This window comes from Kogia breviceps, chromosome 2 (assembly GCF_026419965.1).
Source record: "Kogia breviceps isolate mKogBre1 chromosome 2, mKogBre1 haplotype 1, whole genome shotgun sequence".
In the NCBI taxonomy this organism is placed as follows: Eukaryota; Metazoa; Chordata; class Mammalia; order Artiodactyla; family Physeteridae; genus Kogia; species Kogia breviceps.
The window spans coordinates 87,995,497-88,572,212 of NC_081311.1; the positions used below are offsets into that span (position 1 = coordinate 87,995,497).

The window sequence follows — 576,716 nt, forward strand, 5'->3', positions numbered from 1 at the left end:
GAGGCTCAGTTTTGGGCCCTGCCTGTCACAGCCTGCCTTTGCCTAAGCGAGTTGCACAGCAGAACTCAGAGACCTCATTGCTGTTTCTCACCGCTGTTTCTCGTGGCCTGGGTAGAGAGTAGGAAATACCTGTGTCTTCTGTACTTATCCATCTTGGCTCCTGATGCAGTTCTTCCAGGACCTGCAGTAGAGACACCTTCAAATACAAAAACTGTTCAGACTCAACTTTCTTGGAGATCCTCAATGTATCCATGAGAGAAGGAGACTTTTATACCAGACGTGTCAGTAGGAAAATGACCCGGAGCCACTCTGTTAGGTAAGAACCGAGATCATCTAGACCTTAGAGCCAAGAGGGGTGTTGAAGAGCCTGAATAAATTGCAATGCATGTACGATGTTCCTTCTCTTAAAGGGACACATACACTCTTGGTCTCAACATCTTTCTAAGGGATGACAACATTAATCAAAATCTACAAGTTACAAAATGACTGCATAATATTTATTGTACGTTAAAAATATACCTACACATTATAGACTTATATATTTGTATACGAATGCATTACATCTTATACATATGTAAATTTCTGCTCATACTTTTTTATATTTTAAACTTCGAAAACTTTCTTTAAATATTCTAGGCTTCTGTTTTTGATCAGTTTGGCATTACAGATCATCCACGTGGGAAACAGTAAGAACCATTTTGTTTATAGTCTCAGTTTTTGTTGCATATTTGTTCCTCAATCATTATCAGTCTCATATTTTCAATTAACTTTTTAAGGCTATCAAAGAGAGAAATATAAAGGTAGTAGAGAAGGAATCAACAGTGCTACAGCTCAGAAGCTCCAGCAGAAGACACTCGATTGGCCCTTGAATAATTTTAGGGAGGAGAACGACAGCGCGGAGGGCTGGAGGCCGCAGGGTTCACTGCCCTACTCGTGGACTTTCCGAGAGCGTAAGTCGCGATGCTGCCCACAAAGTTCATCTCGGTCAGTGAACTCTGAGTTTATAAAACATTGTACCATCTTCAAATCATGATACCTTATAAAGTAAAAAATATTTCCTAGTGAGGTGCTCTTTTACTCTGAAGAATGTTTTACTATTTTATTGGTAAAACGTTGCGTTCGCTTTTAAACGGGTATTTTTCTGCGGGTCCAGAGCACTGTGATTTAAATGTATTTAAAGCAACTATCCCAACTCAGGATAATAGCGGACCTTTGCTAGTCTTATTGCAGACTCAGGCTCCAGACCCCTGGTCCCCAGGGGGTCCGCAGTGGAGGCGGGGGGTGGATGGGCAGTGGTGGAATTAAAAAATTTTTTTTGCCGTCTTCACACCCGTGGGTGGTCCCCGCCCGCCCAAGAGGCCTGTCTTTAATCACCATCTTGGGAAGTCACAGCCTAACTTTAACATGTGAAAGGAAGAAAGAACACCCTACTTGTAGGGGGCAGGGTTTCCCGTCTGTCTTCGGGCTCCGGCTCCTTCCTGACCCGCCGGCACCCTAGGTAGTTCGTGTTTTAATCCTTAAGTTAACAAGCGGGGTTTACCTGAGCAAACACTCTTAGCAGGGAGCCAATTTTATTGCCTCCCGGCGAAGATCTTGCTCGGCCCTCCTCGGGCTTCTCAGATACAGAGGGCCGCGCGCGGAGCTGACGCCCAGACCTCCCCCACAGGTGCGCCCCCGCGGCCGCGCTGCTGCCGGAACGGCGGCACCTGCGTGCTGGGCAGCTTCTGCGTATGCCCTGCTCACTTCACCGGCCGCTACTGCGAGCACGACCAGAGGCACAGGTAGGCGGAGGGCTGAGCGGGTTGCGGGCGGGGTGGGGCGGGGCGGGGCGGCGGGGGCGCAGCGGGCGGCGGGGCCGGTCGGGGCGGGACCGGGGGCGCACGCGCCCACCGCACTGACGCCGGGCCTGCGCCTCCGCAGCGAATGCGGCGCGCTGGGGCACGGAGCCTGGACCTTCCGCGGCTGCCGCCTCTGCAGGTGTGTCTTTGCGGCCCTGCACTGCCTCCCGCTCCAGACACCTGGCCGCTGTGGTAAGAAGACCCGCGTACTGTGCGTACAACCCACACGGGTGCAGCTCATTCTTCCTACCCAGCGATCCATAGCGATCTCCCTGTGCCAGACGATCCAGGCGTGGGCAACCTGGGTCGATTCATGACTCGGGAAAGTCGTCGTGAATCACGCAGTGTATTATCATTACTGTCATTTAAAATTTTATTCCTAAGCGTCCCATATCCCTATTGCCGAGTGTATACGTGATGTCCAAACAGTGTCCTTAAGTGTCCTTTACAGAGAGCAGAATTCGGGGAGCGTGCAAGCTGGTAAGCAGAGCCGCACCTGGCAGACAGGTATTTCTCTACACTAAGCCAACACCACCTTCTCACCTGTGAAATGCAGAGGGCACGCTGGAGCAGGACGGGAGCAGTCCTGCATGGCCAGGTGCTGCCTGGCCATTCAAGACCAACCCGTCATTGCTTCCAGGGAAGCAAGGCTCCTGGTAACCACAGCTCAGACCTGCCACATAAAAGCCAGTGGGGTGTGGAGAACACACAGGGTGAACACGCATTTATGAAGATTCTGAGCAGTTCCCAACTCAATGCAAATGTTTTGCTTGTAAAAAACTAAGTAAGGAATGTGAACTTCCGAGGTCAGAAAACAAAACAAAATGCTCTACTGCTAAGCCATCGTCTTGGGCAGAGACCAGGGACACAAGTAAAGAAGCAACTGCATTTCCATCGCCCTCTCCCCTTTTCAGTAAGCTCTGGCTGAGACAGCAGTGAGGGGCTCAGTTAATGCAAGCACAGCCCTTCAGCCCTCTTTGTAGCCCTGGGTGTGCTCCATGTGAAGCCCTTAGACCCACTCTCCCGTTCCTCCCTGCACTGCAGTCAACCGTGGGCAAATCCCACTATCTAAGGGCACGCGTAGTGGTAGCACAAACCTTCATCCCCGCTTCACACCCCCTTGTCCACTGTCAGGACTGCAGTAGAGGGGCAGCACTCTTGGTGGTGGAGCCCTCTTGGTGGGGTTCCCTGGGTGGGGCCCCTAGTGGAGGAACACATTTAATGAATGCTCAGCCTCCCTCCTCTGCAACCTGGATTAGCAGTCTAGTGACACTCTTAGTGAAGGTGCAGCCCTTCAACCCCACGTCTGCTCCCCCTCTCAGCCAGCTCCGCATGGTAAACGCAGTGTCTGTGGGGGGGAGTGTGGTTATAGTACTATAGCCTTTCCCTCCCTCCCTCTCCTACTGGGCTCTCTGTTTGCTGGGCCTGTGCCCCTGATTCACTAGCTGCTCTTTCAGTGCCCCAGACAATGGAGAACAAAATTATGGAATAAGCATCAGAATTGCAGATGGTGCCTATGTAGTCCTACAGGTGAAGTCATTTCCCACTTGTCATTGGTGCTCCCAGCAGTGATGTGGGGAAAGGGCTAGCTGTGATCGTTTCCAGTCTTCTAAGCAAGGCCAGTTTGGGTTCAGAAGCAACAGAGCAGGAACTGGGTTCTAGGATGTCTGCTCACATCCTGGGAAACATCCAAGACTGGGACTGCTGTCTGCCAAGGACAGTGACAGCGACTCTGAAAATGTGGCTTCTGCTGTTCAAGGTTGAACAAAATAGTGCAGTCATCTTTCAGAGTAATTTGTCAGCTGCAGAAAGGGCAGTTACCTTTTGTACTCTTTGACCCATTGATTCTGCTTCAGGGCAGGTGACTGTGGTGGTGGCTGTGCTGACAGTTTTTATGATGACATGAGGATGACGATGATAATGGTAGCAGCTGCGCTGATAGATGGTTATGATGATGTGAGAATGGCATTCATCATGATGGTAACTGTCTTTATTAGCTCTCAGTATATTTCCCAGACTTTATACACTTAATCCCATTAAATTCTCATAACAAGCCTATGAAATAGGTATTATCCCTTTTATATTTGAGGAAACTGAAGCTTAGAGTGGTTAACTCCTATAGTTTGTCTTTTTTTTTCTTAAGAGATAATCACAGAGGTTAGTTGTTAATTTAGAAACAATATGGTATTTTACAATAATATTTAAATTATTTTAAAATATGAATTAACATACCATGGCATATTGATATAAACATTGACATAATGATAATTAATGTGTAATTAATATTAATCTGTGAATAAAATTGCTACCATTCACAGAGTACATAAGCACATCCCTAAACTATGTCAAACACATTTTTAAAAAATTGAGATATAATTGCCATATAACGTTATATTAGTTTCAGGTATACAACACAGTGATTTGATATTTGTATACATTGAGAACTGATAATCACAGCAAATCTAGTTAACCTCCATCACCACACATAGTAATAATTATTTTTCTTGTGATGAGAACTTTTAAGGTCTACTCTCTTAGTAACTTTCAAATATGCAATACAGTGTTATTAACTATAGTCACCATGTCATACATTACATCCCCATGACTTATTTATTTTATAACTGAAGGTTTGTACCTTTTGACCCCCTTCACCCATTCACTCCCCCCCACACCTTTGGCAATCACCAATCTGAGTTTGGTTTCTTTCTTTTCTTTTCTTTCTTTCTTTCTTTTTTTTTTTTTAAGATTTTACAAGAAAGTGAAATCAGAGGTATTTGTCTTTTTTTGTCTGACTTATTTTGCTTAGCATAATGCCTTCAAGGTCCATCTATATTGTTGCAAATGGCAAGATTTCCTTTTTTTTAATGGCTGGATAATATTCTGTTTTATGTACACATATGTATATAGCTCACATTTTCTTTATCTATTCATTCATTAATGGACACTACGGTGCTTCCATATCTTTTGTTCCATAGCTATTGTAAATAATGTGCAATGAACACAGAGATGCAGATCTCTTCTAAAGTTAGTGTTTTCATTTCCTTTGCACAGATACCCAGAAACGGAATTGCTGGATCATATGGTAGTTCTATTTTTAATTTTTTGAGGAACTTCCGTACTGTTTTCCATAGTGGCTGCACCTATTTACATTCCCACCGAAAGTGCACAAGTGTTTGGGGTCTGATTCTTAACCACTTTACCATTCCAGACACTTCCTATAATTATCAGTATAAATTAAAGACAATATTGTTTTGGAGTGTATTTTTTCTACACTAAAATTTTATTATGGATATAACCAGAACTTTTATTGGCAAAATCACATTTTTTATTGAATTTTCTCTGAGCCACTGAGTAGATTTGCCCTAAATATATCTTTTTTTTAATTGAATGAAAGATTCTTTAAATTCTATAGTGCTTTACAATTTTCAGAAGTTTCACACACGATTTCATATAATCCCATAATAACCCTTTTATTTTCCCTACACCTATATTGCCCCTCCCCCCTTTCTTCTCCCCTCTGGTAATCACTAGTTTGTTCTCTATATCTGTGAGTCTGCTTCTTTTTTGTTTTATTCAGTAGTTTGTTGTGTTTTTTAGATTCTGCATATAAATGATACCATACAGTATTTGTCTTTCTCTAGCTGACATTTCACTAGGCATAATACCCTCCAAGTCCATTCATGTTGCTGAAATGGCAAAATTTCATTCTTTTTAAGGCTGAGTAGTATTCCTGTGTGTGTGTGTATGTGTGTGTATCACATCTTCTTTATCCATTCATCTGTTGGTGGACACTTAGGTTGCTTCCATGCTTTGGCAATTGTAAATAATGCTGCTATGAACATTGGAGTGCATGTATCTTTTTGAATTTCTGTTTTTGTTTTTTTTCGGATGTACACCCAGGAGTGGAAATGCTGGGTCATATGGTAATTCTAGTTTTAGTTTTTTGAAAAACCTCCATACTGTTTTTGACATTGGCTACACCAATTTATATTCCCACCAACAGTGTACGAAGGTTCCCTTTTCTCCACATTCTCAACATTTGTTCTTTGTGTTCTTTTTGATGATACCCATTCTGATAGTTGTGAGATGTGTCATTGACACAATGTGTCAATGACACAATGTTGTCATTGTGGTTTGGATTTGCGTTTCCCTGATGATTGGTGATGTTGACCAATTTTTCATGTGCCTGTTGGCCATCTGCATTTCCTCTTTGGAAAATTGTCTACTCAGTTCTTCTGCCCATTTTTTAAAATCTGTTTTTTTATTTTGTTTTGTTTTTATGTTGAGTTGTATGAGCTGTATTTTGTTTTTGTCTTTTTTTTTTGCAGTACGTGGGCCTTTCACTGTTGTGGCCTCTCCCGTTGCGGAGCACAGGCTCCGGACGCACAGGCTCAGTGGCCATGGCTCACGGGCCTAGCTGCTCCGCGGCATGTGGGATCTTCCCGGACCGAGGCACGAACCCGTGTCCCCTGCATCAGCAGGCGGACTCTCAACCATTGCACCACCAGGGAAGCCCTATGAGCTGTTTATATATGCTGGATATTAACTCCTTATAGCTCATATCATTTGCAAATATTTTCTCCCATTCAGTAGTTGCCTTTTTGTCAGTGGTTTTCTTTTCTGTGCAAAAGCTTTTAAGTTTAACTAGGTCCCATTTGTTTGCTTTTGCTTCCTTTGCTTTAGGAGACAAATCCAAAAGAATACTGCTGTGATTTATGTCAAAGAGTGTTCTGCCTGTGTTTTCCTCTAGGAGTTTTAATTGTATCCATGCTTACGATGTAGGTCTTTAATCCATTTTGAGTTTATTTTTGTGTTTGGTGTTGGGGAGTGTTCTAATTTTATTCTTTTACATGTAGCTGTCCAATTTTCCTAGCACCACTTATTGAAGAGACTGTCTTTTCTCCAATGTATAATCTTGTCTCCTTTGTCATAGATTAATTGACCATAAATGTGTTGGTTTATTTCTGGGCTTTTTAAGAATATTTTGATAGTGTTATTTAGAATATTGAAAATTTGACCATGTTGTAAATCCAACAGCAGAATAATAGGTAAGTAAATGTTTTAACTCCTTTAATGGAAGATTATGATGACTTTGAAGAGTATGTGGAAGATAGAATGGAAAACTGTATTTACAATTTATTTCTAATGTGAAAGGACACATATGGATGGGGGATCACAAATAGATAACAACATGCTGCAGAATTGTGGTCCTCTGGCTCCTCCAGGGACCCAAAGGCCAAAGGATCTTCAAGGGCTCTCCCTGCTCTGATACTCTATGGGTCCAAGTTTGACAGGCTTTCATAGTCCCAATATAATATCTTTTCAAGGGCAGGATAACCTGCCCTGTGAGAGTGCAGGGCAGGATAGAATTTATGCAAAATAATCTTGTTTGTTGGTGTGAGCTATTTTGTAATTTTTTCTGTTCCATGACCTACAATAATGCTTTGTGCATAATATTTCTAAATAAATATTGAATGGATGACCTTTGACCTTTTAGTTCCAAATATAGTACCAAAGAAGAAACACCATATAAGCTATTACCTACTATTATATTACATTAAAACAATCAATTTTCAGTGCTCTAAATACAGTATGCTTAAGACAGGTAACTATCATTCTACCATTTTCTTCATTTACATTTGTTAATTTTGCATTTAAAGAGGCAATATGGCATATAAAAAAAGCATGGGAAATCCCCAAAATACTTGTTCAAACCCCCCAAAATACTTGTTGTAATGTTCATGATCTTTATGAAAGGTTAAATAACTGTGCTTCAGTCTCCACAGCAGCAATATTTACCCCGTTGGTTTGTTAAGATGAAAAGGCCCTATACCTGTTTCATATTATACATAAAGTAAAATATTGTTACTTTATTATCATCACCATCAACTGTATTCACGTCAATACAATGAGGTTAGAAAAAATGACTTCATAATCTAGCACTTATATTCAAATTTACTGAAATGTGGTTTTTAGGTTGTGAACAATACCCACTATACCATTAATTGATGAGCACTGTTATAATTAGAGTTAAAAAAAAAATCAAGAAGAATGACAACCTTGGAGCTAGCAGTCCTTGAATCAGCCCAAGATGTCATTTTACCAAGAGGGTGATTCTTCCTACACATAGCCCAAAGAATTAAGTATTTCTTTGGTATCAAGAACCATTATGTTCTAAAATTTAGAGTCTAAATAATGACACAGTGAAGTAGCAAATTCGAATGTCTTCAGAGATAAACAGGTCCTACAAATGTCAGATTGGGGTCAGGTCAAGCCTCACCTTCAAACCCAATTTTAAAAAAATACAGTTCTGGCACAAAACAGTCAGCCAACCAACCAACAAGCAAACGAACAGAGCCAGCCTGTGGGCCTGTTGGAAGGATGGCCCTCCTAGGTCCTGGCCCCAGCTGGCTCTCAGCAGTGGGTGTGCTGCCCAGGAGAGAGCAGGCCCTTTGTCAGATCCCTCTGGGACATTCTCCCATGATAGGTGCCGTTTCAGTGGGGGAGCTTCTCTGGGTATCATCACAGAGAGGAAACCATCTGGCTTGCCAGGGGCATTCAGGGGTATCTTCAAATTGGAAAGTGTGGGGAATGCTGGCTCTGGACCTCATATTGAAACAAGATATTATCCTCACCCAGGTGGTCTCCATTTAAACCCCCACTCGGTGGTGGTGACACAATGACCCGTGCTGAGCATTCACAAATTTGATTTCACTTGTATCTTCCTTCACATATGTGCCTAAGACTGACATAATGATAAAAATCTCTGCTATGTCTGCGTAAGTCTAAAAAGAGACCTTTTGATAAGTCTATAATTAAAATCCCAGGTTATAGTAAATCATCCATCGGTAGCAGAGTTTCCTTTTTGGTATGACATAAAATAATGACAGGCCATAGAACCATTGATTTCATAGATAATAATAAACAGTAAATATTAATAAACAGTAAATATTAATAAAGCTTATTTTAATTTTTTCCTATCAGTATATAGTGGAAGTTCTAATATTTTCTCGCTAAGCTCAATGGGTGACCTTGGGCCCCCTGGGAGGGACACTGCATGGTGCTCACAGCCCCAGTTTGGGGACCCCTGCTTGAGGGACGGACTCCGTCCAACCATATTCACAAAGCTGACTATAACAGTGGCCTTTGAGTTCATATACAAGAAAAGACTGCCAACAGGGCCTGAATCCTTCTCTCTGTGGGCAGCCTGTTCCTTCCCACCAGGGGAAGATCAGTGAAGCTCAGTACAGGCTGACCCCTTCTTTACCTGTAGCTGATTCTCACGCTGGGACCACCCATTGTATTATCAGCTTTTCTGGAACCTCCTCTGAGCCCACATGCTAAGGTTCCTGTTTTGTGGGGTTCTAGTACGCTGGAACAACCCTCTCCCATGTGGGGTGGGGTGGGGAGTGGTGCCCAGGTCTGGAGCGGGCCTGACCTCGGTCTTGTGGTGAACGTGGCCCCCTGGAGTCACCTACGGACGGATGCAGGGCAGGTTCCTGCTGCGGTGCCTCGTCTTCATCATACTCATTCGTTTCCAACGGTTCATGCTCACCACAGGTTTTGACGATCAGGAGGCACTTTCTGGAGGAATCCCAGAGGACAGCGCTTGGCCGGGCTGTCGGGGGAAGAGAAGGCTGGCCTCTGCCAATCAGCCCTGGGGAAAAGGTCCCTTTAAGTTGGCCCTTTCCTCATGGGCGTGCTTCCCTGCCTAGCTGACTCCACGTCCAGCCCAGACTTGCTTGTGAGAATGCTTAGTGGAGTTGGTGCCCCTGCCTGCGGCCATGCCTGTGCGGCTTGTCAGCTTCACAGGGTAGCCACTCACCACCGGCGACTTTAGCCGAGACCCTTGCCGGGTCTCACTACCCCAGAGATTCCCACTCAACACCTTTGGGCTGGGGTCCTAGCTATATAGAAAGCCAGACGCACAGCGCCTTGGGGCGCAGAGTGAGACCTTTGGTAGAGGACCCTCATTGCCCCAGCAGGGTGGTGCGCACTCCGGGTGGGGCGTCGTCCCCAGAGCTCTCTGCAGCTGCGCCTTGTAACTTCCTCTGTGCGGATATCCGACGTTGCTGTCGGGATGGGTGCGGTCCTCTTCTTCCATAAGTGGTCCCTAGTCAGAGAAATAGAGTCAGGACTAGTGGGGGGGAAAGTTGGACCTTCTTTGCAACAGATGGGTGCAAGCTATTTTATGTTATTTTATTTTAAATCAGATCCACTTACCTGGATTGCCAAATGACGGGTGTGGAACTCTGAACGATCACCTTGGCCAGCTCATGTGCCAGATGAGAAGGGCTCAAGGGCTGTTTCTCTGTGAGCCTTAAAAACAGCAAACTGATTCTCCTTCAGCTCTCCAAGTTATTACACAAAAATCCCTGTTTCCAGCCGCAGCGCGAGGAAGGCACAAGCTAAAGGGAAGCACGTCTTCCTGGAGCTGCGCTGCGCTCCGCTCCCCCCAGGGGGCTTCCTGCCGCGCTCCGCGCTGCCCTCCTCGTGGCCGGGAAGCCGCGGCTCAGGCTCCGCGGCTGGTGCAGAGCCCGCCGGGCAAGGCCTGGAGAGGAGGCCCCGCGAGAAAAGGGCTTTACCGGAGCAGGTGCAGACATCTCTGCTTCACTCTCTTAAAGCAAGCCTGCCACAGCATGTCTCATACACTCTCGGGATTTTTTTCCAGACCTGAAAGACTTTCTCGCCTCACACTCTAATGGACCAAGAACGCGGCTCACGGGGAATGTTCTCCTCTTCCTGCCCTGCTTCCTCCTGAATTCCGTGTTCAGCGAAGGGGGAGGCCGCTGACGGGACCGCGCCCGGCCTCGCAGCGTGGCCGAGCGAGGCGGCGCTGCGTGGGGAAGCCGGGCTTGCTTGTCCTGTTGTATTGTCTATGTTGTAGGTGATAGATTGGTTTCATTTCTTATCAAGTGGAGCGTTAGATGCATATTTGTATTGTTTAATAAACATTTGCATGAAAGAGCCTTTTTGCTTTGCTGGGTACACGATTTAGAAGCGCAGGAGTAGACGCTAGAGGTTGGGGCCCATTCAGCCCGAATCTCTGATGATTTCAGAGTAGACCAAACATGTGGCCCCTCCCAGATAACAGCTCCCCGTTGAGCACGCCTTGAGCCCCACACATAGCTGCTGCAACACTTCACATCAGTTATTTGTTCATTCAGTCTCCCCACTAGTTTCTAAGTCCTGGGGGGCGGGGACGGTGCCACATGTATGTCCCCAGCACTGCTATGCTGTGAGTCTGCCAAGAAGATGCCTAAAAATGCTCTATAGACAGAGAAAGGAAGGCAAAAAGGGGGAGGGAGCCAGGGCTGGAGGCAAGCGGCTGGGCTGGGCACCCCATCTCCTTTTCTCCAGCTTCCTCTACTAATGGCTCAGTTGTGACACCCTTTGCGGGACAATTAACACTTCTTGGGATTATCACCAACATCTCTGTAAAAAGGAGCCCTTAAAATAAAGTGGACCAAGGAGCCTGTCTTCTCGCCAATAACACAGTACTTGGGAGTCTGGCGTTTCTCAGCTGGATCTGTCAAATATATTAGCTCTCTATTCATTAAACACAGCCCTGTTTGGACAGATACCACTACTAGAAATCGGAGTGAAAAGAAGAAGAATATTGTAAATTATTCAGGCAAACTAATCAATAAGAATAAAATCTGAGAGAGACAAGGAGTCAGATAGACAACACAGCCTGAATTAAATTAATTGGTCAAAATATTGATATTTTATAAACCTTATAGAATTTCCTTTAAAATATTCAAAGCTGAATTCAATGGGAAGGCCATCACGGGATTTATTGTGCATGTGATATAAAGCTACATATACTGGAGTGCTATTGTGGGCAGAAAAGGGTCTTTCAGTCAACATTGAAACCTCCCTGCCTGGCCAGGGTGGTCCCAGTGCACAACACATACAGGCGAATAGAGAGTTCTCAGCGTAAGCACTGAAATGGGAAGTCTGCTGAACTAAATGGGGTGCTACTTTACAGCTCTACAGAATGAACGTGAGCGCGCGCGCGCACACACACACACACACACACACACACACACACACACACACACACACACACCCCAATGCTGCAAAATCTTCTGAAGCCCACCATAAGCTGGGGTTGGTGGCTCCGCCCTTCAAGCTTGAGTGGGAGAGAGAAGTGAAAAAATGCAAAGGTCAGTGGCTACAGAAGTCCCCCAGGATGCTGGGGCGCACAGGAGCCAGGCAGGCTGAGAAAGGCCCCCTGCACATAAAGCTGCACACTTTAGAATGTTCACTCTGAATGCACTCGAATAGGTGATATTTCCATTGAGTTTTTCAGCTTTTTAAACCCACTTTAGTGGGTTTATGTAATACAGTTATTTTTAAAATCTATATTGTAAATTAGTTTATTGGCATTTTCAAACTTTTCCACCATTGGCTATGAAAATATGAATTTGATGTAATATTCAAATAAGAGTTAAAGAAAAGGAAGGTAGAATTCAGTAAAGGGTTGACTGGGACTCTGGTTCAGGAGAAAATAATTATTAAATTTTGAAACATAAATATTTCTAGGTAATAATGACTTCTGATAGCAAAGTTGTCTTTACATGGTTTCAAGTACATTCTGAGCAGTACCATCTGTGGCAGCTTAATTTTATTGAAACAAACAAGTGATGAACTTTGCAAATTTAGCCTAAGAACCTGATGAATATGTTTATGTGTACAATGTTTACAAAATGCGCATCTTCTACACTTTTATACCAATATGAAGTGTGCTAAAAAAAATAGGCAGACAAAAGGATACATTGTCGCATTTTCAATAGCTCCACTTCAGGAAAACCAAGGCATGTTCATTTTTAGTATGAATATCCAGGATATAAACACTCATTTACATTTTAACTAGAAAATTAGGAACCAGGATTATGGATTCTCCTAATAGAATAATACGATTTTAAGCAAAAAAAAACCAGATTAACCATTTTCTCTATCCATTTATCCATCCACCTAACTAACTAACCAGTTGAGAAACCGTGACCTACCTAGCTCTGAAAAGATCAGAAATTGTGAAAAGTGAGCTGCCAGCTTTTTCTGTAGTGCATGGAGAATTTGAGGGTAAAAGGTATTTTCCCTGTAAATGGCACCCCATTTGTTCAGAGAGATCATTAAAAAGTAGAAACTTCCCTGGAGACAAAAGACGATCCTGGGCTCCTGGTTGGAAGCTTCACATAAATGTGTCATGTATCTTATCTGTCTCCTGCTGTTGAGGAAAGTAGATAGAGACAGTCTTCCTGGGCCATTATCTCAGAGCTGCCCTCCCCCCCAGAGAAGAGCTTTGTCACACCCTGGTTTGGATCACTCTGACAGAGAGCAAGGAGTCCCTCCTTTGGAGAAAGCCATAACAAGCTCTCTCCAATTCTGGATTGTCTATAGAAGCCACTCTTTCTTTTCCAGCTTTTGTTCTCACTCGGTCTACCCTGGCATATCCTAGAAAACTAGGATCTGCCACCACGTGGCCATATGTGTTCTCGCTAAGGGACCCACATAGGGACACTGAGAGAAGGAACAGGGACGGCCACAAGGATTTATACTAGTCACATGATTTCAATTCCCTGACTGTTCAGACATTTCAACCCATCTCTGTGTTAGAGTTTACTTCAGAGCCAAAGCAAATGCCTTTTGCTGGGGAGGAGCCCTCTTGCACCTGTCGGCCACAGCACACTTGCCCCCCATCTAGCCTGGAAGCAACTGACTTTTCTTGGCTGGGAGCATTGAAAAGCAGCCTCTGAATGCATTTCCAATTTCTACTGTCTGCAAAAGCCACTCTGGCACATGTAGCTTTATGTCACACAGGCAGTAGGTCCTGTGACAGACCTTTCTATTAAATTCAGCTTTAAATAGCTAAAATTGAGCTGTGTAAGCTTTATAGGCACAGCCTTTTCTCATTTCACCTGGACTGTCTGCTACTGGGAGAGGAAAATGAGGGGCTTTGTTTCTTCCAGTTAGAACTGTTGGGCACTCTGCTGATTTCCTGACCAGCAACTGGACCCCTGCGGGACCCCAACTAGACACAATGAAAGTCTGTAGCCACAGAGATGGCTGAGTCTCCAGCAGTTGGACCCTGCCAAGCTGAGCGAGGGGGCTGTGCTTCAAATGTCTGCAGCACTTCCAGTGGGGTTGATACAATGACGTGCAAGTAAACGTTTAATATCCAGCTCTCCAGAAAAAAATTATATATACATCAGTTTACTATAAGTAATGTGGTCTACTATACATAAAGCATATACAGCACAGAATGTGCAAATAATAATAGGATGTATAATGCTCTATGTTGTAAATTCCATGTAGCAATAAGCTTTTGTTGATTTTTACCAAAATCTACATCTGTACCCAACCTATGGTTGTGATTCCACCATGATTTGACAAATGGTGCTGCATCCTGCCAACAGAAATAATCAATCAACAATCTATAATAGGAATAGAAGAGAGTTTTATTTGAGCCAAACTGAAGACTATAGCCCGGGAGACAGCCTGTTGGATACCTCTGAGGAACTGCTCCAGAGAAGCATGGTTTTCAGCACAGTTTTATATCTTTTCAGAACAAAGAACATCAAACAAGTCAGTGATAGATTCCTTCAAGGTTTAAAAAAAAAAAAAAAAGAAAGAGAAACAACAGCTCAGCATGTACACAGCGAGTCAGCATGGCCTTGGCCCCTGGGAAGGGAGCCTTATCAAAGGAGTACCGGCATTGGCATCAAGGGAGGCATTTAATCTTTATTTTTTTAATTTATTTATTTTATACTTTATTTTTTCTTCCACTTTTATTGAGATAAAATTGACATACAGCACTGTATACGTTTCAGGAGTGCAGCATAATGATCTGATTTATATACATCATGAAGTGATTATCACAATAAGTTTAATGAACATCAACTCATATAGATGCAAAATGAAATAAAAATTCTTTTTCTTGTGGAGAACTCTTAGGATTCACTCTCTTAACAACTTTAATATATAAAATACAGCAGCATGAATTATATTTATCGTGTTGTACATGACATCCCTAGTACTTATTTATCTTATACCTGGAAGTTTGTGCCTTTTGACTGCCTTCATCCAATTGCCCCTTCCTCCGAGCTCTGCCTCTGGGAGCCACAAATCTGATCTCTTTTTATATGAGTGACTTTGTTTGTTTCTTTGTTTTTCTTTTTTAAAATTTATTTTCTTTTTGGCTGCGTTGGGTCTTTGTTGCTGTGCGCAGGCTTTCTCTAGTTGCGGCGAGCAGAGGCTACGCTTCATTGTGGTTCATGGGCTTCTCATTGCGGTGGCTTCTCTTGAGGAGTACGGGCTCTAGGTGCATGGACTTCAGTAGTTGTGGCTTGCGGGCTCTAGAGCGCAGGCTCAGTAGTTGGGGCACACGGGCTTAGTTGCGCATGGACTTCAGTAGTTGTGGCTTGCGGGCTCTAGAGCGCAGGCTCAGTAGTTGGGGCACACGGGCTTAGTTGCTCCGCGGCATGTGGGATCATCCCCGACCAGAGACTGAACCCGGGTCCCCTGCATTGGCAGGCAGATTCTTAACCACTGAGCACCAGGGCAGTCCCGTTTGTTTTTCAAGTGTAATTGATCTACAACATTACGTTAGTTCCTGCTACACAACATAATGATCTGATATTTGTAACACTCCACATTGATCACCAAGGTAAGTCTGGTTACAATATGTCACCATAAAAAGATATTACATAGTTATTGATTGTATTCCCCACAATGTACATTTCATACCCATGACTCATTTACTTTGCAACTGGACGTTTGTACTTCTTTTCTTTCTGTCTTTTTTTTTTTATAAATTTAATTTTTTATTTTTATTTTTGACTGTTAGGTCTTTTTTTTTAAACATTTTTACTGGAATATAATTGCTTTATAATGGTGTGTTAGTTTCTGCTGTATAACAAAGTGAATCAGCTATACATATACATATATCCCCATATCTCCTCCCTCTTGCGTCTCCCTCCTATCCTCCCTATCCCACCCCTCTAGGTGGTCACAAACCACAGAGCTGATCTCCCTGTGCTATGCAGCTGCTTCCTACTAGCTGTCTATTTTACATTTGGTAGCATATATAAGTCCATGACACTCTCTCCCTTCATCCCAGCTTACCCATCCCCCCTCCCTATGTCCTCAAGTTCATTCTCTACATCTGCATCTTTATTCCTGTCCTTGCCCCTAGGTTCTTCATAACCACTTTTTTTTTTTTTTTTTTTTTTAGATTCCATATATAGGTGTTAGCATATGGTATTTGGTTTTCTCTTTCTGACTTACTTCACTCTGTATGACAGACTCTAGGTCCATCCACCTCACTACAAATAACCCAGTTTCGTTTCTTTTTATGGCTGAGTAATATTCCATTGTATATATGTGCCACATCTTTATCCATTCATCTGTCAATGGACACTTAGGTTGCTTCCATGTCCTGGGTATTGTAAATAGAGCTGTAATGAACATTGCAGTACATGACTCTTTTTGAATTATGGTTTTCTCAGAGTATATGCCCGGTAGTGGGATTGCTGGGTCATATGATAGTTCTATTTGTAGTTTTTTAAGGAACCTCCATACTGTTCTCCATAGTGGCTATACCAGTTTACATTCCCAGCAACAGTGCAAGAGGATTCCCTTTTCTCCACACCCTCTCCAGCATTTATTGTTTGTAGATTTTTTGATGATGGCCATTCTCACTGGTGTGAGGTAATACCTCACTGTAGTTATGATTTGCATTTCTCTAACGATTAGTGATGTTGAGCATTCTTTCATGTGTTTGTTGACAATCTGTATATCTTCTTTGGAGAAATGGCTATTTAAGTCTTCTACCCATTTTTGGATTGGGTTGTTTATTTTTTGATATTGAGCTGAATGAGCTGCTTGTAAATTTTGGAGATTAATCCTTTGTCAGTCACTTCATTTGCAACTATTTTCTCCCATTCTGAGGGCTGTCTTTTGGTCTTGTTTATGGTTTCCTTTGCTGTGCAAAAGAGTTTAAGTTTCATTAACTCCAATTTGTTTATTTTTTGTTTTCATTTCCATTTCTCTAGGAGGTGGGTCAAAAAGGATCTTGCTGTGATTTATATCATAGAGTGTTCTGCCTATGTTTTCCTCTAAGAGTTTGATAGTGTCTGGCCTTACATTTAGGCCTTTAATCCATTTTTAATTTATTTTTGTGTATGGTGTTAGGGAGTGTTCTAATTTCATTCTTTTACATGTAGCTGTCCAGTTTTCCCAGCACCACTATTGAAGAGGCTGTTTTTTCTCCATTGTATATTCTTGCCTCCTTTATCAAAAATAAGGTGACCATATATGTGGGGGTTTACCTCTCACCTTTCTATCCTGTTCCATTGATCTATACTTCTGTTTGTATGCCAGTACCATACTCTCTTGATTACTGTAGGTTTGTAATATAGTCTGAAGTCCAGGATCCTGATTCATTCAGCTCCATTTTTCTTTCCCAAGATTGCTTTGGCTATTCAGGGTCTTTTGTGTTTCCATACAAATTGTGAAATTTTTTATTCTACTTCTGTGAAAAATGCCATCGTTAGGGATGGCACTGAATCTGTAGATTGCTTTGGGTAGTATAGTCATTTTCACAATGTTGATTCTTACAATCCAAGAACATGGTATATCTCTCCATCTGTTTGTATCATCTTTAATTTCTTTCATTAATGTCTTATAGTTTTCTGCATACAGCTCTTTTGTCTCCATAGGTAGGTTTATTCCTAGGTATTTTATTCTTTCTGTTGCAACAGTAAATGGGAGTGTTTCCTTAATTTCTCTTTCAGATTTTTCATCATTAGTGTATAGGAATGCCAGAGATTTCTGTGCATTAATTTTGTATCCTGTTCCTTTACAAAATTCATTGATTACCTCTAGTAGTTTTTTGTTAGTGTCTTTAGGATTCTCTATGTGTAGTATCATGTCATCTGCAAACAGTGACAACTTTACTTCTTCTTTTCCGATTTGGATTCCTTTTATTTCTTTTTCTTCTCTGATTGCTGTGACTAAAACTTCCAAAACTAGGTTGAATAATAGTGGTGAGAGTGGGCAACCTTGTCTTGTTCCTGATCTTAGTGGAAATGGTTTCAGTTTTTCACCATTGAGAATGATGTTGGCTGTGGGTTTGTCATATATGGCTTTTATTATGTTGAGGTAAGTTCCCTCTATGACTACTCTCTGCAGAGTTTTTATCATAAATGGGAGTTGAATTTTGTCAAAAGCTTTCTCTGCATCAATTGAGATGATCATATGGTATTTCTCCTTCAAATTGTTATTATGGTGTATCACGTTGATTGATTTGTGTATATTGAAGAATCCTTGCATTCCTGGAATAAACCCCACTTGATCATGGTGTATGATCCTTTTAATGTGCTGTTGGATTCTGTTTGCTAGTATTTTGTTGAGGATTTTTGCATCTGTGTTCGTCAGTGATATTGGCCTGTAGTTTTCTTTCTTTGTGACATCTTTGTCTGGTTTTGGTATCAGGGTGATGGTGGCCTCTTAGAATGAGTTTGGGAGTGTTCCTCCCTCTGCTATATTTTGGAAGAATGAGTTTGGGAGTGTTCCTCCCTCTGCTATATTTTGGAACAGTTTGAGAAGGGTGGGTGTTAGCTCTTTTCTAAATGTTTGATAAAATTTGCCTGTGAAGCAGTGTGGTCCTGGGCTTTTGTTTGTTGGAAGATTTTTAATCACAGTCTCAATTTCAGTGCTTGTGATTGGTCTGTTTATATTTTCTATTTCTTCCTGGTTCAGTCTCGGAAGGTTGTGCTTTTCTACGAATTTGTCCATTTCTTCCAGGTTGTCCATTTTATTGCCATAGAGCTGCCTGTAGTAATTTCTCATGATCCTTTGTATTTCTGCAGTGTCAGTTGTTACTTCTCCCTTTTCACTTCTAATTCTATTGATTTGAGTCGTCTCCCTTTTTTTCTTGATGACTCTGGCTAATGGCTTATCAATTTTGTTTATCTTCTCAAGAACCAGCTTTTAGCTTTACTGATCTTTGCTATTGTTTCCTTCATTTCTTTTTCATTTATTTCTGATCTGATATTTATGATTGCTTTCCTTCTGCTAACTTTGGGTTTTCTTTGTTCTTCTTTCTCTGATTGCTTTAGGTGTAAGGTTCGATTGTTTATTTGAGATGTTTCTTTTTTCTTGAGGTAGGATTGTATTGCTATAAACTTCCCTTCTAGAACAGCTTTTGTTGCATTCCATAGGTTTTGGGTTATTGTGTTTTCATTGTCATTTGTTTCTAGGTATTTTTTTATTTCCTCTTTGATTTCTTCAGTGATCTCTTGGTTATTTAGTAGTGTATTGTTTAGCCTCCATGTGTTTGTATTTCTTGCAAGTTTTTCCTGTAATTGATATCTAGTCTCATAGCGTTGTGGTCAGAAAAGATACTTGATACGATTTCAATTTTCTTACATTTACCAAGCCTTGAATTGTGACCCAAGATATGATCCATCCTGGAAAATGTTCCATGAACACTTGAGAAGAAAGTGTATTCTGTTGTTTTTGGATGGAATGTCCTATAAATATAAATTAATTCCATCTTGTTTAATGTATCATTTAAAGCTGTGTTTTCTTATTTATTTTCATTTTGGACGATCTGTCCATTGGTGAAAGTGGGGTGTTAAAGTCCCCTACTATGATTGTGTTACTGTCAATTTCCCATTTTATGGCTGTTAGCATTTGCCTTATGTATTGAGGTGCTCCTATGTTGGGTGCATAAATATTTACAATTGTTATATCTTCTCCTTGGATTGATCTGTTGATCATTATATAGTGTCCTTCTTTGTCTCTTATAATAGTCTTTATTTTAAAGTCTATTTTGTCTGATATGAGAATTGCTCCTCCAGCTTTCTTTTGATTTCCTTTTGCATGGAATATGTTTTTGCATTCCCTCACTTTCAGTCTGTATGTGTCCCTAGGTCTGAAGTGGGTCTCTTATAGATAGCATATATACGGGTCTTGATTTTGTATCCATTCCGCCAGTCTATGTCTTTTGGTGGGAGCATTTAATCTATTTTCATTAAGGTAATTATCGATATGTATGTTCCTATTACCATTTTCTCAGTTGTTTTGGGTTTGTTTTTGTACGTCTTTTCCTTCTCTTGTGTTTCCTTCCTAGAGAAGTTCCTTTAGAACTTCCTTCCCATAGATGGGACCTCCAAAGACACGCATTTAATTTTTAGGCCTGTTTTTCCTATTATGAGATATGAGTTTTTTCACTGATGGAGATGATGCTTATCTGAAAAGAAATTGTGAAAAGTGTTGTAGTATAGAGATGTGGCTTAAGCTTTTAAGTTTTCTTCAAGGTTTTTCCCCTAAGCTTCATACTTCAGATGGCCTACTTACATCATACTAGTATATAATGTGAGGCTAACAACTTACTAAATACCTGCAAGCCAGATCAGTGTCTCTTTCCTCTATATTTCCATGGAAATCAAGGGACCCATAGCTACTGCAGGTTAGGCTGGGTGGTGTGAGATTGGGGGAAGTGTGGTAAGACAAATTTTGGTATCAGTAAAACGTTTACATATTAAAATATTTAGTTCCAACATTCAATTCTATTTAGGCAAACCCTTAGTTAGGCTTTTCCTGGTTCCGAGCCTATGTAACTTATTTTCTCTCCCTAGTTCCAGCCATTTAACTTTAGCTTGCAGGCTCAACATCATCTTAACCTCTAAAAGAATCTTACATGTAGGACGAAGAAACTAAAGATCTCTATTTCAACACTTAGGAACATCAGGCCCTACCCTGACCTAACCCTTTATTCTTATAGTTAGGGTATTGTCTTGTCCTGTATACCCACTTCCTGCATTTTGAACCCATCATGTTAACTGAGACAAGTCTTGGTGTAACATACCCAGTTCATCTACCCCTGAGGTGCTCCTTAATTCTTCCCATTCTCACATTTTGATTTAATTAAATACTGGAATCCCTAAAAACCCTTGCATGGTACCTGAGGCCCTATCAGATACTGGTAGATTTTGTTAGTGTCAAATACTTAGCTGTCTGATTCTCCAAATATCCCTTGCTCCTATATTTTCCATACCAGCATACTACATACCCCTTAAGGCATTGTTTTATCTCATGTTGGACCCACTCCCATCCAGAGGCCTAATCTTTCATAGTTCCCATACTTTCTGGAAACCCTGTTATGGCCAGCTCTGGATTTTTTTGTGTTCCCACCCAAAGCCTGTATCTCTTAGCAAGCTGGAACTATAAGACCAACATAGATTTTCTAGTTTCTGATAGATTTATGTCATAATTTGTATATTGTCATGTCTATAGATATTTGTATCATTTGTACTTTTTGGCCATTACATGCCTATTGGATATTTTTCATAAATTGCAGAAGAATATTTTATGACTTAGCACCGAATTGAATGTGCCTAATTGTAAGTTTGTAAACTATGTTGTGCTAACTTGTATGTTTTCTTTATCCAAATAGTAATTTACTACTATTGTCCCATTTTTAATTATGTGGAAGTTTTCAGAATTGTAAATAAATGCTTGTGGATTGAAACTTCGTTAGACTATGACTGTCCCAGATACGTTAAAGCTAGTGATCTTTTTACTCATTCATTCATTCAATAATTCTGACCTTCCTGACTCAGCTTACCTAGCTCAAATGGTTGTGAAGATTACTAATAGTGTATGTAAGATACTTTCAGAAATTAGAAACTAAAAAGTAAAACTAACAAAAAACATTTGTTATTATAAATAACAATGGAATTTAGTATGCTATTATACCTTCAGACCTACTGTAGGCCATGCTGTTCTTTGCTGTTCCACTTGTGGCAGGATTCATAGTTTTTCTAACAGGTACAGATCCCTATGCCTGATACTGTGAGGAAATGTTTTATACTTGAGCTCCACTCTTATCTCTCTCAGGCATTTTTTGGTATTGTCTAAAATGTAAATACATACTGTCAACCTCCAGCAGGATACCAGGGATATAATAGAAACCCAATAAATGTTTCACTGTGAGTGGAGTATAAGTTGATAGATTATTTTTGAAGGTTGATTAGGCAGATTAGATTGATTGAAAATCTTTCAATATCTTAAGTTTGCATCTCTTTCATTCCAGAAATTCTATGTCTAGAAATTTATATATAGCTATATACATGAATAAAATGGTTCACATTGCAGCCTGTCTGTAACAGAGGACAAAAACAAACAAAAAACCCCCAAACTGAAAACAACTACAAGTCCATCAATATTGGACTGGTCATGTAAATCATGTAATGTTACGCAGCTATTAAAGAGAATAGAATGGATGTACGCAAAAATTGACTGGGAAAAATCACTATCCAAGACAGATTGTAGACTATGTATAGTATGCAGCTCTGATACAGGATATCGATTACGTACAAATACTTACATACAAGATACAATAAGTGTGAATGTAAGCACTTGGGAAATATCTGAAAGAACCACACAAGAAACTGGGAGAGTGGGACAACTTTCCATGTCCCCTATGATTGTAATTCTGAAGGGTACACACACGAACTAATGGACCTCTGCTCCCAGCCTCCGGCTAAGGAGGGAATTGCAGGTAACAGAGTCCTCTCTACTAATCAAGCGTCTGAGTCGGCCGGCGTGATGACGTCATCTAGACGGGCGGCGGCGCATGCGCAGTAGAAGGAGGTTCGTGAGCTGCGTGGACTTGTGCCTAGGCTCCTGTGATTCCGATCCTTGTGCTGGCACCGGGGTCGCCGGGTTGGCGACTTTAGCACTTTTGGCGTTGGATGGGCGGCATTTTGGAGGTCACATGAGCCAGTGGCATCATGCCCACGGGCGCTGGGGTCAGGGTCGCGCGGCTTTTCCGGACGTTTGTCGGCCAAGAGGAAGGGCGGAAAGCACATCGCAGAAAGGTAATACGCCTTGGCCCCCTGGGCGTTGCGGGTGGAGCTCAGAGCCCCTGGGCCTGGGCTTCGTCTCTTGTGCTGTCTCCTGTCACCGTTGCCCCCGCACGCTGGCCTGTCCGCGCTGTGCTTGGGGGTATTGGTCGTCTCGCGGCTCAGTTCACAGTAGCTGAAAGGGACAGTGTGTGATGTTCTGATTTCTCCCCATCGTTTTAACAGGGAGGCTCTGGCCATTGCTCCTCGGGTAAAATGCAGAGGGACTGCTTTTTAAGATGGGACTGTCAGTGTTGAGGACACTCCTTAATTACCGAAATGGGATCCCCGTCAATTCCTCAAGCTGTGTTGTTTTGGCACAGAAAATGTGAGTAATAGGAACTGGAACTAAGTTTGAGTGAAAAAACGCACCCGTACCGCCGAATTTACCATCGAAACAGTTGATTTGTGTTGTCTCTAGGAATTATAAAGGGCGTACTGTTGCTTCCTAACCGGTGTCATTTGAGAGATCTACCTCTGTACGTTCAAATGATTAATTTTGAGACTTTGCTCATATGTGCAGTGAACCCTTTAATTCCCTAAGACCTTCCTTTCCTCCATCTCATACCCCATTAAGCCCGCTTCAGTTTATCTCCTGAATTTCTTTTGAATCTGTCAACTCTTCCTCGACATCCTAATACTGAACTTGTCTGTCTGTTGCAGTTAGGTCCTAACTAGTGTCCATATATCTTGTTTCCTTCCAATCCATTCTTCACACAAGAAACCTTAAAAGCAAGTTGGAATATTGCTCATAAACATCGCTCAAAAACATTGTTTTGAGAATAGAAAACAAACTTGGCCTTTAAGACTCTGCATGGTCTCTAGCCCCATCTTGTCCCACTTTTGCCCTCACTTTCTATGCTTCGATACACTGAATTAACCTCAGTTCTAACTCATCTTACAGAAGTCAGTTCAGATATTATTTTTCACTGTGATTCCTAGCATTAAGGAATTTTATTATCAGGTTCTGTATGAGGACTGAAAATAAACTGTGAAGTGGAAGAATTGAGTTTAAACTATTTCAGTCAACACGCATGTATTCATGATACGTTAGTAGTCAACACCGGGCTAGGTTTTATCAGGGATACAGAAGTTCTGGCCATCTCTGGTTTTGGATATCCCTTATTTGTTGAGACCTTTGCATTGTTTTGTTGCCTTTCATCTGTTTTCAGGATGGGAAAACAGGAGCAAGCGAAGTATAGGTTATTACTAGGTGGGGTTGAATAAGTGGAACAGCAGCAAAATGCAAAGCAGAAAGAAGAGGGACCTGCTATAGAGGGATATGATTTCCATTTTCAAGGCGCATCCGTCCTATGCAGGGAGACAGCCTAACATAAAATTTGCCTGTCAAAAAATATATTAATAGGTGGAAAGACTATCTCCCAGTTGGACAGCGGATGCCTGGGACTCGTTTCATTGCTTTCAAAGTTCCTTTAAAAAAGGTAAGCAAAAGTTAATACCGTATGCTTCCAGAAATCTGAATTCACCATATAGAGCCCTGGCTCTCAACCCTGTCGTACTCCATTTTCCCTGTTTATAGCAAATACTTTTCAATACCTCCTTTACTATCCAGAAATGGAATTCATAGATAAATACAACCTATTTTTGTACTTAATTTGAAAAAACACCAATGGAATGCTCTAACTATAAATAAAGAATAAAGTAATTTATAAGAAAGTAATATGTATCTCAGTATGTAAATGTTTGGGGATGACTATACTAGAAATAAAGAAATAGTCAGTTACTTGTACCATGAATGCAATAAACTATGGACTTTGATAATGATGTGTCAGTGTTGGTTCATGAATTCTCACAAATGAAGCACACTGGTATGGCATGTTGATAATGGGGAAGGCTGTGTGGGATGAAGGAGAGAGGGTATAAGTGGGAACTGTGTAGTTTTTGCTCTGTTTTCCTGTGAATCTCAAACTGCTCTAAAACTAGTCTACTAATTTTTAAAAAATGTGTTGCTGGCACTTGAATAACCAGACAGATCAATGGAACAGAGTACATTAATAAGCCAAATGCATAAAAGAATATTTAGCAGTGAAAGCCATCCTTCCTATAGGTAGATATTCAAGAAGTATTTATCTCTGTGTCTATTTACAGACACTCTGCTTGGAGCTGGCAGTACAGTGGTAGGCAAAATTGATGTGGTCCCTGCCTTCTGGGAGTTTACAGTCTGGTTAGGAGACCAACATGAAATAAACAAACATAGAAATAAATATCTAGAAGTGAGCTTATTTTCTTGTGTCTAATCCCTCTGGAAGAAAGGATTGTAATACTGCTTGTAAATTCCAGAGGAGGAAACTTTACTTTGAATCTCATATGTTAGCATCACAGGGTTTGAATAAATGGATAATATAATAAAGGATTTTAAACACATGTTCTTCCTTATTTTTTTCTTTCTGACAGAATTTTGAAAAGAATCTTGCCCCAGAAGAATGTTTTTCCCCCTTGGATCTTTTTTAACAAAATCCAAGAACAGAATGAAGAACTTGGGCTGATTATTGACTTAACATATACTTGCTGCTATTATAAGCCAGAGGTAAAGGGAACCCATAATTGAAAATGACCTTCTTTCTGATACTGTAATACTTCATAATAATTCAGTACTTATCATCTTATGCTAAGGTGAAAACTGGCCTTCTTTCATGGGTTCAAAAAGGGAAGCTAGTGGTTTCCTTAAATACACATTTCTAATTGCTGTTTCAAAATGAGATTAAAGATATGAATTGAACTATAGTATTTGGCAGTAGGCTCTAGATATGCTTAAGAAATTCTATAAGCTTCCATGTTCTATATTTTGAAAATGAAGTAAACTTTTAGTAAGAATAGTAGTAGCCTAAAAGGAAAGAAAGGTATGTCCATTATGTCTTTAGCAGTTATTTTAAGCAGTTGCCCGAGCATGTTTAAGCATCACGGTAAAAGACAGTTGTTCTCTAAGTTTTATGCTTTCTTTTCCTAATACCTTCTGATATATTACAGAACCCCGTATATTCTCTGGTCGCATGTAGTACGTACCAGTGCAAAAGAATTATCCTTCTTCTGATCTGTTCCATGGCCTTGGGAGACAGTAACACCTAATGTTTGTTAACATTTGTATAGCGGTTTGCCATTTAGAAAGTTCTTTCATATCCATTGACTTAGTTAATCTTCACAACAATCCTTTGCTGTTGAAGTGGAAGTAGTACTGATATCTCCTACTGAGTGCTTACTCTGCACTAAGCTCAGAGGATAGACAACTACAATTACTAATTTTACAGATGATGAAACTGACTCTCAGAAAAGGAAGAATTGAAATTTCAACTCAGTTATTCCTCTTTTTTTTATTGTGGTAAAATATACATAAATCATATTTATTTTAACCATTTATAAATATGCAGTTCAGTGGCATTAAATACAGTCACAGTGTTGTGTAACCATCACCACTGTCTATACCCAAAACTTTTTCATCATCCTCCACAAAAACTCTGTAACTGTCAAACAGTAACAACCCCATTTTCCCTCCCACCAGCCCTTAGTAACCTCTATTCTATTTTCTGTCTCTATGAATTTGCCTATTCTAGGTACATCCTGTAAGTGGAATCTACAATATTTGTCCTTCTATGTCTAGCTTATTTCACTAAACATAGTGTTTTCAAGGTTCATCCATGTTATAGCATGTAACAAAATGCCATCCCTTCTTTGGCTTACTAAATCCCATTGTGTGTATATAACATATTTTGTTATTCATCGGTTGATTGACACTTGGGATGTTTCCACCTTGTAGCTATTGTGAATCATGCTGCTATGGTCACTGGTGTACAAATATTTGTTCAAATTCCTGCTTTCAGTTCTTTTAGATGTGCAGTGTAGGTAGTAGCAGAGTTGTTGGATCATATGGTAGCTCTACGTTTAACCTTTGATAAACTGCCAAACTGTTTTCTACAGTGTCGTCTTGTTTTTAAACAATCACCACAAATTTCAAACATATACAAAAGTATACAAAATACTGTGAGTGTTCCTTGTATACCCATGAACTCATCCAGCTGTAATATTTAGCAACTGATGGCTGTCACGTTTTATCTATACCCCCACCTGTTTCACCCTATTCCATATTATCTTGAAGCAGCTCCGAGACAACATGTAATTACACCTATACATTTTTGGTATGTATATTTAAAATATAGGACTTTTATTCCTTAATATCACTTTTTAATATTAAATGCCCAGTGAGTGCTCGAATTTGCAGTTGTCTCCTAAATGTCATAAGAAATTGTTTTTAAGAATTTTGAATTAGATCCAAATAAGGTCCAAACTTTGCAGTTGATTGTTAGGTCTCTGAAGTCTTATTTAATCTATAGGTTCTCCCTCCATGTCTCTCTCACTTTTTTTTTCCTCCTTGAATTTTATTTTTAAAGAAACAAGGTAATTTGTCTCATCTAGATTTTGATGATTACATTCCATGTGTTGTTAACATATTCTTCAATCCTTTTATTTCCTGTAAATTAGTAGTTAATCAGAATGAAGCTTGCATGTTTTGTTTTGGCAAGACAGTTTCATAGGTGATGATGTGTTCTTCCATGGAGACATATAATTGTCTCTTTCTGTGATATTAGCAGTCACAGATGATTCATGCCTACATCCATTAATTCAGTTGAGGCTTCAAAAAATGGTGAATTCTGTTGTTCTTTTTTCACTTATTAGCTGGGTATATTTCTATCAGGAGAAGATTCCCCTCATCAGCTACTTGGTTGCCAAGTTGTAGAGGCATGATTCTCTTCTTTTATTTAACAGTTTTCAAAATAATGAGTTGATTCACAAATATCCTCCAGTGGTGACCAATTTTTAAAAATTTATTTATTCATATCACCGTGGACTCCATTACAGTTATTATTCTACCTGAGGCCCTATCTTTGGCCAGTTGGAGCTTCTCAGTGACTCCTGAGTCCTTTTGATGTGACATCAGTTGTTTCTAGACTTTTTCAGTGGTCAGAGCTGGGAAACATGTATCTTTGTTTTTAATATAAAATATGTCATAGGTTAGGTTCATACTGCTACTTTCCATGTAAATGCAGAACTACAGAATTTTCACTTATCCTTTTCTGTCTTCTATTGAGAGTCTACTTTATCCCACCCCAAGAATACCAGTTCTCAACAATGCCTGAAATTTGCTGTTTCCTAATTCGAATCCAAGTTCTTCTGACTCTATTCTACTATTCTACTTAAATCACAGCCGCTTTATGGCCCTTGAAATGTAAGATAGAATATAAATGTAGGTAGAACTGTTTATATCCTTTGAGTTACATGTGCATTCATTCACATAGATTTGCTTTTCCTTTTGCATGCCTAGTAACTGTCCATTCTGCAGTTTTAATGAAAATCAAGTGATACTTACTGGTTAAAGCAGCTTTGGAAAAAGAGGCTCTTGTCAGAGTGACTGACATACTAAGTTTAATGTACTCTCTTGGTTTATATTCTGCCTTCTCTAATTAATTTTTTATTCTTTCCCTACAAATGAAATAATACTTGCTTTCATGGTTTTGCCTTATAGGAGTTACCAGAAACTATTCCTTATTTAAGAATTTGTACAATTGGTCATCAGGTGCCAGATGGTGACAATATTTTTAAATTCCAATGTGCTGTTAATGGGTTTTTGAAAGAAAATAAAGATAATGGTGAGTTGTTTTTGTTTTTTTTTTCCTTTACCTGAACTTTGGTATGCATATTGAGTGGGGTTGGGGATTTTTAACATGTTTAATAGTTCTGACATTAGGCCTGTTGTGTTTGATAACATTAAAGTGGAAATGTCAGATGGTGCTGATAGAGTGCGGTGTTTTTCCTGTTTATGGTCAGAAACAATTTAGTTCAGTTTGGAAAGTGATTTTTGTGAGAAATATGAACTGAACTAGCTTACTTATCTCTTTTTTAAAGATTTGAATGGAAAATACATAAAAACATAACAATGTTCTTTTGTCCTATTTATTGGTTGAGAGGTGGAAGAAAAGGTTAAGACTCTCAGGTTCTTAGCATACATAAAAGAGAAAACAAGAAGCAAACGTTAGGAGTGAGACAGATCCCTAGAAGCAAAACAAAACAGAGTGGACCAGAAGAGTGGCTTCCACATCATATGTGTTTAAGATATTTTTGCTGCTTTTACACTTTGGGAACAAGTAAGGAAGAACAGTAGCACCTCGTATTCTTATCTTCAGACAGGAAGGACTTAGAAGGCTGGTGTTTTCTTGTTTCCACTTTAAGATCTACTCTGTTGATAGTAGGTCTTAATAGCATCTGAATTTTAAGGATCCAGTTGCCTTTTTCTGACATCCAACTATCAGAAGGAACATGGTATTTGCCATGTTTTATGACTGAGGAAGCTTTTGTCTTTGGAACACCAGTGACCCACATGAGAAAGTGTTCATTTTGTCCTCTTTCTAAATTTAGCCTGAGGAGTGTGCACTTTATTAAATAAATCTAACAGACAGTAAATATTCCGTGTATTTATAAAATGATGCATATATATACATAAAACAGGGAGTAGGGGAGAAGGAATAGAGATGGAGGTGGGAAGATAGGGGATAGGAGGTGAGAGAGAGAGGGAGAGACTGGAATCTCAAGATAAATTTTCACTCTGTAATCTGGTTGCTTAATGCAAGTACTAGCTCTTAAATATCTTAAGCCCTATTCACAGATCTTCCCTGTACTTTAGCTTTAAAACCTGAGAGGCTTGGCCTTGCCTGTGATAACTAGGGTGCCTACAAAGGAGGCAGATTATCTGATTGGTGTAAACTGTAGTGACAGAAATGTTACCTCTTAAGATGTTAGGGGGCAGCTGCCGGCCTACTCACTTCTTCCAGGCTCCGTGGTGTGTGTTCTCTCTGTTCCACGTGGGCTAGAAGATCCTTACAAGTGCATGAGAACACGTTTCTAAACCTTGATTGTTCACATGTTATACCAAGTGTAGTCCACTGCATATGCTGACTCGTGTGTGGGTCTTCTGCATGCAGTGAGCTAACTTCACCATGCTCTCTGCCATTGCAGTCTCAGGACCTTAGTTATGACCCATTGGTGTCTTCCTCTGCTCTAAGCCCCTCCCACAGATGCCCAGCTCACTGATAATGAGGAGGGGACTCTACTATCTACTCCCTAGAATTGGTAGAGACTCAGAAAATAAATTGTTTTAGTAAACACCGAGAGCCTTATAGGTTTGTTGTTAGGGCACGGGGATACAGAGGTGACTAGAAGTCTTTGTTCTATAGCAACTTACAGTTATCTAGGAAGGTAAGCATGTAGTGACTATAAGTGGGTTAATTATAATAAACGAATCAGGTGCAGCAGGAATATAGAGTAGAAATGGAGGAAGGCCTGACTGAGGAGACAGCATTTGAGCTGGGCTTGGGGGAAGAGGATTTTGCCAGAATGAGGAAAGGACAGCCCAGGTATTGGGAACAGGTACAAAAGGCACAGGGCTTGGACTTGTGCTCTGGAGGGGCAGCCTCTGGTGTGACTAGAGGGTAGTGTGAAAGGGCAAATAATTCATACATTCATTTTCAGCAAATATTTGTATAACACCTTCTAAGTTGAAAGCACTGTTCTAGGAAGTAGGAACAGAACAAAGTTCTTGCCCTTATGTACTTTACATTCTAGTGGGGGAGAGAGAGAAATAAATAAGTACATATATGGAGAGTGAAGTGGTGGTAAATGCTTTGGAGAATAACAAAGCAAGATGAAGAGGTGCGGGGATGTGGTAGGTGATCAGAGAAGTCCGCTCTATTAAGATGTCGATTGAGCAGAGCCTTGAAATGAGAAAGAAGGCACTGGATATTGGGGAGAGTGGTGATGGAGTGGGAGGGTGTGTTCTAAAGCAGAAGGATTGGTAGGTGTAAAGTCCCTGAGTCACAACTGTGCTTGGCATCTTTTTTTTTTTGAACATCTTTATTGGAGTATAATTGCTTTACAATGGTGTGTTAGTTTCTGCTTTATAACAAAGTGAAGCAGTTATACATAAACATATGTTCCCATATCTCTTCCCTCTTGCGTCTCCCTTTCCCCCACCCTCCGTATCCCATCCCTCTAGGTGGTCAGAAACCACCAACCTGATCTCCCTGTGCTATGCGGCTGCTTCCCACTAGCTATCTATTTTACATTTGGTAGTGTATATATGTCCATGCCACTCTCTCACTTTGTCACAGCTTACCCTTCCCCCTCCCCATATCCTCAAGTCCATTCTCTAGTAGGTCTGTGTCTTTATTCCCGTCTTACCCCTAAGTTCTTTATGACATTTTTTCCCTTAGATTCCATATATATGTGTTAGCATAAGGTGTTTATTTTTCTCGTTCTGACTTACTTCACTCTATATGACAGACTCTAGGTCCATCCACCTCACTACAAATAACTCAATTTCATTTCTTTTTATGGCTGAGTAATATTCCATTGTATATATACAGTGCCACATCTTCTTTATCCATTCATCTGTTGATGGATACTTAGGTTGCTTCCATGTCCTGGCTATCGTAAATAGAGCTTCAATGAACATTTTGGTACGTGACTCTTTTTGAATTATGGTTTTCTCAGGGTATATGCCCAGTAGTGGGATTGCTGGGTCATATGGTAGTTCTATTTGTAGTTTTTTAAGGAACCTCCCTACTGTTCTCCATAGTGGCTGTATCAATTTACATTCCCACCAGCAGTGCAAGAGTGTTCCCTTTTCTCCACACCCTCTCCAGCATTTATTGTTTCTAGATTTTTTGATGATGGCCATTCTGACTGGTGTGAGATGATATCTCATTGTAGTTTTGATTTGCATTTCTCTAATGATTAATGATGTTGAGCATTCTTTCATGTGTTTGTTGGTAATCTGTATATCTTCTTTGGAGAAATGTCTATTTAGTTCTTCTGCCCATTTCTGGATTGGGTTGTTTGTTTTTTTGTTATTGAGCTGCATGAGTTGCTTATAAATTTTGGAGATTAATCCTTTGTCAGTTGTTTCATTTGCAACTATTTTCTCCCATTCTGAGTGTTGGCTTTTGTTCTTGTTTATGGTTTCCTTTGCTGTGCAAAAGCTTTTAAGTTTCATTAGGTCCCATTTGTTTATTTTTGTTTTTATTTCCATTTCTCTAGGAGGTGGGTCAAAAAGGATCTTGCTGTGATTTATGTCATAGAGTACTCAGCTTATGTTTTCCTCTAAGAGTTTGATAGTGTCTGGCCTTACATTTAGGTCTTTAACCCATTTTGAGTTTATTTTTGTGTATGGTGTTAGGGAGTGTTCTAATTTCATACTTTTACATGTACCTGTCCAGTTTTCCCAGCACCACTTATTGAAGAGGCTGTCTTTTCTCCATTGTATATTCTTGCCTCTTTTATCAAAGATAAGGTGACCATATGTGCGTGGGTTTATCTCTGGGCTTTCTATCCTGTTCCATTGATCTTTATTTCTGTTTATGTGCCAGTGCCATACTGTCTTGATTACTGTAGCTTTGTAGTATAGTCTGAAGTCAGGGAGCCTGATTCCTCCAGCTCCATTTTTCGTTCTCAAGATTGCATAGGCTATTCGGGGTCTTTTGTGTTTCCATACAAATTGTGAAATTTTTTCTTCTACTTCTGTGAAAAATGCCAGTGGTAGTTTGATAGGGATTGCATTGAATCTGTAGATTGCCTTGCGTAGTAGAGTCATTTTCACAGTGTTGATTTTTCCTATCCAAGAACATGGTATATCTCTCCATCTATTTGTATCATCTTTAATTTCTTTCATCAGTGTCTTATAGTTTTCTGCATACAGGTCTTTTGTCTCCTTAGGTAGCTTTATTCCTAGATATTTTCTTTTTGTTGCAATGGGAGTGTTTTGTTAATTTCACTTTCAGATTTTTCTTTATTAGTGTATAGGAATGCCAGAGATTTCTGTGCATTAATTTTGTATTCTGCTACTTTACCAAATTCATTGATTAGCTCTAGTAGTTTTCTGGTAGCATTTTTAGGATTCTCTATGTGTAGTATCATGTCATCTGCAAACAGTGACAGCTTTAGTTCTTCTTTTCCGATTTGGATTCCTTTTATTTCTTTTTCTTCTGTGATTGCTGTGGCTCAAACTTCCAAAACTATGTTGCATAAGAGTGGTGAGAGTGGGCAACCTTGTCTTGTTCCTGATCTTAGTGGAAATGGTTTCAGTTTTTCACCATTGAGGACAATGTTGGCTGTGGTTTTGTCATATATGGCTTTTATTATGTTGAGGAAAGTTCCTTCTATGCCTACTTTCTGCAGAGTTTTTATCATAAATGGGTGTTGAATTTTGTCAAAAGGTTTCTCTGCATCTATTGAGATGATCATATGGTTTTTCTCCTTCAATTTGTTAATCTAATTTATCACGTTGATTGATTTGTATATATTGAAGGATCCTTGCATTCCTGGAATAAACCGCACTTGATCATGGTGTATGATCCTTTTAATGTGCTGTTCTATTCTGTTTGCTAGTATTTTTTTGAGGATTTTTGCATCTTAGTTCATCAGTGATATTGCCCTATTGTTTTCTTTCTTTGTGACATCTTTGTCTGGTTTTGGTATCAGGGTGATTGTGGCCTCTTAGAATGAGTTTGGGAGTGTTCCTCCCTGTGCTATATTTTGGAAGAGTTTGAGAAGGATAGGTGTTAGCTCTTCTCTAAGTATTTGATAGAATTCGCCTGTGGAGCCATCTGGTCCTGGGCTTTTGTTTGCTGGAAGATTTTTAATCAGTTTCAATTTCAGTGCTTGTGATTGGTCTGTTCATATTTTCTATTTCTTCCTGGTTCAGTCTTGGCACGTTGTGCATTTCTGAGAATTTGTCCATTTCTTCCAGGTTGTCCATTTTATTGGCATACAGTTGCTTGTAGTAATCTTTCATGATCCTTTGTATTTCTGCAATGTCCGTTATTACTTCTTGTTCATTTCTAATTCTATTGATTTGAGTCGTCTCCCTTTTTTTTTGATGAGTCTGGCCAGTGGTTTATCAATTTTGTTTAACTTAAAGAACCAGCTTTTAGTTTTATTGATCTTTTATATCATTTCCTTCATTTCTTTTTCATTTATTTCTGATCTGACATTTATGATTTCTTTCCTTCTGCTAACTTTGGGGTTTTTTTGTTCTTCTTTCTCTAATTGCTTTAGGTGCAAAGTTAGGTTGTTTATTTGAGGTGTTTCCTGTTTCTTAAGGTAGGATTGTATTGCTATAAACTTCCCTCTTAGAACTGATTTTGCTGTGTCCCATAGGTTTTGGGTCGTCGTGTCTCCATTGTCATTTGTTTCTAGGTATTTTTTTATTTCCTCTTTGACTTCTTCAGTGATCACTTGGTTATTAAGTACTGTATTGTTTAACCTCTATGTGTTTGTATTTTTTACAGATCTTTTCCTGTAATTGATATCTATTCTCATAGCGTTGTGGTCGGAAAAGATAGTTGATACGATTTCAATTTTCTTAAATTTACCAAGGCTTGATTTGTGACCCAAGATATGATCTATCCTGGAGAATGTTCCATGAGCACTTGAGAAACATCTGTATTCTGTTGTTTTTGGATGGAATGTCGTATAAATATCAATTAAGTCCATCTTGTTTAATGTATCATTTGAAGCTTGTGTTTTATTTATTTTCATTTTGGATGATCTGTCCATTGGTGAATGTGGGTTGTTAAAGTCCCCTACTATGATTGTGTTACTGTCGATTTCTCCTTTTATGGCTGTTAGTATTTGCCTTATGTATTGAGGTGCTCCAATGTTGGGCGCATAAATATTTACAATTGTTATATCTTCTTCTTGGATCGATCCCTTGATCATTATGTAGTTTCCTTCTTTGTCTCTTGTAATAGTCTTTAATTTAAAGGCTATTTTGTCTGATATGAGAATTGCTAGTCCAGCTTTCTTTTGATTTCCATTTGCATGGAATATCTTTTTTCATTCCCTCACTTTCAGTCTGTATGTGTCCCTATGTCTGAAGTGGGTCTCTGGTAGACAGCATATATATGGCTCTTGTTCCTGTATCCATTCAGCCACTCTGTGTCTTTTGGTGGGAGCATTTAATCCATTTACATTTAAGGTAATTATCAATATGTATGTTCCTATTCCCATTTTCTTAATTGTTTTGGGTTTGTTATTGTAGGTCTTTTCCTTTTCTTGTGTTTCTTGCCTAGAGAAGTTCCTTTAGCATTTGTTGTAAAGCTGGTTTGGTGGTGCTGAACTCTCTCAGCTTTTGCTTGTCTGTAAAGGTTTTAATTTCTCCATCAAATCTGAATGAGATCCTTGCTGTGTAGAGTAATCTTTGTTGTAGGTTTTTCTCTTTCATCACTTTAAATATGTCCTGCCACTCCCTTCTGGCTTGCAGAGTTTCTGCTGAAAGATCAGCTGTTAACCTTATGGGGACTCCCTTGTGTGTTATTTGTTGTTTTTCCCTTGCTGCTTTTAATATGTTTTCTTTGTATTTAATTTTTGATAGTTTGATTAATATGTGTCTTGGCGTGTTTCTCCTTGGATTTATCCTGTATGGGACTCTCTGTGCTTCCTGGACTTAACTATTTCCTTTCCCATGTTACGGAAGTTTTCAACTATAATCTCTTCAAATATTTTCTCAGTCCCTTTCTTTTTCTCTTCTTCTTCTGGGACCCCTATAATTCTAATGTCAGTGTGTTTAAAGTTGTCCCAGAGGTCTCTGAGACTGTCCTCAGTTCTTTTCATTGTTTTTTCTTTATTCTGCTCTGCAGTAGTTATTTCCACTATTTTATCTTCCAGGTCACGTATCTGTTCTTCTGCCTCAGTTATTCTGCTATTGATCCCTTGTAGAGTATTTTTAGTTTCATTTATTGTGCTGTTCATCATTGCTTGTTTCCTCTTTAGTTCTTCTAGGTCCTTGTTAAATGTTTCTTGCATTTCCTGTATTCTATTTCTAAGATTTGGGATCATCTTTACTATCATTATTCTGAATTCTTTTTCAGGTAGACTGCCTATTTCCTCTTCATTTGTTAGGTCTGGTGGATTTTTACCTTGCTCCTTCATCTGCTGTGTGTTTTTCTGTCTTCTCATTTTGCTTATCTTACTGTGTTTGGGGTCTCCTTTTTGCAGGCTGCAGGTTTGTAGTTCCCGTTGTTTTTGGTGTCTGTCCCCAGTGGCTAAGGTTGGTTCAGTGGGTTGTGTAGGCTTCCTGATGGGGGGGACTAGTGCCCATGTTCTGGTGGATGAGGCTGGATCTTGTCTTTCTGGTGGGCAGGACCACATCTAGTGGTGTGTTTTGGGGGTGTCTGTGACCTTATTATGATTTTAGGCAGCCTCTCTGCTAACGGATGGGGTTGTGTTCCTGTCTTGCTAGTTGTTTGGCATAGGGTGTCCAGCACTGTAGCTTGCTGGTCGTTGAGTGGTGCTGGGTCTTAGCGTTGAGATGGAGATCTCTGGGAGAGCTTTCACTGTTTGATATTACGTGGAGCTGGGAGGTCTCTGGTGGAACAATATCCTGAACTAAGCTCTTGCACATCAGAGGCACAGGCCTGACACCCGGATGGAGCACCAAGAACCTGTCAGCCCCACGGTTTATTACTGTTCTCTGAAATTGGTCCTCCACATTGTTTCCTTAAAGAGTAAAAGCCTGTGGAAAGTACAGTCCGGGCTCTTCAAGGAACACGCAACTGGGGATACCAAGGAGAAAGCAGAACGCAGATGCTGCAGTTTTCCAAGTACTGTCTGTCCTCCCCACGTGGTAGATTTTTCTAATCTTTATTTTTAACATGGACATTCTTACTTCTGGTCAATGTGCTCTTTCTTTAATAATTAAAGCAGATGTACAATGTGTGTTTGATAGGACTCAAACAGGTTGTTTTAGTTAGCAAAAAATTCCAGTTAACTCATGTGAAAGCCAGAATGACTTACCCATACCTCAATATGTGAAAATTGCTTCCATCAATCCTAATTCACTGACTCTTTCTCCAAGAAATGTCATTGAATCTGATATGTGATCTACTATGATACTATTTCTACTCCTCATTATGTTAATTAACTGAAATCTCTGAACTTTGGCACTTCAGTTCTTTGTTGACATGAATGATTTTTTGCTGCTTTAAAATCAGGCTTGGTAAGACACACAGACACAGAAATGACTGTCATTAAGAAAGTTCTCTTCCTCACTTGTGCCAGCCATGGTTGGTGCGTGGTAAGCAAAAAACACCGTAAAACAAAAAGAGAAGCAAGGGATCTTCAGGGACTGAGCATCAGGTGGGTACTTGACTTACCTCCTCAGAGGATGAAAGACTAGGTCTTGTATTGAAGGTTGGGGCAAGGAAAACTCAGCAGTGGGAAAAGAAAAGCACATTCAGTCTCCTGCTGAGCTGACCTGTTAAAACAGGTACTTGCTGTCCTCTCTGGCCAGGAGGCCAACAGCAGCCAGGGCCCCGAGGCTCCTCCCTGCATACCACTCTCCCAAGTTAGCTAATGTAGCACCAGGTATTTAGTTTCTGAGCTGCATGGGTTTAGAATTAGTTTTGGCAATATTCTTCACATTTAATGTTGGAATTTTTATGTTAAACAATATTTATTCCCAGTTATTTCAAAAGAATTTTACATAAAAAAAACAAAAACAAAGATAGCTCTTAATAAATTATTTGAGGCAATAACCCTGGTTCCTGCCCCTGAGGTCATGCTTTCTGTCATATACTCTTTGCTGGACAAAGCCTTTGCAGATTTAGTGATTACCATCTGTCCTATGTCCTTTCTAGGCATTTAGCTGTGCTCAGTTTCCTCATCCCTCTAGGGGTCATGAGAACAATATTACCTGAGGTCTTGCATGGTGACTTGGACATTAATATGATTATACTGTAGATCAGTTTTTTAGCTACAAAACTCATGGCTCACAGTTTCTTTCCATGAGTGTCTTTAAATATGTTACTCTAATTTCTTCTGACATGAAATATTGCCCTCAGAAATGTGATGAGACCCTATTTTTTTTCCCTTTATACAGTAAGTATATTATTTGCTCTTTTTTCCTAGATGCCCAAGGATTTCTTTACTAGCTCAAGTCCTGCCCTTGGTTCTGAGTCACTGCTCAGTGTGCCCTGTCAACACACAGTTTGAACATATTTCCTTATTTCCAGGGAATTTTTCTGAATTATAACTTTTAATATTTGCTTTGTGTCTTGGCTTTGTTTCCTTTTTCAGGCACTCCAATTATTCATCTTCAGTGCTTATCTTCAAATTTTGACATTTTTTCTCAAATCTTTATAATCTCTTGTTTAATTTCTTTTTTTAGCATTTTCCTCTTTTCACCTTCCATCTCTCATAAGACATTGTCACTTTGCTTTTGCTTTATAATTCATTCATAAATGATTTTTCATTCTTTTCTGAGGTCTGTCCTTTCATTTCTGAGTTGTTCTAATTCTAACTTATGATGTCATTTAATGTCTTGTATCATTTTCTTAAGGCCTTTTTCTTCATTTTTTGAAAAAGCACATTACAATTTATGAAGTACATCAAGAAGAAATGCTTTCATTTTCTTTGTGGTGTTATTCTGAAAGTATGCCCCTTTGCCCCCTGTGGTAGTGTTGCCTGGAATTCAACACCAATATTTTTCTGTAACTAAACTTTATATGAAATTTGTTCTCTCAAATTTGTAGAAAGCAGTGTGATTTAAATAGTTTTTCTCTCCTGTTGTTGTTACGAAATGCTAACAAATATGGCACCTTGCTTCTGGAGTTTTCTCAGCTCTGCTCTTTCACCCTTCTTTCCTGGGGGAGGGGGGGGTCTGTCTGCTTTCTCATTTCCACCACCGCAGCTGCCCTTCTCTATACCAGTTTTGCTCTTCGATATAGCAAGCAGCTTTAGAGCTTATGAGAGAACAACTGCCAACATCTTCCCCAAAGCTATAGCTATTCCCTTTAATTGGTTACATATTTTCAGGTTCAGCTATGAAGTTATTTTCAATTACATACATACTTTAAAATTATTTAATTTCTGAGTTATTTTAACTTAATTTTAATTCATATTTTATTCTTATAACTATTAAATTTTAGTTTCTTATTTATTTTAGTCATGGATTTTTAAAAGATTTTTGTTATTTATATTTGAGTCATTTGATTTTAGAGTTGTTAATTTTAGTTTTATTTAACAAAAAATTATAACAGATTAATTTATTTAGCAAACACAATCTTCTCTGTGCTAGGTTTTTGGAAAATATTCATAAGATTAGGATCCCAGTCCAAAGAAGCTTACAGTTTTAGACAACCTCAAACACATTACAATGTTATAAGTGCTGTTAAAATGTATACAAATGAAATTCTATGGAGATGACTAACTCTTCCTACAGTAGCTAGTGAAGATTTTGTGAAAGTGGTAACACTGTACTCTCCGAAAAAAGAAGAAAGGGATTGACATTTAATACATGTGCAGAGTCCGAAGGTTATCATTTTATTTATTTCAGGTTTATCTATTTGAGGGATTTCAGAGGGATTTGTTATGGCAATTTATTTTTAGTTTTTAAGTGGTTGCTTTTTATTTCTAGTTCTTTAGAGTTCTGGTCATGTAGGTTCAAAATCATGTCTAATTGGACCTACAACTTTATCAGCAAATGGCTATTGCTATTATCAGGCACAGACACCAGACTCTCCATGGGGCCTCGTGTATGTCATGGGGCTCCTAAGTATAGTCTTAAATATTCACCCTGCTACATATAAAAGCACTATTTTGGAAATGACCTCTAACAAGAAATAACTCTTTTAATTTTTTTGACTTTTTTTTTAAACAATTTAAGTGCATGTAAGAAAATATGTCAGCCATATTATACTGTGAATTCGATTACTAAGCATCTTGAAAACATACACCTAAACTAAAATTTATGTGACTCAAAAGACAAAAATGCAGGGCTTCCCTGGTGGCGCAGTGGTTGAGAGTCCGCCTGCCGATGCAGGGGACACGGGTTCCTGCCCCGGTCCAGGAAGATCCCACATGCCACGGAGCGGCTGGGCCCGTGAGCCATGGCCGCTAAGCATGCGTGTCCGGAGCCTGTGCTCTGCAATGGGAGAGGCCACAGCAGTGAGAGGCCCGCGTACCGAGAAAAAAAAAAAAAAAAAAGACAAAAATGTTGGTCTCCTGCAAATGAATGGGCTCATGTGCCAGAGTTTCAGAAATGCACCCCAAGCTCTCTGTGCCTAGGGGACTCTGCCACTCACTGCCTGTGGACTGTCAGTGCTCAAGGGAGCCAGAGTCATGGCTGCATCTGAAGCACCTTCCCATGGCATCTCTCTCCACCAAAGACAAGAGCTACATCAGACGAGGCCCCTTCAAGACCCGAATCCCATGGCCCTGTCCTAGAACCTTCCTATTAGTTCATGGGTGACAGTGTGTCATGTGGTGGATGAGCACGGGGCCTAGGTGACTGTGTTCCATGGAAAACATGAGCATATTCTGCACAGAGCTCCCTGGGAAAACCCTTGGTCTAAGTCACTCAGAGACTGATGTCAATTTACATCATTAAGCTATGGGCCTGTCCTACACTTGCTTTCCAAATCGTAGGCAGAAGGGCCTTGATTGCCCCAAGGGTAGGCAGACCCAGAGACAAGAATATCAAATTCTTGGCTCTTCTGTGGAGAAAGAGAATGTTAGGAGATACAAACAGGATTGGCAGCCAAGGCATCAGGTACTGTCTGTGACGGGTGACAGTCCCACCCAGGCAGAGTCCTGGCACAGACTGCTTTCCTACATGTAGCCCAGTGACCATGGCATCAAGGTCTTTCTCTGGGTGTTAAGGAAGGCAGGGGGTAGGACAGATGGGCAGGCCCAGCTTTGCAGGCATGTGGTACCTTCATTTTTATCTTTGAACCTGTGACTTGTAAGACAGCATGTGCATGAGGACAGAGAGGAAATGCCCCAGGTGGGCATGTGCACCTGGGCAGGCACAGCAGGCCATGGGGAATGTGCAGCCCAGACCTTGGCTTGATCTAATTAGGTTTTTGGGCTCCTGTGCAGGGATAGTTTTTGACGTCAGTGTTTGGGACTTGCCCTGACCCCAGAAGGACTCTTGCAGCTCTTCCTTTCCCTGATTCTCTCTGGTAAACCAGCTAGCCTGCAGTTTAGCTTTTGTCTCTAACGAATCTACCAGTCTCCTCTTAATTGCTTTTTACCACAAGCTCCATTATTTTTTGAGGGAACGCTTCAGTTTGAACTCTCCCACATTCTGTTGCAAATAAAGTCAGCTCCTTTAGGAAGACCTTCAGATATCTTTGTTATATGACCTGCTTCTCCCTGGGCAAAATCTGTGAACTCTAGAGCAGAAGGTAGGGATAGGCACACTTCTCTGTCACCTGCTTTAGGAGCTGGAGGGGGTAGTAGCCTCAGGTCATCTTGGCTTACCAATCCTAGCTTGGACACCTTGTTTTTCAGACAGGGGCGAGGACAGTTGGGGTTCCAGTATTTTCCGTGCACCACACCCAAGGTAGAGCCTTTGTCCATAGGGACAAAACCTTTGTCAATAAAAACTGGACAGAAGAAAGAGCCCCAATCTCTTGGCCACTCTTGCCTCCACAATGAATATCTGGGGAGAGAATGAGAACATGTCAGCACCCTGCCTCTCCCAAGAGGATGTTATAACCCTCAGACTGGGAGCTGGAGGGAGAGGGAGCTTGTTGTCCATGGCCATCTGGAGTTGATTTTTGTCATGTTGAGCTGGAATGGAGTAAGGAAGAAGTAGGTAGCGATTCAAGTTCCAAAGACTTTTGCTGTTCTCACTGTTTTTGTAGGTTTTCTTGAATAAATTCTTGTTCATTTGTTATATGCCCATAGGACCATTTCTGGAGACTTTAAAAAAAAAATTATTTATATTTTGGCTGCATTGGGTCTTTGTTTCTGTGCACGGGCTTTCTCTAGTTGCAGCTAACAGGGGCTACTCTTCATTGCAGTGCACGGACTTCTTATTGTGGTGGCTTCTCTTGTTGTGGAGCACCAGCTCTAGGCGTGCAGGCTTCAGTAGTTGTGGCACATGAGCTCTGTAGTTGTGGCGCACAGGCTTAGTTGCTCCGCAGCATGTGGTTTCTTCCCAGACTGGGGCTCGAACCCGTGTCTCCTGCATTGGCAGGTAGATTCTCAACCACTGCACCACCAGGGAAGTCCCAAGACTTATTTTGGAAAAATAATCTTTACCAGTTTCACCAGGGAGTCAGAAGTGGTACTTCCACCTGGAAGTTTTGAGATCATTTGCTATTCAGTAAAGCTAACAGATACAGGTTAATAAGTGGAGACATTTTTAAATCTTTGGTATTTACAGTCTGAAATCTTTGTTCATTTCTGCTTTATCTTATTTCTTCTGGTTCTTATTTGGGGAGGTTTGTTTCCTTTTGTGGTTGATTTAGGTTTGACCACATGCTGGTCAACTAATTATAGGGATTTCCTTATACCAAGAATGAAGGTACCATCCTCTAGAGTAGTTCGGCATTTGTATGGGTCACAGACCACCTCAGACTACATTCACAGATTGATGTGACCCCTGGCTGGTCAAACTATAAGTGCAAATCTGCCCCTACCCTTGTCTTCCCTTTTCGTCTGGTTGCCAGGCTTGAGGGTGAACAGTTTATCTTATCCTATTAGGCTCTTCGGGGTCCCAGTGTAATGTGAAGTCACAGTGACCAGATATTTGGCCAAACATTATTCTGGACATTTAAGTCAGTGGACTTTGAGGAAAGGAAATTGCCTTCCACGATATCGGTGGACCTCATCCAATCAGCTGAAGGTCTGACTAGAACAAAAGACAAACTGTCCTGGAGCAAGAAGGTATTTTGCCAGCAGACTGCCTTCAAACTTCAACTGCAGCATTGTCTCCTCCTAGGTCTCCAGCCTGACAGCCTTTGGACTTTGTATTAAAATGTACCTGTGGGATTTTAACTTATGGAGGTGACCGGGTGATGACACAGAGGGCAGTGCCATTGAGAGAAGACTTTCATGACTTACACTTCCCAAGAGGAGGGCGCCCTCTACCCCACACAGGGCCACATGATGAAGCATCAGTCTGGTCAGGAGACAGAAGCAGGAGTGAGAGGAAAGCATGGCCCGGAGCCTTTATTGTGGTTTCCGTGGGAGACAGGCAGGAAAACAGTTTGGGATTAGAGAGTGTGAATAATGTTAGCGGGCTCTAGGCTATATGGGTGGTCTCCAGTTTTCTGCAGTGATTTAGGGCAGGGGAAATACTGGCTTGGAGTATGAGAGTTAGATAAAGAAAGCTGTTGTGGTTATGGACATGGGATTGGTTGTTTGCATAGAAAAGGTATGTTCACAGTTGATTATTATTTCTCCCAGGCCAGCAAGGTCTCCCAACATGTCAAACCATCATGAAATACAAAACATTTAAAATATGATTATTTTATTGCCTCAGACTGCTGCATCAGTTCTTCCTGAGTCAGCCCACACTGCAAAGTTTGGATTTTTAGTCTGTATAATGAGCCATTTCCTTAAAACCAGTCTTTCTCTATAGATAGATAGATAGATAAACATGCAGCTGGTTGTCTGGAAAGCCCTGACTAATACATTTTCCTTCCTGTTGCCTTGGCAGATGTCTGCTGAGGCCCAGTTTTGACCTATATATTAGAATACGCTTGTAGCAAAAACAACTTTGGGTGTCAGATATTCTGATTGTAGGCTTTCCTCCAGAATTTGGTCCGGGCAGATCTCCACTCTCTTTCTACCTCTTCATGAAGATTTTTTTTAGCAGAGGTTTCCTAGGCTTGCTATGTCCCTCAACTGCAGGTCTCCCCTTCTCTCAAGGCAGCCTGTCCATGGTTTTCCCACCCAAACTCTTAGAGTCTAGAACTGGCAAAATCTCTGTTGCTGCTGCTTGGGCCAGGCACCTGAACTGGGCCTTCTCTTTTCCTTGTACCCCAACCATACTTTGGTAGTTAGTTCTTTTGTAAATAAATACTTTACAAATTATCCTCCCTTAGTGTGCCAGCTCCGAGGTCCATACTTTGTAATGTCCATACAAGGTAATGGTTACATTTCTCTCTCATCTGTGTTTATCCTATTAGTCACTCAATCTAGTGTGCTGTTTAATTCAACTACTATATTATTCCTATGTAATATTTTGACTTTGTTCTTTTCTGTGGTTTCTTTGTTTTGGGTCTTATTGCTAATAATATTTTACTATATCTATAAGGATATTAATTAGCTTATTAAAATTTTTTGATCTGTCTTTTCCAGCAACTTTATAGATCTGCTCTGCACTCTTCCCTCCATCTTGTTATCTGGGATCTTTCATCGCCACTGACCAGAGGGAATTCTGGGCCACATTTGGGACAGGTCAGTTCAGTCCTGAAAGAGGAATTCAGACAGGGCCTGAAGAGTCTGTGAGGCGAGAACAGAGGTTTCAGAGCACTCTCAAGACGTCCGAGCTGGAATTCCCATTCCACTAGTGACTACTCACAGACCTCACACAGGTTACTTACCCAGGCTAGGCCTTGTGTCCAGATCTGTATAAAGAAACCAAACCTGGATAATGATACTGAGCACTGAAGCTGATTCCAGGTAATAGGGAAGTGGGCTGGGGTTGGAGCCGTGACTTGTCAGGTCTCCAGGGTGTCTGGGAAATGTATTTGTATCCACTGAGTTGGGGGCCCAGGGAGCTTCACGGAGAAGCAGGCAGTCACATCCCTCCATGCTCCACATAGAAACATGCTGTTGACGGACAGAGCAGAAGTCACCATAGGAGAGAAATCCAGCACAGCCAGCACGAGGTCACTGTGCGCTGAAGGAAAGTGATAGTTCCAGGGACCACGGGTGGCCGAGGCTACAGGCCTGAACTGACCAAGCGCTTGCTCGCGTCTCAGGCCCAGCAGCCCTGCTGGGGAGCCCATAACTGAGCCCACTGCCAAGGGAGGGCTTTCTCACTTCCAGACACTACTGAACTGGGAAGGATTCTGGTGACCACGTGCATGTGACTTCACCTGTTCTCACTTGCTGGCGAGGTGACAGGGCTATCTGGGTGACAACAGGTTTGGAAGGAATTTTCACAGAACACCTGATGGCACTTTGGACACAGTGGACCTGCAACGACTCAGGGCTGCTGCCTGACCATCAGGGGTCCAGACTGGGGATTGTGGTTGCAGGACTCTTCTGAGAGATCTGCTGACTAGTTAAGATTCTGTGACCCAGACGTGTGTGCCAGGGGCAGCTCAGGACACGGCCTACAGGCTCAGTGCTGGGCCAGCAAGTCCTAGGCCAGGCCAACCTCAACCACTGCAGGACGTGGCAAGTCCACGAGGACGGGGGGGAGGGTGCCCTGGAGACTGGCAGAAGCCAAGTCTGTGGGTACACGGGGAACTGAGCTGAGCTCTGAAACAGAGCTCTGAGGATGGCTGACCTGAGCCTCCTGGCTAGGGCCCTTTGCTGTCTACTTCAAATCAAGCCTTTCCAGCAGAGCCTCAGTGGCCTGTGGACCTGGAAGAGCCTCCTCCATCCTCAGCTCAGGGCAAATCATCCATTGCTAGGACGACGATTATGTGGGCCACCACTGCCCTGCTGGCCCTAGGGCATGCCACTTCCTCCCATGAAGTGCTGCCTTGGCCCTGAGCCAGGCCAGCTCTTCTGGGAGACTCACCGAGGAGGGTTCAGCTCCAGGTGGCCAGCCAGCTGCTTGGTGTCCCTGTCCTTCCCCACCCCCATCCAGGGAGGATCTCAAAGCACAGTTGGGGTAGGGGTGCGAGATGGCTCTGATGAGTCAGAAACAGGAGCAGGAAGTTTCTTCCATTATTTTCATTTTATCAGGCCTGGAGCAGACTTCAGATGGACAGGAGGGCTCAGAGCTGAACACATTCAAGTAGAGCCCGTTGGCACCAATGCAGACAGGCTTCCAGGGAGAGGGCCGGGAGGGCCCCATTCATCTGTCACAGCCACCATGTCCAGAGGAAACTCGGCAGCAGGAGGAAGGTCTGTGAAGTCACAAGTGTTAGGAAGCTCCTGGGCTTGTGGACATTGCTCAGAGGAGTAAAGCTGGGCACAGAAGGAGGTTTGCTCTCAGGAGGGGTGGAAGAGGGTCAGGATTGGGTGAGGCAGCCTGCTTCTCGGAGATCCACTGGGCGAAGTAGGAGGCCTTGGTGAAGACGCTGGGGCTTATGGGCTCCTGGCAGGGCAGACTCCAGCTGGACAGCCCCATCAGAAACCAGGTGGTATTCAGCTGGCAGACAAGGGGACCCCCGGAATCTCCCTGAGGAAGGAGAGGGCATGAGTCATGGGGACCAAGATGGAGAAGGACATGCATTGCTCAGACAGTGTGAAGACACCAGAGTGCAGTTGAAGAGCCCTTGTGGCAAGGTGGGGGTGTGCGTGAGTTATTCTCATCAGAATCACCTGGGCAATTTGAAAGGTCCAGACCCAGGGTCCCACTGCAGACCTCCTGCGTCAAAATCTCAAAGGTGGGGCCTTGGAGCCCATTTCACATCTACAAGAATACACAGGGGGACCCCAGGATCTGGATGCCAGACCTCTGCCCTTCCAGCCCCATGTGGGAGAAGGCGCCCCCCAGTGTCCTCCAGAACGGCCACGGCAGGCCTGGAGACCTCTAGCTAAATGCTCTGCCTAGTACTGTATCCTACCTGGGACTTCGTTTTTGACTCATTAAGGACTCTAGTTTTTCCTTGATCTCTTGATTAAGCATCTTTAGAAAATGCCAAGCTATTGGATGTGCTCAGAGGAAAAGAAGTGATGCCCGTGTCCAGGCTGGTGGGGTGGCTGGCATTGCAGGGGATCCCAAGGGGCTCCCAGAAGAGTGTGAGGAACTTTGAGTGTGGGATGCCAAGGCAGGAAGGCACCTGCCACCATGGGGCATAATGCTTCCATCCCGCAGGGCAAAAGGTGGGGCCCAAGGAAACACAGCACCCGTCCAGCCTTCTGTTGAACGAGCATATACCTGAGCACGCTCTGCGGATGGGAGATGGTGAGGCGACATGCAACACAACACAGACAATGCATCCCACACATCTGCAGACTCCAGACGTGGAACGGAGATGCCCAGAGGAGGACCTTCAGAGAGCTTCTCTGACAAAAAGAAGGGAAGGGATAAGCAAGGCCTGACTCTGGAAGATGCAGGCAGAGGTGGCCGGCATGCTTGGCATGGCTGAGGCCAAGGACTAGTAAGGCCAACTCCCAGCTCTCATGAGCCCGGGGCTGGGGCTGAAGGGGGAGCTTAAGGACACTCAGCAGGGAAGTGATGTGACCTGAATCGATTTCTAAAGGTATGGCAGGGTGGTTCTGGGGCTGGGTGGAACACAGCCAGTGGGCGGACGTGAAATGCTGCAGGGAGCCCTGTCAGCACACGACCGTGGCAGCAAGGGTAACAAAGACAGGCAAGAAACGGTAAGACACGGGGTTTGCCACCTATGACCCTTCCTCTCCATCTAAGGAAAGAATGGAGCAAGACAAGAAAAGCAGGATGAGTGCTGAGGGGTGGGTCCTTCGTATGCTGGTGTCAGAAGAAGGAGGAAGAGAGCAGGAAACACAGGAGGGGCCACCCTCCGAGTCCGATGAAAGATGCTGGAGGGTGCACTGCTGAGTGGGGATGGCAGGATATCCACCAGGAGCCCCGGTGAGACCGAGACCTTTGGTTATCTTGACAAGAGCAGTGTGGAGGAATGCCAGGTGCAGAAGTCTGATGGAATGAGCTGAGGCAAGAGAGAGAAGTGAGGAAGCAAGAGAGGGCAAGTGCAGACACCCCGGGGCCAGCCCTATTGGGAAGGCAGGCAGAGAATTAGGGCAGTGTGCAGAGGTGAGAAGGGTCATGTGGTGTGTTTTCAGACGGCAGCCTGTTTCTAGGAGACAGAAAGTGCTAGAAAGAAGGTGCAGGAGAGGAAGAGGAGGCTGTGTGAGGAAGCTAGTGGGGCCACAGCCCCAGAGGAGGACATGGCTCCTCCAAGGTTGGCTATGATCATGCTCTCTTTCCTTGGGCTGTCCACTTCCCCTTTCTGGGCCTCAGTTTCCCCACCGTAAAATAGAAGCACTGCACAGAGTGGGAGAAGACATTGACAGTTCACACGCGCAATATTGGACTCACAGCTCACAATTCAATTTGAGATAAGGGCAAAAAATAAACGTGGATAGACCCAAGAGTAAAGGCAATACCCATATGAAAAAGTGCTTGCCTTCATTTTTCACCAGAGAAATGCAAACGAAAAGTGCATGCAATGGTTAAAATGAAAATGGTAGACAGTGTGAAGGCCTGGCAGCCACCTGGAGCAGCCATTGCTGGTGGGAGTGCAAATGGGTTGGAGCAGGTTGGAAGCCTGCTCTCCAGTATCTGGGAGAGAAGAGCATGTGCACATTTTATGGTACAGTAATTCCACCCCCAGGGTTATACCCAACAGAACGGTGAACCCACGTGCACTCACACACACGCACAAGGGATATTCACAGCAATGGCATCTGCAATGGTCTCAAGCAGGAGCTACCCAAATGCCACCAACGCTAGGATGGAAAAGGAAAATTACAGTATAGTCACACAACAATAACCAGGTAATGCTGTACAACAATGTGACACAACCAAAACTTCACACAAGGTGGGCAGACCTCACAGACCTGACTGAAGGGGACCAGCCGAGAGTGTGTCGTGTGAGCTTCCATTTATGTTAAGTCCTGACATGAGCCCACAGGGCATTAGCAGCCAGCCTAAGGTTACTGTGCGGTGACAGGAAGGAGGTATAAGACCGTTTGGATGCCTGTTACATGAATGTGTCAATGTCTAAAAATACACATCCAACAATACGCTTGTAAAGTATGCCCTTCTCTATGTATGCTGTCCTTCAGCAAAGCTCCTATAAGCTATAAAGAAACTGGATGGGATAGACCAGCACCCTCTGGGGGCCTCTGTGCTTCAGCTCTGATGCTTCAGGATGGGGTGGGGCCCAGGGAGAGGAAGTCAGGGGCTGGGGGCGGGTTCAGGGAAGACACAGAGGAGAGGTGACAGAGGCCGCAGGAGAGGAGAGGCAGCCCACGTCACTTACTCGGCAGATGGACTTTCCTGTCATGAGGTCCCTGGCACACGGCGTGTCATCGTGTATAGCATAGGTACGGTTGTTGGGATCTGGCCCCTGGAAATATGATGTACAGAGCTGACTGTCCATGACATCAACGTCTCTGTCCTGCAGCGTGCAGGGAGCAGACAGGAACCCTGTGTGTGGGGGGGGGGAGAGGGGTTCAGATGTGGGGTGTACCCTGGGAGAGAAATCAGCTCCCTCTCTAACCTTCCCGCTAATAGAGATGCCATCAGTTCTAGCTGCCAGGACTGGGGAAGCCGTCAGAGATGTGCAAAGGTGAGGCAGAAAGACATCCAGGGCAGACGAGAGAGCAAATACGAGGGGCCTGAGGTGGGGAGCACAAGGAGGGAGGTCATCGTGGCTGCAGTGGGGTGGCAGTGGCAGGTGAAATAGATGAGGCAACATCATAGCAGAGTCCAGAGCGAGCAGCGCCCTCCTCACCAGGATGTGGAGCTTGGATTTCATTCTGAGCACACTGGGAAACCACTGAAGGGTTATATTGAAAAAACAACGAATCTGGCTGCTCTGTGGAGACAGAAGCGGAGGCACAGGGGTGGACGCTGGAAGTCCTGGCTTGGCCAAAGTATGGCGGTACTCCCTAACAATGCCCAGTAGGGTTAGGTGGCATGACAAACAAGGCACGGCCTTGCCTCTTGAGCAGCGCCTGGTCTGGGGGCGCCGCCCACGTGGGTTCTATTTCTAGATCTCGCTCACAGATCGGAGGCGTCTTCCCAAGACAGCACAGTATTGTGGTGACAGCTCGCTCCTATGGAGTGCTTGCTGTGTGTGCCTCACGCGTCACCGGGCTGGCACGCGCTCAGCAACTGCGGTCAGGGGAGGAAATGGAGGGGGAAGGACAGCTGCCAGCTGAGACTCCCTTTGGTGTTATCTGCTACCTGTCCTGGCGGCTGCTCCAGCCTGTGACTTCCCTTCACGCCCCAACTCCTACCCTCCGACCTGTCTTGGAGAATTCCCCTTGCTCTGCCAGCGGCTCTTAACAAGTGACAGTCCATCCCAGGAGAGTGTCTTTGGAAATGTTGGAGAGTTGGCTGTTCTCGTGACGAGGCGTTGCAACTGACATCTGTGGCCAGGGGCAGGGATGCTGCATAGCAAAGAAAGTCCTGCCCCAAATGCCTCCACTGAGATACTCTGCCAAATCAGGACCTACAAGTTATGCCAAACTGACATTCTCCTTTTTCTTTCACTCAATGTTATTATTTTTTTCTAAACCAAAAGCTTTCACCCTAGAGCAAAAATCTTTGCCCAACATTTCTCCTCTCTCGGTCTAAGAATATGCAAGCCCAGGAAGCTGGCGGAAAAGGCAAGTTTCACCTGAGTTAAGGGATGAGGGAAGTGAGGTTCACAGAGGTAAATGTTCTTAAGCCATAAATGCCCCAACTTCACCTCCCACGCCAGAGTGCAGGCCTACCTTCATTTCCTTACTGCTGCCCCAGGTACCTTCTACAGCAGTGGAAGCTCAAGAGGTGTCCTGAAGGGGCCTGGCCCAAACAGGGCCTGGGAGTCGGGGTGGAATCCTGAACGGCTGAGTCAAAGGGCTCGGGTGCCTGATTCCAAAAGTTAGAGATGATGCTCAGGCTGTTTTGAACCATGGAGCGAAGGAAACTTGAACCGATAGCAGACACGCTATCAGGTCTGGAAGGGCTCCACAATGGTCACTGCTCTCCCCTCCTCCTCCTCAGCCCTTGCTCTCCTCGCCTGCCCTGCCCCCACTCACGTTCCTCGGTGACCATCCCCCAGCCAGTTATCCAACAGGAGGTATGAGGGGGCAGCTGTGTGTTAGGTCCCGGTAGGCAGATGGGGCGGATGTAGTCGGAAAAGTCCACAGGCCGATGCAGCTGCAACAGGGTGATGTCACTCCCCATGTAGCAGCGCTTGTTAAAGTCAGTGTTGGCGGTGATCCGTTACACTGATGCCTGCCGGCTGTGTGAGGTAGGAGCTTTTAGCCGATAGCAGCACCCTAGCAGGATTCTGTAGGCTGATGGATCATGGGACCTGTCGTGGGGAAGCTGCGTTGTCACCCATGTCCTCTGGGTGCTGGGCCGGCTTCCTCGCCCTGGCTGCCTACCACCCAGCCCCTCCTCCTGGTGGGACCCCAGCGTTATTCAAAACCGTTCTCTCTCCTCCCTTCCTAATACTGAGGTAGGCTTGATGCTGTCCGTAGCCTCAGCACATTTGTCCTTTGAAAGTTTCTGATGCCTTTCCCAGCACGCACCAGAATCAAAGGAGCAGAGAATCTTCGTGCCGGAAAGAAACGTTGGGGGTACATCCAACTGTACCCCTTCAGTTTAGATGAGCAGAGACTTGGCTCATTCCCAGCTCTGACCAGAACCCTTGGAAGTTCTCAGGGCCTGGGGTGATTCTCAGAGACCCCACTTCCCAGCCCAGAATGACACATCCCCCCTCCTGCCCGGTCCTCACACTCTGATTTCTCTAAAAGCAGGTCCTCCTCTGTTGGCAGGCACTCAACAAGCCTTTGTGGAGCAAATGGAGGAGTGCATGGAACTCAACTTCTCTTTGCTACTGGAACACGAGCAACTTTCCACCCACATGTCCTGCTTGGGCTGTCTCCCTCCCCAGACTCCTCCCACAAGGCCCCTCCTCCGATGGGACCTATAGCACTTCCTCTAATAGTGGCTAAGGGTCTACCATCTTGCACATCCTGGATCACAGTAGGTGGACTTGTGTCTCACTTTCCTGGTAGGATAAGAAACTTCAAGGTGGGTCCTGCGTCTCCATGTCCCCCTCAGTGAGCCTCAGATGAGGCCTGGCACCCGTGGGTGCTGAATGAATGAATAGAACCCAAGTGGGATCTCAAAGCCAGCTGATGCCAGCAGCACTATCCTCCTGACTTGGAGGGTGACACTCTCCCCGCCCACTCTCTTGACTGCTATGTCCCATCTCCCCGGACAGAGGCCATCTGCTTTATGCCTCGCTCTGGCATGTGCCTCTTTGGCACATGCTTCAACAGAAGTGACAAGAAGAGCTGGGTCCCAGGATGCCTCCAGAGAGAAGCATTGGGTCTTTGTTGCTGTGTGCAGTCTTTCTCTAGTTGCAGTGAGCGGGCGCTACTCTTTGTTGTGGTGTGCAGTCTTCTCATTGAGGTGGCTTCTCTTGTCGTGGAGCACAGGCTTTAGGCACGTGGGCTTCAGTAGTTGTGGCATGTAGGCTCAGTAATTGTGGCTCGTGGCTCTAGAGCACAAGCTCAGTAGTTGTGGTGCACAGGCTTAATTGCTCCACGACATGTGGGATCTTGGAAAAAAGGATTTCCCCTGAAGTCTGCAAATCTGGTTACAAATCTGGCTGATGACCCAGCCTGAGCAGCCAGAGTCTAAGTAATGGCTTAGTCACAGCCCAACCAAAGTTGTCTGCACATGCCTGCAAGCGCCCTGCCTGATTCTTTGTGTGTGTGTGTGTGTGTGTGTGTGTGTGTGTTTATTTATTTATTTATTTATGGCTGTGTTGGGTCTTCATTGCTGTGTGCGCTTTCTCTAGTTGTGGTGAGCGGGGGCTACTCTTCGTTGTGGCATGTGGGCTTCTCATTGCAGTGGCCTCTCTTGTTGTGGAGCACAGGCTCTAGGCACACGGGCTTCAGTAGTTGTGGCGTATGGGCTTAGTTGCTCCATGGCATGTGGGATCTTCCCGGATCAGGGCTGGAACCCATGTGCCCTGCATTGGCAGGCAGATTCTTAACCACTGTACCACCAGGGAAGCCCCCTGCCTGATTCTTAATGTGGTGGAAACACACAGGTTTGTGGTGCAGTGGTAGATTTGAGTTCTAGATTCTGCTCTGCTATAATTCATTACTCTAGCCTAGTCATTCAACTCTGGGCCTCAATTTCTTCATCTCTCAAGTGAAGACAAGGACACAAACTCACAAGGTTGCCATGAAGTTAAGTAACTGTAACACTAAGTGACACTTATTGAGCACTTACTACAAGCAAAATTCTTTACATATATGACTTTGTTTCATTCTTACAATGACTCTGTATGTTAGGTGTTATTGTTTCCCCCACCACAAAAAAAGATAAACTGGAAGCAATTGTAACCATTTTTCCCTGTGATTTATCCCCCACACTTCAGCCAGTTGGCCCAACAGTCATTTTATGCACAAAACCATTTGTAAAACCTCACATTCTAAAATGTTGAAGTGTTTCCCCACTTCTCCTCTAAGAAAGAGTGAATCAGAGCTGAAGAATACAATAATCAAATGAAAAATACACTAGAGGGAATGAAAAGCAGATTAGGTGATACAGAGGAACACGTAAGTGACCTGGAAGACAGAACAGTGGAAATCACCCAATCAGGACTGCAAAAAGAAAACAAATTTTTAAAATAAGAATAGTTCAAAAGACTTCTAGGACAACATCAAGTATACTAACATTCACAATATAGGGGCCCCAGAAGAAGAAGAGAGAGATAAAGTTTATTAATGAAATTATGGCTGAAAATTTCCTGAAGCTGAAGAAGGAAACAGACATTCAAGTCCAGGAAGCACAGAGAGTCCCAAATGAGAAGACCCCAAAGATATGTCATGATTAAAATGGCAAAAGAGAGAATTTTTAAAGGCAGCAAGAGAAAAACAGAGTCACATACAAGGGAACCCCCATAAGGATATCAGCTGACTTTTCAGCAGAAACTTTGCAGGCCAGGATGGAGTGACATAATATATTTAAAGTGCTGCATGGAAAAAAATGTACAACCAAGGATATTCTACCCAGCAAGGTCTCCATTCAGAATTGAAGGAGAGATAAAGAGTTCCCCAGACAAGCAAAAACTAAGAGTTCATCACCATTAAATCAGCCTTATAATAAATGTTAAAGGGTCTTTGAGTGAAAAAGTAAAGGCTATAACAATAAATAAGAAAATATATGAAGGGAAAAAGTCTTACTCATAAAGGTAAATATATATTAAAGGCAGTGGCTCAACCACAGAAGCCAGTACAAGGGTTAAAATACAAAAATTGTAAAATCAACTATAATCACAATAAACAGTTATGCCATACACATAAAGATGTAAAGTATGACACCAAAACATAAAATGTGTGTGGAGATGAGTAAAAAATGTAGAGCTTTTAGAATGTGTGTGAACTTAAATGACTCTCAGTTTAAAACAAGTAAAATTAGTTATAGGTCAGCCTCATGGTTCACAGATCAAAAACCTACAATAGATACACAAAATCTAGAGAGAAAGAAATCCAAAAATAATACTAAAGAAAATCATCAAACCACAAAGGAAGAAGAAAAGAACAGAGAACAACTACAAACACAACCAGAAAGCAATTAACAAAATGACAATAAGTACCTATCTATCACCAGGGAGCTTGTAAGCAACAGAGAGAAAATTCAGTACTTAAAAAGAATCAGCAAATAATTTATGACAGATTTGTATTGTTCAGAAGATGAGCAGACTAACAAATTAATTCAAGTGTATTAGGAGTCTCTGCTAAGGTCTTTCTGTGAGCATAGGGGCATCCTCAGTTCATGCCCTGGACAAATAAGAACTACCAACAGCTATAGCATTTGGATGCTAAATATGTGGTTCAGCTCCTTCCCCAGGTGCAGGTAACTATGAGGAATGTTCTAGACTGAGGGCCAGACTCCCTACAGAAGCAAAAGACTTGATAGAATATCATTCTTTTTATCAGCTACCTCTAGGCCCCACTCACTACCTGTGCTTCCTGGCATCATGTCCCAAATAAACTGTCAGCACTTATATCCTCAGGACCTATTTCTGGAAGAAGCCAAAGAGGACAGGTTATAGTACAGTGATATCTTTCACTCTTCACCTTTTGGCCAGGCCCTGTGCAGGCCCTTCTTCCTATGGAAACCCTCCCTCCATCCCTTGTCATATGGTCATGACTTGTCCATGACACAGACTCCAAATGCATGGTACCTAGGTCCATATGGGTCCAGCACATGCCCTTGCACAGCAACCCCAGGAAGAGGTGTCCTCTCAGTGATTTCTTCTGAGGAAAAGTCACGTAGGGTAAGCATATAGCGAAGGACAGCAGGTGTCTGTTCAGCCACCAGGACTCTGGGTATTTGCGGAAGGGTCTACCACTTCCTTCAGTGGACTGTAGTGGGGGTTTGAGGAGATAATGAACAGACTTCACAGGGGACATTTCATTTACTCCCGAACCACTGTTGAAAAGGAGGATGAGGAAGAGCAAAGTCACTTGACTTAAAGCACAAACAGATGATAATGATCATGACAGTGATCCCAGTAATTATCATGTAGGTAAAAGTAAGCTGTAAATAAACTCATAGGTAACAATAACATGGAAGGTAGTGGAAAGTATTGGAAGAAGCTAATGCATGTGAAGGGTCTTGACCTTTCAGGAAGGAGAAGAACTGTAATTAACCCTAGAATTTCTAAAAATATATAATATTAAGTGTATTCTTCAAAATTTTAACTAGTAAAATAAAATATAGATAGGAAGGGTAGGTCTAGTTTTTGTGCAGCCTAAAAGTTATACAATTTTATGAAACAAAATCACCAAAACAAAATGAGGTACAAAAGTGAATATTTTTAAATGCAGAAAAAGTATTTTTATTATTTTACTTTTTATTGAGGTAACATTGGTTTATAACATTAGATAAGTTTCATGTGTACAATATTATATTTCTACTTCTGTATACACTATAGCATGCTCACCACCAAAAATTTAGTTTCCATTCCTTACCATACAATTTACTCCCTTTACCCACTTCATCCTCCTCTCATTCCCTTCCCCTCTAGTACCACTACTCTGTTCTGTGTATCTATGTGCTTGTTTGGTTTGGTTTGTTGATTTATTTGTTTGTTTGTTTTTTATATTCCACATATGAGCAAAATCAAAGGAGCAAAAAACATACAATGGAGAAAAGATAGTCTCTTCAATAAATGGTGTTGGGTAAACTCAGTGGCCACCTGCAAAAAAAATGAAACTAGACCACTATCTTACACCTTACACAAAAATCAACTCAAAATTGATTAAAGACTTGAATGTAAGACTTGAAACCATAAAACTCCTCAAAGAAAACACAATACACACAATTGTCAAAGGGAATACACACTTTGATATTGACCTTAGCAATATCTTTCTGGATATGTGTCCTCAGGTGAAGGAAACAAAAGCTAAAATAAACAAATGGACTACATCAAACTAAAAAGTTTCTGCACAGTGAAGGAAACTATTAATAAAATGAAAAGACAACTTATCGAATAGGAGAATATATTTGCAAATCATATATCTGATAAGGGGTTAATATCCAAAATATATAATGAACTCATATAACTCAAAGACAACAACAAAAAACAACCTAATTCAAAAATGAATAGAGAAGTTGAATAGACATTTCCAGAGAAGAAATACAGATGGCCAACAGGCACATGAAAAGCTGTTCAACAACACTGCTTATTAAGGAAAATACAAATCAAAACCACAATGAGATATGACCTCATGCCCATTAGAATGGCTATCAAAAAAGCAAGAAATAACAAGCGTTGGCAAGGATATGGAGAAAAGTGAACCCTCATATACTGTTGAGTGGGAATGCAAATTGGTGCAGCCACTATGGAAAAAGGTATGGAGATTCCTCAAAAAAATTAATAATAGTACTATTATAAGATCCAGCTATTACACTTCTAGGTATTTACCCAAAGAATAGAAAACACTCATTCAAAAAATACATGCACCTCAGTGCTCACAGCAGCATTATTTACAATAGCCAAGATATGGAAGCAACCTAAGTGTCCCTCAACAAATGAATGAATAAAGAAGATGTGGTATATATGTATACAGTAAAATATTACTCAGCCATAAAAAAAGATGAAGTCTTGCCATTTGCAACAACATGAATAGACCTTGAGGGTATTATGCTAAGTGAATATTTATTTAAATGGGGCCCATTCAAATGAGGTATTCTAAAGCTTAAATTTTATTAGCTTCAAAATGAATCTATCTCTGTTAGGAAAATGGGTAATGGGAAAAACTCAATTCAATGGACAGCAGAAGAGGAATCAAATAAAAAACATGGGGAATAATAAACATAATATGGCAGAAATATACTTAAAAATATCAGTAGTCACTGTTAAAATGATCTATCATAAATGTTTGCCAGATTTACATATATATACACACACATATATATATTTGTGAGTGTGTATAATCATGTGTGCATATGTGTGTGTGCATAGTTTTTAAAATATCAGCCATATTGATTATATACCTATATAAATAATATATGTCCATGAATATGTATAACCGTGTGTGTGTGTGTGTGTGTGTGTGTGTATAGGGTTTTTGACATATAAGAACTTAGAAAAAAATCACAAAATCATTCATAATTTCACCACCCAAAAACAATCACTATAACATCTCAGTATACATTCTATAGGTCCTTTTGATGAATATATTTATTTTACAGAATTAAAACCAGATTGTAGTACTTTTTCTAGACTGCTTTTTGTTTAGAAATATTCCATGAATATTTTACCAGGTTAAAAATATGGTATACATCATATTTTCAATGTCTGCATGCTTCTCCACTATATGAATATACCAAAATTTATTTGACCATGACCAGTTTGGGGGCAAAAAAAAGCTGCTTTCTATTTTAGTCTGTATTATAAGCAATGACATGGTGAACATCCTCATGTTTTGCCATGTGTTTGATGGTTTCCTAGCCTCTTTGCCCACTTTATTTTTCTTCATAGCACTTATAACCAATCAACTTACTATAATTTGTTTATTTATTGTCCACCTCCTTCAATCAGAGTATTAACTCCGTGAAGGTAGAACTTTATCTGATTTATTCCTAGCACCAAGAACAGTGCTGGGAATGTAATAGTCACCAAATAAATATTTGTTGGATAAGTGGATGGATGGATGGGAGGATGATGTGCCAGAAATACTGGTGTGAATAAGATAATAAAAAATCCTAGGAAAGGGGTCCAAAGGAGACAAGTGTTTTAATGGAAGGAGGAGGGAGAGACTAGATAAGGTTTGACAAGTTCTCTTAGTGATCAGGAAACAGTTTTATGCATGTGGATGCTGAAGCTGGGGTTCTATGCTCATTGGTTGGAGTTCCTATCAGAAGAAATTCCCCCTCTTTGGAATAGATGACCCCAGGTCTCAACCAGTCTCAGGCACTATCATTTTGCTACACAGGTATCTTTTATAAGCTAAATGAAATTGTGCCTTCCCAAACTAGATTTCAATCTTTGTTTTCCCATGTTTAAGGGAATGGTCATTAATAATGTGAGAAGAATAAGAAATATAAATAAGCTGGAGAGCACTGACATAAATTTGTTAAGTAAAAGGGGTTTTATGCTTACAAAAGTAAATTGTGACAAAGCTACAGCAATAAAAAAAAAGTGGTACTGGTATAAAGACAGACATCAACCAATAGAATAGGATAGAAAACCCAGAGATAAACCCTCACAGAGATGGTCAAATTATCTTCAACAAGGGTGTCAACATCATTCAATGGGGAAAAGACAGCTTTTTCAGCCAAAGGTACTGGGGAAACTTGATGTCTATATGCAAAAGAATGAAGTTAGGCTCATACCTTACACCATATAAAAATTAACTCAAAATGGGTCAAAGACATAAATATAAGAGATAAAACTATATAACTTTTAGAAGTAAACATAGGGGGAAAGATTCATAACCTTGTATCTGGCAATATTTCTTGACATGTCTTAGATGTGACACCAAAAGCACAGGAAACAAAAGAAAAAAATAGATACCTTGGACTTGGTCAAAATTAAAAACTTCTGTGTATCAAGGGATAATATTGAAGGAGTGAAAAGGCAACTCAAAAAATGGGAGAAAATATTTTCAAATCGTATGCCTGATAAGAGACAAATATCCTCAATATACAAAGAATTCCTACAACTCAACAACATGATGGTATTGGAATTTCTAGTATCCATCCCCTCCCAGAAATATCAATTTGAACAACTATATGCACACAAAAATACCTATATAAGAGCTATAGATTCCAGGTAAAGAATTACAGCAGCTGGGTGAAACACAGAAATAAAAGACACGTTGAGGAGGTAGTAAAAGTAGATTCACATTTCCCCATCACTCCTCCCTCAAGCCTTGGCAGCCCAACATAGAGAAAGACACTCTCCCCATGGAGAAAGACACCTCACCCATAGCACCGGACTTCACATGGACCCCAATGCTGGCCTGCCCCTGCACCAGGCCAACTCCCATGGCCTTAGATGTCTCCTTAAGAGAAAAAATTATTCATGTATAAGGGATGTAGAAAGCTATCAGTGGATGTCTCAGCAGAAACCTTGCAGATCAGGAGAAAGTAGAATGATCTAGTCAAAGTGCTGAAAGAAAAAATAATTGCCAACCAAGAATACTTTATCCAGCAAAGTTGTCATTCCAAAATGAAAAGAGACAAAACTTTCCCAATCAAACTTTCCTAATCAAACAGAACCTGAGTGTGTTCATCAACACCAGACTTACCTTAAAAATGATGAAAGGAGTTCTTCAAGTTGAAATAAAGGGACACTAAATAGTAACATGAGAACATATGAAAATATAAAACATACTGATAAATTCAGAATAGTCAAATTCAGAATACACTAATATTGTAACATGGTGGTATGTTAAACCTTAACTCTAGTAGAAAGGTTAAAGGACAAAAATATTTATAAAAAATAACTATAGCTACAATAATTTGTTAATGGTATACAGTAAAAAAAAGACATAAATTGTGACATCAAATACATAATTGGGGGGGATGTAAAGGGCAGAGGTTTTGCATGTGATCAAAGGTAGGTTGTTATAAGCACAAAATAAACTGTTATATCTATAAGATGTTTTACATAACCCTCATGGTAACCACAAAGCAAAAACCTTCAGTAAATACACAAAGATAAAGAGAAGGTAATCACAGCATACCACTATGAAAAATCATCAGTTTGCAAAGAAAGGCAGCAAGCAAAAAAGGAAAGAACAAGGGAAAACAGCCAGAAAATAATTAATAGTATGGCATTAGTAAGTATGTCAATAAAAAGCACAGATAGCTAGATGGATTGAAAACCAATACCAAACTACATGTTGCCTACAAGAGACCTTCTTCAGGTGTAAAGCCATAGGTTCAAAGTGAAGGGATGGAAAATGATACTCCATGCAAATGAGAACTAAAAGACAGCAGGGGTAGTTATATGTTCATCAGAGAAAATAGCCATTAAGTCAAAACTGTAACAAGACTGAAGAATAAAAACCATATTATCATCTCAATAGATGCAGAAAAATCTTTGGACATAAGTCAACACCAATTTATGATAAAAACTATACAGAAAGTGGGCAAAGAGGGAACATACCTCAACATAATAAAGGCCATATATGACAAACCCACAGCAAACATCATTCTCAACTGTGAAAAACTGAAAACATTTCCTCTAAGATCTGGAATGGGACAACAACGTGCACTCTCACCACTTTTATTCAATACAGCTTTGGACGTCCTAGCCATGGCAATCAGAGAAGAAAAATAAATAAAGGAATACATATTGGAAAAGAAAAAGTAAAACTGTCACTGTTTGCAGACCACAGACACTATACATAGAAAATCCTAAAGATGTTACCAGAAAACTACTAGAGCTCATCAATGAATTTGGTAAAGTTGCAGGATACAAAATTAGTACACAGAAATCTCTTGCATTCCCATACACTAACAATGAAAGATCAGAAAGAGAAGTCAAGGAACCAAACCCATTTACCATCACATCATAAAGAATAAAATATCTAGGAATAAACCTACCTAATGAGGCAAAAGACCTATACTCAGAAAACTATAAGATACTGATGAAAAAAATAAAAGATGCCACAAACAGATGGAGAGATATACAATGTTCTTGGATTGGAAGAATCAATATTGTGAAAATGACTATACTACCCAAAGCAATCTACAGATTCAATGCAATCCTATCAAATTACCAATAGCATTTTTCGCAAAATTAGAACAAAAAAATTTACAATTTGTTTGGAAACACAAAGGACCCAGATAGCTGAAACAATCTTGAGAAAGAAAAATGGAGTTGGAGGAATCAAGCTCCCTGACTTCAGACTATAATACAAAGCTACAGTAATCAAAAAAGTTTGGTACTGGCACAAAAACAGAAATATAGATCAATGGAACAGGATAGAGAGCCCAGAGATAAACCTGCACATCTATGGTCACGTAATCTATGACAAAGGAGGCAAGAATATACAGTGGAGAAAAAGACAGCCTCTTCAATAAGTGGTGCTAGGAAAACTGGACATCTACATGTAAAATAATGAAATTAGAACATTCTCTAATACCATACACAAAAATGTACTCAAAATGGATTAAAGAGCTAAATGTAAGGCTGGATACTATAAAACTGTTAGAGGAAAACATAGGCAGAACACTCTCTGACATAAATTGCAGCAAGATCTTTTTTGATCCACCCCCTAGAGTAGTGAAAATAAAAATAAACAAATGTTACCTAATTAAACTTGAAAGCTTTTGCACACAAATGAAACCATAAACAAAATGAAAAAAAACAGCCTCACACAATGGGAAAAACTATTTGCAAATGAAGTGACCAACAAGGGATTAATCTCCAAAATATATAAACAACTCATGCAGCTCAATATCAACAAAACAAAATGAGACAAACTACCCAATTAAAAAATGGGTGGAAGATCTAAGTAGGCATTTCTCCAAAGAAGACATACAGATGGCCAACAGGCACATGAAAAGATTCTCAATATCACTAATTATTAGACAAATGCAAATCAAAACTACAATGAAGTATCACTGCACACTGGTTAGAATAGCCATCATCAAAAACTCTACAAATAATAAATGCTGGAGAGGGTGTGGAGAAAGGGGAACCTTCCTACACCATTGGTGGGAAGGAAAATTGGTACAATCACTATGGTGAACAGTATGGAGGCTCCTTAAAAAGCTAAAAATAGAGCTACTATATGATCCAGCAATCCCACTCCTGGGCATATACCAGAGAAAACCATAATTCAAAAGGATATACACACCACAATGTTCACTGCAGAACTATTTATTGCTACAATAGCCAGGACATGGAAGCAACTTAAATGTTCATTGACTGAGGAATGGATAAAGATGTGGTACATATATACGATGGAATATTACTCAGCCATAAAAAAAATGAAATAGTGCCATTTGTAGCAACATGGATGGACCTAGAGATTGTCATAATGAATGAAGTATGTCAGACAGGGAAAGACAAATATCATATGATATCACTTATATGTGGAATCTTAAAAAATGGTGCAAATGAACCTATTTACAAAACAGAAGAGTCACAGACGTAGAAAACAAACTTATGGTTACCAAGGGGGAAGTTGGGGGAGGGATAAATTGGGAGACAGGGATTGACATATACACACTACTGTATATAAAATAGATAATTAATAACAACCTACTGTATAGCACAGGGAACTCCATTCAATACTCTGTAATGACCTACATGGGAATACAACCTAAAAAAGAGTGGATATATGTATATGTATAACTGATTCACTTTGCTGTACAGCAGAAACTAATACATTGTAAATCAAATATATGCCAATAAAAATTAATTTACAAAACAAAAAATTAAAATATAAAACCTGTAATGAGACAAAGAAGGTCATTATATAATGATAAAGGGGCCAATTCATCAGGGAGATATAATAATCATAAATATATACACATCCAACATTGGAGCACCTAAATATATGAAGCAAATAATAACAGATTTAAAAGGGGAAACAAATGACAATACAATAAAGATCAAACGTTCTCCAGGATAGATCATATGGAAGTCTCAGCAAATTAAAACACTGAAATTATACCAAGTAACTTTTCTAACCACAGTGGTATGAAACTCAAAATTAATAATAGGAGGTAAACTGGAAAATTCACAAACATGTGTAAATTAGACAGTACACCTCTGAACAACCAATGAATCAAAGCTGAAATCAAAAGAGAAGTCAAAAAATATCTTGAAACAAACAAAAATAGGAACACAATATACCAAAAAATTTATGGGATGCAGGAAAACCAGTTATAAAAGGAAAGTTTACAGTAATAAATGCCTACACTAAAAAAAAAAAGAAAAATTTCTAATAAACAACCTAACTTTACACCTCAAGGAACTAGACAAAGAAGAACAAATTAATACCAAAATTAGCAAAGGAGGGTAACAACAAAGATCAGAGCAGAAATGAATGAATGGAGAATATTAATAAGGGCTTCCCTGGTGGCGCAGTGGTTGAGAGTCCGCCTGCTGATGCAGGGAATGCGGGTTCGTGCCCCGGTCCGGGAAGATCCCACATGCCGCGAAGCGGTTGGGCCCGTGAGCCATGGCTGCTGAGCCTGTGTGTCCGGAGCCTGTGCTCCACAACGGGAGAGGCCACAACAGTGAAAGGCGTGTGTACCACAAAAAAAAGAAAAAATTAATAAGACTAAGAATTTTTATTTTTAAAAGATCATCAAAATTGTCAAACTTTTAGATAGACAACTAAGAAAAAAGAGAGAAGGGTCAAAGAAATAAAATCAGAAATGAAAGTGGAGACATTACAACTGATACCACAGAAATACAGAGGATCATGAGAAACTACTATGAGCAATTATATGACAAAAAGTTCAATAACCTAGAATAAATGGATATATTCCCAGAAACATACCATCTACCAAAACTGAACCATGAAGGAATTTAAAAATTGGATAAACCAATAATGAGTAAAGAGATTGAATGAATCAGTAATCAAAAAAAATCCAACAAACAAAAGCTCGGGACCAGATGGTTTCCCTGCTGAATTCTACCAAACATTTAAAGAAGAGCAACATTCTTTCTCAAACTCTTCCAAAATATTAAAGAAGGAACACTCCCAAACTCACTTTACAAAGCCAGCATTACCCTTATACCAAAGCCAGATAAGGACACTATAGGAAAAGGAAATTATAGACCAATACCCTGCTGAATATACATTTTAAAATTCTCAACAAAATACTTGGAAACTGAATTCAACAGCACATTGAAGGATGATACACCATGATCAAGCAATTTAGTCTCTGGGATGCAAGGATGGTTCAACATATGCAAATCAATAAATGTGATATACCACATTAATAAAATGAAAGATTAAAAGCATATGATCACCTCAATAGATGCAGAAAGAGTACTTCACAAAATTCAACATTCTTTCAGTATAAAAATTCTCAACAGATGGGCATAAAAGGAACATACTAAACATAATAAAAGCTATATATGACAAACATTCAGCTAACATCAAACTCAACAGTGAAAGGCTGAAAGCTTTCCCACTAAGATCAGGAACAACACAAGGGTGACCATTCTCCCTATTTCTATTCAACATAGCACTGGAAATCCTAGACAGAGCAACTAGGTGAGAAAAAGAAATAAAAGGCATCCAAAATACAGAGGAAGAAGTAAAATTGTCTTTGTTTCCAGATGACATGATCTCATACTTAGAAAATCCTAAGACTCTACCAAAAAACTATTAGAACTAATAAACAAATTTTAGTAAAGTTGAAGGATACAACAACATATAAAAATCAGTTGCATTTCTATACAGTAATAAAAAACAATCTGAAAAAGAATTAAAGAAAATAATTCTATTTGCAATATAATCAAGAATAATAAAATACTTAGAAATAAATTTAACCAAGGAAGTGAACAATCTGTACACTGAAAACTACAAGATGTTGATGAAAGAAATTGAAGAAGACAAAAATAAATAGAAAAATATGTCATGGAGGAAGAATTAATATTATTCAGATATTTGTACTATCAAAGCCATTTATAGGTTCAATGCAATCCCTATCAAAATTCCAATAGCATTTTTCAAACAGAAATAGAAAAAGAATCCTAAAATTCCAAAGGATCATGAAAGACTCCAAATAGCTGAAATACTGAGAAAGAAGAACAAAGCTGGAGGCATCACACTTTCTGATCCCAAATTTTATTACAAAGTGATAGTAATCAAAACAGTATGGTATTGGTACAAAAACAGACATGTAGACTAATGGAACAGAATCAAGAGCCCAGAAATAAACCCATGCATATATGGTTAGCTAATATTTGATAAGGGAGCCAAGACTACTCAGTGGGGAATAAATAGTGTTAGGAAAACTGGATATTCACATGCAGAAAAAAGAAATTGGAACCCTTAGACCACTCACAAAAATTAACTGAAATGGATTAAATGTTTAAATATAAGACCCAAATTGTAAAATTCCTGGAAGAAAACACAGGGGTAAAGCTTCTTGACTTTTGTCCTGGCAATGATTTTTTAGATACAGCACTAAAAGTGAAACTAAGCAGGACCCTATGGATCCTTGCTGGGGACAGATCTCCCCCCACCCCCATGTCCCCAGCCACTGGTTTGTAGAAAAGCTTTAGCCTCCTAGGCATTTCTCAAGTTCCAAACAACAAATTTAATCAGAGAAGTGAGAAAATGCAGAAACAAAGGAAAGCAGTCAAGCAAGACAAAATAATAACAGTTTAGGCCATAAGGCAAAGTCAAAGATCTTTAGTTCCTCTTCAGTCATACCCATGAGATGTTTTGTAGATATTAAAAGCCCCACCAGGTGGAAGAAATTAACTGCATGCTGACAAGCATGCAGACCTCAGACAGCTTGGAACCAGAAGGTTGATGATGTTAACTCCTGAAATACCACCCTATTACCTCACCACCAGGGAATCAGAAGAACGTCTACCAGCTGCTCAGGCACCCTACAAACTTCACCTCTAATGTTGCCTTTAAAAACCCTTCTCTGAAAGCCATCAGGGAGTTCAGGTCTTTTGAGCATGAGCTGCCAATTTTCACTTGGCCCTGCAATAAACACTGTACTTTCCTTCACTACAACCCAGTGTCAGTAGATTGGCTTTGCTGCAAGTCAGGAAAGCAGACCCAAGTTCAGTTCAGTAACCAAGGCACAAGCAACAAAAGTAAAAATCAACAAGTGAAGCTAAATTAAAAAGCTTCTTTACAACAAAAGAAATAATCAACAAAATATAAAAGCAAGCTATGGAATGGGAGAAAATATTCACAAACCATCTGTCTGATAATGGGCTAATATCCAAAATACATGAGAAATTCATACAACTCAATAGCAAAAAAAAAAAAAAGAAAACCAATACGACAAAATAAACAGAGGATCTGAATAGACATAGGCCATTATAAATGGCCAACAACATGAAAATGTGCTCAACATCACTAATCATCAGGGAAATGCAAATCAAAACCACAATGAGATATCACCTCACACCTGTTAGAATGGCTATTATTAAAAATACCAGAGACAACAAAGTGTTGGCAAGGATGTGGAGAAAAGGCATCCCTTGTGTGATGTTGGTAGGAATGGAAATTGGTGTAGCCCCTATGGAAAACAGTATGGAGGGTCCTCAAAATATTAAAAATAGAATTCCCATATGATCCAGCAATCCTACTTCTGAGTATACATCCAAATGAAATGAAATCACTATCTTGAAGAGATATCTGCACCCCCATGTTTATTGAAACATTATTCACAATAGCCGACATGGATGGATGAATGGAAGAAAATGTACACACACACACACACACACACACACACACACACACACACACACACACACTGGAATATTATTCAGACATAAAAAGAAGGAAATCCTGCAACATGGATTGACCTTGAGGGCTTTATGATACGTGAAATAAGTCAGACAGAGGATGGCATACACCACATGAGTCACTTATATGTAGAATCTTAAAAAGCTGAACTCATAGAAACAGAGAGTAGAAGGGTGGTTGCCAGAGTATGGGGGAAATGGGGACATATTGGTCAAAGGTATATTGGAAGTACAAACTTCCAATTATAAGATGAATAAGTTCTGGGGATGTAATGTACAGCATGTTAACAATAATTGACAATACTGTATTGTATACTTGAAAGTTGTTAAGAGAATGAATCTTAAATGTTATCTCCTCAGCTCCCCCAGATGGCAATATTGTGAGGGGATAAAAGTGTTAACTAACCTTATTGTGGAAAATACTTTGCCATATATTTGTGTATAAAATCATCAAGTTCTACACCTTAAACTTACGTATGTATCGGGTTGCCCAAAATGTTTGTTCAGGTTTTACGTAACATCTTAAGGAAAAACCCAAACGAACTTTTTGGTCAGCCCAATAAATGTCAATAATATCTCAATACAGATGGAAAAAAAAAAAAGACAAATAATCCAATTTAAAATTCAATTAAGAACTTGAATAGTTATTTCTCCAGAGAAGATATACAAATGGCCAATAATCACATGAAAAACATCCTTAACATTACTAATTAGGGAAATGCAAATCAAAACCACTAGGAGATACCAACTCACACCCATTAGAATGGCTATTACTAAAAAAAAAACAACAAAAACACAGAAAATAACAAGTATCTGCAAAGATGTGGAGAAATTGCTGGTGGGAATGTAAACTGGTGCTGCCACTGTGAAAAAAAAAGTGATGGTTCCTCAAAAAACTAAACATAGAATTACCATATGATCAACAATTCCACTTCTAGGTCTATACCAGAAAGTGATAGCTGAAACTTGAATAGATATTGTACACTAATGTTTATAGCAGCATTATTCACAATAGATAAAAGGTAGAAACAACCCAAATGTCCATCAGGGGATGAATGGATAAAGAAATGTGGTACATACATACACTGCAATATTATTCAGTCCTAAAAAGGAATGAAATTTTGATACATGCTATAATACAACATGGGTGAACCTTGAAAACCTTATGCTAAGTGAAATAAACCAGACACAGAAGGGCAAATATTGAACGATTCCATTTATATGAGTTACATAGAAGAGTCTAATTCACAGGGAAAGAAAGTAGAATACGGGTAGAAAGTAGAATACAGCAGCTAGGAGTGAGGAATGAGTAGGTAACACTTTATGGGTACAGAGTTTCTATTTGGGGTGATGAAAATATTTTGGAAGTAGGTAGAGATGATGGTATACAACTATGTAATGTACTTAATAACACAGAACTGTACACTTAAAAACTGTTGAATTGAAAATTCTATGTTATGCATATTTTGCCACAATTTTTTAAAAAAGAAACTGTTCAGTTTTTTTTTTAAGATGGATGTTTTAAAATATAGAGAAATGTAAAAGAACAAGAAACCATCCAGCCATAGCCATAGCCACTTCATCTGATAGTATCCCTCACACTAGTTTGTTTGAGATTGGGGAGGACATCTTGCTGCAGGGGAGCTGACCTGAGTCCTAGAGTGCCTCTTGCCATGCCCATCCTTGAAGCCACTGGCCCTCCTCCCCGGTCAGCCATCTGCTCCAAATTGTGGCCCCTGAAGCATGTTCTTCTCCAAGTTGACAGTCCCAGTCCTGCCAGCCTTCCTCAGATGTGTGGGATTCCACCCCCTCACCTCCCAGTCCCTTCAGATGTGGGCCCCACGTGGAACTGGATTCTCAGGCTGCAAACCTGGAGCTTTGCACACCCACTGATGCAGCCAGATCAGCATCATAGGCTGTTGTTAAATTTGTGCTCACAGTTAAGTGAAATCCTCTAGGTCTCTCAGAAAGCAAGGGGTGTGGCCAGGGGGCCTGAGACCCTCCAGTCAATCAAGTCACCTGGGAGTCCAAGGTCAGAAGACCCTAAGAGCCCATGCCAGGAAAGAAGAGGGTTATAGCCACAGCCTGAAAATGCAGATGAGAAAACGAAGTCAGTGTATTACAAAAATAACATAAAGTAAGTTTATATTAAAACAATTTAAAGAAAAAATCTTTCAGTAATATCTAAACTGGGAAATCTTGGTGTGAACGGTCTTTCCAGGGGTCCTTGGAGAAGACCAGATCCCATGTCTTGGGGAAAAAAATTGTATATATGTGTGTGTGTGTATATATATATATATATTTACATGTTTATATATATATATATATAGTTTGTTTTTGTTTGGTGTTTTTTTTTTTTTTTGCGGTACGCGGCCCTCTCACTGTTGTGGCCTCTCCCGTTGCGGAGCACAGGCTCCGGACGCACAGGCTCAGCGGCCATGGCTCACGGGCCCAGCCGCTCCGCGGCATGTGGGATCTTCCCGGACCGGGGCACGAACCCGTGTCCCCTGCATCGGCAGGCGGACTCTCAACCACTGCGCCACCAGGGAAGCCCTGTTTCGGGTTTTTATACCCCCAAATAAGGATGTTTTTAAACTGTCTAAAAGGAGGAAGTAGATGGCTTAGAATAGTTCTCACTGACAAAGGGTGACAAGCTGAGCATTGACTAGACCAATTATCACTCAATGGAAGAAGTTAAGGGAAAAGGTACCCTTGTAATGCTGTAATGCGGAAGAAGGGAGACCATAATAGGAGAGGCTAATCTTTGTTAACTTAAAGTGGTGAGGACTGTGGAGTCTAGGAGATCCTACACTTGATTCAGGGTTATGTGACATGAGGCACAGATCCACCTTTGTCTATACATAATAGGGGGTAAATTGATTCTAGGAACTCTGAAGGCTAGAAACTGCCAGGAAAGGTCAGGACTATACCATCAACATGGGGGGGGGGGGAAGACATCTGGGGTAACGTGAGTCAGTCACTGGGTAGAAAGACGATTCAACTCCAAGAAATACAAGAAGGTGGCCTCACCCAAAGGCGGTGGGTGATCCTTGCTGAACGAGGGGCCTGCGGTGGAGCTGCTCTTGACTGGCGTGACTGCGGTAGGAAGATCTCAAGGTGACTGATGATAAAGAAGGCTGCTGATTTATGACAAAGCCAGCCCAGACCAAGGAAGGACGTCTTGTATCCAGGGGATTTTTTTTTTTTTTTTTGGAAATGGGAACAGGGAGGGAGCCCATCAGGCTCAAAGAAAGGAGTGGCCTTCGTCATCCACGGAGCCCTGACCTCTTTGGGGTCTCAGCACAAGCCTGGACTGGAAGACTCCTTCCTTCTTCCTCCCAGCGCTCTCCGCCTGGGAGAGAGCGCTCAGCCCACTCCACCCCGCCCCACCCGCCCCGCGCGTGCTCCGCCCTCACCCAGGCTCCTGGCACTCCTCTCCGAGCCATCCCGGAGTTGCTTGCTCCATGCTTGATTCCTGCTGCCAGCGTGCAGACCCTCCTTCCTCAGCTCAGCGGGGAGAGGGTCCCACAGCACTTCAGCGCCCCCCCGCAAGACTGCGGCAGCCCACAACACCGGCAGACGCCACACTGTGAGTACCTGTGAGGGGGGCACCTCGTTCCTTCCCATTAATACTATACTCGGGCCCAAGAAAGGCACTCTGTAAGGAAGACTCTGCCCCGCATCTCGAGATTGGCCTGTTCCTTTTTCCAAACCCGCTCCGAATCCTGGGGAGGGCTCGTGACTCGGCCCTTCCGAGAGCCTTGGGTAAAGGTGCCTCGGCGCTGCGGGCTGCGGAGGGTAGGGGCACCCACACCTGCGCGCTCTCAGGAGTTCGGGCCGCGGCGGGGGAATACGGTCGGGGGCGAGGGGAGACGACTGGGCGGCTGTCAGTCCGGGGGACCCCAGAGGCTGGGCCTGAGGGATGCAGAACCACAGCCCTGCGGGGGTGGGGGGCAGAGACGCACGGAGGCAGATACCGGAATAAACACGAACAAAGCGAGACCGAGCGAGGTCCGGGCGGCGGCCCTGCCAGAGCAGTACCCCCCCGGCCCCGCGCGCCTCCTCGCCCACTCCTGCGCGGGGGCGCCTTCGCGGCCGACAGGCCCTCTGCGCGGCCCCGCCCCGCCCCGCCCCGCCCCGCCCCAGCGCGGTTGCCCTCCGGCGGCTGAACCCTTGCGGGCCCGCCTCCTGCCGCGGCCTCCCAGCCCCTCCTGCGGCGAAGCGAGGGTGCCGGCCGTCCGCCTCCCGGGGTCCGGTGGGCGCGCGCGGCGCCGGGAGCTGACCGTGGTGCTGAGCGCTCAGCTCCGGATCGGGCGCGGCTCCCGGACCTGCCGAGGCCGCGTCCTGCGACGCTCCAGGCCCCAGCGGTAAGTCGCCAAAGCCCCGAGGATGTAGGCGTGGAGCGGAGGAGGGCAGTGATTTGGAAATTTTTGTGCGTTTTTCGCGCAATGGGCGGGCTGAGAGGAGGAACCAGTGTCTGCACTCTGTCCACTCCGTGATGCGGGGTCTGGGAGCGGTGACCCAGACCTGAAAAGGTCTGGGCTAGGGAAGGGGGGAACCTTGTCCCCCCGGATGCGGGTGCTGGGAAGGGACGAGTAAGACTGGAGACCCCTCTTTTCTCCACTGGGCAGGCCAGGAGCGCCCAGAGACTCCCTTAGAAAAAGGAGACCAGGACCTTCGCTCCCCAAAGGTCCCTTTGTCTCCCCAACGTGGGGGCTGGGTGAATTGGTGATGTTCTAAACACTGCAGATTCTATTTCTGCTTCATTCCCCACCCCACAGCCATCCCAGAACACAGACGCTGTCCCTCCCCGCAGTGGCCTTCACTCCATCACCCTGAAGGTTTTGGCTTAGACAAGGCAGCCTATTACAGAGATAAACTACTGCCCCATACATAGCCTCTCCACCCCAATGTCCAGGATGTCCCTGGGTGGGGCTCACCTCATAGGCCCCTACTCTCGTATCACAATTCACCCCTTTGTGTTTCATGTTTGTGATTTTCCTGGATATTGGGGGTGGGGCAGGAGAAGGCAGGGTAAATACCAACACTATTAGTCAAAATTTTTATAATTCCAAACTGTCTCTGGGGCACATGTGTAGCTCCAAGGTTTTTATTTTGCTCCATGAAATACCTGGTCATTTTAATGTTCAAAAAGGAAAGAAAAACATAGAATTACCTTACCAAAAGGAAAAGAAAATTCTAGGCAGTTGAGCTAAAGTTAGTCATAATGTAGAAAAGCAGCAAATGGAATTACTTCATTTGCTCAATTTGCAGTAAGTTCGTATGCATGTGCATGCTGTGTGTAAGACGCTGAGATGTAAGCTTTCACACGTGGGAAGTCTCTGCCACTACTTTCTTTCCACTGGACCTTCCTCTGGCTCCTAACCTGCCCTCTTGTGTCCACTCTTGCTCCTATTTTACATTCTCACCCACAACTGGAGTGACCTGTTAAAACTGAAAATTGGCCTTCCTGGCTGGCAAATGATGGGGGGAGTATCTCTCAGGCTCCACAAAGAGGGTGTCTAGCCACAGGGTTACAAGGCAGATTGTGCGTTTTTGCAACTGAGAACCTGGACACGTGGCCTTTGCCCTCAGGAAATGAGAATGCCAGCACCTGGCTGTCCAGATAAATCCCACTGAGCCCCTGAGAATTATCATGAAAGATGACCTCTCAGCTTGACTCCAGTTGGGCAGTGGGTCTTCTGACCTCTCAGGGAGTTCCCACCTGTGTCACATATGGACTCCACATTTCCAAAGAGTCAGGATCTGGTAAAATAGTTTAACATGGAAACTGAATGGACTGAACACACACTGAATTTCCCCTGATTGCTCCAGTATTTTGCAAGTCTCTGGTTCATTGTTCTGGGCCTTGGTGCTTATTGTCCTAACAACATGCAAAGTGCTAAATGAACTCAGGAAATAGGGTTGGCAATATTAGTGACATTTGGTCCCAACACCTATAGCAATGACAGCTATTTTGAAAGGCCATTTTCCAACTTTAGAGTGTGGTGAATTTTCCAGTTGCTCATGATTTTAAATCGGTAACTATTCCAAGAATTTGATTTTAAATCAGTAACGATTACAAGAATTAAGAAACTAGTAGTTTTATTTATAGAAATCAGTATCAAATAAACTGTCTTATATTCTGTAGTTGCAAAATTCTGCACACAGTGAAATAATCTTTATCATGCCTGGTTGAAGTTACTTCCCAAAGGACAGTAATAAAAAGATTTTTCTAAAACATGGAAAAAGAATAAATGCAACAGAAGTCCCATAATGAATATCTCCAAAATTTCTTGCCATAGAAATTATACTACCTTCAGTTACAATTTTTCTAAGTTTGTGAGCTATACTTTTGCTTTTAATCTTCATTTTCATTATGCTTTCCAAAATTTCTCACAAAACCACATTTATTATTCAATGTTTAGATTTCCCACGAAGAGGAGAGTGAGCTGTTAGTTCAAAGAATGCCTATCAGTTAAGAGTACATGTTTAGTGTCAGACAGGCTTGGGTTCAAATCCTAGGTCTGTTACTTACCACTTGTGTGACCTGGGCCAATCCATTGACTTTTCTGCACCTTAATTTCTCCTTTATCAAATGGGGGTTACAGCAGTATGTCCCTTATAAGGTTATGGGCCAAGCACTCTGCCTGGTTAGGTAGAGGGAACAAAGACTCAGATACAGGTCTTCCCAGAGCCCAGAAAGTAACCGCTATGCTGTGTGCACCCAAACCCACTAGAGCTAGGCTACAAGATTGTGGGGAGTGGAAATGGGGTCTGCAGGTACAGAGTGGGAAAGACTTGGGCACATGCCACCTGGCAGGAGGCAGAAAGGCAGCTTGAGGGACTGACCCTGTCCAGGGTCAGTCCAGGATCAGTCCATCATGTCCAGGATGCTGCCACCAAGAGCTGAAGTGCAGCCAGAGCCAAGCCTGGGCTCTGCAGCCTTCCCTGACATGGTCCTTCTACTATCCTCTGGCCAGAGGCCCCAGGTGTTCCTCTGCAGGGGAGGAAGCATTGCCCACAGGTGGGAGTGGGGTTGAGGCCGTGACGCTTGCCCCGTGAGCCTCTGCAGTGCCCACTTTGCCACGGCTTTAACATTGCCAGCTGGGCCTGGAGGCAGCCCCTCCGCCTGCCTCCAGGACCCCATGTTGAAGCATTTCCGAGACCCTCCGGAGGGGACTGGGAAGCCTCTTTGGCAGTGGGTGCGAAAGACATGCGGGCCAGTAAAGCCACTTGCCTGCACACCTGCTCTCTTCCTCCCTCACAGACTGTGGACTGAGGGAGAGTGAACCCCCTCTCCCTCATCAGACAGAGCACTCCTTATGGAGAGCCCAAGAAACCAGCCAGAGGACCAACTGGCAGGTCCCTCACTGCTAAGGAGAGGCAGAGACAGGGAGGTAGATGGAGCCTGGGTGTGGGGTACCTGTGAGGGACAGCACACCAGGGTGGGGGTGCCTCTCAGGGGGTGCTCTTCAGCACTGCCTTCTTCTTCTTCTTCTTCTTCTTCTTTTTTTGAGTTATGTTTTATTTGGTGGGAATTTTTAGGACTTCAAGCCCAGGAGACAGCATCTCAAGTAACCCTGAGACAACTGCTCTGAAGAGGCAAGGTGGTGGGGGGGTGGGGGTGGAAATCAGGTTATATAGAAGTTTTGCAACAAAGGGCAGGTAGTCTGAACGTCAAAAAATTATTGTTAATTAAAGAAAACCAGCTATCCCAAGTGTAGGAATTTAGCACTTTTCTGTGTATGGGAAGATGCAAGATTCTGGGCTCACTGAAATCATTCCTTTGATATGCACCTCAGCTACCTGGGGCCAGCATCCTGTGTTTACACATCCTGAGTTTCCTGAGGGCTGATCATGGGAGAGGCTGCAGTCTGATGGCTGCTAGATGGCAGGTATTCTTTCCTTCCTGAGTTCCCTCAGGGCTCACCAGCTCACATGGGAGGGCTGCAATCGCTGAGGACTGTGACATCCTTTGTTTACTGATATAGCATTGCCCCTTCTTTTGATGTGGTCTTGTGGGTCTCCAAACTCACCCCAAAGGCAAGGCATTTAAAACTAGACCCTTGCTCCTCTGCCCCAAATCAGCTCTTAACACTGGTCCCTTCCTTGCCTTTGCTCACCTCTCATCCTCTCCACTTTCTGGACTTTTCCCACTCCTATGGTCCCCCTCATGGCATGAATCCTGGCCTCGGTGTTTATGACTTCTGGCCTGCATGTCTTTCTTTATTTAGTTGCTAAATCCTGGTGTTTCTTCCTTTGAAAGACCCTATGACTTTACCCCTCTTTTTCATGCTTAGAACTGCTTTCCATCTAGAACTTATCTCCATATACCCGACCCATTTTAGCTTCCTCTTGTGAGTCCTCTCTGTTCAGAGCCTCTCTCCTGATTTAGTCCGTCCTCCACTCAGACATCAGATAAATGGTCTCAGACCATCAACTTCATTATGCCACTGCTTCTAGCTACTCCCTCAGAAGACTTCCGTAGCTCTTCCCTGACTGCGGGTAAGGCCAAAAACTCCCCAGCTGTGCAAGGATGATCAAGTTGTTAACACCCTTACCACCTTCCCACTCCCAAACCCAGGACAGACATCAATAAGCGATTCCAGCACTCTTTCCCATTGAACTCAGACTGGGCATCAGAACCTTTGTCTGGATGGCACTCCAGGTAGCAATGTTTATCAGTTAGGACATGCACAAAAGACGACACCTGCCTGCCCTTCCAGCTCATGATGTGCTGTGTGTGGCCAGTCTGCCTGTTCCTGGTCTCCTGCTTGTCTCCTCCCTTTCGCCTTCTGCCACATTGCTCTCTTCTCCCTGCGCAAGCTCTCGTGCACCATGAGATGCTTGGCTGTGCCTTGCCTGATGGCCTCTGTGTAGGCTGAGTCTTCCCTCCTCAAAAAGATGCAGCAGTCCTGGAGGGCATGCATGTGTCTTCCCTCCCCCCATGGCCACATGGCCCACTGCACCCAGCCCAGGAAGTAGGCGTGGGTTTCCTTGTCTCTTGCATGAAGGAAGCAACTTATTTATTGAGTCCTCTGCTTCATCCACTCAGAAGGGCCATGATACTCCTCCTAAGGATATGGTGCTGTGGGTAGAGCCGGGCCTGGACATGGAAGTCTAACTTGCCCAGATAAGCTCTGAAAGGATGCTCGAGGGAGTTGCAAGATCACAACTACAGGAGTACCAGACCCCAGTACGCTCTCATTTTGTCACCTGTTGCCTGCCTTTGAGCACATGACTTAACTTCTCTGGGTATCAGTTATCTACAAAGGCTGGAGCAGCAAGCCTGTGGGTGGGGCAGTTCCCATCTCCCTCTCCTCTTGCCTCCATGGAGGATCCCAACTCAGATGTCAGAGCTCAGCTGCCAAGCCCATGTGGGCAGTGGGGGGGTGGCGGGGGGGAGGCAAACACAGGTCTTCTAGAACCACAGGCCTCCATCTTGGATACCTAGTGCCTCCTTCTTTCCTCCACAGCAGCAGGGACACTGCAGCATGGAACTGAAGAGAGGAAGGACATTCATCAAATCTAGCCTGCAGACTGACCATGAGAAACCCCCAGATCCAGCAGCCACTGCCCCGGCCACGGAGGATGCAGTCTCACCAGGAGGGCGGCAGCGACCCCACAGTGAGAGGGGCCCCCAGGTCAGTCCCAACACCCAAGGATATGACAGGTGCTCTGACGAGGGAGCCCAGCCAGATGCCAATGGGGGGCCTGCAGCTCTCTGTGGGACCACCTTCAAACTGGTGCAGAAGAGCAAGACTCACGACAGTGTGCCCAGGGCTGACAGGGCAGCCGCAGCCACAGGGCAGCTGGTGGGCAGCGCAAGCTTCCCAGGGCCCCCCAGGAGCCAGCGCATGATTGACTACCGCCACTTTGTGCCCCAGATGCCCTTTGTACCAGCTGTGGCCAAGAGCATCCCAAGGAAGAGAATTTCCCTGAAACGACCCAAGAAATGTTTTCGGAATCTATTCCACATCCGCAGAAACAAGACTGAGAATTTGTCCTCGCTGGCAACCAAGGGGAAGAGCTTGTCCTCCCCTGAGGGCCCATCAGAGGCTGGAGGGCAGCAAGGCACAGCTTGCTTCCCCTTGGGCGAGGGGCTGGGACTGGACAGCCTATGCCAGGACCTGTCTGACAGCGAGTTCCTACCCGACTCCTCCTTTGACCTCTGCAGGGCCCTGTGTGAGGACGTGGCCTCACTCAAGAGCTTTGACTCACTCACCGGCTGCGGGGAGATCTTTGCAGACGAGAGCTCTGTGCCATCCCTGGAGCTGCATGAGGGCCTAGAGAGCCCTGTCCAGGCATCCCAGGCCCCTGACAGCATGGCTTCCAGGGGCCCATTCCAGGGCAGCATAGAGCAGCTGGCATCGCCTGCCCAGAACGAGATGTCTGACTTTGACAAGTTCTGGGACCGTGTGAATCACTCGGTGAGGCAGCAACAGCGCGCCCTGCTAGGTCCGTGGCTGGGGGGCCCCCAGGGGTCAGACACAGACAAGCCCAGGCCAGATGCAGCTGGGCTTGCTGAGCTCCCCCTGTGCCCATGCAGGGACCCCCACAGCGGCTCCAAAGCCAGCTCCATAGACACAGGCACCCCCAAGAGCGAGCGGCCAGAATCTGTGTCCACGAGCGACGAGGGCTACTATGACTCCTTCTCCCCAGGCCTCGAGGAAGACAAAAAGGAGGCCCCGAGCCCAGGCACACCCGCAGCCGCCTTCCCCCGGGACAGCTATAGCGGAGATGCCCTCTACGAGCTCTTCTATGACCCCACTGAGGGCCCTGGGAGCCCGAACCTGGACGACGACCTGTGCGTGTCCGAGAGTCTGTCGGGGCCGGTGCTGGGAGCGCCGCTGTCCATGTGCAGCTTCCACGTGGGGGCAGAAGAGAACCTGGCCGCCGCTCCAGGCCCAGACCTACTCAGCCAGAGCTTCTTGCAGAGCTCCTGGAGGGGCAAGGAGTGCCTGCTGAAGCTCTGCGACACCGAGCTTGCCATCACCATGGGCATTATCAACTGGCTCCGCCGGAGTCCAGAGCTGCGTGCCCCGCCTGCCTCGGCCCCCAGGGAGCCTGCAGCGCCCCCGGGAGGACTCGTGGAGAAACCAGGAGCTGGCTCTGAGAAGGTGTGTCTAGGTCCAGTGAAGCTGGAGGGTGGGGGCACCCAGGCCTTAGATGCAGGTAGGACCTCTGTGAGCTCAGCACCCAGCAGGCGGGAGCTGTGGGCATGTTCGGGCACCAAGGGCCTGCTTGCTGGAGTGAGCGAGGTCCTAGTGGGGGCCAAGCAGGGGACCAGCTCTCCATCCAGGGACCCCTCTCTGGAGTGTGTGCAGGTCTCTGGGGAAGAAGGGACACAAGGCCACCCTGAAGGCTCGTTCTCCTCTGTAGGGTCTGCAACCCCCATGGCAACCAACACGTCCAGCAAAAACAAGGTCCCAAACCCCTCTCCCTGGCCTGGTTCCCAGGAGCCCAGGCTGCCTGGGAACCTGGGGTGTTTCCAAGGTCCCTGGAGACCAGGTCTTGGGGGAAGCACCATGGATTCAGAGCTCACTCTGACAGGCTGTGTGGCCCAGGTGGCAGCCCTACAGATCCACCCAGATTGTCAGCCCCCAAGGCAGAACACAGGTAGTGGGCTGTGCGGGCAGCCTCAGGCCAGGGACCCTGACATTCTGCAACAGAAACAGCCTAACAGCTTCCCTAGCATGGCTGCCATATGTGGCCTGCCCTCCCTGGCCAGCCCACTCCACAGCCCACAGGACCAAAGGTGCCCAGGCCGCATTCTGGACCTGAGCCAGATCGGGGTGAAGCCCGCCAGGCTGGACGCCCAGGCCCATGCCTCTGTGGAGGACCAGCCTCTGCAGCTCAGCTCAAGGGCTATAGAGCAGGCTGCACACAGGAGCCAGCTGGACTCATAGCCCCCTCAGTCCTGCTGCCTGGGATCACCTGCCAGGAATTCTGGCCCTCACTTCCAACAACCAGTGGGAGGGGACCCGCTCTGCCAGTGCCGCAGAAAGCCGTTGCAGCTTCTTGGACCACGAGGGCGTCCTCTGCAACCAGCAGGAAGTGGGGGCTCCCAGGCCAGCGTGGCTGAGACCCACCTTTGGAACAGTCTTGTGTCTTTGTGGTCCCATTCAGGAGAGCCTAAGACCCAAATCTCCACCCTTTGTCCCTGATGTGAGGACTGTATTGCGGGGGAGGGGGTGGCAGGACTCTGGCAAGTGGGGCGGGGCATTCTAACATGGAGGCATCCGTAGCTGAACCCACCAGCTCAGCCAGAGCAGGTCCTGGGCAGCCCAAGGCCAAGGACAATTGCAAAGCTGCTAGCGCTCTCAAAATGTGCCTCACCGATTTCCCCACCGAAAAGTGAAGCGTCTAAACCCAGACGCGAAGTAGCCACATTTGGCCACTCGTACAGCATGTCAGAGAGAGAAGCTCAGGCTTGAAACTGATGGGATGGAAGTGGTACATATTATAAAGGGTACATGTTGTGCTGATAACTTGCACCAGGGTTGAGAGTAATAAATGTGAGTGGGGGGTCTGAGGCCCAGGGGTAGGAGCTTGAGACAGGGGGTAGGGGGTTACAGATGAGCTTGGGAGTGCTCGCTTGCCCCACCCCCGCCTGCTCCCCACCCCCAGGATGAGCAGCCACAACCTTTGGGACCCTGAAGGGCTCCTCTGAGGGAATCAGAAGCAGAACCAGCCATCTCAGCAAGAGCCTTGAACCAACCAGCAGATGCCGTACATCCCTGTGCACCCTGGCCAGGGCTGGCCAGGGCTGCAGACTCTGGCCCATGGGTGTTCTCTGTCACAAAGCATCCCATCCAGACAGTGATTCCCCCCAGTTCTCACTCGCTAACTGAGCTACAGGTGGCAGGATGCCCTTGGAGAAGAAGCTGACTGCTTCTCTGCACTGCCATTCTTGCCCTCCGTGCTGCCAAGCATTCTAGCCTCCCGCTTCAGGAAGGCTCACCTTTGAATGAGGCTGTACCCCCCAACCCCTCGAAAGCCACAACACGTGCACAGCACCAAACATGCAGAATCACAGAGGGAAAGCTGGTTCGCACCTCAGAAAGGGCAGGTGTCTGTTTGGCCAGCCTCAGGGCAGCAGGCCAGCAGCCAGCCCCTTGCCAGGGTTCCCTACGATTAGATCCTGCCTCAGCTGCCCTGTTGTGGTGAGGTGCCGGGTGGGGGTGGGAGGGCAGTATGCCACAGGCAGCTCTGAAGCTGTTTCTAGAAGAGAGGCCAGGCTAGAAAGGGGGCGGGCCCAGTGATGAGGTAGGAATTCCAGATGGAGGGGTGCAGTCTGGCAAGCTGACCACAGGCTGGGGCCTCTCCTGGTTGTCTGAGGCTCTGTTTCAGGCTAGCACACGCTCCGCAGCCCTCATCAACAACTGCTTCCTGGGGCCCACTGTGCGGAGGACGCATGCAGCACGTGGGAGGTTCCAAAGGGCATGACAGGGCTCCTGACCAGGCCCATCGAGACAGGACACAAGGAAGGTCAGGGCCAGCCTTCCTGGGAAGCCACACTTGACCCTTCCTCCCAGGACTGCCACAAGGGGTCACAACGGCGTTATTGGGCCTAGATGTGAGCAGGTGACATGTGGAGTAGCTTGCTGCATCCCTGCAGCAACCGGAATGCTCTCCTGGTTTCTGACATGGAAGCCGAGGCCAGGGTGCGGATGTGGCTTGTCCATGACACACTCGGCCAGTGTGTGGGACTGATGGTGTTGGAGCCAAACCCCAACTCCTAGGGCCCAGCTCTCGGTAGGCTCCTGCCATGAACACCCCTCTCGAAGCCTCCCCTCCTCCCTTCTTTCAGGGCACAGGTGTCTGGGGCCTCTGGGCGCCAGGAGTGCGACTCCGTTACTTTGTACCGCACCTGAGCAGAGCAAGTGCTCAGTAAATACTGTTGCAAGAATGAAATATCAAAAGGTTGTACATGGTTTTCTGATTTCTTGTTGCCTGTGGGCCTTGTGTCTAGAGAGCAGCAGAGTTGGGTATAACCTGGCAGAAATTCTGATGGAGACTTCCTTGATGTGACACAGTGACTTGTGGAGATGTGGAAGAACCAGACTGGTCCAAGAGCACTGGGAAGGGCAGGACCCAAAGTGGTCCAGGTCGGGAGGGGCCTGGGGTCAGGAGGGCAGCGCCAAAGGGGACCCAGGACTCAGAGTCCATGGTGAAGCAGGAGCACGGGGACCCAACAGCAGGGCAGCAGAAACAAGGACTTAGGACCATGCCTACTGGGAGGAAATATTGCCTGGGGGCTCTCAATCTGGGGAGCATCTTAGACCATCCCAGCACTGCAGAGGTTCTCACTCAGGAATCTGGGGAGCGGTCCCTGCAGTGGTCTGCTAGGCGCCCTGCTGGGAGAGTGAAAGAGGCTGTGTGATCTTCCTCTCGTGTGCACTGAGTCCAGGGTCCCTCAGCCCGTATCTCTTTCCGCACCCCACCCCTCAGGCTGCCCTCCCCAGCAAGATGGGTCCAGGCAATGCCATTCTGACTGGGCTCTACAGGCCTCAAGGATGTCCTCAAGGTGACCCACTGGGAGGAATAGGGGAACTTCAGGGTCTAGCTCCTGGGACAGGTGCCTAACCCAGTGATGGGTGTGGAAGAAACCTGCTTGGGGCATTTTCAGAACTCTGGTCAATTTCCAGCCCTCTCATTCACACGTGGCTGTGGAGGTTATGGAAGATTTTTCCCATGTAAAGTAAAATCTGAGAAGTAGGTCCAGTTGTCCCCAGCTCACAGCTGTCCCAGGGTCACACAGTGGAGGGGGAGCTGGGGTTCACCCTGGCGCCTGTGCACTGTGCTTCCACCCTTCCAACCTTCTGAGGTTGAGTTAGAAAATGGGAAGGTACCCAGGCAGGCTCCCAACTGGGAGAGGCCTGGGCCCTACAGCAGAGTGGCCAGGGTGGACTAGGAGGACAGGGAAGAGAGCAGGAGAAGGTGCTGGAAAGAAGAAGGAGGTGAAATCCAGCACAGGTTGGGGAAGTGCCTGCAAACTACATTGGGGGAGCTTCTTACCTTTCCTGGGTCTTCCATTTATTTGTTTGCTTATTTATTTATTTATTTTTATGAAAGGGGGATAAATATACAGAATACAAAACTCAAATGACACAGAAGGGAGAACAATGAAAAGTGAGTCTCCTCCAATTCCTCCCTTACCCCCTGTTGTTTTGAATCAAAATTAATACCCACTTACTACAACCAATTCAAACAATGCCAAGTGCAGAGCCTCCTCTTCCCTGTCCTTCTTGAACATTGGATGTGTCCTCAGACCCTTTCTCTGCCCATGACATAAACACACATGGACTTGAACATTTTTTTCTTACTGCACACCGTATCACAGATGTCTTCCTTGAGCTTAGCAGGCACAAGGAGCACACAGGTTCTCCATTCTCTTGAACAGCTGCACAGCAGTCTCCTGTAGGTGGCAAGTAATTTAAACACTCTCCTGTTGATGGATAGTCATTTCCCGTTTTTGCTGTTACAAACAATGCTGCACTGACTCCTTTTTCTCCTAAATGTTCTCTCTGAAAGTCCTCTTCAAAACTATAAAAGTGAAATTTAACGAGGAAAAGATGCATTTTTAAAAATGAACAGCACATCCTGCTTCTATGTCTCCACTCCAATGCCCACCTACCTTAAGGGCCTGATGTTAATGGCCTGGGCTCCATGCTCGTACAAACATACTACACACCCCCATCTTTGGAAGGGGAGAGGTGGGTTCTTTTGTTATTATGTATAAAGCCTTAGAAGTTGTCATTCCCATCCTTATAACAAGAAAAATGTGGACAAACTGAAAATCCATGACTTTCCTTGACTCATCAGAGAACTGAGGTCACAGAGCAAATAACTCCTCTGAAGCCTGGAGGCAAAGGTGCATCCAGAGAAATGAGGCAACCGAGACCTGGTGCAAGATGCCAAAGAACTGGTAGGAACTGTTAAGGAGTAGTTCTGACAAGTGGCTGTAGGCTGAACAAGAAGCTATAAGGGGCTGGGCAGTAGAGGGGGGGCCCACACTTTCATGGCTTGCCTCCAGGAACCACACTGTGTTTTCAGGGTGAGGACAAAAGACGCCCTCATGGGCTTGGCAAAGGGAGAAGAGTAGCAATTGTGAAACCCTCCATAACCTTCTCCTTAACAGGCCTATGTAAAGGGGAGGGGCTTCCCCAGGGGGCTATTCTGAAGTCTTTTCCAAGCTGAAGGAAGGCACTCCACTGGACCCCAGTCTTCTCCAGCCTTCCTGTCTCACTTAAGAAAAAGATAGGAAGAAAGAAAGATAAAAAGAAAAGGACAGTTAACCAGAAGAGGACTCCAAAGTACAAAACTGGAAATAGTGGGCCAGAAGCAACTAGGGTTTTGGAAGGCTTAACCCCACCCTGGGGGCACAGGCCCACAAAAGACTGAGACTATTAGAAGCTTAGAAGATAAGGACACATTCTCTCCCTCCCGACTAACCCCATCACCACACTAATAAGCCTCAAGTAATAAGAACTGTGGATTAAAACTAAAAGAGCTACAAGACAAAGACTCTCTAAGGATCAGAACAAAGGAAAGCCACAAAGAAAAGAAAGGAGGAAAAAGTAAGCCCACTAGAGTAATATGAAGTCTCTGGTGCCTATAGTTATAAGAAATATGAAAACAGCCCAACTCTTAGCCAGATTAACATAAATCCTCACACTAAAAGCCTACTTACCTCAGTACCTATTACCCTATACAATGTCTGGCTTTCAAAAAAAATTATAAAGCCTGTTAAAGGCAAGAGGAAACAATGTCTGAGGGACAAAGCTATTGCCAGAACCAGTCACAGATGTTTGAATTATCACATAAAGATTAGAAAATAAGGTTGATTAATATGTTATGAGTTCTAGTGAAAAAAGTAGACAAAATGCAAGAACAAGTGGTCATATAGCTGATAGGAAGAATTCCAAGAAAGGAATCCAAAAAATATGTTAGAAGTAAAAAACACTGCAAATTAAATGCAGAATTAAACATGGCTGAGTAAAGAATCTGCAAGCTTTATTAGAAAATAATTGAGACAAATAAAAAGAGACACAATATACCAAAACTTACAGGATGCAGAGAAAGCAGTGCTAAGGAAATTTATTGCTAAAATGCATACATTAAAAAAGAAGAAAGATCTCAAATTGATAACCTAACTTTATATTTTAAGGAACTAGAAAAAGAAGACTAAACCTACCCAGAGCCAGTAGAAGGAAAGAAGCAATAAAGCTTAGTGGAGATAAACACAATAGAGAAGAGAAAAAAAAAAAGGAAAAAGTCATCAAAACCAAAGTTGATTTTTTGAAAAGATCAACTAAATTGACACACCTTTAGCTTAAACTGAGTACAAAAGAGAGAAAACTCAAAGTACTGAAATCAGAAATATAAATGGGGATATCACTACCAATTTTGTAAAAATAAAAAAGATAATAAGAGAATGCTATGAACATTATATATCAACCAATTGCATAACCTAGATGAAATGGACACATTCCTAGAAATGTACATCTATCAAAATGAATCATGAAGAAAAAGAAAATCTGAATAGACCTATAACTAGTAAGGAGACTAAGTTAGTAATAAAAAAAATCTCTCAGTAAAGAAAAGCCTAGGACAAGATGGCTTAACTGGTGAATTCCATCAAACATTCAAGGAGGATTTAAAACTAATCACGCTGAATCTCTTCCAAAGTATTGAAGAGGTGGGAATAGTTCCTAACTGATTCCATGAGGCCAGCACTACCCTGATACCAAAGCCAGAAAAGAAACTACAAGAAAACTACATACCAATATTTCTTATGAATATATAGATACAAAAATTCTCAACAAAATATTAGCAAACTGAATTCAGCAACATAGTAAAAGGATTATACACCAAGACCAAGTGAGTTTTATTCCTGAAGTGCAAGGATGGTTCAATATACAAAAAACAAACTATGTAATACATGCCATTAATAAAATGAAGGAAAAAAACACACGATCATCTCAACTGATGCAAAAAAGGCATTTTACAATATCCAACACCCTTTCATGATAAAAAATACTCAATAAACTAGAAATAGAAGGAAATATCCTCAACACAATGAAGGGCATTAAAAACTCACTGCTAACGTTACCCTCAATGGTAAAAAGACAAACTTTCCCCTAAGATCAGACATAAGACAAGGAGGCCCACTTTCAGACAACATGAATTTAAAATAAGAAAATTCTAAAGAACCACAAGAAAACTGCTAGAGTTAATAAATTAATTCAGCCAAGTTGAAAGATACAAAATCAACAAATATCAGTTGAATTTCCATACACTAACAATGAACAATCCAAAAAGGAAATGAATAAAACAATTTCATAGCATAAAACATAAAATACTTGGGAATGAATTTAACCAAGGAGGCAAAATAATTGTATGTTGAAAACTATAAAGTATTGCTGAAAAAAATTTAAGACATAAATAAGTAGAAAGATAACTTGTGTTCATGGATTGGAAGATTTAATATTGCTAAAATGACAATACTATCTAAAACAATCTAAAGATTCAATGCAATCCCTACAAAAATCCCAATAGATTCTCTTTTGCAGGAATAGAAAAACCTATCTTGAAATTCACATGGAATCTCAAGGGACTCAAAAAAGCCAAAACAATCCTGAAAAAGAACAAAGCTGGAGAACTCACACTTCATAATTTGAAAACTTACTACAGAGCTACAGTAAGCAAAACAGTTACTACTGGCATAAGGACAGACATACAGAACAATGGAATATAATAGCGAGCCCAGAAATAAACCCTTACATATTTGGCACCCTTTGACAAGAATGTCAAAACTATTCAATGGAGAAAAGACCATTTTTTCCACAAATGATGCTGGGAAAATTGGATGCGACATGCAAAAGCATGAAGGTGGATCCTTACCTTATACCGTATACAAAAATTAATTCAAAATGGATCAAAGAGAACTGAGTCAAGATGGAGGGGTAGGAAGATGTAAAGTTCACCTTTCCCCACAAATGCATCAAGAATACACCTACAGGAGGGAGTTAAGATGGCAGAGGAATAAGAGGATGTGGGGTTCATCTCTCTCCACAGATGCATCATGAATATATCTATAGATGCAACAATTCTCACAGAACACCAACTGAACACTGGCAGAAGACCTTGGACACTGGATCTTTATAGTTCTTTATAGTCAGAAAAGACTATAAAGATCCCTGCATAATTGGGTGGGATGAAAAAAAGAAGGGAGAAGGAGGAGGAGAGGAAGCAAGATGGGACCTGCACCCTGGGGCAGGGGAGCTGAAGCAAAGGAGAGATTCCAGAATTCAGGGAAACGCCCTCTCCAATGGGGAAACCCCCTCTCTAATGGGGAAATCAATTGGTACAGAAGGGAAGAATTTGAGGCTGTTGGAAACGGGTGAAGTGGCTGATCTGTGGCAGACTGGACAATGTGAGAACTACACAGATGTCAAACTAACAAAAATTAAGCAGAAAGAAAAGAAAAGAAAAGCAGCAAGGGTAAAACAACAACTAACATATAACTAACATAGACGGGAAAAGCAAAAATATTCCCATAAGATAAACAGCTGATCTTTCAGCAGAAACTCTGCAGGCCAGAGGGGAGTGGCAGGATATATTTAAAGTGATGAAAGGGAAAAATCTACAAGCAAGATTACTCTACCCAGCAAGGATCTCATTCAGATTTGACAAAGAAATAAAAAACTTTACAGACAAGCAAAAGTTAAGAGAATTCAGCACCACCAAACCAGCTTTACAACAAATGCTAAAGGAACTTCTCTAGGCAGGAAACACAAGACAAGGAAAAGACCTATAAAAACAAACCCAGAACAACTAGGAAAATGGTAATAGGAACATACATATTGAAAATTACCTTAAATGTAAATGGATTAAATGCTCCAACCAAAAGACACAGATTGGCTGAATGGATACAAAAACAAGACCCATATATATGCTGTCTACAAGAGACCAACTTCAGATCAAGGGACACATACAGACTGAAAATGAGGAGATGGAAAAATATATTCCATGCAAATGGAAATCAAAAGAGAACTTGAGTAGCAATACTCATATCAGAGAAAATAGACTTTAAAATAAAGACTATTACAAGACACAAAGTAGGACACTAAATAATGATCAAGGGATCAATCCAAGAAGATATAACAATTGTAAATATTTATGCACCTAACATGAGCACCTCAATACATAAGGCAAATGCTAACAGCCATAAAAGGGGAAATGGACAGTAACACAGTAATAGTAGGGGACTTTAACACCTCACTTTCACCAATGGACAGATCATCCAAAATGAAAATCAGTAAGGAAACACAGGCTTTAAATGACACATTAGAGCAGATGGACTTAATTGATATTTATAGGACATTCCATCATAAAACAACAGAATACACTTTCTTCTCAAGTGCTCATGGAACATTCTCCAGGATAGATCACATCTTGGATAACAAATCAAGCCTCAGTAAGTTTAAGAAACTTGAAATTGTATGAAGCATCTTTTCCAACCACAATGCTATGAGACTAAATATCAATTACAAGAAAAAAAACTGTAAGAAATGAAAATACATGGAGGCTAAACAATATGCTACTAAACAACCAAGAGATCGGTGATGAAAGCAAAGGGCAAATCAAAAAATGCCTAGAAACAAATGACAATGAAAACACAATGACCCCAAACCTATGGGATGCAGCAGAAGCAGTTCTAAGAGAGAAGTTTATATCAATACAATCCTACCTCAAGAAACAAGAAAAATCTCAAATAAACAACCTAACTTTACACCTAAAGCAACTAGAGAAAGAAGAACAAAAAAAAGAACCCCAAAGTTAGCAGACAGAAAGAAATCATAAAGATCAGATCAGAAATAAATGAAACAGAAATGAAGGAAACAATACCAAAGATCAATAAAACTTAAAGCTGGTTATTTGAGAAGATGAACAAAATTGATAAACCATTAGCGAGACTCATCAACCAAAAAAGGGAGAAGACTCAGATCAACAGAATTAGAAATGAAAAAGGAGAAGGAACAACTGACACTGCAGAAATACAAAGGATCATGAGAGATTACTACAAGCAATTCTATGCCAATAAAATGGACAGCCTGGAAGAAATGGACAGATTCTTAGAAAAGTGCAACCTTCCAAGACTGAACCAAGAACAAATAGAAAATATGAACAGACTAATCATAGGCACTGAATTTGAAACTTCGATTAAAAATCTTCCAACAAACAAAAGCCCAGAGCCAGATGCCTCCACAGGAGAATTCTATCAAACATTTAGAGAAGAGCTAACACCTACCCTGCTCAAACTCTTCCAAAATATAGCAGAGGAAGGAACACTCCCAAACTCATTCCATGAGGCCACCACCACCCTGATACCAAAACCAGACAAAGATATCAAAAAGAAAAAAAAAAATAAAGAAAGAAAATTACAGGCCAATATCACATAGATGCAAAAATCCTCAACAAAATACTAGCAAACAGAATCCAAAAGCACATTAAAAGGATCATACACCATGCAAGTGGGGTTTATCCCAGGAATGAAAGGATTCTTCAATATATGCAAATCAATCAATATGATACACCATACTAACAAATTGAAGGATAAAAACCATATTATAATTTCAATAGATGCAGAAAAAGATTTCAACACCAATTTATGATAAAAACTATCCAGAAAGTGGGAATAGAGTGAACCTACCTCAACATAATAAAAGCCATATATGACAAACCCACAGCAAACATCATTCTCAATGGTAAAAATATGAAAGCATTTCCTCCTAGATCAGGAACAATACAAGGGTACCCACTCTCACTACTATTATTCAATATAGTTTTGGACGTTTTAGCCACAGCAGTCAGAGAAGAAAAAGAAAAGTAATCCAAATTGGAAAAGAAGTGAAACTGTCACTGTTTGCAGACAACATGAAACTATACATAGAAAATCCTAAAGATGCCACCAGAAAACTACTAGAGCAAATCAATCAGTTTGGTAAAGTAGCAGGATACAAAATTAATGCACAGAAATCTCTGGCATTTCTATACACTAAGAACAAAATATCAGAAGGAGAAATTAAGGAAATGTTCCATTTACTATTGCAAAAAAAGAATAAAATACCTAGGAATAAACCTACCTAAGGAGGCAAAAGACCTCTACGCAGAAAAGTATAAGACACTAATGAAACAAATCAAAGATGACACAAAAAGATGGAGAGATATACCGTGTTCTTGGATTGGAAGAATCAGCATTGTGAAAATGACTTCACTACCCAAAGCAATCTACAGATTCAATGCAATTCCTATCAAATAACCAAGGGCGTTTTTCACAGAACTAGAACAAGAAATTTTACAATTTGTATGGAAACACAGAAGACCCCAAATAGCCAAAGCAATCTTGAGAAAGAAAATGGAAGCTGGAGGAATCAGGCTCTCTGACTTCAGACTATGACAAAGCTACAGTAATCAAGACAGTATGGTACTGCCACAAAAACAGAAATATAGATCAATGGAACAGGATAGAAAGTCCAGACATAAACCCACACACCTATGCTCACATAATCTATGACAAAGGAGGCAAGAATGGAGAAAAGACAGTCTCCTCAACAAGTGGTGCTAGGAAAACTGGACAGCTGCATGTAAAAGAATGAAATTAGAACACTCCCTAACACGATACACAAAAATGTACTCAAAATGGATTAAAGAGCTAAATGTAAGGCTGGATACTATAAAACTCTTAGAGGAAAACATAGGCAGGACACTTTTTTTTTTTTTTTTTTTTGCGGTACACGGGCCTCTCACTGTTGTGGCCTCTCCCGTTGCGGAGCACAGGCTCCGGACGCACAGGCTCAGCGGCCATGGCTCATGGGCCCAGCCGCTCCGCGGCACATGGGATCTTCCTGGACCGGGGCATGAACCCATGTCCCCTGCATCTGCAGGTGGACTCTCAACCACTGCACCACCAGGGAAGCCCTGACACTCTTTGATATAAATTGCAGCAATATCTTTTTCGATCATCCTTCTCTGAGCATAATGGAAATGAAAACAAAAATAAACAAATGAGACCTAATTAAACTTAAAAGCTTTTGTATCGTAAAGGAAACCAGAAATAAAACAAAAAGGCAGCCTACCCAATGGGAGAAAATATTTGTGTATGAAGCGACTGAAAAGGGATTAATCTCTAAAATATACAAAGAGCTCAGGCAGCTCAATATCAAAATAACAAACAACCAAATCAAAAAATGGGTGGAAAATCTAAATAAACGTTTCTCCAAAGAAGACATATAAATGGCCAAGCGGCACGAGAAAAGATGCTCAGCATGACTAAATACTAGAGAAATGCAAATCAAAACTACAATGATGTATCACCTAGCACTGGTTAGAATGGCCATCATCAAAAAATCTACAAACAATGAATGCTAAAGAGGTTGTGGAGAAAAGGAAACCCTCCTATACTCCTCATGGGAATGTAAATTGGTACAACCACTATGGAGAACAGTATGGAGGTTCCCTAAAAATCTAAAAATAGAGCTACCATATGATCCAGCAATCCCACTCCTGGACATATATCCAGATAAAATCATAATTTGAAAAGATCATGCACCCCAATGTTCTTTGCAGCACTGTTTACAATAGCCAAGACATGGAAGCAACATAAATGTCCATCAACAGAGGAATGGATAAAGAAGATGAAGATGTGGTACGTATATACAATGGAATATTACTCAGTCATAAAAAATGAAATAATGTCATTTGTAGGAGCATGGATGGACCTAGAGATTGTCATGCTGAGTGAAGTAAGTCAGATATTGCTTATAAGTGGAATCTAAATAAAAGGAACAAATGAACTTATTTACAAACAGAAATAGAGACACAGATGTAGAATAAAACTTATGGTTGCCAGGGCGGAAAGGGTGGGGGGGATAAGTTGGGAAACTGGGATTGACATATACACACTACCATATATACAACTGATACCTAATAAGGACCTACTGTATAGCACAGGAAACTCATCTCAATATTCTGTAATGACCTACGTGGGAAAAGAATCTAAAAAAGAGTGGATATATGTATATGTATAACTGATTCACTTTGCTGTACAGCAGAAACTAACAAAACATTTTAAATCAACTATACTCCAATAAATTTTTTTTTTAAAAGGGTCAAAGACCTACATGTAAGAACTAAAACTGTAAATATCTTAGAATAAAACATAGGGGAAATTCTTTATAACATTGGATTTGGTCATGATTTCTTAGATATGACACAAAAAGCACAGAAAAAATAGAAAAAAATAGATAACTTGGACTTCATCAAAATTCAAAATTTTAGTGCATCAAAGAACACTATCAAGAAAGTGAAAAAACAATCTACAGGATGAGAGAAAATATTTTCAACTCATAAAATTTAACAACAAAAGACAGATAACTCAATTTGTAAAAGTGGCAAAAGACTTGAATAGACTTTTCTCAAAGAAAATATACAAATGACTGATAAGTACATTAAAAGATGCCCACCATCACTAATCATCAGGGCAATGTAAATCAAAACCACAATGAGATACCACTTCACACTCATTGGGGTAGCTATTATATATATATTAAAAGGGAAATAACAAGTGTTGGCAAGGATATGGAGAAATTGGAACCCTTGTGCATTGCTGGAATGTAAAATGATTTAGTCACTGTGGAAAACAGTTTGGCAGTTTCTCAAAAATAACACATAAAAATCCCATATGATCCAATAATTCCACTCCTAGGTATATACCCAAAGGAAGTGAAAGCAAGGACTCAAACAGATATTTGTACACCATTGTTCATAACAGCATTATTCACAGTAGTCAAATAGTAGAAACAACCCAAATGCTCATCAAGATGTGAACTGACTAGCAAAATGTGATATAAACATACAACAGAAAGTTATTCAACCTTAAAAAGCAATGAATTCTGATACATGCTACAACATGGATGAATTTTAAAAACACTATGCAGTGAAATAAGGGAAATACAAAAGGACAAATATTGTGATTCCACTTATATGAGGTACGTAGAGCAAGAAACTTCTTAGAGACAGAAAGTAGAATAGAGGCTAACAGAGACTGGTTGGGGGGTGGGGAGGGAAGAATGGTGAGTTATTATTTAATGGGTTAGTTTCTGTTTGAAATGATGAAAAAGTTCTGGAAATGCATAGTTTAATGGTTTGACAACCACTGTGAATGTACTTGATGTCACTCAATTGTACACTGAAAAATGGCTGAAATGGTAAATTTTATGTTATGTATATTTTATAGCAATAAAAAAGCAAAAAAATCAGTGAGTTTGAATATAAGTAACTAAACCTTCCCAATTTGAAACACAAAGAGAAAATTAACTGGAACTAAACCCAGAATAGAACATCTAAGACTGTGAGACATAGCAAAAGGTGTAGCATACATGTAATGGAATACCAGAAGGAGCAGAGAATGGGGCATAAACATATTGAAGAAATAATGGCTGAGAACTTTCCAAATTAATGACAGACACTAACCCACAGATCTCAGAAGTTCAGAGAATACCGAACAGGACAAATACCAAATACACACACGCACACACACACACACACACACACTGGACATATCATATTCAAATTGGGAAAACCAAAGACAAAGAGAGAAATCTGAAGAAAACCAGAGGTGAAAGAAAGTGGACACCTTAACTACAGAGGATCAAGAATAAGAATTACAGTGAACTTCTCATTAGAAACCATGAAAGAAATGTTAAAATAATTTTGTTAGACAGAAGGAAATTACATAGGTTAAACATCTGGATCTACATAAAGAAAGAGCATCAGAAAAGGAATAAATGGTGTTAGAGAGTGTTCTAATTTCATTCTTTTACATGTAGTTGTCCAGTTCCCAGCACCACTTATTGAAGAGACTGTCTTTTCTCCATTGTATATTCTTGCCTCCTTTATCAAATATAAGGTGACAAAGATATGTGCATAAGTTTATCTCTGGGCTTTCTATCCTGTTCCATTGATCTATATTTCTGTTTTTATGCCAGTACCATACTGTCTTGATTACTGTAGCTTTGTAGTATAGTCTGAAGTCAGAGAGCCTGATTCCTCCAGCTCCCTTTTTCTTTCTCAAGATTGCTTTGGCTATTCAGGGTCTTTTGTGTTTCCATACAAAACACCATACACAAAAATAAACTCAAAATGGATTAAAGACCTAAATGTAAGGAAAGATACTATAAAACTCTTAGAGGAAAACAGAGGCAGACACTCTTTGACATCAATCACAGCAAGATCCTTTTTGACCCATCTGCTAGAGTAACAGAAGTAAAAACAAAAATAAACAAATGGGACCTAATTAAACTTAAAATCTTTTGCACAGCAAAGGAAACCATAAACAAGACAAAAAGACAACTCTCAGAATGGGAGGAAATATTTGCAAATGAAGCAACTGACAAGGGATTAATCTCCAAAACATACAAACAGCTCATGAAGCTCAATATCAAAAAACAAACAAACAAACAAACAACCCAATCATAAAATGGGTGGAAGACCTAAATAGGCATTTCTCCAAAGAAAACATACAGATTGACAACAAACACATGAATAGATGCTCAACATCAATAATCATTAGAGAAATGCAAATGAAAACCACAATGAGTTATCACCTCACACCAGTCAGAATGGCCATCATCAAAAAATCTACAAGCAATAAATGCTGGAGAGGGTGTGGAGAAAAGGGAACCCTCCTGCACTGTTGGTGGGAATGTAAATTGATACAGCTGCTATGGAGAACAGTATGGAGATTCCTTAAAAAACTAAAAATAGAACTACTATATGACCCAGCAATCCCACTACTGGGCAGATACCCTGAGGAAACCATAATTCCAAAAGATACATGCACCCCAATGTTCATCGCAGCACTATCAACAACAGTCAGGACCTGGAAGCAACCTAAATGTCCATCAACAGAGGAATAGATAAAGAAGATGTGGTACGTATATACAATGGAATATTACTCAGCCATAAAAAGGAATGACATTGTACCATTTGCAGAGACGTGGATGGACCTAGAGACTGTCATAGAGTGAAGTAAGTCAGAAAGAGAAAAACGAATATCATATAATATTGCTTATGTGTAGAATCTAGAAAAATGATACAGATGAACTTATTTGCAAAGCAGAAATGGAGACACAGATGTAGAGAACAAATGTATGGATACCATGGTGGGGGGGGGATGAATTGGGAGATTGGAATTGACATATTTACACTGCTATGTATAAAATAGATAACTAATGAGAATCTACTGTATAGCACAGGGAACACTACTCATGCTCTGTGGTGACCTAAATGGGAAGGAAATCCAAAAAAGAGGGGGTATATGTATACGTATAGCTGATTCACTTTTCTGTACAGTTGAAACTAACACAACATTGTAAAGCAACTATACTCCAATAAAAATTAATTTTAAAAGAAGAAAAGGAATAAATGAAGGTAAAATAAATTATGTTGTTTTTCTTATTCTTAATTGATCTAAAAGACTTACTTAAAGCAATAATAGTAACAATGTATTGAGTTTTTATGGCATATGAATTAATAACATGAATAACAGCAATGTCACAAGGCATGGGAGTGAGAATTGAGCAAACTCTGTTAGGAGGTAGCTGCAATCCACATGAAGCAGTTAAGGTGATCTGAAGACGGACTTAGATTATTTTTAAATGCATGTTATAAACCCCAAGGCAACCACTAGAAAAGTTTTAAAACTAAATATAAATGATATGTTAAGATGGAGATACAATGGAATCATATATACTTAAAACCAGAGAAGACAGAAAAAGTCAGGAGAATGCTACAAAGAATAAATTCAACGAATATATACACTTACCAAAAATGGTAGATTTTCCTCCAACTATATCAGCAGTCCATCTAATTGTGAACACCAGATGAGAATGAGATCATGAGACTAGATAACAAAACAAAAAGACCCTACAAGAAACTCACTTTAAGTATAATGACATCTATACCTTAGAAGTAAAAGTATAGAGAAAGATATACCATGCTAACAGTAATGAAAAGAAAGTGAGAGTAGCTTATTAATTTCATGCAAGCTGATTTTAGAACAAAGAAGACTAGCAGAGATAAAAAAAGAACTGTTATATACAGTCATCCTTTGGAATCCATGGGAGATTGGTTCCAGGACCACCAACCCCAACCCCCCACACACAGTGGATGCCAAAATTCATGGATGCTCAAGTCCCTTACATATAGTGGCCTAGTACAGTAGGTCTTCCACATTCACGGGTTCTGCCTCTGCAGATGCAATCAAATTTGATCCTTGGTTGGTTGAATCTGTGAATGCAAAACCTACAGATATGGAGGGCAGTTTGTAATTTATAAGAGTTAACTCTCCAAGAGGACACAATTCTAATCATATCACTTGACAGTAGAGCATCAAAATACATGAGGCAAAAACTGATAGAACTAAACTACTAGAGCTGGACACATCAACACTTCTTTGTCAGTAATTGATAGATCAAACAGCTAGAAAATCAGCAAAGCTATAGATGACTTAAAGTACACTATCGATCAACTTGATCTAAGTGACATTTATAGAACACCCCATACAACAGAAGAACACACATTTTTATCAAGCACACATGCACGTGGAACATTCACAAAAATAGACCACACCTGGGCCATGAAACACATCTTAACAAATTGAAAAGAATAGGAATCATACAAAGTGTGTTCCCCTGGAGGCACAGGTTAATAGCTCAGAACCCACTGAACATGTTTACTGGGAGTGAAAGGAAGAACAGATAAGTAAAGTGATGGTAGCTGGCAGATGGTGGGCACCGGATCCTCACGGTTGGAGCTAAGTTTACAGATCAGCAAGAAGAGAAGGCTAACATGAAACATGGAAAAGGATTAGAATTAGAGACATCAGTATGAACTCATGTTTAGCTTATTGTAGGTGCTGATGGATAAATGTAAAAGTAATTATATATGTGTGTAGATAGATGGGCCAGTATACGTACGTGTATTTCCTCTCTTCCACTGAGAGGACCTAGAAGCAAGGACACCTCAGTAGCAAAAGCACACCCAGCCCCCAGATCTCGGTTACTAATACTATTCTCTAATAAAAGGAACATTTCCTCTCTGGAGAAATGGTTAATTCAAGGTCTGGTGAGAGAATACACACAGCCTGGAGCATCAGAAAGTAAGAAAGTTCTTACACATACACACGCACACACACACAGTGATGCAGTTTGTCAGGAGGACACAGAAAACCATTGAAATCGCCCCCAGTGGTCAAAGCTGGAACAAGATGAGCAACAAAACAAACGATGCAGTATTGTGTTATATCTCAAAGATGCGTGAGCTATGCTTAGGACTTGCTTCTAGAGTCAAGTGTGGAAAGAGGGTGAAAAGCAACTTTATAGTGGATAAAACTGGCAAGTATTGTCGTAGCCAGGCCATCCAGGAGAAGCTCTGTTGGGAACAATCTCCCTTGACAGGAGACAGTGAGAACACACTGATCCTCTGTGATCTCCCTCCCCATAACCACAAACCCAGTCTAACTACAAGAAAAACGTCAGACCAGCCCAAATTTAGGGACACTCTACAAATACCTGTCAAGATCATCAAAGCAGGGAAAGTTTGAGAAACTGCCATAGCCCAGAAGAGACTAAGGAGACAGGACAACTAAACAGATGTGGTGTCTTAGATGATTCTGGAACAGAAAAGGGACATTAAGGAAAATCTCAGGAAATCTGGATAAAGTATGAAGTTTAGTTATTAATGATGATTAATAATAATGATTAATAATATTGGTTAATTAGTTGTAACAAATGTACCATAGTAATATAAGATGTTAATATTAGGGAGACACTGTGAAGCATATATGGAAACTCTCTGTACTGTTTCTGTAATTTTTTGCAACTTTTCTGTAAATCTGAAATTCTTAAATAAAAAGGTTATTTAACTGTATATATTTTTAGAAACTAGTACCAGCACCACCACCTCCTGCCCATAAATAACAACAAAGAGTAAATCTGCTGATACTGCTTACTGCTCCTAATTATACATACACAAATCCTATTGTGGGCAGTGGAGATATTAAATGAGATAACTTTTTGATGGAGAAGGCAGACTGCTAGAAAAGCATGGACAGTATCTCAGCTGCACTTGTTAGCATGCCCAGTATAGAGACAGGCCTCCTCCTACATTGCCCATCTGTGCCATTTAGGTCAGCCAACAACAGTCTATTTTTTTCCACATGATGACAGCTCAAGATTTGACACTCACACTTACTGCTAAGGGAGCTTGCTTTCTTTCTTTCTTCCTTCCCTTCCTTCCTTCCTTCCTTCCTTTCTTTCTCTTTCTTCCTTCCTTCCTTCCTTCCTTCCTTCCTTCCTTCCTTCCTTCCTTCCTTCCTTCCTTTCTTTCTTTCTTTCTTTCTTTCTTTCTTTCTTTCTTTCTTTCTTTCTTTCTTTCTCTTTCTTTCTCTCTTTCTTTCTTTCTTTCTTTCTTTCTTTCTCTCTTTCTTTCTCTCTTTCTTTCTCTCTTTCTTTCTCTTTCTTTCTTTCTTCTTTCTTTCTTCTTTCTTTCTTTCTTTCTTTCTTTCTTTCTTTCTTTCTTTCTTTCTTTCTTTCTTTCTTTCTTTCTTTCTTTCTTTCTTTCTTTCTTTCTTTCTTTCTTTCTTTCTTTCTTTCTTTCTTTCTTTCTTTCTTTCTTTCTGTGTGTGCAGTGTCTTCTGACACTGCCATAATAAAATACCACAGACTGAGTGGCTTAAACAACAGAATTGTATTTTCTTGCAGTTCCAGCAAGGTTGGTTTCTCCTGAGACCTCTCTTCTTGGCTTGCACATGGCCACCTTCTCACTGTGTCCTCACACAATCTTCCTTCTGTGTATGTGCATCCCTGGTGTCTCTCTGCATGTCATAATTTCTCCTTCTTATAAGGACACCAGTCAGATTGTATTACGGCCCACCCAAACAGCCTCAGGTTTAACTCAAAAACCTCTTTAAAGCTCTATTTCTAAATACCATCACATTGAGAGGGGGTTAGAATTTCAACATATGGATTTGGGGGGACACCATTTGGCCCATAATAGTGACATTGACCACTGGTGGGTAGGTCAATGGTTGTTTTTTGCACTTGCTGGTTGGTGGTGCTCATGTGCCCTGCAGTCTGATAGGTCTGACCAGCCCTGGGCAGCCAACTGGGTTCTCACTTCTAACTGAACAGTGATCTTGGGAAGAAAGTATTAAGCCTCGTCTCCTTTTACAATCTGTGGCCAACATACTGCCTACCTCAGAGAGTTATTGGAAGGACTTGGGGCTCACAGACCGAAGGTCGTCCACAGAGGTGGCTTTCTTCTTAGTGTCGTGAGTCAGGGACTCAGGTGCGGCACCACCTGAGCTCTGCAGCTTCCACCACTTCACAGGTGTGGGGCAATCATAAGCATTGAACCATATGCTAATGGCACAGCCCTTGACTCAACATTGTGGTTCAGTTGGTGATATACCTTCAAAATTTGGCCCAATTTCTTTGAAAATCTATCTACTCCCCCCAAACATTTTAAGGAAGTGACCCAAGATTTGTTTTTATCTCCGAGATTTTTAAATAGCTATAAGGGATATAATTCACAATGTATCCTAAAACTTGACACTTTAAAATAAAAAGTGTATATCATGCTTTCAAATTTATTCCTTGGAATCTAAGCACCTTAGCACTTTGGTGACTATCTTACAATTATTTTTAATGAGCAAGATTTTCTTTAATTTACATTGTTTCTTTGCTCCTTGGACTTATTTTTCCACTCCACTTCCTTGACAGAACTTTCTTCTACATCTTGTTTTTTTTTTTTTAACTGCTCTCCCTGTCACAGGCACTCTGGGACAGATTAGTTGTAGAGTAAATATGTGTGGAAATTAAGAATCTGGGCCCATCAGGGTGAAGAATGGGGATCTGAGTGTGCCTCACTCTGGTTTGTTCTGGACAATGTCCTTCAGGTGGCTTCAAGTTAAGGTAGCAGAGAAGGCAGATGGGACGCCCCCAGGCAGGTATCAAAAAGACAGACAGGACCAGAAGAAAAGCCAGATGGGGCTGATGTCAGGCAGAAAAAAGCCTGGGATGTAGGAGGAGGAGGAGAAGGCCATGGTGAAGGTGAAAAATGGCTCAGGCAGGTGTGCAGGGCCTCAGTCAGAGGGTGCCCAGGCCAGAACCACGCAGGACATAGGGGCCACCATATGCGAGGCAGAAAGGGAAGAGAGGAGCCAGGAGACTGGGGGCTCAGAGGACCCTGATGGAAAATGGTCGGGAAGAAGGCTCAGTTCTAAAGCAGCATCTGTCTCAGGCTCACATGTGCATTTGCGTTAGCATGTGTGTCTTCTATGCATGATGGAGAATGGGCTGGGGAGTTGCATTTTCAAAATGAATTTGCTACACACACCAATTAAAACACTTAAAAGAAGCAGGGGAGAAAAACCTATAAGTATTTTTCCTAACAAGGAAGAGTATTTAAACAATTTACATTCAGAGGAAGGAAATTATAACAAGAACTGTGAGGTGATAGTGAGTTAATTATAATAAGTTGGTGAGCAAATTCAATTTTCTGAGACAAACATACTTTATAGCTTGGTGTGAGATGATGCAATTTTCTACAGCAAACATTCTGAGAAACACAGTTTCCTATAACAATCATATAGGGTCTCTAGAATACAGCTTATAAATCATGGGACGGTATGACAACTTTATGATGACAAGATGGAAAAAACATTAAAATTCACCTTAAATAGGTCCTTCACACTATGAATTAATATTTATAAATTTCTTGAAGCAGTGCCTGACTTATATAATAAGTACTATATAAGAGTTTGTTAAATAACATAATAAAATAAAATATTTAATTTTCATCACTTGTGCCTCTATAGTAACTAGTAAGTATTTCCCAACCTTCTTCTTATTCTATTTCAAAGCGTTGGTGTCATCAGCTGAATTGTGATGACAAATGTCATATGTTGAATCTCTAATCCCAGTTATGACTGTATTGGGAGATAGGGCCTTTAAAAACATAATTAAGGTAAAATTAGGCTGTTAGAGTGAGCTCTAATGCAATCTGACTGGTGTCCTCATAGAAGAGGAGGAAACACCAGGCAGGTGTGTGCATAGAGGAAAGGCCAAGTGAGGACACAGCAAGAAGGCAGCTATGCGCAAGCCAAGGAAAGAGGCCTCAGGAGAAACCAAACCTGCTGACACCTTATTCTTAGGCTTCCAGACTCTAGAACTATAAGCAAATAAAATTTTGTTGTTTAAGATACCCAGTCTGTAGTATATTGTTATGGCAGCCTGAGGTGACTAAGACAGTTGGCATTCCCCAAAGCACACAAGATATCAATCTTTTTTCTTTACTCTCTGTTTCTCTCTTTTAATATTATTGTGATCTGTGCTTTTAACTACAATTTTAACCAAGGCAAAATCACATATTTTACACTTATAATTTTATAGTTTTCAGTATTTTAACAGCTCTATCCAGCTTGATCACTACCTTAAGTAATAACAATTAATCAGACTTGGTTCCAAACAATTTAGATGGTTTCCACCAATCCAATCTCACTCAAAAGCCTACACCATGTTGACTTTTTATTTATTTCATTAACAAAGCAGTTCAAGAGAGGTTTCCTGCCACTTGGCTTGTTCCCTAATGGCTGGCTATGGAGGAAAAGGGCATGAAGAACTAACATGTTATGTGGGCCAGTCCAGCCATGGACACAGTGGGGGTCAGGCTCTGGATCCTAGTGGCTATCATTCCTAAGGAAGCATGATTGGGAAGCCAGGCTAAAAATAGTACTGTTGATGGGGGGAGATCAAGATGGCAGAGCAGGAGTGTTGGGCTCACCAGCCTTCACAAACACATGAAAATTACAACTACATATAGAGGGACCCTTGCTGAAGTCAACCTGGGGACTAGCAGAGCAGCTCTTCCACAACCAAGGCTGTAAAGAAAGATCCACATGGAGTGGTATGAGGGGAGGAAAAGTCAGGATCTACACCCCTAGTGGAAGACACAAAAAAGAGAGGATATCACAGGCTTGGGGATCCTCCCTGGGGAGCAAAGTGTTCAAGCCACAAATTAGGCATCCCAGCCATGGGGGACAACACTGGGAAGATGAGTTCCCTTGACTGATTTGAAAGCCAGTGGGACTTACTGGAGAGCTGTAAGAAACCAAGACTCAGTTATAGAAAAGCATGCACAGGCTTGCTTACCCCTGGTCAAAGCACAGAAGCAGCAGATTGAAAACAGCCTAGAGCTCTGGCCAGCCCACCAGGATGGCTCCAACACACCCTCCAGCCCTCACTGGGCTCCTGCTCCAGGCCCTCTTGCTCTGGCGCTGCTATTCACTGAGGCAGAGGCTACCATTGTCAATGAGACTGTGCACACATGGAAGGAATAGAGCTATCTTGGACCCCAGCCCTGCTTCTGACTAGGGCAGAAGCAGCCAGTACAAGCTTGGGGGCATCTCTGTACACACTCCAGAAGGGGTGAAACCAGCTCCAGACTGGCTACTGCCATTGCCTGAGCTCCCCTCTCTGTGCACACTTGGAAGAAGGCAGGGTCAGTCCAGTGGTATGACACCAGCCCCTCGGGTCCCGATCCATCCTCTAACCAAGGCATGAAACTGGGAGAAAAAGTGAAACCAACAGAGGTGCAGGCCCAAGAGCTCAGGCCCCAGATACTTCCCAAACAATGGTAGAGACTACCATCACACTGGAGAGAAACAACACTCCCTCAGGGTTCCTGCTCTAGCACCTTGAGCTTGACCCACCCTGATAGGTGGTGATGGCCAATGAGCATGGAAGAAGCCTGACTCACACTTGGCTCTGGCTCTAGCCCTTCCAATTCCAGCCCTACCTCCCATCTAGGTGGTAGCTACCAACACAGCCCAGGGGAAGATGCAGCTTGCACTCACTTCAGATCTAACTCTTCCACCAAAACCACTGGGCACACACAGATTGCATAATGACACTCCCACACAATGACACACCTCCAGCTCGGATAAATAATTGTTTTACCTAATTTCATAGAGACAGAGAAAGTTAAACAAAATGAGAAGACAGAGGACTATGTTTCAAATGAAAGAAAAAGAAAAAACCCTGGGGAAAAAAAGCCCTAATGAAACAGACATAAATAATTTACCAGATAAAGAGTTCCAAGAAATAGTAACGAGAATGCTGACAGCACTAGGGGAAATAACAGATGAACTAAAAAATGTAAAGAAGAACCAGTCAGAACTGAAGAAAATAATAACTGAAAGAAAAATACACTATAGGGAATTAGCAGCAGACTAGGTAATAAAGAAGAATGTATACACAATCTGGAAGATAGAATAGTGGAATTCACCCAATCAGAACAGCAAAAAGAAAAACAAATTTGAAGAAATGAGGATAGTTTAAGGGACCTCTGTGACAACATCAAGGGTATTAACATCTGCATTATAGGGGTCCCAGAAGGAAAGGAGAGAAAGAATGGGGTAGAAAATGGATTTGATAAAATTATAGCTGAAAAATTCCCCAAACTGAAGGAAACATATTTCCAGGTACAAGAAACACAAGATGGACCCAAAGAGACTCACACCAAGATATATCACAATTAAAATGGCAAAAGTTTAAGGTAGAGAATTCTGAAGGCAGCAAAAGAAAAACAAAGAGTTGCATTCAAGGGAAATGCATAAGGCTATTAGCTATTAGATTTTTCAGCAGAAAATTTGCATGCCAGAAGGGTGTGGCATGATATAGTCAAAGTCCTGAAAATGAAAAATGTACCTAAGACACTCTACCAGAAAGGATATCATTCAGAATTGAGGGAGAGATTAAGAACTTCTCAGACAAGCAAAAACTAAGAGTTCATCAATACTAAACTGACCTTAAGAGAAGAGTTAAAGGATCTCCTTTAAGTTAAAATGAAAAGACTACAATAAGAAATAAGAAATTATAGGAAAGGGGAAATTCCACTGCTTAAGGCAGGTATATAGTAAAAGCTGTGGAGGAACAACTTAAATAAGATAGTAGGAAGGTTAAAAGACAAAAACTGTAAAATCAATATAACTACAATAAATAGTTAAGGGATAGACATGACAATGTAAAATATGACATCAAACACACAAAACGTGAAGTAGAGGTAAGTAAAAAGTGTAAAGTTGTTAGAATGTGTTTGAACTTAAATGACTATCACTCTAAAACAACTAGATATAGTTAAAGGTCAACATATATGAACTACATTGTAACCACAAATCAAAAACCTACAATAGATATACAAAAACTAGAAACAAAGGAACACAAACATAACACTAAAAAAATTATCAAACCACAAGGGAATACTAAAAGAAGAAGAAAAGAACTGAGAAGAACTACAGAAACAAATTCAAAAATGGCATTAAGTACATAGCTATCAATAATCACTTTAAATGTCAATGGACTAAATGCTCCAATTAAAAGACATGGCTGATTAGGTTAAAAAAAAAAAGACCCATCTATATGCTGCCTATAAGAGACACAGTTCAGAGATAACGATACCCACAGACTGAAAGTGAGGGGATGGAAAAAGATATTCCATGCAAGTGGAATGAAAAAAAGCCAGGGTAGCAATACACATATCAGTCAAAGTAGATTTTAAAACAAAATTTGTAATTAAGGACACAGAAGGGCATTATTTAATGATAAAAAGATCAACACAAAATAAGTCTATAATGTTCATAAACATATATGAACCTAACGTAGGAGCACCTAAAAATATAAAGCAAATATTGAATATTAACAAACATAAAGGGAGAAATTGACAATAATACAAGAATAGTAGGAAGCTTGAACACCCACTTACATCAATGGACAGATAATCTAGATAGAAAATCAATAAAGAAACAGTGACCTTAAATGACACATTCACCAGTTGGACTTAATAGGTATGTATAGGACGTTCAATCCAAAAGGAGCTGTATACACACCATTTTCAAGTGCATGGAACATTCTCCAGGATAGATCACATGTTAGGCCACAAAACAAATCTCAATTTAAGAACACTGAAGTCATATCAAGCAACTCTTCCAACCGTAAGGGTATGAAACTAGAAATCAATTAAAGGAAGCAAAATGGGACAAGTAATCAGAAAGAGAAAGCAAGAAGACAGTCCCATTTACAATCACATCAAAAAGAATAAAACACCTAGGAATAAAGTTAACCAAGGAAGTGAAATTAGAATTTGTATGGAACTACAAAAGACCCTGAATAGACACAGCACTTTTGAGAAAAAAGAATGAAGCTGAAGATATTAAGCTTCCTGACTTCAGACTATACTATAAAGCTATGGTAATCAAAACAGTGTGACACTGGCACTTCCTTAGATTAATGGAAGAGAATAGAGAGCCCAGAAATAAACCCATTCACATATGGTCAATTAATCTACAACAAAGTATGTGAAAATATATAATAGGAAAAAGACAGTCTGCTCAACAGGTGGTGCTGGAGAAACTTGACAGCTACATGTAAAAGAATGAAATATGAATATTTTCTCACTCCATATACAAAAATAAACCCAAAATGGATTAAAGACCTAAATGTAAGACTGGAAACAATAGAACTCCCCAAAGAAAACATAGGCAGTGCATTCTTTGACATAAATCATAGCAATAAGTTTTTTGGTGTTGTCTCCTCAGGAAAGGGAAACAAAAGCAAAAATAAACAAATGGGAGCTAATTAAACTTAAAAGCTTCTGCACAGCTAAGGAAACCATCAAAAAAACAAAAAGACAACCAACTGAATGGAGAAGATATTTGTAAATGGCATGTGGGATAAGGGATTAGTATCCAAAATATATAAATTGTTCATACAACTCAGTATCAAAAAAAAACAAACAAACTGATTTTAAAATAGGCAAAAGACCTGAATAGATATTTGTCCAAAGAAGACATATTGATGGCCAAGAGACACATGAAAAGATACTCAAAATCCATAATCATCAGAGAAATGCAAATCCAAACCACAATGAGATATCACTTCACACCTGTCAGAATGGCTATCATCAAAATGATCACAAATAACAAATGTAGAGAAAAGGGAACCTTAGTTCACTATTGATGGGAATGTAAATTGGTGGAGCCACTATGGAAAACAGGATGGAGGTTCCTCAAAAAATTAAAAATTGAACTACCATATCAGCAATTCCATTTCTGGGTATATATCCAAAGAAAAGAAAAACACTAATTTGAAAAGATACATGCAACCTAATGTTCATAACAGCATTATTTACAGTAGTCAAGATATTGGAGAAAAGCATGTGTCCATCAACAGAAAAATGGATAAGGAAGATGTGGTATATATAAACAATGGAATATTACTCAGCCATAATAAAGAATGACATGTTTCTATTTGCAACAGCATGAATGGACCTGGAGGGTATTATGCTTAGTGAAGTTAGCCAGACAGAGAAAAAACAAATACTGCATGTTTTCACTTATATGTGAAATCTAGAAAATAAACAAGTGAATGACTATGACAAAACAGAAAGAGACTCATAGATACAGAGAACAAACTAGTGGTTACCAGTGGAGAGAGGGGTGAGGGAGGGGCAGGATAGGGGAAGGGGATTAAGAGGTACAAACTACTAGGTGTAAAATAAATAAGATACAAGGATGTAATGCACAGCACAGGGAATATAACCAATAATTTTGTAATAATTTTAAATTGAGTATAATCTATAAAAATATCATACTAGTTGTACACCTGAAACTAATATAACATTGTAAACCAACTATACTTCAATGTAAAAAATAGGACTGTTGAGCCAAAAGCAAAGAAGTATTGAATCTGCTAGAAGAAAAACACAATCTCTCTGACAGCTTCCAGGAGATACATGATGGAACCAGTGGGCATTCTCCCATGTGACTGCCCTGTCCTGGCCAGGCACACAGTGGTCCCAGTTTAAGAATATCTCAAGTATGAATTTGAGGATTTGTAATCCAGTTGAATTAATAAATACTTCTTTGTTCATCAGAAGGATCTCACAAATTCTGTTAATACTCTTCCTTAGAGGTAGCACTTAGCTGCACCCCTCCAGCTTGAGCCCCTATCATGTCCCACCTGAACAAGCACCATCACCTACTAAGTATTTGACTTCTTTCATATGTACCAGATCCACAGTGCAATCTCCACACCACTGTAACCTTCCTTAAACTCTAAGTTCTCCATGTTGTTCTCCTAGATCAAGAACATTCAATGGATCCCTATTACCCCTGGAGTCAACCTCAACTTTTCATCACAGCACTCAAGGCCTCTGATCACAGGCTATCCCACAGTCACTTCCATGTCCCACACATGAACACCAACCTGAGTTCAGCATTTTCACTTCAAACCTGCTCTTTCAACTCTTCCCATCTCCTCAATCTCACAAGTCATTCTAGACCTTCACTGTTTGTCTAACTTGTTATATCCAGACAAGTTCTATCAGTTCATCAATTCCCCCTCTCAGACATTTCTCTTCCACTCTACCCTCTGCCTCTGCTGATCTTTCCAGCACTGCTCTGCTTCAAGATCCTTGTGTTGTCCCTGGAACCTGGTGGCAGCCCTCCAACGGGACTTCCTGCCTCTGGTTCAGCCTACCTTCAGTCCACCCTCCATACTTCAGCGTGGGAAATTTTCTCAACAATATCACTTCTCTGAATAGAAACTTTTGACCACTCTCTCCCACCACCAGAGTGATACTTCTGAAGGCTCACGCTAGAATCTTTGGAGAGCTGATTAGGAGTCAAGATGTCTCAGTCTCACCTGGACCTCCTGGTCAGAACCTTAAGCAGGAGGACCCAGACAGCTTTTGATTTAACAAACTGCTCAGGAGAAACTGTTTCTTAGTCCACTTTTTGTGTGTCCCACAAGCTAAAAGTGGTTCTTTTATTTGAATTTTTTTTATTTGCAGATAATTTTTGCCAGCTTTATTGAGATACAGTTGACATGTAACATTTTATAATTTTAAGGAGTATAAAATGCTGATTTAATACACATATATTCCAAAGTGACTATCACCATAGTGTTATCTAACACCTCCAGCACATCACATAATTCCCTTTTTTTGTGGTGAGAACATTTAAGATCTAGTCTCTTAGCAACTTTGAAGTATATAAAACAGCATTATTAATTATAACCACCATGCTGCACATTATATCCTCAGAATTTATTTATTTTATAACTAGAACTTTGTGCCCTTTGACCAACATCTCCCCATTTTCCCCAACACCCAGTCACTGGTAACCACTATTCTACTCTCTGTTTCTAGTTTGACTTTTTAGATTCCACATTTGAGTGATAGCATGCATACTGCTATCACTGCAAATACTTTGTCTTTCTGTATCAGACTTATTTCACTTAGCATAATGCCCTCAAGTTTCATCCATGTTATCACAAATGGCAAGATTTCCTTCTTTCTCATAGCTGAATAATATTCCATTGCATATATATGCCACATCATTAGGCACTCATCATTGACAAACACTTAGGTTGTTTCTGAATCTTGGCTATTGTGAATAATGCTGTAAGGTATATGGAGTGTAAATATCTCTTCAAGACCCTGTTTTTATTTCCTTTGGATATATACACAGAAGTGGGATTTCTGGATCATATGGTAATACTATTTTTAATATTTTGAGGAACCTCCATATTGTTCTCCATAGAGGCTATACCAATTTACACTTCCACCAATGATACATAAGTGTTCCCTTTTCTCCAAACCCTCACCAACACTTGTTATCTCTTCTTTTTAAATTATAGCTGTTCTAATAGATGTGAGGTGAGTGTCTTACTGAGGCTTTGATTTGCATTTCCCTGATGATTAGTGATGTTGAGCACTTTTTCATGTATCCACTGGCTATTTAGATATCTCCTTCGGAAATTTTCTATTTAAGTTATTGCTCATTTTTAAATTGGATTATTATTTTTTCTCTTGAGCTATATGAGACTTCACGTATTTTAAATATTAACCTCTCATCTAATATATGATTTGCAAATATTTAGTCCTATTCTATAGGTTTCCTTAATTTTGTTGATTGTTTCTTTTGCAGTGCAGAAGCCTTTTAGTTTTTTGTTGATTGTTTCTTTTGCAGTGCAGAAGCTTTTTAGTTTGATAAAGTCCCACTTATTAATTTTTGCTTTTGTTGCTGGTGTTTTTGGTCTCACATCAAAAAAAAAATAATTGTCAAGAGCAATATCAAGAATCTTTTCCCCCTATGTCCTTTTCTAATAATTTAATAGTTTCAGGTCTTACATTTAAATCTTTAATCCATTTAATTTTTGATTTTGTTTGTTCTCTTGGGATTTCATTGGCATAAAATATCTTTTTCCATCCCTTCATTTTGAGCCTATGTGTGTCCTTAAAGTTGAAGTGAGTCTCTTATAGGCAGCATATAATTGGGTCTTGTATTTTTTTGATCCATTCAGCCACCATATCCCTTTTGATTGGAGAATGACTGGAATCTATATACATTTAGAGTAATTATTGACAGGTAAGTACTTGTAAATGCCATCTTATTTTTTTCTGGCTGTTTCGTAGCTGCCTTCTTTCTTTCTTGCTGCCTTCCTTTGTAAATTTTTGATTTTTTGTAGTGTTATGCTATGATTCACTTCTCTTTATCTTTTGTGAATCTGTAGGTTTTTGCTTTGTGGTTACCATGAGGCAAACGTGAAACATCTTATAGATATAACTATATTTTATGCTAACTCCTTAACTTCTATCTCATTCAAAAACTCTACTCTTTTATTCCTCCCTTTTATGTTTTTGATGTTAAAATTTACAACTTTTTAATATTATGTGTCCATAACAAAATATTGTAGATTTAGCTATTTTTATTGCCTTTGTCTTTTAACCTTTATACTAGAGTTAAGTAGCTAACACACTACCATATTACAGTGTTAGAGTATTCTGAATCTGACTATATGCTTACTTTTAACAATGTGCTGTATATTTTCATATGCTTTCATGTTAATAATTAGCATCCTTCTGTTTCAGCTTGAAGAAGTTATTTTAGCATTTCTTGTAAGAGAGATTTAATGGTGATGAACTCTCTCAGCTTTTGTTTTAGGGAAAGTCCTTATCTCACCTTCATTTCTGAAGACAACTTTTTCTGGGCTACGTATTCTTGATTGGCAGTTTCTTTCTTTCTGTCTTTTGAATATATATTCCCATTATTTTCTGGCCTGCAAGGTCTCTGCTGAGGAATCCAGTAATAGCCTTATGTGGTTCTCTTGTATAAGAGATTTGTTTTTCTCTTGCTGCTTTTTAATTTTTGTCATCCATTTTAGACAGTTTTATTATAATGTGTCTTGGAGAAGATTGTTTTGGATTGAAATTTTGGGTTGACCTATTAGCTTCATGAACTTGGATATCAAAATCTCTCTTGAGGTTTGGGAAGTTCTCAGGCTTTATTTCTTTAAATAAGCTTTCTATCCCTTTCTCCCTCTCTTCTCTTTCTGGGGCTCCAATGATGCATACATTGTTTCTCTTAATGGTGTTCCTGTAAGTCCCATAGGCTTTTCATTCCTTTTCATCCTTTTTTCTTTTTGCTCCTCTGATTGGGTAATTTCAATTTATATTCCTTCTAGCTCTCTGATTCTTTCTTCTACTTGGTCTAGTTACTGTTGAAGGTCTCTAGCAAATTCTTCAGTTCAGTCATTGTACTATTTAGCTCCAAAATTTCTGTTTAGTTCTTTTTAATGTTCTCTATTTCTTTGTTTAACTTCTTGCTTTGTTCTAATATTCTTTTCCTGATATCATTACATTGTTTATCTGTGTTTTCTTGTAGCTCTCTGAGCATTTTTAGAACAGTTATTTTGAATTATTTGTTGGACAGTTCCTGGATCTCCATTTCTTTGGTGTCAGTTACTGGAGGGTTACTGTATTCCTTTGTTGGAGTCATGTTTCCCTGATTCTTTGTTATCTTTATAGATTTGTGTAGGTGTCTGTGCATTTGAAGAAATAGTCATCTCTTCCAGATTTTATGAACTGACTTCCATAAGGGAAGGCTTTTACTTGTGGGTGGAGGCATGCTGGAGTATATTGTGACCCTAGTCTAGTGGTTCAGGGTGCCAAGTGTGGGAGCATAAAATGGCACTTGGGTCCGGGGGTATGTGACCTCTCTTTGGCTCAGGCCACTGGTGTCTGGAGGATCAACAGTATGTGGTCCTTGGCAAGAACTGCAGGAGGTCCATAGTAGCTTCAAGGGCTTTTGGGGTCCTCAGCAGTACCTTCAATTCTAGGCAGCAACAGTGGTGGCTGAGGAGAGTGGTGTACACACAGTCAACTGCAGGGGCTAGCTGCAGGTGCCTGTGTAGTGTCAGGGGCTAGATGCAGACACAGGTATTGGTGGGAGCCAGGGAATGCAGAAAGGGCCAGGGCCAACTATAGGCTCACTGGCAGCTGCAGCATCCCTGGCTGTCAGTGTGCTCTCCTGTGGCTGCACAATGTCCCCAGGGCGTGTACATGCTCATGGGGGACAGTGATGAGAATCAGGCTGGGAGCATTCAGGTGCACAGCTGGAGAAGTTAGCCCTGAGCACACACACAGTCCTGGGGTCATCTGCATGGGTGTAGGCCGGGGTCTTACATTTGTACAGCCACAGAGCCTTGGGCTGCCTGCCATTGCAGTTCTCAGGCTCTGGGGGCAGAAGAAGAAAGTGGAGACAGACTCAGGTGTCAACAAACACAAATATCTATGGGCCAAACACTGGAAAAATCTGCAGGGGGCCCATAGCAGCTGTCCTGACTGTTTATTTCTTCCGTGGCAGAATGTGTTGGGTTTATCTGCAGGGCAAGTCACTGTGAACCACAATTGCTCCCACAGCATGACTGCTATTGGTAGTCCCTGCTTTTCTTCCTTGTTCCTAGCGGTCTCTATACATCTTAACTTTGCCGGTCTGAGTTGGGTGAAACCGAAGTAGGACCTTTGTATGATGCTCTGAAAGGCTGGGAAAGCTGGTGTTCACTTACCTCTTCTTTCCCAGGCCAGGGGAACTCTCACTGGTGAAGAAGTTACCTCTTGGCTCTGAGCCAGCATCCCCACCCCCATGCTGACTTGGGGGATGGGATGATATAGGCAAAGGAAGCTGTCTTCTTTCTCTTGTTCTGTGGTTATTCTCAGGTTTTTCCTTTCACCTTGTTGCTAAATATCTCTAAGTGGACTCCAGAGCTCTCCCAGAGCTGTTTATGTTAGATAACTGTCTAATTATCAATCTTTGTGGGGGCACAGAAGCTAGTGTCTTCTACACCACCATTATTGTGCCACCACTTGGTATTTATATTTTTTAATTGTTGGGGGAAAAAAAGAAACCTTTCATGACATGTGAAACTATATAAAATTCAAATGTTAAAGTTTTATTGGACACAGCTATGCCCATTCGTTGACATATTATTTATGGCTGCTTTCAAGTTACCACAACAGAGATCATATCTGTGACAGAGATCCTATGGCCTGAAAAGCCTGAAATATTTACTCTCTGGCTCTTTACAGAAAAGTCTTGCTCACCTCTGACATAAAGGATGAACTCCAAACTTTGTGAATAAAAAGTATTCACCACAAGACTTGTCACACAGGGGTTCCCAGTCAGGGATGCTAATGAATCCCATCCCAGCAGCTCTCCTGCCCCAGCCATGCTCTCCCTTAAGCATCTCCACTCACTACATTAATCCCAGCTCCACCCCATTTCCCATTCATTGAAAATCTTCTCCACTAAGACCTCCTGGTTCCTCCCAGACAAAACCCACCCCCAGCTGTACTTTCAATTGCATTTTTTTAACATCTTTTTTGGAGTATAACTGTTTTACAATGGTGTGTTAGTTTCTGCTTTACAACAAAGTGAATCAATTATACATATACATATGTTCCCATATCTCTTCCCTCTTGTGTCTCCCTCCTTCCCACCCTCCGTGTCCCACCCTTCTAGGTTGCATTTTCTTTATAGCTGTTTGTATCTGGTTACATTCTGCTTCACATGATTATTATCTATTATTGTGTGTACATATCTGTGAGCTCCCTGAGAAAGGGGTAAAATGTCCTCCAAATCCTGACAGTGCTTCTGGCATATAGTACCAAGCAGCAGTGCCCAGGAAATGGATGTTGAATGTCTGGGTGGAAGGGTGGATGGATAGGTGAATGGGTGGATGGGTGGATGGATGGATGGATGGATGGATGGATGGTGTTAGAGAAATCAAACCTGAGTTCCTTGAGTACAACTAGAAGACCCCTGCACAATCCTCAGGGAACATTCCTGGCATTTTACTCACACACTTTTTTCTCCCATCAATGAGCTGGAGATGAGTCTCAATGGCCTTCTAGGAGTCCCATACTACTCTAAGAGGTCTCCCCCAATTCTTATCATCCTCAGGCTGCTGGATAATGATAGCAGTGGTGGGCACTTGGGGCCAGGGTGATAAGGAAGAAGATGTAGGAAGTAACTCATCCCATTAGTTTCTATCTGTCCTTCCACATGGGTTTCTCGAGCTTTTGGGGTGCCACCCAAACTTAATTAATTAAAGACCGATCATCATAATACCCACTGCTATAGAAAGCATCACAATCCAGGGACAAATGATCAAGGATTAGGCAGAAACAGAATGGAAAGGTGCTGAGGAAGGAAAGAAGGCTCCTAGGGTTCTGAGTTAGGAGCTTCTCAGCCAGAAGTGTAAAAGCAAAAGACTTCACAGTTCACTGGGCCAAGTGGTCCCCTAAAGCTGTGGAACAGTGTCAACCTTCTCCAATTTCCTCCCCACACTGTGCTTGATCTGAAAGCAGAGAAGATGGAACTTAAGAGTAAAAGTTGAGAAGATGAAGGAGCTGTGTTTTATTGAAACTCTGGTCTAAGAATAACTATCACCATGTTTTATATTGAGCACCATCTGTCTGTCTGGCATGTATTTGCTCTCTGTCTCAACAACACCCATGCAAGGCAGCTGTGCTTATCTCCACGTTGAGCCCAGGAAGGTTGAATGACCCAGGTCAGACACATGCTCCAATACCTGACCCTTCCTCCAGCAGGTCACCCAACATCAGTGGTTCAGCCCCTGTTTGGTCCCACAAGAAATCAGGTGGGAGACAAAGGCTCTGATCATTAATCAAGCCAAGGGCTCCTATTGGGGAATTCCCCAGGCCATGACTGTCTGTACATTGCTGCTTGCACTCCTTAGCAGCCACCACCAACCACATGAGGCTATTTACTTAAATGGGGTTGAAAAATAAAGACAAATATGCTCTGTTGGTAAGGAGGTATTAATCACCCAATTGTCACATTGGCCCAAAATGTGCTTGCTGACGTCTCAGCTGCCCAGGGAAGGCGTTTGACTCAACAAGAAGTAATGCAGCAGGCAGCTGGGTCTGTGGTCAGGCCTCGTGGAACACCTACACCTGCCCCACTCACTCTTGGCTGCTGCACTGGAAGCTAATTATTTTTATAAAAAGCTGTATTGAAATATAATTATGTATCATAAAATTTACCCTTTTAAAGTGGACAATTCTATGGTTTTTAGTGTATTCATAGAATTGAGCAACTTTCACCTAGTTAGTTGTTCTAATTTTAGAATATTTTCGAAGATTCTAAAAGGAACCTGATATTTGTTAGCAATCATTTCCCATTTTCTCTTCTCTCCAGTCTGTGGCAACAACCAATCTATTTTCTGTCTCTACAGGTTTTCCTATTCTGGACATCTCATAGAAATAGAATTATACACTATATGGTCCTTTGTGGCCAACTTTCATCAGTTAGCATAATGTTTTCAAGGTTCATGCATGGTGTTGCATGTATCACTATTTCATTCCTTTTTATGACTGAATAATAATTCTGCTCCATGGACATGCCCGATTTTATTTAACCATTCATAAGCTGGTGGGCATTTGAATTGTTTTCACTTTTTGATTATTATGAAAAATGTTGCTATAAATATTCGTGTACAAGTTTTTTTTGAAAGTATGTCTTCATTTTTCTTAGGTTTATACCTAGGAGTTGAATTTCTAGACCATATGGCAATTCTATGTTTAACATTTTGAGAAACAGCCAAACTGTGTTCCAAAACAGCTGCACCATTGTACATTTCCACTAGTGATGTATGAAGGTTCCAGAATCTCCACATCCTTGCTGATACTTGTTATTGGAGCCATTCTAGTGGGTATGAAATGGTATCTTCTTGTAGTTTTGATTTGCATTTTCCTGATGACTAATGATGTCAAGCATCTTTTCACGTGCTTATTGGTCACTTGAAGAAACTTCTGTTAAAATCTTCGTCCTTTTTAAATTGGGATTTTGTATTTTTATTGTTATTGTAGTTCTTTATATATTTTAAATACTAGATCCTTACCAGGTATGTATTTTGCAAATATTTTCTCTCATTCTGCAAGTTGTCTTTTCAGTTTTTTGATAATAGTCTTTGAAACACAAAAGTTTCTCATATGAATGACATCCAATTTATCTATTTTTTCTTTTATCATTATGCTTTTGTTGTCATATATAAGAAGCCATTGCCTAACTCAGATTCATGAAAATTTACTGCTATTCTTTCTTCTAAGAGTTTTATAGTTTTAGTTCTTGCATTTATGTATATGATCCATTTAGCATTAATTTTTATATATGATATGAGGTAGGAGCCCAATATCTTTCTTTTGCATGTTAATATCCAGTTGTCCCAGCAGTATGTTTTGAAAAAAAATATTCTTTTTCCCACTGAATTATCTTGGCATAATTGTCAAAAATCAATTGACCATTGGGAACACTCATGCCTTGTTGGTAAATCGGTACAACTACTGTGGAAAACAGTATGGAGCTTCCTCAAAAAATTAAAAATAGAACTGCCATATGATCCAGCAATTTCACTTCTGGGTATTTATCTGAAGAAAACAAAAAACACTAATTTGAAAAGATATATGCACCCCAGTGTTCATTGTAGCATTATTTACAATAGCCAAGATATGGAAGCAACCTACATGTCCATTGGTAGATGAATGGATGAAGAAGATGTGAATACTATTCAACCATAAAAAAGAATGAAATCTTGCCATTTGCAACAACATGGATGTACCTAGAGGGTATCATACTAGTGAAATAAGTCAGACAGAGAAACACAAATACCAGAAAATTTCACTTATATGTGCAATCTAAAAAAACAAATGAACAAACATAACAAAACAGAAACAGTGTCATAGATACAAAGATCAAACTGGTGGTTGCCAGAGGGGAGGGAGGATTAAAAGTACAAACTCCCACTTATTAAATGAGTAAGTCACAGCAATGTAACTTATGGCATGGGAAATATAGTCCATAATATAGTAATAACTTTGTATTGTGACAGCTGTAACCAGACCTATCATGGTGATCATTTTGTAATGTATACAAATATTAAATCACTATGTTGTACACCTGAAACTAAGATGATATTGTAAGTAAATTATATTTCAATAAAAAATCAGTTGACCACAAATTAAGGTTTATTTCTGGCATCAGTTTGATTCCATCTACCCATGTATCTCTCCTTATACCAGTACCATGCTGTCTTGATTACCATAGCTTTATAGTAAGTTTTGGAATGACACAGCATGAGTTCTCCACATTCGTTATTCTTTTTCCAGATTATTTTGGCTATTCTGGGTCCTTGAATTTCTATGTGAACTTTAGGGTCAGCATGTCATTTTCTGCCAAGAAAAAAATGTTAGCTGAGATATTGATAGTGATTGTGTTGAATCTGTAGATCATTTGGGGGAGTATACCATCTTAATGATATTAAATGTTCCAATCCATGAACATAGTTTCCATTTATTGAGGTCTTTTATTTCTTTCAACAATATTTTGTAGTTAGTGCACAAGTCTTGCACTTCCTTTGTTAAATTTATCTTTAGGGCTTCCCTGGTGGCACAGTGGTTGAGAATCCGCCTGCCGATGCAGGGGACACGGGTTCGTGCCCCGGTCCGGGAAGATCCCACATGCCGTGGAGCGGCTGGGCCCGTGAGCCATGGCCGCTGAGCCTGCACGTCCAGAGCCTGTGCTCCGCAACGGGAGAGGCCACAGCAGTGAGAGGCCCGCGTACAGCAAAAAAAAAAAATTATCTTTAAGTATTTTCTTCTTTTTGATGCTGAGCAGCTAATTTTTAAGGAAGGGAAGCAGGTAGAGACAAAATGATTCCAAGACCCAAGATGTAAAAGAAAGGAGAAGGGAAAAGATTCATTTTTACTACCATCATTGGACCTTCATGATGCAGACCAGCCATAGTTTGGATGCTGGAATCCAGGTTGTCTGTACCCCCATCCTCCCCTCACAACTCACCATTTTCTCAGTGAATGGGGTTGGGTGTCAGTTACCTGTGTCCTCTACCATATGATTTATCATTTCACTCTCAAGCCAGGAGATGGGAACTGCAATGTGAATGACATGAGTAATTGTTTGACCTTTTAAAGAACATTTTAACTCCCTACCACCGTATACAAAAATAAACTCAAAATGTATTAAAGACCTAAAGGTAAGATCAGAACACTATAAAACTCTTAGAGGAAAACACAGGCAGAATACTCTATGACATAAATCACAGCAAGATCCTTTTTGACCCTCCCCCTAGATAAATGGAAAGAAAAACAAAAATAAACAAATGGGACCTAATGAAACTTAAAAGCTTTTGCACAGAAAAGGAAACCATAAACAAGATGAAATGACAACCCTCAAGGGCTTCCCTGGTGGTGCAGTGGTTGGGAGTCTGCCTGCCAATGCAGGGGACCCGGGTTCGTGCCCAGGTCCGGGAGGATCCGGTGTGCTGTGGAGCGGCTGGGCCCGTGGGCCATAGCCTCTGGACCTGCGCATCCGGAGCCTGTGCTCTGCAACGGGAGAGGCCACAACAGTGAGAGGCCCGCGTACCGCAAAAAAAAAAAAAAAAAAAAAAAGACAACCCTCAGAATGGGAGAAAATATTTGCAAATGAAGCAAATAACAAAGGATTAATCTTCAAAATAAACAAGCAGCTCAATATCAAACAACCCAATCCAAAAATGGGTAGAAGACCTAAATAGACATTTCTCCAAAGAAGACATACAGATAGCCAATAAATACAAAAAACTAAAAATAGAACTACCATACGACCCAGCAATCCCACTACTGGGCATATACCCTGAGAAAACCATAATTCAAAAATACTCATGTACCACAATGTTCATTGCAGCTCTATTTACAATAGCCAGGACATGGAAGCAACCTAAGTGTCCATTGACAGATGAATGGATAAAGAAAATGTGGCACATATATATAATGGAATATTACTCAGCCATAACAAGAACAAAATTGAGGGTTTCCCTGGTGGCGCAGTGGTTGGGAGTCTGCCTGCCAATGCAGGGAACACGGGTTTGTGCCCTGGTCCCGGAAGATCCCACATGCCGCAGAGCGGCTGGGCCCGTGAGCCATGGCCACTGAGCCTGCGCGCCCGGAGCCTGTGCTCCGCAACGGGAGAGGCCACAACAGTGAGAGGCCCACGTACTGCAAAAATTAAAAACAAAAACAAAAACAAAATTGAGTTATTTGTAGTCAGGTGGATGGACCTAGAGTCTGTCATACAGAGTGAAGTAAGTCAGAAAGAGAAAAACAAATACCATATGCTAACACATATATATGGAATCTAAAAGAAAAAGTGGTTCTGAAGAAACTAGGGGCAGGACAGGAATAAAGCAGACGTAGAGAATGGACTTGAGGACATGGGGAGGGGGAAGGGTAAGCTGGGACGAAGTGAGAGAGTGGCATGGAGATATATACACTACCAAATGTAAAATATATAGCTAGTGGGAAGCAGCTGCATAGCACAGGGAGATCAGCTCCATGTTTTGTGACCACCTAGAGGGGTTGGGATAGGGAAGGTGGGAGGGAGATGCAAGAGGGAGGGGATATGGGGATATATGTATACATATAGCTGATTCACTGTGTTATACAGCTGAAACTAACACAATATTGTAAAGCAATTATACTCCAATAAAGATGTTGAAAAAAACAAGATACACAAGGCAAAAAAATAAAGAAAGAAAGAACATTTAAATTCCATTCCTTCATCATCTGGTGTATTCTAAGTTCCTTGTCTGTGTCAGGAGCTGATGACACAGCAAGTAACTTACAAGTTAGCCCCTGCTCCAGGGGGGCTCAGAAACGTGGGAAGGCCACCACACGGACGGTGAAATTCAGGGCGGAAAGTGATTCGGTGGAGGAGAGTACACAGAGGTCCTGGATGCCCAGAAGGGCACCGTCTGTGACACTCTTCAGGAGAAGTTCCTGAAGGATGAGGGCAAGGGCACTGGAAGCAGACACCGGGAGAGCAGCTCATGAACAGAAGCGTGGAGAATGGAGCAGGCATGGCAGGTGGGGATAAGAAGTCTCCAGGGGCTCAGTGCAGAGGAGACAGACACATGGGGTGGAGCGCAGACAGTGTGGTCGGAGGGTCCCATTGTCTTTGCTTCAGCAGAACATCTCCTGCCTGCTTTCCTGAGGGGGTGGTGCCTGCATGTTCCCTGAAACCTCATCCTGGGGTGGAGGATGAGGCCCACGATCGACTATGCATACCTCAGTGTGAAAAACTGATAAAACTTCCACAAGATAGGACTTTTAAAGAGAATTTTGTTTATTTAGTACTATTTAAAAGGTACCAAAGCATATAAAGACCACAGAATGGATACCCATGTGCCCACACACTAACTTAAAAATAAAACTGCTCCTGTATACTGCTCCCCAATCATCAACACCTCCTTCCACCCAGAAGTAGCCACTTTCCTGAATTTGGTATTTGTTGTTGGCCCCATGCATCCCTTCATACTTTGTCTCAATACACATGAATCCTTACACCATATTCAGTCCTTGTTGCCTGGCGGTTTTTATATGGCATCATTCTGTAGAGAACCTCGTGTAACTTGCTTTTCTCAGAGTTTGAAGTCTCTGATACTCATGTACACTAAGTGCACTCCTGGTGCATGTATTTCCTCGCTCTGTAACATCCCACTGTTAGAATAGCCCACAGTCCGTTGTTTCTGGGTCTTTAATTTGCTGACAGTTTTTGGCTCTTCCAAGTGCTGCCATGTATCATCTTGGCTTGTGTCTCCTGAATTACAGACAACAGTTCCTCCAGGGAAGAGGTTTTCAAACTGATCTGCAGGGAAAAATTGATTTTATATTGTAACTCTGTACACATATTTTTACAAGAGTTCTAGAAAATAATGCTTGTCCTACCTGCAGTGTACTCTCAGTATTTTCGTTCTATTCTATTTCATTTCTTAATGCTGGCCTTGACCCGTTGAATTAGGTTTATGTCTCACGATGGTTCCCACCAGCTGAGAAAGGCCCTATTCCCACCTCTCTATTCATTGGACAGGAAGTGCTGGGTGTGGGGAGTGCGCCCCTCACTTCACAGCGTCTGCCAAGTGGTTTTCCTCTTGGCAGTGACAGACCCTGCCTCCAACAGAGAGCAGGACTTTCCATATTGCCAGAAACTTTCATATCGGGCCATCTGGTGAGTATAAAATAGTATTTCACTGTGATTTCATTTGGCATTTCCCTAATGAAAATGTCCAATGACTAACGAGGCAAAGCATCTTTTCATGAGCTTCTGGGCCATCCACACTTGCTCTTCTGTGAAATGCCTTTTCATACCTTCTACCCATTTTCCTATACTTTTCTTATTGATTGGTGCAACTTCATTTTGCATTCTATATACGAATCTATTATTTTCTTCCCTGTCTATGGACTGTCTTGTTTCTATTGCTGATTTTTGGTGGTGGTGTCAAATTCTTATATGATCTGTTGCAACAAATTCATAAATATTGCCTTGTGCCTGCTGGCCCCACCCCCTTCTCCCCCCTACCTGGAAAGCAAATTCCAGTCCTCAGTGAGATTTTTTTACAAAGGGAAAAAAAAAAAAAGCCCACAGGAGAAGCCCTGTGTGTTTCCGTGGCAGGAAAGTGACTGAGGAGCCCAAGTCATGGTAAGGATGTCATGAGCACAGACTGCGCCCCACCCCCACCCCCAGCAGGCCAGACACACCTGTAGGTAGGCCTGAATCCTGCACAGTCCAGTTCCCTGAACCCGCTGGTGGACCTGCACGTAATGCACGTAATGCATTGTTGGTCTCTCAGCCATTGCTCATGCAACACGAGGTCATTCCGAGGTGGCCCAAGTGCCTTCAGTCTGGCACACAGTAAGCACGGACCATAAGTCCAGTTGTGCAGTTGTGCTGCCTCCCCAGACATCCTCCACACTCTCTGGGGTCACCCCTGGCAGGAGCATCAAGGAAACAGCCTAGGCTATGGGAGACTACGTGCTATTCCTTTTAGAGCCCCAAGAGGGAGGTGTGGGCCAATAGAAGTGAAAGGAGACTCCATTTAACATTGGATTGAGGAGGGAGGGATGCCAAGGTCGGGTGGAGGCCAGATGAGGTCCTTTGTCACTGCCCCTGGTGATTTTGCCTCCCATTCCATTCTGGCCCAAGGGATGGGATGGCCTTGCTGGATAGAACAGAAATATATATGTTCTACCGCATTCTGGAAGCTGTGGGCTTGCGACAGCCCCTTCCGGGAGTAAGTCAGCCAAGCTGATAGTCATACCACTTAGAAATTAGCAATTCTGAAATCCACGTGCAAGCACTTAGGATCCCCACCTCCCCCAATCATGTGTGATGGTCATGAGATTGGGAAAGTTGGTGCAGGCAGGAGGGGTCGTCTGGTTGTGGTGTCACTGAGGGATGGGGTTGTCCACATGGACCAAGTGACATTTCAGTGCTGGGCACAGAGCAGGACTATGACAGTGGTTGGTCAGACATTTAATTTTTTAGTAATGGTTCCACCACAACACAGACAGAAAATAGGGAAGGGGCATCTTGCTGTGGCCAAGGCCACCCTCAATCTACTCCAGCTGATATTGCCACAACTCCGAGTGTCCCTGGAAGGATGTGTCAGAGCCAAATATACCCTGGCCACCAGCTCCAGCACACCAGCCCTGGGGTTGTTAAGACACACTTGCTTCCTCCCCAGGGATCTTACTGGGACAGAGATCATATGCCACTGCTCTGCCACTCACAGTGCCTTCTGTGATGGAGTCATGGGGATGGGGAGCTTCCAGACAGCTACTCGCTCACTCTGCACCTGCTAATGACTGCACACCTCCCACTTTAGAAAAGGACAAGCTGAGTCTCATTCCTATATCTCCAAAACAGTATGACAACATGGAATGGGACTTTGCCTGAGTTTTGGCTGAGAACACACCCACTTCAAAGAAAGGTGCTAACCACACCTCCCCTGGTTTCCATGCCCATCTTCAGGTCTGCACCTCAGCACAACCCTGGCAGGAGACCTGTCAGTAGGAGTCAGGCTCTCAGGACTAGGAGGAGGCCTCCTGAGCTCCTGCACTCACAGGCCCATTCCTGTTGCAAGAACAGACACATAACATTCCTGAAAGAGATGGACAGCACCCCAGATCTGAAGGATGTGGATCGGCAACCCCCTGGAGAAGCCAGGAAGAGAACGGAGAAGGGTTGGGCAGAGGAAAAGCTGTATGTGCAGAATGTGGAGAGGCAAAGATATGTGAATTTTCCCAAAGCCAAGTGACACTGACCCCCAAGGTATCAGGTGTGAGTCATCCTAAAAGGACCCTGACTAAGAGGGCAGACTGTCAGGTGAAGTGTCCCTGGGGTCACAGCAAGGCTAGAAGCTGAGAAGAAGAAAGAAGTCAAACCAGAAAATGTGGAATTCAGTTAAGGGAAGGTGCAGGGAGGCAGTCCCTCTACATCCTCAAAGAATACCACAGATACCCCACTCCCTTATCACCCACTTCCTAACTCATGGCAAGGTCACTGTTAGAAATGACAAAGGACAGCTTATAGAGAAGCACCACCAGCATCTGCTAAACAGAAGCACCTAGGATTTTCTCCCTCATCTTATTCCTCATCTGTACCTCCTCCCTCACCTGTACTAACCTGGATGGGTCAACTCTTGAAGAGCAGGAAGGCACAGATCCATGCCCCCTTCTCAGCCTGGCCTGTGCCAGTGAGGGCCGGAGCTTTGGCTGGACAGCAGGATGCACTTTCATATTTGCATTTAAACTAGACTTCCCTTCTTTGTGTGTTTTATTTTCCCAACTTTTATAATGGTTTTCAAACATACAGACAAGCTGGGATAATAGTACAGTAAGATCAGGATATCCTCCTCTTTCAAGGAGGTGAAAGACTTGTATACTAAAAATTACAAAACACTTCTGAAAGAAAAGTTGAAAGATCTAAATAAATGGAAAGACCACCCATGTCCATGGATTGGAAGAAATAAAATTATTAAGATGACACTGTTACCAAAAGTGATCAATGATTCAATGGAATCCCTATCAAAAGTCCAAGAACTTTTTTTGCAGAGATGGAAAAGTAGATCCTCAGATTCATATGGAATTGCAACAGCCCTGAACAGTCAAAACAATCTTGAAAAAGGAGAATAAAGTTGGAAGACTTACATTCCCCAATTTCAGAACTTATCATAAAGCTACAGTAATCAAAACAGTGTGGTACTGGCATAAGGATAAACCTACAGATCAATGGAATAGAATTGAGAGTCCAGAAATAAATCTACACATATGTGGCCAACTGATTTTCAACAAGAGTGCAAGTCTATTCAATGGGGAAAGAATAGTGTCTTCAACATATGGTGCTGGGATAACTAGATATCTACATGCAAAACTGTGAAGTTGGACCCCTACCTCATACCATTTACAAAAATTTACTCAAAGTAGATCAACAATGTAAATATAAGAGATAAATCCATAAAACTCTTGGAAGAAAACATTTAAATCTCCATGACCTTGGGTTTGGCAATGGATCTTTAGATATTAAATCAAAAGCATGAACAAAAAAGAAAAAAAAACCAGGCAAATTGAATGTTATCAAAATTAAAAACTTTTGTGCAACAAACGATATTATTAAGGAAGGAAAAAGATAACTGTCAGAACAGAAGAAAATATTTATAAATCATATATATGATAAAGAGCTCAATATACAGAATACATAAAGAATTCTTACAACTCAATGACCAAAAGACAAACAACTCAATTTAAAAATGGACAAAGGACTTGAAGGACATTTCTGCAAAGAAGATATACAAATGGGCAACAAGCATATAAAAACACACTCAACATCATTAGTCCCTAGGGAAATACAAATCAAAACCACAATGATATATCACTTCATACCTACTAGGATGACTATAATTTTTTTTAGAAGGAAAATAAATGTTGCAAGGATCTGGGGAAATTAGAACCCTCATACAACTGCTAATGAGAATGCAAAACAGTGCAGCTGCTGTGGAGATCAGTTTGATGATTCCTCAAGAAAGTTAAACATAGAATTAACATATGAAGCAGAAATTTCATTCCTAAGTACAGTCAGCCCTCCATATCTGTGGGTTCCACATCCACAGATTCAGCCAAGAGTGATTATAAATATTTAGGGAAAAAATTCCAGAAAGTTCCAAATAACTTTCAAAACTTGGATTTGTGACAGGCCAGCAACTCTTCACAGAGCATTCACATTGTATTAGGTATTATAAGTCATCTAGAGATGATTTAAAGTGTACAAGTGTTTATCCATGGGTTGTGCCCATGGTAATAGGAACATACATATCAATAATTATCTTAAATGTAAATAGATTAAATGCTCCAACGAAAAGACATAGACTGGCTGAATGGATGCCAAAACAAGACCTGTGTATATATGCTGTCTACAAGAGACCCGCTTCAGACCTAGGGACACATACAGACTGAAAGTGAGGGGATGAAAAAGATATTCCACGCAAATGGAAATCAAAAGGAAGCTGGAGTAGCAATTCTCATATGAGACAAAATAGACTTTAAATCAAAGACCATTACAAGAGACAAAGATGGACATTACATAATGATCAAGGGATCAATCCAAGAAGAAGATATAACAATTGTAAATATTTATGCACCTAACATAGGAGCACCTCAATACATAAGGCAAATACTAACAACCATAAAAGGGGAAAGCAAAAGTAAAACAATCATAGTAGGGGACTTTAAAACACCCCACTTTCACCAATGGACAGATCATCCAAAATGAAAATAAATAAAGAAACACAAGCTTTAAGTGATACATTTAACAAGATGGAATTAATTGACATTTATGGGACATTGCATCCAAAATCAACAGAATACACATTCTTCTTAAGTGCTCATGGAACATTCTCCAGGATAGATCATATCTTGGGTCACAAATCAAGCCTTGGTAAATTTAAGAAAATTGAAATCATATCAAGTATCTTTTCTGACCACAACGCTATGAGACTAGATAACAATTACAGGAAAAAAATCAGTAAAAACAAAAACACATGGAAGCTAAACAATACATTACTTAATAATCAAGAGATCACTGAAGAAATCAAAGAAGAAATCAAAAAATACATAGAAACAAATGACAATGAAAACACGACGACCCAAAACCTATGGGATGCAGCAAAAGCAGTTCTAAGATGGAAGTTTATAGCAATACAATCCTACCTTAGAAACAAGAAACAGCTCAAATAAACAACCTAACACTACACCTAAAGCAATTAGAGAAAGAAGAACAAAAAAACCCCAAAGTTAGCTGAAGGAAAGAAATCATAAAGATTAGATCAGAGATAAATGAAAAAGAAATGAAGAAAATGATAGCAAAGATCAATAAAACTGAAAGCTGGTTCTTTGAGAAGATAAACAAAATTGATAAACCATTAGCCAGACTCATCAAGAAAAAAAGGGAGAAGACTCAAATCAATAGAAGTAGAAATGAAAAAAAAAAAAAAAAAACAACTGACACTGCAGAAATACAAAGGATCATGAGAGATTACTTCAAGCAACTCTATGCCAATAAAATGGACAACCTGGAAGAAATGGACAAATTATTAGAAAAGTACAACTTTCTGAGACTGAACCAGGAAGAAACAGAAAATATAAACAGACAAGTCACAAGCACTGAAATTGAAACTTTGATTAAAAATCTTCCAACAAACAAAAGCTCAGGACCAAATGGCTTCACTGGAGAATTCTATCAAACATTTAGGGAAGAGATAACACCTACCTTTCTCAAATTCTTCCAAAATATAGCAGAGGGAGGAACACTCCCAAACTGATTCTACAAGGTCACTATCACCATGATACCAAAACCAAACAAAGATGTCACAAAAAAAGAAAACAACAGGCCAATATCACTGGTGAACATAGATGTAAAAACCCTCAACAAAATACTAGCAACCAGAATTCAAAAGCACATTAAAGGGATCATACACCATGATCAAGTGGGGTTTATCCCAGGAATGCAAGGATTCTTCAATATATGCAAATCAATCAATGTGATACACTATTTAAACTAATTGAAGGAGAAAAACCATATAATCATCTCAATAGATGCAGATAAAGCTTTTGACAAAATTCAACACTCATTTATAATAAAAACCCTCCAGAAAGTAGACATAGAGGGAACTTACCTCAACATGATAAAGACCATATATAACAAACCCACAGCCAACATCGTTCTCAATGGTGAAAAACTGAAACCATTTCCACTAAGATCAGGAACAAGATAAGGTTGCCCACTATCACCACTCTTATTCAACATAGTTTTGGAAGTTTTGGCCATAGCAATCAGAGAAGAAAAGGAAATAAAAGGAATCCAAATCGGCAAAGAAGAAGGAAAACTGTCACTGTTTGCAGATGACATGATACTATACATAGAGAATCCTAAAGATGCTACCAGAAAACTACTAGAGCTAATCAATGAATATGGTAAAGCAGTAGGATGCAAAATTAATGCACAGAAATCTCTGGCAGTCCTATGCACTAATGATGAAAAATCTGAAAGAGATATTAAGGAAGCACTCTCATTTACCAATGCAACACAAGGAATAAAATACCTAGGAATAAACCTACCCAAGGAGAAAAAAGACCTGTATGCAGAAAACTATAAGACACTGATGAAAGAAATTAAAGATGATACAAACAGATGGAGAGATATACTATGTTCTTGGATTGGAAGAATCAACATTGTGAAAATGACTATACTCCCCAAAGCAATCTATAGATTCAATGCACCCCTATCAAACTACCAATGGCATTTTTCACAGGACTAGAACAAAAACTTTCAGAATATGTATGGAAACACAAAAGACCCCAAACAGCCAAAGCAATATTGAGAAAAAAAAAGGAGCTGGAGGAATCAGGCTCCCGGGCTTCATACTATACTACAAAGCTACAGTAATCAAGACAGTATGGTACTGGCACAAAAACAGAAATATAGATCAATGGAACAGGATAGAAAGCCTGGAGATAAACCCACACACATATGGTCACCTTATTTTTGATAAAGGAGGCAAGAATATACAATGGAGAAAAGACAGCCCCTTCAATAGAGGTGCTGGGAAAACTGGACAGCTCCATGTAAAAGAATGAAATTAGAACACTCCCTAACACCATACACTAGAATAAACTCAAAATGGATTAAAGACCTAAATGTAAGGCCAGACACTATAAAACTCTTAGAGGAAAATATAGGCAGAACACTCTATGACATAAATCACAACAAGATCCTTTTTGACCCACCTCCTAGAGAAATGGAAAGAAAAACAAAAATAAATAAATGGGACCTAATGAAACTTAAAAGCTTTTGCACAGAAAAAGAAACCATAAACAAGACAAAAAGACAACCCTCAGAATGGGAGAAAATATTTGCAAGCAAAGCAACAGACAAAGAATTAATTTCCAAAATATACAAGCAGCTCCTGCAGCTCAATATCAAAAAAATGAACCACCCAATCCAAAAATGGGCAGAAGACCTAAATAGACGTTTCCCCAAGGAAGATATGCAGATTGCCAACAAACCCATGAAAGGATGCTCAACATCACTAATCATTAGATAAATGCAAATCAAAACTACAATGAGGTATCACCTCACATGGGTCAGAATGGCCATCATCAAAACATCTAGAAACAATAAATGCTGGAAAGGGTATGGAGAAAAGGGAATCCCCTTGCACTGTTGGTGGGAATGTAAATTGATACAGCCACTATTGAGAACAGTATGGAGGTTCCTTAAAAAACGAAAAACAGAACTACTATATAACCCAGCAATCCCACTACTGGGCATATACCCTGAAAAAACCATACTTCAAAAAGAGACATGTACCACAATGTTCATTGCAGCTCTATTTACAATAGCCAGGACATGGAAGCAACCTAAGTGTCCATCAACAGATGAATGGATAAAGAAGATGTGGCACATATATACAATGGAATATTACTCAGCCATAAAAAGAAAAGAAATTGAGTTATTTGTAATGAGGTGGATGACCTAGAGTCTGCCATACAGCATGAAATATGTCAGAAAAAGAAAAACAAACACTGTATGCTAACACATATATATGGAATAAAAAAAAATGGTTGTGAAGAACCTAGGGGCAGGACAGGAAGAAAGACGCAGACGTAGAGAATGGACTTGAGGACACGGGCAGGGGGAAGGGTAAGCTGGGATGAAGTAAGAGAATGGCACTGACATATATACACTACCAAATGTAAAATAGACAGCTAGGGGGAAGCAGCTGCATAGCACAGGGAGATTGGCTCAGTGCTTTGTAACCACCTAGAGGGGTGGGATAGAGAGGGTAGGTGGGAGGGAGATGCAAGTGGGAGGGGATATGGGGATATATGTATACATATAGCTGATTCATTTTGTTTTACAGCCGAAACTAACACAATACTGTAAAGCAATTATACTCCAATAAAGATGTTAAAAACAAATAACTTAGTAAACTCAATGCATGTGCATACACACACAATAATATATATATATATAGACTTACACATGTATGTGTATCTACGTAAATCATATATGCTGCTCCTTTCAAAACCCTCCAGGGTCTTTCTCTGTTTCACTCAGGGTAAAGACCAAAAGTCTTGCAATGCCCATAATCCCTTATACCTTCTCTCACAACTACTTCTCTGACATTTCATAATACACCCCCAACCTCACTCCACTAGGCATTCTGGCCATGCCAGGCATAGCCTGACACCATCATCCGTGCCCAAGTCACCCCTCTATCACTCTGCCTGGAATGTTCACCCCCCTGGGATCTGCATGACTCACTGTTATGCCTCCTATGTGGAGAAAAACAAAGGAGATCTTTCCTTCACCTGCTGTGCAGCACTTCTGTATGTAGGAGTGTAGGTAAAAGTATATGGAATAAACATTAAAATATAAAATATTTACTTAAAAATTATGGAATAAACAAAAAAATTAATTATATGGAAGAAACAATATCTTAAAAGTGAAAGGAATATTCATTCCAGTTTTTGGAAAAATATATGGAAATAATATATGGAAAATAAATATATGGAATAAATAAATACTATATGAAATAGACAATATCTTCAAAGGACCCATTGGTAATGTCAGGAATTGGTAATTGAGGAATATAACTAAATTAAATTAGTCCATTAGTGCACTGAATCTCTTTGCCCCTCACCAAATCTGTTTTTATAAATCTACAAACTTTTACTGTGTACCTAAAGAGAACATATTTTAAATATATGAGATCAGTTGCCTATGAGCTGAGGGAAGAAGACTAAGTATTCAGGAAAAGGGGGGGAAATAACAAATAAAATAACTTAAGATAAAATAATTTCTAATCATTTAAATAAAATAAGAGATGTTTCTTGCCATACTGGGGGTACTCTGTGTACCCCGAACTGAGACATATGATGACTCAATTCCCTGCATCTGAAGTGCCCAAGAGAAACAAGATGAACCAGGGACAGAAAAGACAGCTGAAAATTAAATTTCTCTGAGAGAAACCACTTAAGATACAAAGGAAAAAGAGAAAAAAACAACAAACTTTCCAAAGTAATGTACAGAGAGGCAAGAAAATGGACATTACAGAAGATGATATAATAAGAAGGTAGGATAAACATTTCATTGCAATAGCAGAAGGAAAGGAGGGAAAAAATGGGACAGAAGCACTATTTGAAGAGATAAAGACTGAGAATTTTCCAAAATTCATGAATAATATAAATCCTCATATTCAGGAAGCTTAATGAGTATGAGGCAGGATAAACAAAAAGAAACTCATTCACACACCAGAGTAAAACCCCAGAAAACCAAGATGAAGAACAAACATTAAAATAAAGTGGAAAAAAAAATACACAGACGACCTTCAAGTATTAAAGTGACAGATTTCTCAAGAGCGGTAATGAACACGGGATGCCAGTGGAATGATACCTACAATGTACTGAAAGAATGTAACTTCCAACTTGGAATCCTATACCAGTAAAAAGCATTTTTTTAAGAATGAAGGTGAAATAAACACATGTCAGATCCACAAAAATTAAAATTCTCCACTAGCAGACACACACTATTGGAAATTCAGAATTTACTTTTTGACAGAAAGAAAATGATCCCAGTTAGACAGAGATGCAGAAAGGGATGAAGCACAATGGTTAAGAATCCACCTGTCAATGCAGGGGACACGGGTTCGAGCCCTGGTCCGGGAAGATCCCACATGCCACAGAGCAACTAAGCCCGCATGCCACAACTACTGAGCCTGCGCTCTAGAGCCCACGAGCCACAACTACTGAAGCCCGCGCGCCTAGAGTACGTGCTCTGCAACAAGAGAAGCCGCTGCGATGAGAAGCCTGTCCACCACAACGAAGAGTAGCCCCCGCTCGACGCAACTAAGAAAGCCCGCGCGCAGCAATGAAGACCCAATGCAGCCAAAAATAAATAAATAAGTAAATTTTATATATATAACAGAAGAAAGAATCTAACTTAATACATTAAATGCAAATGGATTACATGTTCCAGTTAAAAGACAAAAATGACACAAACTGTCACGCCAAATATTTTTTTACTTATGTGCCAATTCTGTTGGAATTAGAATCGTTTTATTTTTCTAAATTGTGATAGTGCCAAGACTTAAAGCCCTACCTAAGAGACAAACCATGATGAAACTGAATACAAAATATTTGGGGCAATCCGGCTTGATCAAGATTATGTAATGACAGCTAAGTTTCCATGAGGGCCTGATTTATTGATTTATTTTTTAAACTTTGTATTTTAGATTGGAGTAGAGCCAATTAACAATGTTGTGATAGATTCAGGTGCACAGCAAAGGGACTCAAACTCCCCTCCCATCCAGGCTGCCACATAACATTGAGCAGAGTTCCCTGTGCTACACAGTAGGTCCTTGTACACTAGACCGTATAAAAGAGAAAACCACTGTATGCTGCTTAATAAGAGACACATCTAAACCCTAACCCAAGTGTTCAAAAGTTGAAAGTAAGTTGGTGGAGCGTACACACACCTTGTATTCCCGCCCCAAACCCCGTCTTTTGTGGTGTGCAGAGGTCAGAGCCACTTCGTTAAGACTGGGCAGGAGATCATTTCCCCTACAAAGCAGGACCAGGAGCCTCCCAGCTCGGCATCAGAAGAATTTGCCGATGGGAGGGGCGATGGGCGTAGCCCCGGCTCCACGTCTGTGATCTGCCCCTGGCTGGGCTCTGCTCTTCCTCCTGTGGGCCTCCAGGCTTGCTGCTGCCTTTTCCGTGCTCTGAACAGTCAGTGCCAGAACAATGCTGCCTGCAGCATAGGCTGGAAGATTCCACGGTGTTTGATCCAGGGCTCGGGGAAATGAACACAGCCTCACACACTCGGAATCAGAATCCATTGATGTGAAGGTTCCCGTTACTCTGTAGGCAGTTTGGGTGACACCTGCTCCTTGCAAGCCCCTCACCTCCTGTACTGTGCTGGGCAGCAGCCTTCCTGACACGGATAAGCAGAATCTTGGATGTAAAGATCCTCATTAGAAGCTGTCACGAGCTCCCTTTCTGGAGACCACTGGGGCCGGTTTTGGAGAAGGAGTGGATGAATCGCCCTGGGGCACCAGCTGCAGGAGCAACCCTGAGGGGGTGAGCTCTGCTCGCACGCAGCGCTCCACCCTGGTCGCCCGACGTGTGGGGTTTCCCACACACCAAGCGATTCTCTGCGACTCCAGCCGACTGTCAGCAGCTTCACTCAATGCGGACACGATCTACCTGCAATTAGCAAGGACTCCACAGGTCAAGGGCTCAGTCCCGCAAGCCTTCCTCCCGCTTCAGACCTCAATCGCAAGTCCAGGCTGTCACCTGTGCTTCTGACCAAACAGCTGTAAGTCAAACGTCTCCTCCAGTTCAGTCATTTGCTAGAGTGGCTTCAAGAACTCAGGCAAACAATACTTACTAGAAGACCAGTTTATTAGAAAAGGATACAGCTCGGTGGGAGGGTGCACAGCATGCAGGTGAGAAGCGGGGAGGAGCTCCCGTGCCCAGTGTGGGCGCATAAGCCCCAAGCTCCCCCTCGTGTTCACCAACCCAGAAACTCTCCGAACATCGCCCTTCGGAGATTTTTTTTTTTTTTTTTTTTTTTTTTTTTCGGTACGCGGGCCTCTCACTGCTGTGGCCTCTCCCGTTGTGGAGCACAGGCTCCGGACGCGCAGGCTCGGCGGCCATGGCTCATGGACCCAGCTGCTCCGCGGCATGTGGGATCTTCCCGGACCAGGGCACGAACCCGTGTCCCCTGCATCGGCAGTCAGACTCTCAACCACTGCGCCACCAGGGAAGCCCCTTCAGTGATTTAAAAAAAATTTTTTTAGAAGCTTCATTATATAGGCACAATTGATTAAGTCACTGGCCACTGGTGATTAATTCAACTTCCAGCCCCTCTCTCCTCCCTGGACGTCACATAGGTGTTGAACAAATCAATGCACATGCTCTATACCGCCTTTCCCCATGCACCCCTCAACCGTTAGTGACTGATGTGCTGTCCCAGGTTGAAGATGCAGCAACTGCAAAGTGGGGAGCTGGGACTCCAGCCCAGGGCTGTATGGCTCTACCTGGTTCTTCTGAGGGGCTTTGAGGTGAGGGCCAGGGGCTGAGATGCCTGGTGGTCAGGGCCTAAGGACAGCACCAGCTCTCCTCTGCCACCCCTGGAAGCACCCAGGCCAGCCCAAGGTGGAGCCACTTGTGCTGGGAAAGCACATGAAACAGGCATCCACTCCAAGCAGAAAGGAAGTGAAAGCCCCCCCAAGCTGGATTAATAGCAAGACCACGGAAGATCTCAGGGTAAAGCAGGGTCCAGAGCAAGGAGGCAGCCCCAGGGCTCCATCTCCTTCTAGCTACCACCTTGTGCCTCACCAGCCCTGGCACAGGTGGCACATGGGAGCGTGGCAGCTCATTGCCACCATGGCAGACCCAGACCAGAGCTAGCGTGAGGGTCTGGGGGCTGACGAGCACAGAGTCAGGTGACCTTGGTACTCCCTGACACCTGCCCCTGCCAGAACTGCCTGGCTGGGCCTGCAGCCACCCAGTGGGTTGGGGCAAAACAGGCTGGGGATGGGGGCCCGGGCCACCGGATCACCTCTGCTGTGCTGCTGGGGGACCGCAACGAGGAGTCATCCTCACCCAGCACTGTGGGTGGCTGCTCACCGCTTTCTCTTGAGAACGTCTTCAGTTGCGTGACGTGTTCAGAAAACCTAATCACAACTAGATTGGGGAAGAAAAGTCGTTATGGCCTTTCCCCCCTCTGCTCAGCAGCTGGCAGCTCTGTGCACTCACAGAAAAGCATGCCCAACTCGGAAAAAACAATGTTCTTCCCGAGAGCTGCATAATGAACAGGCCATACTGAGAGCAAAAACAAAACAAAACAAAACAAAACAAAAACACATGGCCCAGCTGGACGCCAACTTTCCTTAGAAGAAAAGGAACCTGGCCTGGGGCCACCGCTCATGATGACAAATTTGCTCCCAGAGCCATAAAACAAAGCACTTTCAGCCTGGAGCTTCAGCTTGAGTTTTCCTGAAGCCAAGGGGGCATTTGCCTCTGTGTGTCAGAAAAGGACCTCTCCAAGAGACAGCGGGTACCGGGGACAGAGACCCCTTCATACAGGCTTTGCAACCTGGGGTCAGCTACCAATTCCAGGCCCTATTGGGGGCTTAGAAAAAGACTCTTGCATCAGGTGAAAGTAATAGTGTAGCTAATGTATATAGAACGTGTTCTTTAGACCACTGTCTATTAATCCTCACCATAGCTCTATGAGGGAGGTATTACTATTATCCCTGTTTCACAGGTAAGGGAACTGAAGTACAGAGAGGGTTAGCAACTTGCTCCAGGTCACACAGTAATTATGTGTCAGAGCTGGGATTCATCAGGCAGCCTCTCACTTCAGGGCTAGGACTTCCGGGTCTGTTGGGGCTTTGTGTGTGTGCGGGGCGGGGGTGGGGGGCGGGAAGTTACCCAAGCAGAGTAAGCAGAACCACTTGGGGTGGCACAGGATCAGGGCTTTATCGTAGGCTTGTGATCCTGCCTGGTTGTGGAGCTGGGTGATCAGCGTTTGTAAAGCTCTTGTCTGTGCCCCTGGGGCAGAGGCCTGAGTCTGTGGGTAAGGAGGAAATGGGTGTACAGGGAGAAAGCAAGGGGGGACAGAAGCCCACTGGGATTTCTGGGACCAGCTAGAACCCAAACCTCCAACGTGGATCATCAGCATCCTGCCCCCTTCTCCGGGGGCAGAACACTAATGGCCCAAGGTGAGGGAGGGTCCAGCAGGGGCTGGAAGAGCTGTGGTCAGGCCGCTGCCCTCACCCCGGTGAGCCAGCAGGGAGTGCCAGCATTTGAGACACTGCACCCACCTCCTGAGTGTGAAAAGAGCATGGCACTGCTTTGCTTCCACATCCCAGATCTCACACTAACCGTCTCTTGTGACCGTCAAAACAGATGGCTCTTGTGGTCTACCCACGCTGAAGGCCGTGCTGCACTGCGCTCAGTGGCCAGCAGGCATGGGTGGGTACAGGGTATCCCCCCATGTCCGTGTCTCTTTACCCCAACCTGGGCCCCCTGTGCCTAGGTCTCCCCAAGCCCATCTGGCTCACCCCATCTCCATCTCCCTTGGCCAAAGCGAGAACGAGAGCTTTGCTCCCCAGAGAGTTGAGACCCCTCCTCCTCTTTCCTTTCTGGTCTCCTCTCTCCACAGGCCACAACCCGAAGGCTCTGTGCGTCTCAGCTCCCAGGAATCCTAGGCAGAAGCAGCCAGCTCCTGCCCCAGGTGGTTGCCCCTCTCCACCTGCAGGGCCAGCCTTGGCACCTGGGAGGATGTTCCAGGGGGGCCGAGGCTGCCCCAGCGGCAGCTCCTGGGACGAGAGCTCAGTTCAGGAGGAGAAGCAGGCCCTGTGCTCCCGGACGACACACCTGGCTGGGGAGTGGTAGCCACCTGCGGGCTGGAGGCCTGTGGAGGAGGCCGCAGTGGCCTGGGACCAAGAGCATCTGTGGGGGGTCAGATGCAGCGGATCAGGCCACGTTCACCTCCGCGTCTTCCTCACCTTGACTGGTGTGGTGAAAGGGACCCAGGCATCTGCCTCCCAGGCTTGGGGGGGGGCGGCCAGAGAAGGGCGAGCAAGAACAGCCAGCCTGACCCACATGGGATGCCCACTCCTGAGGTGAGGATGGGAGCTGTGGAGGACACACTCCTGAAATAACAGAAAATACGTGGACTGGCCTCTGCCCCCGGTTCCTGACACAGGGCTCCGAAATCCCTTGGAATTTCCTGGGTGATAGGAAATTCACCCAGGTTTTTGTTCTAATGAGGTGAGTCTTGGGGGGCTCCTAGACTGGGCCGGTCACAAGAAAGACCAAGCCATGGTCAGAAGCTTGGGAGTTTCGACCCCACCCCCTACTCTCCAGAGAGGGGAGAGGGGCTGCATGTGGAGTAATATTCAGTTGCACCTCCGTAAAGATCCCAGAAGTGTGGGACTCAGAGAGCTTGCATGTTGGTGAGCACGTGGCGGTGCCGGGAGAGGGCCTGGAAGCTGGTGTCACTTCCCCACTTCACCCTGGGTACCACTGCGTCGGACTGTTCGTCTGTATCTTTTCTTACACCCTTTATCATAAAGCAGTAAACATAGCAAGTACTTTCCTGAGTTCTGTGAGCCATTCTAGCAAATCGTCCAGCCCAAGGGGGCAGTTGTGGGCATCTCGATTCATAGGCAGGGCGTCAGCACGAATGGGGACAGCCTGGCCTTGCGATTGTCCTCTGAAGAGGGTGGGGCAGTTTGCTGGAACTGAGCTCCTACCTGGCGGGACGGAATGCTGGGTAGATAGCGTCAGAATCGAATTAAGCCGGGGGATACCAGCTGGTGTTGCAGAGACTTGCCTGATAAGTGATGTGAGAAGTATTCTGAGTGTGTGAATAAAGGAAACACAGGAGCAGTTCTCCTAGACCGCACTCTGGAGGGCGCCCATGGCCACCTGACTAGGAACCCTAGGAACCCAAGAAACCCAACAACTATGGCAAGTATTTGTTCGCACTTGGGAGCAGCTGCTGCGGTGAGGGAGGAGTGGGAGGGAGTGAGGCAGGAGAGTAACCCGGGAGGGAGGGAGGCTGCCCTCTGATAAAGGGCGCTGAGCTTTTGTTGGGCAGCTGTTGGGGCCATCCTGCCCCGAAGAAGTTGGGGTCTGGCTGGTGAGGGACTAGGGAAAGGTAATCTGTGGCCCTCTCTCTCTGGGCTGTCCCTGTGCAGGACCTACAGTACTCCTGCGGACGGAGCCCCTTGCTGTCACCTCGCTTCCAGGCGACGGCCACCTGTGGGTCAGCATGCAGCCTCCCTGCTGTGTGGTGTCTGCCTGCCTCACACTCCCTGGCTGTGTGGACTTCTTAGCTGACCGGCTGTCCTCCCTGGATGACAGCCAGGGCACGGTGGTGGGGCAGCGACTAGGTCGAGCACCCAGGGGCCCTCATGCACTCATTCGGGTCCCCCTGCCTCCAAGGCCTACTTCCGAGGCCACCTCCAAGTCCCTGGTGAGAAACCTGATACCCACAGAGGCTGGAAGCTTCCGAGGCCACGGGAGACTTCGGGTTGAAAGCACACACCGGCTCCAGCTCTGTCTGGCAGACTTTCCCAGGGGAAAGGGAAACTGTCCTGGGCCTTTCTTCTGGCAGCTCAGCACCAGCTGCCTCTACACCTACCCCCACGCACACTGAGGTACTGTCAAGCCCCTGCGACTTGGTTGCATCCCCAGGGACCACCCCCACGAGCCCTGTAGTTTCAGGACATAACCCTCATCCCCTGTTCACGCAGAAGAAGGTCAGCCAGACCTGGGATGGAATCGAGTCTGCCACTTCCACATTGCAGGGGATTACTTTGACTTCGGAGCCTCTGTTTCCTCATCTGTGAAATGGGCTACTGATGTAGGTGAACTGCCAGTTTGGTGTGGGTCTGGGCGCTGTGGAGAGTGGCTGGTAGAAGTCCAGTAGGGCTGGCCCAAGTCCTGTCTCTGTGGACGTGGACAGGCCCCCGGGGCCATGAGCCAGGGGCCAGCGCACACCCACACAGAGAGGACAACCTGAGCAGCCCATTGCATGACCATCTGTATCATTTCTTCATCCGAAATCTAAAGATTCTTGTGAACACAGCCTAAACGGCTGCTAAACAGCTTTCATTTTTGAAAACTGTTTTCTCTGTAAGAGAATTGATTCACACAGACCCAGAAGCACACTGGGCAGAACCTTCTAAATCTCATCTCAGCTTCCTGCTTTGCGCAGGAGGATGTCACCAAGACTTTCAAATGCGCCCCCAGTGGTCAACAAGGGTGGTGGACCCTCACTCAGTCTTTTTGTTCTGCTTGAGCTCCCGTCCCCTGTGTAAGCAGGAATGATTCACACACACAGAGACACACTGTCCCTCTGTAAAGCTAGCTCACACAAGCACATAACCTCAGTGGCTGGCAGTCAGACGCAGCCTGAATTATGAGCAGATTTTCCCTGTGCGCCCTGTTGCTAAGAGCAGCCTTGGCCTGGCTCCCGGGACCTGGGACCCAAGTCTGTCCCAGGGCCGGCCCGGCCATGGGATGGGGCGGGGCAGCGTGTTGGGGACCCACTCTGTGGCAGGGCTGCGGGGAGTGAACAGTACTGTGGTCTCACCCCGCCTCTGGCACCTGCCCTGCCCATCCCCCACCCACGGACCCTAGGGCGGCCTCCAGGGCAGGTGGGCTCTTTGCACGGAGGTGCTCAGCTCACGGTCAGCTTCCTGGCCTGGCCCATAAGGAAGGCAGGACTGGGGATAGCCACCCAGTGCGGTAGGACAGCGGCCCTGTGCCCCCCGGCGGCACGGTCCTCCTCAAAGGAGGACCCAGTCTCACTCTGTCCACCTGTTGTGCCCGGGGGTCACTCCCATGCAACTGATGCTTCCCTCAGGGCCAGGACGGCCTCAAGACTGGAGACAGAGTTCACAGCCTGGGCAGACCCCCTGTGGGAGGTGACACTGCCGCTCAGAGGACTCGGGCTTCACGCTCTGCCTTATTCTTCCTCTGACTGAACCTGGGAGCCCTCTTGGCCCTCCTGGAGGAAGCCGAAGGCCTTGTCGTGGGAACTAGGCCGAGTGGCCTTCAGATGTGGCCACAGCCCTGCTCCACCTCCGACCAACACAGGCTGAGCCTTCTCCACCCTGAATGGGGTGCCTCTCTCAGGCCCCGGAGCCCCTAGCCAGGACCCTATTCAGAGCACGCAGCCCTGGCCTTCTGGGCCTGAAATAAAAGCCACTTGTTGCCTGGTGAGGGTACGAGGTGGCCATCTTGGTCATGTTTCATGGCCCCTTTCTCTCCTGCAGTCATCTCCTTCCTCCACCCCTCCCTCCCCATCAGGCCTGGGAACACACCCGCCCCCCCCACCCCACCTCCCTCCAATCTGCTGCACACAAAAGCTCATTCTGGATGCTCTCTTTGAGACCAGGCAGCAGTGGAGTCACCCTGGAGACTGGCGTCTTCCGGCCCAACTTCATCCCCTCCTCTGTCCAGCCCTGCCTCCCTGCTGGCCTAGCTCAGCCCCAAGTAAGCTCCCAGGCCACAGGAGCCCGGCCTGCTGCCCTCCTTCCAGCTGCTCTGGATCCTTTCCTGTGACGCTGGGAATCTGATGCGTCCACTGGCCTCTCCAGGCGCACCTGCTGGCCCCAGATCGGGGTCGTTTCCTCTGCTGCCGTGGCCCTGCACTTGCCTGCGGCCCTGTGCTCACCGCCATCTCCAGCCCTTCAAGGCCTCCTGAGCCCAGCTCAGGCCCCTCCCCGCCATGTCCCCCGGGAGCTGCTCCAAACCCTCATCCCCTCTTCTCGAGTCACAACCTGCATTATGTGCCAGGGTGCATGGTCACAGATGCACATGGCACCCCTTCCTTGAGGATCATGCCACGCAGTGGTGGTGACTTAAGCATTTCCGTAATACACACAGACACGGTAACGTGGGAGCTGACCCTGCCGCAGTGACTGGTAAGCCCTGCTTTGCAGAATGACTCAGCCCTCAACAATAGGAGGCAGTGAGCACCCCAAAATGGAGGGGCCTAATGGAAACTTTTATTATTCCCTCTCCTGGTTCTGGGGGCCGACAGGGCTCAGCTGGAGGTTCTGGGTGGGGAGGAAGGAGTGGGGAGGCCTGGCCCAGTGGGCTGAGCTGCTCAGGGGAGGGCCTGCTTTGCACACAAAGATCCCACTTCCCATTGGTGTCATGTATCATTAATAAAATTTAAAAAGGAATAATAAAATGAATCAAGACATGCAACGGCTCTTAAAGGGAAAAGCCTGGCCCCAGAGGTGACCGGTGCTAACAGGTGGGTATCAAAGCCGACTCCGTCTGTCATTCCTTCTTTTGTCAACACCCACTTCCCTGGCCAGGCGCTGGGAGGGGGGTCCCAGCTCAGTGGAATGCACTTACCTCCTCCAAGCCCCGAGGCTTATGCTGACACCTCCATATACATTCATAGCAGCCCTGGAAGGCAGGTGCAGTGACTGCCCCCGCTTTACAGATGAGGAAACGGAGGCACAGACGAGTCAAGTAAGCTGCCTCAAGCTGCAGAGCCAGCTGTGGCAGGGCCTGGAGCCCGTGCTCCCAGCAGGTCCCCCAGGCCGCCTCCAACACAGCACCCAGTGTGGCCAGCTTATCCCCACACCTGGGGGGCTCCACACCTGGGGGGTTCCACCACACAGCATCCCCAACCAGGCTCTGCCTTGGAATCCTGAAGTCACGGGCTCCGTGCCCCCTGCAGACCTTGGCTCAAAGGCAAGCTCCCAGACACGCCTGCCGGTGGACCCTCTCAGGTACCCATCCTCTCTCTGTCAACCCTCAGCTGTAGTCCTAACCCTGCTAAAATCAGCTGTGACCCTGAGCTGAGAAAAGTGGTGCCCAGCAGTGACACAGTATCCCGTAGCAGTGGCACGCACGGCCCCGCTCCAGGAATTTAGGGGCTGGATGGGGGTAGGTGGAGGGGTGGGCCCAGACAAGGACAGGACAATTCATGCCAGCGCGTGAGGGGCGGTTGAAGCGCAGGGCACGGGGAGGTGGTCTAGGGAGGAGGGACTGTGGATGACGGTCCCGATCTCGCTGCTGAGGCTCCCGCATGCCCAAGTCCCAGCCGACCCCCCTCTGCCTTTTGTCCCAGCTCAGCCCCTGGAAGGTGTTCCTCAGCTCAGGCCAGCCCTCTGGGTCTCTCCCCACCCAGGGTCTGGTTCTCTCGTGGCCCCTAGTGATCTTCCTGAGGATGTGTGTGCGGGGGGCGGGTCCCCGAACACACCCACCCTGCTGCCATCTGGAGGGCTCCACCAGCAAAGACAGAAAAAGAAGGCTGCCATTGCTCCCAAATAAAGACTCCGTGGGATCCTCCTTCCCTTTTTCTTCCTTTGCATTTCTTTTTCTTCTCTTTCACTTTGTAATAAACCATCTGTGGTGTTGGCCAGACACTCTACGGACACTCTTCTTTGCTGTTCATGAGTCGTGGCTTCAGGGAGCTGCACAGAGGCTCACTGGGGTTGTGGAAGGCTCGGGGGAGAGACGGGAGAGGGCCGTGTGTTCATGCACCAAGCTGGTCATACTAGTGTCAAATCCTCCATGTCTCTGGGTTCAAAATGCCCCAGCTTCACCCTCGCTGCAGTCAGCCCTGTCCTGGCTCCTGGTGCGGGGAGCCGGAGGCAGTGAACATCCTGCCAGAGGGGCCCAGAGCCCTGGTCTGCCCCTGGGTCATTTCCCCAGAGTTCCACCTCCCAGCTCTGTGGAAAGTGTGGCCCAGTCCTGCTGTAGGGCCCAGGCCCGGCTCCTCCTGGGGCACCAGTGACATTCTGCATGAGATATGACATAGTTGGTACCCCTTCCTGAAAGGCTCTCCTGCCTGAAGATCCCAGAGCCCCTAAGCCACCCCCACCCCCCCAAGGACTAAGCCCTGCTCCATCTCTCTGAAGAGTGGTTTCCTCCCCAGGAAGGGACATACGTGAGTCCCCGGAGGCCACAGGGAGGGGTGTGGATTGTTTTAAGTGCAGAAGGAAGCCCCTGGGGTGGGCGCAGACGGAATCAGACCTTTGAGACCACCGTGGGGGCCTTGGGGTGGGGGGGGCAATGGTTGGAGCAGGGCTGAGGCAGTGGAGGTGGCTGGGAGGGGTGGGCTTGAGGTCCATCCCACAGGAGGTGCTGGTAAACTGAGTGTAGGGCTTTTGGAAAGGGAGGAAACTGCTTTTTTGCCTAAGTGGAGGGGTAAGAGTGTTGTTACCCAGTGACATGGCAGGAGCCCTGGCGAAGGTGCCACTTGGGCGGCGCGGGGAACAAGGATTCAGTTTTGAACAGGTGAAGTTTGGGGTCCAGTCCCAAGGGACTCAGAGAGCAGGGTCCCTGCCCCCTCAGAGCTCATGGCTGTGGGGAGATGCTAGAGGATCCCAGAGCAGGGATCGAGTGTGCAGGGGCGGCTGCCTAGGAGGCCTGGGCTGTAGGGGTCCTGTGAGTACTCAGCTGTGTCCAGGCCTGAAGCCAGGGAGTAGAGGGGATGACACCCTCTCGGCCTCAGGGTACTTGGGTTGCCGTCTTGGCTGAGCTGGCTGCAGGAGTGTGTCCCATCCTCCTGCCTTCTCACGCTGCTTTCTCCTGCTGGGATGCCTCACACCTAGCCACGTGCCCTGTGCTTTCAGAATGTCCCTGCCCTACACACCCCCGGGCTCCCCGCTGCCCTGTATCACAGTACGCCCCTTCTCCAGGTCCAGGCTCACCTGTCAGAGGGAGAAGGGCCCGTCGGCCGTGCTCCATCAGAGCCCGGGTGGCCCTGCCCTGAGAAGACTGCACTGCCCCAGCAGGACGGGGATCCCTGGGTGCAGAGGGCCTGAGGCATGGGCACAGTGAGCCCTGGGCCACCGGAGCAGGTCCCGTTCCCAAGGCCGCCTGGCAAATGCTGGCATCAGTCAGGGGCACGGGAAGCAGAATTGGCTGCTCCTAGAATTAGCAGCCTTGTCTTTAGTGAGGCCCTAACCCTGCCAGCTGAGGAGTCCTCAGCACTCGTAGGTCCCCAGAGACCCTGTTTACACAGAGCAGGTCCTCCGTGGCAAAGGGAAGGCTGGTGCCCAGGAGGAAGGTGCCGTGTCAGAGAGACACTTGCTTGTTCTTACGTTGGCCTTTGACGGGCAGATAGCTGCACAAGCCCCTCAATCCGTTGGATCGCTCATGGCACAGAGGTCTGGAGCAGCGGTGCTCGATGCCCAGGCAGGTCTCTGCTCAGACCCAGTGCCCACTGCACCAGTCAGCACCCGGTCACTGGATGGGCGGAGCTGTCCGCAAGGACGGAGGTCTGGGGGGCGTCTGGCCCTGCCCTCAGAGGGCTCCCAGTTGAGCAGGGGAGTCAATCACCATGTAAGCCCGGGCCAGCTTCCTGGAAGAGCCCTCTGGCTCTGTCCCCACACCTAGGCTCCCAGCTGACCTCCCACCACTTTCCTCTCTGCTCCCTGATGTACAGCTGTGCGGGCTCTTTTCCACCTCCTCCACCAAACTCACTGGGAACCCAGGGCCTTTGCATGTATCCCCTCTTCAAGGGCCTTCTGTCCCTGGGCCTTCATGGGACTGGCTTCTCCAGGGATCCGAAAAGTCCTCCCAGGTCACCCAAATCACCCTTCCCTCCCTCATAGGTGCACTTTTTACCTCAGTGGCACTTAATCCAGTCTGTAAGTTTCCATTTGTTGATTTGTTTGCAAGGATCCTCTCATGCTGGCAAAGCAGACTGTTCCCAATGCCTGAATCATGCATGCACGCATCAGGTCCTCAGTAAAGATTCCTGGAATACATTCATCTTACTGGCGTGCTCTGCAATGACTATGAACTGTAGGTGAGACAGTCCAAGGAGACCTAATTCCCCCGCTGAGGTGTCTGCAGCACGGTTAGGGCTCTCCGCGGCCACACACAGGTGCCACACGGGAACTGGGGCGGAATCTCTGCCGCTCCCATCCAGACACTCTCGCGGCCCTCACGGTCCCCTTGGAGGGGGTGGGTCATTCCCACACAAGGACCGATAGAAACCCCTAGTCCCCCCGCCAACTTCAGGGCTCAGGGGATTGAGCAACCATGACTGAACATCAAGACTGTGAGGACAGAGCCTTGAGAGCTGGGGCTATCCGCACCCCCATTTCAGAGATGAGAACACTGAGGCACACGGGCCTGGGTGAGCTGCTCAAGCCCACACTGGCTGCAGAGCCAGGATCTTGGGTTCCAGGGCTTCCACTTTCACCCCAGCCTGGAGTCTCCACGGTCCTTACACAGAGCAGCCCGTCTTGCCCACATGCAGAGGTGGTGGAGGGACGGGAGAGAACGGGAAGGCAGCGCAGGACCCTGTGGGGTGGTCCTGGTCAGGAGAGGTCCCCACTGTCCAGGCTGGAATGGTGTCAGTCTGGCTCCTCAGACAGAGCCAAAGGAGGTCAGCTGGTGCTGGGCTGGGCTGGGGTCCCCTCCCAGCCATTCCTCCAGGAAGGTGGTCCCTGATGGGGAACCCTGGGCAGAGGTCTGGGCTCTCCGCTAGGGGCTCGGATCCTGCCTCTGTCTTCACTAGGTGTGTGACTTGGGGAAGACGCAGGGACACCTGAATCTCAGCAGGGCTGTCCTGCCTGGCCAACATGCTGTCTGGCCCTCACTCCCTGTGCCTCTGTACCCCTTCCAGGCCATGTGTTCCGAGCAGCTCTCAGCTCTGGAGACAGGCTCAACAGGGCCACTCCCCCTGAGATCAACATCCTCATAGGGATCCGTATGGAATGTTCCTCTGGGCTCTGCTGGCCTCAGGGCCGAGCCAGGCCGGTATCCAGCAGGGAGCTCTGTGGACAGCCCAGCCCAGCCCTGCTCAGGAGCACCTCCTGGCTGAATCCCCAGCCCCTTTCAAGGTTCCTTCTGGGCAGCTTCCCAGAGACCTCAGCCCCAGGGCTCACTCATACTCTGCGTGGCCACCCGGGTCCTGGCTGTAGCCCACACTGCACTCTGGGAGCATCCGTCCCTGACCATCAGGTTCTAGCTGTGCTACTGGGGGCCAGACCCCACCTGCCTCCCTGGAGCCATCACCCAGGTGCTTTACCTCTTAGAATTCGGATTTCCACAGGTGGTGAAATAGAAGGTCAGGAGAACCTCTCCTCCCGCATGCCCTTCCGTCTACTCTGTGTGAGCGTCTTCTGTGCGTTGCCAAGGACTGCACCCACCTTCCACTGGTGGTTTTTAATTGCTCTCCCTGGTCTCCCCTCAGTGCAGAGGCACCCAGGAAGTGAGTCTGCTTGGGCCTGCCTCTGCCTGGCAGGGGGACAGATGTGGAGAAAGGGACGAGGGGAGACACAGGGGTCTTTGAGAGACGGGGACAGAAAGAGGATGGTGAGCTGAGGCAGGAAGCTCGCTGAGGGGAGGGGAGTGCAGTGGTGCCGGACAGGACGCTGTGGTGCCCAGGGGCATGGACAAGCTGTGTCCCGTCTCTGAATGGGGGAATGCTCATTACCTCAAGCAGAGGTGGGTGGTGAGATCAGGTATGTGAGCTGCCTGGAATGGAGGAGCCCCTTGTCCTGCAGTTGTGGCACCTGCACCTGGGGAAAGGCAGAAAGGGATGGGGATGGTGGGGGCAGGACAAATCCTTTGCTTAGCCTCCAGGCCCTCATCGCCCTCCCCTACGCACAAAACAGTTCTCCTGGAACCATGGAAGCTCAGGGACTCCCCAAGGTGCTTTGCTGATGTCACCCTCTGCTTGGCTCTGCACTCTTGGCCAGGTGTTCTCCATCTGCTGTCACTGGGAGGCTCGGACATCAAGGTGCATCCTGGCTGTAAGCCCTGAGCAGAGCACACTGCTTCCTTGTCCTGATGGCCCCTGGGGGAAGCCAGAGTGGGCTCCCCTGGGCCTTCCCTGATTCCTCTCTGCCCTCGCACATGCCACCATTTTAGGACCCTGATTCAGTCTGGAAGCCCCTGCAGAAGCATTCTTACATTGTCCCAAGTCCTCCAAGGAAAATCTGACTCGCAGAGTTGGGCACGAGAGGGCCCAGATGGTAGGCGCAGGTAAGCCCCTCTCCTGGGCACTGCCTCCCAGGCCAGACAAGAGGGGACACCACCGAGGCTGCATCTGCCTGTGGCTGACCCCCAGTGGTTGGCTGTGTCTCCCTGGCTGTCTGAGCTGGCTCTCTGCAGACCTGTCTTTATGTCAAGGACCATTTGGTTTCAATTCAGCCCAGAGAATGGCATCATTTGTTGTCACCCACTCTCCAGCCTTGAGGAGCTCTCTTTTTTATTTTATTTATTTATTTATTTATTTATTTATTGGTTGCATCGGATCTTAGTTGGGGCACGCAGAATCTTTCCTTGCCGCGCGCGGGCTCTTCGTTGCAGTGTGCGGGCTTCTCTCTCGTCGTGGCGCGCGGGCTCCAGAGCACGTGGGCTCTGTAGTTGCGGCACGTGGGCTCCAGAGTGCATGGGCTCTCTAGTTGTGGCATGTGGGCTTAGTTCCCTCGTGGCGTATGGGATCTTAGTTCCCCAACCAGGGATCGAACCGGCGTCCCCTGCATCGCAAGACAAATTCTCAACCACTACACCACCAGGGAAGTCCTGAGGACCTCTCTTAAACTCTGTTTCCAATATGTCCAGAATTTGTCCCCCATCTGGTGGCAGGAGTAAAGGCAGGCTGACTTCCTGCCAAAGAAACTGAAGGCTCATTCCCTCCCCGTCCTCAGCTCCCTGGATCAGGCACATGATGGGAGACTCAGGCAATCCTGAACTTTACATCTTGGGAGCTGATGGAGGCTCAGGGACCCAAGGCTCACTGGCAGAGGCTAGGGCAGGCCAGAAGCTAGGAGCAAAGTGCAAGTATTTGGGGCTATAGTACATTCTGGGAGGACATTCAGGCACCAGCATCTGCCTCTGCAAACGGGCAGCCGCCTCTTAGGATTTCTGCCTCTTCCCTGAGTCAGCACCCCATATACCTGCCTATACAATTGTGACCTACTGCATATTCTTCCTAAAACCTCTGTCCTGCTAGACTAGCTGGAGGGGGCAGTTCCTGTCACCAGACCCTGACTGGGGCATAGGTCCATCTCTGTGTGTGCCTGGGGACCGGAGACACAGGAGTAAACTGAGAGAGGCAGGGTGCACAAGGCGATCCCCGTCTGCCTGCCCAAGCCGTGCTCTTCCCCCACCCCTGTGCCTCTTGGCGTCTGGTGCAGTGTTTTCTCTCTGACCACTCAATTCACCCCCCTCCAAACTGCTGAACCTGCAGAATGTGATAGACTTGAAATTGGAATCACAGAATTTAAACATGGTGAGCTTGGCTGATTAGAAACCCGTTGTGCAAATCCCTCTGTAAATCTAACAGGCCTGCCTTAAAAAAAAAAAAAAAAAACCAACACTACTTTTAGAGCAGTTTTAGGTTCACAACAAAATTGAGAGGAAGGTACAGAGATTTCCCACATACCCCGCCCCCCAGACACGTGTGTAGCCTCCCCTATTATCAACATCACCACCACAGTGACACAATTATCATAATTGATGAATCTACACCGACACATCATTATCGCCTGAAGTACACAGTTTACATTATTTAGGGTTCACTCTTGATGTTTTACATTCTATGGGTTTTGATTAATGTATCATGACACGTACCTACCTTTACAGCGTCATACAGAGTATTTTCACCATCCTATAAATCCTCTGTGCTACACCTATTTATTCACCCCTCCCCTGCTTCTAACCCCTGGCAACCACTGATCTTTTTCCTTTATATCTTTTAATAACAAAAGAGAGAGCATACCCTTTAACTTCATAATGCAGTCAAGTACTCATAACATCATGTTCTCCAGAGGAGAACTCAGCTTTATGCCTACATCTGACTTACTTCCCCTGGATCATTCAATGTTGTCATTTCCCCCAGGACTGCTGAGGGATTAAATGGCATAAGCTATGGCAAGGACCTAGTCCGGGGGTGGGACATGGTAGGTGTTTGGTAAATGGAACCGTCATGATGGTGATTCCCTAACCTGGGGTCTGCCCCTTTGCCCAGACCCCACTTCCTGGACCAGGGATCCTCTGAATGCGGTCCCAGGACCAGTAGCAGCAGTGTCACTTGGGAACTTGTTAAAATGCAAATACCCAGGCCCTACCCTAGACCTACTATCAGAAACTCTTGGGTGGGCCTGACAGCCTATGCTCTAACATGTCCACCAGGTCTTTCTGATGGTCGAGTCTGAGAACCTGCCATTCAGGGCCTCCTTGACTGGTCTAATAAGGTCTGGTAACTGTGGACTCTGTGGCCAGGGGGTTGTGTATTTTCACTGGACCCCCGGGGGCTTTAGCACTTTAAGGCTACAAAGAAGAGGGAATTAACATTTGGTGAGCACCTCTGAGATTTAACTTCTCCTTTAACCTCCACAGCAACCCCATCAGGCAGGTCTTCCTCTCCCAAGCTAAAGAAAAGGGCTTAGAGGGAGAGACCGGGACCATACAGTGCCTTTCCTCCCATCACCAGGGACATGCTTCTCACAAGGTCCATGGGCCCCAAGAAATGGAGAGTTGGGTATGAGTAAGCAGGACTTACAGATGATCTCAAGGCTGCCTGCTCTGCTCCCAGACCCCACAAATTCTAGGCATTTACCTCCCAGACTTTCCACCCTGCCCAGGCTGCTCTGAGGACCCGGGAGAAGCAGAGAGAGGTTGGGTATGGGGGAAAACATAGTCGGCCAGACAACACTGGACATGTGCTGCTGACCAGAAATAGCATTCAAGTGGACCAGGAATTGGATGAGGGGGCAGGCGTTGGCAGGGGCATGCAAAGCCAGTCTGGGCAGATGCTAAGCCTCCATGAGACTCCTGTTCCCAGAAGTGGTGGGCTTGGAGTAGGAATGCAGTATGACACCCATGAGCCCTTGGCACGTGTCCTTCTTGGGGCCCTGCCAGCATAAAAAATATATGTATTTATTTAAAATTATTTTTTACAGCTGTGTGGAAATATGAATATAATCCAGGTTGGATTTTATTATTAATTATTATTACTATTCTCAGGTTTTTTCTTTTGATTTTAAAAGAAATTAAACACATTTGTGTTTGTGCATAGAAATCCTGTGGCCGTCGTGGCTAGCGGGAGCATGTCTTCTGGGCGGACACCTCTTTAAACCCCACAAAGAAAACAGCCAGGACCTCCCCTTGCTCCTTAGCAGAAGACAGCTCTCCTCTACCTGCGGGACGATTCTCTCCTGCATCCTACCTGCAGGAACATACCTAAAAAGGTAGGGAGAGTGGGTTCTGGACCCAGAATTCGGTTCTAGGGACTCCAGACCACACTTGCCTCTCACCGGGTGCGTGAGCGCATACGTGTAGCTGAGCGTCCCTGGGACTCAGTTTCTTCAACTGGCAACTGAGAATGCTGCGCAAACGCCCTGAAAGTTCTCAAAGGTTGAAAAGCAAAGCTCTCAGGCAGAAGGGACCACCCTTTCCCCGGAGGGGCAGAGACTCGGAGTCGCAGGTCGCGGGGCCGCGCGCCGCGTAGCATGCGGATGCGCTCCGGTGTGCGGCGTTTGTGCAGATGTGCGGGGCACGTTCTTTCTTATTAAACACTCCAAGGCTCCTGGTCCGCCCAGGAACTCCGCGGGGCGCTGGACGAGCCACGGGAGCGGGACTCCTTGGGCGCGCGGGCCGTGTCCGCGGAGTGCGCCGGCAGGCGTCCGTGCGTATCGGACGTGCCGGCAGGCGTCCGTGCGTATCGGACGCGCCAGTGGCCCTGGGGTGCCCGAGCGGCGGGGCGCGAGGAGGCGGTGCGTCTGGGCGGGCCGGGGGCGGGGCGCGAGGCGCCGTTCCGGGAGCCTGGCTCGGCGGCTCGGCTGTCGGTGCTGCGAGTGCGCCACCATGCTCAGCGTCGTGCACTTCCTCCGGAGCTTCTTTAAGGTGAGAGGCGGCATCCCGGGGCCCGCGGTCAGCGCTGGGCGGCGTCGGGCCACGCGTGGGGAGCAGAGCCGGCGCGCACCGCTGCTCCCCGGGCTGACCGCTGGGCACCCGGGTGGGTGGGGGCACGCCGGGCGCTCCCTGCCAACTTTCCAACGTGCCGATCGGGAGACCGGGAGCGTTGCCGCCCAGATCGCGGAGAAGGAGAGGTGCCCGTTGGAGGCGGCCTGGACGGCTGCCCCGGGCCACCCTCAGCGAGGGAGACCTCCCAGGGCCCGGCCTCCCCCGCACCTGCGCGCTCTCGGCCCCTCCATGTAGGATCGCCGGTTCCGGGAAGGACGGCTTGTGCCTGGCCCAGTCGGTGCCTAGGAAGAGGTTGATATTGTTGTTTCTCGGGCTGAGGATACCCGAGGTACAGAGGGAGCATACCGACCGGGTTGGGACACAGTTCTGAGGAAGGGGTAGGGAAACAGGAACCTGGGGAGTGTTAGACTTCTACACGAAGTGCGCCCCTTCCCAGGCCCAAATTCCTGGACTACTCATTAGTGTCCATGTGTCCAGTTCCTCTGGGGCACCTTTACCTCCCGTGCCCCGACGGGGACCCCATGGGGAGCAGTATTCTGCAGAATTGCCAAGCTCCACCTCCCCAGGTGAGAAACGGATGGGGTTGGCTCTGCCTGGGACCAACTGCGTAAAAACAGAGGCAGGGAAGTGTTGTCAGAGTGACAGGCCCCGGAGTGGGCAGCTGTGCACCGGGGCAAGCAGACAGCGGGGCCGTCCGTGGTGGGAGGAGCTGCTCTACTTGGCTGTGAGGCCACCTTCTCCTAGAGTGCAGACTGACGGGTCCAGGTAAAGTTCTCTGGCTCTGAGAGCCCTGGGGAACGTGGCAAGAAGGCAGATGACCCAGAGTTGGACCTGCCGGAGCCCTGCCCTCAGCCAGTCTGGAAGAGCGGCTTGTGAATCAGCTCACACCACAGGGATAATTCATGCGTACAGACGTTGGGAGGGGAGAGGGACGGAGCCTTTCAGAAACTTAGTGAGTGCAGGAGAAGCCTTTGAAGAACAGGGGAACCTGAGAGCTGTGGATCTGAACACACAGGCCCCCCTGTACCCCCCCCCTTTGAATTCTGATTTGTTGGTCTTTGTTTTCCCATTTGGAAACTGTGGACAACGATTCCACACCTTTGAAGGTGGTTGCGACGATCTTACTACAAAACGTACGTGTGTTTATAGAGCAGTGAGCCTGGGACCTTCGTCCTTCCCCACCCATGGCAGTGGTCACAGGTCACCCAGGTGAGGGGAAGTCCGCCAGGCAGAATCAGAAGCTCAGGAAACAGGCAGGTGTGGCTTGGGAAAGAGGTCACTGGACATCCCAGAGCAACCACCTTGCTTGCCCGCCTCCTCGGAAGGAGGGCCTTTGGGGAAGTATTCTCATGGGACACACTTTCCTCACATTCCCAGCCGGTCCCCAGAGGCCTTTCCACCCTCCTTGTCCCCAGCACCTGGTGCCTACCCTAGGGTCCCTGGAGGCCCTGAGATACCTCAGGCCTCTCTCTGTGCATACCCTGGGGATGAGCAGATGTGCCTCTCAAAGGATCTCCCTTTCCGCTGCCCTGCAGAGCCACCCTTGGGAGGGGCCCCGAACACCACGCAGGCAGTCTGCTTTGGGCTATGCAGGTATATCTTGCAGAGCCACCTATAAAGGCCATTCACACGTGCTCCTCCTTCAGACACTGGTCATAAGTTATGCCCCGTGAGGCCACAGGAGTGGGAGGTGGAGGGAACCACGTCCTGACCCCTCCTGGGCCTGGGCCTGCACTGACCATTCGGTGATAGGTGGCTGACTTGGTTGCTTGCTTGATCCAGAATGCTGCTCTGGGCTTCCCTGGTGGCGCAGTGGTTGAGAGTCCTCCTGCCGATGCAGGGGACACGGGTCCGTGCCCCGGTCTGGGAGGATCCCGCATGCTGCGGAGCGGCTGGGCCCATGAGCCATGGCCGCTGAGCCTGCGCATCCGGAGCCTGTGCTCCGCAATGGGAGAGGCCACAAGAGTGAGAGGGCCGCGTACCGCAAAAAAAAAAAAAAAATTTAAAAAAAGGAAAAAAGAATGCTGCTCCATTCTAGGGAGCTCAGATCGTTGGAGTCCCACGGTCAGACTCTGATAACAGAGGCACAGTCTCCACCAAGGTCCAGGAGCAAGAACAGTCCCTCGAACCCCAGGCCTGAGCTGAGCTTCTGTTGGGACTTGCTCTGCTCTGAGGGCTGTGGGAACCAACGAGGCATGACAGCCTTGTGAGAGAGCCCTTCACAGTGTAAGGAGAGCAGAGAGCCTGCTCGCAGCCTTTGGGATCACCCAGCGAATGAGTTGGGGTGGCACATCCAAGGAGGAATAGGCTGCTTCAGAATTCCAGACAGCTGCCCAGCACTGTGCGTCTTTCTCGGTGCTAGGGCGCCGAAGTCTGGCAACATGTCTTTCACTTTCAAAGCGCTATCCAAAATGTTCCAGAAAACTGGACACCTCTGCTGCCTGCCTTGAAGGTCGCTGAACTGGAAAGTCCCCGTTTTCATGGAATGTTGGCCCCACACTCCAGTATACATTAGGGTACCTTGCTACTTGCTATGCTCCAAGTCCTGTCAGTGTGGTGCCACAGACCAGCATGAGGTCCTCTGGGGCAGAAGGGTCAAGATCCCTGCTCACTAAATCATGGCACAGAATCATCTGTTCCATTTAAGGAGATCGCTTGTGAGACAGCACAGGAGAATCCACATGGTTGAACCTAAAACTGTCCACTGGCATTCTTCAAGGTCCCATGTCTTCTGAACAAGCCAAGCTGGGAAGTTGAAAAGGGCTGCAGTAGGGATTTCCACCCCTTGGCTGGTGATTTCTTAGTCACCAGAGACGAAGTATTGCTTTTGATTCCCTAGTCTGGAGGGGAGGGGGTGTTCCAGAGGCTTCCAGTTACCCTTTCCTACCACAGTCTCCACATCATGAGTGAAGGAACTGGGGTGGCGTTTCTACTAGGGACTGAGCGTGTCTTTGCCAGCTGAACGCTCTGGAGCTGGGGAAGTCTCGGTAGGACAGATTCAGGATTCCAGTGGGCTGCCATGAGGTGGATGCACGGCAAGCTTCCGCTTATGACCTGACATGCCTGCCGCCTCCCATAGGCCAGGAATCCATGTTAGCGCAGAGCCAGTGTTCACTAACTTCTGGAAGGTCCAGGTGTTTCTCAGTACAGGAGCCTTCAGAAGATTCATAGTACTCTTTGCTTAGGATGTTATTGCAGGTAACCTGTCTCCCCTTCATTGAAGGGGCTCTGGGTCTGTTGACTCAAGCCTGGGAATTAGGCAAGGGAGAGTGGAGTTTAATCAGTGAATATTTATTGAACACCTACTATCTGCCAGACACTGTTCTAGGCACACTAAGGGCCTTTTGTCTACCTTTTTTTAAAAAACATTTTTTCTCAATATTACGCAAGTCCAATAGGACCCCATTGGTGCGGCCCATCCATTTCAGTCCCGGCAGCCCCATGATCGATTAGTTGATGCCAAAGAGCTGTGGCATCAGAACATTCACGTTGGCTTCTGGCACTTTAATGTTGCTTCTCATCCTCTGCCATCCCGTCTGCCACCAAAGACAGCATTTCTCATCGGCATCTCCAGCTGATAGAGAATAGCATTTATGGCAGTTTTCCAAGATGTTGACATTCTCCTTGCCAAAGTATCTCTCTGTGCCTCTGTGTCTTTTGGGCTCTACAGGGGATACCGTTAAGGGGTGGTGAGCAGGTTGCTCTTGATAAATCCACCCCAACGCTCTGTTCCTTCAGATATTTGGATTCCTTCAAGGAAGTTTTGCCCTTTCCATTTCAATTCGTGGGGAGCCAATATCAAGCTGAGGTTTTCATGAACCTGCAGGTCACCTGCTGGAGCACACCTTGGCTGCAGGAGCTAGCTTGCTGCCTCCAGAACGAGTGCACGCCCCCATGTCAACACAGTCATCCTGAAGCACAAAGTTGTTCGTTCCTCAACGGTCAGATGCTCTCACCATCCATTCCCACCCATTTCCCCAGCTCTTTGCTGGTACATGTTGGCAAAGTAATTTTCTGAAACATGAGCCTTTTCCTCCACAGTTTGAGTTGGTAATTGGTTCCCATGGCCATGCTGAGATCCGACTCTGCTTTTTGTTCTGGAGGCGGGGAAGAGAGCAGGGGTGGACAGGAGGAGAACTGGCCTCACTTCACAGGGCAAGGTGATTGATCACAGGCTCTTGAGGCAGCCAGAGAGGGGAGCAGGGGCTGAGTGGGTTTGTGAATCCCCTAATAGATGGCCATTCCTAAGGCCAGGGCTCTCAGCCTTTTCCAAACGATGCTCTGACTTTCATTCAAGGAGCAGGGAAGCAATCCATTCAACTAGTTTTATAATTTACCAATCCACAGATTGATGGAATCAGACTGCTCTTGGTTCAGGGATATCTCAGGCTCGAGACTGCGAAAGAGAGGAAACACTTTATGTACAGTTAGAGGGAGTCCTGGGAGTTCAGAGATTTGAGTTCGTTATTCTCTCTCTTTAATCTGGCCGGGGTAGTTAGAAGAAACAGGCTCACCCCATAGTACTTGAGATCTTCATGCCTTTTCCTCAGGTTGTATAGCAAAGTCACATTTTCCCCCAGAGCCCCTAGTAGACTTGGACACAGCTGATAGAATTAGGCGGTCGCCATGCATGCAGTGAGGTGCCAGAGTTCCGTAACTTAATTCCCAATATATTTTCACTGCCTTTGACCTCAAATTGGTGGATTAACCAATCCCAGCACTTCCCTCCCCCTTTCTTTAAGGGTCTGTTATTTATAATCACCCTAGTAACAATTTCTTTACTAGTGAATGCTCTTGGTTGCAAAAGACAAAAATAGACTCCAGTTAAGTGAAAAAAAAAGAACAGTCTTGTCAGGGTGTGGGGTAGCTCCCAGGACCCAGCTTGGGTGGGGATCAAAAAAAAAGTTGGGGCACAGTGGGTCCTGCTCGACAGGCCAGCTGCTGAGGACGCCTCTGGCGGGGCTGCTTCTGGACACTCAGCTCTGTCACACCTCTCTGAGAATATGTCCACCTCCCTCTTGCAGGGGGTTAGGTCTGTTCTCAAGATCCACCATCCTGCCCGGAACTGAGCCGAGCTGCCCTCTGGAGGGTGGGAAGGGAGGAAATCTGCCCCCTTTCTGTTACCAAGATGGATGGGGCCCAGTTTCTCAATTGTCCTGGGATCCTCTCCTCCCCCCAGTCAGGACTGCTGTTCAGATGCCGGGCAGGAAAGCAGCAAATACCCCACACGCAATTAAAGAAAAGTCCCACCAGGACTCGCTCAGCCTGTCAACCTTAGGCCTGAGGGGTGTGCACACCAGTTCCCAGGGGCATTGGCTAGGGGGTCACCCACATATTCCAGCTCTTCTGGGTAAAGGTCACAACAGGCACCTGAAGTCACACAGACCCTGCCCTGTGAGAGGTCATGAGGAGGCTGCCCCTTGAGTCCTAAAGAGTCTGGTCTCTCGGGATGACAGAGAGAGGAAAGGTCAGAGTGGCTGGACAGACCAGCTCTGGGAATCAGCTGTCTGCCATGAGACCCTCAGTGCCTCCCCAGGGCTGCTGTTGCCCCAACACCCCAGACGCTGCCATCCTTGGCCCGTCATGCCGCTTAGAGGTCCGGTGCTTCCTCTCTGCCCTGGGACCTTCTCCTCCGCACAACCCTTCCCAAGACTCAACTGTGGCCAGAGGCCAGAGGCCACCTGTGCTTTTCCTCCAGACCTTCCTTCTCCTCCCTCTGCGAACTCAGGAAACACCCTTGACCTCACCAGGTCCTCTCCATCCAGCCGTTCAGCATATGCTTTCCAAGCCCCTCCAAATTCTGAGTCCTGCCCTCTTCCTCTGGGATGAAGGCTCTGAGAGGGTGGGGCTGGGGTTTGCAGCACCGCGTCCTGGGAAATGCTAGCTGAGCCTGGGAATGAATCAACCAGCGAGAGCAAAACCTTGGCCAGGTCAGTGCCCCGAGGGAGCCCCTCGTCCAGGGGGCCTGAGTAGGCCGCCCAGGGTTGATGGTTCTAGAGATGTATTCCCACAACCTTCTCTCCAAGCTTGGGCCAAGCTCAGCCCAGCTCTCTAGACTTCGGGGGCCCAGCCTCTCCATTTCTGGGTGCCTGTCCTCCCCTCGGACGCCGGCCAGTGCTGGTGGTCCTTTCGGTGCCAGCCGGAGACTCCAGCCTCTGTTTATAACCTCAGGGAGGTGCTGGGCTTGAATTCAGTCTTGGTGCTGTGTAGGGCTTGCTGGCCCCAAGTGTTCTGTTTGCTTCTCCTGCCAGGTAGGACTGGGCAGTGTTCCTGTGCTCTGGTTCCTGAGAAGTGCTCTGTCCTTCAGGAGTCCTTTCGTGGTTTGCTCATCTCTGAAATAGGCAGTCTCCTCCTCTCCAGTTGTAAGATTGTGAGGTTTATTGCCCGGCTCCCGGACCCTCCTGGGTAGCCAGTGTGAGCCCTCTGGGGGGTGTGGGTGGTACTGCCTGTGAGGCCCTGCAGCCCCTCGTATGGTGACTCATGTGCCACTGGTCAAGGGGTTGGGTGGTGTCCCCGCACTCACAGGCTGCCCTTCCCTGGGGTGCCTCCACACCACACTAGCCTCCACACCATATCACCTCCTCCAGGAAGCCTTCCTTGATGCTTCCTTCTCTCCCCTTTGAACCCCTTCTCTGTGCTGTCTTTGCAGCTCAGCTTCCCTCAGTCATAGTAGCACACTGAGTTATAACTGTCTCTCACTCCTCCATGCACACATTCATTTAGGTATACTTTTATTAAGGGTCAACTTACTGTATATTTCTATTTCATACTGTTCTTAGAAGACTCCATGACTACACATTATAATTTTCTTTTTCCCCAAGTTCCCAGCTTTTCCATTTACTCTCACATATGACGTGCCACAATGACACAAAAACAAGCCATTTCATACCCCACGTACACCATATGAAAATCCCACAGCAGAGTGGAAACGATGCTTCCATTGTACTTAGTAATTAATGAATGTACTAGTTCAAAACTCACCATATTTGATATGGGGAGGTAGATTCATGAGTGTTTTATTATTATTTCACAGCATACATACTTTTTTTTTGTATCCTATATCACATAATTTAAAAATCGACCATATAATGAACCAATCAGCACAAACCAGAAACAGGAAAAAGGAAACAGAGAAATCCTCTTCCTGTTCTCACGCACTTGCTGTCCATGGTGGAGCCGTCGGGGGTCGGGGAGGAGAGTGGGAGAGAACCCCCCCCTCAGTCGTCTCCCAGGGGCTGCAGCTGGCCCCTGGATCTCCTGCCTGTCTAGGTGCCTGAGCAGTGCAGGTGGGAGGGTGACATCCAGGACCTGGACGGAGCCGTGCTCAATGGCACCTGGTTAAGTAAATGACAAGAATATGACTTTGGAGCACAAGCGACGGGTGAATGGACTGCTTCCTTGGCGGCTCAGGCCAGTACAGGCAGGGCCCTGTACACCTGGGACCCGAGGCTGCAGCTCTCAGCACAGCTGCGTGGCGGAATCACCAGCTACACAGACTGAGTGGGTTGGAACCCAGGACTGGGGCCCGGGCCCTGGTTCCTAGGCTTGCAGGTGACTCCAGGACATGGCTGAGCTGAGAAGTACTGCTCTACAGAACCTTGGAGCTTCCTGCGCTCCCCACAGGGACAGGGCCGTTCTCGGGGTTTCTCTGGACTGAAGCCGAGGCCAGACCATGAGTCACCCTCTGACCTTCACACCACCCTGTTGTATCCGAGGGGGGTACGTGCTTTCCTGATGACTGGACGTGTCCGAGGCTGAATCCCAGCAATGGTCCGCCATAGACCCCGTCCCCCCCAGGCAGCCCCAAGGGCCGTGGGTGTTCGCCGTGGAACGTGTGTACCAGATAGGCGATTTGTCTCTCCTGGCAGCTTTTTGCCAATGAGGTGAAGATCTCCCGAGCTTGAGAAGTGACCTTCTTGGAGCAGGGCCTGGGCCGGGAAGCTTTGCCGTGTGGTGCCGCCCCTCCTCCCGGGGCCCCTGGCATTGGCGGCGGGCCCGGGGGTGGGGCAGCACAGACCAGCTCTCCCATGGGGCTCAGGGCTCACAGGCACCTTCATTGGAACCCCGCACTCCCAGGGGTGTTGTGAAAGTTAAATGATAATAAACACATGGAAGAGCATACAAATCACCCAGCGAAAGTGAGCACTCGACGGCTGTTGCTCATCTCCTGTGCTTTTCTTTCCCCTTCCCCATTTCTCTCTTCCCCCAAACAAATATTCTTCCTTGTAACCAGTGGAGTTGAGTGGAAACCCATCTCCTGATACGGGGCCACATGAGGCTGCTGGTGGTGCAGCTCCTGTGATGGTACGAGGTGCGTTTTCACAGAAGAGCTCGGACTATGTGACACTCCCAGAGAAGCCAAAGTCCTCTCTGCGTGAGTTTTCCTTCACGTGAAGGTGGTTCTCCTCGCGTGCAGACTGAGCCTTGTGAGAAAGTGGGCAATAACCGAATGGAGGTATATCCGCGGAGTACCACTCAGCGAGAGAGGCGTGAACCGCTGGCACACACCCCAACCTGGATGGATCTCCAGAGACTGCGGCTGAATGAGAGCGGCCCGAATGCTGCCTGGCTGCATTTATCCAAAATTCTAGACAATACTGACGAGTCTCTAGTGACAGAAAACAGGGTGTGGGGCAGGTGGGGGCCGGAGTGTGGGATGGCAGAGGAACATGAGCCGGTGGGGACGTGAGACATTCATTGTCTTGTCTGGTGACAGTTTCGCGGTGTATACACATGTCGGAAACCCTCAAGTCCTACCTCCAATGTGTGCAGTTTACCAAATGTCAGTTATACCTCGATAGAGCTGGGGTCTCTCTCTGGAGGAACCGGCCAGAGCATCTCACAGCACTCCTCCCTCCTTGAAAACCATCCCCTTGCTTTCTTCGCCCCCTTCCTGGGGTGCCACGGGCACAGAGAGTGCAATGGTTATGAGGCAGCAGGTGGCCAGTGAGACGGAGGCCCCGTCTAAGATAGAGACGAGGGATTCTGGTTTAGTCAGCTGAGGCGTCCTTGGCACACGCCACTGGTGTGTCATCGCTGGCTGGTCCTTTACGAGGCGTAGGGCCTGGGGGTGCTTGATCATCTGGTGCCTTCACCCCGAGAGTCAGGCATTGGGCTCCTGGGAGCGTGCCGTGCCCACCTGCAGCTCTGTGAGGTGCTGCTGGGAGAGACTTGCTGCTGGAGTTGGCCTGGTGACGTGGGTTTGGGGAGATTTAAGGAAGCAGGAGCAATTCTGTGATCGGGTGACTTAATAAATCTCACCCAGGAGGAGAAACAACTGGTCTGAAGCTAAACCTGGGGTTGACCAAGCAGCCGCCGTCACCCAGCGTAGCCAGCTGTTTGCTCTCTGTGGCCTGGACGTGTGTGTTCCATCTGTGCCTGTGAGCATGGAGGGGCCCCACCACAGCCCCGGGGTGTCCTGGCTGACGGTGATGCTCCGTGACATTGTTCACGTTCCACAGGAGGACACCGGGCTCCACTGTGACGCCAGGCTGGCTCCCGCATGTCATGGACACTGTTGTCCTTCCTGCTCATTGGAAATGAGTCGGGCACATATCCAGCCTCTGAGAGCTATACCCACGGATACATGCCGAGGCCCCTCCCAGCCCCAGCGACTCAACTCTCCAGAGGGGGCCCGGAGGGTGTTTGGGAAAAGCCTTGGGGGTGATTCTGTGATTCTGCTGTGGACCATGGTGCTGAGCCCCGCTTGGATTCCTGACTTGCTGAGTCCGGCAGAGTTGGTGCTCTGAGCTCCTCCCCCAGCTTCCCCCACCCCTGCCCAGCCAGCTCCAGCCTCCAGAAGCAGGTTCTCCCCTCTCACCCAGCAGACTGGCCTCGCCCAGCACTGCAGGCCCTCTGCATGCTGCTCTGTGCTGGGGCCGTGCTGACCAGCGGGGAGCTAGGGACCCTGCCTCTGTCCCAGAACATCTGCTTCTCACCTGGAGTCTGAATTCCTCAGTGGAGATATGGGAGACCTTGTAAGACAGAGGAGGTTTCCATCACCACGGTGGACTTAGGGGCACTCCACATCCTAGCTGGGAACGGGGTGTGGCTCCGCCATCCCAATCCTCAGTTTCTCTGTAAAATGGGGCTAACGCGATCTGTCAGATCGTGAAAGTCGGTGAGCTCCCGTTGGGAAAATACGTGGTCTGGAGACCTTGAGTTTTCAAGAGTGAGGCCCCTCAGAGGACTAGACCCCAGGGTGAGAGCACATTTGGTATTCTGTCCCCTCCTGAGGCTGCCTCAGTCCCTTGTCTCTCTGTGAGTTCTGGAGTTTATAAAATGTCAGGAGAGGATTCACCAGGGAAAACACTGGCTGAGAGAAGACCCAGCCTCCACCCGAAGGGTGATGAGTAAGACACGGGCGACGGGCGGATGGGGGGAGGGCAGCTCTGAAAGGACAGCCCGTGTGGCCTCACCCCTGTGCAGCACGCAGCCTAGTGCCCGGCTCCACCTCCCCTCCTGACTGTCACACGGACCACGTGGCTCTCACCCTGCCCTGGCCACAGTCTCAGGAACGGGGCGGGAGCCGAGCCTCTGGACAGGGACACGTGCGGCAGGTCGCCTCCGGCTGAAGCTGACTGGTCAAGTGGAGACCACAGATGTGGGAGAGGCCACATGGAAGCAGGGACTTCTGAATGCAATGGGGAAGGAGGCCTGGACACAGGACACTGGGGCCGGCTGGGAGGAGTTCTGAGGTCCCTGTCTCCAGGCAGGAGAAGGGCTGTATTTGCAGTGTGATGGAGTTTGCACAAGGCAGGAGCTTTCTCCAGGGCAGATGAGCTCCCACCCTGTCTCAGGACCGCCCTCTGAAGCCGCCCCTGGGAGGTGGCCACTCCCTCAGGCTCAGATCCAATCTAAAGTGGCCTGCACTTTGGCCCAGTGTTTTGATTTGATCCCAGAAGTGCAGTTCATTTGTTCCATCTACAGCATCTGCCAAGTCCTGTTTCATCCCAGGCCTTGTGATGGGGAGACCAAGCCATGAGGGAGACAGAGCCCAGCCACACACATGCCCCCAGTAGGTGGTTCTGAATTCTCCCGAGCACCAGTCCAGTGACCTTCTGCGCATTCGGTGGAGGCTGTGACCCGCCCGCTGGACACACCCCTGCTTTTGTGTGCATGCGCCCTCTGCTTGCAATCCCAGAGGCCCACCGAGCCTGTGGACGGCAGTCTAGGAGACCTGCTCTGGATTGTGAGCTCGTGAGGACCAGGGCCACAAATTACTGTTTCTCTTTCTCCCTCTCTAGTGCCCAGCACAGAGCGTTGAGTGAGGTGGCAGCTCTGCGTGTGTTTCAGTGAGGGGACCGGGAACATGGCCCTTTGCTCCTCGTCCCTGAGACCTGGGTAGTAGGGGATGGGTAGGTTGTCCGTGTTAGTGGGACAAAGAGTCAGACACTACCCATGGGGGATGGGCCATGCTGGGGCTGCGGTGAGGGCCTGGAGGGGTTGGCGTGCCTGGTGATCAGGTGCCCAGAGGGAGGGCACTGAGCCCTGAAGCCCAGGGCGGGCACTGGCTGGCAGTCTTGGTGCCCAAGGGACCTGGCCAGGGACTCTGCCTGGAGGACAGTGGGCTGGGCCTCAGACAGGCTGGGTGGGCCCTGGACACCTCTGATCCTCCACCCCAGCCAATGCCAGGGAGGAAAGCTGGTGCCAAAGCTGAGAGGTGAGAAGGGAAAAATCAAGCCTGCCAGGCGAGGAGGTACTGCCTGCGTGTGTGCGCCCCAGGGGAGTAGAGGGCAGCTCGTGGGGTCTCACCTGCTGCCCCCACTTGTGCCTCCTCACCCACAGCCCCAGCCCAGGAGCACCTCCCTGCCCCTCCCTCAGGTCGGTGGCTTTCACAGCCCCCCTCTCTGTCCTTTAGCAGCACAAGATCTCAGAGCGTGTTGGTTTCTCTCTAAAAAAGGTCCAGTGCCGACCTGGTCACGCAGCTCCTAAAGAGCGCCGGTCGGGTGCTGGGGTCTGGGGAGGCTCTGGCTCTTCATAGGGGCCTTGGGAGAGGGTACCCTGTCAAGTACTCAGTGTCACGTCACCGGGCACAGAGACGGGGAGGGAGACAGCAGTGCATGGAAGTTTTCTGTGCCCTATTTGGAGAGGTGCCACCTTTGCTGTTCACAGAGACATCTCTGACCGGGGCCCCATGCCCAAGCTGTCGGTAGGGATGCAGCAGCCACGCTGCTCCTGGGGTCATTCCAAAGGGCTGGCCGGGCCACCTTCTTGCTGCGGAACCTAGGGGAGTCGCACTTCAAAGCTCTCTCGAGAGGCAAGGCAACGATCCACCTTTCCTGGAGCTAAACGTACACTTTTCAAAAAGGAGTTTGATAATTCTGAAATCAAGATGCATTTATGATTGATGTGTACATTTAAAAGTGATTTCGTCTTCCCTCTCAATAGCTATGATTAACTTCGTGGCATCTGTGCGCTGAGGAAACAGGACAGTTGTAAACCTCCCACGTGTTCAGGAAACACAGTGTGTGCCTCTCTTGGAGGCCCCAGTCCCAGCCCAACCCAGGAGCTGTATGACTCCCTGAAGAAACTCCCACGTCCAGGGCATCCTCAGAGTGACATGCCAGGACGGAGGGACACGTCTCCCAGGGAGAAAGGAAGGAGCCCCCAGTATTCCCAGAGAGGCTGCCACCAGGCCCCAGAACCGCGTGTATCACATCTTCCTGGCAGTGTGATCAGCATGATTTTGTGTCTCATGCACAGGGCAGCGGCCACTTTGGCTGGGCGTCCCCTGTGTCCCTCTTTGTGCAGGCAGAGTCACCTCTCAAGACACCTCAGGGAGCACGCACTTCTGGTGACCCTTGTGTGTCTGTCAGAGAGCTGCTGACACAGCTAGTGATGGGTCTTCACATTCAAGGACTGATTTTCTCCGGGATCTGGTTCTGCTCTCCTCCAGTGAGGCTGGCTCCGGACCCACCTCCCCAGCTTGTCTGCGGCCCAAACCGGCACTAAATGGCTCTTGACTGGATTCCCAACTCCAGATCCTCCAAATTGGCCAAATGCCTCTGTCCCCCTGATACAGCTGCACATATCCCAACACAACAGGGCATGTGGCCAGTGGGGACAGCAGAGCCTCTAGCAGGGGTGCAGCGGAGCAGGCAGGCAGGTGTCCCTCCTAACAGAGGCCTCATTCTGGTGATGAATCAATTCAGACTCCAGGGGGTGGCAGGCAGAGGGCTGGCGGTAGAATAAGACCCAACATCAATGCCCCCATTTTTCCCCCATACTGGGTGGCCTCCAGCAATCTAGGCTTTTCAGTGAGACTCTTCGTGATGACGTTCTGGGCCACCAGGGCCTCTGCCGTGCATGTGCTTCTGTGTCCGAGGGAGAGGCCGCCTCCCTGTGCAGGTGTGATGGGCTCCAGACCAACCATGGGTCTGCAGAGCAGCCTCGGGCCGCCAGGTGCGGGCCCTCCTGGGGCTGCCACACCCACATCCCACCAGGAGCAGTTCTCTCAGTCCCTCTGAGCAGGTCTGTCTGCTAAACTGGGGTGACCACCTGCTGAGGCCCCCAGGCAGGACTGCGGAGAGGGCAGGGGGGAGGTGGAGTTGTCCAGCTTTGTGCGACGTGTGACCGCTACGGTCGCGTAGGTGTGTTGGCACGTGGAGAAGGATGGGTACCAGCTGAAGCGGGGATTCGACCGTCTGCATGACCAGAGGTCAGCACGTGCCTTTCTTCTGTCCGGTGGCCTTGTGGGGGTGGGAGCGTGACCTGGGAAAAGCCGGGCGGTGAGGACTCAAGTCAGGACGCGTCTGTAGACGGCGACAGGCATTACCTGCCAGCCCCCGGCGGGCGGGCCCATCTGGTCTGTGGCTCATTACTTCACGGTCAGGAGGAGAGCCTGTGAAGGCCCCTGGGCCGGCCCGGGTGCAAATCAGTACACTGTGCCGTGTCGTTTCTCACGCAGCTACGTCTTCTCAGGGAAAGGAAGGCCACTCTCTTCCCCGGGAGAGACACAGCTAGGAACTGTAGGCCGGAGTGTGCTGCAGCCAGGACCTGGGAGCGGTCCCTGCAGACTGAGGAGACCTCCCGTGCGGCAGGTCCGGAGGGCGGGCCCTGCCTGCTTGTTGGGAAGGAGCTGCCGCCAGGCCTTTGGATGGGTGGCCGCGCTGCCTCTGACCCGAGAGACTGGAGCGGGGCAGGCGCGGGTGTGGGGGGGACCGCGGGGCAGCAGGTCAGAACCCAGTGCCACGTGCTGGCGGGAAGAGGCACGGCGGCGTCCTCACCGTGCACACACGGTCACTGGAATCTACCGACCTCTGCCGTCACTCACTCATCTAAGACCTGCAGGAGGCACCCACCCTCTCAGGGAAACCTGGGGCCCTGAAGGCTTGTTCAGCCCCATCTCCGGGGATCCAGCAAGGCTCACAAGTCGATGTTTGTGCACCCAGAGATGGGGAGTCAGAGAGACCTTTCCAAACGCAAATGCCACCACTACGTCGCTTGGGCAAGCAGCTGTTCCGAGCTTCAGTAAGGAAATCTGCAGAAAAAAGATAAGAACACCCTCCTCATTTTAGGATGAAATAGTGTCTAAAAGGCACCGGACACATGGGGAGCACCTCACGCCGAGTTATTTTGTTACCACAGATGTAATTTTTATAATAGGAGAGACCATTTTCATTCAAGGGTTTGCTGAGCAGCTGCCCTGTGGCAGGCTGGGGTCCTAGAGGGGCTGACATGCGCCCCCTGGAGGAGCCTGGAGTCTCGCAGTGGAGACAGGCAGGCGTACGACAGCAGCAAGGTTAACAGCAAGCAGCAGCAGCTTCACCCCCGCAGCTAGGGATTCGGACCGGAGGCGGCGGGTGCAAGCACTCAGCCCTGCCCGGGGAACAGAGGAGACGCTGCAGGAGCCAGGCGCGTGGGAAGCGCTCGCTTGGAGCCCCGTGCACGTGCGCGCATTCCTGATACCCGAGCGAGACTTCGGAGTGAGCTGGGGAGCCTGTGAAGGAGGCCGGACGATGTGCACGTTGTGCACGAAGGCAAAGCATCGGCGCAAGTGTGTGCTGGGAGCACGAGCGTCTTAGGAGATGCCTAGGTGTGAGTGGGGACTGGGAGGGAGAAGTGAGCATGCAGAGTAGGGCCAGGATGTGCTGAGCCCTGGCGTTGCCTGAGGGCAGTGGAGAACGGGGTGACATCAGCGGTGCGTGTGCTGAGACCGGAGGCACAGGAGCCCACTCCTCCTCAAGGCAGCGGGGCCTCGTCCTGCTTAGAGCCCAGAAGCAGCTTAGAAGAGGGCTTAGTGGGAAAAGGGCAAAGCCATGGCAGCCAGGAGGACAATACGAAAAGGTCCGTTGCTCTCCGGGGCCCAGAGCAACCTCCTCTCCCCTGGGGATCCTGGGCCTGCTGCCGGTCCAGGCCAAGAAGCTACTCAGGTGTCAGGGAAGAAGCTGCCTCCTTCTAGAAGCCTGAAACACCCAGGTCAGGGAACTCCCATCATGGGTCCCCTGGTGAGAGCCACGCGTGTCTGGTTCCTTGGGTTCCCTGGCCTGGCCTTTCCCACGAGACACCTTCATACGGCACCACGAGGGAGGGACTTCCTGGCTCCGCCACACCCATCCCAAGGCCCAGGCTGGGGTCTTCTGGGGCGAATCCCACACAGTACCTCGCAGTCTGATGCTAATAGCCATACAGCTGACAATGGATCTGTGATAGCAGAAAATTCCGAGCAACAGGTGGGAGAGGGAAGCAGAGTTGAGGAGGAAGAGCGCCATGGTGTACCTGGGTGTCTCCAGACACAGCACATAACCTAATTCTGTCTTCTCACCTGTAAAATGCTGCCTACTTCGCAGGCTTGTTGTTTGGACTTAGCTGCAAGGTGAGATTTAGAGGAGGTGTGGAATGCTGGCACTTTTCCTTTCCAGTCTTCAATCACATGACATTCTGCAAAGCACAGAGGTCAGCCTTGACTCACCTATTTCACTGGATACTGTGAGAACATGGTCCAGGGAGGAGCTGCTGAGACAGGTGTGGGCTGAACAGGGTGTCTGTGAGCATCAGCTTTCAGGAACAGCAGTTTCTCTATTTGTCTGGGGCTCTTAGGTCTCTGTGGCATGTCCCACCTCCCTACAACATGAGTGGGGCAGAACTTGAGGGGTGGGCGTGTCAGGAACACCTTCGTTTGGCTCCACCGTTGGGTACAGGCCACACAAGCCCTGGCAACATCCTGGTCACCGTGGGAATGCAGCGTGGGTCAGGTGAATGGAGGACGCGGCCATAATAGATAAAATACAGTGAGGTCAGCCTTGAAGAATGGAAAGAGCGAGGCTGGTGCCAGAAGACCTGCATCCTAGTCCCAGCTTTGCTGTTACCTTGCTGTGTGATCCTGGGCGAGTCACTAAACTTGTGGGATAGGGGTCTCAGTTCTCTCACCTGTCAAGTGCCAATGTCCTTTGTCCTGCTCACCTCACAGGTTATTGGGACAATGAAACTGGTGATGCGGGAATAGCTTGGGAAGCAAAGAAATATGTCCACTACGAGAGAAATGATTTCAAAAATTATGGGGCATCCAAGCAAAATGGTTAGTAAAAGTATGTCATGGAATAATATTTAATGACATGAAAAAAATGTTCACAATATACTATCAGGCAATTTCATATTTGAAATAAAGATCTGTACCTATGCTGTGAGGTACATGAAAGTGCTAGAACTACAGGCCAAGCCCTGTTTCAGGTGCTTGGAAACCTGCAGTGGAGCAGGCTGAAACTCCTGCCCTGGGAGCCTATGTTGGTGGGGTGGGGGGGAGTGCAAAAAATGCACATTCCTTCCATGGAGGGCGTTTCCATAAACTCAGGGTCATTATACCTGCCTCTTTCAAGGAAATGGTGTGGGGTACACCCTGGGGCAGCTCTACCCCAGGCAGGTATATTTGAGAAGACAGGGCTCCCCCTCCCCCCACCTCCAGCTCCCAGCCTGGTGCTATGGTTTTACCCCAGGAGGGGCAAACTGCTGGCATTCTCATCCCCAGCCCCATGTTGCAGGAACTCTGTCCTGGCACGTGCTGTTGAGAAGTCTGGGGCTCCCTTCCACACCCAGCCTCACTTATATGGTGGCTGCTCTGCTCCAGTCACAGCAGGCAAAGAATACTGGGGCCACAGTCAGTCCCTGCCCCAGCTCACTCGTAGGATAGGGGTTCCATGCCAGGAGGGGGAAAGCCACAAGGACCAGGGACTGCCGGCTGGTAGAGTGGTGGGGGGTGTCAGTCAGGAAAAGCAGACTTCTACCCCCAGCTCTGTACTGTGGCAAGGGCTTCTGCCTGAGGAGAAAGGCAGGCCAGGAGGACCCTGCACCTCTGCTTGAGGGGCTTGACTTGTGATTTGGGACAGAGAGTGGAGGACTTGGTGGAGAGCAATTAAGAGGAAGCTGGTAGCTTCATGAGTCGGGAATCCCCAGGATCACCTTCAGGCTTGATAATTGGCTGGAAGGACTCATAGCCCTCAGAAAAGCTGTTGTACTCATGGTTATGGTTTATTACAGAGAAAAGGCATAGATTTAAATCAGCCCAGGGCAAGGGTGCACAGGGAAAAATCCAGGTGAAAGTGTCCAGGTGTCCTCTCCAGTGGAATGACACAATGCAGTGCCTAATTCTCCCAGCAAAGATGTGTGACAACATGTGTTGTCAACCAGGGAAATTTACCTGAGCCTTATGTCCAGGGTTTTTATTGGTGTCCACGTGGCACGGAGTGCCTATATGACTAACCTTAGCTACTCAGACTCTGGTCTCCCAGAGATCAAACTGATACAGCTTGGCCCAGGGCCTCAGGCATGCAAAAACACTCTTACCAGGCAGGATATTCCAAGAACTCAGAGCTTATCTCCCAGGAGCCTGTCCTTTCTCTGGAGTGTGCAGCGTTTGAGTAATGCAAGCCTGCCAAGTCAACTCTTTACTGGACACTTCAAGACACAAGCAAATGGCAGAAAGTGGAAAAGTTTAATAGAGAGACAGCTAAGAAGAGTCCTCGTGGGATCACAGTAAGCCCTGGGAGTTGGGAAGGCTACGTGCATGTGCCGGCTGCAGCCACGCAGGAGCGTCCAGGGCAGGATGTGAGCAGACACGGGAGCATTCTCCAGGCCGCACACAGACCGGTCAACGCAGGGTGGAAGCCTCAATGGCACAAGGGTCCCAGCAGAACCCGTGGCCAAACACTGACTGAACGATGACCTATTCTTGCCCAGGTACAACTCCCAGGAAGCCATGCTTTAAAATAAAACCGCACACATCCCTGGAATTCTGGAAGACTGTGTACATGCACAAGGCTGCACCCTCTCAGGAGTGATCAGAGAGGGAACGACTGGTCCCTGGCTAAAGCTGGACAAAACTGTAAACTCCCTGAATGGCGATAGCAGCTTCCAAGCCACGTGCACATCTAATGGTAAAGGGCTGTTGACCTAAAATAGACGGCCAGATGTTTCTCCAGCGAAGACGAATTTGTTCAGGATCAGCAGAGAATGGCAGTTTGGGGTCTGCAAACATGGTGAGCCACATGTGCAAGTCCCTGCATGGCAAGTGAAGCAGAGACACTTTTACAGAGGGGAAAAGGAAGTTGGGAGGGTGATAGTAAACAGAGAGCTCGTGGCTTTCATTGGTTGAGTTGTTGCCAGGATAGAAGAGGGGTCTTTCTTCTCATTGGGCCCTGCTGTGTCACCACAGGGCATGAGAGGTCCCCCTTCTGGTCTCCAGACTCTATTTAAGTGAGGTTTCTGTTTATTAATTTTTTACAGGGTAAAAAAATGTCACAAATCATGGAAACTTCAGCAAAACCTTTGGCCAATAAGTGGCTCAGACCGGTCAAGGGATAGCCCCTAGGTAAGCTGGTTAAAAGAAAAAAACAAGAAGAAAAATCCTGAAGAGGGTTATCAGAGGCTGTACACCGCCGGGGAATGGATTTTGCAGATCAGTTCAGTCCAGTCACTAAACAAACAAACAAACACACACAACGACTGACCAGACAACAACAGCATCAACAACCCAGAGGAGGAATATTAATGTCCAGAGTTGCTACAATATATTATCTGAAATGTCCTGTTTTCAACAAGAACAGTAACAAAAAATATATAAGACATTCAAAGAAATAGAAAAGTGTGGGTCACACACAGGGGGGAAAAAAAGCAAGCAATAGAAACACTTTGAAGGGGTGTAGATGGTGGCTGCAAAGCAGTTGTCGCAAAGATGTTCAAAGAACTGAAGGAAACGATGCATAAAGAATTTAAGGAAGGTGTGATAAGTGTCTCACCAAACAGAAAATATCAGTGAAGGACTAGAAAATATTAATATTAACCAGTGGAAATTCTGGAGTTGAAAAGTACAACAACCAAAATGAAAATTTTGGTAGAGGGGTAATTCCCTGGTGGTCCAGTGGTTAGGACTCCAAGCTTTCACTGCCAAGGGTGCAGGTTCATTCCCTGCTTGGGGAACTAAGATCCTAAAGGCCATGTGGCAAGGCACGCACACACACACACACACACACACACACACAAAAAAAAAAAAAAAAAAAAAAAAAAAGAACAACAGATTAAGACCCAAACAAAAAAATAACAAAGAGAAAAAATATTTTTAAATTGTTAAATGTTTATTAGAGGGGCTCAAAAGATTTGAGCTAGAAGAAGAATGATTGGACTTGAAGATCGATTGAGATAATGCAATCTGAGGAAGAGAGGGAAAAAAATAAAAAAGTGAACAGAGCTTCAGAGAAATGTTGGACACAATCAAATGCACCAACAGAAGCGTAATGGGAGTACAGTACAGAAGAAGTGGAGAAGGTAAAATACATTCATTCTCAGATACACAAAAATGGAAAGAATTTGTTGCCAGCCAATCTGCCTTACAAGAAATGCTAAAAGAAATTCTTCAGGCTGAGAGCAGATGACACCAGAGAGTAATTCAAGTCTACATAAACAGAGAATGCCAGTAAAGGTAATTGTTTAGCTAAGAGACAGCTACAATTGCATTTCCATTTCACATGAGATATCAAATTTATGGGTATGGAGTTGTTCATAATATTCCTTTATTATCCTTTTAATGTCCAAGGGACTAGTAGTGATGGCCACTTTCATAACTATGTATTGTATTTTCATTTTCATTCAGTTCAAAATATTTTCTAATTTCAGTGGTAACTTCCCTGAATGGAAAAATAAATAAACAGGAGACTTCCCCCCATTCCTTCTGAGTGTTGCAAGCCCCTTTCCTCTTCCTAAAGCCAGTTCTAAAAGTCCTATCCTAGAGATTTCTCTATGCCCTGGTGCCCATTTTCAGGTTGGGTGGAGGATGTCAGTGATAACACCAGAAACTCACCTCAGTGGTATTTCAAATCCTTGCTTTCTCTCCTATTGAATTGCTACTGTTTACTTTAAAGAGTCCTCAAATAGCTGCTCCGTGCATTCCGTCTGAGCTGCATAGCTGCATTTCGTGGGAGAGGCAGGGTGGAGTGCGCTTACTTCATCTTACTTGGAAACGGAACCTCCCTGATGTCTTTTTCTTAATTGAGGAATTTCTTACAAAGCCACAGTAAAAATAAGCCAGAGTAATGTGCAAACATAGCAGAGGGACACCTAGCCCAGATTTGGGGAATTAACCTTAGTGGCAGATACGGGGGAGCAGGGAAGGTTTCCCAGAGGAACTAAGACCTTGCTGTCTCTTGGCTGGGCTGAACGTGGGAGAAAGGTATTCTGAATAACAGGACCCACTGTGGCACAAAGGTGTGAAAGAGTGTGGTGTCTTTAGGGAACAAAGGCAAAGGATTTTAGACAATTGGAACACTATGTACAGCAGAACAGGAAGGGAGAGGCAAGAAAGGCAGAGGTCAGATCAGTCAGTAGGACTTTGTAGCATTCTAGAGTATTTGGATTCTGATGGAAATTTTATAGAGAGTGTATTAGTTACCATGACTGCTGTAAGACATTACCACAGACGTAGAAGCTTAATCTATTCCCTCACCACTCTGGAGGACAAAAGCCCAAAGTCCGATTCAGTGGGTTAAAGTCAAGGTGTCCTCCAGGCTGGTTCCTTCTGGAGGCTCTGAGGGGAAAATGTGTTTCATTGCCTTTTCCAGCTTCTAGTGGTTGCTTGTAATCCTTGGCTTGTGACCCTCTCCATCTTCAAAGGCATCACTTCATTCTCTGCTTCCAGCGTCTCGTGGCTTTCTTCTCTGACTGATTCCCTCCTTCATTTCTCTGGTAAGGACCCTGGTGATTACATGCAGCCCACCTGCATAATCCCGGATAATCTCCCTATCTCGATATCCTAAACTGCTCACATCTGCAGAGTCCCTTGCGTCATAAAGGTCCTGGAGATCAGGACATGGACACCATGGGGTTTCTTCTTCAGCCTACACAGAGGGTACTTCGTAGATTTTTGATGGGAGGGGATGACGTGACAAATTGTCTAACTTATGGTTTAGAAAGATCTGTCTGGCAACAGAGTAAGAAGAGTAGGGCTGCAGGCCTGCAGAGTAGTTTGGAAGCCGCGGAAAGAACCGACTCCAGTAATGAGAAGGTACAGCTGGATCAGCGGCAATAGCATGGAGGAGAGAGTTCACCTGGCAGGCTCGGGAGGTATAATCCGTGGGACTTGGAGCCTGCTAGGGTGTGGCTGAGTGAGAGAGGAAGTCCGGAGGGACTCAGCGTTTCTGCCCTTCCCGTTTGGGTGATGCGGTATCACTGGTGAATAGGGAGTACGGGAGAGGGCAGGGAGAGATCCCTAGTTTTGTTCAGAACCTGACTTCGAGCCATGGATGCGAGTCCTCTAGCGTGCGGCCCATGGTCTGCAGAGCAAGGCAGGTGATGGCTATTTGGTGGCGCTGAGCACACTGGCAGTACCTGAAGCCAAGGAGACAGAGGTGACTCAGGGACTGTGTCTAGAATCAGAAAGTGCACAGGAGCTGCCTTGGGGAACAATGACCTTTACAGTCAGGGAGAAGTAGGGGTGTGGGAGGAAGCCATAGAGGCAGGGGGAGCACCAAGAGGGTGCTGTCCTGCATCCAGTAGCCTCGGGGAGCAGGGAGTTGATGCCTTTGTATTCAGAGTCCTTCCTCTCCTGGCGGAGGGCCACTTCTTTTCAAGTGAAACGCTGGAGGAAAAGGGTAAAGGATGGTATTGTGTTTTTGCTTGTTAATCTGGGGGACCAGAGGCTCGGCTGAGAACTGAGTTGTTTCTTGAACATTAGCTGCATGCACACATAGAAGAGGCTGAGTGAGGCCCCCTCACTGGAACCAATTGTGGCAAACAAGACCCATTTTGCTCTCAGGCTTGCTCTGGCAGCAGCTGAAAAGCTCTATTATTTGCCTTTCTGGGCGCACTGACCGCAGAGGCTCAAAGTTTTGGTGCAAGGCAGCAAGCCCCCCTGCCTCTGAGAACAATATTCATCCTCTGCCGTCATTCCCATACAAGGACCTTGTAGAAAGACATGGCTGCAGGGGAGACCAGAGGCCTGGAGGCTGTTTCTTCCATGTGTTTCTGCTTTTCCCCTCCTGTGGCTTCTTCCTCAGCCCTGGAGAAGGAGGAGGGGATAAGAGAATGGGGCAGGTGGATGTTGGCAAAAGGTGCAAGGACAAAGCTTGATGGAAGAGTCACTTGGCCCCGGGGAAAAGGGGAGGACTTTTGGGAGAACTGGGTAGTCAGGAGGGGGTACATTTCAGATGGAAGGATGGGCATGTCAGGATGGAAAATCAGAAATGGGCATGAAGGGGCTTCCCTGGTGGCTCAGTGGTTGAGAATCCGTCTGCCAGTGCAGGGGACACGGGTTCATGCCCCGGTCCGGGAAGATCCCACATGCCGTGGAGCGGCTGGGCCCATGAGCCATGGCCGCTGAGCCTGTGCTTCCGGAGCCTGCGCTCCGCAACGGGAGAGGCCACAACAGTGTGAGGCCCGCATACCGAAAAAAAAAAAAAAAGAAAAGAAATGGGCATGAAGTACGTGGAGCAGGGCCTGGAGACTGGTCCAGCCAGGGGAAGCACATCTCAGGACCACGAGCTCCCAGAACACTGTCCCGGAGACGAGAGAGGGAAGGGGCTCCCTGGCCCTGTTCCTTCCTCTAGAAAGAGCATCGCTTCATGTTTGAATGGCCCTTATTTCCCTGCATCCATTCCCATATAACCCTCTCAGAACTGTGTACACTGAGGGGAGTGAAGTTTGGAGAATTAACCTCCCAGAGTGAAGACAGTCAGGTTAAGAGCCAGGATGGAAACTGAGGAGGAGGAAGCTAACTTTGGGGGTGTGCTTATGTGCCACATGTCTAAATACACGTTGCCATTTAATTCTCAACTCTCCTAGACCTGAGTGCTATCAGCCTTATTGCATAGATGGGACCAGAGGCTCTTAGGAGGAGGTACCTCGTCCCTGGTAATCTCTGTCAGCGCCGGGGTGAGAATGAGATCTCCGCAGAAGCAATGTCTGCAGCCATGGATGTCACCGTAGAGGCCCTCCCAAGAGATCACTGCGTGACAGTCACCTCATTTTACTGCTGGGAGACCGTGGTTTAGAAAGGGGCATGACTGGCCAAAGGTGCCCAGCCAGTGGGTGCGACAGCTCAGATGGGCAAGGGGCTTTTCTAAACCTCAGCTTCCTACACCTGGACTTTTAAAAATGCCTACCAACGTACAAATGCTTTGAGAAGTCTGGAGGAAATTTTTTTATTTAACTTCGTATCATTTTCCAAAATTATCTGACAGCCAATCTCATAGTTGTTGTCTAAATCCTGCGGATTCCCCTGCGGGAGATGCTTCATGCCAGCAACCTGGGACATTCAGCTCCACCCCTCAGATCTCGGGAAGACCCTCCCACTCCTTGTTAATTAAAAATTGCACACCTTGACTCATTCCCTTATAATTCTGCCACCAGTGGAGCAAGAACAATGAGAGACCTTGTATCCCTGTTTTGACACGAATTTTAACCCACCGAAGAGCCACAAAGCACGGTAGGTGTAGCAGCTGGTGAAATGTGATCTAAGATCTGTCAGCTGTGTCGCCTTAGGTGAGTACTTGTCCTGGCAGAGCACACGCTGAGTGTCTGTAAGGTGGGCCAGTGGTGCCTTGCAAGGCTGCTGTGCAGCTTAGTCAAGCGTAAGCGGTGGCCTGGCAGGAAGCAGACAGCTAGTTCCTCCCTGCGCAGGGAAGAGACTTCGCATTCTAAAAATGATGCAGGCCTATTTCAAGTTGTTCACCTTGTTGGTAAAGGGGCTGAGCTCTTGCTCTGCTGGTTATCAAAACACAGAGTTCAAGCTTTAGGCAAAAGCATGAGCGGTTGTGTGAGATGCTGGCCTTACGCCAGGCTTGTCCCAGTACACAAGCCCTGTTTTCAAAGGCTTCCCCGATCTAGAACATGCCCAGGAGATAACCATGGTTTTTGTACTAAAATTAGGGGTGTGTGATTGACAGCGGCTGAAAATTTGAACTTCAGATTGGCTTAGAAAACCTGGCATGGTTGGCTTCTGCACCCACAGGCCGTTTGGCCCTAAAGCAAGGCCCCTCCACCCCGATCTGGGCCTCTCCTCCACCGACAGCACTCCAAGCCCCTTGGTCCCTCCCATTTCCCAGCTTTCCTCCCAGCCTCCTGCTTTGAGCTGAATCATACCAATTGTGTGTGTGTCCTGCCCTGTGACCACTAGTACAATTGCAAATCTTACTGCCGGCAAGTTCTTTTGTCCTAATGGGGTTTCTAACAGAGTTACTCAGAAAGGAGACTGTCCTCTGGCCAGCTCCAGTGGGAGGAAGAATTTCCCTATTGTTTTGGGATTATGGGCTGCAGGGAGATACAAAGGAGGAGAGGAGAAAGAATAGCCCAGGACCTCAAAGCCACACATGTGAACCAGGAGCCCTGGTGCCTCGCAGGACTGCAGGACGTTTGGGTGCTATGGGGTGGCGGCAGCCCGAAGCGAAGAGTGTGGGTGCCTCTGTGAGGCCTCCAGGGGAACCCAGCCTGCAGCAGGCCTGCAACATGTTACTTGCATTGCATCCACAGGCTCGCCCGTGGGCACAGGTGCACACGCTCAGTGTTGGCTTGTGGAGCACACTTTTAAAAGGCCCAGGGCTTCCCTGGTGGCGCAGTGGTTGAGAGTCCGCCTGCCGATGCAGGGGACGCGGGTTCGTGCCCCGGTCCGGGAAGATCCCACATGCCGCAGAGCGGCTGGGCCCGTGAGCCATGGCCGCTGAGCCTGCGCATCCGGAGCCTGTGCTCCACAACGGGAGAGGCCCGCGTAAGCAAAAAAAAAAAAAAAAAAAGCCCCAGAGGCTGTAGAGCTCCTTGTCAGAGTACCGAGGCAGAGCAGCTGTGGGCACTATTTTGTTGCCTTCCTTCATCTGCAGAGGAAGGGGTGCTCACAGGTTTGAATCCCAACTCACCACGCCCTAGCTGGTGTGACTGTGACCAAGATACTCGATTTTCTCTGTGCCCATTTTTATTATCTGTAAAAATGGGAATATAGTGTCTGCCTCATACAGCTGTCATGAGACTTGTGTATGGTAAGGGTTCAGTAAATATTATCATCATCACTGACATCTTAGGAAAAAAGAAAATAAAACTCGGAGGTCGACACTGATCAGTTTTTACTTAGCTACTACTAGTGGCAGAACTAACTAAGACATATATCGGATTCCAGTTATAATTCTCTTTTTAGAAACCAGCTGCCTTTCATGATCAAAGAATGAATTCCGAGTGGTATAGATCAGAAACTAGGTGGAGTAATACTGGAGAGTGGGTGTGGTCGTGAGGGGCAGAGGTAAGAGCACTCCTTGGGGGCTGGACTTTGGCTTGGATTTCCAGAAGATACCTCCAAGTTATCTGGACGACCTGATTTGACCAGGGCCGCTATGCAGTGAAATGACAGCTATTTTGGGTTCCTTGGTGCCCCCTGGTGGTAACAGATTGCCTCTTGCACTTTTCTTGAGACGTGAAAGCTGAAGGAAGCTATTTTTTTTTTAACGTCTTTATAGGAGTATAATTGCTTTACAATGGTGTGTTCGTTTCTGCTTTATAACAAAGTGAATCAGTTATGCGTATACATATGTTCCCATATCTCTTCCCTCTTGCGTCTCCCTCCCTCCCACCCTCCCTATCCCACCCCTCTAGGTGGTCACAAAGCACCGAGCTGATCTCCCTCCTCTTGCACTTTTCTTGAGACATGAAAGCCGAAGGAAGCTATTTTGAAATTGGCTCTCCACATTAATGAAGGATATAGAACTTTTTGTTTGCCTCTGGTTTAGCCTTCTTGGCACCTCCGACCCAGCAACATAAATCAGTTCTGGGTTTTCTCCTTTTACGTATCAGCCAGTAGCTTATTCACTGCCTGACCCCAGCAAGCTCCCAGCCTCTAGGGGATCTCCAAAGGCAGCGGCTCAGGCCCACTCAGGCATTCCAGGTCTGTTCCATTCTGCTCTTTCCTATTTTCAGGAGACAAACCAGGCGGTGCAGTAGAAAGCTTGTCCTCTTGTTTTCTCCCCAGGTGGTGGGGGAGAGGGTGGGAGTTGTGAGTGCCGGCTGGCTCAGAGCTGCGCGCTACACTGAAGTGAGTCCTCTGTCGCCAAGTCACGCCTCTGATGTCGCCAAGTTCACTTCTGCCTGTCTGTGCCTTTTCTTTCCTACATGGCAAAAGGAGACGAAATTTGCTCCAACTTCCTTAAAGGATACTCCAAGGATTCAGATTACCTAGTGGGTAGGATTATGATTCTTTTTTTATAATTAAGTTAAACTTTGGGGGAAATAATGATAGTTTCACATACAGTTATGAGAAATAATACAGAGCACTGCCATGTACCCTTCACCCAGTTTCTCCCAATGGTAGCATTTTGCAAAACTAGAGCACAGTATCACAACCAGTATATCGCACTGATACCGTAAATACATTAATATTGCCATCACCACAAGGTCTCTTCTATTGCTTTCTTATAGCCACACCCACGTTCCTCCATCTTTGTCCACTGACAGCCACTAATCTGTTTTCCATTTCTATAATTTTCTCATTTAAATGCATTAGAGTTTGTAACACTTCTGGTTTGGATTTTTTCTCTCAGCATAATTATCTGGAGATTCATCCAAGTTGCGTACCAGTAGTGTGTTCCTTTTTATGGCTGCTATTCCATAGTATGGATGTTCCAGTTTGTCTAACTCTTCACTTGCAGAAGGATGTCTGGGCCATTTCCGGTTTTGATCTATTATGAATATTGGGCTACTTTGAATTTGAGCTATTATAAATAAAGTTGCTATGAACAGGTTTTTGTGTAAACATAAGTTTTGATTTCTCTTGGATAAATTCCCAGAAGTTCAGTTGCTGGGTTGAATGGGATTTTGTGTTGTGATGGAAGAGTGCTTTTCATCCAAGTTGTTGAATTTGTGTGTCCAGAGTTATTTATAGTATTCTTTTATTACCCTTTTGATGCCTGCAGGGTCTGTAGTGATAGCTCCTTTTTCATTTCTGACATGGCAATTTGTGTCTTTTCTCTTTTTCCTTTGTCAGACTTGATAGAGCTTTGCCAATTTTACTGAGCTTTTTAAAGAACTAGCTCTCTTTTTCACTGATTTTTCTCCATTGTTTTTGTTTTCTTTTTTAATATAAATTATTTTATTTATTTTTGGCTGCGTTGGGTCTTCGTTGCTGCATGCGGGCTTTCTCTAGTTGTGTCAAGCCGGGGCTACTCTTCATTGTGGTGCAGGGGCTTCTTATTGCGGTGGCTTCTCTTGCTGTGGAGCATGGGCTCTAGGTGCACAGGCTTCAGTAGTTGTGGTGCACAGGCTCTAAAGTGCAGGCTCAGTAGTTGTGGTGCACAGTCTTAGTTGCTCCACGGCATGTGGGATCTTCCCAGACCAGGGCTCTAACCCTTGGCCCCTGCATTGGCAGGTGGATTCTTAACCACTGTACCACCAGGGAAGCCCTGTTTTTGTTTTCCACTTCACTGATTTCTGATCTTTATTGTTTATTTCCTGTTACTTGTTTAGATTTATTTTTTCTCTTCTTTAACTAGCTTCTTGAGATGGAACTTAAAGTATATATCAAGACTTTCCTTTTCCTAATTTAGTGCTATAAATTTCCCTCTCAGTGTGGCTTCAGCTGTGAGCCACAATTTTTTGTTTCCTCATTTACATTCTATTTATTATTTAAAATGGCACCTCACCCAAGGCTAGCTTATATCTGAAATGGCTTCTCCTACTAAATGTTTTATTGTTTGAATATTTCACTCTATGTTTCAGAGACATATAATTTGATCCAAAATTATGTTTCTCTTCTACTAATGCATGACATCAAGTTTACCGTGTCTAAAGCCTGGTGAGTATATTGAGGAAATACTGGAGTGAATATCTTGGACTGTGCCTCTCACATAGTAGGTGCTTTATAATGTTGAGTTTCTCTGCTTTATTTATGCATGAATAGTGTCCAGTGGAGTTTAAAGTATTTGTTAACATTAGATTTCCTAATCAAAGTCTAGACATTGTATATCTCATCTTGTATTTAGCAGTGGGTTTTCAGAAATGAGTGTTACAGGAACACTGCATTCTCTTACACATGTTTCTTTTCTGTTCGTTAGCTCTTATGCAATTCAGATGCTTGTCAAGTAGCATTTCTATTATCCTAGAGTAAGGAAGAATTTCAGAGAGCTTTCCAGAACTCAATTTTACTGCTTTTGGTCACCTCTTTCCCTGACTCTTTCGCCCCTCAGTAACCCCTTTCTCTACTTCCAAGGGATTGAATGCACTTATCTCATCTGCTACAGAAAATCTGGTTCTCATGGTCTCTGTTATCCTTCTGTAGGCCTAGTTCTGAATCACAAGTTAGGTGATGCCTTCCTCAGGGTTTTCATCATATGCATTCAGTATCCTGGGTGGGAAAGTTAACTTCTTATTTTTTGTTGAAGTATAGTTAATTTACAATGTTATATTAGTTTCAGGTATACAACATAGTAATTCCTTATTTTTATAGATTATACTCCATTTAAAGTTATTATAAAATAATGGCTATATTCCCAGTGTTGTACAATATATCCTTGTAGCTTATTTATTTTATACATAGCAGTTTGTACCTCTTCATCCCCTAACCCTAACTTGATTCTCCTGCCGTTCCCCTCCCCACTGGTAACCACTAGTTTGTTCTGTGTAACTGTGAGTCTATTTTGTTATATTTGTTCATTTGTTTTATTTTTTAGATTCCACATGTAAGTGATGACATACAGTATTTATCTTTCTCTTTCTGACTTATTTTGCTAAGCATAATACCCTCCAGGACCATCCATGTTGTCGTAAATGGCAGAATTTCATTCCTTCTTTTGGCTGAGTAACATTCCATTGTATATATATCCCAAATTTTCTGTATCCATTCATCTGTTGATGGATACTTAGGTTGCTTCCATATCTTGGCTATTGTAAATAATGCTGCTATGAGCATGGGGGTGCATATATATTTTATTAGTGTTTTCATTTTCTTAGGATATATACCGGGGAGTGGAAATGCTGGATCATAGGGTAGTTCTAATTTTAGTTTTTTGAGGAACCTACATACTGTTTTCCACACTGGCTGTACCAGTTTACATTCCTACTAACAGTGTACTAGGGTTCCCTTTCCTCCATATCCTTGCCAGCGGTTGTTATTTGTGGTCTTTTTGAGGATAGCCATTCTGATGTGTGTGAGGTGACACCTCATCTTGATTTTGGTTTGCAGTTCTCTGATGATTATGGATGTTGACCATCTTTTCATGTGTCTGTTGGCCATCTGTATGTCTTCTTTGGAAACTTGTTTATTAAGGTCTTCTGCCCATTTTTTGATTGGGTTGTTTTATTGATGTTGAGTTGTATATTAACCCCTTACCTGTCATATCATTTGAAAATATTTTCTCCCATTCAGTAGATTGTCTTTTTTGTTTTGTTGATGTTTTCCTTAGCTTTTCCAAAGTTTTAAAGTTTAATTAGATCCCATTTGTTTATTTTTGCTTTTGTTTCTTTTCCCTCAGGAAATAGTTCCAAAAAAATATTGCTGCAACTGATGTCAAAGAATGTTCTGCCTATGTTTTCCTCGAAGAGTTTTATAGTGTCTGGCCTTACATTTAGGTCTTTAATCCATTTTGAATTTATTTTTGTGTATGGTGTTAGGGAGTGTTCTAATTTCATTCCCTGACATGTAGCTGTCCAGTTTTCCCAGCACCACTTATTTAAGAGACTTTTTCCTTCGTCAAATATTTTGCCTCCCTGCTTGTGAATTAATTGACATATGTGTGCAGGTTTATTTTGGGGCTCTCTATTCTGTTCCATTGATCTAAGTGTCTGTTTTTCTGCCAGTAACATATTGTTTTGATTACAGTACTTTTGTAGTGTACTCTGAAGTCAGAGAGTGTGATACCTCCAACTTTGTGTTATTTTTCTCAAGGTTGCTTTGACTATTCAGAGTCTTTTGTGGTTCCGTATAAATATTAGAATTATTTGTTCTAGTTCTGTCAAAAATGTCATGGGTATTTTGATAAGGATTGCATTAAATCTGTAGATTGCTTTGGGTGGTATGGACATTTTAACAATATTAATTCTTCCAGTTCATAAAATGAGATATCCTTCTAATTTGTTTGTATTGTCTTCAATTTCCTTCATCAGTGTCTTGGAATTTTCAGACTATAGGTCTTTCACCTCCTTGGTTAAGTTTATTTCTAGGTATTTTATTATTTTTAATTCAATTTTAAAGAGATTGTTTGCTTCCTTTCTCTTTCTGATAGTACTTACTAGTGTATGTAGAAAAGCAACAGATTTCTGCATATTAAATTTGTATTCTGCAACTTTACTGAATTCATGTCATCTGCAAATAGTGAGAGTTTTACATCTTCCCTTCCAACTTGGATGCCTTTTATTTCTTTTTCTTGTGCGGTTGGCATGGCATAATAAAATATGGCTATTTTACTATGTTAAATAGAAGTGGCAAGAGTGGGCATCCTTGTCTTGCTCCTGATTTTAGAGGAAACACTTTCAACTTTTCACCATTGAATATTATGTTGGCTGTGGGTTTGTCATACAGAGCTTTTATTATATTGAGGTATGTTCCCTCTGTGCCCACTTTGGTAAGAGTTTTTATCATGAATGGATGTTGAATTTTGTCAAATGCTTTTTATGCCTCTATTGAGATGATCATATGATTTCTATCCTTAGCTTTGTTAATGTGGTGTATCGCGTTGATTGGTATGCAGATATTGAACCATCCTTGCACCCCTGGAATAAATCCCACTTGATCGCAATGTATGATCCTTTTTATGTATTGTTTAATTTGGCTTGCTAACATTTTGTTGAGAATTTTTTGTGTCTGTATTCATCAGAGATATTGGCCTGTAATCTTCTTTTTTTGTACTGTCTTTGGTTTTGGTACCAGCCTTTACTATATCTTTGCCTTTACCAATGGGATTTTCCCTCCTATAACTTCTTATTTCTTCTTGTAGACTTTTCTTTTTCACTTAAAGAAGAAACTTTAACACTTGTAAGGTCCATTTAGTATTGATGAAGTCCTTTAGCTTTTGCTTGTCTGAGAAGTTCTTTATCTCTCCTTTAATTCTGAATGATATCCTTGTTAAGTAAAGTGTACTAGGTTATAGATTTTTCCCTTTCAACACTTTAAATATATTGTGCCATTCCCTCCTGATCTGCAGAGTTTCTGCAGAAAGATCAGCCAATAACGTTATGGGGCACCTTTGTATGTGACTCTTTGTTTTTCTCTTGCTGCTTTTAGAATTCTCTTTATTTTTAACTTTTGCCATTTTAATTATGATATGTCTTCATAAGGGTCTCTTTGGGTTCATCTTATTTGGGACTATCTATGCTTCCTGTACCTGGATGTCTCTTTCCTTCTTCAGGGTCGGCAAGTTTTAGCCATAATTTCATCAAATACATTTTCTACTTCTTTCTCTCTCTCTTCTACTTCTGAGACCCCTATAATACAAATATCAGTACACTTGATGTTGTCCCAGAGGTCCCTTAGACTATCCTGATTTTTTCAAATTTGTTTTCTTTTTGCTGTTCCAAATGGGTGATTTCCACTATTCTATCTTCCATTTTTGGTTTTGTGTTCTTCTGTATCACCTAATCTACTTTTGATTCCCTCTACTGTATTTTCCATTTCAATTATTGTGTTCTTCATCTCTGAATGGTTCTTTATATTTTCTAGTTCTTTGTTAAAATTCTCACTGTGTTCATCTATTCTTTTACCCAATTTAACATTCTTATTCCTTTGAACTCTTAATCAGGTAAATTATTTATGTTTGTTTCATTAGGGTTTAAAATTATGATATGTCTTCATATGGGTCTCTTTGTGTTCATCTTATTTGGGACTATCTATGCTTCTTATACATGGAAATCTCTTTCCTTCTTCAGAATCAGAAGGCTTTATCCATAATTTCATTAAATATATTTTCTACCCCTATCTCTTTCTCTTCTCCTTCTGAAACCCTTAAAATGCAAATGTTAGTACATTTGATGTTGTCCTAGAAGTCCCTTTAAACTATCCTCATTTTTTCAAATTTTTTGTGTGTTTTTTCTGTTCTGATTGAGTGATTTCTACTATTCTATCTTCCAGATCGTTTATGCAATCTTCTTTATCACCTAGTCTGCTGTTAATTCCTCCTAGTGTATTTTTCATTTCACTCATTGAAAAACAGCTCTGACTTTTAAAAAAATATTTTCTAGTTCCGTGTTAAAATTCTCACTGTGTTCATCGATTCTTTTCCCCTGTTCAGTTAGCATTCTTATTGCTGTTGCTTTGAACTCTTTATCTGCTAAATTATTTATCTCTGTTTCATTAGGGGTTTTTCTCATGGTTTTTTTTTTTTTTTCATATTGTTTCATTGAAACAAATTCCTCTGTCTTCTCATTTTAGTTAACTTTCCCTAAGTTAGATGAAACAGTTACGTATCCCAGTCTTAAAGTGGTGTCCTTGTGTGGGAGAGTCCCTGTGCAGTCTCTGTGTGCCCAGTGGCTGGATGTGAAGTGAGCATGGGATGCATCTTCCCCTGGGGTGTACTGGCAGCTACCACCTTGGTGAGAGGTAGGGCTGGAGTTAGAGGGGCTATAGTCAGAGCCAGGTGTGAGGCAGGGCTTCGCCTATGCGAAGTTGTCATTGCAACTGTAATGACAGTTGCAGCTGTCTCAGGGGTGGGGTCAGGATCCAAGGTTCTGGAACAGAAGGCCTGAGTTTCAGGTCTGAGCTGGTTCCATTCCCTCTTTGTGTGCACACTCTCCTTGGCAACAGCATTTCTACCCTAGTGGAGAGCAGCGCCAGAGAAAGAGGGGCAGGCACCTGGTACAGGCAGGCATGTGTGCTTGGGTGGTCACAGGAAACCAGCCAGAGACCCAAGCAGTTTTCAGTCTCCTTCCTTGTCATTGTTCCCAGGAGCAAGCAAGCATTGTGCACTCCACAAGTGGAGTTTCAGTTTTTTACAGCCCTCTAGTAAGGCCCACTGGGTTTCAAACCATCTAATGGGATTCATCTTCCCAGTGTTAGATCCCAGGACTTGGGTGCCCAATATGTGGCCTGAACCCCTCACTCCCCAGGGAGGATCTCCAAGCCCATGTTTTCCCCCTCCTCTTCTGTGTCCCCTGTTAGGGGAGTGGGTCTCGACCTGATCACTTCTCCTCTCTTCCTACCAGACTCCGTGTGAAATTTCTTTACAGCCTTGGTTGTAGAAGAGCCTTTCTGCCAGTCTCCACGTTGTTTTTGGTGAGAGTTACTCCACATGTAGATGTATTTTTGAGGTGTTTGTGGGGGGAGGAGAGCTCAGTGTCCTCTTACTCCCCCATCTTGATCTTGATGTGCCACAGTTTTTTATATGTTGCATTTTCATTTTCATTTGGTTAATTTTTTTTACATTTCCCTTGAGACTTCCTCTTTGACCATGGATTATTAAGAAATGTGTTGTTTAGTTTCCACGTGTACAGAGATTTTTCTGTTCTTTCTATTACTGTTTTCTAATTTAACTGTTATGGCCAGACAACATTTTCTGTATGATTTTGGTCCCTTTAAATGTATTGAAGTTTATTTTATGGCCAGGATATGATCTATCTTGATACATGTTTTGTGGATTCTTGAAAATAGTTGCAGCTATTGGGTGGAGTGTTCTATAAATCTCTATTAAATTCTGTTGGTTGATGGTTATGTTGAGCTCTTCCCTCTCTTGTTGATTTCCATCTATTGTTCAACTAGGTGTTGAACTCTTCAATGATATTGCAGATCTATTTCTCCTTTTAGTTCTATCAGTTTTAGCTTCATATATTGTGCAGCTGTCTTTATTCATGCATATGCATTTAGGATTGCTATGTCTTCTTGGGGGACTAGCTCTTTAATCATTATACGATGTCCCTTTCTGTCTCTGTTCATTTTCTCTACTCTGAAGTCTAATTTACCTGACTATAAGATAGCCCTTTTAAAATTTTTTACTAATATTTGCATGATGTACTGTTTCTCATTTGTCCATTTTCAACCTACCAGTATAGTTACATTTGGAGAGAATTTCTTGTAGAAAGCATGTATCTGGGCCAGGTTTTAATCCACTTTGCCAATCTCTATCTTTTCATTGCTGTTAGACCATTTACACTTAATGTAAATATTGATATGGTAGGGCTAAGTCTTCCATTTTATTTTTATTTTAAGTTTGTTCTCTCTCTAACTTCTCTGTTTTCTTTTTCATCCCTTTCTGTGGGTTACTTGAGCATTTTAGGTTAATTTTTAATACATAAACTTTATTTTTAGAGGATTTTTAGGTTTATGTAAAAATTAAATAGAGAGTAAGGAGAATTCATATATATTACTTCTCCTCATCCCCCACTGACAGTTTCTCCTATGATTAACATCTTGAATTGATGTGGTGCATTTGTTACATTGATTAACCAATATTAATACATTAACTAAGCTCCATTTTTTACATTAGGGTCACTGTTTTTTTAAATTTTATTTAGTGATTTATTTTAACATCTTTATTGGAGTATAATTTCTTTACAGTGGTGTGTTAGTTTCTGCTGTATAACAAAGTGAATCAGCTATACATATACATATATCCCCATATCTCCTCCCTCTTGCCTCTCCCTCCCACCCTCCCTATGCCACCCCTCTAGGTGGTGGACACAAAGCACCAAGCTGATCTCTCTGTGCTATGTGGCTGCTTCCCACTAGCTATCTATTTTACATTTGGTAGTGTGTATATGTCAATGCCACTCTCTCACTTCGTCCCAGCTTACCCTTCCCCCTCCCCATGTCCTCAAGTCCATTCTCTACATCTGCATCTTTATTCCTGTCCTGCCCCTAGGTTCTTCAGAACCTTTTTTTTTTTTTTTTTTTTTTTTTTAGGTCCATATATATGGGGTCACTCCTTGTGTTGTACAGTTTTGGAGGAGTTTTGAAACTTGAATATCATGTATCCACAATTATAGTATCATACAGAATAGTTTCAATGCCTTAAAAATCCCCTTTGCTCCACTCCCCTCCTCCCAACCACTGCAACCACTGAACTTTTTCCAGAATGTCATATAGTTGGAATCATGCAGTATGTAGCCTTTGAAGACTGGCTCCTTTCACTTAGCAATACGCATTTAAGTTTCCTCCATGTCATTTTGTGACTTGATAGCTCATTTCTTTTTATCTTTAAGTAATATCCCATTGTATGAATGTACCACAGTTGGTTTATCCATTCACGAACTGAAGAAAATCTTGGCTTTCAAGTTGGGCAATTATGAATAAGGCTACTTATAAATGTTTATCTGCAGGGTTTTTGTGAATGTAATTTTCAAATCACTTGGATAAATACCACTGAATGTAATTGCTGGATCATAAGGTAAGAGTATATTTAGTTTTGTAAGAAACTGCCAAACTGTCTTCCAAAGTCGCTGTACTATTTTGCATTCCAACCAGGAATGAATGAGAGTTCCTGTTTTTCCACATTCTTGCCAGTATTTGGTGCTGCCAGTGTCTTGGATTTTAGCCATTCTGTTAGGTGTGTATGGATATCTCACTGTTGCTTTGATTTGCAATTTCCTAAGAATATGTGACGTTAAGCCTCCTTTTACAGTCTGTCTGCCATTGGTATATCTTCTTGGTGAGGTTTCTTCAATATTTTGTCCCTTTTCATTGGCTTATTTATTTTCTTATTGCTTGGTTTTAAGAGTTCTTTGTAGATTTTGGAATTAAGTCCTTTATCAGATATGTGTTTTGCAAATGTTTTCTGCCAGCTTGTAGTTTGCCTTCTTGTTCTCTTAACAATGCCTTTGGGCTTCCCTGGTGGCACAGTGGTTAAGAATCTGCCTGCCAGTGCAGGGGACATGGGTTTGAGCCCACATGCCGTGGAATGACAAAGCCCATGCGCCACAACTACTGAGCCTGTTCTCTAGAGCCCGTGAGCAATAATTACTGAAGCCCACATGCCTAGAGCCCATGCTCCATAACAAGAGAAGCCACTGCAATGAGAAGCCCACGCACCACAGTGAAAAGTAGCCCCCGCTTGCCGCAACTAGAGAAAAGCCCACAGCAACAAAGACCCAATGCAGCCAAAAATAAATAAATAAAATAAAATAGATTTTTTTTTTAAATGGCTTTCACAGAACAGAAGTTTTTAATTTTAATGAAATCCAACTTATCAGTTTTTTCTTTTATGTATTATATTTTCAGTGTTGTATCTAAAAACTCATTGCCAAACTCAGGGTCACCTAGATTTTCTCCTCTGTTATCTTGGAGAAATTTTATAGTTTTGTACTCTACACTTGGGTCTATGATCCATTTTTAGCTTTTTCAGTGGAAAGTGTAAGGTCAGTGTCTAGATTATTATTTTTTGTATATGGAGGTCCAGTTGTTCCAGCACCATTTGTTAAAAGACTGTTATTTCTCTAGTGTATTGACTTTATTTATTTATTTATTTATTTTTGTGGTATGTGGGCCTCTCACTGCCGTGGCCTCTCCCGTCACGGAGCACAGGCTCCAGACACGCAGGCCCAGCAGCCATGGCTCACGGGCACAGCCACTCCGCAGCACACGGGATCCTCCCAGAACGGGGCATGAACCTGTGCCCCCCACATCAGCAGGCGGACTCAACCACTGCGCCACCAGGGAAGCCCTAGTGTATTGACTTTTGTTCCTTTCTCAAAGATCAGTTGACTATACTTGGGTGGGTTTAGTTCTAGACTATTCTGTTGCATGATCTATCTGTTCTTTCAATAATACCACACTATCTTGATTACTATAGCTTTGAAGCAATTAATACTATAGATAATACCATAGCTATATAGTCTTGAAAAGTAGCTATAGTCTTGAAAAGTAGCTATAGTCTGAAAAGCAGTTATATAGTCTTAAAGTTGGATGGTGTCAGATCTCTGAATTTATTCCTCTTCTTTAATATTGTGTTGGCTAATCTGGATCTTTTGTCTTTCCAAATAAACTTTAGACTCAGATTATATGACGTTCAATATAAACGTTATTTTTAATAGATCTTTATCGGAGTATAATTGCTTCACAATACTGTGTTAGTTTCTGTTGTACACCAAAGTGAATCAGCCATATGCACACATATGTCCCCATATCCCCTCCCTCTTGAGCCTGCCTCCCATCTTCCCTATTCTACCCCTCTAGGTCATTGCAAAGTACTGAGCTTATCTCCCTGTGCTATGCTGCTGCTTCCCACTAGCTAACTATTTTACATTCAGTAGTGTATATATGTTGATGCTACTCTCACTTTGCTCCAGCTTACCCCTCCCACCCCTTGTCCTCAAGTCCATTCTCTACATCTGCATGTTTATTTCTGCCCTGCAACTAGATTCATCAGTACCTTTTTTTTTTAGATTCCATATATATGTGCTAGAATATGGTATTTGTTTTTCTCTTTGTGACTTACTTCACTCTGTATGACAGACTCTATGTCCATCCACCTCATTAAAATAACTCAATTTCATTTCTTTTTATGGCTGAGTAATATTCCATTGTATATATGTGCCACATCTTCTTTATCCAATCATCTGTCAATGGACATTTAGGTTGCTTCCATATCCTGGCTATTGTAAGTAGTGCTGCAGTGAACATTGTGGTACATGTCTCTTTTTGAATTATGGTTTTCTCAGTGTATATGCCCACATCATATTGCTGGGTCATATGGTAGTTCTATTTTTAGATTTTTAAGAAAACTCCATACTGTTTTCCATAGTGGTTGTATCAATTTACATTCCCACCAACAGTGCAGGAGGGTTCCCTTTTCACTACACCCTTTCCAGCATTTATTGTTTCTAGATTTTTTGATAATAGCCATTCTGGCCAGCATGAATTGATACCTCATTGTAGTTTTAATTTGCATTTCTCTGATAATTAGTGATGTTGAGCATCTTTTCATGTGCCTCTTGGCCATCGGTATGTCTTCCTTGGTGAAATGTCTATTTAGGTCTTCCACCCATTTTTTAATTGGATTGTTTGGTTTTTTTGATATTGAACTCCATGAGCTGTTTGTATATTTTGGAGATTAATCCTTTGTCTGTTGTTTCATTTGCAAATATTTTCTCCCATTCTGAGGGTTGTCTTTTTGTCTTGTTTATGGTTTCCTTTGTTATGCAAAAGCTGTTCAGTTTAATTAAGTCCCATTTGTTTATTTTTATTTCCATTACTCTAGGAGGTGGGTCAAAAAGGATCTTCCTATGGTTTATGTCAAAGAGTGTTTTTCCTGTGTTTTCCTCTAAGAGTTTTATAGTGTCTGGTCTTACATTTAGGTCTTTAATCCATTTTGAGTTTATTTTTGTGTATGGTGTTAGGGAGTGTTCTAATTTCATTCTCTTACATGTAGCTGCCCGGTTTTCCCGGCACCATTTATTGAAGAGGCTATCCTTTCTCCATTGTATGTCCTTGCCTCCCTTGTCGTTCAACATAAAGTTCAGAATCAGGCACAGCTTAGAACCAGTCCATAAAATAACTTACTGGGATTTTTATTGGAATTGCATTGAATCTATATATCAAGTTGGGAAGAACTTAATTGTAACAATAATGGGTCTTTCTATCCATAAACATGGACTATCTCTCCATTTACTTATGACTTCTTTTATCAGAGTTGTGCAGTTTCCCTGATATAAATCTTATTTATATTTTGTTAGATGTATACCTAAATATCTCATTTAGATAATTAATTAGGTGCCACTTATGTAAGTGGATCTATGTTTTTAATACAAATTCCAATTGCTTATTGCTGGTATATAGGAAAGCAATTGACTTTTATATATTTACTTTGTATCCTGAAACCTTGCTATAATTGCTTATTATTTCTAGGGGATTATTATTATTATTACTAATTCTTTGGGATTTTCTACATAGATGATCATGTCATCTGTGGGCAAAGACAGTTTTATGTCTTCCTTCCCAATCTGTATACCCAATCTTTTATTTTCTTTTCTTGTCTTATTGCATTAGCTGGAACTTCTAGTACAATGTTGAATTGGAGTGATGAGAGGAAACATACTTGGCTTTTTCCAGTTCCTTTGAGGGAAAGCATCTGTTTCTGACTACTAAGTATGACATTAGCTATAGATTTTTTGGTAGATGTTCTTTATCTGCAAAACGAAGATAAAGAGGAAGTTTATCCTCTAATTCTAGTTTGCTGAGAGTAATTTTTTTCATGAACTGTGTTGGGTTTTATCAAATGCTTTTTCTGAATCTATTGATATGACCATATTATCTTTCTTCTTTAACCTGTTGATGTAACTGATTGCATTACTGGATTACATTTAGAATGTTGAACCAGCTGTGCATACCTTGGTCATATTTGGTCATAGTATGTAATTCTTTTTACAGATTTGAGTTGTTAATATTTTGTTGGGGATTTTGCATTTATGTTGTGAGAGATATCTATAATTTTCTTGTGATGTCTTTTTTGTCTGGTTTTAGTATTAGATTAATCCTGGTATAATGAGTTAGGAAGTGTTCCCTCTGCTTTTATTTTCCTGGAGAAATTGTAGGGAATTGTTATCATTTGTTCCCTAAACGTTTTGTAGAATTCACAAGTGAACCCATGTGGGCCTGGTGCTTTCTGTTTCGGAAGACTATTAATTATTGACTTAATTCCTATAATAAATGTAGATCTATTCAGATTATTTCTTCTTGTGTGAGTTTTGCTGTATGTCCATTAACTTTGTGTATTTCAAGCAATTAGTCCATTTTCTCTAAGTTTTGAAATTTATGGGAACACAGTTGTTCATACTGTTCCTTTATTATTCTTTTAATGTCCATGAGATCAGTAGCGATAGCCTGTCTTTCATCTCTGATAATAGTAATTTGTGTCTTCTTTTATTCTTGGTTAGCCTGGCTAGAGGTTTGTCAATTTTATTATCTTTTCAAAGAACCAGGTTTTGATTTCTTTGATTTTTTGTGTTGTTTTCCTATTTCAGTTTCTTTAACTTCTACTCTCGTTTTTATTATTTCTTTTTTCTACATACTTTGAAATTCATTTGCTCTTTATCTAGTTTCATAACTAGATTATTGATTTTATATATTTCTTCTTTTCTAATATATACATTTGATGCTGTAAATTTCCCTCTAAGCACTGCTTTTGCTGCACCCCACAAATTCTAAGTTGTATTTTCATTTTGTTCAAAATACTTTATTTCTTGAGACTTTTTTTTTGGCTCATGTATTATTCAGAAGTATGCTGTTTAGTCTCCAAATATTTTGACCTTTTTCAACTAAATTTTTGTTATTGACTTGTTACTGTGATCTGAGAGCATACTTTGTATGATTTCCATTTTTAAATTGTTAAGATGTGTTTTATGGCCCATACTTACCTTGATGAATGTTCTATGTAGGCTTGAGAAGAATTTGATTTTTGCTGTTGTGGGATGATGCAATCCATACCTATGAGCAGTTTGATGATTGATGGTACTCTTCAGTTCAATTGTATCCATACTACCTATTGGATCTTCAATTACTAATAGAGGGGGTTTTTAAGTCTCCAGCTAGAATAATGAATTTCTCTTTCTTCTGTTGTTCTTTCTTTTTTTTTTTTTTGCCTCATATATTTTGACCCTGTTTTTAGGTGCATGCACATTAATGATTATTATGTTTTCTTGAAGAATTTACCTCTTTATCATTATTTAACATCCTCTATATTCCTGATAAATTTTCCTAGCTCTGTGGTCAACTTTGCCTGAAATTAAGATAGATACTTTAGTTTTCTTTTGATTAGTGTTAACATGGTATACCTTTCCCCATGATTTTACTCGTTTTTCTTTTTTATTATGATAAAATATACATAACATAAAACTTACAGTTCTAACAATTTTAAGTGTACAATTCAGTGGCATTACATGCACTCACATTATGTTGCAACTGGTGCAACCATCACCATCATCCATCTACAAAACGTTTTTCATCTTCCCATACTGAAACTCTGTATCCATTAAATAATAACTCCCCATTTCCCCCTCACCCAAGCCCCTGAAAACAACAATTCTATTTTTATCTCTATGAAATTTTTTACTCTGTGTGTTTCATATAAGTGGAACCATACAGTATTTGCCCTCTTCTGGCTGGCTTATTTAACATAGATAATGTCTTTAAGGTTCATCCATGTTATAACATGTAGCAGAATTTCCTTTCTTTTTAAGGCTGAATATACCAGGTTTTATTTATCCATTGATGGACACTTGAGTTTCTTCTCTTTTATGACTATTGTGAATAATGCTGCTATGATACAGATATACAAATATCTGTTTGAGTCCCTGCTTTCAATTTTTTTCAGATATATACCCACAAGTGGAATTGCTGGATCATATGGTTATGGTAATTCTAGGTTTAATTTTCAGAGTAACAGTCATACTATTTTCTATAGCAGCTGCAGCATTTTATATTTCTACCAACAATGCAGAAATGTTCCAATTTCTCCACAACCTTGCCAACACTCATTATGTTCTCTTTATTAATAATAGCCCTCCTGCTGGATATGAAGTAGTATATCATTGTGGTTTTTATTTGCCTTTCCCTAATGGCTAATGGTGTTGCACCTTTTTTAAGGTGCTAATTTGCCAGCTGTATGACTTTTTGGAGAAATGTCTATTCAAGTTATTTTGCCCATTTTTAAGTGGGTTTGCTTATTTTGTTGTTGAATTGTATGAGTTCTTTATGTATTCTGGAAATTAATACTTTGTGAGCTGTATGATTTGCGAATGTGTTCTCCCATTCCATGGGTTGCTTTTTCACTCTGTTGATAAGACTATGATGCAAAAACTTTTTAATTTTGACAAAAGTCCAGTTTATCTATTTTTGTTACCTATGCTTTGGTGTCATATGCAAGGACTGATTGCCAAATCCAATGTCATGCAGCTTTTCCCCTATGCTTTTTTTCTAAAAATTTTTATAGTTTTTTACCTCCTACATTTAGGTCTTTGATCTGTGTTGAGTTAATCTTTGTATATGATGTAAGGGAAGGTTCCAACTTCATTCTTTTATGCGTGGATATTCAGCTTCCCAGTACCATTTGTTGAATAGACTGTCCTTTATTGCCACCCTTGTCAAAAATCATTTGATCATATACACGAGAGTTTATTTCTGGGCTCTCTATTCTATCCTGTTGGTCTATATGTCTGTCTTTATGCCAGTGACAAACTGTTTTGATTACTGTAGATTTGTAATAAGTTTTGAAATAAGAAATGTGAGACTTCCTACTTTATTCTTCTTTTCCAAGATTGTTTTGGCTACTTGGAGCTCCTTGAGACTCCATTTGAATTTTAAGATGGGTTTCTCTATTTTGGCAAAAAATATGTCATTGGGATTTTGATAGGGATTGCTTTGAATCTGTGGATCATTTTAGGTAGCATTGTCATCTTAGCAGTATTGAGTATTCCAATGTATGAACATGAAATGCCTTTCCCTTTATTGGTGTCTTCTTTAATTTCTTTCAGCAATGTTAGGTAGTTTTCAATGTATAGGTCTGTCACCCCCTTTGTTAAGTTTATTCCTAAGTATTTTATACTTTTTCTTGCTACTGTAAATAGAAATTTCTTAATTTCCTTCTGTATTTTTCATTGTTAGTGTATAGAAATGTAAGTGAATTTTCTATGTTGTTTTTTGTATCCCACAAAATTGGTTTTTGGTGGGGTTTTTTTGCTGAATTGCTAATTCATTTATTAGCTTTGACAGTTTTTTGTATGTGTTACATGGAATCTTTTCGTGTATATTTGGAATATAAGGTCATGTCACCTGCAAACAAAGATAATTTTATTCCTCCCTTTTCAATTTGGATGCCTTTTATTTATTCTTCTTGCCTATTTGCTCTTGTGAGGACTTCCATGACTATGTTGAATAGAAATGGAGAAAGTGGGAATCCTTATTTTGTTCCTATTTGGGGGGAAAGGCTTTCAATCTTTGACAACTGAGTATGATGTTAGCTATGGATATTTCATATATGGCCTTTATCATATTGAGGAAGTTGCCTTCTATTCCTGTTTTTTGGGGAGTGTGTTTTATTAAGAAAGAGTATTGACTTTTGTCAAATATTTTTTCTTCATCAGATGAGATGATCGTGTTTGGTTTTTTTGTTGTTGTTGATTTGTTTGTTTTTCCCTTCATTCTAGTAATTGATTTTACTAAATCAATTTTCACATGTTGAGGCATTATTACATTCTGGGGAAAAATCATTTGGTCATGATACTTTTCAATATGCTGCTGAATTCAATTAGCTAGTGTTTTATTGAAGGTTTTTGCATCAACATTCATAAGGGATATTGGTCTGTAGTTTTCTTGTCTGGTGTTAGTGTCAGGGTGATACAGGCTTCAAAGAATAAGTTGGGAATTATTCCCTCCCCTTCAATATTTTGGAAAGTTTGAAAATGAGTGATGTTAATTCTTCTTGAAATATTTGGTAGTATTTACCAGTTACGCCATTTAGTCCTGGGCTTTTCTTTGTCCTTGAGGTTTTTGACTACTGATTCAATTTCTTTACTAGTTATAGATTTATTCAGATTTTTTATTTATTCATGATTCAATTTCAGTGGATTGTGTGTTTCTAGAAATTCATCTATTTCATTTAGGTTAAACAATATGTTGGTATACAAATGTTTATAGTATTCTTTTTATTTCTGTAACATCTTTAGTATTGTTGTTGCTTTTTTTTTTTTTTTTTTTTGTGGTACGCGGGCCTCTCACTGTTGTGGCCTCTCCCATTGCAGAGCCCAGGCTCTGGACGTGCAGGATCAGCAGCCATGGCTCATGGGCCCAGCCGCTTCGCGGCATATGGGATCGTCCTGGACCAGGGCATGAACCCGCGTCCCCTGCATCAGCAGGCGGGCTCTCAACCACTGCGCCACCAGGGAAGCCCCTCTGTAACAGTTTTTGATTTAAGGTCTAATTTGTTTGATTTAGTATAGCCACTTTAGCCCTCTTTTGGTTAGTATTTTCATGGAATATGTTTTTCAATCCTTTTGCCTTCAACCTATTTGTGTCTTTATATCTAAAGTAAGTCTTTTGTAGACATCATACAATTGGATCACCAAGGTTTTTTTAAAAAACCAATTCTGCCATTCGATGCCTTTTGATTGGAAAGTTTAAGCCATTTACATTTAAAGTCATCACTGATAAGAAAGGATTTACTCTGCCATTTTGCTATTTATTTTTTGTATATCATATAACCTTTTTTATTCCTCATTTCCTCGATTACTGTCTTTTTATTGAAGTTGCTTTTTATTGAAGTGTAGTTGATTCACAACATTGTGTTAGTTTCAGGTGTACATCAAAATGATTCAGTTACATATATATTTCTCAGATTATTTTCCATTACAGGTTATTACAAGATATGAATATAGTTCCCTGTGCTGTACAGTAAATTCTTGTTGCTTATCTCTTTTATGTATAGTAGTTTTTAACTGTTAATCCCATACTACTAATTTATCCCTCCCCACTTCCTTTCCACTTTGGTAACCATAAATTTGTTTTCTTTGTCTTTTTTTCAATATGTAATATCCTTTATTAAATTGTATAAATTGTCTTACAGCTTGGTATAAGAATAATGGCTGATATTAATTATAAAACTCCTCCTTACACACAAAAGAACACTACATTTGAATTATCTTTTTCTAACCAGAGTAGTCTTGTCTTGATACAAATAATTCATGTTCATCCTGAAACTTGAAACAAGTTGATTACATGCCACACTTTTTTATCTTGTCAATTTAGAAAAAAAAGTCATATTCAATATTTACAGATTTAACCTAGTTCACAGAATATACAAATGTTATGTGTGATAAAATCCCACAAATTAGATCTAATTTTATAGATTTTTCCTGATTTACCTTAAATTTAAAGTATCTCTACCACATACATTTTAACAGTTATTTTTAAATAGCAATTTTATTTTTTGCATGTGTGTTGTTTCTGGGTAAGAAGATGTTAAGTTGTCCTGCAATTGTGATATGGCAAGCTACTTAAATTCTCTTCTCTACATTCCATGCACACACTCTAAGTAGAGATAAATATGATGGTGCTAGAAAGAATAATGACACCATTAAATAGTGAGTTGCATTTATTCTTTACTGATTATGGATACTTTCCTTACTAGCCATATACATTAAAAGAAAATTGTGAACCAGTAAAATAAACTAGACAAACAGAAATACTGCATGATATCACTTATATGTGGGATCTTACCCAAAAAAAGTCTAACTCATAGAAACACAGAATAGAATGGTGGTTTCCAGGGTTGGAATGTGGAGGAAATAGGAAGGTCTGCTGGACCCAAAGGGAAGTTCATGAGTAATTTGTGAACCACACTCGTGGTTCTGTTGACCGTTCACACTGCTTCCCCAGAGTCCAAACAACACACACTGATTTGCTGCTGATTACAATTTATTCTTTCTTTCTGCCCACCCCTCTGCATCTCTTGCCATGTTACCAGCCCACCCAACACTATCTCAGGTTCGTGGCTGCTTCACAGAGGCACACAGTTCCACTGGTTCCAGTCATAGGGCATGGGGATATGATGCAGATTGTGACTAATTTTCTGTACGATTTTGTTGGCTCTGTATGGTTATATAGGGGAAAGCCAAGTTTGTCCAGAGCCTGGATGTGGACAAACAACAGATGGGAGACAAGACCGTGGCCCTGGTACTCAGGCAGGGTGGCCTCCATCCACACCTCTCCTGTATGATCCATCAGGGACCAGGACACAGGGGTCCCCTCAGGCCCCAGCAGACAGAAGTTGGGGAAGGTCCAAGTACAGCATTTGATCAATCTCTGGCTACTCTCATTGCTGCCATCAAAATGCCATAATTTATTCACCAAGGCAGCATAGGTAGGATCCAGGGATGAGAGTTTAAACATATCTTGGTCAATGGCTTTGGGTCTGCCATAGCCAAGAGGTAAGTTCTTTGTCTCTGGCAGGGAAGGAAGCAGTTTCCTCACTGTCTCAGGCATCACATAGAGAATGCGTTGTGTTTGCTTGACCTTAACAAATTTAGTGGTTACAAGATTCTGTATCACCTCATCCAGACTATACTGTGAACTTTGGATCTGCAAAGTATTTCCAATTGATGACCTCTGATGTGCTAAGGGATTCTTGACAGTTGTTGAGATCCTTAGAATAGATTTGGTAGGTGTTGGTATAATGATCAAAGTCATCTGCCACTTCCTACTCCTGAGGGTGGATAACCATAGTATTAAAATCAGGCCACTTGTCCACCCGGGCCTTTAGCTTGAAGGGGTTTCCCTGGTCCATATGGACAGTCCCATAAACCTTTAAGGACACAGGGAGGTTCTTTCTCAAGGATTTCTCTAACATCTGCAGCAGTTGTGGGCCTTGTAAGTGGAACATCTTGGCAGGTACCTTAATTTTGGTACCCAGTTTTGGTTTCCCAACTCTCTGGTCACTGTGTTCAGGTCTTCTCCTCTTCAGCTCAACACTTCAGGAGCACTGGTTCTTTGGGATGAGCAGGTAGAATCCTACTATATGAAACCTGTCATCTCCCAAATGTTGATTCCTTGCTCCAGCTACCAAGCACTAAGGCAGCCAGTGCAACTTTGGGGAATTTTGAAGGGCAGATCCTCAGGACAAGTGGTCTTGGCAGCTTCTATGGCGTTACCCAAAAATCCCCCAACCAGTGGTGGGTGTGGGGCAGCTGACCACAAGCAGCAAGGCCCCTGTCTGTCTCACCAAATTTTGTTACCAAGTCCAAGCTTGTAGTGCTTACAGCACAATAGGCCAATAAATTGAAAGACGAGTTGTTGGACGAGGAATAGCAGCTATTCAGAAAGCCAGCAGACAGAAAAGATGGTGGATTTGGTCCCAAAGAACCATCTTCTGTAAATTTGTTTTCTATGTCTGTGAGTCTGTTTCTGTTTTGTATATAGATTCATTTATATTATTTTTTAGAGTATACATATAAGTGATATAGTGTTTATCTTTGTCTGACTTACTTCAGTTATTATGATATGCTCTAGGTCCATCCATATTGTTGCAAATGACAATATTTCATTCTTTCTTATGGCCGAGCAGTATTCCATTGTATATATAAACTACTTTTTCTTAAACCAATCATTTGTTGATGGCACTTGGGTTGATCCCATGTCTTGGTTATTGTAAATAGTGTTGCTATGAACATTTGGGTGCGTGTATATTTTTGGACTAGAGTTTTCATCTTTTCAGGATATATGCCCAGGAGTGGGATTTCTGGATTATATGGTAGTTCTACTTTTAATTTTTAAAGGAACCTCTATACTGTTTTCCATAGTGGCTGCACCAATTTACATTCCCATCAACAGTGTAGGAGGGTTCTTTTTCTCCACACCCCCTCCAGCATTTATTATTTGTAGACTGATGATAGGCATTCTGACCAGTGTGAAATGATACCTCATTTTGGTTTTTATTTGCATTTCTCTAATAAATAGTAATATTGAGCATATTTTCATGTACCTCTTGCCATCTGTATGTCTTCTTTAGAGAAATGTCTATTTAGGTCTTCTGCCCATTTTTTGATTGGGTTGTTTGTTTTTTTGATATTGAGCTCCATGAGCTGTTTGGATATTTTGGATATTAACCCCTTGTTGGTTGCATCATTTACCAATATTTGTCTCCCATTCCATAAGTTGTCTTTTTGTTTTATTCATAGTTTTCTTTACTGTGCAAAAGTTTTCTAGTTTGGTTAGGTCCCATTTGTTTATTTTTGCTTTTATTTCTTTTGCCTTAGGAGACTGATCTAAGAAAATATTGCTGCAATTTATGTCTGAGACACAAGAGGGAAGGGATATGGGGATATATGTATATGTATAGCAGATTCACTTTGTTATACAGCAGCAACTAACACAACAATGTAAAGCAATTATACTCCAATAAAGATGTTTTAAAAAAAGTATGTCTGAGAATGTTTTGCCTATGTCTTCTTCTAGGAGTTTTATGGTGTCACGTTTCATATTTAGGTCTTTAAATCATTTTGAGTTTATTTTTGTGCATAGTGTGAGGAAGTGTTCTGATTTCATTGATTTACATGTAGCTGTCCACCTTTCCCAACAGCACTTGCTGAAGTGACTGTCTTTTCTTTGTTGTATATTCCTGCCTCCTTTGTCATAGATTCTTTGACCGTAGGTGTGTGGGTTTACTTCTGGTTTACTTCTCTATTCTATTCTATTGATCTGAATGTCTGTTTTTGTGCCAATACCATGCTGTTTTGGCTACTGTAGCTTTGTAGTATTGTCTGAAGTCTTCGGAGGGTTATGCCTCCAGCTTTGTTCTTATTCCTCACAATGGCTTTGGAAATTCTGGGTATTTTGTAGTTCCATATAAATTTTAGGATTATTTGTTCTAGTTCTGTGAAAAAAATGTCATGGGTATTTTGATAGGGATCACATTAAATCTGTAGATTTGGGTAATATGGCCATTTTAACAATATTAATTCTTCCCATCCAAGAGCATGGGATATCTTTCCATTTCTTTGAATCATTTTCAATTTCCTTTATCAATGTTTTATAGTTTTTAGCATATGGGTATTTCACCTCCTTGGTTAAGTTTATTCTGAGGTATTTTTTTGACATGATATTAAATGGAATTTTTTGTTTTAAATTTTCTCTTTCTGATATTTCATTGTTAGAGTAAAGTAATGCAAGAGATTTCTGTATATTAATCTTGTATCCTGTTATCTGGCTGAATTCATCTATTAGTCCTGATTGTTTTTGTGTGGAGTCTTTAGGGTTCTCTATGTAGAGTGTCTTGTCATCAGCAAATAGTGACAGTTTTACCTCTTCCCTTACAATTTGGATACATTTTCTGTCTTTTTGTTCTCTGATTGCTGTGGCTAGAACTTCCAGTACTATGTTGAATAGAAGTGTTCAAAGTGGGCATCTTTTTCTTTTTTCCTGAATTCAGTGGAATGACTTTCACCTTTTCACTGTTGAGTATTATTTTGACTGTGGGTTTGTCATAAATGGCTTTTTCATGTTGAGATATGTTCCCACTTTATTCATTTTCCTGAGAGTTTTTATCATGAGTGGATGTTGTTTGCTTTGTCTGCATCTATTGAGATAATTATATGGGTTTTGCCTTTTCTTTTGTTAATACAGTGTATCACATTGATTGATTTGCATATGTTGAACCATCCTTGTGACCCTGGAATGAATCCAACTTGCTCATAGTGTATGATCTTTTTTATGTATTGTTGCATTCAGTTTGCTAATGCTTTTTGGGAATTTTTGCATCTATATTCATCAAAGATATTGGCCTGTAGTTTTCTTTTTGGGCAGCGTCTTTGTCTGGCTTTGGTATCAGGGTGCTTGTGGCTTCATAGAATGACTTTGGGAGTGTTCCCTCTGCTTCAATCTTTTGGAAGAGTTTGAGAAGGACTGGTATAATTTCTTTGTATGCTTGGCAGAATTCCCCAGTGAAGCCATCTGGTCCTGAACTTTTGTTCGTAGGGAGTTTTTTTTTTTTTTTTTTTAAGTGATTCTATTTCACTTCTAGTGATCACTCTATTCAAATTATCTGTTTCTTATCGACTCAGTTTTGGCAGGCTATATGTTTTCATATAGCCTGATGATAGGCATTCTGACCAGTCTGAAATGATACCTCATTTCTTCTAAGTTGTCCAATTTGTAGGCGTATAATTGTTATTTCTCCTCCATCATTTCTTATTTTGTTTATTTGAGTCATCTCTCTTTTCTTATTGGTGAGCCTGGCCAGAGGTTTGTTGACTTTGTTTATCCTTTCAAAGAACCAGCTCTTGATTTTATTGATTTTTATATTGTTTTTTTAATCTCTATTTTATTTATTTTCTCTCTGATGTTTACTATTTCCTTCCTTCTGCTGACTTTAGGCTTTGTTTGTTCTTCTTTTTCTAATTCTTTTAGGTGGTGGGTTAAGTTATTTATTTGAGTTTTTCTTGTTTATTAAGGAAGGCCTGTATCACTAGGAACTTCCTCTAAGGACTGGTTTTGCTGAATCCCATAGATTTTGTAAGGCTGTGTTTTCATTGTCATTTGTTTAGAGGTATTTTCTGATTTCCTCTTTGATTTCATCACTGACCCATTGATTTTTTAGTAGCTGTTGTTTAGTCCCCATGTGATCATTTTTTGCCCATTTTTCTTTCTAGTTTCATATCATTGTGGTCAGAAAAGATGCTTGAAATAATTTCTATACTCTTAAATTTGTTGAGGCTTGTTTTGTGGTCTATCCTAGAGAATGTTCCATATGCATTTGAAAAAAATGTCTATTCTGGATTTTTTTGGATGTAGTATCGTGAAGATATCAAGTACAACTGGTCTGTTTTGTCACTTAGGATCTCTGTTGCACTATTGACTTTCTGTCTGGAAGATCTGTCCATTGATGTCAAGGGAGTGTTAAAGACTCCTGCTATTTTTGTATTCTTGTTAATTTCTCCCTCTATGTCTGTTAGTATTTGTTTTATGTACTTAGGTTCTTCTGTATTGGGTGCATATATGTTAATGAGTGTAATATTCTCTTCTTGTATTGATTCATTTATCATTATATAGTATCCTTCTTTGTCTTTCTTTATGGACTTTTTTTTTTTTAAAGTTTGTCTGATATGAGTATTGCTACCCCTGCTTTCTTGTCATTTCCATTTGCATGAAACATCTTTTTCCATCCCCTCACTTTCAATTTATGAGTGTCTTTTGCCCAGAAGTGAGTCTCTTGTAGGCAGCATATTGTAGGTTCTTGTTTTTTTCTCCAATCTGCCACTCTATGTCTTTTGATTGGAGCATTTAACCCATTGATATTTAAGGTAACTATTGAAAAGTATGTATTTATTGCATTTTTAAGCCTTGTTTTCTGGTTGATTTTGTAGTTCTTTGTTCACTTCTTTTGTTTTTCCTTATGTGGTTTGATGGTTTTTCCATTGTAGTGTGCTTGGGTTCTTTTCTTTTTGTGTGTGAATCTATTGTACGTTTTTTATTGGTGGTTATGATGGAGTTCAAGTATGTTGAGCCATCACTATATCTGCTTGCTTTAAACTGATAGCCATTCAAGTTCAAACACATTCTGAAAGATCTACATTTTTATCCTCCCTTCCCCACATTTTGTGATTTTGATGCCCTGTTTTACACCTTCATGCTTACCCTTTTACTGTTCATTGTACTTATAATCGTTTTTATAATTTTTTTGATTTTTTAAAATCTATGTACTGGCTTATTTGAGTGATCTACCATGCTTTTATATAGTTGCGTTTCCTACTGTGATTTTCTCTTTCCTACAGATTCTTCTTTTTTATTTAGAGAAGACCTTGCAACATTTCTTTTAGGTTAAGTTTAGTATTTCCATATTCTTTCAGTTTTTGCTTGTTTGAGAAATTCTGGATAGAATATCCTAGGTTGCAGGTTTTTCCCTTTCAGGACTTAGAATATATCATGCCACTCCCTTCTGGCCTGCAAAGTTTCTGTAGAGAAACCAGCTGATAGCCTCATGGAGGTTCGATTGTAACTGACTGTTTTTCTCTTGCTACCTTTAGAATCTTATCTTTAACTTTGGACACTGTAACTGTGATGTATCTTGGTGTGGGTCTGTTTGCGTTCATCTTGTTTGGAGCCCTCTGTGTTTCCTGTATCTGTATATCTGTTTTCTTCTTTAGGCTTGGGAAATTTTCAGCCAAAGATTCTTCAAATACATTTTCAATCCCTTTCTCTCTCTCTCTCTCTCTCTCTCTCTCTCTCTCTCTCTCTCTCTCTCTCTCTCTCTCTCTCTCTCTCTCTCTCTGTTTTCTTGAACCTCTATGAGTAGGTTGGTACACTTTATATTATTCCATAGATCTTGCATGTTGCTTTCATTTCTTTTCTTTTGTCTTTCTGTCCACTGTTCTGATTGGTTGATTTCCATTATTCTATCTGTCATTCAATTACTCGTCTTCTGCATTATTCACTCTGCTCTTCATTGTTTCTAGGTTGGTTTTATCTCAGCAATTGAGTTGTCTAATTTTGATTGGTTTCTCTTTATAGTTTCTTGTTACAGTGATCTGCATTTCTATCAATAATCTTTCTTAATTCTTTTAACATTTTGAATACCTCCTTTCTGAATCTAGTAGACTGGTGAGGTCTTTTCATTATTTTTTTTCAGGGTTTTTCTCTTATTATTTTAATTGGGAGTAGTAGTTCCTCTGCTTTTTTTATTTTACTTAACTTTCTCTGTTGTTATGAAATTAGTCTACCTTGTGTAGGCTGTGCAAGTCCAATATTTTTGGTGCAAAGGTTGTTTATGTTTGTTTTGGATGCTAGTCACAACTTTCCTCAGAGTGTGCTGGCCATTATCGCTTTGACTGAGGGTGTGATTGGTATCGTGACTGTAGACTGCACTGGATGTTGGGTGGGGCCTCCTCTTTGCTTCATGACTTTCACAGCCCTGTTGGGGGTAGGGGCTGTTCCCCAGTTGTTGGAGTAGAAGCCCTGAGGGTCAGGTTCCATAAGGCTCCATTGCCCTTAAGCATGTGCTTTGTCCTTAACAAGGTTAGCATTGAAGCAAGTGAGGCCCGCAAGTGTGGTCACAGCAAACCTATGCTCTGTGGGTACAGGCATCCATGGTTCTGCCCAGAAGCAGCCCAAGGTCATGTCCCTTTCTTCGTTGTGTTCATCCCAGACCTAGTGGTAGGCTGGTGTTGGCGGCCAGGGCATTGTGGCTGCAGAAATTGATGTGATTGTGCTGCTGCTTGGAACCTGGCTGCCTCTGGGGGAGGGCTCTCATAGGACCTGTCTGCCTCAGATCTGACTCCAAGCTGCAGTGTGGGGTGAACGGAACTGGAGCCCTCTGCCAGTAAACGAAACACTCTGTACTCCTCCCCAGGGGCTATCTGCCAGAGATGTGATATTCTGTGAAGCCACCTGCCACCTGGTATCGGTGCCAACAAATTTTGCTGCTGCTAGTCCTGCCCCTGGACCTTCCCCCAACATGATAATGGGCTCCAGTGTCATTCCTACCCAGACATGCATGCCCTCACAAAGTCTGCAACTACTGAAGCCAGGACCCCACCATGCACACACTGTTAATGGGCTCCAGTTGTAGACCTGGGCCAAGATGAGCCCATGGTGACAATGGGCTCTGAGGTTCCACCCAGACCACACCCCAGGCCCTAGGGCTGTCTCTGCACAGCTAGACTGAGTCCACTTCCAGGGCCCATCTGCCTGAGTTTCAGCACCTAGCCACTGTGCATATTAGCAGCCCTGCCTGACTCATGTTTCAGGCTGGGAAGTGCAGCGGGGTGGCAGCCATCATCACTGGTCTCTCTCTGTCCTGATTGCTAGTAAACCAGCATGCAGGCATTCTTTGTGAGAAGAGTCCAGGCTCCTCCAGCCCTCTTTCTGTCCCAGTGCACCTCCCAGTATGCAGGGGTCTTCGCAGGGCAAGAGCCTGCCCATGCAGACCCTCCCTCCTTCACAGGTTCTTCCCAGGGACACAGGTCCCATCCTGATGCGTTTTTTTTTTTGGTCCTACCCAGTCATGTGAGGATCTTTCTTGTAGCTTTGGTTATATAAGAGATCCTCTGCCAGTTTCCAGTTGGTTTTCTGTGAGAATTTTTCCACACGTAGATGTATTTTTGATGTGGGGAGAGGTGAGTTCCACGTCCTCCTTCTCCACCATCTTGATCCAATCTTTTTTGCTTTTTTATAGTGACACAGTTTTATTCCCTTATTTCTGATTATGGCTATTCTATGGACATTTTCTGTATGGTAAAATGGAGATTACATATAATATCCTAGTTATTACAAACTAATTTGAATTGACTCTAGTAGTGCTTCATCTACCCTCTTTATGTTTTGATGTCAAAAATTACATACTTATAGATTGTGTGCCCAATAACAGAGATTTATAATTATTTTTTATGCTTTTTCTCTTAAATCCTATGTAAAATTAATATTCAAGTTACAAAGCAGGATTGCAATAACACTGGCTATTACTTTTGCCCATGTTACATTTGCTGTGTATTTGCCTAAGTATGACTTGGAGTCAGTATCTAGTGTCCTCTCATTTTATCCTGAAGCCCTCCCTTTATCATTTCTTAGGGTAGGTCTAGCAATACTGCAACCCCTCAACTTTTGTTTATATGGAAATGCCTTAATTTCTCCCTTATTTTTGAAGGACAGTTTTGCCATATATAGAATTATTGGGTTTTAGTATTTTTTCTTTCAGCACCTTAAATATATCATTTCACTGCCTCTGGTCCAAGATCTCTGACTACAGGTGGCTGATGATCTTACAGGGAATCTCTGTACGTGATAAAGCACTTTTCCCTTACTGCTTTCAATATTCTCTCTTTGGCTTTGAACAATTTAATTACAATGTATGTTGGTGTGGGTCTCTTTGAGTTTATTTTACTTGGAGTTCACTGAGCTTTTAAGATTTATAGACTCAAGTTTTAGCCATTATTTCTTCAAATAATTTTTTCTGCTCCTTTCTCAGTGTACTCTTTTTCTGGGACTCTGAAAATGTGTATGTGGGCCACTTGATGGTGTCTCACAAATTCCTTAGGTTTTTTTCACTTTTCTTCATTCTTTTTCCTCTGTGTTCTTAAGACTCAATAATTTCAAATAACCTGTCTTCGTGTTCACTGATTCTTTCTTCTGCCTATTCAACTCTGCTGTTGAACTTTTCTAGTGAATTTTCATTTCAATTGTACTTTTCAGCTCTGGAATTTTGTTTGGTTCCTTTTTGGAATTTCGATCTCTTTATTGACATTCTCATTTTGTTCATATACTGTTTTCTTTGTTTCTTTTAGTTCTTTGTCTATGTTTTCCCTTATCTCTTATAGATATTTAAGACTGTCGTTTTAAAGTCTTTGTCTAGTAAGACTGATGACTGGGCTTTCTCAGGGATGATTTCTTTCAATCTGTTTTATTCCTTTGAATGAGCTGCATTTTCCAGTTTCTATGTATATCTTCTGATTTTTGCCAAACTTGAGCCTTTGGTTATTATTATGTAGTAACTCTGGAAATCAGATTTCTGCCTTTCCCCATGATTTGCTGTTATTGCAGTTGTTGTTTTTATTGAAGGCGATAGTAGTCCATTTGTTTTGAGACTCTTCCAAACTACTTTTAAATGCTATGTGTGCTTGTGTGTACTCACTGAAGTCTCTGTTCTTTTAGCTCATGTTCATTTACTGTTTTGAAACATATTTCCTTGAATGCCAAGAGTTGAGATAGACAAACAAACAAAACCATCAAAAATAAAAACAAAAAAGAAAGAACAACCACCCCTGTAGTCTTTACAGACTGGCCCTTCGCTGGTGCAATCCTTCACCAATTAGCTAGACTTGTTCTGAGCCTAGAGATTAGATCCAGGTAAATATTTAAGGTCTTCTCAGGTCTTTTTCTGAGCATGCATCTTGCCTGGGCATGCATGGCTTTCTCAGTTCTCCCTCTATCTACAGTTGCTTTTGCATTTCCTCATTTCCCAAAGCACCTCACCCCAACTTCTCCTCCCAGCCTTAGATAGTCTACTGTATGTCTCCACCCAAATCTCTTGCCCTAGGCATCTTTGAATTTTTAGTCCACTTGTCGTATTTAATAGCAGTGCCTGCCACTTTTCCCACTTGCATTCTGAGTTATGCAAGACAGGGATGAACAAGTAAATCTTTCAGGTATCCTCCAGGCAGGTTATAACAGACAATAATTTGCAAATAAGATCTGTTCTGCTCCCTCCAGTTCAAGTGGAGGAATTGGGAACTGGGCTGCAGCTGCTCAAGACCAAGAGTACCACTAAAGTAGACTGGGAGAGGGGTAAGGGTAAGTAAAAACACCACAAAACTTTCCTACAATTTTGAAGATGTGTTTTTCTTGTTTGGGAATTTGCTTGATTGCTGCAGACTCTTGATTGCTTTTCAAAGCATATACAAAGTTGGTTCAGACAGCTTCTTGTTGCCTTTTTTAAATATATAACTTTGTCAGGGAACAAGAGCTTGGAGCTTTCTAGTCTGGTATCACTCATCTGGAACGTGATTTGAAAATCATAAAATGCTCTGATTTTCATTGTCACTAATTCTCTGTTTATGCTGTTTCCTTCTTGGGCTCTGTTTTCCCTCTACATCTTATAATTGTCTTTGGGGGCTCCTCCATCATCCCTCCTCTATTCTTACTCTGCACACAAAGCCTAGATTATCTCATTCACATAGCTTTATGTACATATTGATGGTTCCCAAAGCAGTCTCCAGCTCATATTTCACTCTTTACATCTGTCAGCGTACTGGATACTTTTACTAAGATATTCCATGGACAAGTCAATTTCAATCCCATTTATATCCCTCCCAACTCCCAAATCTACTTCTGGACAGCCTCATAACTCATCTTGTCTCCAGTCTTGCGCCACTCTAATTGCATCCCCATGTGGAACCCAGAGGTTCTTTCCTTGTTGTCTTTAGGACCCAGATACCTTAGCATGACAATCAAGGCTGTTTTGATTTGACTTAATTCTCTCTTAGCACTCTTCTCCTTCCCTGTAACTCCCATTATTTAGCTTTACCAAACTACATATTCTTCCAAACTTTATCATAATGTATTGCCTCTGTCTGAAATGTCTACTTTTTCTCTGGCTAAGAGTTAGTTCAGCTTTTCACATTGGGAAGCCTTTCCTGATGTGCTCTTATCCCACTGGCATATCATCATTGTTTATTTACTCTGCTGTCTTACCTACCACTCTGTAGTCTCCTTGATTGGAAGAGCCCTTTCACTTGACACTGCCTGGCAAGAAATAGGAGCAATAAGTGAATGCCTACTGAGTGGCTGAAGGATACATGTACTACTTGTGAATTAAAATGCCAACGCTTATAGAGCATTTTCTGAGTGGCTGACTGTGTGCTTGGTGCTTTACATCTATTATCTTTTCTTTTTTTAAGAGATAAGTATTATTAGCTTCCCTTTACAGATGTGGAAACTAAGTCTATGAGAGTTAAAGTCACTTACCTGAGGTCTGTTGCCCAGCAACAAGGGGTGAAGGAGGGACTTGGACTCAACTCAGAATGATCCCAAAGCCTGTGTCCTTTCAGTGTCAGCATTCTTTCTATCAAAGCAAAATTTCAGTGGTTCTTATGTATATATGCATTTTATCAGTCGTTTTTAGATATGTGTGAATATATCACTTGTGTGTGTTGGAGCAGGGAATTATTATGTATTTGGTAGAATAAAATAAATCAGAGTCTAAATACAATGATTCCTAATTTAGGGGCATTTAGTGCCAAAGTAGGATTATGAGGATGCACTCATTGGTGAGGATATAGTGCAAAAAATGTGCAGGCTCTAACTTGCACAAAATTAGTGACCTCAGGCTTCCACAGACCTGTGTAGAAGTGGCACTTCCTGGGGAGGATTTGGGGGTGTGGGAGGGGGGAGGGCGAACATTCTTGGATGGGGCCCAGCTCGAATATGTACTTAGATCAGAAAACCATTAGCTGGAAAGTGGACATGGAATGTGCTTTTAATTTCATTTCACCAAGCTGTCAGTTTTCTATATGTTTATAGATTCCAGACAGGCATTGACCTACTTAATTATGCTGCCTTCTCAGAGGGGCCTTCCCTGAATACCTTGCATAAAATAGTAGCCAGCTCTCTCCACCCCACCCCATCGCACCCAACTAAACCTTGGAATTCCTCATCTTCTTTACCCCTTTTTGTCTTCTCCATAGTACTCACTACAACCTGAGATGTATTTATTTGTATATTGCTTATCTCTCCCATTAGAATATCGATTCTATCAGGTTGGGGATTTTGATTTTTTTTTTTTTTTTTTTTTACCTCAATATCCCCAGGTCCTGAAACAGTGCCAGGCACTAAATCTTTGTGAAAGGGATACTTTGGTTTTGGTTGAGCCTTGTCTGAGTATTAACCACATGCTGGGTGCTATGAAGACCTTGAGAGGAAGCTGTGACATTCTTGCTCTAAGGAAATTAACTGAAGAACTGGAACTGGTCAGAAACTTAGATTTAATTTTACCATCCTCATAAGATGATATAAGGGGTGTCAAAAATTTCCTTTTAAGAGTGAGATTATAGGGCTTCCCTGGTGGCGCAGTGGTTGAGAGTCTGCTTGCCGATGCAGAGGACATGGGTTCGTGCCCCAGTCTGGGAAGATCCCACGTGCCGTGGAGCGGCTGGGCCCGTGAGCCATGGCCGCTGAGCCTGTGCGTCCGGGGCCTGTGCTCCGCAACGGGAGAGGCCACAACAGTGAGAGCCGCAAAAAAAAAAAAAAAAAAAAAAGTGAGATTATAAATATTTTAGGCCTGTGGGCAACAATAGGTCTCTGTCACATATTCAACATCCTTTCTAAAAAATAACCTTTAAAATATATTTTAAAAAATTCTTATATTCAGACTGAATAAAAACAGATCATGTGCTGGATTTGGCCCAAGGCCACAGTTTGCTGACCCCTGAGATAGTAAATTAGCCTGTTACTGTTTCATGGAGGCTGGAAGAAGACATGAGACTCCTGGGTCAGAGACAAGGAGCTTTATTACTCATGGCTCAGCAAGCAGCAACAGCATCATGTCTGTTCCAGTTGTTTCTGCCCCCCACTCAAGTCCTGTGAGGTCAGTGCAGAGGGCCCAAGTGGATGTTATGCAAGCAGTGGATTTGTGTCACAGCTGAGGGACACTGAGCTTAGACAATCACTTCCTTTATAGCAAGCCTGCTTTTTGTCCTGGAAGAAGATATTACTTCATCCCTCAAGGTTGCTCACTGAAAACACAACCCTGAGAAATGAGTAGAGATGGAGTTGCATTCTTGGCTTACCCAGTAAGTATGTGTAGGGATACTCAGGGCCCATGGTGGATTGCTTCTCTCAATAGTATTTTCATTCTTTTGTATGTTCAGTTGGATTGACTAGAATTTAGTACATGCCAGGAAATATAAATGGGGCTAATGATACAAAAAGAAATGAAACATGGTCCCCATTCTCAGGAAGCTCACAGGCTGTTAATAACTATTATATGAGGTGTTCACAGTGGAAATGTAAACGTTGCTCTGGAAGTACAAATAGGTGCATGGTAACTTTCTGGGTATTTGGGGAACACAGAAGAGAGGACGTAGCTTTTGAATTGGTCATGAGAAGATGCCAGAATGAGGCAGTGTAGGAGTTTTTCTGATAGAGCATCCAGTTCGGTCAAAGGCACAGAGGTGTGTTGAGCAATGCTGACTAGATGGGTGTAACTGAAGTATAGTATGTATGGGAGAGGTTGATGGGGAGTGAGGTAGGGAGAGAAGGAATGAGGGAGGAAACTAGCATTTCCCAAGAGTCTGTCACTTAGATACATTAACTTTTCTACTCCTCAGAGCCTGTCAGATAAGTTATTGAGCACATACTGTGTGCAGAGCTTTTGGGGCTTTAAATACACTAGCTCATTTATCCCTCGTAACTCCCTGTGCAACCTTTTGCAGATGAGAAACCTGAGACTTAACTAACTTGCTCAAGATCACAGCTGGTGGCACATCTGGAATTTGAATCTGGGTTGGCCTGGTCCCACAGCCTGTGCTCTTTAGTACAACCTTCGTTTCCCTCAGAAACCTTGGACGATTACTTCAAGCAACAGTGAAACATTGTGGAACTAGGATTTGCACCCGTGTTCACCTGCCTGCAAAACTATTCCTGCTTTCCCAGATTTTTTTCAACATAATTGAAGGAGCTGACTCACAATAGAAGGCAGTACCTTGAATTGTAAATATGAAAGATGACCAGGAACAGTGACAGACATGTAAAGGAAATCCCCTAACCCTCTCTTCCATTTGTATTAGCTGTCCTCAGCTCCTTCCAAGAAAATGTGGATATTTTTCAAATAGTGAGGAGGCGACACAACGTAGCAGTCAAGAACACAGGCTTTATAATATGAGCAGTTTGGTTTGAATCCTAGCTTCACTAAATAGCAGTGCAAAATTCAGCAACTTGCTTACTTTCTCCAATTCTCGTTTTCCTCCTTTGAGAAATGAGTTGTGAAGATTAAATAAGATATTATTTGTAAAACACTAAACACAGAGCTTGACACAATGGACTGCATAGGAGGATATTGAAATTGTCAAAAATTAGGACAAGATTAGCATTGGGGAGAGCTGTCAGTGAGTCAGAAACCAAAATCTTGAAGGGATGAGGGGGTGTTATCCCTGGGTCAATGTATGGCTACAATAAACATGGTCATGGGAGGCACAGTCAAAATAGATGATATTCGAGGCTAAATGACTTAAGACATTGGGCTTCTGCCTTTGCTGGTGGGAGTTCATAAAACAAAGAGACTACAGTTGTGTGCAAACTGTCTTTGGAGGCATCCTCTTCTTGCCCAAGGCTTTTGATATTTTGAATGTTACAGAGATTCTGAGGAGGGAGAGGAAAATGTGGCCAGAATCTCTCTCAACTTGGAGGTGGCCCTCGAGTGTAGGCGAATTGAAGATAAGGACAGATGGTGATGCAGAGTGCAGATGCCAGGGGCTCCACAGGCTCAGTGTGCTTGATGGGGAATGTCCAGTTGGGGCGCGTGTGCTGGAGGAGAGCCACCTGGGCCCCAAGGGGATGGTTGGAGTCCAAGGCTGAGCGGGCTGAGAAAAGAAAGTCCCCACTTCTCTGGTGTGTCTGTGTGGCTGGTACACAGGCAGAATTCACAAGAGTCAAGAGCAGCTGGGGTGCGGGGGTCAAAAATGCCAGTATGAGCTGGATATAGAGAATAGCCAGTGGGAAGGAGAGCTCACTGCCCAAGACAGAGAGGAGATCATTCGAGTTGAAACAGGCAGAGGTGGCTAGTGGCTGGGCCAGGCGTCGGGAAGAGAGAGTCCTCTCCTGATCCTCTGTCCTGCTTCCTTCCCTCAGGCCTGAAGTCCAAAACGCTGGCCCTGCTCCCTGACGCTTCCGACTCTAAAGCAAAATGCCAGAAACTAGTGCAGTCAAGGCCATGGTGACTTCCCAAAGGTGCTCTGGGGGGGCACCGGGAGAGCAATTGCCCTGATTTCTCAGCCACACCTTGTGGAACAGCTCCTCCTCTATCCTTGTTACTGGCCAGGTCCCCTGGGCTGGGGGTCTTCCATGGGGACCGACATCCTGTCTAGGATTTTTGCTTTTCTTCGGTTTTGCTTTGTTTTTATTTCAATTTCTTTGGGGCTTTCTTTGAAACACTTGGGCTTCCCCTTTCAGCCCAAGGTTTCATTAGCTCACTGCCCCTCATCCAGAGCTCCTGGTGAAGCTCGTCTTACTCCCCCTCCATCTCTGACCCTAAGAGCTGTGCTCCAGGATCACTGAGAAATTGAGATCTTTCAGGAGCATATCTGTCTTCCCTATAAGATTTGAGTAAGATTTCAGAATTGAATTCATTGAATGAGATTTCAGAAATCTTATTCGTCTTTGCATTATCAATGCCTAGAACATAAAACGCAGTCAGTATGTATTTGCTGAACTGAAATGAGGTAGAAACCATACGGGGTTTAAGGAGAGGCATGTGGGACCTGGGGGAACTCCCTGTGTTTTCTAAGGAGGCTTCTCCTTTCCTGCTGATACTGAGCACGTTCAGGGCAGCCGGCGCTCCCTGATTGATGAAGGTGCCCTGATGTCTTCAGGGACACCGGAGCTCCCTCCCCATTTCTCTGGAGTGCTAGACTAGTGTGGTAGGCAGTCATGATGCCATCAAACAAAATGTTTTTCAGGAAAAGAAAGTGTAACTCAAGGATATATGGATTTCTCAAGTGCCTCTTTTCCACCTCTCCACACTGAAAATACTGTATTCTCTTATTTACAGCACTTTTCTAAATTTCCCGCGTGGGTGTTGACTCAGTTGTTCAAACCTGGGGAAACCAGAGTCAACTGCAGAACCCCCTGGCCCTGACCCGGTCACAGAGCTGGTGGCAGGGCCCACCTGTGTCCGTGGCGGCGGGGCGCAGGGCAGGGAGAGGCTGTGTGGAATGACCGCAGGTATTTGGGGCTCTCTCTCTGATGGTCTAACAGCAGTGGGCAGGGCTGTTTTCCAAGAGGTCTTAGGAAATCAATCTCCTAGTCATCTGCAGGCAGAGGCTTGGTTCTGTCCTAAACTGTGTGGCCTCGGGTGAATTGCTTAGCCTCCTGAGCCTTAGTCTCCTCATCTGTAAATATGGAATAATAGTGTATATTTCTGGGGTACTTCTGAGAATTAAATGAACTAATTCATGTAAAGTCTGTAGAATAATGGAGAGCTCACAGTAAGTGCTCAACAGATGTTGACTATTATCATCACCGTCATCATCATTATTTCTCCTCATACTGACATAAAACAATTTTATTTTATGTTGTGGAGGCAAAAAGTGGTATGGAAATTCTGAAAAGAATATAACGGTTTCACCAAGTAATTTAGAAAGGCTTGTCGAAGGAGGCAAGAACATGAAGAAATATAAGTAGTGGCATATGAGTAGACAGAAGAGCATTCAGAGAAACTCAATTTAATTTAGTTTAATGGTTAAAGAGTACAGATTCTGGAACCAGATGCAATTGTAAGATTACTAATTTTGCCATTTACTAGCTGTATAATGTCATGTGTGTTACTCAAATTCACTCTGCCTCAGTGTATTCCTTTGTAAAATGGGCATGATGATAATATCTATGTCAGAAGCAGTGATTATGATTAAAAGCACTTGAAAGGACTCAATAGTGTTAGCTGAGATCATTAATAGTGTGCCTACTATGTGGTGTCCGACATACTTTTTGATACTTTGGGGACTAAAAGGCAGGTCACAATATCTGTTCTGCGCTGTTCGTTGTGCGTTGGAAAAAGTAAAACATTTAGAGAGAGATAACGGGTAACCATAACACAAAGCAGTGTCTGAAAGTGCCCCAAGTGGCAGAAGAATTTGAGAAATATTGTTGATGTGGTACTCTTTTTCTAGGACCAGCAGGGAGTGGCTGGGCGGGGGGCCCTTGAACGCTGCTGCTTCCCATAGAACAGCCTCTCATTGCAGGTTGAGGACTGTCCCCAGGAACTGCCCTAACCAGGAAAAGGTTTGGCCTCTCCAAGCTCCCTTCAGTTTCCTAACCAGTAACATGAGGACAAAATCCACTACCTCACAGCACTCTAGGAGAGAACTCAGTGGGGTGCCGTATTTGAAAGTACATACTTTGAAAAGTTAAACGAAGTGGTTTACAAGTTTTTGATACTGTTACTAATCCATTTAACACTTCTACCTCTCTCCCCAGCACTGGCATCACTTCCGCTTAACCTGTATCTGGGCTGCCTTTGTTGTGCACCCCATTACAGTCTCATCCCCCCTCACTGGAGCAGCTCTGAGCTTGAGGTGTTTCCTACATTGAGCCTTTGAGGGTGTGCTAACATATGTACCTCTGCATATGGTCTTCTCTGAGGGGCAGGCTTATCCAAGGTTCATGGGAAATTTAGAAAGAATTACATCACCTAGAGTGATAGGAAGCTGAACAGGAAGCAACGGACAAAGGAACTTTATTTTTTGAGCCTGGTATATTCCTTACTACACACACACACATTTTTCTTCTTTTATTGTGTAATTTAAGATATCCCAAACCACGTAAGACATGTGTACAGTTTCTAAAATATAGTTATGAAGCAGACACCCATGTAATCACCACATGGGCCAAGAAACAGGGCCTTGCTGTCACTCCAGAAGCCCCTGTAAGCTCCTCCCCAGTCTATTGTGATTGGATGTTTAATTTTATAATTTAAAGCTTCTTTTTTAAAGAAGCTTTTCTATCTGCATCTATTGGTGTGATCATATGATTTTTCTCTTTTAATGTTATGTTACATTCCATTAATTGTTTTTCTCATATTTAGCCAACCTTGCCTTCTTGGTATTAACCCACTTGGTCATTATGGATTTTTTTTCTTACTATATTGCTGGATTTGGTATGATGATACTTTGGTTTACATTTCTGCATCTTTGTTCATATATGAAATTGGTCAGTAATTTTTCATTCTCATTAATGTTTTTGCAGGATTTTGAGATCAGTAATGTATTAACCTTATAAAATGAATTGACAAGTGTTACCTTTTTAAAAAAGCTTCTGAAATAGACTGTCTAAAATTTTGATTACTTATCCCTTGAATATCTGGTAAAAATTGCTAAGGAAGTTTCCTTTGTGGGGAAAATAATTAGTACTGATTCAATTCCTTCAATGGTCATTGAGGTATTCACAATTTCTATTTCTTTTTGAGTCACTTTTGGTAGATTATTTTTTTCTATGTAGATATACAGTGTGTCCAGCATCCTGTGTTGAAAAGGCTATCCTTTTCCCAATGAGTTAGCTTGGCACCAACAAAATGGTCTATTTGTGGGTCCATATGATTTAATCCTTTGTCTCTATTTGGTTCCATCAATCTAGTATCCTTATACCAATATCACGCTGTCTTGATTACTGTAGCTTTAGTCTTGAAAGTCTTGAAATCAGGCCGTGTAGTACCCCAATTTTGTTCTTTTTCAAGACTTTTTAGCTATTCTAGGAAATTTGCATTTCTGTATAAATTTTAGAATCACATTACAATTTCTACAAAAAGCCTGCTAGAATTCTGAATGGGATTACACTGACTACAGATCAGTTTGGAGAAAACTGATATCTTAACAATATTGAGTCTAGTTTTATTAAATTATATTTTTCTGAGAATTTTTCCATTTCATCTAACTGTTCAAATTAATTTGCTTTTTTTCATAAAACATTATTAATATCATTAAGGTCTGCAATATGTGTGACGACAGCCTCCTTTTCATTCTTCATATTTGTTATGTGTATCTTCACTTTTCCTTGACCAAACTTATCAGAGGTTTGTGAGTGTATTAGCTAAGGTATTCCTGGTTTCTGAAACAACAAGCCAAAATGTGATATTATAGTTTATTTCTCTAAATAGGTGTATGTAGTCGGCAGAGGTTTTCCTCTAAGTAATGAATCAAGAACCCAGGCCTTTTCCATATTTCTGCCGTCTTCATGACATGGTTTCCAGGGTTGCTTTGCTTGCCTCTATCACACTGGGAAAGAGAATGAAAGACACCCGTGGAGGGTTAATGGGCCAGGGCTGAGAAGGGTGTGTGTCACTTCAACTCACATTCCATTGACCAGAACTCAGTCACAAGGCCATAACCACTAAGGCAGTGCTGGGAAATGCTACTGTACTGTGAACGTGGAAAGAAAAGGAATAGGTTTGTACAGCTATCTTACGTATTCTAGAGTGATTTTTAATGGTATTTTTTAAAAACTTATTCCTTTGCTGGACCTTGCTGTTATGTACTGGTTTTCTATTTTATTAGTTGTTGCTCTTAGCTTTGTTATATTCATTCTTATACTTAACTTTGCTTTATTTTTTTATTCATCTTCCAACTTTTTGAAAAAGATGCTTAATTTATTAGTGTTCAAACTTTCTTTTGTAGTATTTAAGGCTACAAATTTTCCCCCTAAGTAATGCTTTGGTCACATCCCATGAGTTTTCATCTGTGGTATTTTCTGATTCTTGCAGTTCAGAACATTATCTAATTTCCATTGGTATTCCTTCTCCAATCCTTGAGTTATTGTAACTTGTTACTTACTTTTTGAATATATGGAAATAAGCTTTTATTATTGATTTCTAGCTTAAGTGCATTGGAAGAGAGAAAGTACACTGAATTATTTCAATCTTCTGAATTTTATAATTATTATAATATTTTTCTCTACTCTTTTTGGAAGATACACACTCTGTCTCCATTCTTTAAATATTTGTTCAAGATTTATAATATGTGTATTTAACTTACCAAATTAAGTGATTCAATTTCTTTATCTTCCTCAGGGTTAATACAATGATCATTAATTTTTTACCTTTACTGACTTCTTTGATATTGTTATCCTGTATTTTACTGCTATGTTTTCTTTTTTAATGCTACTAGATGTTATTATTATTATTTTGTATAGTGCATGTGCATTTTTATTTACCCACTTATTTGCTATATTTTTTGCTCTTCATTCTTTCTTTTAACTAGAGCTACTCTCCTATCTGAAATTCATCCTTTAGATTTTTCTTAATGAGAGTCTACCAGGGGTGAATTTTCTCAGATTTTTGTTTTCTTAAATTGTACTGTTTTTTCTTTTTTTTAAATTGAGGTTTTGTTGATTTACAATGTTCAGGCAAAGTAATTCAGATCTATATCTATATCTATATTCTTTTTCAGACTCTTTTCCATTATAGGTATTACAAGACATTTAATATAGGTCCCTGTTCTATACAGTAGGTCCTTGTTGGTTATCTATTTTATATATAGTAGTGTGACTCTGTTAATCCCAAATTCCTAATTTATGCCCCCCCCTTTCCCCTTTGGTAACCATAAATTTATTTTCTATGTCTGTGAGTCTGCTTTGTAAATAAGGTCATTTCTATCATTTCTTTAAATTTCACATATAAGTTATATCATATGATATTCATCTTTGTCTGTCTGGCTTACTTCTCTTAGTATGATATACTCTAGGTTCATCCATTACTGCAGATGGCATTATTTCATTCTTTTTTATGGCTGAGTAGTATTCTACTGTGCATATATACAACTTTTTCTTTATCCCTTTGTCTGCCAATGGATGTTTAGGTTGCTTCCATGTCCTGGCTGTTGTAAATAGTGCTGCTATGAACATTAGGATGCATGTGTCTTTTTGAATTATGATTTTCTCTAGGTAAATGCCCAGTAGTGAGATTGCTGAGTCATATAGTAATTCTATTTTTAGTTTTTTAAGGAACCTCCATACTTTTCTCCATAGTGGCTGCACCAATTTATATTCCCACCAACAGTGTAAAAGGGCTTCCTTTTCTCTACACCCTCTCCAGCATTTATTTGTAGACTTTTTTATGATGGCCATTCTGACTGGTGTGAGGCAACACCCCATTGTACTTTTGATTTACATTGCTCTAATAACTAGCAATGATGAGCATCTTTTCACGTGCCTGTTGGCCATCAGTGTGTCTCCTTTGGAGAAATGTCTATTTAGGTCTTCTGCCCATTTGGTGGGGGTTGTATTTTTTTTTTGTTACTAAGTTGTATGAGCTGCCTGTATATTTTGGAAATTAAGCCCTTGTCGCTCACATCATTTTCAAATATTTTCTCCCATTCCATAGGTTGTCCTTTCATTTTGTTGATGGTTTCCTTTGCTGTTTAATTAGGTCCCATTTGTCTATTTTTGCTTTTGTTTCCATTACTCTAGGAGACAGATCCAAAAATATATTTATGTAATTTATGTCAGAGAGTGTTCTGCCTATGTTTTACTCTAGGAATTTTATAATATCCAGTCTTACATTTAGGTCTTTAACCCATTTTGAGTTTATTTTTGTATATGGTGTTAGAGAATGTTCTATTGCATTCTTTTACATGTTGTTGTTTAGTTTTCCCAGCACCACTTGTTGAAGAGACTCTCTTTTCTCCATTGTATAGTCTTGCCTCCTTCGTCATAGATTAATTGACCATAAGTGTGTGGGTTTATTTCTGCATTTCCTATCCTGTTCCATTGATCTATGTGTCTGTTTTTGTGCCAGTACCATACTGTTTTGATTCATGTAGCTTTGTCGTATAGTCTGATGTCAAGGAGCCTGATTCCTCCAGCTCCGTTCTTCTTTCCCAAGATTGTTTTGGCTACTCAGGGTCTTTTGTGTTTCTACATAAATTTTAAAGAGTTTTTTTTCCAGTTCTGTGAAAAATGTCATTGGTAATTGATAGGGATTGCATTGAATCTGTAGATTGCCTTGTAGTATGGTTATGTTAACTATTGATTCTTCCAATCCAAGAACATGGTACATCTTTCCATCTGTTTGTGTGGCCTTCGTTATGTGTATCTTCACTTTTCCTTGACCAAGCTTATCAGAGGTTTGTGAGTGTATATCTTACATCAGCATTTTATAGTTTTCAGAGTACATGATTTTTGCCTCCTTAGGTAGGTTTATTCCTAGGTATTTTATTCTTTTTGATGAGATGGTAAATGGGATTGTTTCCTTAATTTCTCTTTCTGATCTTTCATTGTTAGTGTATAGGAATGCAGGAGATTCCTGTGCATTAATTTTGTATCCTGTAACTTTACCAAATTGATTGATTAACCCTAGTAGTTTCCTGGTGGCATCTTTAGGATTTTCTGTGTATAGTATCATGTCATCTGCAAACAGTGACAGTTTCACTTCTTCCTTTCCAATTTGGATTCCTTTTTTTTTCTTATTCTTCTCTGACTGCTGTGACTAGGACTTCCAAAACTATGTTGAATAAAAGTGGCAAGAGTAGGCATCCTTGTGTTCTTCCCAATCTTAGATGGAATGCTTATAGCTTTTCAACATTGAATGTGATTTTAGCTGTGTGTTTTTCATATATGGCCTTTATTATGTTCCCTCTATGCCATTTTCTGGAGAGTTTTCATAATAAATGGATGTTGAATTTTACCAAAAGCTTTTCTATATCTATTGAGATGATCATATGGTTTGGTTTTGATTCTTTGATTTGTTAATCTGGTGTACCACATTGGATGATTTGTGGATATTGAAAAATCGTTGCATCCATGGGATAAATTCCACTTGACCATGGTGTATGATTCCTTTAATGTATTGTTGGAGTTGGTTTGCTAGTAGTTTGTTGAGGATTTTTGTATCTATGTTCATCAGTGATATTGGCCCATAGTTTTCTTTTTTTGTGATTTCTTTGTCTGGTTTTGGTATCAGGGGGATGTGGCTTCACAGAATGCGTTTGGGAGTGTTCCTTTCTCTGCAATTTTTTGAAATAGTTTCAGAAGGATAAGTGTTAACTCTTCTCTAAATGTTTTATAGAATTCACCTGTGGAGCCATCTGGTCCTGGACTTTTGTTTGTTGAGAGTTTTAAAATTACTGATTCAGTTTCAGTATATGTAATTGGTCTGTTCATATTTTCTATTTCTTCCTGGTTCTGTCTTGGGAGATTGTACCTTTCTAACAATTTGTTCATTTCTTCTAGTTTGTCCATTTTATTGGTGTATTTTTGCTCATAGTAGTGTCTTATGATCCTTTGTATTTCTGTGATGTTGGTTTTAACTTCTCCTTTTGCATTTCTGGTTTTATTTTCCTGTCCTTTTTCTTCTTGATGAGTCTAGCTAAAGGTTTATCAATTTTGTTTATCTTTTCAAAGAACCAACTTTTAGTTTTCTTGATCTTTTCTATTGTTTTTTTAGTCTCTATTTCATTTATTTCTGCTCTGATGTTTATGACTTCTTTCCTTCTCCTAACTTTGGGTTTTGTTTATTCTTCTTTCTCTAGTTGCTTTAAGTATAAGGTTAGGTTGCTTATTTGAGATTTTTCTTGTTTCCTGAGATAAGCTTGTTTGGCCATAAACTTTCGTCTAATAACTGCTTTTGCTGTGTCCTGTAGGTTTTGGATCATTGTGTTTTCATTATCATTTGTCTCTAGGTATTTTTTTATTTCCTCTTTGATTTCTTCAGTGATCCATTGGTTGTTTACTAGCATATTGTTTAGCCTCCGTGTGTCTGTGGTTTTTGCCATTTTAATTTTTTTTTTGTAGTTGGTTTCTAGTCTCTTAGCATTGTGGTTGGAAAAGATGTTTGAAGTGATTTCGGTTTCCTTAAATTTACCAAGGCTTGTTTTGTGGCCCAGCGTGTGATCTATCATGGTGAATGTTCCACGTGCAATTGAATGTGTATTCTGATGCTTTGGGGTGGAATGCTCTATAAATATCAATTAAGTCCATTTGGTCTAAAGTGCCATTTAAGACACTTTTTTCTTATTGATTTTCTGCCTGGATGATCTGTCCATTGATGTAAGTGGGATGTTAAATTCCCCCACTATTATTGTGTAATTGTCAGTTTCTCCTCTTATGTCTGTTATTATTTGCCTTATATATTAAGTTGTTCCTACGTTGGGTGTATATATATTTACAATTGTTATATCTTATTCTTGGATTGATCCCTTTATCATTATGTAGTGTCCTTTTTTGTCTCCTATAACAGTCTATTTTGTCTGATTTAAGTATTACTACTCTGGCTTTCTTTTGCTTTCCATTTATGTGGAATATCTTTTTACATCCCCTCACTTGCAGTCTGTATGTGTATCTAGATGTGAAGTGAATCTCTTGTAGACAACATATACATGGGTCTTGTTTTTGTATCCATTCAGCCAGTCTGTGTCTTGGTTGAAGCATTTAGTCTGTTTACATTTAAGGTAATTATCAATATGTATGTTCTTACTGCCATTTTGTTACTGTTTGGATTTGTTTTTGTATGTCTTTCCCCCCCTTTTTCTTTTGTTCTATTCTCATGATTTGATGACTGTCATTAGTGTTATGTTTGGATTTCTTTTTCTGTATGTATATCTATTATAGGTTTTTGGTTTGCACTTACTTTTGTATAGCAGTGTGTGTGTGTGTGTGTCTGTGTGTGTATATATATATATATATAATATATATATATATATATATATATATATATATATATTGGTTTAAGTTGTTTTAAGTTGCTGATCTCTTAATTTCAATTGCACTTTTTAAATACACTGCATTGTATTCTCCTCCTTTCGGGATTATTGTTTTTGATGTCATGTTTTACATCTAGTAGTTTTGTGAATCCCCTAACTGCTTATTGTGGATACAGATGATCTTACTATTATTTTGTCTTTTAACCACCCTACTAGCTTTGTGTGTGGGTGATTTCCTACCTTTATTGTATGTTTGCCTTTACCAGTGAGCTTTTTCATTTTGTAATATTCTTGTTTCTAGTTGTGGCCTTTTCCTTTTTGCCTAGAGCAGTTCCTTTAATATTTTTTGTAAAGTTGGTTTGGAGGTGCTGAATTCTTTTAGCTTTTGCTTGTCTGTAAAGCTTTTGATTTTTCCATCAAATCTGAATGAGAACCTTGCTGGGTAGAGTATTCTCGGTTGTAGGTTTTTTCCCTTTCATCACTTTAAATATATTGTGCCACTCCCTTATGATCTGCAGAGCTTCTGCTGAAAATCAGTTGATAGCCTTATGGGAGTTCCCTTGTATGTTATTTGTTGCTCTACCCTTGCTGCTTTTAATATTTCCACCTTATCTTTAATTATTTTCATTTTAATTACAATGTGTCTTGGTGTGTTTCTCTTTGGGTTAGTCCTGTATGGGACTCTCTGTGCTTCCTGGACTTGGGTTGGGTGACTGTTTTCTTTCCCAGATTAGGGAGGTATTCAGCTATTATCTCTTCAAATATTTTCTTGGTTCCTTTCTCTCTCTCTCTCTCTTCTCCTTCTGGTACCCCTATAATGTGAATATTAGTGTTCGTGAGGTTGTCCCAGAGGTCTCTTAAACTGTCCTCACTTTTTTTCATTCTTTTTTCTTTTTCTGTTCAGTGGTAGTGATTTCCACTACTTTGTCTTCCAGCTCACTGATGCATTCTTCTGAATCATTTAATCTACTATTGATTCCTTCTAGTGTATTTTTCATTTCATTTATTGTGTTCTTCATCTCTGTTTGGTTATTCTTTATATTTTCTAACTCTGTTAAAAACTTCTGACTTCTCACTCTGTGCATCCATTCTCCTCCCAAGATCTTTGATTGTCTTCACAATCATTACTCTGAAGTATTTCTTGAGTAGATTGCCTATCTCCACTTCACTTAGTTCTTCTTCTGGGCTTTTATCTTGTTCCTTCATCTGGAACATACTCCTCTGCTGCCTCATTCTATCTAAGTTGCTATTTGCCTTTTATGTATTTGGTAGGTTAGTTATGTTTCTTGACCTTGGACAAGTGGCCCTCTGTAGGAGGCGTCCTGTGCATCCCATGAGTGCACACCCCTCTTATCACCCAAGCTATATGCTCTAGGGGTTCCCCCTAAGAGGGCTGAGTGGGTCCTTCTGTTGTGGCAGGCTGACTCTGTGGGTGGTCTGATAGGCTTTGTTGGCCCCTAGTCTGTTTGGTTGCCAGGTCCTGCCTTGTGCATATGTTGCTGGCTGCTGTTTAGCAGTGCCTGGTCGTGAGGTGACTGGTTACAGAATCCTAGGTTTCCCCAGGGCTAGTGCTGGCTCACTAATGGGCGGAATCAGGGTCCCAAAGATTCTGGAACTATTGCCCACCCACTGGCAGGTGAAGCCAGATCCTGGGGTTAGTGCCAGACTACTGGCAGGCAGAGTTGGTTCCTGGAGTCTGGCTGCAAGGCGAGATCCCAGAGCTCATTTCAGTTTGTGGGGGGTGGGGTGCTGTTTCCTGACACAGTCGGGTATGGGGTCCAGGGTGTCCTGAAGGTGGCATTCATCTGCTAGTGGGAAGGACCAGGGCCCAGCTGCTCCCTGGGTAGGGTCTTGCCTGTGTTGCGGTTGTTTTCTTACTTCTGGTATCATCTGTCTCCTGGTTAATGAGGCTGGTCTAGAGGCTTGTGTGGGCTTCCTGGCAGCAGGGGCCACTGCCTGCCTACTGGTTGGTGGAGCTGGGTCTTGGCCCTCTGGTGGGCTGGGCCATGTCTGGAGGGGCGTGTCGATAGGAGCCTGTCAGCTCTTTAGTCTTTAGACAGCCTGTCTGCTGATGGTTAGGGCTGTGTCCCCACCCAATTAGTTGTTTGGCCTGAGGCGTCCCAGCACTGGTGCTTGCAAGCTGTTGTGTTGTGCCAGGTCTTGGTGCTAATGAGCCAAGATATCAGCCACCAGCAGCAACAGTGTTCACACGGCTGAATGTTCCCCAATATGTCTGCCACCAGTGTCTATGCCCCCAGGGTGAGCCACAGCCACCCCCAGTCTCCCCAAGAGATTCTCCAAGGCTATCAGGTAGGTCTGGTCCAGGCGTCTATCAAATTACTACTTTTACCTTGGGTCCCAGTGTGCATGAGATTTTGTGTGCCCTTTTAGAGTGAAGTCTCTATTTCCTCCAGTCCTGTGGAGCTCCTGCTGTTAAGCCTCACTGCCCTTCAAAGCAAAATACTCTGGGGGCTCATTTTCCTAGTGCCAGACCCCTGGGCTGGGGAGCCAGATGTGGGGCTGGGAACTCTTACTCCTGTGGGAGAACCTCTGCACTGTAATTATTCTCCAGTTTGTGAGGTGCCCACCCAGGGCGTATGGGATTTGATTATATCATGAGCCTGCCCCTCCTACTGATCTCATTGTGTTTCCTTCTTTATGTCTTTAGTTGTAGAAGATCTTTTCTGGCAGGTTCCCGTCTTTTTCATCAATGGTTGTTCTGCAGAGAGTTGTGATTTTGGTGTGCTCGTGAGAGGAGGTGAGCTCAGGGTCTTTTCATTTTATCATCCTGGCCACTCTCTGTACTTATTATTGAAAAGTCTTTTCACTGGAAACATGTCGTTCTGGTTTAGCAGCTATTTTCTTTCAGCAAATTGTATTCTAGCTTCTATTGTTGCTCTTCTCAGTCTAACTCTTTGCAGTTATTCAGTTTCCCCTCTCTGGCTGCTTTTAAGATATCTCCACTCCCCTTATTTGGAGTTTTTCAGTTTCACACTGATTTGTCTAGGGGTGTATTTCCCTTTTTATTTATTGAACTTGAGATTTATTAGAGATGAGCATATGGATGGGTGTCTATCAGTTCTACAAAATTCTCAGCCATTAATTCTTCAAACATTGTGTCTTTTCCATCTTCTCTCCCTTTCCTTTGGAACTCTGGCTTAAACATATGTTACACTTTCTCACATTATCCTTCATGTCTCTTAACCTCTCTCTCATAATTTCCATCATTTTATCTCTCTGCTGTATTTTTCTAAATTTCTCTTGGTCTATTTTCTGATTCACTAATTTTCTATTTAGCTGTATCTAATTTGCTGTTAAAGCTGTTGAGTTTTTAATTCTTTTATTATAGTTTTAATTTCAAAGAGTTTTAATTTCTAGGAAATTAATTTCTAGTTTCCTGTTCCCTGTATGTACTTAAGCTGGACTTTTGATTCTTTAAACACAGTAAATGTACTTGTTTTTGTTTCTGGCACTTTGCATTTGTCGTCTCCTTTAGTCCTCAGTACCGTTCTGTGGAATATCATTACATCTGTCACAGAGATAAGAACACTGAGATGCTTGTCTCAAGGTCTGTTATTTCCTTTTCTACCATCTACGTTCAGCTAGAAACTGAAGCTCAGAGAAGTTGCTTTGAGGCAGAGAGAAGTTTGGGGTTTGATGCCTGCTGGGGATCTATAGAGAAATTGCCTCTGCCTGACAGACCCTCCCTCAACATATAATAAAGAGAGAGGGCCATTGATTATGGAATAAGGTTTTATGGAGCTAAGACTTATGTCTCCATGACACTGTGGGCAGGGACTGTGTCAAATACATCCCTGTGACTACAGGGCTTAGGACAAGACTCAGTAAATATTTGGTGATCGCATGATCCAGTGTTCTGGGTGCATAGCTGGGATGCAAATATATTTACTTGCAGGAATGAATTAATAAGTGACTAAAATAGCAATACAATTAAAACAGACAATCAAGTGGCATTTACTTTTTGAGTGTTTATCAATATCTGGCTGTAAACATTGAGATCGGGGGTTCACAAGCTTTTTCTATGAAGGGCCAGATAATAAATATCTTAGACTTTGCTACTGTATGGCCTATTTCACAACAACTCAGCTCTACCATTGTAGCCTGGTGTTAGTTGGCTAGGACTGCCATTACAACAAACTACCACAGAACTGGCTGGCTCAAATAACATAAGTTTCTTTTCTCACAGTTCTGGACACTAGAAGTCCAAGATCAGGGTGCCATCAGGGTTGGTTTCTGGTGAGAACTGTTTTCCTAGCTTGAAGATGTGGCCGTCTTCTTGCTGTGTCCTCACATGATCCTTCCTTTGTGTGTCTGCAGAGAGGGAGAGATTTCTGGTGACTCTTCTACTTAGGATAAGGACATCAGTCCTATCAGATGAGATTCCCCCTTATAACCTAATTTAACCTTAATTACCTCCTTAAAGGCCCTATCTCCAAATACAGTCACATTGGGGGTCAGGGCTTCAATAGTGAATTGGGCAGGGAGACACAATTTAGTCCATAACAGAGCCTAAAGCAACTATAGACAACATATAAATTAATGGCCAAGGCTGTGTTCTAATAAAACTTTATTTATAGAAATAAGCGTCAGGCTGGATTTGGTTCATGGACTGCAGTTTGCCAACTTCTTATCCATACATATAAAGATGATTAACTTGTAAATGTGACAAAACTTATTTGGAATAATATTTCTTCAGGGCACTCACTCCTGGCTCTAGTGGCTCTTCGAGGCTCAGTGGAAAGAGCACAGCACCAGGGTAAAGCCAGGGTCAGCTTGCCCCCGCCGACCAGCTGTATGTTCTGACCTTCCTAGCCTTCCCTGGAGGCTGCTGTAAGCCTAACTTATCAAAGGCACCTAACACGGTGACTGCTAGTAAGTAGGCCTTTAACAAATTTTATTTCATTGCCCTGTCTTAAATTTCCTATAGAAAGAGACACAAAACCTCAGTTTAAATGCATTTGGTGCAATGTTTGTATGTGAGACAACCTGTATCATGCCATTCGTTCATTCGTTCGTTCATTCAAATGTGTATTGAACAGCTTCTGTGAGTAAGAGTTCCAAGTGCTGGGCACGCAGTCATGATTAAGACAGACAAAACCTTGACTTCTCCTGGTGTGTGTTGCCAAAATTATAGCACCGTTTAAGAAAGGCCATTAATCTTCTTGATTGTGCCTCTTTCACAAACTTTTTCCCATTTCTATTCGTGTCTGTTCTTTGGAAGGTGCCTGCTATCAATCACCTCACCTTAGTGAATGAATTCTCCTGGTTGCTTCCCTCTTCTGTGCAATAGGTACAGACCTTCCAAGTCTAGGAAGTCAGTAAGACCTCTGCAGAGAAGTGTTTTTCATTTGGGGGGAAAAGCTACTTGGATAGACCAAGAAGGAAAGTTGGCAAAATCAGCCTCAATGCTTCTTTCCACCACGAGAGATGGTCCCTTTGTACCACCCCGCTTCCTGATTTTGGCATTCTGGTGGGTTTCACGCACAACCTGGGGCCACACTGGTGTGATGGGAGGGCCTAAGAACTGTCTCATGAGGATGTGATGGCAGCTCTTACAGGGGAGGCCTGACCAACCCCATTAACTGGGAGAGCGTTTCTGAGGGAAGAATGGGATGGATGACCTGATGAGCAGCCCCGATGCACTATGACAGGAGATAGCACAGCCCGTTAACCCCCAGCCGTCCGACAAGAATGCACTGGGCCCCGCCTTGGTATCTGGCCCCATACTGGTGTAGGAGGAGTGGGTCATTAGGTCACGGGGGTCAATGTCATTGAGATATGGTGGAAAGATCAACAGCTTAATGAAGAGCTGCCTTTTCTTCCCAGCTACTATTAGCTACATGTTTTTGAGCAAATCACTTTTCCAGGCTTTACCAAGTCTTCTCTCCAAGTATAAAATAAAGGTTATTGAGTATGACCTCTTCTAGACCATTCCTCTCAGGAAAAAAGCAAGGCTTGGTACCTCTAAACTTTGCCCAATGGCAGACAAGCTCACTGGTGGCAGGCTGAGGGCTACAGGAAGAATCACATTCCGGTCCTAGGTTAGCTCTCCATCGTCCCCGCAGGAGCAGGATACAGACATGTACCCTGCCAGGCGCACCTGTGCACAGGTTGCCCTCTCCTGGACTTCTAGCCTCCTCTCTAATGTATGGCCTGTGCAGATTCTGCTTGCATCCACAGCTCACTCCAGAACCACCTCCTTCAGGAAGTCCTCCGAAGCCGGTGAACCTGGCCTCTAAGGTCCACGCACAGGCAACGCTGTCCTGGCCTTCATTCTCACTTTTTAGTTCTCATCCCTACATGGCTGCCAGAGTGGATTTTTTCACTCACACATATGTTGGTTTACTTTGCTATTTAAACGCAGCGGCTCGCAGGTGAAGGCCAGAGCCCTGAGCAGGGCATGCACGACCCTTTGCAGCCTGGTTCCTGCCTAACTGGTGAGCCTTATTATCACATTTTTTTTCTAGTGACTTATAACCTTTTATGAGTGAGGGCGTCCTTAAGTACAGTTGGGGTGCATATAAAAGAGCGTGACATTCCTGCTCTTAGCGGTTTGAGGGTGTCTCCTTTTTAATTCACGTGACTCCAGAAGGCACTTGGTCTCCGTGAACTGTGTGCGTCTGATATGCGGGAAGCACATCAGGGAAGGGAAGAGAAATTCTCAAACCAGGGCCCACCGGGACGATGGAAGGGTCCACGGGGCAGGAAGGGCTGGGGTGGGGGCAGTGGCAGCCATCAAGGTGACTTTCTCCCCACTTCATGTAAACTAAGGTGCCAGTGATTAGTTACCGTGGATATATTTTTCTAAAAATTCAAAATCTCTGCTAAATTACTCATAGCTTCACACTTTATTTTCTCTTGGAAGTACATTAAAAATTTTTTTTATTTTATACTGGAGCATAGTTGATTAACAATGTTGTGTTAGTTTAAATGATACAAATGAACTTATTCACAAAACAGAAACAGACACTCATAGGCTTAGAGAATGAATTTATGGTTACCAGGGGGGAAGGGTACAAGGGAGTTTCGGATTGACATGCAAATACATCTTTAACACCACATATCCCCTCTGTCGTGCCTTTCTCTTTCTACCTGGCGGGACTTCCACTGTCTTCCTCCAGAAAGCCTTTCCTGCCTGCCCTGGGCTTACCTGTAATTTTCCACTTTCCTATCTGCTTCATCTTCTGTGCTGACCTCCCTCAGCATCAGCACAGAGCTTCTTTATATCTTTATTCCCAGAACCTGGCACACAGTAGGTGCCCAACAAATAAATGTTTGAATAAATTATTGAATTCTGGAGAATGAATAAGTTCCACTTGACTGTAAACTGTTTGGTAGTGTTTTCTAGTAATGCACGCTGTGCCAGCCTTGACTCTCTCTGGCTCTGTTCTGGCTGCTCCTAGAGCTGGTGCGGCACAGGAAACAAGCATGACCTCAGCAGCTATGAGGTTGGATTGGGCTGAGCTGCCCAGTCCGCCCGTCAGCCAGTGCAGCCTAGGCAGGGTGGGGAGACACAGCTTCCCTCAGTCCCACGGAGCAGGAGGGTAGAGCTGAGAGAGGAAAGCCTGCGCTTCAGGGCTTGTGACCCTACCTGGTGAAGCAGCCCAACTGCAACGGGCCTAGGGAAGCATGTGCTGGTATTGCAAACACCCAGAGGCTCTTTCTAGCCTTCTTGGGGCCTCCCTCCCTCCCCAGTCCGGGCATGTTCCCCAGTTTTCTGGAGGAGGCCACACCTCACTTTACTTGTGCTCCAGGACAGCTGTACCTAGCTGTACCTAGGGGAGGCTACTCTTGTGTCTGGGAAGGGACTTTCTGATGAGGTCTGGATGGGAGAGCAGGTTTAGAAAGTTTAGGCAGTCCTGTTACTATTCTCAGGACTGGGTAGCCGACCCTCTCCGGCCCTGCCCTGCCTGGCTGTGAGGGAGATATTCCAAGCACAGTTCCCTGGGGCTGTGGCAGGGCATGGACAGACCCTCTAAGGACAATCTGATCGGTGGATATAGTGTCAGAATTTGAACCTGGACCTGTGTGTTACAAACTATGGATGTGCTATGGATGTGATTACTTTCTGTAAAAGTGGTTTATTGAGCTAAACTAAACTTTAACGACAGAGACACAGAAATTGTAGTAATGATGTTTACCCACATTTATTCAGGCTCTTTGTCTCACCAATTGCCCACCCCAAACTGTTGCTTGAGTTCTGCAGCCACACTAGTCAGGGAGTCCTTCTTCACTCTAAATATGTCCCTGGAGAACATTAGGTTTGAGATTTTATGAAGAAGACAAAGGACTATTGAATGAACTCTGAAGCCCTGGGCTGCAAACTCAGTCCAGTAGTTACTTTCGTCCTTTTTCAGTGAAGAACTACTGAGACAATTGGAAAGGAAGCAGCGGACAGTGCAGGTGAGGGGTGTGGCCCTGCCCCCAGAGGTCACCCCTGGGAGGGGGATGGGGGAAGGGGGGGGCGTGGAGAGGAGATTTTCCTGCCATTTCAGGTCCTTCTGCATTCTTGGCTCTGTTTGCATAATGAAGCATCTATTGCCTTTCTAATTTTAAGAAAAAAACAGCTTTTTTTCTAGAGGGGAGGAGAGCTGGTGAGAATCCCTAACAATTTCACATAGTCCAGGTTTGCCCCGTCCCCCATGCCCTGCTCTGCGGCTCCCTGGGTGGCCTCCCCGCCCCCCTCCGCCCCCCGCCCCCCGCCCCCCGCCCCGGCGGGGATTGGCCGGTTCACAGGCTCGTAGGCGGACCAAGCTGTGTCCCTACACTTGCAGTGGTCCAAGGTACCCTATCCCCCGCAACCCCCATTAGCTGTTCTGTGATTCTTTTCCTGGAGATTTTTCCTAGAGATTGCAACTTTAAAAAAAATTAGCCTTATTGGGGTATAATTTACATACAATAGAATTCACCACTTTTAAGTGTACAGTTCGATGACTTTTGACAAATGTGTACACTTGCATAACTATCACTAAAATCATCGTATAGGTGATCGCATCTGCCCCTGCCTAGTAAACCCCCGTCCCACGTCCTGTCACTCTAGGTCTCCTCTTATTCTAGAGTTTCACATCAATGAAATGGTGGTGTGTGGAGCCTGTTCCTTTGTCGCCGCTGAGTTGTGTCCCGTGGGGTGTCACTGTTGTTTGCCATGCACCAGTCTGTGGACATTCGGACTGTTGCCAGTTTGTCTGTTATGAACACTTCTGTTATGAACATTTGCTTACAGATCTTTGTGTGGACATGTGTCGTCCCCCCCACCCCGACCCCCCGCCTTTTTTTTTTTTTAAACCTAGGAGGATAATTGCTGAGTCGCACAGTAAGTGTTGCTTAACTTTATAAGAAACTGTCAAACTGTCTTCCAATGGCTGTGCCATTTTACACTCCCACCAGCTGTGTGTGAGAGCTCCAGACTCTCACCTCACTTGGTATTATCAATGTTTTGGATTTTAGCCATTCCAGTGGGTGTAAAGTGGCATCTCATTGTGGTTTTAATATATAGTTCCCTGATGATTAATGATGCTGCATCATTTTATGTGCTCATTTGCCATCTGTATAGTCTTCTTGATGAAGTGTCTGTTCAGACTTTTTGCCCATGTTTTTATTGGGTTGTTTGTCTTATTACTGAGCTATAAGAGGTCTTTGTATAGTCTGGCTACAATTCCTTGTCAGATGTATACTTTTCAAATATTGGCTTCCAGTCTGTGGCTTACCTTTTCATTTCTTTAACAGTGACTTTTAAACAACAAAAGTTTTAAATTTGAATTAAGCCCAGTTTTCACTTTTGTGTGTGTGTGTTTCAAGTGTTTTGCATCCTATTTGCTTAATCCAAGATCATAGAGATTTTCTTATATTTATTTCTAAGAGTTTTATGGTTTAGGTCCAACACTTAGGTGTATGACCTACTTTGAGTTAACTTTGTATGTGGTATAAGGTAGGGGTTTTGTGTATATTTTGCATTTGGCCTATGGTTATAGTTCCAGTATCATTTATTTAAAGGCTACTATTCTTTTCACATTGAATTACAGGATTTGGTTTTTATATAGTCTTTTCAATTATTTTTAATCTAAGGCACTATAAAAATGTGGTACTTCATATAAATGTTAGTAAATGGCCTTTTGTTCTTTCTCTTTTACTGGGATACTTGCAATGGCATGAACTTAGCATCACTTGTATTTTATGGAGTCGTCCAAGCTGATGAATGGGAGAGTTTTTCTGTAGAGTAGACCCTATTCGTTGGGGTCCGAACAGAAACTATTCTCCTGGTAGTGATGGTTCATGACCATTACAGTATTTAACTGTGCAGTACCCACAACATGTGGACTGTGTGTGTATATGGGAAGGAAACTGCCGTTCAATGAGCACATACTATCTTCCAGGTACCTAATTTAATCCTCATAACAGCAGCCTGAGATGAGAATCTCACTTTGCAGGTGACAAATAGGAGGCTCAGAGAAAATGATCAACTGACCTATAGCAAATACAAATCTGAGCTTAGATATGAACGCTTTTTTCTTTCTGTTACACTGCCTCTACCCTACTGGTCATCTTCACATTTTTTACCACATTAATTGTATTAGCCAGGGTTCTCCAGAGAAACAGAGCCAATAGGCCATATGAAGATATATATGGGAGGAGATTTATTATAGGAATTGGCTCATGGGGTTATGGAGGCTTGAGAAGTCCCACAGTCTGCTGCCTGCAAGTGGAGAACCAGTAAGGCCAGTGGTTTAATTCAACCCGAGTGCAAAGCCCCGAGAATTAGGAGGCTGAGAGTGTCAAGCCCAGTCTGGGTCCAAATACCCGAGAACCAGGAGCATCAATGTCCAAAGGCAGGAGAAGGTGGATGTCTCAGCTCAAGCAGAGAGAGTGAATCAGCCCTTCCTGTACCTTTTTTTTTTTTTTTTTTTTTTCTGTGGTACGCAGGCCTTTCACTGTTGTGGCCTCTCCCGTTGCGGAGCACAGGCTCCGGACGCGCAGGCTCAGTGGCCATGGCTCACGGGCCCAGCTGCTCCGCGGCATGTGGGATCCTCCCGGACCGGGGCATGAACCCGTGTCCCCTGCATCGGCAGGCGGACTCTCAACCACTGCGCCACCAGGGAAGCCCCCTTGTACCTTTTTGTTCTGTTCAGGCCCTCAGCAAGTTGGATGCTCCCTGTCCACACTGGTGAGGACAATCTTCCTTCCTTAGCCTACCTATTCAAATGCTAATCTCTTCCTGCGCTACCCTCACAGATGCATCCAGGAATAATGTTTCACCAGCTATCTGGGCATCCCTTAGCCCTGTCAAGTTGACACGTAAAATTAACCACCATATTAATGATATTTTAGAACCAAGTATCACTTACCAAATGAGGGTACACTTGGCAAACAAAGAAAACCCAGGCCTCGTGGTAGAAGGGCTCAGGTGTGGGCCTCGGAGGCTGTGAAGAGTGTCTGCATCTAGGATTGGCCACAGCTGACAGAGTCCTCACCTCCTGCAGGTCCACCTGCAGATGCCTACACCAGCGCCTGTCTGCTGGTTCAGTGGAATTTAAGTCTGTGTGGGAACGGTGACACCCATCTTCCAGGGTGGTGCGTAAAATGCCTGGCATGTAGTAGGTGCTAAATTATTGTTACTCTGTTCGTCCTGATCACCAGGCTAGAGAAGGAAAGAGGAATATACTGTTGACTCTGAACAATGCAGGTGTTGGGGCACCGACCCTCCAAGCAGTTGAAGATTGACTATAACTTCACAAGTGGCCATCCATCCAAGGTTCCGTGTCCACGGAGTCAACCAACTTTAGTATGTATTTAGTAGAAAAGAATCCACATATAAGTGGACCCATGCTGTTCAAGGGTCAGCTGTAGCTCCTGTGGGATTTCAGTGAAAGGAGGAATGTAAGGCACAAGGCACCCACAGTAAACCCCATAAATGCCAGTTCCCATCCCCTAATGCTACCAGGAGACAAAAATCCCCATGGCAGTATACCTCCTGTCTGTCCTTGAGAATGGCTTTGTGTTTTTAACCAACAGCACACTCAGTAAAACATGTGTGCCCGTTGCCTCCTGTGAAACAAAGGACCAGCAGTGTTTGGATAAGTGAATTGCAGCAGCTCAGGTGGGCTGGCTGCAGTTTGGGAGTGCAGGGCCTCCTGACACCCAAGGGCTTGCTTTCCCGTGTGGGTGTGCAGGGATGGAAGGGGACGGTCTGTCCAGAGCAGCGTGAAGATCACTGGCCTTGGAGGCAGGAGATGAGGATTGGAGTTCTGGCCAGCCTGGCAACTTGCTAACTTTTCCCCAGCTTCAGTTGTGTTCATTTTAAAATAAGAGGGGAAGATCCAGTATCACTGAATGTCTACTATTTGCTGCACATTTTACACCTACTATTTCATTTGCTGCCCAAACGTACCCACATGGTCGAGCATGTTTTCCTTCTGTCATACAGAAAAGGAAACTGAGGTTCAGGCAAGTCAAATGCCTTCCCCTTCTGACTACAGAGTCTTTTAATTGTTTTGAAACACCATGCTGCTACTGATTCAAAATAGAGGGTAGTAATAATACACAGAATAATTGTGAAGATCCAGTGAGATCATGAATACACAGGTTGCAAACTGTCAGGTACAACAGACCTGTTTTAGCTGTGTTTGGTTTTTTAGGTTTAAGAAACTAAATGAAACACTCTATTAACTGTATGGTGAATGTGCCAGTAGAAATATACAAGTCCAGGCAGAATAGAGGATTTTGCATGTGCGTCCTGAGATTAATATTTAAATATCCAAATAGGGAAAAAATGCATTTTCTTTTATTTCTAGGGTAGTTGTTTCATTCTATGCACACTTTTACCCTGTGTCACGGACTTAAAAATGTTACTATTATGCCCCCAGGTTAGAGCTGTAGCTAGGCCAGGAACATGGATAGGTTTTCTGAATATTGTCCTGGGTTGAAGGTAAGATGTAGACGTAGCCAAGCCCTGGGAAGCAGGGCTGATGGGGCCAGAGCACATCCAAGCACAGGGCGCTGTCCTGCGCGTTTACACACACTATTTCAGTCCTTAACGGAGGCCTGGGAGGGGGCCATCCGCAGGTATGGGCCAGGATGAAGGAAGTTGAATACTTTCCCAGGTCAGGGAGCCAACAGGGGAGGTACGTGTGAACCCTGTATTTGTCTGCACTCTTCCCTAGATCCCTAGTGCTGAGCTCAGAGCCCAGCGTGGAGTAGAGACTCAACTCTAGATGGTGAATGAATAAATTGGAAAAGGAAGGAAGGAATCGTAACTGTGGATTTGGGTCTGGGAGAGCTTCACGAAATGGCAGTACTGATTAGGCTGATGAGTTGATGGTGGGAGAGGGGGCTGGATTCTCAGGCACTGAGGGGACAGACCCTTCAAGGCCAGGACACACCCCTGAGAGGAAGGTGGCAGGTGTGAGAGACAGGAGAATGACGGGCAGATGAGAAGCCGCAGGCTGAATCTGCTCCTGTCTCTGGACTAAACCAGAGTCAAGAGTAGGGGAGCATTCTTCGGCTCACACAATCCACTCCTGGTGGAACCAAGTAGAGGCAAGAGGACTGATGGACGCGGTGTTTGCTTGCAGCGTGCCGTGGCCTTCGTGGTGTGAGGGTGCCCCAGGGCAGTCTCCCCCGACCCTCAACATATGCGTGTAGGAATACTCCCAGTTTCTCTGAATTCATAGAATTCTCTACACAGCTTCGTTGCTTACGTGTAGCCCCCTCCAGCTCAGAGCCAGCAAGGGAGTGTCAGAGCTTTGTCACATTTCGAATCTCTCTGACCTCTACCCCACGTCACTGCCTTCCTCTTCTGCTTTTAAGCATATGATTACTTTGAGCCTGTCCAGATAATCTCTGTATCTAATGTCAACTGATTAGTAATCTTAATTATGTCTGCAAAATCCTTTGTGTCCTGTAACATAACATATTCATGAGCATAATCCCCGGGGCAAAAGCCTGGGGTCCAGAATTCTGCCTACGACACTGCTCTTGCCTTCAGCTCTAACGGGGGACTCAGAATGGGGGACTCAACAGGCAGTGTGATGCAGTCCAGGGAATGCTACAGGAAGAGTAACACACAGTGCTGTGCAGCACTCAGGAGGTCTCTCTAAGGGAAGCAGGGGCAGCTTCGTGGAGGAAGACTAAGTTGAGCCTGGTATGATAAGTGGAATTGAACAAGGCGGGAAAGGTCCCAGGCAGAAGGAATAGCACGTGTGTCTGCGGTGCAGGGGTTCATTACTGCTGACCTGTAGAATTCACTTCAGGGAGCCAGAGAGACAAGAGGCCTTGGAAAGACGGATGAGAGCCCACAAAGGTTCTTAGCAGGGAGCTGGACTGCTCGGGTCTTCATTTAGGAAGATTGTCTGCTGGCACTCTGGGAATGGAGAAGCACACCAATCAGGAGGCTGTTCTGGTAACTCAAGTAAGCTGATGATGGCTTGAAAAGTGGAAATGCCAGTTGGAGGGAGAGAAGTGAATGTGAGATGGCTAAGGATTGAGTGCGAGAGGGTAATGAGTTATGAGTGAATCCCAGGCTCCTGGCTATATGACTAAATGCAGAATGGTACCATTCACGGAGACGGGAGGAGGAACAGGGTGATGGGAGACACGGGTTCCATTTGAGAGATGTCTAACAATTTGAGGTGGCCGTGAGACACCGAGTGGCAATTCCTGTACACAGACCTGGGATAGTGATCACAGTTTGGGAGTCATCGGTGAATGAGTGAGATCACCTTCCAGAACCAAAGTGTGGGAAGACCGGAGGACCTGAAAAACAACTTTTAGGTGGTGGGAGGGAGGAAGAACAGCCAGCAAAGGGGGGAGAAACAGCAGGGGTGGAAGAAAGAAATCCAGGTGGTGTGGTGGCTCAGAGTCAAAGGAAAAGAGTGTCAAGAGAGAAGTAGAAGTCAAGTACTTTTGAGAGGTCAGGTGACATGAAGACCAAAAATGTCCACTGGATTTAGCACCAGGGAGGTCACTGGTGGCCTGTTAAGAGTAATTCCTGTGGACGGTGGGTGCGATCAGGTGGCAGTGCTTAAAGGCTAATATGCGAAGTAAGCGTCACAGCTGGACGGAATCACGGTCAAGAAAGCTGGGAAGAGGGGTTGATTTTATCTTATTTTCCCTTTGCACATGACACTTTATTTTATTTTTCTTGGGCTTTATTTTAAATGAAAGAACAAAGATTATGTTTAATTGCTCTTGGGAAGAAGCCAGTGGAAAGGTGAACGTACAAAGAAGACAGGATAATCAGTGGAGTTAGGAGGGCCTAGGTGAGCAGGAGACGGTGTGATCTGGATCACAGACAGGAAGAAGGGAACAGGACTAAATTTGTACCAGGGAGGAGAAGGGGGTAAGTGAAACTTCAGGAAAACGTAAAGGATTGGAGACAAGAGTCTGAAGGTGTTCCTGAGTGACCAGTTTGTAGTCTCTGTGGAGGAGGAGGTGAGGAAGGAGGAGGTGAGCTTGTCATCTGGAAAAGATGAGGAGAAGTAGTGGAGCAGGAGAACTGGGTAAAGAGAAGGGCTGAGGCGCCTGTGGAGGACGGGGGGAGAGTGCTCGTTTGGGAAATAGAGCATCGCAGAGCAGCTGTGGGCGCTCAGGCCTGTGGGTCCCCAACATTCCTGTCCTTCCCACCATATGAAAAAACTTTTTAATGCAATAGGAACAGATTTCCAAGGAAGTTGCAATATAAACCACATAAGCAATATATTTCCCCCTTGCTGCATATTTTAATTAGAGTAAGGGCTGCGGTGAGGGATAGATAATATCTTCCTCCCTCATCCCAGCAGACCTGGCTAGGTGAGCATGGCACTCATTTCTTCCAGAGACTTTAAATCCTTTTTCTCAATGTATTTCTGGCAGCCATTACCAGTCAATGAGAGTTGAAATGTGATATGAAATCAAATTTGCTCTCCTTAAGCCACTAAGTATCTGGTAGGTGCATTTATTTATTAACCAAACAAGCATTTCCTAGGCATAGATAATTTTAAGCAATAATATATATTTTATTTGAAATTTGAAAAAGTATAGTAATCAGTCCCTTCATGAAGATTTTTTAGTACCTTCTATCTTCCAGTCACAGTGTATTCAGGATTAAAACAATGAACTAGAAATAGACCCGTTTAGCAAAGAGTTTATGGGGACAGAATATATACAATAAATGAAATAACCATTAAAGGTCATTAGCAATATAACCAAAAACAGATGCCCTACAATGTTATATAATTTAGGCTATAAAGTGGTATAATTTTTATATATGTTCAAAGGACGAGAAGATCAGGTGAGTCTCCTCGTATTTATATAAACTGGTCTGGGCTTTGTAAAGATAGAATTTTTAAAGAAAATTCGTAAAAAATGGTGAATTTTATAAATACCAAAACCAAGAATAGTCTCCCAGTAGGAGGATCAGACATTGCTGAAGGGTCACTCATTCTGATTTAGCTCAATTGTTTCTTCCACATCTTTGGTGATATTCTGGATTCCTGCCATTCACAGGGTGGGGAGATGGCTCATAGCATTACTAACTCACCACATTAAAAGCCATGAATCAGTGCTTGGCCAAAGTGTTAAAAATTCATAAGCATACAGTATTTCTCCATTTATATGTCTTCTCTAGTGTCCTTATTTCCTCTTCGTTCTTGAAAGATATTTTCACTGGATGTAGAATTCTCAGTTGAAAGGTTTTTTTCTTTCAGCACTTGAAAAATACCCACTTCCTTCTCACCTCCATAGTTTTAGATGAGAAATCCACTGTCATTCAATTTGCGTGGCCAGCTGTAAAAAGTGTCATTTGTCTCTGGCTATTTTGGGGATTTTTTCTTTGTCTTTAGTTTCTATAAGTTCAATTATGCTGTGACTTGGCATGAAATTCTTTCTGTTTGTCCTACTTGGAGTTTTCTCTGCTTCCCAAATCTGTAGGTTTATGTCTTTTGCCAGATTTGAGAAATCATCAGCCATTATTTCTTGGAATAATTTTTCAGTCCCATGCTCTGTCTCCTTTCCATGTGAAACTCTGATGATACCCTTTTACTAGGATCCCACAGCTCCCCAAGACTGTTAATACTCTTGCAACCTATTTTCTCTCTATTGCTCAGATCGGGAAAATTCTGTTGATCTGTCCTCAAGTTTATTGATTCTACACTGTGTCATCTCCACTCTATACTGAGCCTATCCAGCAGATTTTTTCTTTCTGTTATTGTGTTTTTCAGTTCAGTAATTTCCAGTTTGGTTCCTTTTTATTAAAAATGATTTTTTTTCTGTTGCCAAGGTTTTCTATTTTATTGCTTCAATAAGCAATTATGAATTTTCTTGACACTATTTTACATTAGTGTCAAGAAAATTCATAATTGCTAATTGAAGCATTTTTATGATGACTGCTTTAAAATCCTTGTAAAATAATTCTGACATCTGATTCATCTTGGTGTTGGTATCTGTTGATTGCCTTTTCTCATTCTTGTAGTGATTTTGTCATTCTTGGTATGACCAGTGATATGCAGTTGTATCTAGGACATTTTAGGTATTATAAGATTCTGGATCTGATTTAGTCTTCTTTTTTTGGCAGGCATTCCCCAGTTGAAGTGTTCTGTTAGGGCAGTAGGGCAGGGTGGATGTATATGTCAACTTCCCACTGGGCCTTGACAACAGCACCCTAGTGAAAACAGAGCACTGACTGACATTGCCTCCTTGCCTGGAAGGGAAGGGGAAGCAGAGGGCTGACTCATATTGCTTTGTTGCTGCAGGGAGGGGTGGAAGCTTATCTCCCAGCTGGGCCATGATGACACTAAGGGAGAGATGCGGGGAGGGGCAAGCAGAGTGCCCCTGAGCTGGCCTTTCAGCACCCCTTCCACCTCACTGACGCTGGGGCAGGGTGGAGGCTTGGTTGTCGGTGGGAGGGAGGTGGTGGTGAAGCATGGTGGTGATTTCCTCTCCCTCACACTGCCTTGTTAGGTCTGATTGCTGCTGGCCTGGGGTCGAAGTTCAGCTCCATGCTGTACCCTGCTGGCACTCCACTGGCAGAGCAATCAGAGCTCTACCTGCTCCCACTAAGCAGGAAATCTGCTTCCCACTGGGGCCACTGATCCCCCCACAAGGGGGATCCCCCAGGTAAGGGTATCTGCTTCCTGGGCACCCGGCCCTGCTGAAACCCTGAGGTGGGGGAATGTGGTTTTTGTTGCTGTTTGGCAGGAACAGAGCAGGTATTGCCAAAAAGGTGTCCTGATGTGAGGCTGCCCTTTCCCTGGACCTTTGACTGGGAGGAACAGACTTTTCTTAGGGCCTATTGTTGGTTCAGGGCTGGAGGATCTCTGATATGTGGGAGGAAGTAAGGAAACCAATGGATTCACATCCTTCCTCAAGTACAGAGGCTCCTAAGTAGCCACCTTCTTCTTCCCACTTTTCAGAGACTTCCTGTGTTTGTTTGTTGTGTCTATAGTTTTTTGGTTGTGAGGGAGGGGATGTGGGAGGAATGGGTCTGCTCTGTCTTGGACAGAACCAGAAGTCCTTTAATGTCTTTCAGTAAAATTTCAAATTGAAATTGAGGGACTTCCCTGGTGGTCCAGCAGTTAACACTCCACTCTCCCAGTGCAGGGGGCCCCTGTTCCATCCCTGGTCAGGGAACTAAAGCTGCATGCTACAACTAAAAAAAAAAAAAAGATCTCACGTACTGCGACTTAAAAAAAAAATGATCCAATGTGCCACAACAAAGATCCCATGTGCTGCAACTAAGACCGAGTGCCACCAGACAAATAAATAAATATTTAAATTGAAATAGAAATTTCACATTGAAAGTTTAAAACTTTTTCCATGAAGATCTTGGACATATTTTTACATATATTCTTAGGTACTGAGGTATGTTTTTCATTGCTTTTATTAAAAAGTATCTTTTAAAATTGCACTTTCTACCCATTCTTTGGTAGATTGTAGAAATATAGTAGATATTATTAATGCTTATAAGTTTGCCTAAAGATTCTTTTGGAATTTCTATCAAAACGTATGTAAATGACAATACGTTCATTTCTTCCTTTGCAAGTCTTATGTATTTTATTGCATCTTTCTGTCTTTTGTGCAGGATAGGATCTTTAGTACAGTGTTGAAAGTGTCATAGCAACCATCCTTGTCTTGTTTCTAATTTGAAAAGGTGTTTTCAGAGGTTAATTGAGTGTGATATTTTCTGTACGCTTTTTAGAATACCCTCCATCAGATCTCAAAGTTTCTTCCTCTTTCTATTTTGATATGAGGAGTGGATGGTGAATATTTTCATATACTTTTTCTGAATCTATTGTAATGACCATGTGTTTTCTTTCCCCTTTAATCTATTTTTGTGGTAAACTTAATCTATTTATGTGGGAATAATTTCAACAATTGGTCATGAAATGCTATATTTTTAAATCATTAGACTCATTTTGCTAACATTTTGTTTAGAAATTTTGCATCTATATTTGTGGGTGAGATTAATGTGTCTTGCGCTACCCCTGTTGAGTTTTTGTGTCAGCATTATACCATCTTCATTCAAGGAGCTGAGGAACAATCCCACTTTTTCACTTCTTTGGTGTGACTGGAATCATGTGTTCCTTGAATGTTTGGTAGGATGTTCCTTTTTTTTTTCTAATTTTTAAAGTCTTTTTTCTCTCTTTCATTTAGGATAGCTTCTATCATTACATCTTCAATTTCATTAATCTCTTCTTTCAGAATGTCTAATCTGCCGTTAATCTCATCCAGTGTACTTTTAAAAAATATTTATTTATTTAGTCTGTGCCAGGTCCTAGTTGCGGCACGTGAGATCTTCGTTGCGGCATGCGGACTCTTAGTTGCGGCATGCATGTGGGATCTAGTTCCCCAACCAAGGATCAAACCCGGGCATCCTGCATTGGGAGCCTGGAGTTTTACCCACTGGACCACCAGGGAAGTCCCAGTACATTCTTTAAAGTTATCTGTGTGTGATACTTTCTTTATGTCTTTTTTCCTTTTATGAAAAGAATTTAACATGTTACTGAGTGCCTTCTAGCTCTCAGGAACTGTACTAGATTCTTATATACGAGCTTGTTAGATCTGCACATCAGCCCTGTAAGTAATCACCCCTGTCACTGGAGATGAAGAAAGTGAGGTGAAAAGTGTATGCCATTTCTCAGGGTCCCTCAGCCAGAAAGTAATGGACCAGGAATTTGAATCAAATTCCAGATGTCCAAAAAATGTTATTCTTTTCACACATTGCCAGAGAGAATTTATAAGAGACAAAGACAACTTGCAGTGTCATCATATCCTCATAGCCTGGGCTCAGGGTCTGAAAGAGTACTGCTACATGCTAGTAGATAGAGCCATCTCTATTTGCACATCTTCAGTTGATGGTAAGGCTGTGCATTTCTCAACATATTCTTTATTTATTTTTGTTTTGAGTGTTCATTAATTATGCTTTTTAACGTAATTTAAGTGTAAGTTTATAGAATTTAAATTTGTAGATTCACATGCAGTTGTAATAAATAATAAGAGAGATCCCACAGAAACTTTGCCTAGTTTCCCTCAATAATCATATCATTTTTTAAACATCTTTATTGGAGTATAATTGCTTTACAATGTTGTGTTTGTTTCTGCTATATAATAAACGGAATCAGTTATATATGTACATATATCCCCATATCCCCTCACTCTTAAGTCTCCCTCCCACCCTCCCTAACCCACCCCTCCAGGTGGTCACAAAGCACAGAGCTGATCTCCCTGTGCTATGTGGCTGCTTCCCACTAGCTATCTGTTTTACATTTGGTAGGGTATATATGTCCATGCCACTCTCTCACTTCGTCCCAGCTTACCCTTCGCCCTCCCCGTGTCCTCAAGTCCATTCTCCACATCTGCGTCTTTATTGCTGTCCTGCCCCTAGGTTCTTCAAAACCATATTTTTTTTAGATTCCATATATATGTGTTAGCATACGGTATTTGTTTTTCTCTTTCTGACTTACTTCACTCTGTATGACAGACTCTAGGTCCATCCACCTCACTACAAATAATATAATTTCGTTTCTTTTGATGGTTGAGGTGTCCAGCACTGGATTTTTCAGGCAGTTGGGTGGAGCCGAGTGTTACTGCCGAGGTGAGGACCTCTGGGGGAGCTCACACCAATTAATATTCCCTAGGGCCTGACGTTCTCTGTTAGTCCAATGGCTTGGACTTGTCACTCCCACCACAGGAGCTCAGGCCCAACCCCTGGCCTGGGAGCCAAGACCCCACAAGCCACGCAGCACAACAAAAAAATAAATAAATAAAGCAACGAACAGAAAAGAGCAGAACCATAACAAAGAATAAAATGTGAAGTAAAATTGGAAAAATTTAAAAATATATTAGAAAACATAAAAAGAAAAATGAAACAATGGCAAAACAAAACAGAACAACAGCAAAAAAATAATAATACTATGAATATAAATAAATAAAAACACAATCGAATAAAAGATACAATTAAAGATAAGAATTAAAAAATTTTTAAACATTAAAAAATTCCCTGTGCCTCCTCTATCAGTGTCCTTGTCCCCACAGTGAGCCACAGCCAACCCCCATCTCCCCAGTAGGGCTCCAAGACCTCTAGGTAGGTCTCTGGACCTGCTGTGTCAGCCCCACCTCTACGTGTGCTCCTCTCACCAGCATCTGTTCCTGAAGCCGGCCTGGAGCACATGTGCCCCTGCAGGCCAGCTGGGGCACAGGCCTCCATAGGCGTGCCCACAGAGGCCAGCACAGCTGAAAGAGGCCTTGGAGGGGGGGCTGCGTTCGTTCAGCCTGGACCTGCACGGCCAGAGGTGGCTTTGATGGGGGGCGGTGCTCAGGCCCACCAAAACCCGCTTGGCCCACAGAGGCCTTGTGGGTGGCAGTACTCAGGTCTGCCAGGACCCATGCAGCCGGAAGAGTCCATGGCAGGGGCAGGACTCAGGCCCAGGCCTCGCATGACCAGAAGAGGCTTTGGCAGTGGTGGGGTTCAGGTGGGACCCATGTGGCTGGAGGGGGGTCAGGGGGCCCTCAGGCCTGGGACCTGTGTGGCCACAAGAGGCCTTGGCGATGGGGCTCAGGCCCAAGACCCACACAGCTGGAAGAGGCCTTGGTGGGGGGGCTTAGGCCTGGGAACCACATGGCCTGTGGGGGCCCCAGGGTGGGGTTCAGGCCCGGGACTCCAGCAGGCTTGCCAGGACCCAAGTGGGCAGGGGTTCCCCTCCAATCCCCCAGTCTCCAAAAGGTCCCTCTCCATGCCCACTGATCCCCTCACCATGAGTGCGCCCCTCTGAGCGTAGGAGCCTCTCCTCTCCCCCAGCCCCCACTCAAGGGTGCTGGCCCTGTCCCACCTCCACTTTTCTTCCCTCGCTCCTTCCCTCCCATGTCCTACCTGGTCACAAAGGGATTACTCCCATCCCCTTAGGTGTCCGAGGTCCCCCATCAGCACCTAGCAGGTGCCCTACTTGTGAGGAGACATGAACTCCACATCCTCCTACTCCGCCATCTTCAGGAAGAGCCTCATGTTAAGAGACTCTTTTTTTTTTTTTGGTGGTACGCAGGCCTCTCACTGTTGTGGCCTCTCCCGTCGCGGAGCACAGGCTCCGGACGCGCAGGCGCAGCGGCCATGGCTCACGGGCCCAGCCGCTCCGCGGCACGTGGAATCTTCCCAGACCGGGGCACAAACCCGCGTCCCCTGCATCGGCAAGCGGACTCTCAACCACTGCGCCACCAGGGAAGCCCTAAGCGACTCTTGATCCTATTAAATCTCTTTTAGCAAGCATTTGCCCTAATTAGTTTTTTTTTAATTAATTAATTAATTTATTTATTTGGCCGCGTTGGGTCTTTGTTGCTGCACGCGGGCTTTCTGTAGTTACGGCGAGTGGGGGCTACTCTTCATTGTGGTGCGCGGGCTTCTCATTGCGGTGGCTCCTCTTGTTGCAGAACACAGGCTCTAGGCAACAGGCTTCAGTAGTTGCAGCACGTGGGCTCAGTAGTTGTGGCTTGTGGGCTCTAGAGCACAGGCTCAGCAGTTGTGGCACACGGGCTGAGTTGCTACATGGCATATGGGGTCTTCCTGGACCAGGGCTTGAACCCATGTCCCCTGCATTGGCAGGTGGGTTCTTAACCACTGCACCACAAGGGAAGCCCCCTGCCCTGTTTAGATTTAGTATGTAGGTCTGGCCTATTTTATTGGCTGCAGTTCCAATGACAGTTTAGTTTTCTGAGCTTTTGCAATGCTATTCTGATTTGCTTCATTCTTCTGCTTGAGCTCTCCCTTGATCCCTATTTGTGCTGTCTACAGGGTCCAGAAGTGGTTTCCCTGGGCTTCCTGGCGTTGTTAGGTGAGTGTGGGAATCCTAACCCATAGAACAGAGAGCACTTCCCCTGGCTGTTTTCCAGCTACCCAGTGCCAGTGGGCTTCTCACTCTATCTCTGCCATTGCCATTGGTAGAAAGAAGTGCCCACCTGGGACATCTTCTGCCCCTGGGAAGGGCTGAAGCCATGGGGTCTGGGAGGTTCTCTGCTGTTGGGTGGAGGATTGGGAGATACCAGTGCTATGTTACTTTCTGGTGCTGGGTAGAGGGCCAGAAGACACCAGGACTGTTGACACCACTTATGCAGGCAGAGGGCACACCTGCTCCTGGCAGTTGTATGGCAGGGCGTGGTTTGGCTTGCCTAGGTTCTGCTGTTGACAGATTGGCCTGTTCTTGCTGATAGTTGAGGGATGGGGAGGTCATGGCTTGGCGTACCCGGGATCTTTTGTGGCTACTGTTGTAGGCGAGTCAGGACACTGCTGCCACTGGGGATAGATTTTCCTGCTAAGACCCTGCTGGGCTTTCCCTTCCTGGAACTTTGGACAGAGAGTGTTCTGTGTTTTCTTAGATTCTGGATTTTTCTATTTGGCATGAATCCATTAATTATAGGACCAAACTAATGGCCAAAGTTGTATACACCTTCCCTAAGATCCAGAGCCCATGCTCTGGACCACCTCCTTATCAAACTCTCACACACTAAGCCAATATTCTCCCTGCCCTAAATCACCCCAGGGCCAACCACTATCCCAGAGCCTGCTGTAATTATTCAAACTTGCCAGTCCTAAGCTGTTTATTTTGTCCTGTCTTTCTCTCAGAAACCTCAATAAAGGCTCTAGCCTAGGCTTTCCCCTTGCTCCTTATGCCTCCTGACCAACACCCGTGCTTCCCCGTGTGGCCCTCTGTGGCACAGTGTGCCTCTTTCTCTTGGAAGCTGTACATAATCTAAATCTTCTTTCAATGGCATTAGCCTCTCTGCCATCACTCAGTCACCTCCATAAACATACAAATGAAGCAGAGCAAACTTTTCTCCCTTCTCTTCCTTCATCCTTCTCTCCCCCTCCCCATCTCCCTCCCTCCCTTCTTTTCTTCCTTTCTTTCTGCCTGTTTATGGTTCCAGGTTCCCAGCCCAGAATATTTGGGAGATAAAAAGAAAACTCAGGAACAAACTCTAGACCTTATTTAAACCTTGTGACTAGCAGACCTCCTTTGGCCCTACTCTGGCAGGGGATGGAGAGCTCTACCTCATTACTGCCAGGTGGGGTTGGGAGTCCTGGTTCCCCACGGATGAGATCAAAGCTGTCACTTGAAGAGAAACAAGCACTCTACATTCTTGAGGTGACACCTATAGCTATGAATATTGGAAATCAATCAGTATGCAAATATCGATTGAGATTATTCTGCATATCAGGACTTGCAACTAAGCACTATGGGGAAGGTAGAAGGCCCTTTCTACTGGAGCTGAAGGCCTGTTTGAATTATTAACAAAATTACCTATAATTCATATTACATAAAAGGAATCAAATTGTTTCCAAATATTTTAAATTTATGAAATGGTAATGTAACCAACTTGATGTGACAGTTTTGAAGAAGAAATAATTTTGACTGTAACAAAAATGTTGTTTCTTTGGTATATTTCATTTCAGAGTTTTTTTGTTTGCATTTTTAAAATGATTTATAATCATATAATACATAAAATTCCTGCATTATTATATATTTCCTCTACTATTCAATAGCCTTTATGAATTAAATTTTTATGGCTGTGTAATTTTCCATTGAGTGCATATTGTTTAATTTGATTAGCCATTTTCCTATTGTTGAACACAAATTATTTCCCTTTTAAAATTTTCCAAATAGCACTTCCATGAACATGTCGCATTGCAGAATCTTTCCTTAAGGTGGAATCTCTCAAGTGAGATTACTCAAAGTATGACCCTTTTGATCGCTCCTTACACATAATTTTAGTGTTCATTGTGGATATTCCCTGATGCAATTCTTACTGGTGCTGTAATGGTAATTTTCTATTTTTCCCATTCCTTCCACATTTATTAATTGGAATTTTTCTGCAAGGAAGAGCTTGCTCTTCTCCCCTGATTTTTTTTTTTTTTTTTTTTTTTTGCGGTACGCGGGCCTCTCACTGCTGTGGCCTCTCCCGTTGCGGAGCACAGGCTCTGGACGCGCAGGCTATGCAGCCATGGCTCATGGGCTCAGCCACTCTGTGGCATGTGGGATCTTCCCAGACTGGGGCACGAACCCATGTTCCCTGCATTGGCAGGCGGACTCTCAACCACTGCACCACCAGGGAAGCCCTCCCCTGATTTTTATTTATTCAGTCACTTATTCACATCAATATGGGCTTATGGGTAATTATTCTAGCCTTTGGGTTATAATTCAATAATATAGTTATTTATTTTGTTACTCAAATTGTTCCAAATTGGGGAGAATTGGCTTCTTAATAATAGCAATATTACTTAATATTAAGTAATTACATTAAGTAATATTAAATCTTGAAATCCATAAACACCATATTGTCTTTATTTATTTAGGTCTTCTTTGATTTCTTTCACCAGTGCTGATTAAAAATCCATGCTGTTGAAATACCAGTATATAGATCCTGAATTTATTTCATTAGATTTATAGCTAGGGATATAATTTTTGGCTATTATTGTAAATGCAGTTTTTTAAAAAATTTCAAATTCTAATTGCTCACCCCTAGTGTATAGGAATGCAATTTATTTTGTTTCTTGTTCTTATATCTTACCACCTTGCTAAACTCATCTATTAATTCTAAGAGGTTTCTGTGGGATTTTCTATACAGAAAATTACACATAGACTGTTCAGTTTCTTCCATTTTAATCTGCATTCCTTTTATTTCTTTTTATTGTCTTATTGCACTGGCTAAGACTTCAACATTCAATGTTGACTAAGTGTGGTGAGAGAAAGCATCCTGCCTTGCTGAGGTCTTAGGGAGAAAGCACTCAGGTTTTAACGCTAAGTATGATGTTTTTTGTAGTTAACCTTTATCAGGTTAAGAAAGTTCTCTTCTATTCCTGGTTTGCACTCTTCATTCCTTTGTGTAGATCCAGGTTTCAGTCTGCTATCATATTCCATCTGCCTGAAGAACTTTTACCATTGCTTATACAGTGGGTCTGCTGGAAATTAATTCTCTTGGTTTCAGTTAGTCTGAGAAAGTCTTTCTTATTCATATTTGAAAGATTCTTTTGCTGAATGTATTTTTTTCTTTTAGCTGCTTAAAGATGTCACTCCATTGTCTCCTGGCTTGCATGGTTTCTGATAAAATTTTTGCTCTAATGCTTATCTTTTTTTTCCCTCTGTGTATTATTTTTTACTTTAGCTGTTTTCAAGATTTTCTCTTTGTCTTTTGTTATCAACAGTTTGAGTATGACATGCCTAAGTGTGAACTTTTTTTCTTTTGTGTTTATCCTTTTTGAACAGTATGGATCTGTGGGTTTAATATCTGTGGCTAATATGGGAAAATTATTGGACTTACTGCTTCAAGTATTTCTTCTGCCCTATTCTCTCTCTCTTCTCCTTCTAAGATTCCAATTATGCCTATGTTAGATCATTTGATACTGGCCTTGAATGTCTGGGTTCCCTCTCTCCCTGTGGATGCCTGGCTTTCTGCATATTTGGGGACCAGTAGTTTGCTCTGCAACCTCAGCTCTGTGACGGCTCCAAAATAGTAATGAATGTGAGACTAATTTGGCTTTTTCATTATAAGGGTAGAGTGATGCTCCTTTGAACTCACTTTCATATCAGGGCAGAAGGTGCAGTCAGAATGCAGTTTTTAAAATGCTAATCCATTCGTGTGCCTTCCTTCACAAATGAGGTTGCTTAGGTGCAGAAAGAGGACGTAAGCCACCTCAAGTCACCCAGGATGTCAGTGGCAATAGTTTGTCACAACTGCAAATTCTCATCACAAGGAGAGTCACTGATTTTTTTTAACCTCTCAAAGTTGTGATTAAATGCCCACTTCCCACTGGGGAGGGAATCTGGGCTACTTTCTTACAACTTGGGTTACTCAGTTGTGCAAGAGTTTGGGGGCCCACCTGTCCTTGAGACACCAGAGCATAATAGAGAAGAAAACTGAAAGACTATGGTAACTTTCTGACTGTCCTCACAGCAGCCAGGGTGACTGTAAAGACATTCCCCATCATGTTACTCCCTGTTTTAAACTCTTTATTGGCTTCCTCTTTGAACTCAGAACAAAATCCAACTCCTCAACCCACCTACGAGACCCACAGTACGGGCCTTTGCCTCTTTTTCCCCTACCACGAGGTCACAGTGGCTCACTATTTTGGTTCCCTCGAGCCAAAGTGTCTGGACCTCAGCGTCTTCACACAGGCCTTTCCCCCAGCCTGGAAAGTTCTCCTCCCCACCCATCCCCAGGGCTGGCCCTGCTCAGCTTAATCATTAAGCATGACTCTGCTTAATCACCTCCTGCAGAGCCCTTCCCTAACTTCTTGGGCTTTCTCGCTTCCCAGCCCTCCTCTCAATTTGTAGTTACACATGTGTGCATCCTTGTTTGGTGTTTGTGTGTGTCATGGGGGCAGTGACGAGGTCTGCTTGGTTCCCTGGGCACCTCCAGCCTTTGCTATTATTAAATGACACTGATGAGTGCAACGCAATGTGTTAAATGATAAGAAAGATGTGTGGTAGCAAAGATGAGTGCAGGGTAGCAAAGGCTTGACTTAGGAGAAATGGAGAGCCCTGAGGACCAGTGTTTGCGACTTGGCCCTGTGGTGGCCCTACTCACTCATCAACTCCCCATTTCACAGTTCTCCCCCTGGTGCCCAGGAAACATCATCGCTCACATCACAGCTCAAATGTACACCCTTTGAGACCCTCCTCGCCCTGAAATTACTCTCATTTTCCTTTGTGTGGACAGTTCTTGTTTGTACCTTTGCACCCTTGCTAGTTGTGTAGTGCTTGTTCCCTTGTGTGTTCACAGCTGATCTGATAGGAGGGGCTTTGTTTTGTGTGTCTTTTATCGATGCAGTTTCTGGCCCATAGTAGTTCCTAGTAAATGGCAACTTCTTAAGCAACCCTGAATCCAGAATTTGGCAAATGCATCCGTGCTCTCCCAGAAAAATCAGACAAAGCAGCAGATAACTACAGGACCTTTGAAAATAGTTTCTGGTGTATGTGGAAATCCAGCCTGAAAGTACAGAATTGGGGCTAGTTAAGGGAAAAGGCCAATTTGGATTCTAGAAATATTCTTAAATAAACATAATAGTAATACTCCCAGGATCATATTGTAACTCATATTGACTGCTTGAAAGGACTTCCAGGTAGAAGTCCTGTCACCTTGTCTAACAAATGGGTGAGAAGTATGTACTTTAGGTGCAATGAGGTAGAAACTGCCTGAGTCCTTGGACAGTGTAGCGAATAATACATCCTCCTTGGAACCTTGTCAGTGTGAATAATTGACCTGGAAACCCACATCTTTCAAAGAGTGAAAGATAAACCTGATTAGCTCAGGTTCAAATGTCAGACTTTTGTGAGGAGTGAGGTTTGCTAAGTGAGCATATGTGACTGGGGGTAATACGGAAACTTGCTCCGAAACTAAGGCAAGAAAAAAACTTCTGGGTACCTCTGACATCCTCAACTTTCCTCTGGTTCTACTTTAGCCTCTCCCCACCCCACACCGTGTAACTGTCACTGTCTTCTGTTTCTTTATTCACCTGACAAACATTTACTGGAAAAATCTTACCATTCATGTGCCATGCCCTGAGCTGTTCTCTGGAGGGATCACGGTGCCTCCTGAACCACCAGAAGACGACCTCGAGGACAGTCACCCCTCTCGCCGTCGGCCTCAAAGGAACTGCAGTTTAATTCCAATTATTTGAGTGAGTTTCCTAAAGAAAACAAAAAAATCAAACAAACAAAACCCACAAAAACAACAACAAAAACTTCTCTACTCAAGTAGAATAATAAAATATTTCATTTCTGTATTAAAATATCCTCACACAAATTGGAAAACTCAAAACAAGAAGATACTGTATCTGTTGGACAGTTCTAGTGCACACGGTAATTGGAAGATGTGCATGGAGATCTGAATGTACCTTTGAATGTCACATTTGGAAAAATGTCCTGTGGATGTAAAATGCTTATATGCTCACAGCCACAGAGTTATAATAATCATCGTTGCGGTGGTGATTCTGTATAGTTCTACATTTCTCCAATATTTTCTTTGTGTTTACTCTGTACCAAGCCTCTGCTAGATACTATGGGGGGTAACAAGACATATGATAGCAAGATATATAATTTCTGTCCCCAAGGTATTTGTGAGCAAGCTGGTGTGAAGAGAACTGACAGAATGGGGTGTTTAGTCTCCATGTTTAACATGAGGTGGTCAATATATCTTAGAGTTTAGGAGAATATTTAGAATTTTCAGAGGGCTCTGATATCCTTAATTCATCTTCCCCAAAATCTAGTAAGATAAGCATACTTGGTGGTGTGGAGCCATTGACAGAAATGTAGACTAAGGCAAGAGAGAAAAACAGACCTGTAACTCACTCTCTGCCCCTAGAGAAGTCCAGGTCCTTTTTCTGGAAAGCGTCATGGTTACGGGTTACACAGGCCTCCTGTTCATGCCACGCTGCTATACACTCGCACTGTCAGACAATCACTTGGGCCACAATCAGGGTGTCAGCAGGGCCATGCTCCTTCCTGGAGGCTCTAGGGGGGATATTTTCATTTCTTTTTTGTTGTGATAACATGTGAGATCTAATCTCTTAGGGGAGAATCCGTTTACTTGCTTTTTCCAGCTTCTGGAGGCTGCCCACATTGCTTGGTTTGTAGCCCCTCCTTGGATCACTCTGATTTCTGCTTCCCTCATCACATCTCCTTCCCTGACTCTCCTGCCTCGGTGTTTCTCTTATAAGGATTCTTGTGATTACATTGGGCCCACCAGATAATCTGGGATAATCTCCTCCAGATTTTTAACATAATCATATCTGCAAAGTCCCTCTTGCCCTAGACATTCATGGGCTCCAGAAGAGATTAGAACATGGACATCCTTCAGTGAAAAGGGGCATTATTCTGTCTACCACAGTCTAGAAGAAATGACAGGAAAAAGTTAGTGACTTTAGGTTGCGAAGTTTTTAAAATTAGACACACACAAAAAACATAATCTGAAAAAAAGAAATCCATGAATTAGGTTTCATCAAAGTTAAAACCTTTTGCTTTAAAAAAAAATTGTTAGGGCTTCCCTGGTGGCGCAGTGGTTGGGAGTCCGCCTGCCGATGCAGGGGACACGGGTTCGTGCCCTGGTCCGGGAAGATCCCATATGCCGCGGAGCAAATAGGCCCGTGAGCCATGGCCGCTGGGCCTGCGCGTCCGGAGCCTGTGCTCCGCAGCGGGAGAGGCCACGGCAGTGAGAGGCCCGCATACCGCAAAAAAAAAAAAAAAAAAAAAAAAAAATTGTTAATAAAAAGGCAAGCTGCAGGCTGGAAGAAGCTATTTGCAAAACATATATCCAACAAAAGACTTGTGTCTAGGATATATAAAGAATTCTTACAACTCAATAAGAACACAACCCAGTTTTCTTTAATGGGCAAAAAATCTGAACTGACACTTCACAGAGAAGATGTACAGATAGAAAAAAGCATATGAAAAGATGCTCAACATCATATGTCATTAGGAAAATGCAAATTAAGGCCACAATGAGATACTGCTTCACACATACTAGGATGGCTAAAATTAAGAAAACTGACAACAGCCGATGTGGGTAAGGGAGTAGAGCATCTGGACTGTCATATACTGCTGGGGGTGGTGGAAAAGGGAATGGAGAACAGTTTGCAGTCTCTTAAGAAATTAAACATACACCCCTACCATATGGCCCAGGCATTCCAGTCCTCAGTATTGACTCAAGAGAAATGAAAGCACACGTCTGTACAGACTTGTACAGCGCTGTTTGAAAAGCCAAAAACTGGGAACAAGTCAAATGCCCCTCGGCAGGGGAGTGGATAAACACATTGTGGTGTATCTATACAACAGAACACTGCTTAGCAATAAACCCTGTTATTGACACATGCAGCACAGAGGAATCTCAGAATAATGGTGCTGAGTGAAAAATCGGACAAAAAATACATACTGTACGATTCCATTTATATGGAACTCTAGAACATAGAAATTATAGTAGCAGAAAGCAGATAAAGATCGCCTGGGGATGGAGGGGAGATGAGAGGGAGGGATTATAAAGAAGCATGAGGGAACTTTTGGAAGCAAGAGAAATGTTCGCTATCTTCTTTGTGGTCGTGGTTTCACAGATGTATGATGGTTTCACACAAACTTTAACTGTACACTTGAAATATGTGCGGTTACTTATGTCAATTATACCTCAATAAGGTTGTAAAAAAGATAGTGAAAGGGAGGGAAGGAAGGAAGGGAGAGAAGAAAGAAAGGAAGGCAGTGTCAATTTAGAAAAATGCACAACGTGAGAGCTGTGAGTTAAGTTTTATTTGGGGCAAAATGAGAAAAAATAGCCTGGGAGCAGTTTCTCAGAGCTCTACCTTCCTTTTTAAACATATGCTCTTAAACAAACCATGGTTGAGTTCACATTAAAAAAAAAAAAAAAAAAAAAGGAAATTCCCAGGGGGAGAAAAAAGGGAGGGGGGGTGGAACTAAAAAGGCTGAAGTATGGTGATAGATAGAAACTCAAATAAATGCTCACTGGTTAAACTCTCTGGTTAAGTGATTGAAATATTGGATCTTGAAAACCCAGCTATATGTTAGTTATGAAAAACACACCTAAGGAACATAGAAAGTCTGAAAAAAAAAAGAATGGAAAAATATATACTAGGCAAATACTAACCCAAAGAAAGTTGATGTAGGTTTATTAGAGAAGACAGCCTTGAAAGTAGAAACTTTTATTAGGTATAAAGAGAGTTACTAAGAAATAAAAGAGCCAGAACTTGTTTATGCACCTACTAACATAACACTGAAACGTGTCAACTGAAAGATGGCAGAATTAAAAGAGGAAATTGACAAATGCAGCACTACAGTGGGTGATTTCAACGTACTTAATAGCAGATGAAAAACTAGTCAAATTATGAGGATTTGACGAGGATTTAAGACTTAACAAGCTTGATGAGCTATTATTTAATCCTGAATGAACAAGTAGCGAATACACGATCTTTTCAAACACCCATGGAACACTTACTTATGAAACAGTGTTAGGGAACCAGGTCCGTTTTGCAGTCTGCCAGCAAGCCAAAACGCTGAGACTGGAGGTTTGCAGCAGGAGATCGGCAGCCAAGCGTGAAGAGGGCAGACCAAATCTCAAATCCGCCCCCCGAAAGCGGGCCTCGGGGTATTTCGGAGCTAAAGAATACAGCGTGGGGAAAGGTGATTGGAAAAAGGTGTGATAATCGCAGGTCTGTGCAGCCGTAACTAAGCTGCCCGCCTCTGCAGATTCAAAAGGTCACTGAGCGGACACTTGAGCAGGCCCCGTTGAAGGGTCGGCGTCCCGTGCAGTCTTAACCAGTTCAGCTTCCACTAGACAGCTGACTCCGCAAAACAACCAGGCAAACATCTTACTGCTTAGGCTTATTGCCACGGGGAGGAAATGCAAGTCTTTTGTAGCAACAATTAAAATGACTTTGATTAATGAAGGCAGATTACAAGTGACATGGATTTAACTAATGATTACCCGTGGTTTCAACAGGAGCTTGTACTGTGCCATAAAGCCAGTTTCAACTAATCTCAAAGAATCATACAGACCACACTCTCTGATTACAATGTAATTCCATAGAAATCAGAAACAAAAAGATAACGAAAACCTACTTCTAAATAAATTATGGGTCAGAGAGCAAATCGTACTGGAAATTAGAAAAACAATAGAACTGCAAGATAATGCAAATACCACCTATTAAAACTAATGGCTTGCAACTGAATTTGTATTTAGAAGGGATATGTCTTGTCATCAAATACTAATATTTTTTAAAGACTGAATGGGAGATGAGGAAGTGTGGAGATAAAATGTAAATTCTATTACTGAGGAGTTTGAGAAGGGAAAGAAGATGGGGTGCTCTGGGGGATGGGGGCAGGAATTCTGATGGAGAGAGGTTTGCTGCCTGCGACTGCAGGTGAGGGAAGAAGTGAAAGTCTGGAGGGTTGGGGGCAGGGTTCTGGAGCCCCTTTGTCAACACCATTCTCAACTCCCTAATGTATTTTGTCTGTCACCACCTCATCCCTCTGTGCAAACACCCACTGCGGTGCAGCTCTCTGTTTCTTACAGGAGAAAGTCCAAACACCTTGCCCTAGTGTTTGAAGCCTCACAAAGTTATAGAGATAAGACAATTAGGGAGTGCCAGGCCTGTGACAAAATAAAGAGAGCTTTTCTGCTTAAAAACTTTCAAATCTGATCCACCCCTAACCCCCAGAAATAACTCTGAGCTTCAGCAAAAAGAACACTTTTGCCTGTAGATTCAACCCCCAGACCATCCCTTAGGGATAACCTTGAAATTATATGGATTTGTGCTGAGAAATTACGTATTTGAGAATTACTCCTGAAACAACTCAGGGGGAAAAAAAACTTTCTTCATAAGATTTAGAATCTAATATTCAACCAAATCAAATGCTTTTAAAAAAAAATGTACTCTTCATATTCAGCATTTAAACACTTTAAGGAATATTAAAGCTGGATTTTCAGTGCTCTTGCACAGACTATACCAATTTTGTAATCTGAGAGAGTTTAGAGGGGTGCCCCCCACCCCATCCCCAACAAAGGCTTTTTTTTTTTTTTTTTTTTCGTTGAAACAGAGTGAGACCTCTTGCCAGAATACCTGGAAGTCAAAGAAAGCCTGACTCTCATCAAGACCCAGGCAGGGAGTACATACAGTTCCTTTAGCTGGCATTGTCCTGGGTCATGATGCTGAGCAGGGGGTGGGGTCAGCAGTGAGACCTCTGCCATCTTGGCATAGTCAATGTCCAGATCATTGGTCATTTGGAATTTGGGACTTTGGAATTCTCTGGGCCTGAAACGTGACTGTTGATGCCCATATGAGTCTGTGAGGTGATATCAAGCTGTGACAGAGCTGAGGAAATGCTCTATGGTCAAGGGGCCCCTTCCCAGTTTAATAACAGGTCGGCGAGATGAGGGACAGAGGTGCTCTTGACGGCAGGAGTTACTGAGTAGAAGCCTGTAGCTGACCCCTGCCCCCTGTTCACTTCTCTGCCCATGGAGCACAGACTTGCCATTACACAGGCCTCCATGCTTGGCAAGGCATGTTCACGGCTGGACCTGCTTGGCCTCGCCAGGCCGTGGGGAGCCTGTAGGCCAGAGACGGTTGTTCCTGCCGCATAGTGAGGGGCCCACCACCTGGGAGTTGGACCACTGGAGCACGTGCCTGCAGTGGGCTTGGGGGAGACCGGGGCTTCCGTCATTCCTCCCTCCTCTTGGACATCACGTGGCCACCACACAGCCCTGCTTTCCAAATGGTTTGACTTTTAATGTCTCCTTTCCTATTCCCCACTCCTTTCTGCTTTGCGACATATTCGAAACTATAGTATCATATAATTTCTGATTTTCTGAATCTACCCTGTAGCTTAACTACCTCACACATCACATGCTTTAGTGTTTGTCTGCTTTTCTCCTCTTAGGTAAAGAGGATTAAAAGCAATTTTATTTTGAGGAACCTCTAATGACAAGTCCTCAGAATCTGTGCTTGGGAAGGGCTGGTTGAGTGAACAGCTTCTGTACCAAGTTTGTGCGAAGGAGCCTTAGCTATAGACGCAGGGCCAAGTGATTTTCCTACTCCGGGCCTGGGGAATCTTTGGAGCGGCTGAGAACTGAATGCTGGGTCCAGCACTGTCACAGAGTTTAAGGTGTTGTTGTATGTATAATACATGCTACAACCAAGATACATGGATGAATCTCTAGAGTATTATGCTGAGAGAAAGAAGCCAGCCCCCAAAGAGTACAAACTGCATATTCTGGTCATCTGAAACTAGAAAAGGCAAATCTAGACTGTGTGGCAGAAACAGGGCACAGGGGAGAAGAGGGGAGATTGATCTCGTGGGGGCCTCGGCCTGCAGAGGTTTGAAGCGGGCTTTCTGTTCCCGGCCAGAGTTTGAGGTCGGGCCGCAGCTGTGAGAGCGCTGGATCCTAGCCACCAGACCACCAGGGACCAGTGGCCAGTGACAAGGCCCCAGCCCGTCAGCTGTGTAGAAATGAATTTCCACATAGAGACGGAAAGTAGTGAAGCAAGTGAAGTGTTTATTAGGAGGAAAAAGGGTATGTGTGGATAGACACACGGGCGGGCTCAGAGAGAAAGTCATGCCCTCGTGGTAGTTTGAATCACTTTTATGGGGCATTTCTTCCAGGTTTCCTTTGGCCAATCATCTTGCTTTGCCTCATTCTGAGTCTGTATTTGGTACATCTCAGGGTCCTCCCATGAGTGTGGGCACATCTCTTAGCCAAGGTGGATTCTAGCAAAGAGGCCTGTGGGAAGGTTGACATCACTTACTATGGGGTGGCGCCCCCTCCCTTTTTGACCCAAGGAGCCTTTCTGCACATGCGTAGTCGGGAAGGTCTCTTTGACTTTGAGAACGAGGACTATTTGGGGTTTTTTATCTCTTATCTGGGCGGGGCCCAGCCTCCTCTGTCGCTCCTGCTGTTATGGAGTTTCTGTCCACAGGGAAGAAACTTAAGCTGTTCAGCCTGGGGCCCCTCTATCTCCTGCCTCAAGATGAGGAGTGACTTGGGGAGGGTCCGGGACTTCTTTGGGAAAAGGAAATAGGATTTTTATTATGGTGGTAGTTACATGGGTGTATACATTTGTCAAAAAGCTCAGAACTGTATACTTTTTTTTTTTGGCTGCATCGGGTCTTCGTTGCAGCACGCGGGCTTCTCTCTAGTTGTGGCCTGCGGGTTTTCCTCTCGTTGTGGCACTTGGGCTCCAGAGCATGTGGGCACGCAGGCTCTTGGGTTGAGGTGCGCGAGCTCAGTAGTTGTGGTACGTGGGCTTAGTTGCCCTGTGGCATGTGGGATCTTAGTTCCCTGACCAGGAATCGAACCCATGTCCCCTGCATTGTAAGGCAGATTCTTTACCGCTGGACCACCAGGGAAGTCCCCAGATCTATACACTTTAGATGGATGCATATAAATGATATTATAACAAGTTGATTGAAAAATGTGTAATGAGAGAATGAAACTCTGCAAATACTTGCACAAGTTCTCTACTTTTCCTCCTGTTCTCAAAGCTGTCTTGGGCATTTATAACATCCCAAAATATGATTGCAATTTCAATAATTCTTGTGTGTGGCTGTTTTTTTTTTTCTTTCTTTCTTTTGGCTGTAGCAGCAAACCTAACTCAGAAAACACTTTTAAGTGTAAGAGCCCTGACTTTAATTGGTTACATAACAACAAACAGAACACAAAGCAAACATATATTCATTTGCTCTTTCTTGCTGAAAACATTAGGCGCCGATATGCTTCTCACCGTGACTCAGACAACAGTTCCTACTTAAACTGCACGTGCTCATTCCACCTATTCTGATTTTTAATAGGGTTGCTTTAACTGTGTGCTACACCTTCTCCCTACTGTTTGGGTTTGGCTCCATCTCCTCTTTTCTGTGCTAATAAAAGGTAGCTCTTCATATTTACCGCTCTCTTCCTACAGGCGGTGACTGTACAAGACCTCAGGGGGTTCCTCTGGTTTTTCTCTTCACATGGGAACATATGAAACATTTCTGAACCTTCTTCCTCCTGACAAAGGCAGGTGCAGTGTACCTGTGTGCAGATGTCCTCAGGCCTTGTCTGTGACTCCTCTCTTCTTGCCCTTCCAGACTCCAGAGCCAAGTGTACACCTGCCAGGTGAAGGTGAGATTGAAGACAAGGAGCTCCCCGCTTCTCCTGCAGAACCAGAGGAACAGGGATGGAGCCGGGAAACAGACCACGATGACTTTGAGACACTGTCCCACCAGAGTGAAAGTCAATCAGACATAAAAATTGACCCCTTTGAAAGTGCTTCCGACACAGAGTCCCTGCCTGGTGACCTCCTAGGGGGAATCTGCCTCACTCCAGATGGTACCTCTGAGGACAGCGAAACACGTAGGGGATGCCGTGACACCCCAGCATCCGGAACCCTTCAGGAACATCATTCAACTGGTGTCCCTGGGCTTGACCCAAAAGAGGAACTAGATCTGTACCTTGACTTCAAGGAAGAGTCCTGCAAAAGTGGGGCACGAGTCTTTGCTGCAGTTGCTAGAGAAGTGAGGGCCGTGCACCTTTGGGAGGACATGGCCGGCCCAGAGCGAGAGTCGCCGCTGGCAGGGACTGCTGACCGCACACAGGGCTGTTCACGGGGGCCCACGGGCAGCTGCGGCCTCCCGCCAGCAAAGGCCGTGACTGTACAAGACCTCAGGGGGTCCTCTGGTTTTTCTCTTCAGAAATCCAGGTCTGAGAGTTATCTGGGCATCCCAGTGGTCTGGCCCTTTCTTCTCTGGTGCTGTGAACAGGGCCGGAGCTGGCCAAATATCCACAACAGGGACAGGGGAACCCAGCTGCCTCTCACAGCCCCTCCGGGAGCCAGGACAGGGAAGGGAGGTACTCCGGGCCCCGCACTGAACACAGGCTTGCACTGCTCCCAGCCTGGCTTAGATGCCACCTGCCACCTTCCTTTAGGGCCATCATGCCTCCTACATGCCAAGCTTTGCCATAGCGCCCCAGAAAAGGCCGATGACAAGGGCAAGGCATTCCCAAGGCACTGCTGTCAGCACACAACGATGCTGAACAGGGCCCATTCCATAGCAGAGTTTCCCTTAAGATACTCTGAGGGGCCTCTAGGGCAGAACTTTGTGAAGTCTGGGAGCCATCTGAAAGAAGGGACAGAAGCAGAACGGGCTCCAAGAACACAACACCCTCTTTACCCTGTTCCCACCCAACTGTCTCATTTGCTTCCTGCTTCCCAAAGGAAGCCTCCTGGTTTGGAGGATCTCTATGAACCCAGTGCTCTTAGCTGGAAAAGGGCGTCTCAGGACACGCCCTCTGAAAGTCTCTGGCTGGAAAACCAGCCAGGACAGGATTCTAGGTCCTGCCCAGTCTCTTCACGCCTTACTGTGGAGTTGGTGAGCTGCAACGCAGAGCAAGTGCTGGTACCAGCTGAGGGCAAGTTGGGACACGGCCCAGAAAGCAGAACAGAGGAACCCCTAAGCGCTGGCCTAGCACCAAATGCTGAGGACGTGAGTGATAAACAGAAGCAGCTTCAAGACATTTCTGTCGAGGCAGGAAACCAAACCAGTAATTACACATCAAAGCATATCCTCAGTGAGAAAAGAAAGCCACCTGCTAGGGCCAAGCTCCTACATCATCCCAGCAATAGCAGGTCACGGGTGTGGAACAAAGACTGGGGGGTTTGCTCTGGAGTAAGCAATCACTCAGATGCTCTGGAGACCACCCTGAAATCAAGCACGACAGTCACTTCAAAGGAAGCAGAAGACGTGATGGTTCCAGACCCCAACTTCACGAAAAATGCCTTGCAGGGTTTTTCAGGAGTCGCAGCAGTCACCGTGTCCCCCTGCCCCTGGGGGGGTGAGGGGTGTGACCAGGGGCATGAGGGTGGTGCCACACCCTTGGCAGAGGGCCTCCAGCTAGAGCCCAAAGCAGACATGTCTTCTAAGGGCACGCGCATCATTGCAGCTGTCGAGCAGAAAGGGTTGCAGGCCACCAGGAGGAAAGTGGGTCCTCTTCCAGAAACACAGTCCAGTGAGTTTCTGGAGGAAAGACCAGGGTCTCCCTGCAGTGCTGGAGCGACCCCACAAACTTTCGGCAATGAGTGTGAGCTGCCAGCAGCCCTCGGACTGCGAGGTGAAGACGAGGCTCTTCAGCAGGTGGCCCCAGCCTCAGAGCTTGGGATACTTCTGATCCCCCAGGCGGCTTCGGAACAGAGGCCCCCGGGTGGGGAAGAGATGTCTTCCCAAGGGCGCGCCGCTGGGGGCCTGCTGAGCACAGGGGCGCCTGCGGAAGAGAACCCGCCCGGGGCCAGCCAGAGCTCCGGGACCCCGGCGGCCAGGCAGGAAGCTGCTGGGAGGCCCGGGGCCCGGGGCCCCGAGGACACGCTAGGGGTGCACTCAGCGGAGGGCGGTGCGGACAAGCGGCCCGGCGCCCAAGCCCCTGCCCGCGCCCGTGCGCTCCGGCTGCCCGGACCGGCCCGCCGGCTCCGCCAGGCTTCGCGGGAGCCCCGGAAGCGGCTGGCATTTCCCAAGGTGACCTCCTTACGGAAAGGCAAGCCCTCGGCCGCCGAGAGCCCGGGACGGGGCCGCCCTGGGGCTTCTAACGGCCTCGAGGAGCTGTGCACGGACAGTCCGCCCCCGGTGGCCGGCGGGCAGAGCGCGTCGGGCCGGGTCGGGACTCCACGCGGCGCGCACGCCAGCGCCTCTCCCGAGATCGGCTTCCAGGGCGCAGGCCGAGGGCTCGCAGGGCTGACGGAAGGGGGCCATGTGGAGACGCGTGGGCACCTCGGTAGCAGAAGACAGTCCTCAGAAAGCTGCGACGCCAAGAGACTCAAAACCCCAGAGAAGAGGCTCAGCGCGAGGTTAGCCTCAGCTCATAAGACCTTTGCAAATTTTTTTGAGTCGAGAGTTCTAGAAAAAGAGAACACTGGTGAATGCTTTCCAGGTTCTTTCAAGGACCAGAAGAAAAAGAGCAGGCTGCACCAGACCTCCTGGCACACAGTTCTGAAAAGCAAAGATGCTGAAGGCCCCCAAAGGCCCTCCTTAGTGAGTCTGGTTCCAGGACCGGAGATCTTGAATCCTCCCAGACCTTCCCCACTAGGCACCAGTAGCCACTGCAAGGGGCAGGCAGAGGACAAGGAGAGCTGCTACGTTATTAGAGATCACTGGACACTCCCACATTCCCCTACACCTTTGTCATTCAGCGACTGGGTCTCTTCAGATAACAGGAGAAAAAGTGAACCAACTATCAAATGTACAAGCACTCAGGAAAGTGGTAAATACCTACCTCCAGGTAACTTTCCTGAAAAGCCTTGGCCTTTGTCACCCACCAGTCCTGGAAGGCAGCAGCCTGGGATCAGCCCCACCTTTCCCTCCAGCTCCACCTGTTGCCTGGCATATGGAAGCCACGGCGTGCCCTGTAAGCCCCTGAGCCCCAAGCCACAGAGCCCCAGGCCTGGTGCCCAGCGGGTGGATTTCCACTATCCTGGCAGGGGCAGGGCCATCTCAGCGGTTTCGCTTGGAAGCTCCAGCCATGTAGATAGCAGCTCAGAGGCCCCTGGAAGCCCCAAGACCTCCAAGGCCTGGACAAGCCTCCTACTTTGTCTGCAGGCACTAGACCAGGGTGAGAAGGAAGAGAGAAGGAAAAGAGGCCAGCACCCCTGTGGCCTGAGCACAGCACCCTCGCTTAAGGACCTTGGGAGTGAGGTGAGTTATCTGTGATTCACACCAACCTGTTTATTTACCTTTTAAGGCTGCAGAAGGAGGGGACCACACATGACATTTCCCTAAGTGAGGGGAGAGGAGGAAAAGGAAGGCCCATCTGCCTTCCATGGAGACCGTTCCACTTACATTCCATGGGGAATGCCCCATCTGAATCAACCCAGCCAGACCAGTTTCTTGGAATTTGCCAAACTAACAAGTGGGAATTGGCATTTCATTGTAATTTTGTGTGGTCTCTTTTTTCCCTGTAGAATTCAAGCTAACTGAATTCCCGTTTGTATCAACTGCCTGTTCATAGTCTTTGGCCATTTTGTATCAGGTGATTGAGGCAGGCTTTCTTAGGTCAGCCTTCATCCTTCCCTGCTGTAAAATTTTAAAAAGCAATTTCCCCACGTTGTTTTCTAGTATATTTATGGGTTTATTTTTAAAATCTAAACCTGATCCAGTTGAATTTGTTTTAGTATAAGGAGAGATTATTGGTGCTTCTGAAATTCCTAGTAAAAGAAAATGGTCTCTCCACCAAAGCAAAGGCATCCACCGACGACAGGAAACAGGGTGGTGGGTCAGGCACAAGAAGGGGTATACCAGCTTGGGATTTCTCACGAGTCAGGCTGTCCTCGGAAGGAGGTAGCTTTTGGGAAATTCCGGAAAGAGTAGTCTTGGGACTGTGGAAGCAAACCTCCCTTTTCCCTGTCCACTCCTGCAACCATATGCCCTCGCCCCTTTGCTTCTTTAGACAAATAGGTGTAGTATCTCCCACGTGCCCAGCGCTGTGCTGGTGTGGAAGAGCCTCAGGTTCAGCGTTAGCCTCCGAGCAGGGCCAAGTGCAGGCACCCTGCGCGCTGCCTCCCGGGTTCCGGCGAGGCCCCACCTTTGGCGAGCCGGCCACGCTCTGCCTGCGGCAGGTGCCAGCCACCCAGCTGCTCCGAGGGTCTCCCTCTCCCCTGCGCTCAGGCTCTCTAGCCTTCCTCCGGGTTCTGATGTGCACGCATCTTACGTCTCTCTGGTAAGATTCGAAAAAGAAAGAGGAATAGGAACGAACGTTTACCCAGCGCCCGCTTCGTGCCTGGCCCTTTCCTGGCCCCTTTTCAATCAGCTCACTGCTTGCTAAACACGGCAGGCTGTCCGGGTGTTTGCTGCAGCCCCTGCACCTGCTCCTTCAGTAGAGAACACCTCCTGAGCAGAGACAATCTCAAGGGAATGTTGTTTTCCACTGTGTACATATATACACATATACATTTGTATGTATAGCACTGTTAAGTCAGTTTTATGATTATATTATTTAGGTCCTAATAATCTTTTTCTACTACTTGATTTTACTCTGAGTTAACTAACACTATAATGTCTTTATTTTTCAATCAAGTTCTCTATGTATTTCAGATAATCAAAAATTAAAAGGAACAATGAGCAGCCCTGTGGGCTGAAACCAGCAGGCATGGGGCACTCACTCCGGCCTCCAGGCCCTGTGTGGGCTGCTTAGGAGGAAGCGAGCTGGGAGAGGTGGGAGTTCACAGGGTGCGTTCCCAACACACTGGAATTAGGCATTAGACATTCAAGAGTGATCACCACTGGCTGAAATTACGTCACTTTATTCAACATATGTCCTCATCGGTAAAGACTTCAACATTAACTTTCAAGCATTTTTTTCCTTGTTGTGTGACTTACTTTTTTAAAATTATTATTAGTAAAGTTAAAAACAAAGTCAATACAGATGTAGAAGAGAGAAGGTAACAATTTCCCTTCAAAACCTCCCAATCCCATTCCACAGAAGGAAATAACGTCAGCAGTCAGTGTGTGTGATCGCATTATCACCACACATACACAGGATTGTAAGGGAGAGATTTGGGAAGAGAGGGTTACATGGAGGGATCATACCCACATATTACTCTGTAACTATCTTGTTTACTTTAATAATACGGCAAATACAGTCCTCGAGGGGTTTTATATACATTGTTCCCTAGTTGAAAGTCACATGCTATTTCATAGTATGGCTATATAGTATTTTAGTTAACTATTTTTCTATTGATTAACATTGAGGTAATTTCTGGTTTGGGGCCATTGTAAGTAATGCTGCAACAGCATCCTTGATCAGATGTCCAGAGGTATTGATGCTTTTATTTCTTCAGGATATAAAAGAGGGATTGCACAATCAAAGGGTACATGTGGTTTTTGTTTTTTTAAATTAATTTATTAATTTATGGCTGCGTTGGGTCTTTGTTGCTGCGCGCAGGCTTTCCCTAGTTGCAGAGAGTGCTGGCTACCCTTCGTTGCGGTGCATGGGCTTCTCATTGCAGTGGCTTCTCTTGTTGCGGTGCATGGGCTTCAGTAGTTGTGGCATGCGGGCTCAGTAGTTGTGGCACACAGGCTCTAGAGCACAGGCTCAGTAGTTGTGGTACACGGGATTAGTTGCTCTGCAGCATGTGGGATCTTCCTGGACCAGGGCTCGAACCCATGTCCCCTGCATTGGCAGGTAGATTCTTAACCACTGCACCACCAGGGAAGTCCCAAAGAGTACATGTGTTTTTAATTTGAATAGATTTCAGGTATGTTAGACCTGAATGGTCTCGGAGGGATCCCAGCTCACCCAAGAACCGCCAAGAGTCGAGAGTCGTTGCAACACGCAAGAGGTTTATTAGGAGCCGGTGCACCGGGGTTCCTTGGTCCTCACGCAGGAGGCCGAAGAGGAACCCCTAAAAGCGGAATTACACACATTTTATAGGTTTTATTTTTTCATTATGCAAAGTGTGGATATATCGAGGGTTTTTTTCTGATTGGTTTGTTTGTTCCGGACGGACCGGAGTGGGAACTTGGCTCTAGTTCCTTGATTGGTTAGCTATCGGATGCCTAGTTTACATTTTCGTGTTTTGTGGTTTTTCTCTGAAGGGTGTAACCAGATGTTTCTTGGAATTGTTTTCCCTAGGTGGGGGTTGAGTCACACGGGTTATGATAATCCCTTCAGTTACTTTCTGAAATGATTGTGACCATTAACACAGAGCAGGATATAAGAGTGCCCACTTCCTGACATTTCTCCAACTTAGCTGCTTATTGCTCCTTTTAATTTTTGATTATCTGAAATACATAGAGAACTTGACTGAAAATTAAGCCATTATAGTGTTAGTTAACTCAGAGTAAAATCAAGTAGTAGAAAAAGATTATTAGGACCTAAATAATATAATCATAAAACTGACTTAACAGTGCTATACATACAAATGTATATGTGTATATACGTACACAGTGGAAAACAACATTCCCTTGAGATTGTCTTTGTGCTCAGGAGGTGTTGTCTGCGGGAGAAGCAGGTGCGGAGGGCTTCAGCAAACACCTGGACAGCCTGCCGTGTTTAGCAAGCAGTGAGGTGCTTGTAAACTGCCCAGGAAAGGGTCAGGCATGAAGCAGGTACTGGATCAATGTCCATTCCTTTTCCTCTTTCTAATTCAAATCTCACAGGAGGAGTGAGAAGGCCTCTTATGCTTGTGCATCAGAACATGTACAAAGGAAAGAGAGCGGCAGATACATGAACACAGGAAGGGATGGTGGGGAAAGCTCTGAAAAGTTTGCTCTAGCTGAAGCCCTGGGCAGTAATGGACAGAAACTGAACTTAGAGCTGGGGTGAGGCTCCATCTAGTGGCTGCTCCTGGGAGAGCAGGCTGTGATTTCAGGAGCAATTTGTAAGGAATTCAGCGGTGTTCCCATTTCTTTCTTCCGCAACGCTCTTGAGAAGCAAGAGAGTTCTTTTATTCCAAAACAGCCATTCGCAACATTTTGTTAAATTTACTTCCAGGTTTCACTCTATAAACAAATTTTATGTACTTAACATGGTTATGATCATGCCATCTACAGAGGCTTTAATTTTCCAAGATTTCACATCCTGCACTTTGTTTCTTTAAAGCTCTTTTAAGTTGACAAATACAGAATCATACAGAAAAGCATAGTACACAAATGTGTAGATAATATATTTCTGTGAAACAAACTCTGAGTAACCTCCACCTGAGTCAAGAAACACCACACTACTACCCTTACTGCTCCGAGAATCCTTCCTCCTAACTGGCCCTAGCCTGGCCCTAGCCTCTGTGCCAACTTCTATGATATCACTTCCTTGCCTTCATTATAATTTTACTGCTTAACTTGTACCTCCAAACGATGTAGTTTATTTTCGCCTATTTTTATTTATTTATTTATTTTTGCGGTACGCGGGCCTCTCACCGCTGTGGCCTCTCCCGTTGCGGAGCAGAGGCTCCGGATGCGCAGGCTCAGCGGCCATGGCTCACGGGCCCAGCCGCTCCGCGGCACGTGGGATCTTCCCGGTCCGGGGCACGAACCCACGTCCCCTGCATCGGCAGGCGGACTCTCAACCACTGCGCCACCAGAGAAGCCTGCCTATTTTTGAACTTTACATAAATACAACCATATGTATTCCTTTAAACCTTACCCATTCTGTTTGCTCTAATTATGTCAAGACTCATCCGTGTGGTGTGCATCTAAAGTTCTTTTATTTTCATCTTTATGTACAATGACTTTAAATCAGCATACCACAATGTGTGTATCAGTCAGCTGTTGCTGCTAGCACAGTTCGTGCCCAGATGCCTACTGCACGTGCACGTGCATTTCTGTTGCATGCACCTCCTAGGAGTGAAATGGCTGGGTCATTGGGGCATGCATATCTTCAGCTTTACTACACACTGCCAAATATTATTCCAAAGTGATTGTGCCAGTTTACACTCCCTCTGTAAGAGTTTCCTTTGCCCCATATTCTCATTAACATTTGCTTGATATTGTCAAGCAATTTTAGCCATTCTGCTTGGTGGGTAGAGGTAACTCACTGTGGTCCTAATTTGCATTTCCCCAAGGTCTAAAGAGGCTAAGCACCCTTTAAATGCTTTTTGACAATTTGGATATTCTCTTTGGGGCGGTGTCTGGCCTAATCTCTCGTCCATTTGTCAATGAGGTTGTCTTTTTCTTACTGATTGTACATATTCTGGATACAATTGCATTGTTGGTTAATGTGCCACCGATATCATTTCCCACTCCATGGCTTGTCTTTTTCTTTCTTTGGTGGTATCTCTTGCTGAACAGAAGTTCTGAATTTTAATGTTTTCAAGTGTATCCATCTACTCTCTACTCCCAGGTCATGACTAGAATCCCCTAAATTACCTTTTTTAAAGCTTTCATGGACTTGTTTTTTACATCTAGGTCTCTGAGATGTCTAAAACTGACCTTTGTGTTCCATTGGCCTGTCTGTCCGTCCCTGTGCCACTTCAGAGCCTTCATCACTGTAGCTGTATGTACTGTTGTCCAGGTGACCACATCCTCTCACCTTGTTCTTTTTCAATTTGATAAATATTTATTGAACACCAGCTGTGGGCCAGGCAATATTCTAGGCACTAGCATTGAAGAATCTATAAATATCTCTGTCCTCAAGAGAAGGGCAGGTGTGGTGAGAGTGAATAAATAGTTGGGCAAATAAGATTATTTCAGAGATTGAAAAGACTATAAAAAATGAAATGTAATGAAGAAATTGAAAAGGATAATGGGATGGGGGCTCCCTTGGCTTAGAAGTTTGGAGTCTAACATTCGAGCCTCTCAGGTCCAGCCCAACTTCTCAGTGTCTTGGAAGAATTCCCTCACCTACAGACAGCCATATCATTTAGCCCTCCACAATGTTGCCTTACACTGGGGAGGTCATAGCATACTTGTGTGTGTTTGTATGATGGAGAACAGGAGGATGCGGTCCTCGGGTATAAAAGGTGCTGTTTACATGTAGAGATTTCTTCCCTCTTCAATTTCAGTTGCGGGGGCAAAGAACTTACGATTCCAGGGAAAGCAAGTTCTAGCATCTTACTGATAATCTTACTTGTACATAGATTGGTTTGCAGTCCTGGCTAAGGGGGCTTAGAAGGAAACCAAGATCAAGGGGGAGCAAGAAGAGAAATAGCTGTGGGAGGGTGAGAGGAACAGGGGAACCTAGAAATTTAGAACACCTGTGCATGTTTTGTTCCCCACTCTGTTACTTACTAACTCTGAACCTTGGAATGAGACCACATCAGGACTCAGTTTCCTTAAATGTAAGGATGGGACTAGGTGATCTTTTAGGTCTCTGCTAGATATAGCATCAACTTTATGAATGAATGCTGGGTAGTTTTCCTGACCTTCACCTGTACTCTTCTCTGACTGGGGTAGCAAGGATCCAAGGTGCTGTTTCTACTTAGAGATTTTAAATCAGGGTGGCGGGAGTACATTGTGAAGATTTTTTAACCTTGAAAAATCTTTTGTATTCTAAAATTTATATGGAGAGGCACAGGCCTTAGAATAACTAAAACAATTTTGAAAAAAACATAATAAAGTGAGAGGAATCTGCCTACTCAATATTAGTTAAGGCTACTCTGTAAAGTAATCAAGATATTGTGACATTGGGGGACTGATAGACACATAGATCACTAGAAAAGAGTAGAAAACCCCAAAACAGACCAACACAAATCGTTTCTAGGTGAAACAGCAATTCAATGGAAGAACAATAGTCTTTTCAACAAACAGTGCTAAGGCATTTGGACATCCATGGGAAAAAAAACTCAACCTAAACTTCACACATTATTCAAAAACACCTCAAAATTAATTAATCACACATTTCAATGTAAAACATAACACTATATAGTTTTTAGAACAGGAGAAAATCTTTGGGTCTAGAAGATAGTAAAGAGTACATCCATAATGGAAAAAAATGATAAATTGGACTACATTAAAATAAAAAAAACTTTTGCTCTGCAAAGATTCTTGTAGGAGGATGAAAAGATAAGCTACACTTTGGGGGGACTTTATTTGCCAACCACGTATCCAACAAAAGAGTAGTTCTAGAATGTAAAAGAACCCTCAAAACTCAACAGTAAAAACACAAACAGCCCAACTAGAAAACAGACAAAAGACATTTCATCAAAGAGGATATACAGATGGCAAATGTGCACATCAAAAGACGATTGACATCGTTAACCATCAAAGAAATGCAAATTTAAAACAATCAGAATGATTAAAATAAAAATATATCAGAATTCCAAATACTGGTAAGGATGTGAAGAAACTGAGTATATTGCACATTTCTGGTAGGAACGTGAAACAGTACGCTTACTCTGGAAAAAGCTCTGGCAGTTTATTACGAAACTACACCTGGGTTTATCATATGACCCAGCAATTGCACACTCTTGTGTTTGTCTCAGGGAAATGAAACTTAGTTTGCACATAAACCTAATACATAAATGTTCATGGCTGCTTTGTTCATAATAGCCCTAAACCGGAAACAACCCAGATATCCTTCTGTGGGTGGATGGTTAACAAAGTGTGGTACATCCATATCATGGAATAGTATTATAATATAGTAGAGTAGTAGTATTCCACGGTATGAATAATAGTGAACTATTGATTCATGCAACAATTTCAGTGGATCTCCAGGGAATTACAATGAGCAGGAAAAAAGACAATACCAAAAGATTATATATTATAGAAACCCATCCATATAACATTCTTAAAATGAAAAAAATAAAGAGATGACGAATGTATTAGTCGTTGCCAGGGGTTAGAGGAGAGCCAAGTGGGTGAGGTTATAAAAGGATCCCAAAGTGATGACACTGTTCTGTATCTTGACTGTGGTGATGGATACTTGAACCTACATGTGTGATAAAACTGCATAGAACTAAATATACCACACACACACAGGCGCGCGCGCACACACACACACATGCACACATAACTGCAAAGGAAACAGGGAAATCTAAGTAAGATCTGTCGGTTGTATCAATGTCTCATCTGGTTGTGATATTGAAGTGTACCACTGTGAGAATCTGCGTACAAAGTACACAGGATCTCTCCGTAGTATTTCTTACTTCTGCATGAGTATCTACAGTTATATCAAACTTAAAAGTTTAATTAGAGAAAAACATTTATATCATCAGTTTAATAGCTGCGTGGTATTCATTTATATGTAGGCATCATAATTGCTAACCAATTTTCTACTGTTTTGAACAGTTAGGTTGTTTACAACTTTCTAAATAATGCCACATTGAACATCCTTGTAAATAAGCTTTGGGGAATGCTTTATTCTCCCTGTTTTTGAGGGTAGGGGTTTTTCGCCTTTTACTTTTAAAAAGTTATCAAAAGTATGCATGCACATAGTTATAAAATGGTGCTAAGATAGTGCTTCTTAAAGTTTAAAGTACATCTAGATCACCTGGACTCTGTTGGGATACAGGTTCTGAGTAGGTGTATGGGCAAGACCTGAGGACGCAGTTCTAACCAGCTTCCATGTGATGTGACACTACTGATCCCCTCCACCCCCAACTCGGAATAATGAAGGGTTAGAAGACTTCCTTTGAAAACAAGAGAGCCGCTTGGCTCGTCCCTCCCCCACCTAGAGACAATCAAGTTAGGTTTTAATAATCATTTTAAACTGCTGTTTTGATTTATTATTTAAGATGTTATCTATTAACCTCCAGTCGTGGTAGTCATGAAGAATCAGCATCTCGAATTCCGTCCCCTCTACATTCCTATCCTCCTAATATCTTTCCCACTTTATGGCTAAATAAGCAGCAAGTGTTTATATCATTGTGGGCGTGAAAATATTATTCAATGTAAAGCCAAGTAGTGGACTATAGTGACACTTCTTTTGTTTTTTTTTCTGGAGTTAATAATGGTTGCATTTTTCAAATGTGTGATTTTCTGTAAGTCTGTCCTTAAATTTAACTCTTTCTCAGATCACCTATAACCCATTTTCCAAATGTTCAAACATGTCAGTATTCTATCAAGTCTCTCCTTTCTCCTAGAGGCCTTCCTCCTGAAACCCTCTGATCTACTGCTATAATTCCGACGATTTGTTCTCCAGGAATTCTGCATAACTTTCTTCTTTGGTTTCCTGTTTCTTGGATCCTGTGTCTACCTTTACTCCTATATTGTGCTCAAAAATATCTCCCTGTAGCTTCCTGAGAAAAGGTACATAGGAGGTATAGATGTAGAGTTTTTCGCATGTCTGAAAAAAAAAACTTTTTAAAAAAACTTTTATACTTGGTGGATTAGTTGGGCTTTGTGGAGAACTCCCGGTTGCAATTACTCTTCAAAAACTTGAAGGCATTGCTTCACTGTGCTCTAGTGTCAAATGCTGCTGGTGAGAAGGATCATGATGTTGTTCCCAGACATTTGTGTATGGCTTCGTTTTTTTTTTAATTTAGAAGCTTTTAGGGTTTCTCTTTTATCCCTCTTGTTGTTAAATATCTTATTGATAATCCCAGATGTGAGTTTTCTTTTTATTCACTGTACCCATTCAGTCTAGATACTCAACCTTTACTACTGGGAAAAATATGTATTATTTACTTGATAATTTCCTTCCATCCTTTCCCCCTGGAATTCCTGTTAGAGGTTGTAACTCCTTGATAAGGCTCTAATATTCTTCCCATTTACACATTCCCTCTCGTCATCTTTGATTGATTTATTTTTGTTGGAAAGATTTTCTCAAGTTTATTTCCAACCCTCCTATTGAATTTTTCCATTGTTCACTGTTCTCTAATTTTATTTTGTAATAAAAAGGCTTTTTTCTGATTATATTAATTATCCATTCTCATTAAAAGGATTCCAACAATACATAAAAATATAGACAACGTAAAAAATTCCCTGTAGGTTAATATTCAGAATATACAAACAGCTCATACAACTCAAAACCAAAGAAACAAACAACCCAATCAAAAAATGGGCAGAAGATATAAATAGACATTTCTCCAAAGAAGACATACAGATGACCAACAGGCACAAGAAAAATGCCCAACATCCGCTAATTATTAGAGAAATGCAGATCAAAACCACAATGAGGTATCCCTTCACACCCGTGTATACTCATATGCTGTTGGTGGGAATGTAAATTGGTACAGCCACTATGGAAAACAGTATGGCTGTTCCTTAAAAAATTAAAAATAGAGTTGCCATGGGGCTTCCCTGGTGGTGCAGTGGTTGAGAGTCTGCCTGCCAATGCAGGGGACACGGGTTTGTGCCCCGGTCTGGGAAGATCCCACATGCCGCGGAGCAGCTGGGCCTGTGAGCCATGGCCGCTGAGCCTGCACGTCCGGAGGCTGTGCTCCACAACAGGAGAGGCCACAACAATGAGAGGTCCATGTACCACACACACACAAAAGAAATAGAGTTGCCACATGATCCAGCCATCCCACTCCTGGACATATATATCCAAAGAAAACTCTAATTCAAAAAGATACATGCACCCCAGTGTTCATAGCAGCACTATTTACAATAGCCACGACATGGAAACAACCCAAGTGCCCATCAACAGATGATTGGTTTAAAAAGATATGGTATAGATATACAATGGAATATTACTCAGCCATGAGAAAGAATGAAATATTGCCATTTGCAGCAACATGGATGGACCTAAAGAATATCACACTAAGTGAAGTAAGTCAGATAGAGAAAGGCAAGTACTCTATGATATCACTTATATGTGGAATCTAAAAATAATACAAATGAATCTATATACAAAACAGAAGCAGACTCACAGACATAGAAAACAAATTTATGGTTACCAAAGGGGAAAGGGAGTCGGGGAGGAGGGATAAATTAGGAGTATGGGATTACCAGATACAAACTACTATGCATAAAATAGATAAACCACAAGGATTTACTGTATAGCACAGGGAACTATATTCAACATCTTGTAAAAACCTATTATGGAAAATAATCTGAAAAAAAAATATGTATATATAACTGAATCACTTTGCTGTACACCTGAAACTAACACAATATTGTAAACCAACTACCCTTCAATAATAATTTTTTTAAAGCCCTGTAGTCGTATGCCTTTGTGGTAGTCAACCTAACATTTAGGTGACCATCATTTTATTCTTCCTTTCATACAAACACACTGTAGCAAAGCCAAACATATGATTTGATATAAACAGGATCTCATTTGTGTTGTTTTATCACAGATGCTCTTCCTGCCCTCCTCCCACCTCAGTGTCACCACACAGTGGCCTCCATTAGCATGTGCCTACCACCTAGTGAATAGCATCTAGATTTTCTCCATAGTCTTATAATCATAAACAGATGCATATACACATGTGCATGCATACACGCCTATACTAACACCACAGATGCCCTTTCTGTGTCTTGTACTCACCGCCTGACAACATTCACATTCATGAATGTGAATATCTCCACAGTACTTGTAGTTCTAAGTAATAGCTGCATAATATTCCATGGTGTAAGTGTATCAAAATTTGCTCATTTCACCTGTAGATAGCTACACACTTTTTTTCCAGTTCCTGGCAGCTACAAATATTAATTTAGTAAACCCCATTTTATATATAACTCTATAGATCGGTATATTTTAGTGAATAGAGTCTCAGGAATGGTATTGCCAATGATTATAAGAATTTTAATAGGTTCCAGATTGCCTTCCAAAAAGGCCATAATAATTCATATTTCCAGTAGCTTTTTATATTTCTCCTCATCTCCATCAGTAATGAGCATTATAATCTTACAATTCTTGGTTTTGGTTTGATATTGCTGCTTATGTTTTAAATTCTTATTTTGATTCAATATTTTTAGCACATATTTATTTAACTAGAGTTGCTTTTTCTTATTCCCTCTTATTCTTTTCTAAACTTTTATTTTAAAATCATTATAGAGTCACAGGAAGTTGAAAATTAATACAGAGAAGTCCAGTGTACCCTTTACCCATTTCCCCAAAGGTAACATCTTACATAACTACAGAATGACATCAAAGCCAGGAACTGACATTGGAAGAACGTGTGTGTGTGCGCTTCTGTGCCATTTTATCACATATGTAGATTCATGTGACAACCACCACCAGCCAGATACATACTATTCCACCAGCCTCATGCTACTACCCTCTGCAGTCAAAACTTCCTTCCCCTCCCCTAACCAATTTCAACCACTAATCTGATCTCCATCTCTATGATTTTGTCATTTCAAAAATGTTACCTTTTGAGATTTGCTTTTTTCACTCAGCATAAATCCAGTGATTTTCACTGAGTTGTTGTGTGTATCCATTCCTTTTTATTGCTGAGTACCATTCCATGGAATGGCTTTACCATATTTTCCTTAACCAATTACCTGTTGAAGGACATTTGGGTCATTTCCAGTTTGGGGCTATCACAAATAAAGCTCCTATAAAGATTTTTGAACAGGTTTTTTGGTGGACAAAGGTTTTCATTCCTCTGGGGTAAATGTCCCATCAGTGTGACTGCTGAGTTGTATGGTAAGTATATGTTTAGTATTTTTAAAAAGTGCCCATTTTTTTCCAGAGTGGCTGTACCATTTTACATTCCCACCATCAATATGTGAGAGATCTGGTTTTCTGCATCCTTGCCAACATTTGAAATTTTAGATGTATTTCATTTTAACTGTACTAATAAGCATGTCGTGATCTCATGATTCTGACATACATTCTATGAGGGCTAGTGATGTTGAACATTTTTCATGTACTTATTTACTGACTTAGCTCAGGCTGCTATGACAAAATACCACAGACTCCAGCTTAAAAAACAACAGAAATTGGGCTTCCCTGGTGGCACAGTGGTTGAGAGTCCGCCTGCCGATGCAGGGGACACGGGTTCATGCCCCGATCAGGGAAGATCACATATGCTGTGGAGCAGCTGGGCCCGTGAGCCATGGCCACTGAGCCTGCGCGTCCGGAGCCTGTGCTCCGCAAAGGGAGAGGCCACAACAGTGAGAGGCCCGTGTACCGCAAAACAAAACAAAAAAACCCCCAAAAAACCCCCAAAACAAAAATTTATTTCTCCCAGTTCTGGAGGCCAGGAAGTCCAAGATAGAGGTATTAGCAGATGCAGTGTCTGGTGAGAACTGACTTCCTAGACAGCCTCTTCACTGTAATGTCACATGGCAGGAGAGGGAAGGGAGCTCTCTGGGGCCTCTTTTATTAGGGCACTAATCTCATTAAAGAGGGCTCTACCCTTATGACCTAATTACCTCCAAAAGCCCCGTATCCTTTATACCATCACCTTAGGGGGTTAGGATTTCAACATGTGAATTGGGGGGGACACAAATATTCAGCCTATAGCATTTGCCATATACCCATATGTCTTCCTCAGTGAAATGTCTTTTAATGTTTTTGCTCATTCTCTCATTGAATTGTTGATTTTTACAGTGGGGTTTGGAGAGTTCTTTTTTATGAGATATATTGGACATATAACATTGTGTAAGTTTAAGGTGTACAACATGTTGATTTGATAGAATTTATTATATATTATATATTGCATTTTATATTGCAATATGATTACCACTGTTACCTAGCATCTCTATCGTGTCACATAATTTTCATTTCTTTTTTGTTGTGATAACATTTAAGATCTAATCCCTTAGCAACTTTGCAATTTATAATACGGCATTGTTGACTATAATCACTATGCTGTGCATTAGATCTCTAGGACTTGTTCATCTTCTAGTTGCAAGTTTGTGCCCTTAAACAAAATCTCCAAAATTACCCTGCCCCCAGACCCTGGTAACCACCATTCTACTCTCTGATTCTACAAGTTCAGCTTTTTTAGATTCCACATGTGACTGATATCATACAGTGTTTGTCTTTCTCTGTCTCACCTATCTCACTTACCCTAATGCCCTCAAGGTCCATCCGTGTTGTCGGAAATGGCAGGATGTCCTTCTTTCTCGTGGCTGAAATATATACCACATCTTCTTTATCCATTCATTCATTGATGGACACTTAAGTTGTTTCCATATCTTGGCTATTATGAATAATGCTGTCAAACATGGGAGTGCAGATATCTCTTTGATATCCTATTTCCATACCCTTTGGCTATATACCCAGAAGTGGGATTGCTGAATCATATGGTAGTTCTACTTTTAATTTTTTGAGCAACCTCTATATTATTTTTCATAGTAGCTGAACCAATTTGCATTCCCACCAATAGAGCACAAGGGTTCCCTTTTCTTCACATCCTTACCAACACTTGTTATCTCTTATCTTTTTGATGATAGCTACTCTGATAGGTGTGAGGTTATATCTCACTGTGGTTTTGATTTACATTTCCCTGATGATTAGTGATGTTGAGCATCTTTCCATGTACCTGCTGTCCACTTGTATGTCTTCTTTGGAAAAATATCTGTTCAGTTCCTCTGCTTATTTTTCAATCAAATTGTTTGGTTCTTTGGTTACTGAGTTGTGTGAATTCTTTATATATTTTTGATATTAACTCCTTATCCAATATATGGTCTGCAAATATTTTCTACTCTTTTGTAGGTTGCCTTTTCATTTAGTTGATTGGGTTTTTTTGTTTGTTTTTGCTGTGCAGAAGCTTTTCAATTTGATGTAGCCCGCTTGCTGACTTTTGCTTTTGTTGCTTATGCTTTTGGTGTCATATCCAAAAATCATTACCAAGACCAATGTCAAGCAGGTTCTTCTTTGTTTTCTAGAAGTTTTACTGTATTCAGACTTATGTATTTTTGGTTTGGGGATTTTTTTTTCCCTTACACCTCTGGAGTCTGGGAAATCAAAGATCAAAGTGCCAGCCCATTCAGTTTTTGGTGAGGGCTGTCTTCCTGGTTTGCAGGCAGTCACCTTTCCAGTCTTATATTTATGTGTTTAATCCATTTCAAGTTAATTTTGTGAGTAGTGTAAGATGGGGGTCCAATTTCATTTTTCTGCATGTGGTTATTTAGTTTTCTAGATAGATATCCTTTGTTGAAGTGTATCAGGTTAATTCTGGCCTTGTAAAATGAATTTGTAAGTATTCTCTCTTCTTCAATTTTTTGGAAAGTTTAAGAAGAATTGGCATTAATTCTTATTTAAATGTTTGGTAGAATTCTCCGTTGAGACCAACTGGTTGTGAGCTCTTTTGTGTTGGGAAATATATGATTTGGTCTGTTCAGATTTTCTATTTCTTCATGATTCAGTCTTGTTAGGTTGTCTGATTCTAGGAATTTATCCATTTTCTCTAGGTTATTCAATTTGGTCACATATAACTGTCAATTGTAGTCTCTAATGATCCTTTGTATTTGTGTGGTATCACCTGTAATGTCAACTCTTTCATTTCTGATTTTATTTATTTGAGTCTTTGCTCTTTTTTTCCTAGTTAGTCTAGCTAAAGGTTTGTCAATTTTGTTTATCTTTTCTAAAAAATAACTTAGTTTTGTGACCTTTTCTCTTGTTTTTCTGGTCTCCATTTCATTTATTTATGTTCTGATCTTTGTTATTTCCTTCCTTCTGATAATTTGGTCTCAGTTTGTTGTTGTTCTTTTTCTGGTTCCTTGAGGTATAAAGTTATGTTGTTTATTTGAGATCTTTTTTCTTATTGTAGGTATTTATCACTGTAAATTTCCCTCTAAGAACTGCTTTTGCTGCATCCCCTAGGTTTTGGTGTATTGTGTTCCATTTTCATTTCTTTCAAGATATTTTTATTTCAATTTTTATTTCTTCTTTGACTCATTGGTTGTTCAGGACTGTGTTGTTTAATTTCCACATACTGATATTTTTAAATTTTCCAGTTTTCCTTCTGTCATTGATTTCTAGTCAAACTATTGTCTAGAAAGATATCTGGTGATATTTCAATCTTCTTAAATTTCCTAAGACTTTTTTTGTGACTTATCATATGATCTATCCTGGAGAATGTTCTGTGTGTGCTTGAGAACAATGTGTATTCTGCTACCATTGGATGGAATGTTATGAATATGTTTGTTTGATCCATTTGGTCTAAAGTCCAACATTTTCTTATTGATTTTGTTTATCTTTTCTAAAAAGATAAACACTGAAGCCTCCTACTATTGTATTATTTTCTACTTCTCCCTTCAGATATGTTACTTATCACCTTAGTATATTTAGCTACTCCAGTGTTGGGTGCTTTATACTTATGACTGTTATATCTTCTTCATGAATTGACCCCTTGACCATTATAAAATGACCTTCTTTATCTCTTACTACAATTTTTAGCTTAAAGTTTATTTTGTCTGATATAAGTATAGCTACCCTGCTCTCTTTTGATTTCCACATGCATGGAATATCTTTTTTCATCCCTTCTCTTTGAGCCTATGTGACCGTAAATCTGATTGAGTCTCCTGTAAACAGCATATATGTCTTTCTTTTTTAATCCATTCAACCACTCTCTGCCTTCTGATTAGAGAATTTAATCTATTTACATTTAGAGTATTTACTGATAGGAAAGGACTTATTAATCCAATTTTGTTAATTGCTTCCTGGCTGTTTTGTAGTTCCTTTGTTCCTTTGTTCCTCTCTTTCTGCCTTCCTTGGTGAATGGATGATTTTTCATAATGGTATGCTTTGATTCCCTTCTCTTTATCTTTTTTGCATCTACTATAGGTTTTTGCTCTGAGGTTAACATGAGGCTTACATAAAACATCTTATAGGTAAAACATTCTCTTCTATGCTGATAACAACTTCAATCATATACAAAAACTATGCTTTTATTCACTCCCCCTTTATGTTTCTGATGTCATAATTTACTTATTTTTATATTATATTTTTATTTAAAAATTATTGTAACTTTAGTTAATTTTAATACTCTTGTACTTTAACTTTTATACTGGATTTAAATGGTTAATACACCACAATATTACAGTATTAGAGTGTTCTGAATTTGACTATATCTTTAACTTTACCTGTTAAAGTGTACCAGTGTGTTGTACCTTTTCATATGTTTTCATGTTACTAATTAGCATCCTTTCATTTCAGCTTGTGGAATTCCTTTCTACATTTCTTGTAAGGCAGGTCTAGTGATGATCAATTCCCTCAGCTTTTGTTTTTTGTGGGAAAGTCTTTATCTCTCCTTCATTCCTGAAGGATAACTTTGCCAGGTAGAGTATTCTTGCTTGGCAGTTTTACTTTCAACACTTTGAATATATCATCCCACACTCTTCTGGCCTATAAAGTTTCTGCTGAGAAATCTGCTAGTAGCCTTATGGGGGTTCCCTTGTAAGTTACAAGCTTCTTTTCTCTTGCTTCTTTTAAGATTCTCTCTTTGTCTTTGATTTTTAACAGTTTTATTATAATGTGTCTTGGAGAGGATCTATTTAAGTTGATTTTGTTTGGTGACTTGTAAGGTTCATGAACTTGGCTATCCAAATCTTTCCTCATATTTGGGGAATTCTCAGCCATTATTTCTTTAAATAAGCTTTCTGCCCCCACTCTCCCTCTCTTCTCCTTTTGGAACTCCAATAATTCACAAATTGGTTCTTTTGAGGTATCTGATGGATCATATAGTTTTCCTTCACTCTCTTTTCACTCTTTTTTTCTTTGTTCTCCTCTAACTGGATAATTTCAAAGTTCCTGTCTTCTGTCTCACAGATTCTTTCTTCTGCTTGATCCATCCTGATGTTGATGCTTTCTATTACATTTTTCATTTCATACGTTGTATTGTCCACTCGGAATTTCTGTTTGGTCCTTTTTATTTTTTTAGATATAACTGACATACAACATTATATTAGTTTCAGATGCACAACATAATGATTCAATATGTGTATATATTGTGAAATGATCACCACAATAAGTCTAATTAACATTTGTCACCATACACAGTTACAGAATTTTTTTCTTGTCATGGGAACTTTTAAGATCTACTCTCTTAGCAACTTTCAAACATGCAATACAGTATTATTAAGTGTAATTTCCCTGGTGTATACTACATCCCCATGGCTTATTTATTTCATTGCTGAAAGTTTGTACCTTCTGACTCCCTTCACTTCTTTCACCCACCTCTCCATCCCCCACTTCTGGCTACCACCAGTCTGTTCTCTGTATCTATGAGCTTTTGTTTTTAGATTCATCATATAAGTGAGATCATAAAATAAATCATAAATCTTTCTATGTCTGACTTATTTTGAAAACTTAGTATAATGCATTCAGGGTCCATCTATGTTGTCACAAATTGCAAGATTTCATTCTATTTTATGGCTGAATAATAATCCATTGTGTATATATATACCACATTTTCTTTATCCATTCATATATCTGTGACACTTTGGTTGTTTCTGTATCTTGGCTATTGTAAATAATGCTGCAGTGAACACAGGGGTGCATGTATCTTTCCAAGTTAGTGATTTCATCTTCTTCGAATACCCAGAGGTGGAATTTCTGGCTCAGATGGTAGTTCTAATTTTAATTTTTTGAGGAACTTCTATACTGTTTTCTGTAGTGACTGTACAAGTTTACATTTCCACCAAGAGTGTACAAGTGTTCCCTTTTCTCCACAACCTTGCCAACACTTGTTATTTCTCATCTTTTTGATGATTCTGACAGGTGTGAGATGATATCTTATTGTGGTGTGAATTTGCATTTCCCTGATGATTAGTCTGTTGAGCATCTTTTCATGTACCTGCTAGCCATCTGTATATCTTCTTTGGAAAAGTGTGTATTCAGGTCTTTAATCAAGTTGTTGTTGGGTTTTTTTGTTTGTTTTTTGTTTTTGAGCTGTATGAGTTCTTTATATATTTTGGATATTAACCCCTTATCTGGTATATTATTTGCAAATACTTTCTCCCATTCAATAGGTTACCTTTTCATTTGTTGATGGTTTCCTTTGCTGTGCAGAAACTTTATAGTTTAATATAGTACCACTTGTTAATTTCTGCTTTGTTCCTTTGTGTTTGGTGTAAAATCCAAAAAAAATCTTCACCAAAACCAATGTCAAGGAGCTTACTGCTTATGTTTTCTTCTAGGAGTTTTATGGTTTCAGGTTGTACATTCAGGCCTTTAATCCATTTTGAGTTGATTTTTGTGTATGGTGCAAGATATTATTTTGCATGTGGATGTCCAGTTTCCCAACACCATTTATTGAAGAGAATGTCCACCCCACCATATATTCTTGGCTCCTTTGTCATAAATTAATTGCTCATACATGAGTGAGTTTATTTCTGAGCTTTCAATTCTGTTCCATTGATCTATGTGTCTGTTTTTATGTCACTAATGTTTTGATTACAATACTTTGTAATATAGTTTGAAATTAGGAAGCACAATGCCTCCAGCTTTGTTCTTCTTTCTCAAAATTGCTTTGGCTATTTGGGGTCTTTTGTGGTTCCACACAAATTTTAGGATTATTTGTGCTATGTCTGTGAAAAAAGCTATTGGAAGTTTGATAGGTATTACAATGAAACTGTAGATTGCTATAAGTAGTGTGGCAATTTTAACAATATTAGTTCTTCTAATCCATGAGCACAAAACACCTTAACATTTATTTGTGACATTTATCTTCTTTGATTTCATTCATCAAAGTCTTATAGTTTTCAGTGAACAAGTCTTTCATCTTCTTAGTTATATTTATTCCTAGGTATTTTATTCTTTTGATGCAATTGTAAATAAGATTGTTTTCTTAATTTCTCTTTCTGATAGTTTGTTATTAGTATATAGAAATGCAACATATTTCTGTATATTTTGTATCCTGCAACTTTACTGAATTTATTTATTATTCTAAAAGTTTTTTTGGTGGAGTCTTTAGGGTTTTATAAATATAACATCAACTCATCAGCAAATATGACAGTTTTACTTCTTCCTTTCCAATATGAATGCCTTTTATTTCTTTTTCCTGCCTAATTTTTGTGGCTAGGACTTCCAATGCTATGTTGAATAAAAGTGATACAAGTGGGCATCTTTGTCTTGTTCCTGATCTTAGAGGAAAAGCTTTCAACTTTTCACCATCAAATGTGATGTTTCCTGTGGGCTTGTAATAGATGGTCTTTATTATGTTGAGGTATGTTCCCTCTATACCCACTTTGTTGAGAGTTGTTTGGTTCTTTTTTTTTTTTTTTTTTTTTTGTGGTATGCGGGCCTCTCACTGTTGTGGCCTCCCCCACTGCGGAGCACAGGCTCTGGACGCACAGGCTCCGTGGCCATGGCTCACAGGCCCAGCCGCTCTGTGGCATGTGGGATCTTCCCGGACTGGGACACGAACCTGTGTCCCCTGCATCAGCAGGCAGACTCTCAACCACTGCGCCACCAGGGAAGCCCTGGTTCTTTTTTTAATTAATGATTTTTATCTTTGTTAAACTTCTCATTTTGTTCATGTGTTGTTTTCTTGATTTTGTTGAATTATATTTCTGTGTTTTCCTGGGGCTCATTGAGTTTCCTTAAAAACTATTTTGAATCTTTATCAGGTAAATTGCAGACTTCTATGTCTTTGGGATAGGTTACTGGAATATTACTGTGATCTTTGGTGGTGTCATGATTCCTTGATTTTTCATGTTCCTTGACTTTTTGTGTTGCTGTCTTCAAATTGAAGTAGCGGTCACCTCCTCCAGTCTTTTCTAACTGCCCTCAGGAGAGAAATACCTGCTGTCAGTCCTGCTAGTGATTCTGAGGTTTTCTCAGACCTTCTATGAACATACCTGTTTCATGCTTCTACTCCCTCTTCTGGAAGATTTCTTAAGTTTTTATGCCTTCTACTGATCCTGCAAAGCACCAGCTGGTGTGACAGTCTCCCTTTTGTTTTCTACAAGGTGGCAGTAAAACTCAAATTTGTGTTTTCTTCCAGACCTACAGATTCAGGCTGGTTTTATTCAGGTGCTCACTAGACAGCCACTTCTTCCATCCTTTTTATTTCAGCCTACCTATATCATTATATTTGAAATGAGTTTCATATAGCTCACATATAGTTGGTTGTGTTTTTTAATCCATTTTTCCCTTCTCTGTTTTTAATTGATCTTTTTATATATACTATTTACCATTTATATTTAAAGTAATTGTTAGGGCTTAAGTCTGCCTTTTTATTTTTCATTTTTTGTTTCATATTTATCATTTCTGTGTTCTTTTTCTGCAGTCCTATACATTATTTGAGTATTTTTTAGAATTCCATTTTTATGTATTATAGCTTATTTGAGTCTCTTTTTATAAATTTTTTAGTGGTTGCTTTAGGTATTACATTCTACATATACAACTTATCACGGTCTACTGCTGTGGACACTTTACCAGTTCAAGTGAAATGTAGAAACCTTACCTCCCTTTAAATCCCTTTACCTTACCCTGTTTATAATAGTCTTAAATATTTCCTCTAAATAGATTGAGAACTACATCAGACAATGTTATAATTTTTGCTTTGAGCATCAAACATAATTTAGAAATCTCAAGAGGAGAAGGAATGTCTGTTGTTTTTACCCATATTTTTACTCTTTACATTGTCCTTTTTTTCCTGATGTTTGTTGCAAGATGCTTTCTTTTATCATCTGTTTCAAAACTTCCTTTAGTCATTTTTTAAAGGTATATCTGATGGCAACAACTTCTCTCAATTTCCTTCCTCTGCGAGTGGCTTGATTTTTTCCTTCATTTCTGAAGAACATTTTCACTGGATGTAGGATTCTGCATTAACAATTGTTTTCTTGATGAGTGACTCTTTTTTTTTTTTTTTTGTGGTACGCAGGCCTCTCACTGTTGTGGCCTCTCCCGTTGCGGAGCACAGGCTCAGCGGCCATGGCTCACGGGCCCAGCTGCTCCGCGGCATGTGGGATCTTCCCGGACCGGGGCACGAACCCGTGTCCCCTGCATCGGCAGGCGGATTCTCAACCACTGCGCCACCAGGGAAGCCCTTGATGAGTGACTCTTGAAAAATGTTGGGCCACTTCTTTCTGGTCTTCATGGTTTCTGATGATGTCATTTAAATTGCTTTTCCCTTACAGGAAAGGGGTCTTTTCTATCTTGCTGCTTTCAACATTTGTCTTTTTTGTCCTTAGATTTCAGAAGTTTGATTATGACGTTTCTTCATGTAGATTTCTTTGAGTTCATCTAATTTCAGATCTGTAGTTTCATGTCTTTTGCCAAATTTTGGAAATTTTTAACTATTATTTCTTTGACTATATTTTCACCCCCACTTACTTTCTTCTCTCTTTTTTGGATTCCAGTACCCTAGTGTTTGATCTTTCTTTATCTTTCACAGGTCCTTGAGCCTTTTTTTTTTTTTAGTCTGTTTTCTCTTTTTTTTAATATATTGTGTAATTTCTATTGTCCTGTCTTCAAGTTCAGTGATCCTCTGTCCTCTCCATTCTCCCATGAGCCCATTCATTGAATTTTTTAATGTCACTTATTGCATTTTTCAGTTTTATAATTTCTAGTTATTTATTCTTTATATCTTCTATTTTATTGTTAAGATTTTCTATTTTCTGAGATCTTCTATTTTTCCATTTGTTTTAAGAGTATTTGTATTTCTTGTTGAAACATTTTTTGATGGCTACTTTAAAATCTTTGTCAGATAATTCCAGCATCTTCTCAGTGTTGGCATCTGTTGACTGTTTTTTCTTATTCAAGTTGAGATTTTCTCCAATTCTGGTATGACTAGTGAATTTCTGTTTTATTCTGGATATTTGGGGTAGTATGTTTTGAGTCAGTGTATCTTATTTAAATCTTCTGTTTTGCAGACCACTTCTAACACCACCCCAGTGGGGAAAAGTGGGCACTGCCTCATTACTGCCAGGTGTAGGTGAAATCCCAGGTTCTTTTTTTGGCCTCTGTTGACAACCTGTTGCAGGAAGCGGTGTCTCATTACTGATGTGTGAGAACAGGAGTTGAGGTTCTCTACTATAACTCCACTGACACCTCCATGGTTCAGAGGGAGACTTGTTAATGTTCCCCATGGGGTAGGAAGACTTTGTTAATGCTAGGTGGTGGTGAAAGTCCTGGCTTTCTACTAGGTCTCCTCCTACATCACCCCAGTGGGGCTGGGGAGGGATGCCTCACTGCCCTGGATGTAAGACACCATGGGAGAGAGCCCCATTACCACTGGAAGGGGATCAACATCCCAGCTACCCTCTAGGCCCTCCTGACACCATTTGGCTGGGAGAGAATTGTGCCTCATTATAGTTAGATGAGGTCAGAAGTTCCCACTCATGCTTTGGTGAGGAAGGCAGGGAATGAGGGGATGTTGCATGCTAGAGTAGGGCAATTCTTATCTAAAAGTTTTCTGTCTTGCTAGTCTGCTCCTCTGGGTAGAGAAAGCAGGCTTTTGTTGGGACTTTATGCCTGTGCCTAGTGGTATTTCCAGGTTGCAAGATTCTCCAGGACCTATATATGAGGTATATATAAGTGGAATATATGACCCAAAGAAAACTTAGGGAACTCACCGGTGTGTTGTTCCTTGCATTCTAGGATCCCTAGCTGGTATACCTTCTTCTCTCTACCATTCAGAGTCTTCATATTTTTGTTTCATATATAATGTCTCAAGATTTTAGCTGTACTTAGTGGGACAAATAGGGAGAAGTATGTCAGCCAGTCTGCTACCCCAGAATCTGGATCCTCTTGTTCAATTATTCGAAATTATAAGTGTCTGGTGTTTTAAGTTGGCTGGCAATTTGAGGAGGAGAGAGGGGAAATGAAAAAGAGAGCATGCATAGTAACTAGGCTGAACCTGCTGGGGGAGGTTACCTGAGGGCCACACTTTCACACACAGACTTTAAACCAAAACCTCTGTATGTTTCCCTAGGACTTGCCCCTGTCCTGTATAGTCTCTGGTAACTCCTTTCCTTTAGATAGTGTCCTATGCTGGGCTAAATCATTTGCCCTTTCTGCATCCACTTACCCTGTGCTATACAGTAGGTCCTTGTTTATCTGTTTTATGTATACGATAGTAGTGTGTACCTGTTAATCCCAAATCCCTAGTTTATCCCCTGACCCTTTCCCATTTGGTAACCATGTTTGTTTTCTATGTCTGTGAGTCTATTTCTGTTTTGTAAATAAGTTCATTTGTACCATTTTTTAGATTCCACATATGAGTGATATCATACGGTATTTGTCTTTCTCTGTCTGACTTACTTCACTTAGTATGATAATCTCTAGGACCATCCATATACCGTCTACTTTTAATCTATGTAAATAAAGCTTATGCATTTATATGTCTTTATCACCTGGAGAGCTGGGACTCTGTTTTGTACATCTTCAAGTTCCCATTGCTTAAAAAATTCCATGGCAGCAAGCTTCGTTCTGTTCTCTGCTGAATCTCTAACATTTGCAGTGCTGTCTGGCATATACCATGTGCTCAAGAAAGGCTTGAGAAAGTCAGGAAGTTGACTGCCTATTGGAACTCTTCTTTATTCTGAAAATTCTCATTTCATAAGACAGTGTATATATACCTTGCACTACGTGGTAATGGACTTTGATCTGCCTTGCCTGTGTTGGCTGATGGAATGACATTAAACATATTAGGAGAGCACCTTGTTCATTTGTGGGTAACAAGGTTACTTTACTGGGATGCAAGCTGAATAAACTGAATCTGTGTTGCCCAACACTACAAAGAGAATTTGTAGAAATTTTTCCCAATAAAAATGAAAACAGCCTCCCCAAAATAATGAAAAATCCTAGAATGAGTTTAATGCTAAGTAGTATTTTTGGAGTGACGTTCTCAGGTGGGATCTGAAAACAAATCATTCTGGAGAGATAGGACTCCATCACCACCTCAGCCATCTCAGCCCTGTCTACTTATTAACAAAAACAATAATACTGGCTACTATATATTGATGTATTGAATGTGACAGGCATTATACTATGTGTTTTATGTGCACTATCTCATTTAATTCTCATAACATTTCTGAGAGTATTAGTATTCCCATTTTACAGGTGAAGAAACAAAAGGGGATTAAGGAAACTTACTTGCCCAAAGTCACACTGCTGGTAAGAGCCAGAGCCAGGATTCAAACTCAGCTTACCTAACCCCAAAGTCTGCTCCATGACCCTCCACCCTAGGACACACAGGAGCACCAGAACAGCCTGATTGCCTTGCCTCTCTCTTATTTGCCTGTCTCTCTAGCACACTGATTCTCAATCGGAGAATTCCACCTTGCATCAGAATCCCCTAAGTGGGCATTTCCCACCCCCAGAATTTCTAATCTGCATGTCTTGATGGGGTTTAGAAGTCTGCAGCTCTAGCAAGTTCCCAGGAGTAGGAGTTACCTGTTGCTATAGAACCAGCTGAGTAAGCTTGGGCTCATGGTCTCTCACAAGGCTGTGGTCACTGTGTTGGCAGGGGGTGCGCTCAGCTCAAGTTCGGACTGCAGGATATCTTGCTTCCACACTCGCTCAGGTGCCTGTTGACAAGCCTCAGATCCCCGCTGGCTGTTGGCTAGAGACATCAGTTCCTTGCCACGTGAGCCTTTCCATGGCGCTGTTCACAGTATGTCATCTGGCTTCTCCCAGAGCAAGGGGTCCATGAGAGGCACCCCCAAATGGAAGCCACAACCTTTTTATGACCTAATCTTGGAAGTGACATCCCGTCACTTCTTCCAAAGTCTATTCATGAGAAGTGAGTCACTACGTCCAGCTCACACTCGAGGGGAGGAGCTCATAAAAGGGCCTCCATCAAGGTGGTGAAGTCTTTTGATGGCCATCTTTGAGGCTGCCCACCATACTGGGTGCTGCTGGTGGTTTTACAAATACTGCTCTAATTAATGGCCTTAGAACAAAGACCTTTTTTCCTGAGAAAATCAAAGTTCCTTGGTGAGTAAATGGATATATCGCCCTAGTAGCACTCCTAAGGTAGAGAAATTGGAAGGGAGGAGAGCTCTTTTCCATCAGAAAGGCAAAAAATAAAGGACACTTAAGACACCATTCACCAGCCAGAATTCTCTCTAAAGGCCCATAACCAAGCTATGAAAATGATAATGTTCTAAAATTCTGATAAAGAAAAAATTGAGGATAAAACTATCACTGATGGCATCAAGAGGTCCCAGCCAACAATTCTGGTACAGGCTGGCAGAAACCTAAGGGATGGGGCATTGAAAAAGTCCAAGTTTTCTTTTGTTTGAAAATAAATGAGCTCGTCTCTAGTGGCAGTAAGTGCATTCCTGTGGAAGCCCCAGCTTGAGGGTGGCTTGGCTTCCTTCTAGGCAGCTCTATGTCATTTACTCGCTGAAAGCCTTAGGAGGACAGCTTCTTTATGTACTGTACATAAAATGCACCAGAGAGTCTTGCATAAAGATGTGCTCATTAACATCCATTCCCTCTGCGGGAACTTTGAGAGTTATAAACGAGTCTAAGGTGTGGTCCTTGCTTAGTTATGGAGTTGTTATTTCCATCTATGAAACAACAGGAATTTTTAAAATGTAGAAGCGTGAAAAGGACATGGGATTTAGAATCAGAAGAATACATCTGACCCTTAACAACGCGGAGGTGAGGAGTGCCTATCCTCTGTGCAATGGAACATCTAAATATACAGTAACTTAACCATCAGCCCTCCGTATCCACAGTTCCACATCCAGAGATTCAACCATCCATGGATCCTCTTTGCTATTGAAAAAAAATCTGCAAGTGGACCCATGCAGTTCAAACTCATGTTGTTCAACGGTCAACTGTATAATGACACACAGAGCTGGGTGAACTCAGGCAATCACTTAAGCTCTCTGAGTTTCTATTACCTTATTTATAGGATATGGATAACATGCCAACTGCTTCTAGCTCACAGTGGAGTTGAGGGGAGGGAACTAAATAAAAGCACTTTTTAAACTTAGAGCAATATTTGGGTGCTAAAAAAATACACAGTGATTCTTGACTTTGGATGCATAATAGAATCACCTGGCAAGCTTTGAAAAGTCCCAGTTTCCAGGCTGTACAACCAAACGATTATGTACTAATTATGTCTCCCTTCTTCCTCTGCCTCCTCTTTCTCCATATATGTGTGTGTCTGTGTGTATGTACATCGCCTCTTGAAATAGTCAAGAGAAATTTCACTTGTGTTTCCACCAAATCGTATACACAAAGTGCTTGGAGATGACATTCCAAAGAGGTGCTGTGAAGGAGGTGTCCACTGGGGTGGGACTGGGGATAGAGGGTCGTTAGACTCAAAGAACACATGGGAAGAAAGGTTTCCTCTCCCAGGGTGATGGGTTGATTTCAAAGGACAGAGAGATGGATGGTTGTGCAACACGAAGACAAAGTATTCTGTTAGTGTGGACAAATTTTACTTTGAAATTCAGTTAGGTTGCCTGAGTGGATAACTGCAACTCGGGACAAAGTGAAGGCAGTACAGGCGCCTAAGGAAGGTGCAGCCTGAGTACATCTAGTTAATGTCTGTGCCAGGACAGAAGGAGTAACAAGTGCCTGAGTGTGTTTCTGTTCAAATTCTGTTCTCAGGCAGTATTGTTTAGGCAAGAGCTTTTTGCCCCAGCCACTGACCCTTAAAAAGTGTTTCTAATGAGCATGCCAAGCTCAGTAATTACTTTCAAGACCTAATTCTTTGATCAAGGTAGAAGACTTGATTTTTTTGAAATAGTCTTGAAAGTAGAAATTTTAAGAGAAACAAGGTTTGTTTTGTTTCAAATCTTCACATTTTCCAAAATTACTGTGAACAAAGTACTTCACTGGCATCTGTATTTTAGGGATTAATCAAAACCTGGGTTTATACCCAAAAGAAACTAAACAGAAAAAGGACACTGTGCTCACTTGCTATGTTCTCCTCTCTGTTCTCTAGAACCACATGCCGTGGGAAGAACAACCAGGCAAGAAGCCCAGTTGCTCCCGCAGTCTGAAAGCTTTTCACACTGAGCCAGCTCAGGGGCCGTTCTCTACTGCTGAGACGGGGACATGGACCTTCCCCTTCGTCTCTGCAGAGGACGTCCCCAGGGAGACTCCTTCACAACCCAGGAGCATCTCTCAGCACTCACACATCAGTTTAGATGACCTGTGGCTGGAGAAGATGCAGAGGAGGAAGTTGAAGAAGTTGGCCCAGTTTGAAAGGAAGATGCATGCATGTAAAGATGGAATCCAAGTAAGCTGCTCACATGCCATCATCATCAGACTTGGCCTGGTACCCCCTCTTCCAATGCAGCTGCTTGCCTTTCCTGCCCCCTGCCCACCTCTGCCCTATACAGCCTGCAGGAGAGACACTGCATAGTGATGTGTCTGAGAGCCACAGAGGCTGTGGCTCCTTCTTTCCTCTCTGCAATCTGGCCCTGTGCAAGGCAATGGGGTAGAACTGAAGAAGGAGGGGCCTGTCCTCAAGCCCTTTCCATAGTAATTACCATTCAGTGAGGACACACTCTGTGTCGAACACTGTGTTAGACACTAGACAGCATTAGCTCTAATACTCATAAAGGTGCATGACATTCTGATATAACAATCTTAAATTAATCAAACAAAATTATATAAAGAGAACTAGATTTTGTCCCTAGGGACATTTTGCCACCATGATTTTTACATGAAACTCTCAGCTGTTTAAAAATGACTCAGTAGTTTATAAAAGCATACCTTTTACCCAACCCCTAACTCTGTTTCTTGTTCTTTCCCTTTATAAAATAGCAATATTTTTTATTATCAAGTATTTGTGAAATACACATCCCTGAGTCTCACCTCATCCCTGATACCCACCTTTATTTATTTTTTTCTGTTTCAGGTACTGTGTTTTTTTTTAACAGCTTGTTGGAGTATAATCGCTTTACAATGGTGTGTTAGTTTCTGCTTTATAACAAAGTGAATCAGCTATACATATACATATATCCCCATATCTCCTTCCTCTTGTGTCTCCCTCCCACCCCTCTAGGTGGTCACAAAGCACCGAGCTGATCTCCCTGTGCTATGTGGCTGCTTCCCACTAGCTATCTATTTTACATTTGGTAGTGTGTATATGTCCATGCCACTCTCTCACTTTGTCCCAGCTTACACTTCTCCCTCCCTGTGTCCTCAAGTCCATTCTCTACGTCTCCATCTTTATTCCTGTCCTGCCCCTAGATTCTTCAGAACCTTTTTTTTTTTCAGACTCCATATATATGTGTTAGCATTTGGTATTTGTTTTTATCTTTCTGACTTAACTTCACTCCGTATGACAGACTCTAGGTCCATCCACCTCACTACAAATAACTCAATTTCATTTCTTTTGATGGGTAATATTCCATTGTATATATGTGCTACATCTTCTTTATCCATTCATCTGTTGATGGATACTTAGGTTGCTTCCATGTCCTGGCTATTGTAAATAGGGCTGCAATGAACATTGTGGTACATGTCTCTTTTTGAATTATGGTTTTCTCAGGGTATATGCCCAGTAGTGGGATTGCTGGGTCATATGGTAGTTCTATTTTTAGTTTTTTAAGGCACCTCCATACTGTTCTTCATACAACTTTTTTTTAAAATCGAGGTGAAATTCACATAACATAAAATGAACCATGTTAAAGTGGCATTCAGTGGCATTTAGTAGATTCACAAGACTTTTCAGGCCTTATCTCTACCTAGTTCCAAGACATTCTCATCATCTCAAAAGGAAACTTCACAACTATTAAGCAGTCACAACCCATTTCCCCTCCCTAGACCCTGGCAAGCACTAATCTGCTTTCCGTCTCTATGGATTTACCTATTTACCTATGGATATTTCATATAAATGGAATTACAGTGTGTGACCTTTTGTACCTGACTTCTTTCACTTAGCATCATGTTTTAAAGGTTCTTCTCTGTTGTAGCATACAGCAGCACTTTGTTCCTTTTTATGACTGAATAATATTCCATCGTGTGGCTATGTTTGTTTTTGTTATCTGTTGATCCACTGATAGACATAGGGTTGTCTCCACCTCTTGGCTATTGTAACTAGTGCTGTCGGGAACACTTATGTATAAGCATTTGTTTGTATACATGTTTTCTATGCTTTTGGGTATATACATAGGAGTAGAATTGTTAGGACCCATGGTAATTCTATGACTAACTGTCTGAGGAGCTGCCAAACTGTTGTCTACACCATTTTACATTTCTACCAACAATGTATAAAGGTTTACAGTTCACATCCTCCCCGACACTTGTTGTTTTGTGTTGTTTCATTTAAACTATACCATCCTACTGTGTCTGAATGGTACCTCATTGTGGTTTGATTTGCATTTTCCTAGTGACTAATGTTGAACATGTTTTCATATGCTTGTTGGCCATTTGTATATCTTTTTTGGGGAAATGTCTATTCAAGGCTTTTGCCCATTTTTAAATTGGGTTATTTATCTTTTTTGTGGTTCACTTGTAGGGGTTCTTATGTATAGAGATACTAGACCCCTGTCAAATAAGTGATTTACAAGTATTTTCTCCCATCTGTAGGTTGCCTTTCACTTTCTTGATAGTGTCTACTGCTGCACAAAAGTATTTAATTTTGATGTAATCCAATTTACCTATTTTTTTCTTTTGTTGTTTATGAATTTATTGTAAATGCCCAAGAATCCACTGTCAAATCCAAGGTCATGAAAATTTACTTTTATGCTTTCTTCTAAGAGTTTTTATACCTTTTGCTCTTACCTTTGGGTTTTCTATTCATTTCAAATTCATTTTTGTGTTTTGTGTGAGGTAGAGTTCCGACTTCAAGCTTTTCCATGTGGATATTTTGTTACTCAGCACCACTTGTTGAAGAGACTATTCTTTCCCTCATTGAATGATTTTGACACCCTTGTAAAAAAGCAAATGACCTTAGACGCCTAGGTTTATTTCCAGACTCTCAATTCTATTCCACTGGTCTATACGTCTGTGCTTTTGCCAGTATCACACTGCTTTAATTACTGTAGCTTTCTATTAAGTTTTGAAGTTGGGGTGTGTGAGTCCTCTGTGTTATTTTTCAAGATTATTTTGGCTATTTGCTGTCCCTTGTAGTTCCAAGTGAATCTTAGGATCAGCTGTTTCATTTCTTGAAAAAAGAAAAAGGCCATTGTGATTTTGATAAGATTACACTGAATCTGTAGATCATTCTAGAGAGTATTGCCTTAACAATATTAAATCTTTAAATCCATGAACACAGGGTATTGTCTGATTTTTTTAGGTGTTCTTTAACTGCTTTTCACAATGTTTTGTAATTTTCACTGTACAAGTCTTGCACATCCTTGGTTAAATATTTCTTAATTATTTTATCCTTTCTAATGGTATTGCAAATCAAATTGTTTTCTTAATTTCATTTTTGGGCTTGTTCAGTGCTAGTGTATAGAAATACAATGGATATTTGTATATTGATCTTGTACCCTGCAAATGTGCTGAATTTATTATCTCTAAGAATATTTTTATGTATTATTTAGAAATTTCTATATATAAGATACTCTGTACATTTAAAAAATTTATATCTTTGCATTTAATTTTCTTAGGGATTATTATAAATGGCATTGTGTTAATTTTATTTTCTACCAGTTGATTCTTAGGATATTGAAATATTATTGATTTTTATGTGTTGATATTGTAGCCTGTGACCTTGCTGAATTCATTTATCAGTTCCAGGAATATTTTTTAAAGACTCCTTGGGATTTTCTATGTAGACAGTCATATCATCTACAGGTAGGGACAGTTTCATTTTTCCCTTTCTAATCTGTATGCTTTTTTTCCCTTGCCTTATTGCAGTGGCTAGGAATTCTAATACTGTGTTGACTAAGAGTGGGAAAAGTGGATATCCTTGCCTTTTCCCCTGTCTTAATAGAATAAATTTCAATATTTCACTATTAAGTATGATGTTAGCTGTAGAGTTTTTATAGTATCTCTTTCTCAAGTTGAGGAATTTCCTCTCTACTCCTAGTTTGCTGAGACTTTTTTAAAAATCATAAATGTGTGTTGGATTTTTTTCAAAAGCTTTTTCTGTGTCAGTTGATGTGATCATTTTATGTTTTCTTCCTTAGCCCCTTGATATGGTAGATTATATTAATTGATTTTTTGGTATGTTGAATCAGCCTTCTCCACTTGGAATAAATCCCACTTGGTCATGCAGTATATATGGAATGTATAATTTTTATACATTCCTATATTAATTTGCTAATATTTTGTCCAGATCTTCTGCATCTAAACTCATAAGAGATATTGAGCTGGGGCTTTTGCTTTTGTACTGTCTTTCCATAGTTTTGGTATCAGGGTAAAATGGACCTCATAAAATGAGTTGGAAAGTAGTCTCTCCTTTTCTATATTCTTAAAAAGATTGTGTAAAATTGGTTTCCTTTGCTCTGAAGTCTACTTTGATATCAATATAACCACTTCTTTTTTGATTAATGTTTACATGTACCTTTTTTCATCTTTTTACTTTCAACCTGTCATTGATTTGAAGTGAATTTCTTATGGCAGCATTGTTGGATCTTTAAATTTTATCCACTCTGATTGTCTTTTAATTGGTATATTTTGACAGTTAACATTTGAAATAATTATTATGTTAGGGCTTAAATATGCCATTTTATTATTTGTTTTCTGATTGTTTCTTCTGTTTCCCAATACTTTTTTCTGTCAGTTACATGAACAATTTTTAGGATTCCATCATAATTTATTTGTGGCATTTTTGAATATATTGTTCTCTTTGGTTCTCATAGTGGTTGCTAAAAGTATTATATATATACATAACTTATCACAGTCTACTGTTATCAGCATTTTACCACTTCCAATGAACTGTAGTAATCTTAGTTCCACCGAGGTTCATTTACCATCTCCACTATTAAAATACAGTTTGTCTTGTGATTTCTCTACATATATATTTTTTGAAGTATGGTTGATTTACTTCCAATATTATGTTAGTTTCAGGTATAAACATAGTGATTCAATATTTTTATAGATTACACTGCATATAAAGTTATAAAATAATGGCTATACTTCTCTATGCTGTACAATATATCTTTGTTGCTTATTATTTTATGTATAGTAGTTTGTACCTCTTAATCCCCTTTCTCCTACCTTGCCTCTCCATCTACTCTTTCCCCACTGTAAACCACTGGTTTGTTCTCTGTATCTTTGAGTTTCTTTCTGTTTTTTGTTATATTCATTCATTTTATTTTTTAGATTCCACATATAACTGAAAATATATAGTATCTTTCTTTCACTGTCTGACTTATTTGTCTAAGCATAATACCCTCAAGGCCCATCCATATCATTGTTGCAAATGGCAAATTTTCCTTCTTTTTTATGGCTGAGTAATATTCCAATGTGTGTATATGCCACATCTTCTTTATTCATCTGTTGATGGACACTCAGGTTGCTTCCATACCTTACCAATTTTGGACAATACTGCAATGAACATTGGGGTGCATATATCTTTTTCAATTGTTGTTTTTGTTTTCTTTTGATATATACCCAGGAGTGGAGTTGCTGGATCATATGGTAGTTTTATTTTTAATTTTTTAAGGAACTTCTATATTGTTTTCCATAATGGCTGTACAAATTTACATTGCCACCAACAGTGCACTAGGGTTGCCTTTTCTCCACATCCTCACCAACATTTGTTATTTGTTGTCTTTTTGATTGTATGTTTTTTAATCTCACTGTATGTTTTTTAATTAAATTTTTATTGGAGTATAGTTGATTTACAATGTTGTGTTAGTTTCTGCTGTAGAGCAATGTGAGTCAGTTATACATACACATATATCCACTTTTTAAGATTCTTTTCCCATACTGTTCATTACAGAGTATTGAATAGAATTCCCTGTGCTAGTCAGTAGGTTCTTATCAGTTATCTATTCTATATATAGTAGTGTGTATATGTCAATCCCAATCTCCCAATTTATCCCTCTCCCCCTTATTCCCCCCTGGTAACCACAAGTTTTTTTTCTACATCTGTGACTCAACTTCTGTTTTGTAAATAGGTTCATTTGCACCATTTCTTTAGATTCCACATATAAGTGATATCATATGATATTTGTTTTTCTCTGTCTGACTTACTTCAATCAGTATGACAATCCCTAGATCCATCCATGTTTCTGCAAATGGCATTATTTCGTTCTTTTTTATGGCTGAGTAATATTCCATTGTAGATATGTACCACATCTTCTTTATCCATTCCTCCTTTGATGGACATTTAGGTTGCTTCCATGTCCTGGATATTGTAAATAGTGCTGCATTGAACATTGGGGTGCATGTACCCTTTTGAATTATGGTTTTCTCTGAATATATGCCCAGGAGTGGGACTGCTGGATCATATGGTAGATCTATTTTTAATTTTTTAAGGAACCTCCATACTGTTCTCCATAGTGGCTGCACCAATTTACATTCCCACCAACAGTGTAGGAGGTCATTGTGGTTTTGAATTACATTCCCTGACAATTAGTTGATGTTGTATTTTCATGTGCCTGCTGGCCATCTGTATGTCATCTTTGGGAAAATGCCTATTCAGGTCCTCTGCCCTTTTTAAAATTGGGTTGTTTAGGGTTTTTTTGTATAGAGCTGTATGAGCTGTTTATATATTTTGGATATTAACTGCTTATCAGACATTATTTGCAAATATCTTTTCCCATTCAGTAGGTTGCCTTTTCATTTTATTGATGGTTTCCTTCACTGTGCAAAAGCTTTTAAGTTTGATTAGGTCCCATTTGTTTATTTTTGCTTTTGTTTCCCTTGCCTAAGGAGACAAATCCAAAAAAATATTGCTAAGGTCTATGTCAAATATTATACTGCCTATGTTTTCTTCTAGGAGTTTTATACTTTCTGATCTTACATTTAATTAATTAAGGTCTTTAATCCATTCTGAGGGTTTTTTTTTATGGTGTGAGGAAATGTTCTAATCTCATTCTTTTACACGTAGTTGTCTAGTTTTCCCAGCACTACTTATTGAAGAGACTTTTTCCTCATTGTATATTTTCAACTCCTTTGTCATAGATTAATTGACCATATTGCATGGGTTTATTTCTGGGCTCTCTATGATGTTCCATTGATCCATGTATCTGTTTTTGTGCCAATACCACGCTGCTTTGATTACTGTAGCTTTGTAGTGTCGTATGAAGTCAGAGAGCATGACACCTCCAGCTTTGTTCTTTTTTCTCAAGATTGCTTTGGCTATTCGGGATCTTCTGTGGTTCCATACAAATTTTAGGATTATTTATTTGTTCTTGTTTTGTGAAAAATGTCATGGGTATTTTGATAGTCATTGCATTAAATCTGTAGACTGCTTTGGGTAGTACAGATATTTTAACAATATTACTTCTTCCAATTCATGAATATAGGATGCCTTTCCATTTATTTGTATCATCTCCAGTTTCTTTTATCAATGTCTTATAGTTTTCAAAGTATATGTCTTTCTCCTCCTTGGTTAAATTTATTCTTACGCATTTTATTCTTTTTGATGCGATTGTAAATGGGATTGTTTTCTTGCTTCTCTTTTTCATAGTTAATTATTAGTGAATAGAACAACAGATTTCTGTATATTAATCTTATATCCTACAACTTTATTGAATTCATTTATTCTAAAAGTTTTTTGGTGAAGACTTTAAGATTTTCTATATATAGTATCATGTCATCTGCAAATATGATAGTTTTACTTCTTCCTGTCCAATTTGGATGCCTTTTTTTTTTTTTCTTGACTGACTGCTATGGCTAGAACTTCCAAATACTGTGTTAAATAGAAATGGTGAGAGTGGGCATCCTTGTCTTCTTTGTGATCTAGGAAGAAAAGCTTTCTAGTTTTCCCCATTGAGTATGATGTTAGGTGGGTTTGTTATAAATGGCCTTTATTATCTTGAGAAATTTCCCTCTATACCAACTTTGATAAGAGTTTTTATTGTGAATAGATACTGAATTTTGTCAAATGCTTTTTCTGCATCTATTGAGAGATCATGTGACTTTTATCCTTCATTTTGTTCATTCTTATAACCTTGGTTGTACAGGAGTCTTTCTGCAAATTTCCAGTTAGTTTTCAGTGGTAATTGTTCCACATGTAGATGTATTTTTGATGTGTTCATGGGGATAGATGAGTTCCATGTCCTCCTACTCTGCCATCTTGATCAATCCCCTTATCCTTCACTTTGTTAATATGGTGTATCACATAGATTTATTTGCAGATGTTGGATCATCCTTGCTTCCCTGGGATAAAAACCCACTTGATTATGGTTTATGATCCTTTTTAATGTATTTTTGAATTTGGTTTGCTAATATTTTGTTAAGGATTTTTGCATCTATATTCATCAGAGAAACTGGCCTGCAAGTTCCGTTTTTTGTAGTGTCTTTGTCTGGTTTGGTATCAGGGTAATGCTGGCCTCACAGAATGAGTTTGAGAGTATTTTCTCCTCTTCAATTTTTTGGAATAGTTTGAGAATAGGTATCCCGTCTTCTTTAAATGTTTGGTAGAATTCCCCTGTGAAGCCATCTGGTTTTGGACTTCTGTTTGTTGGGAGTTTTTTGATTACCAATTCAATTTCAATACTAGTAAACAGTCTGTTCAGATTATCTGTTTCTTCCTGATTCAATCTTAGAAGATTATATGTTTCTAGGAATTTATCTGTTTCTTCTAGATTGCCCAGTTCATTGGTATGTAATTGTTCGCAGTATTCTCTTATGATTGTTTGTATTTCTGTGATACCGGTTGTAAATTGTCCTCTTTCATTTCTAATTTTGTTTATTTGGGTCCTCTCTCTGTTTTTCCTAATAAGCCTGGCTACAGGCTTATCATTTTTCTTTATCTTTTAAAAATACAGCTCTTGGTTTCATTGTTCCTTTCTGTTGTGGGGTTTTTTTTTGGGGGGGGGGTTCTATTTTGTTTATATCTACTCTGATATTTATTATTTCTGTTCTTCTGCTGACTTTGGGTTTTGATTGTTCTTATTTTTCTAATTCCTTTAAATGGTGGGTTAGGTTGTTTATTTGAGATTTTTCTTATATATTGAGGTAGGCCTGTATCACTATAAACTTCCCTCCTAGAACTGTTTTTGCTGCATCCCATAGATTTTGGAAAGTTGTGTTTTTATTTTCATTTGTTTCAGGGTATTTTCTTTTCCTTTCTTTTTCTTTTTCTTTTTTTTCTTTTTTTTTCTGATGTGGACCAGTTCTAAAGTCTTTATTGTTTCTTAAGATATTGCTTATGCTTTATGTTTTGGTTTTTATGGCTGCAAGTCATGTGGGATCTTAGCTCCCTGGCCAGGGATAGAACCAGCACCCCCTGCATTGGAAGGCAGAGTCTTAACCACTGGACTACCAGGGAAGGCCCTGTCTCAGGTATTTTCTGGTCTCCTCTTTGATTTCTTGGTTGACTCACTGGGTTTTTAGTAGCATGTTGTTTAGTCTCTACGTGTTTCTGTTTATTTCCATTTTTCTTCCTGTAATAGATTTCTAGTTTCATACCATTGTGATCTGAAAAGATACTTGGTATATTTTCTATCCTCTTAAATGTGTTGAGACTTGTTTGGTGGACTAGCATATGATCTATTCTAGAGAACATTCCATGTGCATGTGAACAGAATGTGTATTCTGTTTTTGGATGGAATGTCCTATAGGTACCTATTAAGTCCAGCTGGTCTAATGTGTCATTTAATGTCACTGTTTCCTTATTGGTTTTCTGTTTGATAATCTGTCCATTGATGTAAGTGGGATGTTAAAGTCCCCTAATATTATTGTATTATTGTCAATTCCTCCCTTTATTTCTGTTATGCAATGCAGTATTATTAACTATAGTTGCACTGCTGCACCTTACATCCCCATGACTTATTTTATAACTGGAAGTTTGTGTCTTTTGGCTGCCTTCACCCATTTCTCCTACCCCCTACTCCCTGCCTTTGGCAAGTACCAATCTGTTCTCTGTCTCTATTAGGTTGGCTTTTCTTTTTTAAGATTTCACATACAAGTAAGATCATACAGTCTTTCTCTTTCTTGTCTGACTTATTTCACTTAGCATAATGCCCTCAAGAGCCATCCATGTAAATTTTCAATTGTAGCTATATTTTTCAGTTCTAATGTTTCCATTCTATTCTATTTTGTATCTATTTCCCTGCTGTTATTTTCCATTCATTTCAAGAGTGTTCACACTTACTCCTTAGAGCACAATTATGTGAGCTTCTTTAAAATCTTTTATAATTCCAGCACTGTATCATCTTGGTGCTGGGATCTGTTGTCTTTCCCTTATAAGTTATGGAGATTTTCATAGTTCTCTGTATATCAAATAATTTTGGGTTATACCTTGGACATTTTGAATATTACGTTATGAGCCTTATTTAGTTTCTATGGAGAATAATAGTTAAGTTTTTCAGGCAGCCGATCCAGTTTAGGGTACAAGTTCTTAGTGGCCTTCAGGGACTATGTTTCTTATGTCAGTTCATGTTTTCAATGTGTTTTCAGTGCTACTTGGATAATGTGGATCATCCAGTGGCCAGTCTGAGACCTGTAAAATGGTCTACTCCATAATTTGGTTCTCAAAGACTTTAGTATTCTGTTTAGGGTCAGATCCACCCAAGCACAGTTTGGGGGTAAGTCCAGGGGTCTTAAACAATGTTATAGTGTCATTTTCTTGATCTCTTTCCTTTCTGCATTCTTCCAGACACTTCTTGGCTTCCAGGAGTCCCCCTCTTCCTGGACTTTTTGCTAGAAAGCTAGGCTTTCGTTTTCCCACTCTGGCATATACTTCCTGCAACTATGTCTGCCTCTGGAGCCAAGGGGCAGGAGGACAGAGACAGGAAAAAAGAAATAGGGATTTTCCCCCTCCCTCAGAGTTTTAGGTGCCTGCCTGGCCATCACTGCCATACTGTAATGGGATTACCTGGGAGTCTAGGGTGGAACTAAATGAAAACATAGAGGATTTCCCCAATTTGCTCATACCCTTGGGGTCCCTTTCCCCTCTCTTCAGACCAGAGAAGGCTTTTTGGAGTACTTTTGGTCCACACCCAGTTTTAAGCTGCTATTGAGTTCAGGCCAGAGGATACTGTAGGGACCACAAAAAAGGTAACTCACCATAGAATTGGTGTAACTTCAAATACTGGCTTCCTTCTCCAACCCACATGCTACCATTTATTTCAGAGCCCTTAGGTAGCTGATTTATACATCTGCCCAAGGTTTTTAGTTGCATTCAAACGGAAGAGATGGAGTGGGGTATCATACTCCCATCTTAATCCTTGTTTGTATATTTACATTTCCATTAATCACTAAAATAATTTTCTAAGCGCTATTTACTTAATTTGTGTGGAATACAAAAGAAAATGGAACATTTATTTGAATACATACCAAAATTTTTAAGTAAATTTCATAACTTTATGAAGTAGACAAAACCTGGAGGGGCCAAGTTTATTTCTGGATAATGGAATGATAAAGAAAGGGACAATATCCTTGCCCTCCCAAGACCTCATCCAACACTGGTCCTTACTGTCTGAAGGGTAAAGTCTGTCTTATGATTATGAGGTGTCAGGGACTTCATGGGTTGCATTTTAATTAAGCACCCCTGCAAGAATATAGCTAAAACAAAGCCTTCCTTTTGGAGAAATGTCAGGCTGCGTGGCTGACCAACTGGTGTAATTTGGAGGTTTGGAGACCTACTGTCAGTCCTCATTTCACATTTTTGAATGACAACCTATTCTGCCATGGTTGCCACATATGACCATACAGGTTGCAGACTACTGACAACAAGAGAAACTTCTCTTTTTTCCATGGATTTTGAAATGAATGGCACCTCCCAGAGCTGTGTGCATTTTGGCTGCATGCTCTGCTCATGGCAAAGTCCTGGGCAATTAGAAAAATTATAATGTGGCAATGACAACATGTTATCTCTTTTCTTCATTTACTCTCTGCCTCTTTCCTCCTCTCCCAGTGCTGGAGGAAGATGACCATTACCTCTCCAGAGTCTTTGAATCTCCATAGAAGAAGCCATCCATTCTCCCAGAGTGCCCCGGCAAGACTGAACCACATGGGCTGGCCAGAGCCCATACCTGACATTGGTGAGTTACATGCCTCTCTCTTTTCCTTCACACTCCAGTGTCCTGGCAAAAAGGACAAGATGTGAGAGCATGTTGTTGACAGCTGTGTTTACTTGTCTGGCAGAAGTAGCTTGAATATGAGAAATAAACCATTGTCTTTAACTCCTTCAATTAGGAACAGGTCCCTAGCTCTCTGATAAAGGGAATTCTTGGCTTGAGGAAGAGGCCATTACTGAATCCCTAAACCTGGCTCCATTCATTTATTTTGAGCAGAACTACTGACCATCCCTTGAAACTTGTAATAGGGTAAAACTAACAGAGAGAGAGTTGTCTAATCTAGTGATGAAACCTGGGTGTTTTCCCTTCTGGGGGACAAGCCTCTTCCTTGAGTTTTATGGCAGCCTGTCTGAGTCCCTTTCCCAGAACTATGGCAAGCAGCATCACATCACATATTTGTCCATAAAAGGGCTGATTTTTGTGCCAGAAGGAAACTGGGACCCAGTGAGGGCCAGGATGGGGCATCCTCATGCACAGCGACCACCCTTCCTGGACTTAACCCAGGAAGGGCTGGACACAGTGAAAATGCTCAAGGCTCCTGGTGCAAGGACAGATGTTGGGTCTCAGGTCTTGAGCAGGTGCAGATTATGTTAGATGGCAACCTTATGGTTTAAAGGCATCCAGCTGGCTGAAGGAAAAGGTCAAATCTGGTGTTTAAAAAGGATAAAGAAGAGTAAAAGCCTTAGACAGGGTTGAAAAAACAAAATAGTTACACCTGCCAAACATGTACTTTTCCCGACTTGGGGAGTAGGGACAGGACTGGCATTCAAGGATGTCTGTAGTTTGATCCTATTGGAGCTAAAGACCTGTAGAAAGCAGGTGACGTTAGCAAAAGATGATATGGGAGAATAGTGGCTGGGCCCTGATCATTAGACTGTGGCATATGCTGTGCTGAGGAGTCAGCTCTGATACAGACATGAGTCCTGACCTCTGAATCTGACTCAGTGCATACTGGGTACTGGTCCTGGGGGAGTTGGCTACTCAGATTAGCCAGTAGCCATGATTGTTTTCCATTGTTTGACATCTGCTGAAAGAATCCTTTCATGGGAAAAGATAGTTCTAACATAAACTCTTCATTAAGTCATGGAATAGTTTAGAGGCTCATGGAAGAGACAGTAACGGGTGAGAGTACCATTTTTCCTGGAATAATCTTCGAGTCTGATGTTGGCTCTTGAAGTTAGAAACTTCTTACAAATTCAAGCTTAATAATCATATGTTCCTACTATTTCAGAGCCTCATTTGAATTAATTAGCAGATATATTTATTGTAGAATAAGAGATTTTTAAAACCTCAGTGTCACATGTCCCTCAGCATGCCTGCATGCTGAGGACACTGCTCTGGAAGTCAAAGGTCAGGGCTCTGGCTTCAGCTGCCCTTCATTTGGGGGTGAGGAATTGGGCACTTCCCTCCATTTCCCTATTTCATACTTCTTTTTATTTAAAAAAAGAGTATAATTCCTGTATTCATCAGATTAATATGAGGGGCTAGCTTGGGTCTCTGTATTTAGCTTAGGAAAGCTTTCTTTTCTTCAATTATTGCTTCCACTCCAACTGCTCTATTCCATACTTCTGGGGTTTCTTTCTACGGATTGTATTCTCAGGTTCTATCCCCAGAATCTCTCATTATTTTCACTATTTTATCCATTTCCTCTCTGTTCTGGGAGAATATCTCAGTTTTATCTTCTGCTTTGCTTTTCTGGTTTTATCTCGTCTGCTGTTCATTGCCTTCATTAATATTTGTGATTCAGCGATCATGTTTTTAATTTCCATACATTATTTCCAATGTCCTCTAGAAGTTCATTAAAAACAGAAAGTTGGGAGTTTTGTAAAATTTTCTCCTGTTCATGTTTTATAAATTCATTTCCAAGTTCATATGCTTTTCTTTTAACTGGTAAATTTTTTATAGGTGAAATTTCTCTATTTGCTTATCTTTACAGACATCAGTTCTTCGCCAGCAATGGCTTGTTGTCAGGTAGCACTTGAGACAACATTCTTTCAGAGATTGTTACAGGTTCCTCTTAAAATCCTTCAAGCATAGCTGAAGCAGGAAAATTTAAGCTTTCCTATAATGTGTATCATGGGTTCAGTCACCTTGGTGCAGGAGCTTTAAGCAGTCCCAGAGAGAGGTTTGCCTCTTTCTAGCACTTCTTCTCTACGTTTGGTGGAGTAGTCAAGAATTAGCATGATGTGGAAGCATGCCACCCTCTGCCCTACAAGTGGGTACCCAGGATAAACTCTACCACACCCACTCTTCTCTGAGTGGAGCCAGCAGGGCCAGATATGACTCTGTGAGCCCCTAGCATGATGGCTGCACACAGCATCACGTAAAGCCCTCTGCAACTCCAGAACATTTGTTGGAGACTATTTTTCCCTTTGAATGGTCTTGACCTCCCTGTCAAAAGTAAGCTGATCATAGATGTATGGATTTATTCCTGGACTGTCAATTGTATTCCACTGATATATGTCTATTCTTGTACTAGTACCACACTGTCTTGTTTACCATTACTTTGTAGTAAGGTTTGAAATCAGAAAGTGGAGTCTTCCTACTTTCCCCTTCTTTTTCAGGAATGTCTTAGCTATTCTGAGTTCCTTGCAAATCCATGTGACTTTTAGAATCAGGCTGTCATTTTCTACAAAGATATCAGTTGAGGTTCTGATAAGGATTTTATTGAATCTGTACATGAGTTTGGAGAGCACTGTCATCTTAACAATGTTGAGTTTTCTGATCTATGAACATAGGACTTTTTTCCCATTTATTTAGATCTACTTTTGTTTCTTTCAACATTTTGTCATTTTCAGAATACAAGTTTGTACTTCCTTTGAAAAATTCATTCCCAAGTACTTTATATAATTTTTGATGCATTGTGAATGAAATTGTCTCTTGAATTCCATTTTCAGACTGGTCATTAAAAGTGCATAGAAATACAATTGACTTTTGTATATTGATCCCATATCCTGCAACCTTGCTGAACTCATTTATTAGTTCTAGTTTGATGTCTTTTTTTTTCTTGCCTAAGTGCCCTGATTAGAGCATCCAGTACTGTACATTTGAATAAAAATGGCAAGAATGGACATCCTTGCTTTTTTTCCTGATTTTAGGGGGAAAGCATCCCATCTTCACCATTAAGTATGATGTTAGCTGTGGGTTTTTCACAGATGCCCTTTATTGGGTAAATAAAGTTCCTATATTCCTAGTTTGTCAAGTTTTTTTTGTCACAAGAGAGTGTTGGATTTTTGTCAAATGCTTGTCCTGTCTATTGAGATAATCATGCAACTTCTGTTCTTTATTCTGTTGATGTGATGTATTACATTAATTGATTTTCAGATGTTGGACAACCCTTGCATTTCTGAGATAAATCTCACTTGGTCAAGATGTGTAATTCTCATTATATTTTGCTGAATTTGGTTTGCTAGTATTTTGTTGAAGATTTTTGCATCCATATCCATAAGAGATATTGGTCTGTAATTTTCTTTTCTTTTAATGTCTTTGTCTGGTTTTGGCCTCATAAAATAATTTGGGAAATCTTCCTTCATTTTCTATTTTCTTCAATAGTTTGTGAAGAATTGGTATTAATTCTTTTTTCAATGTTTGGTAGAATTCAGAGGTGAAGCCAATTGGGTGTGGGCTTTTCTTTGTAGGCAGTCTTGTTATTACTGATTCAATCTCTTTACTTGTTATAGAGCTATTCAGATTGTCTATTTCTCTTGAGTAGGTTTTGGTAGTTTGCATCTTTCTAGGAATTTGTCCATTTTATCTAAGTCACCTAACTGTTGGTGTACAGTTGCTCAGTCTTCTCTTATAATCCTTTTTATTTCCTCAAAGTCAGAAGTAATGCCCCTTGTCTCATTTCTGATTCTGGTAACGAGTCCTCTACTTTCACTTGGTCAAACCAGCTAAAGGTCTGTCAATTCTGTTGATTTTCCCTAAGAACCAGCATTTGGTTTCTTTTATTTTCTATTTTTTCTCTAATCTCTATTTCTGTTTCTCAATACTTCTGTTCTCCATTGTGCCTCTACTGACTCCTACTCTAATCTGTATTGTTTCCTTCCGTGTGCTTGTTTTAGGTTTAGTTTTGATCTTTTTTTCCCCCTGTGTCATTAGGTACAGATCCAGTTGTTGATTTGAGATTTTTCTTCTTTCTTATTACAGGTATTTGCAGCTATAAATTTCCCTCTGAGCACTGCTTTACCTGTCTTCATAATTTTGGGCATATTTTGTCTTCATTTTCATTTATATCAAGGTATTTTCCGATTTTTCTTTTGATTTCTTCTTGGACCCATTAGTTATTTAGGAGTTTGTTATTTAATTTCCACATATTTGTGAGTTTCTCAAATTTCCCTTATTATTGATTTCTAATTTCATTCCATTGTGGTCAAAGAATACATTTTGTATTATTTCCATACTTTTTTTTTTTTTTTTTTTTTTTTTCTGTATGCAGGCCTCTCACTGTTGTGGCCTCTCCTGTTGCGGAGCACAGGCTTCGGATGCGCAGGCTTAGCGGCCATGGCTCACAGGCCCAGCTGCTCCGTGGCATGTGGGACCTTCCCAGACCGGGGCACGAACCCATGTCCCCTGCATCGGCAGGTGGACTCTCAACCACTGCGCCACCAGGGAAGCCCCATACTTTTAAATTTGTGGAAGTTTGTTTTATGGACTAACACATGGTCTAGCCTGGAGAATGTTCCATATGCACTTGAGAAGAAAGTATACTCTGTTATTGTTGGAAAGTATACTCTGTTCTATATATGACTATTATGCCTAAATGGTTTATGGTGTAGGTCAAATATTCTATTTCCTTGATCTTCTGTATAGTTGCTCTATCCATTATTGAAAGTTGGGCATAAACCTCCAACTGTTATTGTTGAATTATCTATTTCTCCCTTCATTTCTGTCAGTTTTAGCTTTATGTACTTTAGTGCTCTGTTATGAGGTAGGTGGATATATATTTGTACTTATATCTTACTGATGGATTAACCCTTTTATTGTTATAAAATGCCCTTGTCTCTAGTGTCTTTTGTTTCTTGTTTTTTTTTTTTTTTTATTTCTTAAATTGGAGTATAATTGCTTTACAATGCTGTGGTCATTTCTGCTATATGATGAAGTGAATCAGCTATATGTATACATATATCTCCTCCCCCTTAAACCCCTCTCCCCCACTCCCATCCCACCCATCTCTGTCATCACAGAGCACCAAGCTGAGCTTCCTGTGATTTATAGCAGGTTCCCACTAGCTATCTATTTTATGCATGGTAGTGTATTTATGTCAAATCTCATCTTCTATTTCATCCCACCCTCCCCTTCCCCTACTGTGTCCACATGTCCGATCTCTACATCTGCGTCTCTATTCCTGCACAGGAACTAGGTTCATATGTACCATTTTTCTGGATTCCACATATATGCATTAATATACGATATTTGTTTTTCTCTTCCTGACTTACTTCACTCTGTATGACAGACTATAAGTCCATCCACAGCTCTACAAATGACCAAATTTCGTTCCTTTTTAGGGCTGAGTAATATTCCATTGTATATAGGTACTACATCTTCTTTATCCATTCAACAGTCATTGAACATTTAGGTTGTTTCCATTTCCTGGCTATTGCAAATACTGCTTAAATGAACATTGTGGTACATGTGTCCTTTTGAATTATAGTTTTCTCAGGATATATGCCCAGTAGTGGGATTGCTGGGTCATATGGTAGTTCTCTTTTTAATTCTTTATGGAACCTCCATACTGTTCTCCACAGTAGCTGTATCAATTTACATTCCCACCAACAGTGCAAGAAGGTTCCCTTTTCTCCACACCCTCTCCAGCATTTATTGTTTGTTTATTTTTTGATGATGGCCATTCTGACCAATGTGAGGTGATACCTCATTGTAGTTTAGATTTGCATTTCTCTAATAATTAGTGATATTGAGCATCTTTTCATGTATTTGTTGGCCATCTGTAAGCCTTCTTTGGAGAAATGTCTATTTAGGTCTTCCACCCATTTTTTGATTTGGTTGTTTGTTTTTTTCGTGTTGAGCTGCATGAGCTGTTTGTATATTTTAGAGATTAATCCTTTGTCAGTTGCTTCATTTGCAAATATTTTCTCTCATTCTGAAGGGTGTCTTTTTGTCTTGTTTATGGTTTCCTTGGTTGTGCAAGAGCTTTTAAGTTTCATTAGGTCCCATTTGTTTTTGTTTTTCCATTACTCTAGGAGGTGGGCCAAAAAAATTCCTGCTGCAATTTATGTCAAAGAGCGTTCTGCCTATGTTTTCCTCTAAGAGGTTTATGGTGTCTAGCTTTACATTTAGGTCATTAATCCATTTTGAGTTTATTCTTGTGTATGGTGTTAGGGAGTGTTCTAATTTCATACTTTAACATGTAGCTGTCCAGTTTTCCCAGCACCATTTATTGAAGAGGCTCTCTTTTCTCCGTTTTATATTCTTGTCTCCTTTGTCATAGATTAGGTGTCTGTAGGTGTGTGGGTTTATCTCTGGGCTTTCTATCCTGTTCCATCGATCCATATTTCTGTTTTTGTTCCAGTACCATGCTGTCTTGATCACTGTCCCTTTGTAGTATTGTCTGAAGTCAGGGAGCCTGATTCCTCCAGCTCTGTTTTTCTTTCTCAAGATTGCTTTGGCAATTCAGGGTCTTTTGTGTTTCCATACAAATTGTAAGATTTTTTTTCTCCTAATTCTGCAAAGAATGCCACTGGTAATTTGATAGGGATTGCACTGAATATGTAGATTGCTTTGGGTAGTATAGTCATTTTCACAATATTGATTCTTCCAATCCAAGAACATGGTATATTTCTCCATCTGTCTGTGTCATCTTTGATTTCTTTCATCAGTGTTTTATAGTTTCGTGAGTACAGGTCTTTTGCCTCCTTAGGTAGATTTATACCTAGATATTTTATTCTTTTTGTTGCGATGGTAAATGGGATTGTTTCCTTAATTTCTCTTTCTGATCTTTCATTGTTAGTGTATTGGAATGCAGGAGATTCCTGTGCATTAATTTTGTATCCTGTAACTTTACCAAATTGATTGATTAACCCTAGTAGTTTCCTGGTGGCATCTTTAGGATATTCTATGTATAGTATCATGTCATCTGCAAAGTGATGTTTTTATTTTTCCTTTTCCAATTTCTATTCCTTTTACTTCTTTTTCTTCTCTGATTGCCATGGCTAGGACTTCCAAAACTATGCTGAATAATAGTGGTGAGAGTGGACATCCTTGTCTTGTTCCTGATCTTAGAGGAAATGCTCTCAGTTTTCCCACCATTGAGAATGATGTTTGCTGTGAGTTTGTCATATATGGTCTTTATTATGTTGAGGTAGATTCCCTCTATGCCCACTTTCTGGAGAGTTTTTATCATACATGGGTGTTGAATTTTGTCAAAAGCTTTTTCTGCATCTATTGAGATGATCATATGATTTTTATTCTTTAATTTGTTAATATGGTGTATCACATTGATTTGCATATATTGAAGAATCCTTGCATTCCTGGGACAAATCCCACTTGATCATTGTGTATGATCCTTTTAATGTGTTGTTGGATTCTGTTTCCTAGTGTTTAGTTGAGGATTTTTGCATCTATGTGATATTGGCCTGTAATTTGTGTGTGTGTGTGTGTGATATCTTTGTCTGGTTTTGGTATCAGGGTGATGGTGGCCTCGTAGAATGAGTTTGGGAGTGTTCCTCCCTCTGCTATATTTTGGAAGAGTTTGAGAAGGATAGGTGTTAGCTCTTCTCTAAATGTTTCATAGAATTCGCCTGTGAAGCCATCTGGTCCTGGACTTTTGTTTGTTGGAAGATTTTTAATTACAGTTTCAATTTCATTACTTGTGGTTGGTCTGTTTATATTTTCTAATGCTTCCTGTTTCAGTCTGAAAAGTTGTACCTTTCCAAGAATTTGGCTATTTCTTCCACATTGTCCATTTTATTGGCATATAGTTCCTTGCAGTCGTCCTTATGATCCTTTGCATTTCTGCAGTGTCAGTTGTAATTTCTTGCTTTTCATTTCTAATTTTATTGATTTGTGTCCTCTTCTTTTTTCCTCTTTTTAAAAAATAAATAAATGTATTTATTTATTTTTTGCTGCATTGAGTCTTTGTTGCTGCACATGGGCTTTCTCTAGTTGCAGCAAGCAGGAGCCACACTTTGCTGCAGTGCACGGGCTTCCCATTGCAGTGGCTTCTCTTGTTGCAGAGCATGGGCTCCAGATACGTGAAGCCCTGGTGTGTTGGGCTCAGTAGTTGTGGTGCGTTGGGCTCAGTAGTTGTGGCACATGGGCTCAGTAGTTGTGGCGCACGGGCTTAGTTGCTCCACAGCATGTGGTATCTTCCCAGGTGAGGGCTCAAAACCGTGTGCCCTGCATTGGCAGGCGGATTCTTAACCACTGCGCCACCTGGGAAGCCCCTCCCTTTTTTCTTGATGACGCTGGCTAAAGGTTTTCAATTTTGTTTATATTCTCAAAGAACAAACTTTTAGTTTTATTCATCTTTGCTATTGTTATCTTCATTTCTATTTGACTTATTACTGCTCTGATCTTTATGATTTCTTTCCTTCTACTGATTTTAGGTTTTGTTTGTTCTTTCTCTATTTGCTTAGGTGTAAGGTTAGATTGTTTATTTGAGATTTTTCTTGTTTCTTGAGGTGAGATTGAATTGCCATAAACCTCCCTCTTAAAACTGCTTTTTGCTGCATCCAATAGGTTTTGGGTCACCATGCTTTTGTTGGCATTTGTTTCTATGTATTTTTAAAATTTCCTCTTTCCTCTTAGATTTCTCCAGTGATCTCTTGGTTATTTAGCAGTGCACTGTTTAGCCTCCGTGTGTTTGTGGTTTTTACAGTTTTTTCCTGTAATTGATTTCTAATATCATAGCATGTGGTCAGAAAAGATGCTTGATTCAATTTCAATTTTCTTAAATTTTCCGAGGCTTGATTTGTGACCCAAGGTGTTATCTATCCTGGCGAATTTTCCATGTGCACTTGAGAAGAAAGTGTATTTGGCCACTTTTGGGTGGAATGTCCTATAAATATCAATTTAAATCTATCTGGTCTATTTAAAGCTTGTGTTTCCTGATTTATTTTCTGTCTGGATGATCTGTCCATTGGTGTAAGTGGGGTGTTAAAGTCCCCCACTGTTATTGTGTTACTGTCAATTTCTCCTTTTATGGCTGTTAGCATTTGCCTTATCTACTGAGGTGCTCCTACGTGGGTGCATAAATATTTATAATTGTTATATCTTCTTGGATTGATCCCTTGATCGTTATGTAGTGTCATTCCTTATCTCTTATAACAGTCTTTATTTTAAAGTCTATTTTATCTGATATGAGTATTGCTACTCCAGCTTTCTTTTAATTTCCATTTGCATGGAATATATTCTTCCATCCCCTCACTGTCAGTCTGTATGTATTCCTAGGTCTGAAGTGGGTCTCTTGTAGACAGCAAATATACAGGTCTTATTTTTGTATCCATTCAGCCACTCTGTGTCTTTTGGTTGGAGCATTTAATCCATATATATTTAATGTAATTATCAATATGTATGTTCCTATTACCATTTTCTTAATTGTTTTGGGTTTGTTTTTGTGGGTCTTTTTCTTCTCTTGTGTTTCCTGCGTACTGATGTTCCTTTAGCATTTGTTTAAAAGCTGGTTTGGTGGTGCTGAATTCTCTTGGCTTTTGCTTGTCTGTAAAGCTTTTTATTTCTCTGTCGAATCTGAATGAAATCCCTGAGTAATCTTGGTTATAGATTTTTCCCTTTCATCACTTTAAATATATCCTGCCACTCCCTTCTGGCCTGCAGAGTTTCTACTGAAAAATCAGCTGATAATCTTATGGGGATTCCCATGTGTGTTATTTTTTGCTTTTCCCTTGCTGCTTTTAATAGTTTTTCTTTCAATTTAATTTTTGTTAGTTTGATTAATATGTGTCTCAGTGTGTTTCTTCTAGGGTTTGTCATGTATGGGACTCTCTGCGCTTCCTGGATTTGGGTGGCTATTTCCTTTCCCATGTTAGGGAAGTTTTTGACTATAATCTTTTAAACTATCTTCGCAGACCCTTTCTTTTTCTTGTCTTCTTCTTCTGGGATCCCGTAATTCAAATATTGGTGCATTTAGTATTGTCCCAGAGGTCTCTGAGATTGTCTTCAATTCTTTTCATTCTTTTTTCTTTACTCTGCTCCTCAGCAGTTATTTCCACCATTCTATCTTCCGTCTCACTTATTCGTTCTTTTGCCTCAGTTATTCTGCTATTGATTCCTTCTAGTGTATTTTTCATTTCAGTTATTGTGTTGTTCATCTCTGTTTGTTTGTTCTTTAGTTCTTCTAGGTCCTTGTTAAACATTTCTTGTATTTTCTCGATCCATGCCTCCATTCTATTTCTGAGATTTCAGATCACCTTTACTATCATTACTCTGAATTCTTTTTCAGGTAGGTTGCCTATTTCCTCTTCATTTATTTGGTCTTGTAGGTTTTTACTTTGCTCCTTCATCTGTAACATATTATTTTGTCATCTCATTTTTTCTGATGGGTGGGACTGTGTTCCTTTTTTACTGGGTGTTTGGCCTGAGGCATCCAGCACTGGAGTTTGCAGGCAGTTGCGTAGAGCCAGGTCTTGGTGCTTGGATGAGGACCTCTGGGAGAACTCACACTGATTAATATTCCCTGGGGTCTGAGGTTCTCTGTTAGTCCAGTGGTTCAGACTCCATGCTCACACCACAGGAGCTCAGGTCCAACCCCTGGCCCATGAACCAAGATCCTGCAATCCGCGTGGCATAGCAAAAAAAAAAAAAAAAAATTGGAACAGAACAATAACAAGGAACAAAAAAATAAGATAAAATTAGAAAACTAACAGATATATTACAAAAAATAAAAATATAAATCAGAGAACAACTGGAAGGTAAAACAGAACCACAATAGCAAAAAAAAAAAAAAGTCCACAAAAGGCCTTGGCTGTATGGGGTGGGCCTTAGGCAGGGGAGGGGTTTAGGTGGGGGCAGGGCCTAGGCTCAGGACCCACACGGCCAGATAAGGCACTGGGGCATCTGGGGGCAGGGCTTAGGTGGCCTTAGAGCATGGAGGATCAGGCCTGGGACCCCAGCAGGCTCCCCAAGGCCCAAGTGGGCAGGGGAAACATTAGCTGTCTTCCCCTCCAATCCTCTCAACCCCCGAGGGTCTCTCCCCATCCCTGTTGATACCCTCGTGGTCAGTGGGCCTCTCTAGGTGTGGGAACCTCTCCTCTCCCCCAGCCAGCCCTCAGGGGCACCAGTCCCATCCCACCTCCACTTCTCCTACCCCCTTGCTCACCCCCACATCCTACCCGGTTGCTTGGGGATTCCTCCCATCCTCTTGGGTGTCAAGGTCCCCCACCAGTCTGGTAGGTGCCCTAGTTGTGATGCAAACTCCATGTCCTCTTATTCCACCCCCTAGTGTGTTTTGTTTTAAAGTCTATTTTATCTGATATCAACAGAGCCACTTCAGCTTTCTTGTGGTTGCTGTTTACATGACATATCTTTTTTCCATGTTTTTACTTTCAAGTTATTTATGTCTGAATCTAAAATGTGTCTCCTATAGACAACATACAGGTGGATTGTGCTTTTTATCCATCTGACACTCTGTCTTTTGATTGGATTGTTTAATTCATTTACATTTAGTGTTGTTATTAATATAGTTATATTTACATCTGCCATTTTATTTTTATATTCTATATTTTTGAGTACTTTTTAGTGGTTGCTCTAGGGTTTAACATACACATCTTTTAAATTTTATTTTATTGAAGTATATTTGATTTACAATGTTGTGTTAATTTCTACTGTACAGCAAAGTGGTTCAGTTATACATATGTATACAGTTATACATATGTATACATCATACATATATTGAATATACTTAACCTATATAGTAAGAACTTGTTTTTTATCATGTACATCTTATTAGAATCAACTTCAACTGTATATTAGCTTAATTCCAGCAACATATAGAAATATTATTCCTATATAGCTCTATTCCCTTTCTCCCCTTTGTGGTATTACTGTTATACATATATTACATCTATTGATGTTACAAACCCAACAATGCATTGTTAAAATTATCACTCTACCATCTGTCATTATTTTCCTAGCTACTACAGCTTTGCTCCCGCCCACCTCCTTTGTGCTCGTATTAGCAGATATAGTCTAGATATATTACATTTCTATATGCTGTAGGCCAAACAATACATTAGATACATATTATTTTATACAATTGGTTTTTAAAATGGTTAAGAGAAAAAATTTTAAAAATAGGAATTTATCTTTTACAATTACATAATTACCTTTGCTAGTGCTCTATTTTTGTTCATGTCTATTTGAATTACCATCTGGGGTCACTTGCTTTCAGTCTGAAGAACTTAGGTATTTCTTGTAAGTTGGGTCTGCTAGCAACAAATTCTCTCAGAGTTTATCCAAGAAAGTCTATTCTGCCTTTGTTTTTGAAAGATAGCTTTGCTGGATATAGGACTCTTGGTTGAGAGGCTTTTTATTGTTTTCTTTCAGTACTTTTAATATTATCCCACCACCTCTGGCCTCCACAGCTTCTGCAGGGAAGTCAGCTGTTAATCTTTCTGGGGTTCCCTTGTAAGTTATATATAATTTTTCTCTTGCTGCTTTCAAGATTTTCTCCTTGTCTTTTGCTTTCAGCATATTTAAGATGATGTGTCTGTTTGTGGCTCTCTTTCCATTTATCCTACTTAGAATTTGTTGTGCTTCCTAGATATGTAAATTTTTATTTCTCAGTAAGTTTTGGAAGTTTTCAACTATTATTTCTTTGAATTTTTTTTCTTCTTTCTCTCTCTTTTCTTTCTGCTACTCCCATTATACATATGTTGGTGCAGTCAATGGTGCTCCTCCATTTGCTCCTGGCTGGGAAAGGAGGTCTCTGCCTGGTACCCCGCTCCAGGAAATCCTTCCACCTAATGATAATGGTGCTGGGGGACTGTTCCTTATTACTCTGAGGCTGTGTTCATTTTTTTTCATTCTTTTTTTCATTGTGTTCTTCAGTTTGCATAATCTCTATCAATCTCTTCAAGTATGCTGGTTCTTTTTTCCTGCCAACTCAAACCAACTGTTGAGACCCTCTTGTGAAATTTTTATTTTAGTTACTGTACTCTTCAACTCTAGAACGTCCATTTTCAAAAAATAATTACTATCTATCTATTGATGTTCTCTATTTGCTGCAACTTGTGTTAAAAAACAAAATTCAACTGAGTAAAACTGAAGATCTATTTGCCTTTATTCAATAATTCATGAATCGGACAGCATCCCACACAGCAAGTAGAAATGTGCTCTGAGAAACTACACAAATTGGAAAGTTTTTATAGGTAGAAAGAGGGTATGACAAAGAAGTAAAAGAATAGATTGTTTCAGGCAAGGTTATATTCCCTTAGGGAAAGGCAGGGATCTTAGGGAGTTTACCTCACTAATACTAACCAGGAAATTCCAGACTGATTGGTTTAAAATCCACTCCTGGGAGAGGCTGAAACTGCAGTTAGGTCAGGTATTAAGTCTTACTGGGGCTTAACACAAGTGTCTCCATTTGGGGCTTTTTTTTTTTTTTTAAACAATTCTCCTTTGATCTCTGCTTGAGATATGTAATCAAAATTTAAGGCAGTAGCACCACTCTCAATTATACCACTCTATGGTTCTCACAACTTTCGTTGATCCTTGATTTTTGCTTTTTGGGTTTTTTTTTTTCTTTTTCTGACCATCTGTGGTATTCACAGGTCATGACTTCAGGTTCACATTTTTTAAGTAGGTCACTTCCTCCATTTCTTTTTCAGTGTTCCAATCTGAGGGAGATCATTTGCTTGGTGGCTAGTGACTACAAACATGCATTTAAAGCTTTTGAGAGGTTATTATGATTATTATAAATAGGATAATTCTCAATGTTCATAAAGCATTTGGAGCTATGGTCCCCATGACCCAAACCAATCAAAATCAAATAAGTCAAAAAAAGACCCCATTGAAGGGTCTTTTTAAGCCAAATGGCTTGTTCATTGATTTATGTGACTGAGCTTCAGCTTCCCCAGAAGTGTCAATCCAGGTGCAGCAGGTGGTGTAGGCCACAGCACAGACATCTTCTTGCTCAGCTTAAAGGTAATCCAACTTTGGTTAGTGTAAGGATCTTTGCTGGGCAGCCAGTATCTTAGCAACTGAATCTACAGTGTCTCCAAGAATTAAGGAATGGTTTCTAATCATACTCTCATTTGTGTTTACTTCCATGTAAGGGGTTAGTCAGGTTTTTAGCACAAATGGGGAGAGAATCTTCTAGTCTGAAATTAAAAGTTGTTCTAAATTCCAGAGGTTACTCCCTTTAGCAGTGGTCTGGGAGGTATGGGTGATGGCATTATCTTTCCAGGCCAATGCCAGAGTAAAGGAAAGAAAGAGAAGAAGAGAAGTATTAAGTCTTGATTCAGCATCTTGGGTGGAAGCAGATTTCATTGATGCTGACATATTTTACAACAGAGATAACCTGAATTTGACTAGTAAGCCCAGGCAGAATAAAAGTTGTTTGTCTGCATTATAGTCAATGTTGATAACTCTAAATACATGTCTGTTTTAATTAAGCCAACGAACTTAAAGTAGCTTTAATATTGAATATTTTCTCGGATCACATGAACCTGAAAAGCATTTGGGTTAGTTTATATTTCTGAGAGTTTTTAGAATAACCAACCCTTAATTTATATAAGTTCTTGTTTGTTTTTAAAGCAACTGAATAGAGCTCTTTTACAAATTAATTTTAGTAATATCATCCAGAGGTAGGAAATAACACACATCAACCACACATGTATATAGAAACAGGAACATATTATACAAATGCAAACAGAGACCTCATAGCTTCATTTTTAAATTTTAGTTACAAGACAGGTATGATGATGTGGAAATCACTATCTATAAAAGAACAGTTGGAATAAGTTAAGTTCTTCTGTTCAGATAGCTAAAGCTTTTTCTGCTAATATTTATGGAGAAGACACATGATTTTTCATTTGTCTAAATTCAAATGACCTTTCCCCCTTTCATTCTCCTGATTAGAATTACCTCTCTGAAGATTGTGCTTTAAAGAAATGGCGTAGATAAGAGTTAATATTTACAGCTCAAAGGCACAGGAAAAGAATGCAGGTTCCTCCAAGGACTTTGGTTTCCTAAGGCCAATATTGAAAAGCTTTTTGAGATGAATAAGGGAGGTTTGAGGATTGGTTAACAAGGATTGGTGGTTTCTGGAAGCAGACCTCTGATCCTGGAAAGACTAGACTTGTAAAACAAGGACAGCTGTTTTTAATTTCTCATAGAATTGTATTGCTACCTAAAGGATATCAAAGGACTGTCAGACCCAGCCACCTATGTTGGAATATTTTTCTTCCTCTCTCGGTACAATTAGCTTAGGGGAGAAGGCCTTAAGAAAAGTCCTAACAGGCTGGGAACATCGGCTTCCAATCTGGCCAAATTTCTGATCATAGAGTTATTAAATCCTTTCAAATATCTTGTTAGGTTTCAGCTGGAACAAAGAGTAAATATTTCTGGCCGTACTGAATTGGATTTAGGAGGTGTTCTTAAAGAGGGTGCAGAAGATATTATCCTCACAAGATCTTAGAGCCACTCCCAAAGATAGCCAAAAGGAAGACTTAGATAATGACAAACAGTTGTCCCTGGGAGAGAAAGAATCAATAACCAGTGTGTCTGGATTTGGACAGGAGGGGACATGAAATTTTACTTTCCTCTCTCAACTGGTCACTACAGACAGGGATTACCAGGATGAGCACTCAAATAAAAGAGGATAGAGGGGAGCAATAGAAATTACATCAGTCTTGGAAATTCCCTGGGGGAATTTCCCTGGGGGTCCAGTGTTCTCTCACCGCTGAGGGCCTGGGTTCGCTCCCTGGTCAGGGAACTAAGATTCTACAAGCTTTGCAATGTGGCCCAAAAGAAAAAAAAAAAAAAAAAAGACAGACAGAAAGAAATTATATCAGTCTTACTGTTTTTATCTTGTTTTGTTTTTAGGTACCTCTTGTGTCTTTAATTTTTCATTAGCATTTTTCAATAAATATTTTAATGAAGCTACTTCGCAATTTTGAAGGCTTTTGGAGGCTTCTGCAAACCAATTAAAATAGGTTATCATGTTCTCTTTGTTTGATATGGGAACGCTTACTTTTTTTTATAGGCCATTAGGATTATATTTTATGATTTTTTTAACAGATATTAATGTGAGAGATATTGACAACTAGAATCCATGGCTAAAAGGGAAGTATATAAAGTGTTAGAATAATAGTCACATGGAAATCATATAGTATACTCTCTTAAATTGAAAAAAAGAAGTGAAAGACAAATCAAAGATGCAAGAGTTAAATTATATAATTGATATAAAATAATCTGTTGTATTTTCTATCCTACACTTGATTATTTTTGTATGACTTTTAAAGATGCAGTTCTTCTAATAGTTTATAGTTGACTCTCACAGAATTTCTATGGGATGGAACTAATCATATTCCTTGCTAGCTTCTCACTCCTTCCTTTGCAACCTATATTTAATATTCCATGGATATACAATTATATATATTTTTTAGTTTTTAGTTTTCCATTATGGTTTATTACAGGATGTTGAATACCCTGTGCTATACAGTAGAACCTTGTTGTTTATCTGTTTTATATATAGTAGTTTGTATCTCCTAATCCCAAACTCCTAATTTATCCCTCCCCCACCCCTTTACCCTTTGGTAACTGTAAGTTTGTTTTCTATGTCTGTGAGTCTGTTTCTGTTTTATAAATAAGTTCATTTGTGTCATATTTTAGATTCCACATATAAGTGATATACAGTATGTGTCTTTTTCTTTCTGACTTACTTCATTTAGTGTGATAATCTCTATATCCATCCATGTTGCTGCAAATGGCATTATTTCATTCTTTTTCATGGCTGAGTGGTAGTCCACATACACAATGGAATACTTCCCATGGTGTGGGGGCCGGGGTGGGGGTGGTGGCTAAATCTTACTGCACCAAATTGTGTCCCCTGAGACTCCCTGAACTTCGGGTAGTAAGTGTTAATTTCAGCTGCCATCACCACTGTGGTCTTAAGAAATATGGATCCCTTTTACATAGCAAAACTCAGTGAAGACTCTGTACTCTTCCCTGCAGTACTGCTGAAACCAGGATAGCTGGTTCAAATAAGACTCTACTGAAAACTTAAAAGAGAAATGGACTCAGAAGAAGCATGGTGCATGGCTGGCTGACACAGGCTAGATCTGCCCAGACTGCTGCTACCTAGAGGCACTCACCACTTGGGTTCACACAACACCTTCTCAAAGTCCTGACCCCAGAGAGCAGGAGTGCTCCCTTCTGCCTAGCTGGCCTCCTGCTCAGTTTCAGGTCCCTACTCATTCTTCCACAGGCACTCCCCAGGCACCTAGCCTGCAGCAGATGCTCTGCACACACTGGGGATACAGTGGTGGTACAGAGCCACTGCCCTCACAGTGCATGGTCTATGGGAGGCAGCCAACAGAAAACCAAGCCACTGACAGATGGCAATAAGTGCTGGAAAGGAATAACTGAAGTCTCACTGAGGAGGCAACATTTACTGAGATCTGAAGTTTGGGGAGCCAATACCTTGAAAAACAAAGAGAACATTCCAGGTAAAAAGAACAGTAAGTGCAAAGGCCCTGCGACAGGAAGGAGAGACAGCAAGACAGCCACCGTGGCTGGAGTGGAAAGACCAAGGGAAAGGGAGCACTGACAGGAGGTGGAGAATAGGACGGCCAACACACAGGGTCTTGCGGGTCTTGCTAACTGCGAGAGAAGCTTCTGAAGGGTTTGAATCAGTAGCAGGACATGGTATGATTTATATTTTAATTTAGAGTTCCCTCTCTGGCTGCTCTGTGGAACAACAAGTCAAGAGACTGAAGCTGTCTTCCAAACACAGTATGGTAGTGGTGCAGTAAAGTGAAAGAAATGGACACCGTGGACACTTATTTTGGAGGGAGAGCCCACAGACTTGCTGATGGGAGGGTGTCTCCTGATCTGTGACTCATCCCCCACAGATCAGGAGCTAGGTTCACAGGCCTCAACAGGACAACCGGACAGGAACACAGACAGTGACTCTCCTTGCTGAAAGCCTGCACTCAGGAGCAACGGGGTGTCGAGGACAGCTGTTCTTCCCAAGGACAGCGGAGAAGGGCGGCATGGGTGGGAAGTGTGCATACCAGGTATGGAATGGTCAGGAAGGATCCCCAGAGGAGTCAGCTGAGGGGGGCCTTCAAGGTGCAGATTTGGCTGAGTCACCCTGCAATGCCCATCAAGTGAACCTCCAGCACACTAGTATTGCCTTATGCTTGTACAGAGCTTTGCACTTTGTACATAAACGCTGGCATGCCATTGTCCCAGCCCCCTGAGTTGCTGTGAGGAGACAGCACAGGGTCTGCAAGGACGGGAGATGATATTGAGGTAGGTTCCCTTATGATGCAGAGCTAGGAGCACACGTGGCTTAGGGAAGGAGACGGGCTACAGGAACTGGACCCCAAATGGAGGGAAGAGGAGAGAATGACCACTGTTCCAGCATCCATCCTACAGCAGCTGGTGTGCTGGGGCGTGGCAAGGACCTCTCATTTCATCCTCACCATCGTTAATACGTCTGCTACTTTACAACCAGCTCCCTAGGGCTTGGAGGAGTGGTGACGCTGGGGATGGGGGCGATCAGCAGCCCTACTTAGCCCTTGTCAGTCCTTACTGGGACTTCCTCTCCACACTGCTCGCTGATTATCGCGCTTGTTTGGAGCAGTGGCGGCCCCTCACCCTCCCTCTAGGCACTTCCCAAGAACCTACAGAATGTTCACGGGTGTCTGGGAGCGTCGGAGGAAAAGGCAACTCTCTTCCCTAATCCCTGCCCCCCTCCCCCGCATCGACAACAAAATTTGAAAAACCCTAGAATCCTTGGAGCTACGTCAAGGCTCCCATTTTTCGATCGTGCCTGTCACTGGACTTTCCCAGACACTTCCTAAAATCATCTGGCGTGGACCGCGCCTCTACTTTTGATGGCTTCTTAATCTCTGCAGAGCACCGCCGGCACACTCCTGCTGGCCGGCTGTCCCGAGGGTCGCGGGTCCCGAGTGTTCCCAGCGCACAGCCCCCGAGGCAGGCCCGGAGAGGAGGGGCGCGTCCCGACCAAGCGCGCTCCCCGACGCGGCTCGCAGGGCTGAGCGTGACCTCCCGCCCACACTCCTGCCCCAGACCGGCAAGGACGCGCAGTCTGAGCTGGGTCCTAGAGGGAAAAAGCGAGCGCCCGCCGGTTCTACTCACCGCCGTGGCTGCGGGGTGCCGGCCGCCTCCCTCCGAGGATGCGCCCGTCCTAACATACGCGCGCCAAGGGCGGCGGCAGGGCGCGGCCCTGCGGGCACCGAGAGCTGCCCGGGGCCCCGCGCGCCGCGCCCTGCCGCCACCGCCCCAGGTCTGCGTGCGCGCGTGCGTGAGCGCGTGCCGACCGGGCCCGCGACCCACACCGGGGTCGGCGCCGCGGCACAGCGCCCGCGGGGCGGCCAGGAACCGGCGGCGAACAGAGGCGCCGCGCTCTGCCCGGTGGGCGCCTGGCCTCGCCCGAGCCCCGTGTGCCCTGCGCCCGCTGAGGGTCCCCGCCGCCGCAGCCGCAGAGCCCGAGCGGTTGGCGGCGGCCGGGAGCCTCCTTAGCGGAGCCCCATGATGTCAGCGGGCCCGGAGCGGCGGCCGTGCGGCGGCGGGGATGGGGCCGAGGACGCAGCGCGGCCGTCTGCACGCCCCTCGCCCGGTCCGGGCCCCGGCTCGCTGGCCCCGTCTCCTGGCAGCCCCGCCGCCGCCGCGGCCCAGCCGCCCGCGAACCTGTGGCTGGAGCTCGGGCCCGCCTGCTCGAGGGCGAAGCAATGCCCGAGCGAGTCGAGCGGGCAGACGAGCGGGGACCTCGGCACCAGCAGCAGCAGCGGCGGCGGCAGTAGCGTCGGGCTGTCCCCGGGCTCCGACTCGGACAGCAGCGGCGTGGTGTGCGGCGGCCGCGGGGGCAGCGGGGGCATGCGCGGCGCCCTGTCCCGCTCATGGAGCCTGGAGAGCCTGCGCTCGGCCACCGCCGGTAAGGGCGCCGCCGCCGCCGCCCCGCGCGCCGCCGCTCCCTGCGTCTGTCCGTCTCGAGCGCCTTCTCTCCATCCCTCTCGAGACGGTCTCTCCTCCTGTCCTTTGCTCCTGCACTTTTTCTGTTGCTTGTTTCCATCTTTTGGTTCCTGGCTTCCTATTGCTTTGCTCTTCCGATTCCTTCTCTCTTTCCGGGTTTTCTCCTGATTTCCCACCACCCTCGTCCCGTTTTCACCCACTTTTACCTGTTACAGCCGAGCCCTGTCGGCCCCTCCCCCCTCGTAGCCGGGCGCGTCCTCAACTGGGAAACTGAGTGTTTACGGTGAGAACAGAATGTGGTTCCTTGATGCGCCGTTTTCCTTCCCCAGACTGTTCTTGACCGATGGCACAGGTCTGGCTTTCCGAACTGCAGCTCCTTGAGTTCTGTAAATCAGAAGAGAAAGGAGAGGGCTCAATAGCCGAGGGTGGACGGGATTCAGTGTGTTTGGTCCTGACTCTAGGACTGAGGCTCCCTGCCAGGGGAGGGGCTCTAGAGGTCCCTTCAGAGGGACCCTCTGAAACAGTGCGGTTTCCCTGAGACGGGGTTGCTCTGATGTACCCTGGCACTGTGTGCCCCCCTTAGTGCGCCCTTTCTGCCCCAGGGACCGAATTCTGGGGGCAGATTGATAGGAAGACTTTGACCCTAAATATTAATTAAGCAAGGAAGCCGAGAGTGGTGACCCTTGATTAGTTGCTAAACTGCAATCTTTATATTTTACTTCTTGGAAACCTCCAGGTTATTTTTGAGCCCCTGTAGTGAGAGCTGTAAAGGAAGACAGGTGCTGCCTGGGAATCAGGGAGGTAGTTCACCCGTTATGCTTCTGGTGGGGGGTGGGGATGCAGCCTGTGAAAGCCGTAGAGCCCCAGGTAGGCAGTGGAGATGAGGGTCTGCATGTGCCCGGGTAGCAGCAAAGCCAGAGAGGAGCAGGGGGTCCGTGCAGGCAGCACGGTTGTCTTGGCGCATTCAGTCTGCTGTAGTTGTCCTGTCCACGCCCGCACCTCTCCAAGAGGGAGCACAGGCCAGGTTGAGGGTGTAAGAGTACCAGGAATGGCAGGTAAAGGGTTTGGACTCTGCTCTAAAGTCCGTGGGTTTGGAAAAGGAACGTGAAGAACGCCCAGCCCCCTGCATGGAGCACTCCCTGCCCCTCATTCGTCCTGCCTCAAAACAAACACGTGAAACTCAGAGAAGTGGAGTAGCCCAGCTGTTGGTGTATCCTCCAACTAAAAGTTTTCCAGAATTCTGCCTCTCTGCCTCCCTCCAATGCCAGTTCCCTTGAAACTTGCCTTTCCCTCCTCTCTGGGGTACTTAAAAAGCCCCTAATTCGAGAAAACCAAACTAGATAATAGTGAAGGGGGACTTCAAGCAAACTGGCAAAGAAACCTCCTTCTCTTTGCCTAAATGACTTGCCTTCCACTTCTAGAGTCGGAGGGCATACCTTCTCCACGTCAGCACTGGCAAACTGGTTCAAAGAGGCTGCGGGAGGTGGCCCAGGTGCCTCCCTGGACTCCCTTGCCATTTCTTCCTTATGCCCCGGGGCGGGGGTAAGGCAGATGAATACGGCAGAGGCCTGGATTTATTAGACACCCCTGCGATCCAGGGACTCTCCAGACCAGGCTGGGGGGACTGAGGCAGTGTGCATGAGTTTGAGAGACAGCAGCTGTATGTGCATGAACGTGCGGGGCGGGTGTGTATGTGGGTGGGATGGGGGTGGGGGCAGGAAAGGAGAAAGCTAAGGCCCATAAGACTTCTCCTTGAGGGGCTCAGAGCTGCTCTTGCAGTGGCAGGGCAGGGTTTAAAGCAAGATTATGTTGGAAGAGTTGACATGAGAACCCTCAGACCTCGACTTTCTGCCTTTTTCTGGGAGGCTCTCCATGGGTAGTATGGTATGAGGGTATGAAGGTATGAAAGGGTGCATGAACCCTGTACCCTTGAGGTATGAAAGGGTACATGAACCTTGTACAGCTATGTGCGTGCATGGAGCCATCTCTCAACTGAATTCCTGGAGAGAATTAAGTCCTGATGTCCTGAGGCCCCCATTATATGCAATGAGTGAATTCTCTTCTCTTCTTCTGGAATGGTACTAGCTATTTGCCATCCTTGGGAGGAACTGAGAAAATAAGCGTTCACATAATTTTCTTTGGATTTGTGGTTCAGTTGAGGAAGTCTTGTTGGAAAGGCTGCCATAGAGGAGGACTTGATAGGAAGAAGAAAGGGAAGGTACATTTGTCAAGCATCTTCTATATATGCCAGGTGTGAGGCTCCATGTTACTTCATTAACCACATAAAAATCCACTGCTATCCTACAATCCAGATATGAAAACAGGCTCAGAGAGATGCAGTAACTTACCCAAGGTTGCCCAGCTAGGTCATGTCTGACTAGAGCTTCAGGCCTGAATTGGTGTGCCTTATCGGGTGGCTCTTTGCTGGGTTTGGAATGGAAGCTGGCCAGGCCCAGCAGGGAAAGGCAGCGTACTGGGGGTGGGGGGGGGGAGGCGTTCACACATTGAAGTAATGTCTTAGCTACTTGCATGGTCACTGTTGTCTTTATTCGACAGACAGGGCTTTTTTTCTGGGTCCCAGGTACGCCATTTTCAAAATGAGGACATTGAAATCTAAGGTCTGACCTCTTTTCTAATCAACTCTAGAATTCCATGATCCTAGTCAGGGCTGTTGAATTAAGGTGGGTTCCCACTAGTGAGTTGGCATTTATTTCATATTGTATTTCCGTTTGACTGGTCTGTGGCTCTAAGACAAAACATATGTGTGTTGAATTGAGCTATGTTTGCCTCTTAAGGAAGATTAAGAATTACCAGTAAAAGATTCTTAGCAAAACTTAATTGTTGTTGTTGTGATTTTTGTGATGAAGTGTATTGCTAAACATTTTAAAAGCTGTCAGCAAGAGCCAGAAAGGTTAGTACTTGAGGCTGGAATTACAGCTAACCTGCCGGGCAGAACATTAGCTAGGAAATCCAGCAGAGAACTGTAGGTAGACGCTCCTTGTTTCCAAAGACTTTTTGTTTGTCTGTTTGTTTGTTTTATTTTTGGTTGCTTTCGGTCTTCGTTGCTGCACTCGGGCTTTCTCTAGTTGCGGCGAGTGGTGGCTACTCTTCGTTGCGGTGCACGGGCTTCTCATTGCGGTGGCTTCTCTTGTCGAGGAGCACGGGCTCTAGGTGCGCGGGCTTCAGCATTTGTGATTCGCGGGCTCTAGAGCACAGGCTCAGTAGTTGTGGCGTACGGGCTTAGTTGCTCCGCGGCATGTGGGATCTTCCCAGACCAGGGATCGAACCCGTGTCTCCTGCATTGGCAGGCAGATTCTTAACCACTGACCCACCAGGGAAGTCCCCCAAAGACCTTTTGAATTTTAAATATCCAGTCTTGGCATTTTCTACTGAAATGTCACTTACCCTGGTTTGGAGAAGGCTTTCCTTAAAGGCAGATTCTGAAAATAAAATGTAGTTGACAGAGTGGAATTTCCATAGCCCTTTCTTCTGTCCAGTGTTCCCTTCTCCCCCTAAGCGCCTGTAGCCTCGGTAGCCCTCAGCTATGCTATCACGCTGCTGTTCCTTGGCTAAGGCTTTTTAAATTCCTATTCTGGATGTGTTGTCTCACAGGCTTAATTCTCAACTCACGCTTCTGGGGTTGACGGTTCTCACTACCCGTGCTGACAGTTGTCGCTGCCTGACAGTTCTCACTACCTGGTCAGTGTCATATGATTTCTTGGGAGAGAACCCATGCTACATCCACATTCCTCTGCAAACCCTGGAGGCATTTTTCTGGCTCAGAAGGGAATCAGACTCATGAGAAGGCTGTGCCTCTCTTGCAATCAGACATTTATTTAACACATCAGGTTCCAGGCACAGCACTAGGCACTAGAGATGGCAGAAAAATTGTACAAGATTATTGCCCGTAAAGGAATCGCAGCACAGAGAGAGACAGGCAGCGTCAATTCATTATGATAAGTGCTCTGATAGAAGTAAACCCAATGGGATGATGTTCCAGAACCACTCTCAGTAGATAATTCTCTAGAAGGATGCACAGAGCTCAGAAAAGTGGTCACACTTGTAGTTCTAATATATTACAGTGAAAGGATTCAAATTAAAAATCTAGGCAAAAGGTGCATAGGACAGAGTCCAGGGGAAAGCAGGCACGAGCTTCCAGGTGTCCCCTTTCATGGAATCCCATGGACCGCGCTCAATTCTCCCAGCAACATGGCGAGAACGTGTAAGAAGTATTGCCAACCAGGGAAGTTCCCCCGAGCCTTGAGGTCCAGGGTTTTTATTGGCGGTCAGTTACTTAGGCATGCAGCATCCACAGCTGACCTTAGTTACTTAGTCTCCAGTCTCTACAGGCCACTAATATAGTGTAGCTCAAGGGGCCCAGCATAAATCATATTATTAACATAAACTATCTGTCATGTCCCAAGGCCCCAGGTATGCAGACACCATGAGTGGGCAGGATATTTTAAGGACTTAAAGTGGATCTCCCAGGAGCCAGTCCTTTCTTCCGAATATGCAAGGCTTGAACATCTTTGTCTTTACTGCACAGATAAGGAAGCTCAGAAGAGGGGTGCCAGGCCCAACCTATCATGGGGGGCAGGGACAGGGAGGAAGTGGTTCAGAGAAACACATCAGGAGGAGATGTTGGCCGAGCCTTCATGCCTACAAGTTTGTTGTGATGAGGAGTAGAAAGACCTTTGGGGAGAGAGGGCTAACAGAAACAAATGCTGAAAACCGTACGAAGAAAGGGAACCTGTGCTGACTGAGCATCTGTGCTAGGTACCGTGCTGGGTGCTTTCAATATGCAGGAATTGCATATAGTGTGGAATGAGAAGCATAGCAAGAGATGAGTCTGCAGACAGGAAGGCCAGACTGTGGCTGCGTGCTAGAAAGTGTGGACTAACAATTTTTGGAGCCATGGAAAGGTTTCAGGCAGAAGGTTGATGTGGCCAAATTGCTTACATACTTTTTTCCCTTCTTTATTTTTCTTAAAGTTATACACAGTAAAAATTACTCTCTTTGGTGTATAGTTCTAAGAGTTTTGACAAGTTTAAACAGCCGTGTAACCACCATCATAATCAAAATATAGAAGTTTCATCACTCCAGAAAATTAAAGCTGCCCCTCTGTAGTCAACCCTTTCCCCCACCTCCAGTCCCTGACTAGTCTATTCTCCATCCAGATGGATTTGCCTATTCCAGAATGTCATATAAATGGAATTATATCATGTTGTTTTTTCAGTCTGGCTTCTTTCACCTTACATAAATGCATTTGAGGTTCATCTATGTTTTTGCATATATCAATAGTTGGTTTTCTCCTTTTAATTGCTGAATAGTATTCCACTGGATAGATGTTCCACAGTTTGTTTACTAGTTCACTAACTGACATTGGAGTTGTTTCCAGTTTTTGTCTATTACAAATAAAACTTCTGTGAACATTAGTGTATGAGTCTTTGTGTGGACCTGAGTTTTGTTTCTCTTGGGTAAGTACCTAGGAGTGAATTGTTTGGTCATTTGGTAAATGAACGTTTAACTTTATAAGAAACTACCAGACTTTTTTCCAAAGTAGCTGCATTCTCACCATCAAAGTATGCTGGTTGTCATTGCTCTGTATCCTTCTCTGTGCTAAATATTGCCAATTTTTTAAGCCATTCTATTAGGTGTATAATATCTCATTTGGTTTTAATTTGTGGTTCCCTAATGACTATTGATGTTGAACATCTTTCATATACTTATTTGCCATATTTATATCTTCTTTGGTGAAGTGCCTGAATCTTTTGCCCAGTTTTTTTTGGGTTATTTTCTTATTATTAGGTTTTGAGAGTTCTTTATACTATATTCTGAGTAGAAGTACTTTGTCAGATATATGATTTGCAAACATTGTTTCCAGTCTCTGGCTTGTATTTTAATTCTCTAATAGTGTCTTTTGCAGAGCAAAAATTTGTAATTTCAATGGAATCTAATTTATAGTTTTTCTTTTACACATCATACTTTTAGTGTTATAGTCAAAAAATCTTTACTGAACCTGAGGACGCAAAGAGTTTCTCCTGTGTTTTCTTTTTTTTTTGCGGTACGCAGGTCTCTCACTGCTGTGGCCTCTACCATTGCAGAGCACAGGCTCCGGACGCCCAGGCTCAGCAGCCATGGCTCACAGGCCCAGCCACTCCGCAGCATGTGGGATCTTCCCGGACCGGGGCACGAACCCGTGTCCCCTGCATAGGCAGGCGGACTCACAACCACTGCGCCACCAGGGAAGGCTTCTCCTGTGTTTTCTTTAGGAAGATTTTATAATTTTACATTTTATACTTAGATCTTTGATCCATTTTGAGTTAATTTTTATAAGGTTTGAGATGAGGGTGAAAGTTCTTTTTTTGCATTTGCATTTTCAAATGTTGTAGCACCATTTAGTTAAAAGACTTCTTTCTCAGGCTTCCCTTGTGGCGCAGTGGTTGAAAGTCTGCCTGCCAGTGCAGGGGACACGGATTCGTGCCCAGGTCCGGGAAGATCCCACATGTCGTGGAGCAGCTAGGCCTGTGAGCCATGGCTGCTGAGCCTGTGCTCTGCAACGGGAGAGGTCACAACAGTGAGAGGCCCGCGTACCGCAAAAAAAAAAAAAAAAGACTTCTTTCTCCACTGAATTGCCTTTGTACCTTTGCCAAAACCAGCTATCTATGATTGTTTCTGGACTCCCTGTTCTTTTCCACTGATCTAAGGGTCTGTCCTTTTATGCCTACCACGGTCTTGATTATTGTAGCTTTATAGTATGCCTTAAAATCAGGTATGTGAATCATCTAATTCTGTTCTTCTTTTTCAATATTGCTTTAGCTATTCTAATTTTGTTTTGCCTTTCCTTGTACATTTTAGAATCAGATTGTCAATATCTACAAAATATCCTCCTGCAGTTTTGATGTGGATTGTGTTGAATCTATAGATCAATTTGGGGAGAATTGAAATTTTGACAATATGGAGTCTTCCAGTTTATGAACGTTGTACATCTGTGGCTAGGAAGCCAAGCCAAGAATTCCCCACTAGATCTCACCTGCAGCACCTATAGATTTGGGTGAATTCCTGCCTTCTAAATATTTCCAAAATATCCTAAAGCTCCTGAGCCTGCCAGAAAGTGACTTTCCTTACTGAGACCTGTAAGGCTGGGAACCCAATTAGCCTGACATCAGGCCGCTTTTTCCAAGAGGGCTTTGTGAACATTGGCCCCAGGAAGTCAACCTTAGCTCCTTACAATTGTCTGGTTATATTTGACAAAACTAGTGTCATTCCCAAATATGACATTCCAGGCAAGGGTTTGGTTGCATAGCCAATGTTCCAAGTATTCCTCTTAACAAGGAGGACAGATTCTCATTGAACGTACGCAAATAATTATATTGCTTTGAAAATAAGAATACTTAGTAAGAGTTTTTTAAATTCTGGGGGGGTCAGATAAGGAGGAAAAGATATCATTTTCAGATGTTTCATTTAACTTTACAAAGTGCAGTCTACTAAATGGCAACTTATGAGTTAAAGATAATGTAAGAACAAAAGGGGGTTCTTGTATATCCAAGAAATAGAACATTGAAATGAAAGATCTGATGAGAATTCATAATAAGGTTAATGTAATGGACGAGGAAATTTAGTTGTTTCTGCAGTATACAAAACAAGATAATGAAGTCAATCAAAAAAATTTAGACATCATAATTATAAACATAATGATTAACCCTATTCTCAAAGGAGGCCGTTAACGTTACATCTAACTTGTTAAAATGGATGAACGTTTGCAGGGGAATCTGTATGGAGGATGCATCTTTACAGAGGAAAAAATCTTCAGATATAACATATTATAACATATTATAACAAAGTTATATTATAATATGCCAACTATACAGTTGGAATATACCAAATATATATAGAAAGAGAGTCAATATGTCTGGAGCAGGTCTGTATATTAACAAACATCTGTAGATTAATAAAATCCCATAAGTAAGTGATATGAATCCCTTACAAGATGCTAGATTTAAAGAAGTACAGATGCAACCAAGTTAACATTTTAAAAATACAGTTGACCTTTGAACAATGTCGGGGTTAATCCACATACAGTTTATAGTCAGCCCTCTGTATCCATGGTTCCTCCACATCTGCAGATTCAACCATCCATGGACCATGTAGTAGGTAGGACCATATAGTCCTGTAGTATTTACTACTGAAAAAAATCCACGTATAAGTGGACCTGCACATTTCAAATCCGTGTTGTTCAACTGTAAGTGAAATTATGACTGATAACACTATACTGTTGTTGTATGATATCAGGAAAAGTGGCACCAGGATTCCAATGAATAGAAACACATCATGGACAGCAAGGACATTGGCAATTCTCTAGGGACTTTCTATACAGTATACAGTGTCTGAAATATTTATATTATTAGTATTTTACCCATTCAAAAAATTTTTAAATATTTATTTATTTGGTTGCACCAGGTCTTAGTTGTGGCTAGCCGGCTCCTTAGTTGTAGCATGCAAACTCTCAGTTGTGGCATGTATGTGGGATCTAGTTCCCTGACCAGAGATCGAATCCAGGCCCCCTGCATTGGGAGCTGTGCCACCAGGGAAGTTCCTACCCATTCTAATTTAACCTAGGGAAAGCTATGCAACTCTTCTGACTTGACAGCTTTTCCCATTTGACTCATCAGTATCAAATATACCTAAATATATCTAGCACTTGTCTGCTTTATGATTTTCCAGGGGCCCTCTGGGAAATCACAAAGACAGTTATAGGTACAAAAAGTCATCATTTAGGATTTAATTTTGGAAAGGCAAAATATCAAAAATTGTCAGAAGATTTGAACACTGACTAAGATGGGATTGTGGGTTACTGAGAACAATATTTGGCTAACTATTTAATAAAATATTTCTAAAGTAAACATGATTGTAAAGAACCTTAGCTCTTTCCTAACTAAGAAACTTTTGTTTTCTTAAATAATCAAGGGCATAACAAAGTCAACAAAGCACAAAGAATGATTTTGATAATACACAGAATCTCTACTATGTAAGCAGATTACACAAAAAGCAATGAATAACCTTTTACAACCTCTTATTAAGAGCAAACCAGGGCTTCCCTGGTGGCTCAGTGGTTAAGAATCCTCCTGCCAGTGCAGGGGACACAGGTTTGAGCCCTGGTGCAGGAAGATCCCACATGCCGCGAAGCAATGAAGCCCGTGCACCACAGATACTGAGCCTGTGCTCTAGAACTCTCAAGCCACAACTGCTGAGCCCACGTGCCACAACTACTGTGGCACCTACAACCCATGCTCCACAATGAGAGGCCCGCGCACAACAATGAAGAGTAGCCCCCACTTGCCGCAATTAGAGAAAGCCCACACGCAGCAACGAAGACCCAACGCAGCCAAAAATAAATTTTTTTAAAAAAAGGAGCAGACTTATAGGAAATTCCCTGGCAGTCCAGTGGTTAGTAGTCCCTGCTTCCACTGCGGGGGCCCCAGGTTCAATCCCTGGTCAGACAACCAAGATCCTTCAGGCCAAAAAAAAAAAAGAGCAGACCAATAATCTAAGAAAATTTTGTCATTTTAACAGAAAATCAAATTCTTTTTTTTATCGGTATAGTATTTGATACTAAAGTTCCTTTTGAAAATCTTATTTAAAAACCCATCAACTCTTAGCTTTGACCATGATGTAGAATTCCCTTACAACTTTATCTATATACATCCCTTATAGCACAGCTTCTTGAAGTGAAAAAATAAACATACTGATGAACAGACTCAACTATATACAGTCTGTCTGTAGCATATAAAATAAAAAGCAAGAGTACATAAACTTAAGTTATAGTTAGTAATCAATGATACAGTATTCTATTTTATTGAAATGATCTATATACCTATTGAATAGCTATCAGTTAAGTTACTTAAAGCTCTTAGAAATTATCTTCAAGCTGACATACTTCCTATTGAAAGTTTGTAGGGATAATGATTCAGTTTGGTTAAATACAAATGTACATTTTTTTATAATCTTAAACATTTAGTATAAGTAATGCTACCTTATACAATCAGTTAAGCCCATGTAAGTTTAGGAAGAACATACCCAAGCAAAATTAAAATCTACACATATATTATTTAACACTGATAATTATTTAATACAAAGAAGACATAGCTCTATTTATTAAACCAAATATTAAGCTAGTCTTATTTGTGAAAGATTTACCTAAATTATGTGAGCTTGAATAACTTGAAATGTTTCTGAGTTTGTTTCTATGAGAATAATTCTGTTTTTTCACATTGAAAATATTTGAGATTCAGTTTTCTTAACTTCTGGTTATTTTAGGAATATTCAATTTATATAAATGTTTATTTCTAAGCCAATCAGAATAGAGCTTCTTTAAGAGATTTTTATAATCTAGTTTGGTAATACTATCTAGAGTTAGGAAAATATGACACATGCACACAGTGAGAAGGAAAGGCCTTTCTGAGTTATAAACATGTAAATATACAGACATACAGAGAGAAAAACGTATAACTTCAATTATAAAATGTCAGCCATGAGTCAAACATGACCACAGAAATACGAAACTCACCAGTCCAGATATCCACTTCTGGCTGGGCATGGAATTCTTGATTTGAACTTAAGATAGACAAACAGGGCTTTCCTGGTGGCGCAGCGGTTGGGAATCTGCCTGCCAGTGCAGGGGACATGGGTTCAAGCCCTCATCCAGGAAGATTCCACATGCCCCAGAGCAACTAAGCCCGGGTGCCACAACTACTGAGCCTGCGCTCTAGAGCTTGTGAGCCACAACTACTGAGCCCATGAGCCACAACTACTGCAGCCCACGTGCCTAGAGCCCTGCTCCACAACAAGAGAAGCCAGGACAATGAGAAGCCCATGCACGGCAATGAAGAGTAGCCCCTGCTTGCCTCAACTAGAGAAAGCCCGCTTACAGCAATAAAGACCCAACAGAGCTAAATATAAAAACAAATAAATAAATTTTTTTTAAAAAGATAGACAAACAGAAGACTAACAAACCAGATCCTCTGCCATCTTCCACTCAACAGAAACAAGGTCTCTATAAACTATTCATCTGTTGACAGATCACCAAATGGTCAGACCATGAAATCCAAAGAATCCAGCACCAGAAATCAAGTGAGTACTCAAAAGGAATCAGAATCAAATCCTTATCATGCTACTGATGGACACAAGTCCAGAGCACAGGACCAGGAATGAGACATACCATTGGTCCCCAGTCACCAACCAGGAAGGAGAGGCTTATCACCTGTGTGGAGTAAGCAGGGATCTGGGGCAAGGTCTGGCCATATGCCAGTCACAGCACCAAAACAGCCAGAGACAGGATGCACTAGGCAATTGAAGAGATGGTTTTACTCAGGAGATTGCAATAGGGATAATGCCCTTTAATGAGGAAAGTCTCAAAGAAGGGGGAGGACTTCTCTGGTGGCGCAGTGGTTAAGAATCCACCTACCAGTTTAGGGGACACCAGTTGGATCCTTGATCCAGGAAGATACCACATGCCGCAGCTAAGCCTGTGCACCACAACTACTGAGCCTGTGCTCTCGCGCCTGCAAGCCACAACTACTGAGTCTGCACGCCACAACCACTGAAGCCCGCGCGCCTAGAGCCTGTGCTCCACAACAGGAGGAGCCAACGCAATGAGGAGCTCCTGAGCCGCAACTAGAGAAAGCCCGCGCACAGCAAAGAAGATCCAGTGCAGCCAAGAAAAAAAAAGAAAGAAGGGGGAGAAAATTTGGGATTTTATAAAACAAGGGAGTCACTAAAGAAGGGTGTAAGTGGTCTTATCTCAGGATATGGGAGAATAGGACGGTCCTTGGTGGCTAGCCCTTTCAGGACACAAAAAGATCACCAAAGGAGGGGGAGTTCTCTGTTTTCAGGCAGCACAGGGATCAGCTAGAGTTAACATTGTCACAACTGTTCCCTCCTCGTTTATTTTCAGAAAGAGATTTTTGTTTTTTAATGTTTGGTAGAATTCAGAGTGAAGCAGTCTGGGTCTGGAGGACTTTGCTCTTGTTGTTAGAAGGGTTTTTTTTTTTTTTTTTTTTTTTTTACTATGATCTCAGTTCCTTTCGTAGATGCAGGTTTATTCAGGGTATGGACCTTTGATAGTTTAATATCTTTCAAGGAATTGGTCCATTACAACTAAGTTGGTGAATGTATGGGTATAAAGTATTCATAGCATTCCCTATTATGTTTTGAATGTATTTAGAGTCTGTTCTCTTTTATTTATGTTATTGGTAATTTGTATGTTCTTTCTTTTTTATTTTTCAGTCAGTCTGACTAGAGGTTTATCAGTTGTATTGACTTTGCAAAGAACTAGCTTTTGTTTCATTGATTTTTCTCTATTGTTTTCCAGTTTTTAATTTCATTGATTTCTTCTTTTATCTTTATTATTTCCTATCTCTTCTTTCTTTGGGTTTATTCTGCTGTTTTTCTAGTTTTCTAAGGTAAAAGTATAGACAATTTTCAATTTCCAAATTTGGGGGGATTTTCCCGAATATCTTTTATTGATTTCCAGTTTAATTCAGTTTGGTCAGAGAGCATATTTGGTATGATTTAGTCCCTTTAAAAAATTTCAAGCTCCATTTTATGGCTCAAAATATGGTCTATCTTGGTAAATGTTGGGTGCACATTTCTCTTTGAAAGGTCATTTTTGTTCAGAGAACAAGTAGAATCCATCGAGAATAGAGCTGAGCTGGAGAGTGCTGTGCTGCCAGGTGTTGGCAAAATTGATTAGACACCAAAATGAGAGTAACAGCCAAGCCTTTAATCACTCACTGCGGTAATGTAATCAAGAGGAGAAAGCTCTGGCTCCCACAGTGTTCCCTTTTCCCATGTATTTGTGCAGATGGGGAGAATTTCTCACTGCGGAGAGAACCCAGAACAAAAAGGCTCCTGCCGTTCTATGGCTGGGGCACCAGGGGTAGGTAGCAGGAGAAGGTTAAGGAGTACTGGGTGAGAGTGGAGAAAAGTGTCTTCAAGATTTCCCCCCACCTCCATAAGGCATCTCAACAGAAGCACCTGAGTAAGGTCTTGACTGAAGGCTCCAGATAAAGAGGTCTCCGAATAGAGGCGCCCGGGCTAGGGATGCAGCGACATGTAGGAGCGTGGCCAGCCGGGGGGCCGGAGTCCTGGCTGTAACCACCATCCCCCTCAGAGACTGCAGTGTGCTGTCTGTGTACCAGGTCTGCTCTGGAGAGGGCAACTTTCCTTGGTGAAAGTCTTTGTAATCGCCTTTGGTTGGACCTGAAAGATCACCATAGGTTTTTGGCCAGGAGCTGGACTCCTTTGAGCCTTTTGTGGTTATCTAAGCAAGATATGATGGTGGCCATGAACTGAAACACTAATAGTGGGGCGAGACTTGAAAGTAAACTTCAAGAGGTGTTGCGTAGGAGGTGTTGCCCAAACTTGGTAGTAGATTGGTGTCATAGGTTGGGTTTCCTGGGAAACAGCCTCAGACAGAATTTAGAGCACAGGATGTTTATTAAAGAGTGTCTTTGGGAATCAACATCCAGGAAACGAGAGGAAGGAGGCAGTAGTGGGCAAAGAGAGAGATCGAGCTATATGATGCAGATCCAGTGACAGCCATGGCCAACTTCCCAGTCACTCGGGAGCTAGAATGGCCCTTCACAGTTCTGTCAACTTGGGCTGAGATGGCTAGGCCTTTATCCTTCCACATCAGTTGATTGGGGACCACTCCAGGAAGGGGCAGGGCCTTGGGGATGGTGGCTGTCTGAAGTTGCAACAGTCTCTCAGGGCACTGTCACTGAAGGCTACTTGTCTTCAGTTTCCAGCATTGGGGCAACTGCTCACAGAGAGCAAAAGAGAGGTACCTGTAACTCCCAGGCATTTGACTTGGGTGCCCAGGGCGGGGGGAGATGCTCTCACTGAGGTAAGTCAGTCCAGGACCAATAGGTTGTAGGAAGATGCTGAGTTAAGTTCTGGATATGTTGACAACTTGGGAATCAAGAAACAGGATCAGGTCCCATTTTTCTGAGTGTACAAAGAACTAATTGTGTCAATCATGTTTTCATTTTCTGTATTACCTAATGCTTTTATATTTTGGGGCCTTGCTAACACTAAAGAGAATGCCCCTCCGAGGGCCAGCTAATTCCTAGAGCCCATGCTCTTCAAATGCAAGCTAGCCAGTCCAGCGCCCACATCTCCACCTCCTTTATCGGGCTGTCACCCTCAGTGCCATTACGCCCTGTCCTAATCTCTCCAGGGTCAGGGGCCAGACAACCTGGCCATCCTCTAAGCCCCGGAGCCCCAGAAGTGATTCAGACTGGCCAATCCTGCCTGCTTACCCCGCCTTGCCTTGACTTTCCCACTGAAATCACAGTAAAGCCTCTGGCCCATCTTTCCCCACTCCCTGCACCTCCTGACTAACCCTGGTACTTCCCCACTGGCCCTACGTGACATGCTAAGCTTCATATTTCTAGGGAACCATGAGTATAATCTTCTTCCTTCATGATGGTCATTTCTGCGTCTGCATGTCTTACTGTACCTGATTAAAACAAATTCTGGGTACATTTTAAAACACTAATTTAGGTGATCTAGGCTTCCAGACCTGTCATCTAGGCATCTCTCTACCCACCCGCTGCTGTCAGTAGTTGAAAGAACACTGCTGAGAGGATGCAGATGAGGAAGAGAAAGAAGAAATGCCATTTTAATGAAGAATTGTTCTATTTAATTCTCACAACAGTTCTATTTTATAAATAAGATAAATGGGAGTTCACAGAGCTTACTAAGTGGTGATCACATCACACAGCTGATTGATTAGGTAGCTTAGAATGGACCTCTGGTCTATCAGGTTACCATGTTTCTTCCATTCTGTCTGCATCTGATCTGAGATGCTTATTTGGTCTCTGTTGAGCAGTGAGGAAATTGCTGCATGGGGAGGTTGTCCAAGGCAATTGCTATGAAAGCGAAACTAGAAACACACATCCCAAAGTGTGGCCTAGAGCAGGGGTCCCCAGCCCCCGGGCCATGGACCAGTACCGGTCCACGGCCTGTTAGGAACGGGGCCGCACAGCAGGAGGTGAGCGGCAGGTGAGCAAGCGAAGCTTCATCTGTATTTACAGCCGCTCCCCACCACTCCCCACCGCTCGCATTACTGCCTGAACCATCCACCTCCCCTTCGTGGAAAAATTGTCTTCCACGAAACTGGTTGCTGGTGCCAAAAAGGCTGGAGACTGCTAGCCTAGAGCGCTAGTTGTGAGCTATGTTTAGTGGAAAAGGGGATCCACGATCGGATAAGTTTGGAGAAGGCAGGTTAAACATCTCAGAGCCTATAATTTTCTTCTCTGCATTGTAGCACTTTCAAAGTTCATTTGACTCAAGAATTTGAGTGTGTGTGTGTGTGTGTGTGTGTGTATGTGTGTGCGCGTACACATATACACCGAAGAGGCACACTTGGGAGATGTTGACCTCGTGCTTCCATTTCCTACTCACCCCTGCACCGTGGGATGCCACAAGCCTCCCCTGGGCTCCAAGTTCAGTGCCAGGGATAGTTAGATAGTCAGGCTGATTTCGGACGCACGCAGCAGTGAGCAGTAGCTTACGGTAAGCAGTGTTTGGAAGCAAGACCTTAGTTCCCTGACTGGGGATCGAACCCAGGTTGCCTGAAAGGAAACCAGGATCTTAACCACTAGACCTCGGGGCCAGAGGATAGAAGCTAAGTCCCCAGTCCTTTGTCTGCCTTGAGAGGAAGAATCTGACAAGGAGACAGAAGGTATAGAAGAAAGTAAAAGTGTTTATTAGAAAAGCAGACTACGTGCAGAAAGGCGCCCGGGGGGAGCTCAGCAAGAGAGTCACAAGAGGCGCACCTTTGGGAAGTTTAAATCCTTTATGAGGGGGCAGTCTTTTGGGTCTTGGTCTTCTTCTTGGCCAATTGTATTGTTTTGACCCCACGGGTGATTTTTCTCATGACGCTCCCCTGGGTGCGCACGCACCCCTCAGCCAAGATGGATTGCATCACAAAGGCATGGGGGAGGAAGACAGCAAGACTCACTATGGTCTGGCTTCCCCTGCCTTTTTGACCCTGTGAAGCCTTTTGTGCACGTGTAGTGTCTCCCTTGCCACGAGGATGGGAAATGTATGACCTCCTGATCTTTTAACAGGGTTTAGCCCCTCTCTGTCCCTGCCATAGACATGTCCAGTGTCCAGTTATCTACCCTATTCCTGTTGTTTCTTCTTACATCGAAGTGCAGATCTCAAAATGTAGACAGGAGTCTGGTCATAAATATGTAGCACATGTTTGCCTCTTGCCTCAGGAAATGTAAACAGAGAGCTGGTAGTGAATGTCGGGGCTGGAGCCCATCTTTTTCTCACCCCAGGAAGTGTGAACGGGAGGCCAGTTGTAAATGTCTAGTCTGGAGCCCATCTATCTCCTGCCTCAAAGTTAGAAGTTATATAGGAGACTTCCGAATTATACTCACTAAAATCAGCCAATAATAGTGCCAGCAAAGAATTCATTTTGAGGGGAGGAGGCAGATGAAGGCAGATGTGGAAACACTCCAGAAAGTTTCAGGAAATAATCTAGACAACTCTCTGAATCCAGTCGTCTTAACTGAGAACCTGAGTTGGGTAAGATACACTGAAGAAAGAAAAGGTGGGACCTGTAGACTGGAGGCAAGTGATGTAAATTGAGAGATACAAGCTTAAGCAAAAGAAGAGACGTGAAGTAAGAAAGCCAGGATGCAGCCTGGCCTAGGGAGAGCCTGGGGATCAGGCAGCGGTGGGGTCTGGGAGGGGGCTCATCACTGCTCTCCTCTGTGCCAGCTTCCCTCTCTGTCTGCTGTGGACTGCGGTGTCTTCGTGGGAAGCCAGAACAATCATAATTGCCTCTGTGATCTGGGCAGACAGACGTTCCAAAAGGTATCTACTTCAAGGGAGTTCCTAGTCTTGTTAAAAAGATGCTATTTATACACAGGAAGCGGTGAAGACACTGATTGCTAGAAAGCACAGCTCAGACACGACTGCCAAGATGGCCGAAGCGGGAAAGGCTCCTTGAAGGCTGGCGAGGTTGGCCCTGAGGGGTCTGAGCTGCAATGGTGTGAAAGTGCAGCCGTTCTGCGCTCAGGCGTCAGAAAGGGCTGGCATGAACTGCAGGACAAAGCTCGGGACCGCCGCCCCCCACCACCAATAGAGTGAGACTCGTTTGGGGCCCAGCAAAACAAACAGAGTTCTCCTTAGGGACATGCTCCATTTCGTCAGTGCCTCTGCTTCATGTTCCGGCTACAGCCATCTCCCCAAGAAAACAGATTGTAAAGGGGCTGGGTGTGAGAGACAGGTGAAATTTGGGAAAAATCATTGGCAGGAGGTGCTTAACAAGTGCTTGTCTGCACGAGTTCTCTCAGTACCTCTCCTGCTTTGGGCAGTTCAGTGGGCTCTGAGCAGGCTCCTTCGCTTCCCAGCAACATCAGCACGGGGGGAGGAGGGGAGGCTGGGAAGAGCACTTCCCGGCCCTGAACAAGCAGCAGGGAGAAGGAGACTCTTTTGGCCTGTTGTCACCCGTCTCAGCCACCCAGCAAACAGACCTTTCTGTACTTCCTGCACGTCTTCCACCTGAGGTATCTGCCATGGTTCCAGCAGCCCCACGACCTGTGACGAGAGCGCAGCCCTCCCTGCCTGGCCGGGCGGCAAAGGGCTGGGCCATCCCGGGCACGAAGCCTGCGTTGGGCTCCTGGTGCTGGCCCGTGCCCGGCCCTGCCGCAGCCCAGAAGAGGGTCTGTGAGCTGTGCTGCACCGTCCTGGCCCCAGACTCACCTGGCCGGGGGCACAGGGAGACGGCTCTGGGAAGTCGGAAGTCAGAAGGTCCCAGAGGGTGCTCTCAAAGCATCCAGGCGATGGTAGGTCTCCTTCCACTGTGGAATGACCTCCACGTTTCGACACTGCTCCTTGCTGGGGTCCTGGTCGGAGCCTGCAGACCCTCAGCAGCGGGCGTTATGAGCTGTGTCAAGGCCACATTGGCCGTAGCAGCTTGTGAATATAGTGAAAGATGTGGATTCATGTTCGAAGCATCAAGTCTGATCTTCTAACTTAGACTTTAAAAGAAATCGCCTGTGGGAAGCACTAGAGAGCTGTGAAGGACATGGGGCTTGGGAGTTTGGACCCCAGCTGTGCCTCTTACTGTGAGGAGCTGGCAAGTGACCTGATTCTCTCTACCCTCAGGCTTCTTATCTGTAAAATCAGAACCATAACATGATTCCGAGGGTTTTCATGAGGATTAAAGGAAGTAATGTGTGCAAATTTCCTAATTTACTGCCTAGCACAGAGGGAGTAAATGCTCAATAAATTTACGGAAGAAATGGCTGGACTTTGGGGAGAAAAACAAGTCAAATAAATCCTCTGTGGACGAGTAGGTCAACCTGTGCCCCAGTGAGTTCCCAGGCTGGCTGGCCGGCCACTCGCAACAGACTCAACCAGGAGAGACCAGAGTCAAGCGAGGCTCCTCCCACTCCAAGCCCTGAAGGCCGTCCCAGGGGCCCCCGAAGGAGCCTGCCTCAGGCTGGAGACTTCCTGTTGGCCTTGGAGGCCAGAACTCCCAGTTCAGGCTACATCCAAGTAGGCAGGAAATTAGGATCACCTATGAAATTGTGATACGTGGGCACAGAGAATTGAAATTGGATCTGGGGTTTAGGAGATTTTAAGAATTAACTTTTATTGATTTTTATTATTACGAAAGTAATGTATGATCATTATAGAAATTTTAGAAAAAAGTCACATGAAATATCCCAACCCAGAAACCATTGCTGTTAACATTAGGGTATATATTTGGCGAATTTTTATGCTGTGTATAAACTTGTCATTAACGAAATGGAGCTCATAGTGTATGTTTCGTTTCATGATTTGTTTCCCCCCTACACACACACTGAATAATGTGTTGTGGCTTCTCCAGAAGTCATTAAATATTCCTCAACAGTATTATTTTCATGGCTACATTTTATGGACAGGTCATGGTATTTTTAGTTAATATACTATTGTTGAACATTTAGGTGGTTGTTTACAACTTTTTAGTATTTTGAACAACACTCTACTGGGTATCTTTATATTCTTTCATCATTATTTTCTTAAGATAAACTTCTAGAAATGGATTTGCTGAGTCAAAACGTATATAAAATGTGAAGGTTTCTTATAAGTTTGGATTAGAGTTCGATTGTGGTTTTACTCACCATTTGGTGTGAATCCCTAGAACAGGATTATCCTCTATAGTTTCAATAATATATTAGACCTGGTATGTTTGTGTTGGGAAAATACGCTGTCTCATAAATAGCAGTGAGTGTCACTGTGATTAAAAAAAAAAAAACTGATGGGCTTCCCTGGTGGCGCAGTGGTTGAGAATCCGCCTGCCGATGCAGGAGACACGGGTTCGTGCCCTGGTCCGGGAAGATCCCACATGCCGCGGAGCAACTAAGCCCGTGAGCCTTGGCTGCTGGGCCTGCGCGTCCAGAGCCTGCGCGTCCGGAGCCTGTGCTCCACAACGGGAGAGGCCACAGCAGTGAGAGGCCCGCATACCGCAAAAAAAAAAAAAAAAAAAAAAAACTGAGAAGAATAAGTGTAAAGGAAAAGGACAAAATTGCCCATAATCTCTCTTCCCAATTCGATCAATTCTTAACATTTTTAGTATTTTTCCTTCCAGGTTTTTAAATTTTTTTAACATCTTTATTGGGGTATAATTGCTTTATAGTGGTGTGTTAGTTTCTGCTTTATAACAAAGTGAATCAGCTATACATATCCTTTTTTTCTGTGCATTTAAACACAGCTTATATCATTTCTGTAGCCTTCATCTGGTACTTGTGCTGGTGTGGTTTGTATGTGGGGAAATGTGCTAGACTTGTCTCCATCAGCGTTTTGATGCCAGGACTCATGTTCTATCCTCCTTGTCTCCTGACACCACATAACACTGTCATGAGCACCAAGCAGAGGCTTTATATAGACCTTCTTTGAAAGGACTGGAGGGTCCAGAAAAGCAAAGGTAAAATCAGTTTGTGGCCATATGGTGGGGAATTATCACCATGTCATTAAGACTCTGCAGGGGCTGGGGACAGCTCTGCATTTCCAGGATTAACTCAGAAGCAGCATAAGCAGATCCCTTTGTACCTCTGTCTGCAAACAAACAGCGTGGACAGTGACTCATTTCTCCTGCACACTCTCCCACCGTGACCTTTACCTGGGGCTTCCTAACCTCTGCTGTGTGTCGGGATCCAGTCAGATTTGCAGCTTTGGAGTCTAGAGATGTTTAGGACTTAGGTTTTGAGATAAGCTTTTAGAGTTTGACAGTTTCAGAAAAAAAAAAATTATGTAATAAATGAATTGATATCATACAGACCCATCTCAGCCTTCTTCAGGTGAGAGAATTGCTAATTCTGTTGAGGGAAATACTCTAAATAGCCAAGGATTCAACAGTCACCCCTTTTTGCTTTAACATTTTTGTGTGTTCAGCCTAAACTCTTTGAATCCATTTCTCCTCCTTATTTAGCTGAATCTAGAGATGCCGATTTAATTTTTTCTTTGCTTATTAAACATCAGCAGATACTGAAGAAGGTTTTCTAATGGAGTAGACTTAGCATGGGCTTCAAAGTCAGACCCGTTTGAGATCAAGTCCTGGCTCCAGCCCTTGTGAACTGTTTGGCTTAGGCCCGGTATCTAATCTGGAGCCTGAATTTTCATATCTCTAAAATGAGACTAATGATACTTCATTAATTGAAATGCTGAATCTAAAGTTCCCAACAGTATTTGGCACATAGTAGATGCATAATCAGTGTTTAGCTTTCCTTCTGATTTCCCTAAGGACCATCATCAATGGTTATGAGCTAAGACTGAGGTCATCATCCCAGATATCACTAACTGTGACCTAGAGCTATGGGTAGGAAAAAACATAGGAAATTAATCCACATAAATCATTATCCCTGGATATTAACTGGTTATGTTTTTGAACAAAATCTTAATAGCAGTTAGTTTTATTTTATTTTTTTTCTAATGAAGATTGACTATATCTGAAATTTAGGCTTCTTTTTGCTTAGCTCAATTCTGCTTCTTTTTTCTTTAATCTCTGTGGCTCAGAGGAGAGTATGTTTTATAAACAGTTTAAAGAGATGTGTAAAACATTTGTGGGTAGAAGTGTTTTGGGTGTTGGTTAAAAAAAATTGGAAAAAGCACCAATCTCATGTTTTACAGAGCAAGATTCCATGATTTCTTTGTTAAAATAAAGATTTAATTTCTCATTAGTTTCTGGATGAGTTTACAGCTTTAGGAGCTACAATTCAGCTGGCAATTTGTAGATTGGTAAAGATAAAATTACAACTTCCAATTCTGCAAGATGATGAACTAACTTGAGAAACTTCTGCTATAAGCCCTTCAATATGCTGGATAAAATACAACAAAAATGAACTGCACAGCTCAACTCATAGGAATGAAAGAGAAGTCCCAGGTGTTAGCACTAGGAGGCTCTGAAGACAAGAGGTGATAGTCACATCCCCTGACACTGCAGCTAATGGGGAGAAGCGGCGCGTTTAATGGGAAAACATAGCAGCTAGAGTTGCTATTCGTCCACTTGGGAACAGAAGATCAGGCCTTGGGCTGATGTGAGGCTAGGAAAAAAAATAAAAAAATAAAAACCTTATGCAAAACTGAGACGCTCTAAGAGTTATACGTCAGTGGAAGAGTGGGTTTTTTATTCCATTCAACTCTTGCTATCTCTGTTTAGGTTCTGGGTCAGGAAAAAAATCCTCTCCTTGAGAATTTGAAATCTTGGGCCTGTACCTTACATGGATATAGAGTCCAAATTTACGTCAATTCATGCAGCCTGAGACCCTACAAATTGGGAAATCACCTAAAAATTAGTCCCTGTTTAGTGATAACCCAGGGCATTTGAGAAACATTCATATATTTAATAGGTGTCCAAATAGGAGAAAATAGAATGAGAAGTATTTGAAAGATGCATAGCTACAAATTTTCCAAAATTGATTAAAGATATGAATCTTTAATTCAGTAATGACAACACAACACTCATCATAGTGAAACTACAGAACTCCAAAGACAGTAGGAGATACTAAAAGCAACCAGAGAGAGAGAGAGAGGGGCCAGATTAACCACCATGGAACCAGATTATATGGAAAGCCTACTTAGTAACAGTGGAAGCCAGGAGAATACTAACTTCAATAATAACTTCAGAGCATGTCAAAGTGCCAAGGATTCTTTACCTAAATAAAGTATCATTCAAGAGTGAGGTAAAAATAAAGACATTAAGGCCATTCCTCTTTTCTAATACAAGATTAAGGCAATATACTTTCCTCCAAGCAGATTAAGCTGCATTCTAGAGATTTTTATGTTACTTTAATTATTTTTCAGTTCAAACAATTTTCTAATTTCTGTTGAAATTTCTTCATTGGCCTGTGTGTTATTCAGAAATATATTGTGAATTTCTAAACATATATGGATTTTCTGATTAGCTTTTTATCCTTAGTTTCTGATTTATTTGCGTTGACAGAGAAAAAGTCTGCATAATTTCAACCATTTGAAATTTATTGAAACTTGGTTGATTTTCACAGCATTTTCAGTGTTTCATATGTACTTGAAAAGAATGTGTATTCTGTCTTTATTGGATGCAGGATGTGTCATTTAAGCCTTCTTGTTGTATTTGTTTGTCTGCTTGCTTTGTCAGTTGCAAAGTACTCCTAAATCTTCCACTAGGATTTTTAATTTTTCTATTTTCTTTGTATATTTAGAGGCTATGTTACTAACAGCGTACAAATTTATATTTGGATATCTTCCTTAAATATTATCTTTTTGACATTATTAAATGTTCCTCTTTTTCTCTAATAATGTATTTTGCTTTATTGTCTACCTTGGTATAAATACAGCTGCATTAGCTTTCTTTTGGTTAGTGTTTACATGACATTATCATTCATTTACTTTTAACCTTTCTATGACTTTACATGTACCTCTTATAAATAGCAAGTTAGTGGATTTTTTAAAATCCAGTATAAAAATCTCTAGTTTTTAATTGGAATATTTAGTTCAATATAAGTAGTGATATATTTGGTTTTAGATCTACCATCTTAATAAATATGCTTCATTTGTCCCATCTATTTCGAGTTGCTTTTCACTTCTTTTCTTGCCTTTTTTGGATTAACTATTTTTTATTTTTCCTTTTTCTAACCTTCTGTTAGCTTGAAAGTTATAAACTTTATTATTTTTTAGTGCTTATCCTAGATATTATAACATACGTCCCTCTTATAAAAGTCTAATAAATAAATTAGTACTTTTGACATCTTCATAGACAATACAAGGACCCTAGAATACTCCTCTCCTGACTTATAGGCCATAATTGTTATAAATTATAAATTTTAATTTTCCCTTTTACTTTAATTTTATATTTTTTCTCTATATATTTTTAACTCAACAAGACATCACTGTTTTGTAGAGTCAGTGTTTGTTTATATTTTCTTGTATATTTACATTTTCATTGCTCCTCATTTCTTCCTGAACCTCCAGTTTCCTACCTAGGATCCTTTTCCTTCTGCCAGAATAAACATGCTTAGTATTTTCTTTAAAGTTTTGAATATATCTGCTTGAGATTCTTCCAGTTTTTCTTTATCAGAAAATGCCTGCCTTTTACTATAATTCCTTCATTTTCTGAGTATAGAAATTGACGCTTTAAAGATATTACATTGTGTTCTAGTTCTCATTGTTTTTGTTGAAAATCAGCTGTTGATCTAATATCTGCACGTTACAGTTTTGTTTTTCGGTTTTTGTTTTAATTTTTGGTTGTGCTGTGCGGCTGGTGGGATCTTAGTTCCCCAACCAAAGATCGAACACAGGCCTATGGCAGTGAAAGTGCCAAGTCCTAACCACTGGACCACCAGGGAATTCCTTAATTTCTGCACATTTAAAGTCAATATATCTCCTCCCTGGCCCCTTATACGATTTTCTCTTTGCCTTTGCTTTTCAGCAGTGTTACTGATATGCCCAGATGCAGGTTGTTGTTGTTGTTGTTATTTTTTCATTTACTCAGCTTAGAGTTCATAGGGCTTCTTGAACTTGTGGCTTGATATCTATCACCTATTTTGGAACATTCTCAGCCATTCTTTTCAAATATTGATTGCTTCTAGCACGTTCTCTCTCATAACCTGGAACTGTAATTACATGTGGACTTTCTCAATGAGAAGTGAATTTACAGTGTCTGTTACCATCTCTCTTCTTTCCATCTTTTTATCCCTGCTTTATTCTGAATATTTTTGTCTGACCTAGTTTCACTATTCAGTTGTAACTAACTTTCTGTTAAACCCATTTATTGAGTTCTTGATTTCAGTTATTGAATTTTTAGCTCTCAAGCTCCCATTTGTTTCTTTTCTTTATAGTTTTCACTTCCCTGCTGAAATAGTCGATCTTGCCTTTTGCCTCCTGAACCTATATATTAATTTTAAGATCTGTGTCTAATAACTCCAGTTCTGGATTGCCTGTGGATCTGTTTCTATTGAAGTTCTTTCTTTTGTTCATATTGCCTTTCCTCCACACGGGCCTGGTTATATTTGTGACGAACAGACTATTTGCAGAATTGTTTGTAGAAATAATTTTGGACTTAGGATGATATTATCTTTCCCCAAAGGGGATTTATATTGTTTCTGCCAAGTAACTCTGAGCAGTAGTACTTAGTCTTACCTTAGTCCAGTTTCAAATTATTCAGAGCTGAGCCAAGTCCTGCAAGGGCCTATCTATTTATAATTTATCCCCACTCCTGGCATGTAGTCCTTTGAAGTCCCAACACAGAGCGTCCCCACCCTCACCCCCTTAGAGGGCTCTTGCATCCATTTCCTCTCCCTCTAACCCCCTGGGGTATCAAAAGTATTGTCCCACCTCCAGCCATGCCTCTGCTTTGTCATGAATCAGCACTGCCTTTCCCAGGGAAAGGCAGCCATCAATACTTGGCTTATTTGCTTGAGCCTGTCCTCTGGATCCTGACCTGGTTGTTCATATCTTGATAGTTCCCATGTGTCTTGAAGCCTGTATTTTATATTTTCTCTAGTTTCTCTAACTGTTCTCCATAAATGGCTTGTGTGAATTATAGTCACCACCTCCAGAGCAGAAGTCCTGTGTCATTATATCTTTGAGATCTGTCTGTGCTGCTGTTCTGTTCTCACTGTTGTCTATGGTGTGCCCTCACCACATTTTACCAAGTGTTCCACTGATGAACACCCAGGTTGCCTTCAACTGGCTACTGCCACAATTGGTATGACAAAAAAATACAGCATTGAAATGTTTCTTTACAAATTGTGGGAATTGGGGGCGACATATATCCAGGAAGAGATTGCTGGACCGTGGAATATCTGTATTTATTTTAATTAAGTGCTGCCAGGTGACTTTTCCAGGATGGTTGCATCAATATACCCTCTACCAGTAGTATGAGAGTACCATATCCCCACAGCACTGCCTGGAACCTGGAATGTTCCAGCTTTCCAATTTCCTTCAAGTCTAATGGAAATAAAGGGATCTCATCATTTTTAATTTGCATTTCTCTGATTCCAATTTTTCTATTTGAGTTTCTACATTTTTCTTTTTGACTGCAAGAGTTCCTTTTGTATTTAGATACCACCCTTTGTTGGATGAAAATATTGCAAATATATTCTCAGCCTGTCATCTAACTGCCATCTTATTCATAATGTCTTAATTGATCAATATTGTTGGCTTATGGCTTTGTGCTGTTACTTATGGCTTTGTGCTATTACTTTGTGCTTTGTGCTGTTACTTAAGAAGTCATTCACTGCCTTATTTCTCTTATATCATGAGCTTTTAATTTCATATTTTTATCATTCATTTATGTCTTTAAATCATTTGGAGTCCACTTTTGTATAATGTGCTGCTAGGAATCCAGTTTCATTTTTCTCCATCTAGTAACCCAGTTTTCCCAACACTACCTATTGACGTTCTGTTCTTTCCCTCTTTTTTCATTTCTTTTCATTTCATTTTCATTTTTAATGGACTCCTATCTTTTTTTAATGTGTTACCAACCAGATTTTTTAGTATTATTCCCCTAACCCCATTTTCCCCCAATCCTGTAGTTTTTGTTGCATGATTTTACATATCATGGTGATTTTATATATGTTGCATTATAGTAGAACTGTCTGTATTTGGACATTTCCATAATAAAATGGGGTTTTTTTACTTTTTAAATTAAAATGTAAAAAAAAAGAAATTCTCTTTTATTCCAGTTTTGCTAAAAGATTTTTTTATAAGTAGGCATTAAACTTTTTAATATGCTTTTTCAGAATTGATTGAAATATCTTTTGGCTTGTTTCTCTTTTTGTCTACTATTGTGGTGAATTTCATTGATAAATTATCTCATATGGAACCATCCTTGCACTTCTGGGTAAACCCTTATTTAAGCATTATGCATTATTTTTAATGCACCATCATATTGGTGAGCTAATATATTATTTAGGATTTTTGCATCTACTTTTATAAAGGAGATCTGAATCTGATTTTTTGTTGTCATTGTATTCCTTTATTTGGTTTTTGAATCACAGTATACTAACCTCAATCGAGCAGTTTTTGTTCTTTTTCTACTTTCTGGGACAACTCATATAAGGTATGAATTAATTTTTTTTTTTTTTTTTTGGCCATGCCACAGGGCCTATGGGATCTTAGTTCCCCTACCAGGGATCAAACCCAGGCCCTCAACAGTGAGAGCTCAGAGTCTTAACCACTGGACTACCAGGGAATTCCTGAATTAACTATTCTTTAAAAGATTGATAGCCTCCTGTGTAAAACCATCCATGCCAAGGGATTTGGGACAGAAAGTTTTTTTTTTTAACTACCATTTAAATTTCTTTAATCTTTATTGGCTGTGCACAGTTTCTCATGCCATTTTACATACAATTTTACCATTTTCTTTACATTTTTAGGAATTTATTCATTTTACCTAAGTTTTCAGATTTCAAATTGAATGAGAAACCAAAACTACAACTGTAACTAGAGGGAAAGATATATGCCTTAAAATGGGCAGGAAAGTCAAAGCCAAAAAAGAAACCCTAATATACAGGAAAAGACTGATAAATTTGATAACATTAAAATATAACACTCCTTCAAAAGACCTAGACAATGTAATTTTTCACGGACTAGGAAGTAGAACAAGTCACAGACTAGTAAAGCTACCTACAATATCTTGTAAATGGCAAAGGACTGGTGTAAAGAATGTATGAAGAACTCAGAATGGATGAGAGGAAGACAGGAGTCAGCATGACAGGAGACAGCATGGCGTGTGGTATGAATAGGCAGTGCTGAGCAGAGTGCCTGAGTAATGAGTACACATGTGAACAAATGCCCAGCCTCACTGATGACAAGAGAGGGAACAGGAGGAACCCTCTCACACCCTTCAACTTGGCAGACACCACATGTGCAGTTGCCTTAGCACAGATGCTGACAAGTCACACACATGCACATGTTGGATCAGAGTGCTGACGGTTCTGTGGGATTTGACACAGGCCAGGTTCCAGAGTTGGTGAGGACCGTGGCCCCCAGGCATCCTCACTCAACTCTTCCCCAGGCTCTCAGCTGTTGTCATCCTGGGCCCCATCTTGCGTTCTGTACTTTCCTTTGGTGGAGGGCTTATTCCTGAGGACCAGGTGAGTCTCTCTTCTACTCTTGTACATAGTGTCTGAGGATGGCCCAGAGCAAAGGGAGAGACTGCTGGTGGCAGCTGTGTGTGACAAAAACAAAGGGCTGGAGATAGGCCTTCCCTGCAGATCCTCCGGGAAGCCACAGGCCTGAAGGCCCCCTGCCAAAGGCAGTCTGGGACCCGTAGCCGAGAGCTGGAATGGTCAGAGTCAGACACTTGCCAAAGGTACATGCACGCCCAGCATGTGTCAGGCTTTGTGTGAGCTGGTGGAGCACAGTGAGAAACAAGAAGCTGTTCCCAGCTTTCACAGAAAATTTGCCCTAGTGGGGGACCCAGACCAGTAAGAGGGGAAGTAAAAGCACATGTTACCAAGAGTGATTGCAGAGGGTGATGTTGCTAGTATTTCTGTAGAGAGAAGTATGGGGTGCTGTGGACATCAAGGAAGGAGGAGTCTGGGAGTCCCAGAAAATGTCCCAGAAGACAGAAAAGCCACAACTGATATCGTATTTAATGGTGAGAGACTGAAACCTTCCCCCTAAGATCAGGCACAAGGCAAGGATGTTCACACTCACCACCTCTATTCAGCACTGTATTGGAGGTTCTAGTCAGAGCAATTAAGCAATTAGGCAAAAATAAATAAATAAGAGGCATGTTGATAGGAAAGGAAGAAGTAAAACTATATTCGCAGATGACATCTGTGAAATTTTAAAGAATATACATACACACACAGAGCTAATAAATGAATTCCAGAATACAAGATCAACACATAGAAATGAGTATGTCTATACACTAGCACTGTACAATCTGAAAATGAAATTAAGAAAACAATTCCATTTACAATAGCATCAAAAAGTTAAAAATTTAAGAATAAATTTAACAAAAACAGTGCAAGACTTGTACACTGAAAACTATAAAACAAATGAAATAGAGAAGACCTAACTAAATGGAAAGACATCCTGTGATCAACAGATTTCATATCATCCCTATCAAAATCTCAGCTGGCTTTTTTGCAGAAATTGACAAGTTAATCCTGAAATTGATTCATATGGGATTTCAAGGAAACCAGAATAGCCAAATAACCTTGAAAAAGAGCAAAGATGGAGGACTCATACTTCCCAATTTCAAAACATACTACAAAGCTACAGGAATCAAGACAATCTAGTACTAACATAGGATAGACAAATTGAGAGTCCAGATATAGCTCCATACATCTATGCTCAATTAATGTTCAGCAAGGTGTTAGGACCATTCACTGGATGAAGGAATAGTCTTTCAACAAATGGTGCTGAAATAACTGGATATGGATGTGCAAAAGAATATAATCAGTCCCTACTTCACACCATACTCAAAAATAAGCTCAAAATAAGCTCAAAATAAGAACCAGAACTTCAAAACCCTCGCTGCACAGGATAGGATATAGGAGACATGGCTCATAGCAACAGCACAGGAGAAAAGCTGTTAACAGGCTTTAGTTGACATCTGAAGGAGTCAGCAATAGGATGGAGGGACCGAGCAAATTAGTACATTTCTTCCCAGTGTTGCGCTGAGCCATTTGAAGTCTGATCTTGGAGCGGTTGGTCATGCCAGAGCTGGGGCATTGCAGATGTGTGTGCTACAATGTAAGAAAGGCAGAACACTCTGGAGTGTGTTCAGAAGAGTGACCATCCATGTCCATGCCTCCTTGGAGATCTGTGCTGTGTGTGTGTATAGTAGTACTGTCTCTTTCCCTGGGAAGTGCACAGATACAGACATTACCAGCTCTCTGTGTGCTATGAGGTGAGCAAGATGGAGAGGCACTTTGCCTGCCATTTGTGTCTTTCCCCTGTCTGAGTTGACCTTTCCACGTCAGCTCGGTTCCTCTAATCCCTCCTCTACAGCTATTGCTCTGTCCAAAATAAACCCTAAAGGACCAGCATGCTTATCCCTACTTGTGTGTCTCCACTCATGCACTTGGTAACCGTGTTTTGAATTCCTTTCCCATTTTTTTCCATCTCTCCAAATCGTACCTACTCGTCACTGCTCAGTGGCGACCGCCCCTTCCTCCAAAATCTCTTCCCCAACCGTGCCAGCCCGCGTGTCTCTCTCTGGTTTCTTCATTTGCCCCATGGTGAGCACAGGTCATCAACCGTAACACTCCCGCGAGACCTAGACAGCTTCTCGGTCAGAGGGTGAGTCAGTTAGTGACGTGTGTCATGGATGATGGCGAGAGGGCCAGAGCCTGTTGTTCCTCATTTCCAGCTTGGTTGGAGTTATTTGCGTTCCGCTAGGGAGACTGTCCCATCTCCCTTAGATCATAACAGGAATATTAAGCACAAAATTGGAGTTCAAGAGCACCGGCTACCTTACTGGTTCCACTGACTCTTTTATCTGGAGATACAACTGTGTGACTCCAAAGCCCGTGTTGAAATCAGGAGCCAAAAATAGTTATCATCCAAAGGGTTAATTCCACCAGACTTTGGAGCCATTTGTATTTGTAGCCGCCTTCTCTGTCTTTGTCTTTCCAAAGTTCTCCAAACAAACCTACCTTCTCCAGTGGGCCAGGGCCCTCACAGTCTTCCTGAGAGTTCACAGCTCCTAATCCTGACCCACCAGAAGCCCTTCCTTTCCCTCTGCTTGTCCGAAATCCCAATCAATCTAAGGTACAGCTCCAGTGTCTCTCATACTTGGAAACATCCTCCAGCCCACAACACCTCTTCCTTGGCTTCTCGTACATGGGAGTACCTGTAATTCCTTGGCAATTGGGTTTACTATCTTATGTGTTCATCTTGGTTTCTCAGTGGAAGTAGCTTGCTCTGGATGTGGCTAGGCTTCACATCCACATCCTCCCACGTACTCTAAGACACGACCTCTCCAATCCTCACTCAGTTCTTTATTTATAAAACAATGGTGATTCCTGTTGTATACTGTCTTTGTATGAGGTGAAATAATATATATGAAAAGTCCCGAGGCATCATAACTTCCCAGTGAATGTTAGTTTCATTTCTTCCTTCTTGAGCGTGAGAGCCATCTCTTAAAATTTCTCTAGTATTCTCTGCAGCTTCTTTTTTTTAAATATACATTTATTTACTTATTTATTTTTGGCTGCGTTGGGTCTTCGTTGCTGCACGCGGGCTTTCTCTAGTTATGGTGAGTGGGAGCTACTCTTTGTTGCGGTGCGCGGACTTCTCATCCCGGTGGCTTCTGTCGTAGCGGAGCAAGGGCTCTAGGCACACTGGCTTCAGTAGTTGCGGCGCACGGGCTTAGTTGCTCCGCAGCATGTGGGATCTTCCCGGACCAGGGCTCGAACCCGTGTCCCCTGCATTGGCAGGCAGACTCTTAACCACTGTGCCACCAGGGAAGTCCCTGCAGCTTCTCTAAGCAGGGTTCTGCTCGATGGTTAGACACTTATAAACATAGACTGATGGGAATGCACCGTTCATTGAGTCCCCAGAAGCGTTAGGACGAGTTGCCTGTGCGCAGGTGGGTGAAAAAAAATCTAAAAGGCACTCTGTCCGGACTTGCTGGATCAATCAGAAAGACGACAGCCCAGCAGCCTGCAAGGGTCTGCCATGTCCCAGAGACTGATGACGGTGATGTTAAAACTGAACTCTGATTTAGCCAGCAGTGCCTTGTGTTGGATAGTATGTGACAGCAGTTGCTAGAATGCTACTGAAATGCAGAAACATTGAGAAGAAAATATATCTGACAGCCTAGCCTAGAAATTCAAATCTAAGCACAGTCACATGTCTGTTAGCTGAGAGCTTTCAGATCCATCTTCTGCAAAATTGGCTGTTGTGAAATTGACAGCTTCATTAGAAAGAACTTAACTAGAATAACTGGGCGATAATGATTTGGAAATATTCATGCAGGGATCCTGCACAAGGAGTTTTTTTGTTGAAATAGTACTTTTTATATCCCAGAGCTTTCAACAGTCAAAGGAACATCTTTGATTTGGACTGTGGACGTCACCTGCCACATCAGTAAACAAAGGGTGTTGTGGCCATCAAGCCAGCAGCCACTGAAGCCGCCCCAACGATGCACCTTGAGGGGATTCAGGATGGAGGAAAGCACAGGATGCTGGCCCCAGAGAACTGAGCTGCAAATCAAAGGAATGATTTCAATGGGCCCAGTCCCTTGCATCTTCCCATACGTAGAAAAGCACTAAATTCCATAACTTGAGATGTCTGGTTTTCTTTAATGAACAGTAATCTTTTGATGTTCTGACTACCTGGTTTTTATTGCCAAACCTCCTATATGCCCTGGCTCCCCCCCTTACCTCTTAGGAGCAGTCCCTCAGAGCATCTGAGAGGCTGTGTCCTGGGCTTAAGTTCTCAGTATGTCCACGGACTAAAACATCATTCTTAACTTTTCAGTTGTGCATTTTTTTTTTCAGTTGACAGGGCTGTCACGGGAGGGGAGCTTCTCCCCACAGGGGCTCCCAATGCCCCCAGGGGGACAGACCTGCCTGCGGGGGGCCAGGGAGAGACGTGAAAGGGAGGAGGCTGGGCCAGCGTGGTGCCGGCTCCAGATACACCTTTGGAATCAAGGTATCTCTGTTAGTCGAAAAACTACATTCTGAAATGTTTCCGTTTTATGATTGTCTTCCCCTCAAAATAAAAAGGCTCAGGGAGGGAAGGGGGTAAGGAAGCTCACCCAGTGGCAGAGCTAATTCCCTCCTCACACCCTCAGAGCTGGTAGCGCAGTCCTTCTGGGGCCACATCCCAGGCCCTGCATCCCCGCTGTGTGTTTGGGCCACATGCACGTGCTGCCACCAGCCTCCCCCTAGGTGTGTACACTGGTCTCTGTCTCAGCCACGTCCTTGCAGAGACCAGATCTCTGCGCTAACTTGAGAATGAAGAATGGTCTGCACCCAGGGGACATTTCAACTGAGACCTTCTGGAGGCAGTGTCTCCACTTTTTTATTTAGTCCAATGTTGACAAACAGCTTGCATACATGGAGGGCAAGATCAACCCCCCCCTCCACCTCCCTCCAAGCTTGGTGTAGCTGTTGTTGACTGAAAAAGCATGCACAACCTAAAATTTGAGAGTTAACGTTTTATTCGGTGGACAAAACTGAGGGCTTAAGCCTGGGACACAGCATCTCAAATCGCTCTGAGAGACTGCTCCCACGAGGCAAAGGGAGAGCCAGGATAGATAGAAGTTTTTGCAACAAAGACCGGGTAGTCGGAACATCAAAAGATTACTGTTAATTAAAGAAAACCAGACATCTCCAGTTAAGGGAACTAAATGCTTTTCTGTGTACGGGAAGATGTGAGAGTCAGGGCTCATTGAAATCATTCCTTTGATACACACCTCAGCTCTCTGGCTTCTCATCCCGAGTTCCCTCAGGGCTCACCGTCTGGGAGGCTGTCAGGTGATGGCTTGGTGGCTACAGCATCCTCTGTTTGCTGATATGGCAGGCACCATTTTTCATTCACAGTGTTGAGTCTGGTGACACCAAGAGGGTATGAAAAGGTTTACTGTTCACAGAGTGGGGCTCTCTGGAGAGCAGGACAGAGTCCCAGCCTTGGTGGGACAGCTGGAGCAAAGAGCGGGTAGTGGCTTAGGATTTGATTGTAGTTAGGGGGTGGGCTGGGGTGAGGGCTCCCCACCCCTGCCACCTAAGGTGGGGCCACAAAAAGCAGGGAGACCTTCAAACAGGTGGTCAAGGTGCAGGAGAGAGCAAAGTAACACCTGTCATCGAGAGAGGACTTTGCCTTTCTGAGCTGTGCTGTATACACCATGAGTGGGCTTATTCTATAGTAAAGGTTTAGCTGGAGGTATTTTTGATTCAAGGCATGGATTTTATATTCAAGGTAAAGTCCAGAATCTACATGGTTTGGGGGTCAGAATGTCTGGGTTTGAATTCCAGCTTCACCATTTTTTGGTTGTGTGACCTTGGGCTGGTTAATTTAGATGCTCTGCGCCTCAGTTTCTTGAAACTCAGATAACAGTGCCTACTTCTAGGTCTGTTTGGATTAAACAAAATTATAATAAAGCACTTAGCTGAGTTTCTAATACATATTGAGGACTCAAAAAAAATTTTTTTTTATTATTCTGGAAGTACCAACACATGCAGTAAAATAAGAAAATAAGAGGCATAACAACTGGAAAAGAGGAGGCAAGTGCAGAGTGTAAACGCTGGGCCTTTCCTGACAGTGTTACCCCCTGACCCCAAGTGTTAGGTCTGTTCCTCAGAAGGTTTCAGGCGTTGCCCCAGGCCCTGAGACGCAATGGAGACAGAAGCCAGCTACAAAGACTTGTTTGGGGAATAACTGGGAACTTTCACGTGAGCTCTCGTATAGCTATTACTGAACTAACGTTCATTTTCTTACACGTGATCATGGCACTGTGCTCATGTAGAAGAACGTCATTCCTGGAGATGCATGCTGAGTACTGGGGTGACTGTTGTGATGGCCGCATCTTACCTTTAAATGGTTCAGCACAAAACAATGGGTGTGACAAGTGTCCCATACATGTGGGGAGAGAATGAGAGAGAACCGAGGGACGTTATTTAAGGTACAAATCACCACCAGGAGATAAATAAGTCCTGGAGATCTGCTGCACGGCATAGCGATTATGGTGAACAATACTGTTATAAACTTAGAAGTTGCTAAATTGCTAAGAGAATGGATCTGAATTATTCTTACCACAAAAAAAGAATTATGTGATGTGATATAGTTGTTAGCTAACGCTACAGGGTGGCCATCATACTGCAGTGTATGGATGTATGAAATCAACATGTTGTACATGTTAAGCTTACACAATATTATGTCAGTTATTGATATATCTCAATTTTTAAAAACACGAGCAGGGACACAAAGCAAATGTAGCAAGATCCAAGTTCTCTTTTTATACAGTTACAACCTAAGACCCCATGTCCCCTCTTAGAATTGCCTTGTCAGCAGATTTAGGAAGACTTGTGTCCCAGAGGCTGGGCTGGGCTGGGGAGCTTCTGATACTGAGGGGGAGAGAAAAGTGCATATTCATAGGTTAGTAGTTTAACATTTGAAGGATTGAAAAGTTGTCTTTCGCAAGTCATGGTCACATGCATTAGGAAGGAGTTCTAGGGTCTAATAAAACGTTAAGCAACTATCATTTTGTCGAGATTGTTTTGTCTAGTTTACATAACTCGAAGCTCTCTCTGTTATGGGGACCAAATTTCTTCATCAGCAGATTGGCCGTGAGGGTACAATGATGGAGCAATGCCATCTGCAGGCCTCAAGATGGGGGGAACTAGAACCAAAGAGAGTGCATGAGAACTTAGTTCAGACAGTCCTGGGTTCAAATCTGCACTCAAGCACTTACTAGGAAAATCCCTTAACTTTTCTTTGCCTCCATTTTCTCAGCTTTAAAATGGGTTGTTAGGAGAATTAAACAAGATAAATGATGTAAAATGTGTAGCTTAATGCCTGCCATGTAATAAACATTCAAGGCTCAGTGGTTTCATTTTTCCTTAATGGTCTGAATCATATACATATGGATTTGTATATAAGTTAAAATTTGAAAAGTTGAACCTTGACATGTGTGTATATATGTGTGTACAGAATATGGATTAGAAAGATATATGTCAAATTATTGATAGTGTTTTACAGAGGGAGTGTGGTGGGTAATCTTCCACTATTCACTTTATATACTCACTGTTTAAAAATTTTTACAGTGAAAATCTATTTGTTTCATAATAAGAGAAAAGAAAGAAAAGCTGAGCTGCCTTCTAAATGCACTGGAGGTGGGAGGGGTTTGCCTACCATTGAAAGGAATCTTGCAATGAATCCTTTTCTAAATCCTTTCCTTCTTCTGTTCATCTGCAATCAGGACTTTATATGCAGGATTTTTTTAATAAGGTGCCCTAGATTCTGGTTGGTAGTGACTAGGCAGGATGGAGAACAGAAACTGATTTAAAAAATCTGTCCTCAGGGCTACCTTTGGCTGACCCCACCTTGGCCTCCCCACTTTCTTCTCAGAGCATAGCGTGTATTCCTCTGCTAGGAAAGCACTGGCCATGTGATCCAGTCCAGGGGTCCCCTCTTCCATCCAGTGGCACTGTTTATGTTTATTTATACTCCTGGGATAAGCAGACTATGGTAGTTATGTTCACAGAACTAAGGCTAGTCTTTGGCTTAGGAGAAGAGTATCACAAAGAAAGCTAAAGGCCATTCTGGTTTAACATTAACAACCGACAAGAACCCTTCATTATTACTCCTGTCAGATGTCACCCTCTCATCCCTGATTGAACATTTTAATTTTAATTTTGTAAAATTTACTGCTTTGGGAAAGGCTTCTGCCTGATGCTGGGACGCAGTCAGCCTTCCTGTAGCTTTTCTCTAGTGTTCATTCTTTAAAGTAATTCACATGAAGTTTTATTTGTCTTAAATGTAACAGCCTTGCAGACATCTGAAAACCATTCCCCTCATCTCCCCTGCCTCCAAGTCTTCCCTTTGCCAGGGTAACTCTCAGTACTTCCTGATGTTCACAGACATGTCATTGTCCTAGCTACCTTCTACTAGACATGCTCTTATTTGTCAGGGTTCCTCTTGGAAGTATGTGGCCAAATACAGGACATCGTATTCCAAGTGTGTTCTGTCAAGCACAGTGGAACCAATACCTCCGTGGATCACCAAGTATTACATCAAAGATATGAGTATCCATCTAAACAAGTAAGAAAAAGAACAGCAAGTTAAACTCAAAGTTAAGTAGAAAGGAGGAAATACTAAATGTGAGAGAAGAGATTAATTAAATGAAAAGCAAACATATGATAGGATTTTTAAAAAATTGTTCCTTTGCAAAGTCTAATGGTTTTTTTAAGTCTAAAATTGATAAACCCCTGGCAAGAGTAATGAGGGGCTGTTTTAGGTCATTCCCCAGTGCCATCTGATAGCAGTTTTATATCTTTTCAGTGGGTATAGTTATCTGTGGGAGAGTTTGTCTGATAGAAGTTATTCACTGTTACGGGAGCCCTTGAGATAAAATAAGTGTTTAATTTATTGAGTGGTTGAGAGAGAGATTTTGACAGTCTCTGCCATGGCAAATTAAGTTTTGCTTGACCTTAAATGCCTTTGTCTAAGTAGAATAATCAAGGATGGGTAAGTCAGAGCAAGTGTTACTGTTGTGAGGAGATTCATTTATTTGCACGTTTGGAATATAATGAAAGGAAGTTAACATCCTTACAGAACCATATATCTTTCTGCCTTAGATACCAAATTCATGTTTGTGTTTTAAAAGCAGATCCAGAATGGAAGGCCTTTTTAAGTTAATTTTGAACAGTTCTTCTGGAAGAAAAGAAAAAGGACATGGGCAGATGGGTAGAGCAGAGGTGTGTGTGTGTGTGTGTGTGTGTGTGTGTGTGTGTGTGTGTGTGTGTGTGTGTGTGTGTTGGAAACTACACAGGCCTGAAGCCATAGGACTCAGCCTTGTGTCTCAATTCTGTTGCCATTTTCTCTGTGGCCTGGTAAAGCTCTCCAGGATGCAGCATTTCTCTCATGTAAAATGAAGACAAATAACACAGTTCACATGACAGAGGAGTAAATGAAAATATTTGTTGAACGTGAACCTGAAAGGTTTAGAATACATTCCCTTGATAGTAAAACAAAATAGTCCAGGCATTTTACAGGAATTCCCTGGCGGTCCAGTGGGTAGGACTCCAATGCTCTCACTGCTGAGCGCCCTGAGGGCCTGGGTTCAATCCTTGGTTGGCGAACTGAAATCCCATGAGCTGCACGGGGCAGCCAAAAGAAAAAAACAAACAAAAAAAAAAAACACAGGCATTTTAGCACACCTGGTCTTTCCAGCCCTCTTTATCCCAACTTGAGCCCCTTTCCCCTCCCGCAGGTTATTCTAAGTTTCAGCGGTGTGCAAGCCCAAGAACAGGACTTGTATGGAAAATATTTTGACAATGGGAGCAAAGAAGCCTCTTGGGCAAATTTATTTCATCTGTCTGAAAGGATATGTTCATTTGAATAGACAGCGTCAGTGTTGATAGGAGGGATAGTAGCAGACGAGAAACAAAATGCAATTTCTGGAAAGTCTGGATGTTTTTAGCAATATTTCAGGACTTGAGCCCTGAACGTCAGGACCCTAAGCACGTGCCTCTGTATCAACCACTCCGACTAGCACGGCGTGCTGTTAATGCCCACATGGTTACCAGCAGCTTCCACCCAAACTGATTAGTCTTCGGATGATGGGTCAGGAGCCCGTGGGAGCTGCAGTGGGTGGGGGTGGAGAGAGAAAGCGAAGCCAGAATGGCCACTAACTTCGGGTGCCATGGCGAGGATTCTGACTCTTACTCTGATTTAAATGGCAGGCTTTGCAGTTTTTAGGCAGAGGAGTGATGTGATCTGATTGCATTTTACCAAGGGCCACTCTGGCTGTTGTGTAGAGGAGGACAAGGGCTCAAACAGGGAGACTGTCTGGGAGGCTCTTGGGTCACTCCATGGAGGAGGGGGCAGTTGATGTGACCTGCACCAGGGGTCACTGGTGGAGGGAGGAGAAGTGGCTGGGTTCTGAATAACAAAATGAACCCGGAGCTGTTAGATTAGGATGTGAATTGTGAGAGAAGGAGAGGAGTCCAGGAGAGCTCCAAGATTTTTCTTTATTGAAGTATAGTTGATTTACAATGTTGTGTTAGTTTCAGGTGTACAGCAAAGTGATTCAGTTTCATATATTTATATACTCTTTTTCATGTCCTTTTCCATTATAAGTTATTATAAGATATTTAATATAGTTCCCTGTCCTTGTTGTTTATCTATAATCCCAAACTTCTAATTTATCCCTCCCCAACCCCTTTCCCCTTTGGCAACCATACGTTTGTTTTCTATGTCTGTGAGTCTGTTTCTGTTTTGTAAATAAGTTCACTTGTGTCATTTTTTAGATTCCACATATAAGTGATATCATATGGTATTTGTCTTTCTCTTTCTGACTTACTTCACTTAGTATAATAATTTCTAGGTCCATCCATGTTGTGGCAGATGGCATTATTTCATTCTTTTTTATGGTTGAGTAATATTCCATTGTATATATATGTACCACATCTTTATCCATTCATCTGTGGTTGGACACTTAGGTTTCTTCCATGTCTTGGCTATTGTAAATAGTGCTGCTATAAATATTGGTATGCATGTATCTTTTCAAATTAGAGTTTTCCTCTTTCCCAGATATATGCCAAGGAGTGAGATTGCTGGATCATATGGTAACTCTAATATTAGTTTTGTGAGGAACCTCCATACTATTCTCCATAGTGGCTGCACCAATTTACATTCCCAGCCACAGTGCAAGAGGGTTCCCTTTTCTCCACAACCTCTCCAGCATTTATTTTTTGTTGACTTTTTATGATGGCCATTCTGACTGGTATGAGGTGGTACCTCACTGTAGTTTTGATTTGTGTTTCTCTAATGATTAGTGATGTTGAGCATCTTTTCATGTGCCTGTCGGCCATCTGCTTGTCTTCTTTAGAGAAATGTCTAGTCAGGTCTTCTGCCCATTTTTTTTGATTGGATTGTTTGTTTTGTTTGTTATTGAGTTGTATGAGCTGTTTGTATATTTTGGAAATTAATCCCTTGTCAGTCACATCATTTGCAAACATTTTTTCCCATTCTGTAGGTTGTTTCTTTGTTTTGTCTATGGTTTCCTTTGCTGAGCAGAAGCTTATAAATTTGATTGGGTCCCATTTGTTTATTTTTGCTTTTATTTCTTTTGCCTTGGGAGACTGATCTTAAAAAACATTGCTACTATTTATGTCAGAGAATGTTTTGCCTATGTTCTCTTCTAGGAGTTTTATGGTGTCATGTCTTATATTTAAGTCTTTAAGGCATTTAGAGTTTATTTTTGTGTATGGTGTAACAGAGTGTCCTAACTTCATTGATTTATATGCAGCTGTCCAGTTTTCCCAATGCCACTTGCCAAAGAAACTGTCTTTTCTCCATGGTATGTTCCTGCCTCCTTTGTCGAAGATTAATTTACCATAGGTGTGTGGGTTTATTTCTGGGTTTTCTATTCTGCTCCATTGATCAATATTTGTTTTGTGCCGATACCATTGGCACATCAATATTGCTGCTTTGATTACTGTAGCTTTGTTGTGTTGTCTGAAGTCTGGAAGGGTTATGCCTCTAGTTTGTTCTTTTTCCTCAGGATTGCTTCAGCAATTCTGGATCTTTTGTGGTTCCATGTAAATTTGAGGATTATTTGTTCTAGTTCTTTGAAAAATGTCATGGGTAATTTGATAGGGATCACATTAAACCTGTAGATTACTTTGGGTAGTATGGCCGTTTTTAACAATATTAATTCTTCTAAACCAAGAGCATGGAATATCTTTACATTTCTTTGAATCGTCTTCAGTTTCCTTTATCACTGTTTTATAGTTCTCAGCATATGTCTTTCACCTTCTTATTCATGTGTATCCATAAGTAATTTTTATGTGATTTAAAAAGTGATTGTTTTTTGACCTTCCCTTTCTGATATTTCATTGTTAGTGTAGAGAAATGCAACAGATTTCTATATGTTAATCTTGTATCCTGCTACCTTGCTGAATTCATTGATCAGTTCTAGTAGTTTTTGTGTGTAGTCTTTAGGGTTTTTATATATAGTATCATGTCATCTGCATATAATGACAATTTTACCTCTTCCCTTCCAATTTATATCACTTTTATTTCTTTTTCTTATCTGATTGCTATGGCTACAACGTCCAATACTGTGTTCAATAGAAGTGGTGAGAGTGGGTATCCTTGTCTTGTTCCAGATTTTAGTGGGAAGGCTTTTAGCTTTTCACCATTGAGTATTATGTTGGCTGTGGGTTTGTCATAAATAGTTTTATTGTGCTATGTTCCCTGTTAGCCCACTTTGGTGAGAGTTTTTATCATGAATGGATGCTGAATTTTATCATATGATTTTTCTGCATTTATTGAGATGATCCTGTGGTTTTTCTCTTTTCTTCTGTTGATTTGGTCACTGATAGATTTGCATCTGTTGAACCACCATTGTGACCATGGAATGAATCCAACTTTATCATCATGTATGATCCTTTTCATTTGTTGTTGGATTTGGTTTGCTAGTATTTTGTTGAGGATTTTTGCAGCTATAGTCATAAAAGATATTGGCCTGTAATTTTCTTTTTTGGTAGTGTCTTTGTCTGGTTTTGGTATCAGGGTGATAGTGGCTTCATAGAATGACTTTGGGAGTGTTCCCTCCTCTTCAATCTTTTGGAAGAGTTTGAGAAGGATCTGTATAAATTCTTCTTTATATGTTTAGTAGAATTCCACTGTGAAACCATATGGTCCTGGACTTTTGTTTACATGGAGTTTTTTTTTTTTTTTTTACAGATTCTATTTCACTTCTTTTTAGTGATTGGTCTGTTCAAATCAACTATTTCTTCTTTTTTTAATATAAATTTATTTATTCATTTGTTTGTTTGTTTATTTATTTATGGCTGCATTGGGTCTTCATTGCTGTGTGCAGCTTTCTCTAGTTGCAGGAAGTGGGGGCTACTCTTCGTTGCAGTGTGCAAGCTTCTCATTGCGGTGGCTTCTCTTATTGCGGAGCATGGGCTCTAGGCATGCAGGCTTCAGTAGTTATGGCTCCCAGGCTCTAGAGCACAAGTTCAGTAGTTATTGCACATGGGCTCAGTTGCTCCGCAGCATGTGGGATCTTCCCAGACCAGGGCTCAAACCTGTGTCCCCTGCATTGGCAGTCAGATTCTTAACTACTGCACCACCAGGGAAGCCCAAATCATCTATTTCTCCTTGATTCAGTTTTGGTGGGCTATATGTTTCTAGAAATTTGACCATTTCATCTGGGTTGTCCAATTTGTTGGCATATAATTGTTCATAGTATTCTCTTGTGGTTTTTTGGTATTTCTGCAGTGTCCCTTGTTATTTCTCCTCTTTCATTTATTATTTTGTTTATTTAGGTACTCTCTCTTTCCTTCTTGGTGAGCCTGGCCAGAGGCTTGTCAATTTTGTTTATCCTTTCAAAAACCCAGCTCTTGGTTTTATTGATTTTTTTCTATTGTTTTTTAAATTCCTGTTTTATTTATTTCCTTTCTGATTTTTCTTATTTCCTTCCTTCTGCTGACTTTAGGTTTTGTTTGTTCTTCTTTTTCTAATTCTTTTAGGTGGTATGTTAGGTTGTTTACTTGAGATTTTTCTTGTTTTTTGAAATCACTATGAAATTCCCTCTTAGGGCTGCTTTTGCTGCATCCCATAGATATTGTGTGGTTGTGTTTTCATTGTCATTTGTCTCAAGGTATTTTTAAATTTTCTCTTTGAATTCATCATTGAGCCATTGATTTTTTTAACATCTTTATTGGAGTATAACTATTTTACAATGGTGTGTTAGTTTCTGCTTTACAACAAAGTGAATCAGTTATACATATACATATGTTCCCATATCTCTTCCCTCTTGCGTCTCCCTCCCTCCCACCCTCCCTAACCCACCCCTCTAGGTGGTCACAAAGCACAGAGCTGATCTCCCTGTGCTATGCGGCTGCTTCCCACTAGCTATCTATTTTACATTTGGTAGTGTATATATATGTCCATGCCACTCTCTCACTTTGTCACAGCTTAACCTTCCTCCTTCCCATATCCTCAAGTCCATGCTCTAGTAGGTCTGTGTTTTATTCCCGTCCTACCCCTAGCCTCTTCATGACATTTTTTTCTTAGATACCATATATATGTGTTAGCATATGGTATTTGTTTTTCTCCTTCTGACTTACTTCACTCTGTATGACAAACTCTAGGTCTATCCACCTCATTACAAATAACTCAGTTTCATTTCTTTTATGGCTGAGTAGTATTCCATTGTATATATGTGCCACATCTTCATTATCCATTCATCCAGTGATGGACACTTAGGTTGCTTCCATCTGCTGGCTATTTGTAAATAGAGCTGCAATGAATATTTTGGTACATGACTCTTTCTGAATTATGGTTTTCTCAGGGTATATGCCCAGTAGTGGGATTGCTGGGTCGTATGGTAGTTCTATTTGTAGTTTTTTAAGAAATCTCCATACTGTTCTCCATAGTGGCTGTATCAATTTCCATTCCCACCAGCAGTGCAAGAGTATTCCCTTTTCTCCACACCTTCTCCAGCAGTTATTGTTTCTAGATTTTTAAATTATGGCCATTCTGGATGGTGTGAGATGATATCTCATTGTACTTTTGATTTGCATTTCTCTAATGATTAATGATGTTCAGCATTTGTTCATGTGTTTGTTGGCAATCTGTATATCTTTGGAGAAATGTCTATTTAGGTCTTCTGCCCATTTTTGGATTGGGTTGTTTCTTTTTTTGTTATTGAGCTTCATGAGCTGCTTATAAATTTTGGAGATGAATCCTTTGTCATTTGCGTCATTTGCAACTATTTTCTCCCATTCTGAGGGTTGTCTTTTGGTCTTGTTTATGGTATCCTTTGCTGTGCAAAAGCTTTTAAGTTTCATTAGGTCCCATTTGTTTATTTCCATTTCTTTCCATTTCTCTAAGAGGTGGGTCAAAAAGGATCTTGCTGTGATTTATGTCATAGAGTGTTCTGCCTATGTTTTCCTCTAAGAGTTTGATAGTTTCTGGCCTTACATTTAGGTCTTTAATGCATTTTGAGTTTATTTTTGTGTATGGTGTTAGGGAGTGTTCTAATCTCATACTTTTACATGAAGCTGTCCTGTTTTCCCAGCTCCACTTATTGAAGAGGCTGTCTTTTCTCCACTGTCTATTCTTGCTTCCTTTATCAAAGATAAGGTAACCATATGTGCGTGGGTTTATCTCTGGGCTTTCTGTCCTGTTCAATTTATCTATATTTCTGTTTTTGTGCCAGTACCATACTGTCTTGATTACTGTAGCTTTGTAGTATAGTCTGAAGTAAGGGAGCCTGATTCCTCCAGCTCCATTTTTCGTTTTCAAGATTGCTTTGGCTATTCGGGGTCTTTTGTGTTTCCATACAAATTGTGAAATTTTTTGTTCTAGTTCTGTGAAAAATGCCAGTGGTAGTTTGATAGGGATTGCATTGAATCTATAGATTCCTAGGCCAGAAACTATCAAACTCTTAGAGGAAAACATAGGCAGAACACTCTATGACATAAATCACAGCAAGATCCTTTTTGACCCACCTCCTAGAGAAATGGAAAGAAAAACAAAAATAAACAAATGGGACCTAATGAAAATTAAAAGCTTTTGCACAGCAAAGGATACCATAAACAAGACCAAAAGACAACCCTCAGAATGGGAGAAAATAGTTGCAAATGACGCAAATGACAAAGGATTCATCTCCAAAATTTATAAGCAGCTCATGAAGCTCAATAACAAAAAAAGAAACAACCCAATCCAAAAATGGGCAGAAGACCTAAATAGACATTTCTCCAAAGATATACAGATTGCCAACAAACACATGAACGAATGCTGAACATCATTAATCATTAGAGAAATGCAAATCAAAAGTACAATGAGATATCATCTCACACCATCCAGAATGGCCATAATTTAAAAATCTAGAAACAATAACTGCTGGAGAAGGTGTGGAGAAAAGGGAATACTCTTGCACTGCTGGTGGGAATGGAAATTGATACAGCCACTATAGAGAACAGTATGGAGGTTCCTTAAAAAACTACAAATAGAACTACCATATGACCCAGCAATCCCACTACTGGGCATATACCCTGAGAAAACCATAATTCAAAAAGAGTCATGTGCCAATATGTTCATTGCAGCTCTATTTACAATAGCCAGCAGAGGAAAGCAACCTAAGTGTCCATCATTGGATGAATGGATAAAGAAGACGTGGCACATATATACAGTGGAATATTACTCAGCTATAAAAAGAAACGAAATTGAGTCATTTGTAGTGAGGTGGATGGACCTAGAGTCTGTCATACAGAGTGAAGTAAGTCAGAAAGTGAAAAACAAATACCGTATGCTAACACATATATATGGAATCTATGAAAAAAAAAGTTCATGAATAACCTAGGGGTAAGATGGGAATAAAGACACAGACCTACTAGAGAATGGACTTGAGGATATGGGGAGGGGGACGGGTAAGCTGTGACAAAGTGAGAGAGTGGCATGGACATATATACACTACCAAACGTACGGTGGATAGCTAGTGGGAAGCAGCCGCATGGCACAGGGAGATCAGCTAGGTGGTTTGTGACCACCTAGAGGGGTGGGATAGGGAGGGCGGGAGGGAGGGAGATGCAAGAGGGAAGAGATATGGGAACACATGTATATGTATAACTGATTCACTTTGTTATAAAGCAGAAACGAACACACCATTGTAAAGCAATTATACTCCAATAAAGATGTTTAAGAAAGAAAGAAAGCCGTTTGAGCGCATCTCGGAGGACAGAGGACTAGCTCTGCCCCCTGCCATTTGCAGACGAGCACTGGGCCTGGGTGTCCTGACTGCCATCCTGGGGTGGTCCTCCTACTGCCACCTCCACTCACACTCCTGTGAACGGTCTCCTATTTCCTTCATTTACTCAAACACCTCTCTGTCCCAGACCCTGTGCTGGAAGCTAGATATTAGATAATGATAAAAATATTGGCAGACTCATGTTGAAACTTGCTTTCCTTTCCTCCCGGGCTGCAGGTTTGCTAGATAAGCAACCATTTTGTGAGCTGCTGAGACCTTAACTGGGACTGGCTAAGAGAGAGCCAAGAAAAGTAGTAACTCTTACAAGGAATCTGTTTTATTCCCTCAAAGAGATGATTGATTTTTAAATTCTCCTAGAAGAAGGTGTGGCAGAGAGACAGACTCTGTATCTCTTAAGACATATACAATATAGTGTTTACAGATTAAATTATAGGATGTCTGGGATTTACTTTAAAATAATGCAGCACTGAAGGAAATCAAAGATCTAAGTATGGAGAGGTATTCCACAGATTGGAGGACGCAACAGAGTAAAGATGTCAGTTACCTCCAAATCAATACACGGGTTTGACACAATTTCTACCAAAATCCCAGCAAGGTTTTTTTGTAACTATAGACAAGTTTATTCTAATATTTATAGAGAAAGGCAAAGGAACAAGAATAGCTAAAATAGTTCTAAAAGAGAGGAATAAAGAGGAACCACTCCAGCAAATTTCAAGAATTATTATACAACTATAGAAAACAAGATTGTGTGATATTGGAGAAGAAAAAACAAGTAAATTAATGGATCAAAATAGAGAATCCAGAAATAGTGCCAAACAAGTATAACCGAACAATTTTTAAAACAGCTTTTTTGAGATATAAACCACATACCATACAACTCACCCAGGTAAAGTACAAAATGCAAATTTCTTTGTATGTTATTAATTTTTAAAATTGTGATAAAAATGTTTTAAAATTTGCCATTTTATATGAATAATTCAGTGACATTATTTTCACATGTATGCAGCCATCACCACTATATATAGCCAAATTTTTTCATCACTCCCTGTTCCATTAAGCAATAACTCTGTTATTGCTGTTCCCCTCTCCCTACAGCCCCTGGTAGCCACTAATCTATTTTCTGTCCCTAAGAATTTGCCTATTCTAGGTACTTTATATAAATGGGATCATACAATATATGGCCTTTAGTGTCTGGCTCATTTCACTTTGCATAGTATTTTCAAGGTTCATCCATGTTGTAGTGTGTATCAGAACATCATTCCTTTTTATGACTGAATAATATTTCATTGTATATAAATACCACATTTTGTTTTTCCATTTATCTGTTTGATGGACATTTGGGTTCTTTCCACCTTTTGGCTATTATGAGTAATGCTGCCATGAACATTGGTATACTAATATCTGTTTGAGTCCCTGATTTCAATTCTTTTGGGTACATACCTAGAAGTATAATTGTTAGATCATATGGTAATTCTATGTTTTGCTTTTTGAGGACCTGCCAAACTCTTTTCCACAGCAGCTGCCTTGTATATCTTTTTTGAAGAAATGTCTACCCAAGACATTTGCCCATTTTTTAATGACTTTGTTGTAGTTGCTGTTGTTCTGTAATTGTAGGAGTTCTTTATATATTTCAAGATATTAGCCCCTTATCAGATATATGATTTGCAAATATTTTCTCCCATTCAGTGAGCTGCCTTTTCATTTTCTTGAAAGTATCCTATGATGCACAAAACTTTAATATTTTGATGTAGCCCAGTTTAGCTATTTTTTTTCTTTTGTTGCCTGTGCTTTTGGTGTCATATACAAGAAATAATTTCCACATCCAATGTCATAAAACCTTTCCCCTGTTTTCTTCAAAGAGTCTTACAGTTTTAGCTCTTATGTTTAGGTCTTTGATCCATTCTGAGTTAAATTTTGTATACGGCATTAGGTAAGGATCTAACTTCATTATTTTGCATGTGGGTATCCAGTTTCCCAACACTATTTATTGAAAAGACTGTCTTTTCCCCCACTGATTATCTTGGCACCTTTGTCAAAAATCAACTGACCATTTATGTGAAGGTTTATTTCTGGGGTCTCTATTTTATTCTATTAGACCAATAGAATATATGTCTATCCTTGTGCCAGTATCACACTGTTTTGATAACTGTGGCTTTGTAGCAAGTTTTGAAGTCAGGTAATGTGAGCCCTCCAGCTTAGTTTTTTCAAGATAATTTTGAATATTCAGGGTTCCTTGAGATTCCATATGAATTTTAGAATAAGTTTTTCTATTTATGTAAAAATGCTGTTTGGATTTTGATAGGGATTGCATTTAATCTGTAGATTGCTTTGAGTATTATTATCATCTTAACAATATTAAATCTATTAACCTATGAACATGGGATGTCTTTCCATTTATTTAGGTTTTCTTTTTATCTCTTTCAGCAATGTTGTAATTTTCAGTGTACAAATATTTTGCCTCCTTGGTTAAAGTTATTCCTAAGTATTTTATTATTTTCAATGCTACTGTAATGGAATATAAAATATTTTTTGTTTTCAAATTGTTCATTGCAAGTATATAGAAATAAAACTGATTTTTGTGTGTTGATTTATATCCCCCAACTTTGCTGGATTTATTTATAAACCCTAACAATCTATTGTGGATCTTCAGAGTTTTCTACATATAAGATTGTGTCATCTACAAACAGAAATAATTTTACTTTTTCCTCTCCAAGTTGGATGACTTTTATTTCTTTTTCTTGCCTAATTGGCCAGAACTTCCAATACTGTGTTGAATAGAAGTGGTGAAAGCAGGCATCCTTGTCTTTTCCCCAATCTCAAGGAAAAAGCTTTCAGTTTCTCACCATTAAGTATCATGTTAGCTGTGAGTTTTTTGTATATGGCCTTTATCATATTGGGGACATTCCCTTCTATTCCTAGTTTGTGTGTTTTTATCATGAAATAGTGTCAAATTTTGTCAGTGCTCTCTCTGCATCAATTGAGATGATCATGTAAGGTTTTTTCCCTTCATTCTATTACTGTTGTATATTACATTGAATGATTTTCATATGTTGAACCATTCTTGTATTCCAGAAATAAATCCTAATCAGTCAAGATATATAATCCTTTTAATATGCTGTTGAATTCAGTTTACTAGTAGTTTACTGGTATACTAATCCTTTGTTTAGAATTTTTATATGTATATTTATGAAAGATATTTGTCTTCAGTTTTCTTTTTTATAGTGTTTTGTTTGGCTTTAATGAGTTAGGAAGTACTTCTTCCTCTTCAGTATTTTGGAAGGTGTGAGAAAGATTAATGTTAATTGTTATTTAAATGTTTGGTAGAATTCACTAGTGAAGCCATCAAATCTTGGGCTTTTCTCTGTTGGGAAGTTTATGATTCAATTTCCCTAGTAATTATAGGTCTATTCAGATTCTATTTCTTCTTGAGTCAGTTTTAGTACATGTGTTTTTCTAAGAATTTACTCATATAATCTAGTTTATCTAATTTGTTGGTGTATAACAGTTCAGTTGATAGTATTTTCTTATAATTCTTTTTATTTCTGTAAAATTGATAGTAATGTCCCCACTTGGCTAACTAATTTTTGACAAAAGAACAGAAGCAATTCAGTAGAGGAAAGATAGTAGGTTTTTTTTAGAAATAGTGGTGGAACAACTGGACATCCATAGGCAATAAAAATGAACCTTCACCTAAATCTCACATTTTATACAAAAAACCTCAAAATGAATCATAGGTTTAAGTGTAAAAGGTAAAACTATAAAGGTTTTGGAGGAAAAACCATAAATGAAAATCTTTTGGAACTAAGATTTGGTGAAGAGTTCTTAGATGTGACTCCAAAAGCATCACCCATAAAAGGAAAATTTGATAAATTGAACTTCATCAAAGTTTAAAATTTTGCTCTGTGAAATCCTTGTTAAGAGGATGAAAAGATAAGCAACAGACTGAGAGACAATACATGCAAACCACATATCTGAGAAAAAAAAAATCTAGAATATGTACAGAACTTTCAAATCTCAACATTAAAACAATAAACAATAGAAATAGAAAATAGGCCAAAAAACATGAAGAAATACCTCACCAGAGAAGATAAATGAATGGCAAATAGGCACATGAAAAGATGTTTCACAGCACCTGCCTTTTGGGAAATGCAAATTAAGACCAAGATGCAATATTATTATACACCTATCAGAATGTCTAAAGTATAAAATAGCGACAATACCAGATGCTGGTAACGATGCTGAGAAACTGAATCTTTCATACATTGTGGTGCAAATGTAAAATGGCACATCCACTCTGGAAAATAGTTTGGCAATTTCTTAAAAAACTAAACATTCAACTGTCATATGACTCAGCAGTTGCACTCCTGGACAATCACATCTATCTCAGAGAAATGAAAACTTATGTCCACCCAAAAAACTGTACATAAAAGTTCCTAGTAGCTTTATTTGTAACAGCCTAAAATTGGAAACCACCCGATGTCCTTCAATGGGTGAATGTTTAAAAAAATGTGCACATTTATTACATGGAATACTAGTAGGCAATAAAAAGGAATGAAGTAAAAATACAAGCAACCACTTGGATGGATCTCAAGGGCATTTGCCTGAGTGAAAAAAGTCAACCTCAAAAGCTTACATTCTGATTGCCGTGGAGGTTACACAAATCTACACAGGTGATAAAATGACATAGAACCATTTACATGTCTTGTACCAAGGGCAGTTTCCTGGAGTCATATGAAATGTAATCATTGGGGAAAACTAGGTGAAGGGGACACAGGACTTCTCTGCAGTAGAGTCAGAACACCCTATACTGTATAGTTATTTCAAAATAAAAAGATTTTTTAATGCCTTAGAGGAAAAGGTATGACAGACAACTTTCGATAGACTATAGTCTGTTTAAGATATGTGCTATGGTTACACTTTTTTAAAAAAGAGTCCTCTTCTTGGGACTTCCCTGGTGGCGCAGTGGTTAAAGAATCCGCCTGCCAATGCAGGGGACACGGGTTTGATCCCTGGTCCAGGAAGATCCCACATGCTGCGGAACAACTTGTCCTGTGCGCCACAACTACTGAGCCTGTGCTCTAGAGCCCGCGAGCCCCAACTACTGAAGCCCGCTCACCTAGAGCCCGTGCTCTGCAACAAGAGAAGTCACTGCAATGAGAAGACCACGCACTGCAATGAAGAGTCGCCCCTGCTCGCTGCAACTAGAGAAAGCCCGCGCACACCAACGAAGACCCAAACAACACAGCCAAAAATAAAATACAATTAAAGAAAAAATTTTTAAAAAGAGACAAGACACACCACAAACAGGGAGATGATACTTGTGGCACAGATGGGTATCCAGAATAGAGGGGGAAAGTGTATGTGTATAAACTATACATACATAGAAATATATTTTTACATTAATGATTATATTAAAGATAACTCAATAGACAGACACTTCACATTAAAGGAAATACAGATAATCCATAAACATAGAAGATAAGATGTTCAATACATTAGTAAGCAGGAATTTTAAATTAAAACTACCCTAAGATCCCATTTCATACCTATCGGCCTGTCAAAAATGAAACTGTCTGACAATGCCCATCCCAAGATTTGGGAGGATGTATAGTTGGAAACATTCATACACACTGTCTGAAGTCTAAGTTGGTAGGACAGCTTAGGGGACAGTTTGGCCTACCCAGGACCCAGGGATGCCATACCTAGGTGTCTATACCCAAGAGCATGAATTCACTCCACAGGTAATGGTTTCATCCAAGAGGGCGAAAATCTTAGCTATTACAATGGTTTGTGATCCTCCAAAGAGTAACAGGACTTAAAAATATATAGTATATTCGTGGTATTAAAATTTCATTGGGGTCAATAGGAAAACAATGTATAAAAGCCTCTTTGGGGCTTCCCTGGTGGCGCAGTGGTTGAGAGTCCACCTGCCGATGCAGGGGACACGGGTTCGTGCCCCGGTCTGGAAGGATCCCACGTGCCGCGGAGCAGCTGGGCCCGTGAGCCGTGGCCGCTGAGCCTGTGTGTCTGGAGCCTGTGCTCTGCAACGGGAGAGGCCACAACAGTGAGAAGCCCGCATACTGCAAAAAAAAAAAAAAAAAGAAAAAGAAAAAGAAAAAAGTCTCTTTGGGCGGGGGCAATAATGAAAAAGAGGTTGGGAAACACTGGGAGAAAGTCTGCGACCTATTCCCAGGCAGCACGTGGATGTGTCCGCAGCACCATCATTTGTACCAGCAACAGCATGGGAAACACCCGATGTTCTGCAGCAGTGCAGTGCGCCTGCAAAACTGCAAATACTCACAAAATGCAAGACTGTGCATCAGGGAGACTGAATCATCGCAACTACGTGAGCTGTTGAGTAAAAAAGCCAGAGAAGAAAAGTTACTGGTTCCATTTATATGAGGTCAAACCATGCAAAACTCAACAGAAATAAATGCTAAAACAAAGACAGCCTGGGTATAATTTATAAAAAGCTTGAAATATTGGATATCTCTAAAGGAGAGGGAGGGGAATGGGACTGGAGTAGGATATACAGGAGGTTGAATTCTAAGATTCTGGTATTTTCTAAAACAGGATGATAAGTGCCACAGGTGTTCATTTTATTAATTTTCAAACAATATTTGCATGTATATACTGTAATTTCTTTGGAGATATATATATGTTTAATAAGAAGTTGTTAGCATTTTTAAGGGCCTTATGCCATGTATGAGGTATGGTAAAGTATACTATGTATACCTGACACATTGGTAAGTGGTTTTGAATTGAATTCAACGGGAGGGGACTCGAGTGTCATGCCACGGCACATAGTTGCGAGTCCTTGTTTACGGAGCTGGTGGGGACTGAACGGTAGGTGATTTACAGTGATGTGTGAAAGTCGACCAGTGCACTTTTTCAACCAGACTGTGTTCTTGCAGCAAGAATGGTGTGAGGACCTGGCTCCCAGACCCTCTCCCTCCTCTTATAGAAGGAGTGTTTATCCCGGCAAGGCGCGTCTCCTTTTCCGCGTGTCCCCTCCCTCACTCCTCTTTAGCAGCTGCTCTCTCTCTCCTTCCAGCCCTCCCTGATGGAGCTCTGGACACGGCGCTCCGTGCGGACGAGGCAGGCAGTGAGGAGGACCTGTACGAGGACGTGCACAGCTCCAGCTACCACTACAGCCACCCTGGAGGGGGCGGTGAGCAGCTGGCCATCAACGAGGTAGGGTCAGGGCTGCATGGGTGAAGGGATGGGGCTGGGGCGCACGGCCTGGCCATGGGGGTGACTTCAGCACACTCATGCAGGCCTGGATGTCCACAGTCTGTGTTCCAAGCAGATGACAGTGGCACCGGCGTGCACGCCACACGGTTTCAGCCTGTGGCTCTCACTTTAGAATGTGGTGTCCACGAGCAGAGCTTGTTAAATCCAGGACCCTCCCCTCTGCCCTCAAGGGGCCTAGAAGGAACCCAGAATAGTAAGTGTGGTACCTAGGACCTGTGATGTATGTAACTCCTGTAACTCTGTCCTGGATGGAAGAAGCTCTGCTTGGCAGGAGGGAGGCCAGGGCTTAGCCCCTGACCTCTCAACCAGTTGCCTGGGCAAGGCACGTGATTTCTTCCCTATTGACTCCAAGAGCTTAAAGAGTATTGCTGTTGCTATGACAACTGTGTAGTATATGTTACCACTTTTTACCGTTCCTACTTAAGCAGAAGAAATCGGTACGAAACTTTATCTAGGCAAAACTGGTCTCCATGCCAAGTCCTCCTTTTGTATTCTCCAAGGAAGGAGAAATTTCGAGACCTGGATGCTCCTCTGTTTTTCTCACTCATACTTCTATTTTCTCCTCTTCTTCTTTTTCACTTAATTTGGAGAAGGCTGTTGAACATAATGTGGTAGGTAACTGGCACAAGCACATGTCCATAACAGCACCACATTCTCATCTTGGTCATGATATAAATGTATTTCTGCTTCATTAAAACGAGAATCGGACCACCCACGATCTTGCAGAAGATTTTCCCCTCACGAGATCAATGTACAAACAGTTAGCTTCTAACATTTCTGGAGCCCTTCGGGAGTGTGGTGTCCTCGTTACCTACCTGACAGTCACCAGTGCACCAGCGCTTCCCACAGGCCCGGCTCTGAATGATGATTTAAAATAGCCATTAAATAATGATTTCATCAAAATCCATGATGCATGAGGAATAAACATCCAAATAAGTTGGTTTTTCCAATATATGAAGCCTTTCTTTAAGTGCTTCTCATAAACTATTTTGAATGGAAGGGGCTCCAAAATGATGTCATCTTAGCAGAATTCACAAAGAATGGTTTGCTTTTTCTTGAAGATTCAGCCACCCTCAGTCTTGGGGCCCAGCCATGGTGGGAGGCCATGTGGGGCAGGGGGAGAGCCTCTCACACCTGGATGGGAGCTCCTCCCTGCCAGCGACCAGGTGTGGAGATCTGAGCAGGTAATCCTCTGAGCGCCGAGCTGTAAAATAGGATGACCATACAGTTACAGGAGGACGGACAAACGTAAGTAACGTGGCACGCAGTGGGTTCCCAACCTCCAATGACGAGGATGGTAATAAGGAAGGAATAGTAACATAAAGCTTTCCGGGACCCTGGAGAGGTATGGGGTTATCTGACTGGCCATCAGTGCTGCATTGTTAGAGCTCTCGTGTCCACTTTTTATAGATGTTCATCTCCTACCTGGAATGAATCTGGTCCATCACATCGTGCTGCTGGTGGGGAGGTACCTTTTTGGCCCTTGACAAATTGTCCATTCTAAGATGCTTTGGATGAGGAAAGCCAAGAGCCAGGAGTGCTCTAGAAGAACAAATAGGCTCTGGCCAAGGGCAATGAAGGCAAGTTAGACCATGAATCGTATAGGACCTATTTTAGCTGCTTAGAGAATTTGTTTCCTGTTTGGTTCAAAGGTCCTGCCTGGTATTTGAGGTTACTGAGTGGACAGGGTGGTGGTGTTGTACCTGTGTTTAGAGCCCTCAGTTCTCCCAGGGTGCTGGTCTTCCCTGGACCCTGTGCGAGCGCCCAGGTTGGGGTGAGGATGCAGCATGCCACGGAGGGGGACGGCCAGGCCAGGCAGCAGAGCCCCTCCAGTGATACAAGGCTGACATGGGGCAGGGGCTGGGCTGCTGGCTAGTGGAGGACCTGCTGCAGGTCATTCCCGTCTTGGGCCTCTGTTTCCTCTGTGTGGGGTGAATGAGGCCCCTGGGTCCCACTGGCATGTAGGAGAGTCACCGTGCCCAGGTGTACTGGGTACCCGGGAAAGGCTGTATTAGTTAGGATTCCTTGTCAGCGTTAAATAGATTCACCTTAACAGGAACTCCAAAGAGACATAAGAGGTGATTCTCTGATGCCAGGCTGGTTCCCCCAGCCTTGCGAGAGCAGCACGTCCTGCTCTGCCTCCCCGGCCCCTCTGGCACGCACAGCTCTTGCATGTGAGGCAAGAAGGCTTACTGGGGGTCAGTGTAGGTTTCAGGCTTGGAGATAATAGAAGCAACACGTGTCAGAGAGAAGTCCACACTAAATAGCATCTGGCTTGCTCTGAACTCACACGTGCACTTGTATTTTCTAATACGTTGGTGTCATGTTCTAAATTGAGACACTGTCTTGTTCCTGGTGACCTAAGGAGTGATCGCTCTTCAATTTCCTAAGCAGGAGGCAACCGAAACCACCTGGCCTGAAGAGCAGGCGATGCAGGGGGGCAGCAGAGCCCTTTTGTGTCCTGGGTACATGAGGAGCACGTGTGTGTGACCACGTGAAGATCTGAGTGTGAGGTGTGCACATGTGTGTTGCATGCATGTGACACCCATTTACTGAGTGTTTAGTGTGTGTCAGGCAGTTTCTCAGGTCTGGGACAGAGCTGTGCAGAGGACATTGTCCTGCCTTCCGGGAGCTGACCGCCAGAGTAGCGGCAGGCACTGCATGTCTGCATGTGCCCCGATGGAAGGAGAAGGGGGCGCGGTGTCTTGTTCATCCTGTATCCCCTGCCCCTAACTTGTGCCTCATGCCTTGTGACTGTCCAGTTCCTGCAGGTTGAGTTAACGTCAGGGCCCAGAAATGTCCCCTCTCCTTTCAGTATTGTCCCTGCCAGATGCCTGTGACCCGGGCCCAGGCCTGGGCCTGTCTGCCCAATTCCTCACCCCCCTCCCACCATCTCCCTGCCTTCCACAGCTCCGGCCATGCTCTGCTGAGCTGGCGTCACCCCTGAGGTCAGGCCTGAGGACATTCTTAGCCCAGGGAGTTGTTTTCTGAAGAGTTGAGGGCTGAAAGTAGGCAGTGTCTTTGGAAGACATTGTTCTTGTTTCTTTTTAACCCCCCCACCCCAAGCTGTGAGACAGGACCGGCTCCCAGCCAGGAGGCCTGGGGTCTCCTGGTGCCCAGCCACCGCCCTGCAGATGGCAGTCTCCCCTCCGGGCCAGGCCAAGCTGTGCTGGAGGACGGCACACTTCCTGCACGGAGCTGAGGGCCTTCGAATGTCCAGCTCCCCTCCAAACACCTGTGTGTAGACCTGCTCTGATGGCCCTGCTCCAGGAGGGCAAGGGGGGCTGAGGGCAGCTCCTGGATCATCCTGCAGAGAAGATGACACCCAGACTAGAGGGCAGACAGACATAAAGCTTGTCCTCCAACCTGGGGCTTAAAGCGTAAAAGGAGCTTTGCCGTTAACCAGGCCAGCCCAGCAGGTAGGAAGCAGGACTGGCCCGGCCCACCAGGCCATGGGGTCACCAAGGACAGAAGACAGTCTGGCTGTCCACCTACTCCCAGCACTTCTTGGTGGAGCATTTAGAGAACACCGCAGGATGCGAGGCTGGCTTGTGACCTCCCCTTCCTGGAGGCAGTCTGACCCTCTCTCCAGGAGTTTCTGCATTCCCCGGTGCCTGTGACCTTGGGTATCTGTCCCCACACCTGACCTGGCTCTTGCACATCCTCCCCGGCCCCAGGGAGGAGCCCAGTACTGGTCAGGGCTCCAGACCCCTCACGCGTGCCCTGAGCTGGGTGACAAACGGTGGTAGGTCTCCGAGAGATGGGACAGGAGCAGCTTGAGGCCCCAGCGCCAGGCCTGCAAGTGTCCACGGCCAGCAGCCCAGAGCAGCCTTCCTTTTCCCTCACCCTCCTGAAGCCCTGTCCCAGACACCTGGGTACCCCCCTCCATGGCAGTCCTGCCCCTCACAGACTTGCACACCCACCCAGCTAGCCTCTTGTACCCTTCCCTGGCTTGGAACCTTTCAGCCTGGATCTTTCAAGGGCCTAGGCCCTTGTTTGCAAGCGTTTTTGGCTTTGTTTCTGTTCATGAAATACACACTGAAATACTGTTGCTACTATCTTCCCTGCCGTACACCCAGATAACCGGGGTCTGAAGGCTGGGTGCCCCGGGGTGGGGCAGAAGCCACCTCTCAGTCCTCCATCCCGGCCCAGGTTCAAGGTTCTTCTGCCACTTAACGTCTCCCAGGCTGCTCGGCTGCACAGGGCACACAAGCGTCATCCCAGAACCGGGCCGTGGCTGAGGTCCTGAAGCTCGCCCCCAAGGCCAGGCAGCAGCAGGAAGGTCCTGTACACCCACAGCGCTCAGAGCTGCGCTGACCAGGGACTTCCTGGAACCACCCTGACTGGTGGCCTGAGGTCACATGGCCCACCATGCCCTCCTTCCTGGCTGTCCGATGGCTCTGCGACCACAGGGGCACAATGACTCAAGTCAGGGGTCCTACCGCACCCTGCCAGAGGCATCACACAGTCTTACCAGTGCTGGGATTTGGGGCGGTAGGGAGTCCCCACAATCCTCGTGAGAGCTTGGGGGAGAAAATCTTGAGCCAGTTTTTTGAAGAACTGGGCAGGAAAAGAAGACTGTTTCCCCCAACTAGACAGATAAGCCCAGGTTGAACCTTCAGATCTGAGGGGGGCAAACAGCCTCTTTGGACACATCTCAACCCTCCTCTGCCACACACACAGGTCCCCAGCTGCGCACATACATCCCAGCATCCACTTGCACTCTTCGGCGGGACGGTGATGTCCACAGGTACCCTCGTCTCTACTCACTCACATGCACGTAGAGCTGGCGCACACACCCGGAACCTGAACATACAGCCACCCACAAAGGAACACCCAGCCTCTGCACGTAATCCCTCCATGGGCTTCTCCTACCCCAGGAGCCGCAGAGCTGAGCATGGAGCCTGGAAACCTCTGCCCACTTCTGAGCTGCTTTTCGGTCTCCTCGGCCCCCTCAGCTGCAGCCTCCTGACCCATCAGAGGGGCTCGGCGACTGTGACAGAACTCCTCACTGTGGATGGAATGACAGGCTTGCACGTGAGCTCTGATCCCTGTAAGGGTAAGGTTGCCAGCTCTGTCTGGGAGGCAGTAGAAACCCCCGGGGAACCTGACATAGGGTTTTTTTTCAAAAGCTGCTGAACCACGTGCAGAAGAATGAAATTGGACCCTCAAAAATCAACTCAAAATGGGATTCAAGACTCAAATGTAAGACCTGAAACCATTAACCTACTAGAAGAAAACGGGAAAAGCTTCTTGGCATTGTTCTGGGCCATGATTTTTGTATATGACACATTTGAAAAGCACAGGCAGCAAGAGCAAAAATAGACAAGTGGGATTAAATCAAACTAAAAAGCTTTGCACAGTAAAAGAAACCATCAACAGAGTGAAAAGGCAACCTATGGGATGGGAAAATATATTTGCAAACCATATATCTGATAAAGGGTTAATATCCAAAATCCCTAAGGCACTCACAACTCAATAGAAAAAAAAAACACCCCAAAACAAACCAGAAATAATAATAACCCAATTAAAAAATGGGCAAAGAGACCTGAATAGACATCTCTTAAAAGAAAATGCCCAACGTTACTGGACATTCAAATATCAGGGAAAGGCAAACCAAAACCATAATGAGACATTACCTCACACCTTACAATGGCTGCTATTAAAAAGAAAAGATAAGTGTTCTTGACGATGTGGGAAAAGGAAACCCTTACACACCGTTGCTGGGAATGTAAACTGGTGCAACCACTTTGGACAACAGTGTGGAAGTTTCTCAGAAAACTTAAAATAGAACTATTATACGCTCCAGCAATCCCATTTCTGGGTGTATATCCAAAGGAAATGAAATCAGGATCTTGAAGAGATATTTGCACTCTCATGTTCACTGCAGCATTATTCACAATAGTCAAGATATGGAAACACCTAAGTGTCCGTCAACGGATGAATGGCTGAAGGAAAATGTGGTATATATATTATTCAGCCTTAAAAAGGAAGGAAATCCTGCCCTTTGCAACAAGGTGAATGAACCTAGAGGACATTATGCTCAGTGACACAGAAAGACAAATAATGCATGATTGCACTTATATGTGTAAATCTAAAAGTCAAACTCACAGAATCTGAGAGTAGAGTGGCTGCCAGGGGCTGGGGGAGAGAGAAGTGGGAAGGTATTGGTCAAAGGGTACAAAGTTTTAATTATGCAAGAAGAATAAGTCCTGGGGATCTCATGTACAGGATGGTGAGTATTGGTCACAATACTGTATTGTACTTGAAATTTGCTGAGTGGTTAGTTCTTAAAGTGTTCTCACCACACAGACAAAATGGTAACTCTGTGAGGAGATGGAAATGGTAATCCAGCCACCACAGTGGCTTGATTGTGGTGGTCATTTTACAGTGTATATCAAATATCAAGTCGTACGCCTTAAATAGATACAATTTTTGTCAATCATACCTCAGTGAAACTGGGGAGGGAGGGTTAGAGGCTCGGCTGAAGAAGCCAGCTGCTTTGTTCCCATAGGAACAAAATGCCGCTCTGATGGGCAAGGTCAGTAGGCGAGGTCCTGAGTCAGGGCCTTTCTGGAGCATCTCAGCACGGATCCGCCCGTCTGTCCAGAGTTCAAATTCCTGGGCGAGTTTATGACAGAGCAAATCGACCTTTCAGAGCCGCATTTACTCATCTGTGCCGTCGGGGCCAAGGGCAGCCCTTGGTGTTAGGACTCGGAACCCCTGGACCCCGGCACCCCAAGCGCCACCGTGGTCATCTATGCGCCCGGCCCTCGCGGAGCCAGGCCGCGGAGACCCCTCGGGTCCAGGAGGCGCCCCGGGCCGAACGCGGCGCAGGCGGGAGCCAACCGGCCCGGCCCCGCCCTCAGCCCCGCCCCCGCCGGAGGCCGGGTCGCTGGGCCGGGTCTGGGGGGCCGCGGCGCGCGCGGGGAGGGAGACGCCCTGGCCCGGGGAGCACGGCGGCTCCGCCCCCGCTCTGGGCGCTCCGGCAGCCCCGCGGCCGCCCTGTCGCGGCGGGATCCCCGGCCGCGCGGAGCCGGGAGGCTGGGCGCCATGGCCAGGGCCCCGCAGTCCCGGCGCCGCCCAGCGCCGCCCGGGAGCGTCCTGCGCGCCCTCCTGCGCTGCAACCTGCCGCCCGGCGCCCAGCGCCTGGTGGTCTTCGCCGTGCTGGCGCTGCTCGTGATCATCAATGTCGTGCTGATACTCCTGCTGGCCTTCCGCTGACCGCCGGGGTGAGTGGCGCCGGCGTGGGCCCCCCCGCTGCTGCGCGTCTTTCCTGCCGCGGGGCTCCGGCTGTGGCCACCGCAGCCCCCAGCTGCCCGAGGCGGGGCCCCGAGAGCCCCGCACCGCCCCACGAGGGGAGGCCTCCCCCTCAAACCCGTGCGCTGGGGCCCGTCTGCGTGCGCGTCCCCCGGGGCACGGCCAGGTTGGTGACTCAGGGGCGCGGTGACACATGTGCCATGGGGTCCTTAGCGTCTGTCGTGTGTGTGTGTGTGTGTGTGTGTGTGTGTGTCTCACTGAGGGTGCAGATGCAGCTGTGGCCGCGGCTGTCTGCTTGTCAGGGAACCTTGCACATGTGACCACCGTGTGAGCGGATCTGGACATGCCCTTCTGTGCCGGTTGAGAGATGTCTGAGGATGAGTGGGCTCCTCTGTTTATGTTGCCTGCAGTTGCTTTTCCCACTTTAGGAGTTAGATAAGTGGTCTCAGTCAGCGTGCCCCCCACTGCAGGCACGGCCGCCCCCCACCCTGCCCCTTGCAGGTGGGCACCCCTGGGCTGCGTGCGCAGGGGCCCGTGGGATCTGCGTCGTGTTCCCAGACTTGTCGGCGTGGACTCCTCCATCAGCGTGCGTGTGTGAGACAGCTGGGAGGTGGGGCAGGGTGGGGAGGATGATGGGTGGTCATCAGGGGGCGCTTTGAGGCAGAGCCTGGCTTTCCCAACCCTGTCAGACTCTCAGAGGCACAAAAGGGGATCCAGCACCCTGTCCCTGGCTTGTCTTCGTCCTGAAATTGCCCCCCGCCGTCCGGGACAGTCCCCCACCTGCCTCCACATAAACACCCCATACCTCAGAGCCAGCGTATGCTCCCCACTGCCAGGCCAGGAGGGAGCCTGGAACCCTCCCCCCTGGCGTGCCCAGCCTGAGTTTTGCCTTCAGTGCAGCTGCACCTCAGACAGAGTGCCAGGAAGGGCCTCTGTCCAGAAGCCCACCTAGCACCGGCCCTGGCAGCCTCCAGGAAGTCCTGAAAGTAGAATGCGTCTCTGACCTCTTGGAGTTACGTCTTGTCTTAGTGATATCACATAAATGGTTAATGTCATTGCTGTAACTCGTCTGAGCACCTCCTATTTGTGCATCTACACGGGAGCCCGGTGACCCAGGTAGAGCACACTGTTAACTCTGGGTTCTGATGGGGACCGAGGCACAGGGATATCAGGGGAGTTGCTCGTGGCTGTGTGTCTATCAAGTCCCCTGTGCCCAGCAAGTCTCTGGGACAAGGAAGTGACAAAGGGCACCCTACCCTACCCCCTGCCATCAAGGGCTTCTAGGTGACTGGTCAGGATGGGTATGGGGGCTTGTCCATAAAGGTGTAAGGAATCCTGGTGTCTCTGGGAAGTCTGCCTCCTTGCCCCACACCTGGAGCCCTTCCCAAAGCTGAGGAGGAGACCACCTGAGGAGGACCCGCACCTCTCCGCCAGGGCTGGCGGAATAAAGCGGGGGCAGGCAGGAGGCACTGGGCCATGCAAGCGGGGATTTTGCTCAGGGCTCATTTGAGGGAAGGTGGGGACAGGGGGAGGTGCCTGACCTGATTAATATCATGCGGGACTAAGCTGGCAAGGGAAGTGGTCGGAAGCTGGGCTGTGTGGGATGTGTCTGCAGCGCTTCCTCCCTGCCTGGACTCTAGCAGTGGGGACTACCTCCATGCTGTCCTGGTGACTAGCGCGTGCAGCTCGTGTGACCTGAGGATGGACGGCATCCACCTGCGATCTAGCAGATTGTTCTCGAGAGATCAGAGCGTAGCATCCCATTAGCCAGCCTGTGAATGTGCACCGGCAGGTGCGTGCTGGGGCACGTGCAGGAACGGGCAATCTCAGAACACCCACGTCCCCAGGGTCAAAACTACAAAGCTTAATAAACCAGAAGTTTTGTTCCCTGCCAGATTCAAACCTCAGGTTACGAAAGCAGCTCCAGAGGTGAACCCTCCCCAGTCTCCGTAACTCATCACTCAGAACATAGAAACCTTCCCAAATACTCTCCATCCTGATGGGCAAACTCACCCTTGGTCACTGTCCCTGTATGGGAATGTACACCTGCAGCCACGTCCTCATTGGCTCAACGACACCACCTTTGAGCCACTCTGCTTCCTCTTGGTCTAGGGCCAGATCCTCTGAGGGCTGGATGGCAGCCTGCTTGGTGCCCGTGTGCCGGCTGTGGGCCTCCCAGCCTGATGCCTGCTCCCGGGCTACAGCTGGCCAGCTCTTCTCACGTGGCCTCGCTGAATTCTCTGGTCTCATCCTGGCCGCACTGCAGCCCGGAGGTTTCTCCCTGCAGAAGAGGACAAGCCTGTAGTAGGTCTTCTAAGCTGGGATGAATACAGTGGTTTCTTGAGGAGGCCTGCAGCCCCCAGGATTAGCCCAGTGCTTTCTTCCCAGGGTCCCTGGGTGGGCCACGGGAATCTGCAGCCCTTGAACAGCTGCTGCTGTGAGGATGGGTGTACACGTAAGCTGTGGATTATTCTGAAGAGTGGTTTCACTGGGGTTTGGAGCGGGTTTAAACCCAAGAAGACATGAAGAACCTCATGGTGGTTTGTGAACGTGCTTTCTCAGGCCCTCCCCTGGAGGAAGGGCCCAGCCTGAGTGGGCTCCAGTACCCAAGCACCCCCCCGCTTCTCACCCTGTCCCTCTGGGGTGCCATGGAGACAAGTGACTGGAACTCAGGTGGAGACCCAGCCAGTCCGGCTGCGCCCCACCGTGGTTCCCATTTCGGTGGGAGGGTTACCATGCACACTGCCCTGGGAGCACGCAGAGAAGGCCCCCTGCCGGACAGCAGCTCAGAGGAGGAAACAGCACAGAGGCCCTGCCTGGTGATGCCCCAGGGCCTTGACTGCTCAGCCAAAGAGCCAGCCCAGGTCTGTGACCGTCAGAGCCAACACTTGGTCCCAGTAGAGAGGGGCACGAACCTCACCTCCTGGGCAGTGCCCAGCCCACTGCCCCTCCTGCCTGAAGCTCACGGAGCCACTCATCCTTCACGAGTAGACACCGAGCCCACGTTACGTGAGCAGGAAGGAGTCAGCCCAGTGCAAAACGGAGCACTGAGGACAAGGGCTGCCTGGGAGGGGAGCATCCCTGCTAATGCAGTTTCTGATCATGTGGGAGAGAGGAACCATGCCAGTCATTTCCGGAGAGAGAAATTAATAGAATTGTTAGCCAGGTATAGAGCGGGTGACTCAGTCACTGCTCAGGAACAGTCCTGAGGTTTCCGTTACAGAGGTGGCAACTGCGAGATGTTCCTTCCTCTCTAGAGCTGGGCAATAAAGGAAATAGACTGGAATAATTAAAACTGAGAATTCTGTGAGCTGGAGGCCTAGAACTCTGAGGAGAGAGAGGGGCTGCTCAGCTGGTGCCGAGGGGGTCGAGACTGGCTCTGCAAGCGTTCAAGAAACACTGCAGACCGGATCCAGCTGCTGCAGTGGCTGGGCACCAGCAGACCTGGGGAAGCGGTGTTTGCTGCTAATCAGGTTGTACACTGCAGGTCCACAAAAGACACTAGGAGGGAGCAAGCCCCCTCCCTCTCCAGTTCTCAGTTCCCCTCCGGTGCCGCAGGGGACAGTCAGCACAGCAGAAATGCAGCCGGCAGTGCCCCAGGCCGCCATCACGGAGCACAGCAGAGAAGCGGGGGCAGCTGAGAGGAAATAGTTTAATCACAGCCCAGCGGGGAAGGGAGGAAGGTGTGCCCTGTGAGCGGGAGGGAGCGGCATGCTGGCCCTCAGATTCTGTGGCTCCGCAGGATTCTAGCAATCAAGGATCAAGTTCACCGCCAGTCTAGACATGCCCTGGGCATAGCCCTGCCCCCCGAAGGGCGGATGGCTCACAGGGAGCCTCTGTCTGCCCCTCTGTACCACGAGTCAGGACCCCCCCTTCCCAGGGGCTGGGGGCAGAGGTCAGAAGCACCCTCCCCCCCGTGACCCTCCCCCTGCTGGTTCTCTCCACAGCTCATCAGCGATGGCAGTGTGGTCTGTGCTGAAGCACTCTGGGACCATGTCACCATGGATGACCAGGAACTGGGCTTCAACGCCGGGGACGTCATCGAAGTAATGGATGCCACCAACAGAGAGTGGTGGTGGGGCCGGGTCGCTGACGGCGAGGGCTGGTTTCCAGCAAGCTTTGTGCGGGTACGGCACTGGCCCAAGCTTCTCCTAGCCCCGTAGAGAGGCAGCTGGCTCTCCTCAGCAGTGCACACCTGAAACTGCGCTGGGGTCTGAGGTGCTGCATTTGGACCTCCCACTCATAGCTGCGCTGGGACTGCAGGCTGGGGGCTGGGTGCGCGGGTGGGTGTCAGGAAGCCCAGCCTGGGAATCGAGACCCAGCCTTCCTCCTGCGCCACCACCAACTCCAACCCTGCCCCTTCCCCTCCCTCCAGGAGTCCTCAGCGGCCAGAGAAGGACGGGTCAGAAATGTGGTCCCCTCCGGGCGCGGGGGGGTCTGCGTGTTAGAGTACAGCCGCCACAGCCAGCTGGGCTTCCCAGGCATCTCCAGAGCGCTGTGCAGACCATCTGTGCGGGGCATCTCAGTTCTAACTTTCACAACAGCCCTGGGATCTGGGAGCCGTCGCTACGCCCGAGGAAACTGAGGCAGGGCCAAGCTAAGTCTTTAACCCAAGAGATCACGGGAGCGAACCCAGACCCAAGGCAGCCTTTGGTCTCCAGGGAAGGAATCCAGGCGCAGCCTCCAAACCAGGCGGAGGGCCGTGGGGAGGGGAGTGCTTATCCTGCCCCAGGCCTCCCGGGGGAACAGCGCCCTCTGCACCCGGAGCCTTTCTAGTTACAGTCCCAGAGCTTGCAAGGCCACATCACCCGTCTGCTTCCTTCACAGACCCTAGAGGGCCCAGTATGAGCAGGCGCTAGTTCGGAACCCCTGGAGTGAGCGTGTGCCCGGTTCCGAGCACTAGGCCTTGCAGAGCCGAACGTAAGGGGGAGGACGGAGAGCGGGGCGCCTTCGGACCTGGCGTCCCCTGTCCCTGCGGGCATTGTGCGGGTGACTGAGGAGCTTCCTGCCCCTGCGGTCCTATGGGTCCTCCGAGCCTCAGCTCCCCGTGCCGCCGTGTGGGATGCAGGGCGCTGATTCCCGAGGCACGCTGACCGGCTGCGTTGCCTGCAGCTGCGGGTGAACCAGGACGAGCCCGCGGATGACGAGGCGCTGGGGACCGGGCACGGCGGGGCCGGGGACGGCGGGACCGAGGCGCAGAGCAGCAAGGACCAGATGCGGACCAACGTCATCAACGAGATCCTCAGCACCGAGCGGGACTACATCAAGCACCTGCGCGACATCTGCGAGGTGAGGCTCGCGGGCGGGCGGGCTGGCGGGGCTGGGGGTGGAGGGGACCCGGAGGTAAGCCTGACCGCCCGCGCCCCCAGGGCTACCTCAGGCAGTGTCGCAAGCGCGTGGACATGTTCAGCAAGGAGCAGCTGCGAACCATCTTCGGGAACATCGAGGACATCTACCGGTGCCAGAAGGCCTTCGTGAAGGCGCTGGAGCAGAAATTCAACCCGGAGCGGCCACACCTGAGCGAGCTGGGCGCCTGCTTCCTGGAACACGTGAGCAGCCCGCCCTGGGACCCCGCCCCCGAGGCCCTCACCGTGTGCAGTAGCCCCTGACCCCCCATCTCTGCTGGGGGCCCTGCCCTGCCCCACCATCCCTGGCCCTGACCGCTGTCACCCTTCCACTCTGTTTTAGAAGTGCCTCTGCTTCTGGGGGTCAGGGTGGGGTGAGGTGGGCAAACCAAGCTGGAGGAGGCTCCTTAGAGGCTTTGGCCCCGGAAGGGATCTGCTTGGGACAGAGGTGGGCTGGGCTGCCTGCTGAACACCCTAAGGGCTGTTCTAGCAAATTCTGGGATTCCTCTCACAGTGAGCACATTGGAATTGAGGTTGAATTAGTTCTTACTTCCACTCCAAATGCCAGTTCACATTTAGCCTCGGTTCACTGGACTCGTCTGGGCTGGGCGGACTCCTCCTTGTTTGTTTTTTTTTTTTGCTGTACGCGGGCCTCTCACTGTTGTGGCCTCTCCGGTTGTGGAGCACAGGCTCCCGACGCGCAGGCTCAGCGGCCATGGCTCACGGGCCCAGCCGCTCCGCGGCATGTGGGATCTTCCCGGACCGGGGCACGAACCCATGTCCCCTGCATCAGCAGGCGGACTCTCAACCACTGCGCCACCAGGGAAGCCCCTCCTCCTTGTTTTTATCCCTCTCCTGTGGCAGTCATGTGGGGTTGAGCAGAGGATGCCTAGCTCAGCCCATCAAGGACAACCTGGGCTCCTTTCCGACTACTAGCAGCGGGGGGTTGGGGAGGCCCTTCCACCCCTCTCCAGTGGCAGGAGGAAAGCTGAGGGGGGTGACCTCAGGAGCAGGTGGTGGCTCTGGGCACCTGAGTGAGTGTGGGAATTTGGGTCCCAAATTATTCATCAGGCAGAGTTGTGACAGGGGACTGGGAAAGAGGGCATGTCTAACAGGCACGCTATCAGCATTACCCAGTGGGACCATCACAGCAGGCTGCCAGGCTGCCAGGCCGCCAGCTGCCTCTACCCTCCTTTCCCACCTAAGTCCACGAAGTCCTAGGTCAGACCTAGGTCTCCCTCTGGCTCCAGGTAGATGAAAGTTGCACACAAAAACAGGCACAGTGAGTCTCCCGTACAACACACACGCAACGTGGATATGTCTCTGTCACGTGGTGTTGAATAAAGTTTGACAGCGGCTGTCTTCAGATGTGAGGCCAGAGCTTTGTGAGGAAGAAGCAAAACACTGGGCTGAGGAGGAAGACAGCCCGGGAGGCACAGCCGTCAGGATCTCTCTTAATCTCCCTCTCTCTCCTTTTGGGCCGTGATATCCCTTCCTTATTAGTATCATTGATTTCACCCAGAAACCTGGCATACTGTCAAAATATCTGCTGAGGGCCCTGCAGAGAAAGCTAGGTGGCGACGGGTATGCGCATGCCTGAGTTTTCTGGGGTCTTTCACGTCCCTGGGCACGATTCTGCGTGGCTCGTGCCCATAGACGTAGGTAGACAGAGTCTGGGCTCCCTGAGCTCCCTCCCGCCCCCTCCTCCTCCCCAACACTGCCCGTGGCCTGGGGGAGCAGGAGGCAGCCGTCCTCACCTCCAGCTGTGCCCACAGCAAGAGGATTTCCAGATCTACTCAGAGTACTGCAACAACCACCCCAACGCCTGCGTGGAGCTCTCGCGCCTCGCCAAGCTCAGCAAGTACGTGTACTTCTTCGAGGCCTGCCGGCTGCTGCAGAAGATGATCGACATCTCCCTGGACGGCTTCCTGCTGACACCTGTGCAGAAGATCTGCAAGTACCCTCTGCAGCTGGCTGAGCTGCTCAAGTACACGCACCCCCAGCACAGGTAGGAGGGTGCTGGGGGAGGGTTGTTGAGGCTTATAGTGTGCTGGGCACTGCTGTGGGCACTAGGGTGACAGCACAGACCGAAATGTACATCAATCCCAGCCTTTGTGAGCTGTCCTTGCAGTGAGGGACTGTGCTGAATAAAGTTGTATAGGATATTGAGTTCTGCTCTGTGCCTCGTTTATGGAGATGATGGGGGTATGCACTTGACGGGGTGGAGAAATGGCCCAAGGGCACAGCCCCAGAGGGAAACAGCTCCACGGGGGGCTCCAGGAGGCTCCCAGCCCTTCTCTGCTCTTGATCTCGTAAGCCCTCTTCCACCTCTGTTCCGTCCCAGGGATTTCAAGGACGTGGAAGCTGCCTTACATGCCATGAAGAATGTGGCCCAGCTCATCAACGAACGGAAACGCAGGCTTGAAAACATCGACAAGATCGCTCAGTGGCAGAGCTCCATAGAGGACTGGGAGGTGAGGGCCCAACACCGCCAGAAAATACTGTGGGGCTTGGCCTTGGCTTTAAAACCATGCTTGCCCCTGAGAAATCTAGGAGGGTGCTGAAGCAGGGGGCCATGCTCCTGGGAGCCAGCAAACAGGAGCTAGTGTCAGGAGGGAGAGCTGGGCCTCTGCCGGGCCAGCCCGGCCCATGTTCGAGCCCCAGGCCTTGAGCGCGGCTCCCAGAGCAGGCCTGCTGGCCTCCTTCCTGGTGAAGAGCTCAGGGCATGTGTAAAATGCCACATGCTCCTCTCAGGGTGCAGCCAGCCAGCCTCTGGGGACAGGCTAGGCCCCCAAGTTCGAGTTAACTTCTGGGGCTCCTAACAGAAGGGGCCAGGCTTGCCACAGTGTGACCAGAGATGGATTGCCACTGGTCGGAGCCTCCTGGGTTCCGTTTTCCTGGCATACACAATCCCCTCACGTGGGCCAGTCTCGTCTTCTAAGGCAGCACGGAGGCCTGAACTAACGACGACAGTCCTGTCCTCTCCAACCCCGCCCGCCAACCATAAAATCTGTGAAAAAACAAGATTCCTAGGCCCCATCCTAGAAATATGGAATTAGACTCCCTGAGAGGGGGGCTGAGTGTTTGATTTGTGTTTTGTCTTGGGTGCCTAGTGTTTGCTTTCCTGATGGTTGGTTCTGAGGCCCAGCCCTGAGCAAGGACCCTCACAAACTCACTTATCCCAAACTGAATGGCTGCCAACAACGCCTGGCTGTGGTTTGCATTTTCCTGGAGGAACCGGGCACAGTAGGGCTTCATCTGAAAGTGTGAAACCTGATGATAGGACTTCAGGTACTAAGTAACACTGAGCCAGAGGAAGACCTCCGAAACCCCTTTTAAAAGACGGGCGTCGGAAGTGACTTCCAGTCAGGTCTAATTGTTCTCTAGAGCCGCACTGTCCAATCAAAGTACCGTGTGAGCCACACAGGGAATTTTATATGTGTTAGGAGCTGTTTTAAAAATGAAAAAAAGAAACAGGTGAAACTAACTTTAATGATGTTTTGTTTAACTCAGTATATCCAAAATATCATTTCCACATGTAATCAACATATAAAATACCATTGGTGAAATAGTCACAGTCTTGATTTCATATTAAGTCTTCAAAATCGGTGTATCTTTTACCTAAATGACACCTTGATAGAGATTAGCCACATTGCAAATGCTCACACCACTGACTGCTGTGGGGCCTCACTTAACGGAGATGACCAACTCGTAGGTCAAACCGCCGTCTGACTCCACCCCACTTCCTCGGGCTTCAAGAGCAACCCCTTCCTCTCTGGCCTGCTGCTTGCTGCAGACCCTGGTCCAATGGGGGCCATGGGCAGGCAGGGCCAGTAAGGACCCCACCTACTGAGCCAGCAGTAGAGGCAGGACGCCGAGCCCAGCAGAGCCTTGCTCTAAGCCCCAGGATGGGAGCACTCAGCTCATGGTTCCCCTTGGGTCCTCCAGGGAGAAGATCTCCTGGTCAGGAGCTCGGAACTCATCCACTCGGGGGAGCTGACCCGTGTCACACAGCCACAAGCCAAGAGCCAGCAGAGGATGTTTTTTCTCTTTGACCACCAGCTCATCTACTGTAAGAAGGTACCAGAGTCACTCTTCCCTGCTGAATGGACCTGTTCAGAGCAGAAATGGAGGGAGTGAGGTTGAGGGCTGGGAGCAGCTGAGACACGCCCCCCCCCCACGTGATTCCTCTCCCTGGGGTCCTGCTACCCAGAGAAAATGACACACACACACACACACACACACACACACACACGATTCCTCTCCCTGGGTCCCTGCTGCCCAGAGAAAATGAGACACACACACCCCCCACACACATGCGTGCATGTGCAATTCCTCTCCCCGGGGTCCTGCTACCCAGAGAAAATGACACACACACACACACACACACACACACACACACACACACACGATTCCTCTCCCTGGGTCCCTGCTGCCCAGAGAAAATGAGACACACACACCCCCCACACACATGCGTGCATGTGCGATTCCTCTCCCCGGGGTCCTGCTACCCAGAGAAAATGACACACACACACACACACACAAACACACACACACACACACACGATTCCTCTCCCTGGGGCCCTGCTGCCCAGAGAAAATGACACACACACACACACACACACACACACACACACACACACACACGCGCGCGCGCGCGACTCCTCTCCCCGGGCCCCTGCTGCCCAGAGAAAATCACACACACATGCGACTCCTCTCCCTGGGGCCCTGCTGCCCAGAGAAAATGAGACCCCCCCCAACCCGCCAACACACACACACACACACACACACACACACACGATTCCTCTCCCCGGGGCCCTGCTGCCCAGAGAAAATGACACACACACACACACACACACACAGACACGACTCCTCTCCCCGGGGCCCTGCTGCCCAGAGAAAATGACACACACACACGCACACACACACGCGACTCCTCTCCCCGGGCCCCTGCTGCCCAGAGAAAATCACACACACACACACACACGCGATTCCTCTCCCCGGGCCCCTGCTGCCCAGAGAAAATGAGAGAGACACCCCACCCCCACCCCCACCCCCCACACGATTCCTCTCACCAGGGCCCTGCTGCCCAGAGAAAATCACAGAAAATCACACACACATACACAGGCGCGGTAGGGGGCTGTCTACAGCATGAGCCTAGTGGCCCAGGGACCAGAGGGTGGCCCTCAGAGTCTGACCAGTGCGCAGTGCTATTAAGAACGCCCTCCTTCCTGCTGAGCCCCTGCTCGCTTCTCAAGCCAGCTCTTCTCTTCCTGCAAACCTCAGCTTCCCCTTCCCAACCCTGGGGTCCTCTGTTCCAGCTGCCTCCAGGCCTCCTCTTTGCTCCTGGCTTCTACTCCCCTTTCAAAACATGGCACAAGTGGCTGGGCAGCCCTCCTGAGCGCTGGCTCTGGCCTGGCCTCGGTAGACTGCTGCTCTTCCCTGCTGCGCACTGTGGGCCCTGGCCTGCTGCCTGTCTCCAGGGCTGCCTCCCCATGAGGCTGAGGGTGTTTAGAGACCCCCAGGCCAGCCAGTAACTGTTAACTAAAGGAGCAGCTCCTCCACCATGGGTTCAGCATGTGGTCATGGGCTGAGCCGCTCTCGCTCTCCCTCCTGAGATCACTTTCTGCTGGGGAGGTGGGTGCAGGTCACAGGGTAGAAGGTGAGGCAGGGCCTCGGATGTGGTCAGGAAGATGGTTCAGGCCATGGGGCCGCGCAAGCAGGTGGGCCGGGGGCTCACGGCGTCTCTGGCAGGACCTTCTCCGCCGGGACGTGCTCTACTACAAGGGCCGAGTGGACATGGATGGCCTGGAGGTGGCGGACCTGGAGGACGGGAAGGACAGGGAGCTGCACGTGAGCGTCAGGAACGCCTTCCGGCTACGCCGAGGCCCCTCGGGGGAGAGCCACCTGCTGTGCGCCAAGAAGCCCGAGCAGAAACAGCGCTGGCTCAAGGCCTTCGCCAGCGAGCGGGAGCGGGTGCGGCTGGACCGGGAGACAGGTGCGAGGCCCGCCCGGCCCTCCGTGCCCCCGAGCTCTGGGGGGTCGGCATGGCCGTGAGACTGAGGCCGCTCTCACACAGGCAGAACCTCGGGCTTTGGGGAGGCTCCGGGACGCGTCGTGCTTTCGGCCCCAGGAGCGGGTCGACCCCCTGACGCCCGCGACACACACACACACTCCATGGGGTGGGCAGTGGGAGGTGGGCGGGGCCTCCAGAAGCCTCCCTTGCCTCACGTGAGCACGGCATCTCCCCCCCGCATTCCCCTCCTGTCCCTGGGCCCCTGGCCATCACGGTGGGCGGTGACCAGGTCGGTTCTTGACCTGGCAAAGGAGCCGCCTCCACAGGGCCGATAAAGGACAGTGGGCACCAGCCACGTCGGTGAGCCGGGCAGGGTGAGCGACGGGGCAGGGCGACGAGGGAGGCCGCTGAGAGGCGCAGCAGGGCGTCCCCGCGGAACATGTCCTCCGCCCAGGCAGCCGAGCCAGGCTTGGTAGGGCAGGACGCTGAGCCGCCGAGTACCGGTGGCAGGGCCGGGTGCACAGAGGCTGCGCTGGTGCCGGGACAAGGGGACCGTGGCGGGGGGAGGACGGGATGAGGGAGGGCAGCTGTGGCTCTCATTTGTGGCCCCTTCTCAGGCTTCTCCATCACCCAGCTACAGAGGAAGCAGGCCATGCTGAACGCCAGCCAGCAGCAGGCTGCCGGGAAGCCCAAAGGTAAGCAGGTGGTGGGCCCGCCTCCACCCCCGGCAGCCCGGCCCAAAGCAGGGTCAGCTGGGCCTGGGTCTTCAGAGGTGCCCACTGCCCTTTGCAGGTTTGTGTTCCCAAAGGTTGGTGGTGAGGGACCGCTGGTGAGGAAGCCTGCTTGGGGACACGGTGGATATTCCTGCCCTCCAGCCCCGCCCCGTAGGCTCCCAGGAGTAGCACCGGTGCTGCCCGGTGCTATCTTTTCCTTCCCCAGGGAGGGCTGCTTCCTGGCAGCGGGCCTAGGCACCTCCTGGCAAGGAACTAACAGCCTATCCCTACAGAAACGTTCAACGCCCACCCAAGAGCAGCTCCAGGCCTCACGCCTTCCCACACCCCCTGGCCATGCCCCCTGCAGACCTCGGAGGGCAGCCCAGGCCCTTGGGTGTGGTCAGCCCCCGGGGGAACCAGGGTGGGTGTCTGAGGCAGCCTGGGGACGGCCCGCTCCCCCCCCCACAGGCTCTGCCCTGTGCCACCTGGCTCCCGACACACCTCCAACCCCTGCTCTCTTCCCCTGCCCAGCCCTTAGCCGGCCCTACTACCTGACACGCCAGAAGCACCCGGCCCTGCCCACCAGCCTGCCCCAGCAACAGGTCCTGGTGCTGGCAGAGCCCAAGCGGAAGCCATCCACCTTCTGGCACAGCATCAGCCGGCTGGCGCCCTTCCGCAAGTGAGCCCACGCCCCGCCCGATGGCTCCATCTGGACCTGCCCCGCCGGGCGGGCCTCCAGCTTTTCCTCCCCGAGGCTCACCACATCCGGCCTTCCTCTGCCTGTTATGCAAACTGGAGGTGGGAGGTGCTCAGTGCCCCAATTCCCGGTTTCCTCCCCACTACTGGGGCACTGGAGACGCTGGCTGGAGAGGCAGGCCCCCAGCACGTGAACCTCCTGCCACTCTCTGGGCCTGCGCGGGGCCTCCTGGGAGCCACAGCTTGGAACCACGTGTGAGAACGCCACTTTGGACCCTCTTCTCGGGACATCTAATCATTCCTCCTGCTCCTGGTTTCTCTGGGCAGGAGACGTCTCTGCCTTCGACCACCTGCGGAGCCAGGCTGTGTGCTCCTCTGCCCCCATTCTCCTTGCAGGCCCCCAGTTGGTGGACCAGGCAGCCTGCGTCCCTGGTGGGGGGGACCAGGAATTCTGCACACAAAAACATGTGGCCCAGAGCCCACCCGTCTTTGCTTCCCAGTCCCTCTCTAGACACTCCTGGCTGCTGGACACCCTCTCCTCACTTGTGATGTGTTGTTTATAGTGGAAAGAAAACCATAGTCAGCTGAATACTTCTGTCAGGGTTTGTGACCAGTCCATCTGTAGCTGTGGGGTGATTCCAGAACCTGGTTCCAGTATTTTTTGTTCAGATTTTGTTTTTCTAATGGTAGAGAAAAAGAATTGTTAGTGACACAGAAAGACTGCCTTACCCTAAGTGAGCGTGAGAAGCCATAAGGACTGAATTCTGTGGCCCAGCACCCAGGACTGACCCACCCAGAGGCTGGTGGGCACGTGGGATGGAAGGAAGCCCACATCCCAGAGGAGGGGCACCAGTGAGTGTGGCCAGGGCCTGGCTTGGGGCACGGAGCCGCCCCTGTGGCCCACGGGAATTCAGCAGTATGTACAGTCACTCTTGCACTATACCTTCTCCAAGCCAGAAACCACATTTAATTTCATAAAGAAACTTGTGAAAAATAACCTGGCTGCTGGCCCTTGTTTTCTGTTGGAGCCTGTGCATTTTCTTGTCCCCTCGCCACTTGTCTGCTTCTACCCCAGGCCTTTCCTAAGACTAGAGGAATGAGCTAGGCCCCAGGGCTTTGGTGGACAGAGGCTCAGCGCTTCAGAGAGGCTCAGGGTAACTGGGAGCTGTCTCAGCACCTCCCTGCCTGGCTGCTGCCAGTCAGTCTGTTTCGCTGAAGTGAGTTTGGGGGACAGGCAGTCCATAATCTTTCTGGGTCTCACCTTCCTCCTTGGTGAACTGGGGAAGGATGTGTCTTCCTCCCAGGAGGACCGAGGCCACAGGACCATAAGAGGAGGAACAAGGGTGGCTTCCCTCCCCTTCCCCACAACCTGCTACCCTCACACCCATACACACTGCCCAGGTCACTGGGGCTGAGCCTGAAAGCCCTGCATTTCCTAACTTAAGAGACACTACACCTTCCATCCAGGCCAAGCCACCTGGAGACAAAACCTATGGGGAAAAATCATGAAAATCACAGTATGCAACACAAGTCAATCTTTATTGAAAACTGCAGTATTAATACATAACAATTCTTGTTACAATAAACGTGCTTTTAAGAATTTTAAATCTGAGCTCATCTACTCATCAGATTGCATAAAAAATTAAAATAGTACGAATTTACACATAATGGAATTGGCTCAGGATGGGTGTTCCATTCCTTTGTATTGATTGACACCTTAAGTTCAATGCAGAGGTGAGGGGGGCCTTTGACACTGGAAGACAATGCTGATTTAAGTTTTAAAAAAGTACTATGAGAATGGTCTAAAAAAAAAAAAAAAACAGTATTCCAAAATCATTTTAAAAAAACAAACAATTTCTTAGTAACGGTGGCTCCCTGGGGTCTCTATTGAGTGGCCATCACAGTAACCCTGCCAGGAACACATGAGAGCTACCCTCAGGTCCAGCCCAATTAGTCTACCGACCACTGGTCTGCACGAGGACCTACAGGAGACCCCAACAGGGCTCAGGAGGCCAAGACAAGACACTTGTCATCTCCAACACACCAATCCTGAGAGCACAGCATCCCCTGAAGCTCACTGCAGGCTCCCTGCACAGAGATGGCCAGCCTCTCCTCCGTCTCCCTGTCCCAACTGACTTGACATTTGATCCCAGGGATTCAAATAAGATTACCCCAGAGGTTTTCTGTTCAAGTGAATAGGGTGGGGAAAGAGAAATCCTCTGAAACATGTAAGATCAACTCTGCAACTTTCTACCTGAAAAGATCAGACCCTCCTCTGCAGCGTGTCCTCTGCAGGCTCCTTTCAGAAAGCTCAGGCTGAGCAATAAACAGCTCAGGAGAAAAAAACACACCAACATGTGAAATGTGCTAGAGAGGAGAGTCACGCAGGCCACCCTTCCCCTATGCCAACCACTCCTCTCTAGAGACACACCCGTCCTTAGAAAGCACCAAGAGAAGAACCAGAAGCTGCCCCCCACCTCAAGCCCCACACCCTTAAGCCTGCCCTTGCACGGCCAGAGGAAGTCAGGCAGGCGGCCCGTCTGGGCAATGCCCAGGCTGGCAAGAACTGGGGTGTCCAGCCGTTAGCTGCCAGATAGGGAGAAGGTGGCCCAACTGGTCAGAGTAATACTGTTTCCAAATGTTTACAAAGGACAGGTGAAGAAGTGGGTTTCCTTAAAAAGCAGGCCCCAATACTGATGCATGTGGTGCCTGCCATCCTTTCTCCACCTGCTGGCAGGACAGCACTACCAGAGATTAGTACATGCCAAGCCCCAAGAATCTGTTTCCTCTTGTTTGAAGTGCCGATGCCAGCAGACGGAGCAAGGCGCTGCATACCCAGCCTGGGAAGGGCAGGGCGCGTACCAACCAGGTGTCCAGCCCACAGCTCAGGACCACACTCGGCTCCTGTAAATACTGCATTTGCATAGCACTCAACAGAGTCACATAATACAACTGGTAGGCCTAATAACCAACCCAATAAGAATGTTGAGAAAAGACTGAACACAAGAGACATAAAATATTCTGGAAGCGCTTCTGTGCTTGTCACCATGAATGGCCCTGGCCTGAATGCTGGCCTCAGTTCTCAAAGGCAGCAAGATGATGGGACCATCGCTCATCATGAAACGTCGTCACCCAGCCCAGATCCAAACAAGATTTCCCTCAGCAGAGAAACATACCTTCTAAACCTTAGGGGAAGGCTGTAGAATAAAATTTTCTAAAAATATCCATGATGATACCTATGTTTATAGGAATTAGTTCCTTTACTTGGCTGTCTCAACTTCTAAAATAACTGTAATTTAGCTGAAAGACTCTCAAATTAGGAATGTCACATATAAAAATTGCAAAATTTCTCTGAATGTTCTACTATTGTGCTTAGGATATCAAATTATGCAACTTTATAACAGAAGCTCTATTCCTTAGTTAATTTTACTAGAACTAAATGCTGCTAAAATTACAACATATGATAGTTTTATTACTATTCATTATATCCAGATTCTCACCTGCTAGACAAGATCTACCTTCCATATTTGATAGCTGATGCTGATAGTTTCAAAATTGAAAAGAGATCCACACAGATGTATTCCATAATGCAAAAGTATTTGATGAAGTCTCCCAACTCAACTTCACAAAATAGAAGTAAGATTTTTTTAGAAATTACGGGGGGGGGAAGTGTTTATAAAGCTGATGTAAATGGGGAGAAAACGAAACCCACTCTTTTCTTTCTCTTGAAAACACCATTTAATTCAGTGCTCGTGAAAATACTCATCCTGTGTGTGCCAAGTCTCAGGCAAGCTGGAAGAAACAGCCTATATAATTTCTCTTAACTTCCTCCTGAATTCAAATGAGTCCAACCCTTACAGGTAGTGGCGTGTGTGTGTCTGTGTATGCGCACACTGGGACGTTTAAAAAGCATATACTAATCTCTTATTTTCTCCTAACTTATTATGCTAAACTGGGGAAACCAACTTCTCTGTTCAGCCCCTGGAACCATTAGAACATACTGATATTACAAACCGTCCACTATACAGATGGAATTACCAACAAAGAGTTGAAGAAGTGGACACACTGTGCCTGGGGTAAACGGCTGCTACTCTCACACACACACACACACACACACACACACACAAATACACACAAACAAAGGTGGGTTAAGTGCTCTTGAAGCAATTTAAAGTACTTATCAGTAAACAACACTATGTTACAGACATTAGAAATAAATCTTGTTTACAATGATCCATGCAAAAATATTCCTAAAACTCTTATAAAATAAAATGTGAAAAAGAAAATTATGAAGAGTACTTACTATAAAAAATAAGGTTACCAAAGGCTCAGGGGTCAGGTATCCCACTCACTGTCCGGGGCTGAAGGCCACCCCAGTGCCGGAGCCCTGACCAGCTGCAGGAGCTGTAAGGAGAGTAAGGTGCCCTCCCCACCTGAGGCCCACAGCGCTTGGAACGACGAGGGGTGGAGCAGGGGCACCCCCACCCCTGACAGATGGCTGAAAGGGAACAGCCCTCACCCCCCCACCCCCTCTAACTTCATCTGAGGACAGACACACACACACACACCCCTATTGATACAAGTTGGGCACATTTAGGCAAAAAAAATTCTCTTGGTTTCTTATGTACAATATTCAGATTTTCAACACAAAATCCTTTCTGTAATAAGTTCTGGCAGGCAAACACGTTCTGACGCTGCCTGGCCCTTTGCTGTCCACACGTGCTTTGTGCTGAGTGTCCTCAGCCGCAAGAAGAGATGGCCAAAGGGGCTCACAGACAACAGGCGCCAGCCCTTCCCTCACACACCCCCACAGCCATCTCCACACAAGTCCCCATCAAGTGCATGGGCCGAAACACAGCCCTGCCTCTCTACAAGGAACAATCAATATCCAATAAAGTTCTGTTCCCTTTTAAAAGTTCTTAATATACGACTTTCTTCATAACACACAGCTGAATTAAGTCTTTGCCCTTCTTTTGGGAAGGAGAACAGCAATGCCTACATATATTTTCAGGTGACTCAGACATTTCCCCCGCCGGGGGGTGGGTGGGTGGGAAGGAATGATTTTTCTAAGCTAAATAAAGGAGAGGCCAATACCTCCTCCAAGTGTGGCTGGTTCTCTTTCACACATCTTCCATCCCAGGAAAATAATTTTGCTCTACATAGGACTTTCCCATTAAACATATAGAAAACATCATCTCTATCTGTAAGAGATTAGTAATGAAAATTTAGATGGCAGAGAAAATTGCTTTGCTGATACATAAACCACCTTGTGTCCCTAACTGGATGCATGGTAATCCCTAAGGACGTCCACATCACACTGACCCCACAAGCCTAAATGGAGAGAAAGCCATTAACCTGGCTGCACCCCAAGCAGCAGTGGTCTCCCCACACTCTCCCAAACCCTGCAACTCTCTCCCAGTGCAGTCTGCATAAAAGGAACAGATGGCTGGAAACTAGAAGTCCACGTTTCCAACTGGCAACCCACGTCAACCCCAAAAGGCTGAAGAATCATCAAAGAGATTTCAGATGCTCTATGAAGAAATTCACTTTAACACTTATAACTTTAAGACTCTGCATACATTACAACAGTGCATTAGTGATACAAGTTGTAAAATACTTTTCCATTCCTTTGGATTTTGCATACGATGGTTCTGCATCAGTCACTGTAGGTAGATTGAGCAAGCTTTGTTTTTGTTTGTCTTTTTTTAACATGCATTCAACTAGATATGATTCAGAACAGATTAACACTCCCTTTTTATCATTACAGTTAGCTAAAAAATTGCCTGGCAGCCCACCAAACAGGATTTGCTTTAAGACCAACCCACAGAGTCAGTTGGAGACTGAGGGTGCTGGGACCTGCTGGGCCGGCTGTAGTAGTGTTTAGCTAAGTGTCGAGAGCATTAAGAAGAAAGTCCTGGTTGGAGGCACAAGGCCTGCAGCACCAGCTGTGGAACCTCCATGATGTGACTGCACAGCTCCATCCGCACACCTGGGGGGTGGGGAGAAAGACGGACACGGTCACACACAGCTCCTCTGGCACCACTGCTCAGAAAAGGAGGCATTCAACTGGAGGAGGAGGAGGAAATCCACTAGGACAAGAAAGGGCAGCGGCAAGAGAGGCAACTGTGCTGGTTCCCACGGACCCCAGAGACTTCCAGTTACAACTGGAGTCCTACTTCCTGCAGGAGGCGGGCAGGAGACTAGAGCACAGCCCAGGTAAGGAACACAGTGCAGGGGGTGCACAGCAAGAACTCAATGGTTTCCTTCTTCTTTCCTCTGTAGAGTCCCAATAAGGACACAAATGTAAACGTTGCATTGCCTATGGATCATCAGGTAGCATTTTTCTTAGCAGTGTTTAAACTGACACAGATCTCCCGTTCTCCTCTTTAAAAACTGCACTTTAGTTCACAAGCTGGCCCTGGGCTTCACCAGTCACTTACGTTTGCAGGGTGATCACCACTGGGGGGGCACATAGCTGTAGGTGGGCGTTCCTGGGGCCCGATACGTGGGCACGGTGACGGGGTGGGGGGCGACAGGAGTCGGGGAGTGGGCAGTCAGCAAGGTACCTGGAAGGAAGAGCAGGCATCTCAGTGGAGGGCGGCGTCCCACCACTGCTCCCTCTTGCAGGGGAGCTCCCGCCCGACCCCCGTGGCAAGGCGGCAGGCAGGCAGACGGGAAGAGGGGATGGCTTTGACCCACAATGCTCTCAGAACTCTTGATTATATACAAGTCAAAGCTGTATAAACACAGCAAGCTTGCATGGAGAGCATGTCTGCAGAAGCCTTTGGGCCTCCCCTCCATACAAGCATACCGAATTATTTTTGCAGATGAGGTGATAAAAAGAAAACAAATATATTATTCGGCCTTAAAAAGGAAGGAAATTAGTCACATGCTACAACATGGATGAACCCTGAGGACATTATGCTCAGTGGAATAAGCCTGTCACAAAAAGACAAATTCCGCACGAGTCCACTTATATGAGGTCCCTAGAGGAGTCAAATGGATAGTGACAGAAAGGAGAATGGTGGTTGCCAGGGTCTGGGACAAGGTGGAAGGGGGAGCTGTTTAATGCGTACAGAGCTTCAGTCCTCCAGGACGAGAAAGTTCTGGAGATGTGACACAACAGTGTGGTAACACCACTGACCTGTACACTTGGAAATGGTTATGGTGGTAATAAATAACTGGAAGAGAGGGAGAGAGGGACGTGGAGGGAGAGTCCCAACTACATGAGCTTCTGAGTACCTTAAGCTAAGCATGTTTTCCCCGTAACTGCAGAAAACTCAGCTGTGTCCATTTATGGACAAGCACCACCTCAAACCTAACAGCCTCACCTGGCAGCCCTTCTCTCCTCCTCCTTCCTGCCTGCACCCACACCAGGGCCTGCCATCCCCTCCCTCCATGTGCCTCAAACACACAGTTTCTATCTGTGCCAGACTCTCCTCTGCCTTCACGGGTAAGTATGGGAAAACCAAATAAAATAGAGACTCTAAGCAGAAACACCCAATGGTATACTGAAACACCGTTCTCTCCTGACACATTTTCCGTATACTAAAGTCTAGGAAAACGAAGAGGGAACAATATATATATATATTTTTTAAAGACCCAGCCATGGGCAACCAAATGCATTGTGTGTACCGTACCTGGCCCCTCACCACAGACAATTCACATGCCCATAGGAGGTAACCTAATCCCTAGACATTCATTCAGTCAAGCCCTCACACACTCGAAGGTTCCATGGAGACAGGCCCATTCCTGCCACGGGTCTCTTCTCTCTGTGGCTTATTTTCCAGACCTAGGGGAAGCCTTGGGAAATAAAGTCAATGTACGCCAAAGGATTTCTACAGGCAGCTGTTATCTGTATGAACACAAGACCGGCTTCCCTAGATTCAGGAAAACATCCCCATTCAGACAACCTGGCCTGCACTGGTATCCCACACTAAAGGGAAGGATCAAGAGGGCCAGCCCCCCAGATCACAAAGTATCCCTCTCTGCCCAAGCGTTATGTGCTCACATTAGGAATCTGGCCACTCCTTGTCCCTACAGCCAAGTGACTCAGCTCACCAAAAAAAAAGTGGCCCCATCAAAAGTGGCCCCAGGGGCTTCCCTGGTGGCGCAGTGGTTGAGAATCCGCCTACCAATGCAGGAGACACGGGTTCGTGCCCCGGTCCGGGAAGATCCCACATGCCGCGGAGCGGCTGGGCCCGTGAGCCATGGCCGCTGAGCCTGCGCGTCCGGAGCCTGTGCTCCGCAACGGGAGAGGCCACAGCAGTGAGAGGCCCGCACACCACAAAAAAAAAAAAAAAGTGGTCCCATCAAATTTGGAGAGGGCTACTCAGTCATGGTCTATGGAAAAGATACTTGGTTCATGGTTCTAAACCCCACACTCCAGTCTCAACTGAAAGGAGAAGGAAGAGAAAGGAGGGGAGGTAAAGAAAAACATAACATGCCATTTCTTCCCCAAAGATCAGGTGTCCTTCCACACAACTCTAGCCATGATGTCAAAGCCAAGGGTCAGAGTACCGGTGAGCCCTCCCTCCCCCCAGCCCTCATGCCATCACGGAGCAGGCGGCCCAGGGCCCAGGACTCACCCGCTGACATGGCCATAGTGGTCCCCGCCACCATGCCCATGGTGACGCCGTTGCCTCTAGGCGGAGGGAGAGCAGCAGGGTACACTGTCGCCGGCATGCCGTTGGGCTGCACCACTGTGGTGTGGTGGATGACGTGAGGGGGTGCTGCATACAGGGGCTGGGGGTAGTACGTGCCTTGCTGGGGAAAGAAGAGAGACAAGGGCCACAGGGTCCCACACCCAGGGGGTCAGAGCCCTGAGGAACCGGCCCTTCCCACACGCACAGTGCCCAGTAGACCCCGTAAGACCCCCACAGCGCGCCCCAGGCCTACCTGTGCGTACGGGCTCTGCTGGGGGTAGGCACTTCGTACGGGGTACACAGCGGTCTGGTAGGGGTTGGGGGAGGAGGAGTATGGTGGCACCGCCCCGCTGGTGGGGGAACAGGACACTTTGTAAGGTGTGCCAGGAGTGTAACCTGAAACAAAGAAGCCCCAAAAAGCCTTAATTCAAACCCACACTCGGCCAGATACAGGGGACGGACCAAGTGTGCAGCGAGGAACGAGGCAGCGTGCCAGCCCTGAACCGCAGCCATATCTGACACCTCCACTGAGATCTGGCTTCACTGCTTAGACTTTATGTGCAAGTATTTTTGGGGGGGGGAGCGGGGGAGGAGAAAGTTCTACTGAGTGCATACTTACATAGGAACAGGAAAGAAACACGGGTCCTGTCGGAATTTAAATTAGCACACCCTTGCTGGGGCACAATTTGGCATTAAAAGTATGTATGACTTTTAACCCCACCATTCTACTTCTAGAAATTTGTTTTGAAGAAATAAGCATGGCACATAAAATGATGCTCAACATAGCTCGTCATCAGGGAAATGCAAATCAAAACCACTATTGCCTCACACCTGTGAGCATGGCTATGAATAAAAAGAACACAAATAACAAATGTCGGTGAAGCTGTGGAGGAAAGGGAATCCTCGTACACTGTTGGTAAGAACACAAATTGGTGTAGCCACTATGGAGAACAGTATGGAAGTTTCTCAAAAAACTACAAACAGAACTACCATATGACTCAGCAATTCCACTCCAGGGTATTTATCCCAAGAAAATGAAAACACTAATTTGACAAGATACATGCATCCCAATGTTCATAGCAGAATTATTTACAACTGTCAAGATATGAAAGCAACCAAAGTGTCCATCAACAGATAAAGATGATGTGGGAAACATACATACATAGGGGCGTGCATGGGAATGTTACTCAACCATAAAAAAAGAAGGAAATTTTGTCATTTGCAACATGGATGGACTTAGAGGGTATTATGCTAAATGAAATAAATCAGAAACAGACAAATACTGTATGATATCACTTATATGTAGAATCTAAAGAATACAACAAACTAGTGAATATAACAAAAAAGAAGCAGACTCACAGATATAGAGAACAAACCAGCGGTTCACTGGAGAGGGAAGGGAGGAGGGGGGCAACATAGGGGTAGGGGATTCAGAGGTACAAACTACAGGACATACACAAGGAATATAGCCAATATTTACAGTAACTATAAATGGAGTATAACCTTTAAAAATTGTGCATCATATAAAATACTGTACATCAACTATACTTCAATTAAAAAAGAAAAAAAGAAATAAGCATGGATTTGAACAAAGGCTGAACTGTAAGCATGCTCATCACAGTGTTGTTAATTACAGCAATAACAAAAGGAGAAACTTGTCAAACACTAGGGTTATGCTAAAAAGACTTCTGGGTCTAAGGTACAGCAGGCTGAACACATACTTTTGCCTTTGTCCCCACCCAAAATGACAATAAAGCAGATTAATAAATAAAAAGACACAAAGCCACACAGATCAAGAAGAGAAGAAAAGACATTTTAGAACCTAATCATTTTGGAATCTTTTAAAAAGTACAAGTGGAAAATAATTTAGCAGACTCAAAAAAGCTACTCTCAGCCAGCAGTGCAGAGGGTCAAGAAGCAGCCTGACACCTGGAAAGACCCTTCCCCCTAGACCTAGAAGCTGTCAGCACGTGTTGCCAGGAAGTGATGAAGGACCACGATCTGGAAGAGTGATTCAGAGTCTAACTGGTAAGCAGTAAGATGCCGGACTCCCCCTCCTGACTCCCCATTCCAACGGAGGAGTTTTTCTCCAGGGAGGTTAAGAGAGGGTCTCTGAATTGCCACGTTCATAGTTCACTGATTTATACAGACTAAACCACCAACAAACTGTGGTACAACCATACAACAAAATACTAATACTCAGCAACCAAAAGGATAGAACTGCGGATACACATAACATGGGATAAATCTCAAAAAAAAAAAAAAAGAAAAAAGAAAAAAGAAAAATACAACATGCAAAAGAAGTCAGACACAGTAACACCTGATATGAAACTCTAGGAAAGACCAACATAATCTACAGAGACAGAAAACCAATTAGTGGTGCCCAGGGGCCAGAGGGCATCTTTCACAGGAATGAAGTCACTTGACTGTTTGTGGTGTCACACATCTGTATACATGTCTAAACACACCAAACTGTGCACTTATAAAGGATAGCTTATATGCAAATTATACCTCAATAAAACTGCTTTCTAAAAAGTCTCATTTTTCATTCACTAGAACGGCTGACATGGCAGAATGCTCACACGAGTTCCATGGAACAATACAACTTCTCATAAAGCTACAAATATACTTCCCATAGGGCCCAACAATTCACTCATACTTTCCCTAGAAGAATGAAAACACTTCCACAATAGGACTTGTAAAAAATGTTCACCAATCTTACTCAGAATAGCCAAAAGATGGGAAATAATCCAAATGTTTATCAATAGGAAAATGGGTAAATTATGATGCATCCATATAAACACTACTCAGTATCAAAAGGCAAAAGCATGAATGAATCTCAAACCATGCTGACCTTTTAAAAGACACCAGACACAGAGCACACACTGCATGATCTCATTTTCAACACTTAAGTAAACCTAGCTATGGTGACAGAAGTCGGGGGGAGCGGGAGGGAGGTGTATGATTTGGAGAGAGTGAAAGAAAAGCCCAGGATGATAAAAGTGCTCATTATTTTGTTTTGGGTGGTGGTTACGCGAGTATGACAATTGTCAAGATCCATCCAAATGGGGCTTCCCTGGTGGCGCAGTGGTTGAGAGTCCGCCTGCCAATGCAGGGGACGCAGGTTCGTGCCCCGGTCCGGGAAGATCCCACGTGCCGCCGAGCAGCTGGGCCCGTGAGCCATGGTCGCTGAGCCTGCACGTCCGGAGCCTGTGCTCCACAACGGGAGAGGCCACAGCAGTGAGAGGCCCGTGTACCGCAAAAAAAAAAAAAAAAATCCATCCAAATGAATATTTAATATGTGGGTGATTTGCATAAATTATATCTCAAACTTAAAAATGAGCTGAGCTGAGTATTTAAAAAATTAAAAGTTTAAAAAATTTAAATCACTTTATTGAACTGTGTTTAGCGGTGTACTTATATTTTAATTTAAAAGAGAAAAAAAAGAATGAATGACTTCCAGGATATACACTAGTTTTTTTTAAACATCTTTATTGGAATATAATTGCTTTACAATGGTGTGTTAGTTTCTGCTTTATAACAAAGTGAATCAGCTATATGTATACATATATCCCCATAACCCCTCCCTCTTGCATCTCCCTCCCACCCCTCTAGGTGGTCACAAATCACGGAGCTGATCTCCCTGTGCTATGCGGCTGCTTCCCACTAGCTATCTATTTTACATTTGGTAGCGTATATATGTCCATGCCACTCTCTCATTTTGTCCCAGCTTACCCTTCCCCCTCCCTGTATCCTCAAGTCCACTCTCTATGTCTGCATCTTTATTCCTGTCCTGCCCCTAGGTTCTTTAGAACCAATTTTTTTCTTAGATTCTATATATATGTGTTAGCATACGGTATTTGTTTTTCCCTTTCTGACTTACTTCACTCTGTATGACAGACTCTAGGTCCATCCACCTCGCTACAAATAACTCAATTTCGTTTCTTTTTATGGCTGACTAATATTCCATTGTATATATGTGCCACATCATCTTTATCCATTCATCTGTTGATGGACACTTAGGTTGCTTCCATCTGCTGGCTATTGTAAATAGTGCTGCAATGAACATTGTGGTACACATTACTTTTTGAAATATGGTTTTCTCAGGGTATATGCCCAGTAGTGGGATTGCAGGGTCGTATGGTAGTTCTATTTGTAGTTTTTTAAGGAACCTCCATACTGTTCTCCACAGTGGCTGTATCAATTTACATTCCCACCAACAGATACACCAGTTTTAAATTATCCTTTTTTTTTGAACCACAAGTCTCCCTTTCCTCCAAGGGGCCGAGTCAGTCCTGGAGACCCACTGAGAACCGTCACGCACTTGGTGTGCCTGGGTTCACTAAGACCTTAAATGCCATGTTTCTCATTTATTCCCCAGACTGCCCCTCATGGTGTTCATGGTGAAGATGCTGGTAACGGTGCTAATGCCCCAAAGTCACACACAGCAGAGCAGGTGCTCAGACAAACCCAGATCCAGCAGCACTGAGCAATGACTCCTTTGCCCAAACCAGGTAATTCCCAAGCTCAGCTCGTATGTTTTAAGGAGAAAAGACCCTCAGAGGTTTCCCTATTTCTGTGTTTCAGAAAAAAAATTTTGTATTGAAGTATACTTGATTTGCAATATTGTGTTAGTTTCAGGTAGACAGCAAAATGATTCAATTATACACACACACACGGGTCGTTTTCATATTCTTTTCCATTATAGGTTATTCTAAGATATTAAATATACTTCCCTGTGCTATACAGTAAATTCTTATTACTTCTCTATTTGATGTATCTATTTGTATCTGTTAATCCCATACTCCTAATTTATCCCTCCCCTCTCCCTTTCCCCTTTGGCAGACTAAAGTTTGTATTCTATGTCTGTGAGTCTGCTTCTCTGTGAGTCTGTTTCTGCTTTGTATATAGATTTATTTGTATTATTTTTTAGATTCCACATATAAGTGACATCATATATTTGCCTTTCTCTGTATGATTTACTTCACTTAGTATAATATTCTCTAGGTCCATCCACATTGCTTCAAATAGTAATTATTTCATTCTTTTTTATGGCTGAGTAGCATTCCAACACACACACATATACCATGCCTTTTTAAACCAATCATCTGTTGATGGGCACTTGGGCTGTTTCCATGTCTTGGCTATCATAAATAGTGCTGCTATGAACACTGGGTAGCTTTTCGAATACGAGTTTTTATCTTTTCCGGATATATGATCAGGACTGGGATTGCTGGATTATATGGTAGCTCTCTTTTTAGTTTTTGTTTTATTTACTTATTTACTTATTTATTTATTGGCCACCTAGCGCAGTTTGCAGGATCTTAATTCTCTGACCAGGGACTGAACCCAGGGCCCTGGCAGTGAAAGCGCCGAGTCCTAAACACTGGACTGCCAGGGAATTCCCTATTTTTAGTTTTTTAAGGAACCGCCATACTGTTTTTCATAGCGGCTGCACAAATGTACATTCCCACCAGGTTTCCCTATATTATTTTGAAATTCATTAACTATTATGTAAGTAAAAACAATGCCAAAATTTGAAGACACCAAATTTCAATACCAGTTTGGGGCTGAAAGAGAGTAGAATAAAGAGTCTCAGTCTCAGGATTTGGAAAAGCAACATTAACGACAAGAGCAGTTAAGTCCCTCTCTCTAGCTGCTCATCTTCTAGTCTTTAAGAGGGACAGAAAAGGAAAGTGATGGTTTCACAGGTTTCACAGGTATATACATGTTAAAACCCATCAAATTGAAGCTTTAAATACGTGTACTTAATTGTACACCAATTATACCACAATAAGGTGGCAAAACATTTTCTTTAATTACAAAGAAAAAGGTAATTATGAAAGCCACTAATTTCTACCCCTGCACTGACACTCCCAGGAGACGGCTCAGTGATAGCTCCTAATTCCCCATAAATGACTGACTACATCAGAGGAGGAAATGAGGCACTGGTGCCTGGACATACTCGTGACCAGTCACAGTGATGGAAGCACTGCACCAGGGCAGAGTGCTGCCAACTGCCAGAGTGCATCACCAACATCCCATGCCATGCTTGGGGCCAACAGGGCCAACAAGTGCTAGACTTCAAACTTGAAAATCACATTCAGGGGCTTCCCTGGTGGCGCAGTGGTTGAGAGTCTGCCTGCCGATGCAGGGTACAAGGGTTCGTGCCCCGGTCCGGAAAGATCCCACATGCCGCTGAGCGGCTGGGCCCGTGAGCCATGGCCGCTGAGCCTGTGCGTCCGGAGCCTGCGCTCCGCAACGGAAGAGGCCACAACAGTGAGAGGCCCGCGTACCACAAAAAAAAAAAAAAAAAAAATTAAGAAAATCACATTCAGAATTTCTGGCGCTAGCCAGTTTTCATAGGTTAAAAAGAACCAACAAGGCCCCCCCTTTCTTCACTGTACAATGAAAAAACATCCATGACATAGATGAAACAACTGGTAATATAAATACTGATTGTAGTACTGATACTATTAAGTAATTATTGTTATTTTTTAGGTGCGATGATATATATTTTTTAATTCATCTTTTAATGATAATACTGAAAAACCGATGAATGTGATGTCTGAGATTGGTTTCAAAATAATATAGGGGAAAGTGACAGGAGTACAGATGGAAAAGATCAACTTTAAGCTATTAACTGGTAAGCCTAGGGCATGGGCAGGTAGACCCTGTACTGTGTACTTGTGTATACTTGTAACTGCTGAGGCTAGGGTGTGGGTAAGTGGCCATCATCCTGCTGTGTACTTATGTTATCTTTGTATTTCAAATTTTTCATAATAAAAAGTCTTTCAAAGTGTTTTATAAAGGTTAGGTAGATTTATGGATTAAAAGAGACAAGAGACGTAAGAAACTCAACTTTATAAAAAATTCAACATGTAAATTTTGAATAGATCCTATTTCCAAATCTTTTAAAAAAAATTTTGGGACAAATGGGCAAATTTAAATATGAACTATAAAATAAAATGAGAGAATTACTGCTTCTAAGTATGATAACGGTATCACGGTCATGCAGAAGAGCATCCTCATTGTGTTACATTGAGGGTCAAGCTGAAGCCCACAGGACAAGAGCCAAAGGCTATAACTCTGAATTCCTTCAAGAAAAAACCAAAAACAAACAACAAAACGTACACACACACTCATCTTTATATGGTAGATAAAGCACATATGGCAATATGATAACTGATGAATCTCGGTGCTGGATATTATGGACATTCACTACACTGTTCTCTCAATTTTTCTGTATATCTGAAACTGTTTTGTAGTAAATAAGGTGAAAAAATTATAATGCCTTCAGATGGTGACACACAACTGAGAGAGGAGCTAAGAAAACCTCCCAGGAAACAACAGTCATGCAGCAGCTAAAGGGACAAGGAAGGAAGCGGGCAGAGGTCCCCTGCTACTAGGAGATGAAGGTGAAAGATTTCTGAGCCTTTAAAAAGGCCATAAGCTAGGAGGGCGTGGCTCTTCAGCAATCTGATCTGAAAGATAACCTGGCAGCTAGGTACTAGCTGGAAGGGCAAATAAAGGTAAAGTATGCCAAAGTTCAATACATACAGCCAACCCTCTATAGAAAGTCATGGTTCTATAGGATAAAATGATTCAAAAAAGAATGAGAAGAGAAAGGAGAACCTGTCTGAGGAAGTGAAAACACACAAGCAATGCATTCATGACCTGAATGAAAAACTGGGAGAAAACAGAGCCTCTAAAAAAGCCATCAATATTCCTAATAAGAAAGTCCATGACAATTTTGTCACTGTTCAAACTGCAGAAAGAGCCTGGAGCTTGCACTGAAGAGAAGCTGGAAGCTGTCCACCGGAATAAGCTGCTAAGGACACGGTATGAAAGCAAAGTTAGGAAGATCTAAGCATACGCCTCTCCAGAGAGAGGCCCTCTGATTCAGAAGCACTCTTCTGGCCCACCACATCCATTGAAAAAAAGGTAAAGTCCCTTATTTACCACAGTCAATGATAGGCCAACCTACGATGTCGAGCTTTTCTTTTAAGGGAGGCTAGAGGCCTACTGTTGTAGAAATCCATCCAGCAGGCCTGAGGTCTCTTAATCATCTGAGATATCTTTTTTATAACACCTGCCTCATATGTACACTTTATTGAAGATAAAGAGATGACTCCAAGAAGGTACCACGTGTATGCGTTTGTCAGAATACAATGAATGGTATATTTAAAATGTGAGCATTTCATATATGTAAATTTCACCTAAAAACAAAACCTAAAAGAACTGTAAACAAATATTAACAATATGCCCACTGAAGTAGATGGGGAAAAGCGTCCTGACATCCACAACTTACTTCAAAACACATGAAAAAACAAGATGGACTGAAGGATGGATGGAGTAAAATGTTTAATTTTAAAAGTTGATTTTAGGGACTTCCCTAGTGGTCCAGTGGTAAAGAATCCGCCTTCCAATGCAGGGGACGTGGGTTCAACCCCTGGTTGGAGAACAAAGATCCCACATACTGCAGGGCAACTAAGCCTGTGCACCACAACTACTGAGCTCGTGCGCCTCAACGAGAGAGCCTGCGTGCCTCAAACTACAGAGCCCACGCACCCTGGAGCCCGCATGCCACAACTAGAGAGAAGCCCACGCACCACAACTAGGGAGAAGCCCGCATGCCACAACAAAGAGCCCACACACAACTAAGATCCTACGCAGCCAAAAAAATAAAGAAAATAAATTTTTTTTTAAGTTGATTTTTAAAACTTTAATTATAGACTCTTGGCAGTCCATATGGAGATGCTCACTGTGAATTTTTTTCAGCTTCTCTGTATGTTGGAAAAATAGTCACCCACTATTTCTAATTATAGTAACAATTTTTAATATATATTATCTTACTGCTTATTCTTGTAACTGTGAGCTATGTCCTGAACTCTTGAGAAAATTGATTTTGGTTTTTTGTATGGGCATGAATATTACATCACTTTCTATCCAACACTGAAGACAAACCAATTTCAAGGAGAGCAAACATGTCTCCCAGTCAATTAAAAACAACATGTGTATAGGCACTTTCCTTTTTGTTTTCTGTAACACCAGATCCACTGTCTCACACCAGAGAACCTAAACAGGAGTCTTACAAACTTAAAATTAAAAAATACATAAATAAACACACATACATCTCATAGTATCCAAAATAGACACTTTGTGAAATAATATTTTGGTCTGCCAACCATTCACCATGCAAAACCAAACACACTCATTGCTTGGTCTTTCAAAAACACTACCAGCTTTCCAGATGCTCCTTCCCTAAAGACCACTTATAAGGGTGCCACACAGACAATAAATACACTGGTCACAGCCTTCTTCCTCCTCACTCTCAGCAAACATGCATCACCGCAGGCTGACCTCCTCTCTGGGCAGAACTCATGCACAGGGCCACTGCTCTCAAACTGCTGTGAGGGGCCAGAAGCTTTTTACATCGGAATAGATCATTTTTCCCCAAAAGTACCGCGAACCACACAAATTTCATATAATAACTTTCTGAGTATAAGAAATTTATTTAGAAAATTTGGAAATTCAGAAACATATAGTATATGTGAGGAGGAACGACCTGCACCAAACACAGCATCACGAAATTTCAGAACCTGGAGACAGAACCACTACAGAGCACCAAAGAGAAGCCCAGCTCAGTCAACCAAGCATCAGAAAGGTACCGGCATTCTCAGCAGCAACAACGAAACTGGCAAACAGTTCGGCAATGTCCTCAAAATTCTGAGGAAAATAACTGCTAGCCTAAAATTCTATATCCAGACAGACTAACAATGAACTGTGAGTGCAGAATAAAATGTTTTCCGACATGAAAAAATCTCAAAACTGTGACTCTCCCATATTCTCCTGGGAGATTACTGAAAAAGATCCTCCACTAAAACCAGAGTAAACTAAGAAAGGAGACAAGGTATCAAGTGCAAGGGAAGAGAAGAGAACTCCCTGGGATAATGGAGGAGAACGACCCAGTGTAAGGCCCAGAGGACAAGCAGCCCAGGCCAGAGTAGGAGAGAGGGTTTCAAAAAGACATCACCAAGAAAAGAAAACACGAACACCTTACGTGGCCTAAAAGGCTGAGAAGAGACCCCATACCTGGGGGGAAGTTGAGGGTTTAATTAACTTTGTGGTTACAGAAATCTAATAAAAGACACTAGGTCCTGGGAAGAAAAACTAACTGCAGAAGAAAACAGCCACTCGTTCACAGCAGTGAGCAATGTTCACAGGGTCACAGTTAACAGGGGTAGGAAGGAAAACCAGGAATCTTTAAACTATGTGAATGTAAACCTTTAACTTAAGTGACAGAGAGAAACAGAGGCCATGACCCCACAACCTGTTAACACACTAATGTTCTTCTCTCCTGTGTGGCTGCCGTAAGTGAAACTTTTAAACAAACCTGGGATCTTACTTCATGGACATAATTCTGAGCTTAAAAAGAAAGAAAGTGGCACATCGTAAAGCATTTCCACTTACTAAACATCCCTCATACACAAGTAATAAGACCAGTTAAACACTGAAATAAACCAACAGTTTAATCGAACCATTACTTTACTAGATATATCTGCACGTATACATAAATATTCGCATAACTGATTACTCTCATTTTTAAGCTTCTTTCTATTATATTGCCAAACTGTCCTCCAAAAATGTTTCCCCAATTTATCCACCATCCAGTCATGCATGGCAGCAACCACAGAAGCCTTTCCATCACTCTTAGCAACGTTCTCATCTTTTAAAAATACGTGCCAATGTATAATATCTAAATCACCTCTTACACAGAGCTTACTACAAAGAACTGAATGTTTTCTTGATGATTTCAGATGATCAATGCAAATATTAGTTACAGATACTCCTGGCTATAAATGGGAATAGAACAGAAGCCTGAACGTGCATCCTTGGTGCCTTGGGAGCTTGATAGCGTGCTTGCAGCTAGAATCCTCAAATAACACAGCTGAGGAGATATAATGATTCGTTAAACAAAATGCCAAAAATGAAACGTCTTTCCCAGGAGTGACAGAGTCAGGATTTGAGCCACATCTTGCTAATGCTACAGCCCAAACTCGTTCCAATATATTGTTCTGATTCCAAAAAAGACAGCCCTCTCTGGTCACACATGTACTCAGCCTACTAGGCTTGTTCATGAGGATAAAATGAATACCACCTCCATTTCCAGATTCTGAGTAATGGACTCTTTCACCAAAAGACACGACATCTCCTCACAAGGTTCTCTAAAACCTCCCTATGTCACACTTGTAAGAGCTAAGAAATAAGCAGTGTTAGGGTTGTAAAAGTGCTTTAAAAGCCACATACACAACCCCTATACTATACATCAGCTTTGTCTGAAAATCTGGTGGTGAGAGAACCAGAACATTGAGAAAGCAGCAGACATGGAGAAAAATTTTGTTTAATATTTCTGTAGTGACAATTTTGGCTTACTCATCACATAAGAAAAAAAGCCCACTGAAAAAGGAAATTTAAAAATTCAAGCTATGAAAAATGCTGAAGATCCCAAAAAAGGAAGGGAGCACAGCTGTAGCCTAGACTCAGATCAGGTGGCTGCAAGCACTTGCGTGACACCGGCAGGACCTTCCAAGTGCCTTTTATCTTTTTCATTCCTAAATTTCACATACATCTTTATTCCCAGCTTCTAAAAATCTGAAGATCTGGCAATGCTGGGCCAGCAGTGTGGGAGCCAACAACTATCCAGCACCCATCAGTGGACACCCCTTTCAACAAGGCAGGCCCTCTTGGCAGCCACCGTTCCCACCAAGACCACTACTCCCACCTGCCTGCCCCAGCTTCTGGGTTAGAGGAACAGCTTGAGAACAGTCTTGGAAAAGAGGCAAGAAAGAGCCCATCTCCCTACAAGAAAGGAAACACGCAAGAGAAGAGGAATGGCACCTGCTCTACAGGTTGGCCAGAGGAGGAAGCTATCAGACACCAGCACCAGCCCACTAAACACCAAACCTTCCCTTCAGGGGAGCACTTCACACCCTGGGCAAGGAAAACGGCTTCACCAGCCTCAAATAAACCTGAGGCTCTTTTTGTAAAAGAATAAGAAAGTTGGAAGCTTTCAGTACATTTTTACATCAATTTGTACTCCACAGAAAAAATGAGTACAAGTGAGCTATGCTGGAGAATTCTAGAACACTGACATTTTATTGTGGTCTGCAGCATGATCACATACAGTAAAAAACAACTAAAACGCAAACATCAACTTCAATCCATTCCTACCACCATATAGAAAAATTAATCCAAAATGGGTCATAAACCTAAATGCAAAACCTAAAATTATAAAACTTCTAGGAGAAAACCTTTGTGATGCTGGGTTAGCAAAGGTTTCTTAGAAACGACACCAAAACCGTGATTTATAAAAGAACAAGATGATAAAGTGAACTTCATTAAATTTTAAAACTCTTGATCTTTTAAAGACACTGTGAAGAGCCACAGACTATGAAAGTATATTTGCAAATCATATATCTAATAAAGAACTCTCAAACCCAACAATAAGAAAACAAACTTAAAAACTGACAGGTAGAAAAAGATGTATACAAACACTTAACCAAAGACACACAAGTGGCAAACAGGCACATGAAAAGATGTTCAACATTATTAGTCATTAGATAAGTTCAAATTAAAACTACAGTAAGAAATCACTACATATTCACTAGCATGGCTAAAATTAAAAAGAATTACTATATCAAGTATTAGCAAAGATATAAAGGAACCTGAACTCTCCTCCACCGCACAACTCCTTTGGAAGACAGTGTGGGAGCTTCTTACAAAGTTAAACATATGCCTGCCTTAAGAGCCAGCTGCTCTACTCCTCTGTATTTACTCAAGAGAAATGAAAAGGTATGTCCACATGAAGAATGTACACAAGTATTCACAGCGGTTTCATGCGTAACAGCCTCAGACCGCAGACAGTCCCAGTGTTCATCGACCAGTGAAGGGATAAGCAATTTGTGCTATTTCTGTACAATGCAATACTACCCAACAATAATTAATAAGAAACGAACTACTGATACACACTACAACATGGATGTCAAAAATTATCCTGAATGAAAGCCAGTCCCCAAAAAGGACATTCAATATGATTCACTTATACAAAATTTTAGAAACTACAAACGATCTGTAGTGAGAGAACACAGATGAGTGACTTCCTGGAGCCTAGGTGAGGTCACAAGGGGCAGGAGAAGACTTCTGGGGATGAGGGATATGTTCATGCTAGACTGAGAAGGTGGCATACATCAGATCAAGTACCCTTTAAATATATGCAGTTTACTGAATGTCATTCAGACCTTCAGAGAGCTGTTTTTAAAAAGTTAAACAAGGGCTTCCCTGGTGGCGCAGTGGTTGAGAATCCGCCTGCCGATGCAGGAGACACGGGTTCGTGCCCTGGTCCGGGAAGATCCCACATGCCGCGAAGCAACTAAGCCCATGAGCCATGGCCGCTAGGCCTGCGTGTCCGGAGCCTGTGCTCCGCAACGGGAGAGGCCACAACAGTGAGAGGCCCGCTTACCGCAAAAAAAAAAAAAAAAAAAAAAAAAGTTAAACAAGATGAGATGTTTCACAAAAGGAGATGGTGGTGCCATTTGGCCCTTAAATAATCTAGTGAGTAATAACATAATACGGCTTGTCTCAGGGAAGGGATATTCCATAACAGATCCCAAAAGATGGCACAAAGTAGCAGGTTCTCTAGTTCTTGGGAGAGAAAGAGTGTGAATAAAAGCTATGCAAAAACAAAACAAAATCTCTTTTGGAAAGAACAGGTCGATGTGTCAAAGAGCTAGGGATTTAAAATTGGGACTCTAGGATTCACTGTGTCTTAGTCATGGGAAACCTTCATACTGCAAACATTACCCTGGTGTAAGTTCAGGGAACGTGAAGGCAAAGAGAGAAAGCTTGGGAGCAGGAAGACGAAGCTAAGAAGGTCTTTCTCTGGGCGTGAGCTATAGGGTGAACAAAGGCAGTCAGCGTGGGAATGGAATGGGAGTCATGGACAGAAGGGCCACAGAAGGAAGGAAGAATTTTATGATTATCAAATTGGAAGAACTCAGGAAAAGGACACTGCTGCTGTCTCCTCTCCTGTCAAGTTAACTATGTGAGGCTAGGGGTTCTGAGGGACAAAGAAGCACCCCAGCAGACCCGTGAGGCTGAGCCTTCAGGTCAGAGTGTAGGCCACCACTGCTGCAGCAGAATCACAAAGTCCACCCTGAGTGAATAAATCCTGGAATGAGCCAACACCAAAATGCAGGCTCAAAGAGGAAAGTCCCGTTAAAAAAAACTGTCTTTACAAGGACCAGACCCAAACAAATTCCACTTTCAATTGTACCACTGATTTCTAAAATCAGAAACTATCCTCATGCACCTTGCACAGAAAATAAGACTTTCTTTTAAAGCCATAATCAAGGTGCTCAAGTTCTAGAGAGAAATCAGTTATCTCTAAAAATGTTAGCAACATGGAAATTCTACTTATTAACATGGCAATATGATCTTTAGTTTCTAATAATCAACACTATTTCATAAATACATACATGTTCTGGCACAACTAGTTACCTGTAAAAAGCTATGATTGGAATGAAGATCCATGTTGTGGAAGGACGCCATAAATGCAATATATTGATACAAAGCTTTATGTGCAATAAGAATTAAGCTTTTATTGTACTTACTAAGAAGCCTAATTTTATGAACCAATAAATCAATTCAACCCCAAATCCCAATTCTATAATCGCCCTTCTCAAAATCCATCCACTTGACATTCTCCCCCAGCAACATGGACAAAGCACTTTTGCCACCCAGTACATACGGCCTGCATACCTGTTTGGAAAGTAGGATTCGCTCCAGGGTACATGTTGGGGGAATAGGCAGGAGCTGCTGCTGCATAGCCCATGGGGAAACCAGCTGGAGAAAAACAAAGAACAATGTGATTTTAAAACCAGGGCTCCCACAGTCCCAGCTGTCCTCAGCTTCTTTACCACAACTCCCAGACTGACTTCAGGAGCCCAACAGTGCTATGGGTGCTGAGCAGGTGGTCTCCACTTGTCTCCTCTCCTCAGAGCTGTGATGGGTCACAATCCTAAACACGTCTTTTAAACCTAAGAATATAAATGCTTACAACTTTCTACAATTAAAAAAATTTATTTGACAGAACCTGAATTAGAATGAAGTAAAAAAAAAAACCCTAAGCTGAAGTCAGGAAACTCCCAATTCTTCTGGCAATTTTATTTTCGATTCTAATCACCTAATTTATTACTTAGCAAGAGTAATGAGAGTTGCGAGCTTCACATGCTAAACGGGCTCTAACCAGCACCATACACAAATGGAACTGGGAAAAATCCAATCACACATTCCGTTTGCAAGCAACCTGACCTTTATTAACACAAATGAGGAATCCTTAATAAGACTGAACTACAACAACTAACTGATCACGTGAACACAACAGAAACATCAAGAAAGATGTAGTGTTTCAGTCAAAACCAGAGTGGCCTCAGTTATTCGCTCCAGGTCCCTCACAGCTCAGCTGGATCCACTTACCACGTGACGATGGGGCCTTAAAGAGCCTTCTCTACGTTCAGGGCACAGAGCCAAGATGACCCAGGTTTGCTAGTCTTTACTACTGACACAACTGGTTGTGAGAAGCTGTAATCCCTCCAGAGAATTCTAATCTGCAGGGTTCCAAATCAACACGGTTGGGAACCCCCGTTCCCTCCCCTCCTGTCCCTCTTCCCAGTCACAGCACTGTCCTCCTGAAAACGCCCCTTGCCGAGTATCTCCTCCAACACCGACTCTACCTCCTTTCTGGCAGGCAGGGTCTGGCAAGCTAAAAATTACACTGCCCAGACTCCCCCTCTTGCACGAGACTGGAAGTGATCCCAAATCCCAATCACTTCATAAAAACAAAAACTTAAATACCACTAGCTGCGTAAAAAAGACTTAGCTTTTTACAAGAAATATACTTGCAAATTATTTAGACAAAGGGCAAATACACTTAATATATAAATAACTTTTAAAGTAAAAAAAAACGAAAACCCAAAAGAAAAAAAAACAATGGAAGACATGGACAGAGAGAACTGCCAACTACCATTTCTAACTTCAGGCTGGCACAAATCCAAAAGCTGAGGACACGCTTTCTTGGCAAGGTGGTGGGGTAAACAACAGTCTCACACCCTTCTGGTAGGACTGCAAAGCAGTAAAAATCCTACGCAAGAAGGGAAATTGGCAGTACCTTTAAAATTACATCTGCTTTAGAAGATGTGGTATACCTACAACGGAGTATTACTCAGCCATTAAAAAGAATGAAATAATGCCATTTACAGCAGCATGGATGTACCTGGAGATTATCATACTAAGTGAAGTAAATCAGACAGAGAAAGACAAATATCATGTGGTATCGCTTATATGTGGAATCTTAAAAAAAAAAGATACAAATGAACTTACTTACAAAACAGAAACAGACTCACAGACTTCGAGAAAGAACTTAGGGTTGCCAAGGGGTAAGGGTGGGGGGAGGGATAGATTGGGAGTTTGGGATTGACACGTACACGCTGCTATATTTAAAATAGATAAGCAACAAGGACCTACTGTATAGTATAGGGAACTCTGCTCAATATTCTGTAATAACCTAAATGGGAAAAGAATTTGAGAAAGAATAGATACATGTATATGTATAAGTGAATCACTCTGCTGTACACCTGAAACTAACACAACGTTGTTAATCAACTATACTCCAATATAAAATAAAAATTTTAAAAAAGAATAATAGGAAAAATAAATCACATCTGCTTTTACTCTCTCCACTGGCAATCCCACCTCAAGGAATCCACCCTGAAGATAATTTTCACAAACACTATCAACTGCAGTTATTACTGGAATAGCAAAAGACTTCAAACGACATACCCATGCAAAGAACTGGTTGAATAAAATTATGGAAACCCCCACAAGATGAAGGGTTATGCAGCCGTACTATGTATTATAAAATATAAATAAGAACAAGGCAAACCTTTGTGAACCTACCGGGAACAATCATTAAGTTGACAAAGCCAAGTGACCACCATCACCTGCATCTCTATTCCAGAAAACAACCTGCTGTTCAGCCGGGGGGAGGAGGATGCGGGCGGAGAGCCTTCAGCAGCAGTGCTTTCCACGGCCACTTCTGCCTGCCGAGGCCTCCTCTACCTGCCAGTGCTGCCCCAGGGCTCCCCAATGAGCCCGCCGACACTGCACGCTCGCACCACACTCTCGCACACCCAGTACTGCTTCCACCCCACAAGATCTTACAAGCGTTACACACCCCTACCACGTCTGAACTCCTAACTCCAGCTCAGGGTCCGATACCCTCATGCAACAGAGGCAAAATTAGAATATATAGACATAGTTGGCCTGGGGGCATGATATGTCTGTGTCCCCTCCAAAATTTACATGTTGAAACCCTAATCCCCAATGTGATGATATTTGGAGATACTTAATCGTGGTAATTATTTCACGACATATACATACATTAAATCATCACGTACACCTTAAAAAAAACCCACATTGTACAACCTAAATATATACGGTTTTTATTTATCAATCATACCTCAGTAAAGCTGGGGGGAAAAAAAAGATCAAGCAACATCCTGTGTGGTTAACAAAGGAAGATATCAACTGGATCACCTATAATTTTTAATACACTTGTTTATTACATTCTATGAAAAAAACACGAGGAACGGCAAGCCACAGGACCTTATGGGTGAAAAAGAAAAGAAAAAGATAAACTGATAATACAGACCACGGGTGATCCACAGACTGCAGTCGGCCAACAAAGTCTTTAAATTGTGTATTTCTTATGACTTAGAAAACTAGAGCTCAGGTTTGCTCCAAGCCGCCCCTGCTGTTTAGAAGAGCCGCGTGCAACATCTTCGTCCGGGGATCTTTGGTCCCTCATCTGGCCCCTGCCCTACGTGCTCTGCCCGTGGGTGGGGTGGGGGGCCAACCTGTGAGTCCAGAGGGGAATCCAGGAGCCAGAGCTGCAAAGGACTGGGTGGGGTTGCGGAGCTCCTCCTGCTGAAGTTGGGGAAGCCAGGGAGGGGATGGGGGGGTGCAGGGTCGCAGAGCTGGACCCACCGCGGTGGGATGCAGCCTCCTAGCCTCCCCTCCCCCACCTTACAGTAGGTTCCAATAATATTTAATTGCACCTCGGGCTCTTGGGCTTAAAACTCATCCACAGGCTCGCAGGTCCCTTGACTGCGCTCCTTCCTCTATTAGATAAAGTAGCGGGGGTGGGGGTGGGGGTGGGGGGGGGAGGACGGGACACGACGACAGGGAGGGGACTGGAGGGACCCCTGAAGTGCGCTGGCCTCAACTGACTAGAGGTCGGGACCTACGCTGTCACTGACATCAGAGGACCCCTTAGGGCTCAGAAGACCCCTTAGAGCGGAACTGAGGGGGACAGTTAGGAGGTGGTCTGTGTCAAGGGAGCATGGATCACCATGGGGTGGGGAGCAGGCTGACCCCTGAGAAGTACTGTTAAAAAGATGCGTTCCTCCCTCCCCTTGAAGGATGTGGGTGGCCTTTAAGGCTCCAGTCCCCCCCCACACACTCTTTCCAGGCCCGACTGCACCTCTGGCACCAGCCTTGCTAGCCTGGCTTCCAGTCCTAGAACTTGTCAGGCTCCGGGGGAGAATCTGGGCTGCTGAGAGGGTCACTGGGGGCTCAAGCTGCCCCTGGGTTTCGGAGGTGGAGGGAGGAAGGGTGAAGGTAGTAGTGGGGTGGGGCAGGGAGGGGTGAGTGCCCTGGGAGACCCCGTGAGAGAAACCCCACCCCACCCCCTGCCCCCTGCAGCTGAGCCAGATGCCTGAGGCTTTCCGTGCCTCTGGGAGGAGCCTGGCTTCTTCATCCCTGGGCTCAGAACCATGCTGAGCCAACTCCTCATCCTCCTGCTGCTGTGCCAGGGCTTCTTTTAAATGTTGTTCTTGGCTCATTTGGTTTTCAGTTCCCTAAACAGCAGTTTTGAGCTCTCCAAGCTATTTAAAAGTGTTCTCCTTAAAGTGAGACTAAAGCCCACTCTTCTGGAAAAACTACCTTCACTTCAGAGGAGATATTTTTTCCTCCCCATTTCTTCCTTCTACTGCCCTCTGAACAATCAAGCCAGAGTCAAGCAGCTCTGTGAGCACTAAGCAAGATTAAACACAAAGACAATCACATCTAGCCATTTCACAGTAAAAACAAAGATATTTTAAAAGCAGCAGGGTGGGGGGGGCAGGGGGGAGGGAAGGGATATACTAACTCCAAAGAAACAAAAGTAATTCTGACAGAAACTGGAAGACAATACAACTACCTTTTAAGTGCTGAGAGAAAATTACTGCCAACCTAAAACTGTATACTCAGTATGGTAGGCAAACCCCGCCCCCCCCCAAAAGATACATTATCAAATCCCTGGAACCTATAAATGTTACCTTATTTGGAAAGAGTCTTTGTAGACATAAGTTAAGGACCTTGAGATAAGAACATCATGGATTACGGGTGGTGGGGTCCTAAACCCAATGCCAAGTGTCCGCATATCAAACACAGACCAGAAGATGATGTAACCATGAAAGTAGAAGCCGGAATGATGCTGCCACAAGGCTATTCATGTCAAGGAATGCTGAAAGCTTCCAGAAACTTCAAGAGGCAAGAAAGGATTCTTATCTCGAGCCTCCAGAGGGTGTGAGGCCCTGCTAACACCTGAATTTTGGACTTCTGGCTCCCACAACTGTGAGAGAATAAGTTTCTGTGAGTTTTTTTTTTTTGTTTTTTTTTTTTTTTTTTTTTGTGATACGCAGCCCTCTCACTGCTGTGGCCTCTCCCGTTGCGGAGCACAGGCTCTGGACACGCAAGCTCAGAGGCCATGGCTCACGGGCCCAGCTGCTCTGCAGCATGTGGGATCTTCCCGGACCGGGGCACGAACCCGTGTCCCCTGCATTGGCAGGCGGACTCTCAACCACTGCGCCACCAGGGAAGCCCAAGTTTCTGTGGTTTTTAAGCCACAAACTTTGTAACAATTAGTTATAGCAGCCACAGAAAACCAACACACTCATCAAAAATATGCTCCAAAAATGAAAGCAAAATAAAAACATTTCACAAACTAAAACAAAATTCACTGCTAGCAGACATGCAGTAAAAGGGGAGAGGAGGGCTTCCCTGGTGGCACAGTGGTTGGGAGTCCACCTCCTGACGCAGGGGACACGGGTTCGTGCCCTGGGCCGAGAAGATCCCACATGCCGCAGAGCAGTTGGGCCCGTGAGCCATGGCCGCTGAGCCTGCGCTCCGCAACAGGAGAGGCCACAACAGTGAGAGGCCCATGTACCACCAAAAAAAAAAAAAAGTGGGGGGGGGCGAGGAGAGGAGGAGAGGCGGGGGCGTGGTGGGAGGGGAGGGGGGAGGGGAGGGGGAGCAAAAAGTGTTGTAATCTTTAGAGTTATCACTAAATAGCAAAAGAATTCTTCAAAAATTAAAAGGAAAAATTTAATGAAAAATACTTGGTTAATCCAAAAGAAGAAAAAGAAAGTGAACAAAACAAAAAACCAACAGGTGCTATCAATTAGAAAAGAACAGTAAGATGGTGCATATGAACCCAATTATTGTCATTCCTCAGTATCCTAGGGGTATTGGTTCCAGGACACAATATGCAAATCCACGGATGTGAAGGGCTGACCATATTACTACAATTAAAATATGAAGTTGTTGGGAAGTGTTTCTTTTTTCCCATTAAATGTAAATTTTAGAAGGTGATGGACAAGCCTCTGCATGTACTGGTATAAAAGTATAAAGTGGTATAAAAGCACTTCCTTTCCTTGTAATGTCGTGTTAGCTTTTGGTACTGAAGTTATGCTAGCCTCAAAATTCTGTAGGCACATTATTTCGCTATGTTTATCTCCCACTCCTATTCAAAGTACCTAGAGTGGTTACCAGTTCCTACACTAAACCCTTGCTGATCTAGAGAGTTTTAATGAAAGTCAAGGAGACTAAAATACTAAAACCTAGAAAATAGGCAAGACAGGTATAAAGAAATGGATAAAATAAGAAACTATAAAATTTTAAACAGATTTAAAGTTACAGAAATTTTCTTTTAAGTATAATTTTAAGACCAAGAAAACCCCTAAAAAAGTACACATGGGAGGGAGATGCCAGAGGGAACAGATATGGGAACATGTGTATACATACAGCTGATTCACCTTGTTAAAAAGCAGAAACTAACACACCATTGTAAAGCAATTATACTCCCATAAGGATGTTAAAAAATCAAATAAAAAGTGCACAGAACTGGTTTGACAGGCAACCAATGTTTCATTATACAGTCTCTCAGGTAATGCTAATACCATCAGGTTTTGCCTATTCCCTGGTTTCAGATTTACACAGGATTCTCTTCAGCTATTCAGCCTTCTGTTTAAACTAGTGTTAATTCATTAAAGACAGTAGGCCTTATCACTAAACCACCTTTTATCAATTCTGGAAAATCCTGGCACTCCTTTTCTTCTAGTCTCTCTACTTTGTCCTTCTGCAGCTTTTAATTCTCCTCAAAGCTTCTCATCCTAACACCTCTATTTCTTAACCAGTCTGTTTCCCCCTTTCCTTACATTGCATTCTGGTCCTCCCTTTAGCAGTGTTTTATCTGCAGCTTAACTTGAATTTTGTTCAAACGCCTTTTTTTTTTCTTTCCATTTAAGTTCCAGTTGGTTCTTTTCGATATTCTTTCTTTTGCATATTCAGTAATTCTAACCATGCTTGTGTGATATGGTTTCTACCTGTTTTGTTCCTGCTGTCTATCATGACTGGTGACTCTGACATGACAAATAACATCACAGTGTTCTGTAATAACTGTGACTTGTTAATAGGCAGAACTTTGTGGGAAAACCACACAACCTGGGTTGAGAACATTTGCCTCCACAGCAGTTCTGCACCTGCTGCCCTCAGGTGCTCCAGGGAATAGTGCAGCCTAGAGACTATTTTTTTTATGTTAGTTTCTCGATGTATGGACCCCCTGGGAAGGACAAGTAATTCAAAGTAGAGCCTGAAACATCCCTGAATAGTTACAAATTCTTAGAAAAGAGTTCTCCCTTCCCAGAGCCCAAGCAGAAACTGAAATTCCCCACGGAGCAAGTGCATGGATTGTTTGCTCTACCTCTCCAATGGGAGTATCGCCCTCTGGAGGAATCAGACTGATGAGGGGTCCCACTCCAACTCCCAGCCTTACAAGGGCCAAAGCCCTCAATTTCTGTCCCCAAATGGGTTGCTAAAACCCACAAGTAACAAATGCCCCTAGGGCAGGCGCATCAATTCAATGGCCAAATGCTCTGGTTTTTATATCGCTTTCATATTCAGCTGCAGAAATCTCTTACTTTCTTGCAAGTTCAGTTAAACGTTTTTGAAATGTTTTATTCAATTTTCCAAGGGTTTTGAGCAACAGGGTTTTAAGAGTATCTGTTCCACCATATCTAAACCCACAATTGTAATACTACAAATAACTATTCCTTTTAATTAGGACAACAATTTGCTATTTTTGACCACCAACTCCTATTCCCCCAAATTGCACTTCACCTCCTCCATCACAGCCCATGTTGGACTAGCAGACTTCAGTAAGGTGGGGAACATGACTCAGGCCTAAATTCATCAGCAGACTCCCCTCCTGGCCCTGGTGCTGGCATGGAGGGAACAAGATCAGAGCCAGAGCCAGAGCCAGATGAACAGACTCACAGCCAAGGGAGGGGCTGAGCACCACAGAACCACAATGGGGAGAAGTGTGACCTGTGACCCACACTGAGAGGACACTGAGGAAGTGAAGCTGAACACAGGAAGTAGAGAAACTAGACGCCAGTCCCCACCCTTGAAGCCACCAGATCAGCCTTTGACCAAAGCCAGATCAAGCTCCTGATTTTTCAATTCCATGAGCCAATACATTTTCTTCCCTATCTAAGCCACTTGAGCTGGGTTTGTCCATCAAAAGCATTCTTAGTGACAAAGAAATTCACCACGTGTTCAAAGTTCAATAATGGAAACAAAATTTTACTTGCTTACCTGGATAACCAATTCCTTTGGCATTTGCATAGGGAACCCCAGAAGAACCCGGGCTATAAACAGGATTCATGATTTCAAGAACTAAAAAGGGAAAAAAAGTGATTTAGCCAAGCACTTTTGTTCTCAAGTTTTTCTCCATCATCAGTCTCAAAAGAACAAGAGTCCTTTCTCTAGTATATTATAAAACAAGGCATTTCACGCTGCTGCCAACCAACAGAGAACAGAAAAGGAACGCCAAAGTCCTAATGGGTGCTCACCAGGACACCACAGGCTTTCCTTTATAAGTCTCTTCGGTCCATCAGAAGCTAAGGGAAAAAAGTGTACTCTGTGTCCCTGCTTAAAACCGTGAAAAAATATCTATAAATAATCTAAATGTCCTTATAACAGAGAACAGTCTTAACCAGATCTATCCAGAGCATGAAATAGCATGCAGCTGCTTTTTAAAGTGTTTAAAAATAGATTGATACCATGTTAATTGGGGGAAAAAACGGTACAATACTGTAATGCAGTATGCTCCCAAATTTGCACCTACACATAGGGGCATGTGCACCTCTAGCACAAACAGAAAAAAGTCTGGGAGGAAATTAAAATATGAACAGTGATTGCCTCTAGATGGGGTGGTTCAGTGTTCATTTAGCACTTTTCTCTATTTCTGAAATAACTTAGGTTAAATATATGTCTATTTCCTAAAAAAAGACAAATTAGCACAGCCTAGCAACTCAACCCATTCAATAATTCCCAACCTTTTTTGCCTGAAAAGTTCAAGAACTTGCACAGCTACAACCATAGTTTTATCCCTTCCTCTGAATTTTATCACCCAGTGTATTCTTAAAGTGTGAGCTTAATTAAGACTATCCAGGGCTTCCCTGGTGGCGCAGTGTTTGAGAGTCCGCCAGCTGATGAAGGGGACATGGGTTCGTGCCCGATCCCACATGCCGCGCAGCGGCTAGGCCCGTTGGCCGCTGAGCCTGCGCGTCCGGAGCCTGTGCTCCGCAACGGGAGAGGCCACAACAGTGAGAGGCCCATGTACGGGGGTGGGTGGGGTGGAGGAAGGCCATCCAGTATTCCCTGACTTATGTGGTAGTAAGGACAAAGAGGATCTTAAATTTAAAAATAAAAACAGCAATGGGGGGGCAACATGTATATGGGAACTCTGCACTTTCTGCTGTGAACCTAAATCTGCTCTTTAAAAAACGTCTATTTAAAAAGAAAAACCGGCAGTTCCCTGGTGGCATAGTGGTTAGGATTCCAGACTTTCACTGCTGTAGCTGGAGTTCAATCCCTGTTTGGGGAACTGAGATCCTGCAAGTTGTGTGGCATGGCCAAAGGAAAAAAAAAAAAAAAGAAACAAAAGAAAAACATAAAAAGTACATGTATTTGCTTTAGTGTCTGCCTTCCCCACCACATCGGCAGCTAGGAATGTAGATAGGGAACTGGAACTTAGCCCTATTTGCAGTAACTTCAGCCCCAATAGCAATGGTCTTACATACAAAAAGGTGCAACTACCTGCTGACTTTCTAAAAAACACATGCACCTCAAAACACGCTAGGTATCAAATTCCATTACAAAGGCAAAATGCAAAAACAAACCACTTCATATTTTCAGCTCACCTGGCTCAGAATATTTACAACCAAGCAGTTCAGTAGAAACTATACCTGGTCAAGTCCTTAACCTTTGTAACAAGTTCTAAAGTAGAAATAAATTTGGGATATCAGTGATTGATACTGATACTCACTACCTAAGTAATTATCTTACTTCTTTAACTTCCAAACCAAAAGGCAGAGAAACTTTTTGATGCCATGACATCCAGAACCACAACTAAGAGAAAAGTCTAGATCAGTGCTGTGCAACAGTACTTTCCACAAGGATGAGGATGTTCTCTATCTGTGCTGTACAATATAGCATCCGTTAGCTACAAGTAAACACTGAGCACCTGAAAAATGTGGTTAGAACAGGATCCGATTTCTTAGTTTATTTAACTTCAATCTAAATCTAAATCTAAATAGTCATGTGTGGCTAGAAACTACCACCCTGGACAATGCAGATCTACAGAACAGACTACAAAGAAACAAGGATAGGAAGGCATAGGAAGTAGACATGAGAATCAACTGTATTTTACCCCACAGTTTAAGAGTAAACAAATTGGTAACTGCCAATCCCCATTTTCCTGCACTTTTAACCCATTTTTGGTGGACCTACAATGTAAGGATGTGGAGGTCTTCACATATTTCATCTACTTCTCTGATTCGACTCTCATCTCTGGAGAAGTGAAAACTTCCCCCCAGCTCTATATCTCTATTCTGTGCCAGGATCTAATTTCATTTTCTTAAATGAATTCAAGATAAATAAAGCACTACGCAAAGGCCACAGGGGAAAAAAAGTCGCAGTCCCTGTTCTGAGTTGACAATCTAGAAAAGTATTGTCCAACAGAACTTTCTGTGAAGACAGAAATGTATGTCTGCTCTGTCCACATACAGTAGTCACTAATGGCTGTGGAACATCTGAAATACGGCTACCACGACCAAGGAACTACATGTTTAACTTTAATTTTAATTGAACAGTCACATGTAGGTGATGGCTACTGTACTGGACAACACAGGCCTGTAAGACAGAAGACATAAATGATGGTGACTCAGGCCAAAGGGTGTTAAGTGCCATAAAGGAATAAAGTGTTCTGAGGGTTGAGTGGGGAGAGCAAAAATTCAAGGAGGAAGAAGAAAGGAACGGTCAGGAATCACTTGTATTACAGAGGTACTGTTTCCAATAAGCTCTAAACAGGTAGGATCTTGAAATGCCACAGAAATTAGAAAATGCAAGATGCACTCTTTAGGGACACTGCAACTGGGTTTGTTTGGAGCTTAGGCTACATGTAGGGAATCAGCAAAGATGATTATGGAGACATAGGTTAGACTGAAACCGTGTGGAGACCCTTAAATGTGGGGCTGAGCAGGAGATGTCACCTGGTAGGCCATGAAGCCGATGAACAGCATAGCGTAGCAGTTAAACACAGGAATTACCATTTGACCTGGCAATTCCACTCCTAGGTATATACCCAAGACAAGTGAAAATATACATCCATACAAAAAGTTGTACATGAAAGTTTATAACAGCATTATTCGTAACAGCCAGGAACTGCAGACAACTCCAATGAAGCACTGAATACCACAAGGCTCTCCTTTCATGACCTGACTTATATCTAAACCAGCAATACAATCCTACTCCACATTTGCCACTAAAAAATGTATAAAATTGTATGTAATTGAATTCTAAATACCATAAGTTCCAAACTAACCAGAACTTACGTTTCCTGAAAGCACTTATACTTCCCAAGAGGCTTAATAATAACTATTTCCTAACGTGATTAAGAAGTCATAATTTAAAATTATAGGTTAAAAAAATAACAGGATTAACAAAAGAAAATGTTTGTACAACTTCTGTGAACAACTGTCATACAGCTTTTTAAATTACTTGTTCATATGATGAGAGATTTCCCAAAGACTGTGAGCCTCAAGGGCAGGGAAAATACCTTATTCAGCCCTGTTCCCCTGCATCTAGTGCTTGGTCCAGAGATAGCTCATAAATATTTTCTGAATGTTCTTTAATAAAAGAATTGTCCAATGGAAAATATAGGACTCTTCGTAGCAATAAATATAAAGTTGAGACATTTATTTAAAATCTAATTCAGAACTGTTGAAACATATCTGTTATTGATTAGTGGATATGAACTCTGAATCCACTGACCAAGCTTAACATCACTAACGGTCAAACTACTTATTATCTGCATCCTCATATCATGGAATTACTCTGCATCATCTGAGGTGTACTGCGACTAAAACACTAAAATCTGAATCCAATGCAGCCTATACATCTACCTCCCAGGTTATAGAAAAAGGCAGGAGTTAGAGGACTATGCTGAACACCATGAAGCAATCAGACAAAGCCAAAGGGAGGGCATTCTAGAGGACAAGGGGGTCCAGTTTCTTCACTAAGTCAATGGTCTGGGAAAAGGTGGAAGGTGGAGAGAAGGACAGTTCTAGGTTAAGACAGATTTAATAAAGGCCATAAGAGACTTTTGTTTGGATTCTGATTTTAAGACGGAAAAAACTGTAAAAAGGTTATTTTAAGGATTTGAGGATACAAATAAATATGGGCTAGGTATCAAATGGCATTAAACAAACATTAATCTTGTTACATGTGATAACAGTATTTTGGTTATGTAAAGATGCATCAATTTTTAGAAGTTCGTATTAAACTATGTAATGACACGAAGTCGTAATTTAAAATACTTCTACATAAAAGGGATTGAGATATTGGGTATATGGCTGTACACTGTATTTTTATACTTTTTTTTTTTTTTTGGTGGTACGCGGGCCTCTCACTGTTCTGGCCCCTCCCATTGCGGAGCACAGGCTCTGGACGCGCAGGCCCAGCGGCCATGGCCCACGGGCCCAGCCGCTCCGCGGCATGAGGGATCCCCCCAGACCGGGGCACGAACCCGCGTCCCCTGCATCGGCAGGCGGACCCTCAACCACTGCGCCACCAGGGAAGCCCTATACTTTTTAAATAATGAAAAATTAAGGAAAAAACCCACCATCACCACTCCGCCTGGGATTCTAGTGCCACTGGCTACCCAGAAACCACCAATTTCCCAGTCTGATTTGGTGTGGGCCAAAGACCACAATTCCAAGGCTAGATCCTAAGGGTATCACTTTTTTTTTTTAAAGTTGCTCATTTGTAATGACTCAAATGTCAGAATCCCTATGGGTGGTTTGACACCTGCAGCACAATAAATAAGACTCAGATTTACCTTTAAAAAAGAAGTCAGCAAAAATTTCTCAATTTGAAAATCCAATAATAATCAGAGGGCAAGTATATTTAAGACCCATCACTGTACTACTTTCTCTAGTCTCAAAATACACCATGACCTAAACAAAGTTCCTACACAAAATAGTAATTCTAAAACTTTAAAGGCCTTGTCTTAGTATTTCATATCAATAAAACTAATGTCGAGGGACTTAAATTCTCTCTCAGACAGCAATATACAAGATAAAATCCCTTTAATACAATCTAAACTGGAAATTCTCTGTAACATCTGATAACATCAAGAGTATATAATAAGATAAAATTCTAAACTCCCCCAAACTCTACCTTCACTATCAAGGTTTGCAATCTATTGCAAAATTCACATTTTTCTGCACAGAACAAATGGAGAGACTTCAATGATACAGACATAAAGTGGAACACAGACACAAGAAAAGTAACCATTAACTCTAGTACACTGGTGTACTGTTGCTTTAAAATTGCTCTCAACTGATCCAGGAAAAGAAGCTGTTTACATAAGACAAGTCTGGTAGACAAAAATTTGCCTGTAAACTACAGAACCTAAAAAAACTTAAAATTTTCTTTACTTGCACTTATTTTCTTTTTTAATACTTCTAATCCTCTACCTCTGTGGCATTGCCCTACACCTTTTCCCCATGTTTGAAAATTCAAATAATTTTGACATCACAATTCTGTCTAACCTTAAAATGGAAATGAGCTGAAAGGCAGTTGTAGAGCAGAATACTAACTAAAAATCCTAACAAGTATATCAGGGCCTGATAGGAGGGCAGAGGCAGTAATAGCAACAGCAGCAGAAGGTGCTTCCTCCCTCCTCCTGGGTTGCAGGCACTTGCCTTACAGCCCAATCCTTCTACTATTCCCAAGGGCTGGAGGCAGGAAGAGGGGACGCTACCTACCCGGCCTGTCCAGTGACTGCAGCACAGAACCTAGAGGAAGCCTGCAGTCTCCAACTCTTAAAGCCTGCATTTAGTCACAAACACGACTAAACAAAAGTAACTATGCGAACACTCGTACTAAAGCAAGCCCGATTTATAAAGCTTAAAAGAGACCAAAAAAACTTCCCAGTATGCAGCACAGTACCTTCAACGGTAGAAAACTTAGCCTCTAATTGTTCAATTCTTGGCTGTCAAAGCAAAAATAATCCACTACTTATTTACCTAAGTTCTAAAATGTGTCCCTACTATTATTGTCAAGTTTTTCATAGACTATTTGAAAAAATCATCTGAAATTACACAAGGATGATTTGAGAACTTAAGGAGGAGAAACTAGACAAAGCTTTTCATTTAAAAAATTGTTTTGCTTGGCAAAACACTACAAAACATTTTTATGTATGACTTTAATTAAGCATTAACTCATACAACCCATTAGACACATGCTTATATACCCTATAAAAGACGACGACCCCGTTTGGGGGTACGTTGTAAAGGCGCATCTCTCTCTCAAAGTTAACCCTGAATGGGCCACGACACGTCCTTTCTGAAGAAAACACTGAACCCGTTCAAGCTAAGCTTCTGCTGGGCAAATAGAATAATGTTTACTCTGTGAGTAGACAAAGTGAATAGTTTACACACTGGAAATAATGAAAATCCTAAGAACCTTAAACCTAAGTTACAAAAACACCACCCCCATTGCTTCCCCATTTCTTGCTCATTTTCCTGATCTGATCACCTGGACCTTTAAAAGACACAGAGAACATTCTTGCGCAACGAATGCCCCTCTCACCCAGGCAGCGTCCCCGCCGCCCACGCCGCACCTGCCCGCGCGCCCGGTCGCCCAGCTCCGCCTCCCTCGGGCCTCACCGGCCCACCCGGGACAAAGCACCACCGCGGGCCCGACCTTGGCGCCGCCCAGGTCGGCCGCACAAAGCGCCGCACTTCCGGCAGCGCAAGCCGCCGCCGAGCCCCTCGCGCGCCCCGCCCGCACTCACCGCGCCGCGACAGCGGCCTGGGCCTCGGTGACCAGCGCTCGCCGGCCCGGGGCTGGCTCGGCGGTCGGGCTCAGCGAGGGGCGCGCGCCGCGGAGGCCTGCTCCGATGCGGGGCTGAGCCGCGAGGCCCCGGTTGCCGCCGCAGCCTCCCCGGCCCGCGTTCCCACTCGCCCCGCTCGGTCCGGTCCGCCTCTTCGCAGCCCGCACTCCCCGCCAACGTTGCGCAGCCGCCGAGCTCCAACCTCACTTCCGCCTGGAGCCCGCCGCGGCGGGGGCGCGCCGGCACGTGACCTCACGGCACCTTCCGGGCTCGGAGCTGGCGTGCGCGCTCCCGCCGGCGTCCAAGAAACTCCCGGATGCGGAGGCAGCGGGGAGCTTCGCTGTGCGAAGGTGCTCGGGATCTGGGAGTTTGGAGCCTGGAGGGCTGAGTACCTGAGAGGTCACCGGCGCCCGGGGCGTATCTGTTGACTTTTTCGAACAAACGATCATGTTTTTCCTCACGCTATCTTTGCGCTCTTTGTGCAGTGTGGAAAGAACACAGTGGAACATAATTATAGGGTTTTATTAACTTAAGAAAAAAAATGTATTCGGTTTCGTATTTTCAAACAGCGCCGCACTACAGGAACCCTCGTGTAAATGCTGCCGCGTCGAAGGGGCTGCGCCTCTCCCGACGGTCAGGCTCCGCGCCTCCGGCGGGGTGGTCGGAGGAGCGGGAAGGTCCCGCTGCCGGCCGGGCGGCCTGGGGCTCGGCGCTGGGACCGCCCCGGCTCGCGGAGCCGCCACGCTGGCCGCCCGCGCGCTCCGGCGCTCTTTGCGTTCGCTGTTTTCGATGCTTTGCATTCATTAAGTCACTTAGTACTCATAATAAGTCGGTTTACAAATGAGGAAATTAAGGCACGAAGTGGTTGACAACGTTCTTTGAGAGCACACAACTCCTAGGAAGTCAACCCGGGATTGAAACCCCAACGTCTGGCTTCAGAGCACTTGCTCTGAAAGAGGGAGTTTTGGCTTTGCGCTTTCCCAGAGCTGCTCTTGCTGTCTCTGCAACGTTACTTGGACCCACAGGTTCCCTGCGTGAGCTGAGAGCCGATGGGTCTGCCTTGGAGAAAGGTGAAGGTATCCTGTGGCCTGTACTCAGCAGGAAGAGTCTAGGCAGTCTACCTTGCCCTGACCAAGCTGGGAACATCTGCTACGGTTCCTAAAGACTTTTTACTTGGCATCTCTAAGATTTCAGTGCAGGTTAAAATAGTTGCAAAGGACTTGATTTTTGGCACGCTATAAGTGATGATGGTTTTAAATGAAACTGGATGTTATTCTTTAAAACATACCCACCGTGGTGATTCGATTCCCACTATTTTCCATTTTTAAAATACATGAATTAGTTCTGGACTTCCCTGCTGGTGCAGTGGTTAAGAATCCACCTGCCAATGCAGGGACACGGGTTCGAACCCTGGTCCGGGAAGATCCCACATGCTGCAGAGCAGCTAAGCCCATGAGCCAAAACTACTGAAGCCCCTGCGCCTAGAGCCCATGCTGTGCAGCAGGAGAAGCCACCGCAATGAGAAGCCTGCGCACCGCAACGAAGAGTAGCTCCCGCTCTCTGCAACTAGAGAAAGCCTGCCGGCAGCAACGAAGACACAATGCAGCCAAATATAAATAAATATAATTAATTAATTTTTAAAAATACATGAATAAGTTCTGTAACAGTTTGAAATTCCATTCTTGCTTTTTCTCCTTAAACTCCGGCTTCCATACCACTGCCCCTGGAGAATTTAACCCTAATATATTTGTCTGTTGAGTATCTTTATTTTTTTTAAGTCACTTGTATCTGTCAGGATAGCTAGGAAATGCTGCAGTAACAAGCCCCAAATCTGAGTGTCTTCACACAATAGAGGTTTATTTCTCATTTAATCAACATATCCAAAGCAAGTGGAATCATCTAAAAAACCATACAAACAGTAAGGGAATCCAGCAGCAAGTGATATTCGAAGTGAGAAAAAAAAGATAGCTATCATGTATCTAAATAACTAATTCGACGATAAAATAGAAGAAAAGATCCATTTTATACAAGGTTACTTATAGGAAAAATAAATAAACCAATATGTAAATATAACAATATAATACCTAGCAATAGGGCTTCCCTGGTGGCGCAGTGGTTGAGAATCCGCCTGCCGATGCAGGGGACATGGGTTCGTGCCCCGGTCTGGGAAGATCCCACATACCACAGAGCGGCTGGGCCCGTGAGCCATGGTCGCTGAGCCTGTGCATCCGAAGCCTGTGCATCCGGAGCCTGCGCTCCGCAAAGGGAGAGGCCACAACAGTGAGAGGCCCGCGTACCGAAAAAAAAAACAATAATAATAATAATACCTAGCAATAAACTTTCGTAAGATTTGTGCAAGATCTATATGAATAGGGCTTCCCTGGTGGCGCAGTGGTTGAGAATCCGCCTGCCGATGCAGGAGACACGGGTTCGTGCCCTGGTCCGGGAAGATCCCACATGCCGCGGAGCAACTAAGCCCGTGAGCCATGGCCGCTGAGCCTGCGCGTCCGGAGCCTGTGCTCCGCAACGGGAGAGGCCACAACAGTGAGAGGCCCGCATACTGCAAAAAAAAAAAAAAAAAAAAAAAAAAAAGATCTATATGAATAAAATTTAAAATAACCACCAAATGGCACAGAAGAACACTTAAATTCATGGAGAAAAACATCATATTCTTGGATAATTCTTCTAAATTTATGAATTTAATACAATTCCTATCAAACACCAATAATTATTTTTAAGTAGATAAAGTAATTCTAATTTACACGTGAGGAAAAAATCAACAAGAAAAATTGAAAGCAATAATATCTGGGAGAATCCCTGACGGCCCAGTGGTCAGGACCCTGCGCTTTTACTGCCAAGGGCCTGGGTTCAATCCCTGGTTGGGGAACTAAGATCCTGCAAGCCATGCTGCGTGACCGAAAAAAAAAAAAAAACTGCCAGGAAAACTTTGAAAATAAAGAGTAATAGTGAGGGGGCTACTAAACCTATCAGACAAGAAAACATATTTAAAATCTCCAATCAACAGTGTGTCACAGATGCATAAATAGACCAATGAAATATAACAGAAAATTCAGAAATACAAATTATTTTAGGAAGATGGTATCTGATAAAGGTAACATCTCAAGTCACTGGGAAGAAAGATGGACTGTTTAATAAATGGTATTGGGACAGAAATATAGCCATCTGAAAAAATGTAAAATTGAATATATACCTTACACCATACCAGAATAAAATCCAAATGTAAAAAGATATAAATGTACAACCATGGAATCATAAAGAACAAGAAGAAAACATGGAAAATTATTTTTAAACCATGGGGTAAAGAAAGCCTTTTTAAGCTGCCTCTCAAAATCCAGACACCATGGCTATGAAAAACTTTGGTTTGACAAAAATCACTATGAGCATAGTAAAAAGACAAATGATTAACGAGGAAGAAATAGTCCCAACACATATCATAGTCAAAGGGCTAATCTCCTTAATATTCAAAGAGCTTCCAGAAGTCAGTAAGAGAAAGTCCTAAAACTCAGTAGAAATTGAGAGTTCACAGAAAAATAAGTTGCTCATAAATCTATGAAAAAAAAAATTCAGCCTCACTCATAAAAAGAAAAATGCAATTTAAAACTCTTTGAGATAGCAACTTTTCACCTATTTGATTGGCAAGAATCAAAAAAACTGACTATTGTTGAGGCTGGAGGGAAGCAGACACATTGCTGGAATGGAAAGGGGACCATTTGTTGATGTGTATCAAGACAAATATACAGAAAATTTTTCATCCAACAATTCCACTTCTGGGAGTTGCTCTACAAAGAAACTCTCTGAAGTGTAAAATGAAATAGGTTCAAGTTTATTCATTGCAGTATTGCTAAGAGTATGAAAATACTCGAAGCAGCCCTAGTGTTTGTCCTAAAGGAATGACTGAATAGTATACTCCATAACTCAAGAAAGAAATGAGCAACCTTTCTATATATTGAAAAGGAAATATCTTCAAGGTAGACTATTAAATGAACAAAGCAAAGAGTAGAACTGCTGTTATGGGCTGAACTGTGTCCCTTATTCTCAATTCATGTGTGGAAGCCCTAAACCCCAGTGCCTCAGAATGGAACTGTATTTGCAGATAGAGCCTTTAAAGAGGTAATTAAGTTAAAATGAGGTCAGTAGGGTGGGCCCTAATCCAATCTGACTGCTGTCTTTATAAGAAGGGGAGATTAGGATACAGACAAGATAGATCTATGGACAACCATGTGAGTAGATGACCAAGCCAAGCAAGCCAAGGAGAGAGGCCTCAGGAGAAAGCAATCTTGTCAGCACCTTCATCTTGGACTTCACCTCCAGAACTGTGAGAACATCAATTTCTGTTGTCTAAACTGTTTCTCTGTGGTATTTGTTATGGCAGACTTAGCCAAATGATTCAACTGTGCTAAAGATTATGTAAAAAGGGGAAATGAAAATATATATTTGTAATTACTTTGATACAAACACAAATAATTGTAAAAACCCAAGAAAGTATTGGGTGGGCCAAAAGTTCATTCAGTTTTTTCTGTAAGATGGCTCTAGTAGCGCTTAGTTGTCTTTAACGTCATTCGAAACAATTCTGTTAGATTGTATGTGACAGCTGTCATATCAGCATGCATTTAAAAAAAGACATCAAAATTGGTGAATTTTTGTGTAGCCATTTTAATATTGAAGAACAAAGCAACAATTTCGGCATATTATGCTTTATTATTTCAAGAAAGCTAAAAACGCAACTGAAACGCACAAAAAAAATATTGTGCAGTGTACGGAGAAGGTGCTGTGACTGATCGAACATGTCAAAAGTGGTTTCTGAAGTTTCGTGCTGGAGATGCTGGACTATACTCCATGGTTGGGTAGACCAGTTGAAGTTGATAGCGATCAAATCGAAACAATTGAGAACAATCAACATTATACCACACGGGAGATAGCCGACATACTCAAAAGATCCAAATCAAGCGTTGAAAATCATTTGCACCAGCTTGGTTATGTTCATCACTTTGATGTTTGGGTTCCACATAAGTTAAGCAAAAAAAACCTTCTTGACCATATTTCCACATGCAATTCTCTACTGAAACGTCATGAAAACGTTCCATTTTTAAAACAAATTGTGATGGGTGATGTAAAGTGGATACTGTACAACAATGTGGAACGGAAGAGATCATGGGGCAAGCGAAATGACGCACCACCAACCACATCAAAGGCTGGTCTTCGTCCAAAGAAGGTGATGTTGTGTATAAGGTGGGATTGGAGGGGAGTCCTGTATTATGAGCTCCTTCTGGAAAACCAAACAATTAATTCCAACAAGTACTGGTCCCAATTAGATCAACTGAAAGCATCACTCAACAAAACGCGTCCAGAGTAGTCAACAGAAAATGCATAATCTTCCATCAGGATAATGCAAGACCATATGTTTCTTTGATGACCATGCAAAAACTGTTACAGCTTCGCTGGGAAAGTTCTGATTCATCCGCTGTGTTCACCAGACATTGAGCCTTCGGATTTCCATTTATTTCGGTCTTTACAAAATTCTCTTAATGGAAGAAATTTCAATTCCCGGGAAGACTGTAAAAGGCACCTGGAACAGTTCTTTGCTCAAAAATATAAAATGTTTTGGGAAGATGGAATTGTGAAATTGCCTGGAAATTGGCAGAAGGTAGTGGAACAAAAGGGTGAATATGTTGTTCAATAAAGTTCTTGGTGAAAATGAAAAGTGTGTCTTTTATTTTTACTTAAAAAACTGAAGGCACTTTTTGCCCCACCCAATAGCAGCAGTGCTTACCTGTGGTGAGGCTAGGGACTGAGTGGACCCTGAGCAAACCTGGGATACAGGTCAGAATGATCATTTTCAAGGTTTGTTTTTCTTTTGCACGGCATGAATGTATTACACTTTCTAAAATTAAATTAAAAATAAATAAAAATCTTATATTTTGATGTGAGTATAAAATGGTATAATCATTTTGGAAAAAGGTATGGTCATTTCTTTTTAAAAAATAGCATACACCTATCCTATCACCCAGCAAATTGAAGGTATCTGCCAAAGAGAAATGAAAGCATACCTTAATGCAAAGAATTGTACAGGAATTTTCATAGCAGTTTTTTTTTTTAACATCTTTATTGGAGTATAATTGCTTTACAGTGTTGTGTTAGTTTCTGCTGTATTGTAGGGCCTTAACTATACTTACACCCCTACTTCCCTATCGATACTTTTGAGCTTTAAGCTTTTTCGGCTGGCAATAAGATACTGGAATGTCCCCCCTGGGCAGAAACCGTTCCGAGCAAACAAGTATGGCGGGGGATGAGACTTCGAGCAAACCAGTATGGCGGGTGATAAGAATGATTAAGCCAGAGTTTAAAGGTCGCCCTAGCCAACCATAACTCATGTGACTCAACCCCCCACCACAAAAACACGAAAATGTAAAGTAGGCATCCGACAGCTAACCAATCAAGGAACTAGAGCCAAGTCCCCACTCCGGTCCGGAACAAAACAAACCAATGAGAAAAAAAACCCTTGATATATCCACACTTTGCATAATGAAAAATGAAAGCTATAAAATGTATGTGATTCCGCTTGGGGGGGGTTCCTCTTCGGCCTCCTGCGTGAGGACCAAGGAACCCCGGTGCACCGGCTCCTAATAAACCTCTTGCGTGTTGCAGCGACTCTCGACTCTTGGCGGTTCTTGGGCGAGCTGGGATCCCTCGGAGACCGTTCAGGTCTAACAGTATGACTAAGTGAATCAGCTATATGCATACGTATATCCCCATATCCCCTCCCTCTTGCATCTCCCTTTCACCCTCCCGCCTTATCCCACCCCTCTAGGCGGTTACAAAGCACCGAGCTGATCTCCCTGTGCTATGCAGCTGCTTCCCACTAGCCATTTATTTTACATTTGATAGTGTGTATATGTCAATGCTACTCTCTTACTTCGTCCCAGCTTACCCTTCCCCTCCCCGTGTCCTCAAGTCCATTCTCTACGTCTGTGTCTTTATTCCTGTCCTGCCCCTACGTTCTTCAGAACCATTTTGTTTTTTAGATTCCATATATATGTGTTAGCATATGCTATTTGTTTTTCTCCTTCTGACTTACTTCACTGTGTATGACAGACCCTAGGCTGTGGGCTCCCTTCTTGCCTCCCTCCCTGGGCGTCACCTCTGGAGCCTGAAATCTGCCAGGGCAAGAATGCAACTCATGGGATAATAGTAATCAGGGCTTGATTTATTGTTTTGTTAATTTGTTTTAATTTGCATTTGCTAGATTGCAGGCAAGATTCATTTAAAAATATTTGTTGCATTCGCATTTTTTCTTTTGTAAATGATTTATTCATAGATCCTTTGCCTTTTTAAAAAATATATATATATTTATTTATTTGGCTGTGTTGGGCCTTAGTTGCAGCACACGGGATCTTTGTTGCGGCATGTGGGATTTTTAGTTGTGGAATGTGGGTTCTAGTTCCCTGACCAGATATAAAACCCAGGCCCCCTGCATTGGGAGTGTGGAGTCTTAGCCACTGGACCACCAGGGAAGTCCCTTTGCCTGTTTTTATATTGGAGTCTTAGTGTTTTTCTTGTCAACTATATATAAACTGAGGGTTTAATAGGAAAATAGCACTGTTTTCTGTTCACCATCTAGCTGGAGGCAAAGTTTTTGAGAGCACAAAACACTGTTTTGGTTCTGCACATTGGGTTGAACACAGAGATCTATGTCTCTTCCCTTCCAAGGCCCTATTAAGGTAAAAGAAAACGTATTTGTAAAAGTCCTGGAAAACAAGTTAAGGGCACTGTTAGTTAACCAAACATTTTGAGACAATTGAGCATGAAAGAAAGCAATTGGGGTTGGAGGCTTCTGATCAAAGAAGGCAGATCAAGAGTAGACTTTTGGGCTTTCCTGGTGGCGCAGTGGTTGAGAGTCCTCCTGCCAATGCAGGGGACACAGGTTCGTGCCCCAGTCCAGGAAGATCCCACTTTAGGGGACACGGGTCCACGGAGCAGCTGGGAGCGTGAGCCATGGTCGCTGAGCCTGCGTGTCTGGAGCCTGTGCTCCTCGACGGGAGAGGCCACAACAGTGAGAGGCCCGCGTACCGCAAAAAAAAAAAAGAATACATTTTTACACTTCTATTTTCTCCTTAGACTTTTATGAAATAGATGATAGATGTTTAAAAAATAATAGGCAGCACAGAAAACTGAAGAAGTCATAGAGGCCCTGGTTGGGTGGGGGAGGGAAAGGACTCACTTTCAAGTGGATGGTTCAAATAGGCAGAAAAACCTGCAACCCAGAGAAAGTGTGACGGGGGCAGAGGGGAAAGGTGGTGAGAAATGGGCCTGTAAACAAGAACAGTAACTGCAAGGCTGCCTGTGTCACAGCTACACCCCATCTCTCTTCCCCATTCTTGTGTGCATTGCGAGTTTCATGCTTATAGTGGGCAAAAACCCAACTGCTCTCCTCAAAAGAAATGGACTCAACTGAAGAAAGCCAAGGCTTCTCAGCAGATGTCAAAGAAATGGACTCAACTGAAGAAAGCCAAGGCTTCTCAGCAGATGTCGAGGGCAAAATAAAGTCAAATATAAGTGCACAAAACTCATTGTTTCCTACCCAATACAGGAAGTTCCAACATTTCCTCATAGGAGGAGCAAAGGAGTATGAAGCTCGGTGGAAGAGCTTCCTTTTCCTGAGCTGGACTTTGCTTTGGCTCAACCCACACTCTGTTCTCACTAGAATTGTATGTCTGTTGGGATGGATTTGGGGTACTGATGAAAATTGGGGGGCTGGTGAAGTCCAACTGCTCTACCCTAAGTGGCACCTCTGCTATAGATAGAGAGAGAGAGAGAGAGAGAGAGAGAGAGAGGTGCTGCAGGAAAATAAAAAGTAATCCAACAGAGAACATGAGCAGCTGTGATTCATTTAGAAAAGGTAAAGGAAGCTGGAAATAAAAGAATGTCTATTACCTCCTGTTACTTGGAAGATTCACATTCCAGATTATGTGGGATTTGGCAGGGGGATGATATTTTACTTCATGTCCTATTTAGCTTTGCTTTTTTAAACCACAAGAACTTATCACTTTCTTTTTTGCAATAAAGAAAGAGTACTAGTAATTGGGAAGTGGGGCTAATCAGGTCATAATTTGCTTTGCCTGGGTTGAGGACCACATGTTCTATGGAGCCAAGGAGTCAAGCAGCTGATGGAAGCAGAGACCCAGTGTGGTTCCCTGAAGCACACCTTTCAGTTTTGGCCACATATTTAGTACTGGGAGATGTGTGGCTTACCCAACACTAGCCTTCTCCCTACTGTAATTTTCTTGTCAGCAGGCTTGGACAGAAAGCCAATTTTATTAACCAGAAAACTTACTAGTGGGTGCACCTGCTCCAGTTCCTAGAACATCTACCTTCACCAAACTGGATTCAAGTATTACTTTTTCTTGTCCTTAAGTTGTTAAATTGATTTTTAAGTTGTTTGAGTGATGCATTAAAGAAAATTTGCAAAGTACAGAAAAGTAGGAAGAAGAAATAAGTCATGCACAATCCCATCACTCAAAGACAATATGTTAGTGTATTTTTGGACACTCCAAATCCAGGCCCTGAAAGATAGGTACCTAACACTGAAGGTAGTCAGTTAGACTTGTAGCTCTACTGAGAGAGGTCAGTATCCCCTGACGATACTGAGGGACAATACCCTTCACTCAGTTTCCCCTAAAGTTAACATCTTACATAACCATGGTACACTTGTCAAAACTAAAAATAGCTAATAATTACAATTAACTAAAACCAAGAATTTATTTGGAATTTACAAATTTTTTCACTAACATTTTTTTTTTTTCCTGTTACAGGATGAACAGATGGGATGGTAATTCCTGGATGGGAATCCAGGACACTACACTGCATGTGAGTTTCTCAGTCTTTCTTTGTTTTTCATGACCTTCATAGTTTTGAGGAATACTGGTGAGGTTATTTTGTTTTGTTTTGTTTTAAAAAATATTTATTTATTTGACTGCGCTGGGCCTTACCTGCGGCACGCGGGATCTTTTATTTGCAGCATGTGGGATCTAGTTCCCTGACCAGGGATCAAACCCGGGCCCCCTACATTGGGAGCACGGAGTCATAGCCACTGGACCACCAGGCAAGTCCCTGGTGAGGTATTTTGTGGAATATCCCTCAATTGGGATTTGTCTGCTGTTTTTCTCATAGTTAGACTGGGGCTATGCTTGTTTTGGGGAGTAAGAGTGCAGGAAAAGTGACCTTGTCATTACGTCGTAGCAAGGGTAAATACTATCAACAAGACTTATTGCTGTTGATGTTAACCTTGATCACGTGGTTGAGTAGTGTCTGTCAGGTTTCTCCTCCGTAGAAGTTATTTTTCCCCTTTCCAACACTGCACTCTGGGAGGAAGTGACCATGCACAGCCCACGCTCAGGGGTGCGTGGGTGGAGATTAATACCCCCTCTGTATGGAGCATGATTAATTAGAATTCTATAAGGAAGAGTTAGCTCCTCTCCCCAGTAATGTATTTAATTATTTATTTACAGCAGAATGGACTCTAATATACTTATTTTATATTCTAAGTTATAACTGTGCCAGGTTTGGGCACTGGAAGCTGTTTCAGGTTGACTCCTATGTCCCTTGACAGGCCTACACACGTTATTTTTGAGCATTCCGTACTTCTGGCGCTACACTATGCTCCAATCAGCTGTACTTTCCCCGAAGCAGTTCTAGAGTCAGTCGTTTCTCTAAAGAGCCCTGCCCGGCTCCTTTCACTGGACGGTGGTACTTACAAGCAAGTTCAGGGGGCCTACAGCTCCTCTTCATGTGAAACTGAAGCCTGCGCACCCCGCGCATCAGCCAGGCTTACCCGGGCCCCACCGAACCTCCCGGCCTGCAGTGCGTGCCGTGCGCATGCGCGCCGGGGAGACGTGCCGTCGGACGGCGGCCAGGACGCTGGCGTGAGGCAGTTGGAGCTGAGGAGTCCGGCAGTGTCCTTGCGCTCCCGCCCTGCTTCGGTACGCAGTTGCCGCTGGAGGCTTTGCAGGTGAATGTTCCTGTACGGTCCGGGCGACCCAGACCCCCTCGGGCCGGGCTTACCTACCCCACGCCCTTTCAGGGAGACCCCAGGCCCGCGCCCTCCGCTCTCCACCTCGGGCGTCGGTCCCTCCGGAGCCTCGCCAGGAGACTCCCGTCAGCGCCCCCCAGCCCCACCCGAGTCCTTCCCCTCTCCTCTCCCCTTCTTCCTCTCCTCCCCACTCCCCTTCCCCCTCGCCTCCCTTCCCCGGATCCCTCCGGAGCCTTCCCTAGAGCCGCCCGCTCGCTGCCCCTCCGGAGCGGAACGCCCCTCTCCTTCAGGCCTCCCCTCCCCCCACCCCGGTCAGTCTAGAGCCTCCCCTGGAGCCGCCCGCCCCGCCAGAGCGCTTCTGCTGCTGCCCCCTTTCCTGCAGGTGCTCCCCGCCAGCACCCCGCCTTCCTGCCCGCGGGGCGCAGGTTTCCGCCCCTGCAGCCCGTCTGGTCGAGGGGATTGGGGCTCTTTTTGGTTATCCTGCCGCCCGGAGGTCGCAGCCTCCTTAAGGAGTCCGGAATGGCATTGAAGCTTTGCGCTCTCGGGTGGGGCCCGCCTCCGCTCGTTTCACCTGCTCTTGGGTTTGCAATGTCGTTGGCTCTCAGTGCTTGGTGTTGTATTATGTGTCTTTTTCCACGTTTGATTCTCTCACCTAACTACATTGGGAACCCCAGAGGTCAGGGGTTTTTCATTTCGCGTCAGAGTAGTGTTTTTTGTTTGTTTTTAACTCAAAAAAAGAGTAATTTACACAGAAAAGTCTTCATAAATGACCGAATAGTAAAGTTCCAGGTTTTCAGCGTGAGTGGGGGAAAAGAATGAGGTGGGACGGTCACAGTGTCCAAAGATCCAGGGGAACATGGTTAATTCCAAACGCTGTTGACTCCTGAGAAGCTTTCCTTGTTTTAATACCTCCTCTGACTAGGACGCGGTGGAGCCTCTGCCAGAGGGAGCGGCGCTTAGTCTAAAGGGAGGGAAGTTCCTGGGTCTTGGTGGTCATTGAGGAAACCAGTGCCAATGCAGGAAGTGCCTTGTGTAAAAGTCACGAGGGGAATTAGGGCCCAAGCTGGGACTGTTAACTACCTGTTTATTTACGATCCTTAATGTTTGTCTGACAAATTAATGACCAAAATATCTGTGTACATGTGCATGTGCTTCTGCGACTGGTTCTCTTGTGCTCCGGAGTGGCCCCTGGGCTGGGCTGATGGTTATTGATGGGAGGTGGGTATTTGGGAAGAGAGCTGGGCAGCTGCTTGTCTGGGCTTCCCTTGTGCTTGGTGTTTACTCAGTGGGGTGGTGATTCCTTAACTCCCCCCATCTCTGAGGGCAGGAATCAAACATATGTTGCAGGATTATCCTGGCAGATAAGAGTGTCTCGCACAGTGTAGGTGGTCAGTAAATGCTTCCTGAAGGAGGCTGCAGAAAAGAGCTCAGAACCTGACAGTGGTTCTTTACTAGCATATTTTTAATGGTGTTAGCACATTCTGTAGGTAAATTTCCTGATAATGTCAGGGACTGAATTTGTGAACTGTATAGGTCAGTGGTATAGAAGGAACGGATACCACTCTTGAGGTAGTCATATGACTCCTTGTGGGAAGATAGAGGTTTTTATTTTCTTTTTTTTTTTTAATTAATTTTTATTGGAGTATAGTTGTTTTACAGTGTTGTGTTTCTGCTCTACAGCAAAGTGAATCAGCTATACGTATACATATATCCCCTCTGTTTTGGATTTCCTTCCCATTTAGGTTACCACAGAGCACTGAGTAGAGAGGTTTTCTTGACTCCCTCTAGAAGATTTGCTGTACTTCCCAGCTTGCCTTCCTACATTAATATTTGGGTTCTTTCTCCTTTCCTCTGTCTTTTTTCTTTTTTACTGGATGTCTAAAGAAATTAAAGAATTACTTTATTAGTGTCAGTAACTACCAAAAACTGCTAAGTAAAATAAACTACTAAAAATGTTACAGAAAGTGGGCTAGTTGAACCAGTCATGTTTTATTTGTTGTATATTTGCTTCTGAATTTGATCATGAGGCCAGAGTTGAACTTTCTTACCTCTTTGTTTTAGTCTGTGTGTCCTTTGATGAGTGCTTATATTGGGCTTGTTATTAAGAACTGATTGCTACCTGAAATGGCCAACACCACATATGAACTGACTGGGATGGATCACCCAGTCCTTCTTGTCCCCTGTATCATTTTGGAGTCCTTGAAGAACAGAGTTTTCCTCTCTTTGATAAGGAAACAACTTTCACAGCTAAAGTACTAGTTCTTCTAGTTAACACATTCTGAAAGTAAATTTCCTGATAATTTCAGGGACTGAATTTGTGAAATGTGTAGGTCAGTGGTACAGAAAGAACAGATACCACTCTTTTTTTTTTTTTGGCCATGCTTCGCAGCTTGTGGGATCTTAGTTCCCCGACCAGAGATCAAACCTGGGCTCTTGGCAGTGAGAGCACGGAGTCCTAACCACTGGACCGCCAGGGAAGTCCCCAGATATCACTCTTGAGGTAGTCATATTATTCCTTGGGAAGATAGAGTGCTAACTAGAGGAGCCAGGCAAAGTGTGTTTTCAGTTAAGAACTGTCAGATTCCAAAGGCAGTATTCTTTCCACCTCTTAAGTTGGTCCCTTTTGGATTCAATGATTTTTAAAGTGATTTGAGTTCATATTTAAAATAACTTGAATTGGGGAATTCCCAGGCTGTCCAGTGGTTAGGACTCGGTGCTCTCACTGCTAGGAGCCCAGGTTCAATCCCTGGTTGGGGAACTAAGATTCCACAAGCCTCGAGGCGTGGCCAAACAAACAAACCTCAAAAACTTGAATTGTTGAATATGGTTTGTAGTTTTAAAACTTTCAGTAGGTTTTATTGGCATGTGAGTAATGTGGCTATTTTGCAACTAGTTTGCTGGCATCCTCTAGAGACCAGCGACAGATCAGACTTTAATGAGTTTTAGTTTATGCATTCGATCCTGCTCCAGGGTATAAATAATAGTGAAAGGTTGAAATAAGTTATGGAGAGTGGAATTCAACAAGGTACGTCAAAAAGCTACTCCTCTTCCTTCAGAGACTAATTTAGTTATGTATTCTGGGAAGGTTTTTGGTTTGATTTTTTTTTTTTTTCCTTCTAGGTATATGTTCAAATTTTCACTGTCAGGCGCATCTTACTAAGTCTTCTAAGCCATTTGAGAAGCAGCCTGATGTGCTTCTGTCTTCTAGAATGTTTCAGGCAAATTTTAGTCAGGTGGATAGTGAGGAAATAATAGCAAAAAGAGTAGTAATAATTGCTGTGGGAGCAGCCACCACTTGTTAGTTGCAGTAACTAACAGGTACTATGCAAACACAAGTTATTACACCCAATTTTCCAAACATCCTATCAAGTAGATGTTAGTATTCTCATTGTATAGATGAAGAAACTAAGGCTTGGAAAAGTTAAATAACTTGCCCAGGGCAATTTATAAGAGATTGAGCCGGGATATAAACGCACTTCTTTTGACTTCAAAGCCTGTATTATGAAACATTAGGCTCTCTATGAATTTTTCAAGGCATATTATCAAAATCATACTTTATGATTTTTGATTGCTAAGAATATACTAAGTTTCTCCCCCCATTTTAAAGAACTGTTAGAAGGGAGGTTCAAGTAAATGGTGTTCATCTAGGGGTCGGTTTTTTAAAATTTGATATGTTTGAGGATAATTCAAATTATTGCATAATGTTCACATTTATCAAAATAATACATATACATAGATGGAAAAGCCAAATAGCACTATAAACCTCAGAGTCAAAAAACACTCACTCCCTTTCCATTAACTAGAGACAAACGTTCTCACCTTTTCTTAGCTGCCTTTTTTACATTTATATTTGGGACACGATAACATTGCTGTTGATTTAAATGTAATCTTTGACTTCTTGCCATAGAAGACTTTTGCCTCCTGTAAACACTCTTCTTGAGTCCACCAGAATCTCTTAGATGTCAGTCTCTGTCCCCTTCCCCTCCTCCCGCCAACACTGTCCTCCAGTCTGGACTGGTTTCTTTTCTAGGCCTGTGGCACAGCTGTCTCCCTGGGACTTTCCTTCACCTGCATTCCCTAGTTCCTCTTGGTTTATGCTCTCATTTTGGTGGAATACATTCTTCGCTAGGCTCTGGAAACAGGGTAGGGTACATGGAAGGTAAATTTTAAGGCTTTCAGCATGTGTGTAAGTGTCTTTATTTTATATACTTGATTGATAATTTGACTGGGTATGGAATTCTGGCTTGAAAATAATTTTCCCTCAGCATTTTGAAAATATTGATCCATTGCCTTCCAGCTTCCAGCATTGTTGATGAAGATGCCCTAATGCATTGTTTATCCTTTATGTGACCTCTTTTTTGCTCTGGGAAGTTTTTAGGTTCTATTCTTTGTCCGTAGAGTTCTGAAATTTCAGTTATAAACCTTACCGAGAATCTTTTAAAATTCATCTTGCTGGACACTCATTGAAGTTTTTGTGTCTAGAAATGTATTGTCCTGTTCTGGAAAATGTTTGTATAGTATTTTTTTAATACTTTTTTTGCTGGTTTATTTGTGAAACTCTCCTGTAAGCAGGATGTTTTATATCCCAGGCTTATCCTGTAATTTTTTTCATCTCTTGGCCTTTTTTTTCTTTTTTTCCTTTCAGAGAGATTTCCTCCATTATGATCTTTTCAGTTCTTCTATTTTAAATTTTGGTTAATCATGTTTAACTGAGAGCTCTGAATGTTCCTATTTTAGAACATTTTGGTTTTGTTTTTTGGTTACAATATTGTGTATCATCTTTCTGATAATATTAGTTTTTAAAAAACTTTTCCTTTGCTCCCTGCAATTTTCTCTGATTCCTGTGAGGTTTTTGAGTTTTTTTAATTTTATTTTTTTCAGTCTCTTTAAGCTTCCTCAGATGTCTGAACATACATTCTATTTGTTTCTATTTAAGATATTATGAAAACTGATTGAAAGTTTGTGTGTTTGTTTAAAGTTTATCACTTGAGAATCCCTGTAGGGTTTCAGGCAGAGACCAGCTTTTTTTGTTTTTTAATATCTTTTAAAAAATAAAATTATTTATTTATTTTTAGCTGCATTGGGTCTTGCTGCACGTGGGCTTTCTCTAGTTGCGGCAAGCAGGGGCTACTCTTCGTTGCGGTGTGCACACTTCTCATTGCGGTGGTTTCTCTTGTTGCGGAGCACGGGCTTCGTTAGTTGTGGTGCATGGAGTCAGTATTTGTGGCTTGCGGGCCCCAGAGCGCTGGCTCAGCAGTCGTGGCACATGGGCTTAGTTGCTCTGTGGCTTGTGGGATCTTCCTGGACCAGGGCTCTAACCCGTGTCCCCTGCGTTGGCAGGCAGATGCCTAACCACTGTGCCACCAGGGAAGCCCGGAGACCAGCTTTTTTACAGAAAAAAACATGTCAGTATCAGTGAACCTTTGGCTGTGCCCTTCGTCCAGAGCTAGAGAGTCTGGGAGTTAAGTAAAGGAATAGGACAGGGAGTTTAAGACATTCACTTACTCTGTTGCTCCTCTAAGTTTGGCATCTCTCTCTTCCACTCTGAGCGACCCCTGGTGTCCCCAAGACTAGAGCCTCTGTGTTTCAGCTTTTCCAGAAAGGAGATCCTCAGGATTGGGGAGGGTAGTTGCCTGGATGTGTAGAGGGCCTACTAACTCTTCTTAAAGACTTTCAGTAAATTCTGATATTCTTCCCCACCTTCAGCATTATCTCATACTTCCAGTTTCTGAATCTTTACAGTGTTCTGTGGCTAGAGTTGGCTTGCTGTGTTGTGGCTTCTTATTAGCACATGAAAAGCAGAGAAAGCTGAATTTTATATTAGTTACTACTTGTTCATTTACCTTTAAGACCTTCTTAGCATTTTTAGCATCTAATCTGCTTTTGTCTCTGCTGCGATTCTCTTTGTGTTTGTGGATTTATGCCTTGTTTTCCCCTTAACTGTCATTTTAGTTGCGTTTCAGGAGAGAGCAGAGTTAGGTGTTTAATCTGTCATCAATGTTGGAAATAGCAAAGCAGTCACCAGCACGGGTGATCTTTACGTTAGTCATCGATCTTTTGTCTTGGATTCTCAATTTTAAATTTTTAAAATATTTATTTATTTCTATTTTTGGCTGTGTCAGGTCTTGGTTGCAGCACGTGGGATCCTCCGCTGAGGCACACGGGCTCCTCGTTGCGTGGTTCAGGCTTCTCTCTAGTTGTGGCCTGTGTGCTCAGTAGTTGTGGCACGCGGGCTTAGTTGCCCTGCGACATGTGGGGTCTTAGATCCCCGTCCAGGAATCGAACCCGTGTCTCCTGCATTGGAAGGCGATTCTTAACCACTGGACCACCAGTGAAGTCCCTGGATTCTCATTTTAATGTCACTGTTGTGTCTTCTGTCTTTGAAAATAACTCTCATGTGATTTGTAGTGTTTAGTGTCAAGAAATATGTATTTTCCAGAAATATGTAATATTTCTATATATTGTAGAGGGAAAAATGGGAAGATGGATTTTTAAAGTCTGCCTTTTTTTCTTTTTCCCCTCAGAGCACTGGTCCTAGGTAACCTCAAGGCAGGGCAGGCTAGCAGGATTCAGGACCAGGAATTGGTCTAGGCTAATGAGTAGGGTACCTGTTTTAGGCAGTGGCATGTGAATGCTCTATAAGGCTGAGGGCAAGTAGGCTGAGTGATAGGCAGTGTTCTCTTCTCCTCTGCTTTGTGGTCAGGGTTCAGGATACATTGGAGGAGCTTGGCAGGTTACAGACTAGATAGAAGGATTTAGCTGTGGTCCAGCATAGGTAAGGTGGGTCATTTAGGAGGAGATAAGGCAGCTGCTTATTTACGTACTTGTTACCCTTGGTGTCTCTTATTTATATGGCCCGGTGTGGGGGTCTGTATTGTGTTACATCTTGCTTATGGGTTGGGAGCCAGAGGCGAGGGTGCTCCTGCTGATGAGGCAGTATGCTCCAGTGGTGATGGGATACCAACATGGTACCTGACAGAAGAGGCTGGTAGACACTAAGGACACATACCTCTTTAATGGAGATAAAGAGCTTACTTTTCTACCCTCAGAGAACTGCCCATTTTGCAGTCTCTGCTAGATGGTAAAATGTCCAGGCTCAGTCCCCCAAGAAGATGACTGTTGGCTGATAATGTTGCCTGATCTGAGTGAAGACACCACAGGTGCTTTAGGAAGCTCCTTTATTTTATTTTTATTTTTTAAAATAAGTTTATTTATTTTATTTTTGGCTGGGTTGGGTTTTTGTTGCTGCGTGTGGGCTTCCTCTAGTTGTGGTGAGCGGGGGCTACTCTTCGTTGTGGTGCACGGGCTTCTCATTGCGGTGGCTTCTCTTGTAGTGGAGCATGGGCTCTAGGTGCGCGGGCTTCTGTAGTTGTGGCACTCAGGCTCAGTAGTTGTGGCTCGTGGGCTCTAGAGTGCAGGCTCAGTAGTTGTGGTACATGGGCTTAGTTGCTCCACTGCATGTGGGATCTTCCCGGACCAGGGATGGAACCTATGGCCCCTGCATTGGCAGGCGGATTCTTAACCACTGTGCCACCAGGGAAGTCCAGGAAGCTCCTTTAATATCCTTTTGGCTTCTTTTGACTTCTGGAGATTGGCTTGTAAGTGCTTGCCCAGAAAGTGCCAGTAACCAAACTCAGCGCATTGCTGAGGGTGTGAATCCAGGGTTCTTTTCCAGGAGTCATTTCTCCCCAGTGGTGTAAGTTTTAGGATGGTTTGAAACCTGTTCATACGGTCTTCTCTGCTGCCTATGTAGCAGTACACTTGAGTCCTTAACTCAGAAATCTAGACTTTTTGTCTTAAAAAAGAAATCCTAACATCTTAGACAGTAAACAACAAACATCTCTTACTTATTAATGCAATAACTTTGAATTATTTAGTGAGAGGATAGAATTACACAAATCAAAGTGTTTAACCTTCCTTTTTAACCCCCCCGCACCTCCCCCACCCCAGTTGTGAAATTGAAGTCACATTGGAAGGTGTGTTTCTCTAACACGTTCTGTAGTGATGTATATGGTTTTAATCATTTTATACTTAGGATGCCTTTTAGCCTCAGTTGGTTCTAACGAACCATAATTATTATTTTCACATTGGCACCCATGTTGTCACAATTTGGCCATTAGGTGCCGTTTCTTCAGCTGGTTGACTTTTTTTTTTTCCTGAAAGCATCTTTGTTTTTTGACAGTAAGACAACTTAGGCACATCTTGAGGTGTCCTGTCCCTGAATTGTAACCAGCTCGTTTTCAAGGAGTACTGGCTTCTTTTAGAGGAGAACAGTATTAGAGATAAAGATCTGGGCATGTGAGATTGTTCCACATAATGACTAATGGTAGACAGGATGATACCAGATAAGTAGCTACTTGAGTATGCAGAACAACTACCCTATTATAACAAGTCGTGAGTTTCTGTTTCTAATTTCAGTTTAAGTTTCTTTCTACCTTGTAATCTAATTTTCTCTTTCTTTAATAGTTTTGAACTATTTTATATAGGCACGCCGAAGATACGTTTATAATGTTGTCCTCTCGATGGAGTTTTTTTTTTCCATTTTACATTCTTGACTCCAGTGGCCTGAAATTGATTTCCAAGTTGGTTTTTCAGTTTTCTCTTTTTTAAGTAAATTTATTTATTTTATTTATTTATTTTTGGCTGTGTTGGGTCTTCTTTGCTGCACGCAGGCTTTCTCTAGTTGCGGTGAGTGGGGGCTACTCTTCCTTGCGGTGCGTGGGCCTCTCACTGTGGTGGCTCCTCCCATTGCGGAGCATGGGCTCTAGGCGCATGGGCTTCAGTAGTTGTGGCTTGCGGGCTTAGCTGCTCCGCGGCATGTGGGATCCTCCCAGACCAGGGCTCGAACCCGTGTCCCCTGCACTGGCAGGTGGATTCTTAACCACTGCGCCACCAGGGAAGCCCCAGTTTTCTCTTGTTGACATCCCTTGAGCCACATCTACCTGAAAAGTAAAAGAAACCCAGCCTCACCCCAAGGAAATGCCAAAGAAAACATAGGCACAACATCTGGCAACTCAGATGCTGACCCATACAATTAGTAGATAACTGGAAAGCTCTAGGTCCTTAAGGAACTCTGTTTTTAACTCTTTATTTTCCTGGATGCTACTGGTAGTGGTGTTAATCTTACAGGCACCTGAAGTTGTTGGACTCGGATTCTTGAAGACCTGTGAATAAATGAAACTGTTCTTAATATCATTGTTAGGCTGAGCTGACATTTTGACTATTATGATTGTCAGCAAATAACAGCCAAATTAATATCAAGAATCATGAGAGATTTTTAAAAATTTACCACAGAAGTTCGGGAAACTCCTTCCTGTTGCATCACATTTTTGCACTGTTCACTTGGTTCCATAACCACCAACTCAGAAGGTACCAGCAAAGTTGTATGACAACATTTCAGTCAGGTTTTATATTTGTATTGTATCTAGGTAGATCTCAATACCTACAAGTAATTTGTGATCTATTCCCAGCTATTTCCAAAGGAAAATAAATGAGTTTATGTTATGATTGTAGGAAGTTTTAGTATAAATATCCAGGATTTGGCATGAGTTGAATACGTGTTATATACCCTTCCACTTTTATGTTCTGGGGTAATAGTATCACTGCTGAGATGTGATGCTATGTTTAACACTTCATGCCCTGTCTTTTTAGCTTACAAGTTTAACCTGTTTCTTCCATTAGAATGTAAGCTAACGTGAAAGCAGGGATTTTAGCTTGGTCACCGCTGTATCCTTAGTGCCTGCTGCAAGGCTGGGCACACATAAGATGTTCAAAGAATATTTGTTGAATGAAAAATGTTGATATTATTTCTCTGCCTCAAATCCTTTTGGGAGTAAATGATTGTTTTAGGATGTTTTAGGATGCAAGTTGCAGGAAACTAGTTCAACTCAGTTTAAATAATGAAGAAACCCATCGTTTTGCTTAATGGAAAGCCTTGCATTAGCGGGAGATCCCTGGTTGGGTGAGACAGTGACTCAGCAGTTAGCGCTGCCATCTCAACAGTCAGCTGCCCTCAGGCTCGTCCCTTCACTGTCAGCAGGTGTCTCGCAGCAGCAGTGAGCAGCGCGAACATGCACTGAGAGAAGGAGAAGAGACTGACTGTGCATCTAGTTCATCTGGGACTGTACGTTTGAGTACCTAAATGTGGCAGGGAAAAATGAAAAACGTCTTTCCTTTCTTGGTGAGGACAGGCAGCATGAATTTGCAGAAACTGCAGGGAGACTAAGAACCTTCCGATTACAGGATTTTGGAGATGCTGGAATATAGGATGATTTGTGAGACCCGAGCCATACTTAGACCTGGGGAAAGTTAAATGAGGGAGAGCCCATTTGTTCTTTTGAGGTGCTCACTTGGGCTTGTGCTCTGTTTTGCTAACCTTCCAAACCTTGGTGCCTTAAAGAGAGTACCTAAAACTGCTAAAGTAGAAAACAAAAGTGGCCCATAATCTCAGCCTCCAAATAATATCTGTTGATTTCAAAAATAAAATGATACAATACTTGCAAATTGTTTTTTTTTTTAAGTTTATTTATTTAATTTTTGGCTGCATTGGGTCTCCACTGCTGCGCGTAGGCTTTTCTCTAGTTGTGGCGAGTGGGGGCTACTCTTCGTTGCGGTGCACAGGCTTCTCATTGCAGTGGCTTCTCTTGTTGCGGAGCATGGGCTGTAGGCGCGTGGGCTTCAGTAGTTGTTGTGGCACGCGGGCTCAGTAGTTGTGGCTCGCGGGCTCTAGAGTGCAGGTTCAGTAGTTGTGGCACACGGACTTAGTTGCTCCGTGGCATGTGGGACCTTCCTGGACCAGGGCTCGAACCCGTGTCCCCTGCATCGGCAGGCGGATTGTTAACCACTGCGCCACCAGGGAAGCCCCTCAAGTTGTTTTAAAAAACTTAAATAGTACAGAAAGGTGTAATAGGCCTGAATAGTCACCCTCTTTTCTGACACATATGCAGCACTGCCTCATTCCTCTCCTCAGAGGTACACATTGTTAACAGTTTTTATGATTCCTTCCAGAAAACAGTTGTGTGGGTATCAGCTACGTGTGCTTATCAGCACGTACTGTTCTACTTCATTCCTTTTCACATCTGCATAATATGCCATGGGTGGAGGTGCTCATTAAGCAGTCCTCTTTCGTGGAGCCCTTTGGTTGGTGCTAGTGTTATACATGTGTTGGTGAACCTGTGTACGTGTATCAATGAGGCATATTTCTAGTAATGGGGAGATAGCTAGGTCAAAGTATATGAATATTTAAAATTTGGATGGATATTGTCAAATTTCCCTCCCAAAAGGTTACAGCAATTTTCATTCTGCCATTATACTTTCTCCTTTCTGGATATCATAGTTTTTTTCATTTGTGACCCTCTGATAGGTAATATTGTTAACTGTGATTTGAATTTTGTTAGTTGAATTGAGAGAGAAATGGAGTAGCTTATGAGTTTTTTGCCCATTCATGTTTCTTTTTCTGTGAACTGCCAAATGATTGCTCTTTCTGTTATAAGTGAGCTTTGTATGTGAAGGAAATTAACTCACTGCTGCCATATATATGGTTGTAAAACGTATTTTTCTTAATCTTTTATTGGTCTTTTTGACTTTACTTTTTGCCACTCAGATTTTTATTTTTATGGAGTTAAATTTATCAACCTTTTTTTTCGTGACTTCTGGTGTTCTGCTCTGATCTGGCCACTCCACCTGCTGACACCGGTGCACACCTTACTGGGCTGTGTACAGCTGTTAGGGCACACCAGCGGTATGGCTGAGGCAGCTGGACCCCAGAGCCTCATGATACCAGGCATGTTAGAAGAAGCCACAAGTCCTTGACAGAGCTGAATCTTTGTGTTCTAGGGCTGCTTTATGTCTGTTAGATGTAAGTGGAGTTAGACTTAGTAAGGTGGACAGGGTGCTGAGGCTAAAGCCTAGGGTGCGCGTGGGGGGTTGTATTGGCTGTATTAAGGAGGTACTGGGTAAATTCCAGGTGACCAGTGAAGTAAAATGGCTTTGGTCCTTTCCTCAGCTGACACTAAAAGGGCTAAGGATAGAGAGTTAGACCAAAGGGCTGTGGTTTTGTGATATAATAAGAAACATGAACTTCTAAAACTCTTGGAATTTCCTGAGAGATAGAGGTACTAGGGGTGTCTTTTTGTTGTCTTTTTATTCATAATAAACCCCTTTCAATCATATCTAAGTTTATGCTAATGAGATGATGGGCCCCTAGATAACTTCAGGGTAGGGCTGGTTGCCAGAGGGACCAAGCTTGTGATGAGCAGGTTAGAACTTTCAGCCCCCAGGGGCTTCCCTGGTGGTGCAGTGGTTAAGAATCCGCCTGCCAATGCAGGGGACACGGGTTCCAGCCCTGGTCCGGGAAGATCCCACATGTCACAGAGCAACTAAGCCTGTGTGCCACAACTACTAAGCCTGCGCTCTAGAGGCCGTGAGCCACAGCTACTGAAGCCTGCACACCTAGAGCCCGTGCTCCGCAACCAGAGGAAGCCACCACAATGAGAAGCCTGTGCACCGCAACAAAGAGTAGCCCCGGCTCGCCGCAACCAGAGAAAGCCTGCATGCAGCAACAAAGACCCAACGCAGCCAAAAATAAAATAAATAAATTTATAAATAAAAAATAAAAAGAAGTTTCAGCCCCATCCCTGGACTTCCAGAGATGGCAGAGAGAGAGGCTGGAGATGGAGCTTAAGGACCAGTGTCCAATGATGTAATCAATCATGGCTACCTAATGGAACCTCCTTAAAAACCCCTAAATGACAGGGTTCCAATGATCACATGGAGATGCTGGGAGAATGGTGCCTGGAGAGGCATGGAAGCTCTGCACTCTTCCCCCAATCCTTGTCCTCTGCATCTCTTCCATCTTGCTGTTCCTGAGGTGTATCCTTTATAATGAATAGGTAATAGTAAGTAAAGTGCCTTCCTGAGTTCTGTGAGCCATACTAGCAAATTATTGAATCTCAGGAGGGGGTTGTAGGCACCCGCAATTTATAGATCAGAAATATGGGTGGCCCAGGACTTGTGTCTGAAGCGGGAGCACTCTTGTGGAACGGAGCCCTTAACCTGTGAGGTCTGATGCTAACTCCAGGTAGTTAGTGTCCGAATCTAGTTGAATCATCAGACATCCAGTTGGTGTCCTGAGAATTGGAAAATTGGTTGTTGGTATGGAAAAACCCCACACATTTGGTGTCAGAAGTGTTGTGAGTAAAAACAGCTCATACAGGTCATCCTCTTTTCTGGGTATAATTTTGAACCTGCCTGTTTCTTCTTCTACAGGTGAAAAGATGGCGTTTGTGAAGAGTGGATGGTTGCTGAGACAGAGTAAGTACAGGACATGAGCCCCTTGGGCTGGGTTTAGTGTTGCCTCAGGGCACATCTTTATTTCTGTGGCTGACACTGCCAGCGTTTACAAACAAATAACAAAGTCTTACTAATGTTGTTGCCCTGGATTTCCTCTTGCAGATTTTTAGAGCTCTATGAACCGTTTTTCTGCACACATGGAGCTTCTTGGTTGCTGCCTTGACAGGAACCAAGGGACAGTAGTAGTCCCTGCTGGTTTCTCTTTTCTCACTAGTGTGCTATATTATTATTATTATTATTATTATTTGGCTATGCCCTGCGACAAAGTTTTTTCCCCAACCAGGGATGGAACCCGTGCCCCCTGCAATGGAAGCACAGGATCTTAACCACTGGATGGCCAGGGAAGTCCCTAGCATGCTGTATTATTAACGGCTGACCTGAGGTTCTTGGGTCTACCCAAGCTGAGCTGATATATTACCATGGAGCTGAGCTAATATATTAGCATGGAGGTACTGCTCGCTTTGTGGGAAACACCTGTCTCATCTGGGGATTGAACAGTGACCAGATTCTGAAATACTAGAGTCTTTAATTATAGATTAAGATTTGACCTGAGGGAACAAGTTTATCTAAAAACAAATCTTTTGTGTCTCCAAAAGGACTCTGGAGAAGGGACTTAGTTCTTTTTTTATGGGATTAAGTTCATTTTCTTAGACTCATCTCTATGGGCCTGCATATACTTAACTCTGCTTATTTCTGAGTCCGGTCACTTGAAGCAGGATTCATAGTATATTTTAAAGCAGGAAGAAGCAGCTCTGTTTATTGCAGAAAGAGTAAGCAGATTATTCTGCTGTCTTTCTAGAAAGAGCAGCATTAAGGGAAAAGTGACCAGTATATTGTTTATGACTCCAGCAAAAGCTTGAGTGGTGATATATACTGTATTGTTCAGGTATGAATTTGTATTTAAGGAATATTTTCAATACTTAGCTAAAATTGAGCCTTGTATTCCCATTGTACAGATTTTTATATCAATATAATTATCACAACAGCTCTGTGAGGTAGGTGGCATTACCCCAGCTTCCAGTTGAAGAAATAGAGGTTCACTGATACTAGGTAACTGGTCCAAATGTTAACTATGGGTGGCAAACCTACATTCAGACTCAGGACTGTCTCGTTTCAACATCAACACCCTTTCTACCAGGAGACAAGCTTTCAGCCTGTCTGTCCTGTTACTAGTTTTACGTTCTCAGACCTGGAGCTGAACAGGTATCCTTTCAAGGTCTATGACAGTTCTGTAGTCTAAGAATAGATGCAGCTATTGTATTGTTGGCTTAAAAAAAAAAAAAGTTGTGACATATTGGAATCTAGCCCCAATGTTTGTGTAAGTTTCCTTGTCTTGGGTTTTTAGGATCTTGGGTGATCCTAAAATGGTCAGGGGACATGGAAAGCCTTGCTCAGATCTGGAGGATGTGCCTTCCCTTCCTTCATTCTTTGAGGGCAAGTTTCCTTTCTCCATCATAACTCAGTGTAAATGCTCTGTCAACATAAGTGAACAGTGACCCTTTTGACAGTTTTGTGCTTCCCATCAGCACTTAGCATGATGATGATGATGTACACAAAACAGTAGTTCTGTAAATAAGTTGTACAGACTTTTCCACTGTCTTAGTTATGGTTATCTTAAAAGTGTGTATTCAGAAGACTTATTCCATTTCCCCATCTCCCGATGTGTGGGTTGATTTTCCGTCTTTGCTAAAGCAGAAGTATAATTAATAATAAACTAAAATGAGGTGAGTTGTATTATATTCAGTGAGCTGCAGAGCAGCAGAGATACACATGTAGTTACATATATGCACCACTGTCTTCAGGATTCCTTTTCTTGCCAATGGCAGACTCTTAGGACTCAGTATCTGGACTCTGGAGGACAGCTTAATTTAGGGTTCTGCAGTCAGGGCTTTGATGGCAGGTGCGATACTTGGGTAGAACTCCCCAACCCGGTGATTACACCTGTCTGTGTTTGGGTGGCTCTCTTTGGTAGTTTCTGTACAGCTCAGGCACTGCCAGTTAAATGGTTGCTGGGTGTCACTTATCAGTTTGGGCAAGTGCTGTGGTTGCCTCTCAGCAAGGTAGGTATTTGATAGTGGTAAAAGAAATTCGGAAGGCCGCTGGATTGAATATTTGGTTGATACCTATAGCAGACATGGGTGCATAAGGAGAGGCACATGCAATGGAATTTGTGCACATTGGCCATGAACAGGTTGGGATCTATAGGAACAAAAGATGCAGCCGGTAGCGTATGGATGTGAGAAAGGTGCAGGGATAACTTTTAGTCTCCCCTTTTGGCTGACAAGGAAATTAGAGTTTTATAAAGTTAAATGCCTAGTCCAAGATTACAAATGAAAGGATGAATTCTCTCAAACTGATAGAGATGTGTGAGGTAGTAGGATGGATGCATGCTGGGTAGGAGTCAGGCCCTGGGCCTGGGTCAGTGTCTGGGTGTGGATGTATCCAGTGTCTGAGCCTGCCTCTGCATAGCCTTTGGCAGGGAGACTCCCCACACTGTGGGCTGTAAGGGAAGGTGAGCGTTTAGAGAAGAGTATATGTGAAGGCCCTTCAAGAAAAAGAGAAAGAAGTTTTTCCAGAAGAGGAAGGTATTACTCTGTTATTTGTATGTAGAGACTTTACAGTTCAGCGTTTTCCGATCAATCTAGCAGTTAGATACTACTGGGAAGGTTTAGATATACCACATGGAGAGTTAAATATTAGACATGTTTCATTAGCTCAAAATCAAAGTTTTATTGAACTTTTTTTAAAAAAATATTTTGAGACTTTTAAGTTGGCAGCATTCTCAATAAGATCGAAGTTCTTATCTTAGAGCATGCTGCATGCAGCCCTGGTACAGCATGGGTGTTCATGCAGTTTGGGTCTGCTTTCACTTCCATTTTGATGGACTGCTCTGGGCAATTGTACGCAGATATACTTTTGGGACCAGAAGAAAGTTTCTTTTCTTTCTGTTACTGGTGAATTAGAGGACAAAGTCCTTGCTTTTCCACTCAAAGGCAACATTTCCCACTTTTCTTCAGGTACTATTTTGAAGCGCTGGAAGAAGAATTGGTTTGACCTGTGGTCAGATGGTCACCTGATCTATTATGATGACCAAACTCGGCAGAGTGTGGAGGATAAGGTCCACATGCCTGTGGACTGCATCAACATCCGCACGGGACACGAATGTCGGGGTAAGTGGGTCTGTCTTGTCCAGCTTCTGTCGCCTGCCCTTCTGCTTTCTTGATGGGAGTAGATTCTTCTTCCTTACCCATTCTGCTTTCATTTACAGACCAAAGAAGGGTTTCATCTGGGAAGAAGTAACCAGATGAAACCAGACACTTGGATTATGACCCATGTGGGTCGGCAGATTAATTTTCTCCTCGGAATTAGACCTATCAGTCCACATTTCCGTTCTCTCTCATGGAGAAGGTGGTGGAAAACTAAGGAACCAGAGTTCTGGGAACCCCAAGAAGGATGGAGCTACCCTAGGCAGTATAGATTTTATTGATAACAACTCTAGTCAGTTTCTTAAAATCCATGATGTCTTTCAATATAATTATCACAACTATTGAAGGTATAGTTTTTTTGTTTTAATAAGCATAGACTTTTCTATTTCTAATTAATGGCATATGTAGACTTCCCTGTTTGTTTTATTAGCTCTGTTGCTATTTGGAATAAAGAGGCTGCTGTAGTAACCATTGGTGTTATAATATCCTGCCCCTATAAGTTCTTGAAACACAAGTCTCTATGGACTAGCTATTGAAATCCTTACTTAAACCAGGTTCAGATATCATAGGTCTTACTTCTTGGTACACAGAGATACTTTAAACAACTGATTTTCACTTTTAAAGCAGCGATCTAGTTTGATGCTTTGTGAATGAAAGCAGTAAGTATTCTGTTAACTGATGCTTTGCAACACTTTGTGTTTTGCTTATTTTTCTGATGTCTGGGCTATTTTGCATATCACCATATGTGGATTGCGCTCTAGAAGAGGCTTACTTCTCCTGCAGAAAGTTTAATTAGAATGGAGTAATGATTCATGTGTTTGGTTCTGTACAGCAGAACAAAGATGTTTTATAATTGTAATGTTCTGAAGTTCTGGTCCTTTGCTTATCTGAGCTGTTAAGAAATCCTTAAAAAAATTATATAAATACTCCTGTATTCTATATATTTTTCATAGATATTCAGCCTCCAGATGGGAAGCCAAAAGACTGTCTGCTGCAGATTGTTTGCCGAGATGGGAAAACCATCAGTCTTTGTGCAGAAAGCACAGATGATTGTTTGTAAGTTGTTTTCCAGTGTGTTTAATTTTAAAAGTGTTTTCTGTTTTAATTTCCAGTTATGAGGAAGGGAGAAGAATGGGAGTGGCGTGTTCCTGTAGGCAGCAGAATAAGTGACTCAGAGGTTGTGTGAAAGAAATGTTAAGAGTCTTAGTCTATGTCTGATAACCCTGATCCTAGTTTCTGCCTCTGCAGAGCTGCCCATGCAGGATCCCATTGTAGTGAGTATGGCAGAAACGATTAGATACAGACACTTTGCACTCTCTTTTTTCATTACTAGATGCACATTGGGCGATGGGCATAGTTAAGTGGGTTCTTAAATTTTCTTTTTTTGGCTGTGCCATATGGCCTGTGGGGTATTAGTTCCCCGACCAGGGATCGAACCTGGGCCCTCAGCAGTGAGAGTGTGGTATCCTAACCACTGGACTGCCAGGGAATTCCCCTTAAATTTTGTTCTTTTTATGTAAATGTCTTTTTAAAAAGCACTGACATCTGTATTATGTACCCTTTTCTTCTTTTGGTGGTTCTTATTTCCATCTGCCATCTCTGAAGAAGGGGTATGGAACCACAAAGAAGGAAAACCCAACTTTATTAATTCTCAGTCTGTTAACATTAGCATTGATGTAGGATCAGAATCTTGAAAATACTGATTTTTTTTTTTCCTGTCCACACTGTACCACTAACAAAGGTTAACTCTGGACATTGTGAAAATTCACTAACAGAGATTATTATAATATTCCTGTATATTAAGATATTCATATATATGTGACAGTTTTATAAAATCCAGCTGACCAGTTTGTTAGAGCGCCTTCCCCTGCATTTCACGTATGTGTTCATCCTCAGTATAGACATTTATTCCATGCTGATCTCTAGGGTTTATTTTAAATCCTAGATGTAGTTTCTTTTTTACATTCTTCTCATTTATATTAGTGAATCTTAAATGGCACTTTCTGGAAAAGATATACCTTTCCTAAAGACTAATGGAGAAATGAACACAGGTTAGGCTAGTTTGTTACTTTTTAATATACTGGATCTATATTTTTACTCTTTAATAATTTGAACACTTTGTGCTGAGCACTGTGCTAACTGCTTTATGTATGTTGTTTAATCCTCACCATATCTTATAAAGTGGTTACTGTTCCGTTGTAGGAAATTGAGGCATAGTGAGGTTAAGTAACTTTCTGTGTCAGTTTTTAATGCTCTTGTAATAAATTACCACAAGCTTAGTGGCTTCGAACAGTACACATTTCTGATTACATTTCTGGAGGTCAGAGTTCTACACTAGGTTTCAGAGTGCTGGCAGGGCCATGATCCCTTCTGGAGGCTCTAGCGGGGAGTCTGTTTCCTTGCCTTTTCTAGCTTCAAGAGTCCTCCTGCATTCCTTGGCTTCTGGGCTGAGCCCTTCTCCTGCTGTCATCTGTCTGATTCTCTGTAGCTGGGGAAGGTTATATGCTTTTAAGGATTTAAGAATAGTTTGAGCCAGCCTCGATAATCCAGTATAATCTTCCCCATTTCAAGGTCCTTAACCTTAAGTATAGCACAGAGTCCATTTGCCTGGTGAGGTAACATTTTCAGAGGTTCTGGGGATTAGGATATGGATCTCTTTGTAGGGAGGAGGCATCATTCAGCCTACCATACTTCCCAAGGTTTTAGAGCTCGTAGACTAGCCTCAGGATTTGAACCTTTGTCTTCATAGCCCTTTGTTCTTAACTGCTCTGTTCTACTGTTTGCTGAGATGTCACATATATGGACGGTTCCATTAAGTAGTAGTGGAAAAAATATCTAGAACTAAAATTTTAGAATATTTTAACAAAACATCTTTTTTTGTCATAGAGGAGGGAGAAGGGGGTAAAAGTACACTGAAGGACTTGCCTTGTTTGGCATGGAAGGCTGACTTTTTCTTAACCTGTATGGGAAAATAGAGGTTTATTTATGTATCTAATTTTAGGGAGAGAGCAATGGATGATAATACTAGAAGAATAATAAAACCCAGCAGGTAAACTTAATAAAACATGACAGGAGATGAAGTAGCAGTAATTAGACCAATGATATCTGTGACTTCAATAAATGTGAGTTGGTTAAATTCTCCTTAAAAAGGATAAGATCTGAGATTGGGCAGAAAATACAAAGTCCAGCTATTTATTCTGTTAACAGGAAACACACTTGAAATAAAATGACACAGAAAGGTAAAAAAGTGAAGAAGAGGAGACTGTTTCCTGGGGCTGCTGTAACAAAGTATCACAAGCTAGGTGCCTTAAAACAACAGGTTTATTCTCTCACAGTTCCAGAAGCTAGAAGTCTGACATCACTGTGTCAGCAGAGCCATGCTTCCTCTAAGACTCTGGACAGAATCCCTCCTGGCCTTTTCCTAGTTTTGGTTGTGGCTGGTTATCCTTGATGTTCTTTGGCTTGCAGCTGCACCACTCCAGTCTCTGCCTGTGTCACAACACGGTATTCTCCCTGTGTGTGTGTGTCCAAATTTCCTCTTCTTATAAGGACACCTTCATTCAGTATGACCTCATCTTAATTTGACTCCATCTGCAAAGACCCTATTTCTAAATAATTCACCTGTACTGGGGGTTTGGACTTAAGCTTATCTTTCTGCAGGGGATACATACAATTCAACCCATTACAGAGACCTCTGAGAAAAAAAGGGGAAATGAATCTGTGTCATCTTCCTCAACTACCTAGTGAAATGAAAGGGAAGACATTCAGAAGCGACAGCCAAATAAAGAAGTTTAACTTCAAGCACAGAATACAAAGAGCACAGTCAGAAAAAGAAATAGAAGATTCTGTTGAGATGTATCACAGTTTTTAACCCTATGCCAACTCCCAGAAGCAGTAACAAGATGAGCTAATTAAATCTTTAAAATTTTTGGTAGTACCCTGCAGTCTGTAGAGGTGCCGATATTTCTTGAAAAAGCTAAGGAAAAACCCTTAAGACTGTGATATCCTTGGGACCTTAGCAGAGACTAGAAGGTTCCCTCAGGGCTTTTCAGAGCACTGGAAGGCAGAGAAGGATAAGCGAGCACTGGCATAAGACATTCAAAGGAATTACGCTCAGAAGAGTGTGGAACCCAGATATTTCAGACAGGACTTACTCCCTATCTTGACTACTCACAAAAATTAACTTGAAATGGATTGACGACTTAAATGTAAGACTGTAAACTGTAAACCTACTAGAAGGAAACATGGTGAAAAAGGTCTTTGACATTGGTCTTGGCAGTGATTTTGGATATGACACCAAAAGTGCAAGCAACAAAAGCCAAAGTAAACAAATTGGGACTACATTAAACTAAGAAACTTCCACACAGCAAAGGAAACAATTAGAAAAATAACAAGGCATCCTATGGAATAGGAGAAAATATTTGCAAACCATTTATGTGATAAGGGTTTAATATCTAAAATATTTAGGGAACTTGTATGACTCCATAGCATAAAAACAAACCAATTAAAAGATGGGGAAAGGACTTGAAAAAACGTTTTTCCAGAGGTGCTCAAGCTCACTAATAATCAGGGAAGTGCAAACCAAAGCCACAGTGAGATCACCTCACACCTTAGAATGGCTGTTAGCAAAAAGACAAAAGATAAGTATTGGTGAGGATGTGAAGAAAAGGGAACCCTGTGCACTATTGGTGGGCATGTAAATTGGTGCAGCTGCTATGGAGAACAGTATGGCAGTTCCTCAAAAAATTAAAAATAGAACTACCATATGATTCAGCAATGCCACTTCTGTGTATATATCTGAAGGAAATTAAATCGTTGTCTCAAAGAGATAGCTGTACCCGTGTTTCTCGCATTATTCGTAGTAGCCAAGACATGGAAACAACTCAAGTGTCTGATGATGGATGAATTGATAAATAAAATGTGATACACACACATGCACACAGACTTGTGCATGCATGGGTAATGGACTGTTAATCAACCATAAAACCGGAAACCCTGCCTTTACAACAACATAAATGGACCTTGAGGGCATTATGCTAAGTGAAGTAAGTCAGACAGAGAAAGAAAAATACTCTATGTTCTCACTTATATGTAGAATCTAAAAAAGCCAAAATCATAGAAGTAGAGAGTAGAATGATGTTTGCCAGGGTTTGAGGGAAATGGGGGAGATATTGGACAAAGAGTACAAGCATCCAGCTGTAAAATGAGTGAATTCTGGGCATCTATTGTACAGCATAGTGACTATAATTAATAATACTGTCTCATATACTTGAAAGTTAAGAGAGTACATCTTAAATGTTATCACCAGAGAAAATAAAAAAGTAATCATGTGCAGGGGTGGAGGTGTTACCTTATTGTGGTAATCAATTCATGATATACGTGTGTCAGATCATCATGTTGTACACCTTAAACTTACATATGTTATAGTTCAGTTTCTCAAATACCAACATTATTTTTAATAGCAAAATATTGCTGACCATCTAAATCTCATATCATGAAACATTATGTAGCCATTAAAAAATCAAGGAGATCTGTGTGTATAACATGAATAGATACTACTAGTTCTAGTATAGTTAAGCATGGCACATTGTACATTTATTTAAAAAGTAAAGGAAAAACTGTAGAGTATGCTTTAAATATTACACATGTACTATAGATTTATTTCTTTACATATCATATATTCCTAGTGCATGTCTTAGATGAGTTGATTGAGTATGTTTTGAGGCAAGGGCTTCAGATCTGTTCTTAAAACAAGCTTTTTCAGAAATTCCGATGCCAGTGCAGGTTTGAGAACTGTTGAGATAGATGTTGGATTGCCTCAAGTAAAGTACCTCTTTCTTTTCTTCAGGGCCTGGAAATTTACACTTCAGGATTCCAGGACAAACACAGTAAGTTGCTAATGGCAGTCAATAGTAATGTTTTCACTTAGTCTTGGTGTAACAAATGGGAGAACAGGAGGTTAAGAAGGGAAATGGGGAAGAGGTTTTTTTTTGCCCTCCGGCTCAGGATGAGCAAGCAGATAGGCAGGCTGTGTTTTGCTGACAGTGAGGAAGCTGGATTTTGCCAAAACATTTTGGCAGGACGAGCCCTCCTAACGCAGGCACACTGGTCCCAGTGTTGTTTTCTAGAAATGTTTGTATCTCACAAAGATTTGCAACACTTTGAACTCTGCTGTCGTTTACAGAGAAGGCACAAAAGGGACCCCAGGGTCCTTTTCATGAATAGCATCTCAGCCTCTGAAATAAGCATTTTTGGGACTTGTACTTGTCTCTAGTTTCTTATGACTTTAGGAAGTAACTGAGGCAGTAAGCCCCATTTGTAGAGGCTAGTGATACCATCTTGGTGTCTGTCAGGGAATCAAAGGCAATTCCCTCTGGTCAGCATTTTCATTCTTCAGGTAGGGTTTTATTTTTTCATTTATTTCTCTAGGAAGAAAAGAGGAAGGTAGATGGTGCTTTTTTTTTTTTTTTTTTTTTTTTTTTTGTGGTACGCGGGCCTCTCACTGTTGTGGCCTCTCCCATTGCGGAGCACAGGCTCCGAACGCACAGGCTCAGCAGCCATGGCTCATGGGCCCAGCCGCTCTTCGCGGCATGTGGGATCTTCCCGGACCGGGGCACGAACCCGTGTCCCCTGCATTGGGAGGCGGACTCTTAACCACTGCGCCACCAGGGAAGCCCTAGATGGTGCTTTTTAAAGAACTTGTACAGGTGGGAAAAGAAAGTAAAAAGATTTAATATCCAAATGCTGTTTTTTCCTACTTTTGTTAGCTCAGGACTGTTCTTCCTCCTAAGATTACTCTACAGCTCCAGTTACCTTTTCTTTGATGAAAATCCTCTACTTGAATGAAGTTAGTATTGATGATTCATATAGTTAGGGGCAAGAGCCAAGGTGATTCTTCATGTGGATATTTTTAAAGAGTGCACATATTTTTGTTTTCCACTGGGGGGTAATTTACTGAAAGATTTTTAAATTTTTTAATGTAAAAACCAGATTGTGAGTGTAGAACATATCTCTGACTGCTACGTTTTAGATTGTAGGATTTTTATTTGTGAACAGAAGGGTTGTTGAGAGTGGTGTAACATCTTTTAAAAGGCCTGGGTAACAGGGGAGGCCCTGCGGCCTTCTTGGGCAGTGAGAGCTCTACTTCTGCCCCCTGCTGGTGGCTGAGGAGGACCACATCTGCCTGAATTCAAAGGACCCTGGGTGGTGGGCCAGGGGAGGGTGGTCCTGCTAGTCATTGCTTCTCAGAGAGCTGTTATAGTTCCTCTTCAAGATTAAAATTTTGGGCTTTTAATTTTTTTTATTTGCTAAATAAAAGGGTATAGTATCATAAGAGCCTTTAGTTGCTTTGTGGCAACTCACTTGTTTTCATACTTTCTCTCCTCTCAAGGCTTATGTTGGCTCAGAAGTCATGTATGATGAGACTGCCGTGGTTTCCTCCCCACCTCCTTACACAGCCTATGCTGCACCAACCCCTGAGGTAGGGAGCAAATCTTTGACTTCTAGAATCCAAGTGAGGGGAACTTGGGGTCTCTGCTTCTGTGCTTTTAAAACAAAAGAAAACTTTGAGCCAGCCAGTATCAGAGAAATTAGAAATGTACTATAAACCCTTTTCTTCTTTAAACTTTTCTTTTTAAAATAGATTGTTGTCATCTTTTGCTTTCCTAAAATAAAGCAACTGCTTTATAATCTTCCTGTTCACATTTTCTTTTTAAGATAGACCTAAAAATGAATCATGGTAATATGATTTTGATGATTCAAGTTTATACTTAATTATTTACTTGAATACTCTCTGTTATCAGAAAAATTGCTTTTTTTATTTTGAAAAAACAAAAACAAAACCTTAAAAGAAAATAAATCACATGCCAAATACCTTGTGGTGTCCCCTAGTTAGAGGTGCCAGGCGTTCAGTGCTACATATAGAAGTCTCTTGTGGGAGGCACTTTGATTTTTTTTTTTTTTTTTTTTTTTTACCTTTAATTTTGAAATAATTGTAGATTCACAAGAAGTTGCAAAGGTAATATGGAGAAATCTGATGTCTCATGTACTCTTCACCCATTTCCCCAGCTGTTAGTTACATGGTAGATAAAATCAAAACCAGGAGTTTGAAATTGGTGCAATGTTTATGTCTGGTTCCATGTCATTTTATCTTACATGTAGATTTGTATAACTACCGCCTAAATCAATATATAAAACTGTTCATAATATCTTCTTCCTGCTACACCCTCTCATAGTCACAGCCTTCTTCCCCTTCCCTAACTCCTGTCAACCACTGATTTGTTTGCCATCTGTATAACTTTGTCATTTCCACAGTGTTATATACATGGAATCATACAACATGTGATCTTTTGAGATCTTTTGATGTTTTCACTAAGCACAACGCCCTTGAGAGTCATCCAAATTGTTGCATGTGTCAATAGTCTGTTCCTTTTTATTGCTGAGTAGTATGCCATGGTATGATTGTACCATATTATGTATTGAAGAATCTTTACCTATTGGGAGACATTTTGGTTGTTTCTAGATTTTGTCTGTTACCAATAAACCTTATGTGAACACTCATGTACAGGTTGTTATGCAGACATAAAGTTTTATTTCACTGGGATAAGTGCCCAAAAATGTAATTGCTGTGTCGAATGTATGGTAAGTATATGATTAGTTTTTTAAAAAGCTGACAAACTGCTTTCCAGACCGTTTCTCTACCGTTTCTCTTTCCCATCAGTAGTGTATGTGTGGTTTACTTTCTCTGTATCCTCACCAGCATTTGCTGTTGTCACTGTTTTTTATTTTAACTATTCCAATAGGTGTGTAATGATATTTCACTGTGATCCTAATTGGCATTTCCCATAGCTTGTGATGTTGAACATTTTTTTATGTGCTTACTTGCCATCCATATATCCTGTCAGTGAGATGTGTCTTCATGTCATTTTCTACTTGTTTTATTATTTTTTTATTGTTGAGTTTTGAGAGTTCTTATATATATGTTTGAGATAGGATTCCTTTGTCAGATATGTGATCAGTAGCATATCTTTTTATTCTCTTGACAGTGCCTTTCACAGAGTTTTAAATTTTGATGCAGTCCAATTTATCAGTTTTTCCTTTTATGGACTGTGTTTTGTTGTCATGTTTAACACTTCACCAAGACCAAGTTTCCCAAGATTTTCTCCTATGTTATCTTCTGAAAGTTTCATAGTCCTAGGATTTATACACGAGTCTTTTCTGTTGTCAGTTAATTTTTAATAAGGTGTGAGGATTATGTTGAGGTTCTTTTTTTTTTTTTTTTTTTTTTTGCATATGGATGTCCAATTGTCCCATCACTATTTGTTGAAAAGACTGTTAATCCTTTCTGGAATTGGTTTTGCATCTCTGTAAAAAATCAGTTAGCTGTATTTATGTGTGTCTGTTTCTGGGTTCTCTGTCTGTTCCATCCTCTGATAACACACAGACTTGATTACTGTAGCTATATATCAATAATAAGTCTTGAGATTGGGTAGGCTGATTCCCCCCACTTCATTCTTTCTTTTCAGAATTCTTTTAGCTATTCTGATTCCACTTCCTTTCCATGTAAATTTGTCTAAATGTACAACAAAATCTTTCTGGGATTTTGATAGAAATCAGGTTTTTGAGGGGAGAATTGACATCTTTATTATGTTGAGCTTCCAGTCCATGAAAATGGACTGTCTATTTAGATCCTGTTTGATTTTTTTTCACTAGCATTTTGTAGCTTTCGATATATAAATCCTATATGTGTTTTGTTAGATTTATACTTAAATATTTCTCGTTGTTTTTGAATTTTTGTATATGGTATTTCAAATTTCATTTTCTCCATATTTATTGCTAATATATAGAAACACAGTTGATTTTTATATGTTGATCTTATAGCCCGTGAACTTATTACTAAACTCACTTATTAGTTCCATAAGTATTTTATTTTGTAAATTTGTTTATTTATTGGCTGTGTTGGGTCTTTGTTGCTGTGCGCGGGCTTTCTCTAGTTGCAGCGCTTGGGCTTTCTCTAGTTGCGGCCAGCGGGGGCTACTCTTTGTTTGCAGTGCGTAGGCTTCTCATTGTGGTGGATTCCCTTTCTTGCCAAGCATGGGCTGTAAGCGCGCAGGCTTCAGTAGTCGTGGCTCGCGGGCTCTAGAGCGCAGGCTCAGTAGTTGTGGCGTACGGGCTTAGTTGCTCTGCAGCATGTGGGATCATCCCGGACCAGGGCTCGAACCGGTGTCCCCTTCATTGGCAGGCGGATTCTTAACCACTGCACCACCAGGGAAGTCCAAGTATTTTATTTTAGATTCTTTGGAATATACTACATTAGACAGTCATGTCATCTACAAATAGAGTTATTTCTTCCTTTGTAGTCTGTGTACCTTCTATTTCCTTTCCTTGCCTTGTCTTATTGCCCTGGTTAGAACTTCCAATATTATATTGAAGAGCAATGGTGAGAGCAGGCATTCTTGTCTTGTTCCTAATTTTACGCGGAATGCATTCAGTTTTCCCACACTAAGTGTGATGTTTTTTGTAGATGTTCTTTGTCAAGTTGAAGAAAGCCCTTCTTTTTTTTAGTTTTCTGAGTGTTTACCGTGAATGGGTGTTAGATTTTGTCAAATACCTTTTCTGCATCAATTGATTTGGCCGTGTGATTTTTTTTTTTAAACCTTACTAATATGGTGGGTTACATTGATTTTCTAATACTGAACCAGCTTTGCATCCCTGGAATAAATCTCACTAGGTTGTGGTGTATAACTCTTTTTATTTATTGCTGAATTCTGTGTTTGCTAATATTTATTAGGAGTTTTTGCAACTGTATTCATGAGGGATATGGGTCTGTAGTTTTCTTTTTTTGTACTCTGTTTTATTTTGTTATCAGGTGATACTGGCTTTATAGAAGTTTAGGAACTGTTCCATGCTCTTGTATTTTCTAGAAGATATCGTGTAGAAGTGATGTTAATTCTTCCTTAATCATTTGGTGGACATTTCCAGTGAAACTGGGCCTGCCTGGAGATTTCTTTTTGGGGATATTTTAAATTACAAATTCTGTTTTCTTAATAGTTACAGGACTATTCATTCTCTATTTCATATTGAATGGGTTGTGGTATTTTATACTTTTTGAGGAATTGGTCCTTTTCATTTATATAAGTTGTCTAATTTATGTGTGCAGCTTTGTCATTTGGTCCATACACACTTATATTTTCTTGGTGGATTAACCCTATCATCATTATGTTTTGTCCTTCTCTGTTTCTGATAATTTTCTTTACTCTTATGTCTACTCTATCTGATATTAATGTAGCCACTTCTGCTTCCTTTTTATTAATGTTAGCATGATATCTCTTTTCTCATCTTTTTTCTTTCAACATACGTATTACATTTGAAGTTTCTTATAGACAGCATATAGTTGGGTCATCCCCTCATCCCCCCATCTGACAAATCTCTATCTTGTAACTGGTATATTTTGGCCATTTACATTTTTTTATTGTGTAAGTTTAAGGTGTACTATATGTTATTATTATTATTTTTTTCATTATTTTTTTGCTGTATGCGGGCCTCTCACCGTTGTGGCCTCTCCTGCTGTGGAGCACAGGCTCTGGACGTGCAGGCCCAGCGGCCATGGCTCACGGGCCCAGCCGCTCCGCGGCATGCGGGATCCTCCCAGACCAGGACACGAACCCGTATCCCCTGCATTGGCAGGCGGACTCTCAACCACTGCGCCACCAGGGAAGACCTACTATATGTTACTTTGATACCTTTATATATTGTAAATGATTGCAAATGTAGCAATATTTATTACACTACATAATTACAGTATGATATTATTGTCTGTATTCATTATATGATGGATTAGATCTCAAGGCTTATTTAATACTTGTTACAAGTTTGTACCCTTAAACACCATCACTCTTATCCTTCCCCACAGACCATTTGCATATAATGTCATTTTGATACGTTAAGTATGCCATTTTATTTTTTATTTTCCTTTGGTTCTGTTTTTCATTTCTGTATGTTCTTTTACTTAAGCTTTTTGTGAGTTACTAGAACATGTTTTACCTTATTTATTATTTATTTATTTTTATTTTTATTTATTTTTTTGGCTGCACTGCATGGCTTGTGGGACCTTAGTTCCCTGACCAGGGAGCTAACCCAGGCCCTTGGTGGTGAGAGCACAGAGTCCTAACCACTGGACTGCCAGGGAATTCCCATAGAACATGTTTTAGAATTACATTTTGATGTATCTGTAATGTTTTGAGTATCTCTTTGTATTGCTATTTTAATGGTTGCTCTAATTATTACATTATACATATACACATATTTTTCAAAGTCCGATGTTCACATTTTACCAGGTCCAGTGAAGTGTCAATCCATTACCTCTAAATTCCTTTTTTCTCTCTCATTTTATGGTATAATTATTTCTTTTACATGTATTGAGAACCATATTAGATGGTGTTATAGATTTTGCTACAGCTATCAAACTTATTAGAAAAATCAAGATGTGATTTTTATTATATTTACATGTATTCTGCTCTGACCATATATTTTTACCTCCTGATATTTCAAGATTTCATTTATTATTTACTGTTTAGTGAACTTCCTTTTGTCATTCTCTTAGGATAGATCTGCTGGCAACAGATCCTCAGTTTTCCTTCATCTGAGAATGTCTCAATTTCATCTTTGTTCTGAAGAATATTTTCAGTAGTATAGAATTCTGAGTTGACATTTCTTTCGGCACTTGGTAAATGTGTGCTATTTCCTTTGGCCCTCCTGATTTCTGATTAGAAATCGGCTATCATTTGAATTTTTTTCCCCCATACATGTAGTGCATTGTTTCTGGCTACTTTCCTTGTCTTTAGTTTTCAGAAGTTTGACTGTGATGTGTATATTTGAGGATTTATCTTTTTTGGTGTTCATTCAGTTTCTTGAATATGTAGGTTTATGTTTCTTGCTAAATTTGGGAAATTTTAACCTATTATTTCTGGAATGTTGTTTTAGACCCACCCTCTTTCTCTGATGAAACTGATGACGCAGATGTTAGACATGTCCCACATGTCTCAGAGTTTTTGTTCATTGTTTTTCTTCAGTCTGCTTTTTCTCTGTTCTAATTAGGTAATTTCTACTCTTTATATTCATTTTCCTTGATTATTTGTCATCTCTATTTGTTGTTGAGTCCATTCATTGAATAATTTATTAGTTATTTTTATATTACTAAAATTTTCATTGGTTATTCTTGATATATATCTTTATATAGTTTTTCCTGATATTTTTCTGGTTTTGTGGAGACTTCCTGTTTCTTTTATGAATTTCAAACATGTTCTTAATTACTTATTGAAATATTTTAATGATATCTGCTTTAAAATCCTTCCTAGGTAATTCCAACATCTTTGTCATCTTTGTGTTGGTCTCTTTTGTTGTCTTTTCTCATCCAGTTTGAGATCTTCCTGGTTCTTGGTATGATGGATTATTCTTTATCAAAACCTGGACACTTTAAATATTCTAAGACTGAATCTATGTAAGTCTTGCATTCTAGCAGACGTCCTCCTAATGCTACTCTGCTGGATGAAGAGGGGGTCTGCTTTGTTCTTCATGTAACGGTGGAAGTCCAGGTTGTCCCCTGGGTCCCAGTTGACACTGGCTCATTGTCACTGCTGGGAGGGCTGGGAATTCAGGCCCTGCTCTAGGTCTCTGCTGACACCAGCCTGCCTGGGAGTTGGAGGGACTTTCCCTTCTGCTCCCCACTAGCCTTCACTGATACTATGGTTACTGATAAGAGGTTGTGGAAGTATTTGCTCTCCACTGGGTCTCTGTTGATCCTACTCCAGCAGGACAGGAAGGGGCACCTTGTTTCTGCTGGGCAGAGATGGGAGTTCTGGCTCCTTGCATGGTCTCCACTGACACTGTGGCATGGGACTGGAGGTGGCCTGTTTCCATCTGGTAGGGATGAAATTCCCAGCTTCCGACTTGGCCTTCTCTGACACTGTTTGAGATGGGGGTGGGAGAGCGTCTTTCTCCATACTTGACTTTGCTGGTGGGAGTAATAGCCACAGCTATTTTTGTGTTGTTTGGCTGGAGTGGAGCAGTTACTGCCTGAAAATGGTCTCTCTTGCCAGATTGGCCTTTTCCTTCTTAGGCTCTTTGGGTAGAGACAGCAGGCTTTCCTTGAGGCAGACCAAAAAAGGTCTGCACATTTTGGCATTTCTTGGTTGCCGCTTCTACATTATCTAGTCGGATGTAGGAGGCAAAAAGAAAACCCAGGGAACTCACTGTGTGTCCTTCTTAGGGTCATGAGGTCTCTAGACAGTCAACCGCCTTCTCTCCACCTTTCAGAGTCTCCTTGTGTTTGTTGTATGTATAGTGTCCAGGGTTTTCAGTTGTACTTAGCAGGAAGAATAGGGAAAACAACATCTGCATGTATTCTGTCTTACAAAAGCATAAATTCTGTCTCCTGCTTTTGTAAGATAACAAGTTTAGATCTACATACATATTTGCCAGGCCACAGCTCCCTGTTCTCCCCTGTGCATAGCCTTTGTCACATAATGACAATAATTGTAATTGTCTGTAAACAAGTCTGCCCTGTCACCACCTGTGAGCTCATAAAGAAAGCCAGGCCTTTCATCTCCGTATTTCCCAGTATACAGTAGTCCTTTACTTGGTCAGTGGAGGCAGTCCACTGCCCATTTCTGGCAATGACCTTTCATAGGCATGTCCTTTTGGAAAACTGTCAGTCACCTGCCCAGACCTCAGACCTCAGACCCCCCCAGTGTCCTCAGTCTTTTATATTCTCCTTCCAGGAACTGCTGGAAATTGGGCTGGGGAGGGTTTTGCTGCTAGACTGGCTTCAGCAAGAGAAAACTGGCTTTGGATGAATCTCGTTTATCACCTGGTCCAAACTGATCATTTTAGAGATGAACAAAACAAGGCCTACAGTAGTTAGATGACTTACTGAAGTTCAAGTTAATGGTACAGCTGAAATGAAATTGGAATCTCTGGCAAGTGCAGTTCTCTTTTTTGTTGTGTTTTCCACCTACTTTATTTTACAGCCATAAAGTAGATTCCAGTTGTGGGTTTGTTTTTTTAGAATCTTAAAACAAAGGGCATAAGCACACTGTCTCATGTTCTTTCTTTATTGTTATAATTTTAAAAATATTTATTTATTTATTGGGAAGCACCAGGTCTTAGTTGCGGCGTGCGGGATCTTTAGTTGCGGCATGGGAATGATCTCTTAGTAGCAGCATGCGTGTGGGATCTAGTTCCCTGACCTAGGATTGAACCTGTGCCCCCTTCATTGGGAGCGTGGAGTCTTAGCCACTGGACCACTAGGGAAGTCCTGTCATGTGCTTTATTTTTTTAATAGAGTGTCAAAATTTATTGACTGCAACTTGGAAAACCAATTTTAATATATTCCTGGTGGTTTCCAAATTGTATTTTTCAAAATTGATGTATAATTGACATGCAACATTGTATTAGTTTCAGATATACAACATAATGATCTGTATTTGTATATACTGCAAAATAATCACTGCACTAGGTCTAGTTAAAATCTGTCACCGTACATAAAGAATATTTTTTCTTGTGTTGAAAACTTTTCAGACCTATCCTCTTGGCAACTTTCAAATATGCAGTATAGTATTATTAACTATAGTCACCATGCTGTATATTATATCCCCATGATTTATTTATTTAATTTTATTTTTGGCTGCATTGGGTCTTAGTTGCTGCACGTGGTCTTTCTCTAGTTGTGGCGAGTGGGGGCTACTCTTTGTTGTGGTGTGCGGGCTTCTCTTTGCGGTGACTTCTCTTGTGGAGCACGGGCTCTGGGCGCATGGGCTTCAGTAGTTGTGGCTCACGGGCTCTAGAGCACAGGCTCAGTAGTTGTAGTGCACGGGCTTAGTTGCTCTGTGGCATGTGGGATCTTCCCGGATCAGGGCTCGAGCCCGTGTCGCCTGCATTGGCAGGTGGATTCTCTTCCCACTGTGCCACCAGGGAAGCCCCCTATTTATTTTATTACTGGAACTTTGTACCTTTTGACTCCTTCACCCAATTCATTCACGCCCACCACCCCCAGGCCCCCCTTCCTCTCTGGCAACCACCAGTCTGTTCTCTGTATCTGTGAGCTTGCTTTTTTGTTTTTTAGAAAATATTAGATTCCACATACAGATGAGGTCATATGGTATTTGTCTTTCTCTGTCTGACTTCATTTGAAAACTCAAGCTCCATCCATCTTGTCAAAAATGGCAAGATGTCCTTTTTTAATGGCAGAATAATATTCCATTGTATATTTGGACCACATTTTCTTTATCCTCTTGCTGATGGACACTTAGGTTGTTTCCATATCTTAGCTATTGTAAATAATGATGCAGTGAACATGGGGATACAGATATCTTTTTGAGTTAATGTTTTTGTTTCCTTTGGATAAATACCCAGAAGTGGAATTGCTGGATCAACTGGTAGTTCTATGTTTAAATTTTTAAGGAACTTCCTTCCATTACTGTTTTCCATAGTGGAGGCACCAATTTATATTCCTATCAGCTGTGTATGTGGGTTGCCTTTTCTCCACATCCTTGCCAACACTTGTTATTTCTTGTCTTTTTAATAATAATCATTCTCACAGGTGTGAGGTGATACCTCATTGTGGTTTTGATTTGCATTTCCCTGATGTTTAGTGATGTTGAGTATCTTTTCATGTGCCTGTTGGACATCTGTATTTCTTCTTTGGGAAGATATCTGTTCAGTTCTTCGGCCCTTTTTTTAATCAGATTATTTTTTTTGCTGTTGAGTTGTATGAGTTCCTTACATATTTTGGATATTAACTTCTTATCAGATATGTGATTTGCAAATATTTTCTCCCATTCAGTAGGTTGCCTTCTCATTTTGTTGGTGGTTTCCTTTGCTATACAGAAGCTTTTTAGTTAATGTAGTCCCACGTTTATTTTTGCTTTCGTTGCCTTTGCCTTTGGAGTCAGATCCAAAAAATCATCACCATGACCAATGTCAAGGAGCTTATCACCTTTGTTTTTTTCTAGGAGTTTTATGGTTTCAGGTCTTACATCTTTAATCCATTTTGAGTTAATTTTTGTATATGGTATAAGATAGTGGTCTAGTTTCATTCTTTTGCATGTGGCTTTCTACTTTTCCCAGCACCATTTATTGAAGAGACTGTCCTTTCCCCATTGTATATTCTTGGCTCCTTTGTTTTAAGTTAATTGACCATATATGCGTGAATTTATTTCTGGGCACTCTCTTCTGTTCCATTGATCTGTGTGTCTGTTTTTATGCCTATACCATACTGTTGTGATTACTTTGTAATATAGTTTGAAATCTGGGAGCATGATGCCTACACCTTTATTCTTCTTTCTTTGGCTATTTTGGGTCTTTTGTAGTTCCATACAAATTTTAAGATTGTTCTATTTCTGCAGAAAATGCCATTGGAAGTTTGTTAAAGATCACATTGAATCTGTAGATTACTTTGGATAGTATGGACATTTTAACTATTCTTCCAATCCATTAGCTTGGAATATCTTTCCATTTATTTGTATTTTCAATTTCTTTCATCAGTGCCTTATAGTTTTCAGTGTACAGGCCTTTCACCTCCTTGGTTAAATTTATTCCTAGGTATTCTATTGTTTTTTTGGTTTGTTTTTCTTTTTAATTTTTATTTTATATTAGGGTATAGTTGATTTACAATGTTGTGTTAGTTTCAGGTGTACAGCAAAGTGATTCAGTTATACATACACATATATCTATTGTTTTTCAGATTCTTTTCCCATATAGGTTATCACAGAGTGTTGAGTAGAGTTCCCTGTGCTATACAGTAGGTCCTCGTTGATTATCTATTTTATATATAGTAGTGTGTATATGTTAGTAATTTATTGTTTTTGATACAGTTGATTTATTGTTTTTGATACAGTTGTAAGTGGGATCATTTTCTTAATTTCCCTTTCTGGACATTTGTTATTAGTGTATAGAAATGCAACAGATTTCTGTATATTGATTTTGTATCCTGCAACTTTACTGAATTCATTTATTCTTATAGTTTTTTGGTGGAGCCTTTAGGGTTTTCTATATATAATATTCTGTCATCTGCAAGTAGTGACAATTTTACTTTTTCCTTTCCAGTTTGGATGCCTTTTATTTCCTTGTCTAATTGCTCTGGCTAGGCCTTCCAATAGTATGTTGAATAAAAGTGGTGAGAGTGGACATTCTTGTCTTGTTCCTGATCTTAGAGGAAATGCTTTCAGTTTTTCACCATTGAGTATGATGCTAGCTATGGGCTTGTCATATATAGCTTTTATTATATTGAGGTATGTTCTCTTTATACCCACTTTGTTGAGAGTTTTTATTATAAATGGATGTTGAAATTTCAAAATTGTATTTCTAATGGGCCTATATCTTTTCAGCAGGCATACGGCTATGGTCCGTACAGTGGTGCATACCCACCAGGAACTCAAGTTGTCTATGCTGCAAATGGGCAGGCTTATGCTGTACCCTACCAGTACCCATATGCAGGTAACTTACGCCAGCCTTTCATTCCTTGTTTCTCTTCATTTAGTGAGTAGATCAATAAAGCCTGAAGAATTTTTATTTCTCCATTTAAAGTGAGCTATGTTTCTTCTGGTTAGACTAGAAATCACTCCACTACTTAAAAAAAAAAAGCATTATATATCTTCACATTGCTTCACAAAAGTTAGAGTGGGCTTGATTTTTAAAACTTCACTAGTGTATCCAGATTCATCCCCAAGAAGAGAATTTGTACTTACTGAAATTCATTTACATTAAGAAGCAACCAATCTAAGAGGCCCATTTTAAGAGATAAAAGATAATCGTTCTCTTTTTTTTTTCCTTCTGGTAATATCCTTCAAAAATTATCACTACTTAGGTGTGATGTTCCGTTTAGCAGGTGAAGTAGAGGCCTGGGAGGGCTTATAATTATTCTAGGCTTTTAATGGGTTCCTCTCATCTTCACCTCACCCGAAACAAGTTGTTAGGTGTGAATGACTGGCCTGTGTAGGAGACATCAAGTCCTAGGTGCAGCATGGGCAGGGGAAGTCTACAGGGTGGAGGTGCAGGAATGTGCCGGCACCTACAACCAGGGCAAGGGGGACCAGAGCTACGTGCCTGATGGCCTGAAGAGTGAGGCCACACCCAGACCCCAATGAGCAGGTGAAGTCAGGCAGGGGCAGGTCACAGTGGGTATGGCATGTCAGGGCGACACACAGGAGAGTGAGTTGGTGAATAGACTGGAATGGGAGTGTAGAGCTTGCCAAGAGATCAGAACTCTAAGTGGCTGTGAGCAAACCTAGCACAGTGCCTTAACACAGAAGCAGTAGCAGGAGAGTGTGTTTACCAGAAGGGTGAGTGGTCACTGATATGAATGCCACAGAGAAGCCAAGGGGGCTGCCACAGGGTCTCTGGATTTGGCCAGCCCCAGACTCAAAATGTCCTTTTGGTTAGTGGTGGTTACTTTGGTTTCTCATGCATTAGCACCTAATACAAGAGAGTTTCTCCTGTTACCTGTTTCTGGAATCTGATGCAGTGCACTCAACTAGCATAGACTGAAGCATTCTGCCTTGCTTGATTTTTTTTTTTTCATGTCAAGTTGAAAACTGGTAAAATAATGATGCTGAAAAATGAACTATTTGTCTATCCTCTAATCCTAGCACAACTGTTTTTGTTTGAATTATTTTCCCCATGTAAAATAATTGTTTCATCTTTGTTATCTTACATTACTTTTTGCATTCTATTCTCATTTTATCAATAAAATTTTACGTATTTTGTCCAGAGTGCTACATAATCTTCTTAAGTATTTTTAATGATTGCATACTGTCATGTGGGGTGATGTATTATTAGTTAAATCTTTACTTTTTTCTTTTCATTTTTACTATTGTAGATATTGCTTTGAATATTTCTAATCATTTTCTTTTCCATTCCTGTTAAATATGTCTTAGAATACATTTCTGATTTCTCTATATTAAATTAATATGTCAAAGGGCATAAACATTTTTGTTTCTTTTGATACCATTAAAAAATTATAAAAGTTTTCAAACATACAAAAGTAGGGACAGTAAATGAACTGTCAAATTTGCCTGTTACCAGCTTCAACAGTTACCACATCTTGTTTCACCTGTACCTTCTCTCCCCACCTCTGGATTGTTTTGAGGGAAATTCAGACTTTATATCATTTCATCTGACAGTATTACAGTAAGTCTTGATACCATTTACCAAGTTAATTTCCAGAATAGTTCACCAGTTCATAATGCCACTAGGAGTTAGTGATGTACTGGTTTCTCTGTAGTCCCGCAAAGATTGCCTATTGTGCTCTGAAAGTTTTGATAAGGTCTTAACATGGAATCAGGTTACTTTAGTTTACATTTCTGTGATGACTGGCAAAGATAAACATTGTACAATTGTTTACAAATTAGATTTTCCCTTGTATGAATTATATTTTTTTCCCCATTTATTTTGGGGTTGCTGGTCGGTTTTTAAGCCCTAGCCTAATTGTCTGATGAGAACCAGCCTTTTATTCAGCCCCTAGGCCATAGACTGGGATAATCCCGGCTGTTTCTAATTCTGTAGAAAAGCAGAAGTTCTGTGCTTGTGCTTGTGAAGGGAATTTCTGTACGTAGGATTCCATCCTTGCCTTTGACTTTCATGATGAAAAAAGAGACAGCACGCTCGGGGCCACCTCAGAATATTTGCTGCCGAGGGCTGAGAGCAGTCCATAGGCATTCGGCATTTGCGCTGTGACCAGCTAGCAGTGTGCTTGCTGTGGAAGGGCTGCTCAATAGTGGTCGTCCCACTGCAGCATCGTGCTGGTAACCAGACAGGAACTCTTCAGTCAGCCTCTCTAAGATACTCCGGTGCTTTGCCAGCTTCATGACACATTGCCTTGCAGTGTCCATAGAGGCCCTGGACGTGCAGAGAAGGTTAAAGGCCTTCTCTTTAATATGATTGGGGACTGGTGGCCGGGCAGCCAATTTAAAAGTGCACAGAGTGCCGTGTACACACTATAAGTATTCTGTTTTAATTTTCCCACGTTAGTGGGCTTTTGTTCAGCTGTCTCTTGTTGTGGGCTTGAGGTCTTTGGTTTGAGTTGGCTCCTTTGGTTGGAGTGCTCTGTTTCTGTCTTACAGAGATGGTACTCATGTGACACGTAATTGCACTACAGTTTCCAGGGCCAAGTCTGAGAGCAGACCTGTAGATTTTGTGATTCTTGGTGTCTCCTCCCCCATCTTTTATTATTTACTCAATTCGTTGGTTTGATGGTAATTTGTAAACGTTACTTGCCTTTATTTAGCCTTTCCTAAAGAATCTAACTTAATTGTCATAGAAACAGTATCTGCCTTTTCTACATTCGTGTTTTGATCATTTATGTAAAGTTTAGTTAAATTAGATAATTAAAATAAGTACAACTTGGAAATGTCTCTAGTTGACTTTGGTAAGGACTTAGCTCCTGGGACTTCCGTGGTGGTGCGGTGGTTAAGAATCCGCCTGCCAATGCAGGGGCCACGGGTTCTATCCCTGGTCTGGGAAGATCCCACGTGCCGCGGAGCAACTAAGCCCGTGCGCCACAACTACTGAAGCCTGTGTGCCTAGAGCCTGTGTTCCACAGTAAGAGAAGCCAGCACAATGAGAAGCCTATGCACCACAACAAAGAGGAGCCCCCACTCGCTGCAACTGGAGAAAAGCCCGCGTGCAGCAACGAAGACCCAATGCAGCCAAAAATAAATAAATTTATTTTAAAAAAAGGACTTAGCTCCCTGGTAGGAACAGAGGTGAGCAGGAACTGCAGGAGAAGCTGGCTCCTGGTCATGCAGTGAGGAGATCCCTCTGGGGGGTAACAGAGGGGATGCAGATTTAGATTTTTCAGGGGATCTTTTAATTAGGTCAGCTTATAGGTTCCTACTGTATTACATTTCACTAGTTGGAGTTGCCTAATTGAAATTTTTTAAATTTCAAGGCTGTGATAGTGAATGCTACAGTTCACCAGTTTTGTAGTTTAAGCATACTGCCCTCAACCCCCGTGTGCCTCACTTTTGCCTGTCTATAAAATAGGGATAACAGGAAGCTTGACTCATAGGGTTGTTGTGAGGATTAAGTGAGTCAATGAATGTAAATGCTTGTAATACTGTAAGTGCTTAGACTAGAAAGCACTTGTAGATGTTAGCCTTTAGTGCCACTGTTGGTTTCACTTCCATTCTTCATCTACATGGACATATTACTATTGGATTAATCTCTCTATTTCCTAGGGTTGAACTGCTAAGGGAATAGTGGGTCAAGGAGGAAAGTTAACACTATATGTGAGCAATTTTAAAGCTAATTAGCTATTGGACAATATATTGTGAAGCATAGAAGAGAACAAGCAATACATTTCCAGTTGTAAACTTTAATTGTGCAAATAAATTTTAAATTTGTTTAAAGTTTGCTTTTTAGAAGTTTTCCCCCTAACATAAATATTTTTCCCCATAAAGACATAAGGTGAAAAATAAAGAGCAGGTTAGGTTAGCAGATTAAAGCTTTAATTTATAAACGGTTTGCATGAATACTAAGAAGCTAGTTAACTTCTAGGTGGGTTTTTCTTCTTAGCTTTCAGTGGGGATTCTTGACTCTCACATTGTCTCTAGGCTCTGTGTGTCTCCCCCACTCCTCGTCTGCCTGCCATCCTGAATAGCAGAGAGTGCAGGGCTGAAGTGGACATTGGAGGCTGGGGTTTGTAGCTTCTTTAGGATTCTGCTCTCTGCAGTGTCTGGGACTGTGGACCTTGGGAAGCTGAGCATCTTGATTTTCTCTTAGTGCCATCTTAGAAATGGAGGTGTCCTCCTCACTTGGCCAAGTCCAGTCACCTTCGCTTGTGGTGGAGGAGAGCTGGGGAGCACTCTCTGCAGTCACCCCACCAGTGCTCCGAGGGAGGGGTGCAGTGCATGGAGGAACCTTAGGAAGGGTCCCAGTCAAGTGAGTCATCTTTTTGAGTGAATGTTGGACTTCACAAACTGCTCCCATTTTTTCCTTCTTTTCTAGGACTTTATGGACAGCAGCCTGCCAACCAAGTCATCATTCGTGAACGGTATCAAGACAATGACAGTGACCTGGCACTGGGCATGCTGGCTGGAGCAGCCACAGGCATGGCCTTAGGGTCTCTGTTCTGGGTCTTCTAGAGTCCTTGGAACCTGGATGTGCATAGCTTCTGATACCCTGTGTGCAATAATATAATTTGCAGGGCATTTCTGTTTGTTACAAATGTTTTTAATAATAGTCTCAGTAGTTATTTTGAAAGTAGTGACATCATACTTATAACTAATCCATATAAGTACCACGGAGAAGGCTTTGGACTGCTGTTAAAACTATTTGGACTATTTGGGGGCACTGGCTCATTCTAGGAGTTTTTTAATGGAACTCTCAGAATATGTTATTTGAACACACCTGTTTGGAAAGGGCATTTTTCTTTTAGAGTTAGGCCTTAGTGCTTAAGGGGTAGTTATTTTAGTGTTACGCGAGTAACATCGTGATGTACGAGTGGTGAGTGATTGTGGCAAGAAGAACTGCAGCTGTTTTGGTTTAATGCCAGACTTTGAAACCTCAGACCAGACCTGGCTGCATGTTACTTCAGGAGTCGTAGGCTGGAACCTTCCTGAGGCAGTGGTGTGATATCGCCACAGCCTCTGGGGCTCTGCAGACTTAACAGCAAAGCCGACTGCTTAGGGTGATGGGTGGGATGGCAGATCCCCTGCTTTAAAATGATGCTTTTCATTTTATTTTTACTAGTTTGTTTTTGGTAGTGATCCTTGGAAAACATCCCAAATTAGGAGTAGACTTGAGTCTCAGCATTTTAGGGCTTTATCATTTAAAACTTGAACAAGGCAAAACAATTACAAACAAGTGTGTGCAGGTAGATTTGCTTTATTCAGAGGCATCATGTTTTAAGTGTTTGCTTTGAGTATTTTTATTGCCGCTTCAGCCTACTTACAGCTTATTTTTCTACTTGATGAGAAAATAATATTAAGAGAACAGCGAGGAAGTGGAATGAGAGCCATAGTTACAGTGTTACTGTTTCAGGGGATTGCGCTGCACTGAGGATCCTCTTTCCCACCCTTCTGAAGGCTGTTAAACAGCCCGTTTCCTGTCTGTGCAGGACTGGGGCGCTGTGGCTGTCCCCGAGCAGTGGGGTGCATGGAGTCCTGGTGGTGGCATGGTGGGGGAGGCTCAGGTTACAGATGGGAATTTCGGCCTAAGGACATGAATGACCTGCTCAAGGTATTACTCCACCTGACCAGGACACTCGCCTTGTTTTCATTCTTGACTCAAATGTCACAGAGAAGCTTAAAACCATTTAATTTGAGCCCCAACTAAGTGTGAAGCTCTGGAAGACTGAGAGTCGTGCGTTTTTGTTATTTCTTATTTCTTTATTTATGTAAATTTTAAAACTTCAGTTATTCCAGTTTTCTGTCCTGCATGCTTTAAAAAATGTACTTTTACAAAGGCAGTTTAGCACATTGAAGGTCTCTGCCCCTGTACTCCATGTGGCCCTATTTTCAATAAAATACACTCCTAGTAGCACAAATTCCGTTTTTATTCTATGTGGCCAGTTACATACATAGTCTTTTTTTTTTTTTTTTTTTTTTTTTGTGGTATGGGGGCCTCTCACTGTTGTGGGCTCTCCCGTTGCGGAGCACAGGCTCTGGACGTGCAGGCTCAGCGGCCATGGCTCACGGGCCCAGCTGCTCCGCGGCACATGGGATCTTCCCGGACCGGGGCACGAACCCGTGTGCCCTGCATCGGCAGGCGGACTCTCCACCACTGCGCCACCAGGGAAGCCCATACATAGTCTTTGTTTCACTGATCAACCCACTCCATCTCTAAGGCAGACTTAAATAGATCTATCTCCGTATGAAACCAAATGCCAAATGAACTTTGTGGTGACCACAGGTGTGTTTTCCTAGCCAACCTATTGCACTCGTTGACACTGGAGAGTCTGTTTCCAGCTGAGAAGCAGTATACTTGGCTGTCATCTCTTTGGATGTTTGACATGGTGGAAAGTTGCTAGATGTGATGTGTGACGACACTGGTTTTGATGGTTAAAAATGTTGCTTTAGTTATTTTACATCGTATGTAATAAGAATGGTTTTTTTCAGATGGTAATCATTATTCGAGCTGTATGTTTTACTTACAAAATACTAAACTCAGTTTTTAATGTTGCATCATTTTGAACTTGGAGTTAACTGGAACCACAGGTACTGAGTTACATCAGTGAAATGCCCTTGAAGCAGATGGTCTCCTTGTGTTCCCCTGGCTTCCCCCTGACAGAAGGAGGAGAGCTGTGGACTGAAGCTTGGGCACACGTGTGTCCCCCCATCTCCAGTCCCTGTCCCCAGCGGGGCCAGTCCCACTGGGCAACTGTAGTTGAGTCTTGAAGTTCACTGTCACTAGTGACTTGATCCTGAGAGGAAATGCATACTCTATATAAAGATGGGCTGAGATACTTCATTTCCCTGGCCCCAGCTCTCATAGATGCTAATGCTTAAGTAATCCTAAATCAAGAAGGTGAGTTGGAAGGAACTTGTTCAGGTTTAGTCAGTATTTTACTTCCATGTGTACTTTTAACTAGTTGGCCGTTGACATTGCACACATGCCAGTTGGCTTGTTTCTTAGCTCTGTTCTTTTAATTCCTTGAGTTAACTTCAGGGTCTTAGATGTAAAGAGAAGGCAGAGACCCGTGGTTGTTTCAGATCATCATTCATGAAACGGGCCAGACCAGGACACAAGATCTGGATCATGGGAGAAGTTCCTGCCATTGAGACAGAATGACCCACATTTATTTTCTACATTACTTGTGATACTGTGTGATCTTTCTTTCTCCTTCCCAAGTTTATGTAGACACCAGCATGGGATGCAGTTCCATTTTTTCCCCCTAGGGTTGATCTTTTTTTCTGATTGCTTGCCTGTCTCTAGTATTCTGTTGTGTCCTCAGAACCTATTTTTCCCTGTATATGCAAATTGTATGTTTATAAGTGAAAATGTTAATACATTAAATGATTGTTAACCTTAAAGCATATTTCATTGACTTCTATTGTTTTTTTAAAATTCAATTTATTTAAACTATAAAGATAAAAACGGTTCATGCTTTTCTCCCATCCCCCACCCCCGGCTCTGACAACCATGAATCTGTTGTTTTTTTTTTCATTTATTTTCTAGTAACACAACTTTTTCTGCTGCATCACAGGCAATAAGAATGCCATTTATTGAGCATTCCATAAGTGCTAGGGAATGTACTGTCACATCAGAAAACAATAACTCATTAAATTCCTGTAGTAACTCCGTAAGGGATGTATTATCCAAGTTACTCTGGATGAAACAGAGGCTCAGAAGTTAAATTCTTTTCTTGGGAGTGCACAGGTAGTAAATGAAACAGATTTATATCTGATATTAAAACATATTCTTTTTCCCTGTGCCATGTGTATATGAGAGTCATTTCCACAAGAACATCACAGGGGTCAGTACTTCTAGGATGACTATTAAAAAACTGACAGTATCTTCCTCAACCAGATCTACTTGGCATTGTGGGTTCAGTAACTTCTCCAGTATCTTTGGGTACACGACTTTGTGTTTTTCATTGTTTTGTTTTAAAAAATTATTTACATTTTTTTTTTCATTTCTCCCTTACCTCACTCTCTTCCTGGCTAGCTTTTCTGTTTATCTCACCTGTTGCAGACTTTGATTAAATTGTGTTGTGTGGTTACCTATAATAGTTTAAGATTAGGAATCTCATACTAGAAGCTCTGGGTCTCTTGGTTTCATTTCTTTAGGGAAGAAGTCTCTAGTATTTTGCTTGGGGACAATTATTTCTGGATGTCGGGTAGGGGAGACACTCCAACACAGCCTTTGTAAGGCCTTCTACTTTTCAGCTGAACTTTATTCTCATCTTCCATCATGCTGGCCCTTGCTGCCTCTAGCTCTTTTTTTTTTTTTTTTTTAAGTTTTTGAATAGGTTTTATACACACACACACACACACACACACACACACACACAGCTTCAAAATGAAAAAAAGGATTCAGTAAAGGTTCTTGCATCTGCCCATTTCCTGTCTTCTCTTTGCTTAACCACTCATACTGGTTTATTTATCCTTCATGAGTTTTTCTTCATGAGTATATAAACCAGTACAAAGATAAATTCTTATTTTTCTTCCTTTTTTTACAAAAAAAGGGTAGTATATACACCAGTAGTACTCAAACTTCTTAGTCTCAGGATCCTTTTACAGTATTAAATTTTTGAGGCTTCCCAAGGGGTCTTTAAGGTGAGTTACAGCTATCATTATTTACCATATTAGAAAATAGAGAAATTTGAAAACTTTCTTAAGAAATGGTAAACCCATTATATTTAAAAAATAGACTTGATAAAAAATATTTTCCAATACAAAATCAGTGAGGCAGAGTGTTTCCACATTTGAAAAAATTTAGCATCGGGCTTAATAGCTGGATTTGCCTGTTTGGTTATGCATTCAGTCTGTTACTTGTTTTTTGTTTGAAGTATAGAAGGAAATACAGCCTCATGTAGATACATAGTTGGAAAGGGAGGACCTTGCAGACCCTTAGAAAGGGTCTTGGGCACCCTCAGGGGTCCTTGGATCATACCTTGAAAACTGCTGATGTATGCTGTCTTATCCTTTTTTTTTTTTTTTTCACTTAACATATCTGAGGTATTTCTATATCAGCACATAAGGAACTTGCCCATTCATTTTATTGGTCCTGTAATTCATCCAGTACCCTTTTACTTTTGCTAAGAATGCTATAATGAAGGATACTGTACAAATGTGACTCATCCCAGCGTGGGACTCTTGGAGGTTCTGTGTTCTCTTTGACAGGGTGCAACTAGTGGATGACAGGGTTCCCTCTAGCGTAACTGTCTTGAGTGCCTCCAGGATGACACCAAGGCCTGGGACTGGGAGTTAGAGAACTGTATGCACAGAGGCTGACTGCTGTGATAAGCCACCGCAGGAGCTGAAGGCCAAAAGCTCTGCTGCCCAAGCCGCGTCCACTGTGGTTTGCTTGGGAGGGAGACTTCTGCCCCAGGTGTAGTCATTTGGAGACCGCGGCTGCTTCTCTCCGGTGCCTTGGAGTCCTCAGGGAGCTTCTGCATCCTGCTGGCAGTGAAAGGTGGTGAAGACACAGCCCCCTCCTCAGCTTGCCAGCGGTGCCCAAGCTTCTGCTCTCATTCCAGTGGGGAGAGCTAGTCACGTGGCCCTGGTGCCATGCAAGGGGTCTGGGAGGTGTAGTCTGAGCTCAGGAAGAAGTCGCCCTGGCCACAGCTGCTGCTGAGCTACAGTAAATGGTAAATACTGAGGATCCACTATCTTCGACACTCAGTGGGAGTCAGGCTCCTATTCACCCTCATTTGCACAGTACTTCCTGATTAGTTAAGTGGGTGGTAGCAAATTACATGTCAATTGTTGGTTCACGTAACACAGATGTCATTTGATCACAGAGTATTTTTGTTGCTCAATTATTTCTTTCCCTACTTACCAACTGATGGGCAGGTTTGCATCTAGAGAAAGACATTCACCCTGTCCAGGAAGGAATATAGTCATTCCAACCATTTGTTCTTTTTTCTTTTTTCTTTTTTTTCTTTTTTTTCTTTTTTAACATCTTTGTGGAGTATAATTGCTTTACAATGGTGTGTTAGTTTCTGCTTTACAACAAAGTGAATCAGTTATACATACACGTATGTTCCCATATCTCTTCCCTCTTGTGTCTCCCTCCCTCCCACCCTCCCTATCCCACTCCTCTAGGTGGTCACAAACCACCGAGCTGATCTCCCTGTGCCATGCGGCTGCTTCCCACTAGCTATCCACCCTACGTTTGGTAGTGTATATATGTCCATGCCACTCTCTCACTTTGTCACAGCTTACCCTTACCCCTCCCCATGTCCTCAAGTCCATGCTCTAGTAGGTCTGTGTTTTATTCCCATCCTACCCCTAGTCTCTTCATGACATTTTTTTTTCTTAGATTCCATATATATGTGTTAGCATACGGTATTTGTTTTTCTCCTTCTGACTTCCTTCACTCTGTATGAAAGACTCCAGATCTAATCCAACTCACTACAAATAACTCAGTTTCATTTCTTTCTATGGCTGAGTAATATTCCATTGTATATATGTGCCACATCTTCTTTATCCATTCATCTGTTGATGGACACTTAGGTTGCTTCCATCTGCTGGCTATTGTAAATAGAGCTGCAATGAACATTTTGGTACATGACTCTTTTTGAATTATGGTTTTCTCAGGGTATATACCCAATAGTGGGATTGCTATCTTGGAGTTCAACTGGTGCCTGCCTGATCCCTGGGCCCCGGTGCTCTCTGAGAGTTTGCCAGGGAGTGGGGAGCCCAGCTGCAGCCAGGACCCTGCAGGGTACATCTCCCCAGGACACTGGGCTGCACCCTCCACTGCCTGAACGTGGAGCTGTGATGCTGAGCCATGGCTATAAGCCTTTGCAGCTGTGGTCGCCTGCACTTTCCTGCTAAAGTGGCTGGAGGAGTAGAGGAGGAAATCGCTGCACGCTTGGGCAGTGGCTGGCGAGTAGGGACAGCTCACCACGGTCACTAGTGGCCACTGATCTGCTGCCAGTGGTTAGTGGGTGGACCCCGCTGGGCTCTCTTGGTGTCCTCTGGGCCTCACAGTTGTCCTGGAGGGTCTGGCTCACTTAACTCCATCCTTGGGCCCATCCTTGCCTCCCTGCCATCGGGCGTCCTGACCACTCTGTGCGGGCTTATTCGGGGTGGGGCCTGGGGGTGAATGGAATGGGCTGGAGCCTCACGTACATGAGGTCATCTAATTTCACGAGCCCCTGTGAAGTGGGCTCTCTTATCCCTTTCCAACATGACTACCTTGAGGATCAAAGAGATTAAGTAGCTTGTCAAAGTCACAGAATTTGAACGGGTTTCCTGGTTTTCCTCAAAAGCTGTATACTTAACTGCATTTTGTTGTGCTGTCCTGTGTTGCACTGTATGGCCTCCTGTGTGCACGGTATGAGTTAGGACCTTTTTGAATTGGTGTGACCTGAGGTCCCATTTCTGTGCCTGTCCAGGTAACCTACTGGCAACCTTCTGGGCTGTTGGATGTGGAATGAAAGACAAAGTTTGGGGGCACAATAAGCACGGCATGGTGTTTTGGGTGATGGAGACTGATTTTCGGGGTCTCCAAGGGGCCAGGTCCTGCCGTCTCTGGCTCGTATTTGCCTGGAGGGAATGAGCCCTGGTGATTATGAGAAAAGAAAGTGACTTTGTGACCGTTAACCTGGCCACATCCTCCTGGGCTGTCCTTCTCTGTTAGTAGAATCCAGTAGCTTTCCGGGGAGGTGGAGTAGATTAACGTCCTTGGGCTTGGGGACACACAGGCATCTGGATTAGCCTGGGCAGTGTTTGCAAGCAGCTGAGGGTGGCGGTGGTTTGTGGGGTGCTCTCTGAGTCATTGCCCAGTGAGGGAAAACTGTCCCCTCCAAGGGAAGGCTTGGATCCTCCAGTGGAAGGCAGCTCGGCTCTCTGGCACACCCCTCTGCAGACCTCGGCACCCTTCACCCACCTCTTTCCTGCCCAGCCCTCTATTCATCTCTGTCTTCAAAATGGATTCTAGACCCAGCTGCACCCGCTTCCCTACCATTGGCCTGGCCCAGGGTCCTATGTGAGCCTTGCTGCTGCCTCCCGCCTGTCAGTGGGGAGGCCCTTGGAGTTTCCGACACCCCCTGCCCTCCAGGGGCTCCCTAAGACACACCCGGATCTGCTCCTGGCTGTCTGCCCCCCCCCGTCTCCTGCTGTCACCCCAGCCCTTCTCCTGTGTCCCTCACATGCAGGCGCATATGCCCCCTGTCCTGGGGTCACTGATCCCTTCCCCGCCCTCCTGCCATGGAAGGCTTTCACACTCTGTCACGCTCCTGTTCAGCCCTCCGCACAACGTCACCTTGTCAAAGCTCTCGCCGCACACCCCTGCGTTGTTTATTACCACCAGGCAGGAGATGATTCACTTCCTTGTTTACCATCTGCCCTTCCAGCCAGCCTGCTCTGCCCACTGTGACTTCCCTCCCACCTGGGTAGGAAGGGACCTGGCTTGCGCGTGGGGACTCTGCTGTTGGAGGAGCACGGAAGGTAAACCCGTGAGAAAAGACAGGGAGCCCAGGAGACCCTGGATGGGTGCATCTCTCATGAGGGCAGAGTCTTCAGTTCTGGGCCTTGCACTGGGCAGAGAGATGAACACACAGGAAGTGGGACAGCTCATCAGCCTGGGGTAACCCTTCCATGTACTGGGAGCCCACTTTGAGTCTGCCCTCTACAGGCCCTGGACGTGCACCTTCACCCCGAGGGGTCAGGATGGTGCTGGGCTCAGACACAGGTCCTGCTGGGGATCTCCTCTCCACCACCTGCTCCCCTTGGTCAGGCCCTGGTGGAGGGGAGCACAGGGAAGGTGGGGCAACGCCATGCACTCCCAGGCTCACCCCCTCCTGGCTGGGGCCCCCTGGCATCTCATTTACTTATTCAATAAATGCTCACTGAAAACATGGGGCCAGCAGCGGGGCATACAAACGTGGAAAAGACCCACCGTTGTCAGGAAGCGTGAACAGGAAGTGGCAGGACAATGAGAGAGAGGAGAAAAAAGCCAGGAGGGAGAGCTGTTCTCTCCTCAGTGCTCGACACCGGGTCCCAGTCCAAGCTGAGGCTCACGTGAAAACGTGTGCCCTGCGTGTGAGTGAGCTCATCCTTTCCCTGAGGGCACTGCCCAAAGGCAGAGTCAGCGCGCGGGAGGCAAGCTGCTGGGGTGAAGCTTGGATAGTGTTTGAATTAACTATGGTGATGGAACAGACACCCCCAAAACGTAACTCAAAATAACAACAGTCAGCTTATTATTATCAGTGACGGTTCTTGGAGTTGAATGGGCTCAGCTCAGTGGCTCTCATGCTTACAGTCCCTCATGTGATTGCAGTCAGATGGTGTATGGTCATTAATTGTATGTGTCACCTTTGCAAGGGTATAGTGCCCAGATGTCTGATTAAACGCAAGTCTAGATGTGTCTTTTGCAGGTAGTTTTTAGATGTGATTGGCATTTAAATCAGTAGACATTGACTAAAGCAGAAGACCCTCCATAATGTGAGTGGGCCTCATCCAAGCAGTTGAAGACCTTCAGAGAAAACACGGGCGTGTGCCTGGACAAAGGAATTTTGCCTCCAGACTGCTGTTGGACCCAAGATTGCAATGGCAACTCTCCCCTTGGTCTCTGGCCTGCCTTGACTGCCCTGCAGATTTTGGACTTGCTAACTTCCACAATCTTGAGAACCAATTTCTAAAAATAAATCTCTCTCTCTCTGCACGCACTCTCTGGAGAACCCTAGCACATGGTGTCACCTCGAAGTCTTCCTCTTGCGTGTGTGGTGTTTGGGGTGGACTGTTGGCCGGGCCCTTGGCTGGCCTGCTAACCAGACACCCACACAGATATCTGGGGGAAAGGTGAATTTATCTACCTCCCACTGTACACCAGAGGAAATTTCAGACCAAATCTTTAAAAGTGAAATAGAAACCCATAAAGATAACTAGAAAAAAATTGAGAGTTTAAAAAATTGTTTTCCGGTAATCATATTTTAGGGAAAACTTTCCTAAGCATGAAAACCACAAAACCGTAAATGAAAAGTGATAGATTTGACTATAAGACAGTTTATAAAGTTTCACATGGAACTACTTACAACATCCAGGACATGGAAGCAACCTAAATGTCCATGGACAGATGAATGGATAAAGAAGAGGTGGCACATATACACAATGGAATATTACTCAGCCATTAAAAAGAATGAAATAATGCCATTTGCAGCAACATGGATGGACCTAGAGATGATCATACTAAGTGAAGTAAGTCAGGCAGAGAAAGACAAATATCATATGATATTGCTTATATGTAGAATCTAAAAAAAAAAAAAGATACAAATGAACACACTTACAAAACAGAAATAGACCCACAGACACAGAAAACAAACTTATGGTTACCAATGGGGAAAGGGTGGGGGAGGGATAAATTAGGGATTTGGGATTAACATATATACACTACCATATATAAAATAGATAGCCAACAAGGGCCTACTGTACAGCACAGGGAACTCTACTCAATATTTTGTAATAACCTATAAGGGAAAAGAGTCTGAAAAAGAATATATATATATATATATATATATATGTGTGTGTGTGTGTGTATGTATAACTGAATCACTTTGCCATACACTTGAAACTAACACAACCTTGTAAATCAACTCCACTTCAATTTAAAAAATAAATAAAAGCTTTCCTTCTGTAAAAAAATGTTCCACATGGGAAACTAGAACTATATAAGCAAAGTCAAGAGGCAAATACAAACTATGGTAAATATTTGCACCCAAAGTACTCATGTCCTTAATCGAAGAGTTCCTACAATAACCCACAGGAAAACGGGCAAAGGCTGAGGAGACAGAAAAAAGCTTTACAGGAAAGCAGAAACAAATAGCTGTCGAACTGGAAAAAAAAAAAAAAATTCAACTTCACTCCTTGCTCATAATGAGAGAAATACAATTAAAAGTACAACGAGGAGGGCTTCCCTGGTGGCGCAGTGGTTGGGAGTCCGCCTGCTGATGCTGGGAGACACGGGTTCGTTCCCTGGTCCGGGAGGATCCCACATGCCGCGGAGCGACTAAGCCCGTGAGCCATGGCCGCTAGGCCTGCGCGTCCGGAGCCTGTGCTCCGCAACGGGAGAGGCCACAACAGTGAGAGGCCCGCATACCGCAAAAAAAAAAAAAAAAAAAAAAAAAAAAAAAAAAAAAAAAAAAAAAAAAAGTACAACGAGCTACCATTTCCAGGAGCCCGATACCTGTTAAGGTTCCTTGCTGGCAGGTTGTGGGGTGAAGGGCACTCTCGCATGTTGGTGGACGGGTGTGGGGTTGGCCCACGTCTGCGGAAGACACCTTGGCAGCATCTGTCAAAGTGAAACTGCACAGAAATTGTCCTGCAGCCACAGAGTTGCTCATGGAAAGTGACATTTGTACAAGGACACGCACTGCCATATTGTCAGTACGATACATTTGAACACCTCACTGTCCATCAACAAGGCACTGATTAAATATATTTTGATATATGGAATACGATGCAGCTAACTAAAAGAGTGAGGAAGATCCCTAACTGCTGATGAGCATTGGTTTCCAAAGTGAAAAACGTGAGATGAGGAGAGAGCTCTGTGTGTCACCGTGGAGTGAAATTTGGGCAGACCAGCGCTGAGCCTGTAGTCTGGAGGGAGGCCTGGGACACGCAATGCGGAGGGGAGAGGGCGTTTTTTATGTAAAGCCTTTTGTATCTTTTGAACTTCTCCATGTTGACGTTAAAAATAATTTCTTACACATTAAATCTTTCGCTTTAAAAATAATTTTAAAAAATTGCTGGAGAGAAAGTCGTCTGGTTGATGGTGGTAGGTTTCTTCCAGGGAACCCTGTATCACTCCCTCCAGCCAAGAGGAGAGGTAGTAATTTCTGAGGCCACTGCTAGCCTCAGGCGATGTGGAGATTTGTGGTCACCAGCCCGGGACATGACGATTAACTCACGTCCTGGAGGAACTGCTCTCTGCCTCAGTCAGCTTTTGCTCTGCAACACGCAACTCTGTGTTTTACAGCCTCCAGCAGCTACTTCTTGCTCTCAGGTCTGTGGGCTGCAGAGACCCAAAGTGCTGGCAGGAGTGCAAGAGGGCAGCTGACCACAGCAGTGTGGCTGTTGCATCTGCTGGCACCCCATCCGTCAAAGCAAGTCACATGGCCTGGCCCCGAAGCCACAGCGTGGAGGGCACAATGCACTGAGTGTGAGTCTGCAGGATGCAGCCTAGAGGCCCATCACCTGCACAGCATGCTCCCTTCTACACTTAATTCATGTTCCCTCCCAACAATCCATAGGGCACACAGCAGGTTTAAGGACAAGTCTTTCTTTGTCTGTTGCAGCTTCTTCCCAAAGGTTTCTTAGTCAAAGTTGGAGGAGTCGATAACAAGACTCCCTCCTTCACTTGACAGAAACCATGAAGGAGGGGCTTCCCTGGTGGCGCAGTGGTTGAGAGTCCACCTGCCGATGTAGGGGACACGGGTTCGTGCCCCAGTCCGGGAGGATCCCACGTGCTGCGGAGCGGCTGGGCCCATGAGCTATGGCTGCTGAGCCTGGGCGTCCAGAGCCTGTGCTCCGCAACGGGAGAGGCCACAACAGTGAGAGGCCTGCGTACCGCAAAAAAAAAACAAAACAAAACATGGAGGGGGAGCGAAGTGACGAGAATGAAAAGGCAGAGATGGTTTAGCACATTCAAGATTATTCCAACGACTGGAAGTTTGGCTCAGCTGCAGACAAAAGTCAGCAGCTAGAATCTGGCCACTGTTTCTGTGAACATGTGACTGAAAGCCTCAGACACCAGTGGAGGAGCAGGGCCGGCAGGGTCTGAACGTGCACGTGGAGGCAGACCTCTGAGGACCCCAGAACCCTCAGAACCCGGCGAGGGCGCTGGAGTGACGCGGTGTCTCTCACAGAGGTTTGCCAAGCGTGCTGGCGGCGCAGGGACCTCCCGAGTGATTTGGAGGTTGGTGGGGGCCACGCTTTCTTCCCAACGCGTCTGGAGGTGACTCTAGTCCTGTAGTCACAAGTGCCTGGCTGGCCCTTATGAGCAGTGTGTGTGAAAGTCCTAGCGGCAAGTTCTTGGTGTGTGGAAATGATGTAGTGTTGGTTCACCTCTGCCAAAGAAGATGCCAGGGAAGGGTGCTGGCCAAAGATCATGAACACAACTGGATGAACATTGTGTCCACAAAAATGGCTATCTGTAAAACCGAAGAAGGCCCAGTCATCCAGGGAGGAGGCCAGCCCATGGGAAAGTTCCAGAAAGGGAACTTCTCAGAAAACCTCGACACAGCCTTTTCGCATGGCGAGCTCTTGGGCCAGGGCCGGGTCGCCTGGGGCGCTGGCCTGCTTGAGGGTGATGGGGGCCAGCTGGGGGGGCCCTTCCCGGGTGGAGAAACATGAGGGGTCAGGGCGGCTGCGCGTGTGTGCTGGGGGCCCCGCTCAGGCGCTCCAGAAGTACAGGCTCTCCTGCTACTTGAGCAGATCTCAGTGGGTTCCATCGGGTCATCAGGGGTGAGCCTTGCAAAGGAGCATGTGGCATCCATGACCGAGCTGTGTGGGGACTCCGTCCACAATGCGTATAGATTCTGGGCTAACTGTAGTGACATTTTGTGGATGGCAGCTTCACAGTCCAGAGTTGGCCCCATTAAAACGATAAGACCATTAAAGCACAAACCTGACAGCCAGATGGGTTTGACTTGGTTGCACTGGGAGGGCCATCCTGTCTGGGATATAATTTGAGGCGTGGTATAAGGAGGGAGCAACTCTTTTAAGCATGAGGGAGGTGAGCTCTGTTAGCATCCACACCTGGTGGACGCTGGCTGAAGCCCTTCCAAGGGGGTCTGGTGGCACCTGGTGTGCAGCCATCCTATTTTGTTCCAGCACATCTCCTGAGACAGGGTTAGGCCGGAGGGGTCTGTTAGCAGCCCTTTTATCCAGGCTGTACACGGTAATAGTAACAGCCACCCAAGGAGAGCATTGCATTGGGTTAGTGTGCGGAGGCCTCCTTCTGGGCATGTAGTCTGGATGCCGACTAAAGGCCAAGTGTTGTTGCTTTGGGGCAAGAGGTTGCTTCCCTCTTTGTCTAGGGTGGGCTAGGGGCCTGGCCTGGGGCTGCTGACAGAGGCCATGAGATCCCGGGGTTTCGGTTTGCGTTTAATTTCCTAGTGTGACTGGCATCCACTAGGTGGAGGGCTTTTTATCCTTTGCTCTGAGACCCACACAGTTCTGCTATTTGTCCTGGAGCTATAATACCACTCGCCTGCAAAATCTGCGATGAATTTGGTATTATTAGCCAGTCTTTATAACCCGAATAGTGAGGCAAAGCCAGTGGCTTTACCTTGGTTTTGTGGCTGGTGCTGGGCCACTGTGTAGGCCAATGAATTCTGTATAATCATGATCTCTAAGCAATTTGGTAGGGTTTGTCCCTTTGGCTTTCTATTATAAGGGCGTCATATTGCATAATCCGACCTCAGTAGGGTCACCAGCTCGTGGGAGATGGCAAGACGATAGAAAAATCAATATGTAGGACTTCCCTGGTGGCGACTAAGGGAAGTAGTTAAGAATCCGCCTGCCAATGCAGGTGACACGGGTTCAAGCCCTGGTCCCGGAAGACCCACATGCCACGGAGCAACTGAGCCCGTGCGCCACAACTACCGAAGACCACGCACCTAGAGCCCGTGCTCCGCAACAAGAGAAGCCACCGCAGTGAGAAGCCCGCGCACCACAACGAAGAGTAGCCTCCACTCACCGCAACTAGAGAAAAGCCCGAGCGCAGCAACGAAGACCCAACGCAGCCAAAAAAGAAAAGAAAAAAGAAAAAAGAAAATCAGTATGTAAGGGGAGCATTCATTTGGTGAGCAGATGTGAATGACATCCTTTCTGATGTCGGCGGGGGGGTCCCTGTAAATACTAGTGGGGGAGTCTCTGCAGGATATCGGTTGTACTGTGGGGTTTTGGAGATCCAGGGGCCAGAACGGAGCAGTATTAGGGTTTGGAGTAAAATTTCTGTCCGTATGGGGGAACCACCTGTTGTCTGAACGTGTGAGGAGCACGCCTTTGAGGACAGTCAGCCAGGTGGAAAGTCTACAAGACTCCATGTTCTAGAGCCTATGATTGAACACCTTGGTGAAATGGGTACACTGATGTGAATCTGTGATCCCTCCTGGGCCAACGGGGATGAGCACATACCTGGTTAAGGAGGTAAGTTGATGGGAAGCAGCTTTTCTGGAGGGCGCAGATAGCGAGAGTCCAGGGAATGTGTCGCTGAGGGTGGGTACACACCTTCTAGTTCCAGCAGAGGGCAGCAGCTGCCCAACAAATTTGATTTGCCATGGGGGTTCAGTCTGTGACTGGGGACACATGTCCCCACATGGGAGCCTTCCGGAGTTTTGTTGGGGGTTGGGGACTTGCGTGTGAAGCCTAGTAGGCGGCAGAGATTTGTCGCTGAAGTGGCTGCTGTCTGGGGCAGACGTTTGGTCCAGAGCCCCATGCACAGCCAGGTGGAGCTGTGCTTAGTTCATCGACTCCAAGAGGTGTAGTCAGGTGTCACGAATGATTCAGCTCGGTCACCTGAGCCGGAGGGACTACGGGCAGGACATGCTGTGTGGCCGGCTGGCCCCTCGTAAGGCAGTTTGGCAAGGTCCTCCCCAGTGGAAAGAAGCTGATTTTCGTGTCCTGGAACAAATAGCCTGAGCAGAATGGTAGGTGTGGAGAGGTGTTGCATCCAATGCAGGCTGTGTCTGTCGTCAATGTGGTGGAGGCTTGATCGCGGGGAGCTGATGTTTTTCATGGAGAGGAATTTCATGGCCCACAGCTGACCACTCTATGCCCAGAACCTGGACAAATTGGTGGTCCTTGGATCTTATGGCGGCAACGGCCCATCCTCTCTGCTGTAAATGTGGTGTAACTAGGTACAAGCCTTCCCGGATGGCATCCTAAGGGGGCCCCTGTAGTAGAATGCTGTCCATATAATGCCAATGGTGGCAGTGGGTTAGTTGGAGTGAATTCAGATCTCGTTGGCAGGGATACTAAGATAACCCGTGGGCACCCGAGTAAAGTGGCGGCCCTTGAAAGTGAAAGCAAATTAAGGCTGTGAGTCTTCAGTTATCCAGACCGAGCAGACCATGTTGGCTAGATCTAGGGCAGCAAAGTGGGGACTCCGAACCTTATGGATGACATCTTCCATCTCTAAGATGCTGGGCATGGGAGGCTTAATGGTGGAAACCTGTGCATCTAAGTATGAATAGTCAATTATTAATCTCCTTCACTGATGGTCAATTTTGACTCTGGCCAGATAGGCTATTACAGGGTGAGATGATGGCTTAATGACCTGGTGTCAAACTTATCTCCAATGATGGGCCAAGGGCCCTCTGCCCCTTATTTTAGCCTATATTGTGGTGCATTTACTGTTTATACTGGAGGAGACAGTTGGACAGGCTCCCATTTAGCAACTCCTACGAGGAAGCCCAGGGATTTGGGTTTATTCCATCACATATGTCTCTGGATGAGGGCATCTGTACAGTTAATAGGAAAAGAGAGGGCCAGAGGAGGCCACCCCCACTGGCAACTGTTTTAGAAATATGGTCCAATAGACACATCCAGCTTCACTGGCACTCTCATTCCAGTTTTACCTGCTATGCCTTCTAGGCTGTATGAGGTTCCCTTGGGGGATTGAGAAGGGTTACCTGAAATCATAGTGACTGATAGAGCCAGGAAGAGAGTCTGGTGATTGCCTTTGTCCCAGTGGACCACCAGAGTTGTAAACAGGCGACCATCTCTGGCAGGTGGGACAAGCTCCGGGGAGCCGCTAAGCCCCCAGGGGAATGCCCTGGGGGGGGGCTGCCAAACCTGCAGGTCAGGAAGTGCTTGGGGAAGAGGGGTCCTCACAACCGCAGGCCTCTGGGCCTTGGAGGTTGGACTCTAGGGTGAGGCGATGGCTCATTTTAAGGAGAGGAGCTTGCACCAGGGCTGGCCAGATATAAGACCGTTGGGGACCCCGAGTAGCAGAGCTGCCAGCCTATGTCCCTCTGCTGTTTAGAATCATGCCAGGTGCTACCTCCTGCCGACAGTGTCGGCACGAGGCCTGTAGGACCAGGAGCCAAGAGCTTGCTCTGTGACCTGGGTTGTGGGGCCTGGTCCCCGAGGGCTGTCCTTGGGGTTGTGGGCTGCCTTGGTGCTGTCAAATCTGGGAGTCTGGGTGAATGGTTCCTTCGTGGAAGGCCAGAATGTCTAGCCCCTCCAAGACCTCCTGAATAATATGGGAGGATCCCACGAGGTGGAGGAGCACAGCCCTGTAATTTAGGAGGGCTCCCTGTAGGAATTCACTAGATTTGGGGTTGATGGGGGCCTCTTCAGGGTTGAAGATAAAATCCAAGTCATCTGGGTTGCTACGTCTGATAATAGCCCCTTGGGCCACACCAGTCTTATAGAGAAGGAGCAGGGCTTCATCTAGTGTCTCCACTGGCTTTGAGCCTTTGTGGTAATAACTGTGATGGTAAGGTGAGCTTGGTGCCCAGCCAGACAAATCCAAGTGGGCTGGGGAGGGCTTCTCCCTCCATATGTTAGGGCTGGTGCCTTTGGGTAAGACTCTCCCTCATCACTGGAAATCTTGATTATGACACTGGGATTGTCTGTGGCAGCAGCCTTTGCTTTGATTCTGGTTGACTTAGTCATATAGGTCTTGGGTGGCCCCTTGTGGGTGAGGGGGTCAGGGTCCCCCGCGTCTCTCAAGAATTTGGCCCTCAGCTCAGGGGACTTTTATAAGGGTATGCATTTGGGGTCTCTGGAAGTACCGATAGTTGCCTCATTTCTGTGGTGGTGACAGTAGCTCAGAGTTAGTATTAAACTCTCTCAACAGCCAGTCAGCCCCTTTTCTCCCCCACTGCTGTACAAATTTATTAAAATATTTTGAATCTTGAGACATGCCAAGTTCTCAGTTTCAGTTTCTAATTCTCCGTTATTCCCCACTGATTTGTTTTTTAACATCTTAATTGGAGTATAATCGCTTTACAATGGTGTGTTAGTTTCTGCTGTATAACAAAGTGAATCAGCTATACATATACATATGTCCCCATATCTCCTTCCTCTTGCATCTCCCTCCCATCCCCCCATCCCACCCCTCTAGGTGGTCACAGAGCACCAAGCTGATCTCCCTGTGCTATGCGGCTGCTTCCCACTAGCTAGCTATTTTACGTTTGGTAGTGTATATATGTCCATGCCACTCTCTCACTTTGTCACAGCTTACCCTTCCCCCTCCCCGTGTCCTCAAGTCCATTCTCTACGTCTGCGTCTTTATTCCTGTCCTGTCCAAGTTTCTTCAGATCCATTATTTTTTTTTAGATTCCATATATGTGTGTTAGCATGCGGTATTTGCTTTTCTCTTTCTGACTTACTTCACTCTGTATGACAGGCTCTAGGTCCATTCCCCCACTGATTTGACCTTCTGAATCGGTGTGCAGCCCCAGAGGGATGGGGTTGGGCGTAGGGTGGGGTGGGGTGCGGTGGAGTTGGGGGGATGGGGAGGGAGGGTGGCCGCACTGACCTGTGTGAGGAGGTGTGCCTTCCCGATCTCAAGCTGTCCCTCTTGTTCTCGTCGGGACTTGCAGTGCTGGGAGGTCAGGGATGGGGTGTCACCTCCTCTTCCTCCCAAGGCCACCGCCTGGCCCCGTATCTGCTAAGCCACAGTTGGGCGAGGATTGCCCCTGGCGAGTCATGGCTGTTAACGAACGCTATGAGACCTTTCAAAGATCTTAGCCAGTTCTCCTAGCGGTCGACAGCTACATCCATATTTAGAGTCGGGAAACACACACAAAGCCTCACACCTGCGGGGGGCTTCATCCTCTGTGGGGTGTTAACAGGTGGAGGACACATCCGAGGCGCCAGCCAGCTCTGATGAGCGATGCTCAAGGTGCAGGAGGACTCTGGTTGTCCTTTCACAGATTGTCCTTTGGGATGGGAAGCCAAGGCAACACCTCCGCATGGGCCGTATGATGCAGGGCAAAGCAGCGCAAACCAACACCCACGAGTGTGGACCCTCCCAGACAGAATCACCTGCCTGGAGGGCCAGTCAACCATGCAAGCTAAGAGGCATCCTCCTGCTTGCGATGCCAACGTTAAATTAACTTTCCTTAAGCGGAGCGCGGGGTGCTGGGTGATGAACACAGAGGAAGTGCGATAGAGAAGCTGATTACTCCCAGTCCTGGAGGAGGTTCACTGTAAGCCTGGGGTGGAGTGGGCACCCTGGGAGGTCCGGGCAGAGCAAGACAGAGAGTGGGGTTGGACCTGGGGCACGTGCCTTTGTTAGAGTCTATGGGGGTGTGCTTTGTGGTTTCCAGGCTAAGGCTGGATCGGTTAATCCAAAAACCAGATTGGAGTTTTGGTGAAGCTCTGCTGGGTCTTACCTAAGGGGCTCCCAAAGGGAAGCCCTGGGAGGCGGGGGAGACTGTTGGTCGCAGGGGTCCCTGGGGGAGTCCCACCAGGCACTTACTTACATTTATTTGTGACTCTGTGGGCTGCTATCTAGGGCAACTGCTTGCATGAGGGGCTAAGCCAGCTTAAAGTCCCGTGGGCCACTTGGCCAAACAAAATGGATGTTGAGGCAGGAACACCATGGAATAGCTTAGCTAAACTCTCAACAAGACCCAAACAGGTAAGGGCTCAATACGACAAAAGTTCGTCTCTTGTTCACGTGGCTCTCCTGGGCTGCTGCGCAGATCTCTAGGATGGTGCTTTTCCACGTGGTCACTCAGGGACAGAGCTGACAGTGGTTCTGCCATTTGGACGCGTGGCTTCCAGGGGGAGGAGAGTGGGGGCTTGGACGGTGGCCAGGGCTCAGGCACAGGCATGGAGACCAACTACAGCCTGGCTGTGTGCCGAAGAGGATGAGGGCGTGGAGAGAGATGAGCAGCTAGCCACTGTCTGCCACAGTTACTAAGGACGCTTTAGAGCTGTGGAAACTGTCTGTGAACATGAATTGGCGCTGTGGTGCTGTTTACAGCGGTGACAAACTGGAAACAGCCCAACGTTTAGCAGTGAGAGATTAGCAAAGATATCTACTCAGTGTGACATAGCACTGCTATTAGAGGTCATGTTTTGGGGACTACTTAGGGAGGTAAGAAAATGATAGTGTAAAATATTAACTGAAAAAAGCAGGGTACCAAGCTGAATATTCAATACCCCACCTTTGAAAAATATAGATCAGTGGGAAACGCTGAATTATTAACAGTGGTTTTCTCTGGGCAGGAGAATTATGAATAGCTTCTATTTCTTCTTCGTTTTCCCCCTCCCCACCCAGTTCCTAATTTTCTGCAATGAATACAGATTTATAATCAGAAAAAAATGTTACAAAAGTATGTGCTGATTTACGAGGAGCAGGCGTGAGGGCCCTCCCCTCCTCTCATGACCTGGTCTGTGTTGACTGACTCCTGCAATTGGCCAATTCGGGAGGCCTGCTGCAGCCTGGCAGAACTAAATCAGACGCTGGACCGGCAGGCCCAGCAGGAGACGTGGGCCTCCTCCATCACATTCCTTGGCTTTCTTTTCTCTGGAGGATCTACCTTTTCTGCTCTGATTCTCACGAAGCAGAGCGTAGGCTCACACTGCAATGCTAGGCCTTTGGAGGAGGCCGGGGCAGGTGCCAAGGGGCTCTGGCCCACGCACACCCTGACCTCGCATCACGGTGCTGTTGCTGCTGTGAGAGGGCCACGGAGAGCATGCTCCCCACACATTGACTGCTTACCCCACAGACCAGCTCTGAAATCGTGTTTGCTCATCCAACAAATGAGAAGACAGTGCCAGAGGGGAAAGCACCCAGCCATAACTGGTTGAGAATGAATGCAAAGAGGTGCCTGATTGCAAAGCCCTGGGGAAATTCTGCTCTGCTCCCACCGAGCTGGTAGAAACACATGAGTTTTCCTTTCCTGAGGAAGGGCTTAAAGAAGACAGTGCTCTCCTCTGTGGCCTGAGCTGTCATGACGGAAATCCTGACTTGTGGCACGTGGGTTTTGGAGGCACTTCTCTGTTGGAAGCTGGTTCAGTAGTGCAGCCTGGATGCAGAAGGTTTAGCACCCAGGGGTCTGGTAGACTTGCCTAGAAGCACGAGCCCTCCAGCCAGAGCCCAGGAACAGGCGATGGTGGACTTAGGGTGAGCTAAGGGGCATTTCCAGTGAGTCAGGAGCAGCCCACAGCCAGAGGGTCTCCGGGCTGGTGGCACCATCGGGGCCTGGCCTCACCTGTGCTGTGCTCAGTACTGCTGAAGCTCATTTTTATTGCGATTTCAGGTAAGTCTCATACTGGATCCACCAGGAAGAGACTGCCTCTCTCCATCTAACACAAGCAGAAGAGTTAGAGGATTTAAGGGCAGGTGTCGGGCCCAGGACATGGGGCTGGCAGGGTGCCTGGCCCCCAGGTATAAGACTCCTGTCCTCTGCTCTCACTGTGTGGGCCCTGGCAAGGCACATGCCCTTTTCCAGGAACTGGCAGGGAGTTTCCAAAGATAAGGACCCTGGAGGCTGCAGCAGGAGTCCAGGGCTGATCTCCTGGCTCAGAGCTGCTCCAGGTGTGCCCAGGGGAAGGCAGGCCCTCCCTGGACTGCAGCCAGTGGACCGCACAGGTCAGGGTGATCAGAGAAGAGTGGTCATATTACCCCCAAACTGGGTAACTTCTTGGTGGGCGTGGAGCCAAAAGCCAAGCCAAAGATCAGGAGAAGGAAGTATTTATGACTACTTGCAGCAAGTAAGGAGAATGCCGGGGATCTTTCCCAAAGCAGTGTCTCCCAAAAAGCAAAACTGGGGACTTTTTAAGCTAAGGGTACATGCATATTCATGAAGGGGCTCGAGCAGAGGAGAATTCAGCATAGAACTGGGGCCAAGGTCGACAGAGTCCAAGCTTTAGTTGACTGAAGTCAGGAGGGTCAATGTCATCCTTCCATCCTCCACCTGGGTGGAGACCTTGATTCCTGAAGAACTCAAAGATTTATTATTATGTATAGTCCTTGAGGAGGAACTAGGACTCTGCTTTACCACCGTATGATTGTTTGACTGCCTTTTCTCTGTTCCTGCATTCCTGTGTCCCCTTAAGACCATTAATTACTGAGACCTGGTCAAGGGCAAGCTTTGTGGCCAGGCTTAGATCCCAAAATGGCTTCAGCCAAAATGGCTTCTCTTATGTCAAGAAAGCCATGCCTGGGACTTCCCTGGTGGCTCTAATAATTCTCTAATAGTCTCACTCCCAACACCCCCCCCACCCCGGGTAGAAATCTGTGTTCAGGCAAGGGTTTGACACCACCCTGTCCAGGGCCCAAGCAGGCTTGTTTGTGGAGCAGGGCTGGGCTCCCGTGGAGTTTGCTTTGTCCATTACTGGTTACTGTTGTCTTGGTTTACTCCTCCCTCTGGGCATGTGTTGGCAGGTGTGCTCTCACTGCAGGGGTTTCTATTTCCAGTCTCATGCCTAATTAGATTATGGAAAACTCTGAGGCCTCAGCCAGTAGGCAGGAGAATAATTGAAAGAACAAGAACAAACATTTTTGAATGGGGTCTTCTTGGTAGTTGCAAAATTGTGACAAAAATCACAACGTTAAATCACGCGTTCATGAGTGTTTACCATAAACCAGCACTTTTCCTACATTATCTCACAAACTTTCAGTTTCCTGATGAAGGAATAGCCAGCGAGCCATTGCGGGATTCCAAGGCTAGTCAGTGGCACAGGTGGTGCCCCAGCCCAGCTGACTCCTTGCTCTCCAGCACTAGACCCTGTTCCCTGGGCTCCTGTCTCCCCTGACCTCCTTACGATGGGAGCAGAGACCTCCCTGGCCCTGTTAGTGTCGGCAGCACCCATGCAGCACTGCCCTTCCTGACATAGGCCAGCTCCCTCCCAGCCCCAGGCCGCTGCTGGCTGGTTTAGGCTCCAGCGAGGGTCGGGGGTGGTATAGCAGGACGGGGGACCCCTTCCAGGGCCCGAGAGTGGGGTCTTGTCTGACACTGGGAAATGAATCGTCCGAGGAGACACACGTGCTGACAGAGCAAGTGACCTTATTGGGAAGGGGCCCCGGGCGGAGAGCAGGAGGCTAAGGGAACCCGGGAGAGCTGCTCTGCCACGTGGCTCGCAGTCTCGGGTTTTATGGTGATGGGGTTAGTTTCCGGGTTGTCTCTGGCCAATCGTCTTGCTTGGCCCATATTTGGTCTGACTCAGGGTCCTTCCTGGTGGCGCGCGCATCTCTCAGCTGAGGTGGATTCCAGCGAGAAGAGCTCTAGGAGGCTGGTCTTCTCCTTCCTCTTGTGGCCCCTCCCGGATTCTCCCGGTTAGTTTTCAGCGGCAGCACCATGTTCCTTATCGGGACCACCTGTTGTGAGACAGCTCAGGCAAGCGGGCCTGGCCAAGGGGGGGGGGGGATTCGGTCAACAGTTCCCTCACAGTGGGGGTGGGGTAGGCAGATGCTGGGGCCCTGGGAAAGTGTCTTAGCCCTGAGCCAGGGCCCTTGCGAAGGGGAGGGCAGCCCCTCTCTGCCTCGAGGTGTTTCCATATCTAGATGTGGCCTGCTCCCGGCCTGCTCCCAGCCTGCGGGTGAGGCCACAGTCAGCAGGGGGTACCACCAAGGACGCGTGGGGCGGGGCTGAGGTCCCCTGGAGGACAGAGCTCCAGCCAGCCCAGGATGCCTTACTGTTGTTGCAGCTCCCTGCTGAAGTCACTTTATCTGAGACTGCCCCAGGTCTGCGCCGGGCATCTTAGAGCTTAACCGATTTGTTTGCAAGACTCACTGTGATACAGTTTTCATTCCGGAACATGGGTTCAGCCATTTCAACAAACCCCTGTGTGGTCTTCATTCAATCCCTAATTTAAGATCCCCAGTCACTGTGGTGTGGAAGGAACTAGATGTCCTGGAGATGTCCTGCCTCTGCGAGTCGTGATTCTGGGGTCTGGTGAGGAATCTCTCCAGAGAATCTCTCCGGCCTCTCTCCACGTATATGCTTTCACAACCGGGATTACTTTTGCCAAAGAACATGGCATATAATTTTTTTAGTCTTTGAGAATACTGTGCACATGTCAGATTCTAAAAGCCTAGCTGCATTTTCAAAAATGAAATGAGAAAAGCGGGGAAACCCAACAATACATGTGCTGTGAAATTGAAAGTGGCACAGAGTTAAACCTGCCGTGTCCCACACACTTGCCCCTCCTGCCTGGGCTGCCCTTCAGTGAACCTCACAGAAATGGCACTGATGGGTTTACGGAGAATCCAAGTGATGGCAACAGCTGGACCCAGAGGATGAGCTCATTTTAACTTAACTTCTCTAAAACCATGTTTCCTAGGTGATCACATCCTAGCTCCTAAGATACTTTTTCTTTCTGCTAATTTCATGTCCTATCTGACTACTGATCTTTTGAAATAGGCATTTCCCATTTCCTATAATTATAAGGTTAGACATTTCTGGGGTTCAGTCCCCAGAAAAGAAATGCTTCATGAATGCCATAAACACCTCTCCTGGGAGTGGAGCCTGTCATTGGATTGAGCCTTCCCATGGAGACATGGCTAAGTCTCTCCAAAATCCCTTCTTCCCCGACATGAATTTATTTAAGTTGCCTCTGTTTTTATGAAACACATTTTTTTAAAGGCATTTGAACACAGAAACTTGACAGCTCTGTTCTCTTGTGAAGTCAGTTTCCCCTGGCTCTGAATTGCAGAAAATCCAATCTTTTTATCAAGATTTCTTCCCTCTTTGTGAGTGATGTACCCAAGTGTTATACTTCAGGGGACCTGACCTAGAGCTATTTGGCTACAGCGTGAGCTATTCAAGGACAGGGAAGGACCTGCAGGTATTCAGAGATCATCAGGGCCACTGCTTCATTTCAACAGGTCAGATGGCCTCTGACTGAAGCTGTGGGACCACCCTGTGGAACCCTGTGGGAGAGGTGGCCTCAGCTTTTGGGGCAAAAGACCTGCGGGGCAGCACTGTGGAGGGGAACCGCCGTCCAGTGAGCCTGGAGGGCAGAGCATCCAACCAAGGAGCACTGTTCTCCAATCTTGAGATCTGGTGGAACTTCCTTGCTAGGGTTTGGACTTCCTCGGGACTCACCACCTTTACCTTCTCTCCCATTTCCCCCTTCTGGAATGGGATTGTCTATCCTCTCCTTGTCCCACCATTGTATTTTGGAAGCAAATAACTTGTCTGGTTTCACAGTTCACAGCTGGAGAGGAATTTTGCCTCAGGATGAGTCATGCCAAGCCCTCTCACCCATGTCTGATTTTGATGATATTTAGATGAGACTTTGGCCTTGGAGTTCAGAGTTTTGGGGCTGTTGGGATGGAGTGAATGCACTTTGTCTGTAAGAGGGACATGAATTGGGGGGCCAGGGGAATATTACAGACTGAACAGAGACCGTTTGTCAGGAGGAGCCCTGGACTGCTGACTCCCAGGGGATACTTCAGCCGCAGAGATGAGGCCAGGCCTGTGGAAGCCGAGAGGCCGACTGCACTCATGCGTGAGGAGTGAGGAGATGGGGCCGCCGAGGCTAGGTGGCTTCGTTTCCCAGACACATTCCCACTGAGTCCTCGGGGCAGCCCTGTGAGGTGTGCATGTACACCCTGTCTTACAGGGATTTCCAGGCCCAGTGAGGTCCAGTGTCTCCCAATCTTGTGCCTTTTGCTCCATCAGCATACTCCCTCTAACGCAGACTTTCTGGTTTTGAACCAAGGTCAGCTGTCTGCATGAGATTGTGTAAAAAGACTCAGTATTCCCATACAGACGACCAGCTTCCCGGACCTCAGCAGGAGGAGTATGGTGAATGCATTTTGATAGACTCTGCTGTCTGTCGGCAGGGTTTGGGGTAAAGCTGACCTGGCCGTGTGCTGCCTGAGCTGGGCCTCCCTTTCCAAAGCCTTGGTTTTCTCACTTTGTAAATTTCTGATTATGACCTCTGCCTCTTAGCAGTGCTGCAGATATTAAGCAAGAGAAAGTGTGTAAAGTGGTCCCCCCTTCCTCTTGCTCTCTTCTCCTCCCTCCGTTGTCTCACTTGCCCCTCACATAGTCCTCTGTCTTCTGGTGGGGGTGTTGGAGTGTGGAAGGGAATGGTCACCCTGAGTGCCCGTCCTCCCTGGGCACCATGGTGGGACTTGCACCAATGTTATGTCACACTCCCAAAGCCTCGACCTGGCTGCTGTTCCAACGTCCAGCAAATCCACACTGTGGGTCTACCAGGTGCTTGTCTCCATTCTAGGGGCTAGAGATTCAGCAGTGATCGAAACAGACACCTCTGCCCTCCAGGAGCCTACATGCTGTGCAGAAACAAACAAGTCAATAAAATGTAGAACAGGTGACATGCTGAATAGTACTGAGAAGAAAAATAAAGGTGGAGGGGTGGGGTCTCAAGTGGGAGGTTTGTAACTAAAAATAGGTGTCCTGAGACGTTGTTTGAGTAGAAGCCTGAAGAAGATGAGGGAGGAAGCCGTGTGAGGTCTGGGAGGAGTGTTCTAGGCAGAGAGAAGAGCATGTGCAAAGGCCCTACAGTGGGTGTTTGGGAGGTCGAGACCAGAATTAGCCCAGCCTGCTGGGCCAGTGCAGGGGCTTCAGCCCTCGCTCTCAGTGAAGTAGGAAGTTACCAGGGAGCAGGAAGGAGGGACATGGGCTGACTTTCATTTACAGCGCGGACTAAAGGGCAAGGGTGGGAGACCAAGCAGGAACTCAGTGGGAGATGGGGTGGCTCAGGCTAGGGGTTAGAGGGGTGGCAAGAAGTGCTCGGAACCCGAGTTGATTTGAAGGCAGAGACCACTGATGCCTTGTTGGGTTGTGTATGGGCCCAAGTGGGGTCAGAGCTGATGCCATGGTTTGTGGCTGAGCAACTGGCTGCCTGGAGCTGCGATGCCCGGGTGGGCTGGGCGGGCCGCTCTGGCATGTGGGGATAGGACTCCTGAGGGTGGAGAGCAGACAGCAGGATGCACGGGACAGCAGGATGAATCAAGGGAGAGCCACCGACTAGACTCAAACCTCGGGGGTTTTTAGTGAGGGTGGTTTGCTTGCCAGGAGACTGGACGAGCCCCGGAAAGATCTGAGAGTGGCCAGAGAGGAGGGAGACCCAAGTTCGTTTCCTGGAATTGAGAGACTAGGATGAACTAGCAAGTAAGACAGGAAAGGAAATGCAGGAGGAGAGCAGGCCTCGTGTCTGGGGCCCAGATGTGGACCCTTCACTGGGAGAATGGATGCGGCATCCTTCAGAGCTAAAGAGTGGGGGCGATCCTGGTCAGTGTATTTTTCTTTCTTTATTTAAAGGAAAAGAATATTTATTATGTACTATTTAGTTTACAAAACAAAACATTCAACATACATGTAATTTATGGAACACAATGACAATATAACACTTTCCTTTGAATGCCCCTCATAGTTCAAGTTCTAGAATGTTCCCAGGGCCACGTGTCTTCCTTCTTAACCCTCAGCCTCCCCAGAGGTAACATCATTCTGAAATCTGTGCTTATCATTTCCTTGTTTAAAATAGTTTTATTAAATATATATTATCTCTAAACAATGTCATTTTATTTTGCTTTTTAAAAGTGTTGAGCATTATAAAGTTGTTCTCAGCATTATCAGATGGTGCTAAATTGTTTACCAAAGCGGTTGAACTAATGTACTCACCCTCTGGTGGCATGGAAGACTGTTCCTTGCTCCACATCTTAGCACACAGAAGTATCAGACTTCTAACTTTTGCCAATCTAGTGGGAGTAAAATGATATCTCATTTTGATCTTAATTTCTATTTACCTTATGATGAAAGAGGTTGAACCTCTTTATATATGTTTATTTGCCATTTGTGTTCCTTTTGTTATGAAATGCTTATGTCTTTTGCTTATTTTTCTGTTGGGTTGTTTATCTTTTTGATTTACAGAAATTCTTTTTATGTATGTTTTGAATACTAATCATCTGTCAGTTGTATGTGTTGCAAATATCTTTTCCAAATTTGTATCTTGTCTTTTCACCTTCATTGCAGTATCTTTTTTTTTTTTAATTGGGGTATAGTTGTTTTACAGTGTTGTGTTAGTTTCTACTGTACAGCGAAGTGGAGTTGCCTATGCTCTACAGCACGTTCTCATTAGTTATCTATTGCATACATATTAGTGTATATATGTCAATCCCAATCTCCCAATTCATCCCACCACCCCTTTCCTCCCTTGGTGTCCATATGTTTGTTTTTTACATCTGTGTCTCTATTTCTGCCTTGTAAACTGGTTCATCTGTACCACTTTTCTAGATTCCACATATATGCGTTAATATACGGTATTTGTTTTTCTCTTTCTGACTTAATTCACTCTGTAGGACAGTATATTTTGATGATAGAAGATTTTAGTAATAATGCAGTAAAATTTTCCAATGTTTCCCTTTATATTTTGTGCTTCGTTGGTCTGGCTTAAGAAAGTCTTTCCCACTCCAAAGTCATGGAAAGAGTCTCTATGATTTTTTTTTTTTTTTTTTAAATTTATTTATTTATTTATTTATTTTTGGTTGTGTTGGGTCTTCTTTTCTGAGCGAGGGCTTTCTCTAGTTGCAGAGACCGGGGGCCACTCTTCATCGCGGTGCGCGGGCCTCTCACTGTCGCGGCCTCTCGTTGCTGAGCGCAAGCTCCAGACGCGCAGGCTCAGTCGTTGTGGCTCACGGGCCTAGTTGCTCCGCGGCATGTGGGATCTTCCCAGACCAGGGCTCGAACCCATGTCCCCTGCATTGGCAGGCAGACTCTCAACCACTGCGCCACCAGGGAAGCCCTCTATGATTTTTTAATGAAGAATTTTAAACTTTTGATCTTAAAATTTAAATAATAAAGCCATTCGAAGTGAAGAGATGTCAGTTTTTCCCCACATAGGTAAACCATTGACTTAGAACTGTTTATTCCATGTTTTGAGGGTTGAATAGTCCCCAATGATCTGCAGTGTCACTTATGTCAGTTATTAAGTTTGCATGATGGTTTGCCATTTTCTGAACTCTCTATTCTGTTCCACTGGTTATTTTGTATGTCTCTGAACTGATAACTGGTAAGGCAAATTCCCCTTCCAAATTCTTCATGAATTCTTTGGCCTTTGCTGTTCTCCTTCGAAAAACTTTAGAATCAGAGGACCGTCAAGGTGGCAGAGGAGTAAGAGGTGGAGATCACCTTCCTCCCCACAAATACATCAAAAATACATCTACATGTGGAACAATTCCTACAGAACACCTACAGAATGCTGGCAGAAGACCTCAGACTTCCCAAAAGGTAAGAACTCCCCATGTACCTGGACGTGTGGCTGACAAGGTCTTGGTGCTCTGGCCGGGTGTCAGGCCTGAGCCTCTTAGGAGGGGAGAGCCTAGTTCAGGACATGGGACCACTAGAGACCTCCTGGCCCCATGTAATATAAAATGGTGAAAGCTCTCCCAGAGATCTCCATCTCAACGCTAAGACCCAGCTCCACTCAACGACCAGCAAGCTACAGTGCTGGACACCTCATGCCAAACAACTAGCAAGACAGGAACACAAAACCACCCATTAGCAGAGAGGCTGCCTAAAATCACAATAAGTTCACACAGACACCCCAAAACACACCACTGGATGCGGTCCTGCTGACCAGAAAGATAAGATCCAGCCTCATCCACCAGAACACAGGCACCAGTCCCCTACACTAGGAAGCTTACACAACCCAATGGACCAACCTTAAACGCACTGGAGACAGACACCAAAAACAATGGGAACTATGAACCTGCAGCCTGCGAAAAGACCATAAATGCAGTAAGTTAAGCAAAATGAGAAGACAGAGAAATAAACCACAGATGAAGGAGCAAGGTAAAACCCCACCAGACCAAACAAATGAAGAGGAAATAGGCAGTCTACCTGAAAAAGAATTCACAGTAATGATAGTAAAGATGATCCAAAATCTTGGAAATAGAATGGAGAAAATACAAGAAACGTTTAACAAGGGCCTAGGAGAACTAAAGAGCAAAGAAACAATCCTGAAGAACACAATATATAATATTTAAAAATTCTCTAGAAGGAATGAATAGCAGACTAACTGAGGCAGAAGGACAGATAAGTGACCTGGAAGATAAAATAGTGAAAATAACTACCACAGAGCAGAATAAATAAAAAAGAATGAAAAGAACTGAGGACAGTCTCAGAGACCTCTGGGACAACATAAACGCACCAACATTCAAATTGTAGGGGTCCCAGAAAAAGAAGAGAAAAAGAAAGGGACCGAGAAAATATTTGAAGAAATTATAGTTGAAAACTTCCCTAATATGGGAAAGGAAAGAGTCAGTCAAGGCCAGGAAGCTCAGAAAGTCCCATAAAGGATAAATCTAAGGAGAAACATGCCAAGATACATATTAGTCAAACTATCAAAAATTATAGGGCTTCCCTGGTGGCGCAGTGGTTGGGGGTCCGTCTGCCGATGCGGGGGACGCGGGTTCGTGCCCCGGTCTGGGAGGATCCCGCGTGACGTGCAGCGGCTGGGCCCGTGAGCCATGGCAACTGAGCCTGCGCTCCACAGCGGGAGAGGCCACAGTAGTGAGAGGCCCGCATACCGCAAAAAAAAAAAAAAAAAAAAAAATTATACAAAGAAAAAATATTGAAAGCAGCAAGGGAAAAGCAGCAAATAACATACAAGGGAATCCCCATAAGGTTAACAGCTGCTCTTTCAGTAGAAACTCTGCAAACCAGAAAGGAGTGGCAGGACATATTTAAAGTGATGAAAGGGAAAAACCTACAACCAAGATTACTCTACCAGCAAAGATCTCATTCAGATTCGACAGAGAAATTAAAACATTTACAGGCAAACAAAAGCTAAGAGAATTCAGCACCACCAAACCAGCTTTACAACAAATGTGAAAGGAACTTCCCTAGGCAGGAAACACAAGAGAAGGAAAAGACCTATAATAACAAACACCCCTAAATTAAGAAAATGGTAATAGGAACATACATATTGATAATTACCTTAAATGTAAATGGATTAGATACTCAACCAAAAGACCTAGACTGGCTGAATGGATACAAACATAAGACCCATATATATGCTGTCTACAAGAGACCCACTTCAGACCTAAGGACACATACAGACTGAAAGTGAGGGGATGGAAAAATATATTCCATGCAAATGGAAATCACAAAAAAGCTGGAGCAGCAATTCTCATATCAGACAAAACAGACTTTAAAATAAAAACTATTACAAGAGACAAAGAAGGACACTACAGAATGATCAAGGGATCAATCCAAGAAGAAGATATAACAATTGTAAATATTTATGCACCCAACATAGGAGCACCTCAATACATAAAGCAAACGCTAGCAGCCCTAAAAGGGGAAATCGACAGTAACACAATCATAGTAGGGAACTTTAATACCCCACTTTCACCAATGGACAGATCATCCAAAATGAAAATAAATAAGGAAACATAAGCTTTAAATGACACATTAAACAAGATAGACTTAATTGACATTTATAGGACATTCCATCCAAAAACAACAGACCATTTTCTTCTCAAGTGCTCATGGAACATTTTCCAGGATAGATCATATCTTGGGTCACAAATCAAGCCTTGGTAAATTTAAGAAAATTGAAATCATATCAAGTATCTTTTCTGACCACAACGCTATGAGACTAGATAACAATTACAGGAAAAAAATCAGTAAAAACAAAAACACATGGAAGCTAAACAATACATTACTTAATAATCAAGAGATCACTGAAGAAATCAAAGAAGAAATCAAAAAATACATAGAAACAATTGACAATGAAAACACGACGACCCAAAACCTATGGGATGCAGCAAAAGCAGTTCTAAGAGGGAAGTTTATAGCAATACAATCCTACCTTAGAAACAAGAAACAGCTCAAATAAACAACCTAACCTTACACCTAAAGCAATTAGAGAAAGAAGAACAAAAAAACCCCAAAGTTAGCCGAAGGAAAGAAATCATAAAGATTAGATCAGAGATAGATGAAAAGGAAATGAAGAAAATGATAGCAAAGATCAATAAAACTGAAAGCTGGTTCTTTGAGAAGATAAACAAAATTGATAAACCATTAGCCAGACTCATCAAGAAAAAAAGGGAGAAGACTCAAATCAACAGAATTAGAAATGAAAAAGGAGAAGTAACAACTGACACTACAGAAATACGAAGGATCGTGAGAGACTACCCCAAACAACTCTATGCCAATAAAAGGGATAACTTGGAAGAAATGGACAAATTCTTAGAAAAGAACAACCTTCTGAGACTGAATCAGGAAGAAATGGAAAATATAAACAGATCAATCACAAGCACTGTAATTGAAACTGTGATTAAGAATCTTCAAACAAGCAAAAGCCCAGAACCAGATGGCTTCACAGGAAAATTCTATGAAACATTTAGATAACAGCTAACACCTATCCTTCTCAAACTCTTCCAAAATATAGCAGAAGGAGGAACACTCCCAAACTCATTCTATGAGGCCACCATCACCCTGATACCAAAACCAGAAAAAGATGCCACAAAAATAGAAAATTACAGGCCTATATCACTGATGAACATAGATGTAAAAATCCTCAACAAAATACTAGCAAAGAGAATCCAACAGCACATTAAAAGGATCATACACCATGATCAAGTGGGATTTATCCCAGGAATGCAAGGATTCTTCAATATACCCAAGTCAATCAGTGTGATACACCATATTAACAAATTGAAGGAGAAAAACCACATGATCATCTCAATAGACGCAGAGAAAGCTTTTGACAAAATTCAACACCATTTATGATAAAAACCCTCCAGAAAGTAGGCATAGAGGCAACTTTCCTCAACATAATAAAAGCCATGTATGACAAACCTACAGCCAACATCATTCTCAATGGTGAAAAACTGAAACCATTTCCACTAAGATCAGGAAAAAGACAAGGTTGCCCACTCTCACCACTATTATTCAACATAGTTTTCGAAGTTTTATCCACAACAATCAGAGAAGAAAAAGAAATAAAAGGAATCCAAATCAGAAAGGAAGAAGTAAAACTGTCACTGTTTCAAGATGACATGATATTATACATAGAGAATCCCAAAGATGCTACCAGAAAACTACTAGAGCTAATCAATGAATTTGGTAAAATAGCAGGATACAAAATTAATGAACAGAAATCTCTTGCATTCCTATACCGTAATGATGAAAAATCTGAAAAGGAAATTAAGGAAACACTCCCATTTACCATTGCAACAAAAAGTACAAAATACCTAGGAAGAAACCTACCTCAGGAGACAAAATACCTGTATGCAGAAAACTATAAGACACTGATGAAAGAAATGAAAGATGATACAAAAAGATGGAGAGATATACCATGTTCTTGGATTGGAAGAATCAACATTGTGAAAATGACTATACTACCCAAAGCAATCTACAGACTTAATGCAATCCTTCTCAAACTACCAATGGCATTTTCTACAGAACTAGAACAAATAGTTGCACAGTTTCTATGGAAACACAAAAGACCCAAATAGCCAAAGCAATCTTGAGAAAGAAAATGGAGCTGGAGGAATCAGGTTCCCTGATTTCAGAGTATATTATAAAGCTACAGTAATCAAGACAGTATGGTACTGGCATAAAAACAGAAATATAGATCAGTGGAACAGGATAGAAAGACCAGAGATAAATCCATGCACATATGGTCACCTTATCATTGATAAAGGAGGCAAGAGTATACAATGGAGAAAAGACAGCCTTTTCAATAAGTGGTGCTGGGAAAACTGGACAGCTTCATGTAAAAGAATGAAATTAGAACACTCCCTAACACCATACACAAAAATAAACTCATAATGGTTTAAAGACTAAATGTCAGGTCAGACACTATCAAACTCTTAGAGAAAAACATAGGCAGAACACTCTATGACATAAATCACAGCAAGATCTTCTTTGACCCACTTCTTAGAGTTAGAAATAAAAACAAAAATAAACAAATGGGACCTAATGAAACTTAAAAGCTTTTACACAGCAAAGGGAACCATAAACAAGACGAAAATACAACCCTCATAATGGGAGAAAATAGTTGCAAATGGAGCAACTGACAAAGGATTAATCTCCAAAATGTACAAGCAGCTCATGCAGCTCAATATCAAAAAACCAAACAACCCAATCAAAAAATGGGCAGAAGACCTAAATAGGCATTTCTCCAAAGAAGATATACAGATTGGCAACAAACACATGAAAGGGTTCTCAACATCATTAATCATTAGAGAAATGCAAATCAAAACTACAATGAGATATCATCTCACACTGGTCAGAATGGCCATCATCAAAAAATCTACAAACAATAAATGCTGGAAAGGGTGTGGAGAAAATGGAACCCTCTTGCACTGTTGCTGGGAATGTAAATTGATGCAGCCACTATGGAGAGCAGTATGGAGATTCCTTAAAAAACTACAAATAGAACTACCATACGACCCCACAATCCCACTACTGGGCATATACCCTGAGAAAATCATAATTCAAAAAGAGTCATGTACCAAGATATTCGTTGCAGCTCTATTTACAATAGCCAGGACATGGAAGCCACCTAAGTGTCCATCAACAGATGAATGGGTAAAGAAGATGTGGCACATATGTACAATGGAATATTACTCAGCCATAAAAAGAAATGAAACTGAGTTATTTGTAATGAGGTGGATAGACCTGGAGTCTTTCATACAGAGTGAAGTAAGTCAGAAGGAGAAAAACAAATACCGTATGCTAACACATATATATGGAATCTAAGAAAAAAAATGTCATGAAGAGACTAGGGGTAGGACGGGAATAAAACACAGACCTACTAGAGCATGGACTTGAGGATATGGGGAGGAGGAAGGGTAAGCTGTGACGAAGTGAGAGAGTGGCATGGACATATATACACTACCAAATGTAAAATAGATAGCTAGTGGGAAGCAGCCACATAGCACAGGGAGATCAGCTCGGTGCTTTGTGACCACCTAGAGCAGTGGGATAGGGAGGGTGGGAGGGAGGAAGACACAAGAGGGAAGAGATATGGGAACATATGTATATGTATAACTGATTCACTTTGTTGTAAAGCAGAAACTAACACACCATTGTAAAACAGTTATACTCAAATAAAGATATTAAAAATAAATAAATAAATGCTGGAGAGGGTGCGGAGGAAAGGGAACCCTCTTGCACTGTTGATGGGAATGTAAATTGATACAGCCACTATGGAAAACAGCATGGAGGTTCCTTAAAAAACTAAAAATAGAACTACCATACGACCCAGCAATCCCACTACTGGGCATATACCCTGAGAAAACCATAATTAAAAAGAGTCATGTACCACAATGATCATTGCAGCTCTATTTACAATAGTCAGGACATGCAATCAACGTAAGTGTCCACTGACAGATGAATGGTTAAAGAAGATGTGGCACTTATATACAATGGAATATTACTCAGGCATATAAAAAAATGAAACTGAGTTATTTGTAGTGAGGTGGATGGACCTAGAGTCTGTCATACAGAGTGAAGTAAGGCAGAAAGAGAAAAATAGCGGCTTCCCTGGTGGCGCAGTGGTTGAGAGTCCGCCTGCCGATGCTAGGGGATGTGGGTTCATGCTCCGGTCTGGGAGGATCCTGCATACCGCGGAGCGGCTGGGCTCGTGGGCCATGGTCGCTGAGCCTGCGCGTGCGGAGCACACAGGTTCCGCAACGGGTGGGGCCGCGACAGTGAGAGGCCTGCGTACCACCGAAAAAAAAAAAAAAGAAAGTAAAACAAATACCATATGCCAACACATATGTATGGAATCTAGGGGAAAAAAAGGTTCTGAAGAACCTAGGGGCAGGACAGGAATAAAGACACAGACGTCGAGAATGTACTTGAGGACACGGGGAGGGGGTCATGAAGAACCTCGGGGCAAGGTGAGAAAAAAGACACAGACCTACTAGAGAATGGACTTGAGGATGTGGGGAGGGGGAAGGGTAAGCTGTGACGAAGTGAGAGAGTAGCATGGAAATATACACACTACTAAATGTAAAATAGATAGCTAGTGGGAAGCAGCCACATAGCACAGGGAGGTCAGCTCGGTGCTTTGTGTCCACCTAGAGGGGTAGGATAGGGAAGGTGGGAGGGAGACGCAAGAGGGAGCGGATATGAGGATATAGGTATACGAATAGATGTTTCACTTTGTTATACAGCAGAAACTAACACACCATTGTAAAGCAATGATACTCTCATAAAGATGTTTAAAAAAAAGAAATAAGAACTTACAATAATATAACGCAATTCTGTTTTCTCAAATATTTGGCATAGACTCTTGTGTTTCAATTTCCATGTTACTGATGAAGAAAGCTAACAGTTTCAGAATTAAAAAGGATGGAAAATTAAAATTTTTATAGTATACTGTGGGTGGCTTCCAATTATTTTTCAATAAACGTTTTGTATAAAAAACCCCCCAAAGCAAAAAACTTTAGAATCAACTTCTCAAGTTCCTTCAAAACCCTGTTGGGATTTTGATTGGAATTTATTGAATCTATGGTTCAGTTTGGAGAAAACCAATCTCTTTGTAATATTGAATCTTCTTGTTCATGAGCACATTTTATCTCCATTTAGTCCCATCTTCTTTATTTTCTGTATGATTTTCTCCATATAAGTCTTTACGTATCTTTTGTTAGATTTATCCCTATGTGCCTTATATGTTTTATCTCTGTTGTAATGGCATATATATTTTTAAAAATTACATATATATATATTTTTTTGGCTGTGTAGTTTGTGGGACCTAGTTCCCTGACCAGGGACTGAACAAAGGCCCTGGCAGTGAAACTGCAGAGTCCTAATCACTGGACCACCAGGGAATTCTCCCAAAATTACATTTTGAACTGCTTGTTGTTGGTAGAAAGACGTACAACTGTTTTTCATTTTTTATTTTGACCACCACTTTGAAAAACTCTCTTTTATATTTCTAAAATTTTATCTGAAGATTTCGTTTTAAAAATAAAGGCAGTTATACAAGTTGTCAAAAGAGATAGTTTTCTTTCTTCCTTTTCAATCTCTATAGTTATAAATTTCATTTTCTTGCCTTTCTGGCTTGACTATAGTATAAAATCGAATATGAAAAGAGTATAGTGGCAACCTGGTCTTATTCCTGATTTTAAAGGGGAAGCTATGAATGTGTCACCCTGAAGTATAATGTTTGCTGTAGGGTTTTTGCTAGATGAAATTTTTGGGCCAAGGAAGTTCCCTTCTATTCCAATTATGATTAGAGTTATACTAAATAGTTTTAGGGACTTTATAAAATGCTTACCCCTGCATTTAATAAGATAATAGTTTTCCTCCTTTAATCTATTATGTAGATTTTGTTTTCATTTTCTGCTGTTAGACTAACTTTGTGTTTCTGGGATGGACCGAATTTGGTCAAAATGAATGATCATTTTTAGGTCATTTATGTTCATAGGTAAAATCATTCTACAAATTTCCTTTTTTTTTCCTTGTTTTTTTCCAGGTTCTTGCCTGGTTTGGATTTCCAGGTTTTTGCTGCCTCATAGAATGAGTTGAGTCCCCCTTTCTGCTCTCTGGAAATGTTGGTATGGGACTAGAAGGCCCTTCCACCTTTCTTCTCTGTGGGTCTCAGCCCTCAGACTCTGTGTGGGTGTGCAGGGCAGGCAGCCCTTCTCAGAGATGCCACAAGCTCTCTCTCCTTTCCCTTTGGTTTCCTCTCTTCCCTCAATTTTGGAAATAATTTCTACTGTGGGAGAGAGGATTTGCTCTGAACTTTCTCATATTCTCCTGAACCTCTTGTTCCTTTCCTGAGCTTAGGTTTTTGAAATGCCAAAGTCAAGACTGTAACTCCTGTTACCTGTGGGATGCTTCCCTCAGTTGTCACGCTGAGAGCCAGGCGGGGGTACAGAGAACTTTGAGGAGTGAAACCTCAGTTAGCATCTTAGAATATAATTCCACGACAGTGGCACAGTCTCTCAGCTTACTTGTGCTGGGGTTGGGGGATTTGTGCCTAGATCAACTTGAACCTGAAGCCCTTGCTTTTTCCTTTCTCCTCGCTGTTTCTTTACGCAGTCCCCTGCTTCTGGCCAGCAGCTGTGTCCTTGGCCTCTGGCAATGATTCTACAGCTGACAGAGGCCAGGATTGCTTGTCTCTCACCTTCTCCACCTCCCTGCTGCCCTCCCAGCGATTTGTGTCTGGGGAAAAGTGTAAGCCCCAGAAAGAAAATAAACTATCTGTACTACTAAGGGCGCTGCCTGTGTCCTGCTCAGGGGAGGGGAGCCCTGGGCAATGAAGGGCTCTGAGAGCCTGGAGACCAGGCTTCTGTCCTGGGTCCAGCACAGACAGCTGTGTGGTCTTGGTCAAGCCCCTCTGTCCACTAGGATTTTGTTGCCACATCAGTAGAGGAAGGGGTTTGACCAAGTGTTCTCTGTGGGTCCCTCTCATAGTGCATTCACTGTATATAAAGTACTCAGGGGAAAAGAAATTTAATTCTTTTAAAAATAAACCCAATTAAGAACTCAGGCTAGAGCCGGGATTTCTAGATAGTAGTATTAACAGCTGACATTTATTGAGTGTTTATTACAGACCTGACACTCTTCTAAGTACTTTGCATGATTGAAACGTGTCATCCTCCCAGCAGCCTTGTGAGATAAGTATTATTATCAGCATTCCTGTTTTACAGATAAGAAAGTGGAGACTTCGAAGGGTTGAGGGGCACCCCCCTAGGTCACCCAGCCAGTAGGTGGGAGATCCAGATTTGAACCCAGGACTCTGGTACCAAAGCCTGCAGGCTTTGTATCCATGCCAATTTAATTCAGTCTATGTTTATTGAGTGCTTAGAATGTGCAAAGAACTGTGTGGGAAACAATGATATCACTTATATACCTTAAACATTAGTGGAGGAAATGCACATTAACAACTAACCATAAGACAACAGCCTGCGGTAAGTAATTACAGATTTGTAATTCTCACTGGGTGATGGGGAAAGGAAGCCAGGTTTAAGAAAGGACATAGTGGGTAAGTAGGATGAAAAAATTAACTTCTCGTTATCAGGCAGAATTGTCAGGCTGGGATTCAAACAGATTCCTGAGTGTTCCTTCAGAGAGAGCTGGCCATGGTTAGCGGTGGGGAGGGCCAGCTTCTATGAGATGCAGCAGCTTTAACTTCCTGTTGGCCAGGCCACTCACGTTTTTGTAGGGAGAGAGGGTAAATTGTAGACACTGACAACAATACAAATGATTCTTGTTTGCGGCAATACAAATGAATTTTTTTCCAGTAGAGTTTATAAATCTCTGTAAGTCAATTTCATTTGAACCATTTCCAGCATCTGATTCTCACATTAATTAATGAGTTAAATGAAATCTTTGGAAAGTGTTTATTTTCTATTTGTATAAGAAGCATGGTTTTACCATTTTAAAGGCTATATTTTAACACTGTGAATATTTTCAAACATATATTCAAAGCATCGAGATTAGCGTAACGAATTCCCACACGCCAGCCTCCAGATGCCACATGGCATGGACACAGCTGTGAGGGCTGTATGTATTTCATTCACTTAATTTGCTCACTCTCTCCATGGAGCAGGTACAATTGTTACTCCACTTTATAGAGAATGAAACTAAAGCACGAAGAGGGAAAGTGACATGTCCAGGGCACCACAGCTGACACAGGCAGAGCTGGCATTTGTCTCTGGAGCCCTGGTTGTCATTCACTGCTATCTGAGCAGACTTCAATCCTGGAGGACCACTGGGGCTAGTATGTGGCTGTGCATTTTGAGCCTTCAGGAAGGTGATGTTGTGTGTGGGCTGCAAATCACTGGACTCCGTTAACACTTTCCCTCACACCCAGAATGAGGACCTCTGGATGGCTTTAGGAAATGCTGCCCTGGACCCAGCTGAGTAAAGCTTGGTCAGCACAGCATGGGCCCTGAGCTCAGACCACACTGAGTGAGATCTGCCACCTACCAGCTGTACAGCTCTGGACATGTCACTTCCCCCAGAGGCCCAGTGACCTCCCAATAGAGAGGGACAATCCACACAGCTCACAACAGCCAGCCGGATGGAAAAGGTTGGCTTGTGTGACGATCCTGCAACTGGTGGGCATTACTTTCCCTTTCTTCAACTCTTGTCTTTCCGGCTTGTTGGCTGCATGGTGGTGGGGGACTGAGCCTGTCCATGAGTCCGATGGTGGGGGGCTGCCCTGTCCACAGGTGGCATCACAGGTGGCCAAGCAGTCCACCCACACTGATCCCTGAGGAGTGGAAGCCTGGAAGCCCTGCTTCCTGAAAATGAAGGATCCTCCCTAGTCACCAGGACAGGTGGGTCAGACTTGGACCTCTGACAGATTTTATTGCCCAAACAGGCCCACAGCTCTGCTGGAGAGGGGCCAGAATGCGAGGGAAAGTTCGATTTTACATATCCAAACAGGTTGTTCTTAGAATAAAACAAACAAAAAATTAACTAAAAGCAAAAAGCAAAAGGAAGCGCTCTGGCTCTGTGCCTGTGGGAGGCTTGCAGAGGTCACAGGGGCAGGAAGTCCGGTTCCCCTTGGAGCCCGGAGACTGCCAGCAGGCAAGGGTCACAGTGCTGGAGCCGGGCCAGCTCTCTGGCCTCTGGCCTCTGCTCTAATGCTAGCATCCCCATGTTACCCGGAAGGGAGCTCAAGGCACACGTTGTCCGTGTTGACGTGTCTTCCCTTGTTCCGGGGTTCTGCTGAGGTGCTCAGGAACTGCCTGTGCTTGTGGCGTGGCCCCAGTTAACCCTCCAGCAGAGCTGTGAGGTGCACCTTCCACGGGCTGGAAGGCAGGGGAGGCCAGGGCTCCGGCTTGCATGGCTGTAAAAGGAAGGGCCAGGATTTGAATGCAGGTTTTCTGGGTTTGGAGCACACGTTTCTTTGCTTTTCAAATTCCCCTTAAATTAAGTCAGTTTTCTAATCTGTCAGTTGAGCTCTGTGGCAACAACCCCTTTACTGATAAAATGCAGATGAATGATTTGAATGCATCAGGGTTGTCAGAGAAAGATCAAAGGTGCTGGGCCTTCTCAGGGCTGGGTGAACATTTATGATTCTTCCATATTACCCTGGAAAGGGATGTCAGCTCAGAGCCGGGCATCAGGTGTCTATGTCTTTGTGGTGGGGAGAGACACACTGAGAGAGCTGAGAACAGACTGCAGGTCTGGGAACTGTGGGTTTAGAGAGGGCAGGGGAGGAGGAAGAGGCTGGGTGGAGGATGGCTGGAGGCTTATCTCAGGAAACCCAGTAGAGGGATTGGGGCCTGGACAAAGGACTAGCTTCCAGGACCATTTCCGTGGAGACAAAGGCTCAGAGAAGGGGTCATAAGGCTTGGAGAGGAAATGTAGGGCCATGGTAGGCAGTGTGGACATTCAGGTGGAAATAGGCCTCGCTGAGACCCTGTGCCTTAGGGGAGCTGTTCCCTGCTCTTCTCACTTGAGGAGCCCAGTTCTCCATAATGACGAGGATGAGGTTGATAAACAACATTTACTGACTTCCTATGAGCTGAGAACTCTAAGCATCTTAAGGGTGGTAGGTCCATCAATTCTCACAATGGTTCTGAAAAATAGGCACTATTAACCACCATGATGGACAGACAGGGGCAGAGAAAAGATCAATAATTTGCTCAAGGTCAGGTCACACAGGTCATGGTGAGGAGCTGGGAAGTGAACCTGGTAGTGCAACTTCAGAGTCCACTCTGGGGTGTGATGCCGTACCGCCTCTTTCTCTCCAATGGCTAGATCGTGTCCACCGTCCGTGTCTTACATCAACAGCAGTCTCTGGAGGGACTCCTTCGACCCAGAGCTCTGGAAGGGATAGCAATGAGATGGAACAGAAATGGGTGAGGACCTTCGTGGGGGACAGTGCAAGAGCACAAAGGACTTACAGCCGGTAGTCACGGTGGTTGGCAGCTTTTTACGTGACCCCCATCCCTCGCTTCCGGGTGCTGAGCCCTCGTGTAATCTCCTCCCCTAGCGATCCACTTCTAAAGAATAGACTATGTTAGGATGATGAGATGTTACCCCCAAGATTAGTTTATAAGAAAACTGTGGCTGTCTTGGACTCTCCTCTCTGTTTCTCTCTGTCCTCTTCCTCAGTCTTAGATCACTTGTACTGGGGAAGCCAGCTTCCTTGTGAGCAACGCTGTGGAGAGACCCATGAACCTTGATAAGGAACTGAGTCCTCGGTCTAGCAGCCCCGGAGGAAGTGAAGCTTGCCAACACCATGTGAGTGACCCTGGGGCTGGGCTGCCCCACCCCCTGTCACCACAGCTGAACATTCAGATAAGATCACAAGATGAAACCAATAGCTTAACCATGACCTCATCAGAGACCTTGGGTCTGAGATGCCCAGATAAGCCATGCCTGAATTCCTGACCTGTAGAAACTGTGAGATCATACTTGCTCGTTGTTTTAAGCTGCTAAGTTTGGGGATAGTTTGTTAGGCAGAAATAAGTAACTAATACACTTCCTACTATTAAGAAGAACCTGCCAATCCACTCTAATTAATTACATAATTAATTAACACAATTAATCACCTTAACTGGAAAAACTCTGAGAATAAAATTATGCTGGAATGACAGGCATAAATTTGGACCATCCCTATGTGCAAATCAGGGCACATAGAACATAGCGGGTTTTCCATTCCTGGAAATGTGGCTCCAGTGGTCCTGGTGAAAGATGAGCTTATAGGGGAGCAGAGAACCTAAATTCAGGAGGAATTATGGCAAGAATGTTTGTGAACCGGAGTTGGAGGACCATTTATGATAAGCCCCTTTTGCCATCTCATGGCAGCTTCTTCTTGTTTTCTTGCTTTTGAACTGGCCTCTCAGCCCAAATTCCAGAAGGAACCATTCTGATTGCTTTAGCAAATTAGCTCATTCCTTGTTCATCAGGTCCTTATGAGCAGACCAGCTGGGGATAGCTGATAACTTATGGATTGGCCACCTTTGGGCAAAGGTGCCAACTCAGGCGCACAAAACAACTACCCCTTGGCAACAAGCAGCCCAACGTTGCTTCCTTGAGCAGGGGCTGAATGTGGGGCCCAATCAGCTGAAATGGGACACTGGTTATGGTCCCTTGAGTCTCTTCCAGAAGCAGCAGGGTGACTTGGCCACATTGTCACTTCAACTACATTTTGGGATGTCTTCTGTCCTGGAGCATCCTCACAATCACTCTGACAGGTTGTGCGCTGATAGTATTTTTCCATCTGATTCTCTTGCTATTCTGAACTCTGTGCTGGCAGGAGGCAAAAATGATTCCTAAGAGGCTTCAGAGTGGTGGACCCCTCATGTCAAGGGTGGTGATTGAAGCACAATTGCATTTAAAATTGCTGCTTTGTGTCCATCTGGTATGACATCTGTGGGTCTGTTTATCCTCACACTGTGAAGAATCAAGGAATCACAGTTGGCCAGAAAGCACTGGCATGTGCTCCACCTTTGGGCTCCATCCACCATTGGGGACCTCTTGCAGAAGCTTCTCCTTGGCCATTGCTAAAGTTCTTTTCTGGAGAACTCACTTTGGGCAGTGCTTGCTGACTCCCTGTTAATTATGCGTTAAAAGGGATGGAGACAAATTGATTTCTGTGTCAGACACTCTTGCTTCCATTGCAAAATTGCTTTAAAAGGCCATAAAACATGAACTTTTGATAGATCTTTGGAAGACAAGCATATAGGGAAATGCTATTTTAACTGTCTCAGTTATTAGTGCTGTTTTTAAATTGATCACTGACCAGGGCCCAATTCAATTTCTCTTAAGTGTCTACTTGAAGTGTCTAATTAAACCTTTTCAAGGAATTTAATCGTGGGACACTTGCAACTTATTTCCATACTCAAACAATAGCAAATTATCTTCCTTTGGATCACTCTGTTAAGTAATTTCATGTAAGTATCAAAAAAAAAAACCACATTGAAAGAAATTTGGAAATGTTTCAGGTGGAGAATTTACATCTTTTTTTGAATAAGATTAATAAGAAGCTGAAAAATGAATCCATGTTCATTGGAGTTTTTTTAAAAAATTTAATTAATTAATTTATTTATTTTGGCTGCGCTGGGTCTTCATTGCTGCGTGTGGGCTTTCTCTAGTTGCGGTGAGCAGGGGCTACTCTTCGTAGCTCTGCGTGGGCTTCTCATTTCAGTGGCTTCTCTTGTGCAGCACAGGCTCTAGGCATGAGGTCTTCAGTAGTTGTGGCATGAGAGCTCAGTAGTTGTGGCTCACGGGCTCTAGAGTGCAGGCTCAGTAGTTGTCGCGCACGGGCTTACTCGCTCTGTGGAATGTGGGATCTTCCCAGACCAGGGCTCGAACCCGTGTCCCCTGCATCGGCAGGCAGACTCCTGACCACTGTGCCACCAGGGAAGTCCTGGAGTTGTTGTTTGAACTAATTTTCAGATAGCTCCTCACCACCTAGGGAAAATTAAGTCACCTTCTCAATGAAGGAGATACAAGGTAATTTAGAGTCATTAAGCAAGGCCATTAGGAAATATCAATACTTATGTCCCTTGCCTGTCAGTTAAAACTGTGTGTGTGTGTGTGTGTGTGTGTGTGTGTGTGTGTGTATACAATGTATTTCCCAAACCTACCCAAGACACCTATTCAGAGACTTATTCCTTTCTACAGTAAGGCCTCTTTTCCTTGGCGTTAGCAGGAAATGAAGTGTCCACACAAATTCTTCTTCTTTCAATGTACAACATTACAAAATTGTACAATTCTTGATTTCTTTTTTTTAAATTTCTTGACGGAAATTTTTTCCAGCCAGCATTGCACATTGCATTACTTGCTAAACAAAACATATTGACCAAAATTGAAAGTTTCCTACACAATTCCAATCATCATTAATATCCACTTGACAACTTTCAGTGTTCACTGAAGGCACTTAAGCCAGCCTTGGGCTGAGCAGTCAGGTTTTCTGAGAAGAGTCAGGGGCCAGGGCTGACTTAGGGGGCTGTGCCGGGGGGACAGCTCTTAAATAAGCACCTGTGCCAGTCCCAAGTTGACTGCAGCTATAGTGCCGGCTGAGGAGAACGTCCAGGGAGGCCTTGCGCAGCCGAGTCTTGAGTAGCTGCTAACCAAGCGGTCACGGGAGACAGGCAATGAGCCAGGAGGGCCAGACCAGCAGAGCTTCCTGTGGAGCGGGGAACTGCCCGGCAGCTCGTCCTCAGTGAGCTCTGTGGAAGGGCTCCTTCTGGGTGATTGCTTTCAAAATAGTTCATGATGAAAGAGAGTAGGAAGTACTCATGCACCATCACCTGTAGGTGATTTCCCAGAGGCTTGGGCTTAATATTAGGATAGGAAAGAATTCAAAACGTCCTGTTGGAAATAATCTGGCTTGACTTTGTTTAATCCAGAAAATTTTCCACATATTTGGTCATTGACTGCCCCCTTCCCCAATGGCCATGCTGTGTTTTGGTATAATATCCTTTTTTTTTTTTTTTTTTTTTGAGAAATGTTCAGATAGCCTCGAGGAATAGAAGAAACCTAACAGTTTATATAGGGGTGGTTTCTTCATCGCACAGCAGGGCAGCAGGAATGCCCCACAGCTCAGCTGGCTCCTGCTGTGTTCTCTCTCCATCCTTGGGGTGGGGACAGGGGCGGGGAGGGGGCGGGGGGGGGCAGGGCAGGAGTCTGGGAGAAATCCAGGCATCTTTTCCAGGCCAGTACTTTTGCTCACATCTGATTGGCCAGGCTGTACCACATGACCTCACCTCGCCTGAAAAGAGCCAGGGACATTCTTCTTTCGCGGTCGTTGGCTACTCCCAGAAGAAGGGGAAAGGATTTGGGGTGGATAATTCCCAGTGACTCACTCTGGCTTTAGGCAGTGAGAGGGCTGGGGTAGAGGAGCATCCTGGGAAGTAGGCAGAGGTGGGTAAGGGAGAATCTTGCGTGATTTAGGCTAAGAAACTTCACTTTTTCCTATAGCCAGCAGTTGTCAAACTGGGTCTTATAGATGCTAGGTCTCTGCAGAGATGCCTTGCACATAACGGCAAAAGATTGATTTGAATTACTTTTTAAAAATATAAGTTTCAGGTGACATCTGTATACACTACAGAGTGATCACTACCACAGTAGAATTACCATCCATCACCATACATAGAGTTGACCCCCCTCACCCATTTCACCCACTCCCCATCCCCCTTTCACTCTGGTAACCACTAATCTGATCTCTGTATCTATGAGTTTTTGTATTGTTTGTTAGTTTGTTTTTTTTTAGATTCCACATATGAGTGAAATCATGTGAATTACTTAAAAAAGGATTTAAAATGATTTGAAAAGCTACTCAGATGTGTGGTGTATCACTTATATTTCTTTATTCACAGCCAAGAGAAGCTGACTCTGCAAATAAACACAATGGTTGCTGGTTGCCTATGGCAGTGATTTTGAAACTTTTATTTAAAGCAACAAAATCCCCTTTCAAACCAAAGACGCCATGGTGCCTCCAAAAATAAGATTGATAGAAGGCATATTTTATTTTATTTTATTTTATTTTATTTTTGTGGTTTTTGTGGTATGCGGGCCTCTCACTGTTGTGGCCCCTCCCTCTGCGGGGCACAGGCTCCGGATGCACAGGCTCAGTGGCCATGGCTCACGGGCCCAGCCGCTCCGCGGCACGTGGGATCTTCCCGGACCGGGGCACGAACCCGTATCCCCTGCATCGTCAGGCGGACCCTCAACCACTGCGCCACCAGGGAAGCCCTAGAAGGCATATTTTGAAAGCTATATTGATTTGATAATTTTTTATCTATTATAAAGTTGATGACTTAAGGAAAGAATAGGAAGATGAGGAAGGAAGATAAAAGGGAGCAGGGGAGCAGTTACAAGGTTGCTGCAATGACGAGAGACGATAGTGGCTCAGAGAAGGTAAAGATGAAATTGAAAGAATAATTTGAGGGAAATTTTGGCTTCAGAGCCCCTTGGTTCTAGTTGATGGATTGGATGTGGGTAAATAGGGTGGAAAAGAGAGTACCAGTATGACCCCTGGGATTTTGGCTTGAGCAACTAGGTAGATTCTGGTACTAGTTGTTGAGATGAAGGGTGGAACACACTTACCTTTCTGAAGTACGATGAGGGATGTTACTAGTCATATGAGCTGTTGGGGCAGTCACGGGTGGTAATTGTGAGGAGTGACAGAGAATAGAACATCAGAATAAGCCTGATAAGGAATTATGAGAAACAGGACAGTAGGGTAAGCTCAGTGTAACTACGGCTACAAACAGAATAATGTCTGTTTACTAATAGTGGGATGATGGATAAGAATTGTAGCTTTGATTACAATTTATATCAACAGAGCCCCAAATCCACCATAGCTATGTAGGCACTTGTTGGCTACCTGAATGCCTTTGAGATTTTTTTCTAAATGATAGAATTATTTAATTCTCTATTATGAATTGGTGTGCTCCTTGGGGTCTTGTTTTCTTTTTTTGCCCTCGAAAGTTTGGTGACAAGGATGGGAATGAGCCTTTCCACAGGGCAAATTCTTATTCATTGTTGGAGGGTTAGTGGACACCTTTAATCAGGTAAATGGCCCTGACTGCTTGCTAAAAAAGTCTTTCTTCAACACTTTGGCTCAGTAAATACACCATTTAATCAATTTCACTGTTGTCGCTTACAGCAAAAAAATATCATAGTCATGTGGGAAACAATATCTTCTCTCTATCTCAAATACAGGGAATAGAACGTGTAATTAGAGAACTAGAAAAACAGAGAATAATAAGGGAAGGACATTTTGCTTCTAATACCCCATATTACCTGTGAAAAAGGAAGGAAAATTTGATAAGGAAGGTCAACCATGTGTAGATTTGTATAAGATCTGAGAGGAATAAATGTTTTTGTTTTCTCTGACACCTGAAGTACCAACCCTGCCACTATCCTAACCTCCATATTCAGGTGAGCTAAATATTTTTCTGTAATGGACTTATGCTCATCTTTCTTTACTATGCCTTTAGCGAAGGAGTCAAGGTGTTTCTTTGTGTTTCCTTAGGGAGGCTTTCAATATTTGTGGCGATGGATCCCCATGAATTCAGGTATTTGCCTAATATATTCTCCAGGTATTTACAAGAGAACTCAGATAATTCTTTCCCACCTTTGGGGTCCATGCTAATTCACTCTATGGATGACTTATTGATAACTAACACTTTCTGTGCCTGTAAAAGAAGATATTTCAGGTTTACTAAAATTTTAGCCTCTCAAGGACATAAGCCTCCCTAGATAATTTGCGGTATTGTAGAACTGAAGTCAATTATTTGGGATATTTGTTATTAGCTGATAGGTGGAAAACACTTTCATCCCCAAATCATCCTATTTTACAAACAAAGTTACCCACCATGAGAAACAACTCCTCCACGTTGAAGGTCCCTGCCTTCTCTGAGAGGCCCAGCCGCTTACAGAGGTGATATAGCAATCATCACTCATGCTTACTTACTGTGGTCCAAAGAAGCTAAAGAAGGTTTCCAACTCTGCAAGTATCCATTGTTTTCCCACCTGTGTTAGAAGTTCCTCATTGACAGACTGCTCCATCTTTTCTGAAGGAGAACTAGAGGGCTGCTGGTGGTACGCTTACTCAAAATTTATGCTAACCCAAATTAACCTCTTGTCTACCTGTGAAACTGCACACCTCAGATGGGAGTCGAACCCACAAACACACCTCAGATGGGACTCGAACCCATAATCTTCCAACTGAAATCACACAACTCATCTCAGGACTTAATAAAGCTCAGGTTCTTTATGTCTCGGTGCAGAAGGAGTTCAGCAAGAGGCAAAGTGTTGGGCAAGAAGCATATTTATTAATATCGGATGCTTGTGAAGGATACAAGCAGGAAGGCAAGGGGGCTCTGCCCCGAGAACTAAGTGGGCTACATTTTTATAATCAAAGGAAAAGTAGGGAGGGAGAGAAGACTGCCTTTGTCTCCTTCTTCATAAAGATGTTGCAGGAAAATGAGGCATTGGAGGATGGTCATGTCCCAGGTCTTGGGCATGCCAAGTGAGGGTCCGCAGCTTTACACAGGAAAGAATTCAAGAGCGAACCAGAGTAAACTGAAAGCAGAGACACACATGCCATAGGCAGAGAGATTGCGCACCCAAAGTGTGGGGTAGTTAGTTTTTATGGGCTGGGTAATTCCATAGGCTAACAAGTTGGGGGGATTATTTCAAGTATTTTGGGCAAGGGTGGGGATTTCCAGGTTTGGGGTCACGCCCACTTTTTGGCCTTTTATGATCGGCCTCAGAACTGTCATGGTGCTGGTGGGTTTGTCGTTTAGCTAATGTATTACAATGAGCGTGTAATGAGGCTCAAGGTCCATTAGAAGTTGAATTTTCTGCCATCTTGGACCTAGTAGGTTCTAACCAGTTTATGTCGTATCCTCAATGGCTATGTCATTCTTTTAAAGGTTGTGCCTTGCCCCCTTCCCTCCTGTCTCATCTGCATGTCCTCTGGATACTGGGTTGTTCAGGAGCCTCACCAGTAGCCCTTCCACTTGAAGTGTGCAGCTGTGGCTCTGGGACATTAACTTCCTTGTGTGAATCTAGCTCTTACTGCTGTTTTCCAAGTCCCCATGAGACAGCACTTGTCAGTGGGTTGCAGACCTTATTGTCTAATCCTAATGTGACGCTACACAGTGGTAAACTCTGGAACCCAGCTGCCCTGTTGCCAGCTCCTGACCAGATGTGTGAACGTGACCACCTCACAGCCACAGAGGAAGATCCTCAGTCTCAGTCTGATTCATCTCACATTCTTATTCCCAGTGTTGACTTATATTGTTCACTGATGGATCTTATGTGAGCGACACACAGGGAAATATGTGTCGTATGTAATAATCAGTCCTCGTGGGATTTAGAGGCTTATGTCCTCCCAAACATAAAATCAGCCCAAGCTCTGGAACTCATAAGCTGTTAGATGAGCTGTTAAATTAGCCACTGGTCTTAATGTGAATATCTATACTGATAGTAAATATGTGTTCGGGTCTGTCATGTTATGAAGCAAATGAAAAGAAGAGAGGTTTTCTAACATGAATGGGAACTAAAATATCACAGGGGAGACTAATTGTTGATTTGCTGAAGTCATTAAAACGTCACCAGCATATTTCCGGAACTCATACCAGCTTTACTGAGGCTGAATGAGGGGTGGGGAGGCACTGGATGCTAACCAAATATTTAGTGTTTTGTAGGCCTGAGGCCATTCAAGCCTGCAGGGTGGGGACAGGAACAGGGGTAAATGTAAGAAATATAAAGAAAGCACTTGGTGCTGACTGGAGGGTAAAGGAGAAGGGAAGGAAGCATCTAGGAAAGTGCCTAGACTTTTGGATTGGGCGACTGGGTGAATAGATGTGACATTCAGCATTTATGGAAACACTGGAAGAGGGTGCAGGTTTGTAGGACTCATTTTTGGTCACGTTGAATTTAAGGTGGCTGTGTAAGTAAACGTTGATGTCGCTCTGGATGATGACAGAAGTTGGATGTGTTGCAGGAGAGGGAAATGTCACGTCCCAGGACTTGTGTGACTGGGAAGGATTGCCGAGTGAGGGGCTTTGTCTTCGTGTAGGAAAGAATTCAAGAGTGAGCCAAAGTAAAGAGACAGTGGATTTATTTAGAGATACACACTCCACAGACAGAATGTCATCCATCTTAGAAAGTGGGAGCAGCCCCAGGGCATGGGGCTGTTGGTTTTTATGCGCTGAGTAATTTTATATGCCAAAGAGCAGGAGGAATATTCTTCCTATTTTGGGGAAGAGTGGAGATTCCAAGGGATTATTGAGCCATTGCCACTTTTTTTTTTGAATTTAATTTTATTTATTTTTTTATACAGCAGGTTCTTATTAGTTACCCATTTTATACATATTAGTGTATACATGTCAATCCCAATCTATCAGTTAATCAACCCCCCCTCTGCTTTCCCCCCTTGGTGTCCATACACTTGTTCTCTACATCTGTGTCTCAATTTCTGCCCTGCAAATTGGTTCATCTGCACCACTTTTCTAGGTTCCACATATACGCGTTAACATATATTTGTTTTCCTCTTTCTGACTTACTTCACTCTGTATGACAGTCTCTAGATTCATCCACCTCACTACAAATAACTCAGTTTCATTCTTTTTTATGGCGAGTAATATTCTATTGTATGTATGTACCATATCTTCTTTATCCATTCACCTGTCGATGGGCATTTTGGTTGCTTCCATGACCTGGCTATTGTAAATAGAGCTGCAATGAACATTTTGGTACATGACTCTCTTTGAATTATGGTTTTCTCAGGGTATATGCCCAGGAGTGGGATTGCTGGGTCATATGGTAGTTCTATTTGTAGTTTTTTAAGGAACCTCCATACTATTCTCCATAGTGGCTTTATTACTTTACATTCCCAACAACAGTGCAAGAGGGTTCCCTTTTCTCCACACCCTCTCCAGCATTTATTGTTTGTAGATATTTTGATGATGGCCATTCTGACCAGTGTGAGATGATATCTCATTGTAGTTTTGATTTGCATTTCTCTAATGATTAATGATGTTGAGCATTCTTTCATGTGTTTGTTGGCAATCTGTATATCTTCTTTGGAGAAGTGTCTGTTTAGATCTTCTGCCCGTTTTTGGATTGGTTTGTTTGTTTTTTGGATATTGAGCTGCATGAGCTGCTTGTAAATTTTGGAGATTAATCCTTTGTCAGTTGCTTCATTTGTAAATATTTTCTCCCATTCTGAGGGTTGTCTTTTCATCTTGTTTATGGTTTCCTTTGCTGTGCAAAAGTTTTAAGTTTCATTAGGTCCCATTTGTTTATTTTTGTTTTTATTTCCATTTCTCTAGGAATGGGTCAAAAAGGATCTTGCTGTGATTTATGTCATAGAGTGTTCTGCCTATGTTTTCCTCTAAGAGTTTGATAGTATCTGGCCTTACATTTAGGTCTTTAATCCATTTTGAGTTTATTTTTGTGTATGGTGTTAGGGAGTGTTCTAATTTCATTCTTTTACATGTACCTGTCCAGTTTTTCCAGCACCACTTATTGAAGAGGCTGTCTTTTCTCCACTGTATATTCTTGCCTCCTTTATTAAAGATAAGGTGACCATATGTGCGTGGGTTTATCTCCAGGTTTTCTATCCTGTTCCATTGATCTATATTTCTGTTTTTGTGCCAGTATCATACTGACTTGATTACTGCAGCTTTGTAGTATAGTCTGAAGTTAGGGAGCCTGATTCCTCCAGCTCCATTTTTCTTTCTCAAGATTGCTTTGGCTTTTTGGAGTCTTTTGTGTTTCCATACAAATTGTGAAATTTTTTGTTCTAGTTCTGTGAAAAATGCCATTGGTACTTTGATAGGGATTGCATTGACTCTGTAGATTGTTTTGGGTAGTATAGTCATTTTCACAATGTTGATTCTTCTAATCCAAGAGCATGGTATATCACTCCATCTGTTTGTATCATCTTTAATTTCTTTCATCAGTTTCTTATAGTTTTCCGCATACCGGTCTTTTGTCTCCATAGGTAGGTTTATTCCTAGGTATTTTATTCTTTTTGTTGCAGTGGTAAATGGGAGTGTTTCCTTAATTTCTCTTTCTGATTTTTCATCAGTAGTGTATAGGAATGCAAGAGATTTCTGTGCATTAATTTTGTATCCTGCTACTTTACCAAATTCATTGATTACATCTAGTATTTTTCTGGTAGCATCTTTAGAATTCTCTATGTATAATATTATGTCATCTGCAAACAGTGACAGCCTTACTTCTTCTTTTCCGATTTGTATTCCTTTTATTTCTTTTTCTTCTCTGATTGTTGTGGCTAAAACTTCCAAAACTATGTTGAATAATAGTGGTGAGAGTGGGCAACCTTGTCTTGTTCCTGATCTTAGTGGAAATGGTTTCAGGTTTTCACCATTGAGGACGATGTTGGCTATGGGTTTGTCATATATGGCTTTTATTATGTTGAAGAAAGTTCCCTCTATGCCTACTTTCTGGAGGGTTTTTATCATAAATGTGTGTTGAATTTTGTCAAAAGCTTTCTCTGCATCTATTGCGATGATCATATGGTTTTTCTCCTTCAATTTGTTAATATGATGTATCACATTGACTGATTTTCGTATATTGAAAAATCCTTGCATTACTGGGATAAACCCCAATTCATCATGGTGTATGATCCTTTTAATGTGCTGTTGGATTCTGTTTGCTAGTATTTTGTTGAGGATTTTTGCATCTATGTTCATTAGTGATATTGCCCTGTAGTTTTCTTTCTTTGTGACATCATTGTCTGGTTTTGGTATCAGGGTGTTGGAGGCCTCATAGAATGAGTTTGGGAGTGTTCTTCCCTCTGCTATATTTTGGAACAGTTTGAGAAGGATAGGTGTTAGCACCTTCTCTAAATGTTTGATAGAATTCTCCTGTGAAGCCAACTGGTCCTGGGCTTTTGTTTATTGGAAGATTTTAAATCACAGTTTCAATTTCAGTACTTGTGATTGGTCTGTTCATATTTTCTATTTCTTCCTGGTTCAGTCTCAGAAGATGTGCATTTCTAAGAATTTGTCCATTTCTTCCAGGTTGTCCATTTTATTGGCATACAGTTGCTTGTAGTAATCTCTCATTATCCTTTGTTTATCTCCAGTGTCAGTTGTTACATCTCCGTTTTCATTTCTAATTCTATTGATTTGAGTCTTCTCCCTTTTTTTCTTGATGAATCTGGCTAATGGTTTATCAATTTTGTTTATCTTCTCAAAGAACCACCTTTTAGTTTTATTGAACTTTGCTATTGTTTTCTTTGTTTCTCTTTTATTTATTTCTGCTCTGATCTTTATGATTTCTTTCCTTCTGCTAACTTTGGGTTATGTTTGTTCTTCTTTCTCTAATTCTTTTAGGTGTAAGGTTAGATTGTTTATTTGTGATTTGTCTTGTTTCTAGAGGTAGGCTTGTATTCCTATAAACTTCCCTCTTTTAACTGCTTTTGCTGCATCCCATAGGTTTTTGATCATAGTGTTTTCATTGTCATTTGTCTCTAGGTGTTTTTTGATTTCCTCTTTGTGATTTCTTCAGTGATCTCTTGGTTATTTAGTAACGTATTGTTTAGCCTACATGTGTTTGTGTTTTTTACGTTTTTTTTTCTCTGTAATTGATTTCTAATCTCATAGCGTTGTGGTCAGAAAAGACGCTTGATATGATTTCAATTTTCTTAAATTTACTGAGGCTTTATTTGTGACCCAAGATGTGATGTATCCTGGAAAACGTTCCATGCATACTTGAGAAAAAATTGTAATCTGCTGTTTTTGGATGAAATGTCCTATAAATATCAATTAACTGTATCTGGTCTATTGTGTCATTTAAAGCTTGTGTTTCCTTATTGATTTTTGTGTTTGGATGATCTGTCCATTGGTGTAAGTGAGGTGTTAAAGTCCCCCACTATTATTGTGTTACTGTTGATTTCCTCTTTTATAGCTGTTAGCAGTTGCCTTATGTATTGAGGTGCTCCTATGTTGGGTGCATAAATATTTAAAATTGTTATATCTTCTTCTTGGATTGATCCCTTGACCATTGTGTAGTGTCCTTCCTTGTCTCTTGTAACATTGTTTATTTTAAAGTGTATTTTTTTCTGATATGAGTAGTGCTACTCCAGCCTTCTTTTGATTTCCATTTTCATGGAATATCTTTTTCCATCCCCTCACTTTCAGTCTTTATGTGTCCCTAAGTCTGAAGGGGGTCTCTTGTAGACAGCATATATATGGGTCTTGTTTTTGTATCCATTTAGTGAGTCTGTGCCTTTTGGTTGGAGCATTTAATCCATTCACGTTAAAGGTCAATATCAATATGTGTGTTCCTATTACCAGTTTCTTAATTGTTTGGGGTTTGTTTTTACAAGTGCTTCTCTTCTCTTGTGTTTCCCACGTAGAGAAGTTCCTTTAGTATTTGTTGTAGAGCTGGTTTTGTGGTGCTGAATTCTCTTAGCTTTTGTTTGTCTGTAAAGCTTCTGATTTCTCCATCGAATCTGAATGAGATACTTGCTGGGTAGAGTAATCTTCGTTGTAGTTTCTTCCCTTTCATCACTTTAAATATGTCATGCCACTCCCTTCTGGTTTGTAGAATTCCTGCTGAGAAATCAGCTGTTAACCTTATGGGAGTTCCCTTGTATGTTATTTGTCATTTTTCCCTTGCTGCTTTCAACAGTTTTTCTTTGTCTTTAATATTTGCCAATTTGGTTACTATGTGTCTCGGCTTGTTTCTTCTTGGGTTTATCCTGTATGGGGCTCTCTGTGCTTCCTGGACTTAGGTGGCTATTTCCTTTCCCATGTTAGGGAAGTTTTTGACTATAATCTCTTCAAATATTTTCTCTGGTCCTTTCTCTCTCTCTTCCCCTTCTGGGTCCCCTATAATGGGAATGTTATTGCATTTAATGTTGTCCCAGAGGTCTCTTAGGCTGTCTTCATTTCTTTTCATTCTTTTTTTCTTTATTCTGTTCCACAGCAGTGAATTCCACCATTCTGTCTTCCAGGTCACTAATCAGTTCTTCTGCCTCAGTTCTTCTGCTATGGATTCCTTCTAGTGTATTTTTCATTTCAGTTATTATATTGTTCATCTCTGTTTGTTCTTTACTTCTTCTAGGTCTTTGTTAAACATTTCTTGCATCTTCTCAGTCTTTGCCTCCATTCTTTTTCCGAGGTCCTGGATCATCTTCACTATCATTATTCTGAATTCCTTTTCTTGAAGGTTGCCTATCTCTACTTCATTTACTTGTTTTTCTGGGGTTTTATCTTGTTCCTTCATCTGGTACATAGCCCTCTGCCTTTTCATCTTGTCTATCTTTTTGTGAATGTGGTTTTTGTTCCACAGGCTGCAGGATTGTAGCTCTTCTTCTGCTGTCTGTCCTCTGCCAGATGAGGCTATCTAAGAGGGTTGAGCAAGTTTACTGATGGGAGCGACTGGTGGTGGGTAGAGCTGGCTGTTGCTCTGGTGGGCAGAGCTCAGTAAAACTTTAATCCAAGTGTCTGCTGATGGGTGGGGCTGGGTTCCCTCCCTGTTGGTTGTTTGGCCTGAGGCAACCCAACACTGGATCCTACCCAGGTTCTTTGGTGGGGCTAATGGCAGACTCTGGGAGGGCTCTCACCAAGGAGTACTTCCCAGAACTTCTGCTGCCAGTGTCCTTGTCCTCATGGTGAGACACAGCCAACCCCCCACCTCTGCAGGAGACCATCCAACAGTAGCAGGTAGGTCTGGTTCCGTCTCCCATGGGGTCACTGCCCCTTCCCCTGGGTCCCGATGCACACACTACTTTGTGTGTGCCCTCCAAGTGTTGAGTTTCTGTTTCCCCCAGTCCTGTCGAAGTCCTTCAATCAAATCCCACTAGCCTTCAAAGTCTGATTCTCTAGGATTTCCTCCTCCCATTGCCGGACCCCCAGGTTGCGAAGCCTGACATGGGGCTCAGAACCTTCACTCCAGTGGGTGGACTTCTGTGGTATAAGTGTTCTCCAGTTTGTGAGTCACCCACCCAGCAGTTATGGGATTTGATTTTACTGGGATTGCACCCCTCCTACCATCTCATTGTGGCTTCTCCTTTGTCTTTGGGTGTGGGGTATATTTTTTGTGAGTTCCAGTGTCTTTCTTTTGATGATTGTTCAGCAGTTAGTTGTGATTCTGGTGCTCTCGCAAGAGGGAGTGAGCGCACGTCCTTCTGCTCTGCCATCTTGAACCAGTCTCCATTGCCCACTTTTTGATCTTTTATGGTCTGCTTCAGAACTGTCATGGCATAAGGGGGAGTGATTTTTAGCATTATAATGAAGGTACAATGAGCTAAAGGTCAATGGCCAGGCCTTCCTCAAAGCCACCTTGTTTTAAGTCAGTTCCAGCTGGGTTTTAGTGCATCCTAACAGCTGTGACCCATCTTTATTTATCTAGCAGTTGTGCCCTGTCCCTTTCCCTCCTGTCTCAGATGGGAAGGAATATTGTGAACTGGGTGGAAAAATCTTATACAATATAGCTAGGGAGAGAAAACACTGGAGAATTAGGGCATTGTTTAGCTGAATGCTGTTAATACAGATGGAACAAGTTTTTGTTTATTTGTTTTTGTTTTTGTTATGAGGGATTTAAAAAATGGGTGGAGATCTGATATCTGCACTGGCAAGTGAGGAAATGGCAGACTCTACATGTTGACCACAAAGTATTTGAGGTGAAGGAGATGGCTCCCATTGGCCTTACAAGAGATCCAAACTTCAGGGAAAGCGGAGCAGAAGGGGATAAAATATTATGGGTTAGGAAGATGTTGTGGGGCATGAAATGGTATTTTAGGGGGTATTTTTAGTTTTCTTTAGAGGAATATACTTTCATTCAGGACTTCAAATATTAGTCCTTAAGCAATTTTTCAACTACAATGAGTACACGTAGTCAAAGATAATAGGGTACACAATGAAATACAATATCATGAGTGAAAATTAGAAGCACCACCCCATCACTCCCAGAAATTAACAATGGCCTCAAAGACCCAGGTATTGAAATCATCAGACATAAAATATAAAACAATTCTACTTACCCTGTTTAATAAATTAAGGACACACTTGGAAATATTTGCAGGGAGCAGTAAACTGTAGAAAGTTATTTAGAAAATTTGAAAAAAATAACAGAGCTTCTAGCAATAATCAAGATTAAAAGTTCAGTTGGGGTTTGGTCTCCTGACCTGCTTGTTCCTGGAACATTCTGTTTGGGAGCCCTGAGCTACCATGTAAGAAGGCCAACTAGCCTGAGGATGACTTGCTTAAGAGGCCACATGTAGGCACTTTGGTCAACAGTCCCAGCTGAGCCTGGCCTTCCGGCCACCCCCTCCAAGGTGGCCCACCTGTGAGTGAGGCTGTCTTGTGTCTCCAGACAAGCTGAGCATTGCTAAGTTGGCAGAAGAGTCACCCAGCTGAGCCCTGCCTGAACTCCTGACCCATAAATCATGGTATAAATGGAAAATAAACCCAAGTTAATGCCTCACAAAAGAAAGCCAAGTTAAAAAAAAAAATTTTTTTTAAAGAAGCCTAAACTGCCAAAATGGCCAGCTGTGCAATTGGACTCAGCCAGATATCAAGCAGAATACCAGGAGCATCTCTCAGTGAGATCTGATGAAGTTACAAGTTTGAAGATGATGCCACCTATTGGCTAAAGCAGTCAAATATTTGTGACTATTATGCTAATTACTGTGAAGGTCATGATGAAAAGACTGACACACAAGTTTGTTGAATGAGTGGCAGTTGTTTGCAAGAAAGCCAGGAAACAGTGGAGAAGCTCTATTACAGGAAATTCCCAGTTTCCAACACACTTTTTGCACAGAGGATGATGCTACATGAGAAAAACAGACATGGACAACCTGAGTCAAAAAGTGACATGGGTGTGGAATCTGGGTATAAAAAAGTTTTAAGACAACTTTAGCCAATATATTTTGCTTAATTTTTTCTTTTTAATGTATGCACCAGGATAATATGTGATAAATTCTATGTTCATATAAGCTGTGTGTTCTTTTAATAAGTATAAAATAAAAATCTAATCAAGAAGGTGTCAGTTTAATTGCAGCATTTTCTTTCTTATTTATACATAAATAATGACATTTCACAATCAATAGGGTTTTAGATGTTATGAAATATGGTATATTGTTTAGAGATTCATATGTAGGTGGAAAAACAAAAAACAAGCAAGGAATTGACTATCATAAAAGTCAAGATATGGGTACCTTTGAGGTGAGGCAGGGGTCAGGAAGAGACCTGGGCTTCTGAATGGCTGCAGTGCCCTATGTTTTTAGCTGGGTGTGGTTGAGTATTCATACTATTTGGTGAATTGTAAATATATGCTTTATGTACTTTTCTATATAAGTTATTTTCATGATAAAAAGTTTAAAATAAATTATCAACTCAGTTGTAAAGTTCGGTGTTTCTTAGCCTTTAGGGGGGCACCCTGTTCCTGAGGAAATTGCTCAGGTTGAAATATGCAACAGCTTGGATGCAGGAAGCAGCCTACCTATTTCTTGCCTGCCAGCAGGATGCCAACTCTTGGCCTAGGTGAACTGTGCAGAATAGCAGTCACTGGTGTTGTTCATGTGCCCGATGCACAGTGAGGCCAAACAAAAACATCAGAGTTTGGAGCAGAGAAAGGTTTATTGCAGGGCCAAGCAAGGAGACAGGTGGCTTGCGCCCAGCAAGCCCCAAACTCCTTGAAGTGTTTCGGCAAAGCAAGGTGAAGGAGGTGTGTGGTTAGTTCTTGCAAACTTCTTGATGTAGGAATCCATTGTTCTTGCAGCTGTCCACATAGGTCAGGTCACGATGTTCCTGTAAACCTCCAACAAGCAAATGTTATTCTCTGTTCTGCAACTTTTTAATCTCTGTATGAATGGATGCTTAAAGGTCAGAGCCTTGAGAATAGGCTATCCTGTATATTTCAGAATAGGTAACATTCTTTTAAAAAAGGTGCAGAGCCAGCATGATTAAGCACAGGCAACAGAATGCAAAGTTTAGAGTAAAAGGAACAGATCTAATATGGCATCAGATTTGGTCTTCCTTATTACAGTGATACCCTCCCTGGGTGGCAGATCTCAATTTGCAGAGAAGGAACTGGCCAGCTGGAGGCTGCCAGCCTTCAAGTCTGGGTTTGGCACTTTTTCCAGAATGGATAATTTTTTGTGCTTGGGTCTGTCAGTGGGGAAATGAATTCTTTTAAGAATTCTAGGGAAATCTATACAAATGGGAGTGTGAAATGTGGCAGTAAACTACAGATGTTAGCAAGGTCTTGGAACGCTGGGATGGGACACACAAACCTTGTGAGAGGAGAAATAAGATTTCTAGGGAGTACAATGAGGTTTGGAGGCAAAGAGTCTTTATCATTCACTCACTGTGGTCTCTCTGACTTTGGAAGATAATAAGAAAGGGAAAATAAGAGAGGTCTTACACTTACGCAATTTGGAAATTGAAATGTAAATGTCAGGGACCTGAGCACAGCAGAATGGACAGAGTAGAATCCTGTAGGATGGACACTCCAAAGACCCATCTCCTTCTAAGAGGAGCATGGAGATCGTCTTTTGGGGACAGAGGATAGTTGATGGCTTTCCTTTTAGATGCTGTCAGCAAAGGGTGGTGGAGTACAAACCATGGTCTTGGGGAGAGCAGGAGGAAAACTCTTACTGTGGCTTTATGTGTGTGTCTGTGCTGTGCAAGTGTCCTCTGTGTGTGTATGTCTAGACACAGTCCTTCCTAAGCTCCCCCATGTGGACTGATTTTATTAAGTACTCTAAGATCTGGATCCTCAAAATGGAGACCTCTTTGTTATGCACACAGGGAACAAAGAAGGCACGAAACCGTCATCCCCTAATCCTCCAGCTGCTGGTGCCGTCATCCCTGGGGGAGGTGGCCATACTGGGCCTTGGCAGTCTGGTCAGGGCACCGAGGGCGTGACTGTCTGACGCTTGTCTGAGGCCATGCCGGTCCTCCTGTCCTGTCTGCTGCCCCTGTGGTTGGACACAAGGTTTAGCTCCAGCGTCCCCGGGGTGGCAACAAAAGAAGTGCGATTTCTCCTTTTTTGGGGTTTATCTTACGCAGTGAAATAAAGTTTAATAACACAAACCAAAAAAGGAAGCTTCTGCTCATGAGTATGGGACTTTAGCTGCTCCCTTTCCGTGAAACAATAAATCCAGTCTTAACATTTTCATCTTTCTCATGATTCTCATTCTCTTTCCCAAGGTGAGATAATCATAACAATATTCTTGGAGAAAATCTGTGTGTGTGTGTGTGTGTGTGTGTGTGTGTGTGTGTGTGTGTGTAACTTTTCCTTTTCCGGTTGGAATGAAACTCACCTGGTGAAAGAGACAGTATGGAAACAACTGGTAATACTTAATATTTATGTGAAATGAGGGGGTGGTTTAGATATACTGCTGCTGCTGCTGACCATAACAGGTCAATAAACAGCACTTCATAATCTGAGAATTTTAGAGTACTATTTGAATTGTTTAACTGAGAGATGTGTGTGTGTGAACAAATTTGACTCCATATTGGATCTCTTTCTTTAACTTTTGTATTCTACTGCTTTTGCTATAAGTTAAGACTGTTGCCAACAGCCTGAAATATACAGGATAGCCCATTCTCAAGGCTCTGACCTTTAAAGGTATAACACTTTTCCATTCATATAGAGATTAAAAGTTATAGAACAGAGGATAATATTTGTCTTGTTGGAGGTTTATAGGAACATCATGACCTGACCCATGTGGACAGATGCAAGAACAAAGGATTCTGACACCAAGAAGTCTGCAACAACCAGCCACACCCCCTCCCCTTTTAGTATAAAAGAAGCCTGAATTTGAATTCGGGGAAGATGGTTCTTTGGGACACTAGTCCACCATCTTCTGGGTCTGCTGGCTTTCCAAATAAAGTTGCTATTCCTTGCCCCAACATCTAGTCTCTCAATTTATTGGCCTGTTGTGCTGTGAGCAGTATGAGCTTGGACCTGGTAACAAATTTTGGCAAAGCCATCCTGGGGGCCTTCCTGCTAGTGGCCAGCTGGCTCCCACTGTGGAATATTAGGGTAAGGCCTTAGGAAATGCCAGGACCACTTGTCATGAGGGTCCTCCCTTCAAAATTCCCCAAAGTGGCACTGGCTGCCCCTGAGCTTGGCAGTTAGAGCAGGGAATCGACATCTGGGAGCTGAAGGGCTCCACACAGTAACGTAAGTCACTCTGGTGTGTACAGGTGGAAACTTTATTCGACTCCAGTTGGGTTATTTTTCCTCTGAAATAAGCCAATTTGTTTTGTACCCTGTTGGAGAGAGGAAGTAGTTTCTGGACCTTTACCTAGTTTGTGAACCAGTTCATTTATCTCTTTGGATGCTAGCATTTGTGTGCACCATTTGTATTTTGTCTTGTATTTCTGTCTTACAAAAATTGGGGAATGTTTCAACTCTCCCTAAAGAAAGTCCTCTGGGGTGCATTTTTAAAAACATCTTTATTGGAGTATAATTGCTTTACAATGGTGTGTTAGTTTCTGCTTTATAACAAAGTGAGTCAACTATACATATACATATGTCCCCATATCCCCTCCCTCGGATTACAGCTATGAGCCCATGACTAAGAAAAAGGTAATGTTATTGTAACAATGTGTACCCACAGTATGTGTTCAGATCCCCACAAGGGGTTTATGCAGGCTTATCTTGAAACCCTGTGTAACATGTACTGCCACGCTTGCTGTGTTAATTATGTCATTTGTGGTCTCCTGTGTCATTGGTGTAAGTAAGGCCCCAAGACCAAACTTGATGGTTTATTTAGGGTTTTCTGTTTGTCCTTCGGGTTTTTTGTTTCATTTTGTTTTGGTACCATTTCTCCATTTAAAGCCAAATCAGTTTGTGATATTTAAAACTTTTACTGATGTCAAAAGGAGGAAAAGAAGAGAAATCCCCGTCCCCAACCCGTTTGTTCTTGTCTGACAGTGGGAAATTCTCAGGGAGAAGAGAAAGGTTCCACTTGGTTTCTGAAATGACTAAAAGCCCCAGCCCAGAATTTAGCCTGGCTGTTTGATGCCAAGGGAAAATGGTTAAAGAGGATCTGTTGCTATTTATGGTTTTACAATAAAATGCTGAGGAATGGTGGCCTTTGAATGCCTGTATACAATCCTGCAATTAGAGTTATTCCACAAAAAAAGAGGAGAAGAATGATGAAACCCCCTGCGTGCAAGCATTTGTGCCATTACATCAGGGAAAATAAGAAAAGGAAGGGAATGAGAGTGAAGATATGTTGCTTCAAACCTTAACTCCTCCAGCTGAACTAGCTATCCCAGCTTTTCTGGCTGCTATGCCAATATACCCACTCCACCCACCGCCTCCCATTCCTACAGATCCAGCCCCCATTCCTGACACTGGGGCTCAAGAAATGGTCAGACTGGCTCCCGCTCCTCATGGGGAGCAATTAGAAAATTCCGTGTTAGTTCCTGGGGCACAGGGTCCTGGTGTGGCATTGCCATCTAACACCTGACAGCACACCCAGTTTGGACCAGGAGCCACTCCCAGTGCAGGGAAATTTCCCCTATGACATTATCCTGTGTGGGGGCCTAAATGCAAACAGCCAGCAGGCTGGGTTTTAACAAAATTAAAGAAATTCAGCAAAAAACAAATGAAGACCCCTCTGAATTTTTGGAAAGGATTTATCTGCCTACAGATAAATCTGCCTACAGCAGATCTCTAGGCCCCTGCAAATGCTAGAACGGAAAATATGAGAAAATTGCAAAAAATCAGACGATGCATTTAGAATGAACTCTTCTCAACTGGTAGATGTTGCTTTTAAAGTGTTCAACAACAGGGAGCAACAACAGAAAGAAGAAGAAGCAAAATGGAATGCCACTTTTCTGGCAGTAGCATTGAATTCCCAGAAGGTGAGTAACCCAAAGAGAGGTGAGCCACCACCGGGGAGGGAACAACGTGCTTACTGTAAAGAGGAAGAGAGCTGGGAAAAAGATTGCCCTAAGCTAAAGGATAAGAAGAAAAACTATAAAAGAAAGATAGGAGCCTCTCATTTGGTAGAAAGAGAGGAGCACTGATGACAAGTGTGAGGCCGAGGGGCTCCCTTGCACTTGAGGCCCCCAATTCCAATTTCCCCACAGGAACCCCCGGTAAATTTGACACTGGGAATGAGCTGATTGACTTTCTGATAGATATGGGTGCAGTATACTCTGTGGTAAACACCAAGGTGGCACAGAAAACATGTCAATCCATCTCGGTCATGGGAATCTGGAGGAATACAAAATCATTCGTTCTTACAATCTCTAAAATGCCAACTAGGGGGCCTCACCCTGAAACATAGTTTCTTGCATATACCAGAGAGTCCAATCCCTCTTTTGGGCTGAGATCTCCTTTATAAATTAAATGCTCAAGTAACTTCTTCACTAGACAGCTTGATGTCAGAGTCCCATCAGAATATGCTTTAAGCCTACAGATGGTACTCATGGATGCCCCAGAAAAGGAGACAGAGCTCTTTCCCCTGAGGTCTACCAAAAGGTAAGACCAGAAGTGTGGGCTGATGGCACCCCAGGGAAGGCCAAAAATGCATGGCTAATTCGGATCCCATTAAAAAAAGACTATGGCATACCTAATCTAAAACAGTATCCTCTGAGGCAAAAGTCCCCAACAGGAATTCAGCCAATTCTCAAAAGGCTTTTGAAAGCAGGACTGATTATACTCTGCAGGTTCCCATACAACACCCCTATTCTCCTGCTCAAAAAGCCAAACTCAGCAGAGTATTGCTTCGCCCAAGACTTAAGGGCTATTAATGAAGTGATTCAATATTTGCACCCTGTGGTGTCTAATCTGTACACTCTGCTCACAGCTATTCTGGGAGAATACAGTTGGTTCCCAGTTTTGGACTTGAAAGATGCTTTTTTCTGCATTCCTATTGCAGAAGAATCAAAGCAGCTGTTGCTTTTGAATGGCAGGACCCAGAAACACAGGTAGTCCAACAGTATTGTTGGACAGTCCTGCCTCAAGGATTTAAGAATTCCCCTACCTTGTTTGGGGAAACATTGGAAACCTAATATTGGATAAGGACTTTGACTCCAACTTGTGGACAATTTGCTCACAGTGAGCCCTACATGTCATAAATTCTACAAAATACCATCAGAACCCTGGCCAATTGTGGATATAAGGTCTCCCAGAAAAAGGTCCAGATTTGCAAGTAGCAAGTCACATATCTTGACTTTGCCCTCTCCCAAGGACAGTGATCTTTTGCCTGACAGAAAACAGGCAATTGCAGGCTTGGGAGCACCCAAGACCTGCGGACAGCTGAGGGGGTGTCTCTGGAAATGGCAGGGTCCTGTTGGCTGTGGATCCCAAACTATGGGCTCATAGTAAAGCCCCTCTATAAGGCTTTAAGAGACATGATCTTGAGTTCCTTACTTGGACTAAAGAGTGCTGAACAGCTTTTGAATGGGCCTACTTTTGTCTCTAGCATAACCCAACAAGTGTCTAAAGCACTGCAAATTAATTGGAAAATACACCATCCTGGAGATCACAATCAACAGGAAAAACTGAGAAAGTGAATCATACATTGAAATGGAGCATGGCTAAAATATGTCAAGAGACTAATTTAACTTGGGATAAGTCCTTGCCAGTTTCCCTGCTACAGATCAGAGTGGCTCTCAGAAGCAAGCTTAAATTAAACCCCTTTGAAATATTGTATGGCAGGCCATTCCAAGTGTCTGCCTGGTGGGAGAATCTATAAATGCTTTAAAGACCTAGCAGTTACCAATTATGTTACAACTTTGGGCACTATACTAACCTCTGTTCATGAGTTTGCCGCCAGCAGGTCTTCCTATCCAACTGCAGTAGCCTTGCATCCTTTAAAACCCGGAGACCAAATCCTTCTTAAAACCTAGAGAGAACAAGGGCCTGAACGCCAGCTGACTGCAAGGTGGACAGGACCACACGTAGTATTACCTACCAGGTGCTCGTCTGTCAAGTTAGCTGGGGTAAAGCCATGGATTCATCACACTCGGATTAAAGCAGCACCACTGTCATCAGAAAATGACCCAACTCCCGAAAGGTCTAGAGAGCAATGGGTTTGTGAACCCTTAGAAGACTTAAGGTTGTTCTTTAAAAAGATAAGTATTGAGATTATAATTTCCTTGCCCCAACAATTCATAACTTGATTTATTGGCCTGTCATGTGGAGAGCAGTAAGAGCTTGCACTCGGTAACATACATACCTATATATATCAGCTATGAAATTGAAGGAATTCTGTGCTAAGCTGTCTTAGTTATGTTATTTTTTTCACTTATGTTCTGATTAACTGAAAATTAACCTGGCTTTAAAAAATTCCATTTTTCTCCCAGTTACAGTTTTGGGATTGTGGTTCTGCATCTTTGAAGTCTGTAAACATTTCACCAGCTTCACCAGCGATAAGGGCCACAAAGCTGCTGAAATATGAACTGTTACTGGGAACTGGGTATTCATTATGATGAGGAGATGAAGTGATACACTGGACAGTTATTAGCATGAGATAGAAGCATCATTTTTCTTTTTCTTTTTACCCCCAGACTATATACAATGACGATTTGCTATACAGGGAGGCAATGTGAGAAAGTGGAAAGAATATGGACTGCCACGTCTTGTCACCTGTCTGGGTCATCTTGGTCAAGGTTATCTACCTCAACTTGTTTTCTCATCTGTAAAGTAGGGAAAGCAGGACCTAGCTCATAAGGCTGTTCTGAGGCATAGCAATAAGGCACAGGAAGTGCCTGACATTTACTAGATGCTTAGGACTCCTGTATCATGCTTTTAGTGGATTGATAAGTTGGATATGTGGCCTGTTAACAGAGAGAAACAATATTGGACCAGATTATTAAACCAGTTTAACAACCTGAGTCCATATTGGATCTATTCCATTAGCTCTAAACTTTGTGCCCTGTTGCTTGTGCCTAATCATAGCTGGCTCCGAGCCTTTGTGAAAAAATGTTGTCTATAGCCTGAAATATATAGGATAGCCTTTTCTCAAGGCTCTGCCTCCCAGGTTTAACCTTTAAAGGTATAACACTTTTCCATTCATATAGAGATAAAAAGTTACAGAACAGAAAATAACATTTGTCTTGTAGGAGGTTTATAGAAATATCATGATTGGACCTACTGGACAGCTACAAGAACAAAGGATTCCTGCACCAAGAAGTATGCAACAACCAGCCACCTCCCTTCCCCTTTTCGTATAAAAGAAGCCTGAATCCTAAGTTCACGTACTTGGAGGCTGCAAATACCTCAAGAATGGACCAATGAGAAAGCCAACAAATGTGTGAAAAGATGCTCAACGTCACGAATTGTTAGAGAAATGCAAATCAAAACTGTAATGAGGTATCACCTCACACCAGTCAGAATGGCCATCATCCAAAAAATCTATAAACAGTAAATACTGGACAGGATGCTGAGAAAAGGGAACACTCTTGCACCGTTCGTGGGAATGTAAATTGATACAGCCGCTATGGAGATCAGTATGGAGGTTCCTTAAAAAACTAAAAATAGAATTATCATATGACCCAGCCATCCCACTCTTGGGCATATACCTGGAGAAAACCATAATTCAAAAAGATACATGTACACCAATATTCATTGCAGCACTATTTACAATAGGCAAGATATGGAAGCAACCTAAATGTCCATCAACAGAGGAATGGATAAAGAAGATGTGATACATATATACAATGGAATATTACTCAGCCATAAAAAGGAATGAAATAGTGCCATTTGCAGAGGCGTGGATGGACCTAGAGACTCACACAGAGTGAAGTAAGTCAGAAAGAGAAAAACAAATACTGTATAATATTGCTTGTATGTGGAATCTATAAAAATGGTACCGATGAACTTATCTGCAAAGCAGAAACAGAGACACAGATGCAGAAAACAAACTTATGGATACCAAAGGGGGAAGAGAGGGGTCGGATGAATTGGGAGATTGGGATTGACATATATACACTACTATGTATAAAATAGATAACAAATGAGAACCTACTGTAGCACAGGGAACTCTACTCAGTGCTCTGTAGTGCCCTAAATGGGAAGGAATTCTAAAAAAGAGGGGATGTATGTATACGTATAACTGATTCACTTTGCTATACAGCAGAAACGAACACAACATTGTAAATCAACTATACTCCAATAAATATTTAAAAAAAGAAAAAATATCACTTAAAGGGAAAGAAAAACCTCATAAAAAAAAAAAAGAATGGAGAGAGACATTTCTTCCATGGGGATTCCTCTGTTCTGTTGCAAAGGATGAGAAATGGACATTACACCTCATGGGCAATATTCCCAGTAGAGATAATTTGGAAAAATTCTCCTTTTAGTGGAGTTTCTTCAGCTTTTGAACACTGTGGAAGGGAAATATTTAAAATTGAGCAATGACTTTGGGAATATAAATTGGGAAGCTTTCATATAATTCTATTGGTTATATTTCTTGGTCTGAGAATTTTTTTTAACTAATGATCTTACTTTGATTCCAGAAAGATAATTATAAGTAAATTCAGTTTAACCATTTCATTATCCTAGCATACCTGGTAGGATAAAAGCAGACACCACATTTTTTCATTTTCCCACTGTCTCCTTCAACACCCTTTCTGGGTATTTTGGGCAGGCTCCAACACTTTTCCAGTTCTTCTCAGTCCCGTCCGGTATAATATCAAAAATAGTAAACTCCTAACACATCCAATTTGAATCTTCTTTCCTCCTTTATTTCCCCATCACCTGGGACTTCAACTAGGTTTGGAAGCCTGGAACAGGGGAGAGAGCCTGTGTGGCTGTCTTCACTATTATCCTGCTTTACCTCATCTCACTTGCTAGTATTTATTTCTGGTCCCTTCAGGGCTGGTGTGAGACAGAAGAGGCAGGGACATCTCACCTGGCCGGTGTGGTTCTCACTTAGCAGTGGACATCGGTCATGCACAGTTGCTGACTCTGTCTTAGAGATACTTTGGAGGGCCTGTGAGATCTTCTTTCCATCTCTCAATGGGGTCCTTGGACCCCACCCTTATTAGAGGATTTTTCTGTCCTCCCTCTACTTGGTGTGTTCTTAGGTGTGTTTCCTTTTGAGATGGCCTTAGACTTGCTCCTTTTTGTGAAGTTGGGAAGCATGTGACCTCCCCCCAGTGATGGCAGAAGTGTGGTCCCCTCCCAATGCTATACTCATCTTTCTGCTCTGTGTTTTAGGCCTCCTGACCTTAGCCTTTGCCTTTAGACTTCTCCTGGCTGAGTCAGAGATGTCCCTGAATCTTGCACACTTCTGGAGGTCTCAGTGTGACCTATGAGTGGTTCTCTTGAGAAACTCTCTCCCCTGGTGTCAGGTGAAGAGGTGGCACAACCCTTGTTTCCACTGGGGAAGTGCCCCTGTATGCCAAAAACTCTTCCCACAGGGACTCCCTGCTTACTGCCTTGCTCTCAGCTTTGGTGTTGGCTGGTGTGGTTAATACCTGGAAACAAGTTTAAAAATCTGAATATGAACATGGTCCAGAAAGCTTTAGGATTTGTGGCACCAGTTGAGCTGTTCATGGTCTTTGAGACCTCTGAGAAAATTCACAGGGAAGGAGGGACCCCATAACTTCTTGCCACACTGATAATTACTGAGGTACTTTGAATGTTGTAGAGGTGACCACAAACTTTGTTCTTATGCTCTGTGGTGGGCATGCAGAGCCCACAGATGGAAACTTAAGGATGGAATGAAAGTGTGATGTGTTTCATTCATTCAAAGAACCCACATGCATGCCCTTTCAGGCCAGGCCCCCACAGATCTGGCAGGTGCCCAGCCCTTACAAATGACAACCATGACAAAGGTTGTCAACACCAGGCCTGGGCTGCTCTTCAAGAGTAATTCTTTATGCTGTCTAAGGTGGCAGACATAGCTATTACCTTCCTAGTATCCATTACCCTTCTTCCTTAGTAACAGAATCCTGGTTTTGTTTGGGGGTCAATGTACCTGGATAAAGCCCTCACTTCCCTGCCTCTCATGCATCTCCGAGTTGCCAGGTGATGCAGTCTAGCTGATGAGTTACAAGTTGATGGTTTCCAGTAAAGCTTTTGCTTTTATGACCTAGGGATGTTCCTTCTCTGCTTCCCTTGTGCTTAGTAGACAAAGACGTGGCCAGAGAAATAGCTATCTGTGGCCAGAAGGTGAGGGCATGTGCTTGCCTAGGACTGCCTCCTTTGGGATTTACTGCATTAGAGGTAAGTACCCCTCTATGTTTAAGCTACTATGATTTGGGTTTTCTTTTGCTTGCAGCTGAATGTGATCCTGGGTGTCACATCTGGGGACAGGAGGGGTTTGCATGGGGCAGAGAGCTCCTGGAAGCCCATGGGCTGCAGGAGGAGCGCCCATGTACTCCTCCTCATTGTGTTACCCAACTCAGGTTTGGCTGCTCACCACTTAAAAGCCAATATTTGAGAGACACGTGTTGGTTGGAAAAGAAAATCTTCCTTGATTCAGGAGGCTAGCAACCTGAGGAGAGGGCGGACTCATGTCCCAGGACCAGCTCTGAAGATTCTGCTTGGTCATGAAAATTTTTAAAAGGACTAGAGGGGGCTAATCTCAGTTAATTATTGAGGTACGGGGTCAGATTCTTTGCCATCTCCCACTGTGTGCAGGCTTGTCGACTCCTTATGATCTTTCTTTAGATGCTATCTTTTTCACACAGTCTGCTCGTGAGATTACTGAAGGGAAAGCTGGAGAAAAGATCTAGTCATCTGTTAATTACTTTCTTTATTTCTACTTCTTTAATCTAAAAAGAATCAACATGTTGGACAAAGCATTTTGTAATCAAAAGATTTGAAAGGTGTGCTTGGGCCAGAGATGAGTAGAGCATGGGGGCATCTGGTGTAAAGATTAAGTTAAAATACAGCTTTGCTAGAGTGACAAGCAAAAGGGCCTCCTGCAGAGAGCTGCCTCCTGCAGAGAGCTGCTTCCGGTAAAGAGCTGCTTGCAAATCCCCACTGTCAGACATCATTCCATTTCTAAGGAATTATGGGCAAAGGCTCATCTTCTATGACTGCTTCGTGCTGACATAGGGCAGCATTCTTAGAGTGGAAGATGTTGACATGGGTCTGTAGCCTCTCTTTGCTGACAATTTTAGTTGCTCACTTACATATATATGGGCAGAACAAGCTAAGTTATTTCGATGCCCACAAAGATATAGATTATTATGAGCAATATTGTTAATCCCATTCCCTTGGGGCCAGTTCCTGGACTTGTGCTAGCCAGAGATTCAGTACTGCTCAAAATGAAGCAGCTTATGTCACGGCTGCAGTTTGGTTATCACGAAGTTAGCTGTTTTCCTCTGGTGGCAGTTGTAGCATCTATAAGACAACTATTGTCCTAATCATTAATTGCTTGAGGCTGCTCTTTTGTGACTCAGGGGAGGCCTGGGTCATTTCAGCTGTTTTACAAACAAGAGGCAGGGGACTTGGAGAGGCCTTTGTACTTGGGACGGCCCTGCAGGTTTCTGCTCTGTTTCAATTGTCCCTTCAGCACAGAGGGGAGAAGACAGGAGGAAAAGGAGGAGAGAAGAGCTCAGGTGTGTCTCTCCTTCACTCACTCAGCCCAGGGTCTTTGCCATTCTCAGTGCACTCTGTGTGTATGTTATTCAATAGTGGTGTCCTCAGGGGCTTTTGTCCTTATTAAACCCCACGTGGGGCTGGACCCATGAAGGAGAGTGCCTGGGAACATGTGTTCTCACTGGCTCTCTGTGGGTCACACTAGTCCCTATAAGGTGGGGGGGTCAAGGCTGGGGCACCCCGACACCCTGTGGGAGAGGACACAGGCCACATGCCAGGCACCTGAGAAAATATGCACCAGGGGGTCCCTGAGTTCAGCAGGTGAGTAAGGGGTGCTACAGGGGAGATGTCTTGTGGGCTCCCATATTTAGTCAGAAATAGTATTATGGAGTCTTCTACAGTGCAGACACAGAAGAGGGAAAAACTAATACTTCTTGAGTGTATGTTTCTATCAGGCCTTGACTCTGGACCCTCTCAGCCACCCAGAGAGGTGTTACTAATAGCACGCTGGCAGAGTAAAGTGAAGAAGGAGAAGGGCGAGGTGAGGATCCTCAAATCACACACCTTCTGCGGGAAAGGCATTATCTGGACCCGCATCTGATAGGGAAGCCCCTACCCACCCCTTGGCTGGATATGAAGGATTGTAGTGAAAATTCCATTTCATAATTGAATTGGATGAACACATGAGTGTTTTAAATATTGCTCTAACTTAAAAAATTTTAAAATTCATCAGAAGTCTTTCCCTTGCTGACCCTCTCTCCTGAATTCTGACGGTGTTCTTCGCATCTCTGGAGACGTCCTATAGGCAACTTGACTCCGAGCCTTACCCGACACCCACCCTCTCTTTCCGCCGCTCGGGTATCTTCATCTTTCCTCTCACTCAGGCCCATATTCTGGAGCTGCCCTTGACTTCCCCCCATCCCTGCATTCCAGCAGCAGCGACGCTGTCTGACACATCTATCCTGGTTGGAATCAAAGCTCTCGAGGGCAGGTACTGTCTCTTTGGTTCCCTGCCAGGTGCTCCGTGCTGGCACCATCCAGGCATGGAGCCGGCACTCAGTGAGTAAGAGGGAAAACAGCTCTCACTGCGTTAGGTCAGAATCTCCTCTCCCTGTGTGGCCTCTCCCACTACCCCTGGGGCTGTCTGCCAGCACAGACACACCTGAGTCAGGTCTGGCTGCCCGAGAGGCACAGGAAATATTTCTTGAACTGAGCTGAACATCTCAGAGCAGCTGGGGTCTAAACGGGTGAGTCTTAATACGAGGATACAGGGAAGATTTGGACCTGGTTCAAGCCCAGAGCCAGGCCTCTGCAGGTAGCATATCTTAGTTTGATTCCCCCAGAAGCAAACTCTAAGACAGGACTCCAAGGCAGGGAGTTTACCTGGGAGGTGCAGGAGAGAAGCGAGAGCCGGGAAGACAGCAGAACAGCAGTTTGACCGGGGTCGTCAAACACACACTCTCCAGGGTCAAGGAGCTGGAGTGTCTGTGCACTAACTGTCCGCGTGTGATGCCCTAGGACTGGTGGCTGCAGCAGGTGGGCAGGGTGACCACAGCTGGAGCTCTGGAGACCGCAGTTGGACGATTGGACATGCCTGAGCTCACTGATGGTGGGTCTGACGGGTTAGTGGGCCTGATACAGCTGCTGCCACTCATAGGGGAGACCCTGGGGGAGGGCATCCTGACTCAGGACAGGTATGGACAAGGCAGGACACTTCAGCACACTACTGGTTTACATCATGCTCAAGAAATACTTCTTAGACTGAATAATGCGGATGTAGTGGGAGTAGCTTTGAGCCTGGAACCAGGACAAGCTGGGGCTTTGTTTTAATGAAAGAGCTCAGCTTCGGAACTGGAGGGACCCAGGTTATTTATTTATTTATTTTTTAAACAGCTTTATTTGAGTATAACTGTTTTACAATAGTGTGTTAGTTTCTCCTTTACAACAAAGTGAATCAGTTATACATATACATATGTTCCAATATCTCTTCCCTCTTGCGTCTCCCTCCCACCCTCCCTATCCCACCCCTCTAGGTGGTCACAAAGCACAGAGGTGAACTCCCTGTGCTATGCGGCAGCTTCCCACTAGCAATCTAATTTACTTTTGGTAATGTGTATATGTCCCTGCCACTCTCTCACATCGTCACAGCTTACCCTTCCCCCTCCCCATATCCTCAAGTCCATGCTCTAGTAAGTCTGTGTTTTATTCCAGTCCTACCACTAGTCTCTTCATGACATTTTTTTTTCTTAGATTCCATATATATGTGTTAGCATACGGTATTTGGACCCAGGTTAAAGTCCTTCTTCTGACATGTGCCAGCTGCCAGATCTTGTTTTTTTTTTTTTTTTAACATCTTTAATGGAGTATAATTGCTTTACAATGGTGTGTTAGTTTCTGCTTTATAACAAAGTGAATCAGCTATACATATACATATGTCCCCATATCTCCTCCCTCTTGCATCTCCCTCCCACCCTCCCTATCCCACCCCTCTAGTTGGTCACAAAGCACCGAGCTGATCTCCCTGTGCTATGCGGCTGCTTCCCACTAGCTATCTATTTTACATTTGGTAGTGTATGTATGTCCATGCCATTTTCTCACTTCGTCACAGCTTACCCTTCCCTCTCCCCACATCCTCAAGTCCATTCTCTAGTAGGTCTGTGTCTTTTTTCTCACCTTGCCCCGAGGTTCTTCATGACCTTTTTTTTTTCTTAGATTCCATATATATGTGTTAGCATATGGTATTTGTTTTTCTCTTTCTGACTTACTTCACTCTGTATGACAGACTCTATGTCCATCCACCTCACTACAAATAACTAAGCTTAGTTTCTTTTTATGGCTGAGTAATACTCCATTGTATATATGTGCCACATCTTCTTTATCCATTCATCTGTCGATGGACACTTAGGTTGCTTTCCTGTCCTGGCTATTGTAAATAGAGCTGCAATGAACATTGTGGTACATGACTCTTTCTCAGGGTATAGATCTTAAGCAAATCACTTAACCCCTCTGAGCCATCTTTGCCTTGGTTGCAAAATGGAGATGAAGAGAACTCGCTGCTAGGGTGGTTGTAATCATGGCCTGATAGAACGTAAGCAGGGTGCTGGCAGGATGTCTGGGGTGTAATAGATGCTCCAGGCGCATGATACACAGTTGCTCCTCGTCCCCTCGTCCTCTGCACCCCCAGCCCAACACTGCGTAACCTCATTCAGTTTTTATGAGTTAAGATAAAGCCAGCTGTTACAATACATAAAACGTAGCTTCTGGGTGGCTTGGCTAAAAAATTTAGCATTGTATTCCTTGCTCACATAAAGTCCAGTCAGCCCATGGAGGGAAGGGGTGGAGGGCGCTTTGTGCCATTATCCACAGACCCAGGCTGGACATCTGGATGGAGCTCCTGCCATCCCCAAAGCCCAGCTATCAGGAAGCCGTTGGCATCGACATCTGGCTGCAGACAGTGGAAGAGTGAGAGAGAGCACACATCACCTCCACTCACATTCCATGCACACAGCACAGACTAGGCACAGGCCGCTGGGAAATGTACTCCTTATTTGTGCCCAGGAGGGAAGGGAGAGGGTTTGGTGAACAGCTCACTGACCTCCACCATAGTGTTGCCGTGAGAATCAAGGCATCGAATGCCTGAGAGCACTTGGTTTTCACAATGTAGGTGTCCTGACTGCTATGAGCTGGATTCTCCTCCAGCTAATGCTCCCATCTAGACAGAACATCTGTCTTCTCTTTACCTACAGAATCAGAGGGGGCATTTTTCTCAGGGCAGAGCCCAGATTCCCAGCTTGTATGAAATAGATATTTCTCCCCAGATGTGAATGATGTGATGTCTAGAGATGCCAGCAAGGGGTTCTCTACACCTGCCTGTGTCCTGCTCTCAGGATGGGGCTGTGAGCTGAGCTGAAGGATGCTGACAAAACTCCATGCCCAGGATTTTTTTTTCATAGTACAAATAGATGCTGACTCAGTATTGTTGATGAAAATCAGAGTTTTAGATGCTTGCTTCAGTTTATAAGAGTTTCCTCAAGCATACCTACGGTCAATTAATCTTCGATAAAAGAGGCAAGAGTAGACAATGGAGGAAAGACAGTCTCTTCAGCAAGTTGTGTTGGGAAAACTGGACAGCCACACATAAATCAATGAAGTTAGAATGCATCCTCACACCATATACAAAAATAAACTCTAAATGGCTTAGAGACTTAAATATAAGACATGACACCATAAAATCTTTAGAGGAGAATATAGGCAAAACATTCTCTGACATAAATCATACCAATGTTTTCTTAGATCAGTCTCCCAAGGCAAAAGAAATAAAAGCAAAAATAAACTAAGGGGACTTCTTAAACTTATAAGCTTTTGCACAGCAAAGGAAACCATAAACAAAACAAAAAGACAACCTATAGAATGGGAAAAAAAAATTTGCAAACCATGCAAGCAACAAGGAATTTATTTCCAAAATATGCATACAGCTCTTACAGCTCAATATCAAAAAAACAAACAACCCAGTCAAAAAGTGGGTGGAAGACCTAAATAGACATTTCTCCAAAGAAGACATCCAGATGCCCAACAGGCACATGAAAAGATGCTTAACATTGCTAATTATTAGAGAAATGCAAATCAAAACTGCAATGAGTTATCACCAGTCAGAATGGTCATCATCAAAAAGTCTACAAGTAATAAATGCTGGAGAAGGTGTGGAGAAAAGGGAACCCTCCTACACTGTTGGTGGGAATGTAAATTGGTACAGCCACTATGGAGAAGTATGAAGCTTCCTTTAAAAACTAAGAGAGTTACCATTATGATCCAGCAATCCCACTCCTGCACATATATCAGGGGAAAACTCTAATTTGAAAAGATATATTCATGCGAATATTTATAGCAGCACTATTTACAATAGCCAAGACATGGAAGCAACCTAAGTGTCCATCAACAGATAAATGGATAAAGAAGATGTGGTACATATATACAATGGAATATTACTCAACCACAAAAAAGAATGAAATAATGTCATCTGCAGCAACATGGATGGACCTAGAGATTATCATACTAAGTGAAGTAAGTCAGAGAAAGACAAATATCATATGACATCACTTATATGTGGAATGTAAAAAATGATACAAATGAACTTATTTACAAAACAGAAACAGACTCACAGACATAGAAAACAAATTGACAGTTACCAAAGAGAAAAGGGGGGGGGTAGGGATTAATTAGGAGCTTGGGATTAACATATCCACTCTACTATAAAATAGATAAACAACAAGAATTTACTGCATAGCACATGGAACTATATTCAATGTCTTGTAATAACCTATAATAGAAAAGAATCTGAAAGACTATATATATATATATATATATATATATATATACACATATAAAATGTATAACAGAATCACTTTCCTGTACACTAGAAACTAATACAACATTGTAAATCAACTATACTTCAATTAAAAAAAAGTTTCCTCAAGAAGAAGACTTTGCCTGTAAATTGCACCATTTAGATATGAAAGATACATTTCCTTCCTAATGAGTCCATTCTGTTCTGCTATCCCTGGGAGCCCACATTGTAGTCAATATCCTGAATCTTTTCAAATTACATTTGCTCCCTTCAGGGAGCCAGATTAAAGAATGATTCAAAGAGATGGAACAGTTTGAATTCATCCATTTTTCATATTTGGGTTAAATTCTATTAAAGTGAATACTCTGTACCACCTAAACCATCTGTTTTGAGAATGATTTGTCATTATTTCTAAAAATACACTAAAAACTCCTCTCTAAACAGTAACTAAATTTTAAAAGCACAGTTCTGCCTAAATCCACATTTAAAGGGCACTGACCTGATGAGAACAATGGCGTTTTAAATTTCACAGCCTACAGTTTTATTGCCCTTCTCTGTTTACTTTAGTAGATCAACTTAATGGCACAAACTAAAAGTAATTTGGCAGGTATCTGAACATTTAAAAATTATGACATATCTTTAAGAACGATCCTTCTCTGGGACTTCCTTGGTGGTCCAGTGGTTAAGACTCCGCGCTCCCAATGCAGGGGGCCCGGGTTCGATCGCTGGTCAGGGAACCGGATCCCACATGCCGCAGCTAAAAAGAAAAAGAAAAAATCTCACACGCGGTAATGAAGATCCCGCATGCTGCAACTAAGACCTGGTGCAGCTAAATAAATATATTTTAAAAAATATTATCCTTCTTCAAGAAAATATGTTTCTCCACAAGAGGCCAAATGTTTCTCCATCTGGGAAATATCTGAGTGGTGGATTGCATTTTTCACTTTCTATCTGATCAGGTGGATGAGAAGCCCCAGTTGCTGGGGTCAGATCTAGTTTACGTCTATTGTCCTAGTGTCATTAACAGACCCCCTGCCCCCAAATTCACTCTCAAAATTGTCCCGTTTGGATGATATGTTACATGATCACCTTATGTCTCACTCTTGCTGATAATAGCAGGCATAAAATGACCTTTAAGTAAGAATTGTTACCGAGTTCAAGCTCATATTGCTTAGCTGCATGACGGGCCAATAAGTCGAGAGAAGGGGTGTTGGGGAAGGAATAGTGACTTTATTCGGAAAGCCAATGGACCAAGAAGATAGTGGACTAGGGTCTCAAAGAACCATCTTCCCCAGGTTAGAATTCAGGCTTCTTTTATACTAAAAGGGGAGGAGGTGTGTGGCTGGTTGTTGTAGACTTCTTGGTACTGAAATCCTTTGTTCTTGCAGCTGTCCATGTAGTTCTGGTCACAGTGTTCCTATAAACCTCCAAGATGACAATTGTTACTTTTTCTTCTGTAAATTTTTATCTCTATATGAATGGAAAAGTGTTAATACCTTTAAAGGTCAAGCCTGGGAGGCGGAGCCTTGAGAAAGGGCTATCCTATATATTTCAGGCTGTAGGCAACATTGCCTTACAAAGGTGCAGAGCCAGCCTGACTAAGCACAGGCAACAGGGCACAGAGGTTAAGAGCTAAAGGAATAGATCCAATGCGGAATCAGGTTTGTCCTTCTCTGTTACAGAATGCCAATTTATCCTCCGGGAAGACTAAAGTTATTCTGAGAAACAGTTACTTTCTTTTAATACTTTCAGACACATTGATTTCTGACGACATGAATTGTATGTATATAAAGTGTTCAATAAGATCAGAGAGACTAACGAAAAGTAGTGAATCACCAAGACATGGAATTAATACAGATGGTCCCCAACTTACGATGGTTCAACTTGTGATTTTTTTCAACTTTATGATGATGTGGAAATGATAACGTAAGCAGTCGAATTTTGAGTCTCTCCTGGGCTAGTGATACGTGGTATGTATGATGCTGTCTCCTGACGCTGAGCCGAGGCAGCAATGCAATCACAAGGGTGAACACCCGATAAGCTTACAACCTTTCTGCACCCGGACAAACATCTGCTTTTCACGTTCAGTACAGTATCCACTGTACTGCACTGCATGAGATATTTAACACTTTATTATAAAATAGGCTTTGTGTTAGATGATTTGGCCCAACTATAGGTTAATGTAAGTGTTCTGAGCATGTTTAAGGTAGGCTAGGTAGACTAAGCTATGAGGTTTGGTAGGTCGGTGTATTCAATTTATTTTTGATGTCCAATATTTTCAATTTGCAGTGGGTTTGTCAGGACCTAACTGTGTGGAAAGTGGAGGAAGATCTGTATGGCAAAACTCAGGTCCCATTCTTCAGTTGCGGACCTCAGAAGCTCCACCTAATGGATCTTTGGACTAATGAAGGCCTGGCTCATTCCCAGGACGTTTCATTAGGTGGAGATGGAGCTCACAGCCATGCCACTTTGGCAGTGCTTCTCCTTGATCTTCAGTGGTTTTTCGGGAGACTGCAGCCCCTCCCTCATTAGCCTCAGGGCTTTACTGTCCACCTTCTGCCCAGAAAATTCAGTGACATGATAGAAGAAATGTTCACAGATTGAGGTTTGAGGAAGTCATTCTGGCTTATACATTAGGTAACTTGGAATTTTATGCTAACTTAAACAGCCTGTTTGTGGCTCATCAAACATACATTGTACATCTGCTTTAATGATTAAAGAGAAGCGCACATTGACTGGAAGTAAAGAATGTCCAAGTTAAAAATGAAGATTAAGTGCCTCCCTTCCTGGGATGCAATGCTGGAATGCCTTTAATGATAAGACTCCTTCCCAGGTGCCAAGGCCGTGCCTACTTGCTGTATCCATGCTGATCTGTTATTTCTGAAACCTTGAAGGAATGTATCCCTGACTTGTCTGATGTTCTTTGTTCTGACAAGACATAAAGCTGTGCTGAAAATCATGCTTCTCTGGAGCAGTTTCTTAGGGTAATCTGAGAGGCTGTCTCCTGGGCTATAGTCGTTTGGCTCCAATAAAGCTCTTTTCTATTCCTATTATAGATTGTTTATTGATCATTTTCACTGACAGATACCTTTGCCTCCAGTGTCCTCTGCCCAGTTCCCACGGCCTCCCACAGACGATGTGGAGGACCTGCTGTCTGGGCGGAGTTGGGGAGAAGGGCCAGCACAAGTGCTGTGGAGCCAGGTGCTGCCAGAGGGTTTCCAGCCCCATGTCCCACTAGCTCTGTGAGCTCAGGCAGGCTTCATAACCTCATTGTGCCCCAGTTCTCCCGCCTGTTGAATGTCTAATAACAATTGCTACTTCCCAGGGATTTCGCGGGATTAGACAGGTGGGTTAAGAGCTGTCAGGCATTGAGACTGCACTCAGTGTAGAAGAGGGGTCGCCCACATGCCTGCTGCATGTAACCCCACAGCCCTGGGACGAAGAGTATCCATTGTTCCACAGGAACATGTAGAGGCACGTGTGCTGGGAACCTCTTAGGTAGTCACTATGCGGGGGCTGGGACCCCAGGTACAGAGAGGTGTCCTCACTTGGGAAGGAGGAGAGGTCCCACACATCCCCAGGTGGGGTTCCTCCTTGCTCTCATCAGGAGATATCTGCACTCAAGGCAACACCCACCCCCGGCCTCTGACCCCCTGCCTCCCAGCTTACACACACTTTTCTGAACCTAGGGAAGGATGGCCAGCCGGTGCTGGCTGGTGGTCTGAAACCTTGTCTCCAGGAGGTATAGCTGAGCAAGGGGTAGGCTTGGGTGTCCCTGCTACCCTGTGGGGCCTCTATCCGGCTCTCTCCTGCCTTTGCCTTCCCTCACACAACTTCCTCCACCTGTGATCCTATGCCATCTCTGCTGCCTACCTCCTCCGCCTCTTCTCCGCACGGCCATTCCTGTCCAGGTCCCGCCCCCCACTCCCCCTGGCACTTACTGATGTCCGTCTTGGCAACATACATTCCCCATAACCCACAATGCTGTTAACTGCTTGAGGCAAGAAGCTGTGGCTACTGCTCTATCTGCCCAGCTCCCTGACAGGGCCCAGGGACTCCTTTTATTAGAAGATTTTATTGCATCACAAGAGCCTTGTCATTATATCTGAAATAGCGGGGGAGAACAGCTCCCACCTGCCATGTTTATGAGAACCAGGCCTGCAGCATATAGGCTCACAACAAATATCCACTGTTGCTATTCTCATACTTTATAGAAAGGCATGGTAGCCACTTGGGGCCCTCTGGCTTTCAAATACCGCCCCTGAACTCCTCCTTCCATGTGTCCCCCCTTTACTGTGCCACAGCCCTCTGTGGTTTGCTGGTTGGTACGGGAAGTGGCAGTGGTGATGGAGGTTACTGACCTGGGCCTGCAAGATTTCCAGCTCACATGGAGGCTTTTCTTCAGTGCCAAATACAGTCTTTTATAATGAAGCAGCTGCTGGGTATATTTCTTTTTCTTTCCAAGCTGCTGTTGAAAGAAGAGCCTTGACCATGAGTAGCATTTGAATTAAGGACACAAACCAAGTGATGGAGTGATTTTGACAGAAGACAGTTATTTAGAAAAGTTTAGATAATTATTACCATTTGTGCAAGACTGCTGGTAAAACAGGCAACTCTGAAAGCTGGGAGGAAGAGTCTGTTGGAGGAGAGTCAGTATGTTGTGATGGAAAGAGTTTGGTGTGTCTCTGGAATTAGAAATCTGAGCTCCAATCCCATCCACCTCTCCAATTCCCAATTTCCTCCTCTGTAACTATGTACTCACTGTATGGGGAGATGAAATGACAAATGCAAAAATAGCATAGTGCCTGGCACAGAACCAAGCAAGAATCACTAATAACTTATGTTTGTATATCTTAAAGTATCAAAATATTTTCACCTTTGTTAACTATGTCATTTTTAAATTGAAATATAATTGACATACAATATTATGTTAATTTTAGGTGTACATTTGCTTGACATTTGCATACATTATGAAATAAGTCTAGTAACCATCTGTTCCCATACAAATTTGTTACAATATTATTGACCATATTCCTTATGCTGTCTATTACAATCCATGGCTTATTTATTTTATGATTGGAGGTTTGTATCTCTTGATCCCCTTCACCTATTTTGCCCCTCCCTAACCCCTCCCCTCTGGCACCCATCCTTTTGTTCTCTGTATCTGTCTGTTTTCATTTTGTTTTGTTTGTTTTGTTTTTTAGATTCCACATGGAAGTGACATCATATGATATTTGTCTTTCTCTGCTTGACTTTTTCCACTTAGCATAATACCCTCTAGATTCATCCATGTTGTTGCAAAAGGCAAGATTTCATTTCTTTTGTTACTGAGTAATATCCCATTGTGTATGTCTATATCTATATCTATGTATCTATATATATTCCTTTATCCATTCATCTGTTAATAGATCCTTAGGTTGCTTCCTTCCATATCTTGGCTGTTGTAAATAATGCTGCAATGAACATTGGTATGCATATATCTTTTTGAATTAGTGTTTTCATTTTCTTTGGAAAAATAACCAGAAGTGAAATTGCCAGATCATATGGCAGTTCTATTTTTAATTTTTTGAGAAACCTCCATACGGTTGTCCATAGTGCCTGCAACAATTTGCATTCCCAGCAACAGTGCACTAGGGATCCCTTTTCTCTACATCCTAGCCAACACCTGTTATCTGTTGTCTTTTTGATATAGCCCTTCTGACAGGTGTGGGGTGATTTTTGTGAGGTGATCTCATTTTGGTTTTGATTTGCATTTCTCTGATGATGAGTGATGTTGTGCATCTTTTCAAGTGCCTTTTGGCCATCTGTATGTCTTCTTTGGAAAAATGCCTATTCAAATCCTCTGCCTATTTTTTAATTGTGTTGTGTTTTTTTTTTCTATGTTGAGTTGTATGAGTTCTTTATATAGTTTGGATATTAACCCTTTATTGGACATATCATTTGCAAATACCTTCTTCCATTCAATAGGTGGCTTTTACATTTTATAGTTTCCTTCAGTGTGCAAAATATTTTTAGTTTGGTAGAGTCCACTTTGTTTATTTTTGTTTTTGTTTCTCTTGCCTGAGGAGACAGATCCAATAAAATTTTCCTAAGACCAATGACAAAGAGTGTATTGCTGGTGTTTTCTTCTAGGAGTTTTATGGTTTCAGGTCTTAAATTTAAGTCTTTAATTCATTTTGAGTTTGTATTTGTATACCACATGAGGAAGTAGTCCAGTTTGATTCTTTTGCATGTAGCTGTCCAGTTTTCCCAGTATTATTTATTGAAGACTGTCTTTTTCCTATTGTATATTCTGCCTCCTTTGTCATAGATTAATTGACTATATAAGCATGGGTTTACTTCTGGTCATCTTAGTCTAATGACCTCCTTATTTAGTTAATTTAACAATTGTTTAGGAGTTTTTTAAAATTTCAAGGTATTTGTGAATTTTTCCTCTTTCATTCTCTTGTTGATCTCTAGTTTCATACCTTTGTGGTCAGAAAAGATATCTGATATAATTTCTATCTTCTTGAGTTTGTTGAGACTTATTTTGTGGCCTAACATATGGTCTATAGGAAACATTCCACATACACTTGAGAAGAACGTATATTCTGCTTATTGTTGGATTGAATGTTCTATATATGTCTATATATATGTCTATATAATGTCTATATATAGACATATATAGAACATTTGTTCTATATATAGATATATATATAAAATGAACATTTGTTCATTTGTTCTATAGTGTTTGTCAAATCTATTGTTTCCTTGTTTCTCTGTATGGATAATTTATGCATTGTTGAGTGTGAAATCTTAAAGTCCTCAATTGTTATTATATTGCTGTTTATTTCTGCTTTTAGCTTTGTTTATATTTTCTTTATATATTTAGCTGATCTGATGTTGGATACATAAATATTTATGATTGTTTTATACTCTTGATGAATTTACTCTTTATCATTATATAATGACCTTCTTTATGTCTTGTCACCATTTTTATCTATGTTTTGACCATTTTTAGCTTAAAGTCTATTTTGTCTGATATATGTAGCTTCCCTTGTTTTCTTTTGGTTTCAAATTGCCTGAAATATCTTTTTCCATCCCTTCACTCCCAGTCTATGTGTGTCCCTAAAGCCAAATTGAGTCTTTTATAGGCAACATTTCATTGGATTTTGTTTCTTTTTATTTTTTAAAATCCATTTGGCTATTATGTCTTCTGATTGGAGAATTTAATTCATTTAATTTAAAGTAATTATTGATAAGTAAGGACTTGCTATTGCCATTTTATTAATTGTTTTCTGACTCTTTTCTAGATCTTTTGTTCCTTGCTTCCTCTCATGCTGTCTTCTTTTGTAATTTGATGACTTTTTGTAGTGGTATGCTTTGACTCCTTTATCATATTTTTTTGCATGTGTAGTAGAGACTTTACTTCTGTGGCTACTCTGATGCTTACATAAATTATTTTATAGTTATAACATCTTATTTTAAGCTGCTAATAATTTAACTTGGATAATCTGCATAAACTTTTTTAAAAAAATTAATTGATTAATTAATTAATTAATGTCTGGCTGTGTTGGATCTTTGTTGCTGCGTGTGTGCTTCCTCTAGCTTCGGTGAGTGGGGGCTACTCTTCCTTGTGGTTTGTGGGCTTCTCACTGTAGTGGCTTCTCTTGTTGCAGAGCATGGGCTCTATGTGCAGGGGCTTCAGTAGTTGTCGCACGCAGGCTTCAGTAGTTGTGGTGCCTGGGCTCAGTTGCTCTGAGCATGTGGGATCTTCCCGGACCAGGGATTGAACCCATGTCCCCTGCATTGGCAGACAGATTCTTAACCACTGAGCCACTAGGGAAACCCTACATAAATTTTATACTTTAACATCTCACCTCCCCTTAGGTTTTAGGTGTTTGATCTTACAATTTGCATCTCTTTTTTTTTTTTTTTTTTTTTTTTGCTGTATGTGGGCCTCTCACTGTTGTGGCCTCTCCCGTTGCGGAGCACAGGCTCCGGACGCGCAGGCCCAGCGGCCATGGCTCACGGGCTTAGTTGCTCCGCGGCATGTGGGATCTTCCCGGACCAGGGCACGAACCCGTGTCTCCTGCATCGGCAGGCGGATTCTCAACCACTGCGCCACCAGGGAAGCCCTGCATCTCTTTTTATTTTGTGTGTCCAATAATAAATTATTGTAGTTACAGTTATTTATTTTTACATCTTTATTGGAGTATAATTGCTTTACACTGTTGTGTTAATTTCTGCTGTACAACTAAGTGAATCAGCTATATGTATACGTATATCCCCATATCCCCTCCCTCTTGAGCCTCCTTCCCACCCTCCCTATCCCACCCTTCTAGGTGGACACAAAGCACTGAGCTGATCTCCCTGTGCTATGCAGCTGCTTCCCACTAGCTGACTATTTTACATTTGGTAGTGTATATATGTCAGTGCTACTCTCTCACTTCATCCCAGCTTCCTCTTCCTCCTCTGTGTCCTCAGGTCCGTTCTCTACATCTGCATCTTTATTTCTGCTCTGCCACTAAGTTCATCAGTACCATTTTCTTAGATTCCATATATATGTGTTAGTATATGGTATTTGTTTTTCTCTTTCTGACTTACTTCATTCTGTATGACAGACTCTAGGTCCATCCACCTCACTACAAATGACTCAGTTTCATTCCTTTTTATGGCTGAATAATATTCCATTGTATATATGTGTCACATCTTCTTTATCCATTCATCTGTCAATGGACATTCTTTTTAAAGTTTTGAACTAAAGTTGTAAATAATTTATGCACCACCATTACAATATTAGAAAGTCTGACTTTGACTATATATTTACCTTTACTGATGAGTTTTACATATTTCTATGTTTCTGTGATGTTAAATTGCATATTTATTTCTGCTTGAGGAACAAACTTTGGCATTTCTTATAAGTTGGGTCTAGTGGTGATGAACTTTCTCAGCTATTATTTGTTTGGGAAAGTCTTTATCACTCCTTCATCTCTGAAGTACAGCTTTGCTGGGTGTAATATTCATGGTTGACAGTTTTTTTTTTCTTTCAGAATGTTGAATGTATCATCCCACTCTCTGCTGGCCTGCAGTTTCTGCTAGGAAGAGCACTGATAATCTTTTTTTTTTTTTTAACATCTTTATTTGAGTATAACTGTTTTACAATAGTGTGTTAGTTTCTCCTTTACAACAAAGTGAATCAGTTATACATATACATATGTTCCCATATCTCTTCCCTCTTGCATCACCCTCCCTATCCCACCCATCTAGGTGGTCACAAAGCACAGAGGTGAACTCCCTGGAGCACTGATAATCTTATGGGAGGATTCCTCGTACGTGACAAATCACTTATCTTGCTGTTTTCAAAATTCTCTTTGTCTCTGACTTTTGACAATTTAATTGTAATGTATCTCTGTGTAGACTTTTTCAGGTTCAACCTCTTTGGGGTCTTTTGAACCTCATGAATGTGGAGGTTCATTTAACTCCCCACGTTTGGGGAGTTTTCAGCCATTATTGCTTAAATACACATTATGGTCATTTCTCTTTCTCTTCTCCTTTGGCTTCCCCAAATGTGTATATTGTTTTTTTTGATGATGTTCCATAAGTCCTGTAAGCTTTTTTCACTCTTTTTTCTTCTGGTTCTCTAACTAGATAATTTTAAATCACCTTTCACTTATTTTTTCTTTTGCTTGGTTAAGTTTATTCTTGAGGCTCTCTATTTAGAGATAACCAAATGGCTTAGAAAAAAAAATTAAAGTGCGTCTGGTGATAATAAGTGTCACTTAAAAACTTTATTTTTCACACTTATAGAAAGTTTCAAGATCAGAATAGAATATAGAACATTCATATATCCAGATTCCACTGTTAATATTTTCTCCCATTTGCTTTACCATTTGCTTTCTCTATTTTTCTCTCTATACAAAATATATATTTTTTCTAAGCCATTTAGTTATCTCTAAACACTTAGGCATTCTCATATACTCTTCATTACAATTATCCACTTCATTAAATTTAACATTTTTTTTCTAATATTGACCATATTCCAATTTTGTCAATTGACCAAATAATGTTCTTTATAGCATTTTCCTTGCTTCAATACAGGATCCTGTCTAGGATTAGGTATTTCATTAAGTTTCAGTGTCTCTTTAACCTCCTTTAATCTAGAACAGTTTGCAGATGGCAAAATTGCATAATTACATGAGCCAATTCCCCACAATAAATCTTTTCCTCTGTCTCTTTCCATTTTTAAAATACAATAATTATTATTTTGGGTTTGCCTAATGTTTTCTCTCAGCTAGATTTGGGTTGTGTATTTTAAGTCAGGATGCTAGAAAAGTGATATTATGTCCTTCTTAGGGTATCCCATATTAGAGGCATACAGAATCCATCTGTTTCCCAATGGTGATATTAATTTTAATCACTTGGACATAGTGTTGTGCCATTTTTCCATTTTATACTAACACTTTTTTCCCTTGTAACTCATCTAATAAGTAATCTGTAGAGACCACTTTAAGCCCATGCAAATATCCTGCTTCTCATAGAAATTTCCCTCTAGATTTAGCATCTGTTGATGCAACCTGCAGTCCCACAGCTGGTGGTGAGCAGAGACATGTTTCAACACAGGTGTCTGGCTCTGGGACACGTGCTCTTTCCGGATTAATCCCCTGCATCTGTCTACTCTGACACCTGTATTCACAGCAGTCATATGGCATCATCCCAGCCCAGACATTTATTTGAGTCCACACTTGGAGTGATTCATGAACCTGGAAACTGTATGAAGACCCCAAGAGCATTTGTGAAGAATCCAGCAGAGTGAAAATCCAACCACCTCTTCAGGAAGCCCCAAAGGAGCCTTGAGTTCCTCCCCTTTAGGGGATTTCAGGAAACCCATCAGCAGACAGACCCTAGCTCTATAACGTTCAGCTCTATAACGTTCAGCTAGTCTCTTCTCCCAACCAGGCCTGATCTGTGATCCCCTGTAGGGGTTCTTCGCTGACCCCATCCCACCCTCTATCCAAGCCCTCATTAATACTCTCGGAAAAATCTTCAGAAGTCTTTGCTTGCACATCTCTCCAAAGCTTACCGTAAGTGAGCTTTACTGTCACCAAGGATGCCTGGCTTCTCTCTCATAAACTCTGCAGAAGAAATAGGCACTTAGGACTCCATCTGCTTAATATCTTCTCTCCCACTGGACATGCCTATCACTGCCTGACCCTCTGGTCTCTGGGAAATCCATTTAGCAGTCAGCATCACTTCTTGATTGGGCACAGACCTGAAGTAAGTGTGTGGACAATTTCTGGGTAACACTGATAAATCTCCCCTCCCTCTAGTACCTAACAGCAGGCACTTAGGCTGTGCCCTCCTCAAAGACAGCAACCAGTACTGGAGAGGGTCATATAAGGAAAATGACAATAATCATTACCATTTCCATTATGGTGTGTACTGTGGTCCAGAAACTATGATGGTAGACATTTGACTTACATTTTTCATACTTGATCTTCATAGCAAATTTACAAGCTATACAGATAAGGAAACTAATGCTCAGTGAGACTGAGAGTTTCTTAGGTAACACATTAGAGCAGCTGGTATTTGGATCTGGTATGTCAGATTCTGACATCTAGGCCCTTTCCACTTTTCCACGGTGCCTCCCAGGTTGAGATGTTCAGATTATGTTTCAATAAACCAATGTTATCCCATGCCATCTGCTATATTTATGAAATTCTGCAAAAGTTATTATACTTATAGTAAGGTTAATATATGGTCTTTAGAATTATCTATGACCTTGAGCTTCTCAGTATTAATGCGTTGGGAAAAGGTTGAGAAAACTCCCACCATGCACTGCTGTACCGGGATGGATGAACATAAAAACTACAGTAAATATAGAGTTAGTTATAATTTTTATTAAAGAAATCAGAAGTATATATATTCAACTCTCCAAAAGCATTTTGTTGCTGATTTCCCAGTCTTACTGCAATTATTAGTTAATAAAAATATGTTTTAATATGCTGGCAGAAAATTGATACTATTTCTAATCTCTGCCATGAAACAAATAAGTGGGGGAGAAATTGAGCTATCTCATTTCAGAAATGGAAAATGGATTTTTAAAAGTTCAGATCATTACCAAGAGTAATTTTCTTATAATAAGTTTAACACTGGCTCGCTCACTGCACAACTTTGTCAGGGAAGATTGTTACTTTTGAAACAAAATAAAGATGTAATGTATTCTAAGAGTTGTCTGTTCTAAAAGCAGGTGTGTGTGGGTCCAGTAGTGTTGCCTCTGGCCAGGGCCAGGGCAAGGCCTGAAAGACCACTGCACACCAGCCCGTGTGGCTTGTTTTAGAGAGCATAATAGGACAGGGATCAGGTCTGGCTGGGGATACTGCTTATTTCCCAGGAGGCAGTGAGTGCTCTGTGTGCATGCGTGGTTCAGGAGATCGAATCTTGGTTTCTCCTTCTAATAACCTCCATATTCTTGGAAGTAGAGTATGCTAAACATTATTTATGTTCACTGATACCTGGCTCTATCTACTTCTGAGCACATGAGACAATGATACTTCTCAGCCTCCTTGAAGCTGGGCATGGTCATGTGATTTGTTTGGCCAACATCAGGAATAAAAATTACCGATATCAGGAATGAGAAATAGAATGTAACTACAGAATCTAAAGTCATTGAAAATATCATAAGAAATATTGTAAATACTTTTATGTCAGTAAATGTGGGAAATTAAATAAATTTCTAAGAGAAAAAAACAGCTTACTGAAAATGACATGAAAAATAGAAATTATGTATTTTCTCATATTTCCTAAAAATTTTAGTCTTTACTTAAAACCTTTCTCATAAATAAATGCACAACTTCAGATAGGTTTTCTGGTAACTTCTTGATAACATTTTAAGAAGAAATACCACACATATTTTACAACCTCATCCAGAGAATAGAAATAGTGAAAATATTCTCAGCTAATATCATGAGCTCAGAACAAACATCATACCAATACCTGACAAGGACATTTAAAGAAAGGAAAATTACAAGCTAATTTTACTCAAAAACATAGTTGCAAAAAGTCCTAAAAAATATTTTCAACAAAGGAAAATATACCACACTAACTTAGGTTTACTCAAGAATTGTAAGATTGGAGTAACACTAGAAAATTAATGCAGTTCACCATATTATCAGAATGAGGAGAGTAATCATATGATTATCTAAACAGATTAAAAAAATAGTCACTTGATGAAGTTTCGTGACAAAAGCTTTATTTTTTTAAAACTAGAAGTTTAAACCTTTGGACCGCATTCACCCTTTCTCTCACCCCCACCTCCCCAACCACGCTTCACCTCCACTGCCAACCTGTTCCTTGTTTCTAGGAGTTTGTTTTCTTCAGATTCCACATACAAGTGAGATCATATCAAGAGCTCTTAACAAACCAGGAATAAATGGGAAGTTCCTTAATATGAGGCAAATATCTTAAAAATAACTATAGCAAAATCATATCTAAAAGTGAAATATTGAAAACTTTCTACCTGAGATTGGCAAACAGAAAGGATTCCCTACCCTCATCACTTCTACTCAATATTGTTCTGAGCATTCTACCCAGTGCAACATTGACACATTGAAAAGCGTAAGTGGAGCATTGGAAGCTTACTGTGTCATTCCTCCCTCAAGGTGGCAGAGCTCACCACCAAGAAAACCCGGTGATTTCTTCTGTGAGGGAAAGTGAGAGCATATGACTGAGTGTCTGGCTTCCCCAGCTGTGTGGGATGTTGCCAAAGAGTCCCATTTCTCTCTCGCCCCATTCAGAAGACTGAGTTGTAAACTGCACGGCTGGGAGGCCAGTGGGCAGCTGGAAGAACAGCAGGCAGGGGTCAGAACAGAGTGGATCAAAGGGACATGGATCCTACTAGCTGTATCACAAACACCATCAGGAGGTCCACCTATGAGAAGTTGGGGATACCTTGTCTGCAGATCCTCCCAACTGGCCACTGCTCTGAACATCTCACCCAAATACAACTCCCTTACCAACCTGTGTCAAGCTCCTGTGCATGCTCCCAGCAGTGCAGGAGCAAACCTTTGCAGACGGCTAGGGAGCACATGCCCAAATCCATTGGCTTGGGAGAAACCACAAATTTGAGCATTCAGCACTGTCCTAGGGAAAGCAATACACCCAGTCTGGATTTGCAGGATTGAGAGAAAGCATGTAAGTTTAAGAATTCTGCTACAAGAGGGACCAAGAAGGGCAGAGCAAGTGTACACATAGAAAAGGTCTGAGAAAACCTCAGAATCCCTAATAGAGCTGAAAGAAGGTATTTCTCTCCTAAAGCCAGCCAGTAAAGACTGGAGGCAGGGTGACTGCTTCTTCAAATGCAAAGACAGCAATGCAAGACTTCAAGAAATGTGAAAAATCAAAGAAACATGACACCACCAAAGGAGCACAATGATTTTTCGGTAACAAATCCCAAAGATATGGATATCTGTGATTTACCTGACAAAGAATTCAGAATATCTGTTTTAAAGGAAGCTCATTCAGCTGCAGGAAAACACAGAAAGATAATTCAATGAAATCAGAAAAACAATACATGAACAAAGCGAGAAGTTTGACAGAGTGTTAAAAAACATATTTTGAAATTATCCGGTTGGAGGAACAAAAAGAAAAAGGATGAAAGAGAGTGAAGAAAGCCAATAATAAAAGTTTGAAAACTTTCCCTTTAATATCAGGAACAAGAAAAGGGTACCCACTCTCATCACTCCTGTTTAACACCGGAAGTCCTGGCCAGGCCAATCAGGTCAAAAAGAAATAAAAGTCATCCAATTTGAAAAGAAAGAAGTAAAATTGTCTATGCAGATGACTAGATATTATAATAGAAAACCCTAAAGATGTCACCAAAAAACTATTAGGACTAAAAAATAAATTCAGTAAAGTTGCAGGATATAAAGTCAACATACAGAAATCAATTGCATTTTGATACACTAAAAATGGACTATTTATACTTTTCTATTTAATTTTGATTTTAAAAATTAATTCAAAAATTAAATTAAAAGGTCTGAATTATTCCATTGTGAACCTCTACCATTGGAACAAATACATTTTATTGATTTGACTTAAAAAAAAGAAGAAAACAATCCTATATACAGTAGCATCAAGAACAATAAAATACTTAAGAATAAATTTAACTAAGGAAGTGAAAGACATGTACACTGAAAACTATAAGACTTTAATAGTTTTGAAATTAAAGAGACACAAATAAATGGAAAGATGTCCCATATTCATGGATCAGAAGAATTAATATTGTTAAAAAGTTTATACTACCCAAAGCCATCTATAGATTCAATGTAATGCCTATCAAAATTCCAATGGCATTTTTCTCAAGAATACAAAAAACAATCCTAATGTATATATGGAACCACTAAGGACCCTGAATAGCTAAAGTAATCCTGAGACAGAAGAACAAAGCTGGAGGCACCACAATTCCTGGTTTCAAAATATATTAGAAAGAAATTGTAATCAGAACAGTATAGTAATGGCATAAAAGTAAACACTTATATCAATGGAACAGAATTGAGAGCCCAGAAAAAAATCCTTGCATATGTGATCATGTAATACATGATAAGTAAGCCAAGAATACTAGATGGGGAAAAGACAGTCTTTTCAATAAATGGTTGGGAAAACTGGATAATTACATATAAAAAAATGAAAATGGACCCCTATTATACTGTGCTCACAAAAATTAACTTGAAATGGATTAAAGACTTAAACATAAGAACCCAAACCATAAAACTCTTAGAAGAAAATAAGGGAAAAGCAACTTGAAATTGATCTTGAAAAAGATTTTTTTTTTGATATGATACCAAAAGCACAAGCACAAAAGCAAAAATCAAGTGAGACTACATCAAACTTCTGCACAGCAAAAAAACCCATCAATAGTCGTGGTTTGTGTGTCCATTCACTTAATACTGTCTTTCAAAGAGAAGAATTTATATGGTCCAAATTATCAATTTTTAATTTTATGGACAAATCCTTTTGGTTTGATATCTAAGAAATATTGTCTCAGCCAGAGGTTGGTAAATGTTTTCTGTGTATGGCCAGAGAGGCTTTGGAGGCCACATGTAGTTTCAGAATAATCTTTTATTTTATTTATTTATTGATTGATTGATTGATCTTTATTGGAGTATAATTGCTTCACAATGCTGTGTTAGTTTCTGTTGCAAAACAAAGTGAATCAGCCATGTTCATACACATGTCCCCATATGCCCTCCCTCTTGAGCCTCCCTCCCACCCTCCCTGTCCCACCCCTCTAGGTCATCACAAAGCATTAAGCTGATCTCCCTGTGCTATGCTGCTGCTTCACACCAGCCAACTATTTTACATTTGGTAGTGTACACATGTCGATGCTACTCTCACTTTGCCCCAGCATCATGCTCCCACCCCATGTCATCAAGTCATTACAACTAGGTTCATCAGTATCATTTTTTTTTGATTCCATATATAAGCATTAGCATATGGTATTTGTTTTTCTCTCTTTCTGACTTACTTCACTCTGTATGACAGACTCTAGGTCCATCCACCTCACTATAAATAAATCAATTTCATTTCTTTTTATAGCTGAGTAATATTCCATTGTATATATGTACCACATATTCTTTATCCATTAGTTTGTCAATGGACATTTAGGTTAACCCATGTCCTGGCTATTGTAAATAGAACTGCAATGAATATTGTGGTACATGACTCTTTTTGAATTATGGTTTTCTCAGGGTATATGCTCAGTAGTGGGATTGCTGGGTCATATGGTAGTTCTATTTGTAGTTTTTAAAGGAACCTCCATACTGTTCCCCATAGTGGCTGTGACCCTGGAATGAATCCAACTTGATCATGGTGTGTAATCCTTCTTGTGTGTTTTTGGATTCTGTTTGCTAGTATTTTGTTGAGGGTTTTTACATCTATATTAATCAAAGATATTTGCCTGTAATTTTCTTTTTTTTGGTAGTGTCTTTGCCTTGTTTTGATATCAGGGTGATGGCTTCATAGAATGACTTTGGAAGTGTTCCTTCTTCTTCAATCTTTTGGAAGAGTTTGAGAAGGATACGTATGAGCTCTTCGTATGTTTGGTAGAATTCCCCAATGACACCACCCAGTCCTCGACTTTTACTTGCAGGGAGTTTTTTTTTTTTTTTTTTAATTAAAATTCGATTTCACTTTTAGTGATCAGTCTGTTCAAATTATCTGTTTCTTCTTCATTCAGTTTTGGTGGGCTGTATGTTTCCAGGAGCTTGTCCATTTCTTCTAGGTTGTCCAATTTTTTGGCATATGATTGTTCATAGTATCCTCTTATAATTTTTTTATGTGTCATAATTTATTTTTTCAGTTTTAATATTTTTAATTGAATATAGTTGATTTACAATGTTGTGCTAATTTCTGCTGTACAGCAAAGTGATTCATATATATATGTATACATTTTAAAATATTCTTTTCCATTATGGTTTATTATAGGAATTTGAATATATTTCTCTGTGTTATACAGTAGGACCTTGTTGTTTATCCATTCTCTTATGGTTTTTTGAATTTCTGTGGTATCAGTTGTTATTTCTCCTCTTTATTTCAGTCTACCACACTGGGTTTGTAATTTTTTTTTTCCCACACCACACGGCGTTCATGATCTTAGCTCCCCAACCAGGGATTGAAACTGTGCCCACTGCAGTGGAAGTGTGGAGTCTTAATCATTGGACCACCAGGGAAATCCCTCTCCTCTTTATTTCTTACTTTACTTATTTGGACCCTCACTCTTTTCTTCTTGGTGAGCCTGGCTAGAGGTTTGTCAGTTTTGTTTATCCTTTCAAAGAATCTGCTCTTGGTTTTATTGATTTTTTTTCTATTTGTTTAAATCTATATTTTATTTATTTCCTCTCTGGCCTTTATTATTTCCTTCCTTCTGCTGACTCAGGTTGGTCTACTTTTTAATATTTGTTGGGTGGGACCAGAGTGAAGTGCAGTCTAGAGTTTACTTATCCCAGGACTGAGGTAAGAGCATCTGTGTTCTCCACACAGTGTCAATGAATCACAAAGTTTCACTGCTTGGCTGGTGGGAACAAGCACTATGTCTGGCCCTGTGTGAGCACTGCTTCTTGTTTCTTCTAATCCTCTCAGTCTGCTGTGCTCTGTCTTGGACACCCCTCCCTGCACCAGGGCCTGGAGCTCTCTCAAGGTAGTGAACTGGGACAATCACAGGGCTCACTTCATTTGTTTCCCATCTCCCAATGATCACTGTTCTTCATTGCCTAACATCAGGGTTCTACAAACCACTGTTTTAAACATTTGTCCTTTTCTGACTGGTTCAGGTGAATGGGCAAGTCCTTTCTCTGTTGAAAGTGAAATCCTGCTAAGCTAGTTTTATTTATACACATTTGCTTACCAGCTTCCTTGCTCACTGTTCTTTTCCTGCAACCCACCCCTTTCTTCTGGGTTCAGTGGTTTATTTATCTAATGTTCCTGGGGTTTAATGCTCACTTTTCTCATGCATACTTATTCTCACATAAGTAGCATTGTTCTCTCCTGTGTGTTTTGTAATTTTGGTTTGGAGCACATCTTTCCTTTTTTTTTGGCGGGGGGAGGATTTTATTAGTTTTCTGTTGCTGGATAACAGATTACCACCACCCCAGAGGGAGGAAGCAACATGAATTTATTGTCTCACATTTCCCACTGGGTAGGAGTGCAGCACAGCCCAACTGAGTTCTCTACTGAGGGTCTCACATAGTTGAAATCATGGTGTCATAGGCATTCTCATATGAAGTCCAGCGTCCTTTTCTGAGTGCATCCAGGCTGTTGGCAGAATTCAGTCCTTGTGGTTGTAGGACTAAGAGCTCTGTTTCTTGCTGCTGTTGGCTGGAACCCCTCTCAGCCCTATTCCTGCCCTGTGGTCCCCTCCACAACATGGGAGTTTCTCCTTCAAGGTCAGCAGGAGTGTCCCTCCTGCTTTGATCTCTGATGTCCTCTGCCTCTGACTTCTAGAGCCAGATATATAGAGCTTGTGTGAATGGGTCAGACCCATATGAAAAATCTCCATTTTGACTTAAGGTCAACTGACTAGTCATCTTAATTACACTGGAAAAATCCCACTTGCCTTGTAATGTAACATAATCACGGGGCTGAGACTCTATAACACTCACAGGTCTCGTGCATACTCATGGGAAGGGAGTTAGTTTCAGGGGTGGGAATCTTGAGGGCAATTTTTGAATTCTGCCTACCATAGTCCACCTTCTGGACCCCAACAATTTATATCCCCTCTAAAACCTTTCCATTAAGTAGTCAACCTAAGTCCAGAATCTCATCATCTTACTTAGACCCAGGTATGGTTGAGGCTCCCAGGTGTAGTTTCGTTGGGCACATTTCCTCCCCATCTGTGGGCCTGTGAAACTAGAGAAGTTATCTTCCCAGTAATCCCAACATACAATGATGGGGCAGAGAGAGAATAGTGGTATAGACATTCCTGTCTAAAAGTGGGGAAAATGAAAGGTGAAGAGGAGTCACCACTTCAAAGCAGTTCTGAAAAACAGTTTGGTGAATTCCAGCCAGTGGACTCTGCTTAGGTTTCAAGGTCTCCGAATTATCCTGTTTCTCTTCGTTCGACCCTCTGCAGTCTTGGTTCTGCTCTCTGGTCTCTGAATCATCCTTCCTTTTCCATGAGAGGTAGCAGATGTTTGCAGCTATAGAGTTTCATCAACCTGCTTCCTGCTACTAGGATCCTGCAGGTGCGGTTTCCTCTTTTGATTTTGTAGTCTCTTTCTCCCTTTAATCCAAGTTGGCATTTATTTTGTCCAGAACAACCTTGCTCAGAACCTTGTAGGCCTTGTGTGAATCGCACTAGGATTCAGCCCATTAGATAGAAGTTACACCCACAGTTCTGTTTGAGATAATCCCTGCTCCCTGTCTGGCTCCAGCTGAGGGACAAAGGAAAAAGGATGTAGTCTCTCTGGTTTGGTTGAGAAGACCTGTGAGGCATAATTTTTATCTCTTGAAAGAACCCTTTGTGTGACTGAATACTCTGACCTTTTGATCTTTCTGAGGTTTTAACAAAAGGTTGTACAGTTGCACTTGTGGCTTTTTCTCTATGCCATGCTTTTGAAAGCAATCTCTTAATTTTGTCACCTTTTGACACCTGGATAGGCTGAGAAACTCCCAAATCATCCACTCTTGGTTCCTTTTTGTTTAACAGTTCTTCTCTCAATATAGATCTCTCCTCTCACATTTTACTACAAGCAGCGATAAAAAACCCAGCTGCATCTTAAACACTTGCTTGAAAATCTTCTTAGCTGTATATCCAAGTTTATTGCTTATGAGTTTTGCTTTCCACCTAACCACAGGGCACAATTTTGCCAAGTTTCTGGCCAATAAATTATAAGGGTTCCCCACCTTTCCATTTCCAATAACATGTTTGTCACTTCCTTCTGACCCTCACCTGTAGTATGCTCCCAATACAGATTTCTACCAACACTCTGGTCACTGAAATTGAGGCTTTTTTGGGTCATGCTTCTCAACACTCTTCCATCCTCTGCCTGCTGCCTAAAGACACTGCCACGTTTTAGGTATTAATTACAGCGACACCCCACTT

At 43.3% G+C, this 576,716-nt stretch overlaps 6 protein-coding genes, 2 long non-coding RNA genes and 1 pseudogene across 22 annotated transcripts; 5 read left to right on the forward strand and 4 right to left on the reverse strand.

Annotated features, from left to right (window-relative positions):
• Positions 1–293: 293 nt before the first annotated feature.
• LOC131750360 (cryptic family protein 1B-like) lies at positions 294–10,803 on the forward strand. The gene is made up of 6 exons (XM_059052846.2): positions 294–316; positions 637–686; positions 777–950; positions 1,667–1,781; positions 1,921–2,030; positions 10,510–10,803. The coding sequence occupies exons 1-6, from the start codon at positions 294–296 to the stop codon at positions 10,629–10,631; spliced, it is 594 nt and encodes a 197-aa protein (XP_058908829.1). The 3' UTR covers positions 10,632–10,803.
• Positions 10,804–22,468: 11,665 nt separating this feature from the next.
• On the forward strand, positions 22,469–52,712 carry LOC131750211 (uncharacterized). The gene is made up of 6 exons (XR_010839063.1): positions 22,469–22,732; positions 22,943–23,084; positions 25,172–25,304; positions 28,293–28,416; positions 43,913–44,011; positions 51,215–52,712. It is a non-coding gene; the product is annotated as an uncharacterized lncRNA (long non-coding RNA).
• Positions 45,545–51,022, reverse strand: LOC131750361 (serine protease 40-like). The gene is given in 5 exon segments (XM_067027412.1): positions 45,545–45,740; positions 45,743–45,914; positions 48,703–48,869; positions 50,471–50,837; positions 50,969–51,022. Coding segments are annotated over 5 exon segments (906 nt in total). The 3' UTR covers positions 45,545–45,594.
• Positions 52,713–69,372: 16,660 nt separating the features above from the next.
• Positions 69,373–80,325, forward strand: AMER3 (APC membrane recruitment protein 3). Of its 2 annotated transcripts, none has more exons than XM_059052608.2 (2): positions 69,373–69,979; positions 75,870–80,325. In XM_059052608.2, the coding sequence occupies exon 2, from the start codon at positions 75,888–75,890 to the stop codon at positions 78,300–78,302; it is 2,415 nt and encodes an 804-aa protein (XP_058908591.1). In that variant the 5' UTR covers positions 69,373–69,979; positions 75,870–75,887; the 3' UTR covers positions 78,303–80,325. The 2 variants fall into 2 exon arrangements, with proteins under 2 accessions (XP_058908591.1, XP_066881874.1); XM_067025773.1 differs by lacking the exon at positions 69,373–69,979 and adding an exon at positions 70,622–70,757.
• Positions 80,326–147,619: 67,294 nt separating this feature from the next.
• Positions 147,620–392,184, forward strand: ARHGEF4 (Rho guanine nucleotide exchange factor 4). Of its 6 annotated transcripts, none has more exons than XM_067025774.1 (14): positions 147,620–147,699; positions 255,621–259,211; positions 286,649–286,945; positions 298,643–298,769; positions 370,958–371,097; positions 382,365–382,544; positions 383,530–383,706; positions 383,787–383,966; positions 385,538–385,770; positions 386,107–386,236; positions 387,711–387,842; positions 389,517–389,760; positions 390,396–390,473; positions 390,718–392,184. In XM_067025774.1, the coding sequence occupies exons 1-14, from the start codon at positions 147,661–147,663 to the stop codon at positions 390,744–390,746; spliced, it is 5,577 nt and encodes a 1,858-aa protein (XP_066881875.1). In that variant the 5' UTR covers positions 147,620–147,660; the 3' UTR covers positions 390,747–392,184. The 6 variants fall into 6 exon arrangements, with proteins under 6 accessions (XP_066881875.1, XP_058908576.1, XP_066881876.1 ...); XM_059052593.2 differs by having other exon boundaries at positions 391,023–392,184; XM_067025775.1 differs by lacking the exon at positions 286,649–286,945 and having other exon boundaries at positions 391,023–392,184.
• Positions 193,641–194,522, reverse strand: LOC131750203 (glycine N-phenylacetyltransferase pseudogene; annotated as a pseudogene).
• Positions 222,498–318,216, reverse strand: LOC136793582 (uncharacterized). 3 transcript variants are annotated; one of them, XR_010839065.1, is made up of 6 exons: positions 318,111–318,216; positions 255,565–255,687; positions 250,993–251,153; positions 248,335–248,507; positions 247,540–247,650; positions 222,498–222,855 (listed from the first exon to the last, which is right to left on the reverse strand). It is a non-coding gene; the product is annotated as an uncharacterized lncRNA (long non-coding RNA). The 3 variants fall into 3 exon arrangements; XR_010839064.1 differs by lacking the exons at positions 248,335–248,507; positions 250,993–251,153 and having other exon boundaries at positions 247,540–247,684; XR_010839066.1 differs by lacking the exons at positions 248,335–248,507; positions 250,993–251,153; positions 255,565–255,687 and having other exon boundaries at positions 247,540–247,684.
• A 523-nt stretch (positions 392,185–392,707) lies between the features above and the next one.
• On the reverse strand, positions 392,708–440,546 carry FAM168B (family with sequence similarity 168 member B). 4 transcript variants are annotated; one of them, XM_067025779.1, is made up of 7 exons: positions 440,447–440,546; positions 422,867–422,947; positions 414,653–414,736; positions 400,086–400,228; positions 399,776–399,953; positions 397,628–397,753; positions 392,708–397,176 (listed from the first exon to the last, which is right to left on the reverse strand). In XM_067025779.1, exons 1-6 carry the CDS (start codon positions 440,508–440,510, stop codon positions 397,641–397,643), a joined length of 663 nt encoding a protein of 220 aa, XP_066881880.1. In that variant the 5' UTR covers positions 440,511–440,546; the 3' UTR covers positions 392,708–397,176; positions 397,628–397,640. The 4 variants fall into 4 exon arrangements, with proteins under 4 accessions (XP_066881880.1, XP_058908617.1, XP_066881881.1 ...); XM_059052634.2 differs by lacking the exon at positions 440,447–440,546 and adding an exon at positions 429,636–429,884; XM_067025780.1 differs by lacking the exon at positions 440,447–440,546 and adding an exon at positions 429,462–429,568.
• PLEKHB2 (pleckstrin homology domain containing B2) lies at positions 440,446–483,309 on the forward strand. Of its 4 annotated transcripts, none has more exons than XM_059052629.2 (8): positions 440,446–440,700; positions 453,988–454,032; positions 457,089–457,241; positions 458,231–458,333; positions 463,126–463,165; positions 464,668–464,757; positions 475,661–475,769; positions 480,279–483,309. In XM_059052629.2, the coding sequence occupies exons 2-8, from the start codon at positions 453,996–453,998 to the stop codon at positions 480,413–480,415; spliced, it is 669 nt and encodes a 222-aa protein (XP_058908612.1). In that variant the 5' UTR covers positions 440,446–440,700; positions 453,988–453,995; the 3' UTR covers positions 480,416–483,309. The 4 variants fall into 4 exon arrangements, with proteins under 4 accessions (XP_058908612.1, XP_066881879.1, XP_058908614.1 ...); XM_067025778.1 differs by having other exon boundaries at positions 440,557–440,671; positions 475,664–475,769; XM_059052631.2 differs by having other exon boundaries at positions 440,565–440,700; positions 475,664–475,769.
• The last annotated feature ends 93,407 nt before the right edge of the window (positions 483,310–576,716 follow it).

Coding starts and splice junctions, on each gene's coding strand:
- LOC131750360 (XM_059052846.2), top strand. CDS start 294: ATGACCCGGAGCCACTCTGTTAG. Junction 687..776: donor GATCATCCACGTGGGAAACA/GTAAGAACCATT, acceptor TAACTTTTTAAG/GCTATCAAAGAGAGAAATAT. Junction 1,782..1,920: donor GAGCACGACCAGAGGCACAG/GTAGGCGGAGGG, acceptor GCGCCTCCGCAG/CGAATGCGGCGCGCTGGGGC.
- ARHGEF4 (XM_059052593.2), top strand. CDS start 147,661: ATGCTCAGCGTCGTGCACTTCCTCCGGAGCTTCTTTAAG. Junction 382,545..383,529: donor TTCCAGCAAGCTTTGTGCGG/GTACGGCACTGG, acceptor CGTTGCCTGCAG/CTGCGGGTGAACCAGGACGA. Junction 386,237..387,710: donor GCTCCATAGAGGACTGGGAG/GTGAGGGCCCAA, acceptor TGGGTCCTCCAG/GGAGAAGATCTCCTGGTCAG.
- FAM168B (XM_067025779.1), bottom strand. CDS start 440,510: ATGCGCGGGGTGCGCAGGCTTCAGTTTCACATGAAGAGGAGCTGTAGG. Junction 400,229..414,652: donor GAATCCTACTTTCCAAACAG/GTATGCAGGCCG, acceptor TCTTTGTTTCAG/GTTACACTCCTGGCACACCT. Junction 399,954..400,085: donor AGCAGAGCCCGTACGCACAG/GTAGGCCTGGGG, acceptor TTCTTTCCCCAG/CAAGGCACGTACTACCCCCA.
- PLEKHB2 (XM_059052629.2), top strand. CDS start 453,996: ATGGCGTTTGTGAAGAGTGGATGGTTGCTGAGACAGA. Junction 454,033..457,088: donor TGGATGGTTGCTGAGACAGA/GTAAGTACAGGA, acceptor ACTTTTCTTCAG/GTACTATTTTGAAGCGCTGG. Junction 463,166..464,667: donor AGGATTCCAGGACAAACACA/GTAAGTTGCTAA, acceptor TCTCCTCTCAAG/GCTTATGTTGGCTCAGAAGT.
- AMER3 (XM_059052608.2), top strand. CDS start 75,888: ATGGAACTGAAGAGAGGAAGGACATTCATCAAATCTAGCCTGCAGACT.